General features: G+C 47.5%; 7 protein-coding genes and 1 long non-coding RNA gene across 24 annotated transcripts; 6 read left to right on the top strand and 2 right to left on the bottom strand.

The window, feature by feature from the left end:
• Positions 1–23183: 23183 nt before the first annotated feature.
• On the top strand, positions 23184–45343 carry SLC37A2 (solute carrier family 37 member 2). The gene is made up of 18 exons (XM_045894769.3): positions 23184–23591; positions 34485–34566; positions 35023–35116; positions 35248–35326; positions 36363–36498; positions 36930–37006; positions 37899–38065; positions 38514–38557; positions 38855–39007; positions 39325–39415; positions 40690–40752; positions 41068–41153; positions 41660–41708; positions 41934–42007; positions 42281–42359; positions 42502–42599; positions 42894–42958; positions 44783–45343. Exons 1-18 carry the CDS (start codon positions 23533–23535, stop codon positions 44796–44798), a joined length of 1512 nt encoding a protein of 503 aa, XP_045750725.1. The 5' UTR covers positions 23184–23532; the 3' UTR covers positions 44799–45343.
• Positions 45344–52296: 6953 nt separating this feature from the next.
• Positions 52297–67652, bottom strand: TMEM218 (transmembrane protein 218). 2 transcript variants are annotated; one of them, XM_045894767.3, is made up of 4 exons: positions 67325–67652; positions 56422–56531; positions 55498–55600; positions 52297–52431 (listed from the first exon to the last, which is right to left on the bottom strand). In XM_045894767.3, the coding sequence occupies exons 2-4, from the start codon at positions 56529–56531 to the stop codon at positions 52297–52299; spliced, it is 348 nt and encodes a 115-aa protein (XP_045750723.1). In that variant the 5' UTR covers positions 67325–67652. The 2 variants fall into 2 exon arrangements, with proteins under 2 accessions (XP_045750723.1, XP_045750724.1); XM_045894768.3 differs by lacking the exon at positions 67325–67652 and adding an exon at positions 67293–67320.
• On the top strand, positions 52428–57260 carry LOC129046372 (uncharacterized). Its single transcript, XR_010407046.1, has 4 exons — positions 52428–53957; positions 55947–56052; positions 56404–56548; positions 57081–57260. It is a non-coding gene; the product is annotated as an uncharacterized LOC129046372 (long non-coding RNA).
• Positions 61644–65927, top strand: LOC123857689 (glyceraldehyde-3-phosphate dehydrogenase-like). The gene has a single exon (XM_045894759.3). It carries the CDS (start codon positions 61735–61737, stop codon positions 62734–62736), a length of 1002 nt encoding a protein of 333 aa, XP_045750715.1. The 5' UTR covers positions 61644–61734; the 3' UTR covers positions 62737–65927.
• Positions 67653–68227: 575 nt separating the features above from the next.
• On the top strand, positions 68228–376322 carry PKNOX2 (PBX/knotted 1 homeobox 2). 13 transcript variants are annotated; one of them, XM_054512207.2, is made up of 15 exons: positions 119164–119234; positions 168109–168180; positions 188090–188159; positions 251449–251564; positions 279418–279524; positions 297025–297133; positions 312087–312226; positions 329231–329402; positions 341087–341275; positions 353329–353458; positions 353935–354032; positions 354841–354960; positions 370932–371008; positions 371912–372090; positions 373083–376322. In XM_054512207.2, exons 6-15 carry the CDS (start codon positions 297047–297049, stop codon positions 373307–373309), a joined length of 1419 nt encoding a protein of 472 aa, XP_054368182.1. In that variant the 5' UTR covers positions 119164–119234; positions 168109–168180; positions 188090–188159; positions 251449–251564; positions 279418–279524; positions 297025–297046; the 3' UTR covers positions 373310–376322. The 13 variants fall into 13 exon arrangements, with proteins under 13 accessions (XP_054368183.1, XP_064433346.1, XP_064433345.1 ...); XM_054512208.2 differs by lacking the exons at positions 119164–119234; positions 168109–168180; positions 251449–251564 and adding exons at positions 68228–68536; positions 73344–73485; XM_064577275.1 differs by lacking the exons at positions 119164–119234; positions 168109–168180 and adding an exon at positions 80108–80322.
• An 8756-nt stretch (positions 376323–385078) lies between these two features.
• On the bottom strand, positions 385079–429352 carry FEZ1 (fasciculation and elongation protein zeta 1). Of its 2 annotated transcripts, none has more exons than XM_045894757.3 (10): positions 429170–429352; positions 422961–423316; positions 414300–414399; positions 399382–399468; positions 397315–397483; positions 394180–394451; positions 393135–393215; positions 391949–392024; positions 387845–387910; positions 385079–385437 (listed from the first exon to the last, which is right to left on the bottom strand). In XM_045894757.3, exons 2-10 carry the CDS (start codon positions 423269–423271, stop codon positions 385421–385423), a joined length of 1179 nt encoding a protein of 392 aa, XP_045750713.1. In that variant the 5' UTR covers positions 423272–423316; positions 429170–429352; the 3' UTR covers positions 385079–385420. The 2 variants fall into 2 exon arrangements, with proteins under 2 accessions (XP_045750713.1, XP_045750714.1); XM_045894758.3 differs by lacking the exon at positions 385079–385437 and adding an exon at positions 387027–387428.
• A 35989-nt stretch (positions 429353–465341) lies between these two features.
• EI24 (EI24 autophagy associated transmembrane protein) lies at positions 465342–477591 on the top strand. Of its 2 annotated transcripts, XM_045894750.3 has the most exons (11): positions 465342–465547; positions 468020–468132; positions 470887–471032; positions 471513–471573; positions 472614–472680; positions 473166–473290; positions 473621–473740; positions 474100–474211; positions 474902–475013; positions 475404–475478; positions 477062–477591. In XM_045894750.3, exons 2-11 carry the CDS (start codon positions 468091–468093, stop codon positions 477222–477224), a joined length of 1023 nt encoding a protein of 340 aa, XP_045750706.1. In that variant the 5' UTR covers positions 465342–465547; positions 468020–468090; the 3' UTR covers positions 477225–477591. The 2 variants fall into 2 exon arrangements, with proteins under 2 accessions (XP_045750706.1, XP_054368180.1); XM_054512205.2 differs by lacking the exon at positions 475404–475478 and having other exon boundaries at positions 477062–477374.
• Positions 477592–484622: 7031 nt separating this feature from the next.
• On the top strand, positions 484623–515248 carry STT3A (STT3 oligosaccharyltransferase complex catalytic subunit A). Of its 2 annotated transcripts, none has more exons than XM_045894748.2 (18): positions 484623–484781; positions 487257–487383; positions 488461–488521; positions 492755–492876; positions 493241–493386; positions 494576–494666; positions 495496–495602; positions 497045–497209; positions 498634–498814; positions 499795–499950; positions 501273–501364; positions 502203–502358; positions 502589–502777; positions 503773–503889; positions 504009–504111; positions 513247–513435; positions 514257–514372; positions 514971–515248. In XM_045894748.2, exons 2-18 carry the CDS (start codon positions 487296–487298, stop codon positions 515007–515009), a joined length of 2118 nt encoding a protein of 705 aa, XP_045750704.1. In that variant the 5' UTR covers positions 484623–484781; positions 487257–487295; the 3' UTR covers positions 515010–515248. The 2 variants fall into 2 exon arrangements, with proteins under 2 accessions (XP_045750704.1, XP_064433333.1); XM_064577263.1 differs by having other exon boundaries at positions 484777–484866.
• Positions 515249–516616: the final 1368 nt, after the last annotated feature.

Genomic DNA, 516616 nt, shown 5'->3' with positions numbered 1-516616 from the left:
CTCTTACATTTAGGTCTGTGATTTATTATGAGTTAATTTTTGTGTATGGTGTTAGACAAGGGTCCAACTTCATTCTTTTGCATGAAGATATCCTGTTGTCCCAACACCATTTGTTCGAAAAACTATTATTTGCCCTATTGAATTGATGTGACACTCCTGTCAAAAATTAGTGGACTATTGATGTAGGGGTTTATTTCTGAACTCTCAGTTCTGTTCTGGTAATCTATGTTTATCATTATATCAGTACAATCTGTCTTTTTTTTTAAGATTTTATTTATTCATTTATCAGAGAGAGAGCATGCACAAGCAAGGGAAGCGACAGGCAGAGGGAGAAGCAGACTCCCTGCTGAGCAGGGAGCCCGGTGTGGGACTCGATGCCAGGACCCTGCGATCATGACCTGAGCCGGACGCAGACTCTTAACTGACTGAGCCACCCAGGTGTCCCCAATCTCTTGATTAATGTAGCTTTGTAGTAAGTTATGAAGTTGGGAAGTATGAGTCCTCTGATTTTGTTCTTTTTCAAGATTGTTTTGCTCTTCTGAGACCCTTGCATTTTTCATATGAATTTTAAGATTATCTCCTGCAAAAAAGCTAGCTGAGATTTTTTATAGGGATTGCATTGAATCTACAGATCAATTTGAGAGCTATTGCCTTGTGATTCATGAACACAGGATATCTTTACATTCATTTAAGTCTTCTTTAATTTCTTTCAGCAATGTTCTGTAGTTTTCAGAGCATAAAGTTTGTACTTATTTTGTTAAATTTATTCCAAAGTATTTTATTCTTTTTGATGCTGTTTTAAATAGAATTGTTTTGTTAATTTTATTTTCAGATTGTTCATTGCAAGTGTATAGAAATGTAATTGATTTTTGTATATTGTATTCTGCAACCTTCTTGAACTCTATTTTACTTCTAATAGTTTTTTAAGGGGTTTCTTGGGATTTTTTTTATATAGAGAGAGATAGTTTTTTCTCTCTATCTGAATGCCTTTTTCTTATCTAATTGCCCTGGGTAGAACATGCAGTACCGTGTTGAATAGGAATGATGAGTGACACTCTTGTCTTGTTTCTGATCTTAGGGGGAAAGCATTTGGTCTTTCATCATTATGTATGATGTTAGCTGTGGGTTTTAATAAAGCCTTTTTTTTTTTTTTTTTTTTTTGAGAGATTGAGAGTGCATGAGCAGGGCAGGGGGGCTGGTGAGGGGTGAGCATCACAGGGAGATAGAGAGAGAGAGGATCTTAAGCAGGCTCCACGCCCAGCACAGAGCCTGATACGGGACTTGATCTCACAACCCTGAGATCATGACCTGAGCCGAAATCAAGAGTCAGATGCTTTCCCCACTGAGCCACCCAGGCGCCCCAGTAAAGGCTTTTAATAAAGGGCTCCTGAATGCCCTAATTTTTTAGTTTGGGGAAGTTACCTTCTGTTACTAATTTGTTGAGTTTTTATCATGAAAAGTTGTTTAGTTTTATGAAATGTTTTTTTGCATCTATTAGGATTATTGTATGTTTTTTGTCTTTTTTTCCTATTTAATAAGATGTATTACATTAATTGATTTTCAGATGTCAGACCAACCTTTTTCTTCTAGGATAAGTTGTATTGGTTCTTATTTGTTTGGTCTCGTACAACAAGTTTTTTGCTTGTTCTATTTTTTTAGTTTGTTTATCTGAGATAGGTGAATTGACTTGTCTGACATCAAGTTAATAGTGAAATGATGATGGGATTAAATCTTACATAGGATTAAGCAGCTTTTAAGTCTTCTTCCTCTAAGTTCAGTCTCTGAACGTAAGTCTCGCCTGAGTATGAGTATGTTTTTACATTGTAATTTGGTCATATGTAAACAGAGCTAATGATTTATTTTTGCAGGGTTAGAGAATCCTAGGCTAGGTAGCAGCTACCAAGGAGGAAGCCTGAGTCTCATGACCCTTACTGATGATAGTGTGGTGAATCCTGTTTGAATTGATGGATGTACTTTGGAAAGAAGCCTGGAATCTAAGAGTTCGCCTGAATTTACAAGTTTGTGAAATCACAGTTGGGAGGACAAATTCTCTAAGTTTTCTAAATGAGCAGGGACCTATAAAAATGAAGAGAACTGAATGTAAGAAGTGAGCCTGATTGAGATAGATTTTGATTTTGGGGGGGGAAAAACAGAATTAAATTTGGACCAACTATTTCAAATGGGATAGATGGCAGGCATTTCAAGTAAAAAGCAACTAAATAAGAATGAAGACTTTCCTAGATAATTATTTCTTTATTCTCCTCAAACTTCCTCTAGGTTTTCCCTATTACTCACCAGTTGGTAACAATGCTTCCTATTATCACTGAAAGACAAGCAGTCAAAAGGGAGCTTCCCCAAGCTCCTACCATCATATCTACCTACCTACCTACCTACCTACCTGTGTATCTTAATTCTTGTTAATATGGATAAACTATTTATTCTGTCTTAGGTCTGCTCTGACTTGCGGCTAGATCCAGTTCCCTTCCACCTACTCAAAGACATTGCCTCAGCGTCTCTTCCCCTTGTCTTCTGCATCAGAATTTCCTCTTGACTACTAGAGTCTTCCTATAAATATATAAAGCTGCTGTAATTTCTTCCATCTTTAAAACCAACCAACTCAAAAAAAGAGAGAGAGAGAAGAAAGCTACCTTTCTTTAACCTGCTTTCTCCTTCACCTGCCATCAACCTTCTCTGCTTCTCTTTATGACAAAACTCCTTGAGTTGTCTGTACCTCCTCCCCCTGTCCTCACATTCTCTCTTGAATGCATTCTAATAAGACCATTTGCCTTTACCTCTCCAATGAGAGTCACTAATGACCTCCACATTGCTGAATCCCATGGTCATTCATTCTCAGACTTCCTCTTCACCTATCAACAGAGTTAAACACAATTGATCACCCCATTTTTTTTTTTAAGTACCTTATCACCTAGCTTCTACAACACCAAAGCTTTTGATTTTTCTTCCAACTCAACTGGCCATTGCTTCTTAGATGTTTTTCTCTTCTCCAGTTTTGCAATATTAGGGTGTCCCAGGGCTCAGTCCCTGGACTTCTTTTCCATCTACACTTGCTCTTTTGGTGATCTCTTTTCGTCTGGTGGTTTTAAATGTTCTCTACAAACTCCCACATTTATATCTCTGGTCCAGACCTCTCCCTGAAACCAAATTGTTATAACCCTGACTGCCTACTTGACATTTCCACATTGTTGATTTCCCTCAAATTTGCTCTTTCTACATGCTTTCCCATATCAAGTAATAGTAGTCCCATCTATTTATTGAGGCCAAGAAACTTGAAATATCACTGACTTCTGTCTTTCTCTCTCTTTCATCATTCATCACTTCCTCAGGAAATCGTGTCAACTCTACCTTCAAAATATATCTCCAGTTCACGTTACTTATACTGCCAGATGCCTGGTCCAAACCACCAGCATCACTCTCGTGGATTAATGTAAGAGTTTCCTGAGTAATTTGTCTGCTTGTGTTTTTTAAAAAGATTTTATATTTATTTGAGTGAGAGAGAGCAAGCGAGCACAAGCAGGGTGGGGTGGGGAGGGGCAGAGGCAGAGGGAGAAGCAGACTGCCCTCTTAGCAGGGAGCCCCACTCAGGGCTCCAATACCAGGATCCCGGGGTCATGACCTTAGCTGAAGCCAGACGCTTAACCAGCTGAGCCACCCAGGTGCCCCTGTCTGCTTGTATTTTGTATACTTTTCTCCGTGCATAAATCAAACTTAAGACATCCAGAAACCAACCTTCGGTCTCCCCCCCCCACACACACATACACACATTCCCGAACAACAAAAATCTGTTCCTTTAGTCTTCTCCATCTCAGCAAATGACCACTCCATCCTTGTAGGAGTACTGGCCAAAAAAAGGATAGAGTCAACCCTCACTCTCTTCTTATGCAACCCACATCCGCTTCTTGTTGGCTCTATCTTGAAAAATGTATTCAAAATAAAACTCCTTTTCGGTATCTGCCCCACTGCATTCCTGATCTAAGTCATCATCATGCCTGAATTATTGTGGCAGTCTCCTGGTTGGTTTTCTTGTTTCTATATTTGCCCCCTTAGAGACTGTTAGTACCACAACCAGAGCAGTCCTTTTAGAAAAAGTAAGATCATTTCACTCCTCTGCTCAAAGTCCCCTTTGGCTATTCAGGAAAAGCCAGAGTCCTTGTAATGTCATACAAGGCCCCATAAAATCAGGGTCCCATACATGGTCCTAATCACTTCTGAGGCTTTATCTCCTACTGCTCTTTGTTCTTGCTCATTCTGCTCAGCCTTGTGTTCTTTGGGACAATCTAGGGACACTTTTGCTTCGGGGCTTTTTAATTTGCTGTTTGCTCTGCCTGGCGATACTTCTCCCTCAGATAATATTTGGCTAACTTCCTTAACCTCCTTTAAGTCTTTATTCAAGTGTGTCTTATTAAAGGGCCTTCCTGGACCATCTTATTTAAAAATATGACCCTCCTAACTACTTCCACACCCAGGTACTCCTTATCCCCTCTCTCTGCCCCTTCATGGTATTTCTACCTATATGACATACTATGTATTCTACTTAATGTTCATTTTCTCTCTCTCCCTGCTGGATTGTACACTCCATGAGGATAGGGATTTTTGCCCGTTTTTATTCAGTGGTGCATCCCTAGTTCTTAAGACTATAATCTGGCACATAATAGGCTCTCAGTAAATGTTTGTTAAATGATGAACAGATTTGTCCTTTAAAAATTCCAAATATTTATATATGATTAGTAGTTTTACCTAATGTTTTTGATCTTTACTCAAAAGGTCTTTAAACATCATTTTACTTGGTATTTTATTTTCTTATTGCTGCTGTAATTTGAGGCAAATAATTTCTCTGGGCTACAGTATTCTGTTTTATAAAATAGGAGGGTTATAGTAAGTGACCTGTAATCTCCCCTGTAGCTCTAACATTGTATGAATTTATTAATTATGTTTTATACTTTTGACCTCACTCAAGGTTTCCATTTCATTTGCTCTTCATGCTGAGCTTACACTAGTGGTAGGTTTTACCTGTGGACGGTGAGGTCGGGGTGGGACAAGTTCATTCTGCTCTGCTCTGCTCTGACTCCACCACTGATCTTGTCAGAGTAGATGCAGGTTGAATAGGTCACAGTGGAATAGAGGGCAGAACAGGAGGATGTAGGAAAGTATGGGTACATGTCCAGCAAGAGGGACACAGTCCCAGGGACGCTCAGCTGTGCTGTTCCCCAGAAGGGGACTTTATCAATTACGGAATCCATGCCAAGAGACGGAACCCATGTATGATAGAGGCCATTTCAGGGTTATGGTAGTAGCAGAGGAGATTCAGGTACTAGTTTTCCTGCAATAAAAAAGCTGGTGCATGATACATTTTGCTAGGTGTCTAACCAAAAGAGCTTGCTCTAATTGCTTTGGTCTAGTAAACTCTGTGTCCTCCCCCTTGCATTGTTCTTTATATTGCTCTAGTATATTACTTCATTGTCTAGGCCTCGCCCTTACTTATTTAGCCCTTTTATGATGACAGGAATGAGATTGTCAACAACTTTATTGACTACCCACTGGGCACAGAGGCTAGAAATTGCTGCTTTCATATCTTCTAACCTTTTAAAGTGCAATAAAGGAGGTATCTGGTATTACTTTATACTGTGTTTATTTAGATTATGTTTTTGGAGGAAAATATTTCTTTTAATTTCCCTCTAGGTGTAGTGAGCATAATTTGCTTTGTGTCCTGTGTTGGACGCTTTTCCATGTTTCTCAGAAAAAAAGATTTAGGAGACTGGAAATATTACAGAGGAAGATAAATATTCTTCTGGCATGCTAGGCCCATTCTGGTAGGCAAAAGACTGAATATGTTGACTTAGATTTTTTATTTTAATTTCTTTTTTTTTTACTTAGATTTTTAAAGCTGTCTTAAGGTAGAAATGAATGGTCCATTTCTGGTCTTGCTCTCAGTATCACTGACCATGATTAGAGGCATATGCCAAGGAGACGTCAAATTGATTCCTTTTGAGTAAGGCAGTTTGATATTATGCTGCACGAGTCGTCATCCCTTCAGGGCCCCGAGATGAGATCACCCTTGGTAGAAGTTGTCACTCAATTCTTGGCTTAGGTTCCTGGCCGCCCCCTACCCCCACCCACCAGAAATCTACAGCAGTCATTAATGGATGAAACTATTAGACATTTTCATCATCTGAACCCACTAACTCATCCTCACATCACTAAAAGTGTAGAAGCAGATATTGTGCCTCCAGGTGTGATGTAGTACAAAGCATACGGTGCCTTCTGTAAAGTATTTTTGTCCCCCAAAAGTTGAAACTGAATATAATCAAGACTTTAAGCCTTTTTTATCTGGGTTCTGGGAGAAAATTAAGTCCCACTGCCCTAAGGAATCCACTGTATTTAAGAAACTTCTCTCCTATTCCCTTAGAATAGTGCTGTGTACCATACTGGGGAGAACAGAGAAGATAGCCACTCAAATCATTGTCTGTGTTTTCTGGTTTAGATGAAGACAGTATGTAAAGAGAAAAGGAGTGAGGATTCCATTTATGGGAAATAGAGGGGAAAAATTATACTATGAGAAAGCAGAAATCTGGAGGATGAGTCATTCAGAAGTAAACTGATAATTCTTTTAATAAATTAATGGATTAATTTTTTTATTTTTTTATTTTTTTTAAAGATTTTATTTATTTATTTGAGAGAGACAATGAGATAGAGAGAGCATGAGAGGGGATAGGGTCAGAGGGAGAAGCAGACTCCCCGCCGAGCAGGGAGCCCGATGCGGGACTCGATCCCAGGACTCCAGGATCATGACCTGAGCCAAAGGCAGTCGCTTAACCAACTGAGCCACCCAGGCGCCCCGGATTAATTTTTTTAAAATGGGGAGGTAGCTCTAGATTAAGACAGACTTAGAGAGCTAACAACCACCAAATATAATGTATGGACCTTGTTTAGATCCTGATGTGAAAAAACAATCTGTCTTGGAAGCAATCAAGAGAATTTGAATAGAGTTTAAGTTATTCATTTTGGTAAGTATGATGATGGTATTATAATTACATAAGAAAATATCTATACAGATATAGATACTAAAGTATATAGGGATGAAATAAAATTATATTTGAGATTTACTTTAAAATAATTCAACAAAATGAGACAACAGAGAGAGATGGAATAAGTGTAGCAAAAGTTTGTGACTAGTGAGTCTAGATGATGGGTATGTCAGGGTCTCATTATCCTATTCACTCTATTTTTGAGTATGTTTGAATTTTCTTAAAAACAATTTATTTTAGAAACCTTCGGCCTGAAAGAACCTTGTTAGCATTGTTAAGTGTCCTCTCACTCTCTCTGCCTCCCCTCCCTAAATAATAGAAAGTTTAGGTATGAAAGAAGTATCCCTTGGCTGTGGGACTTCTGACATAGTAGTTATTATCTATTATTATCAGAACCTAGGGGCTGCAGCGTTTTGTGGCCTTTCTATAGGAAGGAGTGATTAAATAGAAATTAGGTTCATTCCAGCAGGCCAGGTCTGTATGGAAGTTCCCTTCACATAGCTCACATCCTAACTAATCAGATAGGCTCTCAGTCACCTGGTTTTATAATTGGGTGAATTCCCAGGCATACAAAACTTGAGAAGATGAAAGATGAAAGACCGTGGAGAACATGAGAGTACAAATGACAAATATCACTAAATGGTGATTGTGAAAGAAGCTTTGAAATCTTAGGGAGAGATGCGAGTAAGAGAATATTTATATAGCTCAATTCAGGGATGGGAAAAATCACTTATAATTCTTATCTTCCCTCTGAATAGAGTCTTCCAGAAGTTGAAAAATTGCTCTTTGTTGTCAAAGCTCTTTCTTGCTTGTCTTTAAAGGCCCTACTGCTGTAGGATAATTTGTACAGTGGCTGAGATCGCAGTCCCAGTTTAAATCCTGGTTCTACCACATACCAGCTGTGTGGCCTTAAGCAAGTTACTTAAACTTTGTGCCTTAGTTTCATCATCTACGAAATAGGAATAATAATAGTGCTTACTTCCTAGAGTTGTTGTGAGAATGCAGTGAGGTCATGTGTATATGATAGTATAGTGCTTAGCATGTGTTAAGAACTGTAAGAGGCAAGGTCTTCTCTGTGTTGGCACTCCATGGAATCCTGATGCTTCAGATACTTTAGCTGGGAGTGAGCTAGGTAGGTATAGGAACATAGGGACATCCAATTTGACCTTTTAATGCCTAAGAGAAAAAGTTTTCTATATGCCTAGGTTATTATGACATTTATATTTGATTTGCATCTAGTTCTTTGATTTTATTCATTGTTCCATCTTACATGGAGCTTTTATACCACTAAAACCCGATTTTGTTTTTAAGTTGGAAAATCCAGGAAAGAGTTTGCCTGGTTGCCAAATGGATGGGTGTGTCATTTAAATTGCAAATTAGCACACCTTCTTTATTGCTCAACCAGAGGTGAGATGATGCCTACATTAAAATCCTTCCTGCTCAGAACTATAGGTACCCTCATCCAACCCTCCACCCACCTTATCAAGATTGGGTTATGGTTCAGCTGGAGGAGGGACATGCCTTAACCTGCTTTCATAGGTGGGCACTGTGGTTTTTTTTCTAAGGAGTTCAAAGCAATTGCCATAGAGCTGACCAACCCATCTTTTTCTGTCAGTCATCAGTACTTAATGTCCAACACATAAAACCTGACTGTCATACAGCTCTTACAGGGTTCAGGGTCAGGAAGTGTTCTTTCCCATAAGATAACTTTGTTCTTACTTTCCCAGTAACTTGGGCCAGGGATAGTAGATGAAGGCGAACCAGAAGCAGAGCTGAGACGGGGAGGGGGGGCTACAGACGCATAAGGCAAAGAACGGAACTGAGACTAAGATTAGCAATGGAAGGTCAAGGGTAAGGAGTTTGAAGTAGAGCAGGATTTGAGCATGAGCTGACACAATAGAAACCGGTAGGTTAGCTAGACATGGGTCTCTGAAAAAGGTGGAGGTATTTGTTACTGGTCTAGAAGAGTGACATTTAGGGGCCTACACTATAGTATCTGTAGTTAGTAACAGTAAGGCTATAGAGTAAGTATAGACCTACAGATAGGGGCTCAGGCTGGAAAATTCATTCATGAAGGCATGTCATCTGACACAGGGAAACAAGGATACCCAGAGACTTAGTTAATGCTCTTCTAAATGTGTATTTTTCTAGCGATTACATTTTCTGAACTCCTTACCTACCTTTTCCTCTTGTCTATTGGCAATATGGAAATGTATACTAATGGCTATTAATGAAACTTAGTTTGACTCTGGAAGTAAAATGCAATTAGATCCATATAACTACATACCTGACCTACTGAGGCAGTAGGAGATAAGGAATTTATTTAGGCTGCCGTATAGTTCTGCTATATGGCATACAGGAAGTAGGCTGTGATGCCAATTTCAAGACACATTGCTCGGAATTAATGAGCCAGTTACCCTAGTTACCATCAAGCCTCATGCCCCTGTGCTTGCTAGGAGCCCTTTCTCACCTGAGTAGTTGGGACCATAGGTCTTGGCAGGTAGAATGATACATAGGGAGATTCACTGTATTCAGCCAACACATAGGGAGATTGGTTCCAAACTGGGTATTGACCCTACATGAATCTCATAGGTTGAGTCTGGCCTCTCCTTGGGAGTCCCAGATGCTGGGTGCTGGCTAATAACGTTAGGGTTAGGAGAGTCCCTTAGGATTAACAGACCTTTCGGTCACTTGAAATGCCTTCCTATTCTGTTTTAAAATTCTATTTACCCTTAAGGCAAAGTACTAGTACCATCCCCTCTATGAAAAGTTATTTTGATTTCTCTCAATCCGAAGCAATTATTCCTCCTGCCTAACCATAGTATACTACCTGTAACTCTGTGGAGCACATATTTTTTCTGCCTTAAATGATAATTATTTATATATGTTAAAAGATAATTTTCAAAAACGGTAAATCGTGACTGTCACGTAGATGTTACATGAACATATGTTGATATTTAAATGAACATGTGTTAAAGCCTTTAACCCGGGGCGCCAGGGTGGCTCAGTCATTAAGCGTCTGCCTTCGGCTAAGGTCATGATCCTAGCATCCTGGGATCGAGCCCCCCCACCCCCAAATCAGGCTCCCTGCTCAGCGGGGAGCCTGCTTCTCCCTCTCCAGCTCCCCCATGTTTGTGTTCCCTCTCTCGCTAACTCTATCAAATAAATAAATAAAATCTTTTTAAAAAAATAAAGGCTTTAACCCATGAGGGAATAAGCAGATGTTTTAACTGGTTCTACGAAAAAGTAAAAGAAAAAAATACTCCTAAGGATAAAGGCATGTTGAACTGAAAATTCAAATGGAGGCAGAATTGATTTTTTCCATAGTTATTTACGATTTGCAGAATTGTAAATTAGATCAAATATAGGCTAAAACCAGATAAACTGGAGGGCAGTTATCTATCAGTGGATAATAAAATGTTTTCTACCACTTCCCTTGTTTTGATCAAGAATAGTCTCAAAGAAAGACTAGTCTTTTTTTTTTTAATTTTTTTACTGTTATGTTAATCACCATACATTACATCATTAGTTTTAGATGTAGTGCTCCATGATTCATTGTTTGTGCATAACACCCAGTGCTCCATGCAGAACGTGCCCTCTTTAATACCCATCACCAGGCTAACCCATCCTCCCACCCCCCTCCCCTCTAGAACCCTCAGTTTGTTTTTCAGAGTCCATCATCTCTCATGGTTCGTCTCCCCCTCCAATTTCCCCCCATTCATTCTTCCCCTCCTGCTATCTTCTTCTTCTTTTTTTTTTTCCTTAACATATATTGCATTATTTGTTTCAGAGGTACAGATCTGAGATTCAACAGTCTTGCACAATTCACAATGCTTACCAGAGCACATACCCTCCCCAGTGTCTATCACCCAGTCACCCCATCCCTCCCACCCCACCCCCCACTCCAGCAACCCTGTTTGTTTCCTGAGATTAAGAATTCCTCCTATCAGTGAGGTCATATGATACATGTCTTTCTCTGTTTGATTTATTTCACTCAGCATAACACCCTCCAGTTCCATCCACGTCGTTGCAAATGGCAAGATCTCATTCCTTTTGATGGTTGCATAATACTGCATTGTGTATATATCCACCACATCTTCTTTATCCATTCATCTGTCGATGGACATCTTGGCTCTTTCCACAGTTTGGCTATTGTGGACATTGCTGCTATGAACATCGGGGTGCACGTACCCCTTCGGATCCCTACATTTGTATCTTTGGGGTAAATACCCAGTAGTGCAATTGCTGGATCATAGGGTAGCTCTATTTTCAACTTTTTGAGGAACCTCCATACTGTTTTCCAGAGTGGCTGCACCAGCCTGCATTCCCACCAACAGTGTAGGAGGGTTCCCCTTTCTCCGCATCCCCGCCAACATCTGTCATTTCCTGACTTGTTAATTTTAGCCATTCTGACTGGTGTGAGGTGGTATCTCATTGAGGTTTTGATTTGGATTTCCCTGATGCCGAGCGATGTTGAGCCCTTTTTCATGTGTCTGTTGGTCATTTGGATGTCTTCTTTGGAAAAATGTCTGTTCGTGTCTTCTGCCCATTTCTTGATTGGATTCTTTGTTCTTTGGGTGTTGAGTTTGATAAGTTCTTTATAGATTTTGGATACTAGCCCTTTATCTGATATGTCATTTGCAAATATCTTCTCCCATTCTGTCTGTCGTCTTTTGGTTTTGTTGACTGTTTGCTTTGCGGAAGCTTTTTATCTTTTTTTTTTTTTTAAGATTTTATTTATTTATTTGACAGAGAGAGGGAACACAAGCAGGGGGAACAGCAGAGGGAGAGGGAGAAGCAGGCTTCCCGCAGAGCAAGGAGCCCGATGCGGGGCTCGATCCCGGGACCCCGGGATCATGACCTGAGCCGAAGGCAGACGCTTAACCGATTGAGCCACCCAGGCTCCCTGCGAAAGCTTTTTATCTTGATGAAGTCCCAATAGTTCATTTTTGCCCTTGATTCCCTTGCCTTTGGCGATGTTTCTAGGAAGAAGTTGCTGCGGCTGAGGTTGAAGAGGTTTCTGCCTGTGTTCTCCTTTAGGATTTTGATGGACTCCTGTCTCACATTTAGGTCTTTCAACCATTTGGAGTCTATTTTTGTATGTGGTGTAAGGAAATGGTCCAGTTTCATTCTTCTGCATGTGGCTGTCCAATTTTCCCAACACCATTTGTTAAAGAGACTGTCTTTGTTCCATTGGACATTCTTTCCTGCTTTGTCAAAGATGAGTTGACCATAGAGTTGAGGGTCCATTTCTGGGCTCTCTATTCTGTTCCATTGATCTATGTGTCTGTTTTTGTGCCAGTACCATACTGTCTTGATGATGACAGCTTTGTCATAGAGCTAGAAGTCCAGAATTGTGATGCCGCCAGCTTTGCTTTTCTTTTTCAACATTCCTCTGGCTATTCGGGGTCTTTTCTGGTTCCATACAAATTTTAGGATTATTTGTTCCATTTCTTTGAAAAAAGTGGATGGTATTTTGATGGGGATTGCATTAAATGTGTAGATTGCTCTAGGTAGCATTGACATCTTCACAATATTTGTTCTTCCAATCCATGAGCATGGAACGTTTTTCCATTTCTTTGTGTCTTCCTCAATTTCTTTCATGAGTATTTTATAGTTTTCTGAGTACAGATCCTTTGCCTCTTTGGTTAGATTTATTCCTAGGTATCTTATGGTTTTGGGTGCAATTGTAAGTGGGATCGACTCCTTAATTTCTCTTTCTTCTGTCTTGTTGGTGTATAGGAATGCCACTGACTTCTGTGCATTGATTTTATATCCTGCCACTTTACTGAATTCCTGTATGAGTTCTAGCAGTTTTGGGGTGGAGTATTTTGGGTTTTCCACATAAAGTATCATATCATCTGCAAAGAGTGAGAGTTTGACTTCTTCTTTGCCGATTTGGATGCCTTTGATTTCTTTTTGTTGTCTGATTGCTGTGGCTAGGACTTCTAGTACTATGTTGAATAGCAGTGGTGATAGTGGACATCCCTGCCGCATTCCTGACCTTAGGGGGAAAGCTCTCAGTTTTTCCCCATTGAGAATGATATTTGCTCTAGGTTTTTCATAGATGGTTTTTATGATATTGAGGTATGTACCCTCTATGCCTATACTCTGAAGAGTTTTGATCAAGAAAGGATGCTGTACTTTGTCAAATGCTTTTTCTGCATCTATTGAGAGGATCATATGGTTCTTGTTCTTTCTTTTGTTAAGGTATTGTATCACGTTGATTGATTTGCGGATGTTGAACCAACCTTGCAGCCCAGGGATAAATCCCACTTGGTCGTGGTGAATAATCCTTTTAATGTACTGTTGGATCCTATTGGCTAGTATTTTGGTGAGAATTTTTGCAACCATGTTCATCAGGGATATTGGTCTGTAATTCTCCTTTTTGATGGGGTCTTTGTCTGGTTTGGGGATCAAGGTAATGGTGGCCTCATAAAATGAGTTTGGAAGTTTTCTTTCCATTTCTATTTTTTGGAACAGTTTCAGAAGAATAGGTATTAATTCTTCTTGAAATGTTTGGTAGAATTCCCCTGGGAAGCCATCTGACCCAGGGCTTTTGTTTGTTGGGAGATTTTTGATGACTGCTTCAATTTCCTTAGTGGCTATAGGTCTGTTCAGGTTTTCTATTTCTTCCTGGTTCAGTTTTGGTAGTTGATACATCTCTAGGAATGCATCCATTTCTCCCAGGTTATCTAATTTGCTGGCATAGAGTTGCTCATAGTATGTTCTTATAATTGTTTGTATTTCTTTGGTGTTGGTTGTGATCTCTCCTCTTTCATTCATGATTTTGTTGATTTGGGTCCTCTCTCTTTTCTTTTTGATAAGTTTGGCCAGGGGTTTATCCATCTTGTTAATTCTTTAAAAGAACCAGCTCCTAGTTTCGTTGATCTGTTCTACTGTTCTTTTAGTTTCTATTTCATTGATTTCTGCTCTGATCTTTATTATTTCTCTTCTCCTGCTGGGTTTAGGCTTTATTTGCTGTTCTTTCTCCAGCTCCTTTAGGTGTAGGGTTAGGTTGTGTACTTGAGACCTTTCTTGTTTCTTGAGAAAGGCTTGTATTGCTATATACTTTCCTCTTAGGACTGCCTTTGCTGCATCCCAAAGATTTTGAATAGTTGTGTTTTCATTTTCATTGGTTTCCATGAATTTTTTAAATTCTTCTTTAATTTCCTGGTTGACCCATTCATTCTTTAGTAGGATGCTCTTTAGCCTCCATGTATTTGAGTTCTTTCCAACTTTCCTCTTGTCATTGAGTTCTAGTTTCAAAGCACTGTGGTCTGAAAATAGGCACGGAATGATCCCAATCTTTTGGTACCAGTTGAGACCTGATTTATGACCTAGGATGTGATCAATTCTGGAGAATGTTCCATGGGCACTAGAGAAGAATGTGTATTCCATTGCTTTGGGATGGAATGTTCTGAATATGTCTGTGAAGTCCATTTGGTCCAGTGTGTCATTTAAAGTCTTTATTTCCTTGTTGATCTTTTGCTTAGATGATCTGTGCATTTCAGTGAGGGGGGTGTTAAAGTCCCCCACTATTATTGTATTGTTGTCGATGTGTTTCTTTGCTTTTGTTATTAATTGCCTTATATAATTGGCTGCTCCCATGTTAGGGGCATAGATACTTACAATTGTTAGATCTTCTTGTTGGATAGACCCTTTAAGTAGGATATAGTGTCCTTCCTCATCTCTTATTACAGTCTTTGGTTTAAAACCTAATTTGTCTGATATAAGGATTGCCACCCCAGCTTTCTTTTGGTGTCCATTAGCATGGTAAATGGTTTTCCACCCCCTCACTTTCAATCTGGGGCTGTCTTTGGGTCTAAAATGAGTCTCTTGCAGGCAGCATATCGATGGGTCTTGTTTTTTAATCCAATCTGATATCCTGTGTCTTTTGATTGGGGCATTTAGCCCATTTACATTCAGGGTAACTATTGAAAGATAGGAGTTTAGTGCCATTGTATTGCCTGTAAGGTGACTGTTACTGTATATTGTCTGTGTTCCTTTCTGGTCTATGTTGCTTTTAGGCTCTCTCTTTGCTTAGAGGACCCCTTTCAATATTTCTTGTAGGGCTGGTTTCGTGTTTGCAAATTCCTTTAGTTTTTGTTTGTCCTGGAAGCTTTTTCTCTCTCCTTCTATTTTCAGTGACAGCCTAGCTGGATATAGTATTCTTGGCTGCATATTTTTCTCATTTAGTGCTCTGAATATATCCTGCCAGTCCTTTCTGGCCTGCCAGGTCTCTGTGGATAAGTCTGTTGCCAATCTAATGTTTCTACCATTGTAGGTTACATATCTCTTCTCCTGAGCTGCTTTCAGGATTTTCTCTTTGTTTCTGAGACTCATAAGTTTTACTATTAGATGTCGGGGTGTTGACCTATTTTTATTGATTTTGAGAGGGGTTCTCTGTGCCTCCTGGATTTTGATGCCTGTTTCCTTCCCCAAATTAGGGAAGTTCTTTGCTATAATTTGCTCCAGTATACCTTCTGCCCCTCTCTCTCTTTCTTCTTCTTCTGGGATCCCAATTATTCTAATGTTGTTCCGTCTTATGGTATCGCTTATCTCTCGAATTCTGCCCTCGTGATCCAGTAGTTGTTTATCTCTCTTTTCTCAGCTTCTTTATTTTCCATCATTTGGTCTTCTATATCACTGATTCTCTCTTCTGCCTCATTTATCCTAGCAGTTAGCACCCCCATATTTGATTGCACCTCATTAATAGCCTTTTTGATTTCAACTTGGTTAGATTTTAGTTCTTTTACTTCTCCAGAAAGGGTTTCTCTAATAACTTCCATGCTTTTTTCAAGCCCAGCTAGTATTAAAGTGATGATTCTGAACTCTAGATCCGACATCGTACTAATGTCTGTATTGAGTAGGTCCCTGGCTGTCGGTACTACCTCTTGTTCTTTTTGTTGAGGTGATTTTTTCCGTCTTGTCATTTTGTCCACAGGAGAATAGATTAATGAGAGAACAAAATGCTAACAGGGTAACAGCGTCCCCAGAAAATATACTCTAAACAAATCAGAAAAGACCTGAAGCAGGGGGAAAAGAAAGAGAAAGAAAGAAGAAAGACTAGTCTTGATCACAAACTAAGGTTGGTCTTGTTAGATTGGATCTGATTATTTATATAGATGCAACAAGAGTGGTAATTTACCATACAGTCTTCTTAAGTTTGCTTTGCTGGAGGTTTTTTGGAGGAATCTCAGATTTGATTTTTAAAATACTTGTTAATTAACTGGACTGTTTAGTTCATCTGTTTTCAACCTGATTGGATTTTTAAATTTTGAGGTTTATGAGTGTGTGTCTTAAACTTCATTTAGGTGCAATAAATAGATACAACTTGAAGAACTTGATAAGGCAACACACAAATTCTTGAAAGAAACCAATGAATTTTCTGGGTTTTTTGTTTTTAGTTTTTTTCTTGAGAGGCCTAGGAATATCACCCTCTCTCTGGCTGAAGCTCTGTCATTATAGACTAAGAAGAACCTGTCCAAGTTCATTGTTAGGAAGGGGAAAACAAGGTTTCAGAAACAGTGCTCAGTAAATAGAAATGATTAGAGCCTACCTTGGCATACAGTGAACATATAGATGATACTGATTCTAGAGAAGGGAAGGTTTGGGACTGAGAATATGAGTTTCTCAGAAGGCAGGTCTAGGATTAGGACTCTTTGTCCCAGGAATTTCAGTCTTGGACTTGGTTGCTGCATCTTGCAGCCTGTCTGTCCTTCATGTATTTTATAAGGCCTGCCAGTAGGAACTAGGAGCCCGGGATCTGAGGCCAGTACTCAAGAGTTTTGTGGAGAAATTCTAGGGTGAATGTATTGCTGGGCCAAAGGAGATTTAAGAGAGTTTTTCCAGACCTGGGGCCTGCCTTGGCTGCCACAGACATCTAGGAGTAGCAGGAATATCTTCAGTCTTTATTGTGTGGTACTGGTTTGTTTACTCAGGCCTTTTAAAATCTTGCTAGGAAAACTTCCCTTGAAGACCTTCCAGTCCTTGCCTGTGAAAAGTATCATGGTTCTTTGAAGTCACATGCTTCTGAACCATATTTCCACTTCTTTTTTTTTTTATTTTTATTTTTTTTATTTTTTATATTTCCACTTCTTATTTGTCCAACCTGTTCTCCCTGTTTCATTCCTCTTGCTTCACAGTATTACAATAAAAATGTGTTCCTAATTGTAGACCTAAGAGAATGGCAGTGTAAGTGGGGAGGCATTCCCACACTTTCCCCAGGTGCTAGGAGGGAATTTGATTTTACGTATGCTGTGGTCCTTGGGAAGAGATGGTAGCTCATCTTTCTATCACCGTCACTGCGTGAATCGGGCATGCCAGTTCTCTATAAGCTTAAATCTCCTTGTCTGGGGAATGGGGAGGAGCATTATCTCCTGGCTATCCAGTGGTGCAGAGGAAGGCGTGAGGTAAGAACTAAGAACTTGGAATCTAAGGAACAGTCCTGAAATCTTGCCTGACATTAACCTGAGTTAACACTGATGGCTGATCCTGCCACTCCATAGCATATTCTCAAAAAGAAAGATTTATATTTACAAGGTAAATTTCTTATTTCTTCTATCTCCTGTTTCTAGAATTAGCACGCTGAGACCTACTAGAAGGAACTTAAAAGTTAATGAAAGACTGCCTTTTTTTTCTTTGCTTTTTTTTTTTTTTTTTTTTTAAGATTTTATATATTTGACAGAGAGAGACACAGTGAGAGAAGGATCACAAGCAGGGGGAGTGGGAGAGGGAGAAGCAGGCCCGTGGCTGAGCAGAGAGCCCGATGCGGGGCTCGATCCCAGAAGGCAGATGCTTAACGACTGAGCCACCCAGGTGCCCCTTTTCTTTGCTTTTTATAAAACTTCTTACAAAATCATTTTAGATATACAGGAAGTTGCAAAAGTATACGTCCTGTGTAGGCTCCATCCAGTTTCCCCCAATGGTTATATTTTATGTAACTATAGTATAATATCAAAACCAGAAAATTGGCATTTGTACACTATGTATGTATAGTTTTGTATATGCCATTTCCACATGCTGATTTGGGCGAATACCACAATCGAGATACAAAGCTCATCTGCCTTTTTCTTTCTACTTTTTCAGAGTCTTCTTATGTTGCTATATATACATATATCGCCAGGGTTTTTAGTATTTAGTGAGAATACTAAATACTAGGGAGAAGTGGGTCTATTCCATCTTGATCCAGAACCAGAAACCTGACAAAGGGCTTTTAAATGGCCATTTCTCCTCTAATAACATAAATCTGATCATGTCTCAACTCTCCTTAAAAACCTCTTCTTTGGGGCACCTGGGTAGCTCAGTTCGTTAAGCATCTGACTCTCGATTTCAGCTCAGGTCATGATCTCAGGGTCGTGAGAGCAGGCCCTGCATCAGGCTCTGCACTGAGCTTGGATCCTCCTTAGGATTCTCTCTCTCCCTTTCCCTCTTCCCCCCACCTCAAAAACAAACAAACATAAAACCTCCTTGTCATATCCTGTCCAAAGGATAAAATCCCAAGCCCTTAACATGGACTTTTTAAGGCTCTTTCGGTATCTTAAAACCAGTAATAAGAGTCCTATGTCTGCAACTCTACACTTAGAGCATGCATTTTCCAGCTACATGGATTTCACATGCACCACTTCTTAAATATACCTTGCTTTGTCAGGCTCCTTGTTGAGCACACACTAGGGCGTGTGCACTCCGCTGCTCCCGTCTCCTCCTCTCTACTTGGCAGGCACCGAGCTATATACTTCAGTTCTGCTTCTTATATTACCTACTGTGAAGCCTTTCAAGACTTTCCCAGTTATCTGATCCCTTCTCGGTGCCACCATAGCAGAATGAACATAATTCTACAAGCTATTTCTTGCTTGAATTCATTTATTCTACTGGAGCTCTTTGAGGTGGAATTATGTCCCTGTGCATCTGTCCCATTCCACTGTACATTCTTTGAGGTTCGGGCCGGCACCTGTCGTATTTCTCAATGTATCCCTAGCACCTAATGCTGTGCCTGGCATACAGTTGACACTTAACACGTGTTTATGAAATGAATAGATGAATGAATTGTTACTTTCAGATACTAGAGCAACTGAAAATTGTCCTCAGCTGGTACAACGAGGCTGCCTGAGGCTAGCGCACTTTTTTCATTACCGTATCTTCTTTTTTATTTCTGCCCAGAACCAACAAAATGACTTCAGGAGACTAATAATTTAACCACTTCCCCAATCTGCTCTCAGGTTATCCTCATAGATATTTGCTGCCATCACTGGTTGACTGTTTGAGAGCAGGGCTGCCTCCTTGCTTGGCTGATAGTGGTCTCCAAAGCCCATTCTTCAGGCCAGTATGAACCATCAGTCCTGCCTTGAACAGATTGAAGCCCTTACTTTTGACCAGTTATATCAAGACTAGGACTTTCTTTGTCTTTCATTGAAACAAAATCCTTTGGGATACATGGTCACTTTGCTTATCTATCTTTTGACTGTTGGCTGGAAGCAGTTTAGTAGCAATTCTTAGGGAAATGTCAGCATCTGACATATTTGAAATAATAATAGATTCTTTCATTTTTTTAGACACTTTACTCAACCCATACATCCATCCTTGTCAACCCCAAATTATTCAACATGTGTTATCATGATGTTTACAATAACTTCAGTGAGTAAAGTCATATATACATAGATACCCACATACAAACATTCACACACATACATGTATACACATGCAGGATATTAAGGATATACAGGTCAAACCTATTCTGCTATATTCATTGGCACTTTTTAAGGACCCTGATCTTGACCCCTATATTTTATTACCATTTATAATGGCCATTGGTGTCCATCCATTGTAGTCAGTATCTCGTGCATATATAATAATTGCTCCACTTACAAAATCTACTTAATATGGCCAAGCACTTTAAAAAAAAAAAGATTGATTGATTGATTGATTGATTTTAGAGAAAGAGAGCACGAGCAGAAGGGGCAGAGGGAGAGGGAGAAAGAATCTCCAAGCAGACTCCATGCCCAGGGCAGAGCCCAAACAGGCAGCAGGCGGTGGGGGGGCTGGATCTCACCATCCTGAGCCGAAACCAAGAGTTGGGCACTTAACCGGCTGTGTCACCCAGGCTCCCCCCGCTTTTTTAGAGAGGGTTGGGGGAGGGGCAAAGGGAGGGGGAGAGAGAGAATCTGACGCAGGCTGTACGCCTGGCACGACCTGAGCCGAAATCGAGAGTCAGGCACTTAACTGACTGAGCCACCTCACGTGCCCCTGGCCAGGCACTTTTTATATGCATTATTTTTTATTCTTATAGCTACCCTGCAAGGGCAGATGTTATTACCCACATTTTACAGACAGAGGACCTGAGATTCAGAGAAGTAGTAGTATCTGAGCCAGGATTCACTCTGCCTCAAAGCCCATGTTCTTTTCACTACAACACTCAGCATCTTAATAAAAAAGCCTAATATGAAATCGAATCTTTAAAAAGTTGAAGAATCTCTATTTCCTCTAAGATCCCAACTCCTCCCCCATTAATCGAGGGTCGGGTTCTTGATTCTGTCACAAAAAATATGCCAACCTCTGTTCAGTAAGACGGAAGTGGGAGGAGGGAGAGGTGTTCAGAGAATATTGCTTGTGTGTGTGGTGGGATTTTGGAGTTCTGTTGCCTAATGGCTTATTCTCATGGCACTTGTTCTCTAGCCTTTGGGTCCCTGGGTCCCTTGGAAAAAAATAGGGAGGACACTGTTACCATATCTAAAGGGGTCTATACAGATCACTGGCTACCCAGAAAGTCCTGTGGGTGATCAGTGAACCAGTAGGAACTAGGAACTCCTACCTAGCAGTAGGAACTGGCATTTGATAGGCAAAAAGGTCATTAACCTTCAGCTCCTGTCCCACAAGTGTCTGATACTAAAACATAGCCAGCATTTTTGACAAATGATAGGGCTATCCACAGCAAGAACTGAAGATGTTTTCCTTTAGTCTTAGATTCAGTAACTCGTCCCTTCCCTCCTTATTTCCTTTGGATACTACTGTCCACACCCTGCAGGGTCAGAGGAGTGTATATAAGGGGTGCCGGATAACAGGAAGGTGAGTCAAGAGTCAAGAGCTTGTGTAGGTGAGTGAAAGGAGTATCTGAGCCATAACATCCTCTTTGTCACTCTCCCAAGCTGCAGGAAGCAAAGAGATTGCCCAGCTCACCCCCAGGAGCAAGTAAGGAATGTTGGTAAGAGTGTTCCGGTTGCCATCCTGGCCCCTGAACAGGGATATATGGCTGGAATTCACAGGAAGTAACTGGAACAAGTCAAAGACTATGTCAGGACTGGCCCTGCTCCCAGCTGCTTGTTGGCACTCCACGAATAATTGCCATACCACCAGGAGGGCGTACTGTTAAGGTCTCTCTGAGAGTTCCAGCCCCGGACAAGCAGGGTCCCCTAAGAGGCACAAACGCAATGTCTCCAGAGGGACATGTGAAACGAGCAGTCATAGGTCTTATTCCTCGACTTCTTGCTGTCAGAAATAGACAGACAGATGTCTCACGCTACTGAAGTCTGGGTAGCCCCTCTGGAGCCCTGGAGATGGCTCCTTCCATTCCTCCAGTACTGTCCATGTCCCCCTCCCCGCTAGCACCAAGTAACATCAGTGGCTTTCTTGGTTCATTGGTATTTCAACTTTATCCTTCCCTTTAGCACCTGAGAAACAAGTAGCTGTCTTCCTGGGGATATCAGCTGATTATTCTAGTTTGTTTTCTATTCCTTCACCTGCTGACTTTTAGGCTTCCTGTCTATTGGGTGTTACTGACCCGGAACTGGTCCATCATACATTCTGGGACAGCAGGTGTCTCCTGGGATTGTCCCAAGTAAACCAGGACATAGACTCACTCTTCCCAGACGGGTTATGCCCATCTCACTGACTTGTAAGAATGAAATGAATGGACATCTCGGCACAGTGAGTGGTCGAATTGAGGATTAAGCTAGCTGCTGTTTGCTGGGCTCTTCCTTCGGCATGTGACCTCCCTGTACCGCACCTAATCCAGCCCTGGCTCCGTCCTTCCATCTCTTTCCTTCTTTCCTCTCTCCCTTTACCTCCTGTCCCCTGCTTGTTGTTGTCTTCATCTCTGCCACCAGACCTCTGCCCCCTGACTGCCCGGCGTTTACGGGGTTTCACAACTCTGCTTATCCTCCTTATGCTTGATTCCAGGCCTGGGAACAGCCAAGCCCATTATTCTGGGCCCCGACCTGTTTGGCGGAGTTGTTGCTCCATTTCTCTGACCTTGCACGGAGGCCCTGAGCACTCCTAAGAGTTAGGGGCAGGGTGGTGGTAGGGCTGAAACCAATTTGCACAGGCACGTTCCTATTTTATGTTCTATTCACAGCTTTATTCTCCAGGTGAATGCTTCTTGTCTAGCCCTGTCTAGTTCACCCTTGGGTTCATATCCAAAGATCTCACAATATCTTCTTTTTATAGGAGGAAACACCCTGGAAGTCTTCAGGCTCGAGGCCTGAGGAATACTTTTTTTTTTTTTTAAAGATTTTATTTATTTATTTGAGAGAGAGAGAATGAGAGACAGAGAGCATGAGAGGGAGGAGGGTCAGAGGGAGAAGCAGACTCCCAGCCGAGCAGGGAGCCCGATGCGGGACTCGATCCCGGGACTCCAGGATCATGACCTGAGCCGAAGGCAGTCGCTTAACTAACTGAGCCACCCAGGTGCCCCCTGAGGAATACTTTTAAGGGCACAGACTTCTGTGCTCCTTCCCTGCTGCCTGGCTGCTCACCTCCAGAAGGGAGAGCAGGATTGGCTGTAAGATTGTCCCACAAGAGTAGATGGGGGGGCCAGTCTCCCTGGGGAGGGGGAGTGGTAGAGTCCTGTCTGGCTCAATACATAGCCTGGAATCGGATTGGGACAGGAAGCCGCAGGTGGGCCTGAGAGATATGTTTGGGTCAATACTGTAATGCCCTGAAAAACCTCCTGTGCTCTGAGGGTGCACCTGCACTCAGATCAGTGTAATGGGGGGACCACCAGGTGTCATGTCAGTACTGCCCCCCCCCGCGTGCCTCAGTTTCCCGGTGTGTCTACCAGGAGCCACTCCTTCTCGGGACAGAGGGGCGCTGCAGGAACCAGCTGCGGGGCCGACGGAAGGTCGCAGAGAGCTGACAGTCTGGGCTCGCAGCTTTCGGTACCCAGGCGGGAAGTGAGCAAAAGTGCAAAGCGGGAGGAGCCCCTAGAAGCTCCGAGGGCCGCCAGTCCCTAGCGGCGAGGCCGAGCCCAAGAAAATGCAAGTGCCAGAGGTTGGCGGGTCGGTTTGCGACAGGTCCGACCCTGAGGGCCTTCAGATGCAAGGGGGCGGGGGCTCCTGGCGACTGGCCGCCGAGCCGGGGCGGGCCGGGCCGCGGGGCATTTAAACCTGGCGGACTGCCAGAGAGGGACACGCGCCCGGCTCCGCGCCCTCCGTCGGCCACCGGCTCCGCGCCCTCCGTCGGCCACCCTCTCCGCTTCGGATACGGGCCGGGCGCGATGCGGTCTTCCTTGGCTCCGGGTGTTTGCTTCCTGCTCGCCTTCTCCAGGGACAGCTGGTGAGCGGGGCTGGGGAAGGGGGGCGCTCGGGGCTCCGGAGCAGCTCCCCCCGGGCCCCGGAGCGCCGGGGGGCAGGGAGCGCCGGCGGCCGGGCCGGGGTGGGGGGTGGGGCAGCGGAGCGGGGGGGGGCGGGGACGAGCCGGGTGCCGCTGGACAGGCCGCCTCACGCGCCCCACCGAACCCGGGCTTGCATGCTGGGCAACCGGTGGGGTGGCGGAGTGTCCCTTTTGTTCCCTCCTACTCCTTGGATAAGACAGAGGCCAGAACTCAGGGGTCCTGGGACCTCACCTAGAGGGGGTCCGGGGCCCCGAGGGCCATACCTCTCAGATCAGAGCCGCAGCTGCTCGTCGGCTGAACCGTCCCCCCACCAAGGAGTGCCCGGGCTCCTGCAGTAGCCTTCCTCCTGACCATGCTGGGCTGTGCGGTGCGGTGGAGGGCTTTCAGCTCCCTCTCCATCACAGGCCACACACTGGAGCAGTTTGCTTGGTCTACACAGTGTTTTTTGAACATTGTGTTAGTTGCCATCATTTACAAACTGTAAAATTTAACGTAAATAGCCAGATCCCTGGCTTCTCTTGAAAAACAGTTTAGCAACACCAGGCCTAAATTCCCAAATTATATTACTAGGGGTTGAGGATCACCTTTAGATAGGGTGGGTGCTCCTAAGATGACCAACTTATTGGTTTTAAGACAGAAAATCCTACATACCCAACCCCCTCCGTGCTGGGCAAATTGAGATGGTTGATCGCCCACAGTGCTTGCCAATTGGTGACCGCCCTCACTCGCTTCCAGCCTTCTTCACTCATTTACATTACTTATTTGATCCTTCTTGAGTTTAGGCCTGTTAAAATGTTTTTCATTAAAAGATGAAATCATGACTCTGATAGGATATAAAAACGAACATGTGTTAAAGATTTTATTTTACTTATAATGAGAGAGGCAGAAAATGTTATGATCAGTTAAAAAGTCCAGGAAGGGGGGAAGAGGGAGTTACTTTTTAATGGGCACAGGGTTTCAGCTTGGGAAGATGGAAAGTTCTGGGGGTGGATAGTGGGGATGGTTGCACGACAACGCAAAGGTACTTCATGCCACTTCAAAATGGTAAATTTTATGTTATGTATATTTTACCACAATTAAAAAAGAATCTGAAGAACTTGCCCATTTGTAAATCAGGAATATTGAGACAAAACTGGTTTTTCCACAGGTTGGGAGGAAAGACTATTAACTTGAGACTGTCATTTCATACACATAGTTTGTATGACTTATCAGTTACCTACCACTTCAAAGAATTATAAAAGCCCAAAGTCAAGGAAAGGCTAAAATCTGATAAGTGGAGGGGTGTCCTCTAGACAATGCACAGTTTCCCAGGGAAACATTTTTTTCCCTAAAGTCTCCCCTGCTTTGATCAAAAATAGTTGCAAAGATTATTCTTGATCACAAAATAAGGCCGGTCTCATTAGATTTGATCTGATTCTGGGCGCCTGGGTGGCTCAGTTGGTTAAGCGACTGCTTTCGGCTCAGGTCATGATCCTGGAGTCCCTGGATCGAGTCCCGCATCGGGCTCCCGGCTCGGCAGGGAGCCTGCTTCTCCCTCTGACCCTCCCCCCTCTCATGTGCTCTCTCTCTCTCATTCTCTGTCTCAAATGAATAAATAAAATCTTAAAAAAAAAAAAAAGATTTGATCTGATTCTGTATATAGGTACAGCAAGAGTGTCAATCTACAGTACAGGCCTTGCTGAGTTGCTTTGCTGGAAGTTTTCATAAGAAATCTTAGATTGGACTTTTAAAAGCCTTTATTTATTATTATTTATTATTTACTGTTTTGAGATTAGGAAGCCACGACACTGGTTTTCACACTAGGTTTTATGGCTGTACCTATAAATGTGGACAAATTCCTCTTTTCTTGAAGTCCCCCAAATATCCTAATTATCCTGGGCCTGTCGGGGAATGACCTTCCTATTTGCCTATAAGGGAGCACAGTGAGCCAGTTTTCTTGGGAGGGTTTTATTAGTATTGGCTCCACGCAGTCACCTTAGTTCCTTAAAAGGGGCTGGCTATATCTGATTAAAGGATCATCAATGTCAAATATGACATTCCACATAAGGCCTTGGTTATATAATCAATTTTTCTAATTACATCCGTGTTTAAAAAAAAAAAAAAGGACAGGACACCTGGGTGGCTTTGTCGGTTGAGCATCTGACTCTTGATTTCGGCTCAGGTCTTGATCTCAGGGTCGTGAGATGGAGCCCCACACTGGGCTCCACACTGGGCATGGAGCCTACCTCAAAAACAACAACGAAAGGACAGTTTCTTATTGAACTTTTATTAATAGCCATATTGTTATGAAAAGCGGGAAGACTCAACAAAAGTTTCTGAATTTGGGGGGTGGGGCTGTCTGGTAGGGAGAATAAGATATTTGTTAAGTGTTTCGTTTTAGTTTACAAAAACAGAGTCTACTAAATCCTTATGGATTATTCACTGCTGAAGAAGAAATGGAAAGGGCTTCCTTATTTCCAGAAAACCGAACACTATAATATCAACAATACTCCAAACATAAATGACAGCCATCCCTCATCAGTTCACTTAGGCCTATGTGATTCTTATTCCCCTGAATCTTGGGTTAGCAATCTCATAAATCTGTCTGCTTCTTCACTAGAGTTCTGGAAATCCTGACTCAATGCACTGGTATGTTCTTAAAGATGTGTAAGCAATGCCATGGGAAGCCTGTCCCCAAGACTGAATGCCTGGTACAGTGCTTTTCTGAGATAGTTCTCGATTGGTAAAGATAAAACCTTTGGTCTATAGCTGATTGCAGAGCCTTTAGGAAGCATCAGAATGAAAAAACTGTAAGTGACAGAGATACTTTTCCAAAGTGAACAACCTGATGAGAATTCATGACAAGAATAATGTGGCTAACCAGGAAATGTGGTTGTTCCTGAGCTATGCAAAACAAAATCAAGCCAATTAAAAATCTAGACAACATCTACAAACATAGTAAGGTAAATGCAAAGAAGATGGTGAACATTACATCTTGATTTATAAAAATGGATGAACACAATTTGTAAGGAGAAAAAAATCTTGAGATATTTAAAAATCCTGAGGTATAATTTATATAATATACCAAGGACATACCAAGAATATCAACTCAGGAGATTCAGTAAGTCTGGAGTATGTCCTACACATGTGTATTTTATGTATTTAAGTAACCTCCACACCCAGCGTGGGGCTCAAACTCCCAACCTCGAGATCAAGAGTCACACAGTCTTCCTACTAAGCCAGCCAGGTGCCCCTACACCTCTGTATTTTAATAAAACTCCCTAGGAAATCTGATGTACATCACGAGTTGAAAACCACTGACCTAGAAGGTGTTCGATTCAAATTAAAGAAGTAAGGTTGCAGCCCAGGTAACATTTTAAATCAGAACTGAAATCGTGACTGGTCGCCCTGTATTGTTATCATCAGACAGCACCTCCGGGGCGCTGATTCCTGGGAGCAGATCATGGACCCAGAGGGCACTGAGAAATCTGGAGGAACTGCTCATGTAGCATACAATTTGTGAAATATTTATGTAAATAATAACATTTTACCTTTAGAAATTTAACCTAGACGAGGCTGAGTGTCTCTTCTGATTTCACAATTATTTCCATGCAGTTGGTCAATAGCAACATATCAAATAAAACTAATTATTTGCAGCACCTCTCTTTTTAAAAAGTGAAAAAACAAATTTTCCAGGGGCCCTCTTGGACATCTCATTGATAATTCTAGGTATAAAAGATGTCCAGAAAGTTTTATTTTATTTTGCATTTAGGACTTGATTTTGGGAAGGCAAAAATTCAAAAGTTATTAGGACATTTGTATGCTTATCATGAGTGCCTAAGAAACTGTTCTTGTCTACCCATTTGAAAGTGACGATAGTTCATTAAAAAATAAACATGGAAGGTAACATTGTAAAGAAACTTAGCTGTTTCCTAAAAATGTTTGTTTTAAAAAGTATGGAAAATTTTTCTGTAAGACACCAGATTTTTGCGATCTAGGCAGATTACCCACGAGGTAAAAGAATAACATTTTACAAGCTCTCTTTAGGAGCAGACCAATAACCAACATTCAAGAAAATTTTGTCACTTTTACAGAGAGAAAACCAAACTCTACTCTCACATCGATATATTTGATACTAAAGGAACCACAGCCTCTTTTTGAAAATAATATGAATAAATGAAAACTGAACCAGATTTGGACAAAACTTTAACATAATTATTTATTTTCAGACTCATTATTTGCACATACTATCATCCAAAGCAAATCAAATTCTCTTTTCACAAGCCTTTTATAAATTTATCCATTCAGGTTTTGTCCTTTATTGTCCTCTTTCTTATTCTGGAATGACCAGTCATTTTACTTTAGGATAAAACTTCTCTTTTTCTCTTCTTAATAATAATAAAAAAATCTCATCACTGTGTATGCCAAATTGTACGTGTCTGCCACTATTATTCCTAATAGAGTTTCATTCATATATATTAATTGTACCCTTTAACCAGAGTAACTTCTCTTTTAGAGAAAGTAGGGTTGGGGAGGGTAGGTAAGTAGAAACAGCCTGTCCCATACCAGCATTTTAGAAGAGCTCATGGATACACCTGACACAGCTTTCCACAACCACACATGTCATTTAAAGGATGACGCACACTTTTTTTTTTTAAACATTTTATTTATTTGACAGAGAGAGAGAGACAGCCAGAGGGAACATAAGCAGGGGGAGCGGGAGAGGGAGAAGCAGGCTTCCCGCTGAGCAGGGAGCCCGATGTGGGGCTCGATCCCAGGACCCCGGGATCATGACCTGAGCTGAAGGCAGACACTTAACGACTGAGCCACCCAGGCGCCCCTGACGCATACTTTTTAAAGTATCACTCCAATTATGTACTGTGTTCTCCAACATCTCTCAGATTTAAGACAGATCTGGATTGAAACCCTCTCACCACTGTATGCCTTGTGCAGTTAACTTCTCTAAGCTTCGGTTTCCCCATCGGTGAAAATTAGGTGGGTTCTGGAGGATAAACACGATCTGAGAACATTCTTGACTTCCCGTGGCTGATGAAGGGCCCTCAGTAAGTGTCCTTTTCCTTCTTTCCTGCTGGGTGTAGGTCTGGACTCCTATCAAACACTAAACATTTAATGTGGTGCCTACTGTAGGCACATTATTATTTTGAACTCTGGGCTCATAGTAATGATTAAGACCTGGTCCTACCTTCTTGGAGCTAAGGATCAATCTCTTCTCAAACTTACTGCTTCCATGTGTCCCCAAGGAGGGTATTTAAGCAGAATTGAAGAAAGCAGATCTAGCTAGACCTTCCTGGGCTAGGACACCGGAGGCTGGATTCCTTGTGTGGCGAGCGGGGGATACTAGGGATGCCTACCTCACAAGATTGTGTGAGCCTTACGTGAGGTACAACGTGTAAAGTACTTTGACCAGGGCCAGGCTCATACTAAGCACTGACTAGACCTGAATTATTGACTATCCTTCTCCTCGCTGTTTCTACTACTCTGTGCCAGACATTGTGGATTAGTCAGGATTTGTTTCCCTGCCTCACAAATGGGTGTAATGAGGCACAGAGAAGTTTCGTAGCTTGTCCAGCCCTGCCTAGTTAGTACACGGCTGAGCCGGAATTTGCATCCAGATTAGTCCGACTCCCAGGCCCGGGGGTCTTGCTGCTCTCCTCCTGCTGAGAGTGTGGGAGGGGAGAGATCACGGGGCGGCTGGCCTCACACAAGTCCCTCGATCCCTTTGAGGCTTCAGATGGAAGTAACGGTGTGCCTACACCACAGGGTTATGGTGAAATTAAATGAGAAGCTGTGGGACGCACTTGGCCCAGTGCCTAGCTTAGTCAGTCCTTGGTCACCACTAAGCGCTTGTGCATTTCCATGGTCGGAGGGATGGATCCAACCTCGAGAGGAGGAAAAGGCTGCCTTAGCTCGGTGGCTCCGCTCTGCTGGGGACTGACATCATGTAGCTGCAGCTGGCAGGGGCCCAGGGTGTGGAAGGAGCGGTCCCTGGAGACCAGCCTGAGAGAGACAGGCGGCCGGGAGTGTGCGAACGAAAGTCAGAGCCCCAGAGGTTTCTGCCCAGGCAGGTGTTTGTCCTGCCCCTCCTCCTCTGTGTCGGGATGGGGTGGGGAGCTCCTTCATGGCCTGAGAGTGCCCCAAGCCCGGGCCCAGGCCGGTGCCTGCCTTCTGGCCTCGCGTCTGCGAGGGCACGTCTGGGGGCAGCTGGGAACATGGGCCCCTGGCCAGAGATGACTGTGGCCGGTGCTTACGGGGCTGGGGCCGTTTCCTGGGGCCCCGTGAGGGAGAGGCGCTCAGGACAAGGAGGAGAGGAGCCTGTGGGAGGAGGGACCAGCTGGATGAGCAGGAATCCGGGGGGAGGAAGGCTTTGGGCAGGCAGAAAGGCGGGGGCTGTGATCTCCCACATCACTGTTTGTTCCCCATGCCCTAATCTTCCCCTGTGAGGTGGAAAGGCCAAGGCTGCCGACTGGCTGCCACCAGAACAAATGGCTCTCGTTCCAGAGTTTCCAAGGGCTCCCACTGCCAGATCCGAGCGCCCACCCTCAGCAGACACAGAAGACCTTCAAATGCAGCCCCAGACCCTGCCATTCGCCCGATGCTTCCTCACCCACTCCATCTCACTCAACCCTCTCACACTCTTGCGTGCAGGACCTGATTATTTATTTATTCTTTCTTTATTTAAAAGAACATCAAACTGAGGCTCAGAGAGTTCAACAACTTGCCCAAGGCCACGGTCAGTGGCAGGACTCAGCCTCTTTTGGTCTCAGTCTGACGTTATTTTCCCTGTTCTGCGGGGGCCCCCGATGCCGCCTGAGTAGCTTTGTGTTGTCTGGCTTTCCTGGTAACTGCGAAGAAGTGCTTGGTAAGGGCCACAGAAAGGGCTCCTTACCGTGAGCTGTGGCCGTGAGGGGCTGCTCTGGGAAGGACTGGAGATCCGGGAGGAGAAACTGGGGGACACGTTATTGTCCCTGCCCCCACCCCCCAGGGTCAGAGCTGGTCACAGAGCACATGACCCTGTGGCGTCCCCTCCCCCGCCCTCATGATTGATGCCCTCGCCCCAGCCACCTTCTGCTTCCTCTTCCTCCCTGCCGTTTCCTCTTTCCCTTCTTGCAGAGCAGACTCAGACATCCTTTGGCTTTGCGGAGGGTATCTGACTTAGGGCCCGGGGTGGGTCTGGAATGATCGATGTGGTTGGCCAAGGCCTTACTTCTTCCATTCAAACTGTACCGACTGAGTGCTGAGGTCAGAGTGGAACCACCCCAAAGTAACAACAGGATGGAGGTCAGACACCAGGGGCAGAGTCTCTGAAGGCCACGATTCCCCACGTGACTGTCCCTGAGTTGGTGTGTGTGTTGGGGGCGGGGGGCAGTGCAGCTGCTGTCCTCTGGGCCTCCGGCTCATGCCTCGTACCCCGGATCCTTCACGCTCAGGGGCAGGGGTGCATGAGGGCGAGGCATGGGGCTAGGCCTCGCGAGGCTCTCGAGAGGAGTCTCAGAGAGACTCTCTGCCATCCTCAGCGCATTTCCATCTGTGCTGTTTGCATAGCGTCGACCACCCCTTCCAAACCCTTCCAACTCTCAGACTCTTCCAGAGGTTTCCAATTGCCTAAACAAAACATCACGCTGTAGCTGAAAGCCATGTCTTTCCATTCTGTCTGAGCACTCGGGGTTCCCTTACAGAGCTTCCTTCTCCAAGCTCTCCTCTTTCCTAAAAGTGATCATGATCTTCTCTACTCATTTCTCCTATAAAGTCCTGGGCTTCTTGTGCCTACCGGCCAATCACTCCCTTTGCTGGAAATGATCTTGGGACCAAGCTCTGAGTCAAGCTGATCTCTCTGAGCAAGCTCCTGAGTCCCAGCTGGAGGAAGGGGAACAAGTAGAGGATTGCTTGGGCTGACTTTCTGCCCCAGGAGGGCTTTGGGCCCTCCCAGACGTGGCCTGCCCCTGCCCCATCCTGATGCTGAAGGCCTGGCTCCAGGCTCAGCCCTGTGGCGTCCGTTCCAGGCTGGCCGCTCCCCGACCGGGGTGTCTCCCAGGGGCAGTGGAGGGTTTGGGAGGGGCTGGGGTGGTGGCACTCTCGCCATTGGCCTGGTTCTTACTGTTCCCAGCCTCCATCCTTTACAATCTGCGGAGTCCCAGAATAGGCACGTCCAAGGACAGGCCACCAAGTCCCATTTCCTCAGGGCAAGCGCCCAGCTCACGGGCAGCCACAGCCAGTCTGCCACCTGGCTACCTGAGCAGCCTAGGCATCTACCAGCAGCCCCTGACTGAGGCCCGGGGACGTAGGGGATGGCTGATGAGGGCGCTTAAGTCCCCGCTGGCCTGACCGGGGGTGGGGAGGGTCGCAGTGTGGCTACAAAGCAAGGAAGCAGGCCCTGGGGCTGACTGGGTAGCTGCCGGGGCTCGGGGGCTGCTCTCCACCTCCTCAGGCCGAAGCCCCGCTCCTGTGCTGTTTCTTGTGGTTTGGGGTTGTTGTGCTGGCCGTAGTAGGTCCTGAGGGGTTTTTGTTTGTTTTTAACCTGTCGCTGCTTTGGGACACACTGATCCTTGTCCTTACCTCCGAAGAAGTCCCAGTGCCGAGTCTGGACGGCCTGCTAGCAGTTAAGAGATAGCTAGTTCGCCTCTATCTAACTTGGTTACTGGGCTGGGGGAGGGGAGGATTCTAAGAAGTGCCACTGTCTGCTAACAAAGATTTGGAGGGTCACGGGGCAGCCGACCTCACCTGGAGCCGTCGGGGGGCCTCATCGTCCCTGGCCTGCCAGCCCAGCCTGGCCCAGCACCCCGGCAGCCATGCCTCCCCGCACAGCCCCCCGGGGCCCGCTGTGTAGATGGTCCCTACTCCCTTCCTGGGGCCTCTTGATTCTGAAGAAAGGGCTCATGAGAAAGGAAGTGAAACCTGTGGTTCCACACGCCCAGGAGCCCCTCAGCTGTCTTTCCTGCGAGAGACTCTGAGTCTGGCAGCCCTTGATCAGCTTAGCTCAGCCCTCCACCTGATCAGTGGCCCCAGGCCCCTTTGAACGGTGGCACCTTGGCCGCCTTCTCAGAATAGCTGCCGAGGTGGAATGGGATGGAAAGAGGACTGCAGAATGGGAAGTGGATCGGACCAACAGGAGGCCTGGCTCCGAGGATGCTCTGCCCAGCGAGCCATGGGACTCTGAGCTCCTCCCTGAGCCTCCCTGGAGTCCAGGGAGGAAGTCCGTGAGCGCACTGATGCCAGGCCTGACATGTTTGAGGACCTCCTGCCCCCCCTACACCCCACTCCCCCCAGAATCATGACTCTTCTGCTCTCTTGGGTGTCAGGTTTTCTACTGGAGGTTGGGGTCAGAGCTGGGGGAAAGGGCAGGCCGGGCCCCTGGAGGAGGGCAGGGCTGGAATCTCACAGGTCAGGATATTAGTGTGGGCCCCTGCTGATCCTCCTTATCTGCTCTCCAGGGAGCATCTGGGCAGGCCACAGCAGGCCAGAGTCTCTGCTCCATCCCACTGCAGGCTCAGCAATGGAATCGAGGTGGGGAGTGCGTGTGGGAGGAGCAGGGTGGCTGGGAACAGGGTTAGACTGCTGGTTGCGGAGAGAGGGGAGTCAGAGAACCCAGGTAGGAGGCTCAAGTCCAGGGTGAAGGAAGAAGCGGCCGGGGAGCCCAACCCAAATCCAGGCTCTTCTGAAATCCCCCTGTATTTCACAAGCGGTAACCTTCATGGCACATTTGGGGGAAGTGAGTTTGGGGTTTGGAGGCAGATCCCTAAAGAGGGCAGAGTGAGCTCCCATGCCTGTCCCTTAGGTTCATGGAGCTGAGGGATAGAAAGGGCTTCAGGGCCCCTCCTACCCTTCCCCATCCTTCTCTATGAGATCTCGAATAACCCAAGGCTCTGGATCTTTCCTAATGCCTTCCCCTTTCTCCTGGGTTGTGGGTCCATTCTGAGGTCTGTCTTCCATGTACTTCCTGGCTGCTGGCTGCTGACTCAGCTCAGCTGATGCTCTGCTGGGGAAGCAAACACTGACTCAGGAGGACATCGAGCCCCATCCCCCAGATCCTCGGAGAAGGGCAGGGGCCGGGCGTGGGGTAGACACTTGCGTGGTGCCTCGCTGAACTGTTCTTTCCATCCCAGACCGGTCCTTGGGATGAGAAGCGGGGGAAGGAGAGGGCACATGTGATGTGTGAGCCACAGATGGAAAGAATGATCCTTCTGTCCAGTGGGATGGACCAGACTGGGCCCGGGGATGAGGATGTGGATTCTGGTACGGGCTTTTCCACCGTTGCTACATTCCCAACGCTGTCTGGGCTCTGGTCCCCGCTAGGCTGCAGCAGCTGCTATACCGGGTGTGTTCAAGGCTTAAGAGGAGCAGTGCGCTCCCTCTAGAGACAGACCCGTCCGCCACGGCAGCCTCCCACCTGCTCCCACCATTTCTGGAAGTTTAAAAACAATTCTACTTGGCTGCTACCCTGTCTCAGCAGTATACACAGGCACACACAGGGGTGTCCTGACCTTCGTGAGGTCATAGGACAGTAGAGGTGACGGGAGGTGACAAGAGCGGTCGGGGGGACAGAGGGCGGGCATAATTTGTGTTGTCTAGGGGGCTGGTGCTGGGCCAGCTCTGCTGGAAGGCCTCAGGCGTTGGGGACCAGAGAGAGAGGGCTCTCTGCACCCTGGCCTCTGGGCATCTGTTCCCACACTCCCCTTGGCCTCTGTCCCAAGGAACTTGTGTCTGGTGGGGACCCTGAGCTGGAGCGTCGGTGGTGCTGAGGCCCTGGGGTTGCCAGAGAGGGCCCCGTGGGATACTTTGCCTGAGCTTCCAGCTGAGGCCCGCTTCCTGCTAACCCAGACAGCTGCCTCTCCCTGCAGGTTCCGAGGCTTCATCCTGCTGCTGACCTTCTTCATCTATACCTGTTATCACATGTCCAGGAAGCCCATCAGTGTCGTCAAGGTGAGGCTGGCCTGGCGGTAAGGAAGAATGCAGGAGAGGCTGGGCCCCCCCCCAGAAATAAACTCTAGTAGAATGGTCTGGAACTTAATCCCTAACCGTAGTCACGGAGACAACGTGTTCACATGGCCGACTTCAGTAGTTGTTCTTTTAGTAGTTGTTCTTCCTAGAGAGCCTTCCCTGGGTGCTCCTTCTGACAGCAGTGTTGCTGGCTGTGGGTGGAACAGGAGGGCAGGGACCCTGGGCCCTACGGGCTCTGCTCAGACTCTCCTTGGCCTTCACCAAGGGTCTGACGCGGCCACTCGCCCCGTAGCCTGTTCCTGCAGGGGGAGATGCCAGAGGAAGGAGCGGGGTGGTGCTGGTGTGGCTGGGGAGGGAGACTGTCTGCTCGTCTCTGGGCTGAGTGGGCTCTGGCTCTGGGAGGTGACCCCTGACCTGTGCACCCTCTTGCCTCTTCAGAGCCGTCTGCACCAGAACTGCTCGGAGCTGGTCAAGCCCATCAACGACAGCTACAGCCTCAACGACACGACGTGGTGTGACTGGGCTCCATTTGGTAGGAACGGCGCAAGATGCTCTTCCCCACTGGCCATCTTCCCGCCCCCGGAAGAGGCTGTCCGGGGCCAGAAAGGGCTTCTTGCGGGGGCAGCCAAGCACCAGCTCTCTGTCTCTCCCATCTGTTGTCAGATAAGAACAACTACAAGGAGTTACTGGGGGCCGTGGACAACGCCTTCCTTGTGGCCTACGCCATCGGCATGTTCATCAGGTAAGGGACAGGCCGAGCCTGTGACTGTCCCAGAGTGGGGGGGTCCAGAGCTGATGGCTCCCCCAGGCGGATAGGAGGCCAAGACGTGGGCACACACCACCAGCCCCTGGCCATTCTCCTTTCCTTCCCACGGTCACCCGGCCTACTCCTTCACCTGGCAGATCCCGTTTTTAGTAGCTTCTTTTCCTGGAAAGCCTTTCCCTGGATGCTCCCTCTGAGGTTATTCTCGCAGATGGCAGTGGCCGTGGTATGGCTGGAGTATGGGTTTTTTTCTGAACTGGGATCCTTCATGGGTGGCCCTGGACACAGACATGGCTAGGAAAAGCCCCATTCTCTCCTGGGCCTAAATTAGCCCAGCAAACATGGCTTTGACGCAGCAAGCCTGCTGTCTTTGCCAGGAACCAAAGGTGAAGAAGGTAGGGGACTTCCTTCCAGCGGCTCACAGCCTAGCGGAGGTGCCCGATTCATCAACAGCTGCTTCCGCACCAGTGTGGTAGCTCAGGGACAGAGGATGGCAGTGCCACACTCACTCAGCCGAGGGGCACGCCAAGGGACCGAGTGGGGAAGAAGGAGGGAGAGTTCAGTCTCAGAGTGCTGAGCTGCATGCGTTTGGGGGGCATCCAAGTTAAGATGTCCAGAAGGCATCTGGGTGTGATCCCGCAGGGGGAGAGATGGCGGCGGGGGGAAGATGCCGGGTTGGAGCTACGTAACATGTAGGTGGTGGTTGAAGCCATAGAATTGATGCCAGGGACCGCGCCCCAGGGAAAGTCAGTGAGAAGGAGCGGTCAGCCAAGGGCAGGGGGTGAGGAGGCCAAGGAGAGAACATTTCAAGGAGCATGTTCATCAGTGGCAACTAAGGCAGGGAGGTCCAGTGAGTGGGGACCCAAGGGCCCCCCCGGCAGGTGGCAGACAGCACAGGGGTCATCGGTGGTCCCCGGGGCCAGGGCTGGCTCAGTGGTGTGGTCGGGGAGGAAGCAGGTGGCCGAGCTGAGGAGCGCAGCTGGTGATTAACCACAGGTCCAACTCTCTTCTCCAGCGGGATTTTTGGGGAGCGGCTCCCCCTCCGTTACTACCTTTCAGCTGGAATGCTGCTCAGTGGCCTTTTCACCTCGCTCTTTGGCCTAGGATATTTCTGGAACATCCACATGCTCTGGTACTTTGTGCTCATCCAGGTACGAGAGGTCTTGCACTCAGATCGCTGCTCCGTCATGGGAAGGATTGCGGAGGCCCCTAGTCCTTCCCAGCTACCCCTGGTCATGGCAGATTTGGGTGGTGAATAACAGATTTGGGCGGTGAATAACCCCTTCCCAGCCCAGTGCTCCTCTCTTAAGCTTTGGGGTCCTTCTTCCCACTTCTCACCATCATGCAGATCACACATTTGTTTGTTCGGTAAGTTTGCCCGAGAGCCTCGGTCTCCGCAGGAAAGGGTCTTGGGCCAGAGGAGAAATCCACCTGTGGCAGTGTGTGTGTGTGTGTGTGTGTGTGTGTGTGTGAAGGGGGTACTCGTAGTGTGGGCTGTGGAGGGCCCCACAGCCCGGGAGGGGGCAGAGGGAGTTTGCGGCATGGCCCAGGCCTGTCCCATTTACGTCCAGTCTCCCTACAGATCTGTAATGGACTTGTCCAGACCACAGGCTGGCCCTCCGTGGTGACCTGCGTTGGCAACTGGTTCGGGAAGGGAAAGTGAGTGTGGGGAGGGAGGAGGAGCGGGAGGTACCCCAGGAGGGCTGCTGTGGGGAGTGAGGAGGTCACTCATGGCCCCTAGTGTGATTTCAGGGTGAAAGGTTAGAAACTTGTGTCCGTCTTGCCGACTTTCACGTTTAGTTAAATGTTTTAGTAACTGAAAAGCATTACTGATTTTCTCATGGATAAGGTTTTAGTCCACAAAACAGCCCACCTTAGTTACACTTTCTCCTCATAATCGACGCATTTCCATTTTGCATGAAGGCAAAAATGAAGCCTCTAAAACTGTATTATTATTATTATTATTATTATTTTATACTTGACTGGCTTTTGGGTAAAAAGAAAAAAAAGTTGCTTTTGAGCAGGGTTTCTCCAGCTCAGCCCTACTGGACATTTGGGGCCGGATCATTCTTTGCTGTGGGGCAATCTTACCCATGGCAGGATGTTTAGCAGCATCTACCCTCTAGATGCTGGTAGGGTACCCGGAGCTGGGACAGTTAAAAATCTCCAGGCACTACCCATGTCCCGTGGAGGCAGGGTGGCCATGGTTGAGGACCAGCAAGTGCTGTAGAGTAGCAGCCATGGGACAAGAGGGAGGAGAGGGGTGGGGGCTGGATGTCCCCGGGGTGGGGAGAGCTCCATCTGGAAGGCCTCTGTGAGCTGGCTCCAGTTGCTGACTGGGGGCACAGGGCCCCAGGCCTTGCAGTCACTTGCTTGGCACCAGGCAAGCCCTCCCTCACCTCCCTGACTGGTTGTCTTTGGGCTTTGCAGGCTGGAGGCAGCCAGCTTTTTGCACTTGGCCAGGGTGGTTGTGATGAACCCTGTGCTTCTCTTTTGACTTTCTTTTACTCTTCTCCCCTTTCCTTCCCTGTCCTGCCTCCCTCCCCTCCAGGCGGGGGCTCATCATGGGCATCTGGAACTCACACACATCCGTGGGCAACATCCTGGGCTCCCTGATCGCTGGCGTGTGGGTGAACGAGCAGTGGGGCCTGTCGTTTGTGGTCCCGGGCGTCCTCACTGCTGCCATGGGTGTCTTCACCTTCCTCTTTCTCATCGAATGTGAGTGGCCCCCTCCCTCCCCACAGGGCTCAGCACTGAGCCTGCCCTTCTCCTCTCGGGGCCTGGGAGAAGGCAGCTGGTTCTAGCAGAGGATTACCGGTGTGGGTGGCCTGGCACAAAGAGCCCCTCTGGGCCTCAGTTGTCTCGTCTGTGAAAGAAGAACAGCCTCTACTTGCTAGGGTGGGTTAAGCGCCCGGGGAGCTGTGCACTTGGCCCCTGGTTGCCTGGCCCGTGGTGTGCTCAGCAAGTGCTGGTTCTGAAGTGTGAGCCGGGGATGGGGCGGGTGACAGGACGCTCCTCCCCCGCTGTCCTCTTCCACGTTCCCTGAGGGCCTTGGGACACAGCTCAGCCCGCTAGTGTGGCCACTTGGGAGCCAGAGAATGAAGGTCCGCAAGGCAGTTAGTGACACCGGGCCTAGAACCTTCTTAGGAGTTTGGCTTTTTTGCAGACCCAGAAGATGTGGACTGCACGACTCCTCAGCACCACACAAGTGTGAGCCCCCCCAGCCCGCCCCCTACCCTGCTCCTCCATCCGCAGGGGCAGGTCCCAGAGAGGACTAGGGAGTTGGGGGAGGGGCCCGTGCGCCCACAGTTACCCCACAGGCTCAATGCCAGGCCGTTGGGTTGGCTCCCCGATTGCCTGATCGGGCCTGGCAGGACGTTCGTTCGGTCCCGGAGCGGGGCGCGTACCTCCCCCAGCTTAGGAGCCTCTACCTCCCACGTGGGTTATCCCCCAGCTGGTGGGCGGTGTACTTGGCTGTGCCCACAGCCAGGGCTCCTCTCTGTCCAGGATGGGCTGGACGAGAACCAGGACAGCCCTGCGGACCGTGGGAACGGTCCCTGCATTAACAAGGAGAGCAGTCCGGAGAGTGCGGCCAGGCACTCCAAGGAGCCAAGGGCTCAGCCTGCCGCCATCAGCTTCCTCGGGGCGCTCCGGATCCCGGTGAGAAGGAATGGAGGGGAGCGAGAGGCTCTCTAGATGTCCCTGATGGATGTCAGGAGATGGGGGGATGCTCAGGGGGATCTGTGGCTTCCAGAATTTCTTTATACGAGGTGCTTAGGGTGAGTTGCCAACCTGGGGAGGGTAGCATGGGAGGCTTGCCCTGACGCAGCATTGCTTTGACTGAGATGGAGATGTACTTGAGGTGGCTTTGCGCGGTAGGTGGTGGTGGTGCTGGGGCGGCCGAGCCAGTCCCGGGGCTAGCCCTGGCCAAGCATGTCTTGTGTGCCTCTCGTCACACCCTCTGTCGTGCTCTCCAGGGTGTGGTCGAGTTCTCCTTGTGCCTGCTCTTTGCCAAGCTGGTCAGCTACACCTTCCTTTACTGGCTGCCCCTCTACATCTTCAATGTGGGTAAGAGCAAGGGGCAGAAGAGGGGGGACGGGGTCTCAGAGGAGGCCAAGGCCCTCTCTGATGGGGAGAGGAAATCTGTCATGTGATGCGCGTGACTCCAGAACATAGTCAGGATGTCTGCGGAACCTCTCCTAGGGCAAAGGGAGACTTTATTTATTTATTTAGTTTCAGTCGGAAGGTAGACCTTGTACACCACCTCATAGACCCCGAGTCCAGCCACCTTTCTTCCCTTGGACCAGAGCTGGGGGTTAGGAACCCAAAGTTGTGTTCTGTCATCCTTCCTAACTTCTTCTCCAGCCCTGAGTGTAGGAGCACCCACCCCCACCTGCTTGGCTCATCGTAGATGGGAGGGACTGGATGGTGCAGGGACAGATTTGCCTTTGAAAGCCTCCCGCACCCCCAGGAAGAGGGCCTGGTGAGGTACCCCCCTGCCTGAAGCCTGGTGGTGAACACCGCTCTCATCTCCCCAGGGGCTGCCAGGAGCCTCCTGGGATTGATGCCTGGTGCCTGGGTCAGCGGCAGCACCCTCCTTCTGGGCCCACTCTCCCCGCCTCTGCCCTCAGAGCTCTGCCGGGGCCCAGGGCCTCCACCCCCCAGGGTGGCAAGGCCAAATCCCAGCCCATAACTTGCCCAACAGCCTCGTCACAGGGCCTCTCTAAAGATAGAGGGAGTGCACCAGAGCAGCTCTGTGGACACTGGGACTCTGTTTTGTGGCCTTGGTGCCGACTTCACAGTGAGTCAACCTTGAGGGTTAGGCTACAGGTCCAGCTTCTGGACCCTCCTTTATCCAATCCTGAGGTCCCCACTTGCCTGTGAGTCTCCTTCCTGGCTCTGTTTATTAGCGGAGACATCACACGGGTGTGGAGGCTCCTGGGGGAGGCGGGCCAGGAGCTCAGGAGCAGAGCACGAAGGGGGCTGGCTGAGCTGCAGCTCAGCAAGGGCAGTGGTGCCCCCGGGGCCAAAGTGGCCCAGTGGGACAGGGTTCTCCTGGGCCAGACCCCAGTGCTTTCAGGGGAAGCCTTTTCTGAGAGGTCAGAGCCAACCTGCAAGGGGAGAAGGATGGGGTGGAGGGGCAGAAAGGGTGTCCTGCCTCAGACTGCTGCAAATTTACTTGTGACCCTGGCCAATGACTTCCCATGGGTCCGCACTCCTTCCTCTGACACTGGAGGCAGTGGGACTGGGTCAGGTGCTCCGCAGGGCTTTTTCTGGCCGTGGCACTCCACGACGTTTGCTCCGAGCCCTCAGGTCTGACCACATGTTTGTGTTTTCCACAGCTCACTTTAGTGCCAAACAGGCCGGGGACCTGTCTACCCTCTTCGATGTTGGTGGCATCATGGGTGAGGCCCTGCCGTATTCTGCCCTGGGCAGTATTCCCCCTTTCTCTTGTGGGGGTGCAGAAGGAAGGGACGAGTCCAATGTGACGTGACCTGGGTAGGTGGCATCAGAGAAAAAAGGGCTCCTGCCCAACTAAGAAAGTTGACCGTCCTGTTTGATCCTCCCATAAAGCAGTGGGTGCGGGGAGGGCTTCACAGGGAGAAGCTCTGCTGGTTCCGGATGCCCATGCCTGGGTGAGTGGGGTGGGGGGCAAAGTTTGGGGTGCCGCGCTAGCGGGAGGCCATGGTCACACCTGGAGCAGCTGGGTTGTGTTCCAGGCGGCATCATGGCAGGGCTCATCTCGGACTACACCAACGGCAGGGCCACCACCTGCTGCGTCATGCTGATCTTGGCCGCCCCCATGGTGCGTATAACCTCAGGAGCGAAGGGCGCATGCTCGCACGTACCTGCTGAAATGTGTGCGCACCTGGGCGTTTATGCACACGCCTGTCTCTCTGTGTGCGTGTACATCCGTGGGCACGCTGGGGGAGGAGAAGCCTGGGGCGGCACAGGAAAGAGATTCAGACCGAGAATTTTGGAAAGGGGTTAGCAAGGATTTGGTCTTGGTGGAGAAGGGGGAGGCCAGCTGCTAAACTTTCTGGCCCAGGAAAGAATAAAAAATTAAGGTTAGATAGGACAGAAGCCTTTTTGAGAAATAGGAAACAATAGCTTCCCACATCTTAGACCCTCCATCCCATCCCGGGGAATATTAAAGACCAAGAGGTCTGGGTTTGAGAAGGAAAAGGAGTAAGGTGGCCTCTGGGGTTCCTTGGCAGGAGAGGGTGTGCCAGACTTCTGGGCTCCAGTCTAACCCAGGCAGCCCATGGGGAGGCCTGGGTGTGACTCTGCCTCTCTGTTTTCCTCTCTCAGATGTTCCTGTATAACTACATTGGCCAGAACGGGATTACCAACTCCGTAGGTGAGGGGGTGGCCGCAGGTCCGGCCAGCATACAGGAAGAGCGTTGCCTTGGGGGCCCCAGGAAGCTGGCTTGGGGGCGTTGGTGGGAGGCACAGGGAAGTGGAGTCTCTCAGCCTCACGCCTGGGGCTCTCACCTGCTTTGGGGCTGGGGCTCTCACCTGCTTTGGGGCTGGGGCTGGAGGTGGCCCCCTCATCCCTAACCAGCTGTCTCTGTCACTGCCTCAGTAATGCTGATCGTCTGTGGGGCCCTGGTCAACGGCCCTTACGCGCTCATCACCACTGCGGTCTCTGCTGACCTGGTAAGCGGGCTGCCTCCCTGGGGCTGGGCATGACTCTGGGGGCTTGGTCAGGGCCTGGGGTCTCCAGGTCCAATACCCCACATTCCTACCCCCTCCCTGGTGCACAGAGATCCTGGTATAGGAGATCCTCAAAGTCCTTCAGAATCCGCCATCGCCCCCCTCCCTTTCCTCTCAACTCCAAGGCCCAGTTGCTGCCTTGCCCCGAGTTAGTCCCACTCCCAGTCCTGGTGCTACCTCTGCAGTTGGCCTCTCCACCCCGTTCTCTCTCCCCAGGGAACTCACAAGAGCCTGAAGGGCAACTCAAAGGCACTCTCCACTGTCACGGCCATCATCGACGGCACTGGGTCCATAGGTCTGTGACTCTAGCTTCTGGCCCCTGGCAGCTGAGCCCTGAGCCTTGTCTTGAGCACACTTCTCGGAATGCCGCCCTCGGGTGGGCAGGGAGCTTAGGGCCCCTTGTCGGGTGCCCTTCTCTGACGTTGTGTTCTGCGCAGGTGCTGCTCTGGGGCCTCTGCTAGCCGGGCTGATTTCCCCCACAGGCTGGAACAATGTCTTCTACATGCTCATCTCTGCCGACATTCTGGCCTGCTTGGTATGAGTTCTTGGGGGTACACAGATGGGTATTGGTGGGGGTGAATGTCCTGTCCTGCCAGGCTGGAAACTTGGAGGTCCAAAGCATTGGCCATGAGGGTATCTGGGACAATGAGATCAGCTGCCCGACACTCAGAATCCCTTTCCTCCCATGGGTCACCCCCTGCCACATGAAACTGTGTGCCCACGACCTTCCTTCCTGCCAGCCCCCCCACCCCCAGTCACCTAGCACTGGGGACTAACCATGTGGTCAAGGCTAATGTCGCCCTCCCCTCCCTCTGTGCCTCGGACACAGCTCCTCTGCCGGTTGGTGTACAAAGAGCTCCTAGCCTGGAAGTCATCCCTGAGCAGAGACAGAGGGTGAGTCCAGTCCTCCAGACAGCTGTGGCCTCATCTCCCCAACCTCACCTCTTATGGAGTGAAAACCAGTGCTCACTTCTCCACACCCAGTCTGAGCCCACCTGCAGCCCGGACTGGGGCCGGACCCTGGAGGTGCTCCCTGCACCCCTACCCCCAGCCCCACTAATGTGTCCTCTGTTGTCCCCGTGTGTCTCCATAGCTCTAGTCTGGCCCTAACCCACCCGCGGTAGTATTTTCCTCAAGTCCCATGACTTTGTGAGTATTTTCTTCAAGTTGGTGGCTAATGTGCCCTTAGAGTGGGGCCTGCATGCAAATCCTCTCACCTCCAGTGTGATTTTTTCCAACTTCCTCTTGTTCCTTGGGGGCCAGCTCCGAAGACTCTCCACCTGAGCAGAGCATGGTGCTTGGGAAGTGTTTCCTAAGGAGCCTGAGCTGCCACAGAGCTTGGCAGACTCTTCTCCTTAGGGGGAGCGGTAGGGCTTTGGCTGTACCCCTAGGATGGAGGCAGGATCCAGGGAAATCGTTTTCCCTCTGAACTCAGACTCTGAGCCCTACGTGCCTCCTAAAGTTCAGAAGCCAAGATCATCTGGCCCTTCTGCCTGGGGTGTACAGAAAAAAGCAACAACCAATCAAAGCCTCTGGGATAAAACTCAAATCAAGCCTCGGTGGCTGGCCTGGTGTGTTCTCTGTCTGTTGCCCAGCGGTGGTGGGTATGGGAGCTGCACAGATATAGGGTCATGGCCGAGGCAGAGCCAGCAAGAGGCTGGGCTGTGTGCTGGTGCTGAGGGGAATGTTCTCTCTGGCCGTTCTGGCTCTCCTTCTGAGCAGGAGGTTCTGGCTAATGAGGAGCTGGCCGGAGCCGTGGACCTGGTCCTGGATGGCGAATGTGTGGAAAGAGCCCCTGGGGTCATGGTGACCAGCACAACATCCGGGGAAGCTCTTCCCCTGAAGGATGGCGTCTTCCAGGTTCAGGGGCAGCAACACTGAGAGCAGGAGGCATGAGCAGCGTCTATCATGCCTGCCCTGGAGGAGGGAGCAGGGGGACTGGTGCTGCCCACCTGCCTTCCTGGGCCCGGCCTGAGGGGACGCTGGGAGGGGGAGAAAAGCAGCAGGAAGTGGTGGTGGGGGGGGGGATATTTAGTCAGCATCTGCTCCGTGCCTGGAATTGAGTCTGCCTTCAGACGCTGCCTCTTACCTCTCAGCAACCATGAGAGGTCAGTTCTGTCATCTAGAGATGACAGAACAGAGGCTCAGAACTCAGGGAATGTGCCTAAGTCCTCCAGCAGAGCCTAAATTTGAACCCAGGTGTGTGGGGGCTTGCTTTTCTCTGGAATCCTGCCACCCTGAGCTGGGCCGCCTCTGAGGAAGGCCGGTGTGTGGGGAGCGGAGGAATTTGCTAGCGCAGGGGGAGCACTGGGCCTAGAACCCGAAATCCCCGGCCGATCCTGACTTCTTGGCTCGCTTTCATTAATAAGACCGTGGGCATATCCTCTGAGCCCCCACATGCTTATGTGTATAACATGGGGGTGCTCATCCCTAAGCACCCGACAAGGTGATCTGAGGCTAAGGACGGGATGGGATCTGTGATCCCACTTGGTCAGACAGTCAGATGGGGCACCAACATTGCAAGGTTTTCATTATCATCCTGGCTTGCTATTTGCTGCTGATGGGGAAGAAGGGAGCCCTAATGACAAAGACCAGGGATGAGAGGCAATTAGTAAGGGACCCTACGAACCTGCCTTGCCTATTCCTCCACTGGGGCAGGAGCTTATGAACCTGTCTGTGTCTGACTTTCTCTTCGCTTGCCTCTCTCCCCTCCTGCAGGTATAAAGAGATATGAAGTCCTGATTCGAAGAGAAGCACGGAGGGCCCCAGCTGATGCCCAAAGTGCTCCCTCCTGCCCCCTCACTGGGGGCAAGACAATGGAACCGGCCACAGACGGGCTGACAGGGCCGCAGAGGGGCTGGGAGGTTCTCGCGGGAAGGGGCCTGCCAGCATGAGGGATGCAGGACTCATGGCCCTGAGCTCTGGAAGCGCAAGCAGAAGGGTTGGGGATCAGAGCTGAGTGGTGTCTCCAGCTTGGTAAGGGAAGGATATGCTCAGACTCTTGCTTGTTCAGAATCCAAGACAGAAGGCAGGGGCCTGACATGTGCCAAGGCCCGGCAAAGGTGTGTCTCTCCTTCCCATGTGGAAAGTGAACCTCAGTGATCGGCCTGTCCCTGTCCATGGATTTCTGACCCTGTTTCAGAGCCGCCCATCCTCGCTTCCTTCCTTTGTCCACGAGCCAGTTCTCTCGTGTATTTCCCCATGTTGGAACCCCTTCTACCCTGCATTGGATCCTCTTTCTGACTCCTGACCCGAGCCAATTAAAGTGTTGTTGCTGAATCCTCCGGGGCCAGGACCGGGGAGAGGCAAGGGAGGTGCCGAGGGGCGGGTAGTTAGGGAGGTATGGCTCTTGGACCTGGGGCTGGGCCTCCCCGGAGCGTGAGGGCCTCCCTGGCCCCAGTCTCGTCGTCCCAGTCCTCCGTGTCCCCAGGGAAGGAGCACATGTCCGGACAGTGCCGGGAGTGGGGCAGGCCTGACTGAAGCCACTGGTGCCGGTGACGACCGAGGGCTCCCCGCACGCGAGCCCTGCTCTGGGAACGGAGTGGACGGCGGGCCCGGAAGAAGCACAGGGCCCAGGGTGATGAGACTAGCACGAAGGCGGGCTGCTGGTTCGTTCAGGCCCGTGTGACCCGGGCAGTGGCCCGAGCTCTCTGCGGCCCCCCGCCCCCTCGCGCGCGTGTTCCTGCCGTCCCGCTCCCGGCCCCCCGGCGCCCGCACTGCGGCACGCCGGGCCAGCTCTTGGCTTTGCTCGCGGACCTCCGACGCCGCCCGTCGGCGCAGTACAGATGCCTTCGGCCCGCCGCGCCCGCGCTCGTCCTCGTCGGGGCTTGGCGGGCCGCCCGGGTTGTCGGGGTGTCGGGGTCCCTGAGCAATGCTCGCGACCCCGCGGGCGGTACAGCTGTGGCGTTGGCCAGGGCAACACTGACACAGTGCACACTGCCCTGTGACAAACTGGGACGCCTCCAACTGCCTGACGCTCACTCCCTGGGGCTCTGAAAGCAGGAGACGGTCCGGGACCTCTAGGTCCTCAGCCCCCCGCCCCGGGCCGGTGCTACAGGGCATGGCCTCACAGACCGCTTTCTCCGAGGCTTCTTTCAGAGCAGAGGCGTCGGCGCGCCTGGCGGAGGGAAGCCACTAGGTGGCGCCATCACCCCCCGGCCGAGCCCGGCGTGGGCCCGCGCACTCCTCCCGCGTCCCGGCGGGGACACGCGAGCAGAGGGCGCTCCGTTGTTCACCGACTTTCCGTTTCGGGCCAGGGTGGGAAGCCTGGGAGACTCCGTCGCCTCCCCCCTGGCGACCGCGGAGCCTGGTGCTCGCCTAGAAGCCGGTCCTGACGCGAGCCCGGAGGACGGGCGCGAAGGGACACGCGTCAGGGTCCAGCACGCTGCCCGCGCCTGCGGCGCTTGTCTGGGAAAGGCGGAAGATGGGCAGACGGACACCCTTCGGAACAGTTCGGGGCAACACTGGAGATGGTGACTGGAGCCGAGAGGCTTCCCCGTGCGCCGGTCCCGCCTGAAGGGCGAGGGGCGGCCAGGAGGGCGGTCCCAGGGCCGCGGGGGGAGGAAGGACGAATGGGACTCGGGCAGGCGGCTAGTTTGATAAGGTAGGAGGGCGCCTGCGAGCGGGAGGACGTTGAAAGGAAGGCTGAGCGAGCCCCTCCAAGGGCAGCGTGGGGCCCGGAGGAGCGGCGGGCCGTGCCGCTCGCGCCCGGCGCGGGGGTCAGTGGGCCCTGGGTGCGCAGAAGGCGTGCGGAGCTCGGCGCCTGGTCTCGGCAACGAGGAGGGGGGCTGTGGGCGGGAGTGCGGGGGAGATGGCAAAGGCGGAGGAACCCCGGCCCCGAGATGTGCCCCGCCGCAAGGCCTCCCAGGCCCCAGGTTCCCTGCCCGACCTCGGCTCTGGGCACCGACTGTTCCCCGGAAGCCTGCTACCTGCCTTCTCTCTGGGCCTCAGCACTCACTTGGGGCTAATGCAGGAGCATTACGTTAATTAGTTATTCATTTAATTTAACTTCACATTTGGTCTCAATTAAGCTTTAAGTGTTCTTCCTTATAGATGTTACAATAGCACTTGTAATTAAAAAGCAATAACTCTTTGCATTTCTCCTTTAGAAAGCCATTGGGAGGCTGGGGTGGTGTGCGGTTGGCGGGGGGTGGGTAGAAGGGGCGCAGGGAGGAAAGAAGTAATGAAAAGATAGGGAACTCTTGGCACTCTGAGGCTTTCAGCGAGACTGAAGTTGAGGGGAAGGAGGCCCAGCACAGCATGGGCACCGGAGAGTGCTCCTGGAGATAGAGGGGCAGGCCTCCTATAGAAAGCCAGGAGGTGGGAGAGGACAGAAACTGGAGGGTGGAAGGAAGCAAGCCTTAGACCCGGAGGGTGGGGCCGTAGATTCTATGGGGGGCAGAGTAACACTCCCTCCCCCCAAAGATGCCCACATTCGAATTCCCAGGACCCGTGAATATGCTACCTGCAGATGTGATGAAGGACCATGAGATGGGGAGACTATCCTGGACGGTCAGTGTGAGCCCAGTGTGTCCACAAGGCCCCTTATAAATCAAAGAGGGCAGCAAGAGTGTCAGTGGTCAGATTAGAAGGTGGGGCTCTGAAGACAGAAGGGTACACTGGCCCAGGATTGTGGACAGTCCCTGGAAACTAGAAAAAGAAAGGAAATGCGATTCTCCCCTAGAGCCTCCAAAACCTGTATATGAGCCTCGTGAAACCTACTGCAGATTTTTCACCTCCAAAACTGTAAGATAAGAAATCCCTATTATTCTAAACCACTGAGTTGGTGGTACTTTGTTACTACAGCAATAGGAAGTCATAACCTGTTCCCCAGTGTCAACCTGAGGCAACATCAATATGAAGACAGAAAAACCAAAGAAATCCCCAAAGATTAAAAGAAAACATGGAGGGAATGGCTATGTAGCATTTAGGTTTGGGGTTAACGCTGCCTCTATGACTACCCCAAGTTCTCTGAGGACACTGCCTGGCACATCCTTTACAGTACCCAACATGGTGTGATGAAAACCAGAAAAAGAAACTTTCTCATTCTGTTTGTGGCGTTGGTCCCTGATTTTGATCCCTACTGTCCTTTCTTAGGTCCCAGAAACTGAGATGTGAGGGTTTGTGTTGGGGTGGGGCTGGGCACTGGAAACTTTTTTTTTTTGAGTAAACAGCGACCACCAATAATGATTTGTTAGAAACAGAGACCAAGAAACAAATACATTCTTGGTCTGTGACTTTGGTTCTTCCATTGGCACCTCTGAAAAACGAACCCAAGTATCAAACATTCCAGGTGGACGGCGCTTAAGAGAGAGACAGCTGGGTATGTCCTTCAAAACTCAGCCTACGGGCTCCTCCACACTCTCAGCCAGCGAGGAGCCAAAGTCCAACAGGCCAAGACCCACCAAAAGCACAGGGTGGATAAGTGCAGTTGTCTCTGAGGTCCCATGTGGCTTTTAACTGCTTTGTCTCAGACTCTTGCCCAATCCCGATTCTGGGTTTTCCACTAGACTCAGCTGCTGCTTTTTGGTATTTCTATCAACTGGATTTGTGTTGCTTGACCTTGGTCCCTCGTTTTTCTTTCTTTTTATTTTATGGAGCAACAATATAATATAAAGTACATAAAAGCTTAGACTGGAGCCAAACCACCTGACTTCAAACACTGACTCCTATTTAACCCTGAGCTAAGTGACTTCAAGCAAATCACCTCGCCACTCTGTACCCCTCCCCCATCCATGAAGTGGGGATACTCAGAGCACCCACTTCATAGGGTTGCTTATGAGGATTACTTAATATTTACAAAGCATTTAGAAAAATGCTTAGAACATGTTTGGTAAATATAAAAACTGTGATTTCAGCCTGTGAGGAATAGAATAGTTCCAAATATTGGGGTGGAAATAGAGATTAAAGATTGGACCCTATGAACTACAAAATCCCTTCCAACCCTGAGTTCCTGTGAGGATGATTCCCACATCTGGAAACTTGTTCCTATGTAACAACAGCCAAATACTTGAAGGTTTAAGCCAAGAAGTTATGATAAAATATTGGTTATTTGTACTCTAGATGCCAATCAAAAATTCGGTAATGAAAGTTTTACCTTTTTAAAGACATGGGTTAGGGAAAGGATGGGGACCAATAGCTACAAAATAGTATTAACCAATATAGAAATAAGGAGTTGTTTGCGAGCCAAAAATGATCTTTAAATTATCTGAGGAGTGAGAGGTCAGGAATCCTGATGTCAGGTTTGAGCCCCACTATTAACGCGGGGAAACTTCTAAAATCCCTTCCGCTCTCTCTCTGCCTGTTTCTCTTCCATAAAATAATTGCAGCAGGTTTCTTTACACTTTGAAAAAAAAAACAAAGTAAAATAAAAATGCTGCAACTGCAGCAGCAGTGGGATAGAGTTGATAGAAGAGTTGATGTCTTAGAGAGCAGAACGAGAAATGGATTGCCGTCTGTTAGAGTGACATGAACGGCTGCACATGCAGTACAAAGCACGAACGAATGGTTAGGCATTTCCTAGGACCTGAACGTTGGTACAATAATTTTGATGAATTTTTAGATTAAATAGCTGATACTGCGTATCAGTAAAGAATGTCAGCTTTACTTCCATTTTTATAAATGAGAAATTCAAGGAACTTGTCAAAAAATTACCTAGTTAAGTGTGTTTTGCAGGCTTGAGGGACTGTCTGTCTGAAATAGAACACGCAGTGCCACCTAGCGAACTGGACCAATGTCTGCGTCGTGGGGTAGTGGTGTCCTGCTAATTTAGCTTTCGTCAGGATACAATTTTAAGAGGCTCTGAAATCACCTGTTTTTCATGTAGAACTCCTGATTTACTCTCCCTCTCCACCTTGTAAACGGTGGGGATCACCACAGTCTCTCTGCTACAGGATCCCCCCTGGGTAAGGTACAATGAAGCACCCCCTGCTTGAAGGACATTGACCAAAGAATGATGAATGGGACACTCAGATGACCTCTAAGCCCTCTCTCCAGGAAGGCAGTGAGCCCAAGGGGTGCCAATTCAGTCACTGTAGGCGGGCCCCATGTAGAGCTCTCAGTGAGAGTCATGTTTTAGCCTTCTACTTCTTACCCCACTCCTGTGGGGGGTTTTATTGGGTTGGCCATGACTGCTTTGAGTATGAAGGCAGAGAGTAATCTATCAGTCATTTCCCCACAGCTGGTAAAATACACTTTGTACAAAGTATATTTTTTGCCCTTACCACACCAACCTGCCATTTGTATCTGTGGAAAACACACACACATGCGCGCATATGTTAGAAACCCATGGTGTGCTAGTTTCCAACCTTAACATATATTTCTCCACGTAAGTAGTCACCCAAAACTTCATAGCTATTATCCATTGATCTCATAGTTGGACACCTTTGTTGGGGAATAAAAAAGATGGATTCAAGGTCAGAACCTACAACTTCTCCCAGATTTGCTTTGTCAGCAAGTCTCTCAGGAGGTGACACATGGCAGCCTATGCTGATTAGGGGTCCAGGCTCCACTCGGGCTGGCTCAACGTCTCTGCACAGAGATTCACAGCTATCTGGAAGCTTCAGAGCAAGTGTCCCCAGAGAGGAGCACATAGCCTGACTGCCGCCTTGCCCCACTTCCCTCTGCGTGTCTGCATTCTTCTTTCTCCCCTCCAATCTGCTTGGAGGGATGTTTCTTCTTTCTTTTCTCACCTGTGGGCTCGAGGCCAGATGAAGAGACCATTTCCTTTGAATTGTTCTGTGACAAAGCCTTATCTGCAAAGGTTTTCCAAACCCGGTAAGACAGAGACAGTTCAAGTGCAGAAATAAATACACCTGGCCCTCACCAGTCCATGACTCCCCCCCGAGTCACCCGTTCTCTCCTCTTTTAATTTAGAGCTTAGCCCCCACTGGGGTATCATCTCTACCCTGACAACAGGATCTGGGAGAGGAAGTGAAGGAGACATGGCCCTGACTTCCTCAAGCTCTCAATCAAAGCTCCACAAAACTCAGTGGGTTTTCTTTCTGGTCTGAGACAGACCCCGGAGCCTGCTACCCCTGGGTGTGCACGCTGGCTGTTATGTGACGCCTAGGCAAGTCAGTTCATCTCTTTGAGCCTTACTTTTTTCTACTTTAAAACCGGATGATAATAAATATATTGTTGTAAAATTTAAAGACATTGAATTACAAGGGAACTATTCTACTGCTGGCCCATAGCACATGCCCAAAGGCCTCTTTCCAACTTGTTTCCTTGTTCTTAATTTTAAGCCAGAAGATCCTTCTTCATTTAGTTCTAGGGAGTCAGGAGGAGACTTCCAAAGTGGAACCAGCCCAGAGACCCTCCATATAATAATAAATTTCGGTTGATGTGGGATCTCAGACAGGTATAAAGTTGTATCTAATCCTGGGAATGTATATTCCTCATCAGCTTTGGAGAAAGGGCTACAAAGCTAAAAAGAAATGATCATAACCCAAAATGGACTCTACAATAATTAAATAAGGCACACGAAGGCTACCAAATTCTGAAAGAGAAAGAAGCCAGAGATCTATAGCAGCAAGACAAAAACCAACACTCCCATACCCTTCCAATTTCAAACAAATTTGAAATATAGAATATAGACTGGGAAAGCTGTGGCCAAGAGTCTGAAGTGAAAGTGAGTCCTTGGGTTGTTTATTGCTTTATTAGAGCAGAGGGAAGGGACACTGATTGCTTGTATAGATTCTGTGGCACCACATACACACTGGTCAACAACCAACACCTGGGTAAGTCTTCCAACTCATCACATTTAAATAAACTTTTGAACTTGGAGTGCCTTTCCTTTCCTAATGATCCCACCCTTGCAACTAAGAATCTTGTGTATTATCGAAAGGATGAGATTCTTCCATCTCCTGGACCGCAGAAGCCAAATTGCTCCTTTTCCCAAAATCCACTTACTGATGTCTTGATTGAAAATCTACCGGAAGCCGATCACTGTTACTATTTCCCTTTCAAAACAGATAGAAAACCTGAGGAACAAGTGCAAAGAAGACCGCAACATCCCTCTGAAGATGGTGAGAATCATGTCCGCAGGGCCATTTTTGCAATCCCATTTCCGGAAGCCAAGATTCAAGGGATTTGTCCTAGTTGTGAATGGATATTTCTCTGATCTTAAGGCATAAAGGCTGTGAAAACAAGGCTCTGAATAGTACCTTTCTGCTCACCAGTGACATAAAAAGTGAAGGACAGAACAGGGTCTTGGTTTTCCTGAACAGTGCTCAGTAGGACCGCAGTGGTTTGGCATAGATTGGCTCTAGGATATGATGAATGAGAACCAAAAAGAGGCTTCCAAGGAAGACAGCAGTGAGGAAAGCCAGTAGGACATAGCGGCCAATGAAAAAGGAATCCACAATCTGTAGAGAGAAACATCAAAAATGAAATTACGATCACTTCAGCTTGTGCTCATCTGAAATCTTTAATGAGTGGGCCCAGAGTCTGTTTGTATTTGTGACTTCCAGTAATATCCTGCTCTGAGTCTCTTCTGTAAATGGCTAGGAAAGAACCTTTTCTTGACTTCCTGCGCCGGAAATACAAGATAAAGAAAAAATTAATGAAGTACAGGGGGAAAACGGCTCAATTTAGGAGGAGGTTCACAAACACTGTGAAGACCTTGGATGAGCTCTTTTATGTTCTGACATCAGTTATCTGAAAGAGTTCATGAGAAGCTTGTTTGCTTGGTCTTAGAAAAGCTCATTTTTGTTGTTAACTTTTTTATTATGGAGAATTTTAAACACATATAGAAAGATAATAGTATAATAACCCCCATATATCCAAGATCAAGCCCCCAAATCATCAACCCATTGCTGATTCAGGAGGGTTCCTTTTCGGAATGGAAAGGTGATTCTTTAAAACTTCCATCAGAAGAGTCCTGAACCCTAACATTCATAATCCAGCACTCCAAGGCTTGGGCTAAATGGCCATTTGCCTGAGACACTAAAATGTTGAAAGGATAGACAACGTGCCCCAAATCATCCAGCTGGCTGCCTGGCAACCAGTCATACTTGGAGCCCCAAAGCTGTTGGTCTTTGCTGACAAAACCTACACTTAGAGTTGGCTCTACCCACCTGGCTACTGTCCGCTTCCAGAGCTCTACTCTCCCCAGATCCAAATGGCGGTGCTTAAATCAGGGCAGGAAAAAGTAAATTAATCTGATGGACCTAATGGAGCAGGAACATGAACCAAGTGGCAGGGTGACTTCAGAACTTCCCAAAGGAAAGGGAACCCAAAATACCTGAGAGGCAATTGTGGTAGACAGAATATGTCTATCCCAAATGTCCACACCCTAACCTCCAGAAATGGTGAATATGTTAGATTACATGGCAAAGGAGAAAGAGGGTTGTAAATGGAATTGAGATTGCTAATTGCCTGACCTTTAAAATAGGGAGATTAGCCTGGATTATCCAATCCAGGTGGGCCCAGTGTAATCACAAGGGTCCTTAAACCTGGAAGAGGGAGGCGGAAGAGAAGGTCAAGGAAGAGATGGACAGAATGCAAGTAGAGTCATCGAGATGTTACCTCGCTGGCTCTGAAGATGGAGCATTGGGGCCGCTAGCCAAGGGCGGCCTCTAGAAGCTGGGCAGACAAAGAAACAAATTCTTCTCCAGAACCTCCAGGAAGGAATGCAGCCCTGCCAACCCCTGACTCTAGCCCAGGGAGCCTGCATTTGGACTTCTAACTCACAGAACTGAAAGAAAATCCATCTGTGTTGTAAGGCACGAAGCCGGTGGTGATTTGTTACAGCAGCAACAGGAGGCTAATACTGTGGCATGACACAGAGGACCTGCCAAGTCCTCACACTGCTCTGATCACTGAGGTCCAAAGATACCAAGAAGAAAACGGCTGCTCCAGAGATTACCCCAACAGCCAACTTACAACAAAGGTCAGTTTGATAAAACAGCTTTAACATAACTTTGACCTTGGCTCTGGTACCGAACAAGTCTCTCGCGGGCTACATGTTTGCTCGTTTGACACGTTTCACTTTTTAATTAGCCGATTAGCAGGCCTTTGGTGCAGAAGGCCCAGGTCATGTATTATTGATACAGTCTCAAGCCAGGCTGCTGCAGGGGCCAGTTCTCAAAACCTGAAAATGAGAACACCGGTTCTGCGGGCCACGCTGACAGACATATTTTGCTCAAACCTCCTTCTTCTCTCCTGGGTCTGCAACTCATAGGACAGAGGATAGAGGGATTGAATTCAAAACAGTGTTTGCTCTGTGCCCTTCTCCCAATATTCACATCCATAGCCATCCAGAAATACGGCCCTTCACCACTCGCTCCCTCTCCGACGGGGAAACGGAGGTGGGAGTCTATTCCTGGCCCCCACACTTGGTACTTGCACCGACAGAGTGGTTTTCAAATGCTGACAAAACTGCCTGACACGTATGGAAATGATTCCTTACATGTGTGTGGCATTATGTCCTGTGGACTTTTCAGAACGAATTTCCTCCCTTTTGCCGTGATTAGTCCTAGACAGAGTTAGAAACGTGTGCGAGTTTTAGTTCGGAAGTTGTATAATTTTGTGTACTGTGGTCTAGTGTCGAGGCTCACCCATGAACTCTCTGTGATGGCCCCCAATATTCTGACGAGTCCCCAGCAATGAAGGTTTGCAGACAGACCTCAGCTGGAATCCTTGCTCTGACTCTTCCCATAAATGTATGACCCTGGGCAATTTACTTAACCTCTTACAGCCTCAGTGTCCTTGGGGATAATAATAGCACCTACTTTATACCGTTTAGGGTTGTCTTAGGTTTAAGTGAGATAAGGCAAACAAGGTGCTTAGCAAACAACCTCACACACAGTAATCCCTTAAAAAATGCTAGACAGGTGCCTGGGTGGCTCAGTCAGTTCGGACGGCTGTCATTGCTGCATTCAGCTGTCTCAACAACCTCTGCTTCCCATAGAAATGCTCTTTCTCCACCTATCTTCTCTATGGAAAGTACTCTCTTCACCGCACACATGGAGGAACCAAACACACGGAGATGGACAAGCATGTCGTTCAGCACGCCCAAGGCACTGCATACGCTTTGGCTGGGATCTGAGTTTCTGCACCCAGACTACCGGGATGGGGACACTTGCATTTCAGGGCCAGGCCCCGTTCCTATTCCGAACTCATTTCCTCTTCTCCAGCCCCACAGTGTCAGGTGGCTTTTGGACACACTGCTTGTGCAGCTCGGTGCCCAGGGGGGATGCCCTCAAATCAGGCAACTAACTGCCCCGTGGTGTTGCATGTGGGAATCAGAATGAGATTCTTGTCCTAGGTGAAAGGACAAGGGAATGTAAAGCTCCCTCTGAGCTTTCCCCACCCTCGTGTTAACTTTACGCTTCTAACGTATTTCGGCCAACCTGACATTGGGAGAACAGCTCAGACCAAGGGAGACAAGAGTTATGACGCAGGAGGCAAAATAAAGCCAATAGTTTTACCTTCATTTCAACCTCTGGGGCTGGGACTTCACTGGCTCGAGGGAAGAGCAGCAGAACTGATGTGATGATCAGAGCACCGAGGAACACAAAAACGACAGAGAACCTGGGGTCAAAAGACAGAATGTTATGAGCACGGTTTACGGATTCCTCTCTCATCAGTTAGGCCTGGAGAGGCTCTCCCCTGGAGCCAATATTCTAAGTTCCAGTCTCTTAACAGGGCCCAGAGCCCTGCTGCCCACACTATCCAGGGAATTTAGAAATGCTCTCCCCTTCAGCCCAGAGCCCTTCTTCCTAGACAGGTCCCCAACTGGATGCATTCCTGTTGATTCCTGGTAATTCCAAATTCCTAAGAATGGGAATGGGTACTTTTTATTTTGTCTCTGTGCATTTGTAATCATGAAAAATCTAATCGGCCCTTCCCTCTTCTTAACTTCTTTGTCTGTCTTTAGCTGGAAGACTCTGGTAAATCACGTAGCTCGCCGCTTCATCCCGACACTGTCTGGCCAGAGCGCAACTCTGCGGCCATCGGCGCGTCTGCAGTGTCCCCAGGCCCAGGTTAGAGCCTCAGGGACTGGACCAAGCATGTGCCCTAAGTCTGAACAATTCTGAAACACACACATACACGCCCAAGAAATTCAACAGGCAGCGAACACGCATTTCCTTTTTGTTGCTTCTGTCCCCCCTCCCGCCACCCCCCCCCCCGTCACCTCCACAGTGAGAGCTGGAAAATACCACTTGCTTTCTCCTCTGCGTCAGAGCATAAATAACACAGTCAGTGCTTATGATACCAGGTTAAAATGCAACTCATTCAAACTGCCAGTAATTACAAAAATGATCTTCTGGATTCTAAATGTTTAATGAGCATCAGCGGTTTCACTTCTAACTGCTTTTACCTTGGACGGCCAGCTGGAGAGGAGGCCTTACCTGGCTAGCCCGGAGGCTCTGGATAGCAGCGCACACAGCAGCAGCACCAACACCCAGAGCAGGGCTAAGATGAACACGCCGGCCCCCACCCCGAGCACGGTGCCAGCCATCTGCAGGGAGACAAAGCGTGAGCGCTGCACCCCACTCAGCCCCGGGGCCCCCCGGGGAACCATGCACCCCCTGACTTCTGCACCAGTTCTGCCTTCTTCCTCCCGCTCCCGGCTTGTGTGAGGGTCTGCAGACAAATGCAAATACAAATACAGAAAGTCTGAACTCAGTCTGATGAACTTCTGATGATTGGTGTGATAGGAGGATTAATTGGTACAGGTCTTTGGGGAAGTCCAGTCCCTTCATAGGAATTAGAAAATTAAAACCCTGGAGCGCCTGGGTGGCTCAGTTGGTTAAGCATCTGCCTTCGTCTCAGGTCATGATTGAGTCCCGCATCGGGCTCCCTGCTCAGCGGGAAGCCTGCTTCTCCCTCTCCCACTCCCCCTGCTTGTGCTCTCTCGCTAGCTCTCTGACAGATAAATGAATAAAATCTTGAATGAATGGAAGGAAAGTGGGAAGGAAGAGGAAGGAAGGAAAGAAGGAAGGAAGGAGGGAGGGAGGGGAGGGAGGGAGGCAGGAAAGAAACTTAAAACCCCAAGCCTTTGTTTTAGGTGAGGACAGAGAGGTTGCTTTCTGCTCTGTGTGGATCACTTCAAATCTGCTGAGTTCTAGTTTGGCTTTCCCGACCTGCAGCAGCAAGCTGAACTCTCTCCTGACAGAAATGCTAATGGAGGGCTGTGAAGGCACGAGGAGCCAAGCGCTATGGAGCCCATGGGGACACTGAGGCTCTCAGGGTAAGTCTGTGGTGTGAGCTTTGACTCCCCAGATGATCACAAGACAGAAATATCCCCCTCTATTGTTGAGTTTTTCTTCACGAAAGGAAGCAAACTCCTAAGTCCTTGCAGAAGATGAGGACGATGAAGAAGAAAGGAGCCACCACTCTATTTGAGCTTTCACGGTGTGCTAAGTACCTTACAAACACGTTTCATTTAATCATGGCAACAGGCCTCTGAGGTAGGTCTTATTACAGCCGTGTCACAGAAGACATAACTGAGGTGTAATGCGAAGGGCTATGTATTAACAAACCGGTGGCTTACAGTAGAACAGCATTCTCTCACAGTTCTGGAGGCCAGAAATCTGAAATCAAGGTGCCAGCCAGGCCGAGCTTCCTCCAAAGGCTCTAGGAGAGAATGCTTCCAGGCTCTTCTAGTGTCTGGAGGGCCCAGCATTGTCTTCCTCCTCTGTCTCTTATGAGGACACTTGTAGTGGATTTAGGGTCCACCCAAAGAATTTGGTCTGATGTCTTCTCAAGATCTTTAATTATGTCTGCAAAGACCCTTCTTCCACATAAGGTCACATTCACGGGTTCCAGGGATTACGATGTGGGCACAGTCTTTTTGGGGGCCACCATTTGACCCACCCCACTGAGTCTAGAGCACCCCCCCCCCGGTTTTCCCCTTTAGTATCAGAGACAAATCTTAAGCAAATAAATTCCTCCTCGATGGTTTTCTTTACCCTGATGGTTTAAATACCACAAAAATTATTATCTATGACAAGTTCTGTTATAAAGGCATTGGAAAGATTGGAAAGGACGCCCTGGGCATAAACTGCCAAACAAACAAACAAACAAACAAACATTTATCCAATCAAAAACTATTCTGTGCCACAGTCTGGGGATCACAAGGGTAAATAAGACATATCTTCTGACAGAAGCTGCAGGCCCACTGGAGAACACTGTCACGTAAACAACTATCCACGCCACACTCTGATAAGCAAAGTACAAAGTGGGACAAAGTGGGACCTGAGGTAGTGCAAAGGGAGAAGGGCTTCACCGAGGAGATGACTTCCCACAGGCCCAGATGGGAAAGAATCAGTGTGGCAAGATGACAGGCAGGGGGAGGGGTGGGCCAAGAGAGGAGTGGCAGCAGATGGGCTGGGCTCTCACTTGCCTCTCTAACCTAACAGGGGCGCATCCCCTCCCCCCAATTTAGAGCGCACAGTATCACCTCAGTAACTCTAAACTGCCAAGTGTTTCCCTACCTCTGGGTCCTTGTACTTGCTGTTTCCACTGCCTGGAATTAACCCACATCCCCCAGTGAACCTTCCACTATTTGCAGGGCTGGCTTCTCCTCATCTGTCTGATCTCAGCTTTAAATGTGACCTCCTCAGAAAGGTCTTCCCTGATGGCTCTGGCTAACGTAACCCCAATTACTCTCCCTCACTCCTTATTTCCTTCAGGGTACATTTCACAAACTATAGTTCACATTTTTACTTACTATTTACAGGTTTACCTTCTATGTCTCCAACCAGTATAGCAAACTCTATGAGGGCAGAGATTTTTATATCTTGCTCACCACGGTATCCCCAGTTGTTAGCACAGACATTATAAGCAAGAAATATTCATTTGATGAATAAATGAAGCAGTGCTAACAAGTCCATAGAAATCAAGTGAAGGGCTGATAGGATCATATTTAGCTTTAGAAAGAGGACTGTAACTTCTGGTCAATATGCTGGACAGACCTAACAAGGGAAGTACCTCACATGTAATGAATGTTATGATAGTGAACACATAGAAATGCTTAGTAAAAGCGAGCAAAAAGAATTCAATACACAGCGGAGCTCGGAAGCAATAAAGGAAAATCCTTAAGTACCATAAATGAAAGCATAATTCAAAATCTGAGTGGTAAGCAGGAGCTGAGCCCAAAGGTCTATAGGGGTACTGAAACCAGCTGCAGACCTTTGGAGTGGTCCCTCCTGGACAGATGAGGTCTCAGACCCATGATACAGAGAACCAGAACTGAGAACAAGGCATAAAGATTAGCCCAGAAAGGGCCCACCTGTCTTTGAAATAGGGACTAAAACATTTGCTGCTGACTTTGTTGGAACAAAGTTGGCCAAGTACCTCAGGCCATGAGTGAAAAAAGACTAACCCAAGAGAAATCTGAATCCCAATCCGACACCACATGCAAGTGTGGGGTTCAAATCATACTACCAAAGTGGTATGGGAATCTCGAGAAGTAAGATTCACATAAAACCAGTCTAAAAGTGAGAAACTTGTAGGATCCCGGCAGAGACAACTGAAACCTCTCTGTAGGGATGCCACACAAGTCAGCATGCAAGGCTCTCACCAAGTTGGGTACAAAATAAAAATATTTTTACACAAAGACTGAAATGGAGTTCACCTGTCACTGCTGTACTTGAGCAAGAATGAAAATGAACCAAGAAAGAAGGCATGAGATGTAAAGAGGAATGGTAAGAAAAATACTGGGTAATATTGATAGTAAAGATTTCTGAAATGATAAGAAGGCCTAATTGTTTGAGGAGTTAAAAACAAGGAAGAACAACAGCAACACATTTATGGATATGTCTCCTCAGGCAAGGGAACCAAAAGCAAAAATAAACTATGAGGATTACACCGAAATAAAAAGCTTTTGAACAAAGGAAACTATCAATAAAACATACAGGCAACCTAGTGAATGGGAAAAGATATTTGCAAATGATATATCCCATAAGGGGTTAATACCTAAAATACATAAAGAACTTCTATAATTCAACACCAAAAAACAATCTAATGAAAAAATGGGTAGATGACCTGAATAAACATTTTTCCAAAGACATCCAGATGGCCAAGAGACACAGGAAAAGATGCTCAACATCACTCATCATCAGGGAAATGCAAATCAAAACCACAATGATATATTACATCACACTAGTCAGAATGGCTAGACAGGAAAAAAAAAAACAAGAAATAACAAGGGTTAGTGAGGATGTGGAGAAAAAGGAACCCTCATATACTACTGGTGGAACGTAAATTGGTACAACCACTTGGAAAACAGTATGGAGGTTCCTCAAAAAATTAAAAATAGAAATACCCTATGATTCAATAATTCCACTACTGGAAATTTACCCAAAGAAAATGGAAACACTAATTTGAGCAGCCCTATGTTTACTGAAGCATTATTTACACTAGCCAAGATATGGAAGCAACCTAAGTGTCCATGGATAGAAGAATGGATAAAGATCTGGCTGGCACACACATATATACACACGTGGAATATTACTCAGCCATAAAAAAGAATGAAATCTTGCCATTTGCGACAACATGGATGGACCTAGAGAGTATTATGCTAAGTGAAATAAGTCAGTCAGAGAAAGACAAATACCATATGATTTCACCATATGTGCAATTTCAGAAACAAAACAAGTGAACAAACAAAAGGCCAGACTCTTAAATACAGAGAACAAATTGGTGGTTGCCTTAGAGGAAGGTATGAGGAGTACAGGTGAAATAGATGAAGGGGATTAAAAGGTACAAACTTCCAGTTATAAAATCAGTAAGTCACGGAGATTCAATATGATGTACACCTGAAACTAATATAACACTGTATGTCAATTACACTTCAATAATAAAAAAATAAAAACAAAGAAGAGCTAAAGTATTTGTTAACAGTTACATGGAAGATGAGAAAGAACAGTTCCAAGTGAAATCATTGGTTATTACTTTGCACTGGAGGAGATGAAAGTTAATGATTACCTGTAGGCTTTGTTAAGCTAAATCTGCATGTTAAAAACACACAGGTAAACACCAAATAAAAGAAACAGGGTAGAGCGCCTGGGTGGCTTAGTTGGTTAAGCGACTGCCTTCGGCTCAGGTCATGATCCTGGAGTCCCAGGATCGAGTCCTGCATCGGGCTTCCTGCTCAGCAGGGAGTCTGCTTCTCCCTCTGACCCTACCCCCCTCTCATGTGCTCTCTCTCTCTCTCTCAAATAAATAAAATCTTTAAAAAAAAAAAAAAAAGAAAAGAAACAGGGTAAGTAACCTTCACACTAATAGAGTGAAAAAAATAAAGGAAGAAGGCAGAAGGCAGGAGGGGAAAGAAACAAAAAGCAAGGAAAACAGAAAATACAAAATAAGATTGTAAAATAAATCCAAATATAACAGTAATCATAGTAAACACACACAGATTATGCTTCAAGATCCCTTGCACAACAATGTGAATATCCTAAGAATACTTAACCAAACACTTAAACATGGTTAAGATGGTAAATTTTAGGTGTGTGGGGTTTTTTTTTTTTTTTAAACCCCAATTAAAAAAAACACCTAAACCAAACAAAATAAAATCTGGTGAAGCAATATTAGTATCAAACAAAATAGAATGGAAAGCTTTGAAAGGTATTAAGAGTTATATTCAGGCTCTCTGCTCCTCCCCGTTCGACAGGTAGCCGCATCTTCTGGTGCAGTGCCAGCCGCGTCCCCGAGACACGATGGTGAAGGTCGGAGTGAACGGATTTGGCTGTATTGGGCGCCTGGTCACCAGGGCTGCTTTTAACTCTGGCAAAGTGGATATTGTCGCCATCAGTGACCCCTTCATTGACCTCAACTACATGGTCTACATGTTCCAGTATGATTCCACCCATGGTAAATTCCACTGCACAGTCAAGGCTGAGAACAGGAAGCTTGTCATCAATGGAAAGTCCATCTCCATCTTCCAGGAGCGAGATCCCACCAACATCAAATGGGGTGATGCTGGTGCTGAGTATGTTGTGGAGTCCACTGGGGTCTTCACCACCATGGAGAAAGCTGGGGCTCACTTGAAGGGCGGGGCCAAGAGGGTCATCATCTCTGCTCCCTCTGCCGATGCCCCCATGTTCGTGATGGGTGTGAACCATAAGAAGTATGACAACTCTCTCAAGATTGTCAGCAATGCCTCCTGCACCACCAACTGCTTGGCCCCTCTGGCCAAGGTCATCCATGACAACTTTGGCATCGTGGAGGGACTCATGACCACCGTCCACGCCATTACTGCCACCCAGAAGACCGTGGATGGCCCCTCTGGGAAGCTGTGGCGCGACGGCCGAGGGGCTGCCCAGAACATCATCCCTGCTTCCACTGGCGCTGCCAAGGCTGTGGGCAAGATCATCCCTGAGCTGAATGGGAAGCTCACTGGCATGGCCTTCCGTGTCCCCACCCCCAATGTGTCCGTCGTGGATCTGACCTGCCGCCTGGAGAAAGCTGCCAAATACGACGACATCAAGAAGGTGGTGAAGCAGGCATCAGAAGGCCCCCTCAAGGGCATCCTGGGGTACACTGAGGACCAGGTTGTCTCCTGCGACTTTAACAGCGACACCCACTCCTCCACGTTCGATGCCGGGGCTGGCATTGCTCTCAACGACCACTTTGTCAAGCTCATGTCCTGGTATGACAATGAATTCGGCTACAGCAACCGGGTGGTGGACCTTATGGTCCACATGGCCTCCAAGGAGTAAGAGCCCCCTGGACCACCAGCCCCAGCGAGAGCAAGAGGAAGAGAGAGGCCCTCAGCTGCTGGGGAGTCCCTGCCCCAACTTACCCCCCAAACACTGAGAATCTCCCGACCTCCTCCGTTTCCATCCCAGACCCCCTGAAGAAGGGGAGGGGCTTGGGGACCCCTACCTTGTCATGTACCATCAATAAAGTATACTGTACCCAGCCAAAAAAAAAAAAAAAAAAAGAGTTATATTCACAAAAAGAAAAACTTAACAAAAAAATACAACTCAGGACAAAAATGAACCCAAGACAAACCTTTAAAATATACAAGTCAAAAGGAATCACTGCAATAAATGGACAAACCCACAAATTTAGTGGAGATTTTAATATACCTCTCTCAGAAACTTAGAAGTGGGTATATGAATGGCCAATAAGTATGTGAAAGGTGTGTAAGATTTTTACAGCAAAAATTGTTAAACTTTATTCAAAGGTATTTTTAAAAATATTTTATTTATTTATCTATCTATCTATCTATCTATCTGTCTGTCTATTAGAGAACTTGTGGTGGGGGTGGGGAGAGGGACAAAGAGACTCTGTGCTGAGTGAGGAGCTCAAGACAGGGCTCGATCTCATGACCCTGAGATCATGACCTGAGCCAAAATCAAGAGTCGGACGCTCAACCGACTGAGCCACCCAGGCGCCCCCAAAGGTATTTTTTTTTAAAAGGCCTGAAAAGAATAACAAAACAGACCTGAGTAGAAAAATAACCGACATTCCTGGATGGGATGGTTCAATATTAAAAGATCTCAGTATCAATTCAATGCAATTCTAACCAAAATCTCAAATTTTTGTGGAGCTCATGGAACTTGAAAACGTATCCTAAATTCATATGTAAGAGCAAAAGCCCAAGAATAGTGAAAACAATTTTGAGAACTAGGATGGAGACTTGCCTTTCTTGTTACCAACTGCCGTAAGACACATTATAAAACCAAGGTAATTAAAACAGTGTGATATGGCATAAAGACACATGGATCAGTGGAATAAAACAGAGAGCCCAGAAACAGATCCCTGCACTTATAAGAACTTGGTACAGGACAGAGTTGGTTCTGATTCAGCAGGTAAAGGATTTCATCGATGGTGTTGGGACAAACGATCATCCAATCAGAAAAAGGTAATACTCGACCTCTACTTTATGTCATATACAAGCCAATTTTAAATGGAAAGTAATTCATAATAAAACAGCATATGTTTAAATATACAAATGTTCAGGCTGACTACACTAGAATACATAATGAAGTACAGCAGTCAGATGCTTGCGCCTAAACTTAGAATCACCATGAGCGCAAAAGCTACAAACGTGGGCTCATGCAGGTGTGCTGTATGGTAACTCAAATACCACGAGCTGGGCTGCCTTCAGCTATGTGATTTTCTCAAGTGATGAACAACTCTTGTTAAAGTTCCAAAACACAAGTAAGTATAATTTCCCCTTCATTTACATTTGCATTGCATTCCTGGAAATTTTACTATGTCAAACTGTGCCAAAAGAGACATTATGTTTATATGAAAAATGGAGTTAGGTTCTAGGCTGAGATTAGAAATGAGTATCCTGTGGGACACTCGAAAATGGTACAGGATGCAGGACAACTCTTCACTGCAGAATATCTAGCATCCCCAGCCCTGCTCCGTAAACCCCGGTAGTGCCTCCAAATCACAATAATAACCAAATGTGCTCTCACAAATCCCAAAATGACCAATAGGGCGGTACCATCCCCTTGGAGAACCAGTGCTCTAGAAAAACTCTTGCATAAAGAGATGTGTACAAGGATGTTCATTGCAGTTTTTTTTCGAAATAGCAAAACATCTGAAAAAACCTAAGTGTCCACCAATAAGGGAATGGATACAATATTATATACTCATAATGAACACTTAGAATGAACTTGACTATCTGTATTGATATGAATGTTATCTCGAAAACAATGTTGAGTGATAAAAGCAAATTACCAAATGAAGCCCACAGTATGATACTACTATTTTCAAAATTTAAGAAGTAGTAAAAGTAACCAACTGTGCCACTCAGTGGTGCAAAGTAAGCATTTGATTCTTGGTTTCAGCTCAGGTCACGATCTCAGGGTCATGAGATAGAGCTCTGCGTAGGGCTCTCGCTCAGCGTGGAGTCTGCTTAAGCTTCTCTCTCCCTCTTCCTCTGCCCCACTCCCTGTCCTGCACTCTCTCACACGTGCTCTCTCTCAAATAAGTAAATCTTAAAAAAAGTAATATATTGTTTATGAAGTACATATATACTGTACAAATATAAATACATGGGCATGAATGATGCACCATTTCAAAAGAGTGTTTGCCTCTTGGGAGAGAAGAAGGAAGGCAAATGGGGCCAGAAAAGAGAACAAAAGGGATCTCAATTAAATGTGATGTTTTATTTACTTAAAAGAAAAAACGTAAGCAGATGTGCCAAAATGTTAGTTTGTTAATCTAGTTAGTAGAGCATAGGTATCTGTTATACTACCCAGTGTAATATTCTCTATTTATGAAATTCCTGAGAGAATTCTTAATTTTTAAAGAGGTAGCTGGTGGCTCAGTGCCTATGAGTCGAGATCAGAGACCAGACTGGTGACCAGTAGGGGACTCTGGATAAGGGATGATGAGGGTCTGGACTCCTGTCTTAGCTGTGGAAATGCAAAGGAGAAAAGGGAAAAGGTGTTAGAGATGACTCGGGTTTCCTGCTTGGTTGACTGAGCTGATAGTACTACCCTAGCAAGATAACTAGTTAAGTTTAATTGCTGTTTTGGATAAATTATAAAAATAACCTGTAAAACTTGGACCAACTCTAATGCCTAGAATACAGGGCAAGTGGTGGTTGAAGGTGGTACCGTTAGAAACATGGCCTTTCAATCCCCTATGGAATAATAAAGGTTCATGAGACACTGGGAGTCCGTATATGGCATGGCTTTAAAGTAATGAGATAAATACCCCCAAGCTCTTATAAGAATACAGTTCATCACTTTATAACCAAACTGTGTACATTTTCTGGTTAAGCATGGAAAGGAAAGCCTGGATATAGTATAGAGTGCTGCTGTGGAAAAGAAGTGAACATCTGGTCATTTTATCTTGTTAATTCTGTGTGGGAATAATACTTGTGATTATTTCCCATACTGTAATAGCAAATTACTGAGTAAATATGATTAAAAAATTAAAACAGTGGTGCTTTGGATTCATGTCCAGGACTTTTTCAAACCTTCTTTGAGAACAGATGGTTTAGCCAACCTGATTTCCTGAGTAAGTCCATTTACTTAACTCTCTGGCATTTAAAGCAGGTAGACTGGAGTCAGAAAAAAATAATGTCTCAATTTGAACACCCTGTTTAGTAGCTGACAACCAGAGCAACTCCAGGGCCAATCTTCCCCCTCTGTGCTCCTGCTGTGAGGTCTTTCTGTGGAAAGAGATTGTCCAAAACTTTTAGAGGTCTGTATAGTGAGTGCACTGCTCATTCATTTACTGTTGGTTCTACATACCCTTTCTCACAGCTCTCAGAGAAAACAGAGAGAGAGGCATACATTAAGGTGCCTGACTCCTGCACATACAGCCTAATAGCTGAAAAATATACTGCTCGCCATGACTGTCGATCATGTGTGAGAATACTAATGGCCATTACAGGATGTCTTACAGTCCAGTACAAATGTGGATTCCATGGAGCGTAAGTTGGCCCTAGCGCTGCTGCTGGTGGGAGCTAGATATCTCACCCATTCCTACAGTTTCAGAGTCAAAGGCCTTGAAGGCAGCAGAAAACAGCGATTACAGGAATGAATGGCCCTTCTTCAGGATTCCTTTCCACTTTCCTTTATAACCGTTCCAAACCTTCAAATATAATGGGGGGGGGGCGGGGGTCACACATTTATTTTTCTACAGTAAACATTTCACTACGGTTTGAATTTTAATGTATCAGGATAATGCTTCTACCTCTGTAATTAAGTAAAATGCAAGCCTGGGAAAAATAAACCGCGGAGCTACCTAAATGCCATCGATGTGGCATTATCTCTTAACTCAATGAGAGAAAAGGGGGGGGGGATCAGGGGATCCAGACACGTCCTTCCACCCTTTTTCCTGGGCGGTGTGTGGACCGTCTGTAAGCTATCTCGCCAGGGCTCTCCGGACAGCAGCAGCACGCGCTGGAGTCAACACCCCAGGAACTAGGGCTCTAGCGTCTCTCCCAAGCCCTGCGGCTCGTTCAAACCGGCCGCAGGAAAACGTCGCCCCAGGTCTCAACTTCAGACTGTTCGTCAGGCGACCTCCCAGTAGTTGGAGAGATTAAGGTCTCGGTCATAAGGTATTTGAACCAGACACTGACATTTCCCTTTCTTAGGAGCACGACAAAGAAAGCATCCCCTCTTTCTCAGCCCCAATTAAGTATTTATTGGCCGCCGGGCCTTGGGTCCAGATCGGCGGTAAGGGTGATGCGAGAGTCCGCGCACAGCCAGCCGCCCACGCGGTCTTCCAGCCTCAGCCCCAGCCTCGGCCATTCTCCCTTCGCAGCCGCCCCCCGCTTTCCTCGCCTCCCCCTCACCTGGCTCTCCCTCTCCCAGGTCCCCTACTCACATCTCACCGTCCGGCCCGTTCCAGCCCACAGAGGCTTCGGTTTACTTACGACGAATCACAAGTGGGCTTTCATCCAGGCGATTCCATATTCGCTAATCAGCGCTGCTCTTTCAACACCCAGCTTCTTTCTCATTTGCTTACGTCCGCAGCGCCTCCAGGCAACGCCAGGCGTGGTGGGTGGGCACGTCGCACTTCGTTACGCCCTCCGATTGGTCGGTGCTACTGGTCCCGAGACCGGCCTCAAGTTCGATTGGATCGAGGCAGTCCGGGCTCCGCCTCCCGCCCCACCTCGTTGTCAATCACACCATCTCTTAGGTAACCCCCAGAACCATTGGTCAGTCTAGCGTGGGGGCGGGTTGTTAGGCGGGAGAGAGCTGCTCTCCCGGCCTCCCTCGCTGTTACTATGGAGACCGTACAGCCAGGTTGTGAAGCGGAGGAAGGCAACCCCTTCCCCTCGTCTCGAAGTCCGGAGATTTGTACAGCAGTCTAGACGTTAATCTCTGTTTCGGAGTTTGATAGACGTCTCAGTCCCCGACCCACTGGTTTGGGTGGGCGGCGGGACTCTGGGGGCAAGTCAGATTAGGCCTCGGAGAGCTGGGGTCAGGCCCTGTCATTAAGGGTCCCTAAAACCTCCCCTCCCCGGACGGAACCGAGTCCGAAGCACAAGTTGTATGTACCAGCATCATATTTTCATTTATCCTTACCTCGCCGTACTTTATTTGGAGTTGTTCTTGTGTTAGCCTTAGGAAGTAGACTATGGCAAGGATCATTCTTCTCATGGGACAGACTGAGGAAGCGAGGCCAGGGTCAATCGAGTAAATCTGTAGCCGCGCCTCCAGGCAGCTGGAACTGGTCCATGCTTTAGCAGACTGCTCTTACCTAACTGCAAACTAAAACTCGCCGTGATTTTGTTCCAAAGCTATGTATGGCCCGTTAGACCAAAACATCCATAAATCAGGCCAACCAGTGGAAACAGGACGGAGGACTCATGCTCCACGGCTGAATCAGGAAGGGAAAACAGGCAACACTCAAAACAAACAATACCAAATTTGAGAACTGCAGTACTTGAACTTTTGACCTTAGACATCATTCTGAAACATCATGAAGCAATCTCTTCAGTCCTGGAACATTGAAGCTCTGATGTAAGGAATTCAGCTCCTGCATCATAGCTTTATGAGTAAAATGGAAGAAGATGGTTGAATTCCATTGAATGTAAGTCTCAAATTTACTTTCAAGGTTTCATTTGTAGTCATATGTCCTAACCACTATTTTTTAGGTGTTTAACAAATGAACCACTTGGCCCAATGCGGAGCTCTGAGGTTAAGAAAGCCATTAGTTTGATTAATTCATTTCATTGGAATTGAGTGTTAACTGTAGCTAAGCACTGGTAGGGACTATGAGGATACAAAAAATACCGTGTGATTCCTGCCCTCCTTAATAAGCTGTGGTTTGTTACTGCCAACAGCATATGAAACAATTAGGAAACACTTTAAGGCAAGATATAACGTGAGCCAAACTTAATTGCCCCCATAATAATAATAATACTTCATATTTGCAGAGCATTTTGTAGGTTTAAGAGCACTTCTTCACTCATATTCTTTGGGGGAAATAGTGTTTTGGCTGGAGTTAATTGGGGGTCTTCGTGGTATAGCTAGCATGAATGCTGAGCCCTGGAATATGGGTAGGAATGGAAAAGGTGGAACAGAGATGGAAGGGAATCCAGGGAAAAAAATAGTTTGAACGAAGAGATTGAGACAAGAATGAGCACTGAGTATCTGGGGAATAATGTGGAGACTGGTCTAAGCCAGAGTGGAGACAAATAATGGAAAATAACACTGTTTAGACCAACTGGTCAGTTCTGAGTTCTTAATGTTTGGGGGAGAAAGTATTCCAAAGTTCGAGATTGGAAAAGTTAACCTTCTTATACTTCAAATGATCAAGCTGACTTTAGTTAAATTATAAATTAAGAATAAGGTATAACCGAGAAGGCACTTCAGACCTCTTACATCTTCCCGAATGGATATAACATTTTAGGTTTCCTCTCACATCAAGGGACCCTCCCCGCTAGCCCCACCTCTATCTCATCCCTTAACTGGGAGGAGGTATTAGTTTTCTGATTAAATAATGATATTCTACCCTCTCATTGAAATTGAGAGAAGTGCTATCACCATAGCGCTCCATCTTTTGCCATCTCTCAATCAAAGTTCACTCTAGAGAAGACTGATTACTTGACTATCCAATCTTTCTCCTTTTAAAAATTGTCTCCTCTGTCAAGTGTTATATAGTGCCTCTCCACGTTCCTCCAAATCTCTGCTGTATACGTACAGCTAATATTGTACTTGTAGAATGTACTTAGGCACCATATATGTATGCATATCATTTGTTTAATTACAATTTTATTTTCTCCTAAACAAACCAAAAACTTCAAGCAATAACAGTACAAACCAGTGCCCAGTTGCCTCTTTCTTTAATGTGTAAAATCATTTGTTATGCTGTCTGATAGAGAGGTAGGGTAGCAAAAAGACTATGGCAAGGAGTAAGGAGTGATTTCAGGAGAAGGCATAAAATTTTCATGTTTATTTTATAGTAAAAACTTTCTCTGCCAGAGAGTCCTAAATTTTTTTTATATAAATTTTCTCTTGTGTGATTATTTGACCATTTCTGTAGGTCTGAAAATATACCCAACACTTAAGTGATTGTTGGTTATTAACTGAGACTAAAAAGCTACCATTGTTCTATTCTGCTAATTGGGAAACTGGGTAAACAAAAATTTCACCCAGTACAATTGTCACTTGTTGAACCCAAGTTACTGGCTTTCTAAGATCATTCAGAATTACCACCATGATGTTCCAGGTCATAATATTTACCTGATGCTGTAGACCAGGGGTCAGCAAACTACAGTCTGGGAGCCTCTTCTGGCCTGCCATCTATTTTTTGTATGACCGGCAAGCTAAGAATGAATTTTACATTTTTAAATGGTTGGGGAAAAAACAAAAGAAGAAAACTGTGAAAACTATAGGAAACTCAAGTCTCAGTATAAATAAAGTTTTGCTGGAACACAGGTGTGCGAGCAGTTTGTCTATGGCTGCTTTCACTTTACAACATCAGAGCTGAGTAGTTAATACAGAGACTATATGGCCCCTAAGCCTGAAATATTTACTGCTGGGCCATTAAGAAAAAGCTTTGAGCCTTACTATCTTAGAAGTCTCTAATGATGGGCACCTGGGTGGCTCAGTCAGCTAAGCATCTGCCTTCGGCTCAGGTCATGATCCCAGGGTCCTGGGATGGAGCCCCCATATCAGGCTCCCTGCTCAGTGGAGAGTTTGCTTCCCCCCTCCCTCTGCCCCTGCTCATGATCTATCGCTCTCAAATAAATAAATAAAAACTTTTTTTTTTTTTAAAGAGGTCTCTAATGAATCAGGTCCCATGGAATGTTGGAACCAAAACAGACTTTGGAAATCATGTCAATAAAAAACAAAACAAAAACTAACATTGATAGAGATAAATTATTTCTTGCCTAAAACCACATAGTCTGTGGACAGAGCTGGTATTAGAATCCTGGTTCCTCTGGTCCAAGGTTTCCTTCATCCATGCTGTGTCTTTTCTCATATAGAGCTTATCTTACTTAGGATGGGATAGGTGTTGTATAATCTGGAGGCAAGGAGAATTCATCAGATCTTTCCTAATTCTGATCCCCTGACAAATACAGTGCACAATAATCAGTTGATGGATCCTTGGACTTGCATTATTTCAGCCAATATGAGTTGTCTTCTGTTTTTCCTTTTTTTTTTTTTTCTCATTTCTCAAAGGTATATGACCATGATGAAAACTTTCTCCTTCTACATTCTTTTTCTCTTTTAAAAAAATCTCTTTTCCTCCTTCAACAAAGGAATTCAGAGGTGACTGAGTCTCTATTCCAGTCTAAGTTTCTTCAGGGAGATGAGGATGATTAGGAAGCCATAGGATGCACAGTTACTACTCTGGAGTCCATGGATGGGCCATATGTGCAGAGAAGGGAGGGAGAGTGTCCACAGACCGCCTTGAATGGTAAGGCTTAGTGGGTGTGTGCATATGTAGGCTTTTCTGAGGAGAGTATCCATAGCTTTCTTCAGATTTTTAAGAGTCCATGACCCCAAGAAGATTCAGAATTATAGGTATATAAAAAAGAGATGTGTCTGTGGGAGAAAACTGCTCAGATATGTGGCAGGGGAGACTGATTTGGGTTCTCAGGTCTCTGAGACCTCAGCTGATATGAGGGAAGAACTCTCTGCCCACTTAACGCAGCCCACCCAAGTTTTTTACCTTCTCTGCCAGTCATAGAGGTGATAAAAATTCATCAGATTCACATAGCGGTTGAACTCCGATGGTGATGAAATCCCAGTATAATTCTCTCCAAAGAATGTTCTGATTAACAGAAACTGCAGAGGAACTAATTTTATGAAAATAGCAAATGGGATTGTTTTAGCCGAAGCAAGCTGGGAGAGCGGGTGCTGAAGCCGAGCGAAAGATGCAAACAGCCCCATTGTGCAGAGCTGACAGCTCCAATCTGGCCATTTATTAAACGTCTTTCCGTTGTAAATTATTGAGCCTGGGTTCTGGGAGATGAGGGAGCTGACAGGATAAGACAATAGGATAGAAAGCAAACCTGCACAGCTTCCTTCAGCATTATCGCAGCATTGTGTCTTATGAAAGCCTCTGCTTCCCCTGGTTTGGGGAAGGGGGCGAGTTCCCTCTTTGGTGGGCCTCCGAAACGGATGAGACAAGTAACAGGCTTTTGATTTCTGAAGTATTTGTCCATTCTTAACAAGTCAGAATGTCCTTCAGAGAAAATTCAACCTGTTGGCTCAACAACTGAGAGCCAGGTATTTTGTCTATTTTCCAAAAGGACTGCTTCGCTCACACAAAGAAGAACCAAATTACATGTTTTAGTCTACTCAGCCGCCAAAAGATTGAGTCCATTTGGCTTAGTTGAGAGCTGGGAAGGTTTTTCATGCTGGAAGGAGTTCTAAGGTCTATTCCTTAAGCTGAAGAACAGGAAAAGGCTGGTTGGCAGAGGAGCAGTTGAATTCGGATTATGCTAGTAATCATTTGAAAAGCCAGAGTTCTGGAAACTAGGAGAGAAGCTGGGCCAGGGGGCAAGAGGCTCCATTGCCTGGTCAGGCACTGTCTACTCATTGGCTCAAGGCAAGTGATCATATGTCTTTAGTATGGATGCCTAAGTGTAGGGCCATTCATTCATGGGCTCATTCGTTTGACAAATATTTATACTGAGTATCACTGGATGCCTTGCCCTATTCCAGACTGTGGGGGTAAAGAATGAACAAAAAAGTCCCTGCTCTCATGGAACTTACATTCTAGTGGGAGAAGCCAGATAATCAACAAATAAATATGTGAAACACCTGTGGGTTTCAAGTGCTATGAAGAAGAAAAGCAGGATAAAGGAGTAGAGAATAATGAGGGGCATGTAGATTGAGGGGTGTTATTTGACACAGGGTCATGAAGGAAGACCTCTTTCCTGAGGTAACATCTTAGCAGTGGCCTAAAGGAAGTGAGAGAGTGAAGAGCCAAGGGCCCAGCAGGCAAAAGGCCCTTTGAGGTGAGGTCTGTAGGCATTGTCCAAGAAGAGCAAAGGAAGCCAGTGTGGCTGGAGCGGGGGGGGGGGTGCACAGGGGGCCTGGTAGGCCTTGAGCTTTTCTCTGAGTGACATGGGAAACCATTTGGAAGCTTTTTGAGCAGAGGAGTGACTGGATTTGACTTGCCAAGATCAACCACAGAATGAGCATGCCAAATACAGTTCGTAAAACCTATGGTCAGAATGGGGCCTGATTCCCATAAGACCAAGCCCTTAAGTAGCTTTTGGTGATTCCTCCCCAGAATGTGGGGTGCGAAGGCTCATTTCATGTCTCCTCATATCCAGTGGGGGTGGGATTTCTTTGTTCTTTGTAAAATGGCATCTGCTCCTGGAGAGCGCCAAGGGTGATGATAAGGTGCAGTTTAATGTCCCTTTGTTCTCCTACAGACTGGGAGGAGGATATAAAGCCTCAAACAGCAGGAGGATCTGTTACCACTGTTGCCACTGGCCCCAGCCTCTGGGTTCACGGTCTAGGCGTTCTTTTCTGCAGAGCTGACATAAAGCGATCAACCAGCAAGAGAAGGATTCCGTGAGTTCTGATTTCCCCAATTCTTGTGAAGGAGAGGCCGGCAGCCTGAGAGACACATACCAGGCAGCTGCAGGGAGGATATATATGGCAAAACTCAGCTGGAGCCTATATAGGAACATTTGGTGGGTGGGAGAAGGAAACTCGCCATGCTTTGTGGGGAAGTGTGAGAGTATTAGAAGAACCATGGGGTTTCTGGATTAGCAGATGTCTTGAGGCATTGTTACAGCCCATGACAGGCCTGATCCCCATGCTTCCTTACAAGATGTGAAGTTCACTGTGCCGGAGAAGCAGCTGAAAAATGCTCCCATTCAGCTGAGGTCACACCAGTAAGCACTCAGTCGGTTCCATCAGGGCATTTCGGAAGAGGGTCAAGCTGAGCTTGTAGGTAGTGTAGAAATCACCGTTCTTGGGCTCTGAATGAGAGGAGATGGCTGGAATGGAGCGATTTTAAAATATGGACACAAATCTTATTTGAGCTCCCAGCTACTCAAATTGAAAGGCTTTTTATAGGTTGGTGCTGTGTTCTGGGATTGAAAGACCTCATACTTAGGAAGGAGATCTAAGAGGTAAAACAGGTTTAGGAATATAACTCTCTCAGGAGCACACAAATACCTAGGTACGGCTTGAGCTTGAGAGGGTAGTCTTATAAATATTCCAGCTTGAGAAGGTAGTCTCATAAATATTCCACATTTTTTTATGGCAAGGAGCCCTTTCCACAAGGAGGAAAAGAAGCCTTGAGGATTTCAGTTTTTGGATTTTCTGCCCCTGAACCATGTTTTGCTAACCTTTGGGGCACTTGCCAAACTATCCTCGATAGAAAATACTAACATGAGTTTGTTACACAAACTCAGAGGCCCTGAAGGCAGTAGATGTGATTTAAGTTAATCTAATAAAAAAAATGATGATAAATAGAATTGGTTCTTTGGTTGCTTTGCCAACATATTTCGCTGGTTGAGATAGGAGAGTCAGGGAGCATGTAAGTGGGGGACAAGGAGAAGAAATGAAGGGAGTGACAAAGAACAGAGGCTTGAGGAATGAAGACAGTGAAGCCAGATTCCTTAAAGAAAAAGAAAGCACGAAGCGTGTAATTATTTAGGTGGTCTATGGTTGAGAAGGATGGCCATTCTCTGAATTGGTCATTTCTCCGAACCCTCATTTCTGGAGATGATTGCCCATTTAGTAAATTCTAGATTCTGCCTGACCCCTTTCTTGGTTGTGTTTTGACCTAAGGAATAAAGGCCTTCAAAAACTGAACATCTGCCATCCATCAGGCAGTGTTCTAGAAATGGGAGGTACAGAGACAGTCTTTTTTTTTTTTTTTCTTCAAATTTTTCATATTCTACTGTTTGAGACAAACAAGAAAAAAACACTCTGTAATAAAGGCCGCATCAGAGGGAATCTGCTTCCTGAGTACAGGGCAGGAAATAGAGGAGTCAGGGAAGGTTGACTCTGGAACAGGGTCTTTATGGATGACTGGAAATTAGCCACAGAGGATAAGAGGGAAAGGGTTCTAGGCCTAAGGACCAGCACATGCAAATATTTAGTGGTATGAGAGAGAATAACAAATAGGGGACAGGTGAGGAGTTCAGAGTGTCTGTGATATGGATTGTTCTGGGTCTGAAGGCATGGGAGGTGGATAAGGGCAGAAGATGAAGAGAGGGAGGTCATTGGGATCTGTGTCATGAAGGGCTTGCATGACATGATGAGGAATTTAAAGATTTTTATTTATTTGAGAGAGAGAGCGAGCCGGGGGAGGGCAGAGGGAGAGGGACAAACAGACTCCCCGCTGGGCAGGGAGCCCAATGCAGGGCTAGATCCCAGGACCCTGAGATCATGACCTGAGCCAAAGGCAGATGCTTAACCGACTGAGCCGTCCAGGCGCCCCAACATGATGAGGAATTTAGACATTATCCCGCAGATTCTGATGAGCCACTGAGAGATTTCACAAGGGAAGGTATTTATATTTTGTATATATAAACAATCTCTTCTGTAAGTCTCTTACAGATACCTACCTAGTTATCTGGCCTCTGCTGGAATCTGTTCAGGGTTAGAGAGCTCTCATCCTCCCAAAGCTACCCACTTGATTGTTGGACGGCTGTAAATCTTACAAAGGTCTTTCTTATACTGAGCCAAACCCCGCCTCCTCATAATTCGTACTCACTGTGTCTAGCTTTGCCATTTGTAGCAACATATAACAGGCACTTTTAAAATATTTGAAGATATCAATGAAGCCTTCCCTTAGTTTTTAGCTTTCCAAGTTAAGCACACACAGAGTTCCCTTGTTCTTGATTTACTTTACCGTATCTAGACTCCTTTACCATCTGTTCACAGCGATCTGGATGAACTGTGGTTTGTTTGTTTGTTTATTTTTAGTCTGGACTTGAACCGAGGCTTATTAAAGCATCTTTTAGAATCTGGTGCTAGAATTCCTCATAATATATCACATAAGCTTGGAGCAGAGTGACGTTATTCCTGCTTCTTTTGAGCAGGACACTCCACAACCATCAGGGACTCGTGTCCTTAGATTGTCACTGGTCACATCTCACAGTCTGCTTTCAAAGCTTATGATTAACTGAAGCTTCTTACTCTTCCGCACATTTATTACTGCCAAGTGACATCTCCACCCTACTCGGTATGTGCAATTTATTTTCGAAATCTAAATAAAGGACTTTACATTTACTTCAATTTTATCTTGTTAGTTTTCCAGACTACTAGATTCCAGCCTATTAGGTTTATTTTTAAAGTCTTGATTCTTTTCCCTGTGATATTAGTGGGTCTCCTTGCACATTTGATAAACATTCTTTGTATGTTAATTTGGATCATTATTAAAAGTGTTGTCTAGCATAAAGCTTGGCAGCATTGGAAACCTCCTTCTTGTCTGTGTATGTGTTCAGACAGCTTCAGTTTTGCCTAATGACCCATTTTACAGCATTATTCATAATGATAACTTTGAAGATATATGTGTTTGGCAGTGACTCCCATTCAAATCAATAAATGTTTATTGTTGACCCCCTATCCGCTAGGTTCTGTGTTAGGTGCTGAGGACACAAAAATGATCAAGACATCATTCTTGTCTTAAAAGAGCTCACAGTTTAGCAGAGGTGATAACCATATATATACTAGCTCCAAATTAATGTGTGTATAATTAAATATGCATTACCCCTAATTTGTATTAGGGGTATATTTGTTTTTCAATGTAAAATATAACAGGTTTTGTATATATTATATCATAATCCACATTAGCAGTATAAGCAAAGTTTACAGAGGACCTGGAGCAAGGGAAGATTACTTCTTCATGGGGAAAAAAGGAGAAAGGAAGTCTTCACCAAAGAAGTGACATTAACTGGGCCTTGAAAGATATGCAAGATTTTTGTGAGATGAGTAGAGCATGGAGATGGGAGATATTCTGAGTGAAGAAACGGGATAAGCCAACCATGGAAGAATACATGTCTTCATTCCTTCATGGTTCAAGAAGAGCAAATATCCTAATGTGGGTGGAGTGCCGGGTTCAAGGCTAGGAGTGATGGGAAACAAGGTGGGAGAGTGTGAAGGGCCTCAACCACCATGTTAAAGAGTTTGGGCTTCATTCTGTAGCCAACTCAGAGGTCTTTAAGCAAGAGGAATCAGTGGCATGATCTGATTTATCAACTTCATAACTCTACTGTACAGGGAAATGAGTTCATTTGGGCAAAACTTAGTGAATCTGTGTCGGTCTTGGTAGTAACTGACTAAGCATCTGTTTAATAAGCACCTCAATCAAATAAATAAAAAAATAAATAAAAATTAATTAATTAATTAAAAAAAAGTAAGTACCTCAATCTTTCTTTTGCTCCTACTTCTTTAGCTTCTACGCATTTCCTGACTGCTGCTTTGACCTTTGGCCTCTTGCCTTTTTTTCTCCTTAGGCATTTGTGTTCTGCATTCTGTTGGTTTATTTGTTCACCCACAGCCTGCTCTGACCTTTACTATTTAATGTGTCCTCTGGCTGTGGCTTCTGAGTCCCAGCCATTCCCTGACCCTCAGAGCTGGCCTTGTCTTCATTTTGGATTACTCACCTGCTTTCATTTCCCTGGGGGCTCCAGTGACCTCTGTGTGTTCTGTTCCATCTTGGTCTAACCTAGGTCTCATCCTTTGCACTACCATCTTTATCTCAGTTCTTCTATTCTAGCTCCCCGACCTGCAAGTTGTACCTGTTCGTCCACTGTGGTTTCCATTCTGATGATAAAATGTAATCTTTCCTTTCTAGAAGCTATATGGTGCTGTTGAAGAGACCAGACTAACACATAAGAAACTATATAAATTACAATTGGTTGACTAATTGGATATATGAACTAGAGGTGTATGAGTTTAGAGAAAAGACTGAACTGGGAAATTCAAGAACCTTGGGAGGAGTAGTCCTTTCTAGTCAACTCCTTTTTTAAAAAGGTTTGGATATTTGAGACACAAATCTTTCTTTGGAAGGAGGGGAAATGTAGGGCGGAACTTCCTCTGGACTTCCCTATGATTGGCTCCAAAGCTGCCTATCTTAGAGGAGCTACCTTGTCTGTGCCATCTAGTGGTGGTTGCCACCAGAAGCCTTACCCGCCTCAAGGAAAGAGCAATTTAACGCCATTTCCAACTTAAGCACCATATCTACAGGGCGTGAAATTAGTTCCAGCAAGCAGCAAATTTGCTGCTAATAAAAATATTTAGCGATTCACTTGTCTTTAAATCAGCAGCAGAATATTCTTTTACTTGCATCAATGCTTGTTTCTTCCAATTCTAATATTTGATAATCAAGCTCGTGTTGTTTAGCTAAAGCTGTGATATAGCAAGTTCTTCAGCTCTGCAAAAATTTGGGTTTCCCGAGAAGGAATTTTTATCTCTCTCTTTTGGTCAGAAATAGGCCTAGATGTTCGTTGGGTCATGGAGATAGAACACTCTCACTGGACTGGGGGGTCTAGGAAATAAGTTTTCATTTTCTTCTGTGTACCAGTATCAGCCCCCGAGTTGTTGCACTTGGAGAATGTGGGATGCTAAGAGAGGATGCGATTTCCATTTCATGTTTAGACACAGCTTTACTCTGTCTTGGTGCCAAATGCATTTTAATTTCTTTTCTGTCTCCTTTAGCCTCTATCTACTTCAGAGTGACGGTAATCTCAATGGTGAAGAGATGCTGTAAGATATTAAAACTTCATTTATTTATTCAACAAATATTGGCTGGGCACCTACCATATCCATTCCTGGCTCTAGGTCCTTCTTTGGATCGGAAGTGTTTCAAGAGCCTCCATGATAGCTAGGTGAGAGGCTCATGTGGCAGGTGACACCTTTTCTCCAGCCAGGTCACTGGGATGGGGGGGTCTCATAGACTCCTCTATTTTTCTTTTCCTTATGGAGCTCCTAGAAGAAACAAAGAACAGCAGACATTCTATCTCTCAGCACTCAGTTGGCCTAAAGGTCTAAACAGATCACTTCGAAGTCCAAATAATTTAAAGAGTGTAGGGCACCATGGGGACTCTGTCTTCTGCCCCAGAGGAGCCCTGGCTGGATCATCTTCCTTTAGCTCCTGGTAGAAAGCAGTTTTGATTATCCTGACAGGAAGTCAAGATGTGAACAGCTTCAGACATGCACCACTATATCCTTCTCAGAAATCAGCCAACACGGATGCTGATGAAAGCAGGCCTCTTGGTTAAGAGAGGGACCCGAGCAGGCCTGGTAATGCCGAAGATGAAATAAACCAGCTAGCTAACACTAACTTTAGTGCTGGAGCTACTGGAGGGGGTAGATCAGAGAAAGGAAATGAGAGCAGGGAATGAACTTGGCAGTGGCCAAGGGACTAACATCGAGGTTCGGGAAGGGGAGAAGCCCTCTGTGTATAGCCACCAGAGGTGCAGAGGTTTAGGGATCAGAGCTTCGGGGCTCTATCCTTGGCCTTTTTTCTCAGGTACCTGACTCTGAGAAAGCTCCTTCTCCTCCTTAATGTCGGAGGGTGGGTGCAGGGAAGAACAGATGAATTTTATTCCCTGTCCCAGATCCTCTTACTACAGCATGAGAAGGTTGGACTGGTGACTCTTGTAAAGGGCGGAGAGACACTTACCAGAGGGATACTATGATGAAAATCTGGATTTCTGGAGAGCACAACAGTACGATGCATTTAAGTTAGACAAAGCAAGGCTTTTCTAATGGCAAGGGATATAAGACCAGATTAAGTGGCTCCACTTGCCCTGAATGAGATTTGTAACCCCCCACCATGCTCAAATCTCAAAATCCCAAGTATTTGTTACTCAGTGAGGCTCAACTGAAGGTCCTAGTGTTTAAATCTTGATTTTATCTTAGCTACAGAGTGAATAGGAATCGTCAGATGTGAATTGTTGGGGAAATACAAAAAGTGATTAGAAGAATAAGCTCTATCTAATAAGTACTTAAGCAACAACCAGAATCACGACCAGGGGGAAAAAACCCTAAATAAGTTAGTAATGAAAATAGAAATAGAAACATTCTCCAGTCCTGGACCTGCCTTTCCCCTATGTCAATATGTAATCGAGAGACTTTCTGGGAGTGAGTGTACAAGGAAAACAGTGACTCAGAGGATGTGGATTGAATGTTGGTAAGGGCCGCTAGGTTGGGGGAGCGGGGAACATGGACCAGATAATGGAGCCATGAGAAGAACTGGAGAGAAAGGAGGAAGCTGGCAGATGGGAGGCCTGGAGTTTTCTGTGAGTCCCTTGACCTAGAGGCAGAGGTGACAGAGGCTGGCGAGAGGAATGATGGGGTTGGAGCAGGGATGCGGTCTTTCTCTGCCTGGTATCCTGGTCCCTTGGCCCCCTCCTAGCTGCTTCTCATCTCAGCATCCTTCAGGTAAGCTGTTTGCAACCCCACTTCCCATTGCAGCAGCCTCGCCCCTGCCATCCGTCTACCACAGGCAGGAGGTCCCAAGCCTACAGCCCTCTTGTTGTCAAGAGCCAGAGCTGGGTCAAAGGTCAGACCCGTTCTGAGGATGGATTAATGATGCTTGAAAGTGTCTAATCCCTCATCTGTTTCTTGGATATTTTTCATAACAGCATCAATCATAGGCCAGTCATTAGATTTCCATGAGTTCTCCTTAAATTAATGCACATACATGGTAAAAATTTAGCAGTGCTTCTGCTAAGTCCTGATGAACACAACCCTAGGAGGTTGATAATTCCAAACCTAGGCTGAGCAGAGCATATGATCAGGGATTAATAGTCAAAAAGGCCTTGATATATAGAATGAATAATGCTCAGAGGCACTCAATCACTCTGTAATCTCAAAAAGAGGGGCATGGCTAACATGCTGGTTCACAAAACAGACTGGCCATCTGCAGAATTTCTAAAGGGTTAGGTCGCTGATCTCATTCAGAGCAGTTATTGCAGAGGTCATACCTCAAATGCTTGACTTCTCTCTAAGGAAATCTTAACCACCTTTCTAGCCCTTAGCACTTAGGATTTAGATTGTTGAACTCAAGACTGAGTCCTGCGTATTAAAGGGAAGAGATACATATGGTGCAGAGCTGTCAAAAGAAACACCTTTGCTAGGATATCCATGTTCCAGAAGTGGGAGGTCGTTGGAAGAGTGTCAAATGAGAAATGGAATTGATTTTAGAGGTCCCCTAAAGGCATGGAATCCTGGTAAGAATAGATACTTGTGTTAAACTGCCTGGCTTTAAATCCTTTCTCTACCTGTACTCGCTGTGTGACTTTGGGTAAGTTACTTAATGCCTCTGTGTTTTTGTTTCCTCAGTGGAAAGCCAGAGAAAAGGTACCTATTTCAAAGATTTGTTTAAGGTAATAAATGTTAGATATTTATACCTTTAGCAATGGATTCATGACAAATGTTTGTAAAGCCCTTCGAAATGAGACATTCTACTTATGTGAGCTCTCTCTGCTTAGTGTAACTAGAAAACTTCAAAAAGCCATACCAACTGGATTCAGATTTATGTTATTTAAGGTTGGGTTGGCCTTGGGACTGCTGAGCAATCCTCCTACACATTTCTTGTTGACTGCTTAGTGAAATTGCCTCAATAGTTGTTCTAAAGCAAGGTTTCTCAATCTTGGTACAATTAACATTTGGGACAGCATCATTCTTTGTTGTGGGGAGCTGGCCTGTGTTTAGCAGCATCCTGACCTCCACAAAATGCCACTAGATGCCAGTGGCACCTCCTCCCCCACTGTGACAGCAAAAAAAAAAAAATGGCTTCAGACATTACTAAAGGTCTTCCGGGGGCGGGGATGGGAGCGAGGGTCGCAGGCAAAATTATTCCTGGCCTAGAACCACTGTTCCAAAGCTTTTCTGGCTTCTTCCAGCTTGCAAACCACCCCCCACCTCCCACCACAGGTACCTACTTTCATTTGATGGTTTATGGCTCCTGGTTTCCTTAGAAAGAGATCACCCAATCTAGGGTTTTTCAATGTCCCTTTCTTCCCTTTTAAAATTGATCTGGATATCCCCCCGCCCCCATCCTTTTCTCTTCTCCTTTAGTCTGGACTTGTCCTCTTTTTCACAACTAATTGTTGCACTCATATCCTTTTTTTATTTTTTTTAAATATTTTATTTATTTTTTGACAGAGTAAGACAGCAAGAGAGGGAACACAAGCAAGGGGAGTGGGAGAGGGAGAAGCAGGCTTCCCGCCAAGCAGGGAGCCCGATGCAGGACTCGATCCCAGGACCCTGGGATCATGACCAGAGCCAAAGGCAGATGCTTAATGACTGAGCCACCCAGGCGCCCCTCATGTCCTTTTTTAAAGTCCGTCCAGGTACTCTGGCTCTCACTTCCATCAGCCATTGCTCTTCTCAGCTCCGTTAACCATTGTCACTGCCTGGCCTTCCCCTCTGTCTAGATGCCAGCTCTAGGACTCCTTTTTTTCCTTCAAACATCTTTAAAGACTTAGTTGTCCTCACAAAGCCACCAGCCTTTTTTTTTTTTTTTCATTTAAATCATCATGTTCTCTGAAAAAAACAAAAAACCACAACTAATATTTGTGGAGCCCTTACTAAGTGCGAGGCGCTGTCAGGTAGGATCCACTCCCCCAGCCCCCACATCACTTCTCACACCCCGCACTGTGGCTGTCCCCCTCCACGCCAGGGCAGTGATTTTCCTGGTGATCACCTAACTGCCCCATCCAAAGGCCTTTTCTTGGTCTTCAGTTCTTTACTTCTCTAAGTACCTTAACACTGTTGTTGGCCATCCCTTGGTTAACTGTTTCCTCCCTTGGATTAATTTCTCCGGGCTTTGATTTGATTAGCTGAACATCAGCGGAATTAATTTAAGTGATTTCTGACACCCAGAATCTCATACATTTGAGATGCTCTCAGCTTCTGTTTGCCACACAGCTGCAGTCAGAATGCTGTGCCCCAGAAGCCACAGAGGTGCACCAAAGGGGGTGCGGCCAAAGGGACCCCACTGCCCAGAACACAGCAGAGGCCACGTTTATTTGCCTTTCAAGCAGCTAACCTGGCAGTTAACTTTCTCCAACTTTGCTTTTTCCCCAAGCACGGCCATTATGGCAACCCAGGCTTAAAACCATGGGATGATTTTGTTCGTTTCTTGTTGGCTTTAGGCTTCCCTTCCCCTTGCCCTCCACGTTTACTGGGTCCTCAGCCCAGCTTCCACATCCTCCAAATCCATCCCCGCCAGCCACTACTCTAACTCAAGGCCTGATGACCTTTCTGAAATTAAATTTCTCTTCCTGTATCTAGTCTGTATTTTCGAAACAGCATTATGCTGCTAATGCTTCATTCCACCTCCCCAACTTTGCCAACATCGTTGTCTTCTTCCTCTGGCAGATGTTAACTCTCTAACACATTCCAACACAAAAATACCCACTTCTCCCTCGAACCTCCTAATTTAGTTACTAGATAATTTTGGGTTAAATTGGCATTCAGTATTTATAGTATTATGACTGTGGAAACATTGCACCTAAGCTCTGCCATGTGCTCTGATTACATTTCCTTTCTTTCTTTTTTTTTTTTTTTTTTACATTTCCTTTCTTGTATGTATTATTTTTTTTAGTTAATATTGGTGTTTTAAAAATTTGCCTAGTTTGATATGTGTCTGTCACCAACTCTGCTCCCAAATTTTCTAGAACTATAAATTCCTTCCAGTCTGGCCATGGGTGTCTTTATCAGTTCCATAGCAGTTCACTTTCATTTTATTTTTCCTGAGATTTGCCACCCAGATCATCTCTCTTCCTGCTCCAATCTGGACAGGCCAGTCTTAAGGCCCCGTGGCACTTTGCATCAACATTTTGGGAATTCCTTTCGTTCCTCGCCTGTGTGAGCTTCTGAATTCCCCGTCTCGTGTCTTCCTCTTTCCTAGTTTACTGTCTATTTTGATGATATTCATCTCTTCTCTAAGCCTTCACAGAAAGGATTTACAGGAAAAATTTTTTATTACTTGAATTTTTGAAAATGTTTTTGTTCAACTCTGACTCATAATTTGTCAAGATATGGAAGTATTAGTTAAAAGCCACTTTTCCTCCTAGTTTGTTTATTATTTTTTAAGTAAGGTCCACACCCAACATGGGGCTTGAACTCAAGACCCTGAGACCCTGAGAGCAAGAGTCACATGCTCTACTGACTCAGCCAGCCAGGCGCCTCTCAAAAATTTAAAGACCTGTGCTACCACCTCTTTTATATCTTGGCCTGTTTTTAAAAAGTCCAATGCCATTCTGATTCCTATTCCTTTGTCTTCAACCTTTTTTCCTCTCTGGAAGTTTAAAGGATTCTTTCTTGCTCGCTCTCTCTCCCTCTCTCCCTCCCATTCCCTCTCCCCCACCTTCCCTCCTTCCTTCTCTCCCCTTAATATATCAGCTTTATTGAGATATAATTCATATATCATATAATTCACTAATTTAAAGTGTACAATCTGTGGTTTTTAGTATATTTACAGAGATGTGCAACCATCACAACAATCAATTTTAAAACATTTGATTATCCCCCAAAGAAACTGACCTTGTACCCAGTCTGAACTCCCCCTCAAACCACCTCCACTCCAGCCCTAGGCCACCTCCAATCTACATCTGTCTCTATGGAGTTGTCTCTTCTGGACATTTCATAGAAACAGAAGCACCCAGTATGTGGTCTTTTGTGACTGGCTTCTTGTACTTAGCACAACCTTGTCAAGGTTCCTCCATGTTGTAGCATGTCGTAATACTCATTCCTTTGTATTGCCAAATCATATTCTGCTGTATGAATATACCACATAGATATTTGGGTTGTTTACACTTTTTGGCCATTATGAATAATGCTTCCATGAATAGGGTTTAGTTTTTATCCCTGATCTTCTGCCATTTCACAGTGACAAGCCTTGGTGCCACTTTGTCGTTTGTAGTGCTGGGCACCCGTAGACCCTGTCAGCCTAGGCAACTGCGGGCTTTAGTTCTGGGAAATACTCTAATATTATTTCTCTGGTGATTCTTCGCCTCAATTCTCTGTCTTCTCTCCTTCTGGAATTCCTATTAGTTAGATTGGGGACCTTCTAGATTGATCCTCAAATGTACTTCCCCCTTTCCTTCTATTTTCCATTTTGTTTTCTGTTTCGTTCTATTTTCAGTGAAAGCTTCCCAGCCCTCTTCCAGCTTTTCTGTTTAGTGTTTTATTTGGGATATTTTATTTCAGTGTGAAAAAGCTCTTTCCCACTCTCTGTTCTCTTCCATGGCATCCTCTTGGTTTTTTTTTTATGAATACAGTGTCATCCCTTGCTTCTCTTAAGTTTTAGTTATTCTATTTTTGAAGTTTTCTTTTCTTTCTGCATTGCCTGTTTCCTTAAAATTCCTTTATTTTGGTTGTTTGGTATTTTGTGTTAGAGATTTCACTAGAATTTTCAGTAGTTATTGCCTGGCATTAGTGTTTAAAATGATGCCCTAAGTCTCAGGTAGAGATTGTGTATGTGTGTGTATGTGTGTGTGTGGGGGGGTACTTAGTCTTGGTGACTAATGGGCCTTATAGCAGAGTGATTAGTCAGGGTTCTGGCCATTTGTTTGGGGGCCCCCAAATCTCAGTGTGATTAGTCTTCTCTTGAGCTGGTAAGTTTCCCAAGAAACAAACTCTCTAGTCTTCTGCCTGAGGAAGTGAGTATGAGCCTGGCTGCTGGCATTCTAGGAGCCTAGCCAGGGAAGGGAACCACGGGATCGCACCATTCAGTGTGTAATCCTTCCCTTAACTGCTCTGGTTTCAGAATTGTACCTCATTATTTAGCTGTGACTATTGTCCCTCATGTGGACCTCCTCCAATACAGTCTCTCTAGGGATGTCCTGTCATCTCCTGGGGATTTGGGGGTGGGGGGTGTTGGGCAGCTACAGCCTCATTTCCAGCCTCAGCCAGGTCCTTGGCCTAAACAGAAACCTGGTGCTTCCAGTTCCAAGTCAGACTTTGTTGACACCTCCAGTCTGCTGTTGTCTCCTCTTCCATATCTTCCATAGTCTTTGTCTTTGTGGATTCATGTCCTTTTTATTCATGCAGTCATTTTAGTTGCATTTTATGAGGGAGTACAGATAACAAGCATGCCTAATCCACCATGTTTAACCAGAGTCCTAATTGCTTTTGATTGAGCTATTCTATCAGCCTCATGCTCATCTGTTTTAAGTTTGTTTCTACTTGACCCAATCTATACGTTTCTACCAGATTAATCTTTCTAAAGCATGGCTCTAATTATATAACTCCTCAGTTAAAAATCCTTCACTGCTTCCTCATTTTACTGTAGAACCTTAATGTTAGAAAAGACTTTACAAGCTCCCTGCTCCCTGCTTGATGCACAAATCTTCTGTCCACAGTGATTAGTCACTGGGCCTCTGCCAGAGCTTCTCCAGTGAAGAGGTCCTTACTCTTCCCCAGGTCATCTCTTCTATTGTGGCAGAAGTCTGTTTGTTAGAAACTCCTTTCCTATCTATATAGAACTGAAATACCACTCCTGAAACTTCAAGTTATTGACCCGAATTCTGACCTGTGGATCCTCAAATTAAAAGCCTAATCTCTCTTGCACATGATAGCACTTTATATAATTGAATTATTGCTGCCATGTGCCCCCAGATCTTCTCTTACTCTAGCTAAAAATCCCTAACTCCTTTGACCATTTCTTATCTAACATTGCCTGTTGAATAATATCCCAAATGCCAGAGTCCTGCACTGAGGACCTTCTGTGACATGACTCCGACCCTGTTTCGATGTCATCTCTCATCTCCTACTTTGGCCACACACACTGGGCACACAACTTGCCTTTTCTCTTCTCGCCTCCTGGTCTTTACCTGGGATACCCTTCTTTTTTTGTTGAAATCATTTCCATCCAAAGATTACGGCTGGTTCACACCAAACTGTTAAAGTAGTTAGTTTAGTTAGTTTTGGGGTTAGTTTGGGTGATGGAAGGAGATGGGTAACAGGATGGGAATCTTGATTTCTTATTTCATGCAGTTTTTTTTTTTTTAAGATTTTATTTATTTATTCATGAGAGATAGAGAGAGAGAGAGGCAGAGGCAGAGGGAGAAGCAGGCTCCCCGCGGAGCAGGGAGCCCAATGCGGGACTCGATCCCAGGACCCTGGGATCATGACCTGAGCTGAAGGCAGACGCTTAACCGACTGAGCCACCCAGGCGTCCCTCATGCAGTTTTTTTTAGAAAGCAGTAGGAATATTGATCATCTTTTAAAAATGTTATTCAGTGTATTGAATGCCTTACCCTGTATTCACATATATTAAATACATTAAAATTAATTTTTAAAGTATAGTAACAAATTCTATCCATAAGTTGCAAGCTGTTTCAAAAGTTATGTGGCTCAGGAAACCTTTGATTCTTCCTTCTAATGTGACTTTCTCTGCTCTGAACAATTTGAGCATTTGGGGGTAGCGCTTTTTATTGCCCTTACCATGTTACATTCCTCATCATCAATACTGGTGTGCAAATCTTACCTTTTTACCAGACCGTGAGCTCTTAGACACCAAGGATTGCATCTTACTCATTTTGGAAGTCCCTGCCTTCTGAACATACTTACATGCTACATAGTAGGAGCTCAGTACCATTTTATGGAAAAGGTAGGTTGGTGAATTTGAATTATAATTTACTTATGCTCCTTTAAACATAGTTCTCTATTTTTCTTTGAGTGGGAAGAGAGAGAACTCTGAGCATTTCAGCCTCTGGTCAGCCTCTGAGTGGCCTTCCTGAACATTCCACAGCCTCTTCCCAGGGCACATATTTTCCAAGACAAGCACAATTGCATCAGTTTTGCTCTCTTTGGAGCCTTATCTGCTTCAGTGTCTGCATGTGTGACACTAACCCAGAGACCCATCTAGACGCTGAAAGGGTGAAAGGACTGGAGATGGGGGAGAGGGGTATGGAGAGGAGACGGGCTGGGTCAAGGCCCAAGGAAGGGAACAAGTTTCTGTTACAGAAAAATATCAAGCAGGAGAGCTGGAGGAGGGGAGAGGCAGGCAAGCTGGGGAGTAGAAGCCAGAGCAAGATGCCCAAGTCATTGTGGCATCTGGCTCAGAGGCAGATGAAGCTGCTTCCCCAGATGTAAGTAACCCCCTCCCCACAAGTGCCATAAAGATCTCTTGCTCCATCTGGTGCTGGAGTGAATGGAAAGCATAGAATCTATATCTCTGTCAGATCTTGGGCCCTTCCATGCCTGAGATGGAAACACATTCTCTGTCTCTGTCTGTCTCTCCCTCCCCCCACCCCACCACACTCCTTTACTTCCTCCTTCCCTTGCTGGGTGGGATGTATCTCTTATAGCTCCTTGCAGCAAGGATGGACCTGGGCCAGGGGGGTTCCTGGCTTCCAGATTCTTGAGGTTCCCCCTAGTTGCAAGGGTAAGAAAACATCAGTCCTCGCCCATTTACCTCCCTTGCTTTTTCTGAGTCCTTTCCTTGCTCGTCACTGGCCTGCCAGCAGAAGAGTCACTGGGGTCTGGTTACAGAGAAATGTGAACAAAGGAAGGGGCAGCTGGTGTACTGTCCACAGACAGGTGGTATGTTTTCAGTTTTTTGTCTTGTATTGTGGACTTTTGGGTGCGCGTAAGTTATGTGGTATGCTGTCGTCACTAGTCCTGGGAGACCGCACGTTGACTCACTGAATTCTTATTTGCCCCTTCTGTTCCCCATCCCCATATCTCTTCCCTTTTCCACAGTAACTGCTCCCACTCTTGATTATTTCACATATTCCTTAGATAGGGCTCTCTGGAAGGAAGCACATTCTGAAATGGGGGCTCGCGTGCAGGTTCATTCAGGAGTGCTTTCAGGAGACAGACCCAGAAAGAAGTGAGGACCGTAGTATGGGACCGAAGGTGAAGCTGATCCCCACTGTGCTTGCCACCAGGGACTCAGCTGAGACTATGGAAGCTCTGGACCTGGCATGACCCTTTAGAGTTTTCCCAAACAAAGCAGGACAGCCTTTTAAAATTTTTTTTAATTTAATTTTTTAAATTTATTTAAGTGGGCTCCGTGCCCAGCATGGAGCCCAACAGGGGGCTTGAACTCACAACCCTGAGATCAAGACCTGAGCTGAGAGCTTAACTGACCGAGCCGCCCAGGTGCCCCTGGAGGGTCAAGCCTTTTATATCCTTGCATCAGCCAGCCACTGGCCACTTCCCCTAGAAGGGGCATAGCTTTAGGTGAGGCAGTTCCCCTGAGGGATGCAGCCTTGAGCCTGAGCACTAATACTCCCAGCAGTTGGGGGGTGGGTGCTTTGGCCCTGAAGAGGGGTATGGGTGGAGCACCCCAATATCCACGGTAATGTGTATCCTTCTAATGCACCTTCCATAAGTTTATCCACATGCACAGATATCCTTGAAACATAAGTGGTATTGCTTGGTGTCTTTTAAAAACATACATAAATTATATTGTGCTATAAATCTGTCCGCCCCCCAACCCTGCCCCCATGCCAACTCTGTTTTGGAGACCTACCCGTGTTGCTTTAAGTGGATCTATTTCATTCCTTCTCACCACTGCATGGTGTTTTGTCATTTGTAGTTACCATATCTACCCTTCTGTTCCCTTGCTGGTGGATACCCAGATTGCCATCAGTGCTTTGCTTCTGCCAGCAGCAAGATGATGGACATTCTGTGCTTCTGTGTGAGATTTTTTCCAGGGTGTATGTCCCCACAGTGCCAGTGCTGGGTCATAGGCTCTGTGCATTCTTTACTTCGATAAGCCCCACCAAATTGCTCTCTAAGAGAGCTAGACCAGTTTTTACATTTATCAGCCCTCCTGTTTCTCCACCTCCTTGTCAGCACTTGGTATTATCAGACTTCCTATTTTTTGCTAATTTACCCTATGTGAAATGGCATTTTTTTGTGTGTTTTTCATATTATTTGTGAAATTAAGTCTCACCTAAAAGACTTTCTGCCTACTTACCTACTTTGTTCATTTTTCTGTTGTTTCTTCTTTTTTTCTTACTAATTTGTTGGGATTCCCTAAGCATTTGTTAGTGCAAATGTCTTCTTCCAGGCATTGCCCATCTATGTGTTAACTCAATTGATGGTATACTTCACCGAATAGAAATCTTTAATTTTGATATAAAATCCATCCATTTTTCTCCTTATGGTGTTGCTTTTGAATCTTGTTTACAAAATCTTTTCCCACCTCTAGGTCACACTATATGATCATGTATTTTCTTCTATTATTTATGATTTTACTTTTCACATTTAGGGATTGAATCTATATACAGTTTATTTTCTTATTCAGTAATGAGATAGAGATTCAAATTTATTTTACCATTTATGAAATCAGTCATCTTTTTACCCTTTGATTTATGATGGCAGATTTATCACCTCTAAGTTTTTGTGCACACGTAAGCCTGCTTCTGGACCCGCTCTTCCATCCCACCAGCCTGTTTCTTTCTGTGCCAGTACCACACTGTTTTAATAATGCTGGCTCTGTGATATTTCTCAGTTTCTAGTGTTAAGTGTTTCTTCTTATTGCTTTTTAAAAAAAGCCATCTTAGCATTAGTGGATTTTTAGTCTTCCTCATAAATTTTAGAATGTTTGACAGATGTTCTTCCACCCCTGTCTCCCCAGCCAAATCTATTGAGATTTTGATTGGGAGGGATTCAATTTGCAGGTTAATTTAGGGAGCATTGACATTGTTTAGAGTTAAGTCATCCTTTCTGGAGTGTGATAGATTCCTGCACTTATTCAGGTCTTTTATGTTCTTCAAAAGGGTTTAAAAATTTTCTCCAAGTCTTACATACTCCTTTTTAAACTAGTTCTCAGATACTTAATTTTTTGTAAATGGTATCCTATTGTATGTTTAATTTTTAATTTGTTTTTACTTATAAAAAGGAATTGTGTTTTATTTTCTATTGGTAAAACAGTTGATAATTCATGTGCTAAGGGGTAAAATACCAAAAAAACCCCAAAACAAAACAAAACAAACAAAAAAACAAACAAAAAAACCCCACCAAACAATATTGGAGCAGCCTCCTACATTTTGGTGTCAAATCCTGATTCTGAAAATGCTACTGCAGTGCGGGAACTACTAGTATCTAAATTCTCTACTACGATGTCACTAATATGTATTTGCATCTACCTTCCAAAAAATGTACATGCTGAGTTGGCGCCAACAGGCACCCAGCCCCCTCTACCTCTGTTTCCTCTCCTTCAGAGATCAGTGCCTGGAACTTCTGACTGATCTGATCTGACAGTGCCTAGACTTTCCTTAGGTGGGTCCAACCTTGACTGCAATATTGCTGATTGGAAAGTTGGGTGAAGGCCAGCACAGGAAAAATTGACAACTCTCTTCCCCAGACACCATTAAGTAATATTGTTTCTGTCTCATTTCCCAGACGAAGTCAGAAGGGGATCCCAGAAGGCAAGAGGACAAAGAAAGCAGAGCTGGGCATGGGTAGAATGGCCAGGTCTGTGAACACCATTATGGAACACAGATGGACAAACAGTCTGCGGTGTCAACAAGCTAGGCAAGGTACCCGCAGGCCCCATGCGTGCTCCCTCTTCTCTCTCCTTCCTTCTCTTCCATGGAGCCTTCTTAGGTTAATCATAATGGAAACGACAACTCTTTTAAGCTCATGGAGTTAAGCAGGCAAATCCAAGAACTACCCATCTCATATTAGACTGCTTACCCTTTCTTAGGATGCTATGGGAAAATGCTTTCCACAATGCTTTGAGCAATACTTTTTTTAAAAATAGTTATTTCAGGGGCGCCTGGGTGGCTCAGTCGTTAAGCGTCTGCCTTCGGCTCAGGTCATGATCTCAACGGTCCTGGGATCGAGCCCCCCCTCTGCATTGGGCTCCCTGCTCAGTGGGGAGCCTGCTTCTCCCTCTCCCACTCCCCCCTGCTTGTGTTCCATCTCTGTGTCTCTCTCTGTCAAATAAATAAATAAAATCTTAAAAAAAAAAACAAAACAGTTATTCCACATTCATTAGCTCATTTGATCCTCAGAGCACCCCTGAGAAAGCAAAAAGGTACATAGATAACTCCTGTTTTAGAGCTCAAACGGAGTCATACTGGCCCAAGTTGCCCCGTGGATTATGTCAGGATCAGGCCCCAGAGCATTGACTTTTTAGGCCAAAGTTTTTCCACTCTATCATTGGTCCTCATGTTTGATTAATGTCCACTCTTTTCAAAGAAGAAAAATATTCTCTCAGACATCTAATTTGGACCTGAATTATTTATATGATAATATAACCTCAAAGGTACAAACAAAAAATAAGCATGACTTTCCTGTTTATAGTTTTTTTACAACTAAGAATGAATTAAATGCTAACAAAATTCTAAAATGAAAAAAAAAATTTAAGTCAATAATATTAGCCCAATTTGAACCATAATGTCATTTTTCTGAGGCTGAATTGCTGCTGTAGGGAAGAGCGTGTAGCGCTGACTGCTTAGTTATGGGTTCTTTTTTACACAGTTCACCTAGTGCTGGGGGCCCACTGTTCTGGATTCTGATCTCTGTGAAGCCTTGGTTTGTTGAAAGCACCATGGCGCCATCTGGCCTTCACTTGCCTTCGTTTAAGTATTGGGTCTGCCCTTGCAAAGTTGATTCCTTCATAAAGAGAGGCAATTAGTAAATCTTATTAAACCCTCTTATTGAATCCAGTGTGCACCATGGTGGAATTAACTCTTTGCATGATATAATCACGTGATCCTCATGGACAGAATTAATCATTTCTAGATTTGGGGGGTCTTTAAAAAACCGACCAGATATTCCTCTTTGGGGAGGAGGTATGAAGAGGAAAATAAATACTGAAGAATTCAATTTTGCTCTGTGAAGGCCCTGTCTCTGACAAGTAGTTAATCTATTTGTTGACTCCATGAAAGGAGAATATCCAGCAGGGAGAAAATTAAAAAACACTCAGCACCAGTTGCTGCCCTGATGAATCTCATCCAATTATTTAACAGGACACTGCTGGGTATGCTTTTTTATTATTATTGTTTTAATTTTATTTTATTCTCTATTGCTTATTACACCATTGTAAAACTTTTTTGGATTAAAAAAAAGAAGAAGAAGAACGCTCCTCTGAGTTTGTCCTTTTTCATTTGGCAACCACTGATTTTTTTTTTTTTGCTTCTATGTTCATAACTGAGTTCAAAATTAATGTAGGGTTATTATTGATTTACATATTTATTTATTTTCCTCCTGGAATGTAGCATCTGAGAGGTTAGTTTCTGAAAATCAAAAGTATCAGTTGCACTAGGAGACTTTTAGGTTAGATCAGAAAAATAGCGTAGAATTGTGTAAACTGTAAAGTACTTGGAAAAAGTGTTTGTTCAGTCTTCTTTTGCTGAGAGTGTCCCTTTTTTTCAACATGAAGGACGGGGGCCAGTGGAGGAAATTCTTCCTTATCAGTTTAGATTTAGCTAACCTCTGGGATTCCAGTGGGTGCAGAAGAGAGATTCCCTTGCTTGCATCTTGCCCTGATTCTGGTTCTATCTTAAAGTCACTGGTAGAGATAAGAGGATTTGATCTTTCTGTCCACTTAGCCCAGGGCCTTTGAAAATGACCATGCTTTTCACAAGCCCATCCATAACTGGAACGTGCTAGTCTGACTCTGGAATGGTTAAGGTTCTCTGGCATGTTTTAGCTCTAGGAAGATTTTGACCTTGTGATAATGCCTTGTGGCCACCACTCCAACCCCTCCGTCTCCAGGGAGCCGTGGCAGATGGAACACAGGACCACCAGTCAAATTTGAATTTAGGATAAACAATGGGTGATTTTTAGTATGAGTATGTACCAGATATTACAGGAGTTATACTGTGGTTCTTTTTCCCCACTCTCCTCTGCCACACATGCCCAGGGTTTGATTGTCCCTCTCACTCCCTTTGCCCTTTGCCCTTCTATCCTATAGCAATCTTGGATTCCTTACTTTTTTCAGTGTCCTGACCTCTAGCTGGGAAGCCAGGCTCTCCTCTGCTCAGGACAGCTGCTAACATTCCCTGGCCGAGGCAAGGGTGCAAGTGGAGGCCCTGGCCCAGCACCCCCTCCCCCATTCCTGTCACAGGCACTGTTCTGCACTGTGAGGAGCCTTGAGGCTGGTGTCCCCACTCCCCAGGTCTGTCCACACCCTCTGTGTGGGGGCATACCCCCCACTGCACTCCCACCCTTGCCCAAACAGCCACCCTGGCCTGGCCTGGGTACCTGGAGTATGACCTAGAAAGGGGAGCAAGGCTCCTGCCTTGCGCCCCTAGGGAGGATGCCCTTGAGGAGAGCCAGTGCGGGCTCTTCTGAAGCCCAGGATCAGCAGAAGCCTGACTGACGATGGGTCTCAGGGCAATACTGTCCCTGCCACGATTCTGGAGGGCTTGTGTGGTCATCTTCTCGGCCTTGTGGCACGTACTTGCTGGATTTCTTCATCCTGCTGCAGGAGCTGTTATGAAGGCCAAGGTGTCTGACTGTTTATCCTTGCTCCTGCATGCATCCCTGCCCCTCCTTGCCACCCCACCACTGTCTCCTTTCTCTGTCTCCGCTGCAGGATTTAGGTTCTCTTTCCCTTGCACAAATGGGACTGCATCTGGGTGGGCGGCGGGAAGTCCCCAAAATTCGTTTAACAAAATCTTGACTGCTAATAGTTTTAATTCAGTGCATTATTGGGGTGAGGAGCGGGGCAGGTAGGATGGAGAAGGGGCGGGGGGGGGAGTTTTGTCATTTTTGGAGAGAATTTAGCCAGTTTTTTCTTCCCCTTCCCCCTCCATTCCCTGCTTTGGGCTGAATTCAGCTAGTTATTTTCCAATTTGGTTGTGTGTGTAGACACACCCACAGCTTCTTTGAGTCCTCTCCTTTCCTCTTAATAGACAAACTACTGCCAGGCTTCCAGCCTCTCTCTCCATGGTGACCAAGCCCCTCATTTCCATTTCCTCTCAGCCTCCATGTCCCCTGCCCCCCAGCCCCTCCTCGAGGGAAGCCTGGCTGTTTCCTTTCTCTGGTTCTACTCTGCTCCTCTTTTCTCCTCCCTTCTCCTGGTGATTCCTCCCTACTCTCAAGGAACAAACAGCAGCATGTCCTTGGCTTCTTCCTTTCCTCCTGTATCTGCCCTCTTCCTTCCTTTTGCCGCTTTACTCTCGCGACGCCCAAACCTTTGCTTTTCTCAGCTCTTCCAACACCTTCCTTCTAGTGTCCCCTCGAGTTCCCTTTCCTGCTCCAGCCTCTAAGGATGTAGAGGTGCAGAGAAGCGAGGCAAAGGAAGAGGGGCCCTCGTTCCTTGGTCTCTGGGATCTGCTCTGGGATTTCCCTTGGGGCGAGATGAGGCTGCAGCTCCACCTCCCTGCCCATCTCCCACTCCCACTGCCAGGGTGGCCCAGGCCCTCAGAAGTCTGCACAACAGTCCTGGAATCTGCTGCTGCTGGAACCTTCCCTGATGCCCTGGTCAGTCCTTCTCTACTGGCAGGTTTCGTGTGCAGGTGAGCAGGACCAAGTTAGAGAGCTGGCCCCCACACCTTGTCTGCCTTTGGGGGCCCAGCTCATCCCCCACACCTAGGTCACACTGACAGGTTTTAGGCACAGGTATAGGACAGGTGGAGGTCTCACTGAAATTCCCTCTGCCCCGAGGCCTTCCTACTCTCATCAGTGATACCTCGCGACTGTTCACTGTCGCAGGGCACCAGCCCCTCACACACGATTCCAATTTCACAGATAGGGAAACTGAGTTTCGGAGAAATTAAACATATTACTCAACATTTGAACGAAGAAGCACCCCCATGAAGCTGGGACAAGAACCCAGCTCATCATACTCCTAGCTCCTTAGGCCTTCTTTTCTTCAGTGGTCTGTGAAAGGGAGCCGGGAAGGGGGGAAGGCTGCACATTGTAGCATGAGGCAGAGGTGTTAATAGGAGGGGCGAGTAGCAGTTTTCTCCCCTCTGCCACCGCCCCTCATGTCCAATTTACATTGTTATACAACGCCAATTTGTACTGGTCTTGTTAATGCTTCTTTATAGATGTTTTCGTTATGTCTGCCCCATATGTACGTCTGATTTTTTTTCTTGGACTCTGAGTTTCTTGTGGGCACTTTCTGCTGCACGACTCCCCCCACCCCCACTCCGGGGAGGCGGGGGCAGCACAGGGGCCTCCGGCTCAAGATCCCTAGTGTGTCTGACTCAGGGCCCTGCCAGGGGCGTGGGAAAACAATACTAACCCCGCCTACACTGGGGCAGGTAGCAACCCAACTTCTCACTTTCCCATCTTCCTGTTATACCCCAGCCAGGCTTCCCAGCCCGCTCGTTAGCCTCTGTGAGAAATTAAAGTCCCAATAATCAAATCAACCCTTGTAAATCCCCTAGAAGCAGCTCCAGAGCACCAAGGAGCCAGCAAACCCCAGACCCAAAGCCATGTCAAATTTCATAGATATAATTTAAGTAGGGATCAAAAACCACACTAACCTAGTAACTGAGGCTGCTCAAAATGCAGTTTATAGTCCATCTGCCTCTCTGCTTCAGGGAGTCTGTATTAAATTTATTGCAAAGTAAAACAAATAAACCCAGGCAAAGGCAGGATGGAAATCTGCATAGTCGTCAGAGAATTAGCAGCCCTCTCGGGTTAGGAAGGCTGCTTCTCAATTTGCATCTCTAAGGAGTTGTGACTGGGCTGGGGGCTGGGAAGCTCGGGCAGGATCGGGACTCGCGGCAGGCCTGTCCCCTGCCGGCAGATTGTTGAACTGCAGCCCTGTGACCTCCGAGGTGGACGTGCGCAGGCGCTCCTTGGGGCCCATTCTCTCTGAGAAGAGAATCAGAAGCTGAAATAAATGTTGGGGAGGTGTGGCGTTGGGAGAGCGGGTAGCAGAGAGACGAGAGGGAGGGATACCATGAGGAAGACATCCTTACTTCTAACCGTAAGACTTGGGGGTGGGGAAGCCGGGAACTTGAGAGGGGTTGAGGGTGGTGGAGGTAGAGATTTAGAGTTTTCTCTTCAGTTGTACAAACCAGAAACCACGGTGACTTTCTTGACTCCTCTCCATCTTCTTTTCCATTTGCCTGGCTCCCCACAACCCATGAATCACAAAGCCCAGAAAACTGGGGTGGAGGTGGGGCGGGGGTGGTTCTTGCAAGGTACTGTTGGCCGTTGACTGGTTGTTGGAACCCCAGTAAAGCTGTGCCTCAGTTTCAGAGCTGCGATTAGGGCTGGGCCGCACTCCCAGGGCCTTGAAAGGAAATGCTCCCTTACGGTTTGCCTCACTCCAGGCCTGGCCATGCTCAGCTAGCTGCCTGTGGATGAATGGGGTGGGACCAGATGACCTCTAAGGCTCCTTTCAGTGTGAATATTATCTAATTCCATGACTCTGTGTCCCAGAATGTGGGGATGTGCGACATACTTTCCAGGGAAGCTCCAAGGAACCAGCCACTTGCCTAGGATATTCCCATTATCCTTCATGACTGGCTCACATGGCATCTTCTTCAAAGTGATGACCCACCTGTTTTAGCCAGAGATAGGCGGTCCTCCTTTTAATACATTATAGGTAGATGGGCATATATTGATAGATATATATAATCACACCGTAATAATTTGTTGTATTTATTTATATATCAACTCCATCCCCTCGAATGTCCTTGAAAGTCCTTGAGCTCCATAGATGAGGGCACGGGGAAGGCGCTGGTAAGGTTCATGGTCATTCTCAGTACTTACCTGCTCCTCTTTCCCTACTTTCCCAGCCCAGTGCCTGAAACAGAATAGGTTCTGAATAAGCATTTGTTCAATGACTGAGACAATGAGTAAACAAATCAATAAAGTGGCACAAAATGACGAAGGTTTGGTTGTACGGTTTACTCAGAAACCTGAGTGTGACCCCAACTTCCTGCTTCTCTCCATCTCTCTCCCTTATTCCTCAACTACTCCACAATAGTTCTATCTAGCCTACTTCCTGAGTCACTCTCAAAGCCAGCAGCTGCTTCTCCATTCCTTCAAGAGGTTATGAGCATAGGTTCTGGAATCAGCAACAGCCCCAGCACTTCAACTAGCCATGAGAACCTAGCTGACCCCAGTTTCTCCATCTGTTTTTTTTCCCAAAAAACAATAGAGCATAGTAGTAGTTAAAAGTATGGACATCCAAGCTACACTGTGCTGGTTTTAATCCTGGCTTCTTCATTTAGCTGAGTGGCCCTGGGCAAGTGTCTTAATCTCTCTGTGCTCAGTTTCCTTTTCCATAAACTGGAGTTAACAGAATCTATTTCAGAGGGTTGTTGTGAGGATTAAATAAAAGCTGCTGATACACAGAAAGCCCTTAAAACAGTGCCTGGTATGTGGTTGGCATTAGCTAACTCAACAAGCACTAGCAATTATTAACAAAAAGCAAAGGAATTTCGCAGAACTGAAGGCAAACACCTGAAGAAGAGGCTGTCCCAGAAGATGCTTCGAAAGGCAAGGAGGAAGCTTAGGGATGAAAAAGCAAAGCATTTCCACAAGGGACCTACACAAACACACAAAGAAGGACTTCACTGGTTAGGGAGGCAAGAAAAGCAGACTACTTCTTTGTGCCTGCAGAAATCAAGCTGGTATTTTTTCCAGCAGAATCGGAACTATCAATGGGGTGAACCCAAAGTTTCAAAAGGTGTGGCAGCTCCTTGGCCTTTGAAATCTTCAGAGACATGTTTGCTTCTGAAACCTCCCCCACCTGGCTCCCCTTACCTCCTCAGCCCCACTCTTGCTATCCTCTTCCTCTGACACTTTGGGCTCCATCCACAAGGAAGTGTGTTTGGCTCCCCCAACTGAACTCACTCCTCTTACCTGCAGGTCTTCACACATGTGAGCATCCTGTCCTGGGAACTCCCCTCTACCTCCCGCCTTTCCCCTGCTAGTTCTCCTGACCTTTTAGGGGTCAGGTTCTCTGGGAAACCTTCCTCATCCCCTAGACTGGGCAAAGCACCTCAACCTGAGCTCCATAGCACCGTGCCTTTCCCTTCCCCCCAATGTATTAGTCTGTTCCAGCTGCTATAACAAAATACCACAGACTAGGTCACTTAAATAACAGAAACTCATTTTCTTACAGTCCTGGAGGCTGGCAAGTCCAAGATCAAGGTGTCAGCAGGGTTGGTTTCTGGTGCAGTGTCTCTTCCTGGCTTGCAGATGGCAACCTTCTCACAGCATCCTCACATGGCCTCCTATCTGTGTGTGCATGGAGAGAGAGAGAGAGAGAGAGAGAGAGAGAGAGAGAGAGAGAAAGATCTGGTGTCTCTTCCTCTTCTTAGAAGGACGCCAGTCCTGTCAGACTATAAGCTTTAAGGAGACACAATTCAGTCTGTAACACTCCATTAGACTGTAAGTTCCATGAGGGCAGGGCCTTATCTACTGTTTATTTATATATTTCTTAGCTTAGCCCTCACCCCATGTCCTTGTGATTCTCTGTAATGTCTATAGGACCTATTCATCGCAAGCACTCAATAAATGTTTGTTGAGTGAATGAATGAAAGAATTTGTCAGTTACTGGTAATGACAGTCGGAGCTTTAGAAACATAGACATTCAGGGGCGCCTGGGTGGCTCAGTCGGTTAAGCATCTGCCTTCGGCTCAGGTCATGATCCCAGGGTCCTGGGGATCAGGTCATGATCCAAGGGTCTTTGGATCGAGCCCCACATTGGGCTCCCTGCTCAGCGGGGAGTCTGTTTCTCCCTCTTCCTCTGCCCCTCCGCCCACTTGTGCTCTCTCTCAAATAATAAATAAAATCGTTAAGAAAGAAAGAAAGAAACAAACAAACATAGACATTCAGGTATGGTCTAGTTGAGACCTCAGCAGGAAGATCCCTGCTAGTTAGTGGCAGGATGAGGACTAGAAGTCGGATTCTCCATAGTCCCGTCTACTCTGAGTCCAGTATTCTTTTCACCTGGAAAAAGAATTGTCAAAGAGCTTTGTAAAACTGGTGATTCTTTTTTTTTTTTTTTTAAGATTTTATTTATTTGACAGGGAGAGACAGCCAGAGAGAGAACACAAGCAGGGTAAGTGGGAGAGAGAGAAGCAGGCCTCCCACCGAGCAGGGAGCCCGATGCAGGGCTCGATCCCAGGACCCTGGGATCATGACCTGAGCCAAAGGCAGACGCCTAACGACTGAGCCACCCAGGCGCCCCAAAACTGGTGATTCTTTTTAAATCCTTGCCTGGAGTTTGAAAGAAAAGGTCTTTGGTCTTTCACTGACAAGCAGAAATTCTCCTTCACTTTGTCTCTCCTGCCACGTTGGCAGGCTTCCTCTTGTCCTGGTAATATGTTAAGAGCATTTGAAATACTTTTCTTCCTTCCCCTTTGTCTGGTCAGGGGCAGCAGAACTTGGTCTGGGTTTGGCCAGGGGCTTCCTTACCACAGGTTTTGATTCTAAACCGACAACCCAGGGTGTGTGGCTATTTGGATTCCTGCTTCTCTGCTAATGGATTTTGTTAACAGTTTGTCATTTGCTTATGCAAATCTACCTCTTTCTGCATTAAAATGAACCCAATTATAAAGTAAAATTTCACAATTAAACCACTTAGTGAAGGACATTAAGCAACCAGAAGGAATTGATTTGTAAAAATTTCAGCGATAATTACAAAATGTTTCTGAAATGTGACTAAGTTCTAGGTTTTTCTTTAAACAAACATATGTACGTGCACATTTTCATATATATACTGCACAGACACATGCACATATTTTCACACACCTGGTTTCCATCTTCTCACCATGGGACTTGTTCTTGCTCCTTCTCTGGGTCTAAATTTTCCCCAAATAGAGGAAATTCCACCAGCCATCAGATCATGTCTGCAAAGTTCTTGGAAACCTTCCAAAAGAAATGGCCACTGGGCTGAGGAACGTGGGGTGGGCAGGAAAACAGAAGAAGGTGTAATGGTTTTAATAAAGTCTCTTTGGCACCTTGGTGACTGATTGATATATTTTGGCATTTGCTTTCCAGCTCTGATGTAATCAATAGCAATTATAGACTGAGGAGCAGGAAAGGGTGAGGATGTGGGGTGGGACAATATTGATTGCTTTTTACAGGAAAGAGCCTGGCATGGTGACTGCAGTGCTCAGGCCACTAGAAACTGGACCTCACTGTATGAGGGAGAGGTTATCTTTCCTTATATTCATCCAGGCAAGGGGGCAGGGAGTCCAGAAACTTGGAGATGGATAAGGATCAATGAGGAAGCCAGTCACACTCACTTTCCTCATGGCACCCGTGATCAGAGGGTGGAAGCCACAGTCTCCCAGGCTGGCACAGGGAACGGGTGGGAAGGGTCTTTATGGATGAGGGGGTGATGATATGCTTATGGTTCTAGGCTACAACTATATCCAAGAATGAATCCAACTCACCTGGTAGCATGCTGCCCCCTCAAGGCAATATAATATAGAGGGGTCTTTAGAACAGACTCTGGGGACTGATTGCCTGGGTTCAAAGCCTAGCCCTGCCACTCAGCATGTGACCCTGGACAGGTTAATTAACCTTTCTGGACCTTGATTCCCCCATCAGTAAAATGGTGATGATAACAGAACCCCTTTCCTACGATTGCTGATAGTTATAAGTTAATATATGTAAAGAGCTCAGAATAGTCCTGGCATTCAATAAATGATATGTACATGCTGTTATTATCTGGTGGTGGTGGATACCTGAGTTGACATCCCCAATATCTGGGTGGAAACTTAAGAGTACAAGTTTCTCTAATCAAACAGGGTCATCACATTTGCCTTCTGCTGTTGAGAAGGCAGGGCTTAGGACCCACCATCTGTTAAATAATTCTCTTAGTACATCATTCTCTTAGTACATTAGCTACAGGATTTCTCAGCCCTTTTTAGATTAATTTTTTTTCTAAAAGCTTTAAAAAATAATCGAGACCAGCTCCAGCTGCAGAGGAATAGGGCTACATTGGATGGGTAATGATAGCTTCAGTGCTCAAGAAGTCCAACCAAGGCCCATATTTATTCATTCAACAAACACCAAACTCTCACTATGTGTGAGACAGTTTCTACTTATGTGATGATTGCCATTTGTGAACCAGAACTCAGTGTGGGTACATTCAGATGTGTAATCACCCCTCTGCAATGTCGTGATAAGTAGCTTTTGTGTAATGGATATCCCTCTGTCTAGAACAATGTGCTCAAAATAGAAAATGGTTTGTTTTAAAGAAAACATTTGCCACTTAACATTTTTGTTGAAAACACATTCATTTTTGAAGTACAGTTTTATTTTCTCTTATTGTCATCATTGAATTTTCAGTGTTTTGAAATTCATTTTAGCGTGTGATGTGACTTTGGGGCTTCTTTTCTTCTCAGTTGTACAACTGGCTACCATAACTACTAGAAGTCGGCTGATTGGCAAGCAGTTACTCAGGGACCCAGGTTGAAGTGTTCTATGAGAGACTCCTGAAAGGTTAGGACTGGAAAAGACCCTAGAGATCCTCTACTTCATCTCCTTCATTTTAAAGATGAGCCCAGAGAGGTGTAATGACTTTCAGAGTCTGAACTGAAACCCGAGTCTCTTGGTTCTAAGCTCGGTGCTATTCCACGTACCCTGAGTTTGTTGGAGATACCCTCCCAGCTCTATGTTAAGCTCTTTTTGTTTTTTTAGGTCCTTTCCAAATCTCTTTCTGTCCTCAGGTTGTATATTGGGCTAAGTTATTATTTGACAATTCAGTTTAAGTCAATGAAGATGCCCTGAATACTACTTGGTGCCAAGCATCGTGCTAGGTCCAGTATACAGGAATAAGAAGTGGATCCCAACAGGGAGATTGCAGTAGATGGTATTATGGCACCCAATTATTTGCTGCCTCTCCCTGTGACAGGAATATGCTTATCTGTGCCACTGACATCAGACTTCATCATGTGACTTACTTTGGCCAATGAAAATGAAGCAGGAGTGATATGTCACTTTTGAGCAGAGGCTTTCAGGAACATTTTGTGGTCCCACACATATTTTCTCTTTTCTGTCTGCCAGGAGAATGGCATGTCCAGAATAAGACCCACATAAAGAGAAGATAGGAAGTAGAGCCAGAGCCACAGCCAACATATAACATGATGAGAGATAAACCTTTATGTGGTGAGTGACTGAGATTTTGTTGTTTATCCTGCAGCATAACTAGCACAAGCTGCTGACTATAGAGAGGATCACAGAGTAGCTGGAGCAACAGCTAATTTCCAACTAAATCACGGGGTTTTGGATGTTTTGCTGGATATAGACACAGATGATTCAGAAGTAGGCCCAAAGAGGAAAGAAGTAACTCTTCAGAGAGGAGACATCAGGAAGGACTTTTGAGAAGAGGTGATAGCTTAGGAGAGTTTTAAAAGTTGAAGGGAAGTTCACCTTGTTAGGGGTTTGGGAAGTTTGTTTATTCTAATCAGAGAGACCAGCATGCTCAGATATGAAATATGATATGTTTGAGAATCGCCTGTAATGTCCACAACTGTAGGTCAGGATCAGATTTCTTAATCTTTGAAACCTATTTACCACTCACCACCATGTCACGTCTCCAAAGGGGAGATAGACAGACACTCACATAAAAATGCATCCTTTATTTCAGCCAGAACTTTGGCTCCAAATTATTATCTGATCTTATATCATAAGAAGCTAAGCTGGACTGTATGTGAGCCATAGAGACTCTTTTTCAAAAGTTTAATTTTCAATTTAATCAAATAATACTTATACACAGTTTGGTATTTTTTGCCTCAGCCCTTCACATTCCCAAGTCCCCGACCCAAGTCAGTCAACTTCAACTCCTTCAGCTCATTTCTCATTTGTAAATGTTGCCATATTTTTAAATACTATACTTACACTGTTATTTCTTGATTTACCAATTTTAGAAATTGTATATTGACTCTCTGCCTTGGTGGATGAGACCTTAGTTTCTCTCACACCTTTTCCCCCCAGTGCCGTCCCTGCACTTCCCCTCCTTTTGTCTCTCCAACATAAACTTTGTTTTGTTACATTGATATTTAGTGTTTATATACTAATGACTATGCAAATATTATTTACTCTTGAGTCAAGTGGTACACTGTGATCATATATTCTCTTTTGTACAATTCTTTGTTTTTCCTGGAGTTAATCATTGCCTCCTTTTTAATTGACCTGATGCCCAAATGTACTTATAATTAATTTTTTTTCAAATGGTTCAACAACTCAACTGCACGCCTGTTAATACCATGTTGCACACATTCAAACCCATCTGTTCCATTTTTCCCTTTACAGTTATCCCTCCAAGAACCTTCTGTTTTTCTGCTCCAATCTGGATTGGCTGCTCTTAGAATTGGAATACTGCATACTGTTATTCAGAGGCTTCCCTTTACCATCATTCTAAATAGTTCCTTTACTGCCTTCTTATGTTGGAGTCCCTATTTCCTGAATTCCCTGACTTTGTTATTACATTATCATCAAACTAAATTGCTAAATTCCATTCTTTTCTCTTTTTTTAAAGATTTTATTTTTAAGTAATCTCTACACCTGATGTGGGACTCGAACTTACAATCCCGGGATCAAGAGTCTAATGCTGAGCAAGCCTGGCACCCCTCTCCAATAACTTCTTAAGTATGAGTACTTTAGAGGTAATTGTCTTGAGTCATTGACTACCTGAAAATATCTCTATACTACTCTGATGTGTGATTGATAATTTATTTGGGTATAGAATTCTAGATTAAAAAATACTTTCTTTCAGAATTTGGAAGGCCTTTCTCTGTTATCTTTTAACATCTGATGCTGCTTTTGGAGAAGTTTAATATTCTCATTCTTGTTTTCTTTATCTGGTTCTTTTTCTCCTTAGAAAATTGCAGGAACTTTTATTTATCCCTCACGATTTAAAATCACAATAACTGGCTACCTTAGTGCAATAGGCAGCATGTCAGTCTTATAAAATCACAATGATGATGATGGTAGGCTTTGGTAGATATTTTTTTTCATTCTTTGTGCTGGGCTAATTATTTCTCTCTTGTTAGTCATCTCTCTCTTTTGTTTCCTTCTTTGGAAGTCTTCCTCAACTTTGCTAAATCTTATGAGTTGTTTTTTTTTTTTTTTAAGTTAATTATACTTTTAATTTCAGAGAGGCTTTTTTCATTTATTTTTCCCTTTTTTATTGTAATCCTTTCTTGTTTTATGAATATAAGCTTTCCTCTTATCTTCTTGAATTGATGTTATTGCTCTTTTTTGAACTTTTTTATTCCTCCTTGCAAAATCTCTATGACCTCAGATCTTCTTTTTTTCCTGTTTATTTCAGTCTCCCTTTATCAAGTTCGAGTCTTTTTTTAAGTATCTGCTGATTCTTGACTGCTTATTTATATTTAAGGAAGAGACACTGAAAGTTGATTTTGGAAGATTGTTATGTAAGTGGCAGAGTTTGTCAACTAGTGGGCTTCACAGAGGGTGACCAGGTGGAAAGTGAGTCTTTTATTGAGGGAACTTCAAATATCAGTAACTGGAGTTCTCTTGGAGTTGTTCAGTTCTTCAAAGAAGAATCTTCCAATCTACTGGTTGGTGGTGACGAGGAGTATCCAGCAAGGCCAGAGAAAGGACTAATGGTCAGAGTTCAGCATGCAGATCTCCCCTTAATTCATTCACCCTCCACCACACTTGGTGTTCCCAAGTCCAATATTCTTATTCAGTTCCTCCAAAGGAAAAAAAAAAAGTCTCATTTACTGGAGGACAAAGGAGTATGGCTGACAGGCTGGGTGGGGAGAGTGGGGATCCCTTTTATAAACAGACTTCCTACCAATGCCCCCTGTCCAGCCACGTATCTGGCTTCAGGGCCGTGAGACTTAGTGCCTCTGAGGGCTGAATATTTCGGGGCTCTGCAGAGTGGATCAGCCCCCACTACAGGCCCTTGGCTTGTGATTTCCTCTTTCTTTTGAGCCAGTACCACTCTTCCCTCGTTTTGTTTAAAAACTGTGAAATAGGGGTGCCTGGGTGGCTCAGTGGGTTAAGCGGCTGCCTTTGGCTCAGGTCATGATCCCAGGGTCCTGGGATCAAGCCCCGCATTGGGCTCCCTGCTCAGCGAGAGCCTGCTTCTCCCTCTCCCTCTGCCTGCCGCTCTGCCTCCTTGTGCTCTCTCTCTGTCTCTCTGTCCAATAAATAAATAAAAATCTTTAAAAAAAAAACAACCCAAAACTGTGAAACACTTTAACACACTGTTTTTTTCCTCTTTCATTCTTGTCCTTGGTTAATACCTTTATCATTTCTAGAAGTTGGATTGGTGATCCACAGACTTCTGTGGGGTGATAGCCACTAAGCTCTAGAAGACAGGTAGGTAACTGGGTGTCATTTTGGGTCTCACAGTTCCCTGGGCTCTCCTCAGTTTCCCTTATAGGCTCCTCTGCTTTGTGTTGTCCCTTAAATATTGGTGTTCCTCAAGCTTCTGCCCCACAGAGATCCATCCTGTTAGCATAAACTGGAGATTAGGGGCAGGTCCAAGGTCAGTTCTGTGGCCACGTTCTCTGAGCCCACATCCTAGTTTTGGTTCCTGAACTAGAGAGGAGGAAGCAGAGAACACAGAGAAGCAGTTTGCCAACTGCTCAAGGACCCTGGGCCTCACCTCCTTTGGTCCTATCTCAATGGTTGTCTGGCCTTAAAATGGTTTTCCCTGACCCCAAACAGGAGGGACTCCTAGTCTGGCCCAATTATACCAGCCTCATGGGAAGGCAGAGATGCAGGGAACACCCCCTTTTCCTGGTCCACGTCTGTCACTCATTCCAAAACTGGTCAGGCACCATTCTAGGTGCTGGAATTATACTTATGAGTAAAGCAGACTGGATCCTACCTGGATCTCATAATCTAGTCCTAGGAAAGATAACAATAACAGCCAAAGAAACATACTGCACTGCATAGTATAGACACCCCGTTGGGTCACTGCTGAGCTCTTGTTTCTTAGGCCTGGAGCGGGAAGGGTAAAGGAGGTCATAGGTGAGGCAGGGAGCTCTTGAGTAGATGGCCAGCACACGTGACACCATTTCACGCCTCCACAGCATTTTGTACATGTTTCCACCTACATTGACTTTCATCTCTTGTCATTTTGGCAAATTCTATTCTGTTCTTTAAAACTGTTCAGTAATCCCTTCCTCAGCAAAATCTTCCTGACCCACCCATCCAGCATTAGCCACACGCTGCGCTGTGCCCCTCCCTCCCGTATATAGTCAACAGCTTCCTGAGTTGGCTAACTGCTTCAGGAGCTGAAGGCACAATGTGAGTGAGACCCTGTGAGCAGCATGTGGGGAAGCACCAACATGAGCTGAGTCCCAGCTCGCCCACATATTACCTTTGGCCTTGGGCAAGTGAATTAACCTTTCTGAGCCTCAATCTTCTTATCCGTAAAATGAGGATAATAAAATATACCATGAAGTGTTATGGTGGATGTGCAGTGACCCGAAAGTGCCTAACGGGAGTCTCTCATTGGCACTCAAATGTTGGTTCCTTCCCTTTCTCCTTTCAAGGAGCTTCCAGTCTAAGGAGGGGAGAATGACAGGCAAATCAATAGATGCAGCGATTTGTCACAGGTGCTGTGACAAAGGATTTTGAACTACGTGTCATTCATTTAGGAGACTGCTTCTCTGTGTCTCCAGCTATACTGGGAGCCCCTTGAGAGGAGGGCCACATGATTCTGTGCCCCCACCACCAAGCACAGTGCCTGACATACACTAGCTGTTCCATACGAGTTTCAGTAAATGAAATGGGAATAGCTCCTGCCTCTATCTGATCCCGGTTTGATCACAGTTAGAGCTAATGCCCAGCATTGCCTTTTCTTTTTCTTTCTTTTTTTTTTAAACCCCCAGCTGTTCTTTTGTCAAAGAAGGGGAAATTATAGTTTATCAGCCATCTGGGACAAAAATCTTCTCTCTTCACTAGAGACTAATTTTTCTAAACCTTATCAAAGTTTGAGACATGAGCACCCCACCCCTCTTGGATGGTGGGAATGAGTGGACACCAGAGATGAGGGACAACTCGTCCGGTATCCCCCTGTGGGACTGGCCTCCCTCAGCCTCCTTCTCTCTGAGCATGCAGACGTGCAGACCTCCACCAGCTTATCCATCCTCTTCAAATGAGTCTGTCTCCCAAGAACCAAACATTTTCTCTCCCTGGCCCTGACTTGAAATGAAACGACTTAGCCTACAGACAGTTTTATGGTCCCTCGCCTTCCATTCCTCTTGTTGAGCCCTCACACGGGTGAGAGCCCAGCCCAGGCTCTGATTTATACAGCTCTCCCAGGCCCCTGTTGGATTTGGAGTCTGGAACAATAAGACAGGGCTATCCATCACCCCTCTGCTCAGATCTCCCTGGACTCATTGGGAAGGAAGGAGGGGTGGGTGGCAGTGAAGACAGCCTCAGGGGTCCTGCCCAGAGAGCATTTGTCACATTGATCAAATGTGCAAGGCGGGAGTGGGGTAGGGGAGTGGAGGCTTTTTATCTCACCCAAGCCTACCCTGTAGACATCGGGGATAGAGTAGAGTAGGGACAGGGGTAAGAACACACATGGGGGAGGTTTGGGAAAGGAATTTGAGCTCAGCAGTCTGACAGATGCCGCCCCCACCTGCTCCAACTCCGAGTGCAGCAACCACTGGTCCGACTATATTTGATCATCACCAGCTTCTCCATTCTCTTTGTGCCACGTGGTGCCCCAGCACCTGGTACAGTCCCTGGCATGTAGTAGGTGTGCAACAAAGATACGTTTGCTGCTTGACTAAGCCTCCCTCTCCTCCTTACTCACCTACCAGATCTCAGGATCAAGGGCCATTCAAAGAAGTCCTTGCACACATACGCATGCTGTTTCTGTGCTTCTGTGGAGGTGTGGCTGTGCATCCTACAGGAACATCTGTGATGAGTGTGTGTGTCCATGTATGCTGTACACATGTCCACGTGGGTCCATGTATGAGTAAGAACTTTCTGAGAGTCAGGGTTCTTAAATTCCAGACTGGGTGACCCAAGGGAAACCATGACTCTGTGAAGAATTTAATTATTTATGCCTGGGGCCTGGAATAGGTGCCACTCTGCCAGGGGAAAAGGAAATGAATGGGTGGGGTAACCTCCCCAAAGACCCTCTGTGCTTTTTTTTTTTTTCCTTTATTTGACAGAGAGAGAGAGAGAGCACAAGCAGGGGGAGCAGCAGAGGGAGAGAGAGAAGCAAGCTCCCCACTAATCAGGGAGCACAATGTGGGACTTGATCCCAGGACCCTGGGATCATGACCTGAGCCGAAGGCAGATGCTTAACCGACTGAGTCACCCAGGTGCCCCCCTTCTGTGCTTTCTGATCCTTGGTCAGCCAGAGCAGAAAGGAGGCTATTACATGGTTATCATCTGTAAACAACTTGAAATAGTCCTTGCTCCCAGGAACCCTACCCTTTGGACTTGGGGATCATTTCCTAGGAAACAAACTGTGGTGGGGGTAGGGGCCAGAGGTTTGAGATCAGGTCTCCCTCTGCCACTGTGCAGAGGGAATCCTACAATGCATCATACATACCAGCTCAGGCAGCATGCAAAGACCCTAGGGAGAGCATTTGGGTTATCAGGAAATTAAAGGCTTTGTTCAAAGCCAGGAAAAGAAAAGCCAATGCCCAAATCTAGGAGTTGAAGAAAAGAGAATTCAAGGGCTGTGGCGCGCCGTTGTGGCTTTGTTGTGTCTTTTGGTTTTAGTGCTGCTGAAGCAATAACACGTAATGGTCTGAGCGTTGCTGCCTCCCTGCGCCTGGGAAGTTGGATGACCTGAGGAGAAGCCAAGGGTGGCTAATGAGTCATTAAGAGTCTTTATCAAATTAGGATTATAATCCATCTCAACATGCAGAGGAAGATGTTTCAAATTATCTACTTTCTTAATTGCAACTCAAAGATTTGGCAGGAAATTATCATGAGAGATAACGTCTGGAAATTGACGGATTGTGCTGCTGTGTGCCCAAGCTTCCATGACTGCAGTAGCTGGAGAATGCATGCACACAGACTTACATGATACTTGTAGATACAAACACCCCATGCTGGTTCAGACAGACAGATACACACATGCACACAGACACACATAGCTATGTCTGAGCACAATAGATCAAGCCATCAGCATTTATTAGGCAATTCACATAGGCTGAGGTTGCTACCAAGTGCTTGGAGATTGGGAAGGTAAGACAGATATATTTAATCCTTGCCTTTAAGAAGTTCCAAATCTGGTTGGGGAGCTAATGCATACATTTTTGAAATTTAACAACATGTACAAAGCAGCATTCAAGTGCATACTACTATAGTGGAAATGTGAGCCCACAAAATTCAAAAGGATATAGGACCTGAGTGTCCTGAATTAAGTGGAGTTTCTGGAATGGATGAGTTTTGACCTGAGTGTTGACATTTCCACTGTGCATTGTGATCGCAGCCAATGGAGATGCAGGCAGAAGACATGTTGAGTCTGTCAAGAGGACCTGTGGCCAAGAAGTGACACAGCGTGTTTGCAAAATCGCCAGGGAAGGGTGGAGCTTGATGACAAACCTTGGTTTGGTTAGACAAGGCAAGCTGACTCTCATTTGCCCCATTAAGGCAGGAGAGATTTGAGCTTGACCTTACCCTTCCCCCTCCTGCCCAGTCTCAGTTTCTCTGCCTGTAGAACAGTGTGATCTGAAGACAGGGTTAGGCTTTCCTACATCTCCCTTGGTTGCTGAAAACCTGAGATCTCTGAGTTCAGGGATTGTGCTTTACTCATCTCTCTAGCCCAAGGACCTGGCAGGTGCCCGGCCAGCCTCGATGCTGGATGGGAGTCCATGAGCTCATACATTTCTTAGAGGCTATCAGTGTATGCACGCTGAATGAGTGAACCAGAAAATGGTTCCTGGAGGCAGCCTGCCTGAGTCCACACACTGTTACTTCGTGAAAGCTTCCTCCCCTTATCTCAGCCTCATGGCGACATCATGGGAATGTGATTAGGCAGTGCATCTTGAGCGCTTAGCTTGGAGTCTGGCACTGAGCAAATCATCAATACATATTAGCTATTATTATTGTTGGTACTTTGTTTTGTTCTTCCTTGCTAAGCAAGCCATGCTCCCCATACTGGGTATGTTGGGTATCTTGTTCCTTCATTTGGTCACTCTTTCTTACCCTCCCCCTGCAATGTGGTAAGGACTGGCTTCTGCTGGTGATGTGGCCTCACCCCTTTCCAGGGTTGTTGCTTGGTTCTCTGAGCCCTGCAGTCTGGCTGCTGTAAGTCTGGCTGCCAGAATGAAGTTGGGAGCGTGGCCATGCAAAATCCTCAGCTCAGGGAAGCTTAAGAGGACAGAGCATCAGAGGCAACAAATGCTGGTAGAGTTCATCCCTGGAGACAGGGAGGAGATGGTTCAGTGTATGAGCAGAAGGAGGCAGGGCAGTCCTGTGCGAGGGGGTGATGGTGAGGTGGTAAGAACGGGAATAGAGCCAAGGGAGAGCACGGTGATGGCAGGGGTGACAACTGTGAAGGTGATGAGGTGGCTGAAGGAGATGGGGGACCAGGGTTTAGTACAGGTCTTCAAGGAGAAGAGGTCTTTGTTTTGGAGAGAGTAGACATTTCAAAACTCCACAGAACCCTGTGGGTGGAGGAGGGGTGGTCCTAGCACCTTCCACAGTCTGAGGGAGGAGGCGCCGAATGTCCTGCTGGCCTCCCCTCACTCCATCACCCCTCGGCCAGTCCCGCATGCTGGGAAGCAGAGTGGATTGAAGAGCTGGTGAGCCAGAGTGATACATTTATCATGTGATAAATGGTAACGATTTCAGCATCCAACATAGTTTATACCAAGACAAAAAACAAAGCCCAGAGGAGAGGCTTCAATAACAATAGAATACAAGTCACATAGTAATTTAAAATTTTTTGGCAGTCCCATTAAAAAAGGTAAAAGGAACAGGTGAAAAGATTTTTAATAGCCTATTTTAACTTAATTCAATGTATCCAAAGTATTATCAACTCAACATCTAATACATATAAAATAATTATTAATGAAATATTTTACATTCTTTTTTTTTTTCACTAAGTCTTCTAAATCCATGATTACACTCATGGCATGTCTCAGTTTGATCCAGCTGCACTTCAAGTGCTTAGCTACTTGTGGCTAGTGGCCACTGTGTGTTGGTCGGCACAGGTTTATACCTTCCTTTCTCAAATTTCTGTGGCCAAACTCTTGGGATGCCATTTCCCACAAGTGGCTCTTTTTGGAAATCATCATAGCATTTTACAGTCTAAATATTCTCTTTCTCAGTATTCTTCTTTCTCAGTTTCATCAAACTGGCTATAATACTGCCCACCCCTTGCTAGAAACTGGAAAAAGCTGCAGAATCACTTAAAACTCTTCTCTTTCCTTTCCTGCTTCCCACAGAGCCTCTCATCTGGCATTAGGGCTGGGTAGCTCCCTTGAGAGAGAGAAAGAGAGTGGGGGGGTGGGCAGTGCTTGAAGAAACTTCCAATATGTACATCACTACCATAAGAAAGATGGGTTTTTTTTGAAAGGCTTTGGGGACTATGTTATTCCCATATTAGAGAAGCTGGTTAGAGACAAGACCCAATTAATTGCCTATCATGTGCCTAGAGGACGGGTTGGATTCCCCATGTTCCAGAGGGTGGGAGTGAAATGGGGAAGCAGAAAGGCTCTCTCAGGGTCAAAAAAAGTGAATCAGATATAGGCAAGGAGCTTAGACAGCCCAACTACCAGCTCAGAGCAGAATCCTGGAGCCCCACCTTTCAGGAGATGCATTTTCACATTGTGCAGGCCCCCCAGCCCGTCTCTAAGAGGTGTGCCCTGATACATTTCATCAGGAACAGAATCTTCCTCGCTTGGCCCTACCCGCCCCTCCCCACCCCCCAATACCACAGTCCCTCAAGGTTTCAGGGTCAGGAAGGAGGCCTTAGGAGAAGAGTAAGCACCCCCTTCCTCCCTTTCCTTGCTCCCATTATCTGTGTTTCCAGGCCTCAGAGCCTGTCACAGCATTCTCAGTAAACAATATCTCCCTTCCTCAGGCCAGTTAAATAAGCACTATAATAAAGGCGCAGGCAAGTGCTGCCGAGGCCCTGGGTAAGGGCTATTAAATCTAATGGCTCCATTTGTTAGAGGGCCTCCCATGTGCCGGGGACTGTGCTGAGCTCTGCCTTCATTATTTTATCTAATCTCCATGGGCTCGTGAGCTGGATACTATTATCATCCTCATTTCATAAAAGCAGAAGCTGAGACTTGGAGAGTCTCCGTGACTTCCCAGAAACGTGGCTATCTTGTGACAGGGTAGAGATTCGAGCCAGGTCCGTGTGACTCCAAAGCTGGTGTTCTGTGCCGGGGGCTGGGGGTGGGGGTCAAAGAAGTTTTGAAAAGAGGTGGTGTTTCAGCTAAGTCTTAACAGCCCATGGGATTTGGGTGGATAGGGAGAGAGGGAATTAAAAGTCAAGGCTGATGTGCTATGGTGAGTGCTGTGAATTGTGCAAGACTGTTGAATCACAGATCTGTACCTCTGAAACAAATAATGCAATATATGTTAAGAAAAAAAAAAAAGATAGCAGGAGGGGAAGAATGAAGGGAGGGAAAATCGGAGGGGGAGACGAACTATGAGAGATGATGGACTCTGAAAAACAAACTGAGGGTTCTAGAGGGGAGGGGGGTGGGAGGATGGGTTAGCCTGGTGATGGGTATTAAAGAGGGCACGTTCTGCATGGTGCACTGGGTGTTATGCACAAACAATGAATCATGGAACACGCATCAAAAACTAATGATGTAATGTATGGTGATTAACATTACAATAAAAAAATTTTAAAAAAAAAGTCAAGGCTGAGAGAAGAGCGTGAGCAAGTGCAGGGAGGGCTGGAGAGCACCGATTGTCCTGGCCTTCATGAGGGCTGGCTGGCATGGAAGTGTCCAAAGCTCTCCATTGCAGTGGGGGTTTTTCTTTTTAATTAATAAGCTTTATTTTTTTAGAGCAATTTTTGGTTCACAGCAAAATGAACAGAAAGTACAGAGATTTCCCATGTACTTCCTGTCCCCCTTTCCCTGCACCATGCACAGCCTCCCCCACTATCCCCCACCAGTGCGGGATATTTTTTATAATGGACAAACCTATATTGACTCATCATTACCCATAGTTCATAGTTTACATGAGGGTTCACTCCTGGTGCTGTACATCCTGTGGATTTGGACAAATGTATAAGGACATGTATCCACCATTATAGTATCATACAGAGTACTTCACTGCCCTACAAACCTTCTGTGCTCTGCCTTTTCACCCCTCCCCTGCCCCACACCCTGGCAACCACTGATCCTTTTACTGTCTCCATGGTTTTGCTTTTTATGGAATGTCACATAGTTGGAATCATACATTATATAGCCTTTCCACATTGACTTCTTTCACTGAGTGATATGCATTTAAAGTTCCACCATGTCTTCTCATGGCTTAGTCGCTCATTTCTTTTTAGTGCTGAATAATATTCCATTGTCTGAAAGTACCATAGTTTATTTATCCATTCACCTACTGAAGGACATCCTGGTTGCTTCCAAGATTTGGTAATTATGAATAAAGCTGCTGTAAACATCTGTGTGTAGGTTTTTGTGTGGGCTTTATAAGTTTTAAATTCATTTGGGTGACTACTAAGGAGTACAATTGCTGGATCATATGTTAAGAGTATGCTAAGTTTTATAAGAAACTGCTACAATGTCTTCCAAAGTAGCTATATCATTTTGTATTCCCGCCAGCAATGAATGAGAATTTCTGCTGCTCCACGTTGTCACCAACATTGGGTGTTGTCGGTGTTTTGGATTTTGACCATTCTAATAAGCGGTATGATACCTTATTGCTTTATTTTGTAATTCCCTAATGACAAATGATGCTGAGCATCTTTTTATATGCTTACTTGCTGTCTCTATATCTTTGGTGAGTTGTCTGTTCAGATCTTTTGCCCATTTTTTAATTAGGTTGTTCATTTATTTAATGTTGAATTTTACGAGTTCTTTATATTTTTTTTTGATAACAGCCTTTATCAGATGTGTCTTGTAAATATTTTTTCCCATTCTGCAATTGTCTTCTCATTCTTTTCATGCAGCAGCTTTTAAAACAGATTCCTAGGCCCTTATCCAGATCAACTTTCTGCAGGAATGGAACCAGGAACCCAGAACTATAAAGAAGTTCCACAAAGGTTCTTAGGCAGGAAGTCCGTGGACTAACACTAGGAACCACTGATGGTGGTGTTGGGGAGGTATAGTCAGGGATATAGGAGATTAGCCTGAAAGATAGATCAGGGCTGGATAAGGAGGTAGAACTTGAATGCCATGCTAAGGAATGTGGCATTCAAGTCCCTTCTTTTTATTTTAAGTCCCAATAAACAATTTTAGGCTAAATCTTTTTTTTTTTTCTAAAGATTTTATTTATTTGACACACAGAGAGAGAGAGCACAAGCAGGAGGAAAGGCAGAGGCAGAGGGAGAAGCAGGCTCTCCACTGAGCAAGGGTCCCAATGCGGGGCTTGATCCCAGGACCCAGAGATCATGACCTGAGCTGAAGGCAGACGCTTAACCCACTGAGCCACCCAGGCACCACTTTTTTAGGCTAAATCTTATAGGAGCTGGTTTCTTGAGGGGACACCAAAGTGTGATCCAACCTTTGTTTTAGGAAGAACACTGGTGATAGTATATAGGAAGTATTGGGGATATTGGTGGCATTAGACCCAGTTAGGGAATCATCAAAATATTCATATTCCAGGTGACTGGTTTTAAGTCCCTCAGCTGGGCTGGGGCAATGATGGAGAAAAAAGTTCCATTCAGGGGCGCCTGGGTGGCTCAGTTGGTTAAGCAACTGCCTTCGGCTCAGGTCATGATCCTGGAGTCCCAGGATCGAGTCCCGCATCGGGCTCCCTGCTCAGCGAGGGGTCTCCTTCTCCCTCTCCCGTTCCCCCCTCTTGTGCTCTGTCTCTAAAATAAATAAATAAAATCTTTAAAAAAAAAAAAAGTTCCATTCAATTCAACTCAACAAGTATTTCTTTAATGTTTTCAGGACTAAGCACTATACCGAGGTTCTAAGGATTCTAAGATGAAATAGATATTGTCCCCATCCTCAGAGAACTCACAATCAAGATTCACCAAAAATAATTAAGTTGAGAATAGAGGGAACTGGTGTGTGGAACTAAATTTTGTCTCCCCCCCACCCCGCACCCACACACAAATTCACATGTTGAAGCTCTTACTCCCAACGTGACTGTGTTTGGAGATAGGGGCTTTAAGGAGGTAATGAAAGTTACATGAAGTCAGAAGAGGGGGTCCCTAATCCAGTAGGAATGGTGCACTTATAAGAAGAGAAAGACATCAGAAATTGCGCTCTCCCTCTGGTACACACAGAGGAAAGGCCATGTAAGGACACAGCAAGAAAGTCCCATCGCAAGCCAGGAGGAGAGGTCTCACCAGGAACCAATCCTCCTGGCACCTTGATCTTGGATTTCCAGTTTCCAGAATTGTGAGAAAATAAACGTCTGTTGTTCAGGCCACCTGCCCTGTGGTACTTTGTTACGGTGGCCTGAGCAGACTAATACAGACAAGTTTAAATTTTATTCACAGGCTGATAATGACAGGACTCAGTTAGGCCATTGATTGTAGATGTCCACAGCTCAGAGGGGACAATCTGGGCTGGTATGAATTGCTTATCCTAAAGACAAATCAGGAGCAGACAGAGTGAGAAAAGGGCCCAGAACCAAGCCATAGGAACAGCAACATTTAAGAGTGATGACTGGGATTGGGAGGAGCTCCTGTTTGCTCACAATGTTGATGTGTTGGTGACTTACATGACATGTGTGCCCCTCTCCACCCTCTTCATCCTCAGAAGGATGATGGGGGAGAGACTGTAGAGTATGTGAAGTGCATTCTATAGACTTAATTTCTGCTCTGTCCCTTCTCTACTCGCTGCCAGAGCCAACATTTAGATATGGAACTCCTGGAATTTGACATGTTGTTGATTCATGTGTTCAGTAAGTGTTCACTAGCTTGTGTCGTCTGTCGGATTCTTGTATTATTATCATTTAATGTTTTATGTAGTGGTGCTTTGCCTTCTTCAGCTAGAACAAAAGCTCCTTGAGGACAGGAACTGTAACTTGAACTTCTTTGCTTCTGCTCTTTATCCTCAGCTGGGGCACACAGCTGAGCTTCCAGTGGGTGCAGGACAAATGTTTGCTTTGAATGATTATGGGAATGATGGTTACATTTAGGTAATCATTTTTTAAGCCTTTGCAAATTACAAATGTAGTTAAAGCCAGATACATTTATTTTAAATTACAATGTACAGTTTAAGGCATCAAAAGGGTATTAGTAGGAATCACGGTATTTTAAAAGACTCCAAAAATTAATAGCTCATGGCAATGGATCTCCTGTATCCATTGGGCACAGAACTAGATTTAAAAAATGAGGGGTGTGACAAGTGTGAATCAGTGATGCATGGCTGTTGCCTGCAGTACTATTTTTGGCTCACTGACACCTCTCTGATGGGGTTAAGTATTTACGGTCAGCCTGATTCTCCCCTCTGACTCTGCAGGCTACAGCAACTCACTGGGCGCCCGAGAGAAAGAGAGAAAACCTTCCCTCCAGGGCTCCCAGGCAGGGGCAAATGGATCTCCCCTCCCCCTCCTGTATCTGAAGAGGGCTTCCCTCTGAGAGTTTATGGCAGCCTGACCTCCAGCCTCTGGGTTGGAGAATCGAGAGCCGCTTCTGTACTACATAAAAAGGGCAAGTGCATTCATTATTATTATATTATTATACAATGTATAATATATAATAGCAATTATGCTGTCAGCAGCCAGAGTCTCTGACCACAGATCAGAGGCTGGGGTGACATAAATCCACCTAGTGAAGTCTTTGGAGGTTCCACATGAAGGTGAGAGGATTCAACTCCATCTATAAAAGGGGCTCTCAGTGAAGACTTTCTTCCACAAGGAACTTTGGAGTTTGAATCTGGGAGGGACTGGGGAGATCTGGACAAAGAGTATTTAGTGTATCTGGGATATGATGCAGAAAAGGTCTCAACCGCCTCTTCTGAGCCCTGGAATGCTAATAGCTCTCATCCTGGCTCAGGATGGAGGCAGATGAGGAGTGACCCAGAGGCCTGCCAAGAGTGAAGGGGGAGCCTTCAACTTCTTGGGTCAGATTCTTTACTGAAAACCTGGTCTGCTTGGGTTTCACTTTCTGCTTTCCTTGCTTACATCAGTGTCTTTGTCTAGGCTTTATCCAGGCCCCCTGCCTGCTCTGGGGTCAGAGGATCAATCGCTGCCTGACTGTGGCTGAACCGGCTCCTCTATGGGGAGCAAGGAGCAAAAGTCAAGGGGGAAGGGGTTCTCTTTTCCCTTTATGCAGAGGGCCATGTGCTAAGTTGTGGAAGCAAGCAAGCAAGCTGCATCTGTAGGTGGCTGGGTGCCTATGCCTGGCACTTAGTAGGACTGTAATCTTTTTGGAATGAAAGAAAGCACATGTATGACAATGCAAGCTTGCACTGGTCTTCTTAGACGGCGCCAGTGTGAATTTCTTCCGTGAAGTAGAAGGAAGCCACCCTAGCCGGCCCAGGCTGAAACAGCCCAGCTGGTCACTCCCTTTATATTACACCACCCCGACCCTCAGAACTCTGGGACTTTTTAGAATGAAAATAGCAATGGCTTAGAGTAGGCTTGCCAGGCATTTGCAAAGAAGTGATTTACTAACAAGGCCTCTACACCCTTTTATCTCTCCCTCTGCCCCACCCCGTTACAGTCTCCCCCTCGGTGAGCCAAACGCCCCAGGAAGCCCACAGCAGAAAAAGCTCTTGAGAATAGGAATAACTAACCAGAGTGTCATCTGAGCACCTTTTCTGGGGCCAGGGTAATGAGAATTATTCAAATGCAATCATAAAAATGAGGCCATCAGGCAGGAATGGGGTGGGGGTGCGGGGGGAGGAGTGGTGGTGGAGGGAAGGATTCCTCTCCAGCTTTAAGTTTCATGATTTCGGGGGAGTTCTCTCGGGGTGCACGGAAAATTCCCCCTCCTCGCCATCCCCTGAGCCCAGGAGGTCGTGCCAGTTGGCCTCGGTGGTTTGCAGAGAGGACGCGGCGTGGGGGGTGGGGGGGCGGGGGCGGGGGCAGTGTCCCCAGTCTGGAGGGCGTCCGCCGCGTCCCTCGGCCAGCGGCGGGCTAGCAGTGCGCGGCTTCCTCTCCAGCGCCGTTCGGCCTCCTGCCAGCAGGAGCGGGCCCGCGCCGACGTCTCCGAAAAGCCTCCAGTAGAGGGAGACACTCCAGCTGCGGCTCCGACTTGGAAGCGCCGGGCCGGGAGTGGGTGGGGGCGAGGGGGGTGGGGAGAGAGGGGGGAGTGGGGCGAGGGGAGGTGGGGGGGGGCTCCGGGGGGCGGGTCCCTGTGCCGCTGACGTCCCGAGCAGTGCTGGGAAGTATAGGCTGTGTTGTCACGCCGGTGTCAGTCTGATGAAGATTGGCATCAGGTAAGCTGTCATTCATTTCCATGTCAGAGACGCTTTTGCAGGCGGCGGCGGCGGCGCGACGGCGGCTGCTGCTGCTGCGGGCGGCTGCCTCAGAGCGCGTGTGTTTTATTCCAGTCCCCAAGCCAGAGTATTATTCATTGCGACAGGGCAAGGAGGAGAGAGGGAGAGAGGGAGGCAGCAGGGAGGAGAGAGAGGGAGGCAGCAGGGAGGAGGGAGGCAGGGAGCAGAGAGGGACGGCGGGAGCGTGCAGAGAGAAGCTGGGGAAGCGCCGGGAGAGCGCGGAGCGAAGCAGCGCGAGCGGCGCCGAGGCCCGGGAAGGAGGCGGCCGGAGCCGTGCGGCCCGCCCGAGCCCCGGCCCGGCCCGGCCCGCGCGCAGCCCCGCCGCCGCCGCCGCCTCCTCGCCCCGCTCGGGCCCGTGGCCGGGCGCGCATTGTCCGCGGGTGCGAGGAGAGGGGCTGCGGACTCGGACAGCCGCGGGCCCGAGACACCGTGGCGGGCGGGCGGGGAGCCGTGCGCCGCGAGAGCCGGGGGGCCAGAGAGTAGGGACCGGCGCGCGGGCCGGAGCCCGGGGACAGGCAGCTCGGGGCTGGGCGCTCCGCGGGCGAGGCTGGGAACCGCGGGCCGTCTCCACCTTCGCCTGCTCCCGGCTTCGGGCGCCCTTTGGGCCGGCGCTTGGTCGGCGCCACCGGCCGGGAGCTGCCTTACGGGCGGCTGCGAGCGGGAGCAGCCCCAGCCTCGGGCCGTGTGACCGGAGTGGAGGAGCCGCGGCCGCGCGTCCCGCCCGGCCTGGGGAAACAGGGCGAGTGGGGTTTTGCCCGCGGATCGGTGGGGACGGCGCAACTCGAGCTGTGGTTCAGGGCAATCGGGCTCCCAGGGGCCACGCTCAGGGACTCTCGCCCCGGGAGGAGCGATTTGTAGGGTAACTGGCTTTCGGCGGATCGTTGGGAGTCTTTGGCGAGGTCGGGGAGGCGTAGGGGCCCAGGGCGAGGTTTGGGAATAAGGAGCCCTCCTGGCCTGAGAACTAGGACACGAGTTCGTAAAAGGGGGGACGGAAAGCGCCCAACAGCCGTGAGCTGAGGGGGATGGGGAAGAGTCCCGAGTCTGCCGCGCAAAGTTTGCGTTTCTTTCGGGTTGGGCGAGCGGGGTTCCCCTGACTCCCGAACCCGAGGAAGAAACGAGCGAAGCGGGCAATTCTTTCCGAGGGCTCTGGGCGAGAGAGACCGAGGTTCCTGAGCGGTGGGGACACGGGCTAGGAATGGCAGTGGGGCGGGGGGTGGCCGGTGGTGGTGCAGCAGCCCTGAATCAGGGCTGGACTTCAGGGCCACGCTAGAGTTGGGTTGTAGGATTCAGGCTGTTTTCAGAAGCGGGACTGAAGAGGGGCTGCTGAGTAGCTTAGGGATCGGATCTACACCCCCGGCTAGAGCAGGGGGCTGGAGGTAGGAGTTGGGGGCCTGGGCTTACATCTGAGGCTGGACTCGGCGGAACTGGTGGCGTTTTTAGTATTTTGCCACGGGATCACGGCTTTTTATTGGGATGAAGCTATTGAAATTTGGGGGAGGGTCGCGCGAGCGGGTCCCCATGCTCCGTGGGTGGAAAAACGTTTAGGCAGGCGATGAAAGTAGTTGATCCGGGCCATGGCAGGCGAGCCCCGAATTTCTGCTGCTTCTCCCCGAAGGCGGATCTGGAGCAGAGGACTTCAGGCGCGCAGGACCCGGTCCTAGGAGAAAGATTCCTGGAAGCGGAGAAATCGAAGGGACGTTCTGGGTGAAGCGACAGGGCAGCCTCACAGGGCTTGAAGTGGATCCGAGGACCGACCCTGGCGGCTCTGCGGGTTCTGGAAGCCACTTGGGGGGCTGCGGGCGCAGAGCGGCGGGCGGGTGCGGGTGGCCCGCAGGGACCGCGGCCTGCGCGGGGGGCGCTAGCTGCGAGGTGCCGCATCGCGCCCGGGGAGTCCGGGCTGCGGCCGAGGGCAAGGCGGGCTCGAACTCCGGCGTCCTGGCCGGAGCCGCGGGCTCTAGACCCGCAGGCGCTGCGGGTGCTTCCTTCCCCCCCGCGCAGCGGGGAAGCCCACACGCCGGGCGGCCTGTGTGTTCAGCCTGGAAAACGGGGGCACTCTGGGTCTTCTGCCCTCACCCCACTTGCCTCGGGGACTTCTCCAGCGTGTTGACTTTTCGGTTATCGAGTGCTCTCCAACTGGTGGAAGCCAAAAGCTTCACATTTTAGGCAGATCTAGGCGACCCTCCCCTCCCCAAAGCTGAGGAAATGATGGTATTCAAACACACGATATATTACGCAAAGCCCTAGCCCCTAGCCCTCTCGCTTACCCTGCCATTCCGGCCTTCCAGAGGCCTCAGGGCCTTAGGGAGAGGGAAGGGGGCCTCCTCCCGTCTCTGGACTCGTGATCTCCCACTCGAGCTGCACCCGGCAACCCCACTCTATACCCGCATGGCTCAGGCCTAGCTCGGGCGGTGGGAGAGAAGTCCGAACCGGGGAGGGAGGTTATCCCTCTGGCCAACTAGGGAAGCGAAGTGTGTAAGGGGCTGTGCGAAAGGAAGATCTGAAATTTCCTTTTTGCAGTCTTGAGCCCACAGTCCCAGCCTTCCGCACCCCTCGCTCAGGCAGCCAGACGGCGCTGCGGGGACTCAGAAAACGCGGGACCCACGAGTGGCCGCAGCGGCCTCGGGCCTCGGGCCTTGCGACTGCCCCGCGGGCAGCGAAGCTCCGAGGCTGGTTTTTTGTTTTTGTTTTTTTTTTTTTTTTTTTGCAGGCCTGGAATTCGTGAGCTCTCCCGCCGGGAGCCAGAGGGCGGGAGGGAGCCATGACCCCACGGAGACTCCCCAGTCACCGCCTCCCCTTTGTGAGCGCGAAAGGCATGAAAGCCCAGAGAAAGAGAAGCTGCTCAGAATAAGGGGCAGGGGGTTACTGGAGGGAGATGGGCCCGGCCAGTGCTCACAGTAAAATGCCTCGTGCAAATTGCACTGAAGTGTACCCAACTTGAGACTGGCTGTTTTATGATCCTTTCTGGGAGTTTACTGCTCCATGCTTTTAAGTCTATAGATTGCTTTAAGTTAATGAAAGTGCTGCTTTCGAAAGGGGCTTTTATTGTGCGGCAGTGGCTGGGGTCCCCTTTACTATTCCAAAATGGGCCTGTTTAAAAAGAGGGAGGCTCCTGGAGTTCCCACGTGGACAGAGCTTGGGGAAGGGTGCCATGTGACAATGAGGATTAAGAAAAAATCGTCCCAAGTAATTCAGAAAGACGAGTTTACTTCTTTTCCCAGTGCAGGGTCACCTGTGCCTTCTGATACCGCCTTTTGGACTTCCACTGAGCCTGACTTTAAGTGCTGCCTGGTGCCTCCCCCTTACACCCTGTCTCAACACTGCTTTATGTAGGCCTGACCCTGTTCAATTAAACTCAAACTGGATTTCAGGATTTCAACTGGCTGCCAATTCAAACTGCAACGAAAATATTTACTTGGGGCCCAGGGTGGGGGGGCGAGGGGGGGCTTTGCCTTGCATTTAGTAAGACAAATGTGTTAAAATGTCAGGGAGAAAGGCTGGGAACCTTGAGAAGAAACATGGAAGGCTATTTTTCAGCGCTTTCCCCTTTTTCAATCTATTTGGCACAAAAGGTGAGAGGACAAGGTTTTTGACTAGGTCCTAACACAGAAACTGCAGTGGGGCTGGGCTGTGGCTTTGACCACATGTCATAACCATTTAAACTGTGGTTAGTTGTTCAAAGCTCAAAGCTTCTCCAAGCTGGGTTTCATTAACTCTACACCAGTTGCCTGGAAGTTCAGTAGCAATAAATTGTATAAACACATTTGAAGTAAGTTAGTGATGAAATAAGGAGAATTACTGTCTTGTGAGTGGAGAATCCTGAATTCATGGAGTTTTAACTTAACTGGAAACATACCTCCTCTCCCTTGGCCTTGATGTTTATGGGTGCACCAGAGTGTGTGTTAAATTTCTGTCTGCCATGTCCATCTTCAGCCTGGGACTGTAACTCATTAGGGACCAAGGCATGCCTAGAAAGCAAAAAGGCTGGCTTTTTAAAGGGGGCTCTATTAGCCTGGTTTAGAAACCAAACCAAACCCATCAACCTGACTTCCTTACCCTGGGTGAATGCAACATAAACAGCAGCAGAGCAGGCCAAATTAGATTTTTAAACGTTAGCGGCTTAATAATACTGTGTTGTTAGCAATTGAATTTGTTTTTATTAAAAAAACAACCTATAAAATTTATAGGCTTCCAACATGTTGCAAGATTTCCTTGCTATTTATTTAGTGCCCCCCCCCGAAATTCTATCTCCAATTTCAGACTTTTGTTCCTGATTTATTTAATTTAAAGCACATTTTCTAAATTAGTTCAAGGAAGGTGAGAAATGCTGTTATAAGTTTTCCTTTTTCCTATGCTGTGTGGCACAAGGACTGTGATGCTGTAAGATATATATAAATGTGTGATGTAATTGCTGGAGGTGACGGCATGTGAAGCCAAGTGTCTGGATCAAACAAAATGCAGATCAGAGTATGGAGAGGGCGAAGCGATGCCACGGAGGAAAAGCAGAGGAAGTTATACGGAAAATGAAATCATCGTGAGCCACCGTCAGCCTTGGTTCTAGCCAACACACCATGCTTTGTATAAAAACACTTCACATGCGATCTGTGACTTATTGAAGATTGAATATATTGAGAAGCAGAATTTAGAGGGAGTAACTGCCCTGGCTGGGCTCTGGTCAGGATGCATGGCCGGGCTTGTTGCAATGGGGATCTGCTAATTTAATTAAATCTAATACCTGGTGGGAAAGGGAGGAAGGAGATAATAAAGGTTGGCAGGTCAGCATGCTGAGCTAGTGTTTAAGCTGAAACTGGGGGGCCTGGTGGTTTTATGCTCTGTTACTGTCTGGCTACATGACTGCAGCGGGTCACCTAGCTTCTGGATCTCGGTTTCTTCATCTGTGAAGTGGAATGTATCGAACGAGTCCCTCATTAGGCTACCGAGGGGCGAATCTTGCATGACTCCCTGACTCTTGCTCTGGGTGCGCTCTAAATAATAAAGGAAATGAAGAGAGGCTTCTGAGCAGCAGAGTCACATTCTTCCCTGTGTTTTCTTTCCCTGCCTGATCCAGAGCCTTTCTTTCCCCACAACTCCCAGGAGTTCTGAGACTGGGGGCGAAGGGGCTGAAGGCCTGCCTTTCTTTATATCCTGGAATTTGAAAACCCCATTGCGATCCCCAAATCCCCCTGCAATTTATCAGGAGGGGCAGTTAAGTTGGGGGAACCAGCGGTGCTTCTCCCCGGTGGTGCCACCAGGAAGAGCTTCCAAGCATCTGATAAACGCAGAATCTGACTTATCAGAAATTCAGCCCCTTCCCTTTGTGCCAGCGGAAAGAAGAGGCCTGAGCCTGGACTGGTGTGTGACATCTGGTTGGGCTGGGGGGATGGGCACTGGTCCGGAGCTAGCCGCAGCTTGAACCTCACTTAGCAGTCTCCATGCTAGCAGATCAAAGCAGGTTCTGGGCCAGAAAGCCCAAGAAGTTACACCCGGCACTTACACAAAAGTGTATCAGCACTTGGAGTCTCCTCCTGTTCCCATGCCTGGTATTTCAGTGCTAGCCCTGATACTGGAGACGTGGCTCCAGTGGAATGCTTGCCTTTAATTCTCCCTCGTCCATGGGGACATCTTGGGGGTAATTTTTTCCTCCACATATCCTCCTCCAGCGGTCTTGAGCAACATCTTAGTCTCTGTTCTGATCGGGGGTGAGAGTGGGGAGATGCAGAGTGGAGGTAGAAGGAGCAACGGTTTTGCTAAGGAAATGCATACGAGTTGGAAGGTACATTCCTTCTCCCAGAGCTTTTTCTCCTTCCAGATCCCCCAGGAGTAAGGGAGAAGCAAGCCCTCGGGCAGCTTGGGAAGAGCTCTCTGCTGCAAATGTGCTGTCTTCAGGGGGATCTGCTGTTTGGCTTGGATGCCTCACTGCAGGCCCTGCCTGACTGGGTTTCTAATTACAAGAAGGCCATTTCTACTAAGACCTATCTCACTAAAAACACATCCCTGTGTGTAATAAGAAACCCTAAACCAGGCAGGATATTTTAAAACTGAAGCAACGAAGATTAGATTAAGTCTCCACCAAACAGCTTCGTTCTCATATTATTTTTGGCTGGAATGTGGAGAAAAGCAGCTGGCCCTGGGGCCTGGAGCAGGATCTTTTGGGGGTTCGGATGGGGCTGGAGTGGGTGGTGGAACTGGTAGTTTCTCTGCTTAATAGGAATGTGACCAATTTCAGTACAGCTCAGGCAAAGTGGCAGAGGCACCCAGTGTGGATGAGGGAGCCCTCCCGGGGTTGGCAGAGGCCAGATCCACCTGGGCCAGAGAGTGGCCTCAGAATCAGCAGATCACAGAGCACCGAGAACACTTTTAAATCCCCCCGCCTCATTAAGATCTAGTCTTTTGTGTTCAGCTCATGCTTCCACTCCCAGTCCTATCCCAGGCCTAGTAAACCCACCCATCCTCCACATGGCCTTTGGAGGAACTTTAATATATTGGGTACTTCTCTGGTTGGAGAGAAGGAACAAATCAGTGTCCAAGATTCCTAGAAATAGAGCCTAGGAACCTGACTTCACAAGCCCTTTTCCTGTCCTGCCGGGGAGAGGCGGCATGGTCTTCATTCATTCCTTTGTTCCTTCGTCCAGCAAATAGTTATAGCCTGTCTCCTGTATGTAGGCCTGGTACGGTTCTAGGCTTTGAGGCTACAAGCAGCAACACCAAACAGGACAAAAGCATGTAGCCACGAAATCCCTGTCTTCTAGGAACTTGCCGGCTGTGGACAGAGTACCGAGCATGGGCTTAGCCTCAGATAAAACTGCCCCCAGAGCCTAACTCTGCTAGTTTCTAATTGTAAGAATTTAGACACTAGCTTTTCCACCCGTAAAGGGAGAAATAAAAAAGGATAACGCTCAAAGAATTGCGGAGAGAGCATTTGTAAAGTACCTAGCAGTGTCTGGCATACAGCAGAGGCTCAATCAGGTTCCTTTCCCTCCCCATGTTATTTTGGACGGGGATCCAGTTGGTGGATTACCCAGCTTCCCCGTTCCCCTTGTTTTTCGCTCCCCCGGGGACATGGCCTGAGGCCTTTCACAGGTCACTGGCACCATCAACAATCGTTGAACAGCCAGTCACACTGTGGCCTGGTGCTGCCCCGCTGTGTGCTGACCCCAGCCAGGGCCGTGGTAGATGTAGACACACAGACCCTGTCCTCAGGCAGTGTGCGGTTTGCGGGTGGACAGACTCAACCTGGAAACACGCAAGAGATGACACACAGATGCACAGAGGTGCCATGAAAATGGGTACGAATCAACTGTTAGAGTAAAGGAAGCATGAGTGGGATGGGATGCCACTAAGTAGTGAGGACAGCGTGGAGGTGAGCTCTCAGCAGGGTCAGTGCAGGGGTGGGGGTGAGCTCTGGCCAAGCAAGGCTGGAGGGGGAGGAGTGGAACTTGAGACCCTCCAGGTCACAGGGCTCATAGGGATTGCTGGGGGCCAACCTGAACTAGAGTGCAGAGGTCAGCCCCTCCCTAGCATGTCAGGGGGCCAAGGGGGCCACCACAGCCTCCAGAGTACCACCTAGGCCTCCCTGGATTGGTGACTGAGGGATTTCTGAGAGGACTTTTCCCGTTGACTTCTCAGTGGGTAGAACTTAGGCTAACGACTCAGTACATGAAGCAAACCGACTAATTCCATTCCTGACTACAGCACAACTCTCTTACCCACCATCCCTGCTTTTCCTAAGCTAAGAGAGCAGAGATTATAGGCCCCCACCTGGGCCTCTCAGGGCCCATGAAGCTGGCCCACATCAGAGTGGTTGGGATGGGGGTGAGAATAACAGTTTGAACTGGGAGTTGGAGGATGGTGGATTCTGCTCTAGACCTGGCCCCTGCCTGGCTGTGTGACCTTCAACAAGTGGCTGACCTCTGGGTGTCAGTTTCCTCACTTATCCAATGAGGAGCTTGACCTTGCTCTCAGAGGGCCCCTTCAGCCTGAAGTTCCATGATTCTCTGTGTCCTCCTTCCTTCAATGACTAGGCAGTCATTGAAACCAGCACTGCTACCACCAAGGGGCAAGAGCACCGGGAGGGCTTGTCCCCTGGGTTGCCCTTGTGTTGTTGGGTCTCAAGACAGCAGAAGGCGTTGGCTTTGACTTGCCCGATGGCCTTCCTGGGCAAATGGATGGGTCCTAGCAATAGCGGTTGGCTCCACGAGGGCAGCTTTTCAGTCTGAAGACTCACTGGCCTCTTCATCAAGGGTGACGTTTGCCTCTGTTGTTGAGATGGGTGTGCAGTTGAGAGAAGGAACACAAGCTTTGGAGTCAGATTCTGGGTTCTGACCCTGGCTCTACTACTACTGAGCTGGGTATCCTTGGGTATCTCACTTAAGCTCTCTGAGCCTGTTTTTTTGGAGATATAGTTAGGATAATAATAATACAGAGCCTACAGGAGTGCTATGAAAACTCTGGAATAGAGTATCTAAAAATGCTAGGCACATGGTAAGCTCATGGTGCACATTAATTTTCTTTCCTAATAAAGCCCATCCTCAGGCGCCCTCTCATTTAATCCTCTCAGCTTCGTGAAGCAGGTGGAATGGGTGTTGCTATATTGTTTGACAGGTGAGAGGAGCTGGGGCTCAGAGAGTGGCTACAGTGGGGGTTCCAGGAAGGGGTGGTGGATGTCTCTACCTGTTCACATTAAATAGGGTGACCCAGGTCTACCTTTTACAACAACGCTCCTTTCTTTAGTCTTTTGGAGACAAAGCAAGTGCCTTGCTGAGCTCTGAGTGCTGCTTGGCCCCGAGGTCCACCTATTCCTCTCCTGAGAATCTCTTTAAAGGAACCAGCAGAACCCCTCTTCTCCGTTACCCATACCTTTGTTTGGCCAACTCTAGGGAGAGCTACCGGCTGTTATGGAAACCAACACCTAGAAGACAATCCATATTTTTACTTTTAGAAGCCTTCAGTTGCAGGTGGGGCTGGGCTGGCCTGCACAAGGGGTGGAGGTAGATTTAAGGGCGGGGAGGTGTAGTAATGGCGGTGGGTGGGGCTGGCAGACTGTAGTGCAGCCCAAGCTGTAAGCCCCCCGGGAGCCTGGGGTGAGGAGAATGGAGGCTCATACCCATGGTCCTCTGACTTGCAATCCCGACAGACACCAAGGGACATTGAGCCCATTAGTGGTGGGGCCTGCTAACTCTGTTTAGGTGTGGGGTGGGCATAGTTTTCCTGATTCCAGGGTAGCACTGTGGGTCTATGGTAGAACGGGGGGCGGGGGTGAGCCCCACCCCAGAGGTTCATCTGTTTTCGCTCTGACAGCCCATTGTCATTGAGTGATACTCTGTACCCAGGTCTGTGTTAAGCCTTGGGAGTATAGGATTGTTTCTGCCCTTTCTCAGGTGAGGCCATACTCTGTGTGAATTGTGGTTCTAGTTCCAGGTCAGAGGCTGAGAGAGGCCCAGAGAGGCTCCTGGGTATGCCCAGGGCCCTGTGGTGACAGGTGCTTGTTCTCACTTCTGAGCCCTCCCTGGTGATTCATCGGTCTGTCAGCAAGCATGGCCTGAGCCCGCTATTTAATGCATGCCCAGTAGCATGCTGTGTTGGAATCAAGGCCTTTTTCTCTAGGAGCTATACGATCTTACTGCAGAGCCCAGACAAATTCACGTCAGGCTGGAGATAAACTGTGTGACCTTTGACATGTCTCTTAACCGTCTTTGGCTCTTAGCATCTCATTTTATACAATGAGGAAGTTACACGAGATTGTCTTTAAGGCCCCTTCTGGGTCTACTATTTATGACTCTATGGCCTATAAATGCTAAAATGTGTGATCCAGACCCCTGGGCACCATGTGTCTGGAGAAGGTGGTGGGACTCCAAGGGATATTTAGCCCATTATTGGTGGGACCTGTCTAACTCTGATTAGGTGAGGGAAATGGAAAAATGTAGCTGTAACAGCAGTTGGGCCTCACCTATTTGGATGTGGGGGCTGGAAGAGCTCCTGCTGGCGAGCCTTCTGAGTTTTCTAGTCTCCAGGGGGACCACAGGGACAGAAATCAAGCAGGAGAGCCCAGGGATATGGGAGCTCAAGTCTGCTGCTCTCCTGTGGCCTGTGTTTACATGGTGGTCTTGCCCTGCTGCCACGTTGGGCGCCCCTCTCCCATGCCCTCTCTCAGCTCTGGGGGGAGAGACCAGACTCACAGTGGGGCAGTAGTCCCCTGGGGCACTCCTCACTTGTGTTTAATCTGGAGGAAAGCTAAGGAGCTGGATGGGATTCCCCAGCCTTCCCTGGAGGCTGTTCCCAGGGAAAGTGACTTGCTCCTTGCAGTGGCATAGCTCTCATTGGAAAGGTACCCCAATACATTAGAGCCTTTTGGTGGCAATGAGATAGGGACGGCTACCTCCTGCTAACTTCCAGATTGCTAGGAAGGCCGCTTTCCAAACTGGACATCTGTTCTCCTAGAATACTTTTCGAAGTCATCTCCATTGGCTGTGGAAGGGGAGATGGAAGGAGAACTTTGTTCCCAGGCTGTACTCTGGGGAGTGCCATTAGCTGTTGTCAAGGAAGAAGGGAACTTCCCTGGCATTCTTTTGCACAGAATCGTGGTGCCAGCGTCCCTGCCTGAGCATGGTGGAACTGGACTCTTCCAGGGAGGAAGGAGATGGCTGCTGCAGCTAACTTATAGATCAAGGGAAGAGAAGGATTTTTCCTAAACGCTGTGATTTTGGGGTACTTGTGCAAGGCCACAGACTGGGGGCTCCTTCACCACGTGCTGGGAGCTCTCACCTTTTTATCTAGTCATCACCATGGACCTGAGAAAGAAAGCAAGGCTCAGGGTGGGTTAAGAGAGAGAATCTGCTCAAGGTCACAGAGCTGGTTCGGTGTCATTCTGGATCGGCAATCTTTCCAGCCCAGCATGCTGCCTGCTCTAGGGAGTTGCATGTTTCTGGGGTAGTTGCTGGATTCCTGGCTGCTTTCTTTCTCCATCTCCCTCCCTCCCCAGCCCCCCTGCTCCAGGTCATGCGTAATTGATGTAAGATCTAGGGCTCTGGCCCTGATAGGTCATGGGTGATGTGATTGTGGTGTCCCGAGGCAGGACAGTGCAGAACAAGCCAAATGCTGGGTTTGAGCCTTGACTCAGCCATGTTTACTGTGTGTCCTTAAAAGCTGGCCCCACTTTCCTCGTCAGCAAAGTGGTGGTGATAATGCATCCTGTCAGGGCTGTGGAGAGGACCAAATGAGTTAATGTACGTGGATGTGTTATGCCCGTTATATAAACATAGACGAAAGCGCCTACACAGTGCCTCACATGTAATATGTGGGGGAGAAAATTGGTTGGCAAAGATTCTATGTTTCTTATTAGTTTAAAGTGGAGCATTCACACAAATATACACATCCTCTCAGACTCACTCACAGAGTGATGACAACCGTGTTTACGTAATCAAAAAGCGGGCAGGATGGCCCGCCACGCTACCCCATGGCCAGGGCATGAACCCTCTTGGGGGGTTTCCAGAGTCTGGCAGAGGGTCGACAAACCTGAATTCCGTGCCTACTGTGTGTCATTGGTTGTTCTCACTTACGCTTCCCTATCTAACCCAGTGCAGGGGCCATCTAGGGGCTGGTGTGGGGGGACTGGCCTCTGCCAGGTCCCATCAGCCTGAACCCAGGTCTTCATCTGATAGATTTTTTATTGAGCACCTTCTACATGCCAGTCCCTGCAGAGGTCCTGCGGATACGACCGTGAACTAGCCCAGTCCGTGGGGGAGGTGGGCATTGGAGTTCCGTAGGTTATTACTGAAACCATGGTAAGAGCTATAGAGAAGTCTGGGAAGGCACAAGAACATAAACAGGGAGTGTAACCTACGCTGGGGGTCTTGGAGGGCAGACTTGCATTTCATCTCTCAGATGAGGCCCTTTCTAGGGGAAGAGTTGGCCAAGCCCTCCATCCCTGGGGGCTCATTTTCCATCCTGGCAAGGGCAGAACAAGGTGAGAGAAAGACAGTGGGCATCAGAAAAATCCAGCTGGGGAGTTTTGCTCCCATCTGAGTTTCCCATCCAGGTTGCATCACAGAGCCGAGGAGATGCCATTCCCACATACTCCCTAGCCCCCAACCCGCCATCATGCTCCTTAAGAGAGTAGCTTTCAGGAGAAGCCTTTAGAAAACAACAGGCATCCGTTCCCTCTTCTTCCTGAAGCCCTGGCTAGGGCCTTGATAGTATCTGGGGGTACCTGGTGATGTTCACATGGATGGCTTACCTGAGTCTGATTTCTGGAAAGTCCTCATGGATAGCAGCTGTGAGCTGGGGAGATGGTATTTATTGGAAGATCTGACCCTCTTTCTATACAGGGGATGGAGTCAACTTCTTGACATTGTTTCCTTGGTGCATTGGTACAGCCATGTCATCCTTTCAGAAGCACTGGGGACAATTTGTGACAGTTTTTCAGTCTGGTACTTTGTGGGGGGTGGGGTAGGGAGGAGAGGAAGGAGGGGGTGGCCAGAGAGATGAATGAACTTAAGTTGCTAGGGATGTAAATCCAGTTATTACATAAAAAGAGGCTTTCAAGGGAATAGCTGATGGTGCCGAGTGGCTCCTTGGGTGAGGTTTGGTCCTCCCCTGGGGCTGGCAAAAGGGATTTCCTTCAGGATCAGACAGTTAAGAGTTATAGCCCAGCTTTTGCTCCTTTCTGGATGTATGATCTTGGGCAATTTCCTAACCTCTTTGAGCCTTAGTTTCTTCCCTTTTGTGAAATGGGGGAAACAATGGCTCTTTGCAGGGGATTAAATGAGACCACACAGCAGAGAGCCTGGTCTAGTCCCTGGCCTCGAGAAGGTACTCAGTGTGTGTGAGTTCCTTTCCTGTCACTTCCTTCTCTCTCCCCCACAGTGCTGGACATCAAGAAGACCAAAGTAGCCCTTTTAGGAAGGAGGAGGGAGTGGGTACAGGAAGACCGTGGGCCTCTCTGGGGAGCACAGCTAGAATGGCCATTTGAGGACATGACAGGCTGGAGACATCGATGTCAGAGCCTGGCTTGGTTTCCCTGAAGGCAGGGGAGGCAGTGTTCTGGGTCTCCTGGAAGAACCAGGACCGCAGAGGTGATCTCAAGGAGGGCCGTGGCAGAGAGTCAGTGAAACAAGGTATTGGAGACACGGGTAAAGGAAAAGAAGGGAGGGAGGAAATGAACATTTCTGAAGTGTCTGCAGTGTGCTTGGCATTGAGCTAAGTACTTTAGTACCCATTGTTTCAATTCTACGAAATTAGAAGCATAGAATCTTAAGTTATGAAATCTCAGAACTGGAACGGACGTCTGTCTATTCCACCCTCTGTATTTTATATATGGAGAATTGAAGCTCAGAGAGAGTCAGAAGCTTGCCTAAGGTCACACAGAAAATCAGTGGCAGAGCTGAATCTGAAAGGTCAGGGTAGTTGGGACAGAGCAGAAAGAGCATAGAACTTGGAACCAGAAAGACTAGGTGTGACTACAGACACACTTCCAGAAACTCACTTCCTTCCTGCGCCTCAGTTCTCTTAGCTGTCAGATGGAAGAGTAATCCTCCACCCTAGTGGTGGCCGGGACAAGGAAATGAGCTAACCTGTGTAAAGCATCAGGTCCTTCCTCTTCCAGCCCTGGCCCCGCTCCATGTGGCTTAAGGCTCTGGCCACATCCACAGGGCGAGCCCTGAGCACCTCATGCCCCCAGGGTGCTCAATGAACAGAGGGCCCGGGACATTTAGTTATTCTTCAAGTATTTACTGGATGCCTCGAATGTGTGCCAGGCACTGTTCTGGTGCCTGGAATAGAAAGCTGAACAAAACCAGACATACCCTCAGTCCTGATAGAGTTCACAGTTGGATGGAGTAGAGAGGCCTTAATAAAAAAAAAAAAAAAAAATCATATAAATAAACATGAGAATACAAGTGTAATAAGAACTCTGAGGGGGAAGAACATGAAACCCTGAGAACATTTAACAGGAAGGGTTTATTTAGAGAGAGTAGGGAAGTGTCTGTCTGAGGAGTGATGTTTGAGCTGAGGCCTGAAGGGACAGTAGGATATCAGTGAAGAAAGGTGTGAGGGGATATTGTGGCTATTCTATCTGTAAGGCCCTGGGGAGAGAAGGGATTGAGAGAGAGCAAGGGGAACCTTGGGAGGGTTTGAGAAGGAATACAAGGAGTCTGACTGTGGACCAGCCTGCAGCTTCAGGAGAGGTGGGAGAACCCAGGCTGAGATTCTGGAATGGAGACCAGGCTCAAGTCTGGCTATAGGCCTGGAGAGAGAAAAAGATTATCTCGAGGCCTCAGTTTCTTTGCTCCAAATGAAAGTAATAGAAGTAAAATCATAAATAGATTCCACGTCCGTGGTGGAGAAGAGGGAGGTAAAAATGAACAAACAAACAAGGTCCTTGGCCTTCACCATATGAGTGAACAGTGTCAAATTCATTTCTGTTAAAGCTTCAATGATTTGGATTCATAATTGAATAAAAGCCAAAGTCCTTACAATGGCTGAATCTCCACCTCCCCAATTAACTCCTGTGGCTGTCTCCCTCACCCATCTCCTGCAGCCACACTGACCCCAGACCTCCCTGTGGGGCCTGGAACAAGTCAGGCATGCTGCTACCTCAGGGCCTTTGCACTTGCTGCTCCCTCTGCCTGGAACGCTCTTTCCCCACATATCTGCCTGGCTTGCTCCCTTGATTTCTCCAGGTTTCCACTCCGATGTCATCCTCTCAGGGAGGGCCTTCCTGAGGACCCTACCTAAAATGAAATCCCTTTTCTCCTATCCCTGGCTCTCCCTACTCCCTTTTATTTTTCTCCAGTACTGATCATATTTTATCTCTTTTTTTCCACTCCTATAATCCAGAAGAACACTTGCATACAATGAAAGCCCAGTCAATGTTTGTGGAAGGAATGACTGAATGAGGAGAGCTGGTTGCTTGTGAAATCAGCTGTTAGGTTCATATAAGAATGCTTTTTCCCCTCCTCTGAAATGGAGACATGGGATGTCAGAATTGGAAAGAACTCAGTAACTGGTCTTTGAACAACTGTCTCATTTAACCACTGAGGAAACAGAAGCCCAGAGAGGTTAAGGGGCTTATGAAAGGTCACACAACACAGAACTCAGATGGGAACCGAGGCCTCTGAGGTTCACTCCAGGATCTTTCTACAAGGTTTTGGCTTTTCTGCATGACATAGCTCCTGGGGAAGGAGGGGTTTGCTCTGTGGGTCCCCAACTTCCAGGGGGGTGGCGTGTCCAGAGGCCTCGGGCTTCCTTGAATTCTCTTCCTGGGGCCTCATTCCAAGATCTCTGTTGCTGCTGTACTTCTCACTGTGAGGCACTTTGGCGCCATCCTTGGGGGTGTTAGTAAAGATGGCTGTCGCCCACTGACAGGCAGACATATTTCTCTCCCCAATTCTAGGAAGTGACATGAAGGACCTGTCAGTCTTCTGTGAAGGTCAAGCCACAGGAAATGATTATACAGCTCTTACTTGGTGGGAATCTGCTTAACATGGGGAATAGTGCAAAGATGTATCAGTTTCTGGTCCTGCATTCCGGGAACTTCTAGTCCAGCAAGCATGACAATATTTTATTAACATCAGTATTAATATTAAAATAATCATAATAGCAAACATTCATTGAGCAGTGACTATGTACCAGCCATTGTTCATCTGTACTTTATGCCTTATAACTCACTTAACTTTCACACTCTTTGAGGTGGATGCTTGCATCTTTCACATTTGAGTAATCTGCGGCACAGAGAGGAAAAGTCACCTGTTTTGAGTTACCCAGCTAATCGTGAGCAGGCCAGGATTTGAACCCAGGCAGCCTCTCACCAGTGCTCACCCTCTTATTCATTAAGTTAAATAATAGGTAGCCCAAGACCAGAATGCAAGACACATCATGAAGCAGAATGCAAGACATACGGGCCGCAGTAGTCCTTGACTACTATGGCTTCCTGGTGAAGGTGCTGCCTGAATTAGAAGAGGTGTGTTTGGATAGCTAGAGAGAGGCTTTGCCCGTTGGGTTTTCCATCTTCATGCCTGGTGAAGGTCTTGTCACGGGGCAAGTCCTCTTCTCCCTTGGTGCATGCATACACTTGGAGAAGACAGACCCGAGTGAGACCCTCTACCAGCTGCCCAGTGAGGGCTGGAAGGAGGGCCTGGCCCAGTCTGACCTCCCTCCCCATGGAAACAGTTCCCCATGGGCTTGCGTTAAGGGGATTCTGCCTAGATTCCTGGTAAGGAGCCTCCTGAGCAAGACTCTCAGGATCCAGGCTTCTTAAATGTTTGGGGGGAACCTCTGAGAAGATCCTCTAAATGGTCTCCAAAATTGTGGCTATTGTATCTGTAAAATGGGCCAGTAATCCCCTACTGTGGGGTCGTTGTGAATATTTGATGGAGGTAGTGCCTCAAAAGAATCTGGCCCAATTGGTTTCAGTTACCAAGTCCCTCTTCTCTTCTGTCCGCTCTCCTCAAGCCCCAGCTCAGCCCAGACTGGCTTCTCCTGGTCTTAGCCTGGAGCTGGGATGCAGAGAGGAGAGGTTTCTCTGTATGACCTGGCCCTTTGGGGCTATGTTGGAGGACAGGCCTAAAGCTACTCTTCTATTCAGAGTAGGAGTCATTCTGAAAACGTATTTGCTTTCTTTGGAACCACAAAGCACAAGGGAACCTTGGTTATAGGATGATCAACCATCTCAGTTTGCCCAGGACAGTTTTAATGTAAAAGTCTCTTGTCCAGTCCCGGGCAACCCCACGGAAGTTGGTCACCCAATGAGTCAGTTGGGAGGGAGAGCATGGGTACGGCTGAGGCTCCTGTACCCACTAAAAGCTGCCCCATTGCTCCCTCCATTTGGCTTCTGAATCTCCCAGTGACAGACAGAAATCAATGGAGGGCTTAGTTGAAAGGTAAAAGGCTTTGGCTTCAGACAGACCAGAATTCAAATCCCACATCTGCTGGGTACTTTGACTTTGGCCAAATCTCAGTGTCCTCACTTGTAGAAATGGGGACTTAAATAACTACATTATGGTGCCGTGTTGGGACGGGGCACCCGGCACGTGATAGGTATAACAGGCGAAGCTATCTGAGCCTTTACTTTTATTCCCAGTGCTGGGGATGGGATGGTAAGAAGGAGCTGCTTCCTTTCCCTCACAGAGGCTGGGCTGGGCCTCCCCGGCTTTTCCAAGTCCGCTGCACTAAGCCTGCTCCACGGCAGCGTCCTGGCCTACCAGCAGCCCCTCCTTGGGGGGTTTTGTGGGGAGAGAGATGGACACAGGTGACCTGCTGTTGTCCCTGCCCTTTGAGGCTGGGCTGGTGGCTCAACTCCAGGGCACTTTTAATATTTCTCTTCCTCTTTCCCTGACTCCTTTGATTTTTCAGGAAAATAGGAAGGCTCATTGGAATCAATAAACCTTGCAGGAGGATGTTGGGGAGCCTCTAGTCTAATTTGGCCTCCTCTCAGATGAGGACCTAGGGCCCGGGGTGGTCATGACTCATCTGAGATTTGACCAATGGTTAGGACCCAGAGGGCCTCCTGGCCAAATAGGCTGCGGAATTCTTTAAGCGCTAAAGGATAAGGTACACGAAGGCAGCTTGCACCAAGTCTGTTTTCTTGAAAGTGGACTGTCTGCTCTGTGGATCATTGGTGACACAGCTTAGATTCCTGGCCAGCTACCCTCTACCACTGCAGCCTACTCCTGGGCCTCCTTTCTCTTAATGGAGGGAGAGCTGTGCTCATGGGGAATTGACTTTTTTTTTTAATTAATTTTTTTACATTGACTCCTTTTAATGGTCAAATGAAACTAAGAAGATAGACACCATTTCCAAAGACATACTAAAATTCACACAAAAAAGAGGTGTTTCCTTCAGATTAACTATTTTTCTGATTAGCCACAGTAGTTGACCTTAATGAGTGGGGGGGCATCAGCAGATTTCATTCACTCAATGAATGGAGTGTTCATTAAGTGCCAATGTGGGCAGGGAACAGTTTCATCCAGAGCAGGGAGTATGAATGGGCTATTACTTTGAGCTGAATGTGTTCTGTTTCCTGTGGGGTTTTCCTCTGTTGCAAATGGATCCTCCATTTGCCTCAAATATATTTTCAATTTATTTAGCACCCACTGTGTGCTAGCCACCATGGAAGAAGACAAAAGATGATAAGATTTGGCCTCTACGTGAAGGAGCTTATAGTTTGAGTGGGGGAGATAAGCATGAAAACATGGGAAGTTCAGTTATTTCGGAGGAGTTACATAGCAGTATGTAAGAGTGGTTCATGACAAGAGATATTACAGGTCAGGAGGATTCATTACCAAATGAGAGATACTACTAAGAGTGAGGCTCTCAGAGGAAAGAGAGATCAAGTAGGCTGTGGGGATTGGGAGAGATGTCATGGAAGAGGTGGGTGTGCCAAACCCTTGACACTTACTACCTGATAGTAGGCTTGGAATGTGGGTATAACTGTTCCCATTTTCACATATGGCACAAGTTCAAGAAACACAGCTGATTAAGTTTGGATCAGAACCCAGGTCCCTCTGCCTCTAAACTTTTTCCATTAGAAATCCTGTCTCCCATGAGCTGGGCTTTGAAGTTTGAGTAGGATAGGATTGAATAGGCAGATAGAGGGAAGCCTTAAACAAGGGCGTGTGTGTAGGAAGATAATAAGCAAAGACCCCCAGGGCACCAGAGCCAGCCAGCACCGAGGGAGGAAAGGCTCCTGGTGGAGTAAGAGAGCCTCTGGAACTTTGCCCATGCTGACTCCTCTTCCCTGCTTTCTCTCCAGAACCTCTCCTCCCCACACTCAGGAGCAACCTATTGCTTTTGCTGGCTTTGAGTTGGAGGCTGGCTAGGCTGGCATCTTCCAAGAAGACCTAATAAATCCCTAGTGATCATAGTAATGATAGCAACACCAACCATCTCACACCTATATAATGCTTTTCCATTTACACAGCACCTTCGCTTGAAACCCAAAACAAACCACAAAGAAAGACATCCTAATGGTTGAGCACAGTCCAGGGCTGCAGGCCATGGCTGCTCAGACTTCAGAAGACAGGCCAAGTACAAGTTCCTCAGGCAGGTTACTCACTGTTAATCATTGTGTGTGCTCAATAAACAGTTGTTAAGTGGTTGCATTTTAGGGGAGCCCCACTCCATTTGTGGCTACCTGATTCCAGCACCCCTGCAGAAAGCAAGCAGCATCCCTGGTCCTTCCCTCCTGGAGTTTGTACCTCAGTCTGAGTAGTCTGTTGAAAAGCCTATGTGCATTTTTAGCTACTGAGTTCAAGGTTGAAAGAAATCTGGGTTTTTCCCCTTTGGTTAGGCTCTTTGGGTTCAATTTAATTTTCTATGAGAAATTAAATATATCATATATATGATAAAATTTGCCATTTTAACCATTTTTAGGTATACACTTCAGCGACATTCACGGTGTAATAAAAACTTTTTAATCTATCTATCTCCAAAACTTTTTTATCACCCCAAACAGAAACTTTCTACCCATTAAGCAATGACTCCCAATTCTGGCCTCCCTTCAGCCCCTGGTAACCTCTAACCTACTTTCTGTTTCTACAAATTTGCCTGTTCTAGATATTTCATATAAATGAGATCATAATATATTTATTCATTTGTGTCTGGCTATTTCACTTAACATAATGTGTTTAGGGTTCATCTATACTGTAGCATGTATAAGAATCTCATTCCTTTTTATGGCTGAATAATAGCCCATTGTATATGTATACCACATTCTGTTTATCTCTTCCTCTGTGATGGACACTTGTGTTGTTTCCACTTTCCAACTATTGTGAATAATGCTGCAATAAATATTGGTACAAGTATCTGTTGGCGTCCCTGTTTTCAGTTCTTTTGGTTATATATGTAGGAGTGGAATTGCTAGGTCATATGGTAATTCAATGTTTAACTTTTTGAGGAATTACCAACTGTTTTCCACACCATTTTAAGTTCCTACCAGCAAAGCACAAGGGTTCCAATTTCTCTACACCCTTGCTAACACTCATTTTCTGTTTTTGTTTTTGTTTGTTTGTAGTCAATCTAGTAGGTATAAGGTGGTATCTCATTGTGGTTTTGATTTGCATTTCCCTAATCACTCATGATAAGACTTTTTGTGTGCTTACTGGCCATTTGTATATTTCCTTAGAGAAATGTCTATTCAAGTACTTTGCTTATTTTTAAATTGATTTGTCTTTTTGTTGTTGAGTTTTAGGAGTTCTTTATATATCCTGGATATTTAACCCTTATCAGACACATGATTTGCAAATACTTTCTACCATTCTGTAGGTTGTCTTTTCACTCTGTTGATAACGTTCCTTGATGGACAAAATTTTAAAAATTTCAGTGAAGTCCAATTTATATATTTTTCTTTTATTACTTATAGTATTGGTGATATATCTAAGAATCATTGCCAAATCCAAGGTTTTATCCCTATTTTTTTTGAAGAGCTTTATGGATTTAGCTCTTATATTTAGGTTGTTGATCCTTTTGAGTTAATTTTTGTATGTGGTGTGAGGTGGGGGTCCAACTTCATTCTTTTGCATGTAGAAATCTAGTTCTCCTTGCACCATTTGTTAAAGATACTATTCTTTCCCCATTGAATGGACTTGGCACTCTGTCAAAATCAATTAACCATAGATATACAGGGTTATTTCTGGGCTCTTGATTCTATTCCATTGGTCTGTATGCCAAATCTTATGCCAGTAGCACACTGTTTTGATTACTATAGACTTGTGGTAAATTTTGGAGTTGGGAAGTATGAGCTTTCCAACGTTGCTCCTCTCTTTCAGGATTGTTTTGGATATTCAGGGCTTTCTATATGAATTTGAGGAAAAGGCTGTTGGAATTTTCATAGGATTAGTTTTGGATGGCATAGACCTCTTAACAATATTATCTCTTCCTATCCATGAACATGGAATGTCTTTCCATTTATTTAGGTCCTCTTTAATTTCTTTCAGCAACATTTTTCAGTTTTCAGTGTAAAAGTCTTTCACCTTTTTGATTATATATATTCCGAGGCATTTTATTAGATGCTATTTCTTAATGTCCTTTTCAGATTGTTCACTGCTCGTGTATAGAAACACAACTGATATTTGCATGCGATCATGTACCCTACAACTTTGCTGAATTTATTAGTTCTAGTAGCTTTCTTGTAGATTCTTCGGGGTTTTCTATATATAAGGTCATGTCATCTACAAATAGAAAATATTTTACTTCTTCCTTCTAATTTGAATACCTTTTATTTATTTTTCTTGGGTAATTTCTTTGACTAGAACTTCCAGTCAATGCTGAATAGCAGTGGTAAAAGTGGGCATCTTGTCTTATTCCTGATCTTAGGGAGAACGATTTAAGACTTTCATCACTGCTTATGATGTTAGCTATCTACCGCCCTTTAGATGATGGGCTACTCTTAGAGCCCTGTGTTGGGTGAGGATGGGGGCAACCACCTGCTTTATTATCCAACAAATAGATTTCTCCTGAAGGAGAATATCTTAGTCTGTTTGGGCTACTGTAACAAATTACTATAGACTGGGTAGCTTATAAACAGCAAAAATTTATTTCTCATAGTTCTGGAGGCTGGGAAGTCCAAGATCAAGGTGCAAGCAGATTCAGTGTCTGTTGAGGGACCACATACTGGTTCACAGGTTGTCAACTTCTTGTTAGAATCTCACATGGCAAAAGAGGTGAGGGAGCTCTCTGGGGTCTCTTCTATAAGGGCACTAATTCCATTCATGAGGTCTCCACCTTTGTGACCTAATCACCTCCCAAAAGGCCCTGCCTTCTGGTACCATCACATTGGGGATTAGGATTTCCACATATGAATTTTGGGGACACATAAACGTTCAGTCTATAGCAGAGCATCATATATGGAGTCATGTTGAGAGAAAATACCCACTAATTAGAAAATACCAATTTCATGTCAGCACTAATCACACTGTTAAAATGTCAGTTGAACTAAAACTCAAACATTTGTTAAGTTCCCACTATATTGCACACACTTTTATTACTTCATTTAATCTTGCAACAGCCATTGGAGACAGGCTCTCTGTTATAACCACTTCCATTTTAGAGGTGACAAAACGAATGCTAAGGGGGTGAGGTGGTTCATACAGCTGGTAGGTGTTCAAAGGAAGTTTGGTATAGTGGCAAGTTTCCTGATTTGTACATTGTCTTCATGTTTTCTGTCCAGTAATTCTCAAGGGTAGAGAGTGAGCACTGCCCTTCTTTGTGCAGTGTATCAGAACCTCCCTGTGGGTTGAAGGGTTGGGGAAGGCTTTCTCAAAGGCACCACCACTCCTCAGTCTGTTCTCATAACTTACTCAGGGGTACCCTGTCCCTGGTAGGGATCCACTGCTGCAAGGATCCAGTGTGACTGACAGGGGCTTGCCGTCACTCACAGGTGTGTGTGTGTAGTGGAGAAAAGGTTGAGAGCCACTGCAAACCATAGCATCATCCTTCTTTTGTGATGTTGGTGCTGCCAAATCAGCTAAAGGGACTTGTGGAGCTGCTTCTATCAGAAGGTTCCAAGAGGGAACTCTGTCTGAGGATTGGTAGCGAATTCTTCTCAAGAAGTGTTGGGCCAGGCAACTTTGCCCTACCCCAAAACCTTATACTGTTAACTCAGCAGTAATCAACACTCTTGGGGAGATTAGCTTTATCACGTAACTGTAGCCACAGGTACCTGGATAATTCATAGCCAATGGTTAGTTTCTGCCTCAAATTTCTGGGTCACTGGGGCTTTTTAAGATCCCATTCTGGACAGTGTTATGGGACCTGACTAGTGGGCCTGTATGTCTGCCGCAGAAGTGTAGGCAAGAGCCATGGAGTCGAGTCCCGATGGCATGGGGCTGCACCTGTGGGAAAAGCCTAGGTTTTCTGAGTCCTGGTGTTGGGTGCTAATCCTCAGCTTGGATAAGACACAACAGAAATTGCTGTTAATGTTCTAACTGGGATTCCTGCACACAAGAGTCCATATTCACCCAGGGTAGGGGAAGGTTGCATTTTTGCTCTCTTGGTTTTTTTAGCCCGAATTTCCTCTTTCTTTCGGCCTCATTTTCTGTGTGAAGGTATGGTTGAATTTAATTCCCTGCCCCTTCTCTCCTGTGTGGAGGAGGATTTGCTGAGAGTCCTCTGCCAGGTTGGCCATTTTGGTGCCCCATTTATGTTTTCAGCACACATCAGAATCATCGGTTCACCAGACATCCCTGGGCTGTAGATGGCCATGTGGACAGACCCTACCAAGAGGTATGTCTATTGAAATTCTGAAAACATACATATAAATAAACAGAACCAAGGGGCGGGGGAGGGGTAGCCTTGCCTCTTATTGCCCCAACAATCAGCCCTCTTTAGATGAAATTCAGCAAGTCTTTATTGTCTCAGTTCAGCTTAGCAAATGTCTGTGTGGTGATTCAGGTAAGATGCAGCTCTTGTCTTCAAAGAATTCAAACTCTGCTTGGCCACTCAATTGCAGCAAACTCCTTTCATCCCTTATTTCTTTATCATTCTATGCCCCTTCCTTCTGCCATCCTCCCACCTGTCCCTGTCACCTCCCATATTTTTCCTGTCCCGCAGGCTTGAAACCTTGGTGTCCACCTCACCTTTCCTCTTCTTCATTCTCTGCTCCATCGAGCAGCTATACATCCCAGTTTGCCTGGGACAGTCCTGGCTTAAGTCTGCTGTCCCCGTGTAATTGTAATGGCTACCTTTGCACTCTCCAAAGTGTCCAAGTTCGGGCAATAAATAAATGGTCAGTCAGTCTATAACCTTTTAGAGACTAAGGCTGTCTCCTCCCGTCCTTCTCCATTCCTGGCATGTCACTGCCTTGTTACCGCCACCACCCGGGTCCAGACTCCTATACCTCCTGCCTGGATTACTGCAATTCCCTTCTCCCTGCCTTCCTTACTTCCCATGCCTCTCATTTTGCAACCCATTCGGCAAATCATTGCCTGATGAATTCTCTCAAAACACAGTTCTCTGCTGCTCACTTCATTGGTTCCTTGCTTCTTGCAGGATAACAATTCAAACATCTTAGTCTGGCACTTGAAACCCTTTGCGGCTCAGCCTCTGCTTTTTTTCTACAGGAATCTCATTTCCTCTCTAATTCGGTTGACGCACTGTCCCGACCCTGCCCTGCCCTGCCCTGACCACCGTTGCTCAGGAAGGTCCGCTTACCTGGCCGTTCCCACAGATGCAAATCCCGTGCGTGTGCGTGTCCTTCAAGCCCAGTGTCAACTCCCGCCTCTTAGGTACAGCATTCTGAGACCAGCCCACCGCTCAGCACCCTCTCCTCCTCTGAACTCCTCGGCCTAGAGCAATTATTGCCTGCACAATCCATTTGGCGTCTAATCATGTACCGCCTCATGACTTTTCACGTATTGCTAGCTTGAGCTTGAGCTGAAAGTATTTGCTGTAATTTCACTTTTCATTCTCAGAGGTCTCTCTTCTCCATCCAAGTGAAGGTTCCTTGAGGACAGGAGCTGTGCCTTATCCTTCTTTTTATTCCTGATGGCACCGAGTGCCTAGTAGGGGTCACATAAAAGACTTCTCAGAAAACCTTAGTAGGTATTCATTTAAGAATGCTGGGACGGGGGGAGACCCTTCTAATCATGTAGTTCAAACTCCTATTTTATGGATGCACCCAAAAATGAAGACAAGAGAAGTCAGAACTTGCTCAGGGGGACGCGGCTAATGCAAGTGGCAGGGCTGGGCTGCAAATCCTGTCATTGAGGCCCCGGGGGACTTTCCCCATCACCAGGCTACTTTCTGTGTGTTGATTTTATTTTGTGACTGGATCACAACCATTTTCAGGTTTAAGTGGGGATTTAGAAAGCAGAGGGAAAGAAGGTAAGCAAGCCAGGAGGGCATGGCCTCAGTGAAGTCCCAGAAATGGTTAACTTGCTTGGCATAATCTTGGGTGGGGGGTAGCAATTAGGTCACGATAGGTCCTCTGTAAGTGAGTCGTGAGGAGGCGCGGGTCAGGGAGGATCTCCAGTCCTATGATTTTGGGTTGTAAAATTTCTGTCACAGCCGAGCCACCTGTCCACACCTCAGGCCATTGTCTCAGCTCTCTACCCGCTGTTCAGAAGTTATGGAGTGTGTGTGTGTGTGTGTGTGTGCAGGAGGTGTGGGTGGGGAAGGCTGGAAGAGGACATCGGGATGGGGAAGTGCCTGCTTGGAGGCAGCTGGGGCACATTTGCTTTGGGCTAGAAAGAAACCCGACTGCAGTGGTATTGAAAAGTGCCACCAGTAATGCTGTTATATATAGCTTTCAACTTTAATAAGGTGTTGCAAAAACTATGAAAATACATATAACTAAAAACACATTTCACTGGAAGCTTGATCTCGAATCCCTTTCTACTGCTCCTGTGTGGTGCTTCGTGCTGTCAGCAGAGCTGTTAAAACACAATAGAAAGTGGGTAATTGTGCATTATATGGCTTTTGTTTTCCGTTGTGAAATATTGACATCCGAAAAGAAAGTGGGATTATGGAGGTGGAGGGCACCGGGGAAGAGACGTGAGAAGGGAGGCCAGGGGATGAGGACAGAGGGTGGGAGAGTAGGCACCTGGCTGCTTCTATTGCAGCGGCTCTCTCCGAGTCTTGGCTTTTCTAGCCATAAACCTGGACAAGTTCACGCAGCTCACCGGTATGAAGAGGCTCTGAGTTGATAATCAGGGTTAGCAGAGGTCTCTGGGGTCCTGACATAATGTGCGAGGCCAGAGCAGGGGCCACGGCTAAAGAATGTGTCTGTAGGAAGTTTGGGGAGATAAAGGGCAAATGAAGTCAGGAAAGAGGTGCTGGAATTGTTTCGAGGGGAAAGCCAGACCAGTGTGTGTGCCCACGTGCTGCTGGGGGGGATCCTTAAATGATGTCCTTTCACCTGATGCCCAGACGCCCGGCAGGAGCTGAGTCCGGAGAAGCTGGAGACTTGCAAATGTGCCCTCTGCCTGGGGCACACTTGTTCCTTCCACAAGTAACAAAAGCCATAAAAGAATAATAGCTGCTCTTTATTGAGTGCTATGTGGCAGGTGCTTCATGTACATTTCCTTACTTGATTCTTACAACAGCCCCACTTTCTGGAGGGAACTGAGGCCAGGTCGGAGCCAGAACTCTCTGCCATGGCTCCCAAGTCTCCAGCTGTCCTTGTTTCCAAGGACCACAGGGAGAGAAGGACACTGGGGAAGCACAAAGGAAAGCCACAGCCGGCAGGTCTGGTTTGCGTCGGGGGGAGGAATCAGCATTGGCTGGCAGGGAAAGGAGCTGTGAGCTGAGCTAACTTGGTGGCAGCCCTGCCCCGGGGGGGCCTCAGAGGCACCGGGATCATCGGGGCCAGTCCTCTGTCTCCATACAGGTAACTCGCTTACCTTCAGGGTAACTTCTGCGGGCTGTGCGGCATTGCGGGGTCTGCCATTGGGTTTGAGGGACGACGTGTCTCTCTAGATAGATTACATTTGGTTTGCTCAGAAGGCATTTATGGCTTTATAAAGCTCTTAAATTGGCTCTTTTCCCCCCTCAAAACATTTCTTCAAGCTTACAAGGCCCGTTTTAGAATAGCAATTACCAGCTCCAATATCCCCCAGCAAACTCACGCTGTGCTGTTGTGTATAAACTGCTCGGGACATTTGTAACGCTGCCACACAGTGTATCTGCGCGGCCGCAAGCCCCGTCTGCACCCGGGAACGCCGCAGAGCCCTTCCTCGGCTCTAATTTATGGGCCACATAAAACTCTGTGAAGTTGCCCTGCATCTTTCCGAGGCAAAGTTGAGGTTTTTTACTGTTTCAAGCTGCTAATTTTTACCATTTAAGGCCAGCCTTCTGTCCCTGCCAGTGTGCGTGTGTGCATACAAGTTGGCCACTTTAATTTATGTGCCTCTTTCTCTCCCTGTGATGCTCATAACTTACAAATGTGTCCGGAGTATACAGCCAGTTCTCCTCCTTACGGGAGGTTGGGCTGCTTTGTCCTGGGCTGCGATTCCCCCGGACCCTGGTCCACAGCCGCCGGTTCAGACCAGAGGGGTTGGGGGGGTGGGGTGGAGGGGGGTTGGGGGGCCGGGGTGGGAAGCCTGGTGCAGAGACTGACACCGGCCTGGGGACTGGAGCTGGCAGCAATTCGCCCAGCGAACCTGGCCCGGCGTCCTTTCCCGTGAGGCCAGGGGCTTCATGAGGGCAGCACCGTGGGGTGTACAGAGTAGGAGGTTCAGAGCGAGGGATGAGGATTTAAGGCTGAAATGGAGAACATTCCCGATGTGCTAGCTTGGGCAAGCCCCTCACCTTTCGGAGCCTCGGTTTCCTCATTGGCGGGCTGGGGGTAGGATTATAAATTATAAATTCCTCACCAGGGTGTTACGAGTATCACGTATGCCGACGACCATGAAGGGCCTTCATAAGCGAAGGCAATATCCGACCGCGGGTTGGTAGCTATTCCAAGCTCTAAGCTGCTGGCAGGGGCCCCCGAGGAGGGGAACGGCCAAGAGCAATGTGATGTGTCAGGGCTTTCCGAAGTCAAGTTGAAGTGCCTCCACTGAGCCCTAAGTGGAGAGCCGCTGTGTAATGCAGGCCAGGAGGTGGGGGCTCTGCACACTCAGCTCCCCCTTTCCCTCCAGGGTCCTCTGACCCCTTGATAAGAGCATCTCGGCCCCCCTTTCCTGCCCCCCAGGCCAGCTTCCACCCCTAATCTTTCTTGGGAGCAATAATCCTCTCCTGGTCTTTGTGGATGCTTCTCATCAGGAGATAACACGGGCAGGTTTTTCTAGCAATCTCCTAAGAAGGCTGTTATTTGGCAGGTTGTAGGGGGCTCGAGGCAGAGAGGCTTGTAGCTCCTGGATTCATGTCCTCACAGGAGGGTCCTTACCACGCAGCAGAGAACTCGGCCCTCTTGCCCTCCCCCTCACCTCACTGGGTTGAGATTATACTGGCAGACAGAACGGGGATGTTCAGCTCCTCCTCAGCGTTTTGGTGGGCCCCTAAATCAGAAGACCCCAAATCCCACTCTTCCTTCAGTGTCCCCCGAGGCCTCCTTCCTCCTAAGTGCTTGTGCTGGAATGCTCCCACTTGGATATTTTACCAAGTAATGCAAACTCCATGAGTTTAAAACAGGCTAATTCAACACCTTTTTAGTGAAGGGAGAGATGCCGTCACCTATTGATCATCTCCTATATGCCAAGCAGTGGGCAAGGTGCTTGGTATGCTTCAGATCATTTAGTTTTCACTACAAACTCTACTACTAATAATAACTAAAATGCATCCAGCAAGCATTTACTACATGCCAGGCATTGTTCTGAGCTTTGTGTGTGTGTGTGTGTGTGTGTGTGAATTCAATCCTCACAACACTTCTGTGACATTGGTACTATTGTTACCCTCTTTTTTTTTTTTTTTTTTTAAGATTTTATTTATTTGAGGGCGCCTGGGTGGCTCAGTTGGTTAAGCGACTGCCTTCTGCTCAGGTCATGATCCTGGAGTTCGGGATCGAGTCCCGCGTCGGGCTCCCTGCTCAGCAGGGAGTCTGCCTCTCTCTCTGACCCTCCCCCCTCTCATGCTCTCTCTCTCTCTATCTCATTCTCTCTCTCAAATAAATAAATAAAATCTTTAAAAAAAAAAGAATAAAAAAAAGATTTTATTTATTTGAGAGAGACAATGAGAGAGAGAGAGAGAGAGCATGGGGGGGTAGGGTCAGAGGGAGAAGCAGACTTCCCGGCTGAGCAGAGAGCCCGATGCAGAACTTGATCCTGGGACTCAAGGATCATGACCTGAGCTGAAGGCAGTCACCTAACCAACTGAGCCACCCAGGTGCCCTGTTGTTAACCCTCTTATATTATAGAGGATAAAACTGCAGCACAGAGAGGTTAAGGAACTTGCCCAAGGTCACACAGCTAGTAATTCTGGAAGAAGGGATCAGTACCCCGAGAGTCTGGTTCTGAGCCTAAACTCCTAGCCACCACACAAGAAATATTGCCTCATCAAGAAAGATGCTTCTTGGGCGCCTGGGTGGCTCAGTTGGTTAAGCGACTGCCTTCGGCTCAGGTCATGATCCTGGAGTCCCGGGATCGAGTCCCACATTGGGCTCCCTGCTCGGCGGGGAGCCTGCTTCTCCCTCTGACCCACCCCCATCTCGTGCTCTCTCTCTCTGTCTCATTCTCTCTCTCAAGTAAATAAATAAAATCTTAAAAAAAAAAAAAAAGAAAGATGCTTCTTGTTACCCCATTTCATAGGTGTAGAAACTGATTGTCAGTTTGAATAACTTCCTCATTAATACCTAACTAGGAAGAGGCAGAGCCATAATCTGAACCTTGGTTGTTCTGGCTCCAAAGTCTATGGTCTTTCTGTTATATCCTCTATCCTCTTGCATACTGGTTTAAGGCACAGGTTCAAGACATGTGCTTTTCCTACCTTCAAGTCATAATATTATGAGCAGGTGAGCAATAGCATAAGACTGAAGTTTTTTTAAGAAGATGAGGATGGTTTGGAGCTGAGCAGGCTGGGAAGCAGGAGGAAAGGGAAGGACTTTACAGAGGTGGGGCAGTGACAGGAGAGCAGGTGAGGTCCAGGTTAGGGTAGAGGGGATGGAAAAGAGCCATTCTGAAGAGCTGATAGAATCTGGTGATTGACAAGATATTGGAAGTCCACCTTAGGGTAGAATCTCCAGCCTGAAGACTCAGTGGATTGACATACTATGCATGAGAATGAAAGCAAAGTTCTTGTGGGACTGGAGTCTCCTTTTTAAAATGCTGACATTGAGGTGCCATGGAAACATCCAGTGGAGGAGTCCTGTGAGCTATGCCTGATCATTTCTCCAACCTCCAAAATGGATTTTGGGTGTTGGGGTTCTTAAAATGTTTGGGTCATGGCCGCCTTAAAAATCTAATTGGAATGATGGGTTCTCTCCTAAGGAAAATATGCCTGCAAGCATGCACACACTAATAGAGGCACAATTCACTGACAGTGACCCAGACTGGAACCCCTAGGACATAGGGACTCCAGGTTAAGAACACTCAGTTTAGGGCCTTCATCCTGGCTGAGAGCATCCAGGCTCTACTACCCTTTGGCTGGGCCACTGGGTCTGGTTGGGAAGCAGGACACTGGGCATTGTGAGTACCTCAGCTCTGTCTCTGGGTTTTGGGTATTGGGCATGTGGGCCCATGCCAAAATCCTTGGAGGGAGGGACTTTTCCATGTCAAAGTATGTACCTGGAAACAGTGTGGGTGGGATTTCTTCTCAGTCTCTGAGCGGACAGGAAGGTGGGCTTGTGTATCCCTATGTGTACCCTAAACTCGGCCTAGAGGTTTGTTCCTTTCATTCATTCATTCCTTCTGCTGCGCGCTGAGTGTGCATCAGGGGCTGGGCTAGGCATGGAGCTGGTTATGTCCCTGCCCCCTGAGGATGGTGGCTCAGAATTGGGCCTGAAGCAGGGCCTGAGCCCAGGGGACCCTCTTCTGTCAAACTCGCCTTCTGTCCCCACACACCAGACCCCTGGGCTCTCCCCACACCCTCACTGAGTGTTGTATATTTTCCTCACTGAGAAGCTCCTGTCTGTACTTTGCTAACCAGGCCCGTAGGGGACAAGGGTGGAAGGGTGGCTGTCAGGGAGCGTACTGGGGTTCAGAGGTAGTGCAGGAAGAAGATGGTCATGGGGCAGTGAACTCAAACCTGGGTTCTGATGGCCCTGCTGTAATTTCCCCCATGACCTTGGGCAAGCCATCTCTCCTTTCTGGGCCTGATTTCCTTCATCACCAGAACAAAGGAACTGGATCTGATCACGTCCATGGTCCTATCCATGTTAATTTTCCATGATAGAGCCACTGCTTGCCTCTGTGAAGTAGCCTGGTCACCAGGAAGGATAAAAGATGGCCCTCCTTCGAGCAGGGGCCCTCGCGCTTAATTACTTAGAGAAAAGGACTCTCTTTGAATTACTGCTATGTTGGCATGAAGAAGGTACTTCCCTGGAAACGTTGGCTTTTGCCCTGTTGGGTAAGAATATGGTAGCCACTACTATGTGCTTGTTTAAATTTAAACTAAATAAAACGAGATCACATTAAAAACTAAGTCCTTCAGTCTCACTAGCTGTGTTTAAAGTGTTCAGTAGCCATATCTTCCATCACTGCAGAAAATTCTACTGGAAAATGTTACTATGGGGGGTTATCCCCAGGCAGGCCCCCTGTTTCTCTGAGGGGGATAGAGATCTTGCTTAGTTGGGGAAGGCAGGTGTTTAGAGGAGTTCACTAGTAACACCTGGGGAGACCTTGGTCTTCGTGTAATTCATGACATCTTAGGTGGGAGGGAGATGAAATTTCTCAATTCATTATAGCCACTTTGACCTTCAGAGTCATTTAGTTACTGCCTAGGCTCTGGGGTGGGTGAGCAGCAAATTCAGAGGTTGTTTGTGGTACCCTGTGACTGCCCACATGGATCCTTCCAGTCTCCCCACCAGATCCTGGGGAAGGCACCCAGATCCCTGAGTGGGGATCTCTTTTTCTGGACCCCCATGTGACTGGGGCCCAAGAGCAAATTTCTTCTTATCCACATCTGCATGAGAGAAAAGCCCTGCCCCAGCTTTCCTTGGGAGGGCTCAGCTTCCCTCAAGGCTCCACCAAGTCCTCAGGCTGGGAGAGTTCTTATGCTAGGGACTTCTTAATAATAAATAACTCCACCTCAGAGCCCCTTCCTGCCCAAAGCAGGGAAGAAAGACCTGGGCCAAGGCTCCAGTGGGGGCATCTGTAGGGGTGAGCTGGAGAGTCCCTGGGAGAGCACACATCCCCAGGGGTTCTGGTTTCTGTACACTTGGGGTCCATGGGAGAGCTGGGGGTGTTCAGGCAGCAGCTGCCTGTGCACAGAGCTGGGAAGGGGTCATGGTGATCTTGGGGTGACTCATCCTCACTCTCACTCCATGCTGCCCGGCACACAGACTTACTGTAGCCATCTCCCTGGGCCACACCACAGCCGTGGGTTGCAGATTGGAGGCCCCTGGGAAACCTGGCTGTTACCTCCCTACAAAGCACATTAACAGCATATTCCTTGGCCTTGCAGGACCAATGGAAGGCCCTCCAGGGAGGTAGCTGGTTCTTTGTTTAGACCTCAAAGACCTGCCCTTGGGTAGGGAGAAGTTTGGGAGAGACTGAGCCTTCCTGTCTGTGTCTGCCAGCCCCATGGTCAGGCTTAGGCCTTGGTGCCCATCTTCTTGGAGCTTGCGATGGCTCTCAAGGCTACTGGCCAGAAGAGAGATAAGCAGAGAGATGATTGTGCCCTCATATGGAAGAGGTCAAATGTGCCACCATAATTTCTGTAGCAATGTTCTCTCCAAAGAGGACCAAGAGTGCGGTCAGGGTCTGGAATCCTATTTGCTCCCATCAGCTTTTTTGATAGGCCAGAAAGGCAAAGGTAGGGATGGGGAGCATATGACACCACAACGCATCAGCCAGCCTTTTCAACCTTGTGTTCCCCCATTTGTTTGGTGGTACCTGAGGGGTAAGAAGGATGGTGGGGGGAGTGGCAGGGAAGAGCCATTCTTTCCTTCAAAACCTGCTTTGGGCTCCACTTCAGTACACGCAGTCTTGCCCTTAGTAGGTGGGTAATTTTAGTGCCCAGGTAAATTTTCCTTGAGTACAGGTGAATTTGGGGGATGGTCTTCACTGTTGAGCAAATTCATCGGTGAAGGTCCATCTCATCTCTACTTCCTTTGAGTTCCTTTGACCTGTAACAGGGGCCAGCTCTCAGATGACCTTTATTTTATTTTTTTATTTTTTTAAAGATTTTATTTATTTATTTGACAGAGAGAGACATAGTGAGAGCAGGAACACAAGCAGGGGGAGTGGTAGAGGGAGCAGCAGGCTTCCCGCGGAGCAGGGAGCCCGATGTGGGACTCGATCCCAGGATGCTGGATCATGACCTGAGCCGAAGGCAGACACCCAACGACTGAGCCACCCAGGTGCCCCTCAGATGACCTTTAGTCCTAACCCTGTAAATCTGACCTCTGGGCTCCTCAGACGCAGACACCCCCCCCCCCCCCCACACACACACATACACCATTGCTGCTCCTCTTCCCCTCCCCTTTCTGTTGTCCCTTTTTGTTTCTTTGCAGGTCCTACTCTCTCAATGTCTCTTTCTCCTCTTTCTCCTCCTCCGCCTCCTTTCCTTTCTTTCTCCTTCTCATTGGTGGTTGTCAAAGTCTCCATCCCCACCCCATGCCCTGGGCCGTCTGTCTGTTCAGCTGCCCAGCCTAGCTCCTCTGTCCTTCATGACTCACCCATGCATTTCCAAGCAATGCTCCCAGGCTTCTAGTCCACTCTAAAGGGGCTGAAGTGTGTCAGTGGAATGCAGGCTGCTCCCACCTTTGGGTACTCCCTTCTCATCGCAGAACATTCCTTTGTTCTCACCTTCACTCGGGTCCAGGTGCCCCTGCCACCCCCACACACTCATTCAGTACAAATGGAATTTGTTATCCATCCAAGAGAAACCAAATCAGCAAGTTAAGTCAGTTATTGCAAAAGAAAACAGTGTGGTATATTTCACTGTCCCACATCACTGATTTGGGGGCTCCTCGGCTCTTTAAGATCTCCTCTCCTTGCTACTCCTATGTCCTAGATAAGACAGAAGTAACTTCCACTCATAGAGGGAACCCTGGGCTGCTTGAGGTACAGCCCAGTTCCAGCACCCATGGCCGTGAGATTTTGGGCAGTTGGCTTACCTCCTGCGGCTCAGTCTTCCCATCTATAAAATAGGGACATGGCCTCTTCGGGCTGTGTATGAGGAGCGCACCGCCTTATATTGGCATGCAGTGCACAACGTCAGATCCTGGCTGCTGGTCTCACCATCTCTCAGAGGGCAACTGAGGCAAGGCCAGGGGGTCCCACTGCCAAGGCATTCCATTCTCCGCTGTCACAGTCCTTAGTCACGTGAGGAAAAAAGGCAAAGCGATGAGCAGAGATGCTCTTCCAAGGGTTGGAGGCAGGGGAGGGAATAGAACAGACCTGACCGACTCCATGTTTTCCCCTCTCCACTTCGTCTCTGCCTCCCCCATCTGCCCCATCTCACCGAACAGCAGTGGGTTCACCAAGTTGCTCATCCAAAAGCCAGGGATCATCCTTGACTTTGACTTTTTCCTCATTGCCACATAGTCCATCATATGTCCTGTCAGTTCCATCTATTAGATAAGTAAGTCTCTGCCAGACCTCTTGTCCCCAGCCCCCGTGCCACGCCGTTGGCCCAGACCTCTGCCATTGTTTGTGTGGCCCGCAGCAGGACCTCCAGCTGGCTTCCTGCTTCCCCTCGTGCCTCCCCTCTTCTCTACCCTGAAGCCAGAGGCATCTCTCGGAGCCTGTGTTGTCCTTTATCAAGGCAGTCACATATTTACTTGTGTGATTAGAGTTTAATATCTGACTTGCCCATCAGATGTGCTCCAGGAGGTCAAGAACAGTGTCTGGGTTGGTTGCTGCATCCCCAGTGCCCTTGATAGGTAACGGTCGAGCAGTTGCATGAATGGCTGGCCAGGTAGGCACTTGTGTTCTTGCTCTCTCTTCCAGAGGGAGGCGTGCCCTGCTAGAGGACACTGCACATCTAGGGACTCAGTGAGGCTTTGCTGAGTGCACCGGGGTCTCTGAAGTAGAGGGCCTGACGAGGCTCACTTAACTCAGACCACTGGCCTAGAGTCAGCCTGGGGTCACCCGTGTGCCATCATTCTCCTGCTCTCCCCACTCCCCCACAAACCCCCGACTCCATACAAAAAAGTTCTGGAGACGCCCAAAAATTAGGGAAACGTCCAGAAGATAGGGCAAACCTTGTAGAGAGAGGCAGTGCAAGGACCCAGGCCAGGGTCGCTTGAGCAGGCGTCTGTGGGGTGCAGTGTCATTTGCCTACTCGGTCCCTCTCTGAGCTGTGGTGAGGGAGCCGTGGTACCTGTGTGGCTGCCAAGCTAAAGAATATCTGGGAGATTCACTGGAAGAGGAAGTGTGACAGCTGGAAAAATGGTTATTTTTCATCTCCAGGAGAGCCCCAGACTTAGCCACCTTCCCTCTCTCCCATTGTTAATGGCCCAGTGGATGAAATTCCTCCCTTGAAGGTTTTCTTCCAGAGCTTTCTCTTGGGCATGGCTGGCTCCCTTTAAGTTTCTCTCCTGCCGTGTAGGCATTTCCCCCAAGGGGCAGCCTAGCTTGGCTTTAGTTCGGGATTGGGGAAGACTATGTGTTTGGTGGGTGGTGGGCTCGGCTGGGAGGCTGGGGGTCACGAGCTGCCTTGTGGCTGCTCCGTGGGGTCTGGCGGAGCCCCAGCCTCTGGCTGTGACATACAGCCCCCTTCATGAAACCAGACAGAATTAAGCCTTTTGTTTCCTGTTTGCTAGGCCGGCTTAAAGAAAACACAGAGGGTCCCTGCGGCTGGGGCTCCCAACAAGACGGCCTTTGTATTCATTTAATTAATCAGTTAGCTGAGGGGAAGGAGAGGAGGGAAGTTCATGTTATAAATACATGTTTTTCTTTGGCTTTTTTCCCCAAAAGACAGGGCCTGAATGGCATCCCCGAGAGAGCCCCCCCATCTCACCCCAGACATGCTGGGGGCCAGGGGCCTGCCAGGCTGCAGCTGTGACACTTCCGGCCCCCACTCCCTCAAGGGGCATTAGGCCTGATCTGTCTGGGTCCTGGGGAAACGTTAAATGCCAATGGGGCGTGGGGGAGGTTAGCCACTGGGCTCTGGACCCCGTTTCCCTGCTCCTCACCTCTCCCGTCCAACCTCACATCCCCCCTGGATGAAGCACCTGCTCTGCCACGCAGAGGATGTGTCTGTCCCCGAAGAGGCCTGGGTACTGCACAGGTGTGCCGTGGGGACAAGTCGTCGCTTAGGGGCCGAGCGAGCTTGAAACTCTCTGTGTCTTGCCCCCCAGCCCACCACTCCGAAGGGAAGGTCTGTCCAGGCAGACAGAGCCCTCAACCACTCCCAGGGGGCACCCTCCAGGGCCCTCCTTTCTTACTCTTCAGTGGGAGCCTTCTGAAGTGCACGGGGAGAGGAAAACAAAATAGGGCTCTGGGGCTCTGGAGAGGGGCTGCCGTTGGCGGGGGGGGGGGGGGGGGGTGCGTCCTGTCGGATAGACACCCTCAACCCACTTCCATCCCCACAGAGTGGATTGTTCCATTAAAGCTTCCTTTGATGATACTATAGAAACAAATGCCTTTGTTTTGTTTTGTTTTGTTTTTTTAGAGATGGGCAAATCCACTCACTGCTCTCTCACCCCCACCCCCAGCTGCCAGGTGTTTTTAAAGTTTTCAAAAACCTTTCATTATGAGGTAAAATATTTGCAATCCCTAAATATATGGCCTTCGTAATGGAATTTGAGTGTGGTAAGTTTTTCCTCCTGAGCTCTTCATTTCAAGTCTTATCTGCAAGGCTCTGGTATCTGGTAACCATGACTCTAGGCCTTCTGGACACACTGCCCAGAAAATTCCCAGCTCTAAGTTGAAGGTAGAGGGTCCAGGGCTCAGACCTCGAGTCTGGCCTGTAAATATTTATCTTGTCTGTCAGGCCATCAGGCCAGTATCTAGCCAGAGTGCTACCAATACAGGTGGCAGGAGGCCACCCCTGCTTCCGTGGCCCTTTAGTGAAACCAAGAGACAGCAGAGGCCAGAAGGACAGAGCTTGTGAAATGTTCTGTGGGGATAGGACGGCGAGGCCTTGGTCTTCTCTCTCCCCCAGCTGAGGAGATCCTTCCCCTCACAACCACTGAGAGAGGCCTAAGGTTCAAGCCACAAACCCAAATACCCTCCTTTGAGGGTTGTTGGGTTTTTTTCGAGCACACACAAGCCTGGCAGAGCTCTGGGTGGGGTGGTCTTTCATTAGCTAACTAGCAAGATGCCTGGAGTCTTGCATGGCTTGGGTCAGCAAACTGTTCGATTTAACTTACGGTGAGGCCGACTGGGGTGTGTGTCCATGTGTGCACATATTTCCTGAAGCAAGGAATAAAACTCAGGACTCCAGAATTTCTGTGTCATCTCCAGGGTAATCTTGTGTCAGCCCCTTTTCCCAAAGCTTCAGTTCCCCAAACACATGCATCGTCTTCACCATCCGAGCAGGGAGAAGGACAAACCACCGGGGATCCTCTGCCCAGAGGGTGGGTCATAGGTTCAGGAAAGAAAAAAAAAAGTTCCATGCTGCCCTTTGCTTGGGGCTCCTGGAACTGCCTTTTACTGGAGATCCATGAGTTGAAGGTTGGCACAGAGAGAGGTCAGACCCTGGAGAGTAAATCTCATTTTCAGTGGTTTGAATCGTAGAGATGCTGGAGCGGGAAAGAATTCTGGTGCTCAGATGGACAGGGGAAGAAGAAAAAGCTGCTCCTTTCCCAGAAGAGGAAGTTTAGTTCATAGCATGTTGGTGGGTGAGCTGAACCATCATGGGGGCCGGGGCTGGTTTTGGTCCCTAGGATGCAGCCAGTGTGGCTGGTGGTTACATCTCCAAAGAAAGGGCCACTAAAGCCATGTTTTTCTTTTCTTTTTTTTTTTTTTATTAAAGCCATGTTTTTCAAACATTAATGTATAAACGAGTCTCCTGGGCATCTTGTTAAAATGCAGATTCTAAATCAGTAGATCTGAGTGGGACTGAGAGTCTGCATTTTTAACAGGCTCCCCGGGTGATATTGACGCTGCTGGTCTGTGGGCCACCCTGTGAGCAGCAAGGGGCTAATGGATTTATGAGGGCCGTGCTTGCTAAGTAAAAAGTCGCCGGCCTGTGGTCCAGTCATAGGGTGACAAACTCATCCCAGTTTGCCTGGGAATTTCCCAGTGTAATCAGTGAAAGTTCCCCGGACAGTTGACAGCCCTGGTTCTAGACCTCTCCTCCAAGTGTATATGCTTTAAGGGACTCATCCTGTCAGATTGCCCCTATTTATATTGTGAATTAACCCCACTTCTGGCCAGAGGGAGCCCTATGCAACACCGTGAGGCTTGCCTTCCAGTAAACCTCCTCGGGGTCTTTTCTGCACTCCCCCAACAACTTTTCTCCATTTGTGATACTCTCCCAGACTCCTCCGGGCGTGGCTGAAGCTATCTCCTTTCTAGCGCCTCTTCCCGCTGTGAGCTCAGAGGTCCACCTGTGCTCAGTCTAGGCTCTCTGGTGTGACTGGCTATTGTAGAATAATGGCAACCACACAAACAGTCCACGCCTTGTACCTAAAGAACCTGTCTGCAAAACTAGGCCACAAACTAGGATGGGGACTGTGTCTGATCTCTCTTTGAGTGCTCCTGGTACCTTGCACACAATGGCTGTTAATTCTTGGAAGGTCAGAGCTTGTCCCATGTGCTACCATATTCCCTGGACTCAGTAATAAACAGTGCCTAGCACAGAGTCTATGCTTGAACATTACATGTTACTCCTAGAAGGAAGGGGTGAAGTAGAAGATCCTCAATGCATGTTGTTTTTGTTTGTTTGTGTTTTTGTTTTTTTGAGAGAGAGAGCGTGGGAATGGAAGAGGAGCAGAGGGAGAGGGACAAGCCAACTTCATGCTGAGGGCAGAGCCCAACATGGGGCTCGATCCCACGACCCTGAGATCATGACCTGAGCTGAAACCAAGAGTCCAGCGCTCAACCAACTGAGCCACCCAGGCGCCCCCTCAATGCATGTTCTAATCCTGGATACTTTTGGAAGTCTGGGGTCTTGGCACTTATTTTTGTATCCATTCTGCCTGGTACATAATAGGGCTGGTAGAGCTGGATACTTTCCAATGTTAATGAAAGCATTGGGGCACGGGGTTGCTTCCCAAGAGGACTGGGAGAGCCCTTGTGAAAGGCATGCCTGAACCCCAGGCTCTAGGTGGCCTGTGTCTCTTCCACTGCCCACCCTGCAGGAGCTCCAATGGTTCTTAGATCCACTGAGGGACAATTAATGCAAAATGGGCTTTGGTGTCCAGCAAGCGAGGCTGGAGGCTCCTTGATGGAGGGCAGGGAGTGATATTTTTGGTTTTTATGCATACTTTGTGACTCCTTTGTTTCTGAATCCAGTATTTTATTCTATATTTTATTACATCCAAGTACAAATTCATTGCAAAGCCAGCAGGTGAGTCTCTGGTTTGTGGTGGGGGGAGGGGGGCCCTTTGAACAGAGACTGGGTGATGCTCCCTTGAGTCCTAAATATTTTACCTCTCAAAACAACCCCGACTTTAACATCAGGATCTCTTCCCTTTTCTCCCATTGCTTGCCCTACCCAGAACATGTATGCTGCAGCCCAACCTCAGCTCCCATAGATTGCACTGCATTAAATGAACATACATTTATCAGGCACTTAAGATGTACAAGGCATTTAGGAATATCAGAATACAAGTGAAACCTAGCCCCTAACTTCCAGCCTCAAAGAGTTTATCCTCTAACTGGGGAAGTGGTTCTGGAAAGAAAAGTAACAATACAGATTTAAATAATAATGAAGATCGCAATGCAGGGGAGGTCACAAGAAGGGACAGGATTAATTAATTACTAAATGAGTGGCACAGATTCTATGCACTGAGGGGATTCTGGGAAGAAAGAGATGGCTGTGCACTGAGCTGCTCCAGAATGACTGGGGCCAGGGCCTTGGTTGGGGTGGGATGATGGAGTGCTCTGGGGAAGGTAGAGTTCACTTCAGCTCAGCAAATATTTATGGGGCAACTGCTGTGTTCCAGGCACTGTGCTGGGCTCTGCAGATGCAGAGCCAAATAAGACCGAGTTCCCACCCTTGAGGAGTCTACAGTCTAGAGGGGGAACTGAGAAGGAAACTCAGGAGCAGGGGGCTGTGGGGGCTCCGTATAGGGACACAGATCAGGTTGATGGCTATCCGGGTGGTTGGAAGAAACTGACTTTTGTGAATCTAAGCTGGCTTGAGTAGAAAATAGTCCAAAATGTGGCCAAATGTTGGGGAGGAGAGTGTTAAGCAAGGGATCAGCTTGCACAAAGGCATGCATGCATGAACCAGCATGGTGTGTATTTGCAAAGTAAGCAGTTCAGGATTCTGGAGCAGAAGGCATGGTCCATGGAGTAGCAGGAGGTGAGTGGAGGAGCAAGAATGGCCAGGTCATGGAGAGCCTACTGTGTCATCTGAGGAGCTTAAGAGTTTTCATAGAGCCAACGGGGAGCCTTCGAAGAGGCCATAGGAAATAGCAGCCAAGAAGCGGGCAGGCTCTGGAGCCAGACGCCCTGCTCTGCCACTTGCCGCTGCCTATGTGAATTTGGGTGAATGACTTAATCTCTCAGTGCCTCAATTTCTTAACCTGTAAAAAGGGTGTACAAGTACAAAATAGTACTTCCCTCGTTGTGAGAAATGAGTGAGTTGATCAGCATAAAGTGCCAAGAGCAGTCTTGGAACAAAGAGAATGCTCAATAAATTGTAGCTATTGTTAGTATTAAGGGATTTTAGGCTGGTGAGTGTCTTGGAGAGATTTGTGTTTTAGAAAGATCATGTTGGCAGGACTGAGAAGGCTGGGTTAATGTGGATAAGACCGGTGGGAGACCTATTGCAGTGCTCTAGGCAAGCAGTGAGGAATGCTGGATGGAAGTGGTGGTGCTGTGGATGGAGGGGAGGGGCCAGAGTTGAGAACTCTGAAAGGGTACTTCCAAAGGGTACTTTCCATGGAGACTTCTAGGTTTTTACCTTATGTACTAGGTGGATGGGGGTTCCAGCAACTATGCCAGGAAAACCAAGAGAAGAATAGGTCTTCTGGGGGGTGGGTTTATTATTTTCCTCCTCCCTCCCTCCCTTCCTTCCTTCTTTGTTTCCTCCCTCCCTCCCTTCTTTCCTCCCTTCCTTCCTCCCTTCTTTCCTCCCTTCCTTCCCCCTTCCCTTCCTCCCTTCCTCCCTTCCTCCCTTCCAACCCACTGAGTTCGAATATGTATGGGACCCTTTGCTGGAGATGTCTGTCAAGACACTGAATATATACACTAGAGGACATGGCTGGAGATGGAGATTAGCCCATGGATGGTGGTCAAAGCCGTGAAAGTGAATGAGATCACCCAGAGAGAGGATGCAGAGGAAGAAGAATGGGCAAAGACGGGATCCAGAGGAACACAACATTTAAGAGGTGATGATAGAAAAACCACAGACGAGCTACAGAGAGGAAGGGGAGTTAGATGAATCTGGAAAGGGTGGCATCACCAAACCAGAGGAGTAGAAGGCTTTGTGATGGAGAGTGAGACCACAGATTCAGGTGCAACAACAATGGCAAATCCAGCAAGAGAAGGACTAGAAAGTATTCACTGCCTCTGTTGGTGTGAGAGCCGTTGGCACCCGAGGGTGCAGGCGAGGAGAGGGGTGAGGAGTGCATGGGAGGTGAGGAAGTGGTACGAGCATGTGTGTATGGGGCGTGGCTGACCATCAACCTGGCTTTGCCACAGGACTGTTGGATGGGGCGGGAGATGAGCTGGGGGCCAGCAATCATCAAGCAAATCCTACATGAGACCCTTGGATTGGAAACCACTGGAGAGACTTAATTGAGTCATTCATTTTTTTTTTTAAAGATTTTATTTATTTATTTGAGAGAGAGAGAATGAGAGAGAGAGAACACATGAGAGGGGATAGGGTCAGAGGATGAAGCAGACTCCCTGCCGAGCAGGGAGCCCGATGCGGGACTCGATCCCGGGACTCCAGGATCATGACCTGAGCCGAAGCCAGTCGCTTAACCAACTGAGCCACCCAGGCGCCCTCATTCATTTTTTTTTAATTCAACAAATATTTATTGTGTAACTACTATAGATTTATAAGTATGCTAAATGGCATTCAGGAATGAACGGGTCTAATAGAAGATGATAAGTATCAAATGATATACTGTGAATTGAATTAAGAAATATATTTCTTCTTGGGGTTGCCAGGAAATACTTCATGGACAGATGGCTTTTGAGCTGGGCTTGAAGGAGGAATAGGGTTCTAATGGGCAGTTGTGGAAGAGAGGCATTTCAATAGATAGATGGGGTGTGCAAAGGCCCTGAGGTAGGTAAGTATGGAGCGTAGTAAGGGAACAAGAAATACTCTAATTTATTAAACTGTAGGGTCAGCACCAAAGTAGATTATAAGTTAAGGCTGGAAAGAGGTTAGAGCCCTGGTGTGAAGGCTTTCTGTGTCCGGCTTAGGGATTTGCACTTTATTCTATAGGCTGCAAGGGGCCATTGCAGTTTGTTTTTTTTTAAGATTTTATTTACTTAATTTATTTGAGAGAGTGTGTGTGCACGTATAAGTGGGGAGGGGAGAAGGGCAGAGGGGGGAGGAAGAGGGACAAGCAGACTTGGTGCTGAGCACAGAGCCTGACATGGGGCCCGATCTCATGACCCCGACACCATGACCTGAGCCGAAATCAAGAGTCAGACGCTTAACTGACTGAGCCACCCAGGCGTCCCTGCAGGTTTTGATATAAGGAATAAAAAGAGAAGACTTTGCCTTATAGGAGGGTGTCTTGCTGACACTAAAGGAGGGTGTCTTGCTGACACTAAAGTGTAGCATAGATCAGGGCAGAGAGGAGTAAGTTGGGAGACTACTATAACTGGGAATGACAAGTAGTGAAGGAATTAAGACACGTGTTGGTAACGGGTAAGGAGGAAGTGAACGTGGGAGATTAGGTGGGAGTTGGACCAGTAGGACTGAAACTGCCCATGTGGGGATGTGCTGGGCCTGGCTTAGCCAAGGGGCTGAAGTCAAAGTTGGAGGAGGCAGGGTTGGGGTGGTGGTGAGGGAGAAATCACCAAGAATTCCAAGATTTCTATAGCTCGGCAACTGTACAGATTTGGAAGAGAAGGGGTATCATTAACAGAAACAATAAAGAGAAGATGAGTTGGTTTGAGGGAGGGAGAAGGGACAAGGGTCACACTAAGTTGAGGAGGGCTGTGCCTGAGAAAAGGCCATTGCAGGCGGGGCCAGGGGCCCTCGGCTGCCTCAAGTGCAGTGTCACTGGGGTTGTGGGTCAGCAACCAAGTCGCAGGGGGTCAGGAGAGAAGAGGAAGTGACAGTTGTGAGCACGCGCTGCTCTTTCAAAGGTTTGGCAGTGAAAGGAAAGAGCGAGATGAGAGGGATAGCACTCCTGAGGGTTAAGACAATAATTTAAAGGTTAAATAATTCTTCCTTTCATATTACAATTTAAGAAATACTTCAAGTCCATTATCTTGCTCCTCTTCACCATATTTAAGGGAGTCAGGCAGGGGCTATTACACCCACTTTACAGATGAAGACACTGAGTCTCTGGAGGACACAGGGCCAGTAAAGTGTCATGGGTGGAGTTTTGCCTTCTGGGGAGTGTTTTCCACTGCACTGTTGCGCCTAAGGGTCGGTCTGGGGAGAGTTTGTGTGCTTACAGGTCAAGGAGGGCAGCCTGAGCAGAGGGAGAGACTGAAGATACATGAATACACACTCCCAATTGATGGGCACCGTGGGGTGGAGGGTGGGAGCCCAGGTGGGAACAGCCTAGGGAAGGAGGAGGGGGCTCCACTTTTAGGGCAGGAGAAAAGGAGGGGGAGGTTACAGATACAGCATGTTGAGGAAGAGAGGAAGGACATTAGGCACAGAGCCAGGACACTGAAAACACTCAGATGAAAAGTTTGAAGACATTTATGAAGCAGCATGCCCACAGCACAGTAGTAAGTGGGGCGGGGATGGAGGATGGAAGAGGAGAACAAGGGGCCTATGGTCCATAGCTCTGGGCTGCAAGATGCAAGGCAGAGCCACCTGGGTTATGAATGAACCAATGAACAAAGGGCCCCTCTACGAAGGCCCTGCAAGTAGAAATCTTGAAGGTGGGAGGGAGTGTGTCCTATGCAACCCCCATACCTTACACTTTACCCCTACCCTCATCTCCACTTGGTCTCCTCTGATGTTCTAGGCTGTGATTGCTCATATTCTAGCCCTGGCCCCAGGAGAAGAATCGATCAGCCCATCCCCAAAGTTGAGGTGGTTCAGGATGGAGGTTGGCCCTCACTGGACATGAAGCAAGGTGGTGGAGGTGGGGGCTGGGAAGATGGACCCTGGATGGGTCTTCCCTCTGGAGGTAGGAGAATGAAGACAAGTGGGAGACGCTCTGCCATAGCCTGGCTGGAGAATAGAGAGATGGCTTCTTGTACAGAAAGAGAACCCATGGAGGTGGCCTTTCTATCCGAATCCGTGCCTTTGATCTGGGAATCTGGGAGGGTCCCTCCCATGAGCCCAATGTTTCTTCTTGGCCACTTATTGGCAGTCCTGCATTCTGCTCTTCCTGTCTAGCCTCCCTGACTGGAATCCCAGGAATCTGCCCTCCTTGCTTTCAGGAGGTCATCTCGTCCTGGTGGTTGCAGTCCTTTAGGGAAGGAGCCCACGCTGTTCTTGTTCTGAGGCCAAAGTGTGTTCAGGGCCAAAGGAGGGCCATGACACCTCACGGGTCCCTGCCTCTCCCTTTGTGCCAGTGTGGGCTCCAGCCTGTGTGCAGTGAATCAGGTGCAGGCGCTGTGTTGGGGGCGTATAGCCATGTGGCGCAGACACAGCGAGGCCTCGCATTGCTGCTAGTGGATGTGGACGAGGTGCTTTGAGGAAATCCCATGCTCGCTGGCCACAGTGTTCAGGGTCTCTAGCTGTGGCTGCCTCCCACTGAAGGTGACCAACTGTTCCGGGTCACCTGAAACTGAGGGGTCTCCTGGGATATGGGATCTTCCGTGTGGAAGTCTGGAAAAGTGTCAGGGCACCTGGGACGAGATGTCACCCTAACTTCTTTCCCCTCTCCTACTTCTGGAAAAGTGCAGAGTTCATGGATTTTCCTCCAGGACGACTCCCCTAACACACGTGTAAAAGGATAAACTCTGCAATGTCATGCCACCATGCTTCACGGAGGTGGCTTTGGGATCTGCAGGCCCAGGTTGAAATCTCCTTTCTATTGCTTTTCTAAGTGTGCAAGTTTAGGTGAATTACTTTATGTTTCTGAGACTCTGTTTTCTTATCTCTAAAATGGAGGTAATATTATCAATCTCACAGGATTAAATGTGAGGATTAAATGAGGCAATGTTCATCAACATCAACATCAGTTGCCTCGCACGGTACAAGGCACTTGTAAGAGAAATCAGTAAACGTTAGTTCTCTCTGATTCCTCCCTCACTATCTTTCTGGCATTGGAGTGATACCCATTCTACAGGAGGGGAAGGTAAGGCTTATGAGCAGGAATAGTTGACTCTGGCTCAAAATGACAGATGCAGAAATCAGCAACAGATCCCTAGTTCCTGACTGCCATCTTCCTACTTTGGAGTAGACAAAGGTTTCTCTACCTGGAATGTTTCTTGGATGAGGGGGAAGGAACTGTTTTATTCACTTACTTACTTACCTGTCCATCCATCCATCCATCCATCCATCCATCCATCCATCCATCTATGCATTCAACAAATATTCATTGAGTACCTACTTTATGTCAGGTACTGTTCTAGGTGCTGGAGATTCGACTGCCAACAAAACAGCAAAACATTTGCTGTCCTCGCACAGCTTACATCCTGGTAGAGGACACACATAATAAACATCTATCTAATATAATGTAAAGTAGTAATAATTGCTCTGAAGGGAAAATAAAGCAGGTGAAGGTGGTAGAGTAGCCAGGATATGGGCATCATTCTGCAGGGTGGCTAGGCGAGGGGAGGGCCCTCTGAGGAGGCGACATCTGAGCTGAGGCCTGAAAAAAATGTAGCCTGGGTCTCGTGGGCCTGACTTCCCCTCCTCCTGGAGCTCCCAGCTCAGGCCCAGCTGCCACAGGGTGGAGTCAGCTGTGGAGGAGAGACAGTCCGTCTCTGGGCTGGGGCTGCAGTGGTAGATGGGGGTGCAGCTGTTTCTTCAGCTGTCTGTCCACAGTGCTGACCCCTTCGTTGGTCTGAGCTTTTGGGATAGGGGAGGGACCCACACTGGAAAATCAGTTACTGAGGGTCAGATTGTGGTTGAAAATGATATGAAAGGGCTGCCTTGCTCCACTTGGGGACACTACATTGGGGGACAAGTCCCAGTGTATTTGGTTTCCTGCATGGCTCTATTTCTTTGGCATTGCCTTTTCCTTTAAGAAAAAAATAAATAACACCTCTGTTTGGACTGCATGCTAAATGATTTATGAACATTATTCTTCTCCGTTAGTTCTACCTGTAGGAGCTCCAGCCCTCGCAATCCTTTTCATGTTGATTAAGTACATTTGAAAGCAAAAGGAGACTGTCTGCAATTGCTTCACAGTATAGACTAGTGGCTTCCCTGGACTCAGGAGGAATTCCTCATCTTCCCTTTGCAAGAGTTCCTTTGCAGCTGGTTAAGCAGGAGATCAGTCCAGAAACACGTTGTCCGTCTTGTGTGTGCCCGAGGAGGCAGAGGGGTAGTGTTCTTTCTGGAGCTGGTAATTATGAATTTGAGATTCTGGAATCCTCTGGATAGAATCCAGGAGTCAGCCTTCTAGGGCAGGTGTGATTGCACCTGACTTGGCCCTGGCAGGTTGATGCTGGTCAGGAGGAGAGGAGCGTGCTTGTAAAGGGCCTGTCAGAGTTTAGCATCATCAGGGCACCCCACTGAATAGGGTGGTGAGAGAGGGGAGAGAGAAGGAAGGTCACAGCCCAACTCTCTATATTCCTGGGCTAATGGAAGGTGCGCATGGAGAGGAAGAATGATCCACAGAGCCAGCTCTCAAGCGGAAGGGCCCCTTGGTTGGTTCTATAGTTAGGACGGGACCAATGCCCTTCCCTGGTTCCTCCCCCATCCTTTGTTCATTACTGTGTATGGACAACTTGGGCACACACTTTTGTGGGCAGGTGGGTCATTAAGGGTCTGGCGTCAGCACTCACTTTGACTTGGAACATAGACGTCTACAGATGCTGTTTCTACTACATATTCCGTCTGGTCTCAGCCTGGCCTGGCCCAGGGCTGCCTTCTGCAGGTCTTCGTTTCAAAACGTGGAATAGGACAGCTTTCCCTGAACTCCTGAGCTGCCCCAGAAATCCTGTAAGATTGTCCTCTTTTCTCTGCCACCCTGCCTTCTAGTTTCTGGGCTTTCAAATCCAGGCTCTGATGGTTTATTCAGAATTCCCCATCTTCAAAAAGTTATCGGGCTTCGTGGCCTCCCTTTGTATATAAGCCCTGAGTTTTGTCACACCTGTCACCCCTTTCTGCCCTCTTCAAGGTGACATTTCTTTGGACATGCCTGGGCTAGACGTGACAAGGCTTGGCCTCATCTTACCTTTCTTGCTCACGGGCTGGGTGACTTTGGAAAAGTCACTTCATATCCCTGACTTGAGATTCCTTCATTTATTAAATGGGAATAAGACCACGTGAGAAACAAATGAGATGGTAGTTTTGAAAAATGCTTAGTCAGTTGTCTTTATTGTCTCCTCATGACAAAAGTTCACACAGACCCTTAAAAACATGAACATTAAAAGTCCTACCATCTAGCTGCATACAGACTAGGGCAAGGGTGAGATGGTGTATATAGAGGAAAACCCAAACCATTTGTGTGGGAACCCAAAGAGAAATGCCGATGGTGCCAACTCAACCTCAGGCCCCACAAAGGGGGAGCCAAGCTCCTCCTGGGTACCAGACACCAGCTTTTTGGGTCTGTTGTCTGTTCCTCATACCGTCCTTGACATGGTGTCATCCCCATTTGAACAGAGGATGGAAATGAGACCCAAAGAGATTATGTTGCCCAAGATCACAAAGTTAGCAAGTTGTAGGGCTAAGAATCAAACCCGAGTTCTGTCCTGACCCTAATGTCCCGCGAGCTTCGCCTCGCCGCCACTTCCAAATCCCTGCCTGACTCTTGAACCTGTAATTCTACCATTAGCAATTTATCCCTCAGAGCTAAGCATCCACTCTTTGGATTCTCTTTTGCTCTCCCTCCTGCTCGCTCTCTCTCTCTAATGCACACACCGGGGAGAGTAGCCCATGAAGCACAGATTAATGTCGTGAGCTCCTTTCTTCCTGGCTAAGAGAGACAGCCAGAGTAAAATCTCTAAATTGTGGACCTGGGAGGGCAGCTGATCCTGAGAAGGGCAAAAAGGAAAGGCTTGTCCATCTAAGACAAATGTTATCCCCTACCGAGCTGTTCCTGGGCTGGCCCTACGTCTGTGTGAGCTGAGCCAAGCCCTGGGACGGCCTGGGAGATCCGCATCCTGCTGTCTGAGCCCCAGTTAACAGCCTCACCATCGTGGAACGCAACCTCCGCCTGAGGGACTCAGGGATGTGGTTAGGCGTCCTCATCCCCTTGCCAATACTCAGAGACACGTGCATGCAGGGCCCCATGTCCCTCACCCTTTGATGTGGAGGGCTCATCCCGGTGAAGCCTCTGTCCACTCCAAGAGCCCCTCTCTCTCCGGAGTGGCTCAAAGGGCCTTTTGAGTGAGGGAACGGGCAGCCTGCCGGCCTGGGAGGGAAGATAAAGGCGTGAGATCCCCGGAGGGCTCAAAGGGTCAGGGGCTGTGTATCTGGTGACTTCTGAATGCAAGTTCCAACAAAGAGAAATCTGTGGTGGGAGAGCCTCAGCGAAGGAAATAAAATCTCCATGAAAACAAACTTTTGTTGGAAGCTTTCTCCTCTTGTTTTGGCAGCGTTGCTAAGTCCTGGAAGGGGAAGGCCGTGTCTTCCGGAGCAGTTGGGAGGCTCTCAGATTGTCCAAATATCAGCTTGCTACTAGGGAACTGTTTTTCTCCCACCAGGAGGACAGGGCTTGGGAGTGAGCGCAGGAGTAATTCGTTTTCTAATCAAGGCTAGAATGAGTAAAAGAAAAGCTAGGGGGCAGCGCAGAGAGCTGTGGACTATGGGTTAGGCCCTCGGTGGACACAGCATTGTGTGTGATACGGTTTGGTGACTCGGGCAGACCCTGGGCCTGCCTTGTCTCAGCTGTAAAATGGACACAACTTGCCCAAGGTCTTTCAGCTAGAAAAGCAGGATGTAAACTTCTGTTTTCCAGTGCCTTATAATTCACGAAAACCAGAGGATGGAGATGAAAGGATCTTTGAAGGCATCAGAGGACCACGGGAAGGTCAGATAATTATTATAATATACAGTGTGTGTGTGTGTGTGTGTTTCTTCCTCTTTATCCCCAGGCCTAGGCAGTCACATACCATGCTCAGTTGTTTGGTTTCTGCATCTTGTTTTGCAAAGAACCAAGGGAATGGTTAAAGAAGGGGCTTTCCAGTCAGTCTGTGCTGCTAACTTGAATCAGTTAGCTATGTTCGGGGATGCTGGGGGCTCATAAGTTTTAGGGAATGCAGAGAATGAGGGCTTCCCCAGCTGCTGAGATGTTTTTATGTTAAGTAAGTATAAGGATACGGTTTTCTCTCTTTCTCTTTTTCTTTTTCCTGGAGTCCAGGGAAAAGGTAAGGATTTGTATTGGTCCAGGCCCCATAAGATTCTTTTTTTGACTCCATAAGACTTCTTTTGTCCTGCTTCGGGAGAAAATCCTTTACGGTGGCTGTCATCCGGCAGAGCTCAGAGGACTTTGGAGTGGCAGGTAGCCAGCGGGATTAGGAAGGGACTGGGAGCTGAGCCGTGGTTTCGATTCTGCCTGTTCCTGACAGGCTGCTGTGACCCCACGGTGGGCCCTGTTCCTCTTAACCATAGACAGCACCAGAGGGAACGAGACGGAGGAGGGAGAGAAACTCAGAGCAGTGCTGGCGGAGGGTGAATCCGAATGGGTGCCCAGAGCAGTCCTGGCGGGGGGGTGAATCCAGATGGGTGCTGAGGGGGCCTGAGAGGGTTGGCTGGGAGCCAAGGCGGCTTTCTCTCCTGCAGGCCCCCTCCCCACTCCTTCCCCAGCCAGAGGCTCAGGCTGATGCCATTGACTGCTGGTCTGGGAAGGTGTGTGTGTCTCCCCTGTGCTCTGAGCATCTCCGAAAACTGAGAAGCACGTAAGCTGAAGTGCCTGCCCAGAGTTCTCTCTTTGACTAGAGGGGCCGGGATGTGTCTGGGTTTGGGAAGGTCTGTCCAGGGAAGCCTGACTGAATTGGCGAAGGCACCTCCTCCCTCCCTTCTCCCCTCTGCTGTCCCTTGCGCAGCCTTGCCAGGTCAGTCATGGGCTAATAACAGCACCAGGAACGCTGATGTCACATGGCTGGTTGGAACTGCCTGCGACAGTTAATAGGTGAAGTCTCCCGCTGCTGACTGCATGCAGAGTCCACATGGGGCATGTGTAGGCGAGCGTGTATGGAAGTAGGTGGGAGGCCTGCGTGTGCCCGCTGTCCTCCGCCCCTCCTCAGCACACACTCACGGGTACCCACGTATGTGCACGCATGCACGCACGCAGAGGCATACACATGTCACACACGCGCACCCAGTCACAGACACCTGCACACACACAGCCATATGCACACGGAACACAGTCACACATGCACAGCATCTATGCAAGCTCACGCTGTCAAACCACACACACACACACAGAGGCATGCTGGGGATATGAGAGAAATCTTTTCTAGGAGCTTCTTTCTTCCCTCTCCCATTTCCCCCCTTCCCCTCACCCCTGGACCTCCCTCTTTCCTCCCCCTTCCCTGGTCACCTCCTCCAGTTTTATCAGCAGGCACACAAGCCCTGGATGTGTCGGGCCAGCTTCATTCCATGTGGTCTGGGTGTAACATGAGGCAGTACAAAGAACTCAGGGGTGAGAGCCAGACAGCGCTGAGCTGAGACCCTGACTTACCCCCTTAACTGGGTTCATGACATGGCCCCACTGGGCGAGTTGTTTAACCTCTGTAAGCCTCACTTTGCTCCTCTCCAGAAGAGGACTGAAAACACGCTCGTGCAGGGCCGCTGGGGTGCACGCACATGGTGACAGGGGACGCAGGTGCCTGGTGACAGGTATGCCCGGGTAGCGTAGGCTGGCACGCAGGAAGCGCCCAGGGGATGCCAACTCCCTCCTTTCCCTGTTGTTCCCATCAGGAGATTTCTGCTGCCTGGCCACCATATTGGTGCCTGAGCCAGAAAGGCGGCCTGCCCTGTGGAAGTGTTTGGCGTGTGCTCTGCGTGGACTTTGCCTCATTTATCTGGGGCTGATTCAGCTCTGAGGGAGGAAATAACATGACTGTCATTTACTGACAATTACCCTCTTCCCAACAGCCTGCTCATCCCTTTTACCCAAGTAAGAAGGCTGAGGCACAGAGGGCTTAAGTCATTTCTCTGAGTTCCCACAGCTGGTTAAGAGGCTGGGAACCCAGCTCCCAACCCTGGCTTTCTGTTGCAGTAGGCAACTTGCAACAGCACTGGGGACACTGGTCTGCTTAGGCGAATGGCACTGTTGGATCTGACGATTGAATAGGTCATCTGCTTCCCTTCTTAGAGCAGGCTCATCTGGATGGGACATTTCTTCTAACTTCTCTATAAAGATGGGTGTGGGTAGAAAGGCATTGGTTCTGAGGACTTGGGCTGAGAGACATCTGAGGGGAGATCTGTGGGAACACATGAGATGAGTGGGGGGAGCTCCATTCAGGTTTGCAAATGCTGGTTGCACACCCACCTCACACTGGGTCCCAAGCTAGGTATTGGGGCTGCAGAAATGAGCAAGATATTGCTCTTGCCTTCAAGAAACTCTAAAGAAGTGAGCAGGGTGGGGGCTCAGGCATGTAAAAAAGATGTATAGACAATGAGGTGAATGCAACCATAGAGGAAAGTACCAGATGCATGGCAGTGATGGGGTGGGGATGGGGACTTGGTCTGGAATTTGCTTGGAGGAGGTGATGGTGGGACAGACCATCCCGAGAACTAGACAGGAGAAGGAGGAAAAGGGCCCTCAGGGAGCCGGGGACAGGGTGCACCACAACATGGAAGTGTGAGACAGCAAGAGCAAGGAGGGAGGGGTGGGCAGGGACAGACTGAGTGCTAAGGCTCTTGGATTATATTTTGCAGGTGATGGGGAGCTATGAAATGTATTGAAATGGGGGAGTGGTGTTGTCAGATTTATATTCTAGAACTTGGCCTCAGCACCAGTGGGAATGGGTTGGAAGGGACCAGACTTTCACAAGCGCATTCAAGATATGTTTCAGTTAGAATGACTTTGGCTGCCAGTAGCAGCTAATCCAACCCAAAGTGGCTTAAACAGTAAGAAATTCTTTTTCTTACATATTATGAAGCCCAGAACCAGGAGTGCTCTAGAGTTGGAAAAATTCAGTGGCTCAGTGACATCAACAAGCACTCAGATTCTTTCTCTGCCATCCTCCAGTTATCAGCTCTGTTTTCAGACTAACTTTCCTCTGGGTCATACATCACACCAACGTGCAGGCAATTAAAAATAGTAAACTAAGTCATTTGTAAAACTGTGGGGACTGATGGAGGCTGTGGCCAATGGGATTGTGAATGCTCCAGGCCTGTTGGAATTTAAATTAGAAAATTTTAAAAAGCACAGGCAAAATATTTTAAAGTCAAGAGGCAAATGACAAACTGGGGGGAAAAAATTGCAAAGCACATCACAGGACTATTCTCCCTAATATACAAAGAGTTCCTAAAAATCAACAACAAAATACAACCCAATAGAAAAAAATGGGCAAAGAATTTGAACAGACTATTCACAGAAAAGAAAATACAAATGGCTCTTAACATATGAAAGGATGTTCAATCTTACATGTGAAATTAAAACTATCCTGAGGTAACATTTTTCATTCATCTTTTAAATGGGCAACCATCCAAAAAGTTTGTTATCACACTGTATTGACAAAGTTCTAGGGAAACAGCTGTCTTATAGTGTAAATCAAAACAACCCGTTTAGAGGGCAATTTGGCAATATCTATCAAAATTATCAATCATATGCCTTTTGCCCCAGCAATTTCATATTGGGGAATTGATCCTAAAGATATACTTGTACATATGTGAAATAATATCCACAAAAGTTTATTCTTGCAACATTATTTGTAATAGCAAAAGATTGGGAAGAACCCAAATGTCCATCAGTTGGGGTTAGTTAAATTAGTTAAATTATGGAATATTCTGACAGTGGAATACTACACATTTAAAAAGAGGAAGGAGAGGGGTGCCTGGCTGGCTCAGTTGGTAGAGCATGTGACTTTTGATCTTGGGGTCGGGAGTTCAAGCCCCACGTTGGAAGTAGAGCTTACTTAAAAAAAAATGAAATAGTTAGAATTCCTCATATCAGTGAGATCATATGATACACGTCTTCCTCTGAAAAAAAATGAAATAAAATAAATAAAAATAAAAAGAGGAATGAAGGCTCTGTCTTTGTACTGATATGGAAAGATCTCCAAAATTATATTAAGCGTAAAAAGAAAAAAATCCACCAAGGTGCATGAAAGGGGGATAACAAGAATCTGTATTTATGTTTGCTTGGATAAGTGGGGGACAGGAATGGGAGGGAGACATTTCATATAATTTTTTAAATTTTTGAACCATGTTACATATTACCTTTTTAGAAAAGATTTTGTTTATTTATTTTAAAGAGAGAAAACACTTCACACAGGAGTGGGGGGAGGGGCAGAGGGAGAGGGAGAGAATCTCAAGCAGACTCGGCCCTGAGCATGGAGCCAGATGCGGGGCTCGATCCCACAACCCCGAGATCATGACCTGAGCTGAAATTAAGAGACAGGCACATAACTGACTGAGCCGCCCATGCGCCCCACATATTACCCTTTTAAAAACAAAACAAAGGAAAACCAGGAGCACTGTGCAAATCCCACAAAACATCTGGGAAGAGCTGCTGATTTGCAGCCCTAGGCTCTGAATTATGCAGTGATAGTGGAGATGGATAGATTTGAGAAATGTTTTGTTTTTTGTTTTTGTTTGTTGAGAGAGAGAGAGAGAGAGAGAGCACACACATACATGTGAGCAGAGGGAGAGGCAAATGGAGAGGGAGGGAGAGAATCCCAAGCAGGCTCCACACTCAGCTCAGAGCCTGACCGCAGGGCTTGATCCCATGACCCTGCCCTATTTCTCCATCCATCCACAGGCGATATTTCTGGCCACAGACTTCTAGTTTGCTGGTGTTCCCTCCTACCAGACACAGGGTATGAATCCAAGATAGGGTTGGGTCTGTAGGCAGCTCTGGGCAGCATCCTTAGCATGAAGTCTTCCAGGGAGAAGAGGCCCATGTCTGGAGCACTAGGGAGGAGGCCCAATAAGTGGGCACGACAACAGAGATCCCACATTCCTCACTGAGTCAGTGTGCCCTAGAGAAAGGGCAGGTCTCTGTGTTCCATTTCCCATCTCCATTCGAATTCTCTTTGACTCACCATCTGCTGCTGGGGAGGATTCTGGGGCTGTGAGCCTGGTGCTGGGGCATCCCAGAAGACAATGGCCTGTTCTCCCAGGATCAATGTCCACCCAGGGGTGCCGTGGCCCTGACAGCAGTGGGACACATGGAACCCAGAGGAAGGGGAACCCAGAGGCAGAGAGCATGAGGCAAAATGAACGTGCCTTAACGGGACATTCATGTGAGAAGTGCAGTGGCATGGGATGTGTTCGGGGTCCATCTATCCATTTGCTGACAATAGCAGTCCCCTCAGCTGTGGGTCCTGCTGCAAAGCCCCTCTGCAGAGTTGGGGGGCCCGAATGAAAAAGGGACCGAACAAACAGTTAATGGCAGCCGTGCTGTTGGGTGGTGGTGGCATTATGAACTGGTATGTGAAATATGGCCACACTCTTGGTTTTAGTTGGAGCTGGAAAGGATAAGAAGACAATTAATAAATCATTTAGTGCCCTGAGCTTAAGTAACTTATTATTATGGGCTGCATATATTTATTACGCTTCACTGAGCAACATTGGCAAATTTCCTTCAAATGTCATATAATTTGTATGCAATTTGTTTCAGAAGGGTTTTTTTTTTCTTTTTTTTAATGCATATATAAATTATTAACCTGAATTCTTCAGGACAGATTGCCAGAATCCTAACCCCTCCCCCACCATCCCTTATGAGTCTCATAAAGACTTTCTGTCCCCAAAATGATGACAGGGCCAGCCGAGGAGCCAGGAGAGGATGCAGAGTCCCTTGCTGTCTCCTTGGGCTGCGCTGGGGCAGAGACCTAAATCCTGCCTTCCAAAGCTTTGGTGAAAAGAAAAGAAATCAGGCTGGCAGGGTGGCTCCATCCTTAACTAAAACCAGGGTCCTGTCGCCTCCAGGGCTGGAAGCATTTCAGACGCTGATGACTCCAAAGTGTTCGTTTTGTCACTGGGCAAGCCAGGCCCACAGAGGGGCGACAACTGTCTCTCTGTCTCTGAGATGGACTAGAGAATCTGGTCCACATTTTTTCAGGCCTGATTCTGGGCTGTCCTTGTGTTTTTCTTGGTGGAGCCATTTAAAGTTTTGGTACGATGAGATCTTTAATTGACCCCTGAATTATTACAGCCCCTCCCCACAAAGATTCTCCTGTGCGGAGCTAGGGATTGGGTCACAGGACAATGTGACTGGCTTGCCCCCCCCTTTCCAGGTGCCTTTTCGAACATCGGCACAATGTGCATCTATTGAGCACCTAACGTGTAATAGGTGCTCGTGATGTGCGCGTGTGTGCGTGTGTTGTATCATACGATGTCCCTGACTCCACAGGAGTCAGTGCCCATGGGGCAACTGAATGAGCTAACCAGGAATGAGCACAGGCAGCTCCTGCACAAGCTCGACACAACTTACAGGAAGCTTGGAAGCATCTCGAAGGAGACTCATTTGGGATTTTCCAGATAGCTAAAAGGCTTACTTCTTAAAATCCTCCAGGGGTGTTTTAAACATCAGCAGTGGACATCCTCCCCTATTTTCCTAAGTAAATGATCCTGAATTTGACCAAACCTGGTGTGCTGATTCATGAGGCTGCCCCTTTGTGTTCTCCTTGCTCGATCTCCTCCATCACCTGCGTGCACCTCCTCTTTTATTGCTTCTATCAGCCGAGGCCTGAGTATACCAGAAAACGGGTCCTGTTAGAAGCAGGTGTAAAATCAGTCTGAAACAGCTCTAAGTGACAGTCTGGGAGGTAAGGTTCATAAACTTTAGTGGGAAGATTTTGTGACGTGGACTTTGACTGCTCAGAGATTTTTAAAAATGGTTTTCTTTCCAGTATTTTTTATACTATGTTGGATTTATGATGTTACTGACTAGCTTACTCACGTGCCGGTGAGGAAGGCATTTTTGTCCCAGAAACGATGGCCTGTCGGCTGGGAGGCTGTGAATAGAGCGGTAGGCTTGGTAAAAAGCATTTTATCTCCTAGTTTGCTTTCAAGAGGGTCACAGGCAAAGTTCCCTGATTCAGTTATTTTAAGCCACCAGAAGGCAACTTAACTATGAGAGGGGGGCCTCTTGTTTACTGGGGCATTTTGCACATCAGTCTTGGGAAAGCATCTGCCGCGGCCTTGCTCACCAGCTCTGCCTTCCCCTTTACCCCTGGAGGGTGCTAGCTCTTCACTCTGCCAGAGACAGAGCTGCTTTTGTGTCTTCTCCTGAGGGGCGGCCCAGCCTACCTTTCTGCAGCCCGACAGAGGGCCCTCTGAGCAAGTCCCGCCTCAACGGGGCCTTCGTGGTCCTCTCCGTGCACGGGGGGGACAGTTGCCTCTGCCCGCCTCTGTCTGCCTCCGCCACCCGTCAGCTCTTTTGCTGGCAGGTGCCAGGTGGAGACAGTCAGCTGCTCAGGAGAGAGATTGTTCTGGGTAGTTACTGCTAGCAAGGGATCCCATTTTATCTACCTGCCATCGGAGTAATCTGTCCTCTGCTGGAGACACCTCGGAGGAGCAATGAGCAGCAGGTGAGGCACGGCAGATGGCAGGGCAGCCGCGTGACTCCGGGCTGGAGAGCGAAGCGGCCAGCCCAGCTCCGGAGGCCTGGGGCCTGTGCGAACTCAGGAAACCTCCCCCACCCTCCCCTGCTTCTGGCCAGATCGGGCCTCCTTCAGGGAAGGCACAGTTTTCCTACTCCGTTTGTTCTCAGATTGGTGTTATACCCTGGAGCCAAATTAGTGGCTAAGAACAATTGGAGACAAATGCTCTTGCAGCATCCTGCTGTGATCTGGGGATCCAGGTGGGGACACCAGCCGCGTGGTTGCCTTCTCCACTGAGCCACCCCTCCGCAGAGAATCAGCATCAGAACCATTCAGCACAGCCAAATTCCTTCATAATCAGCCTGCGCTTTGCACATCTGCCTAACCTCAGTTAAACAAGCTGGAGCCCTGTTAAGTTATTTATGAAACAATATTCAGGACCAGCCCCCCGAGGCGAGTTAGGAAGTAATGAATGGAAGTGCTATTTGGAGAAGCCTGCTCACCAGGGCCTGTGGCTGGCCTGCCTGAGTGAGTGGCTCTCTTCCCATGGGGGCCAGAGGCTGCAAGGGTCTCCTTGCCATGCCTGCTGTGGTGGTTGTCGGCTTGGCATGGACTTTAGAGCACCTTTAGGACTAGTCTGAGGGGGAAGTGGCTGACCCTCCACCTCGTCATTATCTGGATGGACCTGCCTGAAGTGGGGAGACCCTCCCTCCTCTGTGGTCCCTACGTATGTGCTAGACGACACTTCACCTCTCAAGCAACTGGTGTCTGTTTCTCCCTTTAGACTGTGGACTCCTTGAGGGCAGGGAGCTGGATTTGTTGCTCATTATTGATCTCCAACCTAGGCAAGGGTCTGACACACTCAAAACACATATTGTAAATTGAACAAATGGAGCCACTGGCCAGCTTCCAGTCCTGGACTTCCTTGGGTCAGTTTCACCCCTTCTCTCAATCCGTTTCTGCAGACATGAAATCAGGAGGTTGGAATGGATGATCCCCAAGGTTCTAGCCCGGTCTAACCGTGCAGGGTTCTGACAACCAGCTCTCCCCCCGCCTCTGGGCCCGGCTCCACCAGGATAGGCCTCACCCATTGTGGCTGAGGTCCCCTCTGCCCTGGTGACGCTGGCTTAGTCATTCCGTAGGTTTCCAGTCTGGGTCTTGCTCTCTGGTCGCCAGATACTGAGTTCTGCCTGTGCTGTTTTTCCTTAACATATCCTCAGTCTCGTTACTTTTCTCGGTCACACAGTTGAGATTTTCCTCCCAAGTAAAGCCAGATGCAAAATGGGAGCTTGTTGGCACAAAGAGATGCATTCGTTCTGCCCTAGGCTGCACCTCCTGGGTAGGCTGTGTCACTCTTCTTTCTGTCCCCAGACCCCCTCCACCAGCGGAATGGAGCACCTCTTCATTTCTCCCCAGAAGAAGGTCAACCTGTAGCTCATCATGTCCCTTTATCATGCCGCCTTTACGCCTGTGGTAGAACTACCCTTGCTTTCGGTGAAACACCAACAACCATAACGGTCATCATATTTACTTGCGTGAGAGAAATAATTTTAACTTTTCAAAGTATAATTATTTCACTTCATTTTTACAATATCTCTGTGCTGCCAGCAAAGCAAGAATAAACATCTTGATTCATTTGAGGCCCAAAGATTTATTGGAATCTAGTTCAAGATTTTTTGGAATCTTAGAACTTTCCAGCCTAATGTGAGCCTAGTGAATATCCCCTCCGCCGATTCTTAACCTCTCTGGGGACATAGACAGCCTTGAAATCTTGGTAAAAATGTATAAATCTCTCCACGGAAAAATATACACACAAACACCATTCTGGATAAAATCTCAAGGGGTTTGTTGACCCCTAAAGCCTTAATTAAGATTTCTCTTACTCGGGCGCTTGGGTGGCTCAGTTGGTTAAGCGACTGCCTTCGGCTCAGGTCATGATCCTGGAGTCCCGGGATCGAGTCCCACATTGGGCTCCCTGCTCGGCGGGGGGTCTGCTTCTCCCTCTGACCCTCCCCCCTCTCATGCTCTCTCTATCTCATTCTCTCTCTCAAATAAATAAATAAATAAATAAAAATTAAAAAAAAAAAAAGATTTCTCTTACCCTGATCCAGCCACTCGGTTCAATAGATGAAGAAACTGAGGCCCAAAGAAGGTCAAAGGGCCGTGAAGACAGGACTGTCTCCTGGGCCCTGACTAAAATTAACTTTCCAACACACCAAGCTGCTCACCGCTGTATCAGGTGAAGGGCCCAGATCCCCTCATCTTGTTCTCAGCTCCCTATTCCCTTTTCCTTTTAGATTCCCTGCAGTGGATGCATGTGACTGTCTTTTACTTCAAACTAGAGGTGGCCCAGCTCGCTACCAGTTGCCTCCTACCTCCTACCAGTTAAAAAAAAATTTTTTTTTTCTTTTCTTTTTTTCCCCTAGATTTTGTCTCATTTGTGTAGGACCAGCATTCTGGAATCACCCCGGCTCAGAGGTTTCCACAGGAAAGCTGTCTTTCCTGTCCCTCCGTGTTCTCCCCACCGGCCTTCAGAGACTTGGGGTTCCCTGGTCTCTCTGTGGGCCCCGGGCTCCCTTATCCTCACCTCGGCTGTCAGCAGCATCTCTTCCTGCTCTTGAACATTCTTAGGCTCTTTTTTTCTTCTCTGGTAGAAACTGAGAGACGTTAGTGATGGCATGTATTTTTTAAAATTGGGGTAAAATACATCTCACGTAAAATTGACCATCTCTACCACTTTTAAGTGTGCGGGTTCAGTGGCATTAAGTACTGTCATCGTGGTGTGCAACCATCATCACCGCCCATCCCCAGAACTCTTTTTATCTTGCAAACCTGCATCTCTGTATCTGTGAAACCATCACCGCCCATCTCCCTTCCCTCCCAGCCCCCGGCAGCTGCCATTTTACCTTCCATCTCTGCCAATCTGACTTCCCTAGGTCCCTCACGCGAGTCATACCGTTTTTGTCCTGTGGTGACTGGATCAGTTCCCTTAGCACCATCGCCTCCAGGTTTGTCCACACTGTACCGTGTGTCAGAATTTCCTTCCTTTTCAAGGTTCAATGATACTTCATTATATGTATTGGCCACGCTTTGTTCATCAGCTCATCTGTCCATGGACACTTTGGTTGCTCCCCGCCGACCTTTTGGCTCTTGTGACTAAAGCTGCCGTGAGCTTGGGTGTGCAAACATCTCTGAGCCCCTGATTTCAGTTCCTTGGGATGTATCCTCAGAAGTGGAGGGATTTGTTTAAGGTGTCTTAACTATTCACCGCTCTTCCATAAGTCTGTTTTTATTTTATTCTTAAACTAACATCTGTTGAACAACTCCTGGTCCCACTGGGTCTGTGGCACGTGCCTCAGAGGGCGCTTTCTCAGGGAGTTCTGGAGGGTCTTTCCTGTCCTCTCTCCCTAAAAGGCCCCCTCCGCTCCCCAGTCACTTCTGCTCCTTTATGGTGCTGTGTTTTTCTTCTTAGTGCTTATCACCACTTGACTTCCATATATATGTGCATATATAGTTTGTTTGTTTCCTCCATTAGAATGTGAGCTCCATGAAAGCAGGGACTTTTCTGTTTTGTTCATTGTTATATCTTTGATGTCAGGCACAGTGCTGAAGACATAATTATGAAGTTATTATTTTTTTTAAGATTTGTTTATTTATTTTAGAGAGGGGGTAGGTAGGGGCAGAGGGAGAGGGAGAATCTCAAGAAGACTTCCCACTGAGCGGGGAGCCTAACGTGGGGTTCGATCTCCCAACCCTGAGATCATGACCTGAGCTGAAATCAACACTTAACCGACTGCACCACCCAGGTGCCCTAATTATTAAGTTATTATTAACTCAAATGAATGATTGAATGAATGAATGAATGAATAAGCGAGGTACTATTCCTACCTGCAAGGCTCTTCCAGCCAGGTAGGCAGAGAGACATGTTAAAATGGTTCTGTGGCAGAATACAGGGGCTGGGAGAGCTAGGTAGTGGGACCTGTGACTGTGGCTCTGGGACGGCCCTGGAGAGAGGACCCTGGAAGCACCTGCATGTATGGGGCAGATTTTTCCCTCAACATTGTTAAGAAGGCCTGTGTGACTGAGTAGCTTTAAATTCGTTTCCTGCCAGCCTCCCTACCACCTCATGACATAACACTGTCATCATCAGTCTCCAGGCAAGGAAACCAAGATGGAGCCAGACTGGGGCGCCTGGGTGGCTCAGTTGTTAAGCATCTGCCTTCGGCTCAGGTCGTGATCCTGGGTCCTGGGATCGAGCCCCGCATCAGGCGCTCTGCTCAGCGGGGAGCCTGCTTCTCCCTCACTCCCCTTGCTTGTGTTCCTTCTGTCGCTGTGTCTCTCTCTGTCAAATAAAGAAATAAAATCAAAAAAAAAAAAAGAAAGAAAGAGAAAGAAAGAAGGAAGGAAGGAAGAAAGGAAGGAAGGAAGGAAGGAAGGAAGGAAGGAAGAAGAAAGAAAGAAAGAAAGAAAGAAAGAAAGAAAGAAAGAAAGAAAGAAAGAAAGAGAAAGAAAAGAAAGAAAATGAAGAAAGAAAGAAAGAAAGAAAGAAAGAAAGAAAGAGAAAGAAAGAAAGAAAGAAAGAAAGAAAGAAAGAAAGAAAGAAAGAAAGAAAGAAGGAAGGACAGAAGAGCCTTTCTACTGCTACCTTCCCTAAGAAGGCCTCCCTGTAGCTTTGATTGCTGTTCTTAATGGGTAGGCTGGGGATTCTGGAGCCAGACTGGGACAGACCTGGGTTCGAACCCAGCGCAGCTGTATTCCCGTGGCATAACCTTGGGCCTCTTGCCTCACTTCCCTGCACCTTGATTTCCGAATCTGTTAAATGAGCAAGATAAAATGGCCTCAATATTCTGGAGCAGCGCTGTCTAATACAACTTTCTGTGATGATGGAGATGTACTCTATCTGAACCTTCCAGTAAAATAGCCACTAGATACATGTCGAGCACTTGAAATGTGGCTGGTGAGGCTGAAGCCTGAATTTTAAATTTTCTGTAATTTTGATTAATGAGGATTTGAATTTAAAAAGCCACACGTGGCCAACAGCTACCTTGCTGGACTGTGCAGCTACAGAGGACGAAAATGAGGTAGACGGATACAGTGTATAGGAAGCACTTAGCTAGCCCAGGGTCTGGCACATAGTAAGCACTCAATAAATGTTTGCTATTATTAGGTATTATGTGTCTTGCTTTCCAGCCCGCCACACCTCGTGGCTCTCAATGACACCCCATACTGGCTGTCCCAGAGTCACCTGGGAGAAGGAGGGGGGGGGGAGGTGTTGCTGCCGTGGTGCATGTCAGTAATGAGCCTTGCACTAAATGTTTCTGGTCCACTACTTTCCCTGGAGGGTCATGTGAGCCAGAGTGGTATGTGGCCTGCTTTGCAAGTGATTAACATGGTGTAAGCAATCTGCATAGAGAGAAAAAACCCTCCGTTGGTATTCCATTATTCTATTAGAGTTTCAGAGCCGGGATTAAGTGGACATGATTTCTTCCTATGGGCCATTAATTTTGTTTTATTGCTGGTCTGATGGCCATTACCCTTTTTTGCCAATGCATTCCCCCATTAGGTTTGTACAATTAACAAAATATGTGCTGTTAGGGCTTTGATAGGAACAGTGGGATGGAAATAAAGGGAGGGGGTACAGCTGCCCTGAGTTGGGGTGGGGAGAGGCCAGGCCCAGGGGTGGGGCTGCAGGAATAAAGGGGGGTGGGGCTTCTTCTGCACCTGCCCGGTAGCCATTGGCATTCCAGGGAAACTGCCCTAAGACCTTCTCCGCCTTTCACCAGGCTAGGGGTGGAGTTGCCCAGGTGAGAGGGAAGGACACGAGGCGGGCCTGCTCGGTGGGACTGGCGTTTTCCTGAATCCCATCCTCCACCCTGCACCTGGCACAGCACAGCTGAGAACATAATGAGCCACTCACCCCCGTGCTGTCACCTTGAACCCGAAACTCTTCTGTAGGCCGAGTAAGTCAGCCTCTGGGGTCTGGCCCTTTGATGGGAGAGACTTCCAGGCTGGCACTCACTTTCTCTCAGGGCAGACAGAGGGCCTGTGCATGGTTAAAAGAGGGTGACTTATCCTCGGCGTCACCCGGTGATTGCCACATGGAAAGGCAGGATTGACATTGTTAGGTCGTTTGGTCTTTGGAGAAAACATAGAAATATGGATTGTTAAAATGTGAAATCTCCCACTTTTTAGATGTTGGCAGAATTTATAAAAATGCCGTGGGGCACCTGGGTGGCTCAGTCAGTGAAGCGTCTGCCTTCAGCTCAGGTCGTGATCCCAGGGGCCTGGGATCGAGTCCCGAGTCGGGCTCCCTGCTCAGTGGGGAGCCTGCTTCTTCCTCTCGCTCTGCTTCTCCCCCTGCTTGTGCTCTTTCTCCCTCTCTCAAATAAATAAATAAATGAAATCTTTAAAAAAAAAGAATTTATAAAAATGTCATATAAGCAAGAGTCAGCGTAGGGGCGGCCAGTTGGCACCCTCTGTCAGACAACAAGGAGTCATTGAAGGGTTTTAAGGAGGAGTGGACATGATCAAATTTGTGTTCCAGAAAGATCCTCTGCTGAGGGGAGGTGGTAGATGGGCAAAAATAGGGCGAGGCTAGAGGCCAGGGGACCAATTAGGGCCTGGGAAGAGAGGCAGGTCACCGACGACACCAAGTGAAGGAGAGCAAGGATATTCCTGACAGAGAATCAGCAAGTCGTGGGGCTTGGTGTATTCACACCTCAGAGGATGTCCACAGGGCAGGGAGGTTGCCCTATGAGCGGATCCTCTGTTCCCTGAGGGTTTGCGCCCTGGGAGCCCCCACCTCACTCCCATCCGATGTAGACAGATCATGAGTGCCTCTCATTCCTTCTGCCGCGTAGGAAAGTCTAGGATGAGCCCGCCAGTGCCCACATTGCTTACAGGGTTTTACATGCATACCTGTACTTACAGGTACAGGCCCAAGATTAGAGGCTTGGGCCCGGGCAGGGCCTGTGGAATGTGACTGAGGGAACTTTTCCAACTCGTCTGTTATGGGGCAACCGGTACTGCCTATGGCCCTGTGGGGGCTGAAGACAGGTGTGGAATAAGCATTGGTCCTTACCAGGCTTCAGCAACAGCTGTGTGCCACCCTCAGTACTGGGTGGGATGCATCTCAGAGTCAAGTATTTAGTGCCAGGCAATGTTATCAGTATTCAATTACCTAGTTATTGTGTTATTTAGAGCCTGGTGGTCAGGGCCTACCATGCTGTAACTGCCAACCTCATTCAACAAATGTAAGCAACCACAAGCTGTTGTCAGGTGATGAGGGGAGCACAAGGGGAACAGAGAGGAGACTCAGCAATGAGGTGGGGAGACCCAGGACATGCTGTCTGGATGGATGGGTGGTCCTTCAGGGGTTTCCTTCTGGAATGGTCTATTCACATTTTGTCTTTCTCGGAAGTTTTGCTCATATGCCCATGGAGGGGTTTTCAGAGAAAAGAAGGCTCCTGAGAGACTCTTGGTGTCCAAGAATGGGTTTTCATAATTTGTCCTCATCCCAAAGGTCTGGCTGGGGCAAGGGCAGAAACGCTTTCATGGGCAGTGGGATGAATGCAGAAGTCCTCAACCTTCTTGCTTTGTCTCTTTCTCCTTTTCTGTTCAGCTGCTGCCAGCCCTTAACTCTTAACACTTAAAAACAACAATAGCCCTCATTTATTATTATTATTAATATGTTCCAGGCATTGCACAAAATGCTCTCAATGCATCGTCTCATTTAAAGATGCTACTATTACCCCCCTTTTAAAGATGAGAAAATTGAGGTTCATAGAGCTTAAGGTTAGGTAAATGTTGGACCCAGGTTTGGATCCAGAACTCTCTGACTCCCACATCTTTATTCTTAACCAGGGTGATATACTGAGCTACCTTAACACGAGACTTAGAGCCCTCCCTGGAGGGTTAGTCTGGGCAACCTCCGAGGTATGTAGATGTCAGATGGAATTTTGATTTAAGGATTATCTAGTAGTCTAACCCTATGATTTCGCCTATGGGGAAACTGAGGCATGGAGGGGTTAAAGTTCTTTGTCCAAGATTGCACATTAATGACAGGGTGAGGAGGGCATGAACCCACGTCTGGTTGACACCCGTCTGTTAGGCGTGCTCTCTCTGTTAGACTCATGGCCTCGCTAAGCCCCCAGTTCATCTCTCTCCACCCTCCCAACTTACCGAGGCGTGCTCCCTGGGTGCTGCTTAGCTCTCCTGGAGCATGTTCTGCCCCTCTGTCTACCTCGTTCCCAGACAAACATGAGCATTCAACAATTCCTCCCTCATTTATCATTTCGCTAATTTCCTCATATTAATAAACGTGAATGGTCAATTTCATTTATAGTTCCATTTTATTTTCATGGTTAATAAGACAGGCCTGAGTTTCAATTCTGGTTCCATGACGGCATGGCTGCTTATGTGAAGGCTCTCCTCCCAGGACCACCAGCTGCTGGCTTTGGAAGGCCCTAATATACATGGCACATAGGTGGTTCCCCAGCGCCAAGTTACATAGACTTTTCCACGGGTGCGTGGTCACGAGTGAAAAATAAGGCCAGTATGGAGAGGTTGCATGTTCACATATGTGTGCACACACGTGTGTGCATGCGCGCGCATTTGTGTGTGTGTGTGTGAGAGAGAGAGAGAGGGGAGCAGAGAAAGAGAGGGAGAGAGGGAGTGCTTTCCACGATGCTCTTTTTTTTTTTTTTTAATATTTTATTTACTTATTTGACAGAGAGAGAGAGCACAAGCAGGGGAAGTGGCAGGCAGAGGGAGAAGCAGGCTTCCTGCTGAGCAAGAAGCCCGATGCGGGGCTCCATCCCAGGACCCTGGGATCATGACCTGAGCCGAAGGCAGCCACTTAACTGGCTGAGCCACCCAGGCGCCCCTCCACGATGCTCTATTTATGCTCTATTCAATTCAAAAAATGGTCTTTGTTGCTCTCTTTACTTTTGGGGGGTTGAATTACTTCATGAAACAATGGTGAATGAAGACAATATTAAGGTTTTCTCAATATATAAGTTTGTCAACGTAATTTTTTAACATTTCAAAGATGGGTGAAGCCATGTCTGGGAGACCATGCTGTGGAGCAGCCTCTCAGCCAGTTCAGAATCTCCCTCCAGTGTCGGGGAGCTCACTAACTGTTTTTGGATAGTTCTCATTGCTAGAGACTTCTCTCTTATATTGACTTCCTCTCACATCTAGCAATTAGTCCTGATCCTACTATCTAGAGTAACACAGCCCCTCTTTCATAAAGTTTCTTCAAATATTTGGAGGGCCACCATGTGGGAGAAGGACGGGTAATCTTAGAGAGGGACATGTCTGGTTTATTCTCTCATATCTTTTACCGCACAGCCTCCTAGTAATGAAAATAACAACAAAATAGCAGTAAATAGCTAACATTCAGTGAGTGCTGATTTTGTGTGAGCCGTGGTTCTAAGCACTTTGCAGTTTACAAAATCATTCAATCCTCACTCGAACCTCAGAGGTAGAACCCTTATTAGCCCGATTTTACAGATGGAAAACTGAGGCACAGAGAAGTTAAGTAACCTGCCCATGGTCGTGCCACTAGTAAGTGGTGGAATTGGGACAGAAAACTGGGCAGTCTGATTCGAGAGCTTGCACTTTCATTTTTTAATTTATTTTAAAGATTTTTAAAAATTTATTTATCTGAGAGAGAGAATTCGGAACTCGATCCAGGACTCCAGGATCATGACCAGAGCCGAAGGCAGACATTTAACTGACTGAGACGCCCAGGCGCCCCCAGAGCCTGCACTTTTAGTTACTGGACATCTTCGCTCACTTCTCCTCTTCTCTGTCAAAGTTATTAAGATATAATGCCAGAACTGCATCCTGAACTAATATAGATTGATAAGACCAAAGTGAGGGGACTGTTCATCCCTCGGTTGGACATTGTGTGGGTATTAATGCAACCTAAGATAACATTTAATGTGTTTGGCAGCAACACCACACTCTGGGCTCATCCTGAGCTTGTATTAAATTCAAATCACCTACATCTTTTCTTTTTCTTTTTCTTTTTTTTTTTTAAGCCAGGTTACCCTATTCGGTGTTTTTGCAATTGACTTTTTGAATGTAAGAGTGGGACTTGGTGTATATATTCTCGTCAAATCTTTTTCTAGTGTAAAAAATAAAAATGGATTTGCATGTGGACATGGGATACAGTAATTTGGTGGTTTAGAGTAATGGGATTGTGGGCTGTATTTCTTTATTTTCAAAATTATTTCTTTTATGGCTGTCATGATCTTATTGTGCAAAAACTGGTAGAAGAAAAAAAGGACTTTTTCGTTTTGGCTTGTTCTTGCAGCTTGTTAAAAGCTTTATAACACTCTGGATCCATCTCTCCAGGAGTGGCTGTCCTTCCCAGTTTTGCAGCATGTGCAAATGGCAAGTCTGCCATATCTTCTTCTGAGTTTCTGGCGGCTCAACAGACAATCCCAGAGGGCAGGGATAAAGTACCACTGCATGCAATTCAATCTAGAGACTTCTTACAGTGAGTTCATGGATGCTCAGTAGCAGTATGTCTGTTGTTTCCAAGACTCTAAGTTGGAGCCCATTGCCGACCATTGCCAACCCATGACTGGTTCAGAGCTGCTGGTTGTGGGTTCTGTTTGGAATGAAGAGGGTCTACCAATGAACATTTCAACAGACATATACTGAGAACCAATACATCCTGGGCACTCTGCTAGGTTCTGGGGCTATACAGATGCAGGGGGCATGGTCCTGTCTTCAAGGACTTGCTGTCCAGTGGTCTGTGCTTACCTCAGAGGTACCTCCTTGAACCGTTCACCTGGGTCATGCAGATGTTAGTAGACAGCCCCAGAGGAAGTGCCTCAACCTGATGGACATCATCATGAACAAGAGGGACATTTTGTTTCCATGAGCACATCACACTACACCTCACGCCTGAATTTTCTATCTGAAATTCCACCTTTTCCAAGAAGTCTCTCTGTCTTAATTAAAAGGAAGATCTTAAAGGATTCAGGGCAGGGGTCTCCTCTTCTTAGTGTCATTTCCTTGTTGAAAAACTTTAAATGGCTCTACCAGCTCCTGACCTAAGCCTGGCCTCTCTGCCTGACCCACAGAGCCCTAGATGCTCTGGCCCCAACTGGCTTACTCAGTGTTGGTCCCTCCTTGGTCTCTCTCAGGCAGACCAGCTTCTACATTGGCCCAGGGCACTCCATGCTGCCCCCCTCTCATCCTTGCTTGGATTGCTCCCTTTCCTGGAATGCCCTCTCGCTCCCTTCTACCAGCCAAATCTTGCCTGTCTGGTCTCCAAGGCCCCATTCAAGTTCGCCCCTCTCCTGACTACTTCCTTGAGTGCCTCAGCTCTTGCCAACTTCCTTTCTCTGTGGTGAGAGAATTAGAGTCCCTACCACATAGTTCAGCATTACTGTGCATATAGTCTTGTCTTATCTGATGATGTTCTATGTAGGTAATCTTATTTCCCCAATGACGTCATGGCAGCACTTTTATAACAGGACCCACCCATGGATTTTATTCCTGCTGCACCTAGCCAATGTAGACCATGGAGCAGACACCTGAGAAGCATGTGCTGGGTTTTTCTTGTTGTTATTGCTTTCTTCCAGAAAGAGAATTAAAAGCAGTCACATTTTTTCTTTCCAGTCTTGCCCTCATCATGCTTCTCCATGCACCTTCTTTTCCTTCCATCCCAATTGGACTCTTCACCTTTCCTTGAAAATTCTCTCCTCTATCAGGACTTTCCATAAACCTACCATAAACAACAGCCTCAGCTTTGTGGTTTGCCAGTGTTTTGCAGCCTTCCCCATATAGGTTGCAAGCTTTCACGCGGGCTGCGCAACTCTGTCCCCCGGCATGGGGTCCTCTATCAGACGGGAGGCATCAGTAAATGATTATTGCTTTGGTCAGTTCAGGGCTCTCAATAGCCATGAGCCTGTTTTTCTCCAGGATTCCAATAGGGAAGGGGATGAAACTCACAGGAAATTGAGGCACCAAGCAGGTAAGGAGGGAGTGATCCTCTCTCTGTCCTGGTTAGTTGTCCTAACCAATAATCGTCTTGTACCCAGAGTCCCTTGATCAGGAAATGTTCCCACTCAGCACTGTGGGAATAGAGTCCTGGCTTTGCTCCCACACCAGACCCACTCTGAGGTTTCCCTCAGCCCCACCTCGGCTCTCACTCCCAGTGGAATCATACACATCTCTAAAAACATTTTCTTTTATTGACAGGTGAAGTCCAGAGCAGGATTCTGAGGCTTTCTGTCCTCCATGCTGCTCACCAGAAAAGGGACTGTGAACTGTAAGTAACTGTGCTTGGTGTTTCCATGCTGATTCAATAAGGTTATGGGTTAAGGACCAGCCTTGAACCTAATCTTTAACAGCCATGCATTGTGCAAGAGAAATACTCAACAATGAGCCAGTCAGAATGTAAAATACAGTGGACTTCTAATTAGATTAGGTCTGAATGTGACAAAGAAGCCCTGTAATATGACATCCTACTTAATTAGACTTTATTGATTGTGCATTAAGGTGGACTTGATGTGTTATGTGTGTCATGAGTGTTGGAGAGGGAAGCCCTTGAGTTTGCGAGGCCACCCGAGCCACTGTCATCTGTGGGCTAAGCTGGGGAGACTGTGAGAGGAGGAAGTGGACCAATTCATAGCCCACACTTGCTTTTAGACCTTGGCTTATTTCTCGGGAGGCGTGAGGGAGGGGAAGGAAGACATGCTGGTGGCTTCTGTTCTATCGGCACAGTGAGAGCCCCATTGTACGCTTTATGTGTCATTTTGGCTCTCCCACTTGGTGAAAGCCTACCCACCTGGAGGAACGCAGCCCAAGTCCGGTCTCCTCAATGAACCCTTCTTTGGTAACTCCAGCTAGAAGTGCTCTCTCCCTCTCCCGAAGCTCTACTGCATCCACACGCTAAGCGTGCCTCTGGCCTGCACCTTCCTGCGTGCCCCCCAGTGAGGCTGTGAGCTCCTGGAGGACAGTCTGGGATTCCCGTGTCTTCCTGTCCCCACAGCACCCTCCACCTGGTCTCTGCTCAGCAGATGTCAGCCGGGAGATCAGGTTGCCCTGGGCTACTTAGCTTCCCACCCTGCTTCTGGGGCTACCGGAGGCTGGGCTGCTGCCGTGCCCCTGAGAGTACATTGGCTTCCAACCAGTCCATGGAATTATAAATGATTAACCGTTATCAGCGCACATCTTCACCTCTGTGTAAAAATAGATTGACTGTAATGAGTATTTGAATAAATCATAAGAATGGCTGCCATGCGATCGTCTAACATCCTGCCGATGGCTGCCCGGTGAGTGAGCAGGGCGCCGGCCCTCCCGCCTAATGGCCTGAGAGTCAGTGCTGGTCGCCTCTGTGATTGACAGGCTGCCACTCCCAGGGCACCTACTCTGCAGCCCAGGCTCTGGAGTGGTCGAAGCCTAAGGGGAGAGGCCCCGGGAGGGGGGAGCGGGGAAGGGTGCCTCCCTCCATCCTGTTCCGAGAAAGCCTACCTAGGAGATGCGGCTGGGGGGCTGGGGGAGCCACAGTGGAAAGACCTTTGTGAGAATCATGTCTCCTCGCACCGGAGGTTAAAGGGACCTCATAAGTCAAGTCAAGTAGGAGAGAAGCAAGCTGAGCGTGAACCTTAATGAGAGTGGAGAGTGTGGGGAAATAGGTCTGCACATTCCCTCCCTGCCTCCGAGGGCACCCGGTGCCTTGCACTGGGCCACACACACCCAGGGAAAGCTCCCTCATGGGGACACGCTCTTTGACCTGCGCTGAGGAACAAGGAAGAGCAGGTTTCTCTGGGTCCCGGGATTCTGAGATGGGGAGATTCAAATGATCTTTCAGGGAGTGTTTGCCAAGGCTGCCTCAGGCATGAGCATCCTCCTGCCTTTTGGAGAGGGAGGAAGAGGAGAGGGGGCAGGCTCTGGGGGGCTGGGACCAGTTGAGGAGGGCATAGTCTGAAGTCTCAGCATGAAGACCAGGAAAGGCTGAATTTGAGAAGGAAACCACAAACATTCCATTTAATCCCAGTGGTGTTCCAGTTACTACGGCTGTGTAACAAGCCACCCCAAAACTTAGTGTCTTTACAATGTTTATAATGTGCATATTCTGTGAGTCAGGAATTCAAACAGGGCACCATAGGGACGCCTTGTCTCTGTTCCACTGGGTCCGGGACCTCAGCTGAGGCAAGTGAAAAGCTGGGTGTTGGAATCATCTGAAGGCTCATTCACTTATAATTCGGGGGGCTGATATGAGCTGTTGGCTGAGATGTTAGCTGGGGCTGCCAGGCAGGCCCGTGTGACCACTCCCATGTGGCTTGGGCTTCTTCAAAGCATGGTGGCTGGACACCAAGGGGGAGTACCCTGAAAGAGAACAAGAGCCAGGTGGAAGCGGTATTGCCCAAGTCAAGCAGCGTCTCTTCCACCACATTCTCTTGATTGGGGCAGTTACAAAGGCCTACCTCACTTTCAGGAAGGGAACATAGACATCCCTCCCACCATGACTCAAAGGAGGAGTATCAACAGCACATTAAAAGAGGAGCATAGGGATGGGATACATGTTGTTGCAATCATCTTTGGAGAGTACAATCTACACGACTCGTATTTGGCAAGTCTGACGTAGTACAGCCTCATCTATTTCCAAAGACTGGCTAAAGAAACCCCTATCTTTGAAAATCAAACTGCCCCTATCTCACAGAATGTCTGGGTTTAAAGCCCTCCCCAACACCCCCCAGAGGCTGGGCTAGGCTTCCTCCCAAAGCCGGACTCCCCAAGGACATGCTGGTGTTCAGAGGTCCTGCCATTGGTGGAGGCTACCACCTGATAGTCCATTTCAACAAAAGTTGGTCCATTTTGCAACTCACAGCTTGAAGTGCCAAGTCTGGAGGGGCACTTAGACCTGTGGCCAGAGATTCCTCAAGCCTAAGGCCCTCATTCCCATCTAGAGATCCCCATACCCCCAACTCAATGACCTTCCAAGCTGGGGGAGGTTTTGGCCAGAGATCCAGGCTTAAGAGGCTACTAGGGCTGTGTTGGGGACTGGGGAAGTCTGGGTAGCCCTTCCTATCTGACCCCACATCCTCTCCTCTCCTTCCTGCCCTTCTGCCACAAACTAGAACCTGAGCCATTAAGGGACCAGACCCCCTTTCCTTTGTCATTTTCCTGACCCGGATGTGGCTAAATTTTGGAAGAGAATCTGAGTGCCTGAATGCCTTATTGTGACTTAAGAGGATAGAAACAAAGCTCAAGCAACAAAAGAGTGGAGACAGAGCCAATTCATGTTCCCAAGGGGCTGAGATCTGAGAATGGCTAATGCCAGAAAGGGAGGGGGCAGGGAGGAGAAGGGTAAGTGGGCTTGGTTTTGATAAAAAAATGCCGGGGTTTGGAAATTTAGGTCAGGAAATGAATGTTTAATTTGGATAAATGAAAGAACAGATAAAAATGTAAAGCTCATTTGTATTTTCAAGGCTCCAACTTGGGGGAAAAAAAAGTTGGGGTTTGAAGTCCAAAAGCAAGAGTTTGGATTCCGACTTAGCACCTTCGTGATCCAGGCACTTCTGCTCGGTCTTCAGATTGCTCATCTCCAGAATGCAGATGGGATTGTATACCCTTCCCAGGACTGCTGTGGGGACCGAAGGGAAGCCAGCATGTGAAAGCATTATAGCCCATTCTTGGCACACAATAGCTACTCAAAACGGTTCAGGCATTCCTCCACCCAGGAAATAAATAAAAAGTGGAGTTGGAAAAGATTGTTTCTCTCCATTGTTCCTGAGAGGGATGGTCAAGAATATTTCCTTTAACTGTACCCTCCATAAAAGTTCACTCATAAACTATTGATATTTTAATAATACACATTAGCATCTTGCCCTTTGACAAATGAATATTGAATGAGCAATAAAGAGGCAAAAGAGTAACCAGGTGTATGGCTGGCTGAGGGGAAGCTGGGATCTTGCGTCATTGTCAGAGAGAATGCCCCTTTACCAGGCACCTTGTGACTCACCTCTCTCCCCAGTGACCCCTAGGAAACAGCTTTTAAAAAGCGCTCAGACTCCAGCCCAGCCCAGTCTGAGCAGGATTTCTCCTATGGTTTCTTACACTTGGCCGGAAGGGACTTGGGAGAAGAGAAGAGAGGAAAAGTCACAGAAGAGCTGTGAAAGGCATGGATGTTTTGCCCCCCCATGCAAAACACCTTAGATCTCCCCCACTCCCTCTGCCAAGGGTGCAGACTTCTTCCTGATACACGCTCTCCTGCTGCATAAATTGAAAGTCTGTAGACAGTGTGCCCAGCAGAAATCAGGCAATGAGCTTAAGATGTGTAGCCAGGGTGCAGGGGTGAAGAGCCGCTGGCTCCGGGGGGGTCCCAAACAGACCCGGTTCGGCCACTCGCCACTGACAAAATCCACAGGCAGAGAGAGGAGCAATGGGGAAACAAGAAAGGGATTTATTTCAGTGAGGCCAGCCCCGGGAAGACAACTGGCTCACGTCACAAAGACTGTCTCCAAAGTGCTGAAAATACATCCAGGTTTATATCAGGAAAATGTGGGACAAAGGTCGGTGGGTATGTGCAGGTGGGCAGTGAAGGTCAGGTCGATCATTGTCTTGGGGGCAATCACTTGCTGGTGTCAGGACAGTTATTACTGCTTGAGGGGGTAGTCTCTGTTCCCACCACCCGTGATGGGATGCTTTGCCCGCAGGGTCGTTTGTCTGAGTTAAAGAGATAAGCTGGAAAGAAGAACTTAATCAATTAGAAAGTATGGGCTGAGGTTGACATGGAGGTAGTTCTCTTTCAGAAAGAACTCAGACTCATTCCACCCTCCTCTCATTCTTTCTGCTCCAGGTCTTGATGGGACCTACGGTTGGGGTGGACGGGGCGGGGGTGTGTGTGTGTGTATGTGTGTGTGTGTGTGTGTGTGTGTGTGTTTGTGTTAGGGTTTATAAGAATTTCCTGCCTCTTGCAGGTCCTGCTCCCAGGCCCACTACCATAGCCTCCAGTTTCTCATGGCCTCCATCTGGGCGGGGAGTCCTCGAGTGTGCAGAGAACAGTGACAGGGGCTCTTCGTTGGTCCGGCTTAATTGGTGTGATTTAATGGCGTTTCTGGCGGATTCAGATTTATACGGCTTTCTGAGCTGCAAATCTGCTTTCTAAATGTAGAATTTTTGTGGAGTGGTAAAAAATAATGGCTGTTCTGTGATTCCTGCCTCCCGAGCTAGGAGATTGCAATTTACATTATGCAAATAGACATTATGCAATCAAGGCACTTTAGCAGGAATCTGGCGGTGGCAGTGCGCCGCTGATGAGATGCCGAGGTCTGCAGCCCCAACTGGAGGGGCTCTGCAAGAGCGGAGATGAAGTGGGGAGCGGGTAGGGCCAGCGGGGAGGACGCAGAGTCTGTTCCTCTGGCCCAAGGAGTAAAAGTGGAGCCTGCCCAGAGATGAATGCATCCGGGGAGCTGCCAAAGCGACTCTCTCAATTAATGGCTTTGTTTAATCATACCCCCTGTCCAGAGGAGTATTGTCTTACGGATAATTTCGTTTGCCTAACGAGATTTTGCTAATTAAATCTCCTTTCAGTTGGTGTGACTATGCCTGCAGGAGAGGGGGCTATTTGGAGTCTTCTCTATAAACCTTTCTGGAGGGGAGCTGAGAAGGAGGGAAGGGGAGGGAGGGGAGAGAAGAGAAAGGAGGGGAGGGAGAACCTGGCCTGCTGTGAGCTGGACTGGAGAAGATTTGAGGGTTTGAGAACGACAAGGTGGCAGCCACCACCCACCCTGCCTTTCTGTCCCGTTCACTAGAAATGCAGACTTGCCAGTCTTCGGCCGGCCTAAGGGATTTCCCCCGTTTCTTCTTCCTCTCTGGACCTGTGACCTCCACCATTATCCCTTCTCAGGTTCTTCCCGAATCTCCAGGACATTCTAAAGGATTTCCAAGCATGGCTCCCCGCAGCTCTGGCTGTGGGTGGTGGTTTTTGGTGGTGGTGGTGGTGTCCACGTGGAAACCCTCCCCTTGCTCTTGCTGTTAGCCAGCCAGTCTGGCTCTTCAGAGAGGAAAAATTGCTCCCAAATTGGCCATTTCTCCAGGGATAATTGCCTGAATCAAAGAGGAAAATACCTCGTCAAATTCACTTATCATCAGAGTCAGCCAAGGATAGCCTCCTATATATGGAGGAGCCTAGTGCTGTGCCTGAAAAGCAAGAGCCTAATTAATGCGGTTGCATCTGACTGGTCCCACCCATGCTCCGCCACCCCAGTGGTGCTTTACTCTCTACCGTCTACTTGGCCTGACTGACTATGGGCTTCTGGGCTCCACCCTGTCTACTTTTCCAGTTTCATCTCCTACCCCCCTCCCTTGCTGTTTCCTCCTCCCGTTTACTTATAGACACTCAGACACATGGGCACATTCCTACTCCTGATACCCCAAATATACCTAGTTGCTCAGTTACCCCCAGATACTCCGTATAACTTCACACCTTAGATACTTTGCACGTGCTATGTCCTCTGTCTGGAATCTTCTTGACCTGGTAAACCCTGTTCCTCTTGCAATACCCAGCTCACATATCACCTCTATGACTACCTCCTCCCAGAGCTTCCCTGCGTTTTGTGAAACACTGCTGTGTCCTCCATGTCATCCCAGGACCTCAAACACAGTTATTTGTCTGTCTATCCAAGTTAAGGACTGAATCTTATTCTTCTCCTAATCCCAGTACCTAGAACCAGGCCTGGCCATAATAGGCATCCTACAAGGTTGGTTGAATGAAAAAAAGAATGAATGAACCTAGGAGAAGAGGGTGGGGTGATGGAGAGTCATTCTCTGGTAAGTCCTTAAAGCCCCAGGTTGGACAATGGTGGTGGGAAGTCAGGAGACTGATTTCTGTTGAGTCTCTGCAGTTACTTGCCTATCCTTTACATTTACTTCCTGGCTGGGAAGGCACTACCTCTGTGTGCTAGGTCATACACTACATGTATCAGCATCTTCTATCACACATTCTCACATAGGTCCTGTGAGGTGGGTATTGTTTTTGCAGAGGGAACTGAGGCTCATTTGTCTTCATCAGAAAGCAAAGCAGTATTTAGCTGTAATTGGGCCCACTGGCAGGGCCCCAACAGGATCTACCTCTAGCTAGGTGAAAGCTCCTATGCTTCCCGGTGTCCCTCCCCATCCTGTCCATCCATCCACCATCCATCCATCCATCCACCATCCACCCATCCATCCATCCATCCATCCACCCATCCATCCACCCATCCATCCATCCATCCACCCACCAGCCATCTACCATCCAGCCATCTACCCATCCATCTATCCACCATCCATCCATCCATCCATCCATCCATCCACCATCCATCATTCATCCACCATCCGTCCATCCATCCATCTACCATTGATCCATCCATCCATCCATCCACCATCCATCCATCCATCCATCCACCCACCATCCATCCATCCACCCATCCATCCATCCATCCATCCATCCATCCATCCATCCATCCACCCACCAGCATCTACCATCCAGCCATCTACCCATCCATCTATCCACCATCCATCCATCCATCCATCCCTCCATCCACCATCCATCATTCATCCACCATCCATCCATCCATCCATCTACCATTGATCCATCCATCCATCCACCATCCATCCATCCATCCATCAACCCACCATCCATCCATCCATCCACCCATCCATCCATCCATCCATCCATCCACCCACCAGCATCAACCATCCAGCCATCTACCCATCCATCTATGCACCATCCATCCATCCATCCATCCACCATCCATCATCCATTCACCATCCATCCATCCATCCATCCATCTACCATTGATCCATCCATCCATCCACCATCCATCCATCCATCCACCCATCTATCCACCCACCATCCATCCATCCATCCATCCACCCACCCATCCATCCATCCATTCACCCATCTATCCACCAGCCAGCCAGCCTAGAAGTGTATCACACCCTTGCTGCCATGACACCAGGGCTCACGCAGTGCTGGAATGCTTATATGTGCTGTGGTGTGGGGTGAAACTTAGCCCCACAGGGTGGTCTCCAGCTGCTGGGTCTGAGCTATTGCCCAGCTAGTGGTGGGAATGTCAGGTGTGGAGGAGTCTACATTCCATGCTGAGGAGCATGGGGCAGCCCAGGAGAAATGGCTCCCATCTTCATGTGTGGTAAGGGCATGTGCGTGTTACATGTGTGAGTGCAGGCTGCAGGGTATGTGTGGATGCGTGAGGCAGTGTTTGTAGAGAGTGGCTTTGTGTTTCTCTTGGTTCCTGGGTTTTCGTGCTTTGCTTTTTGCCCTGCTGTTTTCCTATCGGTCCAGGTATATCTGTCAGTGTGCTGTCTCTGCATCTAGGCTTTTACTCATCTTAATATCCTCACCATGCTATCCATGCTCTGCGTCTGAAGTGTTTCTTGGTACATAATAGGTGCTCAACCAGTGTTCCATGATGCACTGAATGGCTGAATGACTGAATGATTGAATGAGTGAACAAGCATGCACTTTGGTGTCACATAGACCTGAGTTTGAACCCTAGTTCTGTTATTTACATAGCTGAGATCTTGGGATTAATTTTCTCATCCAGAAAGCCAGAATACTGAAACTACCTATTCTATCTTTCTTGAAGGGCTGTTGATAGAGGATTATAAGAGATATGTGAAAGTGGTTTATAAACTATGAAGCACTATACAAGTATAAGAGGTTATTATTATAATGGTTATTACACTTGAAGTGATCATTGTGTTTGAAAATTAGGGATTCTGTTTTCAGGAATATAAAATCATCCTGGCCTGATTTGAACTCTGAGACTTACAGAGCAATCATTATAGGAACTGATTCTAAGTTGGCCCAACTATGAGAACTATCAGGGGCTGGGTTGGGAGGAGGGGGCTGGTAAAAATGGCCCATCTTCACTTGTGCCACGGGTCCCCCAAGTACCCCCACGGCAAGTCTCTCCCAAGTCTCTGCAATTGCCTGGACTTCTGTGCCTCATTATCTTTGCAAATGTTCCCTCTGCCAGGAATCCTTCTCCCCTTTTCTGCACTCTCTTTTGACCCTCTCATGCCAAGTTGCTGCACTGTCCCTGGGCTCCCAGGTTACCACGTATGCCTCCTTGAGGGCATTTATCACAGTGTACCTGTGACTGTTCAAGCACGCACCTCCTGGGCAAATGAGCATCACTCTTCTCTGTAGCCTCAGAGCTAAGGGGATGAATGGATGGATGGTGAAAAGTGAAGGGAAGGTTTGGAGCTTGGTAGATGTACAGGGTTTGAGCGTCTGAAGTCCCCAGTCTGTAGGGGAAGGTGAGGAAGAAGCTTCAGAGAAATGAGCACTGCCTTGCAAATAACCCCCAAATTTCTGAGATATTTTCCACCCACCCTCATGCCCCAAAAGATCAAATAGGCTGATCTTCCATGGGGTTACTGGGCCTAGGGACCTCAGTCCTGTACACGTGGGTGACTGGTCATCAGCCAGCTGGGCAGTGAGGCCTCCAGGTCGGAGCTGAGTACCTTAGGACAGGGAGGCACCTGCCTGTTGCTGACCCCTACAGGTGAGCAGTTACCCACATGGGGAGGCAGGTGCTGCTTACCTCCCTCCTCAACCCTTCCAGATTCTTTCTCTTGGTGGAGTCAGCCCCAGCTGGTGGAAAATCTGCTGGAAGCCCTCTTAGGAACTGGCTCCTTTGCCTCTCTCCCTGTGTTTGGAGGCGTCTTGTCTCCACCCTGCTCTGGGCTTCTCCCCCACACCCTCCCACTCCCAGCCGTGCTCTTGGAGCCCCAGGCAGCCTCAGCAAAGTGCCAGGGGGCTGGGAGGTTTTTCATTACCGAATGCACTGAACCTATTTGTGAGTGTTTTGCAAAGTGTTTAATCCAAGGTGTTCCCTCAATTAAATTAGTGCAAACATCTGTGTCCCACATCCACCTCCATTTGCATTCTGTGCCATTTATTACAGCGGGAAATTGGAATGCACCTTAGGAATACTTAGGACTGAATTAGGCTAGGTTGGGGTAGGCGTCTGGGGGTGGGTGTCTGAGGGTGCCTGTGAGGTTGGTCCACAAGGTGGATCCTTTTTCAGCCTTGGGACTTGAGGAGGAGCCACTTTTTGGTGCAGGAGACCACACGGCGAGAAGCTTCGGGGACACAGGACCACCGGTCTTGTGGGGGAGGTTGAGTGAGTTTAATTAATGCCCCTGATCCCCACCTGGGGCCAAGTACCTGCAGAGGCAGGAGTTCACTGCTGTTGTTTTATAACTTTAAACCCAATTAAAAAAGAAAAGTGTATCACATTCAAGTGACCCACCTGGGTCTCTCCCTGGGGGGTTGGGGCCTTTCCTGCTGGAAGGGGTATTTCTTCATCATGAACCTGCTCAGCCTTGGTGACTGGCTGAGCTCTCTTCCCCACACCATGTGATTCCCATGACTGTCTAGTACTTCGGGAGTCTACTGTCATACTAATGTAGGGGGCACTGAAGAAGAATAGTTTCTGCTATGTGACAGGCACTGCACTCAGTGTTTCTCCCGCATTATCTGTTGTAACCCTCTGAGACAAGTCCTCACATAACAGAACAAATCAGGGAGCTGGGCATCATCAGAGAGGTGAAGCAATACACCATCGTTCCCCGGCTAGAAAGAGGAACAGTGAACTCGGGTCCCCATGACCCCGAAGACTGTGCTTCCTGCTGCACACAGACAACTCTCTCAGATGAGGCAGCTGGGATTGGCTTTGAAGCAGGGACCTGGCCACCTTCCCAAACCTGGTGGCCAGCACACCCTGGCCGGGTTGTACAGAGGCTCTGGTGGTAGTCTGCCTACTCCCGGTTTCTAGCCCTCTGTTATAGGACGGCCTCGCCTGCAGTCCCCAGGGGCCTATGATGGGTTGCAGGTGACCCAGGGGCCTATGATGGGCTTGCAGGTGACTCACCCAAGGGAAGGGACTCCTGGCTTTTATGGGATGGGACAGGGAGAAAATGCAGAAGTCTGGGTTGTGAGGAAGAGGCTCATGGGATGCTCAAGGACCTTAGAGATCAGTGAGTTCCTCAGTACTTAGTGGGGAAACTGAGGCTCAAAAGGAGCTAACACTCGCCTAAGGCCACAAGGGTTTGGTGGTAGAGGCTGGAATGGATGGAACCCGGGGCTCCCAACTCCTGGGAAGGGAACTATGTCAAGGCCTGGGGAGGTTCCTGGGATTTCAGAGGGCAGGTGCTGGCTTTCTGGGTGCAAAATGTAAGTCCAGGCTGGAGCAAGGAACCAGGGCGAGAAGGGGATGGGATGCTGCTATGGATACGTCTACTAAGGGTCCTTCCGAACTGCCCTTAACAGAGAACCTTCCAGGTCCTAGAGGGCCGCTGGCCATCTTCAGCCTGGGTCCCAGGGCATTTTCTCACCAACTTCTAGGGTTTCACCTAGCAACATCCGGGGGCCAGCAGAACCTGGGGAGGCAGGAGGGGACCCAGGACCCAGGGCTGCAAACCACCATCTGGTATCCATCTCTGTCTTCCCTTTGCCCTATCCGCTCTGGGGTCTGGGAAGCATTTGGAAGAATAGTATCCAACAGATTCGAGCTCCCACTTCTTCTACCAACCATGTTTTACTTAGCCTTAGTTTACCTATCTGTTACAGAGTAATAAAAATCCCATCTTACAGGGTTGTTGGGAAAATTAAAGGAATCATAGGCATGCTTGACCCTGCTTTGGGACTTAGGACATTATTGCGTTTTCCTTTCTTTTCCATGGCTCCTGTCTGCTTTCCCCTGAGACCTTGTGCCTGTTCCTGGATGTAAAGGGGTGGGAGCTGGGGGGGGGGGGCGTGGGTGGCTCTGTCAGGATGTTGACAGGCAACCCCCCCCACCCCATCCCAGCTCTTCCTCCTCCCTTCTTCTCTTCTCTTCCCTCCCTCTCTCATCAAAAGACTTTAATAAATGCAATTCAGCATGTGGCTCTGCCTGGGGCTTTATAAGAATGAATTGCTTATCCCAGCCTTTACTTCCTAGAGATGACAATTTACCATCTACATACATGTATTAAGCACCGACTGTGTGTGGTACCCAGCTCTAGGCAGAGCAGGGTCTGCCTAAGAGCGACTCCCCAGGCTTCTTGTCTCCCCCCAGGGCCCCAGTGGTTCCTGCTTTCTTTGGATTGCCTGGATCCTATGACCATCTGCCTCTACCAGCAGGATGCTGAGTTTCTGTACTCTTGTGCTTCTCTGCTTCTACATGTGAGGTTCTCCTTGCCTAGAACGCTCTCCATCCCCCTCATTTACCTAGTTAGATCTCAGTCTCTTGGTGATGAGTAAGTGACCACATCCTGGCTAGGGTTTATCATCCTTGAGCTCCTGGTGCACCCTGGGCTCCTTCCTGTGACTCTTTATCACACTGTATCTTAGTTTCATCTTTCCTAGAGATGCCTTGCTCTCCAGGGGTTAAGAGTCCAGAATGTAGCATCCCAGAATTAGCACGGGTCTTAGGAGTCATCTGTTCTGCCTCACCTGTAGGCCAGCTCAAGCTCTGTTCATCCCTAACGGAAGAGAATGCCCGTTACTAGACTGGCTTTCTCTCCCATTAGCCTTTGGCAGTCCATAAATGCTTGTTTTGTTGGACAGATCATTGGCATGTCTGATGGGAGGCTGGCCCAGCAACAGGCCTCACTCTGTAGTTTCCAGGGTGTTCAGTCTGAGAGCAGGCCCCTGTCTCTTGTACTTGCAATTCTGGTAAGCATTCTCTCTCTCTCACCCGGCCTCAGGATATGGGATCTCCAGATGGAAAGGAGGATAGGCAAAGCAGAATGACCCCCTTAATTTACCGCCCCTGTGTCTTTGTCACAGACATTTCCTTTTCCTAAAGAGTCTTCTCTTTCTGCGTGGCCAAACCCTGCCCATAATCCCTAGTCCCGTGCCATCTCCTGTCTTTGATCCCTCAGGGGAAGGCAGTTTCTCCTTCCCAGAGCACCTGGCCTGGATCTCCTGACACTGACCAGCGTCCACCTGCATCTCAAGTATATCTGCATCCATCCTTTTCCATGAAACTGAGTCAGTACAGGGTTCTGCCCTGGAGACTTCACTCCACCTGGCATGGCACCTGGCACATTCTGAATTTATAATAGGTGTTTACCAAATGAATGAATGACCAGGACTACTCCTAGTTTCTCCCAGAGGAGGTGTCTGGGTTCTTCTCCCATCCTCTTCTTTGGCTTTTCTGTCCCAGGGATGGACGGACCCGGAGCCACATTCGTCACCAATTACTGGAAACTGGATGCTATGGCCAGCAAGAGAAAAGCAGGTGTTAAATTCTGCTTGGTATACTGAGCAGACTGGAATTACTTCCCCCCCTTTTTTTTTAAGAGAAAGAGTGCGTGCCGGCAGGGAACAGTGGTGTGGGGCAGGGGCAGAGGGAGAGAGAGAATCTTAAGCAGTCTCCATGCCCAGCATGGAGCCTGATACGGGGCTCGATCTCACGGCCCTAAGATCGTGAATTCATGACCTGAGCAGAAATCAAGAGTCGGATGCTAAACCGACTGAGCCACCCAGGTGGCTGAGGAATTACTTCTATATGGCAGGCTGTCTAATCCCAGGACACTGGTACTCTACATGTAATGTCTCCAAAAAAAGTAAGCAAGATAAGTCATTGGAATAAGAAAAGAAAATATTTCAACTTTATTTATTGGTATTTTTTATCTCATCCTGTTTAGATTTCCATTTTTGAGTGTGTTCCATAGGACATGTCATATATTGGTAGGGTAGTAGGTCTAATACACTCACACACACACACACACAGGTTGATATATATACATATTGAAGGTGGATGAAAAATATTTACTGATAGACTTGTAAACTTATTTGAGGACCATGGACTTAGGCCACTGTCCCACTGTCCAGGAGGTGAGACAAATGGCCCACCCCCTATCGTGGCCTCACGTCATGCCTAAAGCTTTACAACCTGAATCTCACCAGATGACAAATTCCTTAGGGAAAGTCCTTGGGGATCCTGTTCCCCTGTGAATCTCCAGGGCCTGGCACATTGACGGCACATTACAGACTCTCAGTAAATTAAGTGTGGTTTGAACTATATTTGTTTGAATTGATTGAGACTATCTGAGAGTCTTCCAAAGTTTTAAAATTTGACTTCAATTTGATCCTCAGTCAGTTTATTTGACATATTTAGTAGAGACCCATTATGCTACAAAACAATAAGTATGTGCCCACTGTGTACCAGGTCCTGAGCTAGCTACTGGGTGACAAATCTAAGGTCCCTGACCTCAAGTTACTTACATTGCTTTTTTTCAAAAACAACCAAACAAGAAATCATAACGTAAATCAGCACTCCCCTGTTCACTGGGGTTATTTTGAAACAAGTCCCGGGCCTCATACCATCTCCTCTGTAAATGCTCTACACAGTACTCATGGCCTCTTAGGGAGAGACAGAGGCAGAACTATCAACAAACACAGTTGTGTTCTAGGAGCTGTGCTGGACCCAACGGGCAGGGCCAGGGCCCCCAGCAAGTAGGATGTGGCCAATGCCCCCTGGCGGGAAATAGAGTGGGGTCAGGAATGACTTTTACATGAATGATGCTTAGGCTGACTTCCTAAGCTTAACTTCTAGGCTCCCGTGTTGAAATTTCAGAACCAAAGAGGAGGCCTGTCAGATAAGGAGAGGAAGACGCACTTATGGAGGGAGACAGGCTTCACGGGAGACAGGTAGAGCACTTACAGATCCTAGAGTTTGCCTCCCTGGAGTTAAGATGAGAGAAACAAGGCCCAGAAAGTGGGGGCCTCTTGCCCATGGTGGCAGAACTAGAGACTGGCAGTGACTGAGTCAGGGCTCAGGCCGTGCTCCCCCCTCAGCCTCCCTCGGCCCCCTCTTCACACACAGAGGACCCCCGGCTGCACCAGGCCGGGCCTGCCTCTTCCACACACCCAGGTTTCCATGGCCAGGACCAGCACACCCTGAGCCCCCCCAACAGCTCTGGGCTCTGGGTGCCCCTCCGCCCTCCAGCAGCTTCCGGAGGGGGCCCGCAGCCTGTGGTCCGGAATCATCTTCGGGGGCATGTGACTTCTTTCTTCCTGTACAAGTTGAGCACTTGCCACCCTGCTGTCTGTTTTTCCTTGCTAAGGTTCAGTTCTAATTATGTTGATTTTCTTCATCCCACCCCCTCCTGGAAGCTTATTAGGTTGAATATTTTTATTTATTATCATTTCGCCCAACTCCTGCCAGCATTTTCAATTACTCTCCCCGCTTCCTTGTAATTGTCTTTCTGTAATGGCTCTGAAACAATTGCGCTAAATGAGGTGTCTCCTGGAAGATGAGAGTCTCACTTCATTAAAGGCTAATGTATTCTCAGCTCCAGCTCTGTGGGGCTAGCTTGGAAGGAAGACATTTAAACAGCTTCTTTTATTTTATAGGGAGCAACTTTTCAGCGGCGAAGATGTCTGTGGGGTATATGTGTATGTGTGTGCGTTGCCTGATTTTAATTTAAAGAAAGTTTATGAAATAGCGTAAGTCTCCTTGTTGGCGAAACTCTCTGTTCTCAGGTAGCCGAGACTTCCGCAGACAGGGTGCAGGGCTCGGGAGCAGCATGGAAAGGGGCAGTTTATTCAGATGTCCTTCCTGCCTCTCTGCCAGGGCCCCTCCCTTCTTCTCTTGCTCCTCGCCTGCTGGACCAGCCCCCAAGCTCTTTCGGCCTCCATTCTGTGTGTCTGCCTCCTGCATTATGTGCTCAGCTTCCACGGTGGGGACGACCTCCTATTATGGGATTTTTTTCAGCTTGTGTGTCCTAAGTCATTCATTCATTCATTCAGTTTGTTGTGTATTCATTTATTTGTTCATTTGTTGTTCATTCAATAAATGTTTATTTCCCGCAATGTTCAGGGATTATTCAGGAAGGAAATGTGCCCTTTCGGAGTTCAGTGCGCAGTGAGAGAATAGAGACAGATGACAGGGAAGCAGGTGCTTCTAGTACAGTATGTAAAGTGCTGTCAGCAGGCAAGGGCGGACCACTCAGAGCCCCGAGGAGGGCACCTAGTAAGATCTTGCGGGGTTGAGGAGGGCTCCTCGAGAGTGGCAGTGTCTGGGTTGATACCTGAAGGATGAGGAGTGAGCCAAGAAACAAGGGAGTGGCTGGAAGTGCTCAAAGCTGAGAGAACTTCAGTAGCTAGGGAGGGCTTGGCAGGAGGGGAGAAACGCAAGGTGTCCCGTCTGACAGGAGCATGGTGTGGGACAGAGGCTGTGGTGAGAGCTGGGGCTGGAGACCACGGAGCATCTGGAGGGCCAGGCTTCCAAGGGATGGGTGGCGCATAGAAGAGTTTGAAGCAGGGGATTGATTTGGCCAGATCTGTGTCTTGGAGAGATCACTCCTGCTTCAATGTGTGGAATGGATTGGAGGAAGGCAGGGGAAAAAAAAAAAAAGGCAAGGAGAACTTTTAGGAAGGTATGGCAAGAGACGATGATGCCCTGCCTGAAAGAAGTGGTCATGGAGAAAGAGAACACTCTATACATTTGTGAGGTGTTACAGGTGGAGAAGTGACAGGCTTGAAATGGGGGGTGGGGGTTGGTGAGGGACAGGCTGCATCCAGGATGAGATCCCGTTTTCTGGCTTGGGCATTTGCGTGTGTGTGTTGGGGTCCTGAAAGCCAGGACTAGACAGTGTACTCCATGAGAAGTCCGGGTAATTCCCCGGGATGTGGGACCGCCAGGCCCAAATCCCAGCGGATGCCAGGCAGCTTCATCACTGTCCCCAGTTACTGCTATGGACACTGCCCCCCCCACCCCCGCGCCTTCACCAGCAGGGTCTGGAGGTTGCATGTGGGTGTCAGCTCACTCCTTTAAGGGGTCCTACACAGCTGCATCCATAGAGCTCTTTAATGCACCTGTATGAGCAACACTTTGAGCTAAGTGGGTCACCCATTGGCTCCGACTTCTGTCCCAGGCAACATAACCTATATGAGGCCTTTGAGGATTGCCCAAGTAAGCTCCCATGACAAAAGGCTGCTTCTTCCAAAATGTTTTTCATTTCATCATCAAGAAAGAGTAGGGGGGCGCCTGGGTGGCTCAGTTGGTTAAGCAACTGTCTTCGGCTCAGGTCATGATCCTGGAGTCCCAGGATCGAGTCCCGCATCGGGCTCCCTGCTCGGCAGGGAGTCTGCTTCTCCCTCTCCTGCTCCCCCCTCTTGTGCTCTGTCTCTAAAATAAATAAATAAAATCTTTAAAAAAAAACAAAGAGTAGGAAGGCCCTTCCTGATATGTTTGGGTTGGAAGTGAAGAATTTAATCTTTTACCATGTGGAGAATCAAGTATATCCAGAAGTGTTTTTATGCCTCCGGGGCATTTTTTTTTTTTTTTTTTTAGGTCCCTGGAAGCTTGCCAGCAACAGTAGTAGTGATAATAGTAACAAAAGCAGTAATAACGATTCCTCCATTTATCAAGGCCCGCTAGCACGGGTACATAGTATCTCATTTAGTCCTTGCAACAACCCTATGGGGTAGCTATTATTGTTGGCTCTATTCTAAAGAGGATGGAATGGAGGCTGAAAAGATGCTGAGGCAGCAGGCTACCAGGACTCCCCAGCCTCTAGTTTCCCTCTCCCAGTCAAAGAAGGGAGTCTGGCCAGACCAGAGCCAGTTTGAGGGTAGCTGAGTGCCAGGAGAAGTGGCTTAGCTCAGTCCCTCCACATGCTATTTGCCCTACTGCTTTTTACACCTCCTGTTATGTATTACTTTTTGCCGTTTATATATCCTAACTCCTCCATTCCTTCCTTCCTTCACACCTACATGTCCTTCAAAGCCCGGTGCAAATGCCCTTGACCCCCGGGCAGAGCCAAAAATTCCTTCCTCCCTGGATCCCAGAATACATACATTTCTCAATTATAGCTGCTGATCTGTAGTTATTTCTTCGCGCGTCTGTCACCTCAGCTCTGTTTTGGTTTTCCCTAGGAAGGGATCTAGGCTCACTCCTATTTATACTCTTGGTACCCAGCACAGGGCCTGGCACACAGTAGGTTTTCTATGAATAAATAGCTGCTGTCAGGGATGCCAGGATGCTGAGGAGGGAGCCTGGGGTCTGAGGAAAGGCGATCCCCTGTCCGCTGTCCTTTACAGAAGGAACGAGATGCCCAGAGATGCTCCAGATTGGGCTTGACTCCTCGGGGCGAACCCTGGTAATAAGAGGGCAGCTGTCAGGAGCAAAAATCTTTCTCTGCACTCTGGGAAAATGTGGGGCTTGAGGTAAGTGTTCTTCCCAGGGCGGGAGGACCAAAGGAAGCAGGCGTTTAGCTGGATGTTTATTCTGATGAGGTGCTTATGTAACACCAGGCTTCCTGGGGCTCCCGGGAGTGAAGAGAGCACACCCCAAGGAGACAAACAAACAGAGGCAGCAACCACTTGGGCTATTAGACAACTGAAGTGAAGAGCTGGACGCATCTGACATCTGCAAAAATTTAGCACCAGGGCAATTGCCAAGCAGCTTTGTACAAAGAATAAAACGTGTCTTTAAATATTCAAGTGCAAAAAGTCACCAACAGTTTTCCATCTCTCCAAATCTCGCTCTGACCGCCATTCCTCCAAGATGGTGCTGGGGTGCTGGGAGGGTCTGCCCTCGGGAGAGGCGAGGGGCCACCCCTGCCACAGTGCTGTCCTCCACCAAAAGCATCAGGGCTCTGGTCTAAGGGCCGTGAGGGCAGCAAGGAAGAAAAGGGAGGAAGTCACGGGTCGTGGTCAGTACACAGCTGTGTGACTTTGAGCAAGTGGCTTACCCTTCCTGAGCCTCGGTCTCTGCCTCTGTAAGATGAAGAGCTCTGTCAGCTCTGCCCTGCCTAACTTGCAGACTCATCTGGGTATCTGTACCCTGTGGCCTTGTGGGATCATGATCCCTTCGTGATACTACCTCTCATCCAAGTTGGGTAACACAGAATCCTCTGCCTGCTCCGGGCAGCTCTCTCTTCCTCCGGCCCCAGAGCTGCGTTGGGTGTCCCTGCCTCCCTTTCACTGAGGACACAGATCTAGGTGAGTTCCAAGTCTATGGTCCCTTTGGGCTTTTGGAAGTAATAGACAAGGCCTCTTGAGCCCAAGGGAAATGAGAAACTGACCTGCCTGCGGCAGAGCAACGGGCAATTTGGGATCCTAGAATGGAGCTAGACAGAACAGTACTTTACTCGTTTCATAAACATGTACTGAGGACCTTCCGTGTGCCAGGCATTGTGCTAGGTACTGAGGCTTTAACAGTGAATACACAGCCCCTGTCTTTTCAGGATTTACAGTTCTAGCAGATATTCCAGACTAGTGCCCACCCTTCTCTGGTTTATAGATGACCGAGAAAATAAGGCCGGGAGAGGAAGTAACCATCCCAAGGTCATTCAGCCAGTTGGTGGACTTGGCGGTATCAAAACCCACATTGTGATGATGAAAATGAGCTAATCCACGCTGAGGCCTCAGAGCCACGCCTGGTCCCTACCCCGTGAGCACTCTACATGTGTTTCCATTATGTTTCCAGACTCTAGGAGCATTTTCCTTTGTCCCACAGCCCCTCGTTGGCCAAGCTCCAGCCTCACTCATATCTTGAGGCCAGGTGTTTTAGATGAGCCTGGGCCACCCCCAAGGTGAGATTGAGAGAGGGAGGATGAGGATGGCCCTGGGCATTTTATTTTTTCATTCAGCCAACATTTATTATGGGGAGCTTGCCACATGCCTGGGACTTTGGCCACATTGCTGAACAACACTGATATGCCCCCTACCCTTAAGAAGTTTATATTTTAGTGGGAAAGAGGGATGGGCAATGAACCCTACATAAACCAGATATTTTCAGAATGAGATGAGGGTTATGGAAGTCATGTTCAGGGTGGTAGACTACAGATTAACGAGGATGGTGGGTTAGGGGATAATGAAGGTGGGGGTGGGAACTGGGGGGCAGGTTTTGTTCACTTCTGGAAACTGCCCTACCAAGGGAGGCAGGATTTTGGTGAGTCTCTGCACCGCTCGAACATACCAGAATCTCTAAAGCTCAGCACCCCAAATAAATGTATCAATACTGAGATTGCCTCTCCCTGCCCATCCCCAGCCCCCAGCAGTGGGTAATGTGTCCAGTCTAGACCCCTCCTTGGAGGTCTCAGTGGCCTCCCTCCATTACAACTTGGAATCCACAATCTGTGAAATGGGGGAACTTAGCCTACCCAGGAACTGATTTCCGGAATGATAGGAGTGAAGCCTCCAGTCCTGAGGAACCACAGAAAATATTTCATTCCAGGGCAGTGGCAACCACTGGGGAACTACAGCAGCATCCCCATCTCCTGTGCAGGGAAAATCTACCTCTTCCTTCTCCCCAGGCCCCTCAGCAGTCTGGGCACCCGCTTGTCTAGGGATCAAAGACTTCCTCTGGACTTATGTGACCCTGCATCCAGTCGTCAGGGGAGCCCTTGAGAGGGTGGCCCCAAGACTGGCACCCTAGAACTCCATCACCAAGGGATTGGGATCTCCCAGGCCATCTCATGGTTAGGGATCAACTGAACTCAGTCTTGCTGCACTTCAGGACTCAACTAAACAAAGTCAGGAGCCTTCCTAGGGGCCTAGACAAGGCAAAAACCCAAGCAAACCTAGATATAGGGACTTCATGGACCACAACTTTGGTTTCTTACACTCCTGTGTATGTCTGGGGCCACAAAGGTCATCTTGCCCAACTCTCTGTCTCTAGGCAGGACTGTACTTAACCAACCAACCGACCAAACAGATGAAAATCTCCCCTGTTTCTAGGAATCACCATTCACAAAGAGTAAAGGGGGACTCCAAAGAGGAAGAAAATCGATTAGTGGCTGGGGTGCCATGTTCTTGGGCAATTTTAGGAGAGAGGAAGCCAGGCCTTGGAGTCTTAGGACTGGGTCTCTGGATGTGGGAGTCCACCGAATCCATCTCCCCAGATGTCCATCAGAAGCATCCTTAAAAGAGATATTTGACTCAATGAGGAGTCCTCCTTCCCCTGGGTCTCTTCCCCACTGCCCTGAACCCTGGCTGGTCACCTTAGGGACAAACCCAGGAACAACAAAGACATTCTCAACCGGATGGTACTCACTGTGTGTGTGTGTGTGTGTGTGTATGTGTGTTTGGGGAAGGGGAGAAGAGATCAGGCCAGATTCCATCCAGCAAGTACCCCAGTGCTCGCTAAGCCAGTCCTGGGGCTGATGGACCCCAGGCTCTCCAAGGAGAACTACCCGCTTAGCTCTGAAGATTGGTTGTCAGCTGAGCGCCCCCTACCAGCATCCTGATCCTCGTGCCCCAATCCTCAGAGCTCTCTTTCTGTCCACCAATCCCCTGACTTGGTAGCCCTTGAGAGATGCTTTCTTCCCAGGTGGTTGGCCACTTCCTGGTTTCTCAGCAGAGAAACCCCACTGCTCTTCTCCGGCTCAGCTGCTGGAGTGGTTGCAAATTTCTTAGTAATGATCTTCCTTCAGGAGCAGGGGAGACAGAGAAGCTGCCTCGGCTGCTGCCAACATCAAAGCTTTCCATGTGGCTTTGGTAGAATGTTAAGAATTGCGAGATAATTAAGTTGCATTTCTGTGCATTGTTTACTGTTGCTCTCAACCAATCACTATTCCATAGGGGCTAATCTGTGTGGGTTTTTTTTTTTTTCTTCCTTTGCAGTGCCTGTTTGTACCACATTCTTCATTATGCTTCAGTTACAATTTTAATTTTACTATTATTAAGTCGTCCCCAAAGCTGTATTATTCTGCACCTCTGAGCTGGAATTCCTGATTTGGGGACCGTTTGCATCTGGGCCTGTTCACAAATGATTGTTCTTGTTTACAAAAGAACATACATTAAAACTCAGCACTGGAGGAATCCTGGCTCCCTTCCCACCTCCCTGCCCCAGCTCACCTGGTAGTAGGAGGTAGGGAGAGGCGAGACAGGGAGCAGAAGGGATCTGGCAATTCCTAACATTTTGCTGCTGAAAGAGCATCTTCATGTCCTCCAGTGGCCAAAGGAGTGAATAAGAAGTTGAGTGCACAGGGGCCAGGCAGTGGGCTGGTGGCTTCGTTTTCATACCAGTAGTAAAGGGCTCTGTATTTATTTATCTATTTATTAAGATTTTATTTATTTATTTGTCAGAGAGAGAGCGTGCGCACAAACAGCGGGAGCTGCAGGCAGAGGGAGAAGCAGGCTCCCCGCTGAGCAGGGAGCCTGAAGCGGGGCTCAATCCCAGGACCCCGGGATCATGTCCTGAGCCCAAGGCAGACAATTAACCGACTGAGCCACCCAGGCATCCCAGGGCTCCGTATTTATTGTAGCCAGACAGTGTAGCATGATGGTTAGGAGCATGGGTAATGGAATCACATCTGGGTTAGAAATCCAACTTCTTCACTTACTAGGTGTGTGACATGGGAAGTTCAGTAACATCAGTAACATGGCCTCAGTTTTCTTGCTTTAAAAAAGGGGGAGGAAGATGATGATACTGCCCCAAAGGTAAGGGTAAAAAGGGGTAAATGTTTTAGAATGGGGCCCTCCAGCTGGGAAGGACTTAGTCAAGGGTAGGTGAAGTTATGTTCCCATCGTAATGATTATCCTGTCCATTTTGCTCCCTCCATCACCCATCTGAAGCTTGCTTGCTCCCTTGCTTATCCTAAGCCCGCCTCCAGGCTCTGTCAATCCTACACCAGTGGAGTGGGATAGGAAGTACTTTCCATAAGTTCCCAATGACTTGGGCAGTGCTAGGAATTGGTCACCTGCCCTCCCAAGGAGGAGAGTGGCAGACTCCCAGGTGCATGAGCTTGAGGGCAGAATGAGACCCTGCCCCAGAGGAGGGTGGCCAGCCTTAGGGTTTGGAGAGCTCGGAAAGCTGCCCCCCCACTACCAAGCTGGGTGGCTGGGCCCGGCCCACACAGCCACACAGCAAGCCTCCAGCTCTCCCGGCCGCGCACGCATCCCGGTGTCCCTGCAGTCTCGACTTCTTCCCGGAGGTGCTGGGGCTTCTTTCCTCCTCTGTCACCCCGTTCCCCCATGCCGCCACGCACACACTAAAACCATAACTTTTTTCCCTGTTCCCATTATCTCTAACCCATATACTCCAGGAAGTTTAATTTGTTCTCGGTAGTAATCACCATTAACTAGAAATTGTCTTTCTCTGTGTAAACACGTCATTAGTGAAGCTGATTTTCTGCAGGGTCCAGATTTCATTTTTATTAAAATGAAACACTTTCAGGCGCCTCACTGTGTCCAAGGAGAGAGAGTATAATTTTAACCCATTGGGTTGGCCACAGATAATTGGGCTGGCATTTGATTGGACGATTAGGGAAATATCTCCTTTGCATGCAGTATAATTTGCATTTTTTTCCCACTTATATGAAGCTAAGTCATGCTTTCGTACACAGGCAGTTTTAATGAGCATTATAAATCCTAATGAATATATTTTCATGTTCATTTTATTGGCTTGTTTTTATTACTAGAGGTCTGAAAAACAGGACCAGTGAGGGAACCGCCAAAGAAATGGCAAGGAGAGGAGCCCCGTGGCAGGCGTGCCCCCCTCCTTTCTGCCTCCCCAGGCTGCCAGGGGGTGGAGGGCTGGCGGAGGCCAGAGGGGGAGGCAGAGAGGTCATCCCGACCCTCTTTAACCCAAAGCTGAAGTTACTTGGGACCCCCAGGGCCCCCTGCACAGCATGAGAACTGTCAGAGCCCTGAACCCTACTTCATCACAGTCTGGAATGGAAGGGGCAGTGAAGTACTTCTGCACAGGGTCTGGCACGTTCTAGGAACTCCATGCAGGTTGATCAAACAGAATCGGCTTGAATTCTGGTTCACAAGGAGTTACCATCACCAGAGCCCTGGTTTTCAAACATGGCCCTAAAAGGCGGTAAACGAGTGCAGAAAGCACAGCTTTCTCCTGGAGGATTCAGAAGGTACGTCACTATCTTAGGCCTCAGAACATCATTATGAGTATCAGCGGTTTTGGAGTTCTGCTTCTCTCCCCATTCGTTCGTGGGTCCATTCATTGAATAAATATGGTGGGGTGGAGGGGGCCCTTCTATGTTCTAGGCACTGAGCCAGGACACATACAAAGTGGTCCCTAAAATCTCTACCAGCTCCAACATTTAAAAAATTCCTGTAATAAGTGACCAGTAAAGTAACCTTTTTGTTCCAGCTTGTGACTCTGGTTCTGAATCACAGTCTGTAACCAGGAGTTTGATCTCTTTCCATCGGGCACCCTAAGACCCTCTGTTGTGCCCAGGCCCTCATGCCCCAGTGCGTCAGCACTCGCAGGCCTCTGCACAGACCAGGCCTTTTGTCCTTGTTTCCACACACTGAGCCTGGCCCTGCAGATTCCCCTGCTTGACCCTTTGTCTTTTGTTCCAGCTGAAGGGCATCCTTGGCATCTCCTCCACTCAGGACCCTGGGGAGGGCCCACCTTCCCTTGCTTCAGAGGATGGAGTGGCTCTTGGCCACAGACCCTATGGCGGAGAGCCTGGCTGGAGGTCTGTCTGGTCTCCTGTGCTCTGTGCCCACCGACCTTCTGCTTCTCACCCTACAACCGGCCCTCTGCTGACCGTTCCAACCCACTCCTCATCCCCAGCCCCTTGTCTTTTTGTTTTTGTTTTTGTTTTTTTCATCAGAAAGATGTTTGCTGCTCACTTAGGTTGGGGATTTTAAGGATGTGTTAGAAGTTAATTCAACTTAAAACTAGTTCAGTGTCCTTTGCCACCATCTCTTCAAAATGGCAGCTCAGCGCTTCGGGGGTGACCTTCCCCATGGAAGCGGGCACTCACATGGACGTTGGCTGCACCAACCCCCACCACCACACATACAGACACAGCTGAACATGGCTTGCTGTGGCCTTCCGGGCAACTTGGGCAATGTTATCCTTTCCAGCTGTACAAGAGATGTTTACTGATCAACTCCCAGGTACTTGCTCCTGTAAGAAATGGGAAGCAAAGAAAGAGGCCTCGTGGCATAGTGGAAAGGTGCTGGCCCACAGCGGAAGGCCTTGGTTGATTCTGGCTTTGCTGCTTTCAAACGCATGAGCTCAGGGCAGCATCTCACTTCTCTGGGCATCTTTCTCCTCATCTGTAACCATGGGAATAATAATCCCCACCCAGGTCACAGGAGGTAGGGCGGATTTAAATGAAAGAGTGGTTGTGGAACCTGTAAATGCCCATCATGATTCAGGTGGAATCTGACCAAGTCCCAGAGTGATTCAGACCATGGGTCCTGGGTCATGGCCCATTCCTCATCTTAGAAGTGCTGGTGAGAGGGTAAAGAGATGCTTGCTGTCAGGAGGGAATATTGGGTGTTTGTGTGTCTGTCTTTCCCAAGAAGGAGAGACAGAAGGAGGCTCCGGCTAGAGTTTCACCATTGGCATGGTTTTATAGGCCTGATTTTACCCTCACCACCACAGTTTGCTCACACACCCATTGCTGCCAAGTGAGTGCCAGCACTTCGCCTCAAGAAATGGGCAGGGCTCAGGGCACCAGGGTGGCTCAGTCCGTTAAACGTCTGACTCTTGATTTCAGCTCAGGTCATGATCTCAGGGTCATGTGATTGAGCCCCACATCCATGGAGCCTGCTTAAGATTCTCTCTCTCCCTCTCCCTCTGCCCCTCCCCACCCCACCCTCCCTTTCCTTCTCTGAAAAAAAGAAAGGAAGAAAGGGAGGGAGGGAGGGAGAAATGGGTAGGACTTTCCCATGGACATCTCTTTCCCTGGAGAGTATAGTACCTCAACTACCATTGTGTCTGCACGCAGGATGCTCTGTTGCTAAGCACTGATTTGTCTGTTTTGCATGGTAGGTCAGTTTTGTCTTCCATTAAGACTGCAAACTTTTTCTGGACAGGGGCCCTTGTCCAAGACTTTTTCCACATGCCCCCTCCTTACCACCACACCCACAGTGCTAGGCATACAGTCAACTGCTCAATAAATGCTTTTTGATGACCTCACTGGCCAGGGCAGGCTCTAGGCATCTCACCCCCCAAGTCAAGGGTAAGTGTCCATAACTGACCAATTGGTCTTGCTCAGAAGGCAGAGAGGTGGGCCAGAGGAGCAGAACATTAGATTCGATGCTGTCCTTGTTGGGTCTGCAAACCTGATAGAAATCGCTCACCTGAGATACCAGATTGCCTTTTAAAAAGGTGGTAAGTGCAAAAGCGAGCTGCTGGCCCATTGCAGAGCCAGGTCTTCAGTAACGGAGTGAAATGATGTTGGCTCATTCCGGAGCTGTGCCAGGAGTCTCGTGTCGGTGGAGCGAAGCCTCTGTAAAGAGAGCAACTTCCCAACAGCTCAAGAGGGTGAGAGGATCCAGAGCAGCCCTCCAGGCACCTGTGATCAGCTATTTGAGGGTGGCTGGAGGGGAAGAGTATGAAAAAGGGTGTTCATTCATTAGGAGCAGTGAGATGTGGTTCTGGAGGAAGAAGGGGGCCACCTGCTCACAAGGCATTGACTTGGGCCCCAGTTCTAGATGAGGAAGGGCAGCCAAGGAGGGAGCAGGCCCAAGTCTCCTTTGAGAGGTAGGGACAAGGGTCAGAGCAAACCTGGTATGAGGCCAGCCGAACAGGGAAAGGAAGGCAGTTGGTGTTCCAGCTGCTGTGAGGGATGGCTGGCTGCTGGGGCCGCCCTGGGGAGAGCCATCTCTCCTCTCTGGTTGGGGGGTGTTTGTTTAGAGTCCCGGGTGCAGATTAGCCTGGCCTGAGTCTCACAGCTTCACACTGCGGAAGGGAGGCTGCTTGATGTGTTTGCTTTAGGCCACTTGGGGAGCTCAAGGCATGACGGGATGGTGGGAGATGCCTCCTTGAAACCTATTTTAATGCCCCCCCGCCCCTTCTCCACTCCCTTCTCTTTGTGGGGAGTCCTCGGCAGGCCTGTTTTTGTTTGGGGGAAGGAGCACTCCACCAAGCCTCTCCTGTCCCGTTCTGGGTACCTCCTTATCTCTCTCCTCCTCTAACTTTCCCTGCCTCTCCTATCTCTCCAGCTCCCTTTCCTGCTGCTCCCCACTGCTCCCCGCTCACTCTCCTTTTCTTCTCCATGTACCCCTCTTCCTGGAGCACCTTTTGTTCAGCCCGTTTACCCTCTATGGTGCATCCGGGAATGATGCTGGGTTAGATGCTTCCAGTCTGCACAGAGCCCACGACTCTACACCGAGCACTCAACTGGTGCAGGGAGGGCCAAAAGCAAAACTCTGGCACGCCCTGGTTGTGTGACTGGGCACCAATGCCTCCTCGTCTCTGGGCCTCGGTTTCCCCAGAAATGCGATGGGGAGGGTGTGCCCTGCTTCATAAAAGACCTCCTCTCTCTGGAGTCAAGCTCTGCTCCCCTCCCCCGCGCCTACCACCTCGTGCCTGGCTGGGGGGGGGAGGGGCTGGGCTAGGATTGGGGGTGGGGGCAAATGGAGGGGAGCCGCTGCCGGGACTAGTTTAGGCAAACAGCAGGGAGTGCAGGCGGAGGCCCCAGCCCCCACTTCCGCTGTAACAGCTGCAGTCCAGCTGCTGGCATCCCCGCTGGGGGAGCGTGCTAAACCTCTCCGGGGTCAGCACTGTGGTCTGTCGGTTTCCATAGCAACCAGCCACCCGGCCACTTTCTCAGAACAATTCCCCTACTCAGCCGGGTTCTGGACTTAGCTCAGCCCCAGGGCATGTGGCTGAGGAGCAAAGCAGGAGGCGGGGAGGCTGCCCGAGGGCCAGGCTGGGCCCCACCGAAGTGGCTACCTCGAGCCTTCGCACAAAGGGCATGGACCAGAGGACAAGGACAAGACGAGCAGACTATCTTCCTGTCCTGGCTCTCCCTCGCGCCCTCTCTCTGCTGCCCCACCACCCCTGCCCACGCACCGACTGCCCAGCTCGGCCTGGTTGGAAGAAGTATCAGGTCTTTGTTTGGATCCGGACAACAGCTGCCTTGGCTGGGCTCAGAGCTGGGAGGAGAAAGTCCCAGAATGATGTATAATGGGAGGGGGAGGGGGCCTCAATCTCTGCACCCTCCGTCCAGCTCTTCTTGGCCCATCGGAATCCCGTTCGCCCCACCCCCAGTGACCTCAACAAAGCTGGGGTTGTACTCAGTCCTCTCCCCATGTTTAGAGGGGGGGGAAAGGTCACCTTTCTCAAGCCCCTTGGGAATAAACTCCCTGAACCTGAGAGGTTGTTGCCTCGCCTGTCCTTTTCAAAAAGGGAGACCTGTTGGAGGAGAAGAAGCAGACTAGGAGCTACCTCCCAGGGGACTTTGATCCATTTCTGGATGGTGGAGGGTGGGGGTAGGGCTAGGGGTGGGCACCACTCCCGGCCCTCTCCCCTCTCCCTGGTTGAGCTCCCTTAGTTGCAAACACTGTGATGGGTGCCATCTCTTTCCCCAGCTCTTCTGAAATGCAGCCTAGGCTACTGTGGACTTGGGGGCCCTGGGACTTTGTCACTAGACAGGAGTTCATTTCCAGGAAGGAGCCATTAGCAAATGGGGAAACTGAGGTCAAGGATAGTGTCTCTGAGTAGGCCTAATTACTGTAGGGTTGGGCCTGGGGGCTGGGACATGGCATCCTGGGTGGTCCCTGCTAAGACCTGGGGAGGCATAGAGTGTTCTCAGGGTGACCTGTCTAGCTGTCTTGCTCCTCTACTCTGTTAAACGGCTCCTCACTTTTAAGGGGCCTAGTTCTTCATTCCCCTCCCCTCACCCCGTTTGCCACCCCACCCCTTAAAAGGAGGGGACAGGTGTCCTTTCTTCCATGTACCACAGCTGCAGCCGGACACATTTTCTCTAATCCCTGGAAACAGGTGTGGAGTGATTCTCAGCTCCCTAGGGATGCGGGGCATTCCGACAGGTGGCCGGTTTTACAAGCGGCAGATCCCCATCCTCCTCTGGCCCCATCTGTGAAATGGGAGAGTTGCCTTAGATTAGCACTTCCCAAAGTGGGCCCTGCAGCTCAGAGGGCTCTGTGGGGAGAAAATGAGTTCCAAAGCCAGGCAAGTTTGGGTAAAGCTGTATGAACACCCCTTTTAAAAAGTCCTAGGACTCATTACAATTTTAAAGATTTTAAGAAGTCCAGCACTAAAGAAAACCCAGTGTAACCTAGAGTCTCCTCAACATATATGACCATGGCACCACCCTTGTTTCGAGTCCTGTGAGCAAACCCACCCTGGCAAACACCAGTTTCTACAAGAAGTTCCAAAGCTTTTCTCTGTCCAAGGTCGTCATCAGCATCTAAGATGCCCACAGCACTTCCCAGCACCACAGATGGCCCCATATAAAGAGGCCCCTTGTTTCTCCACTCCTGGGGGGTGGCACCCCAACACTGGTTTCTGCCCTCCTGCTTTCCTCCACCACCTCACTCTGGCTGGCCGCTCAGCTTTGCTCAGATTATCTCCATTCCAGATGGAGACACTGGCATCTGGGGCAGGGAGAGGCTTTGCCCTAGACCTTCAAAGAGTCAGGGCAGACTGGGAGAAGTGGTACAGGGTTGTCTCAGGTTTCCCGTGGGAGTGAAGCCGAACTTCACTCTCCACCCTCCACGGCTTCACCCTCCACCCCAACTGCCCCCGGGGTGTCTGTGGGTCATCTGCGGTTTAGTGCTTTGAAAAGTGAGGCAATGCTTTTGGAGCAAAGGGAGAAGAAAATTCTCGCTGCCAAGTATCTAGGAAGAAGACCCTGCATGGGGAAGCTTCAAAAATGAAAAGTGCCCCTCTCCTCTGCACTCTCCAAACTGTCACATTCTCCAGCCTTTAAACTTTCCAAAGGGCTTGTATGTCCATGACCTCATCTGCCCATCAGGAGAGAGTTGTGATGTGGCCGAGCATGTGTGGGCTGCAGAGCAGAACACCTGGGCTCCAGCCCAGCCCTTTAACTGACTGGGTCTCTGCCCACAGGCAGGCCACTTCGGCCCTCTGCCCCAGTGTCGCATCTCTCAGAAGGCAAGGAGAGTTCCTTTCTCACAGGGTTCTTGTGAGAATGGAGTAACACTGTAAATGTGGCAATGGCTGGCATGGGCGTGCACGAGAGGCTCAGTAAGCATAGCTTAGGAGAATTAAACCCCCACTAGATAAGGTTTCTCCTGTTTTGGAAAGGAGAAAACTGAAACTCAAACAAAGTAAGTGACTTGTCCACGGTCACAAGGCTGGTCTGTCCCCTGACCCCCAACTCTTCACTCTCCCACTTTATCTCATTTCGGGAAAATGTTCTGAGGTGGGCCTATGTCTCACTGTTTTTTCAGGGCTTTTAACAACTGATTCCCTTTGCTCTTGAACTTTCCCTCTTGTTCATGCAAGTAGGATACTTGCCAGAGAGAGACTGCAAGGCAGGCCTGCTTTTTTGGAGGGGTGGGGTAGGGGGTGTAGAGGTGGGAAGAGGGTATCAGTTCCTTTGAAAACCACTTTTTAAAAAATAAAAGTAGGTTTATGAATTAAGATGATCTCATCTCTGTTTGCCAAGAGCTCCTCCCCCTAAGAAAGGGAGAGCTTTCTCTCCTTCCTTCCTTTTTTCTGGCTGCCCAGACCCTTGACCCTGCCATCAGGAGCCTTTCATTCCCTCCGTCTCCTTACAGCAGCAAAACCAATCTACACACAGGATCGGGGGTCAGGAGAGGCCGCAGTGCTTGCTTCCTAATCTTGACCCAGGTTTTAAATCATTTTATTTAGCACAAGACAATGAGGGTAGAATAGGGGGAAATGAGAAAAACAAGAATGCCTGTAACATGCTATGCACTGCGTGAGGATCTTAGGAGTGTGCCTTCTGCAAACATCGGATCTCTCTTTTGATTTTTATTAGGTGAGAGAGAGGCTGGTGAGAGCCCTTGGGAGAAAGGGGTTCACTCCTCCAGGTGTCAGCACTATGATCACCATCACCCTGTCTGTTACTGTCATCAGCCACAGCATGGCCCCTGATCAACATATTCATTTGGCTAAATTACTTCTTTCCCGCTATCTCCGTCCCCACTTCCATCATCTGAAAATTTCACAACCAGTGAAATCAGGAGGGGTGGGTAGACTTGTTGGTGAGGCTCGAACAACTGGTCTACCCAACTTACCTCGAACAACTGGTCTACCCAACTTACCTCCGAGTGCTTGTGCGCGTGCTCCTGTACCCACAGGGCTCTAACTCCGTGCTTGAGTAGTGAGTAGTGCTCTCTGTGGAGCCAGCAAGAGGATGTGCTTGTCCCGGAGGCCCGCAGGACACTAGCTATCTCTGAGGCTGGTCCTTTTGAGCTCATCCCATCGTGTGCCCTCTACCTGGCTGGGGGCCTTTCTTTCCTTGCCCTTTCGGGAGGAGACTGTGTGAATTATGTCAGAGAGAGAACGAAGGAACCGCTCAGAGGGATTCTGCTCTCCAGACATTAAGCTGGGATGATTTCTAAGCTCTGCTCATCTCATTTAAAGGGCTGGCCCTACTCCAGCAGGTATCTGGGAGTAAAAACAACAAACAACCCCAAACATCTCCCAGCGCCAGATCCCCACCACAGGCGCGATTTCCTGCTCAGCTTTCTGATGGAGGGAGTGTGTGTGTGTGTATGTGTGTGTGTGTGTGTGTTTTCCCTGCTGATTTACAGGGGCTTTGTGGATCAGTAGACGCAAGAGGAGGAGTGGGGCTGGGGGCAGGGAATTGTCTCTAAGCAGAGGCCTGATTAGAACAAGGAGCTAATCAGCACTATTTATGAAGGTATTTTGCACAGGAATTTGTGGTAAGTGATGGAAGGGGGGTGGTATGCTCTGAGAGAGAGAAGGAAGAAAACACCACATCCGTGTCTGACAATCTAAAGCCCGAGGGTCAGAGGAATGCTCAGACTTTGAGACAACTTTGTCAACAACTCTCCTCTGAGGGTCTCTGGTCTCAAGGTCACTGATAATCTCAGAAGGAAAACAGGAGCAAGGGCACAGCAGACCGGTCAGGTGAGCAGAGCTGTGGCTACCCTTCCCCCTATTGCTCTCAGCCTGAAAGTGTAGGCCTGCCCTGCAGGCCGGCCGCTCAGGAATCAGGGAACAGGGTTAAAAAACATCTCAGCCCAGGTTTTCTTTTCCTTCCATGTCCAGTATTTGGGAACTCTGTGCTGGAGAAGCTGCGTTGTAACAGTGGGAAGAATTTTAATTTGGAGTAGAGAGACCTTGGACCTGTCACATGACCTTTCAGAACCTGGGGTTCCTGTGTATCAAATGAAGGCTGACAGCAGCACCTTTGTCACTGCGTGGAGCTGTAGGGTCAGTTCTGATGTGGGAAGGGGATTTTTAAAGGAATGCAGATGTATGTTTTGTTATTATTATGAGGTGAATTAAGCCAGCTTAATCCTGGCTTGGGGACTAGAACTGAAGCTTGGAAGTTATGTCCTAGCGTTATTTTCTCAACTGTGATCTTCAAGAAGTTATTTCTTCCTTGCATTCACATTAGTTATGGCTTGTAGAATTTAAAATTGCATTATTTAAAGCATATAAAGCCGATCTGGTAGGCTTTAGAATAAAAGCTCCCGGAGGGCAGGGGAGCCTTGAATGGGTGTGACAGAAATCTCTTGTTTCAAGGAGAAATCAGTCCCGCGGTAGTATTTCTTCTATTCCACAAGGTCTGGACTTGGGCAAGCACTTTAAACCCACAGCTTGGCTGCATCATCTCTGAGAATTCTGTGGCCCTCTCTGGGAGAGCTGAGGAGGCCAGGAAGTGGCTTCGGTCCCATCAGTCATTCTGGCGCCAGAAACCCAACAACAGTGGCTTCCTGGGGTGGAGTTGGGGGAGATGTCTGATGGGGGACGGGTGCCATGGCAGAGGGGGATGGGTGCTACTTTTCTCGTGCCCCCTTTCTACCCTAGGGCTGCCAGAGGTGGTCCCTGGAACGGTGACCATAACGTGTCTCATGGGAGGAGAAGGATGAAAGAGATGGGAATTCTTGTAAATTTTTAATCTGAAAAATAAAGAAAGTATGAATTAGAATTAATGCACGTATTAAATATTTAAACTTTCTGTACTCACTTTCATTTTTAACATATTCCTCCCTCAAAAGCCTCAATAACGTTTGTCAGATTTGTTCTCAAGATGTCCCTCTCTCTCCACCTCCCCTTAGCCCCCGCCCCAAAGTTAGACTACAGGTATTCATCATCCTGATGGAAATTTTCATTTTATTTCTCCTACAGGAACCGTCTGATCTCTCTCTATATTTATGCTTTCTCTATATGGCAGTGTAAATAATTAATGCCATTATGAACACATCCTATGCAAAATATTTATTAGAAAATATAACTCTTTAATTTGGCATGTCATTTAATTCCTTTTTGTAATCATAGCACATGGGCTACAATTAATGCCAGAGCTGGGGAATCCAGCCTATCTGCTTACACTTGAAGAGGGGTGACAGTCTCCCAGACCAAAGCCCACTTGGCCCCTTGGCCATTTGCTACTTGCATGCTTTTGGTTGATGGAGGCAGGTGGTGTCCACCGTCCAGTGTGGGGCTCGGAGTGAGTCTGGAAATGAGATAGGAGACTCACTTCTCTCTTCAGCGGAATGGGGCGGAGGGGGTATTCCAGGTCTTTTCAAGTGCATTTAGTAGCATGCACTCAAAAGGATGCCGGGACACTTAGACGTAGGCCATTTTTACATGTTGTGGAGTGGGGGGCGGGGGGGGGGGCAAGGCACAGTGGGGTTCCTTGGAGTTTGGGTGAGTTTCCACATAGGATTGGCTTGGGGAATAGTAACAAATAGTTCCTAGAGATTGGGGTTCATGCATGCCTTCATTTAACAAATATTTATTGAGTGCTTCATGTGCTGGGCATCGCTGTTGGCACTAAAGATACACAGTAAACAAGACAGGCGATGAAGATGGGAATGTCAGCAATTCCTGAAGGTTTTGCCATCGCCTCTGCTCCTTCCCTGTCCCCATGAAACAGTCTTTCTGGCTACCTTAAGGAATCTGTCTGCCAGAGAAGATCCTCTCCCAGGTTTCAAGGACTAGTGGCTAGTATTTGAATAAGTCAGGGTTCCTGGACTTCTTGATTCCTGTGGGCTTATTTATCACTGCTTTGCAAAATAAGACTGTAGCTAGCACCAGCCCGCTCTCCCGGAGATCCTGAAATCTAAACAAATGACCTTAACATTCTCTTCTTCTGGCCTCCAGTTGTGGTTCTCCCTCTGCAGTTGGGCAAGTGGCTCTTTCCGAAGAAGGCTGACCCTGCCGGGGCATCCTTCTCCATGCATGGTCTCAAGGGCCAAAAGTTGGGCTGAAGCCTTGGGGATTTTGATTTCAGTGTTTATGTGGCGTTTGTTAGCCTTTCCTCCTATTGCCTACCTTTTCTAATTGCCCCATGCCTGGCATTGTTCAGTGCGTGTTGCCAAACTAAAAATCTCCTACATGCTGTGTCCCAGACTCTCGTGAATTGGTTCAAGGGGTAAGAGAATAACAAGGGGACAACGAATGCCCTGGAAACATGTTATTTTGGAGTTAGCCATTTGCCACAAACAACCCCAAACATCTGCCACAGTGTGGCCTCCTAGCCTGTAATTCTACTGAGGAAAAAATTAAAGCAAGAGGCACCCAGCTCCCAGGCCACCTTCCCAGGAGAGCTCTTCTGATGCTCTCTGTATTTCATGTCTTCCAAAATAGGATGGCAGGAGGAAACACGGAGATCATAACCGGCCCCCCTCTCCTCCCCACACACGGGCCCCTGGATGTGGGTCTATGACAGGACTGGGCTATTTTGGGACGGTGACATCTGACTTGAGAGGCCCTATGTGAGGGGTTCTCCAGGACTGTCAGGGGCTCTCACTTGGCTGGGATCAAAGAGGCTGAGTCTTGGTTGCCTTGGGGATGGAACAGAAGGTTCTACAGGGGTGAGCCCTGGTGACTTGATTTCTGTGTTCTTTACAGGGAGCTGAGGATCCTATTTAGGGATTTGAAGGAAGGAAGTTTGAGCAACTTCATTTTTCCATGCCCTACCATTCTCTCCTCCCTATGGCAGTGGCCATGGGACTTCTACCCTCAGATTGGGTCCTACCCAGGCTCTATGATGTATTCTGGCTTTCTTTCGGGGGAAGATTTTAAGGGGCTCTGGGTTAGTTCTGCAAGTCTAACTTGGCCATTTGCCCTACTTTTAGAAAATGGGCTTTTGCCATTATGTCCTATGTCCTATCTAAGGGACCCATGATCTCTTTCTGGACTTTTCCAATGCTGAGTGCTGCCTAGATGTGTGTTCCACATTCTTCTTCCTCGAATGGACCTCTCATCATTTGCACCGGGGTGGCTGCCCAGCCCCTACCTCCATCCTAGGCCAGAGCACACAGGTGATCCAGCTGCAGCCCCCCTTCTGTTTTCACTCCTTCATTCCCTACTTACCAGGTAGATATTCTATCTCAGAGCACTCTGCTGAGCACCTGGTTATCAGAGGCAGCCCAGTCCCTGCCCCTGAGAAGGCTCTGGCTTCAGTTCTACTTAGTCCTTCAATGTCTATCCTGTCATGAAAATAGCAGAGTTAAGGAAAAGATAGCAGCAACTTGATGGCTTATTCAAGAAAAAAAAAAAAAAAATCCCACAAGGCTCATAAAGAAGCATCTCTTCTGTGGGCCCTGGGTTCCAGTTCATAGCTCAGAGCCTGTTCTTGGCTCCACTGGGCGCATGGAGCCCAGAAATGAGATGACTCTGACAGGAGCCACAGAGGGGCCGGCCTGAGGACGGGGAAGCCACTGCGGCCGCCATCCCGTGACAGAAGCACTAGCGGCCCCCTCAGTCCTGTTAATAAAACCGCTCTTATTTTACTGACATCTCTTGCCTGGCGTGGCGGTGCCACAGGCCATCAGCACTACAGTGACAAGCCTGAAGAGCACAACAAGCCCACAGCCACCGAAGCCCTTTATTAAACCTGACACATATCCCATAACCCAGGCCTCTTGCCGGGTCTCCTAGAACATTCAGAACAAACTCCAAGGAGGCTTGGGGGGGCGGGACTCTGGGTCTCAGAGCACGTGGGTGTGCGAGATCAGCACGCCAGGTGTTTTTCCACAAGTCTGTCTCAACGTGACCCAAGGTGCATCCTTGGTGACTGGCCCGGCGATGGAAGGTCAGTCTGGAAGAATAATACCTGACATGAACAGGGGCCGTCCCCATGTACTGAGCGCTGGCTCACATGTTATCTCATGGAGAGTTCGCATCAGCCCTGACATAGATTCTGTTGTCCCTGTTCTACAGGGGACGTGACAGGACAGAAAGTCTAAGTGACTTGCCACAGCCACGTGACTAACATATGGGATAACCAAGGCTTCCAGTGAGGATCCTCTGGTTGTATAGCCATGTTCCTCTGATGGCCCACATCCTTCTGTTCTGTCCCCTTCCATCCTGTACAGGATTCAGGCCTTGCTCTGCCCTGGACCTGGGGTGGGGACTAAAGAGAGGCCCCTCAGGATTTGATCTTGTCAAGTAAACGGGGCACAGGGACACGTCTCCAGCTTCCTCCAGAGGAGCAGCCTTCTTCTTTAAGCCCTTGTCCCTTCTTTGTCATTCCCGTTTATCCCACGGCCTCAGCACTGGGCCCTGGTGTGTGGGAAGAACGGAAGAATGGCAGTGAGGCCATGCATTCTTGAAGCTGTTTGCCCAAGGCGACTTCTCCACCTGCCTGTGCTCCTTGCTTCTGGGGGAAGGCCGGGGAGACGAAAGCACCTCTGAGCGGCTCTCTCTCTGGTCTGGCTGCAGTGCAGGAAGGAGGTCCTGTGAGGGGAGGCAGGGCCAAAGCCCTACAAGTCATTAGGCCATCACTCAAGAGCCTGAGCAAGCCAGCCTGATGCATCAGTCATGGCTTTCAGAAAACTTGCAGCCTGTTTGCCTAAAAGCACGCCCTGCTCCCCAGAAGCCCACGACAAGAGGCCTAGCGTCAGGCCGGGAAACTGGCTGTGCTCGGCAGGAAGGCAGCTGATAAGATGAACAGATTCCCCAGGTGAGGCTCAGAGGTCACGGATGCGTATTTGCCTTTGCAGCCCACGTTGCTTTCTACCACTTGAAATTCTCCTAAAAACCCAGAGGAGCAGCTGAAAATATCCCAGATAATATGAAAATGAATAACAGCTCAGCAAACAGAGCCCAGCTTCTGAGCAAACAGCCGAGAAGGCAGGCAGCCCAGGCGAAATGAAAAAAGGAGAGAATTCAAAAGGAGGGTGGGCAAATAGGAGGAGGAGAAGGAAGGGGGTGTGGGGGGCAGGAGGAAGCCAGTTCGGGGCCTCAGCCACCAGTTTTCTTGGCTCTCAGTTGCCCTCTGCCCTGGAGACTCCCTTTTTTTTTTTTTTTTTTAAGATTTTATTTAATTATTTGACAGAGAGAGACACAGCGAGAGGGAACACAAGCAGGGGGAGTGGGAGAGGGAGAAGCAGGCTTCCCGCTGAGCAGGGAGCCTGATGTGGGGCTCGATCCCAGGACCCCGGGACCACGACCTGAGCCGAAGGCAGACGCTTAACGACTGAGCCACCCAGGTGCCCCTGGAGACTCCCTTTTGACCACACTCCTCCCGAAGGGGTGAGGGAAAATGGTGCAAAGAAAATGTTCCTCAGCTTTGGCCAAGATGAAGAGACATTTTGGTGTAAAACGCCTCCTAGTCTGGGGTCTTATACAGTCTTTTTCTATGTGGAAGGGAACTTGGGAATGAGGATTGGTGGGCAGTGTGCCTTCCTGAGTTAGGGGGCCTGAGTTCCAGATCCAGCTGTCACTCTGAACTTGTGGGCTTTTGTGGGCTACAGCTTCTTGATTGGCAAAATGGGAAGGTGATTTTGGTGTTGGGGGGTGGGGCGTCTTTTCAAGGCTAACATTCTATAGTTTTTTGGAGGTTTTTTTTTTTCCCATAATCACAAAGACTTGAATAGGTGCTTAACTGTTGTGCTGTGTGATTCAAGATGGTGCCGGTGTGGCTAATCCTCAAGGAACTTACTCTCTTAAGACACACATGGGACATGGACAGTCATGTGAGCAGGAACCAGCAGAAATAAGAATCTTCTTGGATATTCTGAGTAAGACCGGGGAATGGCCAAATGAGAAGTTGCTTCCTCCTGACAATGGTGATGGTAGCATTATGCAGGCTCTGGGGCCAGAGGGTGCAGTTGGAGGACCTAATGTCTGTGACAGTCCCTATTTATTGAATGTCCAGAGCTATACCGAACACTTTGCATTTATTATCTTGCTTGCCTTGATACTAATCCTTTGAGCTAAGTGTGATTATTATCCTCCCTTTGCAGATGAGACTCAGATAACTGAAGTTTCTTGCCCGTGGTCACATAATGCAGGCCTTACCCAGGTCTAAATGATGCAGGGGTCCACACTCCTAACCACTCTGCCACATGGCCTTCCATGGCCCGGGGGAGGGAGTGATTAACCTCAGAAGGGTGAGGGATGTTTAGCAGCCGTAGACTAGGTCTCCTCGCTCCCGGAGAGGGTCCTCTTCCCTGACAAGAGCACAGGGGTCATGCCTTGTGGGGCTCTGTCACCTCCGCAGCGCTGGCCCCACGCGCTGGAGTACCGCCAGTTCACCTAGGAAAGCTGTTTGTCAAACTGTGGCCTTTTTTTTTTTTAAAAAACCTTTTAATAAACTAGAAAACAAGCTGCACAGCAGCCAGGGCACCAAGAATACAGACAAGGGTGCAGTGGGGGCGAAAAGAGCAGCCAGCCAGGAGGAAGATCAATCTGGGGCTGGGGGCCAGGCCTCACCTAGGCTAGGCTCTGTGGCCAATGGCCTTGGGCTACTCTCTCAGTTGCTGGGCTTCCTCCCTGAATATTCTAGGATCCTGGAAGGCTGGAGGGTTAATCCAGGGTGCTAAGAGAATGCTGTGTGTCCCATGTGTTTATTATGCAGTGGCCAGGAGCCAGGCATGGCTGCAGGTACGGTCCTGGGCACAGAGGTAAGGGAGACAGCAGTGCCTGTCCTCAAGGAGCTCACATCTCATTCATTTTCCTCACCACCTCCGTGCTGGGTCTCAGAGTCCCCTCTTGGCCCTTCTGTCTACCGCAGAGTGCTTCCTTCAGGCAGTCAGTCAAGGAACATTAAGTACCTACTGTGTGCAAAGCCTTGTTGTAAGTGCAAGGAATAGTGCTGAACAAGGCAGAGGCTCTGCTGTTCGGGAGTTCCAATTCTAAGTGGGGTGGGAGAGAGTGAATAAACAAGGAAGCACGTATGGAGAGAAGAAAACTGTTAGGTGCTGGTGAATGCTATGAGGAAGATAAAGTAGGTGCCGTGGGAGTGCGCCTTGGCTGATGTTGGGGGAGGCTCTCTGAGGATGGGAGATCTGCATCAAAACGTGGTGGATGAGAAGGTGGCAGCAACATATGGATAGGAAGGAAGAACATCTCCGTTGGAAGGAAAAGTTAAAGCAGAGTCACCGATGGGCCTGAACCCATGCACCTGGAAATTAGCAGATGAGAGAGAGAGAGCACAGAGAGAAATGAGATCAGAGAGGCAGATAGGGGCCATTCAAAGGGTCTTAGGAGGCCATGCACAGGCATTTGGATCTTACTCCACACGCAGTGGAGAGCCATCAGGAGACCGTCCGTCAGGAGGGGAGTGAGGAGAGCCGACCGAGTTTGCTATAGAAAGACTCCTCTGCCTGCTGTGTAGAGTCAGAGAGACCTGGTCTTGGCCATAGAGATAGAAGATAGGGGATAGTGGTTGGATTCAGGTGGCTCTACTCCCATGTACTTTGGGAGTTGGGCCAAAAGGCCTTCCTGATGAACCGGAAGTGAAAGGAAAGAGGGAGGAATTAAGACCGACTCACGGATTTTCAGCAAGTGAGTGGAGAGTACGCTTTTACTTAGATGGGGAAGGCTTGGTGGGAGGGGATGTGTAGATTTGAGGAGAGAAATTAAAAGCTCTGTTTTGAATATGCTACGTCTCAGATGCCTTTTAGACACTGAAATAGAGACGTTGAGCAGACAGTTGAATACAGATGTCTGGGGATCTGGTAGAAGATGCAGCTGGAGATGTCAGGCCTAGAGACCTGAGTGTGAAGGATAGTACTTAAAGCTACAAGACTAGGTAAGAGCACACAGAGACAGAGCTTACAGAAGGGAAGAGTGCTGAAGACTCTAGTGTTTATAAGAAATGCCCACAAAGGAAACTGAGAAAGCATGCCAGCGAGGTATGAGAAAAACCAGGTGAGTGAGTTGTCACAGAACCTGGAGAAGACAGCTTTTTGAGAAGGAACAACTGGCAAACTGTGCTGAAGACAGATGAGGACAGGGAATTGACCATCCATTTTGGCAAGGTAGAGTCATTAGTAACATTGGCAATGAGTCATCGGTGGAGTAGTGATTGGAGTGGGCTTTATTTGGAGAGAAAAGAGTCAAGGTGAGGAAGTGGAGGCAGTAAGTATAGACTCCTTTGAACAGATCTGCTGTGACAGGGAGCTCAAAAAGAGGTAGAAATTGGAGGAGGGAGTGGGGTCAAGGGAGCGTTTATTTAAAGGAGGTGTGTTTGGATGTCAATGGAAACAACCCAGCGAAGAGGGAGAAAATGATAAAGCAAGAAGAAAGAAAAAAGCTGGGGAAAAAATGAGGGGTTGGTGGGTGGAGGAGGGGTCCAGGGAAGGTGTTGACCTTGGGTAGGAGCCAGGACTCTTTTTCCATTGCAGTCAGAGTGGAGTAGGCAGAGCATTTTGGCTCTGATGCAGATACAATAAAGGACTTGTTGATGGGAAGATGAGGTAGTTCTCATCTTATAGAAATCTGTTTTCTTTATGAAATAAACGGCAAGGTCATCAGCTGAGAATGGGCTAGGGAAGGGAGTGTTGGAGATTTGAGGAGAGAGAAGGAAGTGGGGTAGTTTCCCCAGAGACTGGGAAATTGAATTTTCTAAGGAAGTGTAGTAGGTTTCTCTGACAGCGTCAAGTGAGATTTGTGGTCATGTTTGTAGCGAGTCTAGTCAGCAAATTTGTGTCATTTTTCTCAGCAATGTGCAGCTGCTCTGGGGCGGGCCGCTAATAAATGTGGATAGGATACCAGGGCTGGAGTTCTGTTAGACCGGTACAGGGGAAGGAGAGATGCCGGATGTTCAGGGTATTGACAAGGGAGTAGTTCAAGTGTTGGGCTGTGGCATCAGAGCTAGGTAAGGAAGAAAGTGGACATGCAGGGAGTGGTAGCAATGGATAACCCCAAAAAAGTGACTTTTTAATGAAATGAAGGTCTTGATGAGGTTGGAGAATTGATGTAGTGGGAGTGTCAGAGTAAGCTAGCTCTAAAGAGGGTGGTGATGGTCAGAAAGTGGGATATTAGAAATCTACATTTAGTAGGTGATTCAGTGATTGGTGTGACAAAGTCTAGGGAATGGCCATGTGATTAGAGCAAAAGCTCATTGGGACTAGAAGATCAAGGAACTAAGAGGCCAGGGTATTGGATGGATCTTTATGGGTGTTGAAGTATCCAATGATGATTGCAGAAGTAATAGTGGAGAAGGGGTCAGAAATCCAGATGCTGAAGTCATCCATGAATGCAGGGGAATGACCAGGAAGTTGGTAGAAAGAGAGAATTATATACGTAGGAGGGGTCAAGAGGTCTGATGATAAGCTCTTCAAATAAGCTTGGGTTTTGGAAGGTAGAAAGAAACAGTTTAGATGGGGAGCAAGGTAGGCATATACCCACCTCCCGTTCTGAAGCACAATGGATGGGGGAGATAGACCTGCCTCTGTTGGAAAGGGCTTCTAAGGACACATGTCCTCAGGGGGAAGCTGGGTTTCACTTAAAGCAAGAAAGTGAAGGAGATAGTCCAAGAGGACCAAGATTTCCAGAGGGCACAGTCAAAGGATGTGGAGAAGGGGGCGGGGAGGGGAGGTGGACACAGTAGCAGAAGTTGAGCATCTATACGGTGATACATGATCAGGTAAGCTTAGGCTTCTGATGGTAACTCAGGTAAATGGGAAATTGAGGCATATGGGGATTAGTCCTGAACGTCATAGCAGTCTACGGTTGAGGACATTGATATGGCTGGGCTTCACTCATGAAAGAGATGTTGGGGCTCCAGTTGAAAACCTGGGGAGATGGGCTGACTCACTGGAGTTGGAACCATGTAGCGACTAATCTAGCTCACTAATGTAGCTTTTCACATATGGGGATGGAAGGGTAGAATCATATCACAAAAAATATCAAAGTAGGAAAAACATTTTAGAGATCCCCAATCAACTCTTACTTTTCAGATGAGGAAATGCAGGCCCAGAGAGGTCAAATACTTTGTTCAAGGTCATCGAGCTAATAAGTAGGATTAGAACTTACCTGGAATAGAGGTATGTGTATAGTTTGTCTATGCTGCTTGTCGAAGGCTGAGGCAGAAGGAGCAGGAGCATCCTGGCTGCATCTGGGACAACATTTTGTCTTGCTGAGCTATTCCTGTCTTGGGGTCGCCATGTTTGTTCCATATAGGAACATGTACCTGGCTTGACGGGGACTACTGGCAACCAGAGAGCTTGGACTAGGGACTCTGTCCTTGTCACCATCTGTGGTATCTTAGTCAATTGTCCTAGCTTATCCTACTTTAGGATCTCCCTCTGTGATTGTATGTGGCAAGAAGTAGTTGTAGGCCTGTGAACTGCAGTGGGCAAGGCTATACCCAAACCTCTCAGGCCCAGGCTGTGGTATGTCCTGGAGTAGGCTCCTGTCCGACCAAATGAATGACACATTTACTGGGAGTCTACCCTGTGCCCAGCCCTGCTTCCATGAAGCTCAGAGTCTACTTGAGGAGACCACACTTGCACACGGGAACTCGTAGATAAGCTTAGTGCTAAAAAACACCTGGAGGTCTTTGAATTCAATTGCCTCACACTTCAGATGAGGAAATGCCATGGGAGCAACAAAACAAAGACTCTACCCAGGCCTCTTAACGTTTGGTCCAAAGCTGTGTCACCAATGTGGGCTACGTTTTTATTCAACTCGCAATGTTGGCCCTGTGGCCCAGCATCTGAGGGACTGCCCAGTAGGCCCCGTCCATCTCTTTCCTGCAGTACACCCTCAGAGTCCTATTCCCCTCCCCCTAAGCCATGGGCAGGTACTGAGCGGATCATGGTGCCTGGAGGTCCTTTGGCCCTCAGAATAGGATGCCAGTGAACATGCCCGGATGAGCTGGCTCCTGCCTTTCAGCCCCTCTCTCCTTTTAGCCTGCGCAAGTGTTAAATACGGCATCAAATTAAACAAAATTAAATACATTTCCATGCAGCATTTTTCTCTTGACTGAATCAAACAATGCGGTTGCCATAGGAACAGCCTTTTCTGAAAAGGTCACCTGCAAGAAACTGTGTTTTAGGTACAACTCAAGGAGATTATGGGGGATTAACTCATTTTATACATATATATTAAATATATATATTTTTCTTTAAAGGGGCTGTTATGAAGGAATAATATCCAACTGAGCTGGAAGATACCCACAGAAAAAAATTTTAAGTCCCTGATAAAGGGTTTTTTTCTTTCCTTTTTTTTTTTTTTTTTTTTTAACCAGCATGCAGTGGGGGTGATATCTGAAATGGCGACTCTGTGTTTTTACTTGGCTTTAATTAAACCTCAGTCGGGGCTGAGAAATGTGGTGAAGCGAGATAATTGCACTATTCCCAGTACAGTTTTTAAACTCCGGCTTTGATATGCACCTCGTGACAGCCTCAACCTGCACCCAGGCTCCTGGGGCTGCTTGAAGCTCGGCTTATAACCACCCCTCTTAACCTGCAGGCATCTGGGGACCAGCACTCCGGATCTGGAATGGGAAATTAGGGCTGGGGGAGGAGGGGCCCAGGCCATCTGCACAGAGGCAGCGAGAGACCATGTCTCCCCTAAAAAAGTTCCCCTCTGGCATTCTGAAGTTCTCTGTCAGACCTCAGTATCCCACATGTCAGGGGAGGACAAGTTCAAGCCAGCCTAACTCAGAAAGAGAATAGGATGGGTCTTCTCCAGCTTTTCCCCATAATTTAGAGAGTAGTGGAATGATCCTGAGGAGATCCTAACTGTATGTGAGTGAAAACAGGCTGTCTGGTAGAGTCCTCCATGAGTGTCCCAGGCAGGATAGGGGACAATCTGTGTTTCTCTTCAGTGCTTTTTCTCAAGGGCCTGCATGAGGTTCTCCCAAGGTTGAGGCTCCATATCTCACACACTCACACAACCCCACGTCACCCCTCTGGGCTCCACATGCCCCCCCCCAAGTCCATCCACGACGGCACAGGCATGGCAAGGTTCTGGCTGTCCCCGGTGCCAGGGAGATGGACATGCTCAGCTAAATTGTGCAAGGATTATGCCTGGTGCTTTCCCTCATGCCCAGAGTCCTGCTTGCTTTCCAGGAGGGCAGGTGGGTTGTCTGTCTTAGGCCACTGGGGATCTGTGTAACTGCCCTGGCTTCCTTGTCACTAGCTAGATCATTCAAAACTAGCTGGTCCAGGCAGATAAGCTCGGCTCTCACATCAAGGTCACACGGGGCTCAGTATCCTCCGGAGCTCAGGCCACTCGCTGGGGCCAGGTCTCCCCTGTGGGCCTGGAAGAGTTGGTGGCCAGCACCAGCTTACAGCTACCTCAGGAGGAAAGGGATTGAAAGCGTGGGATATATACACGTGAGAGGGTCAAATATGATCCTAGCAATGTATAGAACAGACCCAATTTACACAAATCCTCTCAGAAATGTTCCTTCAAAGCCTTCTCCGTTGCTGACCCGCCATCACACAGAACTTCTTTCCCTGTCTCTATCAGCCTGCTGTGCCTGAGATTTTCTTGTATTGGTCCCCAGATCCCCAGAGTCCAGTCCCTTCTCCTAATTTACCCCAGTGTCAATCACCGTAGGCTTAAATAGTAAGAGTGAGGACTTGCAAAATAGGCAGATCGAGGTTTTAATTCCGACTGGCCACTTTACCAGTCGAAAGCCTCTCTTTTCTCATCTGTCAAATGGGGAAAATAATAGCCACCATCTTAAATAGTGGGTCCTTATGGGGCTGTTCTACAGATTAAATGAGGTGGCCTGAGGGAAAGTATCTGGATAACATAGGTGCTCAATGGATGTTTGTTGAATGTTTCAGGAACATGACTTTTGTACAAAACAAACCATGTGTTTCCTTTCCTATAAAATCTGACTTACCAGCCTAGGGACTACTGCAGAGATTAAAGAAGGAACAGCAATTTCTCACTCTAATCCCCTAATACAATCACTGGCGGTTCTCTTGAACTCTTAAGAAAAGCAAATCTATAGTTATCCAGGGAAGAAGTTTATTTTTAGAGCAATTCATCTCTCTGAACTCACATGCACCCTTAAGACAAGATTCCTGAGTGCCTGGCCAACCTGGAAAGACCCAGAAAAAGACCACTGCCCCGAGTAGGAGGGCTGGCCTTTGGGTTACCCAAATCTACCTCATTTTCCCAATTAGGGCAAGGTGGAGCTGCTGTTGGCAGGACAGGCTGTTGCTGCAAGTTTGGGTCTCCTTCTTTTTCCCCATGTTGGGTCCCACCGTTCAGCTTGGCAAATGAGGAGACCTCCCAAGTATCCTCAGAGACAGTCGGCAAGGAGTAGAGTCAAACCAGGAGCTGTTAGTCCATGGGCTTTAGAGTCAGACCAAACTGGGTTTGAAACCTGCCTCTGCCAATCTTGAAGCTGTGTGTGACCTTGAACTAGGTCACACTTCCCACCCAGAACTTCCCACCCAGAACCTCAGTTCCTTGTCTGTACAATAGGAACACTATCTCACAGTGTGGGCGCTAGGTTTAAGTGAGATAGTACTTACAAAGCACTTACAATGGTAGCCAGCACGCAGAAGACTCTTAACACATGGCATCATTATTTATCAAGTATAGGGTGAGCATCGGAATCCCCTGGAGGGCTTGTTAAAGCGCAGATTGTCGGGCCTACCTCCAGAGTCTCTGATCTAGTACGTCTGAGATGGGGCTGAAGGATTTCCATTTCTGACTAGTTCCCAGATAATGCTGCTAGTACAGAGACCACACTTTGAAAAACATTGGTCTATACAATCCAAATTGACCATAATCCATTAAATTTGCACCTTAAGCATCCAACCTAGCTTACAAAGACTTCCAAGTGGGTTTAGAGGACGAAATTATCTAGACCGGTGCTGTCCAATAGAACTTTCTGCAGTGATGGAAATGTTCTATATCTGTCTTGTCCAGTTTGGTAGCCACCAGCCACATGAACATTTGTAATGTGGCTAGTAAAAATGAGGAACAGCATTTTACATTTAAACTTAGATAATCACTTCTGGCTAATGATGACCATATTGAATAGTGCAAGCTAGATTCTCATAGATCTAGCTTAGTGAGGGCATGTCTGTTAACCAGGAAAATATATGGTGAAGTGGATGATACCTCAAGAACATTACAGCCACCTGCTCCTTCAGTGAGTTCCTTCTACCTAAGGACCTTCTCTGGAGACTTTAGGAGTCAAGTAATGAAGCCTCTCTCTGCCCTCAGATACCTGAATATCTAGGTATAATGCTCTCTGAAGGAAGTGGGAACCATTGAAATATATGAAGTGTGGGGTTTGGACATCCAAGTCGAATAAATACGATGGACCTCTTAGGGACAATGGCAGAGGAGTGATGTACCCGGGCCGGGACCTGTGTGTTTCAGGGTTAGAAAACAGTAAAGATATTTCCCGGAAGGAAGTAGGGCTCAGAAGGCAGTATGATTTGTTCATGGTTAGAAGACGGAAAACAGAAGGGTCCGTCTAAAAGGAAAACATTCTGTGACCCAAGGCTCGACAGCTAGGAGCAGCGTGAAAGATCAGGATTTGTTCATGGTGATGGAGAGTGGGAAAGAAGACAATGATATTCGTGGCTAGGATGGAGAGATGCTGATTTGAGCCAGTTCTGTGAGTGGGAAAGCAGGAAAGTGTTACTATTCAAAAGTCACCCTGACGATGTTTGCCCTAAAATCTCTCGTTCATGCTGTGTCGACTGTGCTTGGGAAGACACTATAACATGGCATTTAAGATTGGTTCTGAGAGTCTCAAGGATCTGATTCGGAACTAGCTCTGCCACCTACAAGCCATAGGCAAATTACGTAACTCGTCTCAGCCTTGGTCTCTCCGTCTGTAAAGGAAAATAGCAATGGCACACACCAATAGGGTTGTTTTGAGAACTGAATGAGATCATGGATATCAGGAGCTTTGTATGATACCTGGCACAGGGCAGGTGCTTTTGAGAAGGCAGCTTTTATTATGTTCCACGCACCACTGACTTTGCTTCTAGTGTCAGCACTGGAGTTGCCCCGTGGGCTGTCCCATCAGGGCAGGATGCAGGTCAGACTCTGGGAGCCCTTCCCCGAGTGCGTCGATAGGGGAGGGAGAGTCTTATCCTGGACCTCTTCCCCGGGCAGAGGTGACCTCTCCGCCTGCAGCCCCCCGGGGGTGAGCCTTTACAACAACAACCATGATGGATTGTGGTGTGTGTTAGCACCAAGACACAAGAAATAGCATCACCAGAAAACCAACTTAAGCCTGGCCTGATTTAGTACAGAGAAAATGACAGCTGCTGTGCTCGGCTGGCTTCCACCCAGCAGAAGGCTATTTTTTGCAAATAAAATGGTAAGTTGCTAATCAGAAAGATAAATTAAGAAGCATTAAGATAATGATGGTCTAATCACCGTCCACACAGAGAATTGCTAGAGTGAATATCCAGGCTACCGAGTGCTTGAGCACATTTGGTGATTATTTGTATTATGAAGGGAATGATGGATTCCAGGCCTGGAATCAATCTAGCTCAGGAAACCCACAAGCCCAGCTTCCTCAGGGAGAGGACACTGGGGACTTCTGGAGGTCATCTGATCCTCTTTCTGCCCCCACCCCCAGATCTGAGCAGCCTCCCCCAAACCATTCTTCATTTACGGCTGTTTCACTGCTGAGGTCCTTCAGCTTCTGTGAGGGCATTTCTTGGTTCAGCTTTTCAGGTACCCAATATGCTTCTGCTTGGGGACTGACTGTATGGGAGGATCTGCTCTAGTCTGAGTGAAACAGAAGGAGCCACATCTGGGAGCGAGCAGGCCACAGAGCAGAGAATAGAATCTGGGTTTCTCCTGCTTTCCCTGGGCTATTAGGCAGAAATGTCCCATAGCATACTAGAGTTTGGAGCGATTAAGACCACAGAGACTGTTGCTCCCCTCATTCTTCAGTTGGGGACCGCAAGTCCTAGGGACAGTGATTTGCTCAACACCTCAGAAGCGGAGCCAAAGCTAAGACTCAGGCTGGTGTTCTTGTATAGCGATCCTGCCTTGAAAAGGACTCTCATGCTAGAATGAGAAGGAACTTTTAGGAAACCTATCCCAGATGCCCAGTTCTGTCCTGATGCCTCACTGGGGATAAGGACATTGACTGGTGTTGAGAAATCAAACTATATAAATAAAGAAGGCCCAGGGCGCCTGGGTGGCTCAGTTGGTTAAGCGACTGCCTTCAGCTCAGATCATGATCCCGGAGTCCCTGGATCGAGTCCCGCATCGGGCTCCCTGCTCGGCAGGGAGTCTGCTTCTCCCTCTGATCCTCCCCCCTCTCATGTGCTCTCTCTCATTCTCTCTCTCACAAATAAATAAATAAAATCTTAAAAAAAAAAATGAAAGAAAGAAAGAAAGAAAGAAAGAAAGGCCCAGTTCATTGTCTTGACCATTGGGTTGAGGAGTTGAGATGTGATCTAGGGCTCTGAGTCATTTAGCTTCTCCTAAGCTTCAGTGTAACCTCACCGGGATCCTCATCTGTAAAGTGGGGATAATAAATGACCTAACTTATAGGTTTGCCATGAGGCTTACATGAAAGGCTGCATTTAAAATGCTGTGCTTGACGTCATTATTATAACATTACCGTGAGTAAATGTAGCAGATGCCTGGCGGCACTTAGTTTCTAGACAGTGCTGTCCTCGGGCCGGCTTGTTCCAGTTTGCAAAAGCTGTTTGTTAAATTTTCAGGAGTTTTTCAAGCCACTGGTTAAACATGGCCATGATTAAAATTAAATTATGTAAACTTAAGTTTAATAAATTATATTTTAAAGCAAAGGTATGGGGGAGTTCTTATTGAATGGGTGCAGGGTTTTTGTTTGGGATGATAAAAAATTCTGGAAATTAGTAGTGGTTATGTTTGTACAACAGTGTGAATGTACTTAACACCAGTGAATGGTACACTTAAAAGTTTGTTTTTAATTGGGGTATAATGGACATATAACATTATATTAGTTCCCAGTATATAACGTAACGGTTCGATGTTTGAATATTTTTTTTAATTAATTTATTTTTATTATTATGTTATGTTAATCACCATACATCACATCATTAGTTTTTGATGTAGTGTTCCATGATTCATTGTTAATATATTGCAAAAGGACCACCACAGTAAGTCTAGTTAACATTCATCACTATACAGAGTTACAGATTTTTTTCTTGTTATGAGAACTTTTAAGATTTACTCTCTGAGGGCGCCTGGGTGGCTCAGTTGGTTAAGCGACTGCCTTCGGCTCAGGTCATGATCCTGGAGTCCCGGGATCGAGTCCCACGTCAGGCTCCCTGCTCAGCAGGGAGTCTGCCTCTCTCTCTGACCCTCCCCCCTCTCATGCTCTCTATCTCATTCTCTCTCTCTCAAATATATAAATAAAATCTTAAAAAAAAAAAAAGATTTACTCTCTGAGTGACTTTCAAATATGCAGTACAGTATTATGAACTGTGGCCACCATGCTGTCCATTATATCCTCTAAAAATGATTAAAGTTGTAAGTTTTTTTATGTATATTTCACTAGGATTAGAACAAAAACAAAGGTAAGAAATACTCAAAATGTATGAGTTCCTAAGCATTTCGCTCCACTTTACTATTACCCCGTCCTTGAGGTTACTCAGGCCTGTTGTGGCTGGGTGGCAGATCGACTGTGTAACGGTGACTCTGCATCTCTTCCCTCACCGTAGCTTGGACTTGGCTCTGGTGGGTGCAGTAGTCCATAGAGCAGACTGTGAGATATTTACCAGCATACCCCTGGTCCCAGGCGTGCCACGAGTGAGGGACGAGGCATGGTGAGGGTCTTGTGAGGATTAATGAGGAACCATAAGACAAGCCCCCAGCCCAGCACTGGCCATGTAGGACACACTCAGTTATGGATGTAACTGGGGAGACATGGAAGGAACAAAGAGGTGGTGAAGAACAGAACTGGGGACAGGGCACCAGTGCCTACAAGTGGTTAAAAATGCAGAAGTGGTAACTAAAAGAAATTTTCGTGCTTCACAAATTTGCTTTCATTTGAGTTTTTAAAAATCAAGTCGTATCCTAAAGGTGTTAGGAATCTGTCACTGACAAGTCCCATGGTAAATAATTTTGCACGGGAAGGAATCCTTTTGAAACATAAATAATTTCTTCCCCTAAACTGAAATTTTGTGTAAAATGGATTTTTACTCAATTTCTTCAAAGTAAGGTGACCCAGACTTCATGAAAGTATTGTGTCGAATGGACTGGTGGGCACTGACCCACTGTGCCATCCCTCGCTACCAGCAGAGGCTCTAGGAGCCCCTCGCCCCCACTGCCCACTACCTGCCCCTGGCGCCTGGGGCTGGCTGAGGGCAGCGTGCTGGGCCTCCCAGCTGTGTACCTGGCTGGCCTCTGGCGACCACTGGTCAGGGCAGTTTTTTGCAGTATGCTCTCCTTCCTCCCTCCCCCCCACACATGGTTCCTTGTGAATCTAGCCACGAGTTCCCTCTGGGAGGGACATCTGCAGGCGTGGCCCTTGGCCCTTTCCCAACAGGGGCTGGTGTTGCTATTTGGCCAGAGTCTCCCATGCTGATTTGGCCCGAATGTGCAGGGAACGCTAGCACATGTTGTAAGCGTCAGACAAAGTATGGCCTGTAGGTTCTTGTCCTTTCCTGAGAAGGAGGGCGTTACCGATGCTTTCATGCTGGAAAGCATGTACTGCGCATGGGTCCTCTCCTCCAGCAGTGCTGAGTCCCGGGCTGCCTGAGAACTTGCCAGCCGGAGAGACCTCTCTGTCTCTGACCTTTCTCTCCCTCCAACTTTCACTATTAAGAATCTTACCACGTTCGTCCTCCCCAGCACCCTATGAGGTCCATATTTCATTATCCCATGTTGTAGCTGAGAAAACGGAAGCACAGAGAGGCCCGTTAGCTTGTCTGAAGTCTTCCAGCTGGTAAGTGGGGGTACAGCTGTTCCAGGGCTGTCTGACCCCAGAGCCCAGGCAGAACCAGAATACCATGCCATCTAGGGAGTAGCCAGTGGAAGCAGGAGAAGCAGCATCCCTTTGGGGAGAATTCAAGTGGAGACTCAGCCCAGACACTCTCCATCTGGGCTACCCAACACCCCCCCCCCCCCCCACCGACTCCACCAACTCCGCTTAGCAACCCTGGGACTGGTGGGTGGCTCATAGCGCAGACCAGTTCCTCCCCCTACCCCCCGCCTCCCCCACAGAGCTGTCTTGGCTGCAGCCTGGGGAAGGATGTGTTAGCAGCCAAATGCTCTGGAGTCCTTATGGAAACAGAGCCTGACTCTCCACCCATGTTGGCTGGGTGGAAGGGTCCTCGGGGCCCCACCAGATGGGGTAGTCACTCCCTCTGCACGGTCTCCAAAGCCTAGGAATCTCCAGGCAGACAGCAACATGTGGCTTTGGGCTAGTTCCCGGCTGAGTGGGTGGGGGACGAAAGGGGCTGGAAATTCCTGAAGACTCAGTCTTCTGGGGAACAAATGAATCTTCTTCCTCCCGGGTCTCCTCGGCAGCTGCTGAGCTACAGAATTTATCGAAGCCCTTCACGCTTTGTGACAGACCGCTAATGAAAGAGAGGCCAAGCTTCTGCGTCTGCCGTCTTTGGTTTCTAATTTGCCCGGGATTCTACCCCCAAGAGGGGGCAAGTGACTTGGAAGCCCGAGGGCCCCACAGAGCCCTGCAGCCTGTCAGCAGGGCTTGGCTTGAAAGGCCCCTGCCGAGGGCCACCCAGGGGGCTGCTCCCAGCTCCAAGTACCTGCCAGGGATGTGAAACATGCCCTGGGATTAATGGGAACCAGATGGGCAGGACAGCCCCTCCACCTGGCCTCCACCAGAGAAATGCTCAGATTTCTGGCATTGTGGTGAAGGTTTTCTTAGGATTTCTCTAATACTGTGGGGTTTTTTGTTTTGTTTTGTTTTGTTTTGTTTTGCTCTAGGCCCGATGCCCAGGAACAGAAGCCAGGAGTCCTGGTGCTTTCTATCCAAATGTAAAGATGAGGGAAGGAGGCGGGGGTGGGGGGGACTCTTAAGGTCGCCTAGTGCAATGGTCTCAACCCAGGCCTCTCATTAGAATCACTGGGGGGCTTTTTAAAACTACCTGGGCCTGAGCCCTACCCCAGACCACTACATAAAAACCTCTCAGGAAGGAATCCAGGTGTTGTTTTATTTTAAAAGCTGCCCAGATGTTCTAATGCGCTGCCCAGGCTGGGAGCCACTGAACGCCTCCTTTAGAGAGGAGGAAAGTGGAGCCCCATTTGTAGAAGTGATAAGCCCAAGGTCACACAGTCAAGACAGGTTTCTCTGCCTCCAACTCCCAGCTGAGAGTCTGTTCTACTAGGCCTCTTCTGTGTCCCCATGACCCATTGGCCTCCAGAGTTTCTGTTGAGAATCGCAGCAGCCTTTTTTCCTCCTGCTTTGCCTATTTCTGGCCCTCCTGTCCTCCAAACCACACCTGAGTGCATCTCCTCTAGCAAGCTCTCCCTGACCACCCCAGCTCCTCTGGCTTGTCATAGTGTGGACCATATATAGTCTTGCTACTTGAAGTGTGGTCTGGGGACCAGCAGCACCAGCATCATCTGGGAGACTGTTAGAAATGCCTCAGCATGTCTCAGCTCCCGACACAGACGTACTGAATCGGAATTCTAGCAAGATCCCCAGACTAAATATTCATAAGCATACCAAAGGTGGGGAAGCGCTGATTTTGGTTGTGTAACACACACCCTCTATCAGATTCCTCTGTGTAGATTTTTGTCTCGACAATAACATTGCCTTCTTCCTGAGAAGGGGGCCCATGTATTACATCTTACACAGAGCACGTAACAACAGAGCACAATGTTAGGCATGCAGCAGGTGGTTCTTATTTTTTGGTTGACCAGAAACTGTGTCTCCCAGCTGTCTGGGGTGCGGACATCTCGGAAGGGTGGACATGGAGTCGGGAAATGGTCAGCTCTTCAAGCTGAGTCCATAGCAGGCCAGCAGGGGCCCTGTTGACCAGGGGAAGGCATCTCAGCTGCTGGGTAGGGTAGGGGGGTACTCCCACAGTGGAGGGAGCCCGGAAATAAGGACAGAAGTGAGTACCTTCTCATCTCTAGCTCTAGACCCCTACCCTCCTCAGCCACTGACCCACTGCATGATCTGGGCAGAGAATGCGACTTTGTGCTCCAGCATCCTTTTCCCCCAAATGGGAATGATAGTGTCTGCTCCATAGCCCTTCTGGGGTCACCTTGAATTTGGGGCACCTAATTTTGAATGAGGAGCAAGTAAGATAATGGACGTGAATGCACTTTGCTACCTCCAGTCCCATTTACTTATGAGGCCAGTTTCTTATTCTTCCCGTTCCCATTTTCTGGATGAGCAAACTGAGATTTCATTTTCAGCCCCCTGCTTTCAGGATCTGGGTCAAATTTAAGCAGAAATAGTTACCCCTGGTGCTGCAGCTGGAGGCTCCATGGAGAAGGGGGTGCTCATAAAGGAACAGAACAAATGTTGCCCAGGCCAGAGCATGGAGTTAGCCTGACCTGGTCCTAATGGGAGAGGAGATGAAGGTGGGAAGGAAGACTGGAACCTTAAATCACTTTTGCAAAAAAATGGCTGCTCACCACTAACACGTCACCCGGTGCTCATTAAATGTGTAAGCACCTTCACCGGAGGCCTGTGCCGTCTGGATGCTTTATCCTTTGCCCAATAACCGTTAATCAGCCCTCAGAAGCGCGAGCCCTGTGAGGGCTGGGTCTTGCCTGGCAACCACAATCTGTTCCTATTTCATCTAAAAAATAAAATGGATAGGATGTTGTGTTTCTCCTCCACCCCCAGCATGAAAGAGTGAAGGATCAGAGCCCCCTCCCAACTCCCACCCCCACCCCTTGATGAAAAATTAACCAGCTGTGCAGAGTGAATGAATCCCTAAAGGGGAATGAGGTCTCTGATGCGAGCTGGGCTGGGTTCTGGGAGCTCCAGAAATCCTCCTGGTCGTTAATTCTCCAGCCCCTGGATCCTTGGAACAGCCTCAGACAGGTGTGTGCAGCATGCTAATTGGCCACTCCTCCTGCACCAGCTGTGCCCAGCAACTGGGGGGGCTGAGAAGACCCTGGACGGGGTTCTGATGTGATGCCATCCCTGTGTGCTTTGGGGGAAACTGGAGTAGCTTAAAGCACACTCCTGGTTTCCCTGGGTCTCCATTTACTCTTCTGTGGGCTTCCTGATGACAGAGGCAGAGGCTTCATTTGTATCTGAGACCCAGTACCTAATAGGATTGGACACATAGCAGTGATTGTAATGAATGAAGGAAGATGTGGGTGAGCGAGTGCGTGAGTAAGCTAGGGCTTGACCATGAGCCAAGAGTCTACTCCACAAGCTCACTCAGCCCCTGGGATGCCATTCATCCATTCACTCATTCATTCAGTGGGTCAATAAACATTTATTAAGCAGCGTGGTTATTTACAAAGAGCACATGGCTCATTCACTCAATTACTTTCATTCATTCATTCAACAAACACTAGGTACCAGCCTTGTCCTAGGGATACACACGTAGCATGCTCATTCTCTGCTCTCGAGATGCTAACCTTACAGTGGGGGAAGCAGATGGTAAGCTGAAAACAAGTGTGTGAGACCAGCCTTGAGAGTGAATTCCTGAGGGAGCCCAGAGGAGGGCACCCAACTCCACTGAGGGGATAGGGGGTTTCCGTGGGGGCTGGGGGGTGGAGCGGTGACACCTGAGTTGAGCCTGGAATGGGGGGGACAGGAGTGAACCAGGCAAAGCTGGTGGAAGAAGGGAGTTTCTGGCAGAGGGAGCGGAGGCCAACACCAGTATCACCCTAGTGGTAGAGCTAGAACATGGAGGGCGAATCTTCCCGCTCCACACTGGGCAGCCCCATTTTGTCCAGATGCTTAGGTCAGGTGTCATCAGATCTCTGGGCCTCACTTTCTCAAATATAAAACAGGAGGCAGGTGGGGGGGCCCTAGGGTTCCCTGCCCCGCACACTGGGGGCTTACAATGGGCTCTCTTCCAAGCACTGGTTGGGCACACTGGGGAGCAACTTGGAGGACAGACCGGCTGGACCCTACTCTGATGCCCCTCAGCTCTGGACTCTTTCTCCCTCATTCCACTACAGGCCAGGGCAGCCACGCCGGAGTGTGGCTGGTGGTCTCTCAGGACCAACGTATTCAGAGCCCTATCTGCTAGAGCAGGGACTGAGTCATCCTTCCAAGTCTTAGGCTAGCCACTGCGGGAAACAGTAGGGCCATTCCTCAAAAAGCTCAACAGAGTTTCCACGTGGCCCAGCAATTCCACTCTGAGATATACACCCAAACGAATGGAATACAGAGACTCTAAAATACACTCGTGTCATATGTACGTAATGACAGAAGCATTATCCACAAGAGCCCAAAGGTGGAAACAACCAGCGTCCATCAGCGGATGAATGAATAAACAAGATGTAGGGTATCAGTAGGCTCTAGTGCCTACTACAACATGGATGAACCCTGAAAACATGACGCTAAGTGAAAAAAAGCTAGACCCGGAAGACCAGATATTATATTATAGAATTCCACTTACATGAAATGTCTAGAAGAGGCACGTTCATAAAGACAGAAAGCAGATCTGAGGTTCCCAGGAGTTGGGAGGATAGCAGGGATGGGGAGTTATTGCTTAAAAGATACGGAGTTTCCATTTGTGGTGACGGAAAATTCTTGGAAACAGGGGTGATGGTTGCACAAAAGTACGGATGCAATTGATGCCACTGAATTGTACACTTAAAAATGGTTAAAAGGGCATATTTTATGTTATATACGTGACCACGATTTTTTAAAAAAAGAATCGTAGGCTAGCTTTTGTGGAAGACCAACCAATCAATACTTGATCTGATAGACCCTCCCAGCCACCTCCCCACAGGCTTTTCTCCCCCCACCCCCACCCCCAGGATTTCTCCCAGCATTGAGTTCTGCCAGGCTAGCGTGTTTCATTTTTGTTTTTATTTCCTGCATCTGCATCTGCTACCACCAGAATCTATTATTGCTCTCTGGGGCTCGTGCCCCTGACAGCGATTATTTGTACATGTAAATCAGAGAGCCTGGGACAAAGCTTTAATGACAGTCTCTTTGGTGGTGTGGTGGCAGCCACGGGAGATGAGTGAGTGCCAGCCCCCGCTGGTTTCCCTTTGGTGCGTGCTCCGCGGTGGGGTGGGGGTGAGGGGCTGACCCCAGCCAGTTCAGTTTTAAGGAACTCCTTCTGACAGTAATGTTGATTCCGGGGGCACTGCTGCTGAGTCCTCTGCAGACAGGCTCCGTGTCTGAATCCCCAACTCTTACTACAAGGCCAGGCACATAGTGGGCACTCCCTTCAGGACTGTCAGAACTTAGTAGGTCTCGTCCTTAGGATGGGCAACAGCAACCCCTTTCTTTCTCCCGTCCCTTTGCTATCAGTAATGTTGAGGTCACTGAGGTCCCAGAGAGCAGGCTGGGCTTCTCTCAGACCTAAGACCGACTTACACTATCCATGACAAGTGCTTGCCTTGGAAGAGAGGAAATACAGCAGTTGGAGACCGGGGACTTTTGACCCACATTTGATGTGCACGTGAAATGTGGAAGTGGTCCAGTGCAAACAAGAACCCAGAGTGGGTACAGACTGTGGGTGTTACTGAGCTCATCTGGGGAGCAGGGGCAGTCCCTATGGACCCCATAGGTTTATTTCCAGGCCAACACCAAAGGGAAAAAGCCAAGATCGAGAACAGCACTGTTGTGCGTGGTCCCAGTTCTGTCCCAAACATATCTGTCCGGAGGCAGGTACACAAGCTCTTAACAGTAATCGCCCCTGGGGGTGGAGTGGGGGAATGGGGGATTCAGGGTCGGAAGTGGGAGGAATAGCTTTTCATATCTATACCATCTTGGGCTGCTTCAGTTCCTTACCCTCTTGGACATATGCTTTTAATTGCCTAATCCCAAAAACAAATTTTAATTTTTTTTTAGGCCAACACCATGTGTTGGAAGTGAGCAGGTGTCTGACTAATGGGGCGAGGGAGGGAAACGTGGCTCCCTCTCCCTTTGCTTTCTGTCGGTGAGGGTCTTCAGGGGGAGGTTGGAGGCATGGAGAGGAGCTCTGTCCCTCCGGAGCTCACTCAAGTGTGAGGCGTTACTCGAATTTCTTTCTCCGGGAGAGATCTTCCTTTCTCAGTAGTTCATTTCCTTGTTCTTTGTCTGGACTCTTGGACAAACAGCTCTCTGGTCTTAGATCTGAAAGAATCCCCCTCTTACACTCGGGTCTTTGTCTTTTACAAATCTTTTCAAACTTTGGAAAGAATCGGTCTTCATCAGTGACCAGCCTCAGGGAAGTTAGTTTTTATTGGGGTAGTTATAACATGCACACACACACACACACCACACACACCAAACACATATGTATGCCACACATTCACACACATACTCTCTCTCTCTCTCTCTCCCTCCCCCCCTCCCCCGGGGGAACTACAATATCTTCTCCCTTCTCCCTCTTACCTCTTATTCAAATATCTTCAAAATGGCTGTGGATATTACCTTTAATCTCATTTCCTCAGACATTGATGGAGGGAGGGAAAAAATCAGAATGTTACAGAATATTCTGAGCAGTGGAAAACTGTGTCAAGGAAGGAAGCTGTCTCCTAGGCTGAACTCCGTAGCTCCCTGCCACTAACGTTGTAATAATATTTTTCTTAAATAACAAAGCTTCCTAACATGACTATCCTACTTAACTTGTAAGTTCAGACAATCATTTCCACGTTAACTAGAGGAAATTAACACAATAAACTGAAATACAAATGATTCTTGCTAGAAGTTGTTTTGAATGTTTCTGTTAAAGAGCTAGTTGTTATCATAGTTTCATTTCCACAAGTATTTATGGACCATCTCCTTTGGGGCCTCACAGAATGTGTGGGATAGCCAGGAGTCTGAGACAAGCCCCTGCTCTTACAGAACTTGTCATCACAGTGGACAACTTTCTCTAGCTAGGTGGCCAGAGGAGAGGTCAGAAAAGAACTGACTTAGGCACGAAGAGAAAGGAGAAACCTGTGCCAAGTGGAGAAGCTGGGAGAATTGGGATCGGAGGAGAAAGAGACCTGGGAGCTGGGCCATAAAGCATATAAGGAGGTGGGATCGGGGGAAAGGGTAGGGTGGGGAGGCCAAGTGGCTGGGCATTGTGAGTGAGCAGAAAAGTATGAGCCTTTTCAACACAGTGGAAAAGTTAATGTGTGTGTTGGGCACAGTATGGTATGATGGAGTCTCCCAGCTTCTCCACTTGGCGTGCACATACCACTCTCAGAGCCAGAAAGCATTGTGGGGACCCAGACGGCCTTTGGTGGGTGCAGGGCTTCGGAGGGGGAGTTCACAGTGAGTTGGAGCAGGGGGCAAGAGGGCAGCACAAGGAAGCTGTAGCTATGGGCGGGTCCTCCCAGAGTAGGGTAGGTCCTAGGGTCAGATGTGACAATGAGCCGAAAGGAAATGAGGTCCGAGACAAGGTCACTAGATTTGGCCAGAAGGTGGCTTTCATAAAGGGCAGTTTCGGAGCCCGAGCCAACACAAGTGATCCCCTTCCTGACCAGCCATAACCTCTCTTGTCTGTATCATTTTGGCATTTGGCTTCTATTTGGTTTATTCTTTCATAGATTGCTATTTCTTATTCTTCCCTCATACACACCATGCATGATTCTCCCTCCTGCCCCCTGTGTGTGTAAGCATCTGGAGAATGTTCTCTTGTTCTCTCCAACTCCACACCAGCTAGCACGTGGGAGGCAGGCTTCTCCCTCTCGGTGAAGGACAAACCCAGGCTTTCCGGTGCTCAGGTCAAATACCTTGGGGTCATCCTGGCCTCTTTCTTTCACACTCTACAGCAATGAATTCAGAAGTCTTGGCAGACCAAACTCCTCCCCACTGTTCCCACTCTGGTCCCAGGCTCCATTATCTCTTGCCTAGAGTATTGCAGTTGGCCCCCAACCTGTCATCCTTCGTCACCCTTTTCAGCCTGTTCTCAACCCCCGCAGCCAGCCAGAGTCTTCATCTAAAATGATAATCGGATCACGCCACTCTTCTGCTCAAAAGCCTCCAATGGCCTCCATTTCATTCAGAGTGAAAATTCAGTCTTCCCGAGGCCCTACCTGCTCCCGATCCTTACCAGTCGGTTCTGCCACCTCTCCCGGCTGGCTCTGCTCCAGCCATGCTGGCCTGCTTGCTCTTCTTCCAAAACACCCCTTCTGCCCTGAACACTCTCTGGTCGCTTTAAGTCTCTTGCTCAATTGTCATCTCACCGTTGCGGCTTCCTGACCCCCCCCAGCCCCACCCCCACTTTGACGCCTAGGACTCCTTCTTCCTTTTTGTTCTGGCATATTCTTCTCCATGGCTCTTATCTCCTCCATCTGGCATTATCTCTCTCACCCAGTTAGAAGGGCATTATAAAGACAGGGAGTTTCTTCTGTTTCTTGCTATGAACCCAGTGCCTAGAACAGTGCCTGGCACATAGAAGGTGATTAATAAATATGACCTGAATGAAAGGGAAGGGAAGCTAACATTTATAGGGTACTTACTATGCAATAAGTTATATCTTAAGCAATTTTACTTATATCATTTATTCCTTACAACAATCCTCAGAGTACTATTATTTCCATGATATAGATGAGGAAACAGATCAGTATAGATATAAATCAACACTTATTATTTAAGCTGAGGATTCAGAATGGAGGCAGAGAGCAGGGAGTGAATAGATCATCTGACTTCAATTTGCTCTCCTTCATTTATCCCTAAAATAAGCACCTGAGTATGTCAGGCCCTCTGCTAGTTTCTGGGGACCTAAAATGAATAGGAAATTATATGTGATCTCCAGGCTAGTGGTGGAAACAGCGATTTAAACAAAAACTTAGAGCAATGTGATAAGTACTGTAAGGGAGGTAGGAACTCATCATGCAGAAAGTACTTAATTCTGGAGAAGTCAGAGAAGACTCCCTGGAGGAGGTGACATCTGAAGAGCATCTCTGCTGGGAGTGTTACGCATTCAAGCAAATGGCTGCTTCTGGAGGCATAAAGGCCAAACTTCTGAGCCTGGCATGTGGGGTCTTCCATAACCCGGCCTCTATACTCCTCACCAGCCTCATCTCCTGCCACCCCTTCATCAAATACACAAACTTCTCATCATTTCCTGCATCACTGTGCTATTTCCTACCCTTGCAAATGCTATTTCCTCTGTCTGGAATGCTCGCCTCTTCAGCTCTGTTTGTTTGTTTGGGCCCAGGTCAGCATCATCTCCTCCCCAGATGGACCTGGCCCTTCTTTGAGCCCCATATTACCCTCCCCATCCACTAGCTCATGGTCACATTTCTGTAACTCCCTCCAAATCATAACCCCTCTGAGGACAAATGGTTTTAATCGCTTTTGTTCTTGCTGCTGTGGGACATCATGGACCTGTCACGGGGGGACACTCAACATGGGACTGACTGTTTGGACCAAGCTGAGCCTATGCTAGAGGGGAGAAGGGTGCTTTTCAGGTTTGGGGAGACCCATGTATAGTGAGGGGGGCTAATGAGGAGCGGTTGAACAGGCCTGACTGAACAAGCTAGAAAGTGGGAGCTCGGATCCCTCAGAAGGTGGCATTGAGGACACGGAGGAGCCCCTGCACTGTGGAAATACTGATGGGGCTGATGAAGCGCCCTGCACGGGGCACCCTTACAGCTGGGCATGGGAGGTCTAGAAAGGTCAAGCCTCGTGCTGAGAGCCATGAGCCTCGGGGGCCACCTGTGCATGAGTGTCCTGGCTGGAGGCCCACGTGGAACGCTCTGGAGCCAACAGATTGGTCACGGCCTTGTGAAAACATTACTGCCTGCTCCCTGCATGCCCGGGCTGCCTGTCCCTCAGCCTGGCCACCTGAGTGGAGGGCTCTTTCTAGACTGGAATGAAGCACAGAGGGCATTAGCTAGAGGGCTGTCCCAGACTCGGGTCCAGATAAAAGCAGAATCAGAGCCTCCTTCCCTGTGCTCCCATGTGCCCTGAGAACATTTAGCCTTGGCCGTGTGCAGGAAGGTCTCCCAGGTAGCAAGCGCCAAGCTCCTGAAAGGGTAGCTGTTAGCACAGCCTCAGGGACCGAGTAAATAGTTGGAAGGAATGCATGCATGCAAGCTAAGCTGCAGGCCTCCGTCAGAAGTTCTGACGGGCCCCTGACCTTCCACTTATTCCCGCGGTCTCCTCCACCCATGAGGCGGGCCTCTGGGCCAGGCCTTGTTCTTCCCTTTCTCAGTCCTTACCTGACCATCCATTCTCAAGTCAGAAGTCGAAAAGCACCTGTCAGGTTTCCTCAGGCCAAGTTCCAATCCGGGCTCCAGTCTGAGCGAGTGACTGCCGACATCCCCTCCCTGGGCGCAGGATTCGGGACTCAGTTCATGAGCCCCTCAGCTACCTCCCTGGGCAAATGAAGAACTGGCCACTCAGGGCAGGTGAAGGGCAGGGTGGTAGAGGGAAGGTGTGCTCTACTAGGAATCAGGATAGGTGGGTTTGAATCCTGGCAACACCACTTCCTCATGACAGCATCTCTGCGCCTCAACATGTTAATCTATGAAATGGGATCAGTTACCCTCTGCCATGTTTGTCTCAAAGACTGATTGGGAGAAAGCAGGGGATGTGGACATGTTCTGGCAGTGGCACTGGCGGGTGTCTGAAGTTGTCCTGAGGGCCTCCTGGTTCCCCTCCTGGAGAGGGTGAACGAGGAACCTGAGAGCTGGGGCAGGCTGGGTCCCCTCACATCCTCCCACCTGCTTCCCTCTGGGCTTTCCTGAGCTCAGGTCCTGGGCCAGGAGTGACCTAGGTGCTCCCCCCAAAACCGCAGAGCAAGCCCAGAGGGGCCCAAAGCCTCTTAGTCTCTTCCCTGTTTCTGAGCGCCCCCCCCTCCCCTCGCCACGGCCCTGCCTTCCCCTCATTGTGGCTGGGGGTGAAGGTAGGCCCTGGCCTGGGAGACTGATGGTCTCTTTCCCCATGAAAGGCTGATGCTTGTCACCCCTGGGCTGACTGTCCAGGGTCGGGGTCACCATCCTCTGCTTCTTGCCCCTACTCTCCCTGGGGAAGGAGAGGGAGAGAGCTTGCAACAGAGCCTCAGGGCCCTCCGCTGCAGGGCAGGGTGTGGGGACAAGAAGCAGGCCGAAAGGGGTGGTTCCCATCCTCCTATTGGAATGGCCCATTTAGAAACTGCTTGGGAAGGAACAAAGCTGGCCAAGGCTTGGGCTGGAGAACTCTCTATTCCCACCCCAGTTAGCCCTCTTTGGGCCCCTCCCTATCACACTACTACTACTAACAACAGCCAACGGTGTTTGAATAAGGTAGGTTACCTAGCCTAACTGTGCTAGGCGCTGTGCTAAACACTGTGCCTGTTTGATTCTATATCGTCCTCTTTGTCCTGGGGTGTTATCGTTATTATCCCCATTTCACACGTGAGGTCACCGAGGCACAGAGGGGTCACCTGCCACGGTCCCCCAGCTGTGGACGCTGGCAAGTAGTAGGACCAAGATTCAAATCCCGGTATTTAGAATCTCAAGCCCACACTCTTAATCACTAGTCTATGAGAAGGAGAAAATGGCACGTTCATGGAACAGCCCTGCCTCCGGGTACTCAGTGTGCTTTAGGGTGGCTGGGGTGCAGGTGAGTGTGTGTGTGTGCGTGCGTGCGCGCGCGCGTGAGTGTGTGAGAGAGAAGGACTGGGGGGAGGTGGGTGCAGGGTGGGGAGGCTGGGGAAGTTGGAAATGCCTGCAGAAGCCACATATTCTTTGTCCTGATACAACCCACCTAGATCCAAACAGGCAGAGCTCTGCATTTTGTCTTGGTGGGGAAACCTGAAAGCCAAGCTCCCCCGACTCAGAATAAGCTTCCTGGGACCTGAACACATGCCTGGCACATGGCAGGCATTTAAGATTTGTTAAAGGACTCAAAGGGTGGATGGACAAATAGATGCATCTCTGACCTAGAGGTCGGAAGAAGAGGTTTGAGGCTCTAGCAGACTGCAGTGCGTTGGCCCTGGGCAAGCCTTGTCCTCCAGCTCATCCCCAGTCCCCTTCTCTGGGAAATGAAGGTGCTGCTAATAGATGCTGATTTCAGCCCTGAGCTGAAATGTGCTGCTCAAGTTGAGAATATGAGCTCGAAGGCATCAGCCTGCTCCACTAACCTCCAGGGCCCTGCTGGCTATAGCTCAGGAAGGGTTTGTTCGGAGACAGATCAGATGCAGCTAATCCAGTGCTGGGACTGCCTGAGAAAGGACCATGGCAGTAGAGACAGAAGGGCATGGAGAGAAAATGGCTCAGCCCGTCCTGGGCACCTCAGGTGCAAGATCCACCAGCCTGTATCCCCTGGGGTGAGGTGGGACCAGTCTGCCCTTCCCCTTGGATTAATCAGACATGAGGTCCTAGGCTCTCCTTCCCAAAGACCCTCCAGTAGGGACAGGGTCTCCAAAGCAGGACTGACTTCTCTTGCATGCAAGAAGGAGTGTGGCATCTGATTTCACTTCCCACGGCTGCCAGCATAAAGTCGATATTTTTTTTTTTGTGGTGCAGACAGAGTAAAAAGAAAAAAGTGTTGAATTGTTTGGCATTATCAAGGATTTCGGCTCCCCAGGACTCCTGCATAAAGAGATGGAAATATAGCTGCTGGAGCCAAGAAACACAGAGAAGTATATGAATTTATTACATATTCTCTTTCCTCCTTCCAAACAGCCCGGGAAATGTCAAAAGATCATCTATTGTTTCATCGCTGATAAAAAACCATTTGGATTTGGTGGGCTCTGGGCTTGGGGTTGAGGCAGGCAGACGGAGAGGTAGACAGAGGTGACCCCCCCCTCCGGGCAACCTTCAGGAGGCTCAGCCATCTCTCCAATTCTTCCTTTCCGGGTGTTCGTTTCACAAATGTACTCGGGCGCAGGCAAGCATGCAATTACACAGTTGCGTGCTTGTGAATGTTGAAATGCCTACTGTGTGCAAGGTTCTTTGTGTGCTGCTATGTCCCAGGGCATGGTAACAAGCTCAGGGCTACAGGGAGCTCAGGGCCTGGGGCTGACTGTGTGCTGAGCATGGTCGTGGCATCTCGGGCACAGCTAACTCTGCCTGCCTGGAGAATCCAGAGCAGGGGGTGACTCTGCTGCCTGGAGGAGATCCAGGGAAGCTTCACAGAGAAGGTGACATCTGAGCTGGACTTTGAAGGATGAGTAGACTTCCTACTGGCAGAGGAGGGGAGGAAAGGCATTGCCTGCAGAGAAGACAGCGTGGATGGCACAAGTCGAGAGGCCACATTGTGCCATCAGACCTAGAAGTTGGGCCTGGAAAGGCAGAGAATACCTGAGCCAACTCTCTGGACCTGAGCTGACCCAGACTCTGGCAATCCATGGAGTCACTGAGGCCATGTCTGTGGGTGTGAAGCTCCCACTGACCACCACCTCCCCTCCTGCCTTCAGCAAGCTGGCCTGTGGCCCAAGCTGGGCTCAAGCCTTCCAGGGAAGGAGCTGGCCTCTGGCTCACCTCCCCTGCTGCCCTCCGCTGGCTGGAGAGAGGCTGACTGTTGAGGCGCTCTGGGCCACCCCATGTACCGGTGGGGCCGTGGGGCCAAGGGGACTGGGTCAGGCCCTCCAGGGTCAAGGCGGTCTCCAAGTCAGGCCCGGTGCCAGGAGCTGTCAGTCTTGTGTACAAACAGTGCTGACAGGGGACAGAGTCGGCAGATGGGCCAGGGCCAGGGTGTTCTGGCTGAACGCCCCCTCAAAAAGAGGCCCGTATCCCCCTTCTCCATGCCCTCTCCACCTCTTTTCCCAGGAGGGCCTCAGAACTCAGGGAATGTCTGTTGTGAGAAACTCTGGAGGCAGCAGAAGCGTCCGGAACATTGTGGTTGTCCAGCTCCAACCGCAGCCCAGCAATCCACAAGCATTTCGTGGCCAGCCTATTCTTCCTTTTGTCAGACTGAAAGCTTCCCCCGTGGCTCCGCCCTGGACAGGCAGATCTGTGAGAGCCTGCTCGCTCAGAGGTCAGGCCTCTGCGCACTCCAGCCTCTCGAAGAGACCCAGGCAGAGCGGGCCCAAGCCTCAGCTTCCCTCAGCAGCCCCCTCTTGTTGCTCTTATGCTGGCTGTGGAGAACCAGGCCGATTTTCTTGTTTTTCCACACAGATGGCTGTTCCTCTACATCTTCCAAAACCTTAACCCCCAGGTAGGTAAGAGAGACCCCCAAGTCCTGAAAATAAGCATAACCCAAATCCCTTACTTTTGAGTTCTGCTTTTCTGTTTTCATTGCCTTCCCACACCTCCTTCTCTTCTGACCCGCAGACCACTCTGAGGGGTAAACAGAGCAAGCATTGCTTCACCCTCACCTTTGCAGATGAGCAAATGGGGTACCGACTGAGTGATGTGCTTGAGGCCAGACAGCTCGTCTGTGGCAGAACTGGCACTGGGCCCCAGTCTCTAGGCTTCTGGTCATAGCCCCGGCCTCCCTGGCACATCCCTGTGGTGAGCCCTTCCCTGCCCGGAGAGACCCCACACCCCGCCTCCTTCTCCCCAGTGAATCAGGGAGTTCAGTGTCATGGCTTCGAAGGTTCTTCCCCACCTCAAGGCTCCTCCTTCAGAAAATGTCCGTGTACACGTCTCTCCTTCCATTTTTGGGAAACGTTGATGGAAATGGAGGACAAAGCTGAATCTGCACTGCAGAACCTCGGAGAGAATTGGGTTCCCGCGAAGGGATGGACACGAGGAGGATGACACAGCACAGACTCGTAGATGATGCCCCTTACCACGTGAAGGGTGAGACAGCCTGTTGAGGCAGTCCTCCATGGCAGGGCACGTCGTTCATCGCCAGACCCTGTTTCCACCCTTCCTCCACACTCCCTTCCTTCCGCACTTCCCCAGGATAGAGGTAGTGCCTCTCTGAGCGAGGGGCCTCTCAGAGAACGCAGGGATGTTGTCGGGTTCTGGAAGCACCAGCCGTTGCGGGAGACTCCCCACACACGCAGGGAGCACGGCTTCGTACAGGAGCTCCACAGGCTGGTGGATGCGGAAAACAGCCCTGGGCCACCACAGAGAAGGCTGCTCAGGTGGGGCCGCTTTGAAATGGGTTTGCTTGGATAGAGACCAAGAAGAGCTGATGCCCTGGACTGTCGCCCCAGCCCCCGCCCCAAGGACACGTCTCGCCCAGCTCTGGCCCTGGAAGGAAGACTTTCCATTCCCCTTCCCTGGAAACCCCCTGACTTACGGGAAGCTGGGTGTTATCTTAAGGTCTGTAAACGGCCTGCCTGCTTTTCCAGCTGGAGCTGTTCATTCAGAGCAATTGGCACGCAGTTTTGAGCTGGAAGGGAGCATATGGTGGGGGTCCCCAGGAGTGAGCGTGTGGCAGCTCAGAAAGGAGGGGTGTGGCCTAGGGAACGAGGGGAGGGGGTCTTTGGAAAGGGGAGAGCTCCAAGCCTGCTGCCTGATTCAGGTACACCTGCTCTTGGTATCCGACAGAACAGAAGTGAGGGCTTGTGCAAATTCCTTTTACACCTTGGGTCGTGAATGCATTCTTTGCTCCTTCAACTGGCATTTTATGTCAAGAGACTTAAAAGCCCCATAAGCCTGGAGAATGTTCTCCTCTGGAGAGCTTTAGGGCACATACCCAGGCATCTGCCTTGGGGTGGGAGCGGGGATACTATCTACCCGGCACTCTTACATTCATTCATTCCCTAAATATTGACGGATTCCCTACGACGTGCCAGGTACTGGCCTAGGCCTTAGAGATACATCTCTGAAGGAAACAAAGCAAGTTCCCCGCCCTTGTGAAGCTTGCATTCTAGTGTGGAACGGCAGGCATAATATTTAAGTCAAACATGATACATAAAGAAACTGCTGAGTGTGTTCGAAGGCACGCTGACCTTGGCAACCTACAGGGTACGCGCTGTGATTTCCTTTTTTACGTGCAGGGAGACGGAGACCCCAAGGGTCTGTAAAAAGCCTGTTCCCAGAGTTAGGAAGTGGTGAAGCCCAGATTTAGACTCATCCAGCCCCATGCCTGCGGCACTCACCTTGCCTCAAAGTTAGACAAGACACCCGAGGTCATCTGAACAACCTCCCGACAATCTGAGCTGGTCACAGAGTCAGACTTGCCGAGAAGACCTAGAAAGTTGCCAGTCTGGCCTCAGCCTTTTACGGAGGAAAAATGACCCCCGGAGACGCAGTGACCTGTGTAAGGTCACACACCATTGCAGAACTGAAACCTGGAGGGCCTGGCCTGCAGGCACCCTTTCTTTCTCCTGAACTGCGCTCACTGGTCAGGTCTTCTCAGCCAGCCCACAAATATGTCCTTAAGGAGAGCCAGCCTCCTGCCAACTCTTTGCATCCCTTCCTGCCTCAGGGACCGTACCCATGGCTCAAGGCTCCCACCTGTGCCCCTGTCCCAGGTCAGAGGGCCTCGTTGTCTGGCAGGGGTGGGGGGTGGGTGGTGAGTCTCGGAGCCTCCCCGGGTGGTGATTTGTGGTGATTTGACAGTACCGGAGAGGGGGCTGCCAAACAGCATTGCCACCCCACCCCCAGCCCAAGTTTTAATGTGCTCAAAGGAATGGCTATAAACAGGTGTTAGGTGTCTTGCAGGGTCAGGAGCTAAACAGCACTCTGTCTGGAAGAAAAATTGCAGTAACAGCATCGGGGGCGACTGCAAAGGTAGAGAGGAGGGAAGAGAAGAGGCAAACTGACCGTAATGCAGTGGTTATGAGGCTTAAATTGGAGCCCAGGGCAGGCAAAGAACAGAGCCATAAATCCAGCCTCCTGAAAGAAGATTCTGGAAGTAGGAGACGCAGGCTCACTTAAAATATGTCTGAGATGAGAACCAAAGATCGTTATTTTTGAGTAAGGATATAAAATGCTAAACACTGCCTTTATTAGTCCTTTCTAAAAGCCAGGTGTAAAATACTGCCATTCCCAAGATTGTGTTTTTCGGTTTTTTTTCTTTTAATGGCAGAAATTAAAATCTCCTTAAGGGACTCCCCAAGGTGAGCCCCCAAAGCCGTTCTGCCAGAAACCCATCCCCTCATCCAAGAGGTATGGTGGCCACCCCACTAAGACTTGGATGCCCCTCCCCCCCTCCCTTGGCCCCCATTGGCACTGAATGCCCTCCTGGCAGCAGGTGGCTGAAAAGTTTTATGGGTCTACCCAAGTAGACCCTGTCTCCCACCACTTGCCAATTTGGCCGGTTGCTCCCCACTCACAAATACCTAACACGAAAGATATTCAGCCCGCTGGAGTGCGGCCAGGCAGGCCTTCCCCAGAGCAAGCGGTGCTCAGCAGATCAGCCCTCGGTGCTATCAAATGGCACTTCTGCTCCCAGTGCCCCGGCTCCCCATGCCGGCTTGCTCTCTGCCTTTCCACTCTGTCTTTCTTTCTTTCCTTTTTTCTTTTCTTTCCATCAAAGGCTGATGCTACCAGAGAAAAAGTTCATAAAAATGTTATGTCCACCATAAAACCCCTAATGTGGCATTCTGCATGATCCATGCATTAACATTAACATTTCCCAGACAGTTATTCTGAGATAATGGTCCCGGCCATAATTCAGCGGCAACGTTCCTTCGAGCAAATGTTATGGAGGAATAAATGACTTGCCGAATGTGCCGCTGCAATGGGGGTGGGGAGAGGTGAATGGCTCGGAAATGCAGACTCTGGACCTCAGAGCCCCCTGCACAGCCCGACAACGGAGTGTAGGGCTCACACCGGGTCTGACCACAGACTCTCTGTGGCCCTGGCAGGCCAGGCCCCTCTGCACCCTGCTTCTGTTTCACACCAATCCTGTCTTTCTTCTCGGTGCTCTTTTGGGAGGATAGGCCAAGGAAAAAGCTTCAAGTCATCAGGGTCGGAGGCAGAGCTGAGAGGATGAGGAGGGGCTTCGGCACTTTAACGAGCCTCCTTCTCCCCGTCCCTCCCCGTGTGGTCCCAGCACGCTTCTTGCTCGCCTCTGATAAAGCACCTATCCCCGGGTATTTGTATTATTCGTTTGCATGGCTGTGTCCCCTGTGATAACTGTGCTCCCCTTAGGAGCAGTATACACATCTTTGTCTTTTTGTGACCCAGCACAAAGCAGATGCTCAATAAATGTTGGTTGAAAGTAAGGATGCGTGGATGGACAGACGGACGGATGGATGGGTAGTTGGATGAGTGATGACAGAAAAAGATCCAGAAATGAAAGGAGACCATAGGATGAACAGGATTTGACATTAGTGATAAAGGGGGAGATGCTTCAAGTCAACATTTACTGAATATAATCATAAGGGTGTGAACCCAAATGGAACGTGGGGATCTGCTGCTATATGCACTCGTTTGACTCTTCAGGAATGGGAGGCGCGGAGGAGTTGCTGTCCACGCCAGGGCCAGAACTCTGGACCACGAGCGCAATGCTCTACTCGCCACCATCTTGCCACTAATATGCAAGACTAATCACATGCCAAAGGCCCCCTTTCTACCCTCCAGGAACTTGCTTTCTGCTGAAGGAGGCATATCAGGCACAAATACAACTCACCATAATTCAAGGCAGAACACAATGAGTGCTCCAGTGGGAAATGACTTCAGTTCAGGAAACTAAAAAGGGACACAAAAGATATGCAAAGGATAGGCCTTAGAGGATGAGCAAGACCAGAAAAGGCAAACATGGAAGGGAGGGACATTTGAAAAGAGGGATCCGTGTGAGCAAAGGCCCAGAGATGGCTGGAAACAAGAATCCCTCACAGATAGTTCATCTGTATCAGTGGGTGTTGAGTGTATGGCCCAGGGAGACCATTTGGCTATTGGGTTGGCCTTCCTCAGCGTGTGCTCTTTAATGGCTTCTTTTTCTCCCTTCTGACAAGTTGTCAGCTTGTGAGCACGTCCTTGGCCACAGTGGTCAGCTCTCTGGCTTGTGCCCGGGCTGGGCCTTTCTAGCTTCACTGGCCTTCTGAGCTCCAGCAGGAACTGCCCCCCAGGGGTGGCAGCCACACCACTGCTGTCCCTTCCCACCCCTGCCCAGTTCTGCTCACGCCCCAGGGGAAGATTAAGCAGGAGCCCCATTCCTCCCAGAAATGGGGCAAGAGGGACAGGGAATCTCTGTGAGAAGAACAGGGAAACATGTTGGCTCTTTTCCAAATGCCACATATCACGACCACTCTGATCTCTCCCAAGAGCAATTCCCCAGAATGCGGGACCAGATTTATTACGCTGGCAAAGGAGATGATGACCTCCACAATGTATTGGAAGGACCCTGGAGAGGCTTTGCCCCAATCAGAACCATCTTCCTCACTCAGGGGTTTCATCATGTCCTAGGGCTGGAAGGGGTCTTGGAGGTCAACTGGTTTAACTTGCCATGCTGTGAAAGCATCTCCAGGACACAGGCTTTCACTGTCTTCCTGGTGGAGGCAGCTCTGGGGCAGCTCTCACCGGTAGGAGTCCCTCACGTGAAGAGGAAATGTGTCTCTCTGTCACTTCCCCCTTTCTGTCCTGGTTCTGCTCTGGGCCTCACAGTGTAAGACCAATAGCTCTTCTGTGTTGTGGCGCTCTAAACATTAACAACACTCATGTCTCTCCCCTGGTCTTCTGTGCTGTGGGTAGATACCGTCCGTCAATATCCTCGCCTACCTCCCTGATGCACTCCGTAGGGTCAGTGTTCCTCTGATCAAGTTGGTAAGCGTGGCCCTCCAGCGTGGTCTAAACCATTGTCTCCTTCACCTGGACTTGTAGGAATGCAGCCTAAGATTGCAATTGCCTTTTTTTTTTTTTTTTTGGCAGCCACACCACAACAGTGGTGCCCATTGAATTTTCAGTCAAACTTCCCTCTTTTTTATTCACATGCGATGATTTGAAGCTCCATCTCCCTCACTTGTACAGCTTGCATTTTCCTCCTGCAGTAGGACTTTCTATTTCTCTTTATTCAACATCATCTCCTTGCTTTCAGCCTGCGTTTCCTGCCCCACGAGCTCTTTCTCCATCTTCATTCTGTCTGTAAACACATTAACTCTTCCTTCCAGGGTGTAGAAGGATAAGCACACCTTCTAGAATATCATGCAGATCTCGCTGGTAAACATACTCAACGGCACAAAGCTGGTCACTTCAACACGAAAGCCCACCCTCCACACTGGGATCTGCTGATCACTACTGACGGGGACGATCACAGTCTCGCTAAAAGTTCACCTACCTGTTCTCCTGTCCAACTTGCTCCTCAGACCAGCCTATCTTACCCAGAGGGTATCATGGAAGGTGCTATCATGGGTCTTGCTGAAATCAACATACTTCTCAGAATTTTCCTTGTGTCTGCCAACCTAGGAATTCTGGTCTTTCCACAAAGAGCAATCAAGTTAAACATGACTGGTTTTCAATGAAGCTATTCTGGTTCTTGGTTATCACTTCTCCCTTTCATAATTAATTCAATGTAGAATTTTTGTTAGCAATTAATAATGAATTTATGGTTATGTGGCTTCCAGAATCTATTTGCCACTTTGTGAAAACGGAGACGACTTTTGCATGTTTGCATCTCTAAAAAAAAAAAAATTATTTTCATCCATTCACAAACAGCTAACTGTGGCTCACAGTCCTATCTTTAAGTTCTTTCCATACTCCGAGGTATGCTTTACTGGTATCCACGGCCTTGACTTTACTTAAAACCATAAGCTCCTCAATTACCATCTCCTCACCTATCTCAAACTTGAACCCTTTAGAAATCATTTTTCTGTTTTGATGATTGTTGTCCTTGAAGAAAACAAAGCAAAGTGGGAGTTAAATTGTTTGCTTTCCTTCTGTCGTCCGATAACTTCATATGTCTGCCCGGGCTGTAGCTACTCACTCTCTGATTTTTTTTTTCTCTTCGTTTTGCTTCAAGTATTGCTTTTTAAGAGAGAAAAGAGAGGGGGAGTGTTGGGGGGAGTTGTTTTCAGACACCAGTGCATTCTGGGCTTTGGCCTTCCTAGCACCCTTCTAACAGGTGCAGGCTACTCTTTTGTTGCTTCTTGTTTATAAGCCCCTCCTTTCATCTTTTGTGCTTTTAAATCATCCTGGAGCTCAGATTTGAGAATGAAGACAAAAGATGTGATGTCTATGACATTGCACATTCACCATGAGAAAGGCATGGATGAACTCTACCTTCTTTTACCAGCCCTCCTTAGAAATATAATTAGCGATGAAATCCAACCCAACCAATATTTTTTGATCACCTCTTATGCCCAAGGCACAGTTCCAGATACTGTGAGTGATCCAGAAGTGAAGAGAATTGTCCCTGCCTGAGCCACGATGGAGGAGGCAGACACACATATTACCATAGCCCTAAACGGGATGAGACAAAGTTGGCAATGCTGGAATATACAAAGTGCTGTGAGAGCCCAAAGGGAGGAGAGACCATTTCTGCCTGGGAAGATCCAGGAAAGATTCTTGCAGAAGGTAGCATTTGAAATGGCCGTGGAAGGCTGGGTAGGATATCAGAAGTCAGAGATGCAAAGAAGGCTATAAATTCCTTAGCAAAGCACAAAGGTAAGGAAGCAAGATGGCATTTGGAGAACAGCAGGTGACTTTGCATGGCTAGACCATACGGTGGACTGGGGTAGAACACAGCCCCAGACGCTCATTCCCAGCTTTCTGCTCTGCCCCGGTGTCCCGTCAAGACACCGAGCACCATGCACCCTCAAATAAGCCCATCGGCTTATTCTTCCAAGCGTATTTTTCCTCCGTAATCCATTTTTTCGGACATCAATCATCCTCCCCGTAAATAGAACACTGAACTCAGAATCAAAAGATCTGACTTGCAATCTAGGATCCAGCGCTTAGACCGGACGAGTCTCTTAATTCCTCTGAGCCTCTGTTTCTTCATTCCTGAAATGGAGAAACAGTGTCTAACTTCCCTCCTTACAAAGGGGAGTCATGAGGATCAAATGAGAAAACGGGGCGGGAACTGCTCTGTAAGTAAGGGGTGGAGCGCTGTGTGCAAAGAACGATGTCAATGTGAGGACTCTGGTCCCCAGACAGGTGCACCATGTGGTAAGTTTTCTTAGAGGGAACGGAGGTGCCTGAGGGCAGAGCCTGATGCTGAGGTTACAGATGCGCCTTGGGGAGGGAACGGGAAGAAGGCCAGGGGCAAAGGCAGAGATACGGTCATTCAGAGGTGGCAGACCCAAGCCCACTTTGATTGGGGTTGAAGCAAACCGTTTTTGAGCCCTCTCAGAGCTGTCGGCGTTCGCCCTGGGTGCCAGGGGCTGTGGAACGTCACTGTGCCCTGCCTCAGGGCAGCAGACTGCGACGTGCATCGGGAATGTCTCAGGGAACTTCCCCGCAAGCCTCCTCCAGCAGAAAGGCCGTGTGCGTGGGAAGCGGGGAAGGCTGGAGCAGAAAGCGTGTTAGGTCTCAGATAACAGCTGGTGCAAACACGTCTGTACCCTTCCTCCCTCCCTCCTACCCCATGCCATACACTGCAGGCCCTCTGAGCACAAAAGTAACAAAGCCGCCATCTCTGACCCGAGAGGACACCAGGGGATATGCCTGCGCTTCCAACCCATTATGGCCAGTGGCATAAAGAGGCGTGCTGAGTCACAGGAGCGCAGAGGTGGGAGGTAGCCTGCCGGAGAGGAAAGGAGGCTCAGGCGACGCTTCTAGGCGGAGAGAGCCTTGAGCTGAATCTTTAGTTCTGTGCAGTTGTCCAAGGAGATGAGGCAAGAAGGGGCATTCCAGGAAGACAGAAGAGCAGATGCAAAAGGCCAGAGGCACGAGAAATCGTCCTGAGCTCCTATCCAGCCATGCGGCTGGAGCCCATGGCGAGGCAACAGGAAGAAGCTGCAGGTTGAGGGGCAATGGGGGGCATAAACACTGGGGATGGGAAGGAGAGGGTATTTACAGCACGTTTGGGAAGAAATCTCAACATGTCTTGGAAAGTAGAATGTGAGAGAAGCAGGGAGGAAGGGAAAAAGGAAAGTTGAGGGCGCGTCCGGGTTTCCTTCTTGAGTGCCTGCCACAGTGATGGTGCCGTTCACCCAAAAGGAGAAACATGCGAGAACCAAACGTGGGCAAGTGGGCAGAATGGAGATAACGGAGTTGATGGATGGGCGGGGTTGACTTTGGGGGCTGGGGGTGCTGTGGGATGTCTGGGCAACATCCTACTTCAATCAGTTCTGCACCTAAAATCCCCCATCCCGAGTAGAATTCGTTTAGTCTCTAAACGGAATTAGTAGTACCTTGAGGGTAGAGACTTGTCTTACTCATCTTTGCATCCCTCACGGTGTCCCTGGCGTCCTCACAGACCTAGTGCTGGAATGCATCCCAGGCTTGCTGATTATGGACCATTTCTTCGCCTTCTCTGGCCTTAGTTTCTTTCTTTCTTTCTTTCTTTTTTTTTTAAGATTTTATTTATTTATTTGACAGAGAGACAGAGAGCACAAGCAGGGTGAGTGGCAGGCAGAGGGAGAAGCAGGCTCTCCGCTGAGCAGGGAGCTGTATGCGAGGCTCGATCCCAGAACCCTGAGATCATTGCCTGAGCCAAAGGCAGACGCTGAACTGAGCCACCCAGGCGCCCCTGGCCTTAGTTTTCTTTCTTTCTTTTTTTTTTTATTAAAGATTTTATTTATTTATTTATTAGAGAGCGAGCGAGAGAGAAACAGCATGAGAGGGGGAAGGGTCAGAGGGAGAAGCAGGCTCCCCGCCGAGCCGGGAGCCCGATGTGGGGCTCGATCCCAGGACCCCGGGATCATGACCTGAGCCGAAGGCAGACGCCCAACGACTGAGCCACCCGGGCGCCCCTGGCCTTAGTTTTCTTAATGCCCTTGATCATGATGCCCCAAAGACAGCATGTGGAGAAGCACAGGTGCCCTGGAGCAGACACACCTGGTAGGAAGCCTGGCCCCTACCAGCTGGGCGATACTGACCGTGCTGCTTGACCCCTGTAAGGCTGTGCTAAGTCGATAGCCACCAGCCACATGTGTCTATTTAAATGAAATTAGATTACAAATATTCAGTTACTCAGTCACAGCGGCCACAATTCAAGTGCTTAATAGCCACATGGTGTCTATGCTATTGGAAGGCCCAGACAGAGGACGTTTCCAGCGTTGCATGAGAGTCCACTGGACTATGCTGGGCGAAGACACAGGTATATGAGCATCTACTTCACAGGGTCAGGAGGGTCAATGAGGTCATGCGTGTGTCACACACTGGGCACAATGGCTGGTGTACAAGAACCTGCAATAAACATCAGCGCTTCTTTTTAGGAATGAGCTAGCAGAGATCACCGAGGCCCAGGATAGCAGCATTGCTTGAGAACACCCTCGGGGGCACGGAGCGCCGTGGGCCCCAAGATTCTGGGCCCTGACCTTAGGGAGAATACGTAGATTCGTGCCGGGAGAGTTGAAGGGGACTCAATGTGCAGTTTGAGAATTTGGGGTTGATGGGAGGGGCCTCCAGAGAGAGGGATTTGGGGGACTTAAGTGACACTAAGATGATCTCAGAAAGACTAAGGGGTGGGTGCCCTGCTGTGACGTCACTTATGGACCTGGGTTTGGATCCTGCTCTGGGTCCTGAGCTGCAGCAGATGGACTGGGACCTGGGGGTGGGGAGGGGAGTGGGGAGCCCTTGCTCACAAGTCCATCTGCGTTATAACAGCAGGAAAGGGGCGCCTGGGTGGCTCAGTCGGTTAAGCGACTGCCTTCAGCTCGGGTCATGATCCTGGAGTCCCGGGATCGAGTCCCGCATCGGGCTCCCTGCTCGGCAGGGAGTCTGCTTCTCCCTCTGACCCTCCCCCCTCTCATGCTCTCTCTCAAATAAATAAATAAAAAATCTTTAAAAAAAAAAAAAAAAAAAAAAAAAAACAGCAGGAAAGGCACGAGCCTGTGTCCAGATGGCCTGGCAATGTCTCTTCCTGAAATCATGCTGTGTCTCTGCAGGCTTTTGCCCCTTTTTTTGTGCCCTGCATGTTGGGGACCAAATGAGCAGGATCCATCACTGATCTGGAGTCAGCAGGGAGGGGACAGGGGTTGTCGCAGGAGGCCTGGCCAGAGGGAGCTTGTGGCTTCGTGCTGGGCTTCCCTCAGAGCTACACTGGATGCCAGGAGCTGGGAAGGCAGCTGGGAGCAGATGAGGCAGTGCTGAGAGGCTCCCCCTTCTCAGGGGCCATCCCAGGGAACCACACCTTCCCTCCCTGAGCTGGGAACCAGCCTGGGCTAGAGGCAGAGATTTTCTGATGAGGATTACCCTTGGTCCCCCAGCCCAGCAGACAGCCCTGGCTGAGGGCCTCAGACAGACTCTGGGATTATCCCTGATGAGCAGCTTCCCCTAGGGGAGAAGAACATTCACTTTGGGCTGGGAAGAGGGAGTGGGGTAAGGGAACACTGGTGTAGTGGGAAAGCCCCAAGCTAGGCTGGGCTCTGGCCTGGGCAAGGGCTCTCACTCATCCTAAGTGTGGCTGGGGAATCACGCCCCTCTGGTCTTCCCTCCGGTCAAGGGGCTGGACTAGGTCACCCCCAAGCGCTGTCCAGTCCTCTGCTCCACCACAGTGTGTGGAGGGTGGGTGGAGGGTGGAGAGGAAGAGCGGGTGTGCTGTCATTTTCCTGGGGCTGACAGGGCCTCAGAGGCTGGAGGTCTGCTCCTTGGCAGCCCTCCCCCTCCCCACCTCCTCCTCTCTCTCCTCCCTAGTAGGATGGATTGAGGCGGTGTGGAGAAATCCGAATAACTAATCAGAGTCCTCATTAACCCCCCGCCGGGAAGCTCAAACATTCACTTTGCTGTTTGTGAAGCAGAAAAAACCCTCTCCCTGCATTAAAATTGATGCGTTATTAATCCCTGTGCTCCCGACCTGGTGGGCTACTGCCCCATCCCACCTGGGGCCCAGGGGCTTGGAGTCACTACCTTGGGCCACTTGCATTTTCTCTTATTGATCGGCCCAGCACAGAGGCCTCACTTCACAGGGAGCCGGCCAGGTGCCAGCACAGAGAGGCAGCTGCTTTGTTTTCTCCCTGGCCGGGTGGGGCCCTCTGCTTAGCCCCACCCCAGGGTACAAGTGCTGGGCTGCCTGTGGCACCACCCGCCGGGGTGGGGCAGGTTGAGTGACCCTGTCTTCTCCAGACCTGGGAAGGCATGGTGACCTGCTCTACACTTGAGATGAGCCGGCCCATGGAGGGGGCAGCTTCCTAGTACAGTGGTCGGCTGGGCTTTGAAGGCCTCAGCATTTGTCCTGCCCAAGAGCTGACACTTTCTGCACACCCGGGACCACAGTGCCCCCACGGCCTCCCTGGCACTACCCCACACCAGGCCTTAAAGCTGTTCTCTGGCTCTCTAACCCAGCACTCACCACTGCATTGCACAGCCTCCAGATAAGAACAGGATCCACAGATAATCATCATGGGCTGGACCTGGCACCAGGAGCCATAGGGGATCCAAAGTTACTTAAGGCACAGTCCCTAACCTCCAGAAGATGGTATTGTAGTTGGGTCAAGATGTCCATGCACATAAAGAACACTATATAAGAGCAAGGGAAGGAGGTGGGGGAAGGAGGGAGGGAGGGACGGAGGGACTTATGGAACAGAGAAGGCCCCCCCTAGGTTCCCTTTGAGCCTAAGATGGTGTGGAAAGGAGCATGGAGGAAACAAGACGTACCGCACATTCGTCATTCCCATCTGGTTGGCCCTGGCCCACCCTTCTTTATTGGTTATTGATCAGCCCTATATGGGTCTGTCCACATCTGTTGCCTGTCTTGTCCTGTGAACTCAAAGCCAGTGCCTCGGCCTGTGTAAACCCCATTATGTGGCCTTCTGTGCAGGAGGTCCCTAGAGACAACTTTGTTAGGATAAGGAGAAGGAGAAAGAGCTGAAAGTGGAGGATGAGAAGAATTTAATCCCTAGCTCTTATTTCCAGTCACTTCAGTTTACTACACTGAGAAATGGTCAGAGGTCACCTTCCTGATCTTTGACTTGGGTTGGTGCGATGATCAGTCCGCTAATATTTTTGAGTACTAGTAGGTGCTAGGGATTCAAGGTGAGCAAAACAAACAGGTGTCTCTGCCCACATGGAGCTTATAGCCTATTGCCTTATAGCCTAGGCATTGTTCAAAGAATCGTATATTAATGTATAATTATAAACTGAACTAAGTACTCAAACTGAATGAAAAAATGCAATATACAGAGGATCCTCACCTGGCCTGAGAGTTCAGTGTAGCTCCCCTGAGGAAGTGACTTGAGCTGAGATGTGAAAGTGAAGCAGGCTGTAACTATTTGAAAGCGGACAAGAAAAAAGCATCTTCCAGGAAGGTAGGTTGGCTTGTGCAAAGGTCCCATGGTCAGAAGAACCATATTCTATTTGAGGGACCAAAGGCCTGGGTGGCTAGAAGGCAAAGAGCAAGCTAGATGAAGCGGGGAGGGGCAGCTGCTTCAGGGTGAGGTGGACAGGGCCAAACCACACCTGAACTTCTAGACCAAGGTAAGGATTTTGGCCTTGATCTCAAGAGGAATGGGAAGCTGGTAATGTGTTAGAAACCATGGAGAAGAGGGGGAGGGGATAGAATTGATTTGCACTTCAAAAAGATCTCCCTGGCTGTTTAGTAGAGAACAGATGGGGAGTATCAATATGTTAAATGGGTCATCTTAGTTTCTTGCTATTTCCTATCTCCCACTTTGGCAAGTTGAAGTCTATAGAATATGCTGGAGCTTTATGAAGGGAGATATATATCTCAATTCTGAACACCCAGTATTAAGCCTCAGCTGAGGACCTGTGGAAATAAACTATCATCCTTGAAGTGGTGCCCCTCCCTTTTATTCTGACCACGGCAAGCCCAGCATTCTGATGTATATGGGGACCTCAACCGTCCTGAGAGCTATCTGGAGGGAAAGCAGCTGAGCTATGGCTTGGCAGAGCTGGGAAGAGGAAGGTAGGGGGGCTGCAGGGGAGGTGGGGAAGCAGAAAGGTAGGAGTACCTGGGGGTAGCAGGCACGGGCATGACGCCTTGTGCTGGGCGTGCGTGCACGTGACACAAACAGGTGTGCACCCCCCACTTGCTGCACGTGCCTCTCCATTTGCCTAATGGCTCCTCTGTCCTTGGTTGTTACAGCCTGCTGCCCTTAAAGAAACTGCTTCTGTTTCATTTAGGACCAGAGCCCTTCCTTTTTTCATTTCAACAATCATTAATTGATCATAGCTTATCTATATGGAAACTCTCAGGGTCAACAACCCCCGCCCCTGCTGCGATACACACACACACACACACACACACACACACACTTTCTTTGCCATTGAGCATTCTGCCTTTTGTGGGAGCTAGATACGTAAACACCTGACCCTTAGAAGGCAGAACAAACTAAGCACTAAGTGTAGGGCCACCCTATGACCCCATTTGCTTGGGACGGTCTTGGTTGAAGGCTGTAATTTCTGTGTAATTATTAATGGTGCTCCCCTTCATCCACCAAAATCGGGTGATAAATTATATGTGGTCATCCTAACAATATGCCGTGGCCGTACAGAGGTATGAGCAATATTTATAGGAGTTCAGGAGACATCACAGAGTAAATAATATATAAGCTGAGTCCTTGAAGAATGAGCCACATTTTGGCTACTAGAGCAAGGAAATGGAGCATCCCAGTCTTGTAGAGTAAAACCAGCAAGGGCCTGGAGGCATCTATGAGTAGAGTCTGCAGAGGAGAGGATGAGCACAGTTTGTCTAGAACCTAGACCAGGGTCAGTGAACTTTTCATGGAATGTTTCAGCCAGTAAATATTCCAGGTGTTGTGTTTCGACTACTCAACTCTCACACTGTTGAGGAAAGCAGCCATGGATAATGGCAAGTAAATGGGTGTGGCTATGTTCCAATAAAACTTTATTTGCAAAAACAGGCCACCTCAGGATTTGGCATGGGTATAGTTTGCTGTCCCCTGACTTGAAGGAGAGATGTGAGAGATAAACCAGGGAAATGAGGTAGGGGCCATATCATGAAAGGTCTCAACTACCTGACCTATGTTTTTGGTTTTTTTTAATAAGATTTTTGAGCATAGGAACAGATCATCTAGGTCCTAGGGTTTACTGTCAGGGATTAGAGGGCCCTGGAGGAAAGCAGGGAGCAACAGTAGGGAAAGCAGACTGTCTCTGGGTCCAGGCACCTCCCTTGGAGGCAGATCTTTGAGCTGGAGGGCTGGGGTGCCCTGGAGAACACTGGCCCCATCATACAGAGTCTTCCCTTTTGTTTTATAATTCCTTCCCATTCCCTCCCCCTGGGGGGGGGGGCACACTCTGTTGGGCAGACACAGCGACAAAGTGCCACCCTATCCTTTCCCTTGGAGTGAAAGCAAATAGTGACCACCTTCCCCTCCCCTCCCCAACCAGAGCAGGGCTGCTGATGGTGGCTAATGGACTCCCGATAGACCCTGGTGCCTTCACGGTTTAATTGTCACAGTGGACCCTTGGCTGCAGAGCTAGAAGGGGGAGCAGTTGGCCATCTGCCATCAGTCGTGTGCCCCCCAAGCCCTCTAGACTGCAAGGCTTACTTTCCCATGAATATCCCAATGGAACACCTTGAGATTCCCAACCCCACTGTGGGAAATGCAGCTTCCCCGAGGTCCAAGAGAGGAAGGGTGTTTGAATTCTCCTGGTCCTGTCTTGCTCCAAGGTTCATGCTCCAGGAATAAGTCCTGCTCCCCTTCCTCTCTCTGTCTTGCTTGCCAGGCCTCCTTTGCTCTACCTGCAGTACTTCCCTATTCACGGGCATGGCCCCTTCTCTCTCTTCCCAGCACAGAGCTGTCTCGTGTGTGCGTTCTTACTAAGGATGCAGGAGACAGGCCTGCCGGGACTCACTCCCCTCAGGCCCCAAAAACTCAGTAATCAGAAGAAATACTATTTTAATGAAAGAAAAAAATTTTAATCGAGATCAATGACAAAATACATGAGACACAAAACACAAAGGCTTTTAAATGATGACAGGATCGGTTTTACGGATTCTTCCTTCTGCCTCACATTACAATATGACTAGGCAGCACACTTTTATTGATCCAGTTTTTATCTTCATTACTGAGCTTTTTGACACCCCTTTGGCCTCACTTACCCAGGCGTGGTCTCTGCCAGGAGAAGAGGCCAGAGGGGGCCTCTGGCACAGAGACGGAGTAAGTTAAGCTCCACAGATGTTCTTCAGATCCCTCTCCCATCTGCATAGAAGGAAACTCACTGTCCATTTTCTCCTGCACAGTCTGGTCTGCCCACCTTCTTGCTGGGACCTTCTTTCTGCTCTCTTCTGCTGAGTTTCACACTTCATGTTTGAGGCCCTGGCTTCGTTTCCCCAGGAAGTTAGTGGGGAACTTTAAATTCCAAACGCTCGACTCCCTTCCATTTACCTTTTCTGCTTTGCCCTTATTATCTGACACTGTATATTTTATTTATGTGTCTTGTTATATCACCTGTCCACCACTCTCATCTCCACCCTCCCCCAACCAGGATGTAAGCTCTGTGAATGCTGAGATTTTTATCTTTTTTTTTTTTTTTAACAATTATGAACTGTTCCTAGTGCATAGCAGGAACTCAATAAATTTTTGTTGAGTGAGAGAATGACAACTGAGTTCCCTTTTCTTTGATCTTTCCCCTCCCAGACTAGGCCCTACTTTAGTAGCCAAAGGATGGTTAAATCTTTTTCCTAAGTGAAAGAACATCTGCCCTGGGCCTCATCCTAAGCCATGCAAAAAGGCAGCAGGGGCTTTAAAGTCACAGCCGTTATTTAACAAGTCCAAGACAGGCAATAGAAAAAAATATATTCCGGAGCAAACTCCAGGGTTTTCAAGGTATGTTGTGCACGTTTTTCCCTTTAAATAGAGAGTGATATTCGAAAGATTTGAATTCCGTGTAAGTTGAATCAATACTGATCTTTTTGCAGCCTTGGCCAAGACACCTTAAGCCTTAGTTTTGATTATTCTATCTGTAAAATGGGTGTATTGATTTCAGCACTGCCAACGTCACAAAGTTACTATGAAGCTCGTGCAGGAACCTAATGGATGTGGCTGGATATGCTTCGGGATGTATAAATCACCGTGCAGATACAGAGGTGTACACAATCTCACTAACACTTGGCTAAGGCAGAGCAAGGGGCCTTCTGATGAGACCCTGACAGAAGTAACAATCTGGTCCTAACTTCCTCACTTTACAGGTAGAGAAACTGAGGCCCAGGAAGTGACGTGCCAACAGTCACATCCAGAGCTAATAGGAAAGTTATGGCTAGAAGTCGGGTGTCCTGGCTCCAGGTGCAGTTTCTAGTCTCTCTGAGTATCTCAGTTGTTAATTCCACCAGGACGGGGATCATGGGCTCTGCTCAGAACCCAGGTCAAAATCCCCATGGACGGAAGAGAATTCCTGACTTTCAGATATCCTTGTGAATCCCAACCCTTCACAACCAGCCTAGGGAGGGAAGCATTTTAAAATCAATCCTTTTACCATCCCTTCCATTTCTGAGATTCATTTCTGAGTGGCATCTGAATGAGAATTTTACAGACATTTCATTTCTCGTCCTTGTTATCATGCCTTTGCTGTCCTCCAGGAGCCGGTTAGGACCGAAACCTCTGTGAGGCCCGAGCTGTAACTCTCTGGGAGTAGGGACTTGTGGCTTGAGGGGCAGTTCATCAGGTTGGCAGCATCTCCACAGGCAGCATGATGGTTGCAGGAGGGAACAGGGCCCCCGAGAAGGTAAGGGGGGCACAGAGAGATTAAATTTTTCAATGTCATGCTTCCTGTGCATTCCTTAATGGCTGAAATTTACATGTGTGGGGGAAATCACAGTTTCCCCTGGAGGGCCTGAAAGGGAAAGCCAGAGCCATCGGACTGTGTAGCAAGTGGGTACACCCACTTGCAAGAGCTCTGTACTGGTGTGACTGGGAATCTTTTGACTTCTTACACGGGGTGTGTGGCTGTGATCATGACTGGTAACTGAAGTTTGTGCCTTTGTGGGTCTGTGACCGTGTTTCTGGGATTGTGTGTTTGTGTGTGTGTGTGTGTGTGTTGTCATCCCTCCTATCTTTGTGACCATGTGCAGTTCAATGTGTGTTTCTTTAAAAAAAATTATTTCTCATTTCCTGCATAAATTACTCCATGTAAAAGGCCATCCAGAGCTCAGTTCCTGGCATCCTTTTTCAATAAAGCAATATTATCACAGCCTAGTCCCAAAACTAGTCCCAGGAGAGGCTTTTCCTAGATTCTTTGTCAAACAAAATGTCAGCGACTCACCAAATGATGAGAAGAAGAATTCTTCTTGTTTATTTCCCAAGTGAGGCCGACCTGAAGCAGCTCAGCCTCTTTGCATCCTTTCCCTGGCTGGGCGGACCATGGCAGGTGGGCAGGTGGACAGGGGTGCTGAGGAGGTCACCATGAAACCCCTAGGGCTCTGCGCTTTCACTTCACTCTTTACCCAGCTTTGTGACTTTGGGCAAGTCACAAAGTCACTTTTCTAACCTCAGTTTCCCCTTTTAAAAAAAGGACTAATAATACCTACTTTATAGGACTGTTGCAAGAATTAAATAACAAACTGGATACCATAGCTCTTTGTAAAGGACATTAGCATGTTGTGTGTATATATCCTCTGCTGAATATAGACATTTATTAATTCCTTTATTCAACAAATATTTATTGCACACCCAATATGTCCAAAATACATATTGTGTTCTGCAGAGATATATAGGTTTGAGACTCAGTTTAGGATGATATAATCTAGTGAGGTAGACAGAGTGGCAAACAGACAACCACAATCTGGTGGGATAAGAGCTAAAAGAATAGCACAGAGGATATTCTAGGCTTCTAGAACCATCCTTGCAGCAGCCATGAGGAGGATGGAGTAGACCTGTTAGGAGGGCCATTAGGAGGCTATTGCTGAGCTAAGGTGTGGCCGAGGAGCTAGAGAGGAGGAAAATGTAGTTCACTCCAGGTGGGGCAAAAATGGTTATAGCTTGTGCCAAGGTGCACTTATTTTCTGCTTCTGGAGAGATCTTGCGGGGCTGAGAAGGCTGTCTCAGAACCATGGTCATTCAGCAGGCTGGCTGGAGGAGGGAGCAGGGGCTCACTGGCTGGAGGGTCCGAGCCCTGGGGAAAGGAACTGCAGGGGAGTCATCAGAGAAGGGGCTGAGCCCAGCTGAGCAGAAAGGGAGGATGGAGACAGGCAGGGCTTTGCAGAGATATTCGAAGTGTTTCCAATGGGTCTGAAGTTTTCTCCAAGAAAGGAAATCCCACTGGAAAAGTTAAGGGCTGGTCTTAGTTGCGTTGAAAGGGACATTTGCTCTCCATGATGGAGTCCCAATCACCAATCTCTAATTTGTTTCTGGTCAGATTCTGCCCAGGTCTCTTGACTGCCTTTGGCATTCCTATTCATCCATTCATTACCTCATTTAATAAATACACATCGAGCCTGATGGTGGGCCAGAGCTGGAAGCACAAATGTGAGGAGCAACTTGCTCAGGAAGCTCAGAGTGTAATGGGAGGGACACCTATAGGAGCATATAACAATCATTTAGTGAGATAGAGCCTGGACTTCACGGCTAAGAATTTTGAACTTTATTGTATAAGAGATATGGTCCCAGTTATTAGGGGAGCAGAAAGGAGGGAATGACTTACCCTGTGTGCAATACAGGGTTATGGAGAGACAATGTTACAGAGCTGAATCTTGAAGGATGAGTAGGATTTGGCCAAACAAGATCTGTGCAAACTGTCATTACCATCATTGTCATTAATGATGATAGTCACCATTTATGAAAGTCTAGTCTGGGTCAGGGCTGAATACTTTACTATATGCTAGGCACATCACATGGGTGATGTAATACCACAAAATCCTAATAATTTGTCAGTTAGCGATTATTGTTTGCATTTTACAGAAATAGGAAAACCAAGACTTACAGAAGTCACACAGCTAGGAAGAGTGAGCTCTAGGATTTGAATCCAAGTTTGTCTGACTTCAAAGCCTCTTCCAGGGGGCGCCTGGGTGGCTCAGTCGTTAAAAGTCTGCCTTCGGCTCAGGTCATGATCCCGGGGTCCTGGGATCGAACCCCGCATCGGGCTCCCTGCTCCACGGGAAGCCTGCTTCTCCCTCTCCCCCCCCCCCCCCGCTTGTGTTCCCTCTCTCATTGTGTCTCTCTCTGTCAAATAAATAAATAAAATCTTAAAAAAAAAAAAAGCCTCTTCCACTCTGCTGGACTATCCCTCCACATTCATTTATTAGTATTAGTGCAGGAGTCCTCTGAAATAATCCATAGTTTGGTCAAAAGCTCTTCATTCAGAGATCCATTGAAATACAGAGAATTCGAATGCCTTTGGCAATAAATAATGATAACTAAATAGCAAACTTTCAACTGAACTGATTAAGCATTCATCTGAATTAGTATTTTCCAGTAACGGTCCCTCTTCATGTGACAGGAATGACACTTTCCATATCTACAAGGACACAGTACTAACCTAAGTATGGATGGCAGGGATAAATGAAATAGAAGACACAGATCTTGTCCTCAAAGACATATGATGCCATTGAGGAGATGCAGATTAACACAGAAAGCAGAAGGTCACAAAATAGAGTAAGCCTGAGTTACAGGGTGGGGGTGCAAGAGGTTGACTTCATTCAGTTGCTGAAGATCAGAGAAAGGCAAGCCTTGAGCCGGTCTTTGAGGAAAGGGGACCCGAGTAACTGCAGGACCTTGATGGAGCTGGACACCAGAGAGGAAAGGGGAGCAAAAGACCCTCCAGAAGGGCACGTGGCCTAGCCACGGGGGCACAGGGCTCAGGCATGGTGTGCGCTAGGTCGTGAGACAGTGGCAGCCTAGCCTGGCTGGAGATACGTTTGGGTTGGAAAGATCCAGGGGATTCGGTAGGAGATGTAGGTTTGGGCTGATTATGGGGGACAAAATGGAAGCTAAGAAATTCGAATATTGCCTTCTTAGGCCCTGGCAAGCCATTATACATTTTTGAGCAGGGGAGAATCGGTATAAACGAGTCTGTAAATCATCTTAGCTTCCAAGGAGGCCCTCTCTCCCTAGAGGAGTGGAATCTGGTCTCTTTGAGACCAGCCTTGTTGCTCTGGTGATATGTGAGGCTTTCACTGGGATAGGTGAGTTAAGCGTCTGCCTTAGGCTCAGGTCATGATCCCAGGGTCCTGGGATCGAGCCCCACATCGGCTTTCACTGGGATAGGTGAGTTCAACAGCTGATACAGAGCAGTCAGAGAATGAGATCACACTGTCAGGTCCAGCTTTTGGTGTACAATGATGAAGACTGATGATGAGGATAGTGATGATGGAACAGAGAATTCAAAGGGTGAAGTGTTTTGACCCACATCACCTAGCAAACCCATAGCCAGGCTTGAACGAGCTGCCATGCTTCCTTGGCTTTCTCACCCCAGCAAGGAGGTGAGAGCAGCCTTAGACCCTCACAGATGTCTGCCATTGGGGAGGTGCCTGAGGGTCCTTCCATCACCGCACTCATGCCAGAATAGGCCCTGGGGGTGGGTTCCAGAGCAAGAACAGGCTCTTTCAAGGCTCTTAGGCCAAAGGAGACAACGACTCTGATGTTTTTTGCTCCTGGAATAGATACAGGATGGGGCAGTTTTCCCAAAGTGGACAGGAAACGGGCCTTTGGTGTAGACTTCTAGCCAGAGACTTCAGAGGCCCAGGGTTCACCCCTGTCCTGTTCATCTGCAAAAAGTACGAGTTGGCAAAACAGGCAAAGGCATTCTCTGGGGAAGCCTGCCCGTCTTGTCAGAGGGTGCCCTGGTTTAAAACCTGAACAGGCCGGGAAGGGCCTGACCAGAGCCAGAGAACCAGGAGTGGAGGCTGCGAGATCTTGTAGGGACAGAAGGGACTTCATCTTCAAGATGAAACTCCTCCCTCCTTCTTTGTCCCTGAAACCATCTGGGCCATCGGGTCACCCAGGGCCCATGTCTTCCCATCCATCTCTCTCTCTCTCTCTGTCTCTTTCTGTCTGCCTCCCTGCCTGTCAGACTGCCTGTTAATTAAGCCCAAGTCCTCGGGACCGGGCTGGTAGTGTTGCAGGCCGCACGCTAGTCTCTAGAGGGGAGGGATTTCGTAGGGCAACAAGAGGGAGGGTGGTGTGTCTCTCTGGCCAAGATGGAAAACGGGACACTCCGGCCCCTCCCTCAGGCAAGGCAGGCGTGAGTGTGGAGAGACAGCGGGACTCCCAGAGCTGCGCCCGGATAGGACGGGGGGCCGCGACCCCCGAGCTGTCTCCTCTCCACGCCCCCCGACCCCAGACCGTCTCTCATTCTCCTCAGCGCTTTCTGTCATGTGCGTTGCCCTCCTTATGCTCAGAGGAGTCGCTGACAGTGACAGAACGGAGATTACTAAGCTGGAAGCTTTCTCCAGGCTGTTGGGAACTAGGTAGTTGTCAGTTCTAGGAAAGGAGAAATCTGTGTACATTGTAGCCCTGCAGCGGTGCCCCGCATGGGGGCATGTGGCTGTCACCTCAGACCGTCCCTCCTCCCTCAAATGTGTCCTTAATGCCTGCGCGGGGGCAGGGTCGGCTCCTCGTCTCTACTGTGGCCGTGGCTCCTGTCTGAAGGGCTCCGGACCCTCAGTGCCACCTTAGGGGTGGCGGTTAGAGGCAGAGCTAGAGCTAGAGCAGAAAGACAGACAGACACGGAAGAGCCTGTGGCTGCACCAGGACATGGAGAAGGAGCTCGGGCCCCTCAGTCAGAAAGGATACAACAAGCGGCGCCTGGGGGGCTCAGCTGTTAAGCGTCTGCCTTCAGCTCAGGTCATGGTCCCAGAGTCCTGGGATCAAGCCCCACATCGGGCTCCCTGCTCGGCGGAAACCTGCTTCTCCCTCTCCCACTCCCCCTGCTTGTGTTCCTGCTTGTTCTCTCTCAATCTCTCTCTCTGACAAATAAATAAATAAAACCTTAAAAAAAAAGAAGAAAGGACACAATTAGAGGCTGAAGGAGCCAGCAGGCAGGGCTTCCATGCTTCCACAACCTGACCCAGACCCTCTCTCTCCCCCACCCCTACACTGTGGACTTGGGCAGAGGAGGGGGTGGTGAGGGCGGCAGCCAGAAACAACAGTAGCCACACATGGGAAGGTACAATTATTTCCTTATTATCTAGACTGTGAGCACCTCGAAGCCAGGGAGAGCGCGCGTGTGTGTGTGTGTGTGTGTGTGTGATCTTTGTATGCCCAGACCTCAGTACATGGTAGGTTCATAATACATGGAGGCTAAATTGAAGCAATGTGCACCTGCCCAGATGGATCCAAGGAGGGGAGGAAGGAAGAGTAAAAAGCTCCCCAAGAACAGAGCTTCCATCTGCCAAGTCGGCCCCAGACACCTGGGAAATGAGGCAGGGGAGCCTGACAACCGCAGAGCTCCCAGGGACGGCCCACCCCACAACTCAGGGCATATCCACCCCTGCTTTCTTCCGGGAGCCCAGCATTTACTCAGCACTTACTCCTGCAGGCAATCTCTCTGGATGGGTAAGAACTACAAGAGCAAAGACAAGGGGGGAGGTTGGAATCGCAAAATGTTAATGTCTGGAGTCAGAAGACATGCCACTTGCTGGCTGGTTTTTGAGGCGAGCCCAGTACCTGACCTTCCTAAGCCTCCTTATCCACATCTGTAAAATGGAAACAACCACCTGGCAAAGAAAAAGGCGTCCCTCATACATTGCAGATAGGATGTAAATTGGTGTGACCTTCCTATAAGTAATTCGTAAAAATTTTTAAAAAGTGAACATACCTTTGGATTTGGCAGCTCCACATCTAGAAGCTTATTCTAAGACAATGATCAAGTCTGGAGCAAAATTCAGCTATAAGAATGGGCATTATTTATAATAGCAAAAACTGGAAATAATCTAGACAACAAATGATGGAAATTTGGCTGAATAATTATAGTACATCCATAAATGGAATGTCATTTAACCACTAGGATTATCATGTATATTTTCCTTATATGCAAAGGTGTTTATATGTTACAAATATAAAAAGCTGACTACAGAACAGTCTATATAGTATGATCCTGTTTTTAAGAAAGAAGAGTTTTATTCTACATATTAACTGTGGTTATCTTCGTATTGTGGGATTACAACTCACTTAAATTTTCTCCCTCTTATCTGTTCTGTACTAATCATCATATATTGTTTTGTAATGATAATGAAAATTAAGTTGTATTAAAACAATGACCTTTATAGGTTGCTTTAAGAGTTAAAGAAGTTATTATATATGAAAGTCCTTTGTAAACTGAAAAATTACAGGCATAAGACAGGGTCTCTGCCCATGAGGAGCTTACAGTTTGGAAAGAGATGAAAAATACATAAGATAACTATAGCATGAAACAGAATGTGGCAAGAGCTTCCAGAGAATGATAAACAGCATGTTACTTGGAAACACAGAGGAGGTAAAATTACTTGTGGTTCTAGAGGAAAGAGCCAGAATGTTTGAGTTGAATATTGGAGAATCGCTAAGGTCCTGTCAGGTAGAAATATAGAACTGGGGCCGCAGGAGAAGCGGGAAGCTGCTGGACAGGTTTGGAGAATGGGAAATGCTTGCGTTTGGATGGAGGGCAGAGAGCCTGTGGGTACTGGAGAGAAAGAGTCCAGCAGGGTGGTTTGGAGCCAGACTGCAGACACCTTGAAGGCTGCACTTGGTAAAATGCCATCAGTGAACCCTTGTTGGTGCCTTTGATGAGTAGGGAGTCACTGAAAGTTCTGGGGAAGGAGCTGACACCGCAGCAAACCCCTCAGGAGTAGTGGGGTCCTGCCTCGTATGGGGCCCGGGATGGATGCAGAGTGAGGGCGTCTGCCTGGGAAGCTCAGTCTGGAGGCAGCTGACAAGCTGGAGGGGCAAACTGTGGGGAGGACGAGGGGCCTGGCAGGCATGGCCAGGGACAGGACCCACCCTTGGTTGTGTCACTGGGCATGGAAAGGAGGGAAGACCATCTTCTGCCCTGATGGGAAAGGGATGGGAAGTGGTGGCAGAGTGAAATGAGGTGGGGCTCAGGGAAGGAAGAATAGGACACGTCTCCTGGGTTTGCAGCCTGGGGGGTGGGGGGCCAGAGAACTGGGAGCCATTCACAGAATTCACCCACGGCCCCAGGGAGAAGGAACAGGCTTGGGGTGTGGAGAGTGGGACAAGAGTAATCTGGTGCTCAGGACACGTCCTCCCTTAGTTGGTCCTGATCCCTTGGGCCTCTCTGTGTGGTTGTCCCAGGGCTGGCACTGGCCAGGGGGGCCTGACCCTCCTGCTGCTTTGAATGTGTCTCTATTCCTCAGCTCCTCTCGGGAGGAGTCTGGGGTGTGGGCAGAGGGTTTGTTGTCAACCCAGTAAGCTTTTGTTAATGGAAATTCATTAACCAACCTCCCTATCTTGGAAGCTTCTCTCAGCTCATCCCGTCCTCCTGACATGCCCCAGCTTACTCTTTCCTGCAGGCGAGAATTTGTACCCCCTCAGGATCCGGGTGCTTTGTCTCTGCCACCCTCACCCCCAGTGGTGCGTGTGTTGGTGTGCGCATGCACACACACACACACACACTGGAAGGAAGGCAGGAAAGTCTTGTTCAGGCAAATGTCTGAATTTCCATTTCCCCACTGCAACTCCCAGCCCAGGCCACTGTTTAGCTCCTCCTGTTGTCATGTCACTAGTTAATTACATTCTTTACTGAGGTGCAAATGTGTTTTTACAAGGAGACTAAGATGGTGTTAACTAGGAAGGAACTGTGAAAGTTAAAGATGCATTTACCTCCGCTTGTAAGGCTGGGGCTCTTGGCTGGAAGTGCTCCCCGAAGCTGCCCTGAAAATGCAGCCTGGGCATCAAGCCCCCTCCTCCCTCCTCCCTCCCATGACCCTGCCATCCTAACCCCAAATGCAGCCTCCTTGGGGTCAAATTAACAACTCGATCCGTAAGGAGAAAACTAATGTGAGTGTCTGGGAAGTGTCAGGCCAGGCCTTAGAACAGTGCAGACCACCGACCCCAGTTTCTAAACGTCTTGGTTTATTTCAAATATTGAGAACCAAAAGAATTCCCTTCAATCTAAAAATAAATCAGTAAGTAGTCCAGCCAAAGCCGACTTTAGGCCAAGGCTGTCCTTCACTACCAGTCTCTGCTTGGGGTCCAGTGCCCTCCTGACTCTTCCTCCCTGCTGCCCACAGACCCCCTTCCCCCCACCCATTAACGTCTCCCCAGACCCTCAGCCAAAGCCTGCCCTTGGAAAAGGATCCAACTCAACCGCACATCTGAACAGGTGTGACTGCTACCCTTCCTTTGAGTTTCCTACAGTTTAAAACAAGAAGCCCCGCCCTACTCAGGGCCCAGAATCCCTCAGAGACCTGTCCACACTTTGGGGGAGAGAGGGCCACGTGTACAACTGATATCAGGAAACCAGACAGGTGACCACAGGGCACTTGCAACTGTGTGACGAGGATTTGGGCTCTCAAATGGCTCGGTGGGCCTGAGCAGCCACACCGAGGAGAAAGACTGACATCGTAAATATGGCGGGGGGGGGGTCCCTAGAGCAGATGGCATATATCCCTTGGAGCCAGAGTGGGTGCCCCCTTGTTCTCTGATCGCCCGGGGCCTCTAATCCCTTCTGAGAGCTGCTCTGCCCTTTTTTCTATAGGTGCTTTGACACTAGCTGACAGGAAGAATTTCTGGCCCAGCTGGGAGTGAGAAGAGGGAGTGAGTCTCCTGAGAGCCATCCTCGAGTCCGCCAGGATCACCCGAACAGTAAGAAATGCTCCTCCATCCTTAAACACAGAGTGAAACCCTCCAGGCAGACGATCTTTTCTTCTGAAAACCTCGAGAAGCAGCCATCACATTAGCTGGCACTTAGCGTATACAAGCTGGGAACCCCCAGTACTGTGTTATTTTTCTCATGTCCTTCCTCCTCAGCTCCTTGAGGACAGGGCCAGAGCTGTGCCTCATCCCCGCACCCCTCTTTTCTTCTCCGTAGTCTGGGAACAATAAAGTGTTGTCCATGCCGATGCCGATTGGATGGGCTGTTGCTTACATCCACGATGATGATAACCTTTGTATAACCTTCCGGAACAAGCATTATCACCTAAGACTCGCCTGGGGGGTCTTTGTTAAGAAGACCTCACACCAGAGTCTGAGTTTCTAAGCCGAGGTTAAGACCGGGAATCTGCACCCCGAGTGTTCTTGATGAACACAGAAGAAACTGCATTCCAGGTGTTTCTGATGAACTCTGAGAAATAGTTCTTTAGAATGTGTAAGGCATTTTGAATGGAGAATCTCATTTAATCCTCTTATCAGATAGGGATTTTTAAATCCCCTTAAGTAACTTCATGATCTCAAAGACATTAAGTATCAGTATAGGCAGGGATTTAGAAATCCGGGTATCCAAAACAACCCTTCTTTCTTTCCACTGTGCCATGATAAGGGCCGGATCTGTTATGGTGAGATGGGGCCCCAACCCCAGAGGACACTGCCCAGGACTTTCGTAAGTTTCCCTGCTGTCTCAGGCCTGCCGTGACCTTACAGGTCATCAGCTTTCATTTTGGGGGCAGTCATCATTGCCCAATTCCTCACAAAAGCTGGTTTCCCTGGAGAGAGGGAGAGGGGACAGTGAACCAGAAAGGCGAACGTTCCTGGGGCCAGCTCCCCAAGTTAGCAAGGCCACAGACGTTACAGAGGAGCATACCAGCAGAACTGGCCCCCAAAGCTTGTCCTGGTTCCTATGCCTTCTGGCCATTTGGGGAGCTCTGTGTTTTAGGTGTATGAAGGAGTGGGGAGCATGCTGAAGCATGCTGTGGCTCCTAGAGGTAAAAGCCAGAGGAAAGGAGAAAAAGGCACACGTAGGGAGCTCAAGCCTTCATCCTGAGTGTGGGTTCAGCGATGCCCATTTCAGGGACAGGCTGACAATCTCTTCAACACCTTTCGGAGCCTGTGTGCACAGCAATGTGAAAGGGAGATCGCTGCAGACCATAGTTGTGGTGAGGGTTTAAAGAAGGTGGGGAGATGGTTAAAAAAGAGAGAAAGAAAAGAAAGAGAAAAAAGGGACAGGGTTAGAGACTCCTGGTGAACCAGGGTGGACAGGTGTTGTCACCAAGTCCAGTGGCTTTCTCAGGGCCTGGCGATCGCACTGAGCTGCTTCTTGCTGACTACTCGGTAGAGTCCTATTTCTCTCCACGCCAAGGCTGCAGATGCTCGAATCCAAACAGGCCAGACCATGCCTATTTATTCTAGACATGCTAGAATAAAGGGAAGGATGGAAACGGGTTGAGGGACTGCTAACGCCTGCCGAGGCTGTGTCTTTGCATCGGAGGGGACGTTTCCATGGATGACATAGAGGCGACCTCACATGGCCCCCTGACCTCCCCGTCCCTCTCCCTCCACCCCACCCCCCCACTGCCCACCGGACTCTCTTGCTGAGTGCCAGTCTGGTCCGTTCCAGGCACTAAACACAGTTGACCCCGTTGCTGGGATAGGTGCAGTCGGCAAGGACAATTTTTGCAGCTAACGCTGGAAGTGTGGCAATCAGAGGAACCACCAGCTGTCTCGCTTAAATTCTTAGCTCTCTCGCTCTCTTTTTTTAAAATCGTTTTGCTTACATAATCCACCCCCTTTTTATTTTCTAATTCTCTCCTTGCAAAGCTGGCACCAGAGGGGAAGGGCTGGGGCGGAGGGGGTAGCAATTACACATCAGTTTGGGGAGCATTTACATTTTGCAATTACAATTTTAAAAATAAGCTTCGTTAATGATCTCCACGTGTCAACGACAAACCCTAACTGACATACTCTCCTGGGCTTGCCTGCCTCCCCCTGTAGTCAGAGGCTCGGTGGAGGCAGAGGTAACTAGGGAGACACAGGGGGCAGCATCGGAGGGGCCCGCAAGAGCCATCAGCGTGCCCTTGAGGTTGGTGGAGGACAGGTGTGTGGCTGAGCACCTCGAAACCTAGAATTCGGGACTCCAGCTTCCCTCCTCTTCCCTGCACTCATACCCTCCGAGGTGGGAATTTTCAGAGCCCTGTTGGTGAAGCGTAAATCCTAGTCCCCAGGAGCCAGCCGGTGTGCCTGGATACTCATGGACTGGGTAGAGGGACTGATCACACAGGCGGGGCTCAGGAAGGGAACAGGATTAGTTGTATTGCAGTTTGGGAAGGACGTTTCTCCTCTTACAATTGGCTAACCTATATTTCATGAAGCCCTCTGATCTCTTGGGCCAACACTTTGGAACCAGACACACCCAGATTCAAATTCTAGCTCTGCTATTCGTTGGCTGTAAGATTTGGGGCAAGTTAAGTGACTTAAGTTTTCTGACCAGCATTGTCTTTATGCAATTGGGATAATGGTATTTACCTTAGAAGGCTTCTTTGAGGATTAAATGAGATAATGTACGAGAAAGCACCTCATCCAGCAGCTGGCCCTCGATAAATGCCCCGTAAAGGTCAGCTCCTCACCACGCCCCTCCCCAGGAGCCCCAACATGCTTCCTCCTGTCCACATTAGAGCTGTCTTTCCAGCTACGGGGGACACTAAGGAAGGGTGATCTGGTCTGATTCTGCCAGGTCTCCCCTCCAAGTCAAGCCATCTGCACCCTGAACAGCTCCTGAAGGGGACCTCCCACCCCCTCCCACACACCCATGCCTTGGCCTCAGGCCTCCGTTCCAGCCTTCCACCTCTCCTGGGCTAGCTCCCGACTCTGACTTTCAACAGCCCACTTCTCTTTTCTGGACACAACTTCACTGGAGTGACCTTTTATCAGGCCCCACCTATGTCCTTTATCTGTGAAATGAGGGAGGTGGGCCAGGCACTCTCCGAGGTGCCTTTCAGTCTTGACATCTGTAAGGCTCAGATGCTCCTTCTCTAGAAGCTTCCTCTCAGCCTGTTATCCGCGTGGAAGGCTTTCATCTCAAGCAGCTTCATCCAGGCCAGTCTTGGGACTGACCACGTATCATCAAAAACTGACATTTGTTACTTGAAACATACATAAAATAGCTCTTCCCTTTGGCAAAACCAGAGAGGAATCTTATAAAAATCTGAGACAAGGAAGACTTCCAAAAGCAGGCCCCTTGGCATAGGGTGGAGAACATAGAAAGGGACTGTATTTTACCAGTTCGGGTGCTTAGGCGAACCACAGTTAAATATTATGTTTTACATATTGTTCTAAAAACTTGCTTTTTTAACCTGGCCTATGTAATGGGCAGCTTTCCAGGTCAAAATAGATTGACTCCATTGTTTTTAACTGATGCATAGTATTCTCTTCTGTGGACATTTCATTATTTATTTTAGGTATTTTTAAAATTAGAAGTAAAGTATGTACATGAGGGAAAAACAGTGTAAGAGATATAAAATAGAATAAAAAGGGTCCCTTCTTTCCCCTACCTCTATCCACAAGGTCCAAATGACCCAAAGTCAACGACAATGAACAATCTCTGACTTTAGTTATTTGGTGGCTGGTGTTTACTATGTTATATAATATACTTAAATCCCTCTTTTTAATTTGTGTATTTATCTATTCATTCCTTGCTATGAAAGCCGGGAAAATTAGCACACATTCTCCCCTTCCAATTTGGATTAGTTTGATAATTTTTATTAAGCCATATTTGACACTATGTTTATTATATAGTATTCTATAGAATACAGTGTGTTTATATATTGTGTGGTATATACTATATAGCACATAGTGTTATATATAATGAACTCTAAGTGATATATATTTAGTATAATAGTAGCTTTACAGATTTAGAAGATCTACAGTCTATCACTGTAGTTCCCTTTGCATTCCAACTATAGGTTGATCATAAGATGGAAATATTATCCAACCACAGAACTAAATAGCGTGATTTGACCAAGGGAAAGGAAACGGAACCGTCTGTCATAACAACTTGGCCGCTGCAGGAGAATCTTCTGAGAGCCCCCACATGTACTGCTTGCCCCTCTTCCCCGCCTCCCCAGCTCTCTCCCTCCCCGCTGGCTCCCGCTGGGCCGCCGCCATGTCTTGCGTGGATGCTGTCCCCTTCCTCTGATTCCTCTGTTTTACTGGAATACCACCTCTAATTATTTCTGATACGGATGAGTGGGAAATAAATTCTCAGTTCTTAGGTGTCCAAAACAGACTTTTCTTTGCCTTCAAACTTGATTGATCTTCCGATGGAGTTCAGAATCCCATGTTCAAAACCTGTTTCTCTTAGGTTTCAAAGACGTTATTCTACCATCTTCCTATTTCCGATCTTGCAATGAGAATTTATGAAAACTTTCAGTTTGCTTTGCTTTTGCAAGTTCGAAAACGTCACCACTGTATGCTGAGGCTTGAGATTTTGTTTGCTCCTTTCTTTTTTTCATTAACCATGCTCACACCCTGGGACCATTTTCGTTCTGAAGTCACCTGTCTTGCTTCAGCGCAGGGAAATTGTCATTTCATTATTTCTTTGTTTATCCTGCTCACTTGGCTCTGTTTCCTCCTGGAAACTCCACTGCCCAGCACAGAGCCTGGTGAATAGTAGGTGCTCCATTAATGCTTGCCGAATTTGTTGCTTGGGACCCCGATTCTACATAGGTCCCTATTTTCAACTCGCCACGTGGACTTGGACAAGTTTTCTCGTTCAAACAGAGAGGTCAGGCCTCATGACTGCTCAGGATGCTTCCACTCTGCCTGTCCTCTGGCAAACTGCCCTGGAGCCTTGAGTCCCTGCTGCTCCTGGGATTGGGGAAGAAGCTGAGGAGTGAGAAGTGAGGGGAAGGCAGAGGTTGGGCAGTTGGGCCATCAGTGGCCAGCCTCCCACGACAGACATTTCCCTGAACCTTTCATCTGTTCAGCAGCCCCTGCCTGTCCCCCTTGGGGACCTCTCTCCTTGACCTTCGCCATCATTCTTAAATGGGCCTCCTTTCCTCTTCATCTGTGCTCCCTCTACCTTCTCAGCTCACCTCCACACAAAGCTCCCGTTAGTGAAATAATCCCTGACCATGGCAAGTGTCTCATTAAGTGAGATCTTTTTTTTTTTCACTTTTATGACATTCCAGGACAAAGAGACAGCAGACTTCCCTCCGCAATCCTGCACAGCAAATGCTCTGACCAGAGACAGCCAGGTCCTAAAAAGAGAAGAAAGATTAGAGGGCCCCACCGATAGATAGCTTGGATCTGCCCCAGGCTTAGGCTACCTTGTGCCCTGGGGGAGGCATCTTGGATGAGAATTCCCACTTGCTTCTCTTCTCCACCCCAGAGACTGGCTCTGGGAGCAGACACCTCACACGCAGCTTCCCTGACTGCCCAGACCAACCTGCTCTGGACAGAACCTCTAGATCTGGGAGCCAAGATGCTTTCCTCCTTTTCCCTGAGAGGGCCAGACGCTGGAAGATCCAGATTCACAGGGGCTCAGATCCCAGAAGATCACTATCTAAGTCAGAGCATCCTAATTGGTCCCTAAGAGCCAGAGTCCACTGTCTTCTCTCTTCTTCCATCCCCTGGTCCTTGCCTTGCCATGGGAAGTGCATCCCCTCTTACTGGAGAGAGAAGAGGGGAAAGTAGAGGCACAATTTTGAACTTCAAGGCCACAAAGATTCTGTATCAAAGGCAGGAATGAGAGCTCAATGATAGAACATGAGTTGGCATTGCAAAAAAAACAGAATTAAGGTTTGAGGTGAGTTCTAATTTTCAGACAAGCTGCTAGTATTCAAAGATTCTGCTGCTAATATGAAACGCTTCTCCTTGGTGCTTGAGTACAGCAGAAAGGGCCAGAAGATGACTAAAGGTTTCCCTATTAGAAGCCAGAGAACTGCAGACCCCTTTCCAAGGCTGGAGTTTGAAGGGACTGGGGCTTGACAGGGGACAGGCAGGAGCCAGTGGGAAGGAGAACACAGCCCTGGTCCTCTGCACTTTGTTTAGCTGCTGCCTGCTTGGGAGGCTGTGGGTAACAACCCCGCAGCTGGCCTGCAGAGATGTCCTCACTGGTCACCCGTTCGGACCGCTGCCCAGGATCCATCAGGCTGGGAGAGGAAGAAGACAGAAAGGAGGGTGAGCAGGAAGGGACTTCTGCAGGGGGATAAAGCTAGAACTCAGGGACATATGACAAGAGATGGGATGCCCCCTATGGATGGCCTGCCACAACTTGAAAAAGCCAATGCTGCTCAACTGGATGGGCTTTCCAAAGCTAGAGCCAGGTGCCTCTGAGCCTGTGAGTCATGGGCATACTTCCCTCCAGAACAGGCACTTCTTTGCAGCTGTGGGTGGTCCCTGGAAAACCAGGGGCGGGTGGGGAAAGAAGTCCAAGCGGAGACAGCCACGGAGAGCAGACGGACAGCGGACTGCACGCTCCCTTCCAGCCCACCCCGCCCTGGGGGGGCCCCACCTGGGCCGCAGCAGGGTCCCACAGTCCTGGCTGACAGGAAGGAGACGCTGACGGAATCCCAGTCGTGGTGAGTCAGAGCCCTGGCCCCAGCACCATGGAGTGTGGGGTCAGGGCCCTGGCTGGCCCCGCTTTCGCACAGCATGCGTCCCCAGACTCCGACTCCCAGACAGCTAAAGCACACAATCGAATTCCCAATTACACATCGCCCCTTTGATGCAGCCCTCCCCCACAGATTCCTATCATTTCGTATGTGTCCTTTAATTTTATTCCTTCCCTTCGAAATTGAACCCACAGTCCAGTGAGTCGACAATGGAGATTCAGTATGAGTCTCTTTCAGCACGATTCATGTTTTCCCTCTTTGTCTCAGTGGCATGGTGATCATGAGACCCCTACTTCTTCTCGCTGCCATCAGCACTTCCGATGTTCCCTCTTCCGCTCACTCTTGTGAAATAACAAGAGCAAACCACAATGGAATATCGAAGTAACTGGGCCCACGCTGCTGTCCGAGACTGGCGGGGCTGGCGGAAGCGGGCTGCTCTCCAAGTGGTGCCTCCATCCAAAGGTGCAAAGTCCGCGCGTGTTAACGGGCTACAGATGCCCAGATTCGGCATTCGGAAGACCTTTAGGTGGACTGCTATCATAGAAATCCAGGGTGTGGGAAAGTTAAAGGACAGCCCGATTGAATGGCGCGACTCCGTCGGTAGCTTGTTTCCACAATCACCCTTGCCTCTTCTGTACTTCTCCCAACTTCTGGGGGGCTCACTCCTCTTCTGGCGTTCCCCGTCTCCACCCTGAGACGTCTAGGTTAAACATTCAGACTCTGAAAGCAGACCATGGGTCACATTGCAAGACTTCCTCAGCTACTCTAAGCCTCAGTTTTCACATCCACGAGTCGGGCACAGCCCTCCTGCCTACCCCAGACGGTGTCTGGGAAAAATACACGAGGTCATCTGCATCAGAAACTTAGCAAATGCCCCGGGGCGTGGGGAAGGCTCAATAAATAGCAGCTCTTATTCAGTCCACTTACCAACTCACCCCAATCAAAATTTGCTCCAAGGAAACAAACTCGCTCTCCCTGAGGTGTGAATGACTGCTGGAATTTGAAGAGCTATATTTTCCAGATTTGTTTGGTCCTTTCACATTTTAACAGTAAGCCAGTGAAATTGAATTGTAACTGTGTACATATTCAAGCTCCAAAAGGAGATAGAGCTTGTGACATCATATGGCACAGGATTTCTGCCCCCTAGAAAGAAAACGCAAGGAAGGGCCTTGATCTTGTCTACCAGGGAGCACAGGGTTCAATGGGCAAGATGGGACATGTGGATGGGAAGCAGATTTCCCGTAATATAGAAACACACGTACTGATCATTCATGCTTCCATGCTCTACTTCTGCTTCACGGAAGAGTAGAGTTTTGAGCAAAGTTTTGATGAAGGAAAGGACACGAGAGTGTAATACAGAGACCTTGATGGCAGATGAGAAGCCCAGCAAAAAGCATGGAGGAAAACTTTCATAAGGTGATAGAGGGCATGTCTGCTCAGCTGAGGCTTGAGTCCGGTTGGCAATGCCCAGGAATGGGCTCACTGCCCAGCATCACTTTTTCTCTTGCACATGGTGGCCATCATCCTCCCTTCCCTGGGGCTCCCTTTCCTGACAGATGAGGAACACAGAGCCAATGTCCCTGCTCTCATTCCAAACAGCCGTGAGGACCAAGTTTGAGGGAGGCTCCTGGGCAGCCTTTCCTCCCCGAGCTGACCTTTTTGCTGTGGACTTTGCCTGGTGTCCCTCCCTTTTCTTGCAGGCTCACCTAGGCCACCCCAAAGGCCTCGGGAGGAAGGACATCCATTAGCTGGGTAAGGAAGTATCAGGGATGAGTGGCTTTTCCATGATAAACTGAGCTCAGAGAGCCACTTGCTTCAACAGCCCTGACTCTTGACTATTTTTTTCTGGAGGCAATTTTTTAGAAAACGGAACCAGCCAGAGGTCATGGTATAGTCCTAAGAAAGAAAAGGGGCCTGGCTGACCCTCTTCAGAGCCTCTGGTTCCAGCAGAATCTGAGAGCATCACAAGGGACAGACGGGATAGGAATTGGGGTCCCTTATCTCTATGGATGCCACCCCCCCCCAGTCCTGTGGCTCCAGCCCCCTCCCTGCCCTCCCCTGCTTTCCTTCCTCTCTCCAGGTCCCTGGGAGTACTGTCTTCCCTGTGGGCCCGCCTCAGAGAAGAGAAAGATTTCTAAAAGGGAGGGAGGCAGATAGGGCAGCAGGGAGGTGGCTGCTTGGCTCCTTCCAGAACAGAAGTGCTCCTTCCATCTGGGCTTCCCAGCATCTGAGCTGTTCCTCTGTCTCTGTTGAGTTGTGAGCCTCAGGGGCCCAGCCCGTGTTGTTTTCTCAGCTCTGTTCCGAGCAGCGGCTGCCGTCAGCTCTTGACAAATAATAATAAACCTGGGAATCAGGTTTGTCGAGGGGGATTTCAGTCCCTGGGTTCATTTTTAGATTTGTTTCTCCGTGTGCGTGCATGTGTGTGTGTGTGTGTGTGCAGACAAGAGAGCACGTGATAGCGTCTTGGGGGAGCGGGCTGGGCCTCCCAGGTGCCCTGGCAATCCACTCTAGCCATGGAAGAACTGGAGGGCTCTCTCCTCTGTCCCTGATCATTGGGACTGCTTGCAGGTTTAAAATAAAAGAGAAAGAATTGAATGAAAGGCCTCTAGCTTTCTCCTTTCCCTGTTCCTCCCCACCTCTCCCACTCATGCTATTTGGGTAGAGCCGAAGGGGGCTGGCAATGAAACAGAGGGGACAGAATCCCAGCTCTAGGTCCAAGAATTGCCTGAGCCATGGGTGGGAACTTGGCAACAGGCCCAGGGAGAGGCTCCTGGACAGAACCTTCACGTGGACCCCACCCCAGGGCAGCAGCATGGCCTCCAGGCCCCCGCTCCTGAGATGCAGCACCAAGTGGAGGGCTTTCCTGGAAAGTGGAAAATGTTCGGAGTTGAGCATCACTGGCAGAAGCTGGACCCAACCGTGGGTGAGCGTGAAATTTAGGGCCCATCGTGGGGCCCCTCTGGGGCAGAGCAGCACCCACTTTGAGCGGTTAGGGGGTGGCCATCGGAGGTCATTGCTGCCATCCCCCTGCCTCCAGGCAGGCAAAGGTGCAAAGCACTTACCTGTGAGACACATGCAAGGACTGTACTTATCCTGACAACTGGCATGCTTCCTCCCTTTCTGTTTTTTTGTTTTATTTTGTTTAAAGGAACCAAAGGGGGAAAAATTGCCAAGTTGTGAAGTGCTTTAAGAGGAGATGAGAATCTTCATCAAAATGCTAAAAGCTGGAGGGGGAGAGTAATGTGAAAACTCTTGCCTGCTATTTATGGGATTGATTCTCAGATCAAGAAGAAGCAAGCAGTCGGATGAAAGGAATTATTGTTAAAGCTCCTTGGTAGGAAGATCTAATGGACAATTGCTGCTATCAGGGGGAATTAAATTGCTGTTTCAGTTTGTAAAATATATCAGCAGCTTTTTGAAGCCAGGAAAGGTGTGACAGCCCAGGCAGGGAGGAAAGCGAGGGCTCTGTCACTTCCTGGCCCCGGTGTGGGGAAGCAGGAGACAAGCAGGAAAGAGGGCTGGGGCAGAGCGCAAGGGGCTCTCCTAACTCTGACCCTGGCCCACGTGTTTGAAGCCAAATTAGCTAAACCGGGGGAGTCGAGGGGCAAGGCGGCAGCCCTGATGGGCCCAAAGTCTGGGCCCTGATGTTCTCGGAACCCCCATGAATCAGAGAGGCATGGCAGGAAGCAAGAGGGCAAGGTGGGGGGCTCCTCTCTGGGAAAGCCGGTCAGGGCGTGATGTGGGTCCATGACTGCCAGCAGCCCCCCTCACAGCCAGGGCGGAGTCGAATCCTCTGCCTTCTGTAACCACTGAGCATCCCCTCACTAAACTGTGTGCACAGAGGGATCCAGGGTGGATAATAACCACCCCTGCTCCCAGAACGGGGTCTCTCGGCTGGGGTTGGTGAGTGCATAAATGATCTGTTGACCCAGCCACACACATGGGAGACATACTGTTATTCCAGATAAAGACCAAACGACAAAATGGCTTTGGGGGTGGGGAAAGGAGGGGAGTGGAGGCCCTTGGGAGGAGGACCACTACCATTTGGAGGAGACTGTGCTCCTGGTAAGGGGAACAGGAGGGTCTCTGGCTTCTCTGATTTCACAGAAGGCTCTTACCCCTTCCAAAGACCATTTGCCCCACTTGGCAGTTAAGGGCTGAAGGAGGAGAGAAAGGTGGGGAGAGAGAGACATTTTCACATCTCTCAGGGAGTCAGAAGCCGGCAGTCCTAGTTACAGCTCACCCTGGCTTCTGCTCTGTCTCCACTCTGTTCCCTGGAGACCAACATCATAACAATAGGGCATGACCTGGCACCACCACCCAAGCAGGTTCCTCAGGAAGGTAGCAAATGACGATTCGCTCAGAGAGCTGTGGGTGGCCAAGGGGTCTGAGTTGCCTCAGTTGCTATCTTGATGAAGTCAGTAGAGAATTATTTCCTATTGAGAGGTCCAAGCAGGAACCGGAGGGGCACCAGGGAAGTGGTCCTTCTGGGTGGGGCATTCTGCAATGACTTGGGGCTCTGTGCCAGGTGCAATGTCCCTGCGGACCTGGGTCATGGTGGAGCGGTGGCTCATTCTGGAACTTTAGCCAGCCAGCCTTCAGGACAGTAAGGGTCTGGTCCTGAGCGCAAAGCCTGCTAGGGTCGCCTTCCACCTGTGCTTCCTTCAGTAACATAGAGTCACCTGCCTGGCTCCCATACCCCACTCTGGGCCTGCCCTTTTCAGACTAGAGGACTTCCATTCACCCCCAGCACCCAAGGTCAGAAAGATGGGGGCAAAGCAACATCCACGAGGCCACGGCATTCCTGTCACCTGAATCCTCGGGCCCCTGAGCTACCACCCGATTCCTAAGCACCTGGTCCAGCGTTTGGTGTGTTCCTTCCCCTTCTTTCCTCAAGGACCCTTCACTTTTCCCTCACTTGCAAACATGTCAACCAGACCTCCTCACATTTTACAGCTTCCCAGCCCAGAGCTACAGCCTCCCTCTCACCTCCATGCCCTCCGCCATCCCTGCAATGGTTCCACCCTGTCACCACCCAGCGCTGACTGCGTACGCCATGCACAGTGACCACAGCGTTTCCTCTAAAGCTTGAGATTTCTAGCCCTTCCTGGGTTTTGTGAAGAAATCTGGTGTGTGTGTGTGTGTGTGTGTGCGCGCGCGAGCGTGCACACACGCACCCCTGCGTTTCTTTAGATAAATCCACAGAGTCACATGAAATCAGTGACAGGTTGACACCGTTATTTCAAGATTCATCGCTCCGAGTTGCCAGCACAGGAAACCTAGCCAACTCCTTCCCACCAACAACACTTTTTTTCCAGGCATAATTTATAGCAGCGGGGTGAATTTGTTTCCAAAAGATGAATATCACACTATCAGCAACAGCTGCCTCTCATTTTTATTTGTTTTTAAATTTGACTCAAAGTCCAATTCTCTATACACATCCGAGGCTGTAAATCCTAAGGCGACTGATTACATGATTTAGTAAACAGGTTCTATTATATAATGCAATTAAAGCGGGGCTCCGAGGCGCCACCTACAGGCCTCTTCTGGGAAGGGAGCTGGGCCAGAGACTATCATTTTGGACGAGGCTCTAGGTTGAAGGAAAATAAACGAGATTGCGCCAGGGTTGAGGCGGGTGCTCCTGAGGGAGATGTTGCAGCCAGCCAGGTTACTAATGCAGCCTTTTGGTCCCTCCTGCTGAGTTCACTCTGTTATTTCAGCTTCCTGCAAATCTGTCTAGACGTCAGAACCCAGGCCTGGGTAACAGCTCAGAGGGCCCCCTCCCCGGCCTGGGGTTAGGGGGTGGGATGGTAACCACCTGGGGGCTCCTGGGCTGGGGGTGCTGAGGAAAGCCCCTGGCTCTCCTGCCTCAGGGGCCTCCCTCCCTCACTCTCGAATGGGAAGTGAGGAGGAGAATACGTAAGCTGGCTAGCCTTTGAGATGAAGCTACAAGCCAACCATTTCCATTCCATTCAACAAAGCTTGTGTTGAGGGCTAACCCTGGGCAAAGACTTTGAGAATATTCTGGTGAAATCCCTCATTTTGCAGTCCAAGAGGGGAACGTGACTTGTACTAGCCACAGGTAAGTGGCAGAGCTAGATGAGGAATCCAGACTTTTTGACCCTGAGCACAGGCTTCAATCATGGGAATTTACAAAAGAGGAAATTGAGGCCCAGTCAGGGGATGGGACTTCCACAGCCTCTACTTGTAGCTAGGGAAGGAAAATAATGAAAATCCTGCTGGTGTGTGTCGGAGGACAGAAGAGAAGGGCTTCTGTGGGGCCCTCCGCAGTGTGTCTTAGCTTCCTTTCTGGGGAAGGAAGGAAGGCAGGGAGGAAGGGAGGGAGGGAGGGGAGGAAGGAAGAAAGACCCAGGGCCAATGCTCCCTCCCCTCACCCCTCTGCCCTAAACTACAACACTCTTCAGATGAATCAGGTTCTGGGGCCTCAAGGATTCTAGCCTCTTCAAAGAACTTTTGTAAGCGTAGGTCCCACACGCATAACTGAGGAGAGGAAGAGGGGACTTTCTTCCCTGGGCGCTAAGAGAGAAACTGGACCAGAAGGGGGTGGGGCAGGGATGGATGAAGAAAACAGGACTATCAGAGTCCAAAAGGGTGGAAATACATCCACACCTCGGCCGCTGCCCACCATCCGCCCAGTCTCCCATCTAGGGCAAAGAGGTGCGACAGTGAGGAGCCAAAGGGAAGCTGGTCCCGCCCCCGTCCCTAAGTGGGTCCGGATACGATGTAGTCTCAGCTAGGGTCAGAGGGCAAGAACAAATGCTGTCACTGTCGGGCCAGCTGGCCAGAGAGCTCCCAATTAGACTTTGTTTCTCATCCTTAAGGCCCTGAGCCCCCAACCCCAGCACCCCAGCCCAATTACTGCCGGGCAGCATTAACCCCTTGGTGCCCCAGGCCGTTAATGGAATGTTAATTGGTCTAATGGGTTTCATGTCAACAAGTCCTAATGAGCTCCTTCCTAACGACCTTGCGATTTTTTTCTAAGCCTGTTTGTCAACACACTGGAGTTTGGGCTACAGACCCAGGGCCTCACCTTGCAGGGCTGGGGGGAGCAAGCGTAGAGGAGACAGGGAGTGGGTAACTCCTGGGCTGCCCATTCCTACTTCCTAAAGGGGTGTCTTTTTGTCCCCCCTCACCCACCCCCAATCTGTGCAACACGGCCTTACTGGGCTCCGGAGCTCTGTAAAATGGCGGCTTTAGCTCCTTTTGATATCAGTGACACGAATTATTTCTTCTTGGATATCATTATGGGGTTGAATGTTGCGTTAGGGGATTTTACCCCCTCAGCTGTCCTATAATAAAGGTTTTCAGCATTAAGAACAATCTTTTGACATAAGCCTGCCTTCAACGGGAAGTCTCTCGGTGGTAAATCATTCCCTGTGCGTCCTCCATTTGCAGGCTTGGGTGCGCTCCCTTGAGTGCCCTGGTGTCTGGTAACAGAGCGCTGGGGCCTCTGAACAGGGCCAAGCAGCCTCTCTGAGCCACGGAAAAGTGCCGGAAGCCCCAGGCTGGGTTTTTAGAGCACAGGCCTGCTACTCCCCTCCGTACTCTCAAACAAAGTGCAAAAAGGGCCAGGCACCCAGGGATTGCTCAAGGAGCTCCCCCCACCCACTATGACGTCTCTCTGGGCCCAGTTTCAGACGAGAGAAGCTGGATTCCCCTTTCCTCTCCAGGGTCCTTCCATGCATCCCCCAGCCCTGCTCCCCCTCCAAGCCTAGCCATTGGGCTTCCCCAAGGATGGGGGAGTGCCTGTGTTTGTGGAGTGGTGTGAAGAAAAGAGCAAGCTTCCAGAGATGGGTGTGGGGTCTCCCCCAGTGTCTCCTTAACAGAGGCTTCTGTGCCTGAGTGAGCAGAGAACCAATGAAACTTAAGCCCCTGATGAAAAGACCTCCTGTTCTCTGGCAGGAGAAGCCCCCAGAGGGCAATGGGTTAGTGGCCTAGTGGCCTGTGGTGACCCCAGAGAGGGGGAGGGGAGGGGCAAAGGCCATCCGGGTCCTCAGAAAATTGTTCTTGTGTCCTCTGGCGAGGCGGGTCTGGCCCCTGCTCACAGCCTGACAGACTCCAGACTGAAAAATCTCCTCTCAGCCTGGGCGTCGGGGGTTGCTTCTGGCTGCAGACCGCTTTTACCCATCTCTCCTTGCCCCCAGGCTGGGGAGCCCTCCTGCCAAGTTGCAAATATTTCTAGGGACAACAACTCTAAAATGACCCTACCTCCCATTCATTGGACAGTGAACAAAAGAATGCAGATTAAAGCCCCCTCTATTTAGCCCCAATCCTCCCTATTGAGCATCCTCTGCTCTGCCTTTACTGACTTTCTCATCCGTGGAATGAGGTTACCCCAAGACCCAAACCCGAGGTTAAAGGGAACCAGTTGCCCCTAAGAGGGGAGAGAAACCGCCTAGTGAGAGCTCCCACCCCAGACTCTGCCCCCAGGCTCCCTCTTCTGGAGGCTGCTGGCATTACAGCCCCAAAGTGGTTCACTTTCTCCCCGGCGGAGGAGCATCCAAGACTGGAGCTCCAGGGAAGAGGTCCTGAAGGCAGGTCCTGAGGCCCCAACCAAAGTTACCTCGTCTGCCAGAGTTCCAGGAAAGGCTGAGCCTAACACACCCCTGAAATATCCCGATTTCCTTTTGTCCCTCAGGGTCCACAAGAGATTCCACACCCATTTTAATGTCTCAAACATCTTAATTCTGGAAGTTTCTTCTGACATCTCAAGGAGTCTCTATCCTCTTTTTTCCTCGGGAACCCTTTCCACTCTGCTCTTGCTTTCCTTGGATGTGTACCGCCACCCAGACAAAGAGCCAACCACGAACACAGGCATTGGTTCTCCCGCCTGAAGTGACTGGCTCCCCCAAGGGCTCCCTCCTGACACTTTGCATAAATAAAACATGGATCTGGGTGCCTCATGTGTGCGTGAGGTGGGGAGACCCTGAGTGTTTCTGCTGCAAAGACACCCTGGTAAAGCCAGGGTAGGCAAGCTGTAGGTAGCAGAGAGGTCAAGGGGAATGCCCTGCAGGCACAGCAGAAGCCCTCTCTCCCTACGCTGTCTCCTGCTGTCTCCTCCGGAACCTTCATTTCTCTTTCTTCTGGCCCGCTGGGCCATCACCTCCCGACTGATAACACTCCTTGGAGAGGAGATCTTGCCTCCTTTCATTTATCCTCCCACATCTCCTAGCTCTTTGCTTGTAGTTGACACTTGATAAATAGTCCTTGAATGAACACCTACATGGCCAGCGCTCCTGCACGCACTTAACGTCAGAGCATAGCTAGTGCACAGACTCAGGTCAGGCCAGGCTTGCTGCTTCCTCCTCTTCCTGAAAAATAACCAAAAACACTCTCTCTCTCTCTCACGCACACACACACACCTCAGGGCTCTGGAGACCAGCCCCTTCCCTTAGGCAGCTCCAAACACCCTCAGATCACCACAGAATTCACATATATGAACATTTCAGAAAACGCTAGGGAAGGCATGGGGGGCATCAGTGGGATGAGGATGGAGCCCCACAGTGCCCTCAGGGAGAGGGGAGGGAAGGTCTGAGTCTGTGCTCACAAATGTTTCTAGCTCATCAGCACCCTTCACCCAGGAGAAGGATAGGCCCCTCCCCCCAGGAGAAGGATAGGCCCCTCCCCCCACAGAGGTTCTTAGGAGTTTCCAGGCCCCACGATGGACAGGCCTGCGGCGGGCAATGAGCCCGCAGTTTCCAGCTCTAAATATTTCAGGGCATCTAGTGTAGCTCAACAGCTTTCTGGGCGGTCTGTTTCCTTGGGGCGGGGGAGGGGTGGGGGGGGTATTGCCAGGCTGTCTCCACTTACAGCACCACGTTCCATTTCAAGAAGAAACCTTGAGGCCCAGGAGGGGCAGCTCACTTACTGGTGATGGGTAGGGGGCAGCGGGGACAGGGCACCTGGAGATTCGGGTCCAATCCCTGCTTCACTAGCACTGCCCCGCCCCCACCACACACACATCATTCCTCTTGGCCTCTGTCTCCTCCTCTGTAAGAGGGGGTGGACTTGGCTCTGCTCTTCTGGCCCCAGGTGCCGGGGACTCTATACTGAACGCAGGCTAAGGAGGCTTACTTAAAAGAATGTTGCAGACACATCCATATGCCCACAGTCACAAGCACACACCTGGAAAGACTCGGCAAGTGACGGGAGGCTCACCCAGGCTCTCGGATGTCCCCCAGCCTCTTTCCTTTCCCTGAAGACCAACTGGTCGCCCTGTGCTGCCGGCTCCACCCTCCGGTCTCCGGGAGCCGACCTGCGCCCCCACCTCCCTTTTCGGCCACTAGGGGGTGTGGCGAGCACACCCGGGAGGGGTTAGTCCGCGCTCGCAGACCCTGGGGTCGGGAGGTGGGGGCCTCCTGCCCCTGAGAGCGCAGGTGGCTGTTCCAGAAGCCTGGGAAAGGGCCAGGGCCCTTGTCTTGTGGGATACCCGAATGGCCGCCAATGCCCTGTCCTGCCACCAGCCAGGCTCCCCTACTCCTTCCCCTCCCCCCCACCAGGCCCCAGCTGATGCTGAACAAAGACGAGGCTATGAGGCTACGAGGAGGCTACGTACAGGTTGTTTCACATGTAATTTGAATATCGTTTCTTTCAAGTCAGAAGAGCACAGCAAGCTCCTCCCCACCCCGGCCTCTCCCCTTAGCTCTCTGTTTGTTCCCCTAAAGGGCCTCCAGCGCTTGTTGTAGCCCGTCAGTCCGTCAGTCCAGGTGGCCCAGCCTGAGAAAATGTCGAGCCGGCCGGTCCCCAGGGCTCCCTGCGCTCAGCCTATTAACGGTGCGGCCCCCTTTCTCCTGCCACAGATCCTCGATGTGAATCAATCCCATGATGCAACATGCCTCCCCAGCCCCCGCTCTGACGATGATGGCCACGCAGAATGTCCCTCCCCCACCCTACCAGGACAGCCCGCAGGTGAGTGTCGACTGACCAGATGATGGGAAGGGGGTGGCCTTCCCTGGGCGGGACAGAGCGAGGCCTACCCCAGCTGTCTCCTGGCCACTCTCTGGGCTCCCCCCCCCCCCCCCCGGCTCTGGAGAGCTGGCCAACACAGACCCCTGGAGGGGCCATTGCATTTGACAAAACGGGGTTCAGATCCTACTTGAGTAGCTCTGTCACCAACATCTGGGACCGTCATCTGGAGCACCCAGTCATGGTCCTGCCCCCACCCTCACCCTGCTTCCCGCTAATGCACCCAACCCCTCACTCAGGGAGATCCAGATGCAGGTAAATCGAGTCTGCTTTTGAGTATCTGGGGAAACCTTAATTAGAGGTTCCTTTGTACCAGATCCCCCCCATTTACTGGTCACTGGAGCCCTTCTGTCCCATCCTTCTCTGGCTGCCCATTCCAGGTATCACCCTTCTGTTCAGGATTCTGTCGGCTTCTTGCTAGAAAAAGGCCATGACTCTATCTCTACGTCCTCCAGCCCTTTCCCCCGGTTCCATCCCTCAGCTCTGACCCAGCAGCCCCCAGAGCTCTCCTGAGACTCCATCCTGGTTGCACCTCTTGAGAAGGTGGCATCTTCACACTGTATTCCTGTTGTCTCCTCCCCTCCTTCTAGAGGCCTGGCCCAGCTTTGGTGGGTTGGGCTCCCCCTGGTCCTTCAGACCCATCACTTTGGACCCATGCTTCCCACCGCACGCACCTCTCTCCACACTTGGTTCTCTGGAGACCCTGAGTTAGTTTTGCGGTTTGTCACAGGAGCGTCGGTTCCCTGGCCCTTACCTCCACCTCCTCCTATTTTCTCTACCCCGGTCTCTCAAGTCAGTATGACTCCAGGAAGGGTTTACTGAGGATCTGCAATGTGAACTGCAGCTAGCTAGAACCCTCGTTCACTCATTCACTCAACAAACGTGCAGTGAGAGCCTACTGTGCACCCGGGATCCGGCAGCCGGTCTTTGCTCTGATGCCCCTTCCTCCTGAGGCTTTCACACACAGCCGTTCTCAGGGACCACGTGGGAGATCTGTGCAGCGCACGAGGGATATTAAGACGCAGCACAGGGTGGGCAGACTTTTGCACACATACGGTCCTAGGATCCTGACACCCCCAGCCTGGTGTGAGCATGTAGCAGCTGCGCCATCCATCCCTGTTTCCCACCCCCACCCCCCACCCCAGGAAATCACCACTTTCCAGAACGTCCAGCATGCAGACCACCACGGACTCCTCTCCCCTCACCCCTAAAAATTCAAAAGCACACGTCCTTTTATCCCCACCCGTGCGCCAACATGTCAACTCCATGCCTTCCTCAGCTCTCCCCAACCTAGCCTCCTGTGCGGCCAGCCTTCTGCCCACGTCAGTAGCTTTCCACGAATGACTGCAGGGGTGGACTCGGCATTTACATGGTTCCTCTATTTGAAAGTTCCAGGCATGCAACACTACGTCAGGACCCTCCCCTCCATAGTCAGAACGAAGTGCAGGAGGCCTGGACTGGGGAGACCTAGGAGCCGTAATGGGGAACTAGCTTCCTCCTCCCTCAGTAGACACAGACATCATTCTCTCATCTGCTCAGGCAGTGTTGGGGACCCCCGGGGTCCCGATAAAGAGGCACGCACTTTGGCTCCGTTCCTTTTGTAGTTGGATCCTGCTCTCCTAGCTCCACAGTAGAAATGGCGAATGGACATGGGGCCATTTCCTATCCTCAGCAGGTAGTGGGTGCAAAGGCCTCATACGCAAGGCTCGGGGACAGCCGAGGGCAGGGCCAAGAGGTCAGAGAGCGTTGGACTGGCACGGCTGGTGGCCGCTGCCTCCCTCCCGCCCGCCCCAAGCGTTGTTTTGCCTGCTGGGGCAGCTGGGAGAAGGCTGGGTTTGGTGGGGATTAGCAAGAGCGCAGCAGCAGGGCCTCTGTGGTCCAAGAATGCGGATCCGGGTGTAGTTAAGTACAGGAGCCTAATTGAATTCTCAGCATACAGCTGAGAACTAATACATCCCAGCTGCTGAGGGACGTGATGGAGGTAGGGCCACAGCTCTCGGGCACTCAGCCCCCCGGAAGTCACCGGTGAGCGGCTCGAGCCTTTTGAGGGGAGGAAGGGAGGCTCCAGGTCCCCATCTAGGGCCTCAGAGTAGACACCCTGGGCACGGACTGTGCAAGGCTCTCCTCTCTTAGGAGCCACCAGTACTTCATCATAGAAAATCCATTTACAGCAAAGGAATACTTTGCCCTGAGGAAGCCACGCATCTATTTGTAACCCCAGGGCCCAGGAAAGAGGCGTCTGACAGCAAGTGTCAGTGTCCCTGGTCAAGTGACCGAGCCAAAGTCTGGGGTCCTTATGGCCTTGGCTAGGCCACTAGGCTATGGCTGGATTGCCATGGGCCTTCCCTGAGCCAACCCGGTTCCCAAAGAGACTGATCAGGATAGGGGGTCGTGGGGAGTCGTTTGGGCATTGATGACATGGCCGGGATGGAAGAGGTGAGTGAGAGCCACAGAACAAGGACCTCTGACTCATGGGGGAAGGCTGTTCTCTCCAGAGACAGAGAACTAGACTTTGAGGCCGGTTGGCTCTTGGGGAGGGGTCCTTTCTCCACACTCTTTGGGGCCTTCTAGGAGGGGCTCCCACATAGGAATGAATGTCTTCTATGTGAGTCTTCTGCTGGGGAACTTGCTGTGATCCTCCTGCCTTCTTCCCTTTCTGCTTTCAAGAGGCTGAACCCAGCTTCTCAGGGGAAGCCCTGCTCCATTGCCCTCATCATGCTCATTATCCTAGAGAACCAGCTACTCTCTGACACTCAATGTCCTCGGGAAAGCCGGGCCTAATAGGAACATGGGTCAGGCACACAGGGGAGTCCCTTCCTAAACGGGGCTCTCTGAAAAGGATTCCCCACTTCCTCCGATTCCTTTAGGTCTAATCTCATTACTTTTGGATCCGGTATGACTTGTTTCCTCAAGGCCTGGACAGCTGAGCACATCTCTATATCACCTCCTTGGAAGCCCAGTTTCTTCCACAGGCAAAAACGGACAGTCTGATACGAAGTCCCCAAAATGAAAAAGGAAGCGAGAAGCAGAGCCCTTCCTCTGAGACCCATGCAATCGTTTTAATAATGTTCCCGTTGTGCTAAGGGCTAGCAATACCGAGCATAATCTATTCAAATGCACAGGAGAATCTCACTTTGGAAAATTAGGAATCTGCATTAAAAAATTCCCAAGCCCCGGACCTTCTTTATAATAAATTAGAATTTTTTTTTTCAAGGCAAGTTCTTAACTTGGCAATTTCATTTTTGAAGTTTGGGGAATAAAGTTATTAAAAATGAGGGAGGCTTTTTTTTTTTTCCCATTTCAGGAGAGTAGCATTAATGGTTATGGCCCCCTGCTATCTGGGCACAAGCCAAGTGGTATGATGGCCAAGCAGCTTCGGGCCCCTCTGTTCTGTTTCAGTCCGTCCTGGAAAAACCCTGCAATTACTTGTAAGGATGTCACTCTGTGTTTATTGGGCACTAAAGGCCAACCATGAGTTTAGAAGGTGCAAACCCAACAACCCACTGCAAGCCTTCCTGTGGTCAGCTTCCTCCTTCTGGTGGCTTCTGGTTAACTTCTGTTTGAGTCACAGCGCCCTCTACTGTCTGGCCACAGTACCTCGATTCCAGCGTGGTCTAGCTGGGTCTTTGATCTTCACATTCTGCCCTGAGAGATAGGGGCAAGTCACTGGGGACTGTGGATTTCTACAATGATTGTTTAATGAAAACATTGTCTCCAGGGAGACCTGGATATGAGCTAGGTGTGTGGTCCCCCCCATTCAATATATGCTGTTAATTCCTACCTGACTCTCTTTCCCTCTTCTACATTCCTGCAGCAGCCTAGCCATCTGTCACCTGGACTTTCCCAGCCCCCTCCTCCCACTGCCCCAACCCCCCACCTGCTCTTAACAGAACTCTAAAAGCTATGCTCTCTACTATTCTCCCCTCCCAGCAAGTCCCCCTCCCAGACTTGTCGAGGTAACACAGCCACCCTCTCACGCCTGGGTGTATACCCTCCCTTCATGGACTCTGTCTCCACCTCTGAATGTCCTTCAAGTTCTTCCCCTTCTGGCAGACTCCAGATGCAATGTCACCACCGAGCAAAGTTCTCCCTTCTGCAGTTCCACCAGCAATTTCAGGAAAGCACTGGGATCTAGTAGTGAAAGCAACATCTTCCTCTCCCTCGCCCTCCCCACACACACCAGCGCCTGCTAGCAGCACCCTCCCCCCACGCTTCCTCAAACACAGACACATACCTACCGTTCCACAAATATCTTTGCCCTTGGCTTATAGGCAAGACAAATATTTTATCTGGTCTCTTTGTGTATGTATTCAATGTTTAGTATTCCTCTGTCTGCGTGTCCCCAGCATGTCGGGCTGCGTGAGCATTTGACCAGAAAGCAGACGTCCTGGCAGGTCCCAGTCTGTCCCACTAGGCGCAGCCCCCCTGTGGAGGTGGGCACCCAGTTACCACTTTAGGAACAAATTGGTACATAAAGATGACTTGATGATGGGCGATGTTAAAAAGGTTTTAGTCGTTCACCCAAGATGCAGCCTCGTTAGTGAGCAGAAGGAGGCAAGGCAGGCAAAGTCAGAACCCCTCACTCAGGACCAGGATGGGAAGCTCACTTCAGAAGATAGTCACACATTGGCTTGGGACCCTTTGGCAAAAGCTGTGTTCCTCTGTCCCCCTCCATCCTCCCGTTACCCTCAGAGTGAGGAGGCTGGTGCTCAGGACCCAGAAAACTGTGCCTGGAGATCTGGGGTCAAAATGATGCTGTCTCACCTCTCCTGCAAGAGGAAGGTGAAGGCTCAGCCAGCCATGTCCCGGGAAGGTCAGACCTGGCCAGACCCGGCCAGACCCGCCTCTCTTGCCCCACCCCCACCCCCACCACCAAGTACCTTCTTTCCCTCCCTGTCACAGCACCATTCCCACTCTGGGCAGGGCCAGGGGAGCAGACGTCCTGGGGAAGCTGGATGGGCTTTGATCAGTCATTAGGATCCCCATGCTGGTTTCATTAGCTGGAGGCAGAGGGGGTGGCTTGGGCCCCTGGCTGTGAATGGCCCCCAGCCAGGCCATGCAGCTGTGCTGGGCAGAGTGAGTTCAGATGTTTTCACACTTTACATTCCTCTCATCTCTTTGAGGGCTGGAGCCCCCTGCCTTTCACTTTGCAGCAATAGAGTGAATTCAGCAGCTTTGAAAGCCCCCCTAAGCCTTTTCTGTGGCAGTGATTGACGGCTCCCTCCGCCCCTGGGGACAACACCCCAGGGACCATATGGGCGACCTGCCTTCCCCAGCTTTGACTCATCAAAATGGACTCTTCTCTTTCTTTTTTTTTATTTTTTGCTGGGCCTTTCTTCTCTTTGTGCAGTGACCTCTGTCCCTGACCTGCTTGGGCCACCCATGTGTTTCAGCTGGACATATCCCTGAACTCCAACTCACTCAAGACCTACATTCCTCATTGTGTCAAAGGCAAAACAACTTACAGGTCTGACCAGGGGGCCTTTGTGCCCCCACTTAGGAGGTGGTGGGCTAGCAATATGACTTTTAAGCTGTGAAGAAATACTCCACTGGCCTTGTCTAGGTTTTTTCATTTGATGAACTTATACCTGAATTCTGAAATTTACCCAAAACACAGAGATTTAATTGTCTATCCTCTTGCCTCCAAGCAGGGTGAGTGCCCCAAACAGCTACAAAAATAGTTAATGGCCCAAGTATACAAAGCTTAAAATAAATCAGGGAACAGGTGATCAAAGTCTGCAGCAGGCCCAAGGAGCACTTGAACTTGCCTTGCCTCCCTTTCTGGTGTGATCATCTAGGAGCTCGGGTGTCTACAGGGTCTAGAGGGAGGAGGATGGGTGAGTGAGGGCCCAAGGGTGCTTGCTGTCCTTGGAGTTTGTGGCCCAGAGGAGTGGGAGGACCCCCACATGGCAGAAATTCAGGAATCCTAGGCCTTGTCCCAGTTCCACTGCTGATGCATTAGATACATTGAGGTCAGTCATTTCAGCACGATTTCTTCCATCCACGCATCATTCAATAAATACCGAGTGCTTTCTGTGAGCTTGCAGACCTTTTGCTAAGTACTAGACATATAAAATGTATAGTTCCTGACCTAATGGAGTTTGTAGTCCATTTGCGGCCTTTGTTTCTGCATCCATAAAATGGGAATAATGTGTGCCCTCCCCACCCCACAGGATTGTTGGAAGTGTGGGCAGGAAAAGCAGAGTGATCTTTCCTGGCCTCTTTACCTCTATGACCCTGACATTGAGTGTTCACTCACTCTCTTCTGTACATCTTCAGTAGCCAAGATTGCACTGAACTTTCATTACTCTGCTTTTTATTAGGAATATGATAGGCATATCATATGTTTCTAGCTGTGAACATACCCCCTTGCACACGCATGCACACACGTGCACACACACACACGCACACACCAGGCCCACAGAGGCACACCTACACTGAGATTCTGATACACCCACTAACGGACCTACTGGAAATCACTGGTTTGGGACTATTATACAAGTGAGGGGCTCTCCAGAGATGTTTGGGAAGGGTGGAGAGCAGACAGTTGTCCGGAAAGGGCCCAAAGCTAGGAAGTGAGGCTCAGATTTAAGTTCACAGCCTTACCCCCATCAGCCACATGTCACTAACACCCCACAAGGGCAAACAGGGCCAGTGAACATTTTATAAGCCTCATTTTGAAAACCACTGCCTACAAACACTTTTAAAACTAATTAATTAACTAAGACCCCCTCATTTTACACCACGAAGTCATTTTTCTGTGGTTTGTTCTATCCAGTGGGCCCTGGGATCAGAATGTAGGTGATTTAGGCCTGCTGTTCCAGGATCCCCTTCGAATCAGCTCTTCCCTTCCCTGTGCTGAAGGGTGGAGGGTGGGGACACTTAGAGGAGCCTCTGTCGACCCCTCCCTTTTTTGGATCCCTGAACATTTCGACACCTCTCTCATTCATCCGCTCACTCGGTCAGTCATTTGGGCATTTAACAAGCACACTGGGAGCCTATCGGGAGCCAGGCATGGTAATGGGGGCTGGGACACCAGTCCACTCAGGAAGACAGACAATGAAGGGCCCCAAAGTGTTACAGACGTTAAGGTTAGAGGCATACACAGATGAGGAAGGGTCCAGGCGACCTAGGTCTGAGGGGTGTGGAGTATTGGGAAAGGCTTCTTGGGAGACATACTGCTCCAGCTGAGTCTTGAAAGAGGGGTAGGGTTACACATGGTCGGGAGGGAGGCAGGGCGGGGGAAACGTGGACATTTCCTGCTGACGCAGCTGTGGGAACAAAGGCAGGAGGATGTAAATCATCGGGCATGTTCGGGCAACCCTGCGCGGTAGGGTCTGACCAGGGTACAACGTAAGGGGAGGGCGCTGTACCAGCGACAAGACCAGGGTCAGGGAGCTGGTCCAGGCCTGGAGCACCCCGTGAGTTGTGCTCTCCCCACAAAAACATCGTTTTTTGGCCTTGCCCCCTGCTGCCTCCCACCTGTTGAGGCCAAACCTGATGTTTACCAAATAGCTTCGAGCCCTGACCTCTTCCCAGGTCCTTGGACTCTCTCCTGGTCGTGAGGGAACCAGATCCCGCCCGGCCAGCTCGCCGAGCACCGCGGAGTGCCAGCTCCCAGGCCAGCCCAGCCCAGCCCCTCTGGAGCCTCAGCGGCCCCTAGTGGACCAGGCCTGTGCAGGGCCCCCCTGTTCTCCAGAACACGATGTTTCCGTGGCCTGGTGCAACAGGCTCCAGGAAAGGGCGGCTCCCACCTGGCCCGGGTCAGGTGGAAGGCTCAGAAGAGGGGGTGTCCTCTTTGGAGGAATGGCCTTGCTGAGTCACTCTGAGAAAGTGCAGGCCTGGGTCGTCCGGGGTTGGAAGAAAGGACTCTGTGAGAGGTTCTTGGGTATAGGAGTCACAAAGAGCAAGGCCACGCGTGAGGGGGAAGTGTGTGACATGGGCAATGTGGGTGCTGGGGCGTCTGCGGCAGGTATGGACAGGGAGTGGAGTTTGGATTCGGAGGGAAGACTAGCAAAAAGGAACAGTAAAAATGCTTAGAAACCAAGGTTTACTGAGCACTCGCTGTGTGCCATTCACCCTCGCATCTGGCTTCACTGTAGCCCTGGGAAGAGATTATTAGCTCCATTTGTACCTGATGGAGAAACTGAGGCTCAGAGGAACTGAGTCTCACAGTTCCTCTGGGAACCGTGGGCAGTCATGGGAATTGCCCACAACACCATGGCCCCCTCTCGCTGGGCCTGAACCCAAGCCTGCCCCATTGCCCTGGGTGCTTGGAAGAGAGTGGGTTCCCTCCACAGGGGCAGGGCCCCCAAAGCAGCCCGTGGGACAGAAGCCAAAGAGGCCTGTGGATTCTATTAATGATAACTACCATATACTGTCTATTAAGTGCAACTGCTTTGCACGCTTTACCTCATTTAATTCTAACAACCCCGCACCGTAGGTGTAGTTGCTCCCATTTTATAGGTGCGGGCCCTGGGTCAGAAAGGTTGAGTAACTTGCCCCAAGCAGCACAGGCAGAGAGTCACATCGAGAAGAAATGTCCCTGCTCGTATGTCCTGCTTTGTCCCATTATCTCCAGCCCCGGGCTGGATGCCCGCCAGTCCCAAAAACATGTAGTCAGCAACTGTGACTTTTCTGCTGGGCCTGAGGCATTCAGTGTCGAGAAGGTAAACCTGCAGCCAAAAAGCTATCTTTGGACGGGAAGCCGACCTCCTCCACACCAGTCATCCCTGCATTCAAGAGACGTTTTGGAAACTCTCTCTATCAAACCCTGAGGCTACAATAGTAGAGAGAAAAGACCTAGCCCCTGCCCTCCAGGGGCTGAGAGGGAGGCAAGTCAGCCCACGTGGCTACACAGCGTGCTCAGGGCCGTGGGAGCACAGAGCAGGTGGGCCTGCCCGCTGCTGATGCTCAGCCAGCATCCCCTGAAGGAGGCAGCAATCCTCACCATGGTGGCGGGAAGCAGGAAGCGTCACCACCATTTCACAGATCAGGAAACTGAGACCCCCTGAAAGGTAAAGTTCCGGATCCAGGGTTGGCCAGTAGTGAGTGGCAAAGGTGGGATTCAGTTCTACCTGATGCCAACGCCTCCCATGAACCACCTCTGTGGGATGCTAGAAGGACTCCGGGGTCGTCCCTCGTCCTGAGCCACCTGCCCCCACCTCCCAGGAGCAAAAGAGAGGAGCTCTGAAGGGAGGCTGACAGCAGACGGTGATGGAAGACTTGGATTCTGTGCAGTCGGGCTCTGGGTCACAGGCTCCCCTGCAGCCTCAGAGGGGAGTGAACCCAGCAGCCCTGGGCCACCTTCAATTAATGAACCACCCATACCTTCCTGCTTGGGCGCCATACAGAAGGACTGTTTCTCGCATGACCCATGATCAGTGTTTGGGGAATGACTTGTGTGTAGACGGCCTCTTGGGGGATGGGGATTCGCTGGGCCACAGTGCGGACAAGAAACTGCGTGGAGAACCCCCCCCACACACACCCCCAGCATGGCTGAGAAGTAACGCTTCCACCTGATTGTGGCTCCCTTCCTTTCTGTCCCCTTTGTCACTTGACCGGGAGATGGAGCCGGTGGGAGGGGGGGCCTTCCCATTCTCCTCTTCAAAGAAAAAAGCCTTTGGTTCTTGCCCCAACCTTTATACACACTGTCTGTGATCTCTAGCTGTCTCTTCACCTCCGTGGGCTTCAGTTCTCTCATGCAAAATGGTGACGACACCAACTTACTGCCCGAGATGACTGTTGAACGCGAAAGCCTATAGAGGTATTTCATTAGCTCATTAGAACATAATGTGCCACTCTCCTCCTCCAGTTGGGGTAGGGTGGTGCTTAGCAGAAACGAAAGCATGGATGGGCTTTCCAGCGCCAGTGAGGGCAATGGGGGTAGGGAGGTGAGATGAGCTTCTCAAATCGCACTGTGGAGTATCTCCTACCCATTTCCTGGTCCGATTGGACTGTCAGAGAGGTTGCCGGATTTGCCTGCAGATTTTGCCTTCCTCTGCACACAGCTTACGAACGTCAACTCTCCCCACTCTGTTTTAGGGTGGGGATGGGGATCCCGAACCTTCATCTCAACGTGTTTCAAACCAAGTATCTGGGCAGGGCCCTTGTGCTCCAAGCTTAAGGTAGGGCCGGTTCCAGCTGAACGAGGGAGAGAAGGCCAGTGGTTATAGCTTTCATGGAAGGACGGAGTATGGAGTGGTGGCCTCAGGGGTCTTGCCCCAAGAAAGGACTCTAAGGAAAGAGGAGGTGGGAACCCTAGAACCCTGTGTAGGCTCTCACAGCACCCCATCTCTTTCCAGGGAATGCTGTCACCCTTCTCCATCTATTACCCTGTTCTCTCTCTCTCTCTCTCTCTCTTTTTTAAGATTTTATTTATTTACTTGAGAGAGAGCATGAGAGTAGGACCAGTAGGGAGGGGCAGAGGGAGAGGGACAAGCGGGCTCCCTGCTCAGCAGGGAGCCTGATGCGGGGCTCAATCCCAGGACCTCAGCTGAGATCATGACCTGAGCCGAAGGCAGACACTTGACCCGCTGAGCCACCCACGCGTCCCACCCTGTTCTCTTGATTACTCCTGACAGCCTGTGCAGTAGGTACTCACCCCTGCTTTTTACTGATGAGAAAGCCAAGGATCAAAGAGGTCAGGAAACTTGCCCCCAAACATGTAGCTAATAATTGACAGAGGGAGCAATGAACCCAGGGCCTCAGATTCCCTGTTCCTCCCACTCTCCGAGACTTTTCCCATCTTCTAGAAAGCTCTCAAGACACTGTTCAACTCTGCCTTTCCTCCTCTGTGCCTCAGTTCTCCTTGTTGCAAAGGGACAGTCCTTGCATCGGTGCAGTGCTGTCCCCACACCCTGTCCCCAGTTTGCTGCCAAGGCAGAATTTCCAGAGTGCTCTGAGGTCCCCTTGGAGGAAGGTTCAGAGTCTGGAGTGGCCAGTTCTGAGACCAGCTGTGAACATACCAAGTGGCCTCATGGAGTCTGTACCTGCCAGACCGAGCAGAAAAGGACAGTTACTTGGAGCAAATGCCTGACATTTAGGCGTGCTAGTAAATGTCTGACAACCAGTTCTCTGGGCTGCGCAGAAACCTCCTCCCAGTACCTCCACAAGTGGCCCTCCTCCCCCAGGCCCTGAGGCAGCTGCTGGGGGAGGTGGGGGCCTCTCCCCAGGAGCTTCAGTTCTTGGGAAATGGGAAGTCCCTGGCTAGAAAAGGGGATCTATTTGGAGGTAAACACTCACTCTCCAAACCTGGAGGAAATGCAGAGTTTGCTGAATTGGCCCCCAGGAGCTAAATAAATTTGAATCATTGTCCTACTCAGACCAGATCGGCTCTCTCCTGCCCCCAATCCCTCCCTGCGCCCCAGGAGCAGCCTCTCAGCTGGGGCCTCTTGGGATGCTAGCAAGTGACCGCTTTTGATTTATTCTTATTCTGTGCTTTCCTCTGTAACCCAGCAGTCCTGCCTAGAAAGGGGAAGTGAGAGGAAAAGGAGCATTTCCCCTCATCCCTCTCTCCTAGATGCTCATCTTCATGGAAGTCCCTTGTGGATTCCTTCAAGGACACGAGGATATTCACCCTTTGTGGGCAAGGTGGAGCATACCAGCCTCCCCTGCATCTCACCTGTAATCAAGCTCTGCAGGCATAGCTGTGCCTTGTTTAGAAAAGAAGCACATTCTGGAAATCATGTGTTTAACTACCACCACCCCTCCATCTTGGGAGCACTTTGGAGTTTCCAAAGCACTCCTACATACTATACACCCTCCAGTCAGAGCCTCTGGTCAACCCTGTGCTGTGGGTGGTGATTGTTAGAGTACCCCGATGGTGTCTGAGCCTGTCCCTGTTGGGACTTCAGATGCTGCCCAGCTAGAGTTTCCATCCCCTCCACAGGGGCCCAGCGGTCAGTCTCTGCTTGGCCCCTGCAGTAGTGGAATCTCACCGCCTCCTGGATGGAGCCCATACCAGCCTCAAAAGGCTCAGAGGCTTGGAAACTTATTATCTGGGTTGAGCCCAAATCTGTCTCCACGTTTATATAGATTGAATGCATTGCTTGTAGTTTGACCCTTTGGGGCCTGCAGAGCAGAACCGATATAACATAATCCCTTGTTCAGATATTCAAAGGGGGCTCCCATGTCTTATCTCCCCTATCCCTCAAATCTTTCTTACATATTCCAGATTCAAATACTCCTCCTATGACATAATGCAGAATCCCTTCACTAGCCTGATCAATTCTCTGAACGTACTTCCCTATACTTGTTTCAGCAGAGAGGAGTGGGACTAGAGGCTTTGTGTGAGTCATGCTTCTGTTAATGCATCCTCAGATAGCATTAGGTGAGGTTGCTTGTCTTTGTTGGGTTTTTTTTTTTTTTTTTTGACAGACACATTACACTTTGGAAATATTGAGCTTTCTGTCAACTCAAACACTGCTGTTAAATCATGTCTCTCCTGTTCTGCACTTACATTATTGATTTTTTTTTTTTGGCTCACGTGTTAGAAGCATTAAATTCTGACTTATTAGATGAAAATTAATCTTATTAGACTTAGCCTGTGGCCAAAATCTGTAAAGATCTTTTGGATCTCAGTCTTACATCGCCTATAAATTTGCTGAGCATTTCTTCAGCCCCCTTCTCAATCACTGATAAATATACTAAAGAAGAGGGCTAAGGAGAAAGCCTGTCCTAGAAGCCTTCCCCAAGCTGACCTCTGTCCTTTAAATGTTCCCTCTCTCACTGTCTCTCTCTCTGTCAAATAAATAAATAAAATCTTTAAAACAAACAAACAAAAATAAATAAATAAATGCCACCCTTTGGGTGTAGCTTCCTAATCCATGCAGCCATCCGCCGGTCACAGCTCTCCATGTCTTCCACAAGGGTGTCGCGGGAGGTACCTTGCTGAGGTCACTTAACACCATCCGTGTCTACACGTTTTCCTCACCTGCCAGCGTAGCAACCATGTTAAATCCAGAAACAGCTCCATGAGAGCAGGCACTCAGCCTTGTAACCTCAGTGCCTACCTAGCACGGTGCCTAGGAACTCAGGGAATATTTGAAGAAATGACCATTTGCATTAGTGGATGAAAGAAACTGGCCCAGATCAATGTGAAGATGAGCAGTATTCAGTTTTTCGGATTCCACCTTCTTTCTCTATTTTGAAAATTGGAACATTTGTTTCTACTTTCGTCCTTATAGCACCTCTTTAATACCCATGGGTCCTAAGATGACACCAATTTGCTTCCTGATGAGAAAGTAGCAGTTTAGGAAAGTTAAGGGACTTGCCCAAGGTCAAAGGCTAATAATGGGAGACGGTAGGATTCAAGCAATCGTCTTCTGGCTTGAAGGTACCATGATACTCTGTCTAGCCTCCCATACTCTGAGTTTGGGAGAGTTCCCCCAGTCCGGTCAACAGTGACAAGGTTATCTCTTCCTAACAAAAAATGATGGGGATCCAGTATAATAAAGCAGATAGATTTCTTTTAAGAAATGAAAGAGCTCATTCGCCATCTGCCAATCATTTATTGAGCCCCAAATATTTATGAGCATCTACTAGTGCCTGGCTATTCTGGGCCCTAGGAATACAACTGCTAATCAAGCCCTCTTTGAGCTTAAAGTTTAGTTGGGAATGGGAGAGAAAATAACTAAGCAAGTAGATGTGTAGTATCTGATCATAGAAAGGCCTATGAAAGAAAGCAGAGTAAGGGGACAGCAAGGGACAGAGGGGCTCTGTTTCAAGCTGAACACATGGCACCAGAGCAAAAATCTAAATGAGGTAAATGAGACAGCAAAAGCAAATGTCTTGGGGGTATCAGTACCAGCAATAATGTGCTTGTATTGTTGGAAGGACCATGCTTTTCCTTTCAGGAGGAAGGGACCTAGATCTATGATGAACATCCCAACTGTAAAACATCTGACTCTTTCAAGATGTATTCATTCATTCATTCAACAAAGGCTAAGCATCTACTCTGTGTCCATTGGGTGCCGTGGACGTAGGTGGAACCAGGGCTTGAGTGCAGGAGGCAGACAGGTATATCAAGCCCAACAGTGCTGCGTGCAGGCTAGCAGAAGAGTTGAGGCAATGTCACCATTCGTGACATTTTAGGGATCCATTTGACTAAAGAAAATATCTTATAAAAGCATTAAATTTGTAATGATGGTCATCCAAAAATTTAAGCCACCTAATCCTTTCTTTAAATAAAATTTTATACAGAAAGTCCAATATATAATATTAGAAGGAGTTGCTCTGGCACAAAATCAGGGGCCTAGGGATACCTTCAAAAACATCACATAGGACAAAAATCACTACCCAAAATACTTGTTATGGCTAAGAACAGAAATCTCTCCAGTGTCCACTAAAATCTGTTTACCTCCAAGTGCCCAGGGAAACCAAATTTAGAGAGCCATTCAATTATCAATCAAAACCATTAAAACAGTTACTTCTGGCTTGAGTGAAATGAAATAAAGCTCTGCCCAAATGAGAACTGATTCAGCCGGGGTTTTTTTTCCTGCTCTTCAAAGTCATCAAATCAACTTATTACAGCCCAGAACAGCCCAAATGACCCATAAACACAATTTAAAGGGTTCATCATTTTGGGTTTTTTCTGCATCTTGGCAGAGGTCACCACCTTCATTTGCATTAAGAATCATCTCTTTTGAAGAGAGCTAGTGCCCCACCCGGTTTTGTACGGTCCTAAATTATTCTCTAGAATATTCTCATCTGAAGAATGCTTTCTTCTCGCTGGAGCACATAAACAAATGGATGCTTGTTATACACTCACTGTTCCCTGGCACACATTCTCTCATTCACACACACACCACAGGCCAAGGTAGGCCTCCCAATTCCAGCTGGGGACCAGCTGTCCTGGCCACACTAACCCGCCGCTTCCCCTTTCTTCTTTCTGCAGATGACAGCAACTGCCCAGGCTCCCTCTAAGACCCAGGCTGTCCACATCTCTGCACCCTCGGCCGCTGCCAACACGCCTGTGCCCAGTGCCCCCATTGACCCCCAGGCCCAGCTGGAGGCTGACAAGCGAGCTGTATACAGGTAGGAGACTCTTCAGCTATGTCCGGAAGCCCCAGGCAGCCTCCAGTCCAGCTCAGCCCTGAGAGATGAGCATGCAGGCCAGTGGGTGGGCTCATAAAGGCCACGGCCAACAGCCACTCTCCTCACCACCTTCTCTCTCAAATCAATCTGGACATACCTCAGCTGGCTGCTGTGGGTTGACACTAGCTTCCTGGGATTGTCTAGTGAGGGGCAAGAGAGCCCAGGGAAGAATCTTCCAGAAGGACCCTTTTCTCATCCCAGCTGGGGATTGAGCCCTCATGGGCATCAGAAACCCTCAGCTCTGCTGATGGCCACCTCGGGATGCTCTCCTTACACGTCCCCCGTTGTTGCCTTTACTCCAGCAAGCCCACCGGACCACTGGACATCTGCCAGGACCATCTAGGACTTGGTATTACACAAACTTTACTATGCCTGAAAATCACTGGGGAGAGCTTCTTAAAATGCATATTTCTGGGCTCCATGCTCAGAAATGCTGAATCAGTAGGTCAAACTATAGGAAAAGGAAGAGGAATGTTTTGAAAAGCTTTCTAGATGAATCTAATGCAGCTGGTCCTTGGAGCACATGATTCATGGTTGTCTTTGTTTCTTAGCAAGAGCTGTGGTGTGCCGCCACGTAGGTTCCGGTGCCGTCCCTCCAGATGGGGAGATCGCTGAGAGCAGGGCCGGGCCCTGAATGTTGCAGAGGGTGGGAGGGGCTCAGGGGCTGGCTGTTCTGTGTCTGCGGTTGAGAAGAGGCAGTTGTCTGAGAGCAGCCTGAACGAAGCTCCAGCAGAGATTTTAGTCATTACGTCTCTGTGCGGGGCCCACACCGCTAGAAAAGATGCCCGAGTCAACGCTGAGTATTGAGGTTGGACCCTTACTCACACTCACTTGCGTGAGCACATACATTCCCGTGCATCCCGCAAGCACCTCTTGCCTGGGACCTCGCATACGCTGCAGCAGGTGCCAGGATCAGTAACAGGTGGAATGGTCCACCCAAGATGAATGGGAAGAGGATTGACTCCTTCCTCACTCCTCCCCGTAATGACAGTGCTGTTACGGTAATGGTGATAATTATTGCTGTTACCATCATTATCATTGGCATTATTTTTAGCTACTCAGATGAGCCGAAAGCCTCTAATGCCAACATGGAGTCCAGAGCAGTGAGGCCTGATCCGGAGGTCCTGCCGAAAGGGTCTTTCCCAGCCCCGGTGGAAGGATGAGTCACTGTGCTTGTGCCCCACTCTGCCCAGTGCACAGGTCAGGCCCAGCTTGCCTGCAGGGAGAGAGCCCTGCTTTGGACTCCAAAGAACTCCCAGATCTGGTCACAGTACCTGTCAGATGGAGCACTCCTGTCCTCCTTTCCTTCCTTCCTTCATGCTGTTTTATCGAACCCTCACTAGAATATGTGGAGGCGCTGAGCTGGACTCCAGGCAAAAGAGGGTAAACCTACAAAAGCAAATGCGTGGACTCTTCCCTGTCTCCGCAGGAACAGACAGATATGCCAGCAAGAAACCAATACCTTGTGGTCAGAGCTTTAACAGAGAAGGCTTCACAGAGGCGGCAATATTTGAGTTTGATCATAAACGGTAGTAAGAGAGTCCACCGGAAGGAAAAGTGGGCTGGAGTAGAGCCTTCCAGACAGAGCAGGGCCTCTGTATTCCAAGAATGGCCAGTGGCCAGAGCAACTGGGAGTGGGGAGATGAGGCTACACGAGCACTTGGAAATTAAACTGCAAGGTGGTCTTGGGCTTGTGTTGGAGCATGAGAAGGGAGAGGAGAGTCTCCCTGATGATCTCATGGCTTGGAGGGATAGCCGTCAAACTCCATGTAGAGCATTGCTACCCACAGTATGGCCCAGGGGCTGGCAGCACTGCATCACCCGGGAGCTGTTTAGAGATGCAGACCCTCAGGTCCCACTCGTACCACGTGCGGCATTTACGCACCATCCACCATCTTAGGCACCTTTGCAGACCCCTAGGGGACAGGGACCTGTAGTGAGCACAGATCATAGCCTAGAAAGACCCCTGATTAGTGGCATAACAAAAAGTTTCTGGAAACCCAGGCTTGCATCCCCCCTCCTTTCTGTACTAATCTCTCGGAGCTTTAGTTTCCCAACAGAAGCTAACCAGTAGGCTTAGTAAGATCACTGAGAGCCCCTGTAAGCACCTGGCACTGTGTCTGGTACAAAGCAGATGGGTTCCCTGGCCCTTCCCAAGATCCCAGGCTCATTCCCCACCCAGGCCAACCTGCAGGAGAAGTGGGTTACCTCTCCCATGGGAGCTGCCCATCATGATGTCACTTGAAATATAAAGGGCCAGATCTTCCTCCTACCAACACTTCTTCCTGCTCACCTGCCCACCTGAGCTTTACCTTCTCCCACCGGGCTGAGCCCCCAACAGTCCTCGGCATTTGCCCAAATCATCTCTGCAGCTGTCTGAACATGAAGAAGGAATCCCAGGTTGGTTGCCACCAATGGCCCAGCCAAACATGGCAGCCCAGCATCTCAGAACAACCAACACCTTTGCCCGGCTTTTCTCTGCAGTCCTTCCTGCCCCAGGGGCCCGGGGTTTTCTCTCACAACCACACCTCTCCCATTAGTACCAGCTGCTCTCTCTACAGCCATTGCAGGATGACTGGAGAGGGAGCTCAGCCTCCTAAAGGGTCGGGTAATTTTAATTAGATTTGCCTGCCTTGGGGCAGCCTGGCTGCTCCCAGGCACATCGGGGAGTCGGCATTTTATGTCAATGAATGTAACAAGACTCTTTCGATTCAGATTAGTGCCCAGCACCGACTTTTGGGAGATTCCACCAAGGCCCATCCCAGCACCACAGATGAAGGAAGGGTGGAGGGGGCCCTTCTCTGACCAGGCCCCTGCAGGGTGGCAGGGGGACAGTGTGACAAAAGGGAGGGGTGTGCCTGTGAGTCCAGGGAGCCTGCCAGTGCCCCCGAGGTTTTGTGTATGAGGAAGTGTTAATGAAATGTATTGGTTCTTTCTGATGTGGAAAGTGTGTGTGTGTGTGTGTGTGTGTGTGTGTATGTGTATGTGTGTGAGAGAGAGTGTGGCTGGGGAGAGGGGAGGCAGTCTGTCTTTAATTGGATCATACCAGAGCATCATCTGGGCTAATCAGCAAGGCAACCAGGAGCTCCCGCTCAGATTAATGATTGCAGTCTAATCCGAGCAGATCCCATGATTGGATGCACATCGCGGGTAATTGTGTTTGTGGCCCAAGAGCGATGCTGAGTGGGAGTCTGAGGAGGGGAGGCCCCATGCAGTGGGGACTGCAGGTTTGGACCTAGCTCAGTTCTCTCCTTCCCTAGCCCCCCACCTCCACCCCCACCTTTTCCCCCAAGAAGTTCAAACTTAGCTTGGACCATCCCACCGCACCCCTCCATGCTGATGGGCAGCGTTCGGTGCTGTCTAGGACCTGGTGGTTAGGTTGCCAGGCTGCACAGAGACAGGGCCAGGAGGGTGAGGTTAATCCAGCTTTTGCTCTCCCTCCTCCCCTCCGGTCTCCTTCATTCCCCTTTGAAGTGAGGGGGTTCCCATGGAAACCACGATGTCCTGGGGAGCAGAAGAGTGGCAGGGAGCTAGGCCTGGCCAGGTGCAAGGGGGGGAGGAGGTCGGCTTTGCGGAGAAGGCTCTGCTAGGGCGTCAGTTCTCCCCCCACAAGGCTGAAAAGCTCTCTGAGAACCGGGGAAGGGGCCCCGCCCAGCGCGGAAGAAATTACCCGCTAGTGATAGGGAATGCTGGGCTGCAAGCTTGAGCCGTGAGAAAGTAGTGGGGGCAATGTGCTTGGCGTCTGCATTGAAAATGCTGGAAAATCCAGCTGTGGTGCAGTGGAGAGGGTGGATAGCTGCTGCCCCCTGTATTTCTCCTCTGCGGCATGGCTCATGGTTGAACTGATTGCATTGACAGTGTTTCTGTTTCCCCCACTAGATCACTAACTCCATGAGGGCAGGGTCTATGTCTGTTTTATTCATTGATCCATCTCTGGCGCCTTAGATAATACCTTAGAGTTGGCAGCTTGGATGGAGTATGTACCAGAGCAGTGCTTGCTGAACAGATTCATTAAATAGGCAGTACCCCATAAATACACCACTGTTCTAGGCTGGCGGCCGGCAAACTGGCCATCAGGGGCGAGGGGATAGAGAGCCCTGCTCTGTAGCATTTGCTGATTTCCACCATGTAAATGCTTCCACCATGGCCCATTTCAAGCTACCAATCTGATCCCGCTGAACAGAGTTGTGAAGAGAGAGGCTCTTGCCTGCCACACAAGCAGCCAAGCTAGAGTCTCTGATTTTAAATCGGTCAGTACATCTTTTTTTATTATTTCTTTTATTTATTTATTTTTTAAAAGATTTTATTTATTTGAGAGTGTGTGTACAAGCGGGGGGAGGGGCAGAGGGAGAAGCAAACTCCCTGCTGAGCAGGGAGCCTGATGCCCATGCGGGGCTCCATCCCAGGACCCTGAGATCATGACCTGCCTGAGCCACCCAGTCACCCTTATTTATCTTTTTTTTTAAGAGAGGGAGGAGGGGGAGAGGGAGAGATCCCAAGCAGGCTCCTTGCCCACTCAGTTCCTAACATGGGGCTCGATCTCATGACCCTGAGATCATGATCCAAGCCAAAATCAAGAGTCAGACACTTAACCAACTGAGCCACACAGGCACCCCCTTTTTTGTTGGGGGGGTAAACAGGTCAGTACATCTTATAACCAGTTCTTTGGAATGGTTTTATTCATGCCTTAGCCATGATCCCACATTTCTCGTTCCTCACTGGCCTGGCTACCTCTGGGTTCTAAATGTAAAATGTTCTCTCTGAATGAGTTCATACTTCCAACAGTGTCTAGCATGGAGTAGGTGTTTGCAATTGTGCCTTTTCACCTTAACCCCGAGGCAGTGAAGTTTCTCCTTCCTAGTCTGTATCCAGCACTATCTCTTCCCATCTGCTTGAGCCAAGCCCTGCCTTCAGCCCAACCTCCCCACCTTCCCCAAGTAGATTCCAAGCCCTTCCTGGTTTACCCGTTAACAAAACTCCTTCCGGCAGCTCCAGAAACCCTGCATCAAACCAGGCTTCGCCTCCTCTGCAGTTTCCCGGCTTTCAGAGTCTTGGCCTTTCTCTGTGACACGTCCAGGTTTTCGGGTCGCTGTCATCTCTCTTCTTCTCAACACAGACTCAGAGCTTCTACCTGTGTGATCCCTCCCCCTGGGCAGCTGAAGTCCAGCTCTAGTCCAGGAAAAACAGTGCACATCTCTAAAGCCCTGTCTCTGTGATACTTGTTCCTGTCTCATCCGGACTGGGTCCCTCTAGAAGCCACACTCATCTGGGGAAAGATCAGAACAGTGCAGTGAAAGTGTTCAGATCGCTCTCTTGAGACCATCCTCGTGGAGGTCACCGAGGCTCCAGGCTTGGGTCCAACAGCCCTAGAGCTAAAGGTGTAAATTCAGTAGAATGGCCGCGCTGGGCAAGGCCACGCGCTCTAGAAATAGACTTGGTGATCACTAGCTTTGTCGCCTTGGGTGAGTTAATCTCTCTGAGCCTCTGTTTTCTCAACTATAGAAAAGAAAACAGTAACAGCTAGACTAAAATTAGAGACTATAGGATAGTACCGGGCACACAGATCAGTGTCTGCTGCATGGCGTGGGCCGCGGAGAGTGGGGGTGGGGGGCGAGGATGTTTTAGGCAAGAGGGGCCCGCACGCATAACCCTTGGCCTGTTCAAGATGCGAAGCAGTCTGGGGCATTCAGGGGGTTGGAATTCAGGGCTAGGAACATGGTCCTTGGATTTAGATCGCCTGGGTGTACATTCTGGCTCCACCCAAGGCACTAAGCCTCTGGGCCCCAGTTTCCTTGTCTATAAAATAGGGCTACAAATAATGCTATCTCTTTACCAGGGTTGTTATGAGGAATAAATGAGAGAATGCACGCTAGGTGCTTGGTAAAGAATCTCGAATTTGGTGAGCACGCTGTGGGTGTTCGCTATCAGACGTTTGGGGAAGTGCGAGCAGCGATGGGTCAGGCAGAGGTAGGACTGGAAAGGACCTGCAGTCGAGTGGTCTCCATACTGCAATTCAGCTAAACGTGTAGTGAGCTCTGCTCTGTGTAAAGCATTGTGTTAAGTTCCAAGAGGGGTTTTGAATAAAGAAGAGTCAGTCCAGAGAGTAGGAGAAAGATAGACATAGAAAGTCGCTATAATATAAACTTGGCACATAGGATGGTCTCACAAAAGTATTTGTGGAATTGACTGCAAGGCTTCTGGCCCACAGTGCAGTGTGGGAGAGTTACACTGCTTTTCCCAAGGGAGGCGAGCCCGAGGGACATGATAGCCAAGCTGCCTTTCCTGGGGCTGGGCTGGTCAGTGGGGCGGGAGGAAGACCCGAGGTCTGGAAGCTGGGCAGAGGGACTGGGTCCTGTTGTGCCTGTCCCCCTCAGCAGCTGCCTGGCCAGGGGACCCTGGGAACTGACACTTCCTAATGAAGTGTCTTTGAGGGAACACTTCCACCTTGTGACCAAAGGGTGTCCTGGCTCCAGTGAGTTGACCCTGGGGCTTAACCCTATGCCTTCCCTGGCACTGGGCTCAGTCATTCCTGGAATGTGCTGGGCGAGGTGGCCTGAGAAGAATGTGGAAGAAATTCAGCCATTCCAAGCAGAAAAGGCAGCACCAGATGCTTCATGCTAGGGCTTCTAGACTAGATGCTGGGAGCAGATGTTCCAGGCTGTGTTCTGGGCTGGGCTCTATGGGCTGGGGGCTCCAGCAGACTCCCTGCTCTTGGAAGCAGTTGGATTCACCAGCATCAGAGATCACATTTCAGCTGTTGACTTTAGTCAGGGGAGTGATCCTGCTAGAGCCTTCATCTGGAAGTAAAACCACGCTCAGTTCTCCCCTGGCACCAAGCAAAGCCTGTTCCCTGCCCCTCCTGCCGGCATCTGAAGGCCCCCCAACCCAAGCACAGCCTCTGAACATGCTGCTGGCAGACAGAGAGGCTGCAGCTGCCTGGTCCAGGGAGCAGGTGTGTTCCGAGGCAGTGGGTCCTGCGGCTTCCCCAGCTCACCGGCCTGGCCCAGGCCCGGCTGAGAAGTCCAAGTGCCCCACCAGGACAAGGCACACTGATAAGAGATTGGAGCCTGGAACCCACTGACTTTTATCTTCACAAGGTTCTATTAGGATTAAAGGAGATAACCAAAGCTAACCGCTGACAGTGCTTGGCACATAGAAGGCTCACAATGAATGGTGGCTGCATTCGTGTGTAGTTACTGTGATAAGTACGAGACTGGATCTGTCCCCCTCATAAGAGGGAAGATGACCAGCAATTGGGCCTCTCGCTGCTGGGAACCAGGTGGGGTGGAATAGGAGGAGAGCCAGCAGGTGGGGCTTTGAGGGTTCAAGTGACCAGGGGCTCTCACCAGGGCTGGACTGAGCCAGTCTTGCCCTTCTTTTTTTTTTTACCCCAAAGATTTTATTTATTTATTTGACAGAGAGACAGAGAGAGAGAGCATGAGCAGAGGGAGCGGCAGACAGAGGGAAAGGGAGAAGCAGGCTCCCCGCTGAGCAGGGAGCCCAGTGCGAGGCTCCAGCCCAGGACCCCGGGATCATGATCTGAGCCGAAGGCAGACACTTAATCGACTGAGCCACCCAGGCGCCCCATGTCCCAGTCTCGCCCTTCTTTTAACCATGGTGCCACTCTCTGATTTTCTCAAGCACTAGTCCATTTCATGGTGAAATGGAAAGAACATGACTAAGACTTCTGTCTAAATTCTGACCCTACCGCTGGGCAAATTATTTAACATCTTTAGATAAGCTGTCCTTCCTCACCCGATAGGCACCAAACGAGAACCCGAAAGACCTGCAAACATGTAAAGCCCTCCCCAAACACACAGAAGTATGATTATTATGAGAGAAGATTCTTTTGGAAACTCATTTGACAAGACAGAGATTCTCTTGCGCTGCAATGATCTTGATGCTCGAAGGGTAAACATGGCGGCTCAGGTCTGCGACCCCAAGGACAGAAGAGAAAAAGGGAGAAGGAGGAAGTGATTTCAGCAATACACAGGAAAGGGGGAAGAGCACAAAATTTGGAGTTTGGGTACCCAGATTTCAATCTCTACTCAGTCACTTACTAGCTTGATATCATTATTTAACTACAAGCTTCTCAGTTTGCTAATTGATAAAGTGGGAATAAGAAGGATATTGAGTGTTTGAATGCAGTAAGCACAGGGAAAAGCACTTCGTAACTTACAAAGTGCCACCAAGTGTGGGGGGGTGTGTGTTCAGTCACTGCCAGTGACCAAGTCAGCAGGGACAGAGCGCCCTCCCCCCAACACCCCGTCCCCCAGACTGAACCTCTGGTGCCTTGGACAGAAGCTCTGACTGCCTCTGTCTATCTACCCATGGGAAAGACACTTCCCTTCTCTGTGCCTGAGTCACTTCTCCTTAAAACGAAGAGGCTGGACATGAGATCCTAGCAGGTCTCAAGTTTTAGGTTGTTTGTATTCTCGCCCTTGCAGACTCGCCTCAGCAATCACTTCATTAAGATCTCACATTTATTATTATTATTATTATTATCTTTAAGGTGCTGGAGGGAGGGGGGTGTGTGTGTGTGAGTGTGTGGGGGTGAAGGGACGGGGACAGAGCAGACTGTGGCCTGCTCTGGGCCCCACCCTTGCCAAGAATGGACCTGTCCACCCACCTGGGGGAGGAGAGCTGGTTGGAGCCCAGGAACCCTAGCAGATGCGATTCCAATTTAGCAACACGAAGAAGTCCTCTCCAAGGCAACCCAGGCGAACACACCACCCACTAGGCAGGACTAAAAATACACCCGCATGGTTTCAACGTCACACCTGAAGTAAAAATACATCCAACCAGGAGCTGCTGGCTCGTTCTCCCCCACCCCACTCCGCTCTCTCCATCTGGTGCCTTCGAGGGGAGGAGAAATGGAAGGCCAGGCAAGCTCTTCCTTCACATTCACCCCCCTCCCTCCAGGACCCTGCCAGCCCCCACCCCCTCACACACCCAGCAGAGCCCAAAGAAGACAGGTCCTTTTGTCGCCATTGTAGCTAGAAGCTGCCAGATCGCAATGTCTGATCTGAATCCAGGGGTGGATTCTGAGCCCAAAAGAACTTGAGGACTATGTCTTAGAACCTTCCCTCCCACGGTTCATTTGTTCCCACTCATTGATTCACCAAATATTTATTGATCCTCTGTTGTGTGCCAGGCACTATGCTTGACCCTTGGGAATTCAAAAAGAGAGAAGACGAGCTCGTGGACCAGAGCAGCTCACCACATAGTGAGGAAGACAGATCTGTGCACATACAACTATAGTTAGTAGAATTTAATGAGTGTCATAAGGGAAATAAAAATAAATTCTTACTGGCAGTGCTTTTTTGGTTAAAAAAAAAAAAGAGGTTCTGAGTTCTGATAAATTGTACGTTGCCTCCCCTCCTCCTCTCTCTGGGCCTCTATTTGAATTGGCATGTGGGCTTGTTTTCCCTGCCAAATGAGGCAGTGGATATGGGAATAGAAATTTATTGGAGCCGATGGTGTCAATGTTGCTCTGAATAAAAAAGGTGCCCACACACCTTTCCAGGGAAATGGAACAAGCATTAATTGATAGCTTACTAAGTGCCAGACATTCTATGTGTTTCTTCATTGAATCCTTACGATAACCTGCGTGGTAGGTGATGTTAGCCCTGCTTTATAAAAGAGGAAACTGAGGCTCAGAAAAATTCAGTAACCTGCCCCCAAGTCACACAGCTGTCTCACTCCAAAGTCTATGCTTATTTCGGACCACCGAGCTTCTCACCTTAAACTATAAGCAAGGTCAGGATAGAAACCCCAAAGCATTTCCTAGGATGCTTCCAAGGAGGCCATGGTTTTCTTGCTGGAGAGAGCCACTAGGAAGCCTTGGTAGAATGGATGGCATCTTGAGATGGATACTGAAGATGATGAGAAGGGACAGGGATAGATGCTGGAACACAGTTCCAGTGACAGGAGCAGCAGGGGCAAAGGTGAGCAGTCCAGTTTGCCTGAGTTGGTGAAGGGGGTTAGTGAAGAGACAAGGGCCCAGGGGCCACCTGCCGTCTGACCAACACCACATTCTCTGCCAACTCTGTTAAGAAAAAAATACTGAAAAGAAGTCTGGGGCCACACCCTGAAGCCCCTGGAATGTTCGTCTGAGGATGTGAACTTTATTAGTTCATTAGCATCTTGGAGAAATGTCACGATAGTTGCCAGAATGAATACTTGTAATGGAGCTTCTTGGCCCTGAATAGGGGCCCAGGAAAAAGACAGGGGGCCATCCCAGAAGGTGGCTCTAGGGTATTGTCTGTGATTCTCTGATCCCAGCGACCTCTGACCTGAGGCACTAGAAATAAAGGATCAAAGTGCCAGGCCCCGGGTAGAGTTTCCAAGGTGGTGGGCCTTTGGCAACTCGAGACCTGCACTGTGTCTGTCAGTGGAGACGAGGGAGGATGGCTGCAGAGCGAGCCTGGTCATTGCTTTTCCCACCTTCCCGCACTGGCCAATGGACTCATGTCCTCTGTAGCAGTCTGACCCTGACCAGACCGCTGTCCCACCGGCTCATCACTGAACATCTCTACCCCGACATTTTGCTCTCTTACCAACCATTTCACCATCTGAACAGTCCATCCCTCATCCCAGCTAGGGAGGGCCGTGGAGGCTCTGGCCCCTCTTCCCATTGGAAGAAGCAGCCAGAGCCCGGGGAGGGGGTGAGGGCTGACACCCAGCCTCCTCTGCCCATCCTCCCCCTAGCCAGATGAGTCTGGGCTGTGAGGTCAGGTGCAGGACAGGCCTGGGGGCTCCAAGGTCAGGGACAGGGAGAGGAGGTGGACGGCCAGGCAGGCTGCCACACACATGGCTGGACCCATAATTGAGGTCTGCAGTCCTGGCCAAGGTCACAAGGGAAGGGATGGCTGAGAGGCTCAGAAGTGACAGAGTGGCATGACTGTGAATCACAAGGTTTATCACCCAGAAAGAGAACTCAACACTAATGTGCCCTGCTGCGTGTGACCATCCTGCACCTCCCCCCGCCCCTAGCCTGTCTACGGATCTAGTCTCTATCTGTCTCTTGTGTTCTTTGCATCTGAGCTTTCCTGAAGCTCTGTATTTTTGCATTCTTTCTAACTTTTTCCTGTCTCTGCTTCTGTATTTCTGGTCCTATAAGCAGGAAGAAATGTTAAAAAAAAAAAAATTTTTTTTTTCCCAAAAAACCCAGGTTGTCCAAGGAGGAAGGAAGAGAAGCAGAAAGAAAAGGACTTTTCTTGAGTCCTTTTAACAAAAGGAAATGAGCTTCAGCCTTATAGGGGAACTTGAAGTCAGGGATGAGTATATGAATTACCAAAGAAGTGATGGTTTCCATCCCTGGGAGACCTTTGAAAGTGGTGGAGAAACCTATCGGGCCAACTTATGTCAAGAATATCTGTCCCGAGGTGGGGAGGCATAAGATGGCGGTGTTGAGGCTCGCCTCCCCAAGGAGGCTCTGAGAAGCCTCACCGGGAGAGGGGCAGAGTGGGCAGCATTGCTTTGCCCTGAAGAAAAACTGGGGCTGGAGCGAGGGGTCGCTCAGCTCCTCGGCTGCTGGAGAGAGGATGGTGTTCACCACTGCCAAGGGCTTCAGCCAAAATCCCGCCCCGTCTCCAATCTGCCCCCCGGGGGGGGCAGCCCCACACAGCCCGGCCCCAAACTGGGCATTCCAGGCCAGCAAATGGGTGATGTGAAAAAAAAAAGCAAAGGCAGAAATGTCAGAAGTAATTAAACCCAACAATGGCTTAAACCCCTGTAGAAATCAACACATCCGGTTTAATCACCTTCTTAAGCTAGCACGAGACTGCAGTTCTGGGGAGAGTGGTTCTTTATTTCTTTGGATCGTTAACAGAAACTGCCTATCTTGAGCTTGATTTTGGTTCAGTTGCTCCTGAGGAGAGGTGAGGCGGGTGGGGGTGGGGGTAGGGGCTCAGAAAAGGAAAAAGAAATAATAAAATGTTATTTGAGATCATCTCTTCTTCCCCTCTCCCCACGTCTGCCCTGCTCCGGGCTCTGTCCGTACTCACAGCTCTCACCACCCCCAGCACCCAGACAGAGGCACAGTGCTGAATGTGCTAAATTAGGCCATTAGAGAAATTCATTTCTCTTTATTAGTCTGTGTCAAATCCTTTTTATTAGTGGCTGGAAACGACCTCTCTTCTGCAGTAAAATGTCATGCCAGTTCACTCCTTTTATTTGTTCTGCACTGACGAGGCTCAAACTCTCACTGAATTAGTGCAGTGAGATTTATTTCCTCCAAATTTTGAACGGCTTAAGAGAGATTGGGGTGGAGGGGGCAGTCAGGCGGGAGGCGACAGGGGGAGAAGAGTGGAGAAAGATCTGGGAGGGAGAAGGTGAGCTCTTATGGAGGTCAAATGTCCCCCGCTCTTTGGAAATAAAGTCTAACGGCCATCTTTCATATCTGGGCACTGGGGACTGAGTTTCCACATTCCTGCTTCTAGCCTCTGAAGGGTATTGATTCACAATGGGACAAATCTGGACAGCAGGAAAAGGAACTCCTTAAAACCCACTGTAGCTGGACAAACGAAAGCTCAGGGTACGCCAAGGATAAAGAAGCAAATCCCACACCTACCTGGAAATTCTTCTTCCCATCCCTTGCCTGGTTCAGACAGGCCCATTCATATCCCTGGTGGCTAAGATGCCCAGCTCCCATGGTCCCTGCCCTATTCACTCCACCCTACCCCAAGCCTGTAGCAGTGGCTTCCGGCCTCATCGCCAGCCTTCTGGGGTGATGTTGGAGGGTAGCTTAGAAATACAGGTCAACCCATAGGCCGGGCAGCTGGGGAAGGGGCTGGGACTGGGCTGCAGAGGAGCGCGTAGCATGACTGAAGCCTAGAACCCAGCCAGCTTGTTGGGAAACAGCCTGTTTCTTGGGGGGGGGGGCGGGCAGAGTGTCTCAAGGGTACCCCCCCCACATGGCAGTCTGGGTTTATCGAGGGATCCAGGCGGCTAGAACATGGGAGCCACAGGCAGCCCACTGACCCTGGCTAACATTTGTACAAAAGCTGTGGGCAATCTCGGGTGCCATCTGAGCCCCTGGGCTCAGGGATCCAGGGATCAGAGTGGGCAGAAGCAGGAACCTGGGGAGCGTGGTATCTGAGAAGAGAGATTTGGGAGCTGATAGTGTGGCCCCAGTGGGGAGGGGCTGGAGAGAGGGGGCCATGCCAGCATCCACGAGAGTTCTGCTCTGTGCTCTAGGGGCCCCTGGTTAAATTGGGGGCGGGGGGAGGTGGCAATAGAAAGTATGTTTCTTTCTTCTGAGAGATAGCAGAAGCCATAGAAAACACCCCAGCTATGCCCTCACACATGGACACACACACACACATACACACAAACACACACACACACACGTTCTGGGGAGATCTGACACCTGGAAGTGAGAAGTTTATAAAAAGGGCCCATGCTGCGGCTCTGCATAGAAGGTGCACATTGTTCCCCAGTGTGTGTGACAATGTCCCCATCCTTCCTCACCCTCCCGCCTCTGATCTAACACCTGCTTCTCTCTTCAACCTCATCTCCCTCCATTCCCATCCTGCCTACCTCGCTCCACACACACTCATCTGGATTTTGTTCTAGAAACAAGTCAAGCTCATTCCTATCTTAAATGCTTTGCTTTTTTTTCCTGTTTGGAACGCCCCTCCCTCAGATCTCTGCCTGACTGCCTCCTCATCATTTGAAGCTTAACTTAAATGTCACCTCCTCAGAGAGGCCCTCCCTGACTACTCTCTGCGCTGCAGGGGCAAGGACAGTGGCAAAGAAGACCACTCCCCCGCTTACCTGAACTCTATTGCTGGGAGACCCCATCCCTCTTCCCCGCCCCACATGGCATCCATGCTGTGTACACAGAACCCGCAAACCCCTCACACATACTGCATACAAATAACACGTAACGCATGCACACACACTGCATACAATATAGGGCATATGCACACTGCACTCACAGCACGCAAAATCCGCACCCGGCTTTCGTACCCACAACCCATATGCACCTGCATCCTGCATAGACACATTGTGCACGCGCACAAAACCAACACACGGGACAGGATGCTTGGATAACACTCACACCTGCTCTCGTCGACAGCCCACATTCAAGCCAGGTGCACACGCGTGCACACTCATGCACACACAGAGGCCATCCCCTCCCCCTGCAGCCGCTGCCCACCCTCCCTGCAACCAGGGAGAAAGGAGCGTGCGGTGACCGGCGGCTACTGTGGGGCTGGGGTGGGGGCTGCACCCCCACCACCTGGCACGATGCTGCGGATTATTAGTTCCTGGTAATTTAGTGCCCTTGTACAGAGTCGATTTGTGCCTTTCATTCCTAATTGATCTAGTGGCTGTTTAAATGGCAGCAGGCATCTGTTGAGAGTAGGAAGGTTCATAAGGCGCAATAATTCATAACACCGTCTGGAATTTGCCTTTCATGTCCCTCAGCTAAACCACTGCAGGGCTCTGCTTAAATTACAGCCATTGAGGCTTTCTTTGGTATTCCACTCAGGGCCAGGAGAATCTTGCATTAAACTGGGATCAGGTTAGATTAGACTATAATATGCTATGGTATTAGTGCCTGCAAATGAAGACTTACGCTGGAGTTTAACCCCCACACCTGGTTTTCTCTTTGTCTTCAGCCGGCTGGGTAAGGGAAACCCATTGTTTGCCCTACCAGCTTCCTTCCAGAGCCGAATGGATCTTCTAGCCATGGGGGGCTGCCCATGTGCCGGCCTCACACATTGACCTTTTTCCCTCTCCAGACTGTAACCTAGGCTGCAGCCTGGGGGTCCCACTGTTCATGCAACAACTCCCAAAACAAGGGTCGGGAGATGGTGTCCAGGGGCACCAAGTGGCTCATCCGAAGCAGGAACGTATCTCTCCTCATCCGCTACTGCCCCTGAGCCTGAGTAGAATGCCCAGTAGGTGTAGGTGTGAGTGTGGATGGAACTGAGTACCTTCTGTCTTTTTGCCCAGAATTATTAGAATCCCAGCATGGGACAGGCTGTTAAGGGTTCCCTCATCTACATACAAACACTGTGTAGGCTGGATAGTCAGTCTTCCTCTTGCTGTGTTCGTAGCATACTGGAAGGGAAAACGCATGGTCTGTTTGCCTTTTCAAGACTCACTGCGTTCTCCAATATGGTAGCCGTTAGCCACATGCGGCTATTTACATTAAAATTAGTTAAAATTAAATAAATTTAAAATTCAGTGTTGCAGGCACCACAGTCCTATTTCAAGTGTTCCTTGGCCTCCTGTAGTTAGTGGCTACCATACTGGACAGAGGAGATTGTAGAACATTTCCATCATTGCAGAAAGCTCTGTCAGACCATGCTGGCTAGAACATGCCTATTGGCAGAGGCCTGAGAGCCAGGCCCGACATACAAACTTCCTCCTCTCCCAGCAAGCAGGGCTTAATCAAAAAGAAAAGGGCTGAATTGTGTGTTCCCAAGGGACCGAGGAGAGCCCAGAGAGGGATGGGCAGATGCTCTTTTGGAATCTCAGTGGAAGGGAATGGAGCTGCAGGTCCAGGGTCAACAATCTGTGCAAACACATGCACCCATGCTGGATGCTAAGACCTCATTGTTCACACGTGCTGAGGAGAAATAAGAACGATGTGCACTTATAAGTGCAAATAGACACACACATATAATATGCAATAAATATTTCATGGGATCCACATACCTCTTCCAGACTCTGGACACAGTGAAGAGTAAGGTGGGCTTGGCTCTTGCCGTCATCTAGCTCACAGTCTAGTGAGGAAGGCCAATAATAAAACAAACAGTGGGGCGCCTGGGTGGCTCAGTTGGTTAAGTGACTGCCTTCGGCTCAGGTCATGATCTTGGAGTCCCGGGATCGAGTCCCGCATTGGGCTCCTTGCTCGGCAGAGAGTCTGCTTCTCCCTCTGACCCTACCCCCTCTCATGTGCTCTCTCTCTCTCTCTCTCTCATTCTCTCTCAAATAAATAAATAAAATCTTTAAAAAAAAAAATAAAACAAACAGCTCAGAGAGCCATCAGCAGAGGCTAGGGGCAGGGGAGTGAAGGAAGCTTCCCAGACTTGGTGATATCTAATCGAGGATCCCTAGGGTTAATCAGGCACTGAAGTAGGCACTCCGGCTTACATAATGCATCCTGGAACGACACCCACATGCTCACACATGCTCACACTCACGCTGTCTTCATTTGCTGATTCATCATCCGCCACCAAACATTTAGTAAGTGCCTGCTATGAGCATGCAGGGCAACATCCTAAGGATACAGTGATCATTAAAACGGGGACAATCTTGGAAGAGAACGGTGATGCTGATAATCATTGAGTCACGGTTGTGCTAAGTGTGCACTGATAGAAAGGTGCAGGGAGATGTCATACGTGTAACTGGGGTGTGTGACCTAAACTGAGTCAGCCAGTAGACGCAGGACAGGTGGAGACACCTGCCCGCCGTGTGTGGACGTGTGTGCGAGCTCACACACATCCCTCTGTGCACGATGGTAGACACACACTTGTGCACACCTGCTGCCCTCAGCCGGCTCCAGACGGCCAAGAATGAGTCTGTGACCCACCACTACTGCTCACATCCAGGGCTTTTCTGGACACTTCCTATATGTCCTTCCCAGGTTAACCTTAAACCAGAAATGGACACATTTCTGTGAAGGCTTATACCCCTCATCTCTCACCAGATATCCACGCAGCTTATCTGACCAAACAGAAAAGTTAGGCACCCAGAGGGGAGGAATAGAGCCCTCTAAGGGTCCAGAAACCAGGACACTGGATCCTCCATGCCAGGGCATGAGGTGCTGCCACCCAGGCTGGCGTGGGGACTGGGGATGTTCTCAAGAAGCAGGACCTTGGGAGAAGAACTGACGGGAGTGCGGGAAAGGGGCCCTGGTGGCTTCTGAGCCCAGCCAGCAGCAGGTCTCTGTGTGTGCGCATGTATGAGCTCTTGATGTCCCCACAGGCACCCTCTTTTCCCGCTCCTGACGCTGCTGTTTGAGAAATGTGAACAGGCCACCCAGGGCTCAGAGTGCATCACCTCTGCCAGCTTTGATGTGGACATCGAGAACTTTGTCCACCAGCAGGAACAGGAGCACAAACCCTTCTTCAGCGATGACCCAGAACTGGACAATCTGGTAAAGACCCTCCGACCCCCACCCTGGCTAGGGTCTTCCTAACCTCTGATCCTTCCACAAGCCCTAGAAATGATCCTTTTATTCATTCCATTCATTCAACAGAAACTGTGAGGTGCCCACTATGGGCTAGGCCCTAGATGCACCCATTCTAGCAGTTGAGAACCATTGCAGGTTCCTTAAACCAAGGGTTGCATGCCCAGGTTTTGCTGCCAATGGCCTTCTGTTCTCTGCTCACTGCGGCACCTACATCCTGCATCCCAATACCCTGCCCCCCACCCCACTTGCGGTGCAGAGAGGAGGGAAGGAGGGGCAAAGGAGCCAGAAGGCGTGGAATAGCTGCTCTGAGGCCCGGAGTCCTGGTGTGTTAATAAATAATGTCTTAGGCTGCTCAGTGAGGACCTGACGGCTGGCGCGCTCCAGTGTGGAGGATGAGGGCAACAGGCATATTCAAACACATCAATAGAGAAAATGACCTGGAGACACAGGCGTGTTGAGAAGGCCAATAGATGTCCTGCCCATCTCGGGGGGACACAGACCAGGCTCCTAAACCCAATTTATCATCCAGATCATCACTACAGGTTTTCTAAAATACACATTCCTGGGCCCCACCACCTGGGCAGAGTGATTCCGTAAGTTTGGTGGGCCCTGTGAATCTACATTTTTAAGTTTCCCAGGCAATTGCAATCATCAATAAGATTTGATAACCGCTATCATAGGTAACATCTGAAATTCTCTGCTGACCCTGGGAATTCTGCTGAGAGAGAAACAGAGCAGCCGCTCTATTCATTCATCACGATATACAGTTATCCCAGAATTATTAATTATTAACCACAATTTTTTATTTTTCTGTGGGTAGATTACCTAGACCATGCATGGTGAATTTGAAAACTCTGCAAAACTCTCCTCCATAAATTGATTATAGTGCTGACCTCCCATAGTCAGAGTTTAGCTGATACCTGCTCCCAGAAGGGAAGTAGAATTAGAAAAGCAAATGTGACACCAAAAACAACGGAAGAAAATGTGCACACACACGCGTGCCCACGCACACGCACACGCTCAGAGCACCTACAGAACAGATCCCAGTGACTTACGTATTATTCTGTGCTGTGAATTATGCACCCCACTGCTTCTCTCAAGAGTTGAACGTGATATTTTATGGAGTCCAGAAGAGCTGCCAGGAGAGCCCAGGCTGGCCTGGAAATTGGTGAGGTGTGAGAGGGGGGCTGGCGGTTCGAGAGAGGGAAGCACGGGCCGGCCGTCAGCGTTGTTAGCATGGGTACCTGCGGGCCCTGGGTCGGCTCTGCTCATCCCTGGCCCTCCCTCTCCCCTGGCTGGGATGGGGCAGCCACACTGCCCGGGAGCCCAGCCCACTGTCCGGTTCCCTGCAGGCTGGTCCGGCCCCACCCTGTTAGTCAGCGGGTCACCATCTCAGGACCGCCACTGTGACGTAGGCCTTGCGATTCAGCCCTGCAGCAGCCACGGAGATAGGAGAGGAGGCAGCTATTTCTCAGCAGGGTGGGGCTGCAATGGGGCCGGCAGAGCCGCAACCCACTCCTGTCCCATGACACAAAAAGAAGCGGAGGCCCAAGTTGGTAGAAGGTGCCTCAGATCAGGCTGAGTCATGGGAAAGAACTGAAACCTTTTTAGGAAGCAGGAGTCCTGGGGCAGCAAACCTCACCCGCCTCGCCCGCCACTACCTGCCAGGTGAAGCGCTCACAGACACCCTGAGAACAGCCTCCCTTTCTAGGATAACCTGGAATTTACCAAAAAGTGGCCACAGCTCTGTGCTCTCCTCTTGCTAACACCACCTGGGTCTCCCGGGGTTTTGTTCCCTCAAAGAATCCGATCTCTTGATTCTGCCCAGCAGAACTTGGTTAAATGTCTTGCCCCAGTGGCCCCAGCCCTCTGGTGTTCCCAGGTCTTCTATCCCAGGTGACCGGGCTGGGAATGGTCCAGTGGGCGGAACGGTCCTCAGACACCGCGTCCACCCACGTGGACCTGATTTACTTAGAGGTCTTGGCCACAGTCAGTGGCTTGGCCGACCGGTCGGGGGTTTGAATAGAGAGTTGAAGGAGCTCTTGGAGACGGAGGACCTGAGCCTGGCTTCACGGCTTAGCCCGTGTGCAACTTGAAGATGTAACCCCTCTGAAGCTCGGTTTCCTCGTCTGTAGAGCTAACACACCTCTCTCGGGTGACGGCAATAAAAAAAAATTAACAAGATGGCATGTGGCACGAAATGTCCTTTAAAAATGCGTGGCATCCGGAAGGTTAATCTCAAATGCAGTATCGCTAAGGTAAGGAGGTCCGCCTTCCCAGCATCTCCTCCAGGCCCTCGAAGAGACTGTGGGGCGGAGACACTGCAACTTTATTTGCGGGGTCAAGCAGTGCCCTTTGCCACCCCATTTGTAGTCCTGTGTGGGGAGGGGCGGCTGGAGAGGCCAACGACAGGAACCGTCATTAGAACAAGAATCATGTAGCCAGCACAGCCGAGATGCACATAATTAGAAATTAGAAAAAGGTCAGATCGCGTCATTATCAGCTCAATCAGCTGCTGAGTGCCACAGCCAGTTAATTTGGCATCTGTATTTTTTACAACCCCGCACACGTAGCCCAACGGACTGTAACTCTTTATCCGGACAGATATACTGCACAGTGGAGCAGGGACATAAAATGAGAGACCCCAAGCAAATGAGCTGAGATAATTGAGAGATTTATTTTTTATATATATGTGTGTCAGGGCGGCTTTCCTTTGCCCTTGAATGTTGACTTTCACAGATGGGATTGTCAGGAGGACATGGGGGTCCCCCAAAACTTTGTCCCACCCTGGCCCACACTCTGATCCTGCTTTCTCCCGAGCCCAGAGAGCCCATAGGACCCAGCCGTGGCAGGCCAACCATTTGGCGTACATGCCCCCACCTCCAGCTGCCCGTCCTCCATTCCTCCATTACTCCAAGCAAACTGCCTTGCTGAGCCATCCCTTCCCCTGCTCCCAGCAGTCTCCCAGACAAGTTCCCATGGGAACCGCTGATCGTGCTCTCCCAGAGCTGCCCAAAGGTCAAAGAGGTTCCCAGATCACAGGCTTCTGGGGGAACTTCCCTCCCCTGGCTAGCCGCCTCTCCCACAGCACTGATGCCCAAAGAGAGACTCAGTCACGAAACGCTAAGGGAAGAGCACAACCACGGGGAGAAGCCAGTCCAGCCCATCCGACTACCCATTTTATAGATGGGGACACTGAAGTCCAGAGGAGGGAAAGGAGTCATTAGGACCAGAACCCAGGTCTGCCTGCTCCCAAGACCCTGCTCCTTCCAGGGTCTCCTCACCTCTCTTCTTCCTGGGGGCAGTAAAGCCCTCATTTATAAATGCCACCAGCATCTCCATGCCCCTACCACCCCTCCCCCCACCCATCCCCTGGCACCCACTCTCTAACCTTCTCTACCTCCCTATTTCAGGACTATGGGGGTGGCTTGTCACCCCCATGGTGGCTAAGCTGGTATGCCCCCCGCTGAGCTCCTTGGGGGGGATACCCTCCCCCCACCCAGTCCCCACACTCAACCAGGGCTCACCAGGCCCATTTCTCACCTGGCCCACTGATCCCCTGCTTGGACCTAGCAGCCTCTGACTGGCAGTTGGTAAAGTTTGTAAAATTTGCAAGTTCCCCAAACCCCTTTGAAAGGTAAAAGCTTTTTGTTTTATAAAATCTGATTTACGGGCCCCCAGTGCAGTGCCGAGGTTTTATATATTATGCAAGATTTCAAACCGAGGCTGTAAAACGTACGGTTTCAGTTTCATGCATGGAATTTTTTATGTGTAAATTTTTTAACATTTATGGGGCACGTTTTAATGAGACTCTGGTGTGGCTCGAGGGACAGATTATGGCTGCCTGACTGCAAAGCCAGCTCCAAAATGGGGCCCCCCAGGCCCCTGAGCCCACTCTAAGGAGGCAGGGCCAGAGGCCGGAGGCTGTGAATAAGGAGGCACATGAAGGAGCCAGGCCAGAGCTCTGGGCCCACAGAGACCCCCGGCGGCCCCGATCAGAGTCGTTCACTTCAGCCTGCAGCCTGACTCTCTTCACCGACATAGGAGCAGAAAATCTTACCAACACTAAGCTAGGGAAAGCAAGTCTAATCAAAGCTAGTCGTGATTAACATTTATAGAGCACTTACTAGGTGCCAGGTGCTGTTGTAAACACCTTACATAATATTATCTTATTTAATCCTCTCTTCAAACCCACAAGTTATGTGCGTATTATGTGTATTATTATCCCCATTTTTTTTGTTTTAAACATTTTTTTAAATTTTTTACTGTTATGTTAATCACCGTACATTACATCATTAGTTTTAGATGTAGTGTTCCATGATTCATCGTTTGTGCACAACACCCAGTGCTCCATGCAGAATGTGCCCTCCTCAATACCCACCACCAGGCTAACCCATCCTCCCACCCCCCTCCCCTCTAGAACCCCCAGTTTGTTTTTCAGAGTCCATCATCTCCCATGGTTCGTCTCCCCCTCCGATTCCTCCCCCTTCATTCTTCCCCTCCTGCTGTCTTCTTCTTCTTTTTTTTTTCTTTACATATATTGCATTGTTTCAGAGGTACAGATCTGAGATTCAACAGTCTTGCGCAATTCACCGCGCTTATTATCCCCATTTTAAAATGAGGAGATCGAGGCGCAAGGTGAAATCACTGAGGTTCAAGATCGCACAGCTAGTCCGAGGCAGGGGTGCGAGTCAGATACTGCGCAGTCTGGAACTCCGGCACCCACACTCTTAGCCGCCGTGCTGACCTATAGCCACTGGTCTCCTAGGGCTTTCTGTGTACCAGCTCTTGTTTTTAGTTCTTTCTAGATGCATCTCATCTAATCCTCAGTACAACGCTGAGGGACTCACTACTATTATCCCATTTTACAGGAAAAATGGGGAAAGTAAAGTGCAGAGATTAAGTAAATTGTTCAGAATTTCTCACTGGATGGAAGACCCAAGACTCAGCCTCCAAAACCCATCGTTCTCGAGCATGCTTCTCTGTGCAATTCTCATGACAGCCCCATGAGGTAGTCTTTGTCATCCCCATTTTACACAGGAGAAAATCAAGGAGTGAGAGTCCTACCACCAATACGTTACAGAGCTGGGATTTGCACCAAGTGGGTCTAACTCCCAAAGCCCACCTCTTCCCTCTAAACCACTTGCTTCTCCAAATTCTGAGGACATTGGAGGCGAAGCACCATGTTATTGACTTAAAAGTCATTGAACTTGTCATGCATGATGGCTTCCATCATCATTTTATCCCCAGTCGTCTGGCAGTTCTCCCATCCCTGGTCTTCACCTTTTTCCCACGTCCCATTCCTTGTTCCAGGGACCCCGCACTTCCAACTGCTCAGATCCAGCTGGTGGGTCAGGAACAATTCCTGATTTGATTTTAGCTTTGGCTGCCCTAATGACCCGCAGGAAATATCTGAGCACTTTAAGGAATGCGAGTTTAGAAACTCTTTTGTCTGTAAGTGAGGGAGAGTAGTTCCAGCTTCCCAACTTGCAGAGGGAGGAGAGGGTGAAAAGAGCCTGCCCTCCACGGAAAGGGTGCCTCCCTAACTGCCGCGCGGGATTTAGGTTACCTGAACATATTGCCCCTGTGTCTCTGTGGTTGTGAGACTCAAATGAGATAATGATGAGAAAAGCATGTTGCAAATCACAAAGTGGTGTGTATATATACATATATAAGTGTTTTGGAAGGCAAGGATTTATGACCATCAAGGGCAGAAGCCACAATCCTACAGGAGGCCACTTTTTAGAAAGGAACTTGGTGGTAGTGGGGTGGGGGAGAGGGTTGGCATAAAGAATGGACATTTATCAAATAGCTACTGTGTGCCCAGAACTTTTGCATACTTTGTCTTATTCAATTTTCATACCCACTCTACCGGGTAGGTATTATTATCCTAAATTTTACAGATAAAGTAAAACTGCTTGTCCAAAATCAGCAGGCAGGAAATAATAGATTGGGGACATCACACCATGCGACTTCATAGCCAGCTAGAAGCCCCAGTCCTGTGTACTCTCCCGGGACCGGTGAGGGGCTAGTGTGCAGTGGTGTGAGGCTAAAATGTAAGGTCGCATCTTGTTTTGCTTTTTTTGAAGGATACTTCTCAGAAGAAAGGGACTGTTTCTTTATTTTGAAAGTACAAGGGAGAGAGAGAAGCTGGAGGTGAAGCAAGACTTGGGGGAAAAGATTGAGAACACATTCATCACGTTTGATGATGATATTAAATTAAATGGAATTGTTATTGCTCTAGAAGATTTGAAATAACTTTTTATATGACATTGATCACTTAGAAAAATAGTTTAATAAATCAGAGTTTTATTCTGATTTAGAAGCAAAAACCCGAAATTGCAAACGCGTAGGATAGAGAATGATTTACTAAACATAAATACAGGAGGAAAAACACTGGGAATGCTTCTTTTTCTACTCACTGAATATGGAATAGCAATAGAAAAGCCAACAGGATATTAGAAATTATTAAAAGAGGTTTAAAAATTGTACCCATTTGCTTCCCTGTGGTTTCTAAGATATTTCACATCATTATCGCCTTTAGCCTCATCAACTCTTGCAAGCAAGGGATGATCATTATCCCCATTTTCCAAATGAGGAAGTTGAGGCTCACAGAAGTCATGGACTTGGCCCAGTAACACCTAATTTTGTAAACAGTAGGCCTGGATTCAGGTTGTCTGACAACATCCCTCACAGACTTGCTACTCTGCCTAATAGCCACCCCCACTAATGGTACGGCCCATCTCTTTCTGTAATATTGAATAGGTCCTCCATATTCATTGCCTCGGAATACCATTATGATTTACTCTACCTTCTTAAATCTTTAAACCAAGCCTATTATCCCATACAAAAGTCATCCTTCAACTGTGCTTTGTTAGACCAAAAAGTAGGTCCACTTTTGGCCACTGGGCACCAGATCTGGTGTAAGCTCCCTGTGTATTTTATTTGAACAAAACCATTCTGAGTAGATTTTACTTTGTATTTTATCTTCTCTGTTTGTACTTTCTGGTTCTTTTTTAATAATAAGTATTTATTGGCTATGTTTTTAAAATAAATGAATAGATATATACACCTTTCTGTGTGGTGGATGCATGTATGTAGATTTAAATTAACCAAATGAGTAAATGAAATTTTGATTAAAAAAGAAGAATGGTACAGTAAAGGAAAGCTCAGAGACCAAAGGAAAGAAGAAATGGAAGAAGGGAAGGAAGGAAGGGAGGGAGGGAGAGAGGGTGGAAGGAAGGAAGGAAGAAAGGGAGGGAGAGAGGTAGACAGGGTGGAAGGAAGGAAGGAAAGAAATAAGAGGGTGGAAGGAAGGAAGGAAGAAAGGGAGGGAGGGAGAGAGGGAGACAGGGTGGAAAGAAGGAAGGAAGGAAAGAAATAAGAAAGGGAGGAAAGAAGGAAGGGAGGGAGGGAGGGAGGGAGGCAGAAAGGGAAAAGGAAAAGGTTTAAGGAATTAGGATGTTTTGTCTGGAGGAGACAAAGCCAGTTGGATAATTTATTCAAGTCAGATGCCTTGTCCCATGTATGGCATAGAGTGAGACTCCATATTTGTGTTGAATGGATAACAACAAATTAAGGGAGGTTATATTGATGGAGGCACTAGGTGTTCTTGGTGCCTGCAGAAGGCTGGGTAAGCGCTTCATATTCAGGAAGGAGAGATTTTGTACATATAAGGAAGAACTTCTCCATCAGCAGGCTGAGAGAAATAGAGACAGTCTGAAGTGAAGGTTCTGGCTGGGAGAGCCTCAGAAGAGAGCAGCCATGTATCTTAAGAGAGTTTGGACCATCCACTCACCTAGATGCCAGCCCAGATCATCTCCCAGGGCCCCTCCCAGGCCCCTCAGTGAACCGAGGGCACAAGTCCTGATAACATTCAGGGAATCAGAAAATGGAAAGCACCTGACAGTCCAATCCTCTCCTTTTACCCCGGAGGAGGCAGACACCTACATTGGCGAGGTATTCTGACTCCTGTGGGCGAGGCCAGGAATGAGAGATGAGAAACCAGAGCAGCCGAATGAGAGAAGGTTACCAGGGAGGGCTCTGGAAATCCTAAACTTTAATGTCCCCAAAGCTATTTGGTCTTCCTAGAACCCTATGCTTCCCATCACTGAGCCACGCCCCCCCCCAAATCATGCACCCTTCAAACTGCTTTTCTCCATCTACACAAATCTCAAGAGCCTGTCTTGGGAACAACATAGGCCATGGGGCTTCATAGCCTAGTGTTATCGCTTGTCAGCCATGTGACTCTAAACAAGTGAAACTTAATATCTCTGGGCTTCATTTTCTTCAACTGTAAAATATGGGCAATCATGGTGCCTCCTTGCAGAGGTGGTTGTGGGGTATAAATAAGGTAAGGCATGTGGAAAGTTTAACACAGTGCCTGAGACATAGTAAGAATAAGACATGTTTGGGGATTGTTATCAAGCAATCAGTGAGCATTTATTAAATGCTTTGTATGGTGCTGATTATTCTGAAAGACAGAAACCAAGATATCCATGACCAAAGTCAAGTAGAAAATTGAGAGCAAATGTTCCTTCAGTACCAAATAAACCATTCTAAAGTCACAATTCTCTTCTTTGCCTGGTAGAGCACAGTCTCTTTTGGTCTCAGCCCCATGGAAGGAGCACTCCCTTAGGATAAGACCCTTGGATTGAGCCCTGCATGAAGACACAAAATTGTTCATCTCTATCTTTGAGTGACACTTAGTGTCAGTATTCCAAGAGTCCTTAATTAGTTAAGCACTGTTCCTGCCCATCAGGCAATCCAAAAGCTAACCCAGGGACTACTCAATCGTTCCCCACTAGAAATGCCAGTGAAGCTCAGAGAGGAGCATGGCACTGGTGTCCAGCCACACCGCTCTGCTCATGCCCAACTGTCAGAATTCTCTGGGAGAGATTCCCTGCCTTGTTTCCTAGGCATCAAGATGCTAGCCAGCAGTTAGGAGGGTAGGATTAAACAGGGACCCTGTATACTGCTGATGTCGACATCAGTGGGTCTCAAAGGGCAACAAGCCCTACCTTTTCTTTTTTTTTTCATTTCAATGTAATTATAGATTCACACAGAGTTCTAGGAACTAATACAAAGGAGTTCTGATTCCCCTCTTGCATAATGCATACAGTTTCACAACCAGGAAATCGACAATGATGCAATCCACCAATCTTACTCAGATGACGCCATTTTACATGCACTCGTGTGTGTGTTTAGTTTTGTGCCATTTTATCACAGATATAGATTCATGTAAACTCTGACAGTTGAGAGACAGAACAGTTCCTCCCTCTGCACCCCTGGGCCACCACCAATCTGTTCTTCATCTCCATAATGTTGTCATTTCAAGAATGTTAGATAAATGGCATCATACAGTATGTAACCTTTTGAGATTGGCTTTTTTTTCCTCAGCATAATTATTCCTTTGAAATCCATCCAAGTTGTTGAGTGTATCAACAGTTTGTTCCTTTTTGTTGCTAAGTAGTCGTCCATGACATGGACGTACCACAGTGTCTTTACCCACTCACCTGGTGAAGTATATTTTGGTTGTTTCCGGTTTGGGGCTGTTAGAAATAAGGCTGCTTTGAACATTCACATACTGTTTTTGTGTGAACATATATTTTATTTCCCTGGGATAAATGCCCAAGAGTACAATTGCAGGGTGTATGGTAAGCAATTATGTAGTTTTGCTTTAAAAAAACCTGTTATACTGTTTTCCAGAGTGGGTGAACAATTTTTCATATCCCCCAGTAATGTACGAGTGATGTGTTATCACTATTTTTCATTTTAACCATTCTGATAGATGTGTAAGTGATATCTAGTTGTGGTTTTAATTTGCATTTCCCTGGTGGCTAAGGAAAATGAGTATCTTCTCATGTGCTTACTTGCCATCTGTGTATCTTCTTCAGTGAAATGTCCGATGTTGTCTTTTTCCCCTGTTCTAATTGGATTGCTTGCTATTTTACTGTTTAGTTCTGAGAGCTCTTTATATATTCTAGAAAGAATTCCTTTGTCAGATATATGGTTTGCAAGTATTTACTTCCAGTCTATAGTTTGCCTTCTCATCTTTTTCACAGGTTCTTCTGAAGAGCAAACATTTTAAATATTGATGAGTTCTAATTTATCAGTTTTTCCTTTTCTGAGTCAAGCTTGTGTGGACCTCTTTGCCCACTCTTAGGAACTCGTGATTTTCTCCTGCATTTTTGTTCTAAAAGTTTTATAGTTTTATATCTTACATTTAGGTCTTTGGTCCAATTGAGTTAATTTTTATATAAGACTTAAAGCAAGGTTTGCTTTTTTTCCTTGTGGATGTCTGAGTGCTCCAGCATCATTTGAACAACCTTTTTTGAAAAGCAATTTGGCAGTATTTATCATGAGCCAAAAGAATGTCCATAGCTTTTTCTCCTGTCACTTCTGGGAATGCACCCTGAGGAAATAATGCAGACACATGACTCAAAGCAGGAAGCTTGGAAAACAGTCACTGTAACATTTTTTATAAAATTGAAAAATTAGAAATAGCCTAAATGCCCAACAATGAGGGATTGGTTAAGGAGGACACACATGAAATAATAGGCAACAATTAAAAATATATTTACTGAATAATTTTTACCCATTCAACAAATATTTATTCAGTGCCCAGAGTGTTGGTGCCAAGGATAACATGGTGAGCAAATCAGACACCCTCTCTCTCTTCTAGAAGCTCGCAGGCTGGAAGTGACAATAGAGAAGATGGTGCTACTGTATAGAAAAATACATTTGGTAAACTAAGGGGAAAACAGGAAACAAAGTTGTAAGCACAAAGTGACTAAAGCAATGTTAAAATAGATGCCTGTGGAAAAGACAAAAAAAAAAATCATCGTTCTTTTAAGATGATTGGGTCAAGGGCATTTATTTTCCTCCTTGACTTCCAAACCGCCGGTAGCAATTGTCTTGTTCTAATAATAACCATGATAAAGAGAAAAGCTCCAATTGAGAACTAGCCTCTTGCCATGAAGGGTGGGGAGTGTCCATCTGAAGAGGGACAGTCACGTCCAACAATCCAAAGGGCACAGGACAGCTCGGTGTTCAGAGCCCAGCTAAGTCATGCGGGATGATCCCGTCAGTCAGCAAGTATCAATGGGGCATCTGCAAGGTGACCTGCCCTCAGAATACATGCTTAAGAACGTAGACAGTCCCTGACTTCTGGAGGCGCCCACAAGAGCTCCGATCTCCGTCTTCCTCGTGTCTGCTCAGTGCTCCACACTTTGCAGCTTCTACGTTACCTCTACAATCCTTTCCACAAACCTAGAAGGTTGTTAAGGAGAGCATAATTATCCCCACTTTTCTGACAACAAGATGCAGACCAGTTGCCCGATGTCCCCCAGATAAGACTGGCAGGGTCAGGGCCAGAGACCTGGCTTTTAGCTCGATGGTTCTCCAAATACCATTTACTCTAGAGTGGTTGTGTTAACAGTGGGCTAAAAGCATGCAAACCATAACTAGAATTTAAGGAGGATACATATGAAATAATAGGATTTAAATTTAAATCCAGTGGATGAGAAAGCTTATGCCTAAGGCAGGGCATGGGCTTCTCCCCCCGGTGGGCTTGGGGCTTAGGAGGTCAAGGTGGCAGGAGGAGTGTGATACGAACACCTGGGCTCACCTCCCCTTCCTCTCCTCAGATGGTGAAGGCAATCCAGGTCCTGAGAATTCACCTGCTGGAATTGGAGAAAGTCAATGAACTCTGCAAGGACTTTTGTAACCGGTACATCACCTGCCTCAAAACCAAGATGCACAGCGATAACTTGCTCAGGAATGACCTCGGGGGACCCTACTCCCCCAATCAGCCCTCCATAAATCTTCACTCACAGGTAACACACAAGGCTGGGTCCTATCTCCTAAGCCAGGTGTAGGAATGTCTGAGGGTCCCCTGGTGGCCTAGGAAAGTAGCTTAGACTCACTGTATACTTTTAGCATGAGGGCCCTCCTCTGATCCACTCCTGTTCATCAGGCAGCACCAGAACTCACCATACTGGGGCATGGCTATTCCTTAGAAAATGACCAAAGTGATTCCTGGCTTCCTGGCCCAAGATATCCTAAGATATGCACGTAAGTGTTGAGATGAGGCAGGGGCAGAGCCGGGAATGGACCCCGACCTCTTAGCCCCGAACACTTCTCGAGAGGGCTTGCTGAGCTCTCTGTGTTCTTGAGAAGGAGGGTTTGGTCCTTCCCTGAATCCTGCCCACCTCATAGATGAGGACAGCTTCCCATGCGACTGCTTCTCCCGCATCAGTTTCTTCCAGTTGCTCACCCTACCCTGGCTCATCTGCCTTCCTAAGGTTCAGGGCCACTGTGGATGTCACCTCCAGTCACCCTCCTCCCAAGAGTCACCCCCACCTTCATCCGGGGAACTGGGGAACGTAGAAATGGCAACTATGTGTTCTGGATGAGAATGGGCTGTTGTCTCCAGGGCGGAATATTTTCCCCAAACCCTACGGAGCTATTTAGAAAGCTGCCTGGTGATACCTTTCCATCAAGCTCACCGACATCTACATAAGCCACAGCTCACCACTTTCTTCCCTCCCACTGAGTTCCTGAGTCTGGGACAGACACAGGGAGGGCCCCAGGAGGCTTACAGTAACCTCTTCTCATGAGACAATCAGGCTTGGGGAAAAGGATAAACTTTCTAAGAATGATGGGTGCTGGAAAAAGTGCCTAAGAAAGGTGATGCCATTTTTATCTCTAAGCTTTAGGGACCAGCACACTTCATCCATCCCTCCAGGTTGTAGAGGCAGGGGAAGGGTCAGGGGGCCTTCTAGAAGGCCAGCCCCACCTTGCACAAATCCAAAGGGATCTCTTTGGGACTCAACAGTGAGTACTGCATGGGACATGAGGCAAGAAGTTTATTTCCTCTTCCCATTGCTTGAAATCACCAACTCACTTTATTACAGATCTAAAAACAGCCGCCCAGGCTTCTGCTTGCTAATACTCTTGAAATAGACTCATTCCTTCAGAGTCTTATTGTACTTTCCCTTATGATCAAAATTAGCAAGAAACTTGCATAAAAGAGGACAATAATTGCTCAACGAGCATCTCGTTTGTAATTTATTAGTTTCTATTATTGTGGGTTACCATGGCGACGCTGTGCAGCCCGGTGACGGGAGAGATGCAAGATAGGAGCTGAGGAGGCTGTGAGGCCTCAGCAAATGGAGATGCACATTTTTATCAGTAATTTTCATGAAAATAATAAGTGAGGAGTTAATGAGATGGAAAGCCATCCTGTGGCTATTGTGAATTTTTTTTAAGTGTTGATCTAATTAGAATGCATCGGTCAGGAAAAGTAATGAGGATTTAGTGCCTCACAGAGATGTGAGGATCATATCAGAAAATTAGCACAAGTCTTTGGAAATAATCAGGTCCTTGGAGAGGCTCTGGATTTCCCCTCCTGGGCTCTCCAAGTCTACCTCGAGGGCTGACACTGGAGCTGTACCAGGGTAGTGGGGGAGGAGTGGAGGGCCAGAGGGCTTAGCAGCCACAGCGGCCCCCTCCAGGTTGGGGTCCTGGGGCAGACAAGGCAGTCTGCTGCAGGCAGGGCCACTGGGGACGCGGGGTTGGCAGAGAAGGATAACACGGGCTCTGGGTGAGCCAGGGCGTGGAGTCGCTGCCTGCAAAAGTCAGTCCTCCTGGGAGATCCCAGCCTTCGGGGCCTCTGAGCTTTGAGGAAAGAGGAGAGAACTTTGATTCCCGTCATTGTAAATATCAGATCTCTGCCTGACAGCCAAGCTGGCCCTGGGGTGGCCACCGCAGAAAGGCTTCTGATCTGCTTAGAAAGAGGAACTCAGACGATCGGGCAAAAACAAAGACAAGCTCGAAAAAGAAGACAAGACACTTGGCAAGGTGTTCCTATTTGGAATTTCTCAAACTTGTCCCTTTCATTGCCTCTGCCTTGCCGCCACCTACTAGGTTCAGACTTCAGTGGGTAAATGAGATAATCAGACACACGCTCCTGCCATGGATTCCTAACCTGCCATGCCTGTCCTCTCTGGCTAGCCCTCAGCCCTACACACACACACACACACACACACACACACACATGCACACACGCACACACACACACGCACACCACAAACACAAACACACCTACACATGCCTCTTCAGCTTCTGCTGCTGGACTTATGGTCCTAAGACTCTGTTCATGTCCTTCTCCTGTTCAAAAGCTCTGATTGTCCTCCGAGTTTTCTCATCCTTTCGCCTGATAGTCAAGGTGCTCCCAGGTCCACATTCTCCCATGCCTGTCTGCTCGGATGACACTTTCACAGCTCTGCAGGACCAAACCCGGCCTCTTCCCAAGGACAGTAACAAGGCTGCTCTCCCCTGGAGGCCTCTCTGAAGCCCCATCCAGAAAGGCCTTTTCTTTCTCCCAACTAAGTGCTGGAACACTGGGGGCCACTTATATATAAATATCCTATGTCACTTTATCTCAGAGTCGCTGGTATAAGTGTTATTCTCTTCTCCTAGATAACAGACGTGTTTTGAGTACAGACAGTATTTTATATACAATTATAACCCATGCCTGGTGGAGGCTAACCCAAGGTCTGATGCGTGGACGGCCAGTAAATATCTGTGTAAAGAAGTAAGACAAGGAGACAGATGGACACAGATCAAGGGAGGCCAGAGGAAGCCAAAGGAGGGAAGGAGAAATCAGAAGAAAGATAAAGCAAAGAAAGACAACTCGAGGGAGGCAGAGGAAGGATGAAGGTCTGGAGGAGAAGGGCCGCAGAGGGAAGGGAAGTGAGGCTGAGAAGACCCCAGGTGGAAAAGAGAGAGACAAGGAATGGCAGCAGCTGAGGGCTGGGGGATGAAGGGACAGGCTGGGCAGGTTCCGGGTCAGTGCGAAGCCAGGTGTGTGGAGGAGGGAGGGTGCGTAGGACACACCACGTGCTGTCCACATTCCCAGGGCAGGCTCCTGTCACTCTCCCTGAGCTGGGGGGTGCGGGGCTGGCTGGGCCTTCCTGGGGAAGGAGAGGCCTCAGCTGCCAAGAGACTTTGGGTGCAGGAGGCTGGCCTGGGGATCAGGGCATGGGGGCCAGTATGGGAGAGAAGAGAGAAAAAGAGTGTCTGGGGCATGTGTGTGTGTGTGTGTGTGTGTGTCGGGGGTGTGCCCGTGGGGGGGTGTGTGTGCACGCGCGCGCACACACACACAATGGTTCACATTCGTCATGGTTCAACCTTAATCCCCCCAGCCTGAAATAGCCGCACTGAGCACCAGCCGGGCCCAGGGAGGGGTGTCTCCCCTCTGGAACAGGATCCTCAGGATCAACATTCCAGGCGCCCGCCAGCTTTGTTGCAAACCGCTGGCTCATGTTTTTCCCCGGGTGCTAATCATTTGGTCTTGTGTTGCAAAGTGGGAGACATTTTTTTTATTCAAATTGGTGTCCCCACCCCACCCCCACCCGCCCCAGATGCCATACTGTGTCCCCATTCAGCTCTATGGCAGTTGGGCACCTTCCCTGCTTGGCCTTCCCTTTCTGAATGTGAGCTCTCTCTTGAGGGTGGCAGGGGGGTAGGGAGTAAGGGAAACGACTTCCACCAAGCCCCAGAGCTGAACCAGGGTTCCCAAGGAATTGGGCCACAGCTAGTTTTTCCCACGTCCCCAGGAAGCCATCCTGCTCCGCCTGCACCTGAAGATATCCAAGCTTCCTCACACCTCTGAGCCCAGGCTTCTTGCAAGGGCAGCCTCCTCGGTAAGGAGGCTCACTCTAGACTCTGACTTCTGTTGGACAGGCTTCTACTGGCCTTTCCTAGAGGGCATAAACCAACTAGAGAGAACCTAACTCCCGCCTTGCTCAAGTATTAATTTGACTTGAGACTCCCCCCTCTTTCTTCATTGGGGCTGGATCTAAGCCGGGGCCCTATCACAGGGCAAATCGGACTGAGCCGAAGTTCTCAGTCACCAAGCATTTGGGGGGCATTGCACCGTGCTAGGTCCTATGAGAGCATGAGTGAATTATCCAAAAGGAGCTCCCAATCTCAGTGTGAGGGAGCTGTGAGTCACACCTGAGGATCTAAGTAAGTTATGTGAACCAATAGAAGGCTCCGGGTCGAGGGAACACTGAGGCAGGCAGGAAAGGAGCAGCCAGAGACAGCGGTCTGCATTGAACAAACCACATGTGTGGCTTCGGGTTACCCCCGTCACTGCTCAGCCCCCTTCCCCCTCCCCCCAGAGAAGGCCTGCACACTCTCATGGCCACAGTCTGTTCCTGCCTGGAGACAGAGTGAGCAAACCTCAGCATGGATTAGATAGGCCAGCAGGAGGATTTTGCCCATTGTGATTGGAGAAGTTGCAGGTTCTCTGGCCTTGGGAGGACTTCCGAGGGGAGAGGGGAGAGGGGGAGGGGGTGGTAGGCTATCTGGGAGCTCCCAAAGTGAGTGCTCCTGGGGTAGAGAGAAGCCTGGGAGAAGGTAAGGAACAGAGACAGCCTTTCAGAATCCCTGGAGAGAAGGAGTTGGTAAAGATGAGGGGTCATTCATTCCGGCCCGTGAATCTGTTCAAGCACAACTGAGCCTGCTGAGTTCCAGGGACCTCAAAGTGGATATGACAGGATCTCTGACCTCCAGATGTAACAAGGGACTATCTTGCAACCAAGTTGGAGGAGTTATGCTTTGAGGCTGGAAAGGATGGCCAATCACCAAAGATGGGAGATGTAATGGGGAACGTAGGTGATGGTGTAAGGGTTGGAAACATGTCAGAGGCAAATTAATTGAGTAGCCCCCCCAGGGCTGCTCCAGGAAGAACTGTGCCACTCCTAAGGAACATTCCTTCTGGGAAGGAGAGAACTGCTCAGGTTTCACTGGCCTGGCAGGAGGGGCGGTCCTCATGGTGTCCTGGCCCCCCGAGCTGGAGGGCTGGGGGCTAGGATGGCGGAAGGGACAGCTTTGATGGCTGTGGTGAGAATGAGGCAGGGTAGCTCCCGGAACTCTACTTCCTGTCGCTGCGGTCTAGGGGTGCCCCCTTTCCATCTCAGTGGTGATCTTGCAGGATCGATCACCTCCCCCTCCTCCCACCAGCCTTAAAACTCCCTGGTCAAATCCAAGTGGATGCTTGGCCACTGGGCAGAACTTCCAGGGGGTGACTGAGGTGACTGTCCCCCACCCCCTTGACCTCCTGCTAATCTAGAGAATGCAAACTCCCTGTAGGTGAGGCTGGAAAGCCTCCAGGGCTGCTCCAGGAAGAACTGGCAGGGAGCGGGGAGACCGTCAACATTTCCCGAACCTCCTCTACATCTCAAACACCGTATCTATTGGGTGCTTTACACATATTACCTTATTTAGTCCTCACAACAAGGCTGCAAGGGGCACATGATTTTCTCCCCCAGGAAAGAGAAGCTCAGAGAAGTTCAGACACTGGCTCAAGTAAGCAGCAGAGACTGAGATAGGTCACTCTGGAGTCTATGTTCTACTTATTATAATAAGTCTTTGGGTTTTTTTGTGTGACACATAGGAAGAACCAGGGGTCCTGGGCCCTGGGTGGGGAGGGGTGACTCCCTTAACCCTGAGCAGCGATTTGGAGACTAGAGAGGAAGAAACCCAGAAACCCGTTGATGGGAAGCAAGACTTTAGACTTGCTAATTGGGAGAAGAAAGGCACAGAGTGAACCCAACTCTGAGATGTGGGGCTTGGCAGAGCAGATAGAACTCTATAGCTCTGCTAACTCTCTAAAAAAAACAGGAAGCGGCCAGTGATTACACCCCTACCTGGGGCAGGTGGACTTGCCTACTGACCTACAGGGAGTTTGCATTCTCTAGATTAGCAGGAGGTCAAGGAGGTGGGGGACAGTCACCTCAGTCACCCCCTGGAAGTTCTGCCCAGTGGCCAAGCATCCACTTGGATTTGACCAGGGAGTTTTAAGGCTGGTGGGAGGAGGGAGAGGTGATCTATCCTGCAAGATCACCACTGAGATGGAAAGGGGGCACCCCTAGACCGCAGCGACAGGAAGTAGAGTTCCGGGAGCTACCCTGCCTCATTCTCACCACAGCCATCAAAGCTGTCCCTTCCACCATCCTAGCCCCCAGCCCTCCAGCTCGGGGGGCCAGGACACCATGAGGACCGCCCCTCCTGCCAGGCCAGTGAAACCTGAGCAGTTCTCTCCTTCCCAGAAGGAATGTTCCTTAGGAGTGGTAGCTGCCCCTTGTCCCCACGGGCCAGAAGTGCCTTTCCCTTGAGACTAAAGTCCCCAGCAGGAGCGGAACAGCAACAGGATTAGGTGGCTTGTTTACATGTGTTGGATTCCCTGAGTTTGGGAGCCCAGCTTTTCCCAGCCAAAGACAGGACTCTGGCCCTGCCAGAATGGAGGGACACTGCCAGGAACAGCGCATCTGGGGACAGGGGCAACCTCCCCACCCATGTAAGACACACACACACACACACACACACACGCACGCACGCTATCCCAGGGCTAAAGCCCAGTCAGGCCATGCGTTTATTGAGCATCTATCATGCACCCAACGCTGTGGTAGGCATTTTAGGGGAATTCAAAGAAAGAACACTCTTTCCCTCAAAATATCTGCAACCAAAGCTAGGGAAAGAAGACACATGCATAAGAAAGAGAACCATTATGCTTTATGTCCAGTATATCAGGCCACTAGGAAGCACTGAAGGAGTCAAGAGCATGGGCCACGGGCATGCCCAGGATGAGTCCGGACCAAGCTTTCCAGCAGAAGTGAGACACCCCAGACAAAGTCCCCACCCATCAGCCCAGGCCAGTTAGCCCACAGACCTGTCCTCCCGGGAGGCTTGGGGAGGTTTGGGGGAGAGCAATCTGTGCTGGTGGATCAGCAGAGACCCCTAGTGGCCTGGAGGTGGATGGCAGACAGCGGGGCCCCAACCAACTCCTACCCCCCCCACCTGCTTACCAACCCCCCCCCCACACACACACACAATAGATCCTAGGGAATGGCATTGGTTTTTCTAAAATCGTCAGTCGGAAGGACCGTTGCAGTGTCATCTAGTTCATGTCCCTTGTTCCACAGGCATCCTAGTAAAATAAACATTCCGGCTATTTCAAAATAACTTAAAGGAAAATTTTTCTATCCATCTTCGCCTTCACTCCTTCCTTTCTTCCTCCCATCAGTTTATTCCGGGAATTTCTTCCTTTGGTGGAAATTCATTTCCCTGGGCAACAGAAGCCCTGTCCCGATTACCAGTGAAGACTGGTGGCTCCAGGGACTGAGCCGGCTCCTCCCGGGCTGACATCAGACCATGAGGTCAGAGCTCATAGCCATAGTCCGTTCCTTCGTGGCACACACCCCCCACCCGAGCACCCTCCGCTTCCAAGCGCGATCCCAGAACCTTTCACTTGTCCTTAGGAAGGCCTTCCTTCTGAACAAATCATCTTTTTTGTTATTGTTGTTCCAAAATGAGATTTGGAGTAAAACTCACCCAGTGACCACCATGGCCGATGGCGCGAGGCAGTGAAGGCTTTGCAGCTGGTCCACGGGGTTTAGGAGGTGCGAGCTCTCAGCCGTTCTAAAGCTGCTCCCCTACCTTGCTCTGCCCACTTCAGAGAGGCTCTCTGCCTCTCTGTGTCTCAGAAAAACAGCACACAAGGATCGTCAGTGGGACAGCGTCTGGGGAGGCCTGTGGAGCCCAGCTTGTGGGTTTCCATCCAAGTCCTGGGTCCCTTGGTCCAGGCCCGGAGATGTCATTCCCAGGAAACTCTAGGGAAGTTTTCAGCTTTAGGACCTTGTCCTACTGGGAAAGCAAATCTTACTACTAGAAAGTAGGAGCCCACACACACCCCAGTTTGGTGGGATGGCTCCACCAGGGAAGCCAGGCTTCCAGCAGTTTTCAGAGGCTTGGGGACGCCACGGCCATTCCTGGTGGGACAAGGCAGAGTTCTTGAGCTAGATAACCAGCTCTGAGCCCCTGGTTCCTGGACAATTGGGGCAGGGATGTGAGACTCTGAATGCTGAAGAATGTCGCTAAAACCTGTTTACATGTGCTTCTCACCTCTTTATGGGCGCTAAGGAGCCTGGAAGGAAACAGCTCTGTTTGGGTCTAGACAGAGCATCATCCACCTGCTTGGGAGTCTGATAAGCCCCAAGAGGAAGCTGTCAAGAAGATAAAAATACTGTGTGCTTAGCCAACATTTTCTCCCCAAGGGGCTTCCACTGCTGCCAAGGTAGCTCCTTCCTCAGAAAAGCCATAGACTGTTCCCAGAGATTCAGAGCCCATCGTCTCTGTAGAGACAAAGGCTCAAGAGAGCTCGACCCACCGCTACCCCTGAAATGGCTGCAGTCAGGTCACAGAGCTCATTCAAGACAGGGTCGCAGCTCCCACTTGCGGGGCTTGGCCGGGGCCCGGGAATGTCTTCGGAGAGGAAGCAGGAATGAAGGGGGCGCGAGGTGAGGACTGACCACCGCGGCTCGGTGTGCAGTCCCAGCTGAATCTCCACTGCTGCTAAGTAAAGAACCCAAACGGCTCTAGGACCTTCTAGGACAGGTTTTTAAATCCTGGCTGTGCAAAACTCAGCTCCCTCATTGAGTGGCTTTAGCCAAAGGAAGTGGAAAGTGATTTATTGGGTGCTTACATGTGCCAGGCTCCCTGCTTACGTGGAGCCGGGATGTCTGACTCCAAAGCACATCTCTCCAAGCGAGCATCAGCACTGCGCTCAGAGCCAAAGGACCTGGGTTCAAGGCACAGCTGTGTGACTCCAGGAAGTCACTTTGGTTCTCTGGACCTCAGTTCCTCTTCAGGCAAATAAAATCATTTCTCCCATAGTAGTGAGGAGATTAAAATGAAATAGCATGGGGGCGCCTGGGTGGCTCAGTTGGTTAAGCGACTGCCTTCGGCTCAGGTCATGATCCTGGAGTCCCGGGATCGAGTCCCGCATCGGGCTCCCTGCTCGGCTGGGAGTCTGCTTCTCCCTCTGACCCTCCTCCCTCTCATGCTCTCTGTCTCTCATTCTCTCTGTCTCAAATAAATAAATAAAATCTTTAAAAAATAAATAAATAAAAAATAAAAAAATAAAATAAAATAAAATGAAATAGCATGGTAAAAGAATGCTAATATTCGATGTGTGTAATAAATAGGTAGTTTCAGAGCCATTGGTCTTTGGAACCAGCCGAGGGCGGTTTTTACAAATACAGATCACAGAGGGTCTGGTTCAATGACCCTGAGACTCTGTCTCTGGAAACACGGCAGGACTCAGGCCGGTGCGTGAAACAGCTCATATTTACAAATGTAGGGGATGGATATTATTTCCCCAGACCTCAGGGAGGCCCAGACTTTCCTTCCGCTTTTTTGCCCAGCTAAGATGGGACTAGCCCTAGCTCTGCCCGTGGTCTCTGCCCGTGAACTTCAATACTCCATTCCTTTGCTGATATAACTTGGCTGCCTCTCGGCATGTCCCAGCCAACGACCCCAGAGTAGGAGAAGGTAGGAAAGAGAAGAGTCTGATCTAATGCATAAATTGCCTTTAGTTACCCAAACCCAGAACCTGGCATGGAGGCCAGCAAGACCACAGGGCAGAGAACCAGCCAGAGTGTGAATAAGCAGATGAAGTATCCAGGCGATAGCTCACCCTTCTGCCTCTGGCTGGCGAAAATGTGTGTTGGTTGAATCCCAAGGCCCACATCTTGTATTTATTTTACTGATTTCGCTTGTGTTTTCCTAACCTTGCTGGATACTTTTTTTCAGGGAAAAGGCAAGTCTGGGGCAACATTTTATGTTTGAAATTCCCAAATGCCTTTCCCCAATGAGGAGTACCATGGCATGAATGATTCCAGACGAGAGATTAGTGAAAAGTCATTTCCATTAGTTTTAGGGTGAAACGCATGGAGGGACGACACCCTCTTCTATTACATTTACCGTCCAGCTTTTGCTTCAGCTTCAAATAACACCAGCATTGGTGTATGTCCTGTGAGAATGGTTGGCGGGGATGTCGGGACGGGGGCAGGGTCAATGTTAGATGGACACAGAGCTGAAAAACAGGCTTTGAGGGCTCCTGGATGTCAGCACTGGGCCAGACACATGTTATAAATGAGACTGAGGCTCCCAGAAGGGCCGGGATTTGCTGATTCCCAAGTCTCTGGTCTTTCCTCTGTACTTCTGGGGTTTGATTGTTTCACCTGTTCACCTTGCCTGCAGTAACTATGTACTGAACCCCTGTGATTCCAGGAGCACCTCGTAGCCCGGTTCTTGGCACAAGGTGGGTGTTCAGTATTTGTGGATGAAGGAGGGCTGTGTTCTAGTCCCATTGCTGCGAACCAGCTGGGGGCCTTGGGTGAGTCACTTGGGTTTCTAAGAAGCCTCAGTTCCTTGTTTGTGCTCAGGGAGTTGGAATATGTGGCTTTTAAGGGCTCTTCCAGTTTTTAGGCTTCGGAAGGGGGGCCTCAATATTAGACTTGAACCGCTTGAGTGGGAAGACCAAGAGTTTGGCTCCAAGAAACTCTAGACCTTCCCTGGAGGCTGAAAGCCCAAGCTTCTCTCCCAGTCCTAAAACGAAAGTCAGTGGTGGTCTATTTTCTTGACTGTTTACCTGTCTAAATTCTTACAGCTCATGCATTATGACGCCAAGCTGTGTTCATGAGAGCGTCAGCCCTAGATGGTCATCAGACAGGTTACTTGGTTCAAGCCCTGTTTTCAGATGAGGCACTGTGGTCGGAGGCGCTCAGGGACCCAGGCCAGTCTCCCAGAGCTCCTTCCATGGCACCTCATTCGCCACCGTTCTTGCTTTCTCCAAATAAAGCCTAGAGACCCCAACCTCTCGCACACCCAATTCCTTCCCCACAATTTCTCCCCGCCCCGAGCAAGCGCTGAACCCCCAGGCAGGGAGAGTTTACTGATGTTTCTTGGAGGCTGCGACCAAGCTCCCTCCCCTTGTGCATGGTATGCAGAGTCCCTTCATATCAGGCCCAAGCACTTCCTGGCCCAGCTGTGACATGGCAATAACGAGGGGACCAGATTGCTAGGAAAAAATGCTCTTCTTATCTGCTTTGACTGCTGCAAAAACAAACTGCAAGGATTGTTTCCTGGGGAAAACAGGGGCTGGCTGGTTGACAGTGTGGGGCAAAGGAGGACTCTGTCTGCAGTGGGATTCTGTGTTGGCAGCCTGGGGAAAAGGAAAGAATAGATGAAATGTGCCAAAGGGTGGCTTGAGGTCGAGGCTCCTATGACATGCCCTTAGAAGGCAGGTTGTAAAGAGGCTAGGGTGGATGTTTTTGTATTATTATTGAACAGCGATTTTAGTGGCCACTGTATGCCAGGCACCTGAATTAGATGCTCAGGATACAAAGATAGAACGTTGGAGGCCACTTTTGTGTGGAGCTGGGTGTAATAAATAATGTGATATAGGTACGTGAGGAAGTGAGGTTCTCGGGGGGAGAGGGTGTCAGGGAAGGCATCTGGAGACATTTCAGTGTGAAGCGTGAAGAGGTGCTAGGCAGATAAAGACTGGTTCTCGGCCCTGGCCACACGTTAAAACCACTTAGGGAGCTTGTAAAACACCAAAGCCCTGGCCACACCCCCAACCAATGGAATTAGAAGAATCGCTGGGGTTAGAACCCAGGCATCAGTATTGGAAATTCCGAAGTGAAGCCGAAGTGGGGACCACTGGTTTATGAGATGATTTGTGTCTCAGGTTTCAGAAGAATGGAATGGCTAAGTGGATAAATATTGTTGGTTGGTTGGTTGGCTGGCTGGCTGGCTGGTTGGTTGGTTGGTTGGTTGGTTGGTTTTTAATATTGAGACTTTGTTCACTGCTTCTGGAAGGCCATGAGAATTGCCTTTCAGATTTGGGTCCTGGGAGGCTCAGGAAAAAGGGAGGAAGGAAGACAGGAAGGGAGAAAGGGAGAGGAGGAGTTTGGGGCTGTGGCTTCTAAGCATTTAGTGACATTGTCACAAACCACGCCTCCCTTACTGCCAGGACCTCCTGCAGAATTCCCCCAATTCCATGTCTGGAGTCTCCAATAACCCCCAGGGGATTGTGGTCCCAGCCTCAGCGCTCCAGCAGGGCAACATCGCCATGACAACCGTCAACTCACAAGTGGTGTCAGGTCGGTGCAGGGGATTATGGGGAACACCCCTGGGAGGAGAAGGGGTGGCCCCAAGGGGATTCCAGGGGGTGGGAGGGCAGGGTACCGTACAAACAATCTTAGGAAATGGGAGGGGTGCCCCCTGCCAAGGAGGGGCTTCCAGTTCAATTTCTTGACTAAAGTGTTCTGTAAGTTTATAGATGGCTAGCACCAAGGCCTGATCGTGGTATTTTGGAACAAATTTGGGTCAAAGTCTCATGAGTCTCTCAAAGACCAAGTAAAGCTGTTGTCCCTGCCCCAAACACTTCCCACCAGAGGCTCTGTTCTCTGGACCCTGTTCCCACCCTGTTCCCACCCCATCACTCCCCAACAGGGGCTTGAGTGCCTCCAGAATAGAAGGTGTTTACATGGGAGTGCCAAGTGAGTTGGAAATCCTGCTTGCCCTCACTCCTACCAACCCCCATGGCAGGGGATCCAAAAACTGGTTGTCTCCTCAGGTGGAGCCTTATACCAGCCAGTTACCATGGTAACCTCCCAGGGTCAGGTGGTCACCCAAGCAATCCCCCAGGGAGCCATCCAGATCCAGAATACACAGGTGAGTGTGCGTGCACAGGCGTGTGCTCATGTGCACGGGGGGGGGTGGACAACCATAACTGTTCTCTCTCTGCTAGGCCCTCTGCACAAGTGACTCACTTAATCCTCGTTATTCCTCTAAGAGGTATCATTACCCCCAGTTTACAGATCGGAAGCTGGGGGTCTGAAAGGCTTTATCAACTCCTGGGATTTCCCTACCCCTCAAGGTTATGTCAAAGGATTCTGCACCTCCTATCCCTGGTCTCTGGCCGGAGCAACTCTGTAGCTCAGTGGGATAGAGCACACACACAGGTTGAGGGAGGAAGAAGATCTGAAGTCAGGCCTGAGATGTGACATTAATTCTGTCATCTTGGATAAGTCACCTGACCTCCCTGAGCCTCAGAGCTCTTATCCACAGAGGGGGGATTAACACCACCTGCCCAGAGCCCTACCAACTTCCAGGGCTGCTGTGAGTGCTAACCACGGTAATGGAGAGGAAGGTGCTTTGCAAACCGTAAACTAACCTAGAAATGCTAATAACTAGTGGATGGTTTCTGGTAAATTTGTCTCTCCTCTACCCTCTGCATGTCCCTGTTTCCTCTGTGTCCTCTCTCATCCCCTTCTCCTCTTCCTCCTTCTTCTCCTTCTCCCTGTCTCCCATTCTCTGAGGGGCTGGTGCAGAGTAAAAGGAAGGGTGACCTCCCCAGGGCCCTACGAATGAGCTGGAAAAGGGGGTTGGCAGCAAGAGCCTGCCGTCACTATGGCAACGGGTCCCTAGCTGCTGGCCCGCCAGGCTGCTGATGCTGATTTTTTCTCCACGTGCCCTGAAGGTTAACCTTGACCTCACCTCCCTCCTGGACAATGAGGATAAGAAGTCCAAGAACAAACGAGGAGTCTTGCCCAAGCATGCCACCAATATAATGCGTTCTTGGCTCTTCCAGCATCTCATGGTGAGTGTGTGTGTATTGGGGGTGTGGAGTGGCCGCGTGGGGTATGAATAACCCCCCAGGTTCCAGACTCTGTGGTCATCCTTGGATCTACAGAGGGCGTGGCCCTGGAGAGAGGCTCTCTGATAGGGATCCCATCTTCCAGAGGCCAAGGCAGAGGAGAGGGACCACGATGGACCCACTTTAGTGGGACCTAAAGCTGGGAGGCTCTCTGGTGCTTGCTGCTGCCATGAAGAAGTGTGACATCAAGTGAGGGAATGAGGACAGACATATTCTGAGGAGAGCTAAGGACTGGGCAAGTGTTTCAGGGACGGGGTGAGGTTCTGTGGGGCCAGGACGGTGGTTGCTGCGGGTGGCCACGCACTCTCCTGCCCTTCTCCCAGGGAAGAAAATGTGGATCCTCAGCCAGGACTCTTCTGTTTCCCAGAGTCCTCACCGCTGGGGTAGCAGCAGATGTGTCCCCTTTCCCCTGTCCCTCCGATCAGAGCAGCCGGATGAGGCACCGGGCTGGGCAGCGGTGGCTGCGACCATCAGGTCTGGAAGAGCAGCCCAGGGAGGAATCTCCTTCCTCACACAACCAGCTCAGCTCTGGTGCAGGACAACTGCCTTCCTGAGCCTCTATGGCCATTTCCGTAAAATGGCGACCAAGCCTCGGGTATAAACATAATGTCTATAAAGAGCCTGCTGTGTGCCCTAACACAATAGCAGTTATGTGCTATGTGCGGGGTTAGCTGCAACAGCCAGGGCTGTGGTTGAATGTCAGGAATGAATTCAAAACTATAATCCCCTAGCATCATCCAAGAGTTGTAGCAGTAAATGAAGGCCAATGGCCATGTCTGGGCCGATTGTGAAGGGTGTGTGTGCATGTGCGTGCACGCGCGCGCATGTGTGTGTGTGTGTGTGTATCCAGGGTGGGAGGTAGATTCTGGAAGCACCAGCAGGCTTCCCGCAGTCTGTGAGGTCTTGGCCTGGCATGGCAGTACCAAGATAGACCCATACGAACAAATACCAAGGGACTGTCTTGTCTTGGCCTGTGAGGAAGAACCAGGAGTAAGGGAAACTCTTTCTTCAGAGGGGATAGAAATCAAATGGATCATGGGAATTAATCAGTTGGCAATCAACAACCCTTTATTTGAAATGGGAGTACCTCCAGAAGCCACGGAGCCTGAGCCTGGGCTGTGGTTCTCCCATACGGGTATCTTAGGGACTCTGGCCCAGAAGCGCTGGGCCCGCACACCCAATGAACAGGAAGACTTGCTCTGTGGTGACCGATGTGGGGCTGGGGCTCTGCCTCTCCGCCCCCAATATGTCCACCCCCCCAGGGTCTTGGGGCTGCCCCAGGGCTTTGCTAAGGAAGCACACTTTGAAAGCACCACCTAGAGAACAACCAGGAACCTAATTTGGAGAGAGGGGGCTGGAAGGCCGAGGGTCAAGGTGAGGGGAAGAGGTCGGAGAGACTCTGAGAGCCTAGTGATGAAGCCCGGGAGCCAGGGCCAGGTCCATCCTCAGGCCTCTTGGGAGCAGCTCTGAATCAGTGGCTGAAGATGGGGGCAGGGATGCCAGACCTCCTGCCTGTTCTGGTTTTCCACACCGCCAGAGAGCCCCAGTGGCCCTGCGAGCCCGGTGTCCCTGCTACAGCTCCCAGCCCAGCCGTGGGAAGAGGGGCTCCCTGGGGAAGGATCTTGTGTGCGCTGGCCCATCACACCCAAGATGGGGACAGGCACTCCTCTCCCCGCCGCGCCCTCCATGGGTCCAGAGCTGGCTCCACCCACTGCAGCACGGTGATGTGTAACCACAGGCTGCAGGTGTGGTAGAAAGCTCATGGGCTCCTGCAGTGGCCAAACCTGAGCTCAGGTCTAGACTTTACCTCTGACTCTGTAACCTGGACACACTCACCTCTTATGAAGAGAACCAGGAAGCAATGCAGCAATTGCCAAGACCCTGGCACACTGAGGTGTTTAATCAATGTTAGTGCCCTGTCCTTCCTGCCCCACCTCCCCCACGCCATGCATTTTTGACGACTGATGTGAACACACCCACAGCCTCACCTCTGAGGGGGAGAAAAGGCTAGGAGGGAGAAGAGTCTGCCAGACCAGTTCCCCCGCCCACGAGCCCAGGCCCCCAGGCCAGCACCCCGCACTGTGCCAGGGCTCCTGCCTCAGCTACCTGCCACTCCCCACTTGCATGTTGCCCCTGACATAAGTCTGAGCCTGAGACTGGAGGGTCATCCTATCAGCCGCTCCTGGCTGTGTCTGCCCTCTGACCTCAGACTTCAGTTCACAGGCTGCCCTCTTGCCCCCTCCCTGCTGAGCACCCCTCTATAGCTTAGGGTCGTTTCCTTCCACTCTGTGGCCACTGCCTCCTGGACAGGGGATGGCAGAGGAAGGTAGAGGTGGAGAAGAGAGAGGGGGAAGTCGCTGAGCACAAAGCAGAAGAGAAGGAAGGACCCAGATCAGCTCCACAAAAGAGACCGGGAACCACGGAGAGGGCTTGCTGAAAAGCATGAGTAAGACTTTCTGCCCACACCCTCCCACCCCTGGACCCTCTTCAGCTCAGAGTGCACTCAGTGCGGATACTATTAATAAAGCACTTAACATTGGCAAACTCCTCCCCCGCTTAATGCCTTCCTCACAGTGGCCATCAGGAGAGGTCAAGGGAGTGACCCCCAGGCCTTAAAAAAAAAAAAGTCACAACTCAGAACTTCTGGACTGGGGAAGGAAGGGGATGGGGAGAAGTCCAGGCTCTAGGGACACAGCCTGGCACAGGGGTCCTCTGCAGGTCCAGGCTTGGCCATGGATCAGTCTGGCTACCCAGATATCAGTGGGTGCACAGGCCCCCAAACCCCAGCTCAGGAGAGGCTATAAAGACTGGGTAACAAGGGCACAGCAAAAAGAAGGCAGGCTTCGAAGCCAGACAGACAGGGGTACGAATTGAGGTCCTGCCACCAGCTGTGCAATCTCTCGGAGTCGATTTCTTTGAAAAAAGATAATACCCGGTAGCACCTGGGTGGCTCAATCGTTAAGTGTGAGCTTAGGCTCACACTTCGGCTCAGGCCATGATCCCAGGATCCTGGGATCGAGCCCTGCATCGGGCTCCCTGCTCAGCAGGGAGCCTGCTTATCCCTCTCCCACTCCCCCTGCTTGTGTTCCCTCTCTCGCTGTGTCTCTCTCTGTCAAATAAATAAATAAAATCTTAAAAAAAAAAAAAAAAGATAATACCCATTTCCCACGCTTACAAAATTAAATGAGATAACTTATATAAAGAGCCAAACCTGGTACATAGGCACATTTAAGAAATGTGAATCCTCTTTGAACTATCTAGAACCGTGGACTAAGAGCAAGTTTTTGAGACCAAGGCCCACAATTTGTGAAAATTAGAGGTGGATGCCTGACCTGTTGTTCCGATCTATAACATCTACTGATTTTTACCATCATTTAAACCTAAAAAACATCCTGCCGAACACTGTTACTTACCTGTTCTGCGTATATATGTCTGTGTCAAACGTACATGTCGCATATCTCTGACTCAATTGTAAATTGCTCCAGAAAAGGGATCATACGTTATACCTCTTACGTGGACCCTAAAGATTTGATTCCCAAAGTGTGTACCTTTATAGGATGTTATAGGTGTTGCTCCCAAGATGGGGTAAAGGAGGTTGGGAAAATCTGGGTTATACAAAGTTTAGCTCAGTTCTTGATTCTCAGTGTACTAGGGGCATTGTGAATTTGCAAGAGGGGGCATGGTTCGAAGCTTTCCCCAAACATATTTTGATTAGTCGAAGCCCCCCTCCCCCACCTTGCTTTCACTGTCTCTTTGAGGAACAACTCTGAGATTGTAGCTCGTGGGAAATCTAACTCTTCAGTAACACCGTATGGGCATAAAGTAGCTGTTCAATTTTAGGAAAAAAGGGTAGAAAATGTATGAAAAAGGACAGATTTCAGTATCCAATGGATGTTCTCCTATCCTATCCAGTGCAGTGGGGACAACCCATGTGTTGATTAGCCAATTGGAAAAGTTGGTTGAAGAAAGGAACAGCCATTAAAAAGATACATTTTATTTTAATTTAGAAGATACACATATATATTGATTTGCTAATGTCTTGATAGAGGGCCACGATCTTTCTCTGAGGAGAGGTTGTCCTTTTACTTGCACAAACCTCTCCTATAATAGAACATCTATAAATTCCATCTTTATTTAACATTGATAAGAACTTTGATGTCTGGGAAGTAACCCGGCTGTAGGATCTTTCTAGATTTTTGTTACGTATTCCAGCCACTTACATTTGTCCCAGAGGTCCTCACTACACGGCATTTTTAAGGAAATCAGAGTCTCAAGTCTTTCCAAAGCAGTCCAGTTAGTTTGCTTAGCAAGAATAACTTTCTTGTTGCACTTATATTTTATTGGTTTACAGAGTAACTGCATTACATCATTACACTAACACATGTAACTGGCATAAACCAGTCTGGATACAAACAGTGCCGACTTCCTGATAAGCAGATAAATGGTCTAATGAACATTCTACACGGTAGCCTATTCATCTCGAGCATCCGGGACGATGTGAAGGGCAGTGTCGCGGTTTGCAGAAGAAACGGAGAGCATTGTAAATCTACAGTCTCCGTTAGTAGAGATTGTTTGTTCAAACTTCTGTAGTGAATCCTAGTCTTTCCTGTTGTCTTCTTTCCCTCAGGGAGAAGTTAGTATTCTTTGATTCCTTTTGTCCTGTGTCTGAGGCTTCTTGTCACTTCCACTGTTGTGTGGCATTAGGAGCCACAGAAATGGATTCCGATGACAGAGTTCTCCTGAGATGGGACTTAAACCCCAGAGCCTTTTCTGTCAGGCTGCAATGAGAGTGGGAAGGTCTCATCCATTAGCTGCTTCCTCTGGGGTCCCTGAAGAATCCCGGGATATTTTCTTGCTATTGCATTTTTGGCTCAAAGAGGCCAAACTCCTGCCGGAAGCAATCACTCCCCAGCAAACCCAGGCTGGGAGAGAACCCCCGCAGAGGGTCCTCTCCACAGAGGATGGAGGGAGAGGGCTACTCTTCCTGCCTGGCTTCTGCCCCCATCCCCTCTGCTCCGGACCCCAGCGCCCCTCGCCCTGGCCCCATCATTCTGCTCATTCCCATCCAAAATATGGCTGATCTCTGTGTCGCTGCCACCAAAGCACGGGAGCAACATTACAGAATATTCTCTGCATGTGGGGAAATCCCAGAGAGGAAACCAAGCCCCAGCAGGTCCCGCCTCACATCAAAAGAGCCACGGCATTCGCCACTGCGTGGGGCCAGATTCATGGGGAGCATCGTCAGGCACCATCTCATATAAGCCACCCAACCAGCAGAGGAGCTGGGTACTACTATTGCCCTCATTGTTTTTTCAAAGATTTTATTTATTTATTTGAGAGAGAGTGAGAGAGAGAGATCACGAGCAGGGGGAAGGGTAAGAGGGAGAAGCAGGTTCCCCCCTGAGCAGGGAGCTCGATGTGGGTGGGGCTCGATCCCAGGACCCCAGGATCATGACCTGAGCCGAAGGCAGATGCCCAACCAACTGAGCCACCCAGGCGCCCTGTTATCCTCATTTTACCAGTAACAAAACTAGACTCAAAGAAGGGAACACGTTCCCCAACATCTCGTGGGATTTGAACCCAAGTCTGTGGCGCCTCGGGGCTCTAGTTCCTCACCCACAATGCTCTGCATTGACCCAGGAAACCAGAGCAGCTCTCGACTCCCACGCAAAGTCTAGGTGAAGCAAAGAGGACCCCCAGCTCTCAGCAGATGCTGTCAGCAGAGGCTCTCCATGGAGACACAGAGCCCTGTCCTGGGAAGGGGGCAGGAGAGCTGTCTGCCAGCCCTAGTTTTCAGATATGGTGAGGCCGCCCCACCATCCCTCCCTTCGCTCTCCCTTCTCCATCCCTCACATCCTCAGTGCCGGGATGGCGTCCGGCCAGCGTCACAGTTGTACCCTGCTCGTCCACCCCGCCTCGCGCAGCTGAGGGCCTGGCTCCAGCGCCCTCGTATGAACTCTGCGGCTGTCACAAAAGCCGAGCGCACAAAATGCACCGGGGGCCTTCTCTCTGTGACTTTTTTTGAATTGAAATATAATTCACATACCACCATCCACCCTTTGTAACTAAAGTCAGAGATTTTTTTAGTATATTTAGAGTTGTGCCATCATCCCCACTGTCGAATTCCAGAATATTTTCATCCCTGAAAGAAATTCTGTACCCCTTAGCTATCGCTCCCCGGCCCCTAGAAACCAGTAATCGACTTTGGGTCTCTATGGATTTGCCGATTTCAGATCTTTCACATGAATGGAATTTATCATACATGGCCCTCTGTGAGTGGCTTCTCTCACTTAGCAGCAGGCTTCCAAGGTTCATCCGTATTGTCACATGCTTCAGGGCTTCCTTCTGTTTCATGGCAGAACGGGATTCCACTGTACGGACAGTCCACACTTTGTTTATCCACTCATCAGCCGGCGCACGTGGGCTCCTCCCCGCTGGGGGATGCCGGCTGCCACACACCCGGGTACAGCTTGTGCCCTGCCCATGGGCTCCCGGCCAAGGAGGGTGTGTGGACGTGAAGTCCAGCTGGTTGCCTCTGTGCCTTGGTGTGATCTTCAGTGACTCAACAAACATTCTTTGTGTGTCTTGCTTGCCACCTTCCCTGTGCCTAGCATTGTATTAAGCCCCAAGGACCTATACATCGATCCCTGTCAGAGACCCACTTATGGGATCCATCGCCAGCTGACTTGGAAACGGGGATGTCTCTTACAAACAGAAAGAGTGTGGTCCATGGAGCGGGCGTGGTACAGGGAGGCAGGCTCTGGATTTGAGTGTCGCACCCCTTCTTACCTAGCCAGGGGACCTGGGGCAAGTTGCTGGACCTCATCAGGTCTCAGTCTCCTCTGCTCTAAAATGGGAATCACGATATCCAGCTCATAGCAGTGTTGTGAGGATGGAATAAGATGAGTGTGAAAGTATTTTGTCCCGATCCAGACACAGCTACTGTTGCAAATGCTTCCCGTCTCACTCCGGGAGTCCCCGTAATCTGCCCTGTCTCAGAAAAAGCTGAGAGAAATCTTGACACTTCTCGGGAATCTGTGGGGAAAAGTAAGAAAACTTGAAAAGCAAAAAAATAGCTCAGAGAGACTTAGAGAGACCATTTTTGTTCCAGAATATATTTTTTTTTATTATTTTATTTTATTTTATTGTTATGTTGTCTGCTACTTTTTCCTTTAACTTTGTCACATGGTCTGAAATTCCACTCATCAGAGATCCACTTAAAAGTACCCAATGCCTGTCAAAAACAGGTACCAATGGAGAGGCCGGGATGCCATCATTCATTCACAGCTTTAGTATGAATTAGTTCCAAAGCTTACTTTTTTACTCCCCCTCGGCTAAGATCAGCTTCATGGGAAGAGTGCCAGTGCTTGTTAGTGGTAGCAAATGAAGATTAGAATATTGTTTAACACAGCCTTTTGAGGAGGCAAACCAGTGGGGTGCCAGGGGAAAGGTTTCTAACAATTGTTCTTCACCTCTCCGAGGCCCCTGACCTTTTGAGAATCTGATGAAAGTTTTATCTACATCATCATGAATATAGTTTTAAGAGATTTGACCCTGAAGTCCTAGCAGCCAGAGGCCTCAGATTCGGAAGGCTGACGGCAGGGTCACAGGACGGCCCTGGGGCTTTGAGAAGAGGCGGAGAAGTGGAAGCAGGGCCCAGGAAAAGGCAAGAGGATGAAGTCTGTGCTCACCCATCTCGGAATTTCCTCAGATCTAGCCCGCCCCGTGAAATTAGAGCAAGATCTGTGGTTTGTCCCTGAGTCCTGTAGGCTCCTTTCCACCAGAACACAGATCTTTAGCTAAATCAGCCTTTGGGGGCTAGCCTGGAAAGCTAGCTATTAAAGAAATAACTTGTTTCTATGGGAAAATGTGACCTAAGTTCCAAATACCGTATCTATCCACTAACACCTAAGTTTCGGGTATGAGACATGACTCTAGCACTCGAGGAACTGATAATTTAATTGGGGAAATAAATTATACACGTAAACCATGAGCAGTCAACCCATGATATAATCAAGTATTAGCATGCGCGCACACACTTAAGGGGTCCAAGAATGGAGGAAGCAATACAGGTGAGAGGAGTTGGGCCATCTGTGCTGGTCAGACACATCCAGATTAGTGTGTCCAGGACTGAACATCACATTTCAAAAGGTCCTTTGCCAAGTCGTGTCCAGAGAAGAGCAGCCAGGGTGGGGAAATGTCTGTTCAAATGACTTTTAATGGGAAACGTGTCATATGATGAATGGTTAAGGGGGCTAGGGATGTTCAGTCCGTAGAACCCCGTTCCTCTAGGGCCAGCATCGTATAGTATAAGGAACAAGGGATTTGGAGGCAGACAGACCTGAGATTGATCCCAGCTCTATTTTTTTACTCGCTCTATGACCTTGAACGGGTCAACTAGCATCTCTGATGTTAATTTCCTCTTCATAAAGTAGAGATAATATACCCACCTATGGCGAAGATGATCAATAATATGTTAAAAAGCACAGTGCCTGACAGATGGTCTGGCCCAGAGGTGGAGCAGACGTGGTTAAAGATATAGGGGGTGTGAGTCTCAGCTCTGCCATTCACTGCTTGGGTAACCTGGAGCCTGTTCTTTAACCCCTCTGGGCTGGGTTTTCTCACGCATAAAACGTGAATAATGTTGCCTGCTTCATAAGTGCCTGGGAAATTCAATGAGAATACATGGCAGGTACTTTGACAGAGTACTCGTGAATATTGTAAGTATTCAAAGTTAGCCAAAAACTGTAGGCATCCAGTAAGTGGTGATAACTCTTGTTATGAAGTGAGAGGCAGTGCTATAGGCTTCTGTGTGACTCCGGAGGACAGCCTACGCTCTCTGGCTGGATGAGTAGGGAGAAGACTTGCATTCGGTAGAAAGACCCTCCCAACCATCAGCGCAAAGGGCTGCCCCTCTGTACGTTGGCACCGCAGAGCCTTGCTTCCCCGCCTTCTTCAGGACGGCGCACACAGAAAATGATAGGAAACCAACCAACCACACTGCTTGCCGCTGGAGACCAGCTGGGGGACTCCCACTGGCCCAGACCCCACCGAGCCACCCCGGCACTGTCTCTGCGCACTGGTAACTTGTTTGGGGGCACCACTGAAAGCGCTGGTGTCAGGGACGCCTGCCCAGTGGGAGAGATGGCCTCGGGGACTTCCAGGGCTCTGGGCATGAGTGAGATGTTGCTTTTAACAAGCCCTGCACAGGATGCTGATGCACAAAGTTAGGGTTTAGCGGAGGACCTGGGATCTGGGCCAGGCCTGGCAGGGTGGCTACGGTTTAGGATGGAGTAGGAAGAGAAGGAGGAGTTGTCTGGATGAGAATTCTCTCCTGATTGACCATCAGTGGCCCTGTCTGGCCCATGATTGTTGCTGACCAAAGAGACGGACCCCTCCTCCTAGGGTCGTGAGCATGAAATCCTCCTCTCCCCTTCCTCACCCCCCTGGAGCCTGGGGAGCTGTGTGGCTCCTTGCCGTGCCACGACTGCTGTCTCTCTCCCCTGCTGCTCAGGCATCTGTATGTAGAGCTTCAGTGGAAGGTACACTGGGACCTGGAAGTCAGGCTGGCCGTGGCTCAGCTGCATTCATCTTTCTGTGCCAGAGAAACATGAAGTCTTAGATGCCTGCCTGTGATGTGAAACTGTTTTCTCCCACCCACCCTTCACTGTAGGGACAAAGAGAGAACAGACCCCTGGAAGCTACCCTCAACTCCCCAGGACAGATGGAGAGTGTTGGAAGCCATAGTCCCAGGGTGTGGGCCACACCGGCTGTTTGAGCAGCAGGGAGTCCCAGGGAAGGAGGGAGACTGGTGGTCTCCATCAAAGACAGGGTCTTGTTGACAACTGGCTGGTCAGCTGCAGGGTTGGATGGAGCTGGTCCGAGAAGACTGGGGGTGTGGGGGGCCGCTAGCTTGCCCTGAGCCCCGGGACACTCCACGGGGGGCCTGCAGCTCTCAAAGATTCCACCTGAAAAATGGCCAGGGGAGATTCACAGCTTCCCAGCATCCTCCCAAGAAGCCTGAGACCCAGGCTAGGGGAAAACACCCCATCATATGTGCACAGGGGCTGGAGCAGTCCCAGAATCCAGGAAATAAAATGATTTGAAAGAAGGAGCGCATCTCTCCATGCACGGAAGGAGCTGCTGGGGGCTCTCGCCATCTGTCAGAAAAACAACCCGTGGCTTTCACACAGAGGGGGCCACATGTACCAAGCAGCAGGTTTATTTTATTTGTTATTTATTTATTTATTGAAAAAACACTCACAGAGTGCCAGGCACCGTTCTAAGCACCTTTCAAATATTAACTCGTTGAATCCTTATGACCACCTCGGGCAGGTGGAATTATTTTCCCCATCTTACAGAAGACGAACCCGCATAACAAGCTCAAGGTCTTGAGCTGGTGAGAGACCAGTATTCAAAGCCAGACAGCCTAGCTCTGGAGTTCATGTTCTTACCCACTTCTTACTGTGCTGCCCCGAAGACTCCTCTAGAAAGCTGGCTGGTGTGCCTCCATAGACCCTAAGCACCCCACTCTCCTCCCCACAAACCTGCATGGAACAATCACTTGCAGGAACAGCCCTTGCAGCAAGTAGAGCAGCCTGATTCTGGGGAGAATTCCCGGGGAGTCCGACTCACTGATGCTCCCCACCCTCTCCCACTCATCTTCACTCGCAAAGGCCCACAGGGAATGGTGACAGCCACCAGTTACCCCCTTAGGTTCCTATGACCATCCATTCCACAAATACATACTGAACACTTAGCACATGCTGGACGTTTTCCTTGGCACTGATGAGGTGGGGGTGGAAAGAAAGGTGGGGGTCCTTTTCCTCAAAAAATGCAGCATGTCTGGTTGGGCTGACAGATGACTAAACAAATCATCCATGTAGCATGTGAAACCCTGGGTAGGGTCAGCGCTTAGCTCATAGGAGAGGTGTCTCAGTGGGCATGAGGCACTGGGGGCAGGTTAGGAAGGACCAGTCTTGCTTGCTGCGGCAGGAAGGATGGACTGAAATAGAAACCAGAGGGAGGGAGAATAGTTCCAAGATTGCGAGAGGGTGAAGAACCAAGAGGCGGCAGATTTTTTTATAAGGGAAAACTATGCAGCAATGAAAATGAATAGCTTCAGTAATTATAGATTAGTCTCACACCTGTACTGTGGAGTGAAATCCTGCATGCCAGTGGATTCCATGTATATAGGGTCCAAACACCAGGCAAAAGTAAACTATAATGTTTAAGGATGTAACATAGATAGGAAAACTATAAAGAAAAGCAAGAAAGTAATTACCGTAAAAACCAGGTTATCTTTGGGGAGGATATCTTTGAGGGTAGTGATTAGGAAGGGGTACAAGGGGGGCTTTTGGGTGCTGGTAGTATCTTATTTTTTGACCTGAGTTGTGGTCCCATTGGTGTTTGTGATGATAGATAAAGCTATACATTTTAGTTCTCTGGACCTTTCTGTGCAGGTATAATTATAAGGGGGAGGGGAGTAAAAAGGAGAGATAAAATAATGGAAGGTCTGCAGGAGGTGCATGATAGTAAGAAAGAAGAATTCCTCTGGTGGCTTACTGGGCTTCTCTCCACTCTAGAAGACTTGTTTTTTCCCACTTAGCATCTGTGAAATCAGGGTGCACCCTGCCATCAATGGCATCTCAGATGTGATGAAATGTGATTGTTTTGGGGCCCCTCACCATGCCGACTGCCTCCGTGGGGTTGGCGTCTGACCCTCCTAGAGCAAGGCCAGGCCCTCAGAGTTGGGGCTGCCGCAGGGTGCGTGCCCACATTTGGTCAGGAGCCAGAAGGGAAGACGGCTGTCGTTGATGCCAGTGTGGTGCTTGGTCTTGGAGGGTAAGTGGGGAAGGAAATCTGGCTCCAAACCCTGCTTCACCAGCAGCACAAGGCCACGGATGCCAGCAGGCCCCCATTTGCCCTGTGCTCTGCCCCTCAGTGACTGGCCAGCCTCATGCTCATCTGCTTGCCCTGGGAGGAGGAAGGACAGTCTTGGGGTGGGCTTGGAGTGAAGGGAGTGGCCAGGGACCCATGAACCAGCCCTGGCCACACTTCTTCCAGACCCAGCACTGCAGGTGGAACTCAGCCTTCAACTGAAAGATGCCTTCAGCTTCAATTTAGGGCAGGGGAGACCTGAGTTAGGAGGCTGCAAAGCAAGGTATCAGAAAGAGGCAGGAAAGAGTTTAGGTCAGATTTTGGAGGAACTTCCTGATGGCAGCTGGGCCACCACGAAACACCCACTCTGTGTAAACTCTGCAGTTCCTTTCTCTGGAGACTGCACAGCAGGCTCTGTGACATCTGGGAGGCTTCGCTACATTGTCCAGAGTGAGTCCGTGAAGCACACATGCTTTACCTGCGTTATCTCATTAAATCAGCCCCCAAGTCCCAGAGGTACACGCTATTCTGTTATTTCCATTTTAAGCCAAGGAAACTAAGGATGGGAAATGGAGAACAACAAATTGCCAAGCTCACAGAGCTGGTAAGTTGGGGGGTGCAGGACTTGACCTCTCCAGAGGCCGTGTTCTTGACCACCAGGCAGCTCTGCCTCGTCGCATGAAGCTCCATGCCCACCCTGAGAAGGATCTGTCATTTTCTGGTCCATTCTGTATCTCTTTTTCTGGAAGGATTATCTGCTTCCAGAAAGCTGCTGCCTGCTTCCCTCCCAACTCCAGAGGAGTTCTTCCAAACAGTGCCCAGAGAGTGGCTACCATGGCTTGGGGGCTTACCACGATCTCACTTGATTCCTCTTCCCATCCTTGGCCCGGAGCCTTTCCAATTGTGCTAAAAGTAGCACTGAGCAAATCGAGGTCTGTCCAGGAGCCAGGACTATTTTGACTCTGTCCTCAGGAATCATCTGGTCTAAGGCATGTACAAGCTGGACTGCTCCTGTGAGCACTCAGATGTGGTGCCAGGAATGTTCTGGCCGACACACCTGTCCCCAGAGCTGGGCCAAAGCTGCCACTAACCCCATGGCCCCCACCACGTGCCTCCTGAGATGCTGGTTCCAGACGGGATGGGTGGTGGGATTTGCACGGTGGGAGGATAAAAGGTTTATTTTGCTTTATGTCCTCATACGAGGACAACCAGCCAGATTCCGTGACACTGCCTCCCACCCTCTCCATTCAATGAGAGCATGTTAACCTCTGGATTTACGACATCCACTCAGAACGGAGGCCTGCGCCAGGAACCTCCTTAGAGACAGCACACACTATCCCTCCATGGGAGGCTGAAGGATTTCCTTCCCCGGAGGTCTTTAAGAGTAGAAGAAGAGGGCGCCTGGGTGGCTCAGTTGGTTAAGCGACTGCCTTCGGCTCAGGTCATGATCCTGAAGTCCCGGGATCAAGTCCCGCATCGGGCTCCCTGCTCGGCAGGGAGTCTGCTTCTCCCTCTGACCCTCCCCCCTCTCATGTGCTCTCTCTCATTCTCTCTCTCTCAAATAAATAAATAAAATTAAAAAAAAAAAGAGTAGAAGAAGAGACTTGCATCTAGCTGGCTTCAGTGTAAGTCTTGGTGCAAGGCTCGTGCCTGGAAGGCCCATCCCTGCCTTTGCTGGGATGGCTTGGCCGTTCTTCAAAGTCCAGCTGAAGTGCCACCGGGAAGTCCTCCCTGAGAGCAGCTCTCCAGTCTCGTAGGGAGACCTATTACCATATAGCAGGCTAAAGGCCATTATTCAAACACAGCCATGACGAACTCTGCCCCAGGAATTTGGGAAATGCCTCACAGAGGATCTGATCTCTGGCAGGTCTTTCCAGAAGCTCAGAAACACACACAGTGGAAAAGTGGGGGAAAGAGCGTTGCAGCAGAGGGAACAGCAGGTGCAAGAAGGCATGAAAGGGGCTAGTGCAGTCCGGGTAGACCAGAGAGTTGCCCTGTTTTTGCTGGGTTCACAGACCAAGTGGCCATGGACAGGGAGGCTGCGTGGCTCCTTCTCACGGCTAGGGGAATTGGAACTCCATGCAGCAGGAAAATAGGGCATGGGCCCCACCCCTTCCCCAGAAGGTGTTGGAAGCATGGAGCCCCCACTCCTTTGCACCCTGGGGCCTGCAATCTCACCTCCCAGCCTTCTTGTGTTCCTTCCCAGTCAGGAAGAAGTTGTCTCCTAGTTGACCTGGGTGGTGGTCCCATTGGTGTTTTCCTCCTTGTTAGAATCTTAATATTGGATGAATCCCAAGGCCCAGCTGCCCTGGCATGGTGGCCAGGGTCAGAGGTGTGAATTAAAACAACACATGACCCTGACTGTCTTGGTCAGGGGCTGCTGGGGTCAACTACAGAGGTTGCTCGCCTTTGTCGTTGATAATGAGAGCACTTCCGAGGCTGTTGCCCTCACGCTCATTCCTTAGACAGCCTTAAGCCCCTCACCCACATCATCCCATAATAATAGTGTGAAGAGCCACCTCCTCGCAAGCACTTTAACAAGTACAATTTCATTTAATCACTAGACGACTTTATGATGTAGGGCTAAGGGACATGCCTGAGACCTCACAGCATGTCGTGACAGAGCCAGAATCTGAGGCCCAGTCTCTGGGACTTCAGAAAGCCCAAGCAGCTCTGTGTAATGCCACCTCAGTCATGAGGAATGGCCCTGGCTGGAGGAGGCTGGACAGCTTGGTCCTCTGCCCTAAGAGGCCCAGATCTCCCCTCGCTTCAGGGCAAGGCTCCCACCCATTCCGATACTCATCACATCTTTACTGCATGCCTACTGGGTGCAAGGTGTGGGTGCGGGGACCTGGGGGAGACACAAAGACGCAGAGACCCAGTTACCATGCGGCTCACCACCCAGGGGGACCCACAAGGACCCCTATTCCACCATCACCCCAAACTTTCTCATCTTAATGGGACCTGTGCAGCCTTCCCAATGCTGTGGCCAACGCATTTCTCCTTCTAACCTTCTATAGGGCCCATTACCCAAACCACCCAACCTTTGCTTTTTTTCTGCTTTCTTTCACTCAGGAGTCATTTGCATGTCATTTGCATGTGGAAGGCACTGGGGATACATTAATAAGACGAATTAATAAGACATGGTCTCTGCCCTCATGAAGCACAGTCTAAGAGTGGGAGACAAGCATGTCATCAGTGCAGGGACTGAAGTGCCCGGGGACACACCACTTCCTCACTCACCACCACAAAGACACAGACTCAGTCTTACAAAGTGGCAGCATGATTAAGGGAGGGAGACTGGACCAAGATGAAAAGAACTGAGTCCCAAGCTGGTGCCACCCCCTGAGGGAACACTGGAGAAATTACTCAGTTTCTTCAGCTGTAAACTGGGAATAACAATACTTAACCTGCCTACCTGATAAAATGTTAGCGATGTGCTTTGTTAAATGAAATTAAGTGCACGACAACCTTTCACAGGTTACCGAGTGTTCTACAACTAGTAGTTATCATTATGTTTATCTTCTGTCTCCTGGGATGCCTGCATAAATCTGGGCACAGAGTAGATATGCAGTAAATTTCAGTCAATTTAAATTGAATTGGTTCAGATACCCCCATTTACCACCCTCTGATAGTCCTGTGGGCTTTTGAGGCCATAGTCAACCTAATACTAATAATGCTTGACCTGCCTGCTGGGGGTTGGCTGTGAGGACCAAGTCAGGATGTGAAAGTGCCTTGGAAGCTATCGATATAGGACTGTACTGACTCTTGGGAAAGCAATTTGGTCTCCCATCTTGGGGGGAGGTTGCACTGAGGGCCTGATGGTCCTGACTGTGGAGCCACAGACATGGGGTAGCCTCCCCCAAGCCCTAGTCCCATTGCTTTTGGGAAACAAAAATTGTACTTTCCCCAATTAGGCTCCCAAACCGCTGGGCTGCCTGGGCCAAGATAGCGCCTGTGACGTAGGCATGGTCTCTAGAGGGACCAGGCCACCATGTGCCCACCCCGCATTAGCCCTTCACCTCTCATTTCAGCACCCCTACCCCACGGAGGATGAGAAGAGGCAGATCGCAGCCCAGACAAACCTCACCCTCCTGCAAGTAAATAACTGGTGAGTTATCACCCGCCCAAAGGCTCTCAGATCCGGGGGCCACTTGCTTGACAAGAGAATGCATAGCAGGGAACAGAGACAGCTCAGCCCAGCCCAGCTGCCACAGCAGTCCTCCCCTTTGGGCTAGAAGCAGAAAGCTAGAATCAGCCCAACTGCCTAGAGCTTCATCTGCAGCTTCTCAGTGCCCTCTGCTGGGAGATTGTGTCAGGAACATCACTGGAAGCTTCCTGCTGAATAGAAAGCCCAGCCCTGCCTGCACTGCAGACACACACAGGAGGAATGCAGGCGTCCAAGTTCTGGAGGAGCCGCCAGTGGTCATCTGGTCTACCCATCACCTCTGTAAACTGAAAAACTATAACATTCTGCAAAGCTGGGGTGGGAAGGAGGAGGGAGAGTTGGCTGTTCTGACTTCACAGGCATCTGTTTTCCCCTTCTCTGTGTCTGGCTGGGTTGTCACAGAAATCTCAGAGAGCAAGGTCTGGTTGGGTGCGGGTAGACCCAAGATTTGGAGTCCCTGATCTGAGCCCTGGGCCCTGGAGAAAAGTCAGGGTTTAGTGCTTCTAAGGGGACCCCTACTTCCTCTGTTCAATCCTGATGAGTCCTGAGTAGAGATTTCTGACCCTCCTCATGCATCCTTCCCATGCTGCTTTGTGGTTACCAAGCTCCAGGTGATTCCATGAGCCCTGCAGTGCCCAGGGCTCTTCTCCCAGCTAGGCTTTCACACCCTAGATGAGCCCCCAGTCTGTTCTGTACAGTGGATCAGCCTATGAGAGTCTGGAAGAGGCTCTCACTCCCTGTACGGCGCACGCGCACACACACATGCACATGCACACACACACACAAACCCCACAACCCCGGGGGTGGGGGGCGACTAACCAGGTCTCTACCTTCACCCCTGAGCAGGTTCATCAATGCCCGGAGGCGCATCCTGCAGCCCATGCTTGATGCCAGCAACCCAGACCCTGCCCCTAAAGCCAAGAAGATCAAGTCGCAGCACCGACCCACCCAAAGATTCTGGCCCAACTCCATTGCTGCAGGGGTGCTGCAACAGCAGGGCGGAGCCCCGGGAACAAACCCTGACGGTAAGAAGCGGGTGTGGTGTGCTCTAGCCTGGGGCTGGTGGGCGGACCTCCTGGACAGGTTCTGCAGAGATGCAAGCGCCGGCCAGCCCCTTGCCTGCGTGGCAGCGACAGTGTGGTCACAATAGTGATCTCCATCGAAGGGTGTGCGCAGGCCTGAAAGAGGGGGATGTTTTTGCATATATTTTTCACAAACCAAAAAGCAACCTCACAAAGACGAGTGGGAGTCCATGGTCATCTGAGTCAATGACTGCTCAGCAGAGCCCCCTCCTCACTCCCACACCCTCCCGAAGTTCTGTCGCGCCCATGAGTGTCTGCACGGCTCCCTAGGAGCCGGGGCCATCTATAAATACCGAAGCAGGCAGCTGGCTTGTGAACGGAGGCCAGGAAGAGCTTTGTTTTCCCAGCTTCTCCATCACATCCTCCATATACACTTTTCTAATTGCCGGTCGCCTGGTGCACAATGAATAATTCAATGAGCCAGACATTTTATAGCTTGGCACGTGAAGATAGCTCTGTGTGGGAAGTGGAGTGGAGGTGTGTGTGTGCATGTACATGCCTTCGTGTGCATATCTATGGTTGCGTTCAGGTTCCTCTGTGCTGGCCAATTGCCATGTCAAGTGTAGCGGAAATACACAGATTTTGAGCTAGATGGACCAAGGGGAGAATCCCAACTCCATCATGCCTGACCGTCACCTTGAGCTAATGCCTTAACCATCTGAGACTCAGTTTCCTCCTCTTTAGAATGGGGATGATAAGACCTACTGTACAGAATTGTTAGAAAGTCAAAGTCTTTAAAATCCTTACCGAGAAGATGCTCAGTGAACGGTAACTAGGAGCGCTGCTGCTTGGGATGGGGCAGGGAGGGGCTAACAAACGCATGGGCCAGGGGACTTCCCACCTGGGAACTGTCGACCACTCCATGAGCCAGTCTCTGCCACTCTATCCAACACTGAGGTTCCTGCGCCTGACCCTTGTCTTCTCCTCTTGCGTAGGTTCCATCAGCTTGGACAACCTGCAGTCCCTGTCCTCAGACAATGCCACAATGGCCATGCAACAGGCCATGATGGCTGCACACGATGACTCATTGGATGGGACAGAAGAAGAGGATGAGGATGAGATGGAAGAGGAGGAGGAAGAGGAGCTGGAGGAGGAGGCCGACGAGCTTCAGACGACAAATGTCAGCGACCTGGGCTTGGAACACAGTGACTCCCTGGAATAGTTGGCAGCCCAGATGGCACTGGTCACCGAGCAGGAGAGGAGTGTCGTCAGGAAGGCTCCAGGGTGGGAGGGAGGGGGGCACCGCAGGCAGCACCGAGGAAGTTGGCCCTAGCTTCCCCAAATCAGTAGCTTGAAGAAATGCAGAGGAGACACCTGCTCCTTCCCAACTACCAAGCTTCAATGAGCACCCCAGCCCCACTTCCCTGAACTGCAGAGGACTCCGTTTGTGGGGCCGGTCAAGCAGCCTACACGGAACGGCAGGAGTGAGAGCTGGACTCACCAAATGCCTAAGGACAGATGGCACCCATGCCCCGCCCCCCACTGAAGGACTTGAGTTGTTTACAAGCCCTGTACTGTGAGGCGGATCGGTGCTGTTCAGAGTGAGCCTTGCCAGGGACAGAGTTAGGAGGAAAGGGAGAGTCAAGGGGGTCTGGGTTCCACCCCTGTGAGGTTCTCAGCTCCTTGACAGACATTCAAGGGCAGGAGGAGCCCAGACGCATCACCAGTGGCTAGCAGAGTGGGAGGCCCTGAGGCGCAACATCCTGCATATCGGAGCGGGACCTGGGCTCCCGAAGGCTCCAGCTCATTCCTCCAAGAACCTGTCTCAGGCATGGGCAACCGTGGACTTGGGAGAGAGGGCAGGAGCCACCACAGACACCTTCTCTCTCTCTCCCCCCCCCCCAGAATGAATGGTAAGCTGGCAGGCTCGGATTGTAGGGGGTTAAGAGGAATCCCTTCCCCCGGGTTGGCTCCAGGACCCAAGGAGATGGCAGAACCTGAGCTAGGAGCCATATCAAGATGACTTTGGGGACCACAGCCATCCCTAGGTGGTCACAGAACTCAGCTCCTGTAACAACAGGACAATGGTGTCTTATCCCAGATGTTCCAGCCCTCAGATGGAGCTCCTCAGATGTCCCGGCCCTCAGCCCCCCATGGCTGTCCCCTTGCTCCCAGGCTGGCTCCACCAGCCCCCATTTTGCTCTCTTCTTCATTCTATCCTTCAGAGAAGGCAGAAGAAACATTGGAAAAGAAACATCCAGTCCAGTGGGAAGCCAGGGGTTGGAGAAGGTGCTACATCCCTCTTCCCATCAATATCCGAAGTGTGGGCGAGGGCCCAGAGAAATGGTGCCCCAGCGCTAAGTGGTGCCCCACCCCCACACACCTGGTTGATCTACCCACCACCATGACACACAGCACTGGAGGAACTGGGGCTCCCTCGAGGAGGAGGCTTTCCATCACCTGCCCTAACTCACACCCTCCCACCCCAACTTCCAGGCCCCCATGATTGGCACCCCTCCTCCCCTCTTCTCCCACCCCTTGGCTGTGAATGACAGGACTGATCACACGTGTGTTTTCCATTGGATTTTAATTTAATGGACTTGCCGTTTCATTTGTAAATTGTGCATTGGCCATCTCCTTCAGTGGCAGGATGCGAGTGGCTACCTGGCTCAACCTGAGGGGACCCTCAGGGCCCTCTGGGGCTTCCCCTCCCCCACCTGGTTGGGGTGGAGCAAAAAGATGGTCGCTTTCCTGAGGTCTCCCTGAAATGAATGTATTTCTCCCCCAAAAGAGCTGATATTTAATGTTTTAATAGGGATTTTTGAGAAACAAATAACCTTATTTATAATCTGGGTGATCCAATCATTTTTTACTCCCTTTTGATGCCATAAGTAGAGGAAAGTCTAGCTTTTTTGGCGTGAGACTTTTGCAATGTGCAGTGGGATAAAATACATTTCCTTTTCTGGTTCGTCTTTCTTGTTCTCTCTCTCTCTCTCCCTCACACATCACACACACACACACACACACACACACCCTTTCACCTACCACTTTGGACGGCAATCCACCCAGCACAGGCAAACGGCACACAGGCCCACACATCCTCCTCCCAGCCCCTCCACCTGCCTAATGTTATGCAACCTCCCTCTGATGTATCCACCAAACCAGTACCGAATGTGGCCGAGAAGTTTTCAGTAAATCTTATTACCTACCATAATTCTGGTGCGCAATTCTTTTTCCGTGGTTAGTGGTTAGTGGGACCCTGGACCGGAGAAAATTTGGAGGCCTTAGCCTACCTCTTGTTGAACTAAATACCTATGGAAGGGAACAAGGTAGAAGGCTCTCTGAGTGACCTCAGTTTACCTGTCTGGGCAAAAAGACAGCCACGTTTGGCATACGTGTCCGGCTCAAAGACAAAGAGAGAAGAGAGAGAAGACCGGAGGACGCTCTGCACTGCCCTCTCCTGGCAATTCTCCCCCATAGCAGTGGCGCGCTCAGAATGCGGTCCCTTCCTGCACCATACCCTACCTCCTTCAAAGGCCTTTGCTTTTCCCCGAGGCATCCTAGGCTCCAAGGGTTTTCATCCTCAAAGCTGGTGGCACCACTGCCTCTCCCCCAGTTCTCCCACGTCCACCCAGGGCCCAGGAATTGGAAAGGAGAGGAAGTCTTGACTGTCGCTTTTAATCCTAGAGCTGTGTCCAGAGAGGAGCCTGCCCTCTGAACCCCAGGGCTCAGCACTGTATCCCCCAGGGGCAAGTGGAAACTTAGGCACAGCTCCTAACCCCAAGTAAGCAAGCTTTCTTGTTACTTTCAGCCCAGAGTTTTCCTTACCTGGGCACTGTTGGTGAGATGTCCAGGGTATCGGTTTAGGAGCAAGAGGGGCCGTCCCTTGTTCACATTCACAAAGGCCGGGGAGTCTGCACTTACCTGTGGACACCCTCCAGCCAGGCTGAAAGTGGGGAAGGGAGTGCTCACATGGGCAAAATGGGCCTGCACGCAGCCCTGTGCTCCCTAGGTCACCGCTCTCAAAGACCCCAAGCCTCCCGTCATACCGAGAGAGTCTGCAAACACAGACCGCCACCGCTAGGCAGTAAAAAAGTCTCAAGACCCGCAAGAAGAGGGTACCTTAGAGCCCCATCTCCCAGAGCTGGGAAACCAGCAGACTTTCAAAGAAGTGTTTTCCAAGGAAGACACTGTTAAAAGACATGCCATCAAAAAAAAAAAAAAAAAAAAAAACCACACACAAAAATACAAAAAATCTGTGGCCAGATTAATCTAGGATGAACTGCATATTCTATTTTGCTGGTGGGGTTCCATAAGGCACACCAGCATAGTAAAGGCTCTGAGGAGTCCTGCAGGAAGAAACCTGTTTATCCTGTTCTCCAGATTTATTTGCCTTTTTTTTCAAGTAGTATCTATTCGAGTTTTACTGGTATTCCACAAAATACAGTCTACGCAACACTCCTCTAAGAAATTACAGAGTAGCTGCCGCAGCCTCTCTCACCCCTTCCTCAGTTTTTCCATCAAGTTCTGGCAGCTTTTCAACCATGCTACCAATGAAAAGGGGGTTTCCCAAACCATTTGCGATGCGGCAGCCACCTCTCTCTCCGTGCATGACCAAGTCCTACGCAACCCACGGAAAAGATGTGCCACAGTCCCTGTGGAAGTACGAGAAAAGGGACCACGCAGGAGGGGACTGGGTGCTGGTGTCAGGACCCTGGAAACCGGGCCGGCAGACTTCTGGCCCCAACCCCTACCCCAGCAGGGCAGACCTTTCAGGTTGGAAGCTTCCTTCCTGCTCCTGGGAGCTGATGGCCAGAGCAAGAGCTATACTGTCTTGACCAAGAGATCCCTCTGCTACCTTGAACACGGCCAGATGAGGGCAATGGTTCTGTCACACTCACTCATTCACCCGACGTGTATTTACTGAGCACTGACTCGGTCTCAGGCAGTTTCCGATACAGAGGATACAACTGTGATCAACAAAGACGAAGTTCTTGCCTTCAGGGAGTTTACACATCCTAGGAAAACACTGAGACTGAATGTGTGTTGGTAACATCCCCCTACTGGTTATAATATGACCTCATCCTGGTCCAGTGAGCTCAAACGTGATCGTTCAGAGTTGCAAACAAGACTCTCAGGTCCAATGTGGCGTTCGGATCAAATACAGCTCCCAGATATGTTCTGTTTGGACCAATATTGTTTCTAAAAATTTTTGTGCCAACATTTAAAAGATAGAGAACTGCGACTCAGGACCTATATTCCTACACAGACACATCAGGGTGTAATCGAATCATTGCTACCCCTTATGATGTGCTCTCCAGGCTGTCACGACATTGGCCATGCACGTGGTCTCCCCAACATTGACACTGAGTGCCACTTGCCACGTTCAGGTCAGGTCATCACTGCTTGGTTGCTCATTGGTTAATTATGCTCCCCACTCCCTTTTATTTTTTTCCTTTTTTTTTTTTTTGACATTCCTTCCAATATCTGCATTCTTGCTTTTAAGAAAGGAACTATTTCTCCATACCCACTGCTCCATCAAGTGTGATAAAACAAAACAGTCCAAGAGGCTCTGCCTTTGGAAAAAAAAAAAAAATCCGAGAGAACGTATCTGTGGAAGTGAAGATATTCCTACCTTTCACTGCAAAGTATGCCTGTGTCCCGCATCAGACATCTTCACTCTTGTTACCTGCCTACCTGCCCTCTACAGGCAAACGTTAACCCTGGGGCATAAAACCTGCCAGCGTTGCTTGTTATATGCAGATTTGATCGCGTGACCGACTTTTTCCCAGACTCCAAGGCGAGATGCCTAAGGACTTTGAGAAACACTACTCTCAGAAAATAGTTTTTGGAACACCTGTGTGGCTCAGTCGGTCAAGCAGCGGACCCTCAGTTTCGGCTCAGGTCATGATCTCAGGGTCGTGAGATCCAGCTCTGCCACGGGCTCTGTGCTGGGTGTGGAACCTGTTTAAGATTCTCTCTCCCTCCCTCTGCCTCTTCCTTCCCCCCACCCACCCCTCCGCCCTCTCCTCTCAAAAAAAGAAAGAAATAGTTTTATGTTGCCTTTTAGAAGTTACTTGTTTATAGCTGCTCCCTTTAACTTCCTTTCGCTATATAGACTGCAGCCCCGTTATTCAGCCAGTGAGATTCGCAGATGTCTACTAGGTATCTGGCATCATACAGGGGACAGAGGGCAATTCAACTTTGCAGAGCCTCACGGGCAAGGGATCGAGCAGGACTGGCAGAGAGAATGCCGATCAATTGCGTCATACTCTGTGCATTTCCACTCTGACATCTTATTTCCATCCCACAGATGAGGCAGATCTTACTATACCACTTTCAAGTGTACATATCTTATAGTTTTATATTTCTCAGCCTCTCCTGGGCCAATCTCATTTAGCCCCCTTGCAAATTAAATGCATCTCATTAAAGCGAACCCATTTAGGGCAATGCCCTTCAGGTGTGTGCATCTTTGTACATCTTTCATTTTAAGACAAGTGTTTGATTTATTTTTCATCTCATTACACTCTTTAAAATTATGTGCATCTCATTACACTCAGCGCGGTGAGACGACTTATTTCAGGTGTAGACATTACACCCAGTATTATCAAGCAAGAATATTTTTTTCATTTCATTACAAGCCTTACAATTTATGTACATCTCATTACAATCAGCCATTTAAGACAATTCCCTTCAGTTGTGTATATCTCATTATACCTTTTCATTTTCAGATTTTTTTTCATCTTATTACACCCAAGCATTATTCAGAGAACTCACGTCAGGTGTGCATATCTCACATCCACCTGTTATTTTGTGAATTTCAGGGTGGTGGTTTCTCCCACAGCATTGCAAAATTTTCATTACATGGAACTCATTTAAGGCTGGCTCCGCCCCCCCATGGGCCTCCCATGCTCCTTTGCAGGGAGAGGAAGAGCCCTGGGTTCTCCAGGATTCGGTCAAGACTCTGCTAAGAGCTTCCCCTGAGACATACACGGACCATCTAAGTTAACTTCCTCACTTGCACATTGAGGGGTTAGAGGAGATGGTCGCTAAGCTCCTGTCAGTTGATGCTTCATGAAACTAGTCCTGCGGATGATGACGTGGGTCCCCAGCTTCTCCTGGGGGGTACTGCTCCACTCTCTGGACAGCCCGCCACCCCTGCTGGAGACATCACCGTCCCGGCTTCCAGAAGCCAGGGGGCTTCACGCTTCTGCTGCCCTCTGACGGGGTCTCACTGTGTATCCACGCAGGGTCACATTTTGGAAGGAGATGGAATAAGTTGGCTCTCGTGTTGGAATCTCCCAGCACCTCGGGGCCATAGGCATCCTTGCCTCTCGTGCAGCCCCACCCAGGAACTCTGGGCCCAGAGCACCTGGAATTGCTGGGTGGCCATCTGGAGCTGCAAGTGCCCAAGTTCTGTTCTCTGCTAAATCAGAGGCTCCCGGGCTGGGACCAAGGTAGGTGCATTGTAGACAGCACCCCAGCGAATCTGAGCCCCTGCCTCACCCAGGCCCGATTTCAGAAAAGGGTCTAAGGTAGCAGGTGCCCTGAGCAGAAAATGCCTGATGCTCTGAGTATTGCCCCTCCCAGGGGTGTTTGTCCACAGCAGGAATCCAAGAAGAGAGGCAAAAAAATCATTTCTTAGCCCGGAGAGGGTCAGGAAACCCAACCTGCTCGACCCATATAGGAACACACACACCGTATATTGTCATCTGCCTTGACTGTCCACCCCCAGCCTTCAGGTGCCCCATGCCTCCCAGGCGGAAAGGCTACATGGTACCCAGAGCCACTCAATCCCTCCGCCTTCCACCAGGTTCCCAGATCTGCCTTCCGGAGACAGCCCAAAGAAGCAGAACCTCTCCAGACTGGTTAAATGTGGTCTTCAAGGCTTAGTGAATATGTGGGGAGCAGCATTTTAGGAGACCTGCAATGCCTTTCTCGAACCTCTTGAACTAGTCCTCACGTTCCCACCTGTCTGGCCTAATCATAAGGCACGTGAGGCTTCTCTGGGTCTGGGGTGGTCTGTGTGTTTCCTCTTCTGTCGCTCTACTTGCCTCCTTAGCAGTGAAAATAGAATCTTTTCGCTAAGTGCGGAAATACCTGGGACTTTTCACCCTCCCTCCTGCACCACTCCCCTTGAATGAACCTGCTGAGAAATCAGAATATGACCCAGCTCCTGCCTCTGCTTTGTCTCCTTGTCCAGGAGTGCCCGGAGGCCACAGGCTATAGAACCAGCAGGCGCCGTACTCGCTGGGCCACCAGAAAGCAGGATTTAGTGAGGATAGAGGGTAGGGGCTAAGGCTGAGTTTAGGGGAATAGCCCACTCCTTCTCTTGTTTTGTTTTCAGGTCCTCTGAGCCTATGGGATTGAAAACATGATCAGGTCCCCAACAATAGAAAGGCCACAGCACCCGGCCCTTTCTCTATGTTCCTCGAAGCTTACTAGTGAAAAGTACAATTTATGGAGCGTTTCGCAGATAGGCGAGACACTGTATTCAGAATAACCCTGGGACAATTACTGATATTAGTATTCCCATTTTCAAAATGAGGAAACTGGGGCTCAGAGAAATTATTGTCTCAAAAATGATTTAGCTAACATGGGGGCTAACCGGGTGGTGCAGTCATCTGAGCGTCCGACCCTTGGTTTCGGCTCCGATCACGATCTCGGGCTTGTGGGATCGAGCCCCACTTTGGGCTCCATGCTCAGTGTGGAGTCCGCTTCTCTCCCTCTCTCTCTGCCCCTCCCCCTGCTCTCACTCCTGCTCTCTTTCTCTTTCAAATAAACAAATAAATCTTTTTTAAAAAATTATTTAGCTAACACGTAGTGGAGCTGGGATTTGAACCCAAGGCCAAAACCCATGCTCCTCCTATGAGGTAATTTGTCTCCCTAAGCCCCAGTGTGACCAGGGCCGGCCTTCAGGGTCAGAGGCAGAGGCCCTCCTCTTCCCTGCAATCTCAGACATGCCTGCATCCTTGCACCTGCCTTCCATTCTCTCCTCTGAGGACCCCACATGCAACAGCATTCAAAGATGTGGGATCCAAACCTTAGCCTGCTTCCCCCGACCCAGCAGAGCACCTACCCCATAGCCCACCAGCTCCTCACTTGAGCGACTACATCTGGGGGAGGAGCGGGGGGGTGGGGGAGGGACCGGACCTCTGCACACTTTCCTAGGAGCTGTGCTTCGGAAGGGGGGCCCCAGAGCTCATCTTAGAGAAGAGGCTGCTGTTGACCATCCACATACTGGGATAAAGAAGTGGGCAACAGCAAGGCCAACTGGCCTGTGGCTAACGGCTGCTTGGGTGTGTTGTAGACCGCGGCGTGAGGTCGGGAACCACTGAGGCCCTGCGATCTGTCGGTGATGACAGCTGACATCCAAGCCTCCTCTCCTACCTGTGAGGTGACTCCTTCCCTCCCATTCAGAGGACAAGGCTAGGCTCTTGGGCTCTTAGGCTTGACTGCTGAGAGTAAGGGCAAAAGCAGGTTGGAAGGGAGATGGCAGAGAATGTGTCCCCAGACAGAGCGGACGGGCCGGCAGCCCAGGGGCACTGTCAGACCGGGCAACCCTCCACAGGGAGAACACTGTTGGAGGAGGGGAGGAGAGGATGGGGTAGAAACGCCCCGGACTGGAGCCCAGACCCCCGCTCTTCCTCTAACTTGCTTCTGCGGTCTGCTGCCAGGCAGGTTGTAGGGTGGAAGAGAGAATGAGGAGGGGGACATAAGCGTAGGGGCAAGAGCCAGAGAGAGGGAGGGAGAGAGGAACTAGATGTGCATGTGTCTCTGGGGTTTTTCAGACAAAGCTATTATCAAAATGCCAACCAGCTCCTGCCTGGCCAATTTGCATACTCCATGCTGTGCTCGCTGAAGCAGGATGAATATGCATGAGGGCTTGGGCGGGGTGTGGAGCTGCTGGGCTGTGGGCTAAGGTGGCTCATTGTTCTTTTAACAGAAAGGCATTGATACAAAGCCAAGGCACCTTTCTGGTCAGCAGAGGGGCCTCTGCTTCCCGTCCCTTCTCGAGGGAGGAGGCGAGCGAAGCTGAGGCTCAGACAGAAGGCCTGGAGACTATCCTCTCATCCTCTCAAGGAAATAAATAATCAGGCGCCATCAAGAACGCAAGTCTCTTCTCCAAGAGCAGCATTTAATTACTCTGCCCTCCACGCATGCTAATCACGGAGGCTGGCTCGGTGATGGGACTCACCTCTCCCTATTTTGTGCTCCTGCTGCAAGGCAGGCTGGGCGCCCCGGGGTGCTCCGTGCTCTTGGGCCTTTGGTGAGACCCCCGATGCCACGGTGCCTGGGTGAGGTGGGAGGCAGGACACTGCGGGTGCTTGGAGCAGGCACGGAAGGACTGGGTGCTCATCGGAACCTGATTTATGGTTCCTTCTGAGACACCTGCAGGATGCGCCTCCTCACTGACCATCCACATCTCTTCTTCCCTAGCCACCAGCTAGACAAAGTCGTCCTCCAGACCATCCAGCAGGCACGAAAAAGCTCTCTTTAATTTTTCAAAGCCAATTTGTCCCACAAACGTTGGGGCCACAACACTCTTCCCTGTTAGCTTTTCCTGCTGAGTTTTCACACCTGTCTCCCTCCTGAAAGAGAGACGAGGCCAGGGAATGTTTGGAAAACGGCTTGTCCCCCCGTGGTTGTTTGTTTCAACCGCATGTAAACGAAGGCTGGTGTCCGGCTCTACCGTGGAGTTTCCTTACCCAGACTTGATCACGTGACACTTGGCAAAAGCCACACTGGGGGCCTTTACCACGTCCCTCAAAGCCCACCTGCTACCTACTGAGGAGGCTGCCCGCAGACCCGGGCTCCCCGGTACCCTCGCTGTGTGCGGCCAGCCGAGACTGGACTTGAGTCTGTCCACAAGGGCCACCCGCAGTCTGAAGCGTCAGTCCCCCTTGGGGCGCCTCCCCCGCGCTTCTGTAACCAGAAGGATGAGCAGAGGGGAATGCTGGGGGCGGGGAATCGCGTTCACCTGAGCACCACACTTCGCACTCAGGTTCAGCCTCCATGCAAAGCTTCTCCAAACCTTAACGCAAATACCGATTGCCTGGAGAGCTTGTTAAATGCAGATTCTGATGTGGGAGGTCTGGGCCGCGGCGTTTTCTCACAGTCAGCTCCCCACGCTGAGGAGCAAGGATAGAGGGAAGGACATGCACAACCATGACAATCAGACCGAACATTCCCCGCTAAGACTGCTGATGGGGACAAAAGGCGAGACAAGAGGAACCACTGTCCCCACCTTTGCCTGCTCACCTCCTCTAGCTTGAGTGTATCCCTGACACTTGAGATTTATTTTTAACTGCCAGCAACTTTGATTAGCTTGTCTCTGCTTCCTCAGACACCTGCTGGCAGGATACACTGGGGGAAGGAATGGCTGACCCAGATCTGACAAATGCAAGGCAGGAAGAAAAGCTCTGGAGGATTCTCTGCTTCCTTTTTGCTGAGACGGGTGAAAAACCCCCCAGCCGGCAAATGACCTGGCGCCCCCAGTGACCCTTTGCATCCTTAACCACAGTGCCAATGAATGCAGAACTGAAGTCCTCTCCTGCTGTCAAAGCCCTGGGACTCGTCCGTGTTGGCCCCTAAGGATCTGCATGGGTGCCTGTGGTTGCTTGGATTCTCCCATAGCAGCCAGGGCTCTACCCGTGTTGACATTCTGCTCCCGGTGCATGCCTGAGCTAGAGCTGCAGGCCCCGGGACAGCTTCCCTGGAGGACTAGGGCCCCCTCACCCCAAGCTAAGACGGCTCCTGCTCGGCGGCCCTGCTCCCAGAAAAGCAGAGGCCCAAGAAGTGAGAGGCAGGGCACCAGGGATGCCTTCTACTGTCACCCACGTTGACCCACAGCCTCCCGCGGGGCTGCCGGTGTGCTAAAGTATGGCTTTCTGTTTGGCACGTTCGGGCAAAGCAAACGCCATACGAAGAGCGAGTGGAAGGGGGCAGTCTGACCCTACGCCTTCTGAACGTCGCTGCTGGCTGCTCCCCTCTCCGTAAAACCTGGGCGACACCATTGCCTCCTCCCGATGGGACACTCGGTTATGACGTGATAGGGTCAGCAGCAGGCACATGGCAAGGGCTCTATGAAGGTTTTTGTTTGAAGATGGGGCTGTGGAGGGGCGCCTGGGTGGTTCAGTCGGTTAAGCGTCTGCCTTCAGTTCAGGTCATGGTCCCAGGGTCCCGGGATCAAGCCCCGCATCGGGCTCCTTGCTCAGTGGGGAGCCTGCTTCTCCCTCTGCCTTTCCCCTTGCTCGTTCTCTCTCTCTCTGTCAAATAAATAAATAAAATCTTTAAAAAAAAAAAAAAAAAGATGGGGTTGTGGGAATTCATGGGGCTTTTGTCATTCAAGCCAGAAGATGGAAGCCAAGCGAGTTCCGAGCTCCGGCTATGTTGAAATCAAGGCAGCATCCAGGTGTGAGGACAACAGTCACCTGCTGGTCCCGGGAGCAGCAAAGCACCCAGGAGTCGGACCTCCGGCTGCCAGAAGGGCAGGGGAGGGCGCGCACGGCCACAGGACACCATTCCCCAAGGTCACTGGGGCGTTGGGGCAATGGCCGCGATCCCCCAAGCTGGGCTTGCTAGCAGAGCTGACTCCCTCCAGCCCCCGAGCCTCGGGGTCCCCGTGGAGGGTCTGGCAGGGGCCAGTGTGGCCATCTCAGCGGGAGGCACGGGCTGCACCTCGAGACTCACTTCTCTGCTAACTTCCCCCTCCCCCGCTGGTCTGACACCCCCCATCAGTAGTTCCTAGAACACATTGCGCAGCTCCCTTTACAGTTGCCAAGCAGCGAGATCTTGGGGGTCTGTGGATGGCCTGCTCCTTCTGACTGTGCCCCGTGCAGCGCCCCCATGGCCCACGGCGGGGGGCCCACGCTCGGGTCCCTCCATGCCCGGCCATCTGCCGTAGGCCCCGGGACGTCTCACAAAGGCAGCTCCGCAGCCTTTCTCTCTCCAGGTATGACAGACCACACTCTGGGGCACATGAAGAATATTAATTAAATGAAGGTTTATTTCAAAATTAGTCTTAGAGGGTAAGCTGTTTTCGAGGGCTGGAGCCAGGCTACATCGTGAGCGGTGAGAGCGCCTGCCTTCCCGCCTTCCCCCCGGCGGGGCCGAGAGGCGCCTCACCAGCCCTGCCCCTCGGTCATGCATCCAATGATCACTAGGACTAGAAGCCAACAGCAAAGGACCCCGCGCGCTTGCTCATGTTTAATCCAGGTTAAGCTATACACGTTTAAATACACGTCGGAGGTTACGTGGTGTCATGCAGTCCCTGGGATGGAATGCCTCTTGCTCTGTGACCTCCGTGGCAAGACTGGCCCTGAGGGCAAGGTTAGGTGGGGCAGAGCACTGCAAAGAAAAGGCGAGAGGAGAGAGGTCAAAGCACAGCGTGGGTCAGGACCTGCCAGCCCAGGGTGGCCCCGGCCGAGAGGCGGTCCTATCCCGAGCAGAGAGCCGCCCCCCAGGACCCAGGAATAACTGCGTCTTCCTTCCGGAAGAAGGATGAGATGATGGGAGGTGGCCCGTCTGGTGCGCTGATTAGGTCTCGGATGCTTGTGCCTGGGTTCAAACCCTGGATCCGGCCTGTGCTAATTCTACGACCTTGGGGAAATCGCTCCACCTCTCTGCGCTCGCTCCTCCGTGTGTACAATAGACGGTGCTTCTGCCTACCCCACAGGGTTGTTCAGAAGCAAATAGAAAGCGCTCAGTAAATGTTAACTAGTTTTATGAATTCACTGACATTTCCGTGGATCACGGTGGGAAAAGGGGTCCAGCCCTCAGGCTCCCAGACTTACCAAACCCATTTCCACAGACCTCCTTTGAGAAATTGGCTTTGAAAGCCTTTAAGAGGCAGAAGTTCTTCCCTATGTTTAGCCTGAAGTCCTCCTGCTGAAATTTAAGACTAATCTTTCTGATCCTTATGGAAACAATACCACCCAGAGGTTCTTAACCGAGATCCACAAGCCTACTGGAACTGTACCCAACGTCGTGTGTGCATGTGGGCCAAAGCTGAATGAAATCGAGAATCCAGATAACGGATGACCAGCAGTGGATATTGTTATGGCCTGAATGTCCGGGGCGCCCCATGTGCAGCTGTATTTGGAGATGGAGCCTCTAAGGAGGTAAGGTTAAATGAGTCATAGCATGGGGCTCTGCTCTGATAGAATTAGTGTCCTTATAAGAGGAGACACCAGAGAGCCCTAGCATTCTCTCCCTTCACATGCACACAGGAGAGGGAGGCCACGTGAGGACACAGCAAGAAGGTGGCTGTCTACAAGCCGAGAAGAGAGCCCTTGCTAGGAACTGGATTTGGTGGCATCTTGATCATGGACTTCTAGCCTCTGAAACTGTGAGAAAATACCTTTCTGTTGTTGAAGCCCCTCCCCTCCCCGCCCACCCCCCCCCCCCCCGGTATTTTGTTGTAGCAGCCTGAGCAGACTAATACAGATATTGACGTCACAAAAAGAAAGACAACCAGAGAATATGTGTCTCTTAATGGAAGTTTAGCACCACTGATCGTGTAATGTTTATCAAAAGATTTGAGAATGAGTCTGATCCAGCCTCTAGCTCTGCCAGCTAACAAGAAATACAAAAAATGGAAGAACAGGGGCGCCTGGGTGGCTCAGTCATTAAGCGTCTGCCTTCGGCTCAGGTCATGATCCCAGGGTCCTGGAATCGAGCCCCACATTGGGCTCCCTGCTCCGCGGGAAGCCTGCTTCTCCCTCTCCCACTCCCCCTGCTTGTGTTCCCTCTCTCACTGTGTCTCTCTCTGTCAAATAAATAAATAAAATCTTTAAAAAAAAATGGAAGAACATATTAAATTAAACCATGGGGACATAACCGACTGGCGGAAGCTGAAACAAGGAAATTCTATGGGGCAAACAACCTGGTTTCTCCAAGAAATAAATTTCAAGGAACGAGAGGAAAGGAAAGGGAACATATATATATATAAAGAGATTTAGGAGACATATTATCCAATTGCAGTGTATGGGTTTTCACTGGATCCTGATTCAAACAGACTGAGAAAATGTAACAGGGAAATGTGAGCACTGATTGGATAGTCAAAGATATTGAGACATTTTTTATTTTTCTAGTTGTGATAACGATATTGTGGTTAGGATTTTTTGTAAGGAGTCCTTATGTTTTAGAAATGTACACTGAAATACTTAAAGATTAAGAAAACTGATGGTTGGGATTTGCTTCAAAATAATATGGAGGGGAGAAGCTGGGTAGGGGTGTAAGTGAACAAAGATCAGCCATGAATCAATGATCACTGAAGCAGGATGAGTACATGAGAGTTCATTATTCCAGTCACTCGACGCATATATGTTAACAGTTTCCTTAATAAAAGATAAAACAAAAGTCAGGAAAGGATGTAGCTAGGCATGACTTCAAGCAGCTGAGACTAGTACACGTAGCCCGGGGCTCTGGTTTTTCCCCACGGAATAGCCTGAACTCTCCAGAACTTTCACAATCTGGTTCCACTGCTCTAATGTGGAGGCGCTCTGGTGACTCCAGGGTGAAGGAATCTCCTTCTCCCGCCTCCTGGCAACATGCAAGGACAAAACCCCATTCCTGTGAGGGCCTCATAATCGCCCACCGGCGGCCCCTGGCCCTGTGTGCCCTGCGCGGTCTGGGTGGAAGGACGCTCTGGGAAGGCTGCGGAGCAGAGCGGCCTCCCAGCCCTTCAGCGGCAGGCCTGGGGGAGGGGACCCCGGGAAGCCCCCGCTCCAGGGGCCCCAGGGACTGCTCTCACCTTTTAAAATGTAGTCCGTTAGCAAAGTGGGCACCTTCTCGTTATCCTCCTTCATGGCAAAGAGAACTAGGGAAGAAGAGAGAGAGAGAGATGAGCCGAGATGCCAGCAGGGCATAAAGCTCATTTCTAGGGAGACAACCCACCAACCCAAGAGTGAGAAATGATTCAACAAAACCAGACATTCACTGAGTATGGAGCAAACGTCTAGAAGCTTCTGTCAAGCATCAACATTCCACATGCTGATGGAGTAGAATACGTCCAAAAAGTCTGAGTGGCCTTTTGGTGACTTTATTTTCTTTTATATTTTACTTTTTTTTTTTTTTTGCTCATCTGTATCTCCACATTATTTCCTAAGTATCTATCTTTAATAAGCATGAAAAGAAATAAAGCAATTTAAAAAAGAATCAGCTTTCAGATGCAATCTAAATGTTAAGAATAACAGTCATCACATTAGCCTTCGGCTCAGGTCATGATCCTGGAGTCCCGGGATCGAGTCCTGCATCGGGCTCCCTGCTCAGCAGGGAGTCTGCTTCTCCCTCTGACCCTCCTCCCTCTCATGCTGCTCTCTGTCTCTCATTCTCTCTCTCTCTCGAATAAATAAATAAAATAAATAAATAAATAAATAATATTTTAAAAAAAAGAATGACAGTCATCACATTATTGAATCACCAATGAAACTCTTTAAGGACATTCTATTCATGTAAGCAGATATTGGAAATTTTTCTGTAATTATTATAATCATAAATTATTATTCGTATTTATCAATAACAAATGAACTTATTTTAACAAATAATTTATTTTCTATTTTATGCCCACTACAGTGCTAGAATTTGTGGAAATGCAGAAGAATTATGGACCCTCAAGGAGCTCATAGACTTCTCATTGAGACAGTTGATGATTTACACACATATAAGGCAAACAAGAGGGAAGTTACAAAAGCGTAAAGGCTTTTTTTATAGAAGTTTTGAAAATAGTTTTTTCTGTTAGTAAACAAGGTAGCGCTTTCTCATATTCATAATTCATATTGTGGAAGTCAGCTTTGTAGAAAATCTTTTAAGAATGTTGTTGGACTTTGTTTACAATATCATAAAATGAGGGGAGGAGAGAATGCACCGATAGTATTCTTCATCACAGATCCCTTAAATAAACCATGGTGTATCTATTCCATGTAGTCTTTTTTTTTTAAGATTTTATTTATTTATTTGACATAGAGAGTACAAGTAGGCAGAGAGGCAGGAAGAGGGAGAGGGAGAAGCAGGCTTCCCGTGCAGCAGGGAGCCCGATGCGGGACTCGATCCCAGGACCCTGGGATCATGACCTGAGCCGAAGGCAGCCGCTTAACCGACTTAGCCACCCAGGCACCCCTATCCCATGTAGTCTTATAGAGCTCTATGAAACACGAGAAACAGATCCATGGGTACAAGACATATTTATCGGTGAAGCAAGAAAGCTGCAGAACATTATGGATTAACTTCTAAATTAATAAATGCTAATATTCATAGAAAAAAATCTGGAAGAATGTGCATGAAAGTGTTAAGACTGGTTATCTCTGGGTGCAAAATCACAGGGGATATTCCTTTCTACATCCTATTTCTGCAGGGTCTGGCCTTCTTTTTTTTCTTTTAATATTTTATTTATTTATTTGACAGAGATATATGTGATATTGTATTGACAGAGAGATATTTATGATATTGTAAACAGCGAGAGAGGGAACACAAGCAGGGAGAGTGGGAGAGGGAGAAGCAGGCTTTCCGCCGAGCAGGGAGCCCGATGCGGGATTCGATCCCAGGACCCCGGGATCATGACCTGGGCCGCGAAGGCAGCGGCTTAACGACTGAGCAACCGAGGCGCCCTGGGTCTGGCCTTCTTCAATGAGTACGTTTTGCTTTTCTGCGAGCAGGGAAAGCAATAAAGTTCAGCCGACACCGGTCACCAGGAGGAGGCAGCCTCGACAATATGGGGATGGATCTCCATCCATTTCCATGGCCTTGCTCTCCATTGTTGACCCTGCCTTGCTTCAGGTCAGGATCACGAAACTTGACTCCAAAAATTGGGAGTGGGTGATGGACCCGGTGGTGGCATGAGTCAGTGGCCAGGTCCGGAGGAAAGAAAGAGCCTGAAACTGGGGCCCTCCAGGTGTTGGTTTCTTTTATTTCTTCTGTAGTTTTGGATGTGTATTCCTGTCAACCTAACAGGCTGGAAGTACTTTACAACTGAATATGGGCACACAAAATGCTGCACGAAGAAGACAGCTGTGGGCAGCGCCCGGGTGGCTCAGTGGGTTAAGTGTCTGCCTTCGGCTCAGGTCTTGATCCCAGCGTCCAGGGATCGAGCCTCACCTCCGGCTCCTCGCTCAGTGGGGAATCTGTTTCTGCCCTTCCCCCTGCTTGTGCTCTCTCTCTCTCAAATAAATAAATAAAATCTAAAAAAAAAGAAGAAGAAGACAGCTGTAAAAATGTAATCCTTGCATTCAGCCAATATGTGTCTAAGTTCACTGTCAAAATCCAAAATGTATAGGAGTTGTCCGGTCCCAAGAGCTGGTCCAGGACATCCTTGGTTCAGGAGTAAAGAGGAGACATTCACAGATCCATATGAGGACTGGCCAAAAAAAAAAAGAAAGCTTTTATAACCTGCAGCAGAATTCACATTCAGGGAAGATGGCAGTTTTTTCTTTTAAAAAGAATAAAATATTGGAATGTGGTGTACCCACATGATAGAAGAGAGAGCCATAAAAAGAATGTTAACCAAATGTTAACTGATATGACTAAAATCACGATACAAAATTTTATAGCCAGTATAATCCCAAGTATGTGGAGAAGACATAAAACATTATGGCTGAAAACACCAAAATAGTAACCGCAGTGGAGGGGACAATGAATTATTTATTTTTTTTGTTCACTGTTCTGTATTTCCAAACTATTCTAAATGATGGATACACTCCAATTAAAATGTTTTAAACGAACTTGAAACATGTAAATAAATCCACTGTTTCTTAATTAAAATGAAAGGATTTCGCACTGAATTCCTGAATGGGTGTCTGTAATAAATTTATAGCTCTTCCTTTAAAAAAAAATTGATCGAGTACTTTACATATATCAACCCTCGTAATCTGTCCAAATTATTTTCCAAATGCTTACTACTTGTGAAAACACAAACACCTATAAATGTCAGTTCGTTGCTGTCTGCTCCCTTGAAAAAAAATCTTCGTGCCTATGTATGCAAATAAAGGAGTTTAAAAGGAGTGAAGAGGAGAGATTCTCAAGGACGCGGTATCCATGGATGTAGGAAGGGTTTCTGTTTACCAGAACCTTCTGCTTTGGTTCCCCAGATTGATAACAGTGAAAATGTTTGGTCACCTTTATAGCACCAGGGTCGGGGGGAGAAGGGGGCACCAGGTGTCTGTCTTCCTCAGCTGAACAGAAGAAGCTCCTCTTGCCCTCCCCTGGGGTAGCAAATGGCCCTGCGCTAGCCCAGCCCGCTGCTCAAGCCATTCCCTCCGAGGTAGAGGCGGGGCGCCGATGGGCTGGACGGGCCCGGTGACTATGTCACTCGGCACAGGGCACGGTTGCCAGGGAGATGGACATTCTTGTGATTCACTGAGCCTGCCACCCCATCTTGGCCTCACATTTTTCCCTTCCTAAAAGAATCAGGCTAACACTGATGGCTAATACTATGCGCCCCCAGCCCTTTGGGGGTTGTTGTGCTTGATGTACGTAAAAAGATTTTGCCTACAAAGGGCTCTTTATCACACACTGGTTTCTCCCATCACTCAGGATGTTTATTAATATTTGACAATAGAGCCAAAGCAGAGGAGAGGGGGCAGTCATTTCCTGGAAGGAAAACCACCCTTTCCGGTCACCCACCCCTGCCACCCAAGAAACCTTGCTTCTCCTTAAAAACGCAGCCAGCCCCATGGACCAAGCCCCCTGCCGCGGGGCCATAGGTGGGACAAAGCAACCGCAAGTTGCTGCCAAGAGAACAGACAAGGGAGGGGGGGAGTGACGCAGGGACATGGAGCACATTCTGACCCATCTAATGCTGCCCCTCACGGGGAGGGAGGCACGGAGCGAGCGGCCCATCTCTCTGGGGATGAGAGGAACTCACTGTTTGTCAGCATCTGGAGATCCTCCACTGATGGGGGCAAGGCTTTCTTCTCATAAGGGATGACCGTGTTCAGATACTACGAGATAAACATACAAACATGCCAGGCAGGGCTGGAGACACAAGTCTGGTCCCTCCACAGGTGAGACGCGTTGACAACTTGCATGGGGACTGTGATCGTCTCTCCCCAACATGCTCCATCGAAACTGACACTCTCAGCAACCCCCATGACACTCTGCCCACCACTGCCTCGGGACCCTCTCCCCATCTCTGGCGAAAGTCTCATTTTATAAGTCTTTCCCATATCAGCCCTCCATACCATCGAATACATTCTTCTGACACTACAAGCTTTTGGATATTTAGGAATCCTGGTGAGCCTTTTCTCCTTCAGGAGAACATTTTCAAGGGAGATTATACTTTTGCATGCTTTGCTGTGCAATATGAAATCAAACGGTCTCTCTTTTGTCAAAAATGACAGGGGAGAGAACCTCAACCCCGCCCTTGGTCTCGGACGTTGGGTTTGCTCCCTCTGCTGGATATGAGGTGCTTCTACAACAAGATCATCTTGGCCTGGTGGGGCCCGAGAACAGGGTGCCAGAGAGATCCTGAAGGTTGGCGGGGAGCCTGGGGGACTGAGCTCCAGCCCAAATGCCAAAAGACTTATATTTTGGTCTTGGTTCTGCCCCTAGCGGTGTGGTCTTGAGAGAAGACCTAATCTCTCCAGATCTTAGTTCTCACCGCTGCAAAATGAGGGGACTGGATTAGATGTTCCCCAAATCCCTTCGCATGCTGCAGTGCCAGAATTCTCACCCTTAGGATTCAGCTACAAAGATGTCTGACATTCGTACACAATTACGTGCACTTACTCCAAACTTGTCCGTTTATGCACATGCCCTTTCTATCAGATTATGCACTTCGTGAGAGCAGAGACCAGGACTGACCCATCTTTGCACCTGAGGGCCCAGCAACAGCTCAAACAAAACAAAACAAAACAAAACAAAACAAAACAAAACCCAGTTCACCTTGTAAAAGACCTGCCTGTCCCTTCTTATGAGTGGAAGAAGATGTTAAGACCTCCCTCTGCCCGAGGGCTGGGATAACCCTAGTGAGTCACCACGCCCCGGTCTGCAGGGGAGGCCGGGCTGCAAGAGTCCAGGAGGAAAGCTGGGAGCCGGGGAACTGCTTGTACCTGTTTGTCCGTCCCTGAGGAGCCAAAGGTCTGGCGGATGCCGCTCTGCAGAATGTTGGAGATGCCTTCCATGCTGAAGCGCTGGGGAGAGAGGGGGAAGGAGATGCCTTCCATGCTTCCTGCTTCATAGTCATCACTCCCCCGGGACTTGGGTGTCCTCCCTAAGCTACCCAGACCCACCGGCCACCACCCTGCCCCAGATAAAACCTGGGCTAAAAAATAGGCCAAAATTTAAGCCTGAGTTTTGCAAGAACCAAAAGTAGAGTCTCAAAGACTCTTAGTAGGTCCCTCGGGGCAACGGGTCGCCCTGCACCCCCCTGGTTTCCTCATTTCAGCCTCCGTGTGGACAGAAAGAATAAAGCAGGACCCTACGCCTGGGGCAGGTGATGATGCAAGCATCTCACAGAGGAAAACAAAACGTCCGGCCACTGGGGAGGGCAGATGTAAAGCTGCTGTCCTCATCTGGGAAGGCTTTTCCAAAATGCACAAGCCGACGCCCAATTCGGGAGGTCTGGGACAGAGCCTCGGCCAAGGTATTTTGAACAATCTCCTTGGAGGATTCTCCTGAGCTTCCCTGATCAAGAACCACTGGTTTGAAGAATCCTGTTAGTCTACAGCAAGGCGTCAGAATTTTCAATCCTGAAACAACCGCGAGCCCCCTCCCCCGCCCCCGCCATCCGAAAGAGAGCAGTCAGGACAAGCAGCAGGGATGCTGACCCTGAGTCCCAGGGCACAGCGCCCCTCAGTCTTAGCCACCTTCACCCCTCTTTCTGAGGTCTTGCCTCAGGGAACACAGACCACATGCAAGTATTTTCCCATGTCCACGTCTGGTGTCCCCCAGCTAGACCGAGGTCCTCAAGGGGAGGCAAGGAGAAAGGGGTGCCTTCTCTCTCTTTACAGCCCTACTGTCTGCCAAGGGTCCTGCTCGCAGTCACTGCTCAATCCCGCTCTGCTCCTGGGGCTTGCGCAGGCTTGGTACCGGGGCCCCACACGGCCAGGCTTCGAGGCTGGATGCACCTCGTCTTCCCACGGGCGGTTCACCTACCTTGAGCGGCATCTGGGTTCCCTTCTCTATCCGGCTGCTCTGCAGGCTCAGACCTTTCTCTTTCCGCCTCTTCTTCATCAGTTCTCGCTGCTCCTTCTGCTTGTTCTGAACCTCGATAAGCACCGTGATGAAGGAGTTCTTCACTTCCTTCTCGAACTCCAGCTCGTCCCGGTGGGCCAGCTGTTGCACCAGCTCCTCCGAGAAGTCCCGGATGGCGCCCTCCACCTGGTCCAGCAGCTCGGTCAGCTCCGACCCAGACATGTGCCTCAGGCCTGCAGGGGGAGACCGTCCCGCAGGTGACCATCCCTGCAGCCCAGCCAGAGCCCACCGGGCCGCTGCCCCCGAGGGGACCCCTCCCGCCTCCTTACAGGACTGGCAGTTCAGGGGCACGCCAGGAAGGAAGGGACCCATGTACGACAGCCAAAGTGCACGCCACTCTCAGGACAACAAAAGAGGAAGAAGAAAGCGCCCCCACAGAAGCCCGTGGGCTCCGTTCACAAAAATGTGCACGGACGGGGACGCCTGGGTGGCTCAGTCAGTTAAGCGTCTGCGTTCGGCTTCAGGTCATGAACTCAGGGTCCTGGGATCGAGTCCCGCTCGGGCTCCTTGCTCCGCAGGGAGCCTGCTTCTCCCTCTGCCAGCTCTGCCTGCCACTCCCCCTGCTTGTGTTCTCTAACAAATAAATAAATAAAATCTTTAAAAAAAAAAATGTGCATAGACAAACATGTGACTTTTTGATCCCTTTTTCCTCTTCCTATTTTTCCTCTGTGTCTCTGATATTCCTGGTGCGAAATGGGTCAAGGATCGGGGGAGAAAACATTAAGAGGAGGTTTTGGGCATAGGTGCTGCAGACAGGAGAGAGGTGGCGTTTGTCCCAAGAGCTGATCAAGATCTAGCCGGCCAGCAAAATAAGCACAGCGATCTGAGCCCCCTTCACCCCGTGGTCCTGCGCGACAGTGCAGATATTCCGAAACACGGGAAACGTGCGGCAGACTGGGACCGCAGACTGAAAAGTGCGCCCTGGCTGGCTGGTACCGAGCCTGCTGTCAGAGAAAACGAAAGGGAAGCTGAGATAATGGGGTACAGAAAACTTTGTCTTAAATTCTTTTCCCTTCCAATTTCTTCATTTAAAATAGACTGGGGGGGAAGTGCATCTGGTGGGCTCAGTCTGTACAGCATGCCACTCTTGATCCCAAGGTTACGAGTTCAAGCCCCACGGTGGGCAGGGAGCCTCCTTAAAATAATAAAAATAATAGATTGGGGGGGGAGCATCTTTTCAAATTTGTCTCCTTCTAACATCTTTTGTTTCTGCCCCAGAATCCACTTTACTTCCCTGTTTCTGCCGTGGCCTGTGGATTTGCTGACTCGGTTCGACCTCCCCCTTTATTCTGCTTTTTAGAGCTGTCCCCCTCCTGCGTTTGCCATTTCACTGTGCACTTCAGCTGTTTTCCTGAGTCTTCCGCTGAGCGCGGCTATGTTTGGGGCCTTTGTGTGGCTGAGACCAGCCTGAATGCAGCTCCGCAGCCAAATCTGCCCCATCGTTGCGAGCACATTCCTTCTGCTTTTGCGCTGGCCCAGCCTCTGCTCTTTAGAACCACCGAGTTTCGTTTTCAGGACATGGTTCCTCAGAGCAGGCCTCGATTTTCACCCGTGTTTGGACCTTGACACCTGCCCGGCCGGCCTTCCCTCTGCGGTGTTTCTAAGGCTCTGCCAGCCCACAGGTGCATCTCCGCCCAAGGAGCGCGGCCCCTCCTGCAGGACGGGCCCCGTTACCCTTCCAGATGGATGGCTTTTATACTCAGTTCTGCCTTCGCTGCGTCATATCCTTTCATTTTACACCTCATCCACCCCTTTCTTTGCGTGATCATAATTGCTACGAACCTGTCAGAGAGCTAACACGACACACAGATTAAGAGTGTGGATTCTGGGGATGCCTGGGTGGCTCAGTCTGCTAAGCGTCTGCCTTCAGCTCAGGTCATGATCCCAGGGTCCTGGGATCGAGTCCCGCATCAGACTCCCTGCTCAGCAGGGAGCCTGCTTCTCCTTCTGCCTGCCACTCCCCCTGCTTATGCTCTCTCTCTCTCTCTCTGACAAACAAATAAATAGAATCTTTAAAAAAAAAAAAGAGTGTGGATTCTGGCGTTAACCTGTCTGGCTTTGCTCGTGGGCCCCACCCCTCACCACCTGGATGTGGTGTTGGGGCAGATACACATGAAAAATAGGAAGCTTGGCTCTCCCTGTTGAAAGTAAGGAAAGAGACTTTCTCTCTCCTTCCCCTGCCTGTTCTCTGCGAATGCCTTCCTCTGTCCTTTGCAGATGGATGCCAATCATTTGAACAGCAAAATAAGCCCCTTGTCAGTCTCAGGACTCAGCAATATTTCCTCAACCACCTGGGAGCCACAGGTTGGAAAAGTCATCATCAAGGAAGATGACAGGGCCCTAACTAGTCGCCCTTCTCCAGACTGTTAAACTGATTTAATGTAATGGGTTGTATCCACTTCGCCAGAGATGAGAGTAGGATTTCTTTCTGGTTTTGCAATCCCTTCAGCGAGTTGCCTGTGAAGGGCACTCTGTTCTGGCTTCACGCTTATCCAATAATAAAATTGTTGGCTTTTTCTTCTCCTTCTGTGGAGAGGTTTTCTGGGTGGGGAGGAGATTCTGTTTTTAATCATATGTCCCCAGCAGTGGGGACATCAAACAAGTCACTTAGCCTCTCAGCCTCCTCAATTACCCCAGTCCTAATGGAGTTGGGGTGGGGATGAAATGAGATGATGCACAGAAATTCTTACAACTGGGTCTGGCACATAGAGAGCTTTCCAAAAATATCAGCTATCATGATTATTACCTTTTTTATTGATTTTATGGTAGCATCATTTTGGAGAGTGGATTCCGATTTCCTCTGCTTATTCTGCTCCAGTCTTGTTCTTTGGTTAGTTTTACCATTTTGATTTTGCTTAATTGCCTTTCCCCCTCACCCCCAAAATTTGCTAAGTTCTCTCCTGACGCCCAGTAAGAAAGGGATTGCCAACTCCCTGGATTGGAGGTCCTACTAGGTACATGTGAAGCGTGTGCCCATGGCCTGGCCCACAGGCAGGAGGGCTCATCCTCGGCAAGCCCACCCACCAGGCCCCTCACCTTCGTAGGACCAGTTGTTGTTGAAGGTCTGGGTCAAGGCCTGCATCTCCCGCAGGAGGACGGAGTCTGCCTGGGAGGAGGTTTCTCCCTCATCCTCCTCTTCCAGGACCTCCTCTTCTTCCTCAGGGTCTGGGGAGTTCTGCATCATTTCTTCAATCTCTTCAATCACCTGAAGAAGGTACGCAAGAGAGTGCTAACTATTCTCTGCTGGAGGGACATCCCGGCTCGGATTTTGATCAGCTAAGGATGTCTCTAATTTGCTGCCTATAAAATTCTTAAAGCAATATTGTTATTTAATAAATGTTGAATAATAATAAAAATAGATCTGACCAAAGGCTTACACACACTCTTTCGTTAATGTAAAGCACTCTTGAATGTGAAATCTCTTCCAAGAACACCATTTAGATGAGTGCTTTATTGGAAATAAACTCCTCTTTCGGGAAACAAAGCAGAGCTGCCCGGAAGGAACATTTACCTCAATGTGCTGAGCACTTTATTTCTAAGTGGGAAAACACTTTAGCCACCCAACTTTAACACAAAACCCAGTCTGTTAATTGTTACAGTGCTTCCGCTGTTCTAGAACAACTCAAAATGGGGAGGCTTTTTTTGTTTTTTTACGTAGAGGAAATTTCTCCAGAATTCACCTGGATAGGAACTTGAGCTGGGCAGCTACAATTGCCAAACAGGAGGTTAACATAACAAAAGGATAGGTAGGGTCTGGAGAGCAGAGAAGAGCTAAGAAACCCAGCTGTAATCTCCACTCTTACTAGGGATCAGCCCCCAGAAGAGAGAGCTAAATCAGAGCATCGCCAGAGGAAGACGGGTGAGCTGCTACGTTCATTAACTGTTGACACGTAAAGAAAATGGAAGAAGCAAAGACAGTCTGAAAGCCGTCCATGGATGGGTCTGGTCACGACAGGGCACTCTGCATTTGTCTGTCCTCAATTCTGTGATGGATTCAGTCTCCAGGCCCCTGGGCTGTGTTCTGTCTGAGGCAGGCTTCTTCACGTTAGCTGGACCAAGGACAAGGGGACTCAGGGGGCCCACACCTTAAGAATAATTTCTATTTTATCCCCACACCTTCTCACCTCCATTCAGCAAATTTAGGGAATACTTAGGCTTTGCTTCCTGAAAGCCGTTTATAAAATACAAGCAAATGACAAACCCCCTTCAGAATCTTATGGCTGAGTTTCTCCTTCTCCCACAGAGAACTGATCGCTGACCTTGGATCACTGAATTGTATATCCCTTACAGTTCACAAGAAGAACTGTCAGCCCCTCTTCTCTTTTCATCTGGTGCTCTTCAATCTCTTGATCCTTACCTGTTTAATATCCCACCTTTTTGCCACAGACATGAAAGAGTTCCTTTGGCCGAAAAGCACTTTCTGGCCCCACAGGCTCCTGGTGGAGCTTTTTCGAAACTACTTTGTGAAAAACTTGTATGGTACCTGCTCAAAAAGTCGCCCAGAAATATTTGTCGACCGAAAAGTTGAAAAAAGAATCCAGAGACCCAAGATTATTCTCCGCTAAGTAATAAATGACTAAAGCCAAAATATAATTAATTCAATCAAATGTCAAGCACTACTTTTTTTTTTTTTAACAAAGACACAACTGTCCATTAAGACTCCTTTTGGAAGGCTCAACATTTTGGGTGTTCTATGAAATATGAGAAAATACCCACCATACAAAAGCCTCAACTGTCACTTCTATTTTTGCAAGAATAGGTATTTGAGACCCTCATTTCAGTGTCTTGACTCTTAATGAGATTACACTCAGAAGCTTAGCAAGAAGTGAAGCCCATCAACACCAGGCCTATCTCTGGCTATAATCAAACATGAGCCCCGCCCAACCCGATTGTCAGGAACTATGTTCCAGTTTACTGCAGGCGGGTAAACTGAGGCCTAGAGAGACATGAAATCCCTTATCAAAGACACTCCAAGTCATCGACCCAGGCAACCATGAGACCATATATTTGTCTTCTGCTTTAAACGGACAGACAAGTATGTACTTAGACTTTTTCTTGATCCAAAGAACAAAAAGTCCCAAGAACCAAGAGAAATATTCATACCTGATCTGCTGTGAGTAGAGGCTCCTCATTGATACCAGAATCATGTTCACTCTTCTCATTGAACTCTTCCTCTTCTTTCTCATGGATCTGAAGGGGGGTGGGGGGTGGAATTCTGATTGATCATCAGCAGAACTAGGGTTCTCTTTACTGTCTGGTCTCTAGAACAGACACGGACTGAGAGGCCCCTCCGGCCATCCACTGTGTAAGGAGGGAATCTGAAGAGATGCCCAGAGTTTCGTCCAATTCCAAACACACCCCTTCTGCACAGCATGCATCCCTGAGTCCAGCAAGGGATGTCTGACTCGAAGGAAGGAGCACTGTTCTTCAGCCCACAGACAGGTCATCCCTGCATGAACAAGGAACCTTCCCAAGGTGGGTGATACCGCAACCAATTCCAGCAGCGAAGGCTCTCTTATTTAGACAAGGACTTTCAATCTGGGGGTTAGTTTCCAGAGCTTACTGTATGAGGCATTTTAAGGGGTGGGTTGTTCCAGTCCAAAGAGTCAAGCTTTTAGAACTGGATGCAAGGCCACCCTGTGACTGGAATCTAGGCATGGTGTCACGGCCGCTGAAGGGTGTAGCGAATCTACACGAGACGTGCCACGGAACAACCTGATCACGTAAACTGAGGCACAGACAAAACAACAACAACAGCATTGAAACAGGTGCCCCATTCCTCCAAGATTCCATAGTGCCAAGTAAGATTCTGAAGGTTCCACAACCATTGAGATTCTAGATGTTGCAATCCAACAAGATATCCACAGCACATCTGGCTTTCCTGACCATATCCCAAACGGCCACAGTCTGGCATTTATGTTCAAATCCTGCACAAAATAAACCACTAAACCACCCAACAATCTGTCTGTGTCCGGAAGTCGAATTTGAAAGTCATATAGGGGCTGGGGAGGAATGCCCCCAGGAAGTCTCTCTGCAGTGACACCTCCCATCCAGGAATCAATTTTGACTTGCTCATCGATAGCTGGCATGCTGATCTGCCTCTTTCCCGGGGATTACACTTCTGCTGTTAGAAGAGAAGACACCCAGTTCCATCCCAAGCAATCATGTCAGAGATGGGCTATCCTCAGAAACTTCTCCCCTCTTCTTGGAGTGCCACCTTGGGCAGACACCCCTAACAAAACACATCACCTTCTATCTACGTTTGCATAAAACCAGGACTCTGTCATTAAAAAAATTAATCAAATGTATCTTAAATGCCATCTGCACTCCACCTGGATAGGGGTAGGGCAGGGAGGTAATGGGATCTGCTGAGGGGCTTGTGTGCCAGATGGTGACATCTATTTCTGCTGGTGAGCCCATATGCTCCTCTCTCTGCCAAGTCTACCACCTGTGGTAGCCGCCTGGCTTCCGCATTCCCAGAACTCTGCAGAACGAAGCTCCTGGATCCACAGTTTGTTCATGACTACACTCCTAGGGCAAACTTCCTCAGGGCCAGAAAGGCCTGTGCTGGAAGTGAGAGTTCCTTGCTTTCTGTTTGGATTCTTTTTTATAAGCAAGTGTTAGTCTATAACCGGAATTTTTTTTTTTTTTGACAGTAAGTGTATTCTAAAGATGGAAGGTTTATGTCTTCTGAGATATGGCCAATTTTCACTGACTGTTAATACTGCATCTTTGAGCTAAACCGTCCCCCCTCACGAGGTCTTCCCTCTGAGTTTCTGGTGGAAGGCAGGGAGGGAGCTTCTAGGGATAGACTCCTCTTGTTGTTTAAATGTTAGCGAACCTGAGCAGTGGCGTGGATGTCTCTTAGAGCTTTCTCTCCTCTCCCTGTCCCTGGCACAAAGCCTAGAGGTCTGATTTGTCAGGCTTGGGTGAAAAAAGACCTGAGAATCACCTATAATCACTGACAAGTTGCCCTGAGTTCCTAGGATGGTGGGAGCTGCACCTACCCACATTTTCTCAGACCTCAGAAGTCTGCCACTAAAAACTAAAATAAAAGGAGAAGCAAACACAAGGTACTTAAAGAAAGCCCCGGCTCCTTCCCTCTCCCCGTGTGGATTATTCCCAGCCTGCTTCACCACACGCACCCTGTCCCTGACCTTTTCTCCACCCTCTCTAACTTTCGGTCTCTGGTCTCCAGGTCTTGGGTCTGAGGCTCTCATCCTTCTGCACCCCCTCTAGTGCTCCTCCCACATTTCCTCCGGTCCTAGCAGACTCTGTTCCACCCCAACCGCTTCTGTCACTTCTCAATGAGCCCTCTTGCCTTACAAATGCCACTTACAGAATCCCTACCTGCCCTTCGTTACCAGGACAATATCTAGTGCAGAGAGTGTAAAGCTGGATGGGGACTAACAGGGGGAAAAAAGAAGGAATTTTGAAAAATGATGGCAGTTGTGTATATGGATAGGATTATATGATTTACACACACACACACTTATGCAGGTGGACAAGTATATGGATCCTCCTATTCTTAACATATGCCAGAGACCTAGAAATCACCATAGGGAGTTTCTTTAGCCTCTCGTGTGACAATGGGAAGGCTAGAGCCACAAACAACCTTCAGGCCAGGTCATTCGGGGCTGAATTTCTGTGTAAACTGAAACTCAAGTTGGTTCCACACCGTAGAAGTGAACTATGACTCTTCCAAGAAAACTCATCCTTCCAAGTGACTTCTTTCCCGAACGGAGGAAAGAAGACCAAGAGCCAGAACAGGTCTGGCCATCCTCCTCGGCAAGCTGTTTCTGCCTTCTGCTTTCCCTAAAGGGTGTGCCTTTAAGGCTGTGATGTGGTCGCTTAAAGTTTGGCAATAAGTGAGGGAACCTTCCCTGGGGCCTACCATGCTGCTAAATCTTGCGGAACTGCAGTCTGAGTGAGGACTAAAATGACACTGAGTCTTTGTGTTCGAAAGTGACTATTAACCAGCATCTCTTGTCAGAGCAATCCAGATGATTCTATTCACGAGAAAGGGAGTCTCTACCCCATTGTATTTCCCTCCCCTTATCACAATTGTTCCACATAGGTGGTTGCCTTCCTGACCAAAATTAAGAGAACGAAGATCCATTTTCACCTTCAGTCAACAAGTTAAAAAAAAAAAAAATCCACGACATGCACCCAGCCCGAGGAAAGAACAACAATATCCCTCCATGCTTGTGAACAACCAGGAAACATCTGTGTGGGGTTAAGTCAGCGCCTCTGAATCCCCACAGGGAGACGCACCAGAGCACAGCAAACAGCATGTAGACAACAGACGTTTCGTGAAAGACTTAATGAACAAATGAAAGAGGGAGGAATGGTTGCACGATCCCCTCCTACAGTCAGCCCACCTCCACAGACAACTTAGCTGCTCAGTGACCTGGAAAACAGAAGCGTTGAACTCACTGTCCTGGACTTTTTTTCCTCTTGTCCAAGACAACCACCATCTGCTATTAATTACAGTTGCAGGGATAAAAGAGACTATCTTTTATATAGGTCAGGAACAGAATATTGATTAATTGAAAAACCCAATAAATGTGGAGAGTTGTAAATAATAATACTACATAGCTTGAGCATATTATTTTGACCTAAAAATAAAAGAATATACTGATTTTTCCCCCAAGCTCCTAATGTAAGGTCAATGCCTTTTTCTCCATGATGGGCCTTTGAATAGAGGTTCCACACTGTCTTCTACCATCCACATCAGAACACCCTTTTTTAAATGGGCCCCGTTTCTATCTTTTTAAAAAGATTTTATTTATCTGAGAGACAGCAAGAGCAAGAAAGAGAGAGGGGGAGAGCACACAGGGAGAGGGAGAAGCCTGGAGCTGGATGCGGGACTCGATCCCAGGACCCTGGGATCATGACCTGAACCGGAGGCAGACTCTTAACCAACTGAGCCACCCAGGTGCCCTCCATTTTTTTAACAGCAGAAGGAAAATACATAGGTGATTGAGCACACATTTATCTCCTCTTCCTTCTGAAACCCTACTAAAGTGAGAGCAAAAGGACCGAAAGAGAATATCCTGCAAGGACAAAACAAACCCGAGGAAAGACAACAGCGAACAAGATGCTAGAAAGCAGATGCTGAGCCAGCAGGCTAGAGGGTTAAGCCCTATGGGAGAAACCTTCCCAAAGTATGTGTTTTCACCCCCAAAATGCTGAAAGACTCTAGAATTGGAGACTTCGGGGGCACTGGGAGGTGGGGCTGCAAAAGGAAGGATCTGCCAGGATTCTTCATAGGAGCAGTGAGACCCCAAGTCTCTTCTCCTCTCCCATGAAGAAAGACAACTACTACCCTCTCACCATGAAAAGAGGTGGAGGTTTCACTTTGGAAAGGTTGAGCGAAGGAGGACTTGGACCTAAGAGACACCAGCCCACCTGAAAGCAGGGGTGAGGGATCTTGCTGAAAACAGAGGGATTAAGTGAAAGTCTACCCACTCACCAGAGACCCTCAGCCTCCTGCCCTGCTTAGGCTCCAAGGATGCTGGCAGTCAAGCTTATCCTCCTCAAGCAAAACACTGGAGGACTCCACTTAGTGGTCAATACATTTCTGTTTCACTGTGCAAATAAAAGACGTACAGATACATGCCAATATTTGGGGTCTCCTAACAAAATGACCAGGTCCTTACTGATCATTACAGTGGGGGGCAGTAGGAGACAAGCCCTGTCCCCACAGAAAGATCTCTGTGAGTCTAGCCTCACTTTTAAATATGCCCAAGGATTGTCAAACATTTGCAGACAATCCCCGACATGAAAAATAGGGACTAAAACAAATACATAGGAAAGGTAAATCAAAAGCTATACAGAAGGCAGGAGAGACTCCTTCCTATCATTACTGCACTCAGAGGGATACCAAGAAAACATTGCTTCCTTGAAACATGGCCTGTTTAGTAGAATTAATTTTAAAAAACAACAAGAAAGAGCTCTTAGAAATCAAAATTATGGTAGCAAAATTTATATTTTCAGTAGAAGAGTTGAAGATAAGGCTGGGAAAATCACCTAGAGAGTAAAAGAAAATAAGTGGATAGAGAATGGGAGGGGAGAAAAAGCAAAAGGTCAGTTTAAGTCCAACACTTGAATAAAGGAATTCCAAAAAGCAAGAACAGAAGAGATGGCCTCTTTCAGCCACAAAAGAGTAGCTAGTACTGGACTTTCCCTGCCACATACAACTATAAATCTAAGAGCTGATTGTTTTGAGGCACTGGGCACAGACAGTGCAAGGCTGTGATCATTGAAAGAAGGGAAAACATGAAATAAATGAAAGCTGAGAATCTGTCACCTGTGAACTAACACTATAAGGAATATTATAGAAAGTTTTTTGGCCTGAAAAAAAATGCTTAAAAATCAGATTTACAGGAAGAAATAAATAACACCAGAAATGGTAAATATAAAAAAATTATGTTTTTTCCTTCTCCTAATTTCTTTAAAAGACAACTAACTGTCTAGAGCAAAAATAATAATTTGTGTTGTGGGGTACGAATGTGGATTGATGTAAATTATATGACAACAATAGCACAAAGGATGACAGGAATACACTTACACTGTTGAAAGTGTTTTACGTTTTATGTGAAGTAGCATAATATGAATCCTAAATAGCCTATGATAACTTAATAATGCAGAGTGTAATCCTTAGAGCAGTCAGTAAAAAACGAGAAGAAAACAAGCAAAAAACAAGCACACAAAGAGGTATAGCTAAAATCCAATGGAAGAGGGAGTGCCTGGGTGGTTCAGTCTGTTAAGTGTCTGCCATGGACTCAAGTCATGATCCCAGGGTCACGGGATCGAGCCCCACATTGGGCTCCCTGCTCTGTGGGGAATCTGCTTCTCCCTCTCCCTCTGCCCTGCCACTCCCCCTGCTTGTGCTTGCTCTCTCTCTCTGTCAAATAAATAAACAAAATCTTTAAAAAATAAAAATAATAAAATCCAATGGAAGAAAGAAAATGGAATACCAAGAAAATTTGATTAACACAAAAGAAGGCAAGGAAGTTGGGACAGAGGAACAACAACAACAAAAAACCCAGATAGGACAAATAGAAATGCAAGATCATACCCCTAAACACAAATTATTAAAGTTACTTTAAATGCTAATGAACTGAATACTATGCAGATGAACTAAACTCAATAAACAAAAAGCATAGATCATCATTGTCAGATTTAACATAAAAGATTTAACTGTATGCAATCTATAAAAGACACACATTAAACATAAAGACAGGCGTGCCTGGGTGGCTCAGTCATTAATCATCTGCCTTCGCTCAGGTCATGATCCCAGGGTCCTGGGATTGAGCCCCGCACTGGGCTCCCTGCTCAGCGGGAAGCCTGCTTCTCCCTCTCCCACTCCCCCTGCTTGTGTTCCCTCTCTCGCTGTGTCTCTCTCTGTCAAATAAATAATTTTTTAAAATCTTAGAAAAAATAAACAAAGACACAGGTGAAAAGTAAAAGGATTGATAGAAACATGATACAATCTAGTAATTACACTACCGGGTATTTACCCAAAGAAAATGAAAACATTAATTCAAAAAAAAATATGCACCCCTACATTTATTGCAGCATTATTTACAATAGCCAAGATATGAAAGTAGCCCAAGTGTCCATTGATAGATGAATGGATAAAGAAGATGTGACATATATATATATCTATATATAATGGAATATTATTCAACCATAAAAAAGAATGAGATTTTGCCATTTGTGACACCATGAATGGACCCAGAGGGTATTATGCTAAGTGAAATAAACCAGACAGAGAAAGGCAAATACCATGATTTCACGTATATGTGTAATCTAAAAGACAAAACAAACAAAAATAGAAATACTTATAAATACAGAGAGCAAACTAGTGATTGCCAGAGGGAAGGGTGGTGGGGAGAGGCATGGGCAAAATAACTGAAGAGGGTTAAGAGGTACAAACTTCCAGTTATAAAATAAATAAATCAAGGGGCGCCTGGCTGGTTCAGTTGGTACAGCATGTGACTCTTGATCTCAGGGTCATGAGTTCAAGCCCCATGTTGGGTGTAGAGCTTACTTAAAATTAATCAATCAATCAATCATGGAGATTTAAAGTATAGCAAAGGGAATATAGTCGATAATATTGTAATAATATTGTTTGACGACAGATGGTAACTACACTTATCATGGTTAAGCATTGCATAATGTATAGAATTGTCAACTCACTATGTTGTGCACCTGAAAAGGGAATTAATTTAACATTGTGCATCAACTATACTTCAATAATAAAACTTAAAAAAAAAATAAATTGTAATGGATAAACAGACAAAAAAATCAGTTAAGAGCTAGAAGAATGCAACAATACTATAAACCAACTTAATCTAGTTGACCTTTACAGAACATTACAACCAATAATTACAGATTATACATGCTTTTCAATGGCACATAATGCATTCCTAAGATACAACATATGCTGGGCTATATATCAATCCCAATATATTTTAAAAGATTGAATTTGTTCAGATTATGTTCTCTGATAAGATTAAATCAGAAATCAATACAAATGATAACTATAAAATCCCCAAACATTTTGAAATTAAGTAACATACACCTAAATAACCCATAGGTCAAAGAAGAAATTACAAGAGAAATTAGAAAATATTTCAAACTGAGGTTAGTAAAAGCATACCATCTTAAAATTGTGGGATTCAGGTAAAGCAATGCTTAAAGGAAATTTTATTATTTTAAGGTGCTTAATGTTGTTGCTGGTCTGAATGTTTGTGTCCTCCCAAAATTCATTTGTTGATATCTTAATGCCCAACGTGATGGTATTAAGAGGTGGGGCCTCAGGGATTTGCTTAGGTCATAAAGGTAGAGCCCTCATGAATGGGATTGGTACTTTATAAAAGAGGCTCCACAGAGCTCCTGAGATTCCTTGTACCATGTAAGAACACAGCCAGAAATTGGCAGTCTGCAAGCCAGAAGAGCACCTTTTCCAGAACCTAATCATGCTGGCACCCTGATCTTGGATGTCCAGGCTTCTTAACTGTGAGAAATAAATTTCTGTTGTTTATAAGGCACCCTGTCTATAGTATTTTGTTATAGCAGCCTGGGTGGACTAAGACAATTATTTTTAAAGTTTAAAATCTGATCTAAGCTCCCACCTTAAAAGGCTTAGTAAGACCTAGTAAGTATAAGGAAGGAAATAATAAAGTTAAGGAAAGAAATCAACAGATTAGAAAATGAACAAACAGAGGAAAAAAAGAAATCAAGAGTGGTTCTCTGGAGAGATTAATAAAAGTGATAACCCCCCCCACAAAAAAAGTGATAAACCCATAACTAGACTGAAGAGAGAAGAGGGGAAGTAGAGGGAGAGAAGGAGAAGAAAACACAAATTAGCAGATCAGAAATAAAAAGGAGAATATCACTATAGTAAGATCTGTAGATCTTACTAACATTAAAATAATAAGAGCATATCATAAACAACTTTGTGGTCAATACTTCAATTACTTAGATTAAATGAAAAAATTCCCTGAAAAACACTATTTACCAAAATCAACTGAAGGAAGAAACAGAAAATCTGAACACCCCTATATTTATTTAAGAAATTGAATGCGTCATCAAAAACCTTCCACAGAGAAAACCCCTGGTCCAGATGGTTTCGCTGGTGTAGTCTATCAAACATGTAAGGGAGAAATAATATGAATCTAAGACAAACTCTTTCAGAAACTAGAGAAAGAAAAATTCCCAATTCATGTTGTGACATTACAAGAAAATTACAGAAAAAGATTCCTTGTGAACAGAGACACAAAAATCTTTAATAAAATATTAGCAAATCAAATCCCACATTATATAAAATGGATACTATATCATGACTAAGTGGGGTTTATCTTAAGAATGAAAGGTTGGTTTAATATTTGAAAATCAATTCGTGTAATTCACCACATTAACATATAAATTGATCTATGGATTTAACACATCACAAGTTGAATTTCCAGCAACTTAGAGGAATTAATTAGCTGATTCCAAAATTTATATGGAAATGCAAAGGACCAAAAATAGCCAAAACAACTTCAAAAAAAAAAGAACAAAGTTGAAAGACATATACAGTTGACCCTCGAACAGTGACCCTTGGGGTGCGGATGCCCGGCACTGTCAAAAATCCACATATAACTTCTGACTCCACCAAAACTTAACTACTGGTTAAGTTGACAGAAACCTTACTGATAGTACAGACTGCTGATTAACACATATTTGGTATTTTATATGTATTATATACTGTATTCTTACAATAAAGTAAGCTTGAGAGAAAAAAATGTTATGAAGAAAATCATAAGGAAGAGAAAACACATTTATAGTACAGCACTGTTTTTCCCCCAAAATATCCACATGTAAGTGGGCTCACACAGTTTAAACCCGTGTTGTTCAAGGGTCAGCAGCTGTACTACTTTATGTCAAGACTTATCACAAAGCTATAGTAATGAAGACAGCATGGTATTGGCATAGAGATAGACATACATCAATGAAACAGAATAAAGAATTCAGAAATAGATCCACACATATATGGTCAATTGATTTTCGACAAAGGTGCCAAGACAGTTTAATAGGGAAAGAACAGTATTTCCAATTAGTAGTACCAGAACAATTGGATAGACACACACACACACACACACACACACAAATGAACTTTGACCCTTACCTTACACCATATACAGAAACTAACTTGAAATGAATCATAAGCCACAGACGAGCTAAAACTATACAACTTCTAGAAGACTTATAAAAAAAATGAATGACTACTTAAATACTGCACACAAAGCACAAACTATAAAAAGAAAAAAGCAACAAATTGGGCTTCATCACATTTAAAAAACACTTGACCTTCAAAATAGGTTAAAAAAGTTAAAAGGCAATCCATAGACAAAAAGATGTGCATAAAACATATATCAGACAGGGGCGCCTGGGTGGCTCAGTCGTTAAGCGTCTGCCTTCGGCTCAGGTCATGATCCCAGGGTCCTGGAATCGAGCCCCGCATCGGGCTCCCTGCTCCGCGGGAAGCCTGCTTCTCCCTCTCCCACTCCCCCTGCTGTGTTCCCTCTCTTGCTGTGTCTCTCTCTGTCAAATAAATAAATAAAATCTTTAAAAAAAAAAAAAACATATATCAGACAAAGGACTATACCTAGAATGTATGTGTTAATTAAACAAGGAAGCCATTAGACTGAGGTGATTTTAATGCCTTAATAGCCTACCAAGCAAACCAAAACCTAAGCCTCTAATGCCTCAAGGGTAAGAATTCAAATCAAAGAACAACCATTCACAAACAGCCAACTAGGCTTTCCCAAATAATACAACTATTTAAGCTATAGCCAATCAAATAATTTTCTTCCTTTGCTTCCACCTTTTCTATATAAAAGTTGTTCCTCTAGTTCCCGTTGGTGGAGCACTCCTAAGCACTTTGGGTTTGGGGCTGTCCAATTTGATCTTACTTAAATAAACTCTTAAAATTTTAGTATGCCTATTTTATCTTTTAATATAAGGAACAATAGCAACTTAACAAGAATACACAGTGGGCAAAGGATTCACTGAAGAAGATACACAGATTATAACTAAGCACATGAAAAGATGTTCAATATCATGTTACTAAGGAAGTGCAAATTTAACCAAAATAAGGTACTCTATATACTTACTCCAATGTCTAAAATGTTAAAGGCTGTCCAAAACAGGTGTTGGTGAGGATGTGGACTAACTGGAGTTCTCAAATTGGAAAACAGTTTGGCAGATTCTTAAAAATGTCATACATTTACCATAAGACCCCAACATTCCACTCATAGGTTTTTTTTACCCAAGAGAAATGGAGACATAGGTCTACAAACAGACTTAGGCAAGAATATCCATAATAGCTTTATTTACAATATTCACAAACAACCCAAATATTCATCAACAGGTGAATGAATAAGCCAATTATGGTATATCTCTATAATGGAACACCCCTCAGCAATAAAAAGGAGTGAACTGTTGATATAAGCAAAATATGGATGAATATCTAAATAATTATACTGAATTTTTAAAAGCCAGACCAAAAAAAAAAAGAGTACCTGCTGCATGATTCCATTTATACAAAATTCTAGAAAACGCAAACTAACCTATAGTGACAGAAATGAGTTGCCTGGAGATTCGGGGGTGAAAGGGAGCGGTTAATGGATATGCTTGGTATCTTGATTGTGGTGATAGTTTCACGGATGTATACATATGTCAAAACTTATCAAATTGAAAACTTTAAAATGTGCCATTTATTGTATGCCAATTATCCTTCAGTAAAGCCATGAGAAAAAAAAGAAAACTACACAATGAAATAAAAGAAAACAATAATACACCACGACCAAGTTGGGTTTATCTCAATAATGCAAGGTTGACTTAATATTTGAGAATCAATTCATGTCATTTATCCCATTAACATCATAAAGGAGAGAACTCCATACATAATCATCTCAATAGAGGCAGAAAACAGAAATAATTCATCTTCAGAGAAATAGCACAAGAAAACATGCCACAATTTAGTCATGAGCTTCCAGGCTGAAAGGGCCCATGAAGTATAATGCAGAATGAATGGAGGGGGGGGGAATCTCACTATAAGGCACATCAATGGAAAATTTCAAATGAGAAAGAAAAAAGAAGATCCTAAACACTTTCAGAAAGAACCAAAAGTGAGTCACATATAAAAGGAGAATCAGAATGGATTTGAGGGCTTCTCAACAGCAAGGGAAAGCTGGAAGATAAGAGAACAATGCCTTCAGAATTCCAGGTAAAAAAAAATTTGCAATCTAAAATAATTATCAAATCAAACTCTCAATCAAGTATATGACAGGAAAATAAAGACATTCTAGTATAGTCTAAAAAACATATTCCTCTATACCCTTTCTCAAGAATATAGTGAGTTTTTTTTCCCACCAAAACAAGGGAATATACCCAGAAAGATAAAAAAATACAGCAGTCAGGCAGGAAGAACCCCAGGGATGAAAGTGAAGGAAAGTCCCACAACAATAGCCATGCACTAGATCTAGAATACAACCAGACTAGTTTATAGTAGAAAGATGGAGGTACTCATTTGGATGTTTTCAAGACAAAAAAAAAAAAGAATTGATAGAATGTCTGATTTTTTTTTTTAAGATTTTATTTATTTATTTGACAGAGAGAGAGAGAGCACAAGGGAGGTGGGGGGAGGGGCAGACGCAGAGGGAGAAGCATACTGCCCGCTGAGCAGGGAGCCTGATGCGGATGCAGGGCTCCATCCCAGGACCCTGAGATCACTACCTGAGCTGAAGGCAGACGTCCAACCAACTAAGCCACCCAGGCACCCCTGAATGTCTGGGGTTTTTTTAACCGTATTGTGAGATTTAAATTTCACTCAGAGTTTGGGGTTGAACTATTGATAGATAGGTATACAGAAAATTAAACAAATAAAAAACAAGGTAATTCTTTACTCCAAGTTAAACAAAAGGTTGTATAAGATAAGAAATATTCTTATACAACACTATATGATTCAGTAAGAAATAGTATTTACATAGCTATGATAGTTTATATATTTAATATTGATTTCACTATAAATTGGTGACAACCCTCTATTAGAAGGGGGAAGGCTAAGTGTGAATATTTGAGGTGGTGTGAAAACGTTAAATCTTAGCTTCTATAGTATAAAGTTAATAGATAACAGCCCAAACTGTTGATTTGAATCATCAAGCGAACAGCAATATAAATGTGTTACTTAGAAAATTTGAGGTATATGCCAAAAGAAATAAAAGTGGTTGCCTCTATGGAGTAAGGAAAGACAATTCAGGAGCTGCTGGTGGCAGGGGAAGGGGGGAGGCTTTAGGTCTTATAATATTTTTAAAGTATTATTTGACTTTTAAGACTAGGTACATGTGTGGGGCGCCTGGGTAGTTCAGTCGGTTAAGCGTCTGCCTTCAGCTCAGGTCATGATCTCAGGGTCCTGGGATTGAGCCCCGCATCGGGCTCCCTGCTCAGTGGAGAGCCTGCATCTCCCTCTCCCTCTATCCCGTCCCCTCCCAGCCCCCCGCCCACGTTCATGTTCTCTCTCGCTCTCACTCTATCTCAAATAAATAAAAAAAATATTTTTTAAGAAAAAGACTATGTACATGTGTTACTTTGATTTAAAAGAGCAAAACACGACCCTCTTTGCTGTCATACAGCTTCTATAATGTTTGATTACATTTCTTAGAGTCACAAGGACAAGCATAAAGAGGTTTGGGAACAAACACAACAGATTCTTGGCGATGAACCACTTAAGTAGAAGAAGAGCTATGAGGGCTTGCTCAAAGAAGCCTACCAGCTGTGTGCATTCAGCAAGTCAAGGGCACTGGGTTGGCCGCTCTCTTACAGGAATACAGAGCGCTGGTTAATCTAGCAAATCATTTAAACTGAGGTCAGTTAAAAGAGCTTCTACTGTAATGAATCCCGATAATAAAGGAGATGAAACAAAACAGCCTTAATCCATCCACTTTTGCTACCCTGTCATTTTCCCATGGGTTGGATGGAAGAAATTTCACAAGGAGTGGAACTCAAGATCATCCTTCTCAGGGTCATTCAATTTGCCCTGAAATATTAAACCTCTTGAGGGAAATCTGCAAATGAGGATAAATTAGAGACTTATGAAGGGCAGGCTATCTTATACACCCTTTGGCTTAATCTACAAAATGAGTTGGAAAGGTGGCCAAAGAGATAACAAAGCAAAATCTGCCTTTTGCACCATGATGGACCTGATTTTATTTCAGTAATTAGATTTATTCCATGGTTGCCTCCTTGTCCTTCGCATCTGGGGTAAGGATATACATTAGCATCTCAAGAGAAAACAAGCAGTCGGGAGCCAAAACAGGACTTGGGACACAGCCTCCTGGATCCACACTGAGTAGGCTTGTCCCAAATCTCCTAGTGTCAAAGTCGCCACCTTACCTACCCCATCAGTGAAACCTTGAGGTTTTGAGAATTTTGGATTGCTAATTATTAAACGAGTTAAGGATGTACAGCCACCTTTTCAACAAATCAGCCAACTGCTGATCTCTTTGCTGTGCTATTTGGGGCAATGATCTGCAGAAATATCGCCCAGTAAGGGAAATGTGTCTCTTGCTCTTTTACTTGGACTCAATTCTGGAGGACCTAGGAAGATGAGATCCACCTCCCTTTCCCTCATTTGCTGAGCCCACAGGGCGTAACAGCCCTTCCTGATAAGAAATTGTCAAATTTCCTATACAGCTGAAACTAGAAAACCAAGCAAGGTAGAAATCGGCTTTTAGGAAGGACAGAGCTATTAAATGATTTTACTTTTCTATACGTAGATTCAGCTAGGAAGGGCGATTTGGATCTTCTGAAAGGTCACTCCTTAGCCCATGCAAATCAACTCAAAACAAGTATTCTCTTTATTCAGAAGCCTTTAGGCTACTTTCTTCTTTGGCATCAGTAAGCACAGAATGTGACTCAGGTTCAGCTGCATAAACGTCTTCTTGGTTGAGTCTATAACCGTCTCATTGGCCACTCTCCACTGAGTGGCCACCTCACTAATGTCTAGGCCCCAGCTTTGGTCATTTGCCAGGCTTTGACCTTGACACAAATCTATCAGTATTTGCCATCTTGTTTTTGGTGGTACTGAACAGTTCATTTTAGATAGAAAAACTTGATTTTTTTTTTTAAATCATTATTATTTGAACACAAGAGAAGCCTGTTATGGTCACTCTCCTACTCTCTTACTTCAGACCACCCTATTTTGCACGTTGCAGGACACAGATCAACCACAGAGTAATTTGCATTTACACTTTTTACAGATAGCCATTTGGATCACCTCGTATACACTGGATGTCCCCTCATCTTATTCTTCACCTCCTCCACAACTCCTGCCTTCCCAGCAATGTTTTAGAGCTGTTGCTGAGCTTCATTACCTAATGGGGAAGACTGTTGAATTACTGAATGATTTTCTAACTGGAATCCACATCTTCTCAAGCCTTATTAAGTAAGGGGCCCCAGAGAGGTACCTCAATATCAGAGCTGTTGCCATTCAGAGCCTCCATGTTTGGGTCCCTCCAGTCTTCTGAGAGTGAAGGGATGTAATTCTCTGTCAGAGCATCCCAAACCCTGTAAACAAAGAGAAGCTCTTATTAGCACACATCTGTGGCCTGGCCCCGCCTGGAGGAAGGAAGAGCTGGGCCAGTGGAGGAGAGAGGCTTCTGTGTGTGCCAGGCTGAGATCATCTGCCTTCCAGCATGCAAGAGCAAAGCAGCTTAGAAATGGAATTAGAGGCACTACCAGAAGAGAAAGAGCCAAGAGAATGGACCCTGGCCAGGGGCTTCAGCATGAAAGGTGTTTGCTTAAGAGAAGAGGGCTTTCTCACCATTGAGATATAAATGGTAGAGTCTACAATCAAATCACCTCTGGCAAAAAATAAATTGCCCCTGAAAATAAATCTGCCCCTCAACCAAATAGTTCATGTGTCATGAACCTAAGAAATGCCCATGTTGGAGGCGCCTGGGTGGTTTAGTTGGTTAAGCGTCTGCCTTCGGCTCAGGTCATGATCCCAGGTTCCTGGGATCGAGTCCCGCATCAGGCTCCCTGCTCAGCAGGGGGTCTGCTTCTCTCTCTGCCTGCCGCTTCCCTGCTTGTGCTCTCTCTCTCTGTGTCAAATAGATAAATAAAATCTTTAAAAAAAAAAAAAAGAAAAGAAAAAAGAAAGAAATGCCCATGTTGGAGGCGCCTGGGTGGCTTAGTCATTAAGCGTCTGCCTTTGGCTTCAGGTCATGATCCCAGGGTCCTGGGATAGAATCCCACATTGGGCTCCCTGCTCAGTGGGAAGCCTGCTTCTCCCTCTTCCACTCCCCCTGCTTGTGTTCCTTCTCTCGTTTTGTCTCTGTCAAATAAATAAATAAAATCTTAAAAAAAAAATACCCATGTTTCCTTTCCTTTCCTATGGGCAAAGAAGATTGAAAGAGAAGGAGGAAGATCATGATAGATAGATAGATAGATAGATAGATAGATAGATAGATAGATAGATAGAGGCAGGTGGATATCAAGGTAGATTTTCTGGCTGAATCTCATTAAGATCAGGGCCATCATAGAGTTTAGATGCATTTCAATTTCAGAGGCCTGCAATCTAAATGGTTAAGAATTAACTCCTTGACATCTAATGTAGCTAAGAGGATAATGCCCATGCTATTTGTGCTTACTTATTACCCAAAATGCTCTATTGAGCCCACAGGCGGCACAATGCCGCCCTCTAGCAATATAAGTCTCCGTCGTGGACACTCTAAGGCAAATATATGAAAGGAATCAATCAATACCCTCTAACAGGGGCGCGTGGGTGGCTCAGCCGGTTAAGCGGCTGCCTTCGGCTCAGGTCATGATCCCGGGGTCCTGGGATCGAGCCCCGCATCGGGCTCCCTGCTCAGCTGGGAGCCTGCTTCTCCCTGTCTCTCTGCCTACTTGTTCTCTCTCTCTGTCAGATAAACAAATAAAATCTTAAAAAAAAAAAAATACCCTCTAACAGTTGGTTTTTAGTGAGGGAAGATGGGGCTCCCTTTATTACATTTCTTTTAACAATTCCGATATGTGCATTATAAGAAACCCTTTTCTACAATTCAGGTCATTTAATTCACTTATCTCAGAAAGAGTTCTTGGGGGTTAGGGGAAATTACCTCAAGTCACAAACTCTCACACACAGGAAAATAAACAAATGAGTCAACACTGAGAGATTAATGTAAATCAGTAAACCAAATTCCTAAAATAATGCCATCCAAGGTAGCCAGTGACGCTTGAGTTAATATTACCTAATGATAAATGAGGGCTCTATGCAATCTCCCTCAGGTGCCTACGTATGTCAAACATGAGCGATACCTATGAAAACAAGGTCTAAGAAAGTAAACTTTATTTAGATTGACTAATATAAAGAAATAGCCATTTAAAAATAAGCAACTACGTATATATATGGATCAAATTCAAAACATGACAAAATCCAGGGTAAGATGCTGAAAAGGTAAGTGCAGGATGGACAAGAGCACAGACACCTGAAATTTGGACAGGGGAGTGCTCTTAACATACATAAAATCCAGAATGATATATGATTTATGGGCATAGAAGCAAAGAGATTTTTCATAGTTGCGCAAGGTATACAATTGGTCATGAAGCACATTGAAGGAACTCAAGAAAACACAATTTCATAGCCGTGCTTGGGTGATCCGCTTATTCGTTATTTTCCTACAATTACAAGAAAGCACTTTGAGAGGACTCATCAAGTGTTCATTAGACATCCATTCAGCAGGATTTCAGAGTCTGCTTCTTAAACATGGGTGATAATCCAATCTCCATCAGGCACCATTAGAGCTTCATTAATCCAGCCTAACGCTAAACGCCAAGTCTCAGTAGCATTCTAAAGCCAAGAGGCAAACATGATTTGCTGTCTCCAAGACAAAGCTCCAAGCACCACACCCACAGGGAAGGCCAGCGGACCACTCCTCCTTGCATCGCTGCGTTACATCCTCTGCTGCAAGAATCAACAACAAGCATGCGGGCATTGACCTTCGGATTTGTCCCTGCATCAAGTGCCTGGGAAAATGAAATTCAGCAAAGCCCAAAATAGCCAGGAGCCTTTTGTGCCTCTCCTAGGCTGGATAGAAGCTGGGAGCTTTAATGAACTGCACACTTGCCAATGACCTTGAAACTGTGTGCATTCTTAAAATGACAAGTAGGGACTCTGTCAAGTCACGTAGGGAGGGGCAACTTTTCTCATGTGAGCCTTCACTGACATGCTCTGGATTTCATCTTCTAATTCTAGATTTTTAGGGATGATTCCATACACACTTGTCTCCTCAGGATTTCAAACCATCCTCATTCTTTCCTGTTTTGTCCGAATTTTCTTCTTCTTTTCTGAAGTACTCTTTCCCCTTTGAGGTTCATAAAGAACCTTGAAGATGGAGTGACTCTATCTCTCTGTAATTGCTCGCATACCTTCCCACACTCCCACACGCATTCAGTGCCCACGTAACAATAACAACACTAGCAGCCAACACTTCATGGGCATTGACTATAAGCCAGATACTCTTCTAAACCTTTCTGTGGATCAATTCATTCATGCCTCACAACTCTCTAAGGCAGATCCTAAGGAGAAAAAAACTGAAACAGAGAAGTCCGTTAACTTGTCTAAGTTCACACAGCAGGTAATTGCAGAGGTGGGATTTGAAACTGGGCAATATGGCTACAGAGCTTATATTCCTAACCACATAACTATTCCGATTCTTTATAATTTTATGATGGGCACTGGCAGGGGCATGAGAATAATATACCAAGTTCCCAATCACAAGCTAGAACAGCAGTTCAGAAACCGGCTCTGCGTGAAAGATCTCTAACTACATTATCCTTGGACAAGATGCTTTCATCGGTCTACAAAAGGAGGAATGGTGGGGGCAGCGGGGGCCATGAGGGCTTCCGGTCTAGCTCTCCTGCCCCAGCGACGGTTAAATGGAAGCCAAAGGCAGAACACTCACGGCAGGCAGCCAGCCACGGGAGCGAAGAGCCAGTGGTGGGAGGGAAAAACACAAAGCTTTTGTGAGGAAGAGAATGGGAAGGGCTTTCTTCCCGAGAGAGGCTATCTGTTCTCCCACAGCAGGGGCCTTGGGAATGAATACACTCCCTTTTATAGGCACCCTGAGGGGGACCGTGAAATTCTACTTCCCTGAGAAGCACCCCGCTACTTACTCTTATCTTGGGGAAGGGAGACTCTGAATGTTACCTCCTAGATCTGTTATCAAAGAGCCAAGATTAAACAGGTTGCCTCAATTCCTGTCATTATGCTGCCATGGCACGCACGATTCAGTTTGCTCTCTCAGTCCCTGTAATGACAGAAAAGGCTCTTCGTGTGCGTGGTTTATGGCCTGGGCTTAGTTAGGTGCCTATGGAACGGACTAAACTCTCTTTCACCATACAGGGCTGAGGATTCGGAAACAGACACTGGCAGAGCAAACGGACTGAGCAGGATGGGTTGTGACAGGACCCGAATACAAAGATCTGGGTCTACTGGCAACATGGCCATCAAGGCTCCGTGAGTCCTGCCCAGCCCCCAACACACACACACACACACATACACACACGCACGCACCCCTCTTTGTACCTTTTCTTGACAATATGGCAGGGAGCTAGCCTAGAGCGCTTATTAGAATTCCAATTTGATAACATTTTCCTTAATACCCTCAAGGCTGGCTCCTGCCCTCAGCCAGTGTTTTGTGTCCAGTCAAGCCGATAGCAACACTTGGCTGTGTGTTCACGTGAGTTTGTTAATACTTGTTTCGCAGTTAAGACTTAGGAACTACTATTAGCACATAATGGCTTTGAACAACTTTTTAGATTCTTTCAAGGACTTAACTGGAATCAATACTACCTCTGCCCTCTGGGGAAACAACCTCTGAGAAGAGAAATAACTTTCTTAAAAATCAGTTATCCATCGGCTTTCCCTATCCTGAGTATTTGGTATTTACTTGTCTTCACCTTCAAGTATGGCTGACTACGGGGTATTTATTTACCGTGTGGATTTTATTTGATTTTAAGTTTTTACTTATTTAAGTCATCTCTACACCCAGCGTGGGGCTAGAACTCACAACCCCAAGATCAATAGTTTCATGCTCTTCCGACCGAGCCAGACAGGCGCAACCCCGTGTAGACTTTATTTTTAACAACTTTAACCCAATAATTCTATCTAAAGAACAGGAAACTGTGATTGTTCTCACATGTTTGGCCCCCCTGCATCCAGGGCCTATCACAACCCCAATGAGGCAGGCGGTGGGCTGAGGTCCCTGAAGGGTCTCTGGCCTCCATATTCAATCTCTTATGACAAAGGAAAGGATGATCACACATGTGCAAAGAATAGATTCTGGAAGTTTCTAAACTTACAACCAGGAAATAGCTATTCAAATTTGACTCTCTTGTAGTATCTAAAACTTCCACGCCCTGACAAATCAGAGTTGACATCTCAGCCAATTCCCTATTGGCCAAATAGTTCCACCTGAGAAGGAAAGAAATCCAAACTTTAAAGGGAATTACTGCACTCGCTTTATGACTTGTGCTATCTTTAAGGAGGTCAGTTTGACTAAGAATTTCACAGCTTTTGTTGTTTGTTGGTTTTTTTTAAAAGATTTTGTTTATTTGTCAGAGAGAGAGAGAGAGCAAGAGAGAACACAAGCAGGGGAATGACAGAGGCAGAGGGAGAAGCAGGCTTCCTGCCGAGCAGGGAGCCCGATGCGGGGCTCGATCCCAGGACCCCGGGATCATGACCTGAGCCGAAGGCAGACGCTTAACCGACTGAGCCACCCAGGTGCCCCCACAGCTTTTGTTTTATGTTTCTATTATTTAGCTCTAACCCAGCCAAAACACTTTCAGTCCATTTGTAGATGAAATACCCATCCCAATATCAAACCTAAGCAAGTTTATCACAAGCTATGCTCAGGAGAATCATAACCAGATTAGATATTAAATTATCTTTTTCCTTACTCCATCATAATTTTATAGGTTATAATTTTACAGTGTCTGGATAGGTATCTATAGGCAAAATGTGCAATTTAACTCTGATTTTTATTTTAAGTTGGAAAGGTTTAGATACATTGACCGCCTAGAAAGCGCAGTGTTAATTTCTCTGTTCCCGGCTTCCTCCCTCTATGCTATCCCCAAACTGTACCTTATCTCTAAGGAAATATTCAACCTTTGATCTTTTAGCTGAGGCAGTCAATGAGGCAGGCAAGTCAGAAAAATCAGGGTGAGTGGACCAATAACCCCATGTGATGGTAATTAACATTGAGTGGCCTCTGCTAATGTGCTAGAAGAGAGTAAGAACCTGCTCACTGGGCCTTCATCTTTAATGAGGCAGTGGGGAGCGGTGGCGGCGGGCGGGTGGGGGAGGGTGGTTAGATAGGGAAGAAATGATTTGTTGGAAGCAAAAGGAATGGGATGCATCTTAAAATGTCATTTTCAGGGGCGCCTGGGTGACTCAGTCGTTAAGCGTCTGCCTTCGGCTCAGGTCATGATCCCAGGGCCCTGGGATCCAGCTCCGCAGGAAGCCTGCTTCTTCCTCTCCCACTCCTCCTGCTTGTGTTCCCTCTCTTGCTGTCTCTCTCTATCAAATAAATAAAATCTTAAAAAAAAAATCAAAAGAAGAATAATATTTAAAAAAATAAATAAAATGTCATTTTCAGAGCACAGCCTGGGTGAGGTAAGGAACTAGGTTCTTTCCAAGTCCTTAGCCCCGCTTCATCAAGATTGAACTCTGGAGGTTTCTAAGATACGGACCCACACAGTCGACTAGAGTTAAGTGACTAGCCCAAGGTCACACAGTGAGTTAGCAAGAGTATGAAAATTATAATTCACAGTCTTTGTGTTTCTAGTTCATTGCACCAGGAATGAAAAAAATACTCTGTATAATAAAGCCCCAGAGTCATTCTTTTTAGACTTACAGGAGTTGAACAAATTATAACAGGCTCAGAATTTAAGAATCAGTTTCAAGCTTAAAATTGAATTAAAACACAGAGCTCACAGTTACAGTACTGGTCACCAGAGTAAAATGTTCTCTCTGATCATGACTTCAGGCCAACATTAATTAAAAAGGAGAGAAGGAAATGGTGTGGATCTGGAAATGCATTACCTTCACCTACAAAGCCAGCCATAATGGCTCACCCAATTCACTCGACATTCAGTATTTCATTCAAAAAATATTCCTGCATTACTTACAACACAACCAAGCCCTATATTAGACATGGGGATATAATAGTGAATGAGACAGACAGACACAGAGCCCGGGTACACTCACAGGGTCATCAAGTCAGCAACTACCTCCCACACAGGTCAGGCTCCCTTGTCTTGGACATGCCCTTTTACCCCACTTATTTATGGGCAACACTCCCCCCTCCCCCGGCTCAAGTTCATAAAAAGAGAAACCAAAAGCCCAATTGCTCCAAAGTTGCATTACAACTACTTGACGTTTCTTGTGTGATTCCTTAAGAACGACTGATGCAGGGGCGCCTGGGTGGCTCAGCCGTTAAGCATCTGCCTTCAGCTCAGGCCATGATCCCAGGGTCCTGGGATTGAGCCCCGCATCGAGCCCCGCATCGAGCCCCGCATCGAGCCCCACATCGAGCCCCGCATCGGGCTCCCTGCTCCGCGGGAAGCCTGCTTCTCCCTCTCCCACTCCCCCTGCTTGTGTTCCCTCTCTCACTGTGTCTCTCTCTGTCAAATAAATTAAAAATCTTAAAAAAAAATTGATGCATATTTTCTCTCTATAGGGAATTCAGGCCTGTTTTTATTAAGTGCCCAAAACACCCTTCTTTAATTTATGTACCAAATTAACCCCTTCTTGTTTTTCTAGTCATTCCTCAAACGGCACTTTTCTCAAAGCCCTTTTCTTGACTACAGTTAAGACCCCAGGAGGTGGCTAGTAAGTGACACAGGGACGCTGCCTCCTCAAAAGCCAGGTCACCTAATTATCACCTTTATTGTGCCCAAGGTAATTCCCTGGGCTCTCAGTTCAGTTTGTATGCTTTCTTGTTTGGACATATCTTAACATTTGTAGACGACTTTCCAGTCCTGAGGAGGGTTTGTAAACGGGTGATTTTCATAATTCTGCTATTTCTTGAAGCAAATTGTTCCAGTGACAGATTCCTCTGTCACAGTTAAATAATTTTTTCCTGGTCCTTATTTCTAGTATCTGGGTGGATTACTACTGATATAAAGAAAACTGAAGGGGTACCTGGGTGGCTCAGTTGATTAAGCGTCTGCCTTCGGCTCAGGTCATGATTTCGGGGGTCCTGGGATGGAGCCCTGCATCGGGCTCCCTGCTCAGCGGGGGATCTGCTTCTCCCTCTCCCTCTGCCCCTCCCCGCTGCTTGTGCTCCCTCTCATGCTCCCTCTCTCAAATAAATAAAATCTTTAAAAAAGGAGGGGCAACCCTCTCGGGTCCCCTCCTTCTTCGGGAGCTTTGTACTATCACTCAATAAACCTTGCTTTGCTGCCCACCAGTCTGCCCCATCTACCTCTTCATTCTTCGAAGCGGTGTGACCAAGAACAGTGGGCACCAAAGGAAAAAGTCCCGTAACATGTGCTTCTAGAAATTATTAAATGCATCCCTAAATTAGCCAGTCTGAAGAATGCTGTTATAACAAACAGTTCACCATTGTTTACTTCTTCGTTTTCCCCAGAAAGCAAGCCTTCTAAGGGTTAAGAATTCTAATTAATGTATGTAATTAAAGCTACTAGAAATAATAAGGGAAACAGCTCCACATGCAAGCAAAGTAAAATGTGTGCTTTAATGAGGAAAAAGAAAGCCATAGAAGGCTTGTGCAAAATAAATCTTTGGAAAGGAAAAAAAAAAAGAAAACTGAAGATAGCAGACCCTAAAATGGATCATGCTCCTAAAATTCCATTTTGTATAAAAGAAAACCTATTTTCTAAAAATCTTTCATTCCGTTAAGGTTTCCATTTTAAGAAAGCTCTTCAGGTCACTGTACAGGGACACAACAGTATAATGTCAGCAATTACCGGGGCCCTGCCCCACCACAGAAAAGTCTAAGTGATATGCCACGAGCCCACGGACAGAAACCAGTTCTATGTCAAGGAGCCCCAGACTACGGGGCTCGCGTCTGAAGCAACAGAGGGCAATTAAGACTTCTTACTCCTCGTCCTGCAGGGTCTCCTCCTCCTCCTGGATCTGGAACTGGTTCTTCACGGGAGCGAGTGTCTCCGTCTTGGCGTTGTAGTTCCGAAAGCAGACATTGAGCTTCTCGTCAAATTCGTTCACGAGGTCCTCCATGGACTTGAAGCTGATTATTTCGGAAGAAAAATTCTCCAGCTCAGAGAGGGAGGGGTCCTCTAGATGGTGGGGAGATGAGCCATAGAAACACTGTGGTTTCTCCTCCCGGTCCTCTGAGCAGCAGGGCCGAAGGTCCTCGAACTCTTCATCCAGACTCACCAGGGGGGCCTCCATTCTTGCCCAGCGATAGGACAAGGGCAACTCTCAGGACTCGTTTATCTAGGAGAAATAAACAAGGTAACGTGAGCTGGGACTGGGCTTTTGTGTCAGCCCTGCTGAGGAGCCATAACCAGGCAGTCCCTGACTCTGGATCCCTCTGAAAACGAAGATTCCACTTTCCAGGTATCCATCACTACTGCTCACTGTTATACACATGAAGCGTTCAAACAGTGTCGTCAGTGTGAATAACCTAAGAGGAGTAAACTTTGGAGACATGCCTGCTTCCAGTTCCCTGCTCCAAAAGACAAAGCACAGTGGTTTAAGATGCAGCCCCTGGACCAGACTGCCTAGGTTTGCATCCTGTTCTGACCCTTACCAGTTGCAACCTGACAACTTACTTAACTCTCTGTACTTCCTTTTATTTTTTTCTCAAGACAGAAACAATAATCTGCAAGGGATCGTCTTAAGGGTTAAGGGAGTAAACCCAGGTAAGTGCTTAGAACAGTGCCTGGAAGATAATAAACATCATTGCTGTTCCATACGTTCTCCATTTAATGTTATTATTATTATCATTATCATTATTATTATTATTACCATAGGTCCACATCCTTAACCACATGCTCTGAAAACCAGAAGTCTTTCATAACTTATTTGGTGGCAAAACCTGACCTGACCTCACTTGGCAACTAAAGCTGATCTACATGAATATAAAGTTGCTTATGGTTTTAATTTATCCCATTTAGTGTGTTTTGCTGCGGAAATATTAATGTTTTTAATTACGGTGATTGCTGCCCCAGTCCCAGGAGGTGATATGCAGAATATGCACTCTATTACTGCTTTCTAAAATGCCTGGCCCCAAGGGTTTTGGAGAGGGATTCATAGACCTGGGTATAACTATCAATAAATACATCATAGACCAATAGAGACTTTCAAACAAGCACCTGAGCTTTTCTCAGATACAGAGCTTCTGTCTGGGGCTAAAGGAATGGATCAGATGATTGGTTATCCTGACAGAGAGAGACCCAAATACCCACGCGCTGCAAGGCCAGCCTCCATAACCATCTCGGGCACCCCCCGCTTAAAGGCTGCATACTCGGGCCTGCTTTCTTTTCCATGGCTCTCGGTCCTCCTCATACACTGCCTTCAACTGTGATTTATCCAACCATGTGGATATCTAAGCCCTTCCCCAGTTTTAATGTAAATTCCTCAGGGGGCACAGACGTCCTCTGGACATCACGCACGGCTCCTAGCACCCCCTGGTGTGCAACTAGGCAATCAATCAATGTGCGCTCATTGAAAAATGATCATCTGTCCCTCACATACATTTTCTCATTTTCCATTTCAGCAGCCCAGCATTATTGTCTATCATACCCTTCCCTACATACTCCACTTTCTTCCCTGTAAAATGCAAAGGCAACCAAACTTTTCTCTCCTGTGTGTGATTACTGGTCCAGTTAGATGCTGAAATTGGAACCACCACCTGAGGAGAACCGCACAGACAGCAAAAACCAGGGGTTTTGCCCTGCAAGAGCCGTTCTCCCTCTCTGTCTATAAAACTTAAACTCTAAATAAGTGAGGCAAAGGTCATGCCAGGCGAAGACCTAGCCAGCTCTTACTGGGATTATACTGGAATTAAGCCAATTACCATCACATCCCATCAAAACATATTCTAAGTATTTATGGCTCGCAAAGGCAACATGGTAAGATATCAAGATAAAAAGATAGAAAAGCAGTATGATATCTTGGAAAGAACATATGCTCAAGAGCCAAACAGACCTGCCAATGTGTGGCTAAGTGATAAGCATCATGAGTCCTGTTTTTCTCATCTGTTAAAATATGAAGGTGTTGGTGTAGAGCTAATAGCTTTGCAATTTAATTTTAATAACTTATTAATGATCTTAATTTTAATAATATATTTTAATAATGTCTTTCATTTAATCCAATATATCTAAAAGGTTGCCTTTCAAAATGTAATCTATATTTTAAAATATTAATGAAACAATTTACATTCTTTTTTCATACTAAGTCTTTGAAATCCAGTGTGTATTCACCGTACATTTCCATTTAGACTAGCCACAGGTGGCCTATGGCTACCATATTGGACAACGCAGCTATAAAACAATACACAACTAATTGCCAATTATTGACTACAGTTAAGACCCCAGGACGTGGCTAGTAAGTGACACAGGGACTCTGCCTCCTCAAAAGCCAGGTCACCTAATTATCACCTTTATTGTGCCCAAGGTGCCCACAGGTATCCTATGGCTACCATATTGGACATCACAGCTATAAAACAATACACAACTAATTGCCAATTATTGACTACAGTTAAGATCCCAGGAGGTGGCTAGTAAGTGACACAGGGACTCTGCCTCCTCCTGAGGATTCTTCATCTAGGGTCTATAGACCCCTAAAAGGGCTCTTTGAATATAACTATATTTTATGCACTTAAAAACATATTTGGGGGCGCCTGGGTGGCTCAGTCGTTAAGCGTCTGCCTTCGGCTCAGGTCATGATCCCAGGGTCCTGGGATCGGGTCCCACATCGGGCTCCCTGCTCTGCGGGAAGCCTGCTTCTCCCTGTCCCGCTCCCCCTGCTTGTGTTCCTGCTCTCGCTATATCTCTCTCTGTCAAAAAAATAAATAAATCTAAAAAAAACAAAAACAAAACCATATTTGGAGGAGAATCCCATAGGTTTCTCTACATTGCCAAAAGGGCCAACAGCACAAAAGAGATTGAGAATCCCTGAGTGCCAAAGTAAGTTGAGAAGAGATCACAGAGTATAACAGGGAGCAAGAAAAGGCTTTACAGGTGAGGGATTTTTGTGGGCTAGAGCGGGACTCTGTGATGGTTAAGAGCCTGGACTCCAGGTTCCCCTCCTGATCCTATCACTTCTTAGGTGTGAGACTTGGGCAAATTATCAGCCTCTGATAAATTTGTGCCTCAGTTTCTTCATCCATAAAATGAAGTTTAAAATAGTATTTAGGGGCGCCTGGGTGGCTCAGTCAGTTAAGCATCCCACTCTTGGTTTGGGCTCCGGTCATGATCTCAGGGTCATGAGATGGAGTCCCACATCGGGCTCCATGCTCAGTGGCGAGTCTGCTTAAGATTCTCTCTCTCCCTCTCCCTCTGCTCCTTCCCCTGCTCATGCTCTCTCTCTCTCTCTCAAATAAATAAATCTTTAAAAAAAATAAAATAGTATTTAAGTTGAAGGTTATTTTGTAGAATAATGAAGATAATCTTTGGAAGTGCTAAGCACAATGTATGGCATATGTAGTGGCCAATAAATGTCAATGAATTTAGGAAAATGAGGATAACTCAGTTTCATGGAAATGCAGGGGGAGGATATTTCAAGTAAAAAAAAAAAAAAAAATTCCCCCTGCCATGACAGTCTACGTGCAATGTTCCAAATGTTGATCAAATGGGAGAACTATTGCTGAATAAACTTTATCACCTTTTTTTTTATTTTTTTTGGTCAAAGTTTCTTGGAACACTGGCCCCATTTCAGAGAGACATGAAAGCTAACCAGCTGATGTTCCAGATATTTACACTTCCTTTAAATCTGTACTCTTCTCTAAGACAGAAGGGGGAGCCGGAAAGAGTAAGCAATACCAGTGGGGTGTTAGTTTGAAATGGCACAGTCTATACTATTAACCAGCAACAAGAGAGCAATCTAACCAGAATCTAAGACAAAGATTGAGATTTGGGTGTTGGCAACAGGAGGATTATGCTGAAAGCACCTATCCTCAGCCCAGGCAGCCTCTGGAGAAAATGCATTCACCTAGATGATTATAAAAGAACGGGATATCACAGCTCCAGAGTTCAGAAACATGGTCATCTCAACAATCCACAACGTAGCCTGATTTCTTTTCATTGACTCACGACCCAGGAGCCAAGCAGCTCTGGATGAATGACCACCTGGAGATGAAACATAAACTGAAAGCCTGCACTGGAAACTGAAAGTTACTCAACACCCAAGCTGAGCCAGGTATTTGTAGAAAGACCCCAGGCTGTGGCAGAGGCCATGAGAGTCTGGCTCAAGGAAGGGCCTCTGGGTTGGCGCTGGCCACCCTTCTGGAACCGGTGCGCCTTCTGTCCTTCATTTAGCTCACTTTCTTTGGCTCTTCTCCCTTGGTGAGGTGCCTCTGCACCCCCACTGAAATGTCCTACTCTTGCATCCTGACAAGCTCGGCCCTGTCTTCACTCCCAACTCATCTCAGAGGCCTCCTCCCTGAAAAGCTAGGGTCAATACAATTCAGAGCTTATCCTCTGTCTCTACGCTTCCCAAACCAACTTTTAAAAAAAGGCAGGCAGGAAGAATGGCAGGGAAAGGGAACCGCAGAAGGGTCACCTTGCCTTTTTCTCTGTATCCTAGAACACAGTGCAGGGCTATAGTTTATGTCCTATAATCTATTCCACTTACTTTGGCTCCCGATAGATGGTATAATTTGGAAAAGAAAAGACGGCTCTGAGCTTAACAGAGACCCGGTAGGAAACACAGAAGCCTCTCCCTTGCAGCGTAATGATGCAGCTTGGGGCTGCAGTAACAAATTTTCTCTCCTTGCTTTGCTAAGCTGAGCAGAGTGAAGCCGGAGCAGAGGAGAATTCACCATGCCTCCCCCTGCTGGGCCTCTGCACCTCCACAGAGGCCCCATTCCATCTCCCCCTTCTTCCTCTTACCTGTCCCATAGATCAGTTGATTTCTAGCCCCTCACCCGCCTCATCCCTAAAAGCTGCCCTGCACTGATCCACCGCAGTTGTCCCACTGCAGCTCAGCAAAACCAGCCAGGACACAGGACTGTGCCAGCTTCCCATTTCCGCAGAAAGAGTATTTCGTTGCATGTAAGTCAGCAACCCCTTTGCGGTTCTGCTTCCCCCTCTTTCCCCTCCTCCTGCTGCTCGGTTCACCCTCATTTCACATCCCCCTCTCCACCCCCACCCGCCCGCCCGGGTCTGTTGGGGTAAAGAAAGGCTTTTCCAAGCAGCACAATGGCTGGCGCTCCAAGAAAGCTGGGCTCACCCCGCGCAGGCCGCACACATACTCCACGGCCCTTTGGCCAAACAAGAGCGGGACACGGGAGAGGCAGGGAGCTCCGGGGGTGTCGAGCGGCGAGAAGGGAAGGGATAGGCAAAAAAGAAGAGAGGGCTGGAATAACACGCCCGTCCTGGGGCTCTGTCAAGCCTCGCGCCCCTGAGCCCCAGAGGCCCTGGGCCCACCGGAGGGCAGCGCCCCCACAGCCACCACCACCCTCGTCCTTTCTCCGACCTGGTCCGTAGTAAAACAATCGTTCCCGCAGCGTCTGCGGCAGCTGATAGAGGATCTGACACTGCAGGAATGCATGGTCCTGGGGACGGGCTCGGCACCCCAGGGAGGGGCACGGGCGGGTGCGGGCTCAGGCTCTTAGGAGCATAGATGACTCTGGGGCGTTGAAGAGTAGCCGGACCAGATAACGGTCCAGGGAGGAGGTACGGACCCACTGCCCCACACCATCGGGCAGCGTTCCCGGTTCCCCCAGCCCCCAGACCGCGCCGCGCCTCCCTTCTCTCTCTCGCTCTCTCTCTCTCTCTCTCTCTCTCTCACACACACACACACACACACACACTCGCACGCACACGCACGCCAGGCCTGGCTGGGGGGCCGAGGCTCCGATCTGATGATGCTTGAAGTGCCCATCATCCCACAGCTCCCGACCCGGGCGCTGCGCTCCCGTGAAGGGCTGGGCAGGAGGGCGACGGCCTCGGGGCTCTTCCGTTCCGATTCCAGGATGGGACGGGCTGGGGGCGCGGGGCTTCGGCACCCCCCGACCTGCTGGCCGAGAAGCCGGAGTCGCGGGGCCCCTCCTTCTCCACCCCCGTCCAACCCCCACCCACGGCAGTGGGTCAGCCGGGCTAAGGTCGCCCCCCGCGACGGCACCTGTCCGGGTCCTGGCGGAGGGAGGCGGATCGCGGGGCTCAGCGGGACACCCCCATCCACGGGCCGCGGGGAGCGGCCGGAGCACAGCGCGGCGGCGGCGGCGGCGGCAGCGGCAGCGGCGAGCCAGCGAGCGCTCCCCCCGCAGCTCGGTCGGCGCCCGGCTCCGCTCCCCTCCTCCACCCCGCCCCCTCCGCCCCCTCCCCGTGCTCGTGCCCGGGCGCTCGGGGGCGCGCCCGCGCTCGGGCACCGGCCCGCGGGCACGCGCCGGGCCGGACGTCATCGCCTCATTAGCATTCCGAGCCTTCCCGGCAGCATGTGGCCTGCCTGTATTAATATTTATGACTTACTATTTCTCCCCCCTCTAACATTGGACGTTCTGCTTCCCTCATGAATATTCAGAAGCGCCAAGATGTGTGCGTGCAGTAACTCTCAATACGGATACCTCACGGCGCCTGACACTGTAGATTCTCCATAAATACACAGGCAGGTGGCTGAGTGGATGGGCAGGCGGATGCCCCCAAACACACCAAAGACTCCCTTGGACTTTTTTGGGCTCTGACTCATTCTACTCTAATGGAGACTGAGGTGGGCAAACTGAGGGATGCCTGCCAGCCCGAACCCAGTTCAGACCTCAAGCCAAAAGTGATAAAGGCGTTTACCGCCCCAAGATGCAGGATGAGAGCTGGATCCAGGCTGATAAAGCTGAGTGAGGTCTCTGGCACAGGAGGACTTGAGGTAATAGAGGATAATTCACCAGGGGATTATAAGGAAGGACCCTGGGGTCTTATGAAAATTAACTCCTCATTCATTTATCTTGTCCACTATGCATTAGTCTGTCCTTACGGATGCTGTTAATGCAAAGTCTAGTAATTCATGAAAGCAGATAACTAAAAACACAGGCTCTGCAGGTATCAGTGGAAGGCACCTGATGAGCATGTCTGCTTGGAGAACCCAAATACTTTGGTCAAGTTAGAGATGAAGTCAGATCAACTGGCGGAAGTGTGGTGAAGGACCCCTGGGCAACGCTGAGAGGTTCAGCTGAAAGCAGCTGGAGCCCTTTTTTTGCTCATTCATGCATTCATTCCACAGACATTTCAATCATGAGACAAAGGTGGAGCAACGGAATAAGGTCCCACTGAGAGGAAAGGAAGAGTTGGTCACTTTGCCCTTCAGGCGGCATCAACCAGATAGAGTGGGGAAAGAAGAAGGTGGTTAGGGGCACCTGGGTGGCTCAGTCTGTTAAGCGTCTGCCTTTGGCTCAGGTCATGATCCTGGGGTCCTGGGATCAAGTCCTGCACCAGGCTCCTTGCTCAGAGGGAAGCCTGCTTCTCCCTCTGCCCCTCCCCCTGCTCATTCTCTCTCTTTCTCTTTCTCTCTCTCAAATAAATAAATAAATAAAAATCTTAAAAAAAAAAAAAAAAAGGAGGTAGGTAAAAGGTCCCTGAGTCGGGGCACCTGAGTGGCTCAGTCAGTTAAGGGTGAGACTCTTGATTTCAGCTCAGGTCATGATCTCAGGGTCGTGGGATGGAGCCCTGGGTTGGGCTCCTCACTGGGCATGGAGTCTGCTTGAGATTCTCTCTCTCCCTCTCCCTCTGCCCTTCCCCCACTCTCTCTCTCTAAAATATTTTTTTTTTTAAGATTTTATTTATTTATTTGACAGAGAGAGACACAGCGAGAGAGGGAACACAAGCAGGGGGAGTGGGAGGGAGAAGCAGGCTTCTGGCTGAGCAGGGAGCCCGAGGTGGGGCTCGATCCCAGGACCCTGGGATTATGACATGAGCCGAAGGCAGGCGCTTAACGACTGCGCCACGCAGACGCCTCCCTAAAATAAATCTTTAAAGAAAAGGGGGGGAGGTTGAGCGCCTGAGTGGCTCAGTTGGTTAAGCGTCTGCCTTCAGCTCAGGTCCTGATCCCAGGGTCCTGGGATCAAGTGCCGCCACATCGAGCTCCTTGCTCAGCAGGGAGCCTGCTTTTCCCTCTGCCTGCCATTCTCCCTGCTCGTGCTCTCTCACACACAAATAAATAAATAAAATCTTTAAAAAAATAAATTAAAATAAAATTTTTTAAAAAGGGTCCCCTGAGTCTACTTTGTTGGGATGATAACCCAGTTCTGTGACTTAGGCAAGTTAACCTTCTTGTGCCTCATTTCCTCATCAGTAAAATGAGGATAAATAAATAGCACCCACCTCTGAGCCCTGTCGTAGGATTAGTGTTAATATATGTAAAGTACTTTCAGGCACAATAGAAGGCACTATGTAATGGCCAAGACTGGCCATTATCCTCTTTAGGAGAAGCTTGGGGACACTGTACCAGAGGCCACCTTCTGTCCTGATCTTCAAAGCATGGGACGCACAGGTTTGAGAGAGGTTTTCGGGGAAACACAGCAAAATGATAAAGAGCTTGGGCTTTGCAGAAAATTTAGGGTCAAACCCCAGTGTTCTGTGTATCAGCTGGTGACCCTGCACAAGGTACTTACCAGCTTTGAGCCTCAGTTTCCTCATCTGTAAAGTGGGGATTTCAATATCTCCTACAAGGTTGTTGTGCAGATTAAATAAAATAATGCACGCAAAATGCTTAACATAGTACCTGACATATAGTAAGTATTCAGTAAGGAATTCTGTTGTTCTTATTTTTGTGAGGATTTAAAGGAACTAGAAGCTGATGACTGATACTCTAAGCATCTGGAATGAGATTGTCCTAAAACACAAGCGAAGTTATTCTTCCAGCAAATATTTCTTTCATTTAATTGTGGTAAAAAACACACAACATAAAATTTACCATTTTAACCATTTTTAAATGCACAATCCAGTGGCATTAAGTACCTTCACATTATTATTGCCATCATCACCTCTATCATCCCAAACTGAAACTCTGTATTGATTAAATAATAAATCTCCATTCCTTCTTCCCTGCACATCCTGAAACCACCACTCAACTTTCTGTCTCTATGAATTCGACTATTCTAAGTTTGTCCTTTTGTGTCTGGATTATTTCACGTAGCATATGTTTTCAAGGTTCATCCATGTTGTAGCATGGGTCAGAATTTCATTCTTTTTAAAAATGGAATGATGTTCCATGGTGTGGATATACCACATTCTGTTTTGTTGTATTTTAAGATTTTATTTATTTAATTGACAGAGAGAGACACAGCGAGAGAGGGAACACAAGTAGAGTGGGAGAGAGAAAAGCAGGCTTCCCGGGAGTAGGGAGCCCAATGAGGGGCTCGATCCCAGAACCCTGGGATCAGGACCTGAGGCGAAGGCAGTCGCTTAATGACTGAGCCACCCAGGCGCCCCTGTTTATTTTTTTTTGTAAAAATTTATTTATTTATCTTAGAGAGAGAGAGAGAAAGTGAGTGCATGAGTAGGGGGAAGGCCAGAGGGAGAAGGAGAGAGAGAATCTCAGACTCCCCGCTGAGCAGGGAGCCCAACTCAGGGCTCGATCCCAGGACCCTGAGATCATGACCAGAGCCAAAATCAAGAGTCGGACGCTTAACTGACTAAGCCACCCAGGCACCCCTAGCTGAGGAGATTTTTAAAGGGTGAAAAATGTGGCCCAGCATCTCCTTGCTAAACTTAGGGTAAAATGCAATGAGGAATGGTGGTCTGGACCCCCTGCACTCCTATGCATTGTGTTGCACATAAGGTTTCTGAGAATTTTATCCCAACGGAAACACTGCCAGCCTGGACCGAAAAGATCACGGATGGGATGAAATGAAGGAAGACTGTTCGACTTCTGAAATCCACAGTCAGGAAACAGGCTGATTGAGGCACTGGGCTGCGAACACCCGGTATCCTCCAAGAAGAAGGAAGAACAACTCTGAAGGCAGGGTGGCTGCCCTGGACCTGGACGATGGCGCTCTGAGGCACAGAGGATCATTCTTAGGCCTTAAAACTTCATGGAATTTGCCCTGCTGGGTTTCAAGCTTGCTTTAAATCACTGGTCCTTTTCCTCCTTCCACTTTCTCCCTGTCCTCTGTCTGTCCTACCCTTGTATTTTAGAAGCCAACCAGTTCCACTGGTCCATAAAGGGAGGGCAAGTTTGCTCCAGGGGGTATCACACCCACTATCTCACCCATACCTGATTTAGAGGATCACATTTGGAACTTTTTGAGTGGATGACATTTGATGAGATCTAGAGTTAATGTTGAAATGGGTCAAGACTTGGGAATGTTGGGATGGAATGAATGTATTTCGCACAAGAGGACCAGAGGGCAGACTGTAGTGGGTTGGGTAGTGTCCCCCCAAAACTCATGTCCACCCATGTCTTAGTCCATTCAGGCTGCTATAACCAAGTACCACAGTCTGGGTGGCTTATAAACAACAGAAATTTATTTTTAGTGCTTATGGAGGCTGGAAGTCCAAGAGCATGGTGCCAGAATGGTTTCCAGGGAAGGTTCTCTTCCGGGTTGCAGATGGCCATTTTCTGACAAAGTAGAAGGAGCTAGGGATCTCCCTTGGGCCACCTTTATAAAGGCACTGATCCCATTCATGAGGGCTTCACTTCACCCGTGAGGTTCCCAAAGGCCCCACCTCCGAGTATCATCACAGTGGCCATTAGGTTTCCAACCTGTGACTTTTAGGAGGACACAAAAATTCAGACCCTAACAACCCCAAACTGTAGAATGTGACCTTACTTGGAAACAGGGTCTTTGCATATGTAATTAATTAAGATGAGATCATACTAGATTAGGGTGGGCCTGAAATCCAATAACTTGGTGACATTGTTAAGGCTGTCTCAAGAAACTAATACAGAATCCCAGAAGAAATATATGAGATAATTCAACATTCAACTCATATTAAAACCTCCTATGTGCAATCCATGTAAAGCTTTGGCACAGGACCTAGCAAATTGTAAGTGCTCAGTAAGTGTTGCTTATATGTTATTGTTAAAAGTTTCAAAAATCTTCCTTAAGGTAGATAGGTAGAGCTATTCCCACCTCCCAACCTCTCCAATCGGAGTTAGTCCAATTTTATTTATACATACTAAGAGCTTTTAGAACTTAAGAGAGTTTCCAAGCAAATGACACTCCAATTAGACAAAGTGATCAGTGCTTTAAAGAAGATATAAAGTGCGAGGTTTTAAAAGATTTTGTTTGGGTGCCTGGGTGGCTCAGTTGGTTGAGTGACTGCCTTCGGCTCAGGTCATGATCCTGGAGTCCCAGGATCGAGTCCCGCGTCGGGCTCCCCGCTCAGCGGGGAGTCTGCTTCTCCCTCTCCCGCTTCCCTGTCTTGTGCTCTTTCTCTCTCTCTCATTCTCTCTCTCAAATAAATAAAATCTTCAAAATAAAATAAAAGATTTTATTTATTTATTTGAGAGAGAAACCTCACGTGGGAGCATGAGCACAAGCGGGGGGGAGGGGCAGAGGGAGAGGGAAAAGCAGACTGCCCGCTGAGCAGGGAGCCCCACCAGGACTTGGGACCCGGGACTCGGAACTCAGGACCCCTGGATCATGACCTGAGTGCAAGGCAGGCGTTTAACCGACTGAGCCACCCAGGCGCCCCAGATATAAAGTGTTTTAAACAAAGTTCTATGATTGCTATGTGATGGTGGGGAAAAGAGCAGGGTGTATGCCGGAAACCCTCAGGGCAGGTTTGCTCAAGCTCAGCACTGTTGATACTTTGGGCGATTGCTGTTGGAGGCTGTTCTGTGTGTTGCAGGAGGCTTAGCAGCATCCCTGGCCACTAGGTGGCAGTAGTATTCCCCCAGTTGTAACCAACCAAAAATGCTTCTGGATTTCAGGTGACCCCTGGAGGGGAAAATCACAAAATCACCAGAGTCAAGAACCGCCGCCTTAGACATAGGTCTTTAAGGGGTAAGTGAATGTTCTGCTGGCTCAGGGCTGCGTTTCCTACAGAGAGAACTAGCAGAGCCAAAGCTTGGGTTATTTGGAAAGGTATACATGTGCCTTTTAAGTAAGAAAAACTTGAGGCTGATCCTAGGTTCAAACTGCTGGTTGTAGGAAATACAGGGTAAATAATATTGCTGGAATCACACTAATACTATTCTAGGGGCTGATTTTAGTGCCTGAACTGAACTTATTTTAGTCCCTAGTTTACTTGATATAATCAAAGAATCTTGGAGAATATAGAGCATTTAAAGGTCATCTAATCTAACCTCCCACCTGACTCAGAAACCAATACCCCTCTTGGGTGATGTTAGATACCTCCTGTGATGAGAAACCTGACCTTGCAGGATAGCACATTCCTTTTTTATTTTTGTTTTTTTTGTGTGTGTGTGCTTTTAATGGCTTTCAAGGCTAGAAACAGCTTGTTATTGTTAGAAATTCAGTGATAGCATGATATGGATTGTGCTGGTTCTATCTGATTTTCCTTAGAAGGATCCTTCTTGAAGAAGCCAGTTTTCCATGGCATTCTGGAAATGAGCTGCTGAATCTTTTTTGAAAACCTACATCAATCACAGCCCAGCAAATAAAGATGAGCTCATAGCTGTGAACATTTTAAGGCTGCTTGATTTTTTCCATCACTGGTAGCTCTCGAACACCAACATTCAATTTCAGCCCATATTCATCTCCATCCTCAATCTCCAGGGTTGATTAAACTCCCTGATTTGTTTCTACAAGGGAAGTGGAATATTCCCCAAGATTCAAAATCTATTCATAGCCATCTAGTCAGTAGGTAATTACTCTCCACCACAAAGCACAAGCACCAAGAACAAGAGCACATTACTTTCAAAAAGAATAAGCAGCACTATAAAAACTGACAATAAATCAACCCCAAGAATAATTACAAATTCCAGAATAGTCACCTCCATTACCTGATGAAAAATGACAAAATACATGAACTAATGGGCAAATAAAGAATGAGATCCCTAAAGATACTGGAAATTCCATTAAGTGTAATATGATGACAATTTTTTTTCTATAAAGATAATACTTGGCAATTTCAGGAAAGGAGAACCACAGATTTTAATTGGAAAAGGAAAATTAGGTCCCCAGTGTGGGGGAAGCTTTTAGATCTACAGTGGTCAAAAAAGAAAGGTCGTTAACCTTCCCCTTTCTGTAGCTACCAAGTGATTTATCAGCGCTGGTCAGCATGTGCCTGGGTGAATGGGGACAGAATAGTCTTATTGTTGTCTCCTACTCTCGATAGGAAATAAAGCCTCAACCACAGTGTCATGAGGGGAGGCCACTCATGAGATGCTTCAGGTCCATGAGCTCACTTTTAGATTAATTTTTGGTTCTTCATACGTTCACCAGGCCAAGCAGACACATCATTTATATAAACCCCTGAGGATTGACTCCCCCTGCCCTCTATCTCAGATAATCTCTAATTTATGCTACTCCAGGATGCCCTGGTATTCAGAAATGTGATGATTCAGAAATGAACTTGAGGAGGTGAAAATGCCAATTAACATTGTCATTTCACTGCACTCGTCTGGCCATATAAAAATCACTTCACCAGCAAACCCCCAAAGCCCTGCATGTTCTGCAAATGCTGCCCCAGGTCACAGCTGTCCTCCTTAAGACTCGACTCTGAGTCACAACAGCATTTTCCACCCTGTAGAAATGATGAGCAAAGAACCCCCAAAGTCTCACTTTCTGCAGTTAAGCTTTTTTCACAAAGTCATTGTCGCCAGGATTTAAATAAGCCAGTCTCTTCCAGTTGTCACATCCTACAAGGTGAGAGCTTCACAATGTTGAACAACAAGCCCCAAAGAAGAGTTATGGCTGGTTATGAGCAAGATGGCTCCCCAAAAATATACAGACCAAATGACATCCTGCAAAATTCTTGATGTAGCATGGCATTGCAATTGGGTCTTGGGGAGCTATGAGAGGAAAAATCCAGTGTTAGATATTGATCAGATCCCTGGGACGTGAGAAAAGAAGTCGATGAGGCAAATACTGACTTAGAAACACACAGATCAGTTAGATATAGAACGAATATAAACACAAAAACTTCAAGAAGCTTGGCAACCTATAATCATTCAAAAGCTGCTGATTTTGTAGGGTTGCATGTTCAAAAAAAATCCAGATTCTTTCCAGGTTAAGAATGTGTTCATTGGGTCCAATGGACATGAACAAAATGGAAAATGTATATATCAAAGGAAGCTCGCTCGTTACCTATCAGAAGAGAAAAGATTACCCCATAATCTAATGATGATTATTCTTTAATCCTTTTTTTTTTAAGGTTTTTTATTTATTTATTTGACAGAGAGAGAGACAGCGAGAGGGAACACAAGCAGGGGGAGTGGGAAAGGGAGAAGCAGGCTTCCTGCCGAGCAGGGAGCCTGACACGGGGCTCGATCCCAGGACCCTGGGATCATGACCCGAGCTGAAGGCAGTCGCTTAACCAACTGAGCCACCCAGGTGCCCCTATTCTTTAATCCTTTTGTAAACCTTGTTTAGAACAGAAAAATATTTAATCCATATTGAATAATCCAGCTCTTTATACTTGCAAGATCTAGGAAAAATTCTCAGTCTGGTGTTTCATTTTTTTTTTTTTTTGAAGATTTTTATTTATTTATTTGACAGAGAGATACACAGCGAGAGAAGGAACACAAGCAAGGGGAGTGGGAAAGGGAGAAGCAGGCTTCCCGCTGAGCAGGGAGCCCGATGCGGGGCTCGATCCCAGGACCCTGGGATCACGACCTGAGCCGAAGGAGACGCTTAATGACTGAACCACCCAGGCGCCCCAGTCCAGTGTTTCGTATAACTGTATGATTATGGCTGATCTGATTATCCAGACCACATTACAAGAAAAGAAAATTAAAGGGAAGGGAGGAGAAGCAGAAGGGTGTGTGGTGTTGGCAAACTGGGAAAGCTGCATAAACTAGGAGTCAGGAGTTTTGGATTTCAGCGTCAATTTAACCATTAGCTAGCTCTGTGACTTAGGGAGAATTACTTAGGTTTTCTGACCTCGGTTTGCTCATCTACAATATAAAGGGTTTCAAGTAAGATCTTTTCCTTCTCTTAAATTTAATCAATCTAAACTTTGTTTTCCTCCCAAAACCAATCGCAACATTTTGTTTAAATTGACTCCAAACTCTGAGGGATCTTGGAATGTCTTTAAATTCCCTTGCCTTTGCATATCCATTTGTAGACTCCTAAGTATTCCGCAGAGGTGTTAGGAGAAAACAAGATGCCACAACGCTTAGTTATACAAAGCCCTAGGGAGAGAGCCAAGTGAATTAAATCTACAAACTAACTCCAAATTGCATTTTATTCAGGGATTTCCTCTAACCCAACTTCAGCTGCTACTCAGTCATAAGAATGATTTATACCCAATGGATGTTCTTTAATATCCCCTTCTAGTATTGCCAGATTTACCAAACAAAAATACAAGACACCCAGTTAAATTTGAATTTCAGATAAGTAATGAATAGTTTTTTCTAAATATGTCACAAATATTGCATAGAATAGACTTGTACTAAAATGTGTTCATTGTTTGCCTGAAATTCAAATTTAACTGGACTCTCTGTATCTCCATATTGTATCTGGCAACCCTACATCTACCCTTACTTTGGTGGAGATAGGCAATCCTAAATGATTGTGTGTGTGTGTGCGTGTGCGCATGCATGCATACATACATATTAAATTGAGTTTCATACTTTTGTATAGCTTCTCTCAATAAAAAAAGTTAAAAACAATATTTCTAAATGATATTTTAATTATCCTTGAGTAATAAGTCTGGCCTATATATCATTGTTCCTCTCTCTCTCTCTCTCCCCTTTCCACACCTATAGAATATCTTTTGTCGGGGGGGGGGGAAATTATCTTTCATGAGCCTCTCAGATTGCCTTATCTGGATATTTGCAAAAGACTGACTAGACCACTCAACAAGGAGAGATGAGTGTAAGAGTAAGGAGAATAGGTGTAAAGGAAGGTCAGTAAGGAGGAAATTTTAAAAGAAGTAATGACATCAGCCTCTCACATTTACTGTTTTTTTATCTGATCATAGTAGACCATGGGGCCTGATAAACCATAAACTAAAACTTGGTCAGTACATATACACAAAAACTTGTATGTGAATGTTCATAGTGACTTTATTCATAAGAGCCAAGACAGTGGGAACAACCTGAATGTCCATCTGCCGATGATGGATAAACAAATTGTGGTACATCCATACAGTGGAATATTATTCAGCCATAAAAAGGGAACAGAGTTCTGACACAGGCTGTAACATGGATGAACCTTGAAAACATGCTAAATCAAAGAAGTCAGATGTGGAAAGCCAAAAATTGCATGATTTCATTTATATAAAATGTCTAGATAAATCCATAGAGAAAGAAAGTAGATAAGTGGATTCCAGGGGCCGTATGGAAGGGGAATGGTGAGTAACTACTAATGAATGTGTAGTTTCTTTACTCTCATTTGGGGAGATGAAAATGTACTAAAAATGGATAATGTGATGGTTGTACAAGTCTATGACTATACTGAAATCCACTGAATTGTATACTATAAAAGAGAGACTTCTATGACATGTGATTATATCTCAATAAAGCTATTATTTTTTTAAAAGAAAACCTTGCTCAGATCTCAGATGATGCTACAGAACTACCCAAACAGAGCCATTTCTAAATAGCCAAGAGAGTAACAAGACTTGCAACTATTATTTGGGTGCTTTTCATGCAAGGAGCTCTAATACTATTTCTTAATTAACCTTTTCTTATATTATTTAATTTTCACGGGCGCCTGGGTGGCTCAGTTGGTTAAGCGACTGCCTTCAGCTCAGGTCATGATCCCGGAGTCCCTGGATCGAGTCCCGCATCGGGCTCCCTGCTCGGCAGGGAGTCTGCTTCTCCCTCTGACCCTCCCCCCTCTCATGTGCTCTCTCTCATTCTCTCTCTCACAAATAAATAAATAAAATCTTTAAAAAAATAATAATAATAATAATTTTCACAATGTCCGGAAAAGTAGGTGCCATTACCCTCTGTCTTGGGAGAAGAGGAAATGGACTCTGAGAAACAGAGTAATTTGTTTGAGGCTGGCAGAGGTAGGTAAGGTGCAGGGCAGAGGTTCTACCCCAGGGCCATCTGACTCCTAAGCCTGGGATAGCCCCAGTTCACGCCCTGTCCATCAGAGAAACCAGGAACCATAGGGATTCTAGCTAAGCCTAGAAAAAGGACAGGCAGGGCATTGCCAGTGGCCCCGCTATTCACTCCTTCCTCTTCAAAAGTTCCGTCTCCCCAGTGGATCTCGATGGTTTTGTTTTTACTACCTTCTTAGCCTTCCTCAACCTCATTGCATGGTTAGCTCTTGCCTTAGATGCTGCTTGGAAATCTCCTCACCCCTCGACGTCTTTAATAAAAGATGCTTGGACTCTCAGAGCCCTACAAAAGCTCTGCGTGGTATTTTGCTTGCAATCAAAACTTAATGTCAGAATTTGCCCACATGTTGTGAGAGGTTTTAGCCTGTGTCTCCCAGCCCTTATTCCTTTCTTGGTGTGGCTGAGGCACACTTGAGTACAGAAAAATATTAAGAGGTCTAGCTCCTGGTGTCCAGTTTGGCATAGAGTCTTAACCCAAGCCCCCTGAACTGGATTATAGAGTGAGCTTTGCATTGATCAGGGGCTTCTCCTTGAGGCCATTCAGAGAGCTGGGCATTTTCCTCCCCCTTTTCCCTCCTCAGCAGGAAGGAAGGCTGCTTTCCCCTCCCCTCTTCCGCAGGATTACCTCCCACCACTTCCATCCCTCCACCCTTTGCTGACTTTCACTGTGGCTGCCAGGTTGCCATGCCAATAAGGTTCCCATGGTGACTAAGAAGGGCTGCTGCATTCCCATAGGCAGGGACAGTCTACCCAAAGAGAAAGGGAGACCATTATGCCCCCAGGGCAAAAACAAGGACTGAAGGGGTCTCAGTTCAGGGAATGTTAGAGGACAGATCTTTTTTCTCTCTGATGTCTCCAGGCTGGACCCTGGACCAATTCCCATTGCCTTCTTACAAATTCTCTCTTCCCTAAACCTGGAGAGAGAGGTGCCTGGCACTAGTTCAAGTCCATTGTTTTGCCTAGTGTGGGGACTGAATAGACACCGCATTGTGAAGAACAAGTTAATATGTAAATACACTAATACATCTGGGCTCTTTGTCGAGCTGGGAAAATGGCAAAATGCAAAACATGCTTTACTCTCTCTTCAGCTGGATGTCTTGCCTGGAAATCTGCATTTTTTTTAAAGATTTTATTTATTTATCTGACAGAGAGAGAGCACAAGTAGGCAGAGAGAGAGGGAGAAGCAGACTCTCCACCGAGCAGGGAGCCCGATGCGGGGCTCGATCCCAGGACCCTGGGACCATGACCCGAGCCAAGGCAGCCGCTCAACTGACTGAGCCACCCAGGTGCCCCGAAATCTGCTTTTCTCCTTATGGTGTTCCTCCCTGGATTGACTATCTTAGGTCACGCCACGTTTTGGGTTTTTTTTTAATCAAAGTTTGTTTTCTCTCAAATATAAAGAAATGCATTTAAATATAAAATTCAGTAATAAAGAAAATAAGACAAAGTGATTTACAGTTCCAAAACAAAAATATTTATTTCTTTTTAAAATATACATTTTGCAGGGAGAGGGGGCACCTGGCTGGCTCAGTTGGTAAAGTGTGCAACTCTTGATCTTGGGGCTGTTTGTTCAAGCCCCACTTAGGTATAGAGATTACTTAAAAATAAAATCTTAAAAAAAAATAATAAATAACATATACATTTTTTTATTGCTACTGGGTTATCTTATGTTGTTGTAGAACATCATTTTTGAAATACAATTTACTTTATTTATATTTTGCCATGGTGAATTTTCTCTCGGCATTTATCAGTTCAAAAAAAAAAAAACCTGTAAATTCCTAAAAACAAAACAAAAACATAGTTACCTTCAGTGCCTAAAAGCAGGGCATAAATTTCCCTTTGAGGAAAGTGTTCTTCCCCACTACCAGTGAGAGAAAAGAGACTCTTACCTTTGAAGATGAGAAATCCACACCAAGATGAGTTTGCATAAACAGACATTACTAAAATAGCCCTTATCTTCCATTAGTTCCCTTCTATATTTCCTAGTCACTTCCCGACAATATATTGTCCCTTGAAACCCACTTTCCTTAGTTAAAAGAGTATATAAGCTCCCCAATCTAAATGCTTCTTTGATTTTCACTTCTTTTCTGTGATCTCCCATGCACATGAACTAAGTGCCTTTTCTCCTGTTAATCTATCTTTTGTCCATTTAATTCACAGGCTCCAGGTACAGAACTTGAGAGAGTAGAGAAAAATTTTTTTCCTTCCTAACACACTCATGTTCATAGCGACGTTATTCACAACAGACAAGAAGTGGAAACAACACAAATGTCCATCCATGGATGAATGGATATACAAAATATGGAATATATATATATATACATATATATAATGGAAGATTTCTGAGCCTTAAAAGGAAGGAAATTCTGACACATGCTATATAACATGTTTTAATCTTAAATATAAAACTGTCAGTTATTTTACCAGTTAAAAAAAATGGGTTTATTCGTGAATAGCAGAGAATTGACATCTGGGATGAGCAAGCTCTGGCAAAACTATAGGCAAGTCTGCAGAACAAAGGGGAGGAAGTCTCTTTTATATAGGAAAGGGGGAAGTTGGAAGAGTTGTTATAAACAAAAAGTCCACTGGAGTAACTTGGAAGACTGAAATATAGCGGCTTTTCATTGGCTGAGCTGTGACTCTCTCTATCTCCTTAGCCAGGCTGTTGCTGAGGGAGGAGGAAAGCTTGCCATCCTTCACTGGAGTAGTAAAGTAGTATCCATGGGCAAAGTCCATCTCTTCCTGTTCGGTCTGCAATTAACTATGAGTGATAGGGCAAGAGAGCTCGCCCTGCTGGTCTGCCAACTCCTTTCTAAACAAGGTTTCCTTTTATTTATTTATTTATTTATTTATTTATTTATTTATTTATTTATTTATTTATTTATTTGGATTAGTTATCTTTTAATTTTACAGATGCTCAAAGTCATACAGCATATAATTGACAGAGTTAACATTTGAACACTGACATTTAAATTTTAGAATCTGAACTCTTAACCACAAGTCCGTGATGTCTCCAGTTATAACATATAATAAATAATACACTGGTATATTATTTGAAAGCAAGCAAAGGGGTGAGTAAATACAGTATTTGAGGACAATAAAAAGAAAGAAATCAACTGTTTTGAGCAACTACCATATGCCAGGCACTGTACTGTGTGCTTTACTAGTATTACCTCATTTAACCCTCACACACCTACTATGAAGTAGATACTATTTTTTTTTTAATTTTCCATTTTATTTTAATTTTTTTTTTAAAGATTTTATTTGACAGAGAGAGACACAGTGAGAGAGGGAACACAAGCAAGGGGAGTGGGAAAGGGAGAAGCAGGCTTCCCACAGAGCAGGGAGCCCGATGCGAGGCTCGATCCCAGGACCCTGGGATCACGACCTGAGCCGAAGGCAGACGCTTAACGACTGAGCCACCAGGCGCCCCTATTTTCCATTTTATAGATGGGGAAACTGAGATTTAAAGAGCTTGGATAACTTATACAAAGTAACTTCAGGTCCATCTGAAAGTAAAGTTCATGCTCTTAATTACCAGGAAGTGTTGGCTGTATATTCATGGTTATAAAAAAGTTTTCCTTTCATTAATTTTCACACATGGATGCACCTTGAAGACATTTGCTGAGTGAAATAAACCAGTCACAAAAAGACAAATAGGTATGATTTCATTTATAGGAATCTAGAGTAAATTCATAGAAACAGAAAGTAAAGTGGTGGTTGCCTGGGGCTGGGGGAAGAAGGAAATGGAGAGTTGTTATTTAATGAGTATAAAGTTTCAGTTTACAAGAAAAAGTTCTGAAGATTGTTTGCACAGCAATGTGAAAAAGGTTAACATGATAAATCTTATGTTACGTGTGTTTTACTATAATTAAAAAACCCAAACAAACATAGACTTACCATAGGTCCCATCAATCCCAATCCTAGGTATGTGCCCAGGAGAAATAAAAACATATGTCCATTTAAAACTTGTGCAGGAACGTTCATAGCAGCACTATTTGTAATAGCCTAAAATTGAAACAAGTCAAAAAAGTCCATCAACTGATGAATTGATCAACAAAATGTGGTGTATCCACACAATAGAATATTATTCAGCTACAAAAGGAATGAAGTACTATACATGCTCTAACATGAATGAACCTTAAAACACTGTGCTAAGTGAAAGAAGCCAGACACGAAAAGCTACCTATTGTATGATTCCATTTATATGAAACATCCAGCATAGGTATCTACAGATATAGAAAGATTAGTGTTTGGGTGGCTCAGTCGGTTAAGTGTCTGCCTTCAGCTCAGGTCGTGATCCCAGGGTCCTGGGATCAAGTCCCATATCCTCATATCGGGCTCCTTGCTCAGCAGGGAGCCTACTTCTCCCTCTGCCTGCCACTTCCCCTGCTTGTGCTCTCTCTCTCTCTCTAGCATATAAATAAATAAAATCTTTTTTAAAAATAAAATAAAATAAGGGGCGCCTGGGTGGCACAGTTGTTAAGTGTGTGCCTTCAGCTCGGGTCATGATCCTAGGGTCCTGGGATTGAGCCTTGCATCGGGCTCCCTGCTCCGCGGGAAGCCTGCTTCTCCCTCTCCCACTCCCCCCACCCTTGTGTTCCCTCTCTTGTTGTGTCTCTGTCAAATAAATAAATAAATAATATTTTTAAAAATAAATAAATAAAAATAAATAAAAATAAATAAAATTAGATTGTGGTGATGGCTGTACAATTCTGTGATATATTATAAACCATTGGGTTATACACTTTAAATGGGGGAAATGTATGCTATGTGAATTATACCCCAATAAGCTGTTTTAAAAACTGAAAATAAATCAAAAAGAAACACCTAGGTCTTAGCAAATTGCTGGGTTCTAATAGCTCTTGTCGATTAACAAGAAAAATCAAAAAAAGCAGGCCTCTTGGCCTGAATCTCTAGTTAACTAAGGAGGGATTCTTTTTAAGTTTGTTCTAATTCTTGGGCTCAGCAAATTCTGTCCAGACCTTTATTTTTAGCTCTGCCATAGCTGTATTGTTTCTTTAATTCCTGGGTGTCATCAAAGTAAAGCGGACCTGTGTGAGTGTGTGTGTGTGTGTGTGTGTGTGTGTGTGTGTGTGTGTGTAAAGGAACCTTCTCTCCTAAGCATTCGTTGAGAGGGAAGTCCCTACCATTACACTTAACATTACACTGTGTTGTCCCAGGCAACTTATTTCTCTTTTGCTTCAATGTCATCATTTCTGAAATGGTAACAATAATGTAGCCAGTTGCGGGGGTGGAAGAGGTTCAACCACTTGCAGCTGATGAAATCCACACAGTGAGGCCAACACTGGGAAGACAGGGACTCTCCTCACAAAGACTGTCTCCAAAGTGCTGAAAATACATCCAGGTTTATACAAGGAAAACGTGGGACGTGCAGGTGGGCAGTGAAGGTCAGGTCAATCACTGACTTGGGGTCAATTACGTGGGTGGCTCAGACGTTAAGCATCTGTCTTCAGCTCAGGTCATGATCCCAGGGTCCTGGGCTCGAGCCCCGCATCAGGCTCCCTGCTCCGCGGGAAGCCTGCTTCTCCCTCTGCCGCTCCCTCTGCTTGTGTTCCCTCTCTCGCTGTGTCTCTCTCTATCAAATAAACAAAATCTTTAAAAAATAAAATAAAATAAAAGAGTTTCATTGCTGTAGGAGAGGAAAACCACTTACTCTGTTAGGTTCTGTGTCTATGCCTGTGAATTAAATGACCAATTAACAGGGGAAAAGCATACACATTTTATTTAATATTTTTTGTCTATCCATGGGAGTTTTCATGAGGAAAATGAAGACCCGAAGAAGCAGTCAGGACCAAGACCTTATATACTTTTTAAATAAAGAAATGATAAATTTGTGAAGAGGTGAAAAGACGAAGGGGTTTGAAGTAGGGGCAGTAAATTGTGGGAAAGTCACTAGGAAATACGTGGGGGAAACTACTAGAACATCAGGGTTATTTTGGTAGGTCTGTGTGTACCCATCCATTTCAGCATCAACTCTAGGCTCTGGTGACAAGAGTTGTCTTGCTGGTAAGGGAGGGCGCCTTTCTCATGGGAAATGTTTTGACCAGCTTTTAGGTAGAAAGGGAAGGTCAGAGAGCACTTCCCACACCTGCAGTTTCTCAAGTTTCTTCAGCTCGAAATAATGGGTAGACCAAAGCTGCTCATTTCGGGGTGGCATGTTCTGAACCCCTCATTGCCCTTGAGCTACTTCACAATTTTGTAAATTGCAAATAACTCCTAGAAATGCAAAACAACGGGTGCCTGGGTGGCTCAGTCATTAAGCGTCTGCCTTCAACTCAGGTCATGATCCCGGGGTCTTGGAATCGGCCCGCATCGGGCACCCTGCTCTGGCGGGAAGCCTGCTTCTCCCTCTCCCACTTCCCCTGCATGTGTTCCCTCTCTCGCTGTGTCTCTCTCGGTCAAATGAATAAATAAATTCTAAAAAAAAAAAAAGCAAAACAATTCTTCCCTATAGACATGCAAATGGACTCTGTCAAGTGGAGGTTCACTGTGATTCCCACTTCCCTCAACCTTAGAAAAAAAGTCAGATTATCATCCATTTGTAAATTAATTTTGACATTCCTTTACTCTATATAAATGTGTGTTTCTTTGACTTCTCCTTTAAACTGGTTGTAACGTTCTACTGAGTCCCACATTAATAATTAGATTCTTTTTATTTTTTTTAATTTTTTAAAAAATGTTTTATTTATTTATTCATGAGAGTCAGAGAGAGAGAGAGAGAGGCAGAGGCAGAGGGAGAAGCAGGCTCCCCGCCTAGCAGGGAGTCCGATGTGGGACTCGATCCTAGGACCCCAGGTTCATGACCTGAGCCGAAGGCAGACGCTTAACCATCTGGGCCACCCAGGCGCCCTAATAATTAGATTTTTAACATGTGCTGTTGTTGTTTTTTTTAATCTGTGGAAGAAATTTGTCCTTTTTTTTTTTTGAAATTTGTCTTTGTTTTTTTTAAATAAGTTCTACTCCCAAGGTGGGGCTTGAACTCACAACCCCGAGTTCAAGAGTCACATTCTCTACCGACTGAGCCAGCCTTGCACCCTGAAGTTTGTCCTTTTAAACACTTTTGCCTTTCTGTTTCTGGTTGGGGCTTTTCCCAGTGCATCACGAAACTTACCAGCAAATTGAGAGGGTAAACATTTATTGTACTAAAGATTTCATCATAACCTTCTTCGTTTTTTAGCGATTCCTCTGGTAATCACATCAAAAGAAATTTGTCTAGGGATCATAAGAGCTTACATTTACTGAGTACTGAGTGCCCGGCACCGTTTTAAGTACTTTATTTGCATTATCCCTCTGAGCTGCGTACTGAGAACCAAAACTCTCTACTCCTATACTCAGCCTGAGCACAGAGAACCAAAACCTTCCCTTACCGTTTAGCATCACAGGACTGCAATTTCACGGTCTTTGTTGGCATTACTTACTGGGAGAGTCCTGGACTGTCCTGCCCAAGCAAATGGCTCAATTGTACATTACATGAATTTCCCATCAACCCTTCAGTGGAAAGCATTAATGATGGCTTGTGCACTATAATTCTTTCAATCACATTATTTGCCAATCAAAAGAAATTACATACTTTCATTTCTTTGTGACATGAGTGGACCTGAAAACATTTTGCTAAGTAAGAAAAAAAAAAAGTCAAAAAGGATCACATATCGTATGATTGATTCCATTTATACAAAACAGCATGGTTATGGAGACCCACTTCAAGACCTTGGAGTTGATTTTTTTTTTTTTTTAAGATTTTATTTATTTGACAGAGAGACAGCAAGAGAGGGAACACAAGGAGGGGGAGGGGCAGAGGGAGAAGCAGGCTTCCCGCGGAGCAGGGAGAAACAGGCTTCCCGGGGAGCAGGGAGCCCCCATGTGGAGCATGATCCCAGGACCCTGGGACCATGACCTGAGCCGAAGGCAGATGCTTAACAACTGAGCCACCCAGGGGTCCCTCATTTAAAGATTATTTTATTTTTTATTTTTTATTTATTTATTTATTTTTAAGATTTTATTTATTTATTTGACAGAGAGAGACACAGCGAGAGAGGGAACACAAGCAGGGGGAGTGGGAGAGGGAGAAGCAGGCTCCCCGCAGAGCAGGGAGCCCGATGTGGGACTCGATCCCAGGACCCTGGGATCACGACCTGAGCCGAAGGCAGTCGCTCAACCGACTGAGCCACCCAGGCGCCCCTAAAGATTATTTTAAACTGGAAGACTTTGAGATACAGCAGATGCAGAAAGAAGCCTTCAAAGGTTCCCTTATCTAACTAAAAGAAAAAGACTTCCAAGAGTGAAACTGCCGTAAATATCCCCTGGGGTGCTTCACTTCTAGGAAGAAGATGGGCCACTCACGCAGAGAAGAGAAATTGCATAAACAAACTTTATTACAAACTGTCATACTTGCCCTTTGCTTCTCTAAAAGCTCATTTTTCTTTCTTGAAAACAAACAAGAAACCCCACCAAACCATTTATTCTTCCCATAGAAACCCTTTGTCTCCCCCCACCAACCTTTCCCCTATTAAACTGATGTATAAACCCCTATCTCTAGCTGTTCAGAGAACCTCTTCAGCTGGTCTCACATGCCTATAAATAAAACTTCTTTTCTTCTGTTCGTCTGTCTATTGTTATTTCAAAGGCCCCCATTACTGAACCAAACTTGGTAGAGGAAAAGTTTTCCCTCCCAACCCAGGCAAAGAGAATAGGTAAATCTATATAGAGACGGAAAGTGTATCTGTATCTGCCTAGCGGGGGTGGGCTGGAGTGGGTCCTGGGGGAAAATGGGGAATGACCGTTAATGGGTGGAGGGGAGTATTTTACAGGTAGTGAAAATATTTTAAAATTGTGATGATGGTTGCAGAAACTGCGCTAAAAGCCATTGATTTGTACACTTTAAATGGGCGAACTGTATCAGGTGGGAATTATATCTCACTATAGCTGTTACATTTTTGTTTAATTCTCTAAATCCATCCTCTCACATCCTTGCCTTGCTTTTTCCACTAGTCCTAGACTGTTGTATCATGATTCTTACTCAATCTTACCTTCAATCAAGTCCCCGGTATTGAAAGAATTACTTGAAACCAAACTTCAAGTTCTCAGTCCGTTTTGACTTACCTTGCCCCTCTGAGTCACGGCCAGAGAGCGAGTGTGGGAGAGGAAGAGGGAAAGAATCTCAAGCAGACTCTGTGCTAAGCAGGGAGCCCCATGTGGGGCTGGATCCCATGCCCCTGAGACCCTGATCTGAGCAGAAACCAACAGACGCAGGTTGCTTAACTGACTGAGCCGCCCAGGCGCCCCCAGTGGTGTGTTTTTCCATACTAAACTCAGCTCTGTCCTACTAGCAGAAAAGGCTGGTTTAAGAATCAGTGTGTGTGTGTGTGCGTGCACGTGCATGCACGTGTGCACGGTAAAATATACATAAAGATAAAACTTAACATATTCACCTTTTTTTTAAAGATTTTATTTATTTATATGACAGACAGACACACAGAGAGATAGGGAACATAAGCAGGGGGAGTGGGAGAGGGAGAAGCAGGCTTCCCGCCGAGCAGGGAGCCCAATGCGGGGCTCGAACCCAGGACCCTGGGATCATGACCTGAGCTGAAGGCAGACGCTTAACGACTGAGCCACCCAGGCGCCCCCATATTCACCATTTTTAAGTGTACAGTTTGGCATTAAATACATTCGCATTAGTTACAACTATCACCACTATTCCATCTCCAGAACTTTTTCATCATCCCCAATTGAAACTTCATAACTGTGTAACAATAACCCCTGTTCTCCCCTGCTCCCAGCCTCTGGTAACCACTATTCTAGGCACCTAAACCAGGTGCAATCTCCTGCATTTTACTGTTTCATCTTCCCCTTAATTTCTGAAACACAAAGCTGATCTCATTCCTTCCCTGATTCAAATGTTTTGTTTTTTCTAAAGATTTTATTCTTAAGTAATCTCTACCCCTGACATGGGGCCCGGACTTACAACCTTGAGATCAAGACTCACAGGCTCTACCCACGGAGCCAGCCAGGCCCCCCCCCCGCCCGGATCCAAATGTTTTAATGTAAAGGTAAAAAAATGGCAGTGCATGGCTGAATCTTTCAGTTTTTCCAATATTTAAAAAATCAGATTTCACATGGAAATCCTGATTTCTGGCCTCTCGAAGAATTTTATCACCTAGCAACATTTTCTGCATTGCCACCAGATAGCAGCAACTCCCAGAGCCAAGTCACAACTTCCTCCACACCATCCACGCTGCTCAGCCTGCTTCAGGGGCCCTGTAGACATCTGACTTTACAAGCCATGTTTGAACAGTTCCTCTGGGTCTGCAGGAAAAAGTCAAGACAAAACTGTCTCCTTAGGCAGCGATAGGGAAAGAATCAGATGTCCATATCACCTTGGTGTGATCTTCAAAGCAGTGCTGAGTGAAAAAAAATTAGAAGCAGGCTGACATCTATCGCCCATCATTTATGTAAATTAAAAAATTATGTACATATTATAAGATGATTCATGTTTTATAAGAACATATTCAAATAAAATGATATCAAACACACAGAACATCTGCGTAGGAAAGGATGGGGAAAGGGGAGTGGAGGTTAGTGATACAGGGGAATGCAGAAACGTAAACAAACCAACCAACAAACAAGCGAGGCCTTGCACAGCCCAATGATAGCAGTATACTGTGAACTGAGAAGTACAATGAGCTCAATTAGCTGTAACTGATTAAAAAAAAAAAAAGTAAAAACAAGAAGCTAAAACGCCTTAGCAGTTTATTTATTTGTATATCTTTTTCAAAGATTTTATTTATTTGTCAGAGAGAGAGAGAGCAAGCACAAGCAGGGAGAGTGGCAGGCAGAGGGAGAAGCAGGCTCCCCGCTGAGCAGGGAGCCCGATGCGGGACTCCATCCCAGGACCAGGGAATCATGACCTAAGCCAAAGGTAGATGCTTAACTGACTGAGCCACCCAGAGCTCCCATCTTACCACCTTCCATAATGGTCTTTGCTCACCTTACCAGCCTCTCCTTCCTATTCCACCTCCCATGGGTTCTGTGCTTGTGGTTACCTTACCCGTTCCTCATCCTAAACCAGGATGGTGATTTTTCCTTTTGGCCCACAGACATTTCATAAACCTGACTTTGGCTCAGGTCATGATCTCAGGGTCCTAGGATTGAGCACTGTATGGGCCTCTGAGCTCAGCGGGGAGTCTGCTTGTCCTTCTCCCTCTGCTCCCCCCCCCCCACTCCTGCTCATGCTCCCTGTCTCTCTCAAATAAATAAATAGAATCTTTAAAAAAAAACAATTTATGGGGCGCCTGGGTGGCTCAGTTGTTAAGCATCTGCCTTCGGCTTGGGTCATGATCCCAGGGTCCTGGAATCGGCCCCGCATGAGGCACCCTGCTCGGCGGGAAGCCTGCTTCTCCCTCTCCCACTCCCCCTGCTTGTGTTCCCTCTCTCGCTGTGTCTCTCTCTGTCAAATAAATAAATAAAATCCATGGGGCGCCTGGGTGGCTCAGTCGTTAAGCGTCTGCCTTCGGCTCAGGTCATGATCCCAGGGTCCTGGAATCGGCCCCACATGAGGCACCCTGCTCGGCGGGAAGCCTGCTTCTCCCTCTCCCACTCCCCCTGCTTGTGTTCCCTCTCTCGCTGTGCCTCTCTCTGTCAAATAAATAAATAAAATCTTAAAAAAAAAAATTAAAATAAATAAATAAATAAATAAAATCTTAAAAAAAATTATTTGAGTTCAAGTGAATAAAGTAAAGCTTCTATTTCATTTGTAAATAGCTGCCTGATAGGACATTATTATTCATAACATCTTTCAATGGCTGAAATACATTTTCACTGGTTTATTTGTGTAGGGGATTTTTGCCAACTGAATTTGGGCTCCTTCCTACTATCTACCTATGGACCCTGTGGCCAAGACTCCTAGAATACCAGATTCTAACGATGGCCAAAGAGGCATTTTTCTCATTAGATTCATATATTTAATTGGGGTGTTTAGACCATTTACATTTAATGGAATTATTGATATGATTAGATTTAAATCTAACATCTTATTTTTTGTTTATCCCATCTGTTTCTTCCCGCCCCTTCTACCTTCCTTTCAATTAACTGAGTCTCTTTAATGATTCCATCTTATACCCCTTGTTGGCTTATTAACTATAACTCTTATTCCTTATTTTACAGGTTGTTTTAGGGTTTATAGTCTACATCTTTAACTTACCACATTCAACCTTTAAGTAATATTGTATTCATGTGTATTTTAAGAAGCTTAAAAAAATGTATGTTCATTTGTCTTTTCCTGGGCTTTGTAATATTGTCATACATTTTACTTCTACACATGGTATTAACCTCCAATATATTATTATTTTTGCTTTAAACAGCTCATTATTTTTGAAAGAGATCTAAAAAAATTGTATTAAATCTTTTATACACATATACGCCATTCTTAGAGCTTTTCATTCCTTTGTGTAAATCTGAGTTTCTATCTGGTATAATTTTCCTTCTTCTTGAAGAACTTCCTTTAATATTTCTTTTTTTTATTATTTTTTAAAGATTTTTATTTATTTATTCATGAGAGACAGAGAGAGAGAGGCAGAGGGAGAAGCAGGCTCCCAAGGAGCAGAGAGCCCGATGCGGGACTCGATCCCAGGACCCTGGGATCATGACCTGAGCCGAAGGCAGACGCTTAACCATCTGAGCCACCCAGGTGCCCCTTCCTTTAATATTTCTTGCAGTGTAGGTCTTCTGGTGATGAATTCTTTTACCTTTTCTATCTCTGAAAAAGTCTTTATTTCACCTTTAAAAAACTATATTGAGGCGAAATTCCCATAACATAAAAATCATTTTAAAGCATTTTAAAGCAAACAGTTAAGTGGCATAAAATTAAATGTACACTCCAAAAGTCGTGTAACTACTACTGATGAAGGATAATTGGAAGGCAGGCAGGCAGGGACAAGGAAACCACTCTTAAAGGAATTTTACACGCCCTGGAAGGAGCCCTCTACCCTTTCCCATATGACAGATAGGTGACAAAAATCTGATTGGATGACAGGCCTGATCAGGGAGGGTTAATCAGATGGAAACAGCCCACCAATAAGTCCATAAAAACCCCTAGACTTAGAAACTCCAGGGGCAACCCCTTCTGGTCCCCTCCCTTCCTGGGAGCCTTGTACTATCACTTTGCTATCACTCAATAAACCTTGCTTTGCTGCCGACCACTCTATCTGGTCTATCTCTTCATTCTTCCAAGCGGCGTGACCAAGAACCGTGGGCAGCGACGGAGAAAAAATCCTGCAACATTACCTCTATATAGTTCCAAAACATTTTCATCTCTCCAAAATAAAAGACCGTACCCATTAAGTAGCTTCTTATTCTTCCTTTCTCCAGCCCCTGGCAATCACCAATTGCATTGTCTTTATGAATATTTCATATAAAGGGAATTACTGTAATATGTGACCTTTTGTAACTATTTTTTTCACTTAGCATAATGCTTTTTTTTTTTAAGATTTTATTTTATTTATTTGACAGAGACACAGCGAGAGAGGGAACACAAGCAGGGGGGAGTGAGAGAGGGAGAAGCAGGCTTCCGGCAGAGCAGGGAGCCCAATGTGGGGCTCGATTCCAGGACCCCGGGATCATGACCTGAGCCGAAGGCAGACGCTTAACTACTGAGCCCCTAGCATAATGCTTTTGAAGTTTATCCAGTTGTAGCATGTATCAATACTTCATTCCTTTTTATGACTGAATACATTGTATGTATATATCGCACTTTGTTTATCTATTCATTCATTGATGCACATTTAATCTCTTTCCACTTTTTGACTATTGTGAATAGTGCTGCTATGAACATTTTTGTACCTGTATCAGTTCTTTTATGTCACCTTTATTTCAAAAAGTATTTTGCTGGGCACAGAATTTCAGTTTGACAATTATTTCCTTTGAATATGTTAAAGATGTTCCTCCATTCTCATATGGCTTACATTATTTCCATCATTCTGATTTTTCATTCTCTAAACATAATATTTCTTTTCTCTCTGACAAGTTGTTTTTTAAAGATTTTATTTATTTGACAGAGAGACAGTGAGAGAGGGAACACAAGCAGGTGGGAGTGGGAGGAGCAGGCTCCCCGCCGAGCAGGGAGCCCCACATGATCCCAGCATCCTGGCATCATGACCTGAGCTGAAGGCAGACGCTTAACATCTGAGCCACCCAGGCACCCCTCTCTGACAGCTTTTAAGATTTTCTCTTTATCACTGGTTTTAAGCAATTTGATTATGATGTGCCTTGGTGTATGTAGTGCTCTTCCTGTTTCTTGTGATTGAGTGTCTTAGATCTGTGGGCTTATAGTTTTCATCAAATGTGGACATTTTTCAGCCATTCTTCCCCTCCTCACCTTAGTCTCCTTTAGCATTCTTTAAATCCCTTGAACATGTCCCCTGGCCCACTGATCCACGGTTTCCTTCTGTTTCACTTTGGATATTTTCCATTCTTGCCTTTATAATTTCATCATTTTTTCTTTTTTAGTGCCTAATCTGCTGTGTAATCCTATAAAATGTATTTTTCATCTCAGACATTGTAGTTTAAATCCCTAGAAGTTTGATCTGGTTCTTTTTAAATATTTTCATACATCTACTTAACTTGCTCAGTTTCTTCTCTACCTTTTTTTTTTTTAAGATTTTATTTGTTTGAGAGCGAGCATGCACGCACATGCCTCGAGTGCACAAACACACACACACACACACGTTCGTGAGCAGCGGGAGGGGCAGAGGGAGAGAATCGCAAGCAGACTCCTTGCTAAACATGGAGCCCGACGGGGGGCTTGATTTCACAGTCCTGAGATCATGACCAAGCCAAAATCAAGACTTAGATGCTTGACCGACTAAGCCACCCTCGTGCCCCCACTACCTTCTTGGATATATGGAATACAAACACAATAACTCTTCTTGGTGTTCTTACTTATTCTGTCATTGCGTCATTTAAGGATTTGTTGCTATTGATTGGTTATTCTCATGATGCATTATATTTTCCTGCATCTTTGCATGCCTGGTCATTTTTGATTAAATGCCAAACATTATGAATGTTTCTTTGTGGGGAGCTGGATATTTTTCTATTCCTATACATATTCTTGAGCTTCTTTCTGGGATAGAGTAGACTTATTTGCAACACTTTGGTACTTTCTTTCAAGGATGAGGATGGCTTTTAAGCTTTCTTAGGTAGGACTAGTGCAGCCTTTGGTAAGGGCTGGTTTTTCCCACTACTGAGACAATATCTTTCTGGGCATTATTCTACCTTATGTCCTCTAATTATCAAGTTTTTTCCCTTCTGGTTGGTGAGAACATCAAGTATTCCTAGCTCTTTGTCAGGTTCAGGGATTATTTCCTCAAGTCCTTTTGGGTGGCTCTTTCTCAAACTTGAGTAGTTTCCTCATATTTATGTGCTGATGAGTGTTCAGCTGAACCTGCGAGGAGCCTCTCTACAGCTCCCTGGATCCTCTACCCCTCTCTCTGTTCTCTTCCCTCTCTAGAGCTCCGCCCTGTGAACTCTAGTCACCTGTGCCTCCCAGGACCCCCAACTCCAGCTGCTATCCTCGGAGACTGCTGGGTTCAACTGGGTTTCCACTCTGTGTTACGGCCTCCATACAGTAAGGTGAATCAATAGTAGGCTCATCTCATTTGTTTCCGCGGCACTCAGGGATCACTGTCCTCCTTTGCCTGATGTCCAATATCTGAAAACCATTGTTGTGTGCATATTGTCTGTTTCTGTAGTTGTTTCATATAGGAGGGTTACTGTTACTACATCTTCGCCAGAAGAGGAAGTCTCCCTTCCACATAATTTAATTCAATTCTTGATTACTCTGCAGTAGGTAATATCATTATAGATGAGGCGCCTGAAGCTTGCAGAAGTGGAATAACCTTGCCCAGAGGAGGGACGCCTGGGTGGCTCAGTGGTTAAGCATCTGCTGTCAGCTTGGGTCATGATCCCAGAGTCCTGGGACTGAGTCCCATGCCCTGCTCTCTGCTCAGCGGGGAGCCTCCTTCTCCCGCTCCCTCTGCCTGCCACTCCCCCTGCTTGTGCTCTCTCTGTCAAATAAATAAATAAAATCTTAAAAAAACCCAACAACTCAGCAACTCTTTAAAAAAAACAAAAACAGGGATGCCTGGGTGGCTCAGTCGGTTAAGCGTCTGCCTTCGGCTCAGGTCATGATCCCAGGGTCCTGGGATCGAGTCCCGCATCAGGCTCCCTGCTCTGCGGGGAGCCTGCTTCTCCCTCTGCCTCTGTCTCTCTCTGTCTCTCATGAATAAATAAATTTTAAAAATCTTTAAAAAAAACAAAAACAAAAACAACCCCCCCCCCAAAAAAAAACCTTGCCCAGAGGTTTGCATGGTAGATGACCTGTGGACACTAAAACAAAACAAATAAGCAAAAGATACAAAGATACAAATCTCTCCTGATGGAAGGTAAAGTGGCAAATCAAGAAACGTGCAAAAATCCTCTGATTCCCCAGTACTGTGCCCTTCCTGCCCTTATGACTACCTTGGGCAGTGTTTCTCCGCCTTAAGTCCAACAATTCCTGCACCACAAACACCCGGAGGGCTGGTTTAAACTGCAAATTTTTTGGACTCCGTCCCTGATACACTGAATCAAAATCTCTGGTCTGACTCCTTAGAATGTGTACTTCTAGTAAATATCCCACACCTTGCCTTAAGAAATAGACAAGGCTCCCCAAGAACTTTTGATTTTATCGTCTCTCAAATCTCTTCAAGAATCTTTTCTCTAGGGGCGCCTGGGTGGCTCAGTCGGTGGTTAAGCGTCTGCCTTCAGCTCAGGTCATGTTCCCTGGGTCCTGGAGTCAGTCTCCCTGCTCATCTGGGAATCTACTTCTCCCTCTCCCTCTGTCCCTCCTCCCCACTGATCGTGCTCACTCTCCCTCAAATAAATAAAATCTTATATTAAAAAAAAAAAAAGAATCTTTCTCTAGCTTCTCCTTCTGGTTTCTTCAACTTTCCTTTGTATCTGGCTCTTTCTCCTTATAAAAAAAAATTCAATTTTCTCCCAGCTTAAAAAATAAAAGACTTTTTTAGTTCTAATTACCTGATTCTTTCACATTTAAGCTTTTGTTAATGAAAATTGTTATTTTTTAAAATATTTTATTTATTTATTTGACAGAGAGAGATAGCAAGAGAGCAGGAACACAAGCAGGGGGAGTGGGGGAGAGAGAAGCAGGCTTCCTGTGGAGCAGGGAGCCTGATGCGGGGCTTGATGCGGGGCTTGATGCGGGGCTCGATGCTGGGGCTCCATCCCAGGGCCCTGGGATCATGAGCTGAGCTGAAGGCAGACGCTTAACGACTGAGCCACCCAGGCACCCCAATGAAAATGTTTAAACTGAAATGTAACATATATAAAGAAAAAGCACAAATTAAGTGCAGAGCTCAATAAGAAGTTTTCTAAGTGAACCCATCCATGTAACTCCCACCCAGATCAGTGAATAGAACATTACCAGCAATCCAGATGTCCTCTTCCTGTCCCTTTCCCCTTCTTCCCAAATATAGGCATTAAGATGATTTCTATCACTTTGGTTAGCTTTATCTGCTTTTTGCCTTTATATAAGTAGAACTGTATAGTATGCATCCTCTTGAGTTTGGGTTCTTCTGCCTAATTTAATATTTATGAGATTGATACATTTTCATTCATACAGTACTCTATAAATATGCTAAAATTTTTTGATCAATTTACTGTTGATGCATGTTTTGGTTGTTTCCAGAATTTGGCAGTTGGGAAAAGGGCTGCTATAGATATTCCTGTGTATGCCTTTCATTTTCACATTGGTAAACTGTGAAGATAGAGGGAGCACAGTGTATAAAGAGCACCCTTATTTCTGACACCACTTGCAAGTTCAGGAGTCCCCAAGACCTCCCCTAGTTTCAATAATTTTCTAGAAGGACTCACATAACTCATTAAAAGCTATGTTATACTCATGGCTTCAGTTTATGCTGCTTCATTTCTTTCTTTCTTTCTTTCTTTCTTTCTTTCTTTCTTTCTTTCTTTCTTTCTTTTTAAAAGATTTTATTTATTTGACAGAGAGAGACACAGTGAGAGAGGGAACACAAGCAGGGGGAGTGGGAGAGGGAGAAGCAGGCTTCCCGCTGAGCACGGAGCCCAATGTGGGGCTCGATCCCAGGACCCTGGGATCATGACCTGAGCCGAAGGCAGACGCTTAACGACTGAGCCACCCAGGCGCCCCATCTTTCTTTTTCTTTTTTTAAAGATTTTATTTTTGGAACATAACAATAAAAAATTTTAAAAAAAGATTTTATTTTTGGAGCGCCTGGGTGGTTCAGTTGGTTGGGTGTCTGCCTTCGGCTCAGGTCATGATCTCCAGGTCCTAGGATCGAGTCCCTCATTGGGCTCCTGGCGCAGTGGGAAGTTTGTTTCTCCCTCTCCCTCTGCCTCTCCCCCTGCTTGTGCCCTCTCTTTCTCTCTCAAATGAATAAATAAAATCTTTAGAAAAAAATTTTTTTTATAAGTAATCTCTAGACCCCACGTGGGGCTTGAACTCACAACCCCCAGATAAAGAATCACATGCTCCACTGACTGAGCTAGCCAGGCGCCCCAATGCTGCTTCATTTCTGTGTGTTTCCCTGGTTGTTCTCTTCTACTTCCATCATTTCAACTATTCCCTACATGCCAACGACTCCCAAATCTGTATTGTTACCCAGATCCCTTTTTTGAGTCCATATCCAGTTGCCTACTGAAATATCTCCATTTGTGTATATGGCAGGCACCTGGAATTCAACACGCATAAAACTGAATTTATCTTCCTCCATGATTCCTACCTCTCCTGCATTTCCAATTTCAGGTCATGACCTTTCTTATCCAACAGGTTAGCCACCCTGGAAATGTAAGAGCCATTCTTTTTTATTTATTTTTATTTTTTAACGATTTTATTTATTTATTTATTTATTTATTTATTTATTTATTTATTCATTTGAGAGCAAGCGAGAGAGAAACATCATGAGAGGGGAGAGGGTCAGAGGGAGAAGCAGGCTCCCTGCTGAGCCAGGAGCCCGATGTGGGACTCCATCCCAGGACCCCAGGATCATGACCTGAGCCGAAGGCAGCGCTTAACCAACTGAGCCACCCAGGTGCCCCTTAAGAGCCATTCTTGAGCCCTTCTCTCTACCTCCTCGCCCAATCACCAAGTCCTTAAGTTGCTTTTTTCTTTTTCTTTTTTTAAAGATTTTATTTATTTATTCGAGAGAAAGAGAGAGTGAGAGTAAGAGAGAGAGAGAGAGAGAGAGAACACGAGCAGGGGGTGAGGGATAGAGGCAGAGGGAGAAGTAGGCTCCCCGCTGAGCAGAGATCCGGACGTGGGACTCGATCCCAGGACCCTGAGCCAAAGGCAGATGCTTCACCAACTGAGCCACCCAGGCGCCCTTAAGTTGCTTTTTTCTTGTCTCTAAATTGTTTTCTGCAGATTCAGGCTTTCATCATTCCGCCTTTAAATAATGGAAACAACCAGCCTCCGACCTCCACATTCACTACTGCTAAGTTTGTTCTCTTCAAATCCATGTGTCTTCTTGTTACCAGAGTGGCCTTTTGTAAATGCAACTATAATCATAATTGCATAAGTAATTATAATTTAGCAGGATGAGTACTATGATAAGGGAAGTTCCCGGCGCTCCAGGAGCTCAGAGGAAGAGCTGGGGGCTAATTGGAAAGGGCTTCACAGAGGATGTGATGGTGAGGAGGACTCTGCCTGAGGAAGGTGTGTGTGCATGGAGGGCGCAGAGGGAGGCAGACGGAGTGCCATTTGAAGACCTGGAAGAGAGAGAAACATTGGTGTGTTGTAGGAATTATGACTGAAATACAGAGTACAGAGATATATGGTAAAAGAGATATGTAGGCACAGGTCCCCAGAGTCTTTGTAAACCATAATAATGGTAAATAGTTTAGACTCTGTCCTAATGGGAATAGGAGCCACTGAAGGGTTTTAGGCAGGGAGAGGAATAATCAGATTTCCATTTTCTAAAAGCTCTGTCTGCCTGCTATGTGGGGAATGGGTTAGAGGGAACTGACTGGAGGCAGGAAGACTTTTATAAGAATTTAGGTGAAAAGCAGTGGTGGTGGTAGAGATGGATTCAAGGGTGGAATGGAGAGATTTTTAGGGGGTAGAATCAAAACTACATTTGACTTTTGAACCATGCAGGTCCACTTATGTGTAGATTTTCTTTGATACAGTACACTACTGTAAATGTATTTTCTCTTCCTTACGATTTTTTTTTTTAAAGATTTTATTTCTTTACTTGACAGAGAGAGACACAGCAAGAGAGGGAACACAAGCAGGGGGAGCGAGAGAGGGAGAAGCAGGCTTCCCGCGGAGCAGGGAGCCCGATGTGGGACTCAATCCCAGGACCCTGGGATCATGACCTGAGCCGAAGGCAGACGCTTAACGACTGAGCCACCCAGGCGCCCCTGTTATGTGTATTCTATACTGCATCGTAATAAACTGGAGAAAAGAAAATGCTAAGAAAAGCATAAGGAAGGGGCACCTGGGTGGCTCAGTCGTTAAGCGTCTGCCTTCGGCTCAGGTCATGATCCCAGGGTCCTGGGATTGAGTCCCACATCGGGCTCCCTGCTCTGCGGGAAGCCTGCTTCTCCCTCTCCCACTCCCCCTGCTTGTGTTCCCTCTCTCGCTGTGTCTCTCTCTGTCAAATAAATAAATAAAATCTTAAAAAAAAAAAATAGAATACACATAACATACAAAATGTGTATTAATAGACTATTCATGTAATCAATAAGATTTCCAGTCAACAGGAGGCTATCAGTGGTTCAATTCAGGGAGAGTCAAAGGTTATATGTGGATTTTGGACTGTGTGCTGAGGTGGGGGAGGGCAGCACCCTTAATGTCTGCATTGTTCAAGGGTCAGTGTACTTGGTGATGGATGGGATGTGGGAGGTAAAGAAGAGGAAGCCAAATATGACTATGTCATATTTGCAGGCACACTGTTCTTGTTTTTGTTCCTGGAACATACCAAGCAAGTTCTTGCCGTAGGGCTGTGTACTGGGTTTCCCTTGTTTACCCCAGATGGTTACATGGCTGTCTCCTCTGCATTCAGATCCCAACACAAAGTCAGCTCCTTAACATGCCTTCCCTTCCTACCCTTCACATAGCCACGGTCAGCCAGCTTGCCGGCCTTCTCTAGGATGCTTCCGTGTTTTAGTTTTTTCATCATTTATCACAATTATCTTATTCTATTTTATGCCATCCTGTCTATTCACTCAACCCCATTAATGCAGACATCTTGTCTGTCTTGCTTATCACTAAATCCTATTATTTGAAAAGAGTCTGGCAAACAGAAACCACTTGATAAATAGGGAGTTTATCTCTTGCCATTTCTCCTCCCATTCTAAGTTCCAGCCTTAATGAACAAATTACAGTGCTCTAAATATGCTGCTTCCTCGGTGTAGAATTCCTTCCTCATCCTTTCTTCTTTTTGCTAATTCCGCATTGCCCCTCAAGACTTTTTTTTTTTTTTTAATTTTATTTATTTATTTGACACACAGAGAGAAAGCACAAGTAGGCAGAGAGGCAGGCAGAGAGAGAGGCAGAAGCAGGCTCTCCACTGAGCAGGGAGCCCGATGCGGGACTCGATCCAGGGACTCCAGGATCATGACCTGAGCCGAAGGCAGTCGCTTAACCAACTGAACCACCCAGGCGCCCACCCCTCAAGACTTTTTTATAACATTGCATTGCCTCATCTGTTTTCCAGCTGGAGAGAAGCACGTTGAGAACATGATATATTCCAAACACCTGGCCAAGATACGTAGGTAGATAACAGGCACTTGATAAATGTGTATAATGATCACCTGGAAGCTTCTTAGAAATGCAGACTCCTAGTCTGCATGTCAGATGAGCTGAATGACAATCTCTATTTAGCAAGGTCTCTAGGTGATTCATTTTCACATTAAAATTTGAGGAGCACTACTTTAGTGATGATAATACACAGCTTAAGTTTCACTAGGAGGCCTTGCAGTGATCCACAAAGCCAGGTATTGTGAAGAAAAGGGCATGGCACTGGGAATCCCACGAACCGGGCTGGGTTTTTTTTGTTTTTTTGTTTTTTAATTGTATTAGTTACCTCATTTAAGTGGTTGTTGTGAAATAGTAAGTTTGAAAGGCTTGGTACATGTTTGATGTTTAATAAATCAGAGTATCTCTCTCCCCTGGAAAATTCCAAGACTGGTAACTGGGAGATCTAGCCTCTAGATCTGATATTGTCACCAATTCACTAAATCATGGCACATAGAGTTAGAAGGAACTCTAACCTTACCTATGTAAATATCTATGTAAATATGCCATATCTATGTAAAGATATCTATGTAAAGATTTACATAGATACCATTTATTTTCTTTAATTTTTTTAAAGATTTTATTTATTTATTTGACAGAGAGAGACACAGCGAGAGAGGGAACACAAGCAGGGGGAGTGGGAGAGGGAGAAGCAGGCTTCCCGCCAAGGAGAGAGACTGATGCGGGGCTCAGTCCCAGGACACTGGGATCATGACCTGAGTTGAAGGCAGACGCTTAATGACTGAGCCACTCAGGCGCCCCTAGGTACCATTTATTTTAGCAACCTTGTGTTACAGATACAGAAACTAAGACTCACAGCTAGACTGGAGGTCAAGTTGTCCGAGTTTAGTGCTCTGCCATACAGCTTCCTCATTTGTAAAATTAGGAAATAATACCCTCTCCTATTTGTCTCATAGGTTGCATCTAATCTTTTGTTTGTGAGAGCTCTTTAAAAGTGCAAAGTATAATTATTACTGTTTTTTAATTCTAGACCATATTATACATGTTGGGATTCGTAAGATTTCCTTCCATCAAGCAAATTAGAGATTAATATGTATTAAATTCTAAGTTCACACTTTTGAAAAAGGATAAGAGTTCGGAGGAATGGCTACTATTCTAATAGTTAACAATATTCAGTCTATCATTAAACCACTTAAATCTCTTTATAACACGATATCTAAGCCTCAGAGGATGGATTGCTTACTTTAATCAAAATAAAATTCCAAAAGAAAAAAGAAGCTATTTTATGTAATCAACAGTTTAAGATTTTTACTTGAATGGGGGCAAAAGGAATGCACAGGAATGTCTCCTCTTTGTAATGACTTCAGTGCTAGAGTAAATAAAGCAATAGTTTTGCAGGATTTCCTTTCCTTTGGTGCCTGCGGTCCTTGGTCACCGCTTTGAAGAATGAAGAGGTCGCCCAGACCAAGTAGTGGGCAGCAAAGCAAAGTTCATTGATAGTAAAGGGATAGTACAGAACTCCGGAAGAGAGAGGGGACCTGAGAGGGCTGCCATCAGCTTTTTAAGTCTAGGGGTTTTTGTTTTGTTTTGTTTTGTTTTTAGATTTTATTTATTTATTTAACAGAGAGAGAGAGAGAGAGATAGGGAGAGCAGGAACACAAGCAGGGGCAGTGGGAGAGGGAGAAGCAGGCTTTCCACCAAGCAGGGAGCCCGATGCGGGGCTCGATCCAAGGACCCTGGGATCATGACCTGAGCCGAAGGCAGACGCTTAACGACTGAGCCACCCAGGCGCCCCAGTCTAGGGGTTTTTAATGGGCTTGTTGGAGGGCTGTTTTAATCTGATTAACCCTCCCTATGCCTGTCATCCAACTAGGTTTTTGTCATCTATTTATCACGTGGGCAAGGGTGGAGGGCTCCTACCAGGGGATGTAAAATCCTTTAAAGGGTGGTTTCCTCTTAGGGCAGGGGCAGCTTGTCCCTGCACACCTTTCTTCCACCTATCCTTCATCAATAGATTTCATGAGAAAAGGAAACTTGAGTGAATATTCCTAGATCTGTTTTCAGTGACAATGAGATTATTGAAACAAGTAAGAAAAAATGTCCCATCTCAGCCCCCTCCCCCCAACCTCTCCAGGAGTTTACATATAAATCCTAGGTTGGCCCTTTACTTCAGGGCTTCTATTCTGAATGCTTCATTCCCTTCTCTGATCTTGGTCATTTCTACTGATCCTCTTCCTTGAAGGGAAGGGAAGGTTTCTGCAGGCTCAAGGTAGGGGGCTGGTTTATTTTGGCATGGGGCTGGATGTTGAGCCAGGGAGAAGAGGTCAGCAACAACTCCTAGCCCACTTAACTGGAAGAGTCAGGAGGCCTGGGCATTTGCTCTGCCAATGACCTTGAGTGAATCACTTGACACCCAGGCTTCCTGTCCCACAAATAGGAGGTTGCACTAAATAGCTTCCCGTGGTAAAAATCTGATCCTATAGGTGGCCCTAGCACTAGCAGTTCTAAACACAAGAGGTAAAGGGAAATATTAAAAGAAAAGAAATGGTGAGATATAAGAGGCTGGGAATAGAAAAGAAAAAGTTCTGGGGCGCCTGGGTGGCTCATTGGTTAAGCGTCTGCCTTCGGCTCGGGTCATGATCCCAGGGCCCTGGGATCGAGCACCACGTCGGGCTCCGTGCTCGGCGGGAAGCCTGCTTCTCCTTCTCCCACTCCCCCTGCTTGTGTTCCTGCTCTCACTGTCTCTCTCTGTCAAATAAATAAAAATCTTAAAAAAAAAAAAAAGAAAAGAAAAAGTTCTCGGTGAGGCTTAATGTGGATGCTAAGGAGTTGCCATCCCTGGGGTAAAAATGGATTGGTGGGGATGGAGATGAAAAGGCTTTACTTCTATTCACTTTTAGAATTTTAATCTCAACCATCATTTTGCCGGCAGAGTGCACACCTAATGCAGCCGAACTGCATGGCGCCGTGTCCTGTTCTTAATGATCTTGACTTAAGCCCATCGTTGCATAGTACCCTTTGGTTACAGAAAATTTCCAAGTAGATAAAGCAAGGTGACCTCTGCATTTTGTTCTCCTGTTAGGTTTCGTAGGGTTTTAGAAGGACAAGCAACCCCGCAGGAGTAAACGGGAAGGGCAAAAAGCAGGAGGAGGGATCGGCAGGACTGGATGAGGCAGGCGGTCCGCGAAGCGTGCTGGGCGTTCCAGGGCGTCCCCGGACTCGGCGCGGGACGGGCGGGGTCGGCGCACGGACTGCATTTCCCAGGCTCCGCCGCCCCGTCTGGCCCCGCCCCCTCCGCCGCTGCGACCCCGCCCCCTCCACCCCGGGCTGCGCGGCGCGGCGCGGCCCTGCTCGGCTCCGCTCGGCTCGGCGCCCGCCCGACTTCCCAGCGGCCCCGTGCGGCCCGGGCATGCCCAGTGCGGGCGCAGCGGCCCCGGCCCTGGGAGCGCCCGGGCGGGAGCTGGCGGCCGGGAGCGGAGGGTCCAATAGGAGCCGAGTGGGCCCGCGTTGGACGAGGGGCCGGGTGGGCCGGAGCCGCGGCGGCGGAGCGGCCGGGTAAGTGCAGACTGGCCGAGCCAGGCCACTGGCGCCGCGGCGGCTGGGGCCCTGCGAGGCCCTGCGAGGGCCCGAGCGCGGGCGTGCGTGGTTCCGGGCAGGGGCTTCGGGAGGGGAACCCTAGCAGGAAGGTTCTGGCCCGACTCGCAGCGTCGCGCGAGACGGTGCCCGAGGTGCGGCGCGTCTATGTTTAGCTCTGCGTGTGACCGGAGGTGAGCGTGCTCCGCACCTCGTGCACGGCTGGGTTCCTGGGGGGAAACTATGTTTCCGGTCGAAATTGGCAAGGAGCTACGGCGGAGACGGGTCCGAGCTGACCGGTGGACTTGGAGCCGTCTGTGGAGCCCTCGAGAGAAGCGAGGATGCTCACCCTTTCTGCCCCTGGTGTGGGCCAGAACAGCTTCCTCCTTTCCGGACTTGGGTTTGGTGGCTTAGAAATGAAAGAACAGGATTGTGCCTCAGAGGATGCTTAACAAGCTCTAATGACTATTCGGCATCTAAAGGCCACCTGTGTTTCTAGGTTCAAGAGAAGTGGCCCATGGGATGCTCGGGTTAAACAAACTCATTGCAAAGTTTGAGTAAAAAGAAGTCCCGACTGAGGGTTAGAATGCCAGCGTTTTTGAAGTTTGCAGTAGCCTTTCATTTGCTGTAATCTTGGGCAGGCATTTAACCTCGGAGACTCCAGTTCCTGCATCTGTAAAGTGATGACAACCAGATGCATCTTCTTTCCTTCCAACTCAGTTGTAAAGTTCCCCCTGTGTGGTCTTAAATTGTGGCAAGTTCTGTTTTTCTCCATGCCTCAGCTTTTTGTTAAACCGGGCAATTCATCAAGTATCCGTGAAGGAAGGCTGCTAGGGTCTCAATACAGAATTGAGTGACTTGTCCTTCGACGGCCGCTGTTGGTTAGTAGGTAACCTGCCCCTTGTACGTGCGGAAGCCAGGTGTTAATGGCCACGGTTCAGATAACCCAGCTGTTCTGCTGGACTAGGACTGCCGTGCTTCACGCTCTTTGTCAGTGGCCTGTGAGAAATCCAGACTCAGTGATTGGCTTCCTCAAACTCCCAAGCTAGCTCAGTCTTTAGTGGGATTGTGTTTATATAGAAGTTACTGTTTTTCTGTTATTACACCTATTCAAGAAGACCTGTGAAGAATTTTAATATCCTTAATTTACAGAGGAGGAAGTAGCTGGTTAAGAATGAATCCGTGAGGGCGCCTGGGTGGCTCAGACGGTTAAGCGTCTGCCTTCGGCTCAGGTCATGATCCCAGGGGTCCTGGGATCGAGTCCTGCATCGGGCTCCCTGCTCCTTGGGAGCCTGCTTCTCCCTCTGCTTCTCTCTCTCTCTCTCTGTCTCGCATGAATAAATAAATAAAATCTTAAAAAAAAAAAAAAAAGAATGATTCCGTGATAGTCTTCAGAAACTGGTATCATGTACTGAATAGTTACTGTTCACCTGACAGTGAGTTACCCTGTCACCCTGAGGTGTTTTTGTTTTTAAGTGGAGTATTCACAGAAGTTTCTGAACCCTAGAAACTTCTTTATCTGAAGTAATAGGATTTGACCCCAGGAGCAGATGGTATATACGGTGTTGTGCAAGTTGTCCAGGTACCTTCCTACTGCAATATTCCCTGCTCTTCTGGTTCTGGGTGGCAGTAGTCCAGTTGGGTCAAGGTACAGTTTGAAGTGGTTATATGTGTGAGGGAAAATGTGCTTATGTTTTGAAATGGGAGTTTTATACAAGGTGCTTGTGAAACTGTCACAATTTTTGAAGCGAGGTTTCTCATTCACCTGAGAAATACCTAAAATGAGAAAGCTGTAGTGTTTTAAGGAATATTTATACACGGAACTTTTTTGACCTGATTTATATTCCACGGTTTCTTGCATGTTTATTAAAATTGTGTGTGTATATATGTATATATTTAAAGTTGGAAAACATGGGGAGGCCTATTTGGTCGTCTAGGTGGGCGATTTCACATTGTACCTTAAGCTTACTTGTGTGCCAAAGGACCCTGTGTGTGAAGTGCATATTTAGTCATTTTTGCCAGAACCTTCCTCTTGCTCTTGTATTTTCATTCAAGCGTTTGAGGTTCTACATCAAGTATAACTACCGCTTAGGAGGATACTGAAATGTAATTATCACTCATTTCCAAATACGCAAGTATTTGGGATGTGTAGGAGGGATGGTTTGGACATCAAGGCCCAGAGAGGAGACTCCTGGACTGAGAGCACATTTACCCCCACGTAAAAGTGGAAGGAAGGGTGGGAAGTGACTTAAAAATTGTATTGCTTTCAGGTTTCCGCAGTTACAGGTATACCTTCATTAGTTCCCTGTGTTCCTATCTATGGGAGTGCCCGAATCTGTTACACTCCTGGTAGAGATGCAAGTATGTGGAAAAGTCCTTAGGTAGAAATGTACGTGAAGTAACTTACCTGGAAGATACCTATTTGTTGCCCCATTATGCTCCATCTGTTTCTAGGTCCTTCATGATGAAAGATTTTGAGACGCTGCTTCCTCCTCTGTGTAGTTGGTAGTTCGGGTGGCGAAGAGATGGCTGACAGTGTCAAGACCTTTCTCCAGGACCTTGCCAGGGTGAGTACATCGCTGTGTCATCTCTTGATCTTTTTTTTTTTTTTTTAAAGATTTTATTTATTTATTTGACAGAGAGAGAGATAGCGAGAGCAGGAACACAAGCAGGGGGAGTGGGAGAGCGAGAAGCAGGCTTCCTGCCGAGCAGGGAGCCCGATGTGGGACTCCATCCCAGGACCCTGGGATCATGACCTGAGCCGAAGGCAGACGCTTAACGACTGAGCCCCCCAGGCGCCCCATCTCTTGATCTTTTTGCTGCAGGAACTGACTAGGAGATCCTTTAGGTTTTTTGGGGGGGGCAGTTTTTGTTATATTTGTTGGGTCCCTCACCTATAGGTTTTCATTCTCATCCACACTACTCGGGAGATTAAGTATTATCTTGCATCTTCCAGAAGCTTGGGAAAGCTGTCTAGTGAGTGTCTCTAGTATTGGAACCTTGGTTAGTTTGACTCCAGAGCCTTTTTTTCAAAAAAGTTTCTATTTTGGAATAATTTTGGACTTACAGAAAAGTTGCAAAATAGTACAAAGAGTTGCCCTATATCCTTCACCAGCATCAAGTTATTCTATGCAACCATGGTCTGCTGGCCAAAATTAAACAATGAACATTGATAGAATACTATTACTTGAACTACTTTATTCCTATTTACATTACAGAACCTACTTTCTCCCCATTCTGCATGGTGCAGATGACGATGCTCTAGGAAAATGTCCCGTAAAGATCTGTTTAGGACTTAGTAACCCAAATTAACCAATAGCAGAAAATTCCATTATAGTGTGTGTCTGAGGCTTAATGCCCTGGTTGTAGCCCCTGTAGCTATATCCTTGGGAGCAGGGGGCTCCTTCCTCAGTGGGAATGCTTAAAAGTTTATTACCTTTGAGTAAAAGAGGGGGAATTGAAGGAGTATCTTAGAAGGGTCAAAGAGACTTAATGCAATGAGATTTTTTTTTTTTTTTTTAAGATTTTTATTTATTTATTTGAGAGAGGGAAAGGGAGCATGAGCAGGGGGAGGAGTAGAGGGAGAACCAGACTCCCCACTGAGCAGGGAGCCTGATATGGAGGCTCTAGGGGCTTGATCCCAGGACCCTGGGATCATGACCTGAGCCAAAGGCAGACACTTAACCAATTGTAAGCCACCCAGGCGCCCTGAGATCTACTTTTAATAACTTTACCTCATCTTGCCATTCTTGTGCTATAAAATTTCAACCCTAGATCAGTTCTACAATGCACTGTTAATGTTTGTCTGACCCAGTTAGACTGTAAGCATTCAGGGGTGGGAATCCTGTCATCGTCTTAGCACATACAAGGCCCTCAGCCCTTTGAACTTCACTACCTTAAATATTTAAACAGTTTGTGGAAGATTTAGAAGTTAAAAGCAAGATAAACCTCTACTTGCAGATAAAAAGATCAGGTGCACACTGTGCCAATTTATGCTGTCGGTGGTTAGTACATAACCACTTGGCCCATTCCCATTTTTCTGTATCCTGGCAGTTATCTCCAAAATTTGTTAGTAGCTAATAATAGGTAAAAATGCCATTTTTTAGTCCAGATTGGCCTTTGCTTCCAGAATGTTTTGTTTTTTTTTTTAAAGATTTTATTTATTTATTCATGAGAGACAGAGAGAGAGAGAGGCAGAGGGAGAAGCAGGCTCCCAAGGAGCAGGGAGCCCGATGTGGGACTCGATCCCAGGACCCTGAGATCATGACCTGAGCCGAAGGCAGACGCTTAACCATCTGAGCCACCCAGGCGCCCCAGAATGTTTTTTTTTCCACCTATTCTTTGTGAGGTTGAATATCCCGGTGCTACCAATCCATTTTGGACATAAATCTGTTGTGGCACATATTTTAAACTATTTTTGTTGTTTTTTGGTTGTATACTTGTCCTGGTAGGCTACCCGTTTCTTGAGCGTTTTCATGTGACCAATGTCTAGCTCACTGAGGATGCTTAACATGTGGGTGGATGGATGGATGAATGAAGTTTTTGGAACTGGGTGATAGGCTATTCTGGGGTTTGTAGCACTAACTTTTCCACTGTTGGAGCTCTTTCAATATGGTGGGCAAGTGCCCCTGTCACTGTCTTTATAGACTTAACAACCCTCTCCCCCTTCATACACTCCTTAAGGACATTCTTTCCTCTAGCTATACTACCATGTTGTTTCTGTTTTATGTGGCATGCTCTCATCCTCCAGCTCTTACTGGATATCTTACAGTATTGATTTCTTTGTCCTTCCCTAACTGTGGTCCAGCCTCTGGTCCTTTCTAGAGACCAGTGTTTAATTTGTCCTTGTATCCCTGGAGTTTAGTAGTGATTTATACTATATTATACTCACTACTGAGGACCCTGGGATCAAGCCTGCATCGGGCTCCCTGCTCAGCCAGGAGCCTGTTTCTCCCTCTCCCTCTGCCACTTCTCCTGCTTGTGATCTCTTTTTCTCTGTCAACTTAAAAAAAAAAAAAGGGATACGCATTCTAATACGGGAAAAAATGTGTATATATACATGTAAATAATAAGTTAATTTAGCACATTTATTATTGGTAAATCTGGAGAAAGGATATTTAGAAGTTCTGTTCTTAGAACTGCTGTAAATTTTGAATTATATCAAGCTGTCAAGGCTCCCTTAAGCCATGTGGCAAAATAAGTTCAGTGGTTTCCACTGTTAACTTCACTTTATGTAACTTAGGGAAGTCTTCTGTGATCCATAATCCTTCCTCTTTAGAATAATACTTTAAAATACTTTAAAATAATACCCTTGTCTATAGGGAATCAAAGACTCCATCTGGGGAATTTGTACCATCTCAAAGCTAGATGCTCGGATTCAGCAAAAGAGAGAGGAGCAGCGTCGAAGAAGGGCAAGCAGTGTGCTGGCACAAAGGAGAGCCCAAAGTATAGAAAGGAAGCAAGAGAGGTAAGGAGTGGGGCTGATGTCAGGAAATGTCTGAGGGGGAGGGACTTCAGGAAGTGACTGGTCCTTAGTATAGAATTAAGACCCTATATAGTCACTTAGAATTTCAGTACCCCCTTGTTTGCTTTTTGCATTTTTGCATTTTTTTCCAAAAAATATTACAGGTGACTCTTCCCCCACCCCACCCCCCCCCGCCCCACATTGAATTAAACTAGGGTCTAGCAATCATGCTTGCTGAGAATGTCCTGGTGTTTTAAAAGACAGAATGGTGAATCGAGAACCACACACACACACAAAGAAGAAAAACTGCTTCTCTAGAAATATTTTTAGATTTTTCTCATTGACACTAGGAGAACATTGGGAGAATAATAGGTGCTAGAAAAATAACAGTAACAACAAAAGGTCTAAGGTGGGGAGTGACTGAATGATGATCTGGAAATAGCCTGTATATCTTATGAGCTAAATACATGTGGTCTTTTCCAGTGAGCCACGTATCGTTAGTAGAATTTTCCAGTGCTGCGCTTGGAATGGTGGAGTATTCTGGGTAAGTTCTTTTTCCTCAAACGCCAGGTGCCTTATCTTCAGGTTGTTGCTATGTTAATAGTTCTTGACTCTTGCCTTGAAACTGAAACAAGTAGTTTTCACGTGGTGATACATGCTCAAGACCATAACTGAGGAGTCTGTGCACCAGTGGTGATTTTATTCCCACACAAAGAACACTTGTATGTAAATGTTAGGGATAGCCCTAAATATACACTTTTATTTTTATTTATTTTTTATTTTATTTTTTGAGAGAGAACACAAACAGGGAGGCAGAGGGAAAGGGAGAGAATCTCAAGCAGGCTCCGTGCCCAGCACAGAGCCCAATGTGGGTCTTGATCCCATGACCCTGAGATCATGACCTGAGCCAAAATCAGGAGTCAGATGCTTAACCAGCTGAGCCACCCAGGCGCCTCTACACTTTTATTTAAAAAAAAAAAACGACTCTTTCACCAGTTTTAATGTTAAAAGAGTTCCTCTTGACATTGGACATTTTGGCTAAGAGCCACTATGGGAGATCATAAGGGAAGGGCAGAAGGACAGGGGCAAGGTTATCCTCTCATCTGGTCTTATCAATCTATTAGAATTGATTACTATTAAAACCCATACCAGAAAAAGTTACCTAGAGTTCATCAAGAGCCAACACAGACTTAAGGGAAGTTTAAGTACTTTGAAGAACAGGTAGTTAAATTTTTTTTTTTTTTTTGACTTGGAATTCAGTATAACTCAAGTTGTCTTGATCTAAACATTTCACAGATGTTTCCAGATGTTTAATAAAGTATTACTACGTATTTAGTATGTACCTGTGTTTTGGTCTGAACAATATTTGAAACGTTCATCTATGTCCTCAGGAGTCTCACTGTTTTCACAGGCAATGTCAGGTTTGTACCTTAGGGGAGTATTGGGAGATAGAAATAGCTCTCAGTTTTGGTGTCTCTTCAAGTTTCCTTGAAAAGTCACCTCTATCTGGAAAATAATGACACTGAAACTTGGAACTCTTGTTTTAAAGAAGAGCTGTTAATGTTTATTACTTCTTTCCCTTAGTTAAGTCTCCTCTTGTTTTATCGAGTGTTTATTCCTGTACTACAGTCGGTGACAGCCCAAATTATTGGTAAGTATATGCATTGCTGTGTGCCACCTGCCTGGGATGGGGGTGGGAAGTATTTCCCTGTCTCCCTCACTTCATGGAACACTACTGCGTACCAGGAGCTTTAGACGTTCTTAGCTCAAGCCTCTCAACCACCCTTTGAGTGGGTACTGTTACCAATAGCTTTTTTATGGTTGAGGAAATAGAAATTGGTTACTGAGGTTAAACCATTAGTAAGTGACAGAACTGGGATTGAAACTCGGGTAGTTTCCTGCATAGTGTGTGCTGTTAGGGACCTCTCAGTCACCACCAGGTAAGCAGCACAGATGGCTCCTCTGAATGAGAGCTGTGACTGGAGGTGGCTGTGTGTCCGAAGAGGACAGCTGTCTGAAATCTGTATGGTGATGCGCTGGCAGGAAACATAGGTGGGGGGTGGGGGGAAGAGTGACCACCTAGGAGTTCCATGTTTGGTCTTTAAACTGACAACTCTTTTCCCCCCCTTTTTTTAGGTGATCCATCACTACATGGAGATGTTTGGTCGTGGCTGGAATTCTTCCTTACGTCCATTTTCAGTGCTCTTTGGGTGCTCCCTCTGTTTGTGCTTAGCAAAGTTGTAAATGCCATTTGGTTTCAAGTAGGTCCATGGCAGAATGGAGTCTGGGTCCTGCAGCGTAATGGTTGATGGGTGGTGGGTTGATGGGTGGCAGGTTTTAGCCTGGTGGTTGGTGGCCATGCAGGGAATGATTTCATAGCCTTAACCTTTCTTGCTCATGCAGCCAGTGGGTGATCTTTGTGCACTTGTAAAATGGAATTATTGTCTCAGGCCACAAAAGCCTCCCTTGGCCAGATGTCCAGGAGCTTTTCTCACCTGGCAGATTTAATGGTAGACCAGCGACCTTAGCTTTGGGGGTGGGTGGTGAAGCCATCTTACTCATGTTTTGGTGAGCTACTTTCTCTGTTACAGGACATAGCTGACCTGGCATTTGAGGTATCAGGGAGGAAGCCTCACCCATTCCCTAGTGTCAGCAAAATAATTGCTGACATGCTCTTCAACCTTTTGCTGCAGGCTCTTTTCCTCATCCAGGTGAGACTGGCCTTCTGGGTACATGGGCAAATTTTGAAAAAAGGTTCGTTAAAAGGAGCTTCACAAAGACAGAGTATTGCATTTAAACTGGGGCAGATAAGCTTTATGGGAGGTAATGATTTTTAAATCATTTTTTCACAGAAACAACTAGAAAATTTAAAAATTGTAAAATAATAAGCAACATGAATTGACCTCCTCTTCCCTGCCCATGGGCATTCTCCACTCTCCTGCTGTCGAGAAACGTGAGGAGCATCTATGAGGCTGTATTACACAGGCAGAGGGGGATGACTCATGGTGGCGGGCGAAGAGTGTTCGGTCTTGAAGCTTTGGGATTCCAATTTCCCATATTTGTTCTTTAGGGGATGTTCGTGAGTCTCTTTCCCATCCACCTTGTTGGTCAGCTGGTTAGTCTTCTGCATATGTCCCTTCTCTACTCACTGTACTGCTTTGAATATCGTTGGTTCAATAAAGGTGAGTCCATCTAAAGAAACTCAGAAGTAGGAGGTCCAGTTTGGAAGTGCTGCTAAACGGACTTCTCGAGAACTGTTCAATACTTAGGCTCTTGGTAAACCATCTTTGGAAGGAAGCAGCCTCTTTGGCAAGAGGGAATTTACACTTGGTTTAGGGGGTTTAATCCGTAACTTTGATGCCGGGGGATGTGGCCATGTAACATTACCTTCATGGTGCTTAATGTGATGCAGCTCTGACTGAGCCATACAGTGGCATAAAGGAGCACGCATTTTCTTGAATTCGAGAAATCAATTTGATGTCCGTGCTTTCATATTCTTTGGGGGATGTTTTAAAGACCTTGGCATATTTGTCCAGTTGTCTATGGTTAGAAGAGGTTACTTGGTTTCTAGAGAATGGCTGCCTTTTTATTTGATACCTTACTTTGTTCAAGACTAATCATGACAAAGGATGCTGATGTTGTAATTCATAATTCCTAGCAGCTTTGAAATTGTGATTATTGAACTGAAACACTTCACACAGAAGCCTTATATCATTATTTGGACAATTCCAATTTATATGCTTTAACTGTTCCAAATGACAGATGTGTACCTAAAAACTCAAACCTCAAATAATTTGTCTACCGTATGTAGTCATTTGACTAAAAGGAAGTAAGCAATCTAATTATTAATTGTATTGGCTGTCTTGTCTTAGGAATTGAAATGCACCAGCGGTTGTCAAACATAGAAAGGAATTGGCCTTACTACTTTGGATTTGGCTTGCCCTTGGCTTTCCTCACAGCAATGCAGTCCTCATACATTATCAGGTAATTTGGCCAGAGGGACTTGATGGGGACTAGTAAAAATACTCAGTGTAGGGAGCATCTTCTGTATGCCTGGTGTTATGGTAGGCACTTATTTATAGGCCATCAGGAGGCCTGTAGACTTTTTCTCTTTGACAGATAGACATTTGTCAGCATTAAAATCTAGTCTGCATGATGCTAAATGCCATATTCTTTTATATTGCCTCCCAGAGCAGTGTTTACTGTAGCTAGTGCTTAGGAAAACAAAAAAAGTTTTTTTTGAAGATGTGTTTGATAGATTAAGGTTTCATCAAGCCATGATGTTAGCTCTGGAGGCAAGGGAACTCTGGGCTTCTAATCTCTTCTCCAGAGTCATGGTTGTCATGAAGGTGTCTGTTCCTCTTCTGTTTACAGTGGCTGCCTCTTCTCCATCCTCTTTCCTCTATTTATTATCAGCGCCAATGAAGCAAAGACCCCTGGCAAAGCATAGTAAGTACTAGCCGGTATTAGCTAAAGTGTAGTAAGCTGTGTCTCTGTATAAAGGATCGGGACTATAAGGTCACAATTATAGGAATGAGACTCTTTTTTAAAAAATAATCTCTTACAGTGTAGGAAAGCGTTAATATACACTATGATGAGAGAAGAACACTTTTGGAATATATCCCCCAATTTTCCCCAGGCACATATGCACATATGTTTCAGAAAATCATGCTGTTATACATATTCTTAAAATTTAAGTCACTGAATATAAGGCACTTTAGACACCTGTAGTGAAACCCATTTTTGTAAGAATGGTCAACTTTTTATAGTGGATCATGTGATCTGGCTTACATGAGTTTATTGATAGTGATAGTAAAACAAAGTATTTTTTAATATTTTATTTATTTGAGCGAGAGTATGAGGGGGCCGGGCAGCAGAGGGAGAGGGAGAAGCAGACTCACTGCTGAGCAGGTTCCTCTGGGCTTGATCCCACGACCCTGAGATCATGACCTGAACCAAAGGCAGACGCTAAACTGACTGTGCCACCCGGGTGCCCCAAAACAAAATATTTTAAAATGAATCTTTAGCAGGGTGCCTGGGTAGTGCAGCCGGGTCAGTGTCTGACTTTTGATTTCGGTTCAGGTCATGATCTCAGGGTCGTGAGATCAGGCCCCATGTTGGGCTCCGTGCTGAGCGTGGAGCCCACTTGAAATTCTCTCTCCCTTTTTCTCTGACCTTCCCTCACCACTCGAGCACTCGTTCGTTTGTGCGTGCATGTTCTCTCCCTAAAAACAAATTTAAAAAACAAAATGAAGTGAATCTTCAGCAATAATAATAGCAATCCTAAAGTTTTACCATTTATTTTTTAATATGTATATATTTTTAAATTTATTTATTTGACAGAGACACAGCGAGAGAGGGAACACAAGCAGGGGGAGTGGGAGAGGGAGAAGCAGGCTTCCCGCTGAGCAGGGAGCCCGATGTGGGGCTTGATCCCAGGACCCTGGGATCACGACCTGAGCCGAAGGCAGACGCTTAACGACTGAGCCACACAGGCGCCCCAAGTTTTACCATTTTAAAAAAAGTTTAATCTTTGATCAATTTTGGTTGAGTCAGTGAGGATACATGTATTAGAAATTTCAGATCTGTTTCAGGTGTTTGCTTACTCTTACTACCCTGCAGTGCTTAGTGTAATGGCAGTCTCTGGTGTAATTGGCTTTCCCTTGAAACTCTTGAACATGAAGCACATATAGTATATCTTCAAACATAGCTGGAGGTTTATAAACAGCTACAGAAAAGTACTTCTCCAATCAGAATTAATCTGAAATGTAACTTTATTTCTTCTGAGCCTTTATACTTCAAACGGTGATTCCATTGCATTCATGACAGCAGCTGGACCCAGCGCCTTCTTTAGTTGCTGCCTGTTAACCCGTGTGTCTAAAATCTGTATAGTACTTCCTTGATCAAATTTCAGTTGTCTTGTTTTCCCCTATGTCATTTTAAGTTTAATGTAGTCAGGTAAGTTGTCAAGTAATTAAAACATTAAGTTTGATGAACTGGGGATCTAACAAGTCGGGTCTCTTGCCTTCCAGCCTTTTCCAGCTGCGCCTCTTCTCCTTGGTGGTTTTCTTAAGCAACAGACTTTTCCACAAGACGGTCTACCTGCAGTCCGCCCTGAGTAGCTCGACCTCTGCAGAGAAATTCCCTTCACCGCATCCGTCTCCTGCCAAACTGAAGGCTGCTGCAGGCCACTGAGTCGCCTGCCATCCAGAGGAGATTGGGTGGGTTTGGAAGCAGGCTGTAGAAGCTCTTTTCCTCGTACCCTCCTCTGCCCGGGAACGCAGGACCCGCTCTGCCAAGGGCCCTCTGCCTATTCCAGTCTGAGGAATTGGGACTTTTGTCTCTGGTGCGCTTAAGGCAGAATCTTCCTGACACCAGTGTGTGGATTTTTAACACCGGTGAGTCTGAATGGACCACAGGTTTTTCTGTAGCTCTTTTCTAGCACTTGCCAGCCCCCGTGCCTGGACTGATTGGAATACTGTTTTTGTCCCTGTGCCATTGACCCTCCCAGCTCCCCGTCCTGCCTTCCACCACCCTCGGATGAATGGATTTTGTAATTCTAGCTGTTGTGTTTTGTGGACCTGTTAATTTGTGTTGTTTTTCTGTGAAGCACATGTATTGGATGTGGGAGAGAAAGGAGTATCTCACTTGCTCCCAGCCACTCCCTTCATAGCCATCACTGTCTAGTGTTTCTTGTAACTCAGGTTAGATTCGGGTCTCTCTGGCTCCACTGCAAAAAAACAAGTCTGAAGAGATGGGACAGGAGGAAAGACCTCACAGCCAGATCTGCTGGGTTTGGGGGAGTGATTTTCTTTCTTCCCCTTGAAGGGGAAGAAGCTTTTTCACTGGTACCTTTAAAGTTCCCCAGCTAAAGGGAGGTACCAGTTCTGGACAAGTGCCACCGCAACACCAAATGCTCAGAGACCCTGAACTTGGAACTCGGAAGGTCTGAAGTGTACTGCTGGCCGCTGCTGGGTCTGTCTGGTATTTCAAAGGAATATTGGGTGCTGCAAATAGGAACTGAAGGGGTACACTTATTAAACCCATTAAGCCTGTGATTGGTTGGTGTTTTCCTGTCATTTTAAAGAGACTAAATATGGTGGGGGGGGGCAGATGTCAAAACACTTGTCCAATTTTAAAATGTCACAATTAAACGTGAGCTGGTTTCCGACAAGCGTGTAGTGGTTGAATTTTCAAAAATCATCACCTTGGGAAATGTTAAAAGGGTTAAGTGGAACCACGACTTTGCCTCAGACAATTTGGTTGTAGTTTTGAGAGATTAGTCCTGAAAAGTGTTCCGTGAGGAAGTGTGGATTATGGGATTATAACCATGTTTACATCTTATGATAGAATTGGGAATTGTTTTAAAGTCCCTATGCATGTCTCCTGTGTATTCACGAAGGGAGAGAGGTCCTTTCAGGTTTCAGCGTGTTGAACATTTGCATTAGGGAAGAGATTAGACATTTGGTTAACAGAAACCCTTACTTACAAGATGATAAGGATATAAAAATCCTTGCTGGGAGACCTACAAGCAAGTTCAAAGTACAGGTTTTAGAACAGTGGGCATCTTGGAAGTGGGTGTTGTTAGCAGCTTGTGCACAAGAAATTGCCAAAGACAGAGCTGAAATAAGATGTTGTTCCAGTATTTCTCTGTGACCCCTTTGGTCAGTTGGCCACGTTGCTGTGGGTTGGTTTCAAGAAGACCGCAGTACTTCAGCAGCCGTTACCTTAAGGTGAGTGTAAAGTTTTACAACTGGCTTTGTTCTTTACGGGCCCACATCTTAGCTGCCTGAAATCTGTGTTTGTACCAACTAAGCTGGTCTTAAAGGGTGAGTTGTTCCGTGGATGAAGGCACATGGTTCTTATCCAGCACTGTGCCTCGCTATGGAAAAATGCGCAAAGTCGGAAGCGAGGAGTCTGCAAAGTTTTATTGGTGTAATTGAAATACCAGGCCTGAAATTGAAAGGCCAGGCATATCTGCACTAAAAATCTGACAACCATCTCAAATAAGATGTCCACAAAAGCAGAGTCAATTCCTCTTACATTTTCACTAGGGCGGTGGTTGGGAAATGAGGAGCAAAGGGAGAGTAGGCTCCTTTTTTGCCAAGTTCAGAATGGCAATTGGAGGCAAACTGACAGTAACTGAAAGGAAGGGAGATCGTACTGCTAAACATGAGAGAGCTTGAGTTTTAACCATGCAACCAGGAGGATCTAAGACCTCCTGTTCACAAAAGTCCTTTTCAGGGATAAGCGTCAGCTTGAACAGGCGTATGGGATTCAAAAGACTGCCCTTTTATCCCATCTAGAGCTCAGTTGTCTATGATAGCAACTTGAAAAATTGGAAAGTGGTACTTCAGACCTGAGTATGTTTGCTAAGTCTGTTGGAAACTTTGAAGTGGACAGGTTCGTGTACTGACTTGTTCATTGCTCTGCACTTAGTAAGGAGCCAAGATAAAGTTGAAGAGGAATTGTGACAAACTGGAGCAAACCCAGAAGAAGGCAGTCAGTGGCTAGAGGTTTTTGAACAGCCTTAAAAGGATGACAGGTGTAGGAATAAAAAAGCAATTACAGTTGTCTGTTCACTGTCTATTCATTTTCCATCCTCTTGTATTTTCTGATTATAGAAGTAGGACATTCAGCTTCTATATTCACATGTTTACCTCCATCAGGACTGCTCTGGTAAAGGTTATCAGCTCAGTAGTACAATGGAATAGAACTTTCCCTCCTCCCCATTAATATTCCTCCTATGCTATATGACCCACAGAAGTTAAAATGAAGTTGACTTCAGGTCAGTGCAACATGCCTTTTAAACAATGACAGCCATGCATCAGTGAGGTATGTTGGATGGACCTAAAGTGAGTCCATAGAGCCAGTCAAGGATCAAGTGGGGAATGGATGACTTCATCATGTAACATTTAAGTGCCTTATCTGTTGGGCACTTTGCAAAGCACTGGGGGATTCAAGGGTGAACCAGAAAGATGATTACTGTCCTCTTGGACCTAAACATGGAGAGTGACAAGTGATAAAGCAAATTTTTAAAAATAACACAATCAGGGCACCTGGGTGGCTCAGTCGTTAAGCGTCTGCCTTCGGCTCAGGTCATGATCCCAGGGTCCTGGGATCGAGTCCCACATCAGGCTCCCTGCTCTGCGGGAAGCCTGCTTCTCCCTCTCCCACTCCCCTTGCTTGTGTTCCTGCTCTCACTATGTCTCTCTCTCTGTCAAAAAAATAAAATCTTTAAAAAATAAAATAAATAAAAAATAAAAATAACACGATCAAAATGCTGCTACTTTCCCTAGGTCTCAAAGCTAGATATAAAACATTGGATTTCAGGGAATCTCAGGGTGAGAGGTCAGGCTATACATTCAGCCTCCTATTCTTGTACTCATCTGATTTCAAATTTAAATCTTTTGTAGTGCTTTAGATAAGTAGTTCTGGATCAGCATCAGAATTATCTCTGGAGCTTTCCCTAAATACACATACTACCTGACCCTGGAGGAAATTTAATTCCAGAAAAAAAAGTAACTTTAAAAATTCTAATAACTACTCTAGGGGCGCCTGGGTGGCTCAGTCGTTAAGCATCTGCCTTCGGCTCAGGTCATGATCCCAGAGTTCTAGGATCGAGCCCCACATCAGGCTCCCTGCTTGACGGGAAGCTTGCTTCTCCCTCTCCCATTCCCCCCGGCTTGTGACCCCTCTCTCACTGTCAAATAAATAAAATCTTAAAAAAAAAAATTCTAATAACTACTCTCATAGAAATTTGGGAAACTATTGCATCCGTAAAGTAAGAACAGATTGTTGTGAAAAGGGGACAGAATAGGAAAGTTCTCAGAACTTAAAACAGTTGTGGAAGTAAATGAAATGGCTTATAAAAGTGATAGATGTGCACAGACATTTCTACAAAGAAGACCTACAGATGGCCAAGAGACACATGGAAAGATGTTCAACATCATAATCAGGGAAATGCAAATCAAAACTACAATGAGACATCACCTCACACTTGTCAGAATGGTTAAAATAAACACAAGAAACAAGTGTTGGTGAGGATGGAGAAAAAGGAACCCTTGTGCACTGTTGGTGGGAATGCAAACTGGTGCAGCCACTGTGGAAAACAGCATGGAGTTTCCTCAAAAAATTTAAAAATAGAACCACCCTATGATATCCAGTAATTGCACTATTGGGTATTTACCAAAAAAAATACAAAAATACTAATTCAAAGGGATGCATGCACCCTAATGTTTATTGCAGCATTATTTACATTAGCCAAACTCTGGAAGCAGCCCAGGTGTCCTTTGATAGGTGAATGGATATATATACATACATACAGTGGGATATTATTCAGCCACAAAAAGAATGAAATCTTGCCATTTTCAATGACATGGATGGAGCTAGAGAATACGATGCTAAGTGAAATAAGTCAGAGAAAACAAATACTATATGATCTCACTCATATGTGGAATTTAGAAACAAATGAGCATAGAAAAAAGACAAACCAAGAAACAGACTCTTAACTATAGAGAACAAACTGATGGTTACCAGAGAGGAGGTGGGTGGGTGGCTGGGGGAGATAGGGGAAGGGGATTACGCATCATGAGAAAAAGATTAAATGATAAAGTATATAAAAAAGTGACACTGAAGAGCCTAAATTAGAGAATTGCAAGATAAAACTGAGGAAATTTCTCAGAATATAATGATCAAGACATGGAAAAAGTTAATCATGGAAATGTCCAAGAATCAGGAGGTCTGACACTTGTCTAAATAGCACCTTCAGAAATGAGAATGGGAACATGGAGACAGGAATAAAACCAAAGAAAATTTCCTGGACTGGTGATGAAATTGGTGTTTTCAGCTAGAAAGAGTCTGCAGAGAGTAAAGGTGAAAATGAGAGCAAAAATGAAAGGAAAACACACCTGGATGGGGTCTCTAAGGAAAAGTCATTTATCAGAGAGAAAAACAGGTTACTTACAAAGGACTGTGATTCACATGGGCATTAGACTTCTCAAGAACAACTCTAGATAACAGAAGGTAAAATTGTAATGCCTTAAATAGGATGCTTTTTCGTGTGGTCATGTGTATAGGAGATGTGTGGGTCCCCATTTTGTTCCCATAATTCTAGCTATCTTATAAAGGGCAAAACAAAGGCATCGTTTGCTTTCCATTCAGCTTTTCTGAAAAAGTTACATGAAAAATCTATCAAAGGGAAAAATAGATCCAAGAAATAGATGACTAATTAAAAAGCACCCAACCAAACACGAAACAGTGAAAAAGATGCATTAGGAAGAAATCTTGATAATGTAGCTTTGCAGCACATTTGGAAAAGAAGATTCTGGGGAGAGAATCCTCAGGAAGAAAATAAATACTGTTACTCTGGTGTGCCTCAGATGAAATGAAGGCATGTAAAAGAGGTAAGTCGACACTTCAGGAGAGACCAGGAGCTCCATAGGAATGATCTGACTTGTACAAAGCAAGCAAAAATAGCATTATTCTAAGCAAGTGATGGAATAGTAAAAATAGTGTTTCTGAAAGAACCAACTCAAAACTTTTGGTCCAATAAAGCAGGAAGGAGAAGGATTAACTAATATGCTGAATTCATGTACAATATCTGGGTTTACAATAATTTCCCCCATGACTTTGCTGTGCTGACTTTTAATTATAGATAAGACTTTCCCTATCAACTGGTAGTAAAGAATCACCTAAAAATTGGCTTCATGGGGTGCCTGGGTGGCTCAGTCCGTTAAGCGTCTGCTTTTGCCTCAGGGATAGAGCCCCAGGACAGGCTCCCTGCTTAGTGGGGAGCCTGCTTCGCCCTCTCCTGCAGCATCCCTTGCTTGTGTGTTCTCTCTCTCTCTGTCTCTGTCAAATAAATAAATATAATCTTTAAAAAATCAGCTTCATTTTAAACTTTGTTCTTTGGTAGTATATTTTGACTTTTGAAAAAGTTGACTTAGTTTTACCACCTGGAAACTTAAGAGATTCCCTTTAAAAAACATGTTCAATAATTATTTTTAAAAATTAATGAAAACCCAAGATCTTATGTTCTTCCAACAGTATCTTTTTTTTTTTTTTAACTTCAAAGGAATCTAATTTTAGTTCCTTTTTCTGGGGCGCCTGGGTGGCTCAGTCGTTGAGTGTCTGCCTTCGGTTCAGGTCATGATCCTGGGGCTGGGATCGAGCCCGCATCGGGCAAGCGGGAAGCCTGCTTCTCCCTCTCCCACTCCCCCTGCTTGTGTTCCCTCTCTCACTGTCTCTCTGTCAAATAAAATCTTTAAAAAAAAAAAAAAAGTTACCAAAATATACCAAAAAAAAAAAAAATTCCTTTTTCTTTTTTGACAGGGAAAAAAAGCCCTAATTCCTGTTTTGCAGAAGCATTTATTTGAAGTTCTGCAATTCCTTTAGGTTCAGCTTTAGTTTCCTTGCGTTAATAAAATTACATTGAACACATTGTAAAAACAAAACAAAAAAGCAGAGAGCTGTTGAATCGTAACGTCCTAGGTCAACCTGGTCATGCGAATTGTGAAAAGCACTGATTTTGAGGCACAGATTTAAATGTGCTTTCAGTAGCATGTTTGGTCCGTTGCACTCATAGCACCGTAAATAGTAAGACTTTGAAGTTACCGAGGCTCCCATTTTCTTTAGCGTAGCTTTTGCCCACTGCAGAGAGAGAGAGAGAGAGAGAGAGAGAGAGAGAGAGAGTACATGCGTGTTTGAGGCGATGCAATTGGCTGCTGAACTTCGCCATCTTCCCTACCCTCAGCATTTCCTTTTTGAGGGGGACGGGGGTGTGGTTAGGGGGAGAGAGGGAGGAGAGAAAGTGGTTAGGGCAGCTTTCACTGGCAGATATCTCACAAGGGGGTGAGCTGACCAGGCACAGCAAGGCTGCGGGCTGGGGCTCCGGATATAGCCTATCTGCCGCTTGGAAGGGCTACCTCTGCGGCAGTCGTTGACCCTTACTTCTCAGGCAGGGCAGACCCTGTCAGCTTAACCCCCACGATCCCTCTAGGCCTAGCCATGCTCGCTATCGAAGTCCGGGGCTTAAAAAAGGGATATGCCTCAGAAATGTGGCAGGGCTCTCTCGTCTATCGCAGTTTACGCGAGCACTGTCAAAAACAGCTCTTGAGCGAATTCTCAGACAAATCTTGTACAAGATGTAACGGTCCGAACCAGAAAGCGTTTCAGTTTTCATCGAGAATAGGCAGAATAATCCTCCCTCCTCTTCTTTAACCTTACGTTAGGTGACGGTCAATTTCTGCACTTTCTCCCAAACCGAGACGGTAAGTCTCCCGGCCCGGCTTTTTGGGATTTGTAGATTCAGTTTATCGCTCCGCGTAGTTTCCGCTTCTGGTCACATGACTGGGGTGAACCCTCCACACCTTCACCCCGGCGCCTCCTTCTCGGTCCGTAGACCGACACGTCACTCCTCGGCTCTCAACCAAACTGCTCCAAGCATGTTCTTTCCGCGCTCTCGCTCTCATGAGCGAGCCTATCACAGCTCGGCGGGAGCATGAAGTCCCGCCTCCTGGCTGCTAAGTGATATCTGTATTGTCCAGTTAAGAAGTGGGAGCGCGGCTTTGTCCGCGTCTCTGGCTCTGACCGACAGCTCCGCAATCCTATCGTTCTTTCGAAGTGTGGTATCGAACCAGAGCCAGCCAATGGGGAGCGGTCCAGGAGGCGGACAGGCCGCTGCCAGGGTTGGGTGCGCCGCTGAACGGATGGCAGAGACAAGCGAGCGGATTCTTGAGGAACGCTGGCCAGGTGAGAAGAAGGCCTTAGCCTGTAACTTGAGAATTAGCTGCAGGTGCAGCCCAGGTTGTTGGTGGCGCTGAACGAAGAGCAGGAGGTGGGGCTCTAATGGCAGCGGGTGGGGTGTGTGAAGCGGAGTCTAGGGTCTTGCAGAGGAGGGGGCGTGGGATGCGGGGTGCGGACATCATGGAATGGAAGGATGTGAAGGTCCGGAATGGGGCGTGCGCTTAGGCCAGGAGGGTGTGCGAAAGATCGGATCCTGGGACTCGTCCTGGAGAGGAAGGCGCTCAGGACGCTAAGTGATGGGGTGCCCGCGATGGGTAGTGTCAGAGCTGTTGAGTTTTGTGAGGTGGGTGGCAGGGAGTTGGGACCTGCTAGTGAGCAGAAGAGGGGCGTGGAGGGGAGTAAAAGAGTGAGAGGGTGCGAGAAAGTGTGTAGGCAAACTGGGCTGGGGAGGTTGCGGTCTTGGAAACTAGAACGAGGGTGGGACTAGGATGGCACAGCTCACAGGCACCGTCGAGGAGAGCAGATGCTAAGTGTATAAAAGTGTCTTTGCCCTTATTTGCTTTAGCGATGTGCTGAAATGACCAGAGAGCACACTAGGAAAACTCCCTTAAGGTCCTGACTTAAATTACCAGTTCCTGTACTCAGTTTTCAGGTAGAGGTTCTAGTACTCTCATTTCCTCTGCTGACTCTTCTAGGTTTGTGGCTCATATCAACTCAGTGGTGTAAACATTTTTCTGTTTCAGGCATTCCAGAAAAACATACAAACCTGTGGGGTGTGGCAGGATTATTGAGTTCCTAGGGTTAAGTGTTTATTTTTGATTGCAAGATAGGGTAAAATTTTGGGGTTGTAATTTAAAAACACATGTAAAACTGCCCCTCTGGGACAGTTAATTATGGAAAAGATGTTGTTGGGGCTAGGAATGTGTGCTTCCTAATGCCTTCCGCCTAATCCGGTGTTATTTTTTCCCCTCGTTTCCTCCTAAAAGATTAGGAGGGATGCAGGTTCCTTTTTTCCCCCTGCAGTCTTGAACAATGTTGCATATCCTTTATTACTATATTCTTTATCATTTGGCCCTTGATCAGCTTGTGGTTTAAGAAGGTAGCACTATCTTAAACAGAAATAGCTAACCTCCTTCCTTCAGCATTTTGTTTTAATCTAGTTTTGTTTTTTCTTCCCTGAGCTTTCCTTGCTTCAGTAGGAGAAATTTATTTTATTTTCCCTTCAGATTTTCATCTAGTTCCATGAGCTATCTCTGAGATCAGTGGCTTAAATCAGCAGTGTCAATTACAGACAAGTCTTGAGATAGGCATTTGGAAGTGGCTGTAGATCTGAGCAGTAGTTGCAGCGTGATAATATGGGTTCGAAAGTGCAGTGATCTGTGTATGTCTGTCTTTCCCTCTTGAGTGCATCGCTACCTGCAGTAGTGATCGGTCATGCTCTTTAGTTGACCCTTTGACCCCGTTGGGATTTGGAACAGAAAGAAGCTTGTAGCCAGTCAGTTGCTGCTGAAATGTAGGGCCATAAATTGGGCATATTCAGTCATGACTTATTTCTCTGATTTCTGCTTTCATCTCTGTACTTAATATTCATTTCCTGCTTTCTTTCATACATTCCTGCTTTTTTCTAGAATGCTCTCTTTCTGGGGCACCTGGGTGGCTTAGTCGTTAAGCGTCCGCCTTCGGTTCAGGTCATGATCCCAGAGCCCTGGGATCGAGCCCCACATCGGGCTCCCTGCTCTCTGAGAAGCCTGCTTCTCCCTCTCTCACTCCCCCTGCTTGTATTCCCTCTCTCGCTGTGTCTCTGTCAAATAAATAAATAAAAATCTTTTTTTTTTTTAAGATTTTATTTATTTATTTATTTATTTGACAGAGAGAGAGACCGCGAGAGAGGAAACACAAGCAGGGGGAGTGGGAGAGGGAGCAGGCTTCCCGCAGAGCAGGGAGCCCGATGCGGGGCTCGATCCCAGGACCCTGGGATCCTGACCTGAGCCGAAGGCAGACGCTTAACGACTGAACCACCCAGGCGCCCCAATAAATAAAAATCTTTTAAAAAAAATAGAACGCTCTCTTTCTCCATTTAATTATTTTTTTCTCTATTTCCAGTCTTTCCTATTTTCTTTGCATCTCTTCCCTAACCACCTTTTTTCTATTCCCATGTTTGCTCTTTACTCCTGTTGTACCATGCTATTGTCAGTAGTGATTATGTACTTGTTAGCTGTGAAGGAGTAGGAAGCAGAATTATGGTGATAGAATCCAGTCACTCCTTTTGAGTCTTGACACATAGACCTGACTTATGCCTACTTCCTTGCCAGTCATTCATACCTCAGGCAAGGCTTGGGTGTTAATATTAGCTCTGACCCTCTCTGCGTGTTCATTAGCTCCTGTCTCCTTTATGGTTTTTTTTGCCACCATAAAATATGAAAATGAATTAGATAAATTGGAAGTGTTTAATATCCTACACTGTTGACTTTTCCATTTCAGCTATTTGAGTGTCATCTGCTGCTACCCATTGATGTCAAGATGACTAAGCTGGGATTTTTGCGGTTGTCCTATGAGAAGCAGGACACACTTCTGAAGCTTCTCATTCTGTCGATGGCTGCTGTGTTATGTGAGTGTGCACGTGGACCTCTCTTTCTTTGGGGATGGAAAGGAGAAAATCTTGAAAAAAACTCAAGAATGGCTTTCTTAGATGCCTTGTTCTTTTCAGTAGGTTGTGATGTGTTCTTTTTACTGTTATCTAACAGTATAATTTTATGAAGACAAAATACAGGAAACAGGATTATAAAAGTCAGGAGTAGAGATCATCTGAGAAAGAATGGGAAGCATGCTGTGCTAATTCTGTTTTCTCATAGGGCTGGAAGATATACTGGGGACCCTTGGACACTGAATTTTATAAAAGACAATTGTCTTCAGTCTAGTTGCCTACTTTAGTATTTCTGAAAATCTCTTCAGAACTTATTCTATTTTTTTAGATTTTCTAGCTCTTGATGAGTCATAAGTATAGTCTCTTAGTTTGCTCCAAAGTAAAGGTTAGTTGTGGGGAGGGGAGGTCAACATACAAAAAAAGTGAGCATGTAAGTTGAGTGCAGTATTAATAGGTGAATGCGTTGTTACAGGCCTTGATAATAAGTAGTTAAATGTGTCCTACCTACGTGGAAAGTGTAGGTGTCATTGTCAAGGGAAAGTGAACTTGTTTTTGTTTGTCCTGTGTGGGAGAAATGGATAGATACTTTATTCAGGGTTTTTTTTTTTTTTTTTTAAAGATTTTATTTATTTATTTGACAGAGAGAGAGACAGTGAGAGAGGGAACAAGCAGGGGGAGTGGGAGAGGGAGAAGCAGGCTTCCCGCCGAGCAGGGAGCCCGATGCAGGGCTCTATCCCAGGACCCCGGGATCATGACCTGAGCCAAAGGCAGACGCTTAATGACTGAGCCACCCAGGCGCCCCAGGGTTTTTTTTTTTTTTTTTTAAGTAAACTCTATCCCCAACATGGGATTCAACTCATGACCCCAAGATCAAGAGTCATAGGCTGTACTGACTGAGCCAGCCAGCCACCCCTATTTAGGGATCATTTTACATTTCCTGTGACTTCTGTGCTGGATAATATTATTATCTCTATGATACTATAATCTACTATTATTTTTCATGGCAGACTACCATTAAAATATTAACTTTGGTTTACGCAGCGTTCTCCACTCGTCTCTTTGCTGTCCTGAGATTTGAAAGTGTCATCCATGAGTTTGATCCGTGAGTACTTTTGCTTGATCTGGTATTTGCTTTGGGAAGCTTCAGGTTCATGGGTTTCAAATGTCAAATTCTAATCAGCTCTTGGTGATGGGGATGTGCTTCCTATATATTTAGGGCAAAAAACCCTCAAGTTTTCCAAAGGAGATAATTGCTTCCTTTTGAGACATTTCTGTTGGAATTAACCAAGTAAGTCTCTCAAACTCGTTATCTGGCTAGGCTAAGAGAAGTCTGGCTACGCAGCTTGGTCCACAGTTAAGTGATACAAATTGAGGGAAAGGGGCCTGGTGTGTGTTTAAGGCTCAGAAGAAAATCACAAGTCATGAACTTGAGATTTATGACTTTTTGTTTAACAATTTATATGATAGAAATTGGGCCTGTTGGCTAAGTTCTAAGATATTGGGGAACATTTAAAGCCATGAGTTTGATTAGGGATTTTAGGTGAGTATTCATTTTGTTTCAAGCACTGTTTTACAGATTCTCTCTAAATCCTTACAACCCTGTGAGATGGAGGTGCTATTTTCTCCTTTATACAAATGAGACTGAGGCTAGGAGAGGCAATTGAAGGTTACATGTTTGGAGGAACCAAGATTTGAATCTAGGTTTGTCCATCTCTAGACACTAGAGTCACTATGTTGTATTGCCTAAAGTTCAGGCCTAATTAAAAATTTAGAAAGCCAGAATCATAGGTTCTTTAAGTGTCATTAATATTTTAAAAATATCATATTTTAGCTTATAGAGCATTGATTCAAAAGTTGATCTGCAAATTTGTTATTTTGTGTAGGTATTTGAAAGCACTTTGGAGGCACGCAAATATATTCTTTGGGGCCTCTCAAATCAATTTATATTTTTTTTCTCATGAATGAGAAAACATATCCTTTTGTTTCTTGATCACCAGTCTGTTAAGGCTTTTTCTCAGATTCTCTAGATGACAAACATTGAGGCAAGATGGTCAGGGTAAATGAGACTATCTGCTCTGTGGCCATAGATCTAGAAGAAACTGTAAAGATCTTGTGATTTGATGCTTTCTTTTGTGGAGCAGGAAACTGAGGCCTGGGTTGTGACCCCAGTCCAGACCTCTTCCCACTAATTTATACATCCTCTGCCTTGCCCTGCCTGCCCGTAGGTAAAGGACATAGTTCTCATACATGTTGACTGCCTGCTACCCTCATTCCTTTGTTTCTCTGACAGTTACCAAAATAACATTCATTAGCAACAAACAGAAGGATAGAGATTTCTGCCATCTGCTACTTCTGCTTACTTCAGCTGCTAAAACTTGACTGACCAAGAAGGAAATAGGGTTAGAGGGACGGGCAGGAAAGGTGGTTAGTCATCATTACCTTTAGTTATTAAAAATTCCTTTTATTTATTTATATTTTTCCTTTTTTTTTTCTTATTTGTTTTTACTTTTTTAATTAAATTTTTATTTGAATGTAGTTGGTACACAGTGTTACATTAGTTTCAGGTGTACAACGTAGAGATTGGACAAGTTTTATATATTATGGTGTGTTCAGGACAAATGTAGCTATCATCTGTCACCATGCAATGTTAGGACTATATTCCTTATGCTGTGCCTTTTATTCCCGTGAATTTTTCATTCCATAATTGGAAGCCTGTGTCTCCCATGCTTTTTCATCCATTTAGCCCATCCCCTCAACCTCTGCCCCTGTGGTAACCATCAGTTTGTTCTGTTTTTACAGGTCTGATTCTGCTTTTTGTTTATTATTGTGAAATCATATGGTATTTGTCTTTCTCAGTCTGACTTTCTTTTAGCATAATACCCTCTAGGTCTTTCCATGTTGCTGCAAATGGCATGATGTCATCTTTTTTATGGTTGTGTAATATTCCATCGTGTGTGTGTGTGTGTGTGTGTGTGTGTGTGTGTGTGTATACACACCACATCATCCTTATCCATTCTTCTGTCAATGGACTCTTAGGTTGCTTCTGTATCTTGGCTACTCTAGATAATGCTGCAGTAAACATATGGGTGCATATATCTTTTTAAATTAGTGTTTCCATTTTCTTCAGGTAAATTCTCAGTAGAGGAATTACTAGATCATATAGTATTTCTGTTTTAAATTTTTTTTTAGATTTTTTTTTTTGACAGAGAGAGAACACAAGCAGGGGGAGTGGGAGAAGCAGGCTTCCCGCTAAGCAGGGAGCCTGATGTGGGACTCAATCCCAGGACCCTGGGATCATGAACTGAGCCGAAGGCAGGCGCTTAACGACTGAGCCACCCAGGCGCCCTCTGTTTTTAATTTTTGGAGGAACCTCTGTACTATTTTCCACGGTGGTTGTACCAATTTACATTCCCACCAGCAGTGCATGAGGGTTCCTTTTTCTCCACATCCTCACCAATACTTGTTATTTCTTGTCTTTTTGATTTTAGCCATTCTGACAGGTGTAAGGTGATAATCTCATTGTGGTTTTGATTAGCACTTCCCTGATGATGAGTGATGTTGACCATCTTTTCATATGTCTGTTGGTCATTCTTACTTTTATTTTTAACTTTTTCAATTGTTGTTTCTCTTCTTTTAAAATAAGAAACTTAAGAGGTTACATACCTTGGACCTAAAGAATTGTGTCCTTCCCTGTATAACTCCAAGAATTTGTATCAAATATTTTTTTAAAGATCTTATTTTTAAGTAATCTCTACATGCAATGTGGGGTTCAAACTTACAACCCTGAGATCATGAGTCACATGCTCTACCAACTGAGCCAGACAGGCGCCCCTCAAATATTTTTATGTAATTTATATGTTTATGCTATTATGTAGGTGGCATCCAGAACTATTTTAAATAACATGAGTAGGACTTCTAAGTTTAAACACTCATTAAGAAGTTTGTGTTAGGCGGAGCAAGATGGCGGAGGAGTAGGAGACCTGGATTTCGTCTCCTCTCAGGAATTCAGCTGGATAGGGATCAAACCATTCTGAACACTTACAAACTCAACAGGAGATCGAAGAAAAGAAGAGCAACAACTCTCTCATCAGAAAAGCGACCACTTTCTGGAAGATTTCATTCTTCCTGTAGTAATAATACTGCTGTCAGTTATAGGAATATTACCGATGCTTATTTTTTTAAACAAGAAGACAGACACTTTCACAGAATAAAGATGAAGATGGATTGGGCTGAGTGAGTCCAAAAGGGATAACATCAGCAGACGAAGAACCACCTTCTTTCACGAGAAAAGAAAAAGATGGTCTCCATTTTACAGATAGCTCTTCTTCGCATTCATCCTTTTTAATGCCTGCTACATGCAGACGATGTGTGTGGCAACACATTATTACTGCTCCTTAATCTCCAGAAGGAGGAATAAGAGGTTGTGTTACTTTAAAAGAACCCCAATTTTTTTTTTTTTAAAGATTTTATTTATTTATTTGATAGAGACACAGCGAGAGAGGGAACACAAGCAGGGGGAGTGGGAGAGGGAGAAGCAGGCTTCCCGCGGAGCAGGGAGCCTGATGCAGGGCTCGATCCCAGGACCCTGGGATCATGACCTGAGCCGAAGGCAGACGCTTAACGACTGAGCCACCCAGGCGCCCCAAGAACCCCAATTTTTATGCAGTAGACAACAGCATCATTTTCTAAAATTTTTCTAGCATGCCAAAGGTTACTTATTTATATATTCTATCTACCTATCTATAAAATATGTAATATCATCTTTTAATATTTGTAACACATACGCTTCATGTAATACATATATATATCTTAAAAAAAAAAAGTTTGTGTTACTGAGTTGATTAAAAAAATTGTGAGGTGTATAGATGTTTATACCAACATCTTTAGAGATGCTCATCACTTGAAGTTATCTTTGTGTCCTCCTGTGTGGTATCAAATTGTTCTTTTTTATGTTCCTGTTTCTTGGAAAGGGCCAAATTTATTGGCGCCTACATCTCAGCTGTTTTATGTTTGGTGCTTGAATTCTCTGACTGGTGCTAATGCCTACTAATTGCCAGGCTGGTAAAGTATCCTGCTTGAGTTAGGCTCCAGTTGCATTTCCTTCTTAGAGAAGCAGTGCTTTAGTTGAGACAAACATGGAGCTAGAAATGAGCAGACTTATGGTAATATAAAATGATTTTCATACTTGGCATAATTTTTGGTACCAAATTGATTTTTATTGGAGTAATGGTAAGTTCCTCAATGATGAAACCTGAGGAACAAAATTCTCTGCAAATTGGTACAAGTATTTGAGTATGAAGAGGAGGAGACACAGATCATTTCTTTCTTGCCACAGGTACTTTAATTATCGGACTACCCGGTTCCTGGCTGAAGAGGGTTTTTATAAATTCCATAACTGGTTTGATGACCGGGCCTGGTACCCTTTGGGACGAATCATTGGAGGAACAATTTATCCAGGTGAGAGGAACAGGATTTTTTTTTTTTTTTAATTTTTTAAGAGAAATCAGGCATTCTATATTATGGAACAGTTTCTCTTATTTCAAATATCTTTATTTTGTGACAATTGTAACTTCATTCTGATTACAGATCCCTAAAAATGGATCTTATATATACAGGAGAATATATATGGGAGATAGAGATGGGTGGATTTTCATAAATTCTGGAATTTATAGGCCTAGCACAGCTGCGAGATGTTAGTATTTATGGTGGTTTTTCAGGAGTTATGTTATCACTTTATTGATACTTCGATTTTCTCTTTCTCTTTCCCTTAAGTTCTTATCTTGCTAAGATAACCTAGTGGGGTTTCTTCTTCCTGTTACAGGCTTAATGATCACGTCTGCTGCAATCTACCATGTACTCCATTTTTTCCACATCACCATCGACATTCGGAATGTCTGTGTGTTCCTGGCCCCTCTCTTCTCTTCCTTCACCACCATCGTCACGTACCACCTTACCAAAGAGCTCAAGGTGAAAGATTTGGGGTGATAGGCTTGGGAATGAATGTTGTTGAACCTCTCCACCAGATGCTAAAGGGTGGGGGATTGAGAGCGTCAGAAGGGCAGGGAGCCAGAGACTAAAGACAGCTTTGGCTAGGCTAAATTATTGGGTTCACTCCAGCCCCATCCTAGAATATGTGGTTTCTCTTTATTAGCAACTGTTTGTCTTTATAAGAGAACATTTGAAGGTCAAATATAAATTTCTACGTAAGAAAAAAAAAAACATTTAAAATGTAAAATGTGAGCTTTAGATTTTGAAGTTCTCACAATCTAAGGGAGAGGAAAAATAACTACAGGAAGTGTTCCAAAATGGTTAATTTTTCCTACTGGCAGTGTACATTTAGCAATTATTTGTTGATTTTTTTTAAACATTTATTTAAAAGTTATTAAACCACTTTTGTAGTAGGCTCCATAATACTGACTCTCTATTTCTAGGTTTCTGCATTGCTGATCCTGGTTCCTTGGATGCTATTCTTAGTTTGTGGCTATGGTGTCAGGGAGATACCTGAGAGGTGATAAACTAGTAGGAGGTCTTGGGACACTTGAGTTTAGTTTGGAAACCTTTTCAGCCTTCTCTTTGCTGCCCTTGTTCCAAATTTGACTCTTCCAACAGACAAGTCCTTACTCTCTTTTGGAGTGTGAGTTAGATTTTGCTGTTCCTCTCTTCTGAGCTCACAGATTGCCTTGTGATATTCCAACTTTATTATCCAAGCTCCTGGCATCTTTAGTCCAGATAGATGATCACCTTTTGGCTTTTTAACTTAAATAATAATTGTCTTCCTTTGATTATCCTTGCACACCTCTTAGAGCTGTGACTGTTCGGCAGTGTGCAGATATTGTTAGGGATTTGGGACTCATAAGCCTGGGAATACTCCAGCCAAACAGCCCATTCTGGGGCAGTGTCTGATGTCTGACAGCTTGTCTGTCCTTAGCATATGTGTATTCAGTTTCAGAGAAACTGTTCTCATCATGGGGAATTGGTTGTGAAGTTTTTAGCTTTCTTGTGCTGCAAACATTTCTAGCATTTCTAGCATCACTTCTGCCTTGGAAAGTGTTGGACTGTTCCCTGGGCCCATTTTAAGTAGAATGGACTAGTAGATCCTCTCTTCTCTCTCAGGAGTGGATGGTGTTAACTTCCTGTTACCCCTCTTTTCTTACAGGACGCAGGGGCTGGGCTTCTTGCTGCTGCCATGATTGCTGTAGTTCCTGGGTATATCTCCCGATCTGTGGCTGGCTCCTATGATAATGAAGGTAAGACTTAAAATGCTGAAGATGATCTGTTCATTTCATTATTCAGTAGATCTTCAGGAAATGCAGTAGAATCTGAGTTCATATCTGATGTTTAGCAATAGCAAAAATGGTATCTGGGTGAGGAGATTAGAAATGGGCAGGAAGGGACCTCAGACAAATTTATAATCTGTCTGTCATCTCCTCTGGAAAGGTAGCTGGTAATTTTCCTTATATAAGGTCTTTTGCTCTTTTCTGGATTCATAAAAGTCGAGTTAGTTCAGTGTTGAATGTTAGTGTTATTTTAACATTGTAATCATTTGCTTTTTTTTCCTAGGTAAGAGAGATGGATATTCTTTTTTTTTAAGGTTTTATTATTTATTTATTTATTTATTTAAAAGATTTTATTGTTTATTTGAGAAGAGAGAGCACGAGTGGTGGGGAGGGGCAGAGGGAGAGGGAGAAGCAGACTCCCTGCTGAGCGCGGAGCCTGACGTGGGGCTTGGTCCCAGGACTCTGGGATCATGACCTGAGCCAAAGGCAGATGCTTAACCAACTGAGCCAGCCAGGCACCCTGAGAAATGGATATTCTTTTTTTTTTTTTTAAAGATTTTACTTATTTATTTGTCAGAGAGAGAGAGAGTGCACAAGCAAGGAGGACGGCAGAGGGAGAAGTAGGCTCCCCACCGAACAAGGAGCCTGATGCAGGACTTGATCCCAGGACCCTGGGATCATGACCTGAGCCGAAGGCAGACACTTAACCGACTGACCACCCTGACACCCCTAGAATAGTATTCTTAAATATTATGCCAGTATGGCCTTTTATTGAATTGTTGTTCTGTTCTTTCTGCAGGGATTGCCATCTTTTGCATGCTACTCACCTACTACATGTGGATCAAAGCAGTAAAGACTGGTTCCATCTATTGGGCAGCCAAGTGTGCCCTTGCTTATTTCTACATGGTAACTTTTCACTCCTTTCTTCCACGAGTGTCTCTATTGGGATCAACTGATATAAACTGGAAATAGCTCTTGGGCTTTGAGACCATGGATTGGAGGCTAGAAGTCTTTATTGTCTTGTGTCCCTACAAAGCCCAATCCAAGGCAGGTGTGGATATCTATCCATTGTATAATAGCAAAGTAGAGATAATGTTTTTAATTTTTAAAGTTCTCCAAATACCATACGTCCTATGGATACATATTGGTTATATTTTTTCCTGTTCAATCTTATGTATTCACTTCTCCCCTTAACTGCTTTCGCTTAACATGTATCCTTAAATCCTCCATATAATGTTATAATAGATTGCATCTAGATTAACCCTGAGAGTTGGGTGCTTCCTTTTTTTTTTTAAATTTTTTATTGTTATGTTAATCATCATACATTACATCATTAGTTTTTGTTTGTTTGTTTTTTTAAAGATTGTATTTATTTATTTGACAGAGAGAGACACAGCGAGAGAGGGAACACAAGCAGGGAGAGTGGGAGAGAGAGAAGCAGGCTTCCTGCCGAGCAGGGAGCCCAATGTGGGGCTCGATCCCAGGACCCTGGGATCATGACCTGAGCCGAAGGCAGACGCTTAGTGACTGAGCCACCCAGGGGCCCCTACATCATTAGTTTTAGATGTAGTGTTCCATGATTCATTGTTTGTGCATAACACCCAGTGCTCCATGCAGAACGTGCCCTCTTTAATACCCATCACCAGGCTAACCGATCCTCCCACCCCCCTCCCCTCTAGAACCCTCAGTTTGTTTTTCAGAGTCCATCGTCTCTCATGGTTCGTCTCCCCCTCCGATTTCCCCCCCTTCATTCTTCCCCTCCTGCTATCTTCTTCTTCTTTTTTTTTTTTCTTAACATATATTGCATTATTTGTCTCAGAGGTACAGATCTGAGATTCAATAGTCTTGCACAATTCACAGCGCTTACCAGAACACATACCCTCCCCAGTGTCTATCAGGGTTGGGTGCTTCTTTTGTGATCATGATGGCAGGAGGCATAGGGAATAGGGGATTGAGTTACAGTAATAGGTGTGAATTTGATTTTCCTATTTAAAGAAATCAGTTATTTAAACTCTTTAAACCACTTGGCATAAATGAAGTTTATAGTTACTATAAAGAGATATTCTTTGCAAGGTCACAGGTAATATCCTAAGGTATAGTGGGGGCCTGAGGAGGAATGCTTAGAGGAACTCTTTTTTTTTTTTTTTTTTAAGATTTTATTTATTTATTTGACAGGGAACACAAGCAGGGGGAGTAGAGGAGGGAGAAGCAGGCTTCCTGCCGAGCAGGGAGCCCAATGTGGGGTTCGATCCCAGGACCCTGGGATCATAACCCGAGCCGAAGGCAGACGCTTAACAACTGAGCCACCCAGGCGCCCTGAGGAACTCTTCTTTTTTATCCTGTCATAGGTTTCTTCATGGGGAGGTTATGTGTTCTTGATCAACTTGATCCCTCTCCATGTACTGGTGCTGATGCTCACAGGCCGTTTCTCCCACCGGATCTACGTGGCCTACTGTACTGTTTACTGCCTGGGCACCATTCTTTCCATGCAGATCTCCTTTGTGGGTTTTCAGGTGAGCCCTAGACTGAGTAGAGTTCTTAGCTACTTCTACTTTCTCTAAACAGCTCCAACCAGCTTGATTTATCTTGGATTCCGATGAAGAGAGTAAGACTTATTCACAGTCTAACCTTGGACTGTTGTGCTAACTGAAGCAACAGAATCATTGGTCATTAAAGTCTCCTTCCAGGGTGCGTTAATATTTGTTCCATAAAGTTTGAATTGAATGACTGTTAATTGGGTTTAGGTTTGTTGGAGGAGAGATCCTTTGACCTCAGTTGATATAAATGCAAAGTTATTTGCAGTCCTTTTTAATGTTGATGAGTCTATGTATTAGTAATGATTCCTGACCTTCTTGATAGAGCCTGTGTGAAAGTCCTTTAGGAAGCAGAACACAAATGTTGTAACCACATTACTCGTAGGGTTAAGAGACAACTATGAAACCAAAGAGTAATGTGTGGTGTGTTTGATTTCTCATGTAAAATTCTGATGGAAATGGAACCCTTATTCAGAGGTCAGCAGTATTTTCCTTACTGTTCACCTAGTGTATGCAATTTACTAATCAGTGAAATATAAAAATGAAAAATATGATCCTGGTCCTTAAGGGGTCTTTAAGGGGAGTTACAGTCTTGCAGGGAAGGAAATACATGCAGGTGTCTATATTCTGTAATACAGCAGTTCTGGAATGTAATTCCTGGACCAGCAGCATCTGGGAACTTGTTAGAAATGCAAATTCTGGGGGCAGCTGGCTGACTCAGTAGAGTATGCGACTTGATCTTGGAATTGTGAGTTTGAACCCCATGTTGGGTGTAAAGATTATAAAAAATAGTAACAAATTTCAGTATTCTGAAGAAGCAAATGAACTCCAAATTTTTTATTAAAAAATGCAAATTCTGGGGCTTTATCAGAGACTCACTGAATCAAACTCTAGGGGAGGACTCCGAAATCTGTGTCTTAACACCCTCTCTTCTTTGCCCTCCCCATGGTTACGGTGCTCCCTAGTTTGAGAACCACTGGTCTAAGCAAAGAAGGAATTTATAAGTAATATAGGAGATCTAAAGTGCATGGAACATAGAGAATAATGGATTTCAGTTTAGGCAGATTAGGAGGAAATGGTATTTGCATTGGGCCTTGAGTGATGAGAAATTCTGTGAATGTGAATTTTGGGAAAATGAGAAAATTGCTATCTAGGCTAAAAAAATAGCCTGAGTAAAGGCCAGAGGTATGATAATGATAGAATATGAGATGCTTTGGAGGATTCCAAATACTCCTTGGAAAATGCAGCAGGCGAATTAGACCTTCCCCTCCATTGGCCCTAATTCCTCTGAGGCCTCAGAACTCATTTGACCCTTTGTTTGGTCCAAACTAGGTCAGGAAAATTCAGGTCTAGGCTAGATCCATTGTTTTCCAGCATTGTCATACATATGCTTTTACCTACAGCCTGTCCTTTCATCAGAGCACATGGCGGCCTTTGGGGTCTTTGGGCTCTGCCAGATCCATGCCTTTGTGGATTATCTGCGCAGCAAGTTGAATCCACAGCAGTTTGAAGTTCTTTTCCGAAGTGTCATCTCCCTGGTAGGCTTTGTCCTTCTCACTGTGGGAGCTCTCCTCATGCTGACAGGTAGGGAAGGCTCACAGCTTTTATAAATGGGTATGGAACATATAATAAAACTTCAAAAATATGGGTTATTTCTTGACCACAGAAAGATTCATTCTTTTCCTCCTAAGAGTATAAAGTCCTGCTTCTTCACATTCAGTCCACTTGTCAGCCCAGTGTTTGGATTCTGCGTAGTTAAGAATGTCTCATTAGAGTAGCTCTTGGTGAAAGGACTGTATCTCACTTTGCTAATTTTTCTCCTCTTTTTTTTTTTTTTCTTTCCTATTGGTAGGGTGGAAGAAATCGATACTGCTGGCTGTACCCTACAAATATGGCCTTGTCTAATCCCATATGCACTAACCCATGGCTCTTTAGCATGCCACGTTTTCCTCACTTCTCAGAGGCTGATTTGATTCTGCCCAAGTCTCTGTGTGTTGTCTACTTTGGAGTAGCACTGGTGGATGTAGCTGGCTTAGTTTATAGAGTTGGCCATGGTTTGGCCAAATTTGACCTAAAACCCTTTGAATGAAGCACTTTTGCCTCCTATCTCTGAGTTTATGTACAGCCTGACTTTATTCTGCTAGCTGTGCTGACAAAAGTACTCTCAAGTTTGAAAGAAAGGATGGAGTGAAATTCTCGAAGTATTGATGGCATTTTATTTTATTTATTTATTTTATAAAGATTATTTATTTGACAGAGATAGAGAGAGGGAGAGCACAAGCAGGTGGAGCGGCAGGCAGAGGGAGAGGAAGAAGCAGGCTTCCTGCCGAGGAAGGAGCCTGATGTGGGGCTCGATCCCAGGACCCTGGGATCATGACCTGAGCTGAAGGCAGCCGTTTAACTGACTGAGCCACCCAGGCGCCCCTATTGATGACATTTTAACAAAAACCTAATCCTTTTCTGTCTCAGACTCTTATTAAAATGGAAAATTGTGATTAGTTAGGGTCAGAGGTTATTTTGTTTCAGGAGCGATTGTGAAATGTTTGTTGCTTCTTTGCTGCCAGGAAAAATATCTCCCTGGACGGGGCGTTTCTACTCACTGCTGGATCCTTCTTATGCTAAGAACAACATCCCCATCATTGCTTCTGTGTCTGAACACCAGCCCACGACCTGGTCCTCATACTATTTTGATCTACAGCTTCTGGTCTTCATGTTTCCAGGTCTGTCTGCTTTGTGTTCTTAGGTGGCCTTCTTTTGTAAGAATCACCATTTGACTCAAAATAAGTAAATTACCCTCATCCTTGTGTTTTGTTGTTGTTTTTGTTTTTTGCCTGTTTACCCTATGCCATACAAAGGATGGCTAAGCATTTTTCTAATATTTGAGGCAGAGTAGGAGTCAGAAGTTGAACAGTTAGAGATGCTGGCAAGTTCAGAGCCTCATAGTTTTCTGTTCATTTGTGTTATAAGTTAGAATTCAACTCAAATTTGAATTCAGGTTTTTGTTTTTGTTTTTGAGCACTTTCAGAGTACCTCTCTCCCATCCCCCATCCATGACTGCTCCCTGATTATTTCTTGGCAGTACTGAAATTTGAGAATAGGCATGGCTGATTGTAAAGACAGCCACTTATCTTCTAGCCAATCCAGATATGTTTTTGGATTTACTAGAGATGGGGTGCTTCCTTTTTTTTTTTTTAATAATAATATAACTTCTATTTTTTTTCTTATGAAATAAAGCCTATTGTAAAAAATATAGACAAGTTAAAAAAAAAAGTAAAAATTTCAGGAGTTCTCACCACGCATCTGTTGCTACTGTTATCATTTTGGTGTATGTTCATCTAGTTATTTATTCATTTATTTATTTTAGTTTTTTTTTTAAGATTTTATTTGAGAGAGAGAGTGAGAGCGAGCACAAGCGAGGTGAGGGGCCAAGAGAGTAGCAGACTCTTCACTGATCAAGGAGCCCAGTGCAAGGCTTGATCCCAGGACCCTGGGATCGTGACCTGAGCTGAAGGCAGATGCTTAACCAGCTGAGCCACCCAGGCGCCCCTTAGTTATTTTTTTTTTAATTAAAATTTTTTTTTTAGTAATCTCTACACCCACCCAGGATGGGGCTCAAACTCATGACCCCGAGATCGTGTCATGTGCTCTTCTGACTGAGCCAGCCAGGCCCCCCTCATCCAGTTACTTATTGAATAAAAATGAGATGGTATAGTTTTTCCCCAATTTTTTTCATTTTATGAAGAATCATAATTTATGTTATTTAGTATTATTTTAGAGTTATGATATTTAAATATATTATTTGTTTTTTTAAGTACAGAGATACGTAAAGAAGTCAAATGGTCCATATTATCTTGTAGCAATATTTTAATTGATGTATTGTATTCTATTATATAAGTATACTATAAAAACTACCTCTTTTATGTTGGATGTTAGGTGGTTTCTGAATTTTTGCTCTTTTAAGGAGTCCTGTAGTAAACATCTTTGCATGTATCTATGATTATTTATTTTAATTGCTTGCTTCTTTTTATTTTTACTTTTGTAGTTGGTCTCTATTACTGCTTTAGCAACCTGTCTGATGCCCGGATTTTCATCATCATGTATGGTGTGACCAGCATGTACTTTTCGGCTGTCATGGTGAGGAATGCCTTCAGTCATAGCATCAGTTCTGCCCCTGACTCTGAGGGCCATGGCAGGATTCAGAATGTACTGATGATTGTGCAAATGCTTCCCTCGGAGACTTGAGGGGCTGAGTTGTAAAGCTGCTCACTGTTGCTGCTCCTTCTCAAGGATGTGTAATGGGCTCATACATTCGGTTGTGTGGCCCAGCTTTCTTGGATTCATAACGTTGTATCAGGAAGGGGCACATATACTCTGTTGGAGAAAGTGACTGTGGGCAGGTTTCTTCCCCTCTCTTTCTGCGTGTCTTAAGGAATTGACATTTTTTTCCTTAAAGCCCTGGGAGGATTGCCAAGTGTTAGATTGTTGAAAGAGGAGAGATTTTATACATTGTAGTAAAACAGTGTTTCTTAAACCATAGTTAAATACATTCTTTTTTTTTTTAAAGATTTTATTTATTTATTTGACAGAGGAGAGACACGGTGAGAGAGGGAACACAAGCAGGAGGAGTGGGAGAGGGAGAAGCTTGATCCCAGGACCCTGAGATCATAACCTGAGCCATAGGCAGACGCCCAACGACTGAGCCACCCAGGCGCCCCCCATAGTTAAATACATTCTTTAACGTATCGTTATTTGGGGACACGTATACATATATACATACATAACTGAAAATAGTTTAAGGAATATATACTTCTACTCTAGATATATCAAGTATTTTCTCATACTCTTTTTTTATTGAGGAATCGTGTTTGTTGAAAACCACTGAACTGATGTCATGATGTACTAATAGGTTGAAATCTGTAATTTGTAAAACGCTGATTGGACTGTGTTTTTGTTTGCTTCCTGTCTCTTGCAGGTCCGTTTAATGCTAGTGTTGGCACCTGTTATGTGCATTCTTTCTGGCATTGGAGTCTCCCAGGTGCTGTCCACTTACATGAAGAATTTGGACATAAGTCGTCCAGACAAAAAGAGCAAGAAGCAACAGGATTCCACTTACCCTATTAAGAATGAAGTGAGAATTAAGCAATGCTAAGAACAGGCTTGGGAAACTCTGTGTGTATATGTGTGTGTGTTTGTGTGTGTGTGTATCTATTTTTTGAGTGAGGGAATAGAGTGTTGTCATAGTGGTCAGAGTGAACTCGTATAGCCCCTGACTTGTTTTGATTCATCTCATCTATATTGTGTGTAAGAAGCTCTTCTGAGTTGTGAAATTTAATTTGCTTTATATTCTTCCTTGTTCAGGTGGCAAGTGGGATGATACTGGTCATGGCTTTCTTTCTCATCACCTATACCTTTCATTCAACCTGGGTGACCAGCGAGGCCTACTCTTCTCCCTCCATTGTGCTGTCTGCCCGTGGTGGGGATGGCAGTAGGATCATTTTTGATGACTTTCGAGAAGCATACTATTGGCTTCGTCACAATACTCCAGAGGTAAAAATTTGGGAGGGGTGGGATTGAGGGGTATGGGGAAGTAGGAGACGTTTGCTGTGATAGTGAATCAATAGCTTTTAGGTGGGTGGAAAGCCTGGAGAAATTGGAACTATAGAACCCTGGTGTTGAATGAGCCCTACAGGTCAGCCTCCATTCAATTCAGGATTTCTTCTGTATCCTTACTGGTAATCATCGACACTCTTGACAGCGTGGTGATTTTATCATGAGATAGACCACCCCAATTATAAAAGAAATCAGAAAATAGAAACAAGAGAAAAGATATAGGGGCTTCTGGGTGGCTCAGTTGGTTAAGCGACTGCCTTCGGCTCAGGTCATGATCCTGGAGTCCCAGGATCGAGTCCCACATCGGGCTCCCTGCTCAGCAGGGTCTGCTTCTGCCTCTGACCCTCCCCCATCTTGTGTTCTCTCTCTTATTCTCTCTCTCTCTCTCAGATAAATAAATAAAATCTTAAAAAAAATTTTTTTTTTCCATAAAGTGATCACCTGATGATAAGCACTTTTAACATTTTGGTTTATAACTTTTAAGAATCTGAAGTGATTTTCTTGCAGTAGCAATAGCCCTTCTGAGTTAGGCACTTGATGAAAGCTTTAAGAATTTCTTAGTTCTCGTGCATTATATTCTGTGGTTTATATTCCCCCCATCTTGATATTAACTGCTTTTTGTGTATTGCTAAAGATCATTTATTTAATATAATTATCTGATGACACCAGATTATTTATTTGGACCCAGTCCCCTATACCTACCATCGTTTTATGCTTGTTTATATAAGGTGATCTGAGATGAAAGTATTTGGAATGTTGAATTGTATAATTTGCACTGAGATTCCATGATTATATTATAAATGTAGGACTAAGTGCCAAGATTTATTTTCTGGTTAGGCAATGCCTCACTTATTATCAGATGCCCTTCCAGTTCTCTTGTATTTGAATTTTGGAGGCAGCGAGCTTATTTTCATTTCCCATTCTTCTTTCAGGATGCGAAGGTCATGTCATGGTGGGATTATGGCTACCAGATTACAGCTATGGCGAATCGGACAATTTTAGTGGACAATAACACATGGAATAATACCCATATTTCTCGAGTAGGGCAGGTAAAGTGAAGGGGGGTCATTTGAGTGTTTGGCACACAGGATCTAGTGGGGAATATTTCTCTCTGAGGGATCATATGACTTGGAATTTTGCTCTGAGAAATGTGCATTTATTTTTCTAGGCAATGGCGTCCACAGAAGAAAAAGCCTATGAGATCATGAGGGAGCTTGATGTTAGCTATGTGCTGGTCATTTTTGGAGGCCTTACTGGGTATTCTTCTGATGGTATGTACTTGATTCTAACTATAGGTCATAGAGTCTAAGAAAACTAGATGAATCTCCTATTCTTCTGGTCTTTTTTTTTTTTTTTTAATAATATCAACATATTTTCTTGGTTGGGAAAGTTCCTAAGTATTTGCAACTTTAGGGTTTATATGTTTTGATTTTTTTTGGCAACAAATAAGAGGTAAAAGTAAATAATTCTCATATAGGTATGGCATGCTGTAATTGTCTAAAGACCTAGGAGTAGTTCCACAACCAGTAAACAAAGAACATAAAGCTTAGTTGAACCTATTGTGGTGTTCATTTCACAGTATATATAAATCAAACAAACAAAAAGTAATAGCAAAGTAAAATACAATGTGAAAAAAAGAACATAAGGCATCTGAAATGAACTTAAGAATTAGCATTTTTAGTGGGTTTAAGCCATAGATTCATATGCCAGTTTAAAATGTTTTATATTTGTGTGTGTGTGTGTGTGTGTGTGGCATATGTTACCATGTTCCCTATGATTAATAGCAAAACCATGTTTTTAGAAGACTTGTCAAAATGTGGTTCTCTGCCTTAAAAAAACTTAAAAAAAACTAAAGCAATACCTTATTTTTACTTGAAAATGTGAAACACTTTTGAAGGTTTATTTATTTTTTATTTTTTTATTTTTTTTTTAAAGATTTTATTTATGTGACAGAGAGAGACACAGCGAGAGAGGGAACACAAGCAGGGGGAGTGGGAGAGGCAGAAGCAGGCCTCCCACCGAGCAGGGAGCCTGACGCAGGGCTCAATCCCAGGACCCTGGGATCATGACCTGAGCCGAAGGCAGATGCCTAACGACTGAGCCACCCAGGCGCCCCGCTTTTGAAGGTCTATAATAAAAAGTGGTAGATACTACCCAGTCCCCAAACCTAAACTCCCTATGATACCAGTTTCTAGAGGCAATTATTTCTTTATTTGTTTCTTTTAGTACTTATGTTCTTATTTCTAAAAATATGTATATTCCTCTATTCATTGATCATTTTAGATATGCCATATCAACTTATAATTGTAGAGAAGAAATTTCGTCCTTTTTATCACTCCCCACTTCCTCCTTTTGCTCTTGATTCTTCTTAGTGGGATCAATTTTTAATTTTTGGTTAAATCCAGATCAAGTATTTTCAAAATCGTGACTATGTAAACATTCATTGCTGAGTCAGCCCGTATACCATGGTTACATTCTTACCTAAAATAACTTTTGTTTTCCTGCAATTAATAACTACCTCATATTTTTATCTTAATTTTCTTTGAATATATGACTGCTTCTTAGAGATGTTTAAATTTTAGATTATATGTCTTTCTATATAGTACATATAAAGTGCCAAGTATAAAGTTAGAAGACTGGTTTCCATGTGTGTCTTGTACAAGCAGAGGAAGAATGATGATGGCAGGGACGTGTGTCCACAGACTTAAACTTGCACAATTGTACCAGCACTGTTTGTGTATAATCATTTATAGGTTTTTCTAGTAGTCACAATATAGCCAAATACTACAGAAAAGTATTTGTATATGTATATATGTATATATATTTTTATATATATGAATGTATACATTATATGTGGTAGAAAGAGATAATTTCTCAAAATCTTAGTACTAACTACTGTTAAGTAACCACTTTCAGTCAGTCAACCTTTTATTGCCTACAAAGGTACATAGAAATATGTTTAATGCTGGCATAAAAATGAATGTCATTATTTGGATTACACTGTAGTTTTTTTCTTGAAATTAAGGAAAGTAGCATGTGAGATACTTGACAAAGTAACTTAACATTAAAAGAAAGTGCTAAGATGAAGAGGTTTCAATTGTACAAATATTTTTTTATTTTTTTTTTTTAAGATTTTATTTATTCATTTGAGACACAGAGAGAGAGAGAGAGCATGAGCAGGGGGAGAGGCAGAGGGAGAGGGAGAAGCAGGCTCCCCACTGAACCAGGAGCCTGATGTGGGGCTTGATCCCAGGACCCTGGAATCATGACCCGAGCCGAAGGCAGACACCCAACCATCTGAGCCACCCAGGTGCCCCAATTTTTTTTTTAAATATTTTATTTATTTATTTGACAGAGAGAGATATAGCTAGAGAGGGAACACAAACAGGGGGAGTGGGAGAGGGAGAAGCAGGCTCCTGGCCGAGCAGGGAGCCCGATGCGGGGCTCTATCCCAGGACCCTGGGATCATGACCTGAGCCAAAGGCAGACGCTTAACGACTGAGCCACCCAGGTGCCCCAATAAATAAGATCTTAAAAAAAATTTTCTTAATTCTCATTCTTGTGTAGTATTCCATTGTGTGAATATAGCATAATATATGCATTTTATTTTTTTAAGATTTTATTTATTTATTTGACAGAGAGAGACACAGTGAGAGAGGGAACACAAGCAGGGGGAGTGGGAGAGGGAGAAGCAGGCTTCCTGCTGAGCAGGGAGCCCGATGCGGGGCTCGATCCCAGAACCCTGGGATCATGACCCGAGCCGAAGGCAGATGCTTAAGGACTGAGCCACCCAGGTGCCCCTATTTTTTATTTTTTATGAAGATTTTATTTATTTGAGAGAGAGAGAGAGCACAAGCTGGGGGGGGAGTAGAAGCAGAGGGAGAAGCAGACTCCCGGCTGAGCAGGGAGCCCAATATTGGGTTCGATCCCAGGACCCTGGGATTACGACCTGAGCTGAAGGCAGATGCTTAACCAACTGAGCCACCCAGGTGCCCCAATGTGTGGGTTTTAGTGTTGATGGGTTCAGTTTGGGGCTGTCACAAATGATGCTCTTATGAACATTATTGTGCTTGTCTTCTGGTGAACATATATATAATGTTAATAATGGAATTGCTAATTTAGAAGGAATGTATGTGTTCAGCTTTAATAGGTACTGGCAAAGAGATTTCTAAAGTGGTAGTACCAATTTACATTCCTACCAACGGTGTTGTTGGTTGTTCTGCATTCTTGCCTAATACTCGGTATTACAAATCTTTTTCATTTGTGCCTGTATGTGGTGGTAATACAGATGTATTGAAGATGAAGAAACTGTTCTAATGAAGATGGAGAAACTGTTCCTTCATAATCACTTAGTTATGTGGGACTATAAAAACGTGACAATCAGAGATTCAGTTAGGTCAAATTGATGCCTAATTGTGAGAATGATAGCATAGGTTAAGTTTATGTAAAGAAAGACTCAGAGGGGCGCCTGGGTGGCTCAGTTGGTTAAGCGACTGCCTTCGGCTCAGGTCATGATCCTGGAGTCCCTGGATCGAGTCCCGCATCGGGCTCCCTGCTCAGCGGGGGGTCTGCTTCTCCCTCTGACCCTCACCCCTCTCATGTGCTCTCTCTCTCTCATTCTCTCTGTCTCAAATAAATAAATAAAATCTTAAAAAAAAAAAAAGACTCAGAACACCTTAACAGAGAAAAGCTTTCTTTGGACATTGTGCTATGTTTTTGAATTGTTGCAAGAGTAGTGATTTGACAATTTCTCTGATCTATATGGAAGCTAGACTTTAAAAAAAAATAAGATAACCACTGAAAAGAACACTGTCATTATCTAAATTTGTGAAAACATGCATGTGAAAATCATGAAAGAAGCATTGTTTAATTTTCTCATATTGAATTTACTTCTCAAGGTCAAATGATTAGGCTGCATTAGTTGGAATTCTGAAAAACTCAAAGAGGTATGATGAAAAGGAGTGAACCCCAAATCCAGAGATTGTTGCTATTATTGTTATTATTTAAACATGGTAACATTCCAGCTGGTGCCTTCTGTGAATACTTTTTAACATTTTTAAAGTAGCTTCTCCCTTCCTTCCTCCCTCCCTTCTTCTCCCTTCCTGCCTCCCTCTCTCTCTCCCTCTTTCAGTCTTTTACAAACACACACAGACACATGGACAAATGTGCCCCAGAACAGCTACTGGTATTGCCTTGATGGCTAATCCTCTCTTCCCCCATGCCCTAACTCATTTTCAGTCATTATTCTTGCCTCTCCTGAGTCTACTAAAAAAAAAAAACCCACCACATCATGGGATGCCTGGGTGGCTCAGTCGGTTAAGTGTCTGCCTTTGGCTCAGGTCCTGATCCCAGGGTCCTGGGATTGAGCCCCACATCGGGCTGCCTGCTCAGCGGGGAGACTGCTTCTCCCTCTCCTACTCCCCCTGCTAGTGTTCCCTCTCGCTGTGTCTCTCTCTGTCAAATAAATAAATAAAATCTAAAAACAATCTTAAAAAAAAAAAGATTTTATTTATTTATTTGACACAGAGAGACACAGCGAGAGGGAACACTAGCAGGGGGAGTGGGAGAGGGAGAAGCAGGCTTCCCGTGATGCAGGGAACCTGATGTAGTGCTCCATCCGAGGACCCTGGGATCACGACCTGAGCCGAAGGGAGACGCTTTACGACTGAGCCACCCAGACACCCCAATAAATAAAATCTTTAAAAAATAAAATTAAAAAACACCACATCTCATCAAGTTGTATATGTTAAATATGTACAGCTTTTGGTATATCAATCATACTTCAATAAAGTGGTTTTTAAAAAGCACACCCTGGGTGCCTGGGTGGCTCAGTCGTTAAGCGTCTACCTTCGGCTCAGGTCATGATCCCAGGGTCCTGGGATAAAGCCCTACATCGGGCTCCTTGCTTGGCGGGGAGCCTGCTTCTCCCTCTCCCACTCCTCCTGCTTGTGTTCCCTTTCTTGCTGTGTCTCTCTCTGTCAAATAAATAAAATCTTAAAAAAAAAAAATGCACACAAAATTTGGGCACTGAAGATGATTCTAAAATGTTTTGAGCATTTTTTAAAAAAGATTTTATTTATTGGGCGCCTGGGTGGCTCAGTTGTTAAGGATCTGCCTTTAGCTCAGGTCATGATCCCAGGGTCCTGGAATCCAGCCCCTCATCGGGCTCCCTGCTCCATGGGAAGCCTGCTTCTCCCTCTCCCACTCCCCCCGCTTGTGTTCCCTCTCTCACTGTCTCTCTCTCTATCAAATAAATAAATAAAATCTTTTTATTTATTTATTTATTTGAGAGATTGAGAATGAGAGACAGAGAGCATGAGAGGGAGAGGGTCAGAGGGAGAAGCAGACTCCCTGCTGAGCAGGGAGCCAGATGCGGGACTCGATCCCGGGACTCCAGGATCATGACCTGAGCTGAAGGCAGTCGCTTAACCAACTGAGCCACCCAGGCGCCCCAATAAATAAAATCTTAAAAAAAAAAGATTTTATTTATTTGAGAGAGAGACAGAGAGAGCACAAGCAGGGGGAGGGGCAGAGGGAGAAGAACAAGCAGACTCCACGCTTAGCAGGGAGCCCCCAACGAGGGGCTCAATCCCAGGACCCTGAGATCATGCCAGCCAAGTTAGATGCTTAACTGACTGAGCCCAGGCACCCCTCTTGTGAGCATTTTTATGCTAAGTGGTACCAGTTGCAAAAACATTTTCTAAAGGGATTAACATGCATTTGGGTATAAAAATTGTATTGCATTTATTTATTTAATTTATGTTTTTAGAATATTTATTCATTTGAGAGAGAGTGAGAGAGAGCACAACAGGGAGAGTGGCAGAGGGGGAGGAAGAAGCAGGCTCGGCTAAGCCACCCAGGTGCCCCATGTACTGCTTTTTTTTTTCAAAGTTTCATTATTTCATGGTCATATCTCATGTTTCTTAAATGTTCTTAATTTAAACTTCCTTGAGATGTTGTGTCATGGACAAGATTTTGCCCTTTTGCAAGTCATGTTTATTTCATGTTACTCATTTTCTATTAAATGCTTATACAGATCTAAAATAAAATATTTAGATCTGATGATAGTTCAGACTCTCTTGTTCGAGTTTGATCCAACACTGCCTTTAACTTTCCCCTTTTGTGTAGGCAACAGAATCTTTGAGCAGTGGCCTGTCCTTCATGCAGTTGCTGTTACTTTTTACTTTCCCCCCTTTTTTTTTTAATTTTTGAAATTTTTAATAGGAAAGAAAATAAGGGATTTTATTTTGTTTTTCTAAAGATTTTATTTATTTGAGAGAGAGAAAGTGAGAGAGAGCATGAGCAGCGGGGAGAGGGAGAAGCAGGCTCCCTGCTGAGCAGGGATCCCAACTTGGGGCTTGATCCCAGGACTCTGGGATCTTGACCTGAGCTGATGTCAGATGCTTAACTGACGGAGCCACCCAGTTGCCCCCAAGTGAGGGATTTTAAATGTTTTCTGAGATACTACATTATATGGAGATTTTAAGATGAGATACATATCTTTGATGATCCAGTACACCAGGGGTCCATTAGACTGCAGCCATACCCATTTATTTCTGTATTATCTTTCTCCCCAGTTTTGAGATATAACTGACATTTGACATTATGTAAGCTTAAAGTTTACAATGTAATGATAAGTTTAGTCAATATTCGTCACCTCACATAAATTTTTTTTTCTTGTGATGAGAATTTTTAAAATCTCTCTTAGCAACTTTAAATATATAATACAGTATTATTAACTGTAATCATCATGTTGTATATTATATGCCCAGAACTTACTAATCTTACAACTAGAAGTTTATCACCTTTGACCACCTTCACCCAGTTGCCCCAATCCCCCACCCCCAGCCTCTGGCAACCACACAATCTGGCTTCTGTTTCTAAGTTTGGTTTTTTTTTTTTTTAAGATTCCACTTATAAGGGAGATCCTACAGTATTTGTCTTTCACTGTTTGACTTATTTCACTTAGCATAATGCTCTCAAGGCCCATCCATGTTGTTGCAAATGGCTGGATTTCCTTTTTATTTTTTTTTCTATGGCTGGATGGTATTCCATGTTACATATGTGAGATAAATATATATAGTAGTTATATTTTTCATTTTTTGAGGAACCTGCATACTGTTTTCTATAGTGGCTGTACCAGTTTACATGCCCACCAACAGTGTATAAGGTTTCCCGTTTTTCCACATCCTTGGCAGCATTTGTTATCTCTTGTCTTTTCTAACAGGTATGAGGTGATATCTCACTGTGATTTTGATTTGTATTTCCGTTGTGATTAGTGATGTTGAGCACGTTTCCATGTACGTGTTGGCCATCTGAATATCTTTGGGAAAATGTCTATTAAGGTCCTTTTCCCATTTTTAATCAGATTATTTAGGGGTTTTGTTATTGAGTTGTAGGAGTTCCTTATATATGTTGGCTATTAATCCCCTATGTTAATACATGGTTTGCAGATATTTTCTCCCATTCCATAGATCGCCGTTTCATGTTGCTGATTGTTTCTTTTGCTGTGCACTTTTCCATTCTTACAGCTTGTCAGGTTTTTGCTTCAGACGTAATGTTCAGGAAGCTACAATCTCAGTACTCCAGACACTATACTACACTACATGAGGAAAGCAGTATTATGTATGGAATGCTTACTATGTGACAAATGATATACGAAGTGCTGTACATGCACTTACTCATAACCCTGTTGTACATACTCTCATTTTTCTATCTGAAGCTCAAGAGAGGTTAAGTAACTTGTTCAGGGTCACCCACCTAGAATTGGCAATGCTAGAAATAAAACCCAGGCTGTTTAGATCCAGAGTCTGTGTTCTTAAGCAGTGAGATATCCCCTGGAACGCTTTGCTGTAGTGCAGTAGGAACCTTTTTTCCTACAGATCCATAATGCTTTTTTTTTTTTTTAAGATTTTATTTATTTATTTGACAGAGACACAGTGAGAGAGGGAACACAAGCAGGGGGAGTGGAAGAGGGAGAAGCAGGCTTCCTGGCGATGCAGGGCTTGATCCCAGGACCCTGGGATCATGACCTGAGCCGAAGGCAGACGCTTAACAACTGAGCCACCAGGCGCCCCCAGATCAATAATACTTTTTATACTAACCATCCATTTCCCTAACACTCGTGGAGGAGATACAGAGAGTGACATTCTAAGAGAGAGAACCTGAGTTGCTGGTGGTGTCAGTATATATGGACGCTGGTAGTGTGTTTGACATAGAAATGTTGACTTCTCATAGCTATGTTTTGGAGGTTTGTAACTTTACAGCTGTAGGTCAAGAAGGTAGCATGTTAGTTCTGATAAAGTTGCTACTTTCTGGATCTGTGCTGTCTGATAGAAATATAATGGGAGCACATATATTGTTTTAAATTTTTATTAGTCACATCAAAATAAGTACAAAGAAACAAGAAGTGAATTTTAATAATTTAACTGAATATATCCAAAACATTATTTAACCAAAATATTTTACTCACGTTTTGTTTTGGTTTTGGACTAAGTCTTAGAAATCCAGTGCGTACTTTATACTTAACAGCAAATCTTAATTTGGATTAGCCACCTTTTTTTTTTAATTTAAAGATTTTATTTATTTATTTATTTGAGAGGCAGGGAGGGAGACAGAGCACAAGCAGGGGGTGGGCAGCAGGAGAGGGAGAAGCAGACTCCCCACTGAGCAGGGAGCCCCACATGGGGCTCCATCCCGGGACTCCAGGATCATGACCTGAGCTGAAGGCAGATAGATGCTTAACTGACTGAGCCACCCAGGCGCCCCTGAACTAGCCACCTTTCAAGTTTCAGTAGCTACATGTGGCTAGTATATACAGCTACTATACTGGACAGCTCAGACCAACTAATACCTGGGAATAATTTCTGTTGTGACTTAAGTCTGGACCAATAGCACAGGCTTTCAGAAATCTATAGGAGGGGCGCCTGGGTGGCTCAGTCCTTAAGCGTCTGCCTCCGGCTCAGGTCAGGATCTCAGGGTCCTGGGATCGAGCCCCGCATCAGGCTCCCTGCTCCGCGGGAAGCCTGCTTCTCCCTCTCCCACTCCCCCTGCTTGTGTTCCCTCTCTCGCTGTGTCTCTGTCAAATAAATAAATAAAAATCTTTAAAAAAAAAAAAGTCTATAGGAAAAGTTGTAAATTTTGAGGGAAAAGTTTTGCCCCCACATTGTATTTCCTATTTTAAAAAATTAGACTTAAATAGTACCATTTCTCATTAGAAAAATATTTTGAGGGATTTTCTTAGAAATAGTGACTTTTTCAAAGGTCACATCACTGTGTTGTACACTTTAATATTGTCTGTCAACTATACTTAAAAAAAAAAGAAGGAAATAAATAATAGCTTTCATTAGGTGATTTAGCTCTAGCAACCTTTGTGACACAGCCGTTCTCTTTCTGCTTTTTTGTAGACATCAACAAGTTTCTGTGGATGGTCCGGATTGGAGGGAGCACAGACACAGGCAAACATATTAAGGAACACGATTACTATACTCCAACTGGGGAGTTCCGTGTGGACCGTGAGGGTTCTCCAGTGCTGCTCAACTGCCTTATGTACAAGATGTGTTACTACCGCTTTGGACAGGTCTACACAGAAGCCAGTGAGTGACTCATGATAACATTAGTTATAACAGTGAGAACATTGATGCTAAAAAAACCTATCGTTTTTTTCATATGCCAGGCACTGCTGTAAGTGCTTTACATCTGTTAACTTGTTTGATCCCTACAACAACCCAAAACATAGATACTAATATATTTCCATTTTATATATGAGGAATTTGAGGTACAAATAAGGTACTTACCTGCCCAAAGTCACGTAACTAGTGGCAGTTAGGTTAAACTCAGGCAGTCTGGCTCTAGATTCTGTGATTTTACCCATTACATTTTATTGCCTTTCAGTAAAAGGTATTGCAGTGGAGAGAGGAATGAAATGGGGATAGAGTGATAAAAAGGTCTTTTCATTTCTTTAAATAAATGCCTGGAGAATAATCTGATTGGGTTAAGTCTTTCCTTCTGATTTTAATTTCTTGGTATTGCAGTAGGGACAATGCTTGAAGTGGATGCAGGTCTGATTTCTGATGGGTTCTTCTCTGATCCATGGAGGGGTTACTAGTATAACACAGAGGCCTCTAGGTAGCAATCCTCAGGAATGAGGGGCTGGGAAATCAGCCCCCTGCCTTTTAGAAGAGGTAGCCTCCATGGTCTTTGTCAAACATCAGCTTGGAGAGGACTTGAGTCAGGGTAACACTTGACTTGTCCTAACTACCTGATGTCTTTTTCTGTAGGCCCTACTCTCTAAACAAACTTCAGGCTGAGAAGTAACATTCCAGTTAGTAGATGATTTACCAGATTGATTTACTCTTTCCTTAGGAAATCAACACTGTAGAAAGAAGTGTTTCTCCTTTTTTTTGGTCCCTTCTAGAGCGTCCACCAGGCTTTGACCGTGTCCGGAATGCTGAGATTGGGAATAAAGACTTTGAACTTGATGTCCTGGAGGAAGCATACACCACAGAACATTGGCTAGTCAGGATATATAAGGTGAGTAGATGCTACACTGAGAAAGCAACTCTCATGTTTGTGGATTGGTTCTAGTGCTAAAAAATGGGCCACATATTTCTAATACAGGGACATTTCTAATGTCAAGAGAAGTAGCTTACAACTCAGAATGTTACTATTTTTATTTTAGATTGTTCTTCGAGAGTAGACACCCTAGTCTGCTGTCATTTTAGTTGTGGTTACAGTGATATTTTTCCAGTTGGGGTTGTACTTGATTTGTTGTGATTTTCAGGCCTGGAGGGGGAAAAAAAGAATGTGTGTGTGTATGTGTGTGCATGTGTATGTGCACATGTGTACGCTACATTTTCTTCTCTCCCACTGAAGAATTTATGGCATAGAGTCACACAGAAGTGTGTTCTATCTCTTACATAAGAAAAGATTGAGAACCCTTGATATATTTGGCAGGTAGATCATTTATACTGCTCCTCAGAGGTACTCCAAAAGGCTAAGCAGAGAGTAGCTAGTCTCAAACCAGTGCTCATTTAGTCACAAAGCCAAATCAGGCAGCAGACCCCAACTTAGTAAAGCTCTTCCAGCTTGACCTGATTGTAAATATTAAAATGACATCTTTATGTTGCAGGTAAAGGACCTGGATAATCGAGGCTTGTCACGGACATAAATGTTATGTCCACCTGATATGCTTCGCACTGAGCGTCACATTTAGGATGCTGAAGACGTTTTTTAAATATGCAGTTTATAAGAACAGAGCACGATGGGATTAGTATTGTCTGGAAGTTTTGCCCTGGGCAGTATGGGCTGGGCCAAATGGAATGATTTTTTATAATTCTGAGCAGGTTACCAAATGAAATGTCATGGCTTTACTTTGGTCAATTAAAGGGGGGACCTTTTTTTTTCAAATGTGCCTTATTTGTTTTGACTTATGACTGATTTGAGAAAGGCAAAAATTTGTGCTGGGCTGATAGAAGGACAGAAAGTAAACCTCATCCATGCTTTTAGCTCCCTAAATGAGCCATGTGGGGGCATTCTGTCTCTCTCAAATCAGGAACACTATCAAGGACTAGCTCACATCCCACTTGTACAAACAGTTTTGTCATTTCAAAAATTGCAGCACCTAACACAACGCCTTGCATATAGTGGGTGCTCAGTAAACTTTTATTAAATGAATAAATGTTTGTGGAACCAGAGGAGTTCTGTTTCTGGGCAGGAAAGTCCGCTGTGTTGCCATCATGTCTCTGTTTCAATATCTCTTGTCATTAGAGGCTCTTTGCTTTTATGAGGGACAGAAGGGGACTAGCCACACCTGATGTCACCAGTATTCTTTGGGACTAGCTAGGTTTTTTGTTTTTGTTTTGTTTTTTTTCGAGCAAGAATAAATCAAGTGAGACTCAATCACTTGAAGTTTTGAAGACTCAAGGCAGACAGTGAAACTGTTCTCAATGGAGAAGATGAAACTCCTCCAATATTATTTATAGAATTTGATCGTCAGGTGTTTTCGAATCAGCTGAAATAATAATCATACATTTCTATTTGAAATCCAGCTTTTCAGTCAGTACTCACTTATCCATGATACAGTAAACATCTCTTTGCTCATTTCCTTTAGCTTATATGCTAAAACTCTTGTGATTATTTAAGGGTGAGCTTCTTAGTCTCAGCTAGATATGTGGCCCATGTTGTTATTAAATACCACTAATAAATTCAGTGACCTGGTTTTGAAGCCCTTGCCAAATAAGCTACAAATTAGAAGGGGGGTGGAATTGCTATCAGCAAGTACCTGGAGACAGTGCTAGCCTGACTGCAGTAAGGGGGAAGAGAAACTTAAAAAAATTTTAACTCAAAGCACAGTAGTTCCATCAATATTCAATGTCAGGACAAATAGCCTTATATTCAGTACAGCAGGACGCTGTATGTATTTTACAACATAAGACATATATCAGTGATGTATGTAAACCCTAAGTCATTAAACATACAAGATAACTGTTTACTGTTACCTGTTTAAGAAACAGGAGCAATTACATGACTTTTAGATAAGTCATAATGGTGCCCCTAAAGGGTATGCTCAGGTATTCTTGTGTACCCAGGAAACTTAACCTTCCAAACCAATTTATATACTAAGTGCTTGACCTGTGGGTGAGATTTAGATTGGTGTAAGATTTAATTTACTATATGTAAATATATTACTTGATTTATATAGAGTTTCTCCCTAGTGGAAGAGGTTATTCTGAGCTTGTTTTTTTTAACCAATATGAGCAATACCAGGTTAAGATT

Source organism: Mirounga angustirostris, unplaced genomic scaffold (genome assembly GCF_029215605.1).
Source record: "Mirounga angustirostris isolate CCGP_5_RB_7025 unplaced genomic scaffold, mMirAng1.0.hap1 SCAF_13, whole genome shotgun sequence".
NCBI lineage: Eukaryota > Metazoa > Chordata > Mammalia > Carnivora > Phocidae > Mirounga > Mirounga angustirostris.
This window is presented reverse-complemented; position numbering and strand designations above follow the sequence as displayed.

Coding starts and splice junctions, on each gene's coding strand:
- SLC37A2 (XM_045894769.3), top strand. CDS start 23,533: ATGCGGTCTTCCTTGGCTCCGGGTGTTTGCTTCCTGCTCGCCTTCTCC. Junction 39,416..40,689: donor CCTCTACATCTTCAATGTGG/GTAAGAGCAAGG, acceptor TGTTTTCCACAG/CTCACTTTAGTGCCAAACAG. Junction 41,154..41,659: donor TGATCTTGGCCGCCCCCATG/GTGCGTATAACC, acceptor TTCCTCTCTCAG/ATGTTCCTGTATAACTACAT.
- TMEM218 (XM_045894767.3), bottom strand. CDS start 56,531: ATGGCTGGCACCGTGCTCGGGGTGGGGGCCGGCGTGTTCATCTTAGCC. Junction 55,601..56,421: donor AGAGCCTCCGGGCTAGCCAG/GTAAGGCCTCCT, acceptor TTTTGACCCCAG/GTTCTCTGTCGTTTTTGTGT. Junction 52,432..55,497: donor CCCCAGAGGTTGAAATGAAG/GTAAAACTATTG, acceptor TTCTCTCTACAG/ATTGTGGATTCCTTTTTCAT.
- LOC123857689 (XM_045894759.3), top strand. CDS start 61,735: ATGGTGAAGGTCGGAGTGAACGGATTTGGCTGTATTGGGCGCCTGGTC.
- PKNOX2 (XM_054512208.2), top strand. CDS start 297,047: ATGATGCAACATGCCTCCCCAGCCCCCGCTCTGACGATGATGGCCACG. Junction 329,403..341,086: donor ACCCAGAACTGGACAATCTG/GTAAAGACCCTC, acceptor TCCTCTCCTCAG/ATGGTGAAGGCAATCCAGGT. Junction 372,091..373,082: donor CCCGGGAACAAACCCTGACG/GTAAGAAGCGGG, acceptor CCTCTTGCGTAG/GTTCCATCAGCTTGGACAAC.
- FEZ1 (XM_045894757.3), bottom strand. CDS start 423,271: ATGGAGGCCCCCCTGGTGAGTCTGGATGAAGAGTTCGAGGACCTTCGG. Junction 397,484..399,381: donor CTCTACTCACAGCAGATCAG/GTATGAATATTT, acceptor TACCTTCTTCAG/GTGATTGAAGAGATTGAAGA. Junction 387,911..391,948: donor TCTCCAGATGCTGACAAACA/GTGAGTTCCTCT, acceptor CTTCTTCCCTAG/TTCTCTTTGCCATGAAGGAG.
- EI24 (XM_045894750.3), top strand. CDS start 468,091: ATGGCTGACAGTGTCAAGACCTTTCTCCAGGACCTTGCCAGG. Junction 473,291..473,620: donor TAAATGCCATTTGGTTTCAA/GTAGGTCCATGG, acceptor TCTCTGTTACAG/GACATAGCTGACCTGGCATT. Junction 475,479..477,061: donor AAGACCCCTGGCAAAGCATA/GTAAGTACTAGC, acceptor CTTGCCTTCCAG/CCTTTTCCAGCTGCGCCTCT.
- STT3A (XM_045894748.2), top strand. CDS start 487,296: ATGACTAAGCTGGGATTTTTGCGGTTGTCCTATGAGAAGCAGGACACA. Junction 513,436..514,256: donor ACAGGTCTACACAGAAGCCA/GTGAGTGACTCA, acceptor GGTCCCTTCTAG/AGCGTCCACCAGGCTTTGAC. Junction 514,373..514,970: donor GGCTAGTCAGGATATATAAG/GTGAGTAGATGC, acceptor TTTATGTTGCAG/GTAAAGGACCTGGATAATCG.